General features: G+C 40.7%; 2 protein-coding genes, 5 long non-coding RNA genes, 1 other non-coding gene and 1 pseudogene across 58 annotated transcripts, besides 26 other annotated features; 5 read left to right on the forward strand and 4 right to left on the reverse strand.

Annotated features, from left to right (window-relative positions):
• Positions 1,900-2,401: an enhancer, noted in NCBI's record as "NANOG-H3K4me1 hESC enhancer chr4:186401399-186401900 (GRCh37/hg19 assembly coordinates)". NCBI's record gives its function as "activates a minimal SCP1, AML or CMV promoter by ChIP-STARR-seq in naive H9 embryonic stem cells {active_cell/tissue: H9 hESC(naive)}" and the evidence as "EXISTENCE:reporter gene assay evidence [ECO:0000049][PMID:30033119]".
• Positions 22,315-57,162, reverse strand: PDLIM3 (PDZ and LIM domain 3). 7 transcript variants are annotated; one of them, NM_014476.6, is made up of 8 exons: positions 56,997-57,162; positions 46,675-46,826; positions 45,017-45,101; positions 35,925-35,992; positions 29,954-30,217; positions 28,177-28,307; positions 26,130-26,241; positions 22,315-24,138 (listed from the first exon to the last, which is right to left on the reverse strand). In NM_014476.6, exons 1-8 carry the CDS (start codon positions 57,087-57,089, stop codon positions 23,949-23,951), a joined length of 1,095 nt encoding a protein of 364 aa, NP_055291.2. In that variant the 5' UTR covers positions 57,090-57,162; the 3' UTR covers positions 22,315-23,948. The 7 variants fall into 7 exon arrangements, 6 of the variants coding, with proteins under 6 accessions (NP_055291.2, NP_001244891.1, NP_001107579.1 ...); NM_001257962.2 differs by lacking the exon at positions 29,954-30,217; NM_001114107.5 differs by lacking the exons at positions 29,954-30,217; positions 35,925-35,992 and adding an exon at positions 36,358-36,545.
• Positions 23,956-24,455: an enhancer, noted in NCBI's record as "H3K4me1 hESC enhancer chr4:186423455-186423954 (GRCh37/hg19 assembly coordinates)". NCBI's record gives its function as "activates a minimal SCP1, AML or CMV promoter by ChIP-STARR-seq in naive H9 embryonic stem cells {active_cell/tissue: H9 hESC(naive)}" and the evidence as "EXISTENCE:reporter gene assay evidence [ECO:0000049][PMID:30033119]".
• Positions 35,343-36,542: an enhancer, noted in NCBI's record as "BRD4-independent group 4 enhancer chr4:186434842-186436041 (GRCh37/hg19 assembly coordinates)". NCBI's record gives its function as "activates an origin of replication core promoter dependent on BRD2, P300/CBP, MED14 and CDK7 cofactors, and independent of BRD4, by STARR-seq in HCT116 cells {active_cell/tissue: HCT116}" and the evidence as "EXISTENCE:reporter gene assay evidence [ECO:0000049][PMID:35650434]".
• Positions 80,779-81,625: an enhancer, noted in NCBI's record as "H3K27ac hESC enhancer chr4:186480278-186481124 (GRCh37/hg19 assembly coordinates)". NCBI's record gives its function as "activates a minimal SCP1, AML or CMV promoter by ChIP-STARR-seq in naive H9 embryonic stem cells {active_cell/tissue: H9 hESC(naive)}" and the evidence as "EXISTENCE:reporter gene assay evidence [ECO:0000049][PMID:30033119]".
• Positions 80,779-81,633: a biological region, named in NCBI's record as "H3K27ac hESC enhancer GRCh37_chr4:186480278-186481124".
• Positions 81,514-81,633: an enhancer, noted in NCBI's record as "active region_22262". NCBI's record gives its function as "activates an Ori minimal core promoter by ATAC-STARR-seq in GM12878 lymphoblastoid cells {active_cell/tissue: GM12878}" and the evidence as "EXISTENCE:reporter gene assay evidence [ECO:0000049][PMID:35858748]".
• Positions 81,626-82,470: an enhancer, noted in NCBI's record as "H3K27ac hESC enhancer chr4:186481125-186481969 (GRCh37/hg19 assembly coordinates)". NCBI's record gives its function as "activates a minimal SCP1, AML or CMV promoter by ChIP-STARR-seq in naive H9 embryonic stem cells {active_cell/tissue: H9 hESC(naive)}" and the evidence as "EXISTENCE:reporter gene assay evidence [ECO:0000049][PMID:30033119]".
• Positions 81,674-81,723: an enhancer, noted in NCBI's record as "active region_22263". NCBI's record gives its function as "activates an Ori minimal core promoter by ATAC-STARR-seq in GM12878 lymphoblastoid cells {active_cell/tissue: GM12878}" and the evidence as "EXISTENCE:reporter gene assay evidence [ECO:0000049][PMID:35858748]".
• Positions 81,874-81,923: an enhancer, noted in NCBI's record as "active region_22264". NCBI's record gives its function as "activates an Ori minimal core promoter by ATAC-STARR-seq in GM12878 lymphoblastoid cells {active_cell/tissue: GM12878}" and the evidence as "EXISTENCE:reporter gene assay evidence [ECO:0000049][PMID:35858748]".
• Positions 86,283-93,133: an enhancer, noted in NCBI's record as "VISTA enhancer hs2502". NCBI's record gives its function as "enhancer in: heart[9/9]" and the evidence as "EXISTENCE:transgenic organism evidence [ECO:0001131][PMID:17130149]".
• Positions 92,016-92,193: a silencer, noted in NCBI's record as "fragment chr4:186491515-186491692 (GRCh37/hg19 assembly coordinates)". NCBI's record gives its function as "represses an EF-1alpha promoter that drives an FKBP-Casp9 reporter gene in an ReSE screen in HepG2 liver carcinoma cells {active_cell/tissue: HepG2}" and the evidence as "EXISTENCE:reporter gene assay evidence [ECO:0000049][PMID:32094911]".
• Positions 107,178-478,027, reverse strand: SORBS2 (sorbin and SH3 domain containing 2). Of its 42 annotated transcripts, NM_001395207.1 has the most exons (27): positions 333,319-333,849; positions 296,882-297,021; positions 255,754-255,809; positions 212,217-212,266; positions 206,409-206,501; positions 200,451-200,477; positions 200,078-200,202; positions 183,759-183,897; positions 179,079-179,251; positions 174,317-174,383; positions 173,439-173,483; positions 171,122-171,311; positions 168,323-168,437; positions 160,532-160,690; positions 159,734-159,817; positions 157,010-157,066; positions 152,204-152,253; positions 148,487-148,674; positions 144,569-146,149; positions 141,718-141,806; positions 140,240-140,286; positions 136,700-136,814; positions 136,486-136,614; positions 133,435-133,635; positions 115,541-115,590; positions 111,334-111,440; positions 107,178-109,343 (listed from the first exon to the last, which is right to left on the reverse strand). In NM_001395207.1, exons 4-27 carry the CDS (start codon positions 212,224-212,226, stop codon positions 109,282-109,284), a joined length of 3,903 nt encoding a protein of 1,300 aa, NP_001382136.1. In that variant the 5' UTR covers positions 212,227-212,266; positions 255,754-255,809; positions 296,882-297,021; positions 333,319-333,849; the 3' UTR covers positions 107,178-109,281. The 42 variants fall into 42 exon arrangements, with proteins under 42 accessions (NP_001382136.1, NP_001381174.1, NP_001381205.1 ...); NM_001394245.1 differs by lacking the exons at positions 212,217-212,266; positions 255,754-255,809; NM_001394276.1 differs by lacking the exons at positions 144,569-146,149; positions 159,734-159,817; positions 206,409-206,501; positions 255,754-255,809 and adding exons at positions 187,388-187,861; positions 198,652-199,293 and having other exon boundaries at positions 200,078-200,133.
• Positions 108,677-109,876: an enhancer, noted in NCBI's record as "BRD4-independent group 4 enhancer chr4:186508176-186509375 (GRCh37/hg19 assembly coordinates)". NCBI's record gives its function as "activates an origin of replication core promoter dependent on BRD2, P300/CBP, MED14 and CDK7 cofactors, and independent of BRD4, by STARR-seq in HCT116 cells {active_cell/tissue: HCT116}" and the evidence as "EXISTENCE:reporter gene assay evidence [ECO:0000049][PMID:35650434]".
• Positions 109,155-109,234: an enhancer, noted in NCBI's record as "active region_22265". NCBI's record gives its function as "activates an Ori minimal core promoter by ATAC-STARR-seq in GM12878 lymphoblastoid cells {active_cell/tissue: GM12878}" and the evidence as "EXISTENCE:reporter gene assay evidence [ECO:0000049][PMID:35858748]".
• On the forward strand, positions 109,580-115,658 carry SORBS2-AS1 (SORBS2 antisense RNA 1). The gene is made up of 4 exons (NR_186082.1): positions 109,580-109,845; positions 110,809-110,884; positions 113,560-113,731; positions 114,400-115,658. It is a non-coding gene; the product is annotated as an SORBS2 antisense RNA 1 (long non-coding RNA).
• Positions 160,025-160,664: an enhancer, noted in NCBI's record as "H3K27ac-H3K4me1 hESC enhancer chr4:186559524-186560163 (GRCh37/hg19 assembly coordinates)". NCBI's record gives its function as "activates a minimal SCP1, AML or CMV promoter by ChIP-STARR-seq in primed H9 embryonic stem cells {active_cell/tissue: H9 hESC(primed)}" and the evidence as "EXISTENCE:reporter gene assay evidence [ECO:0000049][PMID:30033119]".
• Positions 172,990-173,284: a silencer, noted in NCBI's record as "tiled region #2405; HepG2 Repressive DNase matched - State 5:Enh". NCBI's record gives its function as "represses a minimal TATA promoter and a strong SV40 promoter by Sharpr-MPRA in HepG2 cells {active_cell/tissue: HepG2}" and the evidence as "EXISTENCE:reporter gene assay evidence [ECO:0000049][PMID:27701403]".
• Positions 233,772-234,307: an enhancer, noted in NCBI's record as "H3K4me1 hESC enhancer chr4:186633271-186633806 (GRCh37/hg19 assembly coordinates)". NCBI's record gives its function as "activates a minimal SCP1, AML or CMV promoter by ChIP-STARR-seq in naive H9 embryonic stem cells {active_cell/tissue: H9 hESC(naive)}" and the evidence as "EXISTENCE:reporter gene assay evidence [ECO:0000049][PMID:30033119]".
• Positions 251,036-251,233: a silencer, noted in NCBI's record as "fragment chr4:186650535-186650732 (GRCh37/hg19 assembly coordinates)". NCBI's record gives its function as "represses an EF-1alpha promoter that drives an FKBP-Casp9 reporter gene in an ReSE screen in HepG2 liver carcinoma cells {active_cell/tissue: HepG2}" and the evidence as "EXISTENCE:reporter gene assay evidence [ECO:0000049][PMID:32094911]".
• Positions 258,754-259,323: an enhancer, noted in NCBI's record as "H3K27ac-H3K4me1 hESC enhancer chr4:186658253-186658822 (GRCh37/hg19 assembly coordinates)". NCBI's record gives its function as "activates a minimal SCP1, AML or CMV promoter by ChIP-STARR-seq in primed H9 embryonic stem cells {active_cell/tissue: H9 hESC(primed)}" and the evidence as "EXISTENCE:reporter gene assay evidence [ECO:0000049][PMID:30033119]".
• Positions 296,970-297,264: a silencer, noted in NCBI's record as "tiled region #123; K562 Repressive non-DNase unmatched - State 21:Repr". NCBI's record gives its function as "represses a minimal TATA promoter and a strong SV40 promoter by Sharpr-MPRA in K562 cells {active_cell/tissue: K562}" and the evidence as "EXISTENCE:reporter gene assay evidence [ECO:0000049][PMID:27701403]".
• Positions 317,835-318,351: an enhancer, noted in NCBI's record as "OCT4-H3K27ac-H3K4me1 hESC enhancer chr4:186717334-186717850 (GRCh37/hg19 assembly coordinates)". NCBI's record gives its function as "activates a minimal SCP1, AML or CMV promoter by ChIP-STARR-seq in primed H9 embryonic stem cells {active_cell/tissue: H9 hESC(primed)}" and the evidence as "EXISTENCE:reporter gene assay evidence [ECO:0000049][PMID:30033119]".
• Positions 318,352-318,867: an enhancer, noted in NCBI's record as "OCT4-H3K27ac-H3K4me1 hESC enhancer chr4:186717851-186718366 (GRCh37/hg19 assembly coordinates)". NCBI's record gives its function as "activates a minimal SCP1, AML or CMV promoter by ChIP-STARR-seq in primed H9 embryonic stem cells {active_cell/tissue: H9 hESC(primed)}" and the evidence as "EXISTENCE:reporter gene assay evidence [ECO:0000049][PMID:30033119]".
• Positions 342,540-343,367: an enhancer, noted in NCBI's record as "H3K4me1 hESC enhancer chr4:186742039-186742866 (GRCh37/hg19 assembly coordinates)". NCBI's record gives its function as "activates a minimal SCP1, AML or CMV promoter by ChIP-STARR-seq in naive H9 embryonic stem cells {active_cell/tissue: H9 hESC(naive)}" and the evidence as "EXISTENCE:reporter gene assay evidence [ECO:0000049][PMID:30033119]".
• Positions 360,571-361,770: an enhancer, noted in NCBI's record as "CDK7 strongly-dependent group 2 enhancer chr4:186760070-186761269 (GRCh37/hg19 assembly coordinates)". NCBI's record gives its function as "activates an origin of replication core promoter dependent on BRD2, BRD4, P300/CBP, MED14 and CDK7 cofactors, with strong dependence on CDK7, by STARR-seq in HCT116 cells {active_cell/tissue: HCT116}" and the evidence as "EXISTENCE:reporter gene assay evidence [ECO:0000049][PMID:35650434]".
• Positions 360,827-361,498: an enhancer, noted in NCBI's record as "OCT4-NANOG-H3K27ac hESC enhancer chr4:186760326-186760997 (GRCh37/hg19 assembly coordinates)". NCBI's record gives its function as "activates a minimal SCP1, AML or CMV promoter by ChIP-STARR-seq in primed H9 embryonic stem cells {active_cell/tissue: H9 hESC(primed)}" and the evidence as "EXISTENCE:reporter gene assay evidence [ECO:0000049][PMID:30033119]".
• Positions 385,351-385,453: a silencer, noted in NCBI's record as "fragment chr4:186784850-186784952 (GRCh37/hg19 assembly coordinates)". NCBI's record gives its function as "represses an EF-1alpha promoter that drives an FKBP-Casp9 reporter gene in an ReSE screen in phorbol 12-myristate 13-acetate-treated (for megakaryocytic differentiation) K562 erythroleukemia cells {active_cell/tissue: K562(+PMA)}" and the evidence as "EXISTENCE:reporter gene assay evidence [ECO:0000049][PMID:32094911]".
• LOC101928929 (uncharacterized) lies at positions 424,606-441,116 on the forward strand. 3 transcript variants are annotated; one of them, XR_939583.3, is made up of 4 exons: positions 424,606-424,692; positions 425,098-425,155; positions 440,088-440,191; positions 440,964-441,116. It is a non-coding gene; the product is annotated as an uncharacterized LOC101928929 (long non-coding RNA). The 3 variants fall into 3 exon arrangements; XR_244774.5 differs by lacking the exons at positions 440,088-440,191; positions 440,964-441,116 and adding an exon at positions 436,630-436,714; XR_939584.3 differs by lacking the exons at positions 440,088-440,191; positions 440,964-441,116 and adding an exon at positions 425,311-425,364.
• Positions 467,738-467,841, forward strand: LOC124900909 (small nucleolar RNA U13). Its single transcript, XR_007058551.1, has one exon. It is a non-coding gene; the product is annotated as a small nucleolar RNA U13 (small nucleolar RNA).
• LOC124900828 (uncharacterized) lies at positions 486,904-493,929 on the forward strand. The gene is made up of 2 exons (XR_007058417.1): positions 486,904-487,479; positions 493,550-493,929. It is a non-coding gene; the product is annotated as an uncharacterized LOC124900828 (long non-coding RNA).
• Positions 493,930-511,779: 17,850 nt separating this feature from the next.
• Positions 511,780-544,620, reverse strand: LOC124900830 (uncharacterized). Of its 2 annotated transcripts, none has more exons than XR_007058420.1 (3): positions 544,583-544,620; positions 533,983-534,190; positions 511,780-511,916 (listed from the first exon to the last, which is right to left on the reverse strand). It is a non-coding gene; the product is annotated as an uncharacterized LOC124900830 (long non-coding RNA). The 2 variants fall into 2 exon arrangements; XR_007058419.1 differs by lacking the exon at positions 511,780-511,916 and adding an exon at positions 517,662-517,917.
• LOC124900829 (uncharacterized) lies at positions 538,967-540,536 on the forward strand. Its single transcript, XR_007058418.1, has 2 exons — positions 538,967-539,042; positions 540,108-540,536. It is a non-coding gene; the product is annotated as an uncharacterized LOC124900829 (long non-coding RNA).
• On the reverse strand, positions 548,111-548,241 carry RNU4-64P (RNA, U4 small nuclear 64, pseudogene; annotated as a pseudogene).
• Positions 548,765-549,964: an enhancer, noted in NCBI's record as "BRD4-independent group 4 enhancer chr4:186948264-186949463 (GRCh37/hg19 assembly coordinates)". NCBI's record gives its function as "activates an origin of replication core promoter dependent on BRD2, P300/CBP, MED14 and CDK7 cofactors, and independent of BRD4, by STARR-seq in HCT116 cells {active_cell/tissue: HCT116}" and the evidence as "EXISTENCE:reporter gene assay evidence [ECO:0000049][PMID:35650434]".

Raw genomic sequence — 557,102 nt, forward strand, 5'->3', positions numbered from 1 at the left:
TCCGTCGCCCTGGGCTGGGCCTCCTCCATGTGTAGAGGACCTCTTCCCACTCCTCGGGCTCTGGCATTGTGCACCAGCCAGTCCCAGGCTCTGGCCAATGATACCGGTGCTCCCTCATGCGTGGATGGTCTCCTTTTCCTCCTGGGGATTAGACACGCAAAGTGTGCTTTTTGCAAGCTCATGAAATGATCCTTCCATATTTTTTTTCTAAAAGCTTTATCTTTCATATGTATATCTGCTATTCATCTGGAATTGATTTTTATACAGAGTGTGAGGTAGGGGCCAACATCCATTAAAAAATAAGGCTATCCAATTGATGTACCATTTACTGTAAATAATATAATTTCTTACACCAGCTGTATTTTAAAATATATTTTTAAAATGCGTTTTTCCTATGTGTGCTCTCAATCTACCATGTTGACCCTAAAGTTTCTTATTGCAAAGTTGCTAAAGTCAAGTAAGGTGATTATTTGCTTATCTAGAACACAAATTAGAATTAACTGAAGTCAAAGGGAGTAGTACAATGAAATTTCCTTTCGACTTCCAAAGTGGAGAAAACACCATTCTCCCCAGTGAGGCTGGAAGGATCCGGTCCTCTGAGCTTTTCCCAGCCTCTTTGGCTGCTGCTGAGGACTCAGTATCTTCTACAGCATGCACATTTTCAATATGTAGGAAATAAAGGGTCAGTGATAGCCACAAAAACCTGGCAAAAGTATGCAGAGTCCCCTTGCCCAGGCCCTCCTGACACCTCCTTCTCCTGCGACAGTGATGTATGTTCGTTACCCTGTTTGAAATAGGGAAACAAAGTCTAGAACCTTAATACTCTGGAAGATGCTAAATCTCCTCCTTCCTTATTGTAATTATTACCCCAATAATTAAGTTGTGGGTGATATATTCTTGCTTATGTGTCATTTTATTGAGAGTTGCAGAATTTTAGGAAAAATGTTGTTTCCAGATTTATGTGGGAATATGAAAATATGAGGTTAGGGAACTTTAAAAAACTCTTTGTAATTGGTCAGTACCAGACTTCCTAATTCCGAAACTTTGGTTCTGCCCCAACCCATAACACATTACAATTCTAGGGGTTAGCTCAGTGTTTAATCTAAATTTTACAAGAGTATAGAGACCGTATAAACATCTTCAGAGCTGAAAGTTCACAATACCTGATGAGGCATCCCACTCCACCTGCAAAACCTCCTTCTTGTGGTGAGACTTTCTATTTTACTCGGCCCCATGTCAGATAGAGGGTAGAGCATATTCTGTAGGGGGTTGGGTATGGTTTCCCTGGCCACATATGTTAGTCAGTCCACCAACTGCCCTGAAAAAAATCTTTGACTTTTTTTGATTGTGAAGGTCATTTGCTGAAGGATGGAATTAAAATCTGAAGTACCAATTTAAACAAAAGCTGTGAGTCACAGTATTTCAAAAATCTTCAAACAGTAGCTCCTCCTAGGGAATCCTCTTCACCTGTTGACTAACAGCTGCAGATTTAACAATCTGGAGTAAAGTCAAGAGCATTGCACAAAAACAAGCTAGGGAACCTATTCTTAGCAACTTATTACCAGACTAAAATACTTCTGGGCTTTTCAGTTTCATAAGACCTTTTTTTAAACCTGATATCACAAGGCTATTATTAATCATAGATGAAATCTATAGTAGCATGAAAAAACGACCAGATTGCCCTTAGGGTACAAGAAATTTGGGGCCGGGCGTGGTGGCTTGCGCCTGTAATCCCAGCACTTTGGGAGGCCGAGGTGGGCGGATCACTGGATCAGGAGATCAAGACCATCCTGGCTGACACGGTGAAACCCCGTGTCTGCTAAAAATACAGAGAATTAGCCAGGCGTGATGGTGGGCACCTGTAGTCCCAGCTACTCGGGGGGCTGAGACAGGAGAATCGCTTGAACACAGGAGGTGGAGCTTGCAGTGAGCCGAGATTGCACCACTGCATTCCAGCCTGGGTGACAGACTCTGTCTCAAAAAAAAAAAAAGAAAGAAAGAAAGAAAGAAATTTGGGCAATTGTGTTTTGATCACAGAGAGGACCCATGTGCTAGGGACTTAGGATGTCTTGGGTGGGTAGTGGCCCTTCCTTCCGCAACTCAAAGGCTTTATCCAAATACAAACACCTCTTCCCCCAGCCTTCTTTAAGTTGCCGTTAGTGTTAGTGTTAACACCTGATTTCATCTATATGCGAATGAGCTCCATAAGCCAACAAGGTAAACTCCAGCTGTGGCTCTTAGGAAGTTAATTGCTGCTTTAAGAGGGTTTATTTAATGCTATGGTGGGTTACTGAGAGAGTGATGCTGGTTTAACTCTAACAAGTTTGGTGTGCTAAAGGGTCAGACATAGAGAAATATCAAAGTAGCTCGAGAAGGAGCAGGTGTTAGGGAAAGGGATATTTTTAGGATGGGTTGGAGTACTTGAGCATGTTTGTAGGCTGGGAATGAGAATCAGTGGCAAAGACAGTCTGGGTGCAATAAAATAAGTTGGAAAGAGAACTTGAAGAATAGAGTAATAGAATAGGAATTGAGTGATAGACATGACTCGGACCAAGAGGAGGACAGAGGACTAACAGTCTCTTTGAATGTGTGAAGGTCTGGCCGTTTTGTAGAGATGACAGAGACAGAAGCAACGGGGAACACACTTTCTTTGTAACAAGGTCCTTAGGTCCAATGAGTGCTGTCTGTGAAGTTTACTACGGGTGAGTAGGTGTCATCATTTTGAGTCTGTCAAAGGCAGTAGTCTCTGTAGCCTCTTCCAGACTGAGGAGTCTTTAATTCAACTTGTAGTACATGAGCCCCTTTTTCTCTTTTTCCTTTTTTATCTGACTTTAAAAGTTAGGAGAGCCCCTTTCTTTTTGATGCCAAACTGCCTTCTAGTTTTTAGACACTTAAAGAGCTGCACTGCCTCAGGCCACTTGTTTTACATTAATAATAATGGCATGTTTCCCCTTGCTATATAAAGTTACCATTAATGTGTACTTTCAATGGAGCTAATTAATTTGCAATGATAAATGCATGCTCCTTGCTTGATTTCTGTTGTGAGCCACGCATGAGTTAGAGGTGGCATTTATGACCATGGAACAGAAAGAAACTTCTAAATTGCACCAAGAACCTGGCCACATTGACAGCGTGCCCTCACTAAATGGAATGGCCAGCCTAGTTGACACAGGTGAAGACAATGTCAAAAACAGAACATTGAGTATTTGAGTATTAGAGGTCTCAGAGATCATCCTGTCCTCCCTCCTCATTCTGCAGATGGCCAAGCTGTGCCCGCATTCCAAGTCCTTATCCAGAGCTCTCTCCATGACAACCTTCTTAGTGACAGTATTACTTAATGTTTTTATTATTCCACACTGCTTTTGCTAGCACTCATGGAAGAAATGATTTTTATTCTAAAGAGAACAAACATGGACTATAACTTATCAGTGATAAAAAATAAAACCATACAATAGAGAGGAGGAATTTTAATAATGTTTAAATTTCATAGGTGTAAAGATTTCCAAACCATCTTACTTATTACTAGTGAATATTGGTGAGTTTACATGCTTTTTTCCTTCTACCTGTTTGGCCCTGTACAAAAATCCAACTCTCTGAAACTTTCCCTCATCTGTAAAATATTTATTTGGCAAAGTTGTTATAAGGATTAGAAATAATGTGTCAGTAGCTGGAAATCTTACTCAGAATTGACTTTAATTCTGTTAGTCTTCTAAATCCTTAAAGAATTAAGAATTGCCTTGAAATTACCATTGGATATAACAGAGTATTGTCAGTGAGTCTTTGGTGGAGTTGGGTTTCATGTGAGATCAGGCTTTTAAAACTGCCCTCCTCAGATGAAGAAAAGCTCCAGTGAGCTCCATGAACCTGATCAGTTTCAGTGTGAAATATCAGCTCTCTTGGGATCCGCAGGAATAGGAATCCAGCTCTGTGAACGTTGCAGCTTGATATAGTTGTGCTCATTTAATTGACCCTTGATTTTAGTACCAAAGAATAATTGGAAGAAAGAGGAACGTCATTTTGGATCTGGGATTGAATAGTGAAAATTATATATAATAATAGTTTCTTAAGGGATTACTTACAGTTTACTTAATAGGTGATGTGTTTGATATTTTTGTATGAATTATCTTAATTCTTACAACAACCCTGTAAAGTAGGATTATCCTAATCTTATGGGTTGATGAAACTGAGGTCTGGAGAGATTTCGTGATTTCCCTGTTTCTTAAGCTGACAGGTAGAGAGCTGGGATTCATGTCACCTCTGCCTGAGTCCAAAGATCATTTTCGTAACCATTAGGCTCTAATACCTGAAGTAAGTTATATTGAAACGGAATCCAGGAGACAATTTTGACAAAGCTTACTGAGAGCTTTGTGATTCCATGAAAACTTTATGATTATCCTAAGTGAAAAGCAAAGAGCCTGGATTCTAAAACCAGACTACCTGGATTCAAATTCTGCCTCCATTTACTACAGGAGAAAAGGAATAACCTCTATGTCTCAGTTTCCTCATCTGTAAAATAGGAAGACAAAGAGTGGCTACCTCACAGGGCTGCTGTGAAGAGTGAATGAGTTCATGCATGTAAAGCATTTAGAACAGTGCTTCGTATATAGTAAGAGCTGTGTGTTTGCTATTGATATTATATCAGCAATGATCATGCATTTCCAGAAAAGGGATTTATAAAACATCTAAATAAGGAAGAATATTTCTAACCATGTTGTTTCATTTGACCCTAAACATTTCTGTTCTTAGGAATGTATATACTTAACAGATTAATGACACATACATATTTATATTAGTGTTCTTTTTAAAAAGAAGAGCTTTAATGAGATATACTTCACCCATTTAAAGTGTAATTCAATGGTTCATAGTATATTCACAGATTTTGGAACAATCTTACAACAAAACAACTTCAGAATGTTTTCGTCACCCCAAAAAAAGCCCTGCACCCATTACTTACCATTCCCCATTTCACCGCAACCCCCCAGCTCTAGGCAATCATTAATTTATTTTCTGTCTCTGCAGATTTGCCTATTCTGGATGTTTCCTATTAATGGAACCATAAAATACGTGGACCGACTGATTTTATTGAGATATGATTTGCATACCATAAAATTCATCTTTTAATGGTATGTAATGTAGTGGTTTTTAGTATATTCATAATGTTGCACGAGCATCACAACTGTCTAATTCCAGAATGTTTTCATCACTACCCCCCAAACCCGTACCCTTTAGCAGCCACTCCCCACTCTACCTTCCCCGCCAGCCCCAGGCAACCACTAACCTAGTTTCAGTGTCTATGGATTTGCCTATTCTAGATGTTTCCTATGAATGAAGCTATACAACATATGGCCTTTGTGTCTGGATTCTTTAATTTAACATATTATTTTCAAGGTTCATCCATGTGGTAGCATCTATCAGTACTTCATTCCTTTTTATGGCTGAATCATATTCCACTGTATGGATTGGCCACATTTTGTTTATCCATTCATCAGTTAGTGGACCTTGATGCTATTTCCACTGTTTGGATGTTATGAATCGTGCTGTTGTGAACATTTGTGTGCAAGTGTGGACATATGTGTTCATTTTTCTTTATTATATACTAGACATGAAAAATTGGATCATATAAGTGACTCCATGTTTAACATTTTAAGGAACTGCAAAACTATTTTCCAAAGCAGGTTACCGTTTTACATTTCTACCAGTAATATGTGAGGGTTCCTTGTTCTCTACGTTCTTGAAAACTTTTGTTATTATCTTTTTAATTATAGCCATCCTAACGAGTGAGAAGTGGTATCTCATTGTGATTTTGATTTGTATTTTCCTAATCACTAATAGTGTTGAGCATCTTTTCATATGGTTATTGGCCAATTGCATATCTTCTTTGGACAAATGTATTTTCAAATCTTTGCCTGCTTTTAAATTGGGTTACTTATTGTTGAATTGTAAGAGTTTTAAAATTCTGGATACCAGACCCTTATCAGATACAGGATTGCAATATTTTCTCCCATGCTGTGGGTTATCTTTTTACTTTCTTGATAGTGTTCACTGAAGCACATTTAAGTTTTACATTTTCATAAAGTCAGATTTATCTATTTTTTTCTTTGCTTGTGCTTTTAGTTTCATATCTAAGAAACCATCGCCTAATCTAAGGAAATGAAGATTTACGTCTGTATTTTCTTCTAGGAATTTTATTGTTGTAGCTCTTGTATTTAGGTCTCTAATCCCTCTGGGTCAATTTTTGTTTATTGTATGAGATAGGAGTCCAAATTTATTCCTTTGTATACGGATATTCAGTTGTCACATAACCATTTGTTGGAAAGACTATTCTTTCCCACATTGGATTGTCTTGGCATCCTTGCCTAAAACAAACTGACCATTGATATATGGGTTTATTCTGAGTGTATTCTATTCCATTGATTTATATGTTTATCCTTATGCCAATTCCAGGTGGTCTTGATTACCATAGTAAGTTTTAAAATCTAGAAGTATGAATCCCCAATTTTGTTCTTTTCTTTCTAGATTGTTGTGGCTCTTACTAGATCCCTTGCATTTCCATATGAATTTTAGGGTCATCTTGTCAATTTCTGCAAAAATGGCAGCTGGAATTTTGAGAGAGACAACATTGAATCTGTGCCTCAAATTAGGAGTACGGCCACCCTAACAATAGTAAGTCTTGTAATACATGAATACAGTGTGTCTTTTCATTTATTTAAATCTTCATTAATTTCTTTCAATGATGATTTGTAGTTTTAGTGTACAAGTGTTGCATTTCTTTTTTAAATTTAGTCCTAAGTATTTTATTCTTGTTACTTTGTAAATAAAGCCAATTTCTTAATTTCAATATCAGATTATTCATTATGAAGTGTTGACTTTTTGTATGTTGATAGTGTATTCTACAGCCTTGTTGAATTCATTTATTAGCTCTAATAAGTTGGGTGTGTGTGTGTTTTTTTTTCTTTTTTTAAGATGGAGTTTCGCTCCGGTTGCCCAGGCTGTAGTACAGTGGCACAATATTGGCTCACTGCAACCTCTACCTCCTGGGTTCAAGTGATTCTCCTGCCTCAGCCTCCTAAGTAGCTGGGATTACAGGCGTGTGCCACCACGCCCAGCTAATTTTCTATTTTTAGTAGAGACAGGGTTTCACCATGTTGGTCAGGCTGGTCTCAAACTCCTGACCTCAAGTGATCCACCTGCCTCAGCCTCCCACAGTGCTGTGATTACAGGCATGAGCTACTGCGCCTGGCCAGTTGTGTTCTTTTAATATGAATTCTTCAGGATATTCTATATACACGATTCTGTCATTTGTAAGTAGAGATCTTTTTACTTTCTCCATTCCCATATGGATGCTTTTTATTTATTTATTTATTTTTTATTGAGACGGAGTTTCACTCTTGTCACCCAGGCTGGAGTGCAATAGCACAATCTTGGCTCACTGCAACCTCCACCTCCCGCATTCAAGCGATTCTCCTGCCTCAGTCTCGCTAGTAGCTGGGATTACAGGCGTGCACCACCATGCCTGGCTAATTTTTGTATTTTTAGTAGAGACAGGGTTTCACCATGTTGGCCTGCCTGGTCTCGAACTCCTGACCTAGTGTGATTCGCCCACCTCAGCCTCCCAAAGTTCTGGGATTACAGGTGTGAGCTACTGCGTCTGGACTTATTTCTTTTTTACTTAATTGCCCTGGGTAGAACTTCAAGTACAATTTTGAATAGGATTGGTGAGAGCAGATATCTCTGTCTTGTTCCTGATCTTAGAGGGAAAGCGTTCAGTCTTTCATCATTAAGTTTTATGTTAGTTGTGGGATTTTCGTAGATGCCTTTCATCAGCTTGAGGAAGTACACTGGTATTCCTATTTTGTTGAGTGTTTTTTTTTTTTTTTTTTGGTTTTAATAGGAGAGTGGTAGATTTTATCAAATTCTCTGTGTCTACTGAGATGTTATGTGGTTTTTGTATTTCATTCTATTAATATGATGTATTACATTGATTAATTCTCATGTATTGAAACAACCTTGTAACCCTGGGATAAACTCCACTTGGTTATCATGTATAATCCATAATATATTGCTGGATTTGGTAGTTTTCATGTGATACTCTTTTCTTGATTTTAGTATCAGGGTTATACTGTTCTTGGAGAATGAGTGAGGAAGTGATCCTTCTTACATTGTACAGAAAAGTTTATGAAGCTCTTTGTTATTCTTTAAACAATTGGTAGAAATAATCAGTCTTGGGCTTTTCTTCGAGGGAAATTTTTGATTATGACTTCAATCTGCTTACTTATAGGTCTATTCCGATTTTGTATTGCCTTTTGAGTCAGCTTTGGTAGTTCGTGTTTTTTCTGGTTATTTGTCCAACTTAGTTAGCTAATTTTTTGATGTACACACATTTTGTTTCATAAGTTTTTCCTTACATTTTTTTTCTATTTCTATAAGATTGGTAACAATGTCCCCTCTTTCATATTTGATTTTGGAAATTTGAGTTTTCTTTTTATCGTCTTCATTAGTCTGGCTAAAGGTTTACCTATTTTATTGATTTTTAAAATTATTTTAATTAATTAATTAATTTTCTGAGACAAAGTCTTGCTCTGTTGCCCAGGCTGGAGTGCAGTGGCATGACATCGGCTCACTGCAACCTTCCTCTCCCGGGTTCAAGTGATTCTCCTAACTCAGCCTCCCAAGCAGTTAGGATTGCAGGCATGCGCCACCAAGCTTGGCTATTTTTTTGTATTTTTAGTAGAGACAGGGTTTCACCATGTTGCCCAGACTGGTTTCAAAGTCCTGACCTCAAGTGATCTGCCCGCATCGGGCTCCCAAAGTGCTGGGATTACTTTGAGCCACTGCTCACACCTGTAATGGCCTGATCTTTTTTTTTTTTTTTTTTTTTTTGAGACGGAGTCTCGCTCTGTCGCCCAGGCTGGAGTGCAGTGGTGTGATCTCGGCTCACTGCAAGCTCCGCCTCCCAGGTTCAGGCCATTCTCCTGCCTCAGTCTCCCGAGTAGCTGGGACTACAGGCGCCTGCCACCACGCCCGGCTAATTTTTTGTATTTTTAGTAGGGACCGGGTTTCACCGTGTTAGCCAGGATGGTCTTGATCTCCTGACCTTGTGATCCGCCTGCATCGGCCTCCCAAAGTGCTGGGATTACAGGCGTGAGCCACCGCGCCCGGCCCCTGGCCTGATCTTTTAAAAGAACCAGGTTTTTTTTTTCCCCCACAGTTTTTCTATTATCTATTTTTATTTATTTTCTCTCTTATCTTTATTATTTCCCTCCACCTGCTTGTTTGGGTTTAGTTTGCTCTTCTTTTACTAGTTTCTTAAGACAGAATTAGGCTATTGACTTGAGATCTTTCTTCTTTTTAATGTAGGCGTTTATAGCTAAAAGTTATTTTTCTAAACTTTGCTTTTGCTGCATCCCTTAAGTTTCAGAACGTTGTGTTTTATTTTCATGCACCTTAAAGAATTTTCTATTTTCCCTTGTGATTTCTTCTTTGACTTGTGGATAACCATTTTAGAAGAGTGTTGCTTGATTTCCACATATTTGTGACTTTCCCATATTTCCTTTGGTTCTTATAATTTTATTCCATTGTGGTTGGTTGTAGAACATACCTCATATGATGTCAATTTTTAAAAAAAGTATTGATATTGTTTTATGGTTTAATATGTGGTCTATTCTGAAGAATGTTCCATATGCCCTTGAGAAGAATGTGTTTTCTGTCATTGTTGGGTGGTATTTTCTTTTTTTGTGTGTGTTTTTTTTGATGTGGAGTCTTGCTCTGTTGCCAGGCTGGAGTGCAGTGGCCCGATCTCGGCTCACTGCAACCTCCAGCTCCTGGTTCAAGCAATTCTCCTGCCTCAGCCTCCCAAGTAGCTGGGACTGCAGGCGCATGCCACCATGCCTAGCTAATTTTTTTTTTGTATTTTTAGTAGAGATGGGGTTTCACTGTGTTGGCCAGGATGGTCTCGATCTCTTGACCTTGTGATCTGCCCGCCTTGGCCTCCCAAAGTGCTGGGATTACAGACATGAGCCACCACGCCTGGCCTGTTGGGTGGTATTTTCTGTAGTTGTCTTTTGGGTCTAGCTGATATGTAGAGTAGGTCAAGTTCTCTATTTCCACGTTGATCTCTTTAGTTGTTCACTGCATTATTGAAAGTGGAGTACTGAAGTCTTAAAGTATAATCTTTGAATTGTCTTCCTTCAAGTCTGTCAGTTCTTGCTTCACTTATTTTGGGGCTCTGTTGTTAGGTGCAATATGTTTATAATTGTTATATCTTTTTGATGTATTTACTCTTTTATCATTAAAATGTCTTTTTTTGTGTTTAGTAACATTTTTTTTCTAAACACTTGTTTTGTCTGGTATTATTATAACCCTCCAGCTCTCTTTTGGTTACCATTGCATGGTATATCTTTTTCTTTCAATTTATTAGTGTCTTTAAATCTAAAATGTGTCTCCTACAGGCAGCAAATAGCTGAATCATGTTATATAAATCCATTGTGCTAATCTCTGCCTTTTAATTGAAATGTTTAAAACATTTACATTTAATATAATATTTGATAACGTAGGATTTAGTTCTGTCATTTGCTGTTTTTCTATATCTTATGCCTTTTTAATTTTTCGTTCCTTTTATTACTGCCTTATTTTGTGTTAAATAGTGTTGTTTATACATATGTTCTGGTGTACCATTTTAATTCCCTTGAGAGATACATTTGGGAAATTTGGGGAAGTCATGTATGTATGTATGTATGTATGTATGTATGTATCTTTTCCCTTAGTAGTTGCCCTGAGGATTATAATTAACATCTTAATTTATAATAATGTAGTTCATATTAATAACAAGTTAATTTCAATAATCTACAAAATTTTGCTTCAATATAGTTTTGTTCTCTTCAACCTCCTTTATGCTATTATTGTTATACAAATTACATCTATTTGTTATTGTTATATAAATTGCTTCTATGTAATTATATCTACATCTATGTTTGTGTGACCATCAATGTAGATTTATTTTATATATAGTAGATTTATTTCATCTACAATGTAGATTATTTTATATATAATAATATATATTTTATTTTTTATTTTTAAAATTTAATTTAATTATTATTTTTTTTTTGAGACAGAGTCTTGCTCTGTCACTCAGGCTGGAGTGTAGTGGCACAATCTTGGCTCACTGCAACCTCTGCCTCCTGGGCTCAAGTGATGCTTGTGCCTCAGCCTTTTGAGTAGCTGGAATTACAGGCATGCACCACCGCACCCAGATCATTTTTTGTATTTTTAGTAGAAACAGGGTTTCACCATTTTACCTAGGCTGGTCTCGAACTCCTGAGCTCAGCTTATCTGCCCACCTTGGCCTCCCAAAGTGCTAGAATTACAGATGTAAGCCGCCACACCTGGCCTTAAATATGTATAATATAAATCTACATCTATATTTATATATGTGTGTGCATATATATGTAATAAATCTACATTTATATATGTGTGTGTATATATACACACACATATGAAAATATATATACACACACGTATAAATGTAGATTTATTTATATTATATATATGTTGTATGTATTTTTTTTCTTTTTTTAAGAGGATAAATTAAGAGGACAAGGCCTTGTTCTGTTGCCCAGGCTGGAGTGCAGTGGCACAATCATAGCTCACTGCAACCTTGAACTCCTGAGCTCAAGCAATACTCCCACCTCAGCCTCCCAAGTAGCTGGAACTACAAGAAGATGCCATCATGTCTGGATAATTAATTTTTTTTTTTTTTTTTTTTTTTTTTTTTTTTTTTTTTGTGGACAGGAGTCTCACTATGTCATCAAGTCTGGTTACAAACTCCTGGCATCAAGTGATCCTCCCACCTCAGCCTCCCAAAATGCTGGGACTAGAAGCTTGAGCCACCACACCCAGTGTATAATTATCTATTTATGTGGTTGTCTTTTAAGTCACAGAGGAGAAGAAAGGGGTTACTATACATATATATGTATATATGTGCATATATATGTGTTTATATAGATGTATATTTACAGTCTTTTTTATATTTACTTATGTGTACCTTTACCAGTGCTGTTTTATTTAATAATGTGGATTTGAGTCACTGTCCAGTGTCTTTTTATTTCAACTGGATACACACTCTTTAGTATTTCTTGCAAGACAGATCTATTAGCAACAAATTCTCTTGGTTTTTGTTTATCTGGGAATGTTTTAATTTCACTTTCACTTCTAAAGGATAGCTTTGTTGGTTATAGACTCCTGAGTTGGCAATCCTTTTCTTTCAGCATTTTGAATACATCATCCCACTTCCTCTGCCGCCATGGTTTTTGATGGGAAATCAGCTCTTACTCTCATTGAGGATCCTTTGTACATTATGACTTGCTTCTCTCTTGATCTTTCAAGATTCTCTCTTTTGTCTTTGGCTTTTAACCGTTTGATTATGATGGGTCTAAGTGTGGATCTCTTTGAGTTTGTCTCTTGTGGAGTTTGTCAATGTAGGCTGCTGATTTTAATAATGAACGAGGGCTTTTGGTTTTCAAAGCTGTCACGGAGCTGGGGCTCAGGAAATAGGACTGGGGAAGTTAATAGGTTGGTGCAAAAGTAATCACGGTTTTGGACTGTGAATTTTAAGTCATTATAACTAGGTTCGAAACATCTTTATTAATCAAAATAGGAACCATTACAATCAATACATTTTGGAACCACCACTGCACTGCTCCTGGCCAAATGCATTGTTGGTGTTGTGAGTTGTCTCTGCTCCTTTATGACGCATTTTGAACTTGAATTAAAAAAATTGCTTGAATTTGCTTTTTGTCTAACATCATTTCCATAGTCTAAAATAAATAGCAAGTAATGTCATTAGCAAAAAAGCATAACGTGAGAAATGCCCATTAAAATGATGTATCACATAACCACATTTATTTAAGAATGTATTCCAACATCAAATGGCAAATTCCAATGAGAAAACTGCAATTACATTTGCACCAACCTAACAAAACACCCAGAGCTCACTGTTCTTACCAAGATTCTGCCATTTTTATTAAATGAATGCTGCCTGGATTATTGCAAGACTTGGGTTAATTTCCAGATGTGTGAAAAAGTTGCTTCTGACAATTGTGCTGTTGTTCTAGTCACTTTTACGGAGAAGAGAATTTTTAGAGGTCCTTACTCTGCCATTTGTGTTGATGTCACCTAATAATGTTAACTTCTGGACCCAAATAATTCACCCATCCACAAATGCATTTTCCACCTAAAATGATTAGAAGTTCTGCTAAATCTGTTGTCCAGCTTTCCAGCCTGCCTGTCTGTTTTCTGTTCCTTGTAAAGGAACACAAGACTAGGAATTCTCAAAATAACACTTTTGAGACAGACCACCATGCTTTATCAAACACAGTGACATGCTGTAGTTTTAGGCTTTTCTTCACTTTTCTTAGCTTGGCAAGAGATCCATACTCAGTTCCCAATCCAGGTGCAAAATGACAAGTAAGGGGAAACTTTTAGGTTCATGTCTAAACAAAACTCAGGCTTACACAATCCAGGTGACTGGGTAAAGGGCTCTGCGCTGATCTTCAGGCATTGTGTCTGCTGCTTTCAGTGTTTCTTGCCCAGGATCAAGGACAATTTAAAGTCAAGTGGTTCCACAATTAATATTTTTAGTTATTTCCAGGAATTCCATTTCCAAGTTTGGCTCACTCTATGGCAAACCTGGAAATGGAATTCTTAAATAACTACAAAGACATCCTTATTCTGGGTCTTGCCATCTTTGGGTTTCAGGTATATGGTAGGCCTAGGTCCCTACCACTTGTGGAAGCATAAAATTACATTTTCATACATGTGTGTCCTGGTCTTCTTCCCTTAACCCCTTACTATTGCCCTGAGGAGCCATCGTCAGATCACTTCCTTATCTAGAACAATTCCATCTAATCACCTTCAAGGACAAGCAGTTCTCAGTGATGGTGATACACTTCAGAGGATTATCTGCCTCTATGTTATGGCTGTCACAGGGGTGGGAAGTCTATTGGGATTTAGTGCAATTGGACCAGGGATGTGAAATGATCTGTAATGTGCCAAACAGTCCTACATATTGAGGAATTCTCCTGTATTGACCGGATACGGTGGCTCATGACTGTAATCCCAGCACTTTGGAAGGCTGAAGTGGCAGGACTGCTTGGGACCAGCCCTGGCAACATAGCAAGGCTTTATCTCTATAACAAAATAAAAACATTAGCCAGGCGTGGTGGCACATGCCTGTAGTCCCAGCTACACAGGAGGCTGAGGTGAGAGGATCAGTTGAGCCTATGAGGTTGAGGCTGCACAGTGAGCTGTGATTGTACCCCTGCACTCCAGCCTGAGTGACAGAGTGAGACCCTGTCTCAAAAAAAAAAAAAAAAAAAAAGAATTCTTCTGCATTGCTTGCACATTCAATAGTCTTGCCAGATATTCATGTAGGTGAAAAACCTGTTTATAATTACATAATTATAAAAACTAGTCTATTTTGCTTGCAAAATGCAAAATGATTTTGTAATGTTTAATATAAATAGAAGGTGTTATGACTTTAACTGCCATGAAAATTAATAGATTGTTTGAACAAACTTTGTTTGTTCACAACTTTTCTAAATGTAATCAAGTCACCAAAAGCAGCACTTCTTAGGTGTCTGAGGGGCCAATATAATGCACTCACATTAGTCTGCATTTATAGCTACTGCATTAACAATGATTAATTCCTATTATCTTCTATTATAGCTATGCCGACATCCATAAATATTAAAATATACATTATTTTATAATAAATTCATTTCTTTTTATTTCTCCAATTATTTTGTTTACATTATATTGATAAAAAATGAATAAGTAACCCACTGTGGCAGTTATGGAGTGTAATTCCTGATTTTTCAGTTTTCTTTGCCTGACAAACACTAATTCATTTTAGTTTTAGTAGTTAATAAGCATAAATGTAGACCCCAAGGCGTTTTTTCTTGCTCTTCTAGTAGACTGAAATAATTACACTTGTCTTTCTACCCTGCCCCTGATCTGTTGGCTAACTAGGGGTCTCAAGTGGAGACACGGTCGCATTTTCTATTTTATCCAGAGATTTGTAATTGGCAACCCACATTCCACCAAGTGTTCTTTCCTCATTGAGCACCTCTCGTTGATCTCGACACATTGGTGGCGTGAACACATTCTCTCCCTCACAGAAAACTTAGGAATTAGGGGAAATGTGACATCAGAAGATCATCTACTTGTCTGGTTCTTCTTTGGAAACGTAATTTTCCATACGTGGTGATTCATAGGTAGATCTTTGGCTGTAGAACTCCTCTCCTAACAACGGGTTTCCTTAAAACTAAGTTCAGTTGGTGCAATTTTTGTCCTTATACTCCCCAAACAGCAGCTCCATAGATTGTGAAGCTGAAATTGTGACGTGTGTGCAAAATGCAAAGGATCATTATATTTGCATTTTTTTTACAATCTTTGGTGACAATGTAGTCATCATCAGTATTATAATCTTTGAAAGTGAAGACGCTAAAATAACTAGTGTGCACATCAGTGTTCAAAATGGTTAGAACGTGGGAAAAAAGCTAAAATTCCATCAATAAATGAATGTATTAAAACGTGTGACATATATATATATATATGAAATGAAATACTATTCCACCTTAAAAAGGAGTGAAATTCCGACACATGCTGTAACATAGATAAAACTTGAAAACACTCTGCTAAGTGAAAGAAAGCAGACACAAAAGGACAAATACTGTTCGATTCCACTTATACGAGGTACTCAAGGAGGCATGGTCACAGTCGTAGAACATAATAGAGGTTACCAGGGACTGAAAGTAGAGGGGACTGGGGAGTTATTGTTTAATGGGCACAGAGTTTCTGTTTGGGGATGATGAAAAAGTTCTGGAAATGGATATTGATGATGGTTGCACAACATCATGAATGTCATTAATGCCATTGAATCATATACTTAAAAATGGTAAATTTCATGTTATGTATATTTTAGCACAATAAGAGAACACAAAGAAAAATAAATTGTAAACCTAGTATGTTTTCCTGATTTAAATATTCTTCACAAATGAAACTGAAATGAACATTTTTCAGAAATAGAATAGAGAAAATTTGTGACCTGCAGGTCTGCACTAAAGAACAACTAAAGTTGCCGGGCACAGTGGCTCACGCCTGTCATCCCAGCACTTTGGGAGGCCGAGGCGGGAGGATCATGAGGTCAGGAGATGGAGACCATCCTGGCTAACACGGTGAAACCCCGTCTCTACTAAAAATACAAAAAACTAGCCGGGCGTGGTGGTGGGCACCTGCAGTCCCAGCTACTCGGGAGGCTGAGGCGGGAGAATGGCGTGAACCCGGGAGGCGGAGCTTGCAGTGAGCCGAGATCGCGCCACTGCACTCCAGCCTGGGGGTCCGTCTCAAAGAAAAACAAAACAAAAAAAAGAACTACTAAAGGTTTAAAAGAGGATGGAAATGTAGACATGCAGAAGGGAATGAAGAGCAATGGAAAGCGCAAGTGTGTGTGTAAGGAACTGTCACAGAATAAATATAAATATTTAAATATAAAAATATAAAAAATATTTATAAAAATATAAATATTTATTAAAAATATAAAGTTCAAAACCGGGCAATACTAGTTTATGGTGTTAGAAGTTAGGATAGTGGAAAACTTTGGAGATGATGGGATGTTAATAAAAGGGAGAGGAAGGAAGGGGGTTAGAGAGCTAGCTGTCTTCTATTTCTTCAACACTTGACAGTTACAGGGGTTTATTCACTTCGTGAGTAAATTCGCTGTGCTGCAGGCATACTCCGTGTGTGTGCGCTTTTCTGCATGTATGTCACGTTTTAATAAAAAGTTTTAAAAAATGGAATTGAATTGTTATTTGATCAGATAACTCTCAAAACCTGTCCTAACTACATTATAGTGGATGAGCCATCTTGAATCTTCAGGTGTGATCCACAGCAATTGACTGTTGTTAACCAGAGTGAGGTGCCAGTTGCTGCGCTGAGTTCCAAAGCTGCGCTTCTTGATAGCTGTGAACATCATGAGTATACACTGGAGTGCACATACTATAACATGCTATTGTTACCAAGCCATCATGAGGACGTACATTTGGAATGTTTCTACCTGGGATGACACATTTATACACATCTATTACCACATGCTTTCTAGTCTTCCATGTGTTGAAATAACTTGCATTATTCAGAAAAGGATATCAATTTCTGGTGTCATCTGGAAGGTTAAACAGAGTAAAGTCAAATAGCTGAATTGCGTATTGAACCTGTGATTAATTTTGTTCCTGTTCATAATAATGAGGTCATCTGAGAGCCACCTAATGGCCTGCCACCGCCCAACTAATTATCTAGAATTCCTACAATTGAAGACATTCTTCTCCATGAAAGGACTGTCTCTGGAACAAAATACAAATATCTGACATAAATGAGAGCAATAGGAAATTATTAGGCCGGGTACGATGCTTCATGCCTGTAATCACAACACTTTGAGAGGCTGAGGCAGGTGGATCAGCTGAGGTCAGGAGTTCGAGACCAGTCTGACCAACATGGTGAAACCCCATCTCTACTAAAAATACAAAAATTAGCCAGGTGTAATGGTGCGCCCCTGTCATCCCAGCTACTCAGGAGGCTGAGGCAGGAGAATCACTTGAACCAGGGAGGCAGAGGTTGCGGTGAGCAGAGATTGAGCCACTGCACTCCAGCCTGGGTGACAGAGCGAGACTCCATCTCAAAAAAGAAAAGAAAAGAAAAGAAAATTATTAGTACTTATTAGCATGCTTTAGTCTATTGGATTAGCTGGCAGAGCAAGCATTAATCGGAGGAATTGCCATCAGGATCAAGTATATTCATGAAGGGAGTAAAAGGTCTGCAGGATGAAGCAGTGCTCTAGAAGGGTGATGGCTGGGAGCTTTGGGAACTCAGAGAGCAGTCACTGGGGCCATAGATGTAAGAAGAGGTGGGCTGAGCAACACGGAACGAAGTGGTGCCTGGGGCATAATTGCACAGAGCGCAGGCTCCTGCATGTGACACTGTTGCATATCCTCAGTGCTTGAATGGACCACAGATATGTGCCCACCTTGCTGTCTGTACCCAATGGTCACACACACACTTGTGCTTTTCAACTCATATACCTTAGAAAATGAGGTGGAATAGGAATTTGGCTTCCTGAGAAGTAGTTCTCGAACTTACAAGATAATTTTGCTCTTGGTGCAGAAATGGATAACCTGTATATACTATTTCACTATTTCACAAGATGAATAATCAAAGAAATACATGAATGAAGTAATTTTCATCCTAAAGTAAACATTTGGTATTTACTATAATCTTAATTTAAAATCTATTTATGCAATTGCGATACTTAACGATGTAGTAGCAAGCAGATTTTTGATATTGTATTATTTTTTGAATAATTTGGATAATGGAATTGTGCTTTGGGTTTTCATAAATTATGACATGGTGACATTTCTTGGACATTCTCTGCATACTTAGACAAAGTTTTCAGGGATTTTAAAAAGCTAATGTTAATATCTAATTTTATGTTTTTTTTTATTTTTTGAGACGGAGTCTTGCTCTGTCGCCCAGGCTGGGGTGCAGTGGCGCGATCTTGGCTCACTGCAAGCTCCGCCTCCCGGGTTCACGCCATTCTCCTGCCTCAGCCTCCCGAGTAGTTGGGACTACAGGCGCCCACCACCATGCCCGGCTCATTTTTTTGTATTTTTAGTAGAGACGGGGTTTCCCCGTGTTAGCCAGGATGGTCTCGATCTCCTGACCTCGTGATCTGCCCACCTCGGCCTCCCAAAGTGCTGGGATTACAGGCGGAAGCCACCGTGCCTGGCCTAATTTTATTTATTTTATTTTTTTTTGTTTGTTTGTTGTTGTTTTTAATGAATGAATGATTGATAATATTACTAAGAAATCTGAAAGAAAGTAATTTCAATGAGATAACCACTTCTTATAGGTACTTTGTTTTCAAATCAATCACACATAACATTCGAATTAGCTTTAAAAGGTCAATTGGTAGGCCAGGCGCGGTGGCTCACGCCTGTAATCCCAGCACTTTGGAAGGCTGAAGGAGGTGGATCACCTGAGGTCAGGGGTTTGAGACCAGCCTGGCCAGCATGGTGAAACGACCATCTCTGCTAAAAATACAAAAATTAGCCAGGCGTGGTGGCACATGCCTGTAGTCCCAGCTGCTCGGGAGGCTGAGACAGGAGAATTGCTTGAGCCCAACAGGCAGAGGTTGCAGGGAGCTGAGATCTCACCAAGAGGCAGAGTTTGCTGTGAGATGAGATCATACCACTGCACTCCAGCCTGGATGACAGAGTGAGACTCTGTCTCAAACAAACAAAAAGGTGCCGGGTGTGGTGGTTCATGCCTGTAATCCCAGCACTTTGGGAGGCCGAGGCGGGAGGATCACCTGAGGTCAGGAGTTCGAAACCAGGCTGGCCAACATGGTGAAACCCCGTCTCTACTAAAAATACAAAAATTAGCCAGGTGTGGTGGCACACGCCTATAATCCCAGCTACTCGGGAGGCTGACGCAGGAGAATGGCTTGAGCCCGGGAGGCTGAGGTTGCAGTGAGGTGAGATCATACCATTGCACTCCAGCCAGGGCAACAAGAACGAAACCCCATCTCAAAAAAAAAAAAAAAAAAAAAAAAAAAAGTCAATTTGTGAATATAGATAAAATAAATATTTAAAAATCTATTTTGTATGTAGCCTTCAACATCTTTTACTTCATAGGTGCTCAATAAATATTTATTGAGTGCTCTCCAGAATGAATAGACACCTGAGAGAATTATCTTGAAATAATCATATAGATCAGGCAAATGGTTTATTTACTTGAATTATCTGAATGCCTTCATTCTTTCTTCAGTTTTCTTTTTTTATGCTTAAGATACAACTGGAACAGCATAAATTTTAAAAAGAACATTAAGTCACCACGACACGATAATAGAGAGTAATGGTTACAAGTAGCAGTTTTTCTTAGGACTGAAATCAAATCTGTTGAAAGGACAACTTGGCAGACTTTTGCAACTAAAGATGTTGGTAGAAGAAATGTAAAGCTCCATTCTACTTAGCTTGGAGTGTTCCCATGCTGGGCAATTGGCAAGCTTTATCATCTGTAGAGACTGGTAAACTGTGGCTCACATTAACTGTTAAGCTTCACTGTATGCTGCTTACACAGGTGCAAAAATATGTGATAACTAGAATTGTTTTCATTCAATCAGTCTCCCCATTGGCAGATAGTGGAGTAGCTCTATATTATGTTTACTCTGAAAAATATAGCAATTTAGTTAATAATGAATCCAAAGTTCATAGGCACCCAGTTCTTAATCATAGATCATTTCATTGATCATTCTTAGCTTTCATAAGCTTATAAATGTAAACACCGTGGCTAGTCTGTTTTCTAGGAAAATGTTTTTCTGTGAGCTAAATCAAAACTGGTTGGCATTATTTTTCATGGCATGAATTTCTATATGGGATTCCTGGTGTGAATTCATTATTGAGAAACAAAATGCTAGCAGAGGGGGAAATATTGCTTTTGCATTTGTTTGCATTTTTAGTTTTTTTTTCCATTTTGACATCACTGTTTTCATTATGGACCTTATATATTAAAAAAACAATTTTCACTTAGTATTCATTTCTGTTTAATTCTGTATGTAATTCCTCTACATGTTTAAATTTTGAGATTTAATTGTCAAAAGAATAACTTTTCTTCAAAGTAATGAGCATGCAATTTTAGGACCTGCCTTAGTTACACAGTCTAAATTATCAAATTTAAGCCATATCTCTCCCAAATTTCAGATTAGAACATACTACGTTTTGTTACTATAAAAAGCTTCTTATTAAACATCTGAACTTAAGCAGTTTATTATGTACTCTACAACATAAAATATATAAAATATAAATTTAAGGAAAAACATAAGCAGTTTATTATGTACTCTACAACATAAAATATATACAATATAAATTTAAGGAATATTTGTTAGATATTAATGTCTAATATCTAACAATGTAGACACATGTACAATATAATGTCTAATGTACACTTTTCTCATGTATCTTTCATTCTTTTTTTTTGAGACGGTTTCTCCCTCTGTCGCCCAGGCTAGAGAGCAGTGGTGTGCTCTCGGCTCACTGCAACCTCCACCTCCTGGGTTCAAGCAATTCTCTGCCTCAGCCTCCCGAGTAGCTGGGATTACAGGCACCCGCCACCAGGCCCGGCTAATTTTTTTGTATTTTTAGTAGAGATGGGGGCCTCACCATCTTGGCCAGGCTGGTCTTGAACTCCTGACCTCATGATCCACCCACCTTGGCCTCCCAAAGTGCTGGGATTACAGGCATGAACCACTGTGCCCGGCCAAATCTTTCATTGTTAATTTACCCTCTTTGCAGTACGGTACACGTACCATCAACTGTGCTTCCACCTTCCAATTGGGAGATGCTCTGTTTTACCTTTTCCAGATAGTACCTAGCAGGGGGAGCCTGTTGGGCAGAGGTCCCCAACCTTTTTGGTACCAGGGACCAGTGTCGTGGAAGAGAATTTTCCACAGATGGGGGCAGTGGGGGATGGTTAGGGGATGATTCAAGTGCATTACGTTTATTGTGCATTTTATTTCTATTATGATTACATTGTAATATATAATGAAATAATTATATAAGTCACCATAATGTAGAATCAGCAGGAGCCTTGTGCTTGTTTTCCTGCAACTAGATGGTCCCATCTAGGGGTGATGGAGACAGTGACAGATCATCAGGCATTCGATTCTCATAAGGAGCACACAGTTTAGATCCCTTGCATGTGCAGCTCACCATAGGGTTCATGCTCCTCTGAGAATCTAGTGCTGCCTCTGATCCGACAGGAGGTGGAGCTCAGGTGGTAATGCGAGCAATGGGGAGCGGCTGTAAATACAGATGAAGCTTTGCTCGGCAGCCCGCCGCTCACCTCCTGCTGCGTGGCCTGGTTGCTAAAAGGCCACAGACTGGTATCAGGCCACAGTGGGGGCTGGGGACCCCTGCTCTAGGGATTAAGTGCTTCTGAAACAGCTTCTACTCAGCTTTCCTTATGGTAGTCGTACCTTTATCCTGGGGTCCGGAAATGCCAGGTGCTGCCCATTGCCATGCCTTTTTAAGATTCTAGAGAGTAAATTGGGTTGGTTTATGGTTTTCTCCATTGCTACTTTGAGTTTTAACTTTCTCAGGTTTTCAAAGTCAGTTACCATTCCTTTGCTTTCTAAACTTTAACTTTATATCCTTCCCAGAACAAAATGTTTGAAAATGACTGTTGAACAAACATGTATTTTGGATACATTCATTTCTTTGATCTCAAAAGTCTGTTTTATTTTTTTAATAGCTTTGTTAGTGAATGCATGTGTTGGCACAGGAGTTGCAATGTCAAATGCCTACAGGGGCCAGGCACGTGTTTTGGCTCCTCTCAAAATCCTGAACAGGTCAGGGTCAGAGTCAGTTAAGTTTGGAAGAATCCCAGAGCAATAAAACTTGTGTCCCATTTGGGACCTTATGGGAGGAGAACACTTGTTTCAGGCCAGAAGTTAGCAGCTGTGGGGGTTGAGGGGTGGTAGAGATGACCATGTGACACAAGGTGGTGAGACAGAGGGTCTGAGGGTCCCCACCCTGCTGGTTCCCCATGGTTTGAACCTGAGGGGACAGTTTCAGAAGTTCCTGTACGTCCCCAGTGGGGGACATGGAAAGTAGGTGAGAGATGCAAGTCAGGAGCATTGCCATGGGCACCCTGGGTGAGAGGCAAGGTAACGCCATGCAGAGCCTGCAAGGTAGGCTGCCTGCGCCAGGGCCAGGCAGAGTGCATGTCTCAGACAGAGGATCCATGACTCCAGGAAAGCTGAGCTGAGAGTTTTGGAGGTGGTAGTGGAGGTGTTATTATTGCCTGGCCTCAACTATGTCAAGAAAACAGACCACAGATCACAAGTGAAACCAAGGATTTCAACAGTGGATACAAGCAGGACCCCAGGAGACCAGCAGCCCCTGCCTTCCTTAGGAAGTCGTCTAAATTGTTTCTTCCTGGAGATGCCATCTTGGGAAGAGGAGGAGGTGGTGAACCATTGAGCCTAAGAAACAGCAGTGATGGACTTTGAACCTTCAATTTGACTGAATATTGATCTGAAAGAGATATTTAAATTGAAAGAGTCTCTGTTGAAGCAAGTGAAACTTTTAATTTGAAAGAGACTGAACTACCTTTAACTAGCAAATTTCAACGCTTCTATCATCAGAAATTTTGTGCTCATAAGAAAGAGTAATGAGTTATAAAACCTGAAGAAGCCACATTTATCTTAAAATATTTGTTAGTGTACATGTTAAAATATGATTGGGTTCTCTCATTGAAATGTTGATTTTATTTGAATTCAATGAATGCCACTTCATTAGGTATTTTTTAAATCTTTTATGTATTTATTATGTTTGTTGCATCGAGTGGCATAATTGTTTGAATACAAAACTAAAGAAATTCAGGGAATTTCTCCCTAACATGCACTGTAATAGTTAAAACACATACAGACAACTGCAGATTATGTTAGAATACAAGATTGTTATTTGCTATTTACCACAATTGCAAAATCAACTTGTCAAGGAAAGACAATTAGAGTCCTTCAAATATCTTGATGTTTATGTGTTTGATGGCTGTAATATACATGTAAATTGTGGAGTATGACATACAAAAAATTATTGCTTTAAATATCATTATTGCTAGCCCCAAAAAGAGTTGCAAAACATAGCTAAGTGTATGTTTTTTTCACATAGCAGGCATTTGCCTCCCATTCCTTTTCCTCAATAAACAATAGGATAAAGGTCTAAAGCCTTGACTTTAGATTTGGAGTTGACAATCTGCACAATCCTTCTGCCCAAAGCCATGAATGTCTTCTCGTGTAAGTGCGCGTGGGTGGGTGCGTGCGTGCGTGCCACGCCTGCAGAGACTTAAGCTTTGGGATACAGAGTGACCGTGTCATAGCCCTCTGGGGGCTTTGTGCGGGCTCTTGCGTGGGTTTCGCAGTACAGCTCCCCTTCTATGAAGAAGTAGCCCTTTTGCTTGAGGTTGAGGTTGCAGTCGGCACACACGAAGCACTCAGGGTGCCGGTACTTATCCCGCGCCTTCACCACAGCACCGCTGTTGGGGAAGAAAACGAGCTCAAGTTAAAAAACCACAGAGCAAAAATATGAGACAAAGGAGAGAACCCAACAGAGAAGGCAGATGTTCTCTATTTCACAGTCAGGAAACAATGGCCTCCAGCTGTGAAAGCAGGCACAGCCGTGAAACTGTATGTAATTGTCATGGAGATCTAGGATATCCACAATAAACCATCCCGTGTTTCTCTCTGATGTTGACGTGTGACTATTTTTCAGATTTTCAAACAAGTACTTTATAGAAAATTTGTAGGATCCTACTTCATGATCTTTCCCCATCGTTTCTTTGAAGAGGGAGACATGATGGAGACAAGACCAACCCCTCTGCAAAAGATTCTGCTTTTGACGGGGGTGGTTGTCTACCCAATGAAGAGTCTCTCTGATTGCTTTCCGTCTGCGTGGTCCAGCCTCTATTCAATGGAGCAAGAGAAAACAGATCAAAGACGACCGGGCGTGGTGGCTCACGCCTGAAATCCCAGCACTTTGAGAGGCCAAGGCGGGCAGATCACAAGGTCAGGAGATCGAGACCATCCTGGCTAACACGGTGAAACCCCATCTCTACTAAAAAAATACAAAAAAATTAGCCGGGCGTGGGCACCTGTAGTCCCAGCTACTCGGGAGGCTGAGGCAGGAGAATGGTGTGAACCCGGGAGGCGGAGGTTGCAGTGAGCCGAGATCGCGCCACTGCACTCCAGCCTGGGCGACAGAGCGAGACTGTCTCAAAAACAACAACAACAATAACAACAAAAACAAAACAAAACAAAAAACCAGATCAAACAGCAGAGATGGAATTCCTTTGGGGTGGGTGGATTGGCTTCTACTGTGAACAGTTTATTCCAACTTAGGCACAATGATTGCTTCTGGTAACGTCAGGCACTGTTGTATTTTACTGAGGGCCTCTCTGCTCCGAGCTCCCTGCCCTGCTTTGACCTTTTGGTCTCACGTTCCTCCTTTTGCCCTAACCAGGCTTATCCCCCACTGCCTTCTTGGGATGTATCCTGGCTAACCGGACAGAGGACACATCAGTGTGTGAGTTCATGGCAGGAGGAATGGAATAAGGGAATGGGGACGTGGCCACATGGCACGAATGCCATGGAGATGTTAGAATTATCTTGGTTGACTTGATCCTGCACTAGCAAGTGTGGCTATTTAAACATAAGGTCCCTGCCGGGCACGGTGGCTCACACTTGTAATCCCAGCACTTTGGGAGGCCGAGGCGGGTGGATCACCTGAGGTCAGGAGTTTGAGACCTGCCTGGCCAACACGGTGAAACCCCCTCTCTACCAAAAATACAAAAATTAGCCAGGTGTGGTGGTGGGTCCCTGTAATCTCAGCTACTGGGGAGGCTGAGGCAGGAGAATCGCTTGAACCTGGGAGGTGGAGCTTGCAGTGAGCCAAGATTGCGCCACTGCACTCCAGTCTGGGTGACAGAGCAGGGCTCTATCTCTGAATAAATAAAAGTTCCCTTGTAATGGAAGCTGACAGTTTTTCAATATTTTGTTTCAACATTTGTGTAACTTACACTGGGTAAGGATAATGTATTTTAAGTAACATCCTGTTGCCTGTATTTGTTTCCCTGTGTTTATACAGAGGAGGATACTATGTATACTAAATGTATACACAGTTCATGTATGCATTTACTAAACACTATACGTTAACAGGGGTGGGGGAGTTTAAAGTGAAGTCTTGATTCTTAGACGTGACTTTTCAACATACATTTGGGCATCTTTTTTTTTTCATGAGAATCTATCTGAAATTGTAAGTCAAAATTGCTGACTCATGTGATGTGACAATTTGGAGGTATATCTAAGGAGTGACAGTCACAATGTGCTAAATGTTGGGGACCTTACGTTTCAAGTTGATGAATAGAAATTTGGTTTTCACAGTTGCCTTTAGTCTATAAAGTCTTAAAGGAGAAGAAATGAACTGTCGCCAAGCTGTATCGTAAATTCCAGGGTTAAAAGTGAAACTTACACTATGCCACTCCCACATTTGTCACAGAGCGGCATCCTCTGTGCCCCGCCTGAACCGCCATGGACTTTCGTCACCGGAGCTCTCACACTCCGCGTTCCAGCCGGACGGTCATCTGAAAAACAAAGCGTTTCCATTTATGGCTAGGGAACAGCTGGCCGCAGCCTGTGCTTGGCTTCTATTTTAAAGTGTGCACTTTAACCTGAAGTTGCATCTGCACCGTCATTCCGAGAGGGGCAGGACTGATGCAATCATAAGGGACGCTGTTCTGAAATAGGGCATTATAGAATGGAATTAGTGAAAACATTTATTTTGTTGTGGTTGGAGGAAACTGTTACAAAAACGCTCAAAGGAGCAGAGGGCATTATTATTTTTTATTGTAGCAAAATATACATAAAATTTACCATTTTCACCATGGTTAGGGGTGCAATTCAATGACATTAGGTACATCCAAAATGTTGTGCAAGCACTGCCAATATCCACCTCCAGAACTATTTCTTCACCTCACAGAACCTCTGTACCCATGAAACAGTAACTCCCCACCCATGAAACAGTAACTCCCCGTGCTCCTGCTCATAGCCCCTGGTAACTTTCATTCTACTTTCTGTCTCTTGGATTTGCCTATTCTGGATCTCTCAAATAAATGGAATCATACAATATTTGCCTCTTTGTGTCTGGCTTCTTTCACTTCACATAATGTTTGCAAAGTTCATTCATGGTGCGCCGTGTGTCAGAATTTAATTTCTTTGAAGACTGAATACTATTTCATTGTATGTGTATACTACATTTTGCTTATCCATTCATCAGTCAATGGACATTGGGTGTTTTCCCTCTTTGGGCTATTGTGAATAAGATAAATGCTGGCATACAGGCTGGGCGTGGTGGCTCACGCCTGTAATCCCAGCACTCTGGGAGGCCGAGGCGGGTGGACCACGAGGTCAGGAGTTCGAGACCAGCCTGGCCAAGAGGTAAAACCCCGTCTCTACCAAAAATACAAAAATTAGCCGGGCGCGGTGGTGGGTGCCTGTAATCCCATCTACTTGGGAGGCTGAGGCAGAAGAATCACTTGAACCCGGGAGGCAGAGGTTGCAGTGAGCCAAGATTGTGCCACTCACTCTAGCCTGGGCAACAGAGCAAGACTCCATCTCAAAAAAGAAAAAAAAAAAAATAAAGAATCTGTTTGAGTCCCTGCTTTCAAGTGTTTTGGGGTATATTCCTAGGAGTGGAGTTGCTGGATCACATGGTAATTCTGTGTTTAACTTTTCCAGGAGCTGCCATCCTCTCCCAGGGTTGCTCTATGTTACCTTCCCATCAGTAATGCACAGGGTTCCCATTTCTCCATATCCTCACCAATACTTGTTATTCTCCATGTCTGCCACAATAGCCACCCTAATGGGACATTTTGCATTTTTGTGTGGCTTTTAAAGGACAGTCTATATCTTTTGGGCATGGAGAAGCCTAGGTCAGGGCAGGAGCCCTGAAGATGACGGGAGTGGGCTGGAGACCCAGGTCTGTGGCTCACTGGCTATGTGGCCTTTCACAAGGCCACCCGCCCATCTCTCAGCGTCTCATTTGCTAAGTAGGGCAAATAATAGGCTCACCTCCCCAAGTTCCTGTGAGGATTACATGATACTGTATGCAAAATACTTTGCACAGAACATGGAACACAGTAAGGGTTTTTAGAGCATTGTTTAGTTTTTGATGATGGTGATACTCCAGAGTGTGGGGGGGAGGCTGAGAAGTTTGACAACATTCATTTAAAATGATATCTCATGATTTGTAAGCTGAGCTAGCCCTTGACTACCATTAATGCAATTTGTCTTTGGTGTCCTTTTGTGACTTCACTTGGTGGCTACTTGGACATGTCCTGGAATCTCCTTTTTTAAACGAGGCACCATCCATATCCTATCCTTCTGAGCAAAAATTCATTTGGCTCCCAATGAAAACCAAGTTTTAGACTTTCATTCCCAGTATGTTTGCTGTCGTCCCCGTCCCGCCCCCTGCAGTGGCCTCTATCAATACGTTTCAGCAGGTGTCAGCGGCTGCTCACCAGAGCCATCGTCCACCATTCCCTGGAGCACTCTGAAGGAGCCCGACTGGCGAGGCTGTGTGGGCTCATTCCGATTGTCGTGGAGCATCCGGTACACGTCCGACTCGGGGGGCACCGAGGCTGTGGGCTCGCTGAAACACAGGCACGGCGGGGAGCATCGTCAGGTGCTGGGAGGCACCAGACGTGCAAGAGGCCAGAGACATCAATACTCAGCCATTACTCTATGCACAGCCACTCCTGAACAGAGGTCTAGTATTTTCAAGTGAATCTCTAGTATAGTTAAAAGCATAATGTGAATTCAAATGGCTGCCTTGGAAATGTCATTGAACAACAAATCGGGGAGTCACACCCACACTCCTCCACTTGGCAAAATACTTTGGAAGGAAACTAAAAGATAATTGTCAGGAAATAGTAATTAAGAAGAACAAGACTTGAGTCTGATGGATACATAATGATAGATGTGAACAAAATTAACTTTTCCCAGAGAAAAGGCAATATACACATGACAGAAAGTGCAGCAGTGAGCACTCAGATTATTCTCAGTCATCAAATTGTCGGTAAAATTCACATTCACTTTTGATATTAAACAAAAAGTATATGGTTTAATATGTTTTTAGTTTTAAGGCTAATTTGTTAACCCCTGGAAATAACAAGGGTATCATTTTACTTGTAAATTCTAGAAATTTAACCTCTCAGGGTTTGAAAGCCTGTAATGTAGAAACTTACATTTTTATATCTGCTATAACTGACTGCACTGTCTTTTAAAAATAGCCATGTTAAAATTCATTTACAATAATGACAGCAGCTTTAACATGCTTTCTACAAATATATTCATAATAGACAATAAAGAATTTCATAATACTATATGTTAAGCACTACTTTATTATTTTATATCATTTTATTGCATTATCTAGAAAACATACTATCTGTAATATTTTTATTCCCTATGTCATATTTGCAAATGGCTTTGAGATATCTTACACTACTATTAGTTCAATGTGTTCATCCCAAGAGATAGCTTTGGGATATCACTATTTAACACTCTGAAGCATTATAATAATTTAATTTATAAATAGTGATTCTGTAATAGTGAAAGAAGCAGTAAGATTTTATCCTATAATAAATCTTTTTAATCAAAATCTTTATGGCAAAAGTACTGTGAACAAATAGTTATAACAAAGAAAAAATTAGTCAAAAAGAGACCAGCAAAAATTAAATATCTACATTAACAGCCTGAGGGTATTCACCTAAAAACCTTTATGCACAATAAACATTGTAAATGAGTAAATAATGACCTCTCCACAAGCTGCTATCAGAAGAGAGAAGAATCATCTCATAAAATTCCTCTAAACCTCCCACCTCCTTCCTAATTTTTGATCCCCAAAGGACAGACATAGGGTATACTAGATTATAAATAACTTTGAGAAGTATTACACCAGATATTTGTAAAGTACATTGTAGCTTTCGAGAGACATATACATTTGGTCCTTACCTGATTTCATTTTATTGCTATCTGACACATAAAGCTCTACAGATAATTCCTCAAATCACCTTTATCACCAAGCCTAGATATTTGCAATAAATCCTTAGTATTTTAAAAAAGCTTTTCACATAGCTTTCTTTCCAAGCCTAGATATTTGCAGTAAATCCTTAGTATTTTAAAAAAGCTTTTCACATAGCTTTCTTTCCATTAAGACAATGTTAAAAGACACCAGTAAAGCTGACATTGCCCACGTGTTTAGTTAATATGCCCATGGTTCAAAGAGACTCATATTACCTCATCAAAGGTGTTTCCCCTAGGGCTGTTGAAACCTGACCCTGGAGTGTTTCCATAATATTGTCATCTGAGTACAACTGCATAGGTGTATTAAACTGAGCATGTACAATCTTCACACCAGGAAGTTCCATTTCCAAAGGAATGTTAGGGGCCAGCTTAGCCGCAACTTTCAAGTCACCTGGGCAAATGGTACTAACAGTACTGACAGAAGAAGGGGTGCTGCGTCCACTGCCACAGTCAATCCCGGAGGGAGTGCTGCATCCACTGTGTTAATGGATACACGTTACACAGAGATGGCACCGGGAGCCAGACAGTCCAGACAGAAGAACACAGAGAACACGTACAGAGAGGTTAAAAGGAATTGAAGACAAAAGTGAGAGGTGAATTACATCAAAATAAAACCAAATCTTGATTTGTCACTAGAATTTATTTATAAAGGGAAGACGGTGAAAAATTCATGATTGAAAAAAGTTTAATAAAATTAAAAGGTACAGGTGATACTGCATTTTTTGGCTCTGTTTCACTAGGCAATGTGTAATTTGAGGGTTACATGTAGAAAAGTTGTATATGAAGTAGAAAAGATGCAGCTATCCTCACTTTTTAAAAATAGGCCAAAGACTTTAAAACTGGTCAATATCACAAGTGATGAAGGAAAATTACATTGGCTGGACATCCTTTTACATTTCTGAAGTGCAACATTTAAAATTAAAGTTTTAGTGAACACTGAATATGCAGCATGAAGATGCAATCACATATTTGGGCTCAACATTTCAAAATCAGAAGTATATTTCAGTAATACGGTTGAACTTTAATTGAATAGTAATTGGTAACTTGTAGGTTTTATGGTACAGATTATGTTTTAAGGCTATCTTGTAAATATTTTGTTACTATTTTAACATTTTCTATTTTTACTCTTTAGTTCTGTGAGGAGTATACTTTAAGACAATTGTTCAGTGGTTTAATACAAGCCCTAGAAAAAACCAATAAATGCTTATCACCTTGAAATTAATGATTAGAGGAGAAATAAGGTGGTGTTTCACTCTTTCGATGCTTATATTTCTTACATAGCTATTTTATGCACAATTTCAGAAGCACGCATCTATTCCCAGGCATATTTCCCTTTTCCTTTTAAAGATACATTTCAGGGACTTATTAAAACATCAAAGGCCAGTCATGCACATCGAAGAACTAGGGAGATTGTACATTCTATTTGGAAACTGGATAGGGGTCAGTTAACAACTGACATGCTAGTGACTAAAAAGTCCATTTTTCCACATGCATGAGAGATACCAAGAGATTTTTGTAAAAAAAGCATAGTCATTTAAGACAAAGCAAAAAGAAATATTAGTATTAATGTAAATATTTATCATACTTTCCAGTTAGTGTTGCTGTAAGCTCAAGACAGAGAATGGATGTATATGGTGTGTTTACCGCTAAGTCAAGATTGTCTCTGGTCTCAAGTATGGCCCCATATCTGCATTTACTCTCTAGAGGTATTAATGCTAACTTCAGCCCATATAAAGATAAGAAACCAAAAGGTATTGAGCAGTAACTTTCTCTACTCCAGCAATGTTGCAGCCGGATTAGTCTGGAGAACTCATGTCACTAAATGGGTTTAAATTTTTTTTTTTTTGTCTTGTGCTATCCAGTTTAACTACCTACATAACCTAAACCAGACAGGTGAATACCAGCTTGCTCCTTCACTTCCTGCCTTTTGAGAACCTATTGAAAACCCAATCTGTACATTGTTTAGATCACATACCAAAATATCAAGTGGCCTATTCACCATTTTTGTACGATCTATAGTGACTCTTGAAATGGACTTCAGCTGGTAAAAGAATATGAGTACATTTTCAGTTGTAGTGCAGTTTAGTCAGGATCATGTGGATTTAACCTGAGTGTAATGAAGCTTATGAAATCAGTTTAGGGATTTGAAACACAGAGTTAAATCCTGGGAGACTTCGGCCTCCCAGTAATGAACCTACTCAACAAGCATTTATAACTACTCTCACCCTACTGTGTGCCAGACATAGTGCCCGTACTGGGTAGATAAACAATGATCAATTTAGAACTTTTACTTATGCCATGTTTTATAGCGGTTATTAGTAATATTTTTCTGCTATAAAAGCCATGTATAACTTTTGACTCCTCCAAAACTTAACTACCAATAGCCTACTGTTGAACCGAAGTTTTACAGATAAACAGTCTATTAGCACACAAATAGACTACTACCTATGTGTATTGTATACATTCATGGCAAATCTTTTTCTTAATTTTTTTGATATTTCAAGGCTACCATTAGTGACTTTTTTCAAATTGTCGCAAATCTCCAAAAATTTTTCCAACATATTTATTGGAAAAAAAATCCACATATAAGTGAACTTGCACAGTTCAAACCCGTGTTCTCAGGGTCAACAGTATATGCATATGTGTGTACTATGTAATTTTAGTTAAACATGCATTCCCAGTTCCTTTATCAATCAGGCCCATGTCTATTAAATAAATGAGTAATGAACCCTAAGCAAACAAGAATGAACTTTTATAAATTTCTGGGCCAATTTAAAAAGATCTTTTAAACTGATCCTTTAAGTAAACGAGTTTTCATGGATTCCAGTCACTGTGGATATCACTGGGGATAGCACCGTGGGTCACCACGACCTGTTCCTGATGACCTGGAAAGGCAGGTGCTAATGAGATTTTCTGGGGTTGACTTAGTGACTTGGCAAGGCCACTTGTAAGGTTGATAACACACTCAATTACTTCATGCCCAGATACGTCATTTGACAGATTGCTAATTTCTCTGGGGTGTGTACAGACATTTTGGGGCATACTTCCGGAAGCAACTTGTCCAAAAACCACTCATAGGATTGCATTTTATCATTTGGATCTAAAATACCTTACATATGTATTTAATTGTAGCTTTACCCTTAAAAATTTTACATATTTGTATATGAAAACACCAGTCTTTTAAAAGGCTTCAGTTATGATGAAATAATCAAAAGAACTATAGCTAATGGTAAAACCCCAGGGAAATTGAGCTGTTAACAATTTAGCATGTCCAACTTACTACTTTTTTTTTTTTTTGAGACAGTCTCACTCTGTTACCCATCTGGAGTGCAGTGGTGCAATCTTGGCTCACCGCAACCTCTGCCTCCAGCTTCAAGTGATTCTCATGCCTCAGCCTCCTGAATAGCTGCAATTACAGGCATGTGCCACCATGCCCAGCTAATTTTTCTATTTTTAGTAGAGATGGGGTTTCATCACGTTGGCCAGGCTGGTCTCAAACTCCTGATCTCAGGTGATCTGCTCACCTGGGCCTCCCAAAGTTCTGGGACTACAAGTGTGAGCCGCCATGTCCAGCACTAGCATGTCCAACTTACTTTTGATTAAAGAAGTTCATTAACAGTGTAGTTACAGGGTGACTATAGTTAACAACAATTATTTGTATATTTCAAAATAACTAGAGGAGTGGATGTGGAATGTTCCAAAGCACAAAGAAAGTTACTGCTCGAGGTGATGGATACCCCCAATTACCCTGATTTGATCATTACATATTGTATGCATATATCAAAACAGCACACGTACCCCATAAACATGTACAAGTAGAATGCACCCGAAAAAAACTACATTTGTTTTAAAAGTTAAAAACAAATCTAGTTGTAGGCTGGTATGCAGCCACTCACAATTCCACCTTGATGAAGAATAGTTTGGTGGGAACAAAAAATTCAGAAGTTATAGCAAATAGTGAGGAGGGACAGGAAGAGAAGGAGGATGTTGGGGGCACTCTTATAATTCTTTTTTTTTTTTTTTTTTTGAGATGGAGTCTCACGCTTGTTGCAGTGGCATGATCTCAGCTCACTACAACCTCCGCCTCCCAGGCTCAGGCGATTCTCCTGCCTCAGCCTCCCCAGTAGCTGGGATTACAGGTGCCCGCCACCATGCCCAGCTAATTTTTTGTATTTTTGGTAGACATGGGGTTACACCATGTTGGCCAGGATGGTCTCGAACTCCTGACCTTGTGATTCGCCCACCTCTGTCTCCCAAAGTGCTGGGATTACAGGTGTGAGCCATCGCACCAGGCCTTATAATTCTTTAAGATTTGTGCACTGGCATCTGTTTTTTAAGCAAACCTTCTCATTTCTGTTTCTCTCCTTCTCTCTTCCAAATTCAGCTACATTAAAAGGTGTGATCTTCAAATGACAACATTATGAGTGGCTTGCCATTATCCCTATGTTTAAGTTAAAATGAAAAATTTTTTTAAAAGGTGATTATATACCTAGGATTCTCTGACTTTCCTGACTTTTTATAAAATTAAATGTTATAGGTTTTTAGTAAAGGCAGGATATGTGTTACTCTAACGTATCACTTTATTCAAGCCTTCTGAAGCCCCAGAGCTTGTGTGGGTGGACTCAGTCACACTAACCTGAAAAGAATGCAAGTGATTAATTTTACTATGCTTCTTTGGGAAGTTGTATATATTCAACAGTAAAATATCATATCCTTTTAACTTTAAATCCAGTGTTTTGTTATTGGGGTTGGGTTGGGGTGGGGAAGCTGTTGAAAGTGGAGAAACGGAAAAGATGCAGATGAGAACAGAGTATGAACGAGGGAACACATAGAGAGAAGCAGGAGAGGACACAGAGCTGCCAGCATCGGGAGCGAGACGGCTCTGGACTCTTCTTGCCACTTGCTTGGGAAATGTTGTGCACCCTCAGGATTTGATTCCTTTATCCAGTGAGCATTTATTGGGCATTTATTTTGTCTGTTTGTAGATGGTCGCTTATTGAGCATTTATTCTGTCTCATTTCTAGGTGCTGGGGGTATAATGTTGAGCCAGTCAGACCAGGCCCCTGCAGACACTGAGCTCACGTTCTAGGGGGGGGAAGATGTGTTTGCTCATGGTTGCCTTCTTAACGCCTTTCTCCTGCTCCTCTGGTCCAGGGCTCCTTTCTGGATCTGATATCACAAGAATTGTCTGGCATATTTTGAGACAATCACCTGGCTCTGCCTGTAGCTTCCTGAAAGGTCTGGACATGGAAATCATACATAAGGGATGACCTGCTATCCGCAGCTTATGACAGGAGTCATAAGCTCGGGTGTCTAGAGGGGCCAGGAGGTCACACATGTATGAAAATGGGCCGTGTCTCACACACTTAAGAGTGATGTGCATTTTGACAAGATGGTGAGTTTAAATGTTCTGTCTAAAGGCACTTAAATTCTTTTTTTTTTTTTAAACAAAAGAATTAAATAAAACATGCCTGTGAAATAAATCCACCTATGGGCCATCAGTTTGCAACAGCTGCGGTAAATCATATTCAATGTTCCTGTCGGAATCAATCCGGTCTAACCACCAGCTTCCTTCCTGTGGGCTGACTGGCTTAGCTGAGGTCAGAAGGATGGAACAGAGGTTTCCTGAAGTCACTGTTTCCTGATTTGGCAATACAGGGCATTATTTTCTTTCCCCTTAGGTTGGAGTTCAATTTCTAGAGAAGATATTTGAAAAGGATGATCTGAAGATGATCAGTTTCTCTACTGAGAGACGAGAAGGAAGAGCTTGCTCCTTATCATTCTGGCTTGTTCACCTGATTCCTTCCTCCTAACCGGGGCTGGTTTCCATGCTCGCTCCTGCTGGCAGGGCTTTCCTGACCTGGGATAGACATACTGACTGCCCGACTCAAAGGTCACAGTGTTCTGGATGGGATCCCCAGAGCCTCAGGGGTGTTCGCTATAAATACACGTGGTGATTGCATACAATTTCACAGCTCTGTCATCTTGTCAATATTTACTCTTGGAAATGCAAGTTATTTGGCTTCTGTTCTCTGCCAAGTGAGTTTGTTTCTTTTTGCTTTTGAAATAAGCTTCGCAATGAGAAAAGCCACTCCAAACATCTACCAGTTACTTTTCTTGATGATTAGTAAGAACTGATTTAAGAAGCATGCACTGCAAACTCCACAGTCTCAGCGCTTATGACCTGCTTCGGCCCGGGATCACGAAAGGTTTGGGCCGAATATTATGCTTGTGTTCAAAGTAGTTCCCGTCCTGTGAAAACAAAGCGTTAAAAAGGCCCTCAGTGGAAGGCGGACACTGTTGCAGATAAGATTAAACGAACGATAGTTGTACAGGGAGGATCATTTACCACCAACTACTGTCATAACTAAGAAAGGCGATGACGGGACCAGGACGATGTCTTCTTTCCAACCATCTATCCGCTAAACGGTCAGGCACTGGCGGATTGGACCCCACAACAATTAGAACATGTTTTAGATGCTTGTCTTTAAAAGAGAAATCTGATAGTGCCTTCAGGAAAGTAAAAATAAAACAGCAAGAGCTGGACTTTTGAAAAGAAAAGAAACCATGCTATCACTGTTAGGTACACTGTGGCCAGAACAGAGCCGGATACTTACTTTTGAGGTGAGCTAGGAATGAGACCCCGCAGCTGTCCGTGAAGCGCATCTTGTATATTGCTAGTTGAATAGAGCCCAATTGGCGAGTTATAGGAAGCGCTCACTACCTGTCTTTTGTCATCAATGTTTGCAGCTGCAACAAAAGGCTGGGCCCTTCTGTTGTGCGCGGTACCAATGGGTTTGAATTCCTGTACAATGGCAGACAAAATACACAGCCACACAGCGCACAAGAAAGCCATTAGTGAGCGAAACCAACAGCATCACTACTGTTAATAAAGGCATCTTTACCCACGACGAGATTGACGGAAAGATTAGAGGAGGAGTTAGCCATAAACTTTTCCATGGTTTTCTCTGAGCTTTACATGTGCTATATTCACCGATCAAATGTTAAGGTGAAAAGGAACTGACCTTATTTAACATATTATAAAATAATTTAAACATTGCACCTCTTATCTGCCCCTGACTTCTTCATCTATAGCTTTAAGAAATTCTAATGACTCATTTGAATACAGACATTTTGTGTCAGAAATGGGATTTTTGGCTTGAAAAATATACTTAACGTTTTCTCAAGTAGAATTTACATATGGTTTCTCTTCTATTGATACATTGATAAACTTTCCCCCATTTTGAGACATGAGGGAACAAAACAAGGAGAATGAGCATTTACGAATAATTAGCTACACTGAATCATTTAAACTAAGCCAGGTGAAAACTCGTTTTTGAAAACACCTTTTAACAAAAAGTTCTTAACTTGGATTAAGCTATAATCTTAATTTTAGAAAACACAAGTGAGAGACTCTTTTTATGAAAGCGGGAATAACATATACAACCCCTCCCTTTATTGTAATGATTTCATGTTGTGTGTTTGAAGACCTCTTCATGTTTACTCTAGTCCCCAAAAGATTAAAGTCAGTAATTCAGAGAGAGAAAATGTGTATGGTTCACAGGAGGATTTTCACTTTATTCCTTGGGAAAAGGACCAAACAGCAGAGTCCTCAACCCTGAGTTTGAAACATGTCTGAATGATCTAAAATCCTATAATTTTTTTTTTTAACGTGGGAATCATGTTTTCCAGTTTTTGTACAGATTTATAATTTTGTAAAGCCTTTAAAACTTTTTTCTTCTAAGCAACAGAAGAAAACCAAAAGGGAATGCTCAATTACAGGTCAGCTGATTCTCTTTCCAAATCTTTTTTTTTAATATTTATTTATTTATGAGACAGAGTTTCACTCTTGTTGCCCAGGCTAGAATGCAATGGCGCAATCTCGGCTCACTCAAACCTCCGCCTCCCCGGTTCAGGTGATTCTCCTGCCTCAGTCTCCCAAGTAGCTGGGATTACAGGTGTGTGCCACCACACCCAGATAATTTTTGTATTTTTAGTAGAGACAGGGTTTCACCACGTTGGCCAGGCTGGTCTCGAACTCCTGACCTCAGGTGATCCACTTGCCTCGGCCTCCCAGAGTGCTGGGATTATAGGCATGAGCCACCGCGCCCAGTCCCAAATCTTTCTATTTGGCAGAATTAGTAAGATAAATCTTTCTAACAGTATTTTCCCTTACACATTCACATCAACTTCATTTACTTTCGTGAATGTGGCACCAGTGTTCCAGATTTGAAATCGTACAAACATATATAATTATTTGAAATAATACTGGAAAGAGATTATCGTCTTTAAAACATTAAAAGATCCTGTAATATTTAGTTTTCTCCTTTTCATTTCAGATAAGTTGTGGGTTATGCTTTTCTGTTAGAAAACAGACTGTCAAAAACAAAAAGAAGAAAAAGGAGGAGGAAAGAAAAGAGAGTGTCTCTCTTCCCTAGGTGTAAGACCAGAGTTTTTCATAGAAGATTCTTGTGCCTGAGAATATGAACAACTTCCTGTAGGGACCCCAGCTACAAAACGCTTTCTTTCAGTTCTTCTGAGTATACTCCTTCTTCTACTATCTAGGCCTATTGGCAAAGCTCACTTAAAAAAACAAAAATTATGCCAGGGCAATGGGGTACAGCTTCAAATCCTAGCCTAGGAGCCTTTGACTCCACCCACCCCAAATCTCAGGGGATCTGAGAATCTGTGATGGGGTAAAGAACAGCATTTCTCTCACCAACCTTGGACAGCATATGTTAACAGCCTCCTGAACCCAAAAAGAAGGTCTGAGTTGAATTCCATTTAGTCTATGATTTTGTAGTGTGATTGAGTTCGCTGATACCTTGTTCACTTAACTTTTTTCCTTCATAATAATGGCTCACAGCCAAGGAGTTGATTAACATTATTGTAGCTGCTCTTAGGTAGAATGACCCAAACCATCAAATGTAGCTTTAGAAAAATGCCTAATCCTAGATCCTGTGAAAATGTGTGTAGCTAAACATTTATAAATGGTGCAATCTAATTGTTTTAGCTGATTTATTAGTGAATTTGGATTGGCTGAGTTTTGTGATTAACCAGTATAATTAGCCATTATTATGGCATGAAAAACTAGAAATAATTGTAAGTAATGACAATGGCCATGATTCAAGCCTTTTTGATATGAGAGAAGACAGCACACTAATTGCCTAACTGCCTAGTTAAGTTTTGGTGGATTACAAGTCTCTCAGGCTAATTAAAGAATCAGGCAGTACTGAATCACTTAAGTTTTGTGGAGCTTAGCTTTTTTTTTTTTTTTTTTTTTTTTTTTTTAAAGAAAGTAAGGCCTGCCTTAAAGTCTTTGTAAATAGAATTGAATTAATAAAAACTAACATAATATAATGGCTTTATGGAAAATACCTCTGCCCTTATTTCTTCTTAGCCTTAAGATGATAATTAAATATAGGTAGTGTTGTCCTGTAAATAAGGCAACTTCTCTGAAAATATTTGTGCATTAATAATCTCTAGTAGAATTTCTAAATAGCAGCATGTAAGTTAATCAGCTCCAAGCAATTTCTTTGCAATTTTCGGTTTTGGTTACACATATATTGCAAAGATCACAAATGTGTAATTTGTTAAAAAAAAAAACCAACAACCTCTATTTTACATTCAGATCATAAAAGGAAGTGTTTCTAATACAGGCTGCAAACATTTTTATTTAGGCTTTGCAAAGCATTAGTTTATGGGCTTTTAGAGTCATTCCAAAAAGCACAATGAAGTGTATACACCAAAGGTTTACCAAGAAATTTAAGTGGGGCACTGAGGGGCAACATTCTATCCAAGGCTTACATCATTGTTGATGGTCAAATGTAATCAAAAGACAAAACCAATTAGAAGTCCGCTGTTCCACTTTAATTCATTTTTATTTTTCCTGGAAAAATCACAAGTAACTGAAAATGCCAGTTAAAAAAGTGTATACAACAGTTAATATAGTCCAGCTCTTGTGTTTATTCTATCTAGAAAAAACCACCCAAATAATTCTTATTTCTTAGGAATTCAATATGTAATTATTCCCTTAATGGATACATTTAAAATTTTTATTTTAAATGTTAGAGGCTTATATTAAGGAACAACATTTTGAATTAATGGAATGCTAGAGCTGCCCCAGTGAAAGCTAAGTAACTTGACAGAACTCTGCTGATGTTAAGAGGATCCAACCATGGACAGCAGTCTCCCATGTCCTTGGAATGACCTCAGACATGACAGCAGTCAAAGGCTTCACCTTTCAACTTCTTACTTGGAGACTGCTCACAGATAAAGATTCAGATAATCTTTATAATTCTGAACCATCTCCAACAGAAACAGTATGTTTGATTCATAGATATACACACATATATGTATACACATATATATTTATATATAATATGTATACATATGTGTATATAAAATCAAATCATATATATATGAAAAAATGGTGGGCATATAAGAGAAACAAACTCTATGAAGTGATCTTATATTTGATCAAGGCATGATGAAGAAATTATATTTCATCACGTTTGAAGTTTAGAATCACTTCCTCCTCATACTCACCCCTCAAATAAACAGTAAAGTCACCCTCATCATCCTTTTTTCTCCAGTGAGCAGTTTCAAGTGTTTCCCATCTCTCACTGGGAAGAGCTTGAGGAAATGGTGACTATGAAAGCTTGTTTTATATGGGCTGCCTTCCAGTTACCAAAACACTTTTTATTTGTGAAAATAAAAATGACTTTATCCCACACTCTTCTTGACTGTGTATGTAAACTCTATTATCTTCTCTGGCAAGGATGCAATCCTTTTTATGGAAATGGAGACAGCTTTCTTCTTATTTAGATAAGAACCATTTTTGTTTCTGAAAGCATCTTTCTTGTATTGTGACAGGCACAGTATACCTTTGAGTTGTTCCACTAACATTAAGCAAATATGAGGGTTATGGTTTGAGAATGTAAGCTTTGAAAAAGGACAAAGAGCTTCATTAACATACTCTTAGTCAAGAGCAACACTTCGTACTAAAAAATGGACCATTTTGTCTATTTTTGTACAGAAAAATAGAGAAAAATAGATTGTGTTCAGGATTGCATGGAAGGCATTTATTCAGGTGCTGGGAGTTGATCTAAACAACAACTAACGTGCCCTTTAAGCCTAAGATTCAAGTCTAAACTCAGAGAAACAAAACTTAGCTATTTGATGATAGCATGGAAAAATTATTATTATTATTATTTGTGAGACGGAGTCTTACTCTGTTGCCCAGGCTGGAGTGCAGTGGTGCGATCTTGGCTCACTGCAACCTCCACCTCTTGGGTTCAAGTGATTCTCCTGCCTCAGCCTCCCCAGTAGCTGGGACCACAGGCGTGTGCCACCACATCTGGCTAATTTTTTGTATTTCTAGTAGAGACAGGGTTTCACCATGTTGACCAGGCTGGTCTCAAACTCCTGACCTCAGGTGATCCACCTGCCTCGGCCTCCCAAAGTGCTGGGACTACAGGCGTGAGCCACCATGCCCGGCCACATTTTAAAAATCTAGATATTAAAATTTTATATCAACTATTCCTATAACCATATAAGAAAATGTCTCCTTAGCTTAAACCTATTCACAGGGGAAAAAAACCCCCAGAAATAAACATACTAATATTTAATATCTGTGGCTGGGCTTGGATGGTATAGTTTTTTCCCCAATAAGTAAGTGAGAAAGTGTATTTTATTCCAATGTCAAAGGTCACATAACTTACAATAAAAGTTTGACTTGGGTTGAGAAACAAAAACTCAAATTTCATATTGTTCCATGGCCTTTTGCTATTCATCTGCAATGACATCCTGAAGCATGATAATATTAATGGCATTTGTTTCTCTAACTGACACGTATTTGCTGTCCAGAAGATTGCTGTATTTGCAGAGTTGTCATTTTGATAAAAAAGAAAAAGACATCTTTTTTGCACAGCTTTGTATTACTTAGAAAAACAAAAAACCCTATAACCATAGCTTAGCTTTTCTCTCGTCTCAGTCCACAAGTGAAACTCACTGTTTGACTTTTATCAGCACGTTTTGTTCTGGTTTACGCTAAAGGATTTTTGGATAGCAGGAGATACACTGCAATTTAGTTATTTTTGTGTAGGGAATGTCTGTCCTGAAGTACCAAGTTACATAAACTGGCCGTGCAGAAATCTGGCCTAAGAGTCTCATAAGGAGTAGAAATCCTTTGGTTCATTAGTAGAACTGAATTGTTCTTATCTTGGAGCATTTCAAACACCGGCCTCTTGGAGAGGATGTCAGTAAGAATTAGTCATGACGCAAAGTCATGGAATGTTTCAAGGCTCCATCTGACTGGCTGCTATAGCCCTTAACCTAATCTCAACCTTTAAAAAAAAAACAATTTAATCTCCTTTTTCTCATTTGTAGTATTGTAAATATTCATATTTTCTAACCCCCAAATGTAGGACACAAGGGCTAATACATGCTTGACAAGAGGTCAGAGTATTTAAAATTAGGATTATGCCTTAAAATCCCATCCTTAGAATAACCATAGTCATAAATTAATACTCATAGACTTGCAATAGAAGCCTCTGCTAGAGCTACAACTTGGAAAATTACCCTTAAACTCCAATTCTGGAGAGATGTTAGCAAAACGTGGGCTCCCATCCTGGTCTAAACTCACTTTGTGCTTAGTAAATACTTGCTGAATTACTTACATGCTGGGGTGACGGATGCAACCATGATGAAGGATCACTGGGGATTTGGTACTTCGGTCAGATCTATCTAGTTGGCCTCATTTCTTGCATCTCATATTAACGAAATTGGGTTTAAAAATTAGGAGAAATTCTTGCATGGAAAAATAAGTTGCAAAGGATGCAGTGCAATATTGGATGTGTGCTGTGTAGGGAAAAGGAAATGCAGAGTCCCTTCTGGTTGGTCCAGGTAATGATAAGAGGCTGAGTGGTCAATAAGTGCATGTCTATTGACTTTAATTCTTAAAAGCACCATATAGTCTCTTTTTCTCATGTGTCACCTCCAGGTGATAAATTGATGACGGTGGGAGGAAGCAGGTCAGCCTGGGCATCTCTGCAAAAGGCTAGATACAAGTGAGAACTCTACCTCAAGAACTTTCCTTTTTTCTTCCACTATTTTCTTCTAGCAAAGAAAATGTTGACTAGAGGTGTCATTATTCACCAGCCCACCTAGTATGTCAGGGGGAGTCGCCATCAGCATTCAGATCCCTTCTCATTATATTTATTATCTGTGCCATCCATTTTCTTTTGCTCACTTACCCCAAAGAGCAAAAGTCTTACCTAGCCTAAGTATCCCACTCAACTTTCTTTTCTTTTCTTTTTTTTTTTTTTTGAGACAGGGTCTTGCTCTGTCACCCAAGCTGGAGTGCAGTGGTGCAATCACAGCTCACTGCAGCCTCGACATCCTGGGCTCAAGCACTCCTCCCACCTCAGCCTTCTGTGTAGCTGGGACTTACAGGTGTGTACCAACATGCCCTGGTTAATTTTTAAAATTTATAGAAATGGGGTCTCACCATGTTGCCCAGGCTGGTCTCAAACTCCAGGGCTCAAGCAATCTTTTTGCCTCTGCCTCCCAAAGGATTATAGGTGTGAGTCAATGCGCCTGGCCCCACTCAACTTTCAAGATTACTTTCCATGCAACAGCTGAGAGTGATGGCAGAACACCATTTTGAGAACTGGCTCCCAGGACAGGTCCTGGCAATGTTAGAAAATGCACAGCTCATTTTTAGGCCCTCCAGTTCCTTTCATCCATTTGTCAGCTATTTATTGAGCTGTGGGCTATTTATTGAGCTGGAGGGACTCAGAGGGAAGACAACAGCCTCAAGGTTCCTGCCTTCATGAACATATTCTCTGTCCTGCTCACTCCTTTTGGGGCTTATTTTCTCCTACTTTTGCTTTTAGTGGATTTTAGATTCAGACTCTACCTTCCCTTTAGTCAAAACTCTACGACAACAATCTAATAAACTCATTTCCTCTAAAGATTACATTACTCAGGATCCTTCTTCTCCAGGAGAGATTATATTTTAACTGAAAATAAAGCTTTGTTCCATTTGTCACGACCCTCGTAATAGCAATGAAGAAGGCATTCCTAGCCTCTAGGATGTCCTATCATGTAGGCAGCTAACTATCTCACCAGCAAGAAACGCCAGGAGACTTTCGGATCCCAGCCTGGGGTGGGGGTAACGTACTGATAATAAGGACAGCTACCACTTACTTGAGTATTTCTATGAATAACTCAATGTGCCAACTTCTCTGCTTGTATTATTTTATTCTAATTTTTGAGAAGCCCTAGGAGACACATGTACTGATGTTATTCAACATCTTTTCACAAAAGAAATCAGAGGCTTATGGAGACAAGTAGAAAACTTGAAGGACAAATTCAGGAGTTGATTTTCTTGAAAGGGGAAATACTGCTAAACATAAATTACAAATACGTTTTCAGTTCCCTTTCATCAGTTATATAGAACAACTACATGCTGGGAATATCTAATCAGTTTAGCAGGAACATGTGTTTCAAAAGGGATGGTAAATTCATGTATCTGTATCTCTAAACCTTTAGAGCTTCTATGTAGAGGTCATAAAATGCTTTTCTTAATTAGATTTATGAGTACATCACAATCAAGATTTGATTTAATTTCAGGTTTTTTGGGCCTTTTGAAAGTAGACATAGATAAGCATCAGATGATTAGTTTAGTTTATTACAGTTGCCTCCAGAGAAAATCCTTTATCTTTTATAATTCAGCTGTAACGGCAGAATATCACCATCATCACACTAGGCAACACTCTTTTCTTAGAGTAAATTTAATTACAGAATCCCAGAAATGAGAATTAAAGAAGAATGTAGAATGAGATCTGGGTGAAGACCTCGAAGGACTGAAATTCACAGTAACCGTAGATTGGAGACACCTGTTTCAAATGGTAGACCTTATTTTTGCTTTGCTTTGTTTTAACAACTTAAACTCCTTAGATTACCTCACGGTCATTTCACAGAAGTCCATTATAAGAAATGAAAAAATAATAAGTGGACTCTGTAGATTTAGCCAAATTCTTTCTGATGGGAGCATATTTTGTCTTTCAACAAGATGTTCACATAGGAACACTTCTTTTTCTTGATGTAAGAAAACACGGATAATATAAATTAATCTCGGAGAGGAATGACAGACAACAGCTTCATAGGTGGCTTGTTCCAATTTTTCTATTTGTCTCTTCCTCCCCTTGGAAGGCATCCCCATGATTTAAAAGGAAATACAATGTGTATCATTTGCTCTAAAACGCATACCTGTGGTTCTGATTCTAAGTTGATTTTGAAAGGATGGGCTTTCCCATCTTCAGATACTTGTGGAGACCATAAGTGAGTTTCTCCCCTGGAAATAAAATAAAATTTGTAAACTTCAAATTCTAATGGTACTTTCAGTTTTAGCATACTTTAGTTTCCCATTATGTTTGTGAAAATACTAGCAAACCTCACTAACTTATGCAAAAACAATTTTTTTTTTTGCTGATTATTCTGTATTTTCCCACATAATTAGTCTTCCCCCCCCCTTTTTTTTTCTTTTAATGTTGTCTCCCTCTGTCAACCAGGCTGGAGTGCAGTGGCAAAATCTTGACTCACTGCAACCTCCTCCTTCTGGGTCCAAGCGATTCTCCTCCCTCAGCTTCCCGAGTAGCTGGGATTACAGGTGCCCACCACCATGCCTGGCTAATTTTTGTATTTTTAGTAGAGACGGGGTTTCACCAGTTGGCCAGGCTGGTCATGAACTCTGGACCTCAAGTGATCCGCCCAGTTCGGCCTCCCAAAGCGCTAGGATTACAGGCGGGAGCCACCACACCCGGCCGAAGTCGTACATTTTTAATGTCCTTTTGGGTATGGCAGACTAGATAAAAATTGCCTGGAGTACACTGCACAGTTTCTGGAGGAAGGAGGCCTGCAAGGCATGTGGGAAACAGGAGAGGGAGACTCTGCAGGCACACTCTGCAGATGACCACCAGGCAAGCTCCCTAGACCTCCCTACTTCCCTCCAGTCCTACTGAGGCCACTGCAGAAGACAGTGAGTGATCTGCCAGGTGGATGTGTTACTGGCATCAAGGAAATGTGCTTTGTCCAACCCTTCTCATGCATCTGCCTGGGACCTAGTGGCTCCTAAGGGACTGTGTGCTCGGCATGAACACAGGTTATGCATAGAGAGTGAAAGAATCTATTTCACCCCAAGGAAACGGCAGATTGGTGGATTGATTGATCCTTCTGTACCACAGCACGGAAAACTGTGAGTACAATCATAACAGGATAAACACACACTAACAACCACTATAACAAATTATTATTATCATGGTTCAGTTTTGGATCAGGGATCTGATGGCAAGAGATCAGGCTCAATTTCTTAGTGTTTTTGGGGGGTGGGGTCAGAAACATCTCAGTATTTCACATGCCCACGTGCATATGCACTCTCACACCTGTAACATTCTTCTGGGCTGAATTCTGTACAAAACAGCCAATGGCAGACAGGATATTAGCAACCAGTTTTAATATAATTACAGTCAGGCAAGTCAAGAGATTATTTCAGGGGAATCTCTCCATTCCATTCCATTCCATTCCATTCTCTACCACACTGAGAACAGTGATATAACTAGTTGTGTTGTTCAGTGTTTATGTGGCTAATAGTTCTATTTTCATAGTTAATTAACCGGGTTATTACTGGAACAAATTCTTTTAGCCTCTTTTATTATTCTAACATTCCAGAGAATCCTTTTTAGAAATGATTTGTCAACAACTGCTAGATTGACTGACTTTAGTAAAGAATTAAGTAGCTAATATATAAAAAGTCAGCCAAAATACTAGGTCTGTGGCCCTCCTTGCTGGGAGGATGAAGTTATTTATAGTTCTGGTTCAGGTTCTCCTGCAAAACAGATCAGATTTAAGCACCATTAGTTAAGAAGCACCTGTCAATTTTGAGACACAGCTGGTGAGCTGCTGCTTTAATCCTGTCCTGCGCATCAGCATGAGTCATGGACTCTGTCCCAAAGCCGTCAATAGCCAGGATGACATCTCCAGGACACAGGTTGGCAGCTGCCGCCTTGCTTCCTGGTGTAATCTGGAAGAAATCATGGCACTATTTAAAAACCAACATCCCGCAGTATCTTGAGTTTTGTGCCTGACATTTGTGTTTCAGCCTGGTAACATTTTAAATGTTTAATTGGGCAGAAAGACTGTAAATCTAACTAAAGATAACTCTTAGTTGGTCAGTTGAGTTAGGTCTATTTTCTCATCCTGCTGAATGATTTTGTTTCTTACTAACCACATTTCATATCCTTGTATCTGTTACTCTCTTTTAAAACATCTTACATAATTCCCAGTGTGAATCATACATTTTTTTGTTTTAAAAAATTATTTTTTATTTTTCATCACCCAGAAGTCTCTATTTGGGAATAGAGTTTTACTATATTTAGGCATCTTTTACATTCAGGTTGAAACTGCTTTCAATCCAAATATAGCAATCCTTACTATTTATCATCTTTAAAATTCACGTAAGAGGCATGCAATGGACTTTTTATCTCCCCCCAAAACTCAAATGTTGAAATCCTAACCACAATGTGATGGTATTTGGAGGAGGGACTTTTGGGGGGTAATTAGGTCAGAAGTGAGGAGCCCTCATGAATGGGATTAGTGCCCTTATGAAAAAGGCCTCAGAGAGAGCTCTCAGCTCTCTTGCCTCCAATAAGGAGGAAACAATAACAAGTGAGGTGTCTGCAACCCAGAAGAGTTTCCTCACCAGAACCCAACCATGCTGGTATCCTAACCTTGGATTTCCGGTCTCCAGAACAGTGAGAAATAAATTTATGTTACTTATAAGCCACCCAGTCTATTGCACTTTGTTTAGAAATCTGTAGAGACTAACAAGAAGAGGCCAGATAATACACAAAATTATAACTTCTCTTGAACCCTTCAGAGAGCTAAAGTCACAGGGCAATAAACTTGAAATCTAAGGAAAGACAGGTGCCTTCAAGCAAAGGCAAGACATGAGCACAGGCTCACCTGCATGGAGCAGGGCATGGAGGAAGATGGGGCTCCCATACTAGCTGTTATGAAGAATTCAGCTAAAATTATTAACAAATTGCTAAAGATCCAGTGTGAGTTAACATGAGCGTACAGAACTCCCGGAAACCAGAGACAAAGGAAGTTTGTATTCACTCATGGTCTCTTCTCCACGAATGAAGGACAGATGAAACCAAACTAGCAAGACAGTAGATTTTAATTAAACCATAGCAGCAATTACATTAAATGTAAATCATCTAAACACATCACTTAAAAAACAGAGACTATCAAACTAGGTGAAGAAGTGAGATCCAATTTTATGCTGTCCACATGTTTTTCAGGGGCAGGAATAAAAGAAATACTTAAGAATACAGAATATGGGAAAAATATGGTTTCCCATAATTTAAAATATTTAAAAATAGGAAGTTTGTAATTATTACTGTTGAATATTCAGTTAAAGTCAATGATTCTTTTGACCAGTATACCTACTCCCAATTTTTCTGGGCAAATCCCAACTATACACCTCTGTCTAGACCTCACATGGGTCTTACCTTGCCTACTTCTCTCATATCATCTTACATTATTCCTGCTCTCCCTCATCCATGGTGCTGTGGCCATTCTGATTTCCTTTTAGTTCCTCATGTAGGCCAAGCTTGTGCCCTTTCTGGGGGTTCTCATGCACTCTTATTTCTGCCTGAAATGCTTCCCTTACTCTTCACTCCTTCTCAACCTTTAGGTCTAGGTTCAAATGCTGCACTCTCAGAAAGACTTCGCCAAACATCTGAAGTAGCTTCTCTAGTCCTCCCCTCATCATTTTTCACCATTACATCCTATTTCCTTAATGAAAGTTATTTGTACTTTTATGTTTGTTTATTTACTCGTGTATTGTCTGTCTTCCCAACTAGACTGGATGCTCTTGAGGATATGTACAATATGATGTATATTTTTAATACTTCACAGTGTATACCCCAGTATTTAGAATAATTGAAGAATCAATTAAAAAGCATTTGTCAGAGCTTATATAAAAAAGAACTAGTCCCTATATACCCAAAGATTATGGCTTTTAATGTCAACTTGTCATTGCTATGTTTGTGAGTTTCTATTAGAGCAGAACAATACATACTACTATCAAATCTCAAACTGCTCCAGGAAGAAACTAGATTATTTCTAATGCTTTATTTAGGGATCAGTAATTCATTTGCTTTTTCTTTATTTGCTTATTCTAGCTATCTAATTGCGGTTCTAAGGAAGATACAAGTTCATCTGAATAAATAAAAATTGCTAAAATAATAAGTTGTCTTGTGTCCTGGATCTTCTGTCTCATTACTAAAATGTTTATTGTACTCACTTTATTTCTATGATCACCTCACTGTAGCTATCACAATGATTTCCCAGTAGGAACAGTTAATAGAAGCTGGGTGAAGACAACTGGGGATTATTATATCTTAGCCTTTGGGAGGCATTTCATAGCCGTTTTCCATTTAGAAACATTCTCAGACCCAGAACTGTTAGTAGAACAAAAGTTTCCATCCCCAAAGTGACTTGTAAGGATAAAAATAATCTTAAACTTTTAATTTTCTCTCATTTGTCAAAATCAGTATTTTCTATTTTTAAATGTCTAAGACTAGAATAATTTTCTTTGAGTTAAAACACAGGGCCAGGCATGATGCCTCATGCCTGTAATCCCAGTGCTTTGGGAGGCTGAGGTGGAAGGATTGCTTGAGGCTAGGAGTTTGAGACCAGCCTGGGCAAAATAGCAGGACCCTGTCTCTACAAAAAAATATATTTTTAAAAAGCTAGGCATAATGGTGCACACCTGTAGTCCCAGCTGCTCAGGAGGCTGAGGGAGGAGGACTGCTTGAGCCCAGGAGTTTGAGGCCACAGAGAGCTATGATTGCACCACTGCACGCCAGCCTGGGCAACAGAGGTAGACCTCCTCCTCTCACCAAAAACAAAACAAAACAAACAAACAAACAAACAAAACACACAAGCAGGTGTATCTCAACATATTTGCTTTTAGAGCCTAACTTAGCTTTTCTAATATACCTTAATAGAGTTAAGTTATGTAATACTCAATTCTGATTTGGAAAAGTCTAACTTTTCTTTTAGCTCTGGTTAGGATGAGTGTAAGGTGGGATGAGTGGGGGTTTGTTTCTGCATGTGTCCACACTAATTTTAAACACACATCTGAACAATAGCTTTTCATTATCTAAGTCCAATATCTATTGATATCTAGAGCCATACCCCTGATATTGGACTTAGATAATGAATAACTATTGGATATCTAAGTTGAATATCTTAGATACTGAATATTACTAAAATTTACTAACAATATTAATACTAAATAATACCATCTTATACTTATGCAAAATGTTACATTTGCAAAGCTCCTTCTCACACGTTTGACCATTACAACTCTCTAAGACAGGCTGGACAAGGAAAACTGGCTCTGGCTTTCAGAGGAGAAGAGGTGTCTAAGTAACCTGCGGCTTTGCTGCTGAGCAGCTGTACAGCTATGTCACCAGCTCCTTCAGAAGTCAGCTAGGACAGGTGGTTGATAGTGATGGCCAGATCCCACTTCTCATTTTGTATTCAACCTGGTTATTGCTGTCCTGAGACCTCTAAGGAGACAGTTGATGAGAAAAAGGAAATAGAGAGAGGAATGAGAGAGAAGGAGAAAACATGATGTCTTTACTTTTTCCTCGTTTTCAAGTTCAGCGAGCCCAGTGATCAGAAAATGACTGCGAAATTGGCCTGATTTTACTAAGTTAAACGATCTGTTTTCCCTGCATTACTTTATATTATTACTTTATTGCATTATTATATTCTTTCCTTATTATATTACTTTGTATTAGCATGCACAGTTTATTACTGTTTTCCCAAATTAGAAGAGAGAGCTGAAATGAGGCATAGTGTTTGTCAGCGGATTATTTTTTATTTAGGTTCATTAGGGTCTCAAATATCAAAAGTACCAGAGAGATCATTGAACACGGTACTGCAGTGAATCACTTAGCACCATGTTTTCAAACTTGTGTGATTATAAGAATCACCTGGGGCCCTTGCTGAACGTTAAAGGCTCCAGTCCTATTCCAGATGCTCGGAATCAGGAACAGAATCTCTAGGAGAGGAGCCAGGGAATTTATGCTTTCAACAAGCGCCTCAGATGATTTCTGTTATTCACATCAACTTATATTACTTGGATCTGTTGGGGAAAAAAAAGCTAACTGAAAACACAGATAAAGCATCTATAATGTCCTATTTATGTGGAGACGTAAGGCAAGCCCAAGACATGGTCCTGAGATGATGTTTCTGTTAATAAAAACGACTGAAATAGTTATGGAGCAAGACAAGCACACACTGAAGCACTGCACGGTAGGCACGGACCAAAATCATGAGAAACCCCATTGTTCATTCTCCATCCCTAGCAAATAGACTCCGCGTGCCTCCTTGGCATCCACAGCCCTGCAGCACCTGCCTGCCAAAGACATTTCTAGAGCCACACCCCACACCGGTTATATTAGAATCTCTGCATGCACCTGGGCATGGCTGTGTTCAGAAGTCACATGGGCGGCTTTAACATGCTGCCAGGGCTGGGAACCATCACCGTATTACTATTGAGAACTATTATCTCACATAATTCTTAAGACAATCTTACAACATAGTTATCTCTTTTTTAAAATGAGAAAATGGATGCTTGGAAAGTATAAGAAGCTTGGTTAGGGTCCCACATCCCGAGAAAACCTGAAATTCCCATCTGGGTCCGCCTCGCTCTATAGCTCAGAATCTTCTATCATCTCGCATTGCCTCTCCTGCAGGTAATCTTTCCTTCAACACCTCCTAGCTCTTTGACCATACTTTTCTTGTGGAATTCTGGATAGGTTGTGTGATGGCAGTTCATATACATGTTCCTTTTTTTCTGCTGATATATTATCTTCTCAGGGGTTAGAAGCCCATCTAAGCCACAGTTATATGCCCACAGTGTCTTTCACATACGAGACATTCTGCACACAGTAGATGCTTGTGGGATGTATGAGTTACACATGAACCAGTACTTCCACGTAGACACGGTCTGTGTTAGAACAAAATTGAACAGGTTTTTATTTACATCAACCTTTCCACTACATTTGTGTTTTACCCTGGAAAAGAATTGCATTCCATTGCAAACAGTCCTTTCTAAAAGTTTAAACTTCAAATGTAGTTTATATTACATGAAATTTCAAAAGTAGTTTATGTTAAAGTCATACACTGTTCTATCTTAAAGCCTGTACAAATTAGGAACACACTAACTTTTTCTATATTGGTACTCAAGCTCATATAGCATTCTCAGTTATAATAATCTTGATCTTGGATGTGCTCTGCATAGGAAGGAGGGAGGAGTGAAGAGGGGGAAGACATTTTAGTGAGAAAAGACACACTGGCATCAGATATAGACAATCATTTTATATCATGTACACAAAAGAAGCTTGCCCTGTACACTAGCCTCCCCTTATTCACGGTTTTATTTTCTGCAGTTTCAGTTATCCGAGACCAACTGCAGCCTACAAATAGTAATTGGAATATTTGAGAAGTAAACAACTCATAAGTGTTAAATTGCAGCTGTGCTGAGTAGCGCGATGAAGTCTTACTCTGTCCCACCTGGGTCATGGATCATCCCTTTGTCCAGCGTATCCACCTTGTCTATGCTGCACTCTTCACCTGTAAATCACTTCGAAGTCTTAGTTATCAGATCGGCTGTCACAGTATTGCAGTGCTTGGGTTCAAGCAACCCTTATTTCACTTAATAATGGCCCCAAAGTGCAAGAGCGCTGTGCCCAAGTTATAAATTAAACTTTATCATAGGTATGCATGCATAGAAACACACACACACACACACACATACACACACACACACACACACACACACGTATATATATATAGGGTTTGGTACTAATGTAGGTTTTAGGCAACCATTGGGGGTCTTGGAATGTGTCCCCTGTGGATGAGAGGGGATTACTATATTCCATATTGAAATCTTGTCAAAGCAAACGATTTGCAACTTGTCTGTGAGAGTAGATCTAGCTTCTGGATGGTCCAAAAACTTAGACTCTTTAGAAGCTTCTTATAAAAAGAAAAGATGCTCACTTGAAGAAGTGAACCTTCAAATTCTTCTGTGAAATGCTTAGGCCAGTTATACACGGTGTTTAACAACTCCCTCCCCTAAACTGAACATCCAAAACTGAAATTTTATATTGCACAAGGTCTATCACACTTATTGCCTAGAAACTGCTTTCCTAAAAATTGTGTTTATCACAACCAGTTGCTAAAAATTTGTTTTGAGAATGTCTGGTGTTTGATTTACCTTACTTTTGATTTTTTTATAATACAAAGATTCATCTGGCTATTTGGATTGTAAACAATTACGGGCATGAGGGCCCTGTGTCCTAATTTTGTGAACTGTAATTTCAATTGATGGAGGCAGTCATATTTGTCACTCTCCTACAAACTCTGGTTGGAGCCCCATTGTCTAGCAGTATTGCTGTCGTCTGTATTTGTATAGTGTGAGGCGGGGAGTGAAGGGTATAGCTTGTAGGAGGACAAAAGCTGATTTAATGGGGACTCGATTAAACACATCTCGTTTATGGGACTTTTTGTGGCTTTAAGTGTAGATATTGGTATTTCAATTCTTTGTATATTAAGAACTTATTTAAAACTGACACATCAGCCAGGCGTGGTGGCTCACGACTGTAATCACTTTGGGAAGCTGAGGTGGGCGGATCGCCTGAGGTCAGGAGTTTGAGAGTAGCCTGGCCAACATGGTGAAACCCTATCTCTACTAAAAAAAAAAAAAAAAAAAAAATTAGCTGGGTATGGTGGCGGGTGCTTGTAGTCCCAGCTACTTGGAAGGCTGAGGCAGGAGAATCGCTTGAACCCAGGAGGCAGAGGTTGCAGTGAGGCGAGATCGCGCCACTGCACTCCAGCCTGGGAGACAGAGCGAGACTCTGTCTCAACAAAACAAAACAAAAACATGACAAATCAACTCACAATAAAACAATTCTCACTTATCTTTTTGTGAAATATTTTTGAGAACACATTCTATACCTATTTATAATAAAGTCATGTAAAAAGGGAACAATCTAGTCAATCATTCATACCGTGTCTATATTTATTCTACAACACATATGCTCTACTAGGCACTGTGCTAGGCCCTGAATGGCCCCCAGATTAGAAGGTTTCTGCCTTCGGGGAATGTGCAATCTGGTGGGATACAGATGCAGTGGAACATCTGGTACAGGCATGACATAAGGAGGGGTTATACAGGCCGAAAGCTACAGTAATCAACCGGATGAGATGGTTGTTACTGAAAGAAGGCTTGGGGAGAGGCATTTGAGTGGTTTCCACAGGCACAGAGGACAGTGGTGTGGTGTGGGGAAAAATGGTATCAGGAGCAAAGACACGTCAGGGAAATCGTAAGTAGTCCAGAGGGCGGTACCACTGCCTACGTGTGGAACAAGGGGAGGAAAGGGAGAGACAACAAAGGGAGAGGAAAGAAATGAAGTTAGCAACTCAAATTGGGATAGGAGATGGTGAAAAGTCATGAATGTTGTGCAAAGACACGCATTTCACTCTCTACAAACAAGTGATGCCGCTGAAGGATTTTTAAGAATGAGAAAGGAGCAATTTGGCATTTTCCAGAGACGGTAAGAATATGCTGTGTGAATTGGACGGGGGAGCCAAATGTCTAGGCGTGGAGCTAGGAAATCTTGAAGAGGGACAGTAGTAGAAAAAATGGAAAGTGGCAGATGTTGAAGACAGCATCAATAAGGCCAGTGATGAACAGGATGGCACAAAACAACTCTTTAGAAATATTGGAACAGGTGTCCATTTTCACATGTGGCCTTCAGAATGCAGGCTTTGGAGGCACACAGACCTAGCGTCAGAGCCTGTCCCACTGCTTGTGATCATCGGCGGGTTAATAAATCTTTTGAAGCCTCATTCTCCTCATTTGCAAAAGGGGATGTCACTACTGCTACTCTCCTAAAGATTATTGTGAGATTTCAGTGAGTTCGTGCACATAAAAGGTTCCCATCAATGCCTGGCAAGCAAGAGAGTACAATAACACACTTACAACCTCACACACTGCCTTTCAAAATGGTGTTAAAATGTTAAAAGCAGTACAACAATTCACCATTTAACAATACTGATAGTTATTTTTCTGTAATACTTTTCTGTAATACTTTTTATTCTTTTCCTTAACAAATTTCAATATTCTTATCATTTCAGTGAAAATATTCTGAATTAGGTGTTCACTAAAGCATAAAAGTTCTTATTGAATAAATAAATGTTCTTATTTATTCAATAAGAATCTACTATATACCTGGCTTTGGGGACACTTGGGATACAAAAATGATTTGGTTTTACCTGCTGTCCTAGAATTAATTAAAGAGAAAAGCCATAATCAAGTGAAATCATATTTGGTCATAAACTGTTATTGAACCAAATGTCAAAAATGAGTGATACAAATTAGTTATGAGTTAGGAATTCCAGATAGAATTGGTTTCCCTAATAATAACTGCCATTATATCAAATATATTTACCAATAGCTATTGTAGTCCAACTCTGGAATGTAAGTACTGCTTTAAAATAAACATTTATAATGTCAACAACTCAAAATTTCAAGCATATGATTAATTATATTGACATACGATTATACTATAATAGCAAAATATTTCTTTTATAAACACCTTAAAAGTTTTCGTGACAAAATTATTTTGGTTAGAATTTAATATAAATATGATTTATTCTGTGTTAGGATTCAAAAGCTTATTCAATTTAAATAAAAACCATACTCCAGAAACTAAAACATTTCTTAGTAGATATAACGGAAACTGTTTTTGTTGGTAAATCTATAATAGGAATTGCTTGGCCCAGGTCACTGAAGCATTTTCTGCTTACTTTACTTAGGAACGTTTTTGGGGGTATGTTGAACAGTTTTCATGTTTCATATAAAAACACGTCAGATGTGTTTATATGTTTTTGAAAAATGTAAAACAAGGCTTGAAACGTTCCATTGTATGCGTCTGTAGGATACACATTTTGACATATTTTTAAAAGGATGTTGGTTCCCAAATCTCATAGGCATATATAAATAAAACAGAATTTAAAAGGTATTACCTTGTTCAAAATCTGTATGAGCAGATCAATCAGATTATAACACATACAATTATAAAATATGGCATGAGAAGAATACAAGAAAATAAAGTATAATACTCTGCAACTAAAAGTATAATATTCTGGAAGTTTACGCCTTTAGGTATTAAATGTTTTATATGTGATAACTGAAATAATACATTAATTTTCTATGAAGAAAAACATTGTGTTAGAAAAAAACCAGCTAGACCAAATAATGCTTTAGAATTAATTCTACAAATTTACTGACAGGAGAGAAACCCTGAGGTTTTATTTTTACCTTGTTTTCTCATTAGACAGTAGAGAACACCAAGTAAAGCTTGACTTTGACATTAAAGCATTATTTTCCGTTTTAGGCTGAGTGGTTTACTTTGCATCAGGTAAACTAAACTGTCTGCCACGTTTTCTTTGTAGCTAGAGTTAGAAGTTGGTAATTCCTAAGCCAAGTTCTCAGCTTTGGAAAACGTGCTCAAAATGCCTGGAAACTGAGGAGTGAGCATTAGGAAGACTTCCCCTGTCTGGGCTGATAGGAGCGGCTCCAGTTTGGCCAACGCAGGTCGTGCCCCGCGAACAGCGCGCTGCTGAACTTTTCATCCGGACGAGAAAAACGCTCAGATGCGCGCCAGCTCCAGGGAATGCCGGGGGGTGCCAGTCCCTCGCCTCTCCCACCCGGGACCCATCATTTGTTACGGAAGGGCGATGGGGTGTGTTTTATTTCTGTTATCACATATAAAACATTTAAAACCTAAAGGGGAGGAGGCACTCGAGCCTGGCAGCCTCGCCTTCCCTGAGCCCAGTGGCTCTCCTCGGAAAGTCGCTGCGGACCCAGAGGATGGGACACCTTTAGAGCGGACTTTGTCAAATCTCTGAGCCGCTCCGCAGCCACTTGACGGAGTTGCCGCCGCCCCCGGAGCTGGGCGCCGAAGCCCGGGAGCCAGCAGCGCCCCGTCCGCCCGCCCTCGCGCGCTTTCTGGCCGCCCTCGGCCCCGGGGCATCCACTGCGTCCCCCCGGACGCCGCCGGAGTCCCCACCTCGCAGCAAAAGCAAGAATGCCGACACCTACCCTGGTGATGACCAAAGGCTGGTTGAAGTCTATGCCCCCTGAGAGCCTGAAGCCCCAGGGCGCAGGGCCCGGGAGGATCACCGTCTGGGGCATGCCGCCTTCCTCCCGCCCACCGGGCTCTAAGTGTCCCCGCGCAGGGCAGCCACTCCGCGCCGGGCGGCGTCCTGGCCCCGACCCGGGCGGGGGCGCTTTATCCCCGCTGGGGGTGACGTCACCGCCCCGCCGTCCTCCCCGCCCCCTCCCACCCCGGAGAGCTCCAACTTTGGAAGCGAGAGCCGCGCCAGCCCCGCGGGAGTGCGCAGCCCGGCCGGCTGGGGCAGCCTCCCGGGCCGCGGCGGGCGCGGGGGCTTCGGGTTACAGCGTCCGTCGCTCTCTTGAAGTCACACCTGTCTCCCTGTTTATCTTCTGCTTGGAGCGCAGCAGTGCACTTTGTTGGAAGCGAAAGCAGCCAGACCACAGCCTCCATGCTTTCAATTAAAACGAGCATCATCGATACAATAAGTTATTTAGCAGTTTCGAGTGCGTTAATATTTACTTACGACCTCTGCGGCTTTGGCCAAATTACTTAATGTCCTTTTAAATTTTTATTTTATTTATTTATTTTTCTTAGAGACCGGGTCTCCACTTTGTTGCCCAGGCTAGTCTTGAACTCCTGGGCTCAAACAATCTTCCCACCTCAGCCTCCCAAAGTGCAGGAGAGTCTGGCCGGGGTCCTGTGGTAGTCTCAGTGTGGACTCAAGTATTTCTGGTGTTACGCGTTGGGATGTTGTGATTCCCAAAGGGAGAGGGGAGAATGAGGGAAGAGAAATAAGAAATGCTTTAAACACTCAAGAATAAGGGTCTTGGACTTAATGCCCCATATGATAGGGTCGTATTGGTCCAGGAGGACAGAGCTGCAGCAGACTTTTAAGAGGGCAGTCTGTTTGGAAGCAGTTTTAAGACTGATGGAGGAAAGAGAAAGGAGATGCAGAAAGCAGTAAGCAGTAAGCAGTAAGCAAAGCGAACCAGCCTGGGCAAATGTAAATCACAAAGGTAGGATGGGCATTACTTTGTCCGCTGTGGTGGATTACATAAAAGTCCCAGGGGATAAGCACTTTCTAGCTCCACACATTTCCCAGTGCCCCATCTATGCTGGACCATCGAGGAGCTGAACATTGTGTGTCCTGCTGACTGCCTGTTTGGGCTGTGGCTGTATCACTGCAGAGCACATTTCTTCAGTCAGCTGCTGGCTCTGTCTGCGTGGTGCAGACATACACGTGCACACACACAGAGGTCCATTCAGAAAAAAAAAATCAGACAAGTCATTTGGTGTTGTGTAATTATAGTAATTGTTTTTACCTTACTTCACGAGCTGGCTTATATAAACAGCTGATTTTTTCTTTGCCTTTTTGCTGGTCATTTTGGCATCATTTAGATGTAGCCAATATCTATACAATATCCACATAATATCTGATGAGTTCTTTCTTTTTGTTTTTTTTTTTTTTTTTTGGAGACAGAGTCTTAATCTGTCACCCAGGCTTGATGAGTTCCTAAGGCTTTGCAGAGAGTGTGGAAAGCAGGGACATGAGATGGGCAGTTTTCCTACATCCTGCTCTTCACGGAGACCAGCAGGAAAGTGCTCAGAAGTGACTGTTAAGGTAGAGGTGAGACTAGCTGGGAGGGAGAATTCTAAGGAAGAAGCACTGGCTGCATCCTAAATGGTCCTAGAAAATCCTGCTTTGGGTTTGGGTACTGTTCTAAGAAGAGGTTCTTTTTGCATGACTTTGATTTTTTTTTAAGTTTACTTATTTATTTATTGAGATGGAGTCTCACTCTGTCGCCCAGGCTGGAGTGCAGTGGCACAATCTCGGCTCACTGCAAGCTCCGCCTCCCGGGTTCAGGCCATTCTCCTGCCTCAGCCTCCAGAGTAGCTGGGACTACAGGCGCCCGCCACCACGCCCGGCTAATTTTTTGTATTTTTAGTAGAGACGGGGTTTCACCGTGTTAGCCAGGATGGTCTCGATCTCCTGACCTCGTGATCCACCCGCCTCGGCCTCCCAAAGTGCTGGGATTACAGGCGTGAGCCACCGCGCCCGGCCTCATTTGTTTTTTTCTTTGGAAACGGGGACAGTGTTAATAAGAATGAAGTAATCAACTCTCCTTGGGGTGTGTGTCCAGGTTCTAGAGGAAGGGGTGTCAGAGGTGGACCTTGAAGGGTAAGAGAATGTTGCAAGTGGCTGGAGTTGGGAGGGGCACAGGAGGGAGGACATTCAAGGCAGAAGAACTGTATAGGATGTGCCGTCACAGGGAGGGAAGAAACTGATGACCCATTAGGAAATAGCAAGTAATGTGGTATGGATAGAGCCTAGCCCATTGGGTAGAGACAGGAGACAAGGATCACAGTAGTCAGTGGCCATATTAGTAGAGAGGATTTCATACGTTACAATAAGGTTTTGACTATTGAGAGCCTTTGAAGAATTGTAAGCAACATGAATAATAATCAAATTTGCATTTACAAGCATCATTCTGGGAGGTGGGAGGCTGAAGCACAATTGAAGGAGATAACCCAGGGCGTCCCATGAACAATTACTGCAACAATCCAGTGGAGGATATCGATTGGGGCAATGAGGATGGAGCAGAGTGGGCAGATATGGGAATCACATAGGGGTTAATTGGCACAATCTGGGGACAAATCTCACATGGGGGATTAGGAGTGGTTAGGAGATTTGGATGGCTCCCAGACTTCCCCGTTGGATTTTACATGAATGGTGGAATTATGAACAAGGAGAAAATGTGTAAGAAATACAACAAGCTATTTTTGTTTTAATTAGGGAATGGTGGGTTAGAGCACCATTTTGGCCGTGCTGATTTTGACACCTGTAGAATATCTGTGCCATATAGTGTACTGGTTAAAAGACTAAAAGATTTGGAGCCAGACTGCCAGTCTGGATATTCTAGATCCATTGTATTTGCTGTGTGATCTTAAGGCAAGTTATTTACCATCTTTGTTAAAATGGTGATAGTGATAGTATTTGCCTCCTAGAGTTACTGTGCAGTTTACCTGAGTTAATAACAAAATACCTGAAGTGTGCTTGGCACACGCTTTATACATGTAATCATTGGCTATTATTATTATAAGCAATTGGAGATATAAATCTAGAGATCTGGGCTTGAGATGAAGATTTTGGAATTATAGTAGAATCTATGGCTATAAGTTAGACATTTTTTAAAAAGTGGTTGCAAATCCTTTGACACTCTTCAAGAAATGGAGGCTATGTCTTCTCTCCTTGAACTTGCATAGAGGTGTGACTCTTATATTACTAATGAAATGAGGTGAGACTTCTGAGGCTAGGTCAGGAAAAGCAATGCAGCTGCTGCCTTGCTGATTGTAACACTTGTGTCTAATGCCTGGTTGCCGTGTAAGAGCTCTGAGGTGCCACGCTGTGGGGAAGCCCGGGCTGCATGAGGAGGTCACATATTGGTACTATTATTGGTAACCCCAGACTAGGCACCAGACCTGTGAGAAAAGATTCTTCTTTCCAGTGTGTCTTAGCCAGTTCAGGCTGCTATGGCAAAATACCATAGATTGCATGGCTTAAACAAAAGGCTTTCATTTCTCACAGTTCTGGAGCCTTAGAGGTCCAAGATCAAGGTGCAGGTAGATTGAGAACCTGGTGAGGCCCCTCTCCCTCATTTGCAGATGGCTGCCTTCTTGCTGTGTCCTTGAGAGAAAGCTCTATTTAATCCCTTCTTCTTCTTAAAAGGACACAGATCTCATCATGGGGGTTTCACCTTCATGACCTTATCTAAACCTAATTACATCCCAAAGGCCCCACTGCCTAATACCATCACACTGGGGATTAGGGTTTCAACATACGAATTTTTTGGGGGGACACAAACATTCAGTTCACGACACAGTCTCCATCCAGTCCTTACATCCCTCTCAGCCTCTGAGTCCTCTCAGCTCAGGCTGCAGACATTGTGGGGCAGAGAGGAGTCACCCTCACTGTGCTCTTTCTGATTTGCTGACCCGTAGCATCTGTGAGCATAATAAAATGGTTGTTTTCAGCTTCTAAATTTGAGGATCATTTGTTACACGGTAATAGTAATAGATACCAGATGAAATCACCCAAGGAGATTAGCTATGCAAGGGGAGAAGACAGACATTGAATGATTGAACCTTGAGGAACAGCAGCATTTAAGGGGCAGGAAAATAAGGGGACCAGAGAAGATGATTTTTCTCTTACAAAACATTTAAAGAAAACCATGAAAGTGACAGCGTGGAAGACAGGTGAGGAGAAAAATTCAAAGAGTGAAGGCAAATATCACAGAGAGGTGCAGGTAAAGTTGTAATGATAGGTGCTTGTTAGATTTGCTCATTCTCGAGTTACTGGAGTCTTAGGGCAGAGTCAACAGAATGATGAGGACAGAGGCAGCCTGCTGTGGTCTGAAGATAATGGGTGGAGACAAGAATACGGAAAATCTTTCCAAAGAATTTGTTTATAAAAGGGAAGGAGAGACCCAGGACGGTCAGCTGAGGCAGTGCACATCAAGAGAAATGGCTTTTAAAAAATTAGGATGCAAGGGTTTGCTGAAGTCAGAGAAGATGCTGAGAAAACAGAGAGGGGATAGGGATGGAGCAAGGGCCGGGCATTGATGAGCGGTGGAAATGCACGTCTCCAGGATGACACACCCCTTTTCTTCTGAGAATGGTTGGAGTTCTGTAAATTGAGGTGTGTTAGCTGTACAATAACAGATGATCTAGTCCTGTAGTTCATTGAAAACCTCCCTGCCTGCTTTAGGCCTTCGGGGACTTCACCTCTTGTTGGCGGCAAGTGTTCTGAGATTGCTTCCCTGCCAACAATCTTTCCTGTGCTTTCTACCTCACAGACTTATGCCAGATGGAGACGCTGTCACTCTTCGGGTCGGGGACCTATGCTAGCACTTCATTGCCCTGGGATAGAGCAAAAATCTGCTAATGAAGGGCTTGGAGGGCCTTTCATCATCTGTAAACATGTGCCGTGGACGCTCTTCAGGTTTGTCTCTATGTCACACAACAGTCATTGCAAAGGCTGGCCGGGGGTTCTGGCTTCTCTTCCCAGGTTTTTTATACTTTAACATTTTAAAACTTTCTTTTTCTTTCTTCCTTCCTTCCTCGTTTTCCTTCCCTACCTCCTTTTCTTTCTTCCTGTCTTTAAGGGAAGAGTAGATATCTGTTTATATCTTGGGTTCCCTTAGCCAGCTAAATTTTTTTGTGCATTAAAAGAGCATTGGTGGTTATTAGAAATGCAAATTCTTGGGCTCCATGCTCAGGAGATTTGAATTCAGTTGCCGAGGACAAAATCCACTGTGGGTGGTCTGTGGACCACACATTAAGAAACAGTAATTCCAGTCAACACATAGGATTAGACTTTCTTATACTGTATCTTTTTATGTGCTGCTCCTCCTTTCTGGAATGTTCTCTTTTGTCTATCACATCTCACCCTCTTTCCCCATTTCCTGGGAAGATTGACCATCTGTAGCTCTATCAGACTTTCTCCTTGCTTAGTTCTTACATCTAGGCAACATAACACGAAAGTCTGAACTTGGCCATCCTCCAATTTCTCCAATTTAGCCAGTCACTTAGCAATGTGAGGTGCTGGGCTAACAAAGGAACGAGGCATGGATGTGGGTTTGGGAGGTGCACACTCTTACAACACATCTTTTCCATAAGGGCTATTTTTCTGAATTCCCAACCAGACAGTAGGCTCCTCCAGGGCAGGGGCTGCCTTTCTTTGGAATCAACCACAACTGTCATCCCAGTGCTGGGCGCTGAAGAGGTGGTCAGTGATTCCTGATAGGGAGAAACAGGTTTCGTCCTGAGATTTGTTGGATGAGGGAAGCTGACTCTTCCTTCTATATTTTCCTTCAAGAATAGTCCTACCAAGAAGCACCTTCTGGCCAATTGCCATTATGTGCAGTGTTTACAGTTTCATCTCCCTCAGCTTCACCTTGCTATTGGTGTATTTGCATATACTTGCCGGTCTGGCTGTGCAGATCAACTTATCCCAGGGCCAGGCAGCCGGCCAGCCAGCGCTCCCAAACCTTCCACGCATTGTGTATGACTTCCTTTTTGGGAAGAGCCCATGTGATTTTCATGTTTTGGAGGACCTGGCCCTTGTGAAATCTCTTATGGGGAATTAGCCACACTGAATTCCACGCTTTGTGTCTGCCCTCGGTGCTGGCAGGAGCCTATATTGTTTCATTCCCACGTCGTCACACTCCTTGGGCTGATGTGATGGTTCAGCTCGAGTTCATTTGGTATTCCCCTCTGAAATGTCACTGAGTTTTCCCACTGTTTGTTCTGAATGAACTAATAACAATTGAGGGAATCATTAGTATGCTGGGAACACGAACTGAGACATTGTGGGTGAGCAGCAAACTGGGGCCTCCTTTGGGCATCAGCTCCTGTTGCTGTGTGGCTGCCATTTCAGTACTAGTGCTTTTGCTGGGTTGTGAAGAAAGAGGGTGTGCATGAGGGTGTGTGTGTGTGTGTGTGTGTGAGAGAGAGAGAGAGACAGAGAGAGTCAGGGTGGGGGAATTACTAGTGTTTTGCTGGGTTGTGAAGAAAGAGGGTGTGCATGAGTGTGTGTGTGTGTGAGAGAGAGGGAGAGAGAGACAGAGAGAGTCAGGGTGGGGGAATTACTAGTGTTTTGCTGGGTTGTGAAGAAAGAGGGTGTGCATGAGGGTGTGTGTGTGTCTGTGTGTGTGTGTGTGAGAGAGAGAGAGAGAGAGAGAGAGAGACAGAGAGAGAGACTCAGGGTGGGGGAATTTTCACGTCTTCCCATTTAAGCAGCTTGCCTCTGCCATTTCCATCCTTACTGGATTGCCTTCCAGTTGGATTTCAAGCTGAATGAGGGCGTGTTGCTTCTTGCCCCGTCTTCCCTTGTGGACGCATGATCTGGTTCTGGTTCTGTGAAAGTGATTTTGATGAGAAGAGCTGCTGTGAAGTGTCAGGCATTGTGCTAGGCATTTGAGATGTTAGTTACTTCTCATTCTTCAGACAATCTTGCAAAAGCACGTATGATCATCCCAGGATGGAGAGAGGGAGAAGATAAAGGGTTCCTGGAGAGTGGTAGAGCAGGACTCAAACCTGACTCTGCATCTTTTCGCTGCTTCTCAATTCTTTTACTGCTTCACGTTGCCTCTTAAGAAGGCACATTTGCTAAGGTTTGCTGACCCTAGAGCCTCTCTCACAACCTCTATTCAATATTTGTGCAATGGTTTAAGCTCCTGAAAAGCCAGCAGCTCTATTCAGACTGGTTTCATTCTCCCTGGGGACTAAGGTGAAGTCACAAAATGCTGTGGAAGACAGCTGAAATTTGGAGTCCATTTCCCTCTTCGCAGCCTGATAGTGTTGTTGTCTGGATCCTAGAAATCCCTGCCTAGATGTGCATCAGGAGACCGGAAAGACCTGGTCTTCGGTCAATGGTATTTTGCTTGCTAGGGTTAGCTGGCCTCAGATTCTCTCTGGATGCACCTGCACATGTTTTTCATGGCACCGGAGAGCAATCTGAAGAGCCAGGATGCATATTTGTAATAGAAACACATCTGAACCCATTCGTCAGTAACAGAGACCATACATTTCAGGGCTTTTTTTTAATTTGGAGTCAGTTTATCATCGCTATAAAAGCATTTCAAAGGAGAATGGAGTGCACAGAGACCCTGGGGAGCAGTACAGGGAGTTCTTGGTTTGGACGGCTGAATGGTTTGGACGGCTGACTGCCTGGCCTCGGTTGAGTCACTCCCAAGGTCTGGAGTGGAGCACTAATGCTAGTGTTTAATCTGTCACAGACGCCTTGGCCTTCTCCGTGAGCTTTCCCACCTGTTCCGCCGCTGGGACCCGTGGCTGTCTCCTAACAAATAAAATGTGTGTGTTCTGTACTAGACATGTCAGTTAAGTCAAGAGAGGACTGGGTTCCATATATAGTCATGTTTGTGGTGTTGAGTTTCTTTTTTAAAAAGTCCTTTAACTAGAGATGAAAAATTAGGATAATAACTAATGATTAACTACTTTATAGGGTCCATATTTAAATGATATGGAAAATATTGTTCATATTCTAGGATAATAGGCTCAGATTTCTCTTCAAGAAGAGACAGAGACACATTTTAGAGTGGAGGAAAATTAGGACTTCTGCCCTGTTTCTTTCCAGTTTTCTGATGACATTGGGAAGAAATGAACATTTTAGGTTTTAAGTCCTGGCCAGCTGGTTGTGGTTAAAGGGAAGGTTAGGCTGGGCGTGGTGGCTCACGCCTGTAATCCCAGTACTTTGAGAGGCCAAGGCAGGTGGGTCATGAGGTCAGGAGTTCTAGACCAGCTTGGCCAACATGGTGAAACCCCATCTCTACTAAAAAAAAAAAAAAATGCAAAAATTAGCTGGGTGTGGTGGCAGGCACCTGTAATCCCAACTACTTGGGAGGTTGAGGCAGAAGAATCACTTGAACCCAGGAGGCAGAGGTTGCAGTGAGCCAAGATCACGCCACTGCACTCCATCCTGGGCGACAGCAATACTCCATCTCAAAAAATAAGAATAAATAAATAAATAAAGGGAACGTCTCTCTACAGGAAAGCCATCTGCAAGGAAAACACACTTGCTGAAACTTTCCTGGAATAGAGAAATCACTAAATTTTAGATATAAATTGAATGTTTATGATCCAAATTAAAACCAAACTCAGTGAAGGCCTTGGGCCTAGCTATGGCATTAAGATTGTTCATCCCTTGGATCCTGTCTTACCAGAATCTTCTGGATTTTCTCTGACATGCATCACTGGTGCTCCTTATAGTTCCTTGAAAAGGTCCCCCTTCTCATTGCTCTAACATGGCAGTGAGTCCCAGATTCATCTCACTTTTGGAATATCACTGGGTGGTCTCATTAAAACCCATGCCCTTTTCTACTTAAAAATGAAAGCCGGCCCCTCCCAATTAAATCTATAGCTCCTTTTTTACTGTTTGCTGGACCTGAGAGTCATCTTGAAGTGTCTATTCAACTTTTTCTCTCAGAGGAACTCAAACTCAACTTGTCCAAAATTCAAATCTTTTGCTTCTTTCCCTTCCTCTCCCCTCTGTTTTGGTGAAGAGCATCCCCACAATCGTCCCTCAGGGCTCAAACCTGAGTGTCACCTTCCACGCCTCCCCTCAACCACCACAAGTACATATCAGGTCAGCAAGTCTCGTGGATCACATCCTCCTTACTAGCCTCACATCCAAGTCCTGTGGACCACATTGGTATGTTACTCTCTCCTGTTTCTTCCTGCATTATCACATGGCAGAAGGAGAGAAGGCAGAAGCAAGCACATGAGACAGAGAGAAAAAGAAGTCCAAACGCCCAAGATAACTAACCCACTCTCACAATAGTGGCATTAATCCATTCATGAGGGTAGATCCCTCATGGGTACATGACCAGCTCTTGCATCGAAACCCTTGTCTCAATGCCGACTCTTTTAGTTGCTCTCACGGACTCTTCGTGGGGTGACCAGAAGCTTCTTCTCACCTCTTTCCTTGCCTTGGGCTTTACCCCTTCCCGTCCACCCTGCATGCTGCTGCCACTGTGATCTGAAGGATAAGTATCACGGAGTACCTTCCCTGTTTAAAGTTCCTTGGGGGCTCCCCAGAAGCATTCAGGATAAATATCAGATGCCTTGACTTAGTCCATAGTCCCTGAAGCTCTGCCTCAGATTGGGTCTGTAGCTTCAACTTCCACTACTCCCTGGACAGGTGCCCTTTCTCTAGCCATCTAAAGCTCTTGTCCACAGAACTCCCCAAATGGCCTAGTGTTTTAAGACCTTGACCATGATTCCTCTTTGGCTTGGATTCATTCATTCATTCAGTCAGTCAGTCATTTATTCAACAATTGTTTGTGGAGCTTGTACTGTGTACCAGACACCCTTCCATTGATTCCTGCTCTCACGAAACTCACATTCTAGTAGACGAATACAGTAAACAAGCACACAGTGAATCTCAGATAGTTCTGTAAGTTAGGAAGGCAATGCGCCAGGGTCATGAGATCGCCAGTACTAAAAGGTATATGTGATGAAATTACGTGGGATGTGCGTGTGCTCATGCAGAAAAGCAACTAAGACCTCCTGAGCTCAAGAGAGCTGCCCAAAGTTGGGGGGCACCAAGTGGCAGAGACAGTGGTTAAACATGGCAGTGTGGGTCCAGCGTCCACACGCACGGCTCTTGATGTGCACTTTATCCTGGGATGCAGCTGAATACTTGGCACATAGCAGCCAAGTACATGGAAGGAGGGGAAGATAAAATTTCCACATGTGTCCAGGACCATTTAAAGCTATTTCCCACACTTTTAATTCACTCGTTTGGAATAATGTGTGTTACAAATTCACGCTACACGATCTATGGCGTTCATCATCTGGAAAGAAGGGTCTACTCCCAAAGGCAGGCTATTGAGTTCAAATGCACCAGTGGATCCAATTTCTTCTTGTGAAAATACAGGTGGAGTAGATGAATATTTTTTAAAATAAACATGAACCAATCTGTTAAAAAAAATGGTGTATGTGAATCTGCAGGGGCTGTCTTAGACAGCGTTCTGTGGGAAGGTCCTCCTGAGAAGGGCTATTTTTCCAGAGATCTCAGCTGGGAGGGAAGAGCCAGGAGCTGTGAGGAACAGCTGCATAAAGGCCCTGAGTTGAGAATACCCTGAGTGTTTCAGGGGTGTTTACAAGGCCAGTGTGGTTGCAGTTTAGAGATTGAGGGAGAGTGTGGTAGAAGATGAAGAGGAAGAGACCGAATCATGTTGGACCACGGAGGCCATGACCAAGAGTCTAATTTTTTATTTAAACGGGGGAGTGATGCGATCAGATTTATATTTCAAAAAGATTGTTCTAAAATAACAAGTGTTGGCAGAATGTGGAGAAATTGAGGGACTCATATATTACTGGTGGGGATGTAAAATGGCACAGCCACTACGGAAAACGGTTTGGCAGCTCCTCAGTAAGTTACCTCACAGACTCACCATAAGATCCAGCAATTCACTCCTAGGAATATAACCAAAGTAATCAAAAACCGGTGTTCAAACAAAAATGCATACATGAACGTTCATAGCAGCACTATTCACAATAGCCAAAAGGTGGAAGCAGCATAAAAGTCCATCAGTTAATGAATGAGTAAACAAAATGTAGTGTATCCAAACATTGGGATGTCACTCCGCCATAGAGGAGAATGAAACATTTATACATGCCACGGCATGCATGAGCCTTGAAAACATTATGCTAAGTGAGAAAAGACAGACACGAAAGGCCACATATTGTATGATTCCACTTATATGAGTATCCAGAATAGGCAAGTCCATAGAAATAGGAAACAGATTAGTAGTTTCCAGGGGCTGGAAGGTGTGGGGAACGGGGAGTGACTATTTAATGGGTACAGGTGTCCTTTTGGGGTGATAAAAAGGTTCTGGAACTAGGTGTTGGGGGTGGTTGTAGAAATTGTAAGTTTACTTAATGCCAGGAATTGTATTCTTTAAAATGGTTCAAAAGGTCAATTTTATGTTATGTGTATTAGTCAGCTTGGGCTACCATAACAAAATCTGGCAAACTGAAAGGTTTAAATCACAGCAATTTGTTTTCTCATGGTTCTGGAGACCGAGGAGTCCAAAGTCAAGGTGCCAGCAGGGTTGATGGCCGGAGGGGCCTCTCCCCTTGGGTGGCAGATGGCTGCCTTCTCGCTGAGAGCTCATGTGGCTGTGGTCTAAGGATGTAAAATGGGTTCAGCCAGCTTGCTAGTATGCTAGTTCAATCCTTTGCTTTGCATTTTTTTAATTTCCATTCTCCAACTAGCAAACTGACTTGCCACAGATTACAAATTTCCTGAAAATTAAACCATAAAGGGATTTAAAATCTATTTTAAGATGTGTCAAACATCTTGAAAAAAGTTAATGAACTATGTATTTTTTAAGATAGTGTGCTGCCTAAAAAGATAAGCCAAATACTTTGAACGTTATGCTAGTCAGCAGGTGAAATACAAAAATGAATTGCACATTTTCTTGAAAGCATGATTTTTAAAAGAAAAAAAAAAGAAATGAAGTGAAGATTAAAAAGAGAAATTTGCATCTGTGGGTGTCCTAGAGAAGCAACTGTAATGACTGCCTGCCATTCATGTGCCACGGGGTAATCTATTCAGAGGAGGTGTGCTCTTTATTCTGGGGTAATGCTGTATGGTTTCTCTCTCATAGGTTAAATTTAGCCCTCTAACTTATAATGTACTTACTTATACAGGGCTTCATTGGCATCAAGATGTCTTTTAGCTAAATATTTTTTGAAGGTATAATAGACGAGATAGTGATTGACTTGAGAGATTGGTGGGAGGCTTCACAGGCATTCCTAGAATTGCAGACAGTTTCATTTTAAAAAGCAGTTTAAAACAGAAGACACAGAATTCATCTGTCCAGGAGCTTTTAGTATTGCCTGGTTGTGGTGAAGAGGCCAAGCAGTGGCAACCAGGATAGAGTCCTTAGTATAATGTTTTTTTACTGGTCTTTTACTGGGGCCCTCAAATTAGAAAAGATATCTCTACTGAAAAATTCTCTACGAGAGTCCTAAGATCCTTACATTGTTATACCCAGTTTTGAAATTAAAATTTAATTGATTATTGCAGTTTTAAATGAATTGTCAGGAACTTGGGATTTCTTTTATTGATATCATTATGTGTCTTCACCATCTTCTATTAAGATTTTGATGGGTTATCTCAAGATTAGCACCCAGATTTTAATTTATTTAAAGAAAATTGTGGTGTCACTTCTGGGGACACAGACAAACAAAACAAAGGAAAATAAAATAACCAGGTAAGTCAACATAGATTGCTCATACATACTGCAACTCAAGTTTTGAGTTTCTAAGTTTCTCCACCATTTGGCATGAATAAAGATAAGGCCATTTCTCATTGTCTTCTGTATGAGGTCCCTCTTTGAAGCAAATACTCTCAATGAAAGAAAATACATATTTGCAACACCCTGGAATTCAAGATTGTCTGGGCATATGTGAAGTACTTGTGAATCCACTGGGTACTAAATTGGTATTTAAATAAAGAGGATTTACATGAGTAACCCCTTCTGAAGAAACTGATCCTAAAGGAAGATACAATAAGAAGTTGGATAAATACTCAAAACTGGTGCAAGTCCATGGACTGGTTTAAGAGGGAAAGGGTTATTCTAGGTGTAGCTGGTAGTTATCATTTCAGATAAGCCATGTCAAAGCATTTCTGAGTCCCAAAAAAGAAGTTACAATAAAATAATGAGAAAGAGTGATGTTATAAAAATATCTATGGGATTTGAGCACACATGCTGCCAGAAAACTGGTAGTTTCGGAGGGTACATTTCTTAGTGAGCACACTCTCAACATGCCATGAATAGTTGTTGGGCATTGGTGGCCTTGGAACAGAAGTAGGTAGTAGACATTAGCAGCTGTATCACTGCCTCTGGGAGTGAGCACAGCATGGACTTGGCTTAGGCTTGTTGCCTGCTCTCCTGGGAACTGTTATCAGGATCAGTGACTTTAGTGGGTAGTATGGTTTGAATGTCCCCACCAAAACTGACATTTAATTGCCATTGTGACAGTGTTAGGAAGTGGAGCCTTTGGGAGCTGATTAGGCCATGAGGGATCTACCCTCATGAATGGATTAATGCCACTGTTGTGAGAGTGGGTTAGTTATCTTGGGCGTTTGGACTTCTTTTTCTCTCTGTCTCATGTGCTTGCTTCTATCTTCTCTCCTTCGCCATGTGATAATGCAGGAAGAAGGCCCTCACCAGGCCCAGTGCCATGCCCTTGGACTTCCCATTCTCCAGACTGTGAGCCAATAAACTTCTACTTTTTACAAATTACCCAATCTGTGTTATTTTGTATAGCAGCAGGAAATGAACTAACACATAGGCATAAGCAGGAGTGATGACAGCTTCTCTAAGCAATGGTGGTTTTGACTTTATGATGTTTAATTTTATGTGTTAACTTCTCTGAGCCATTGGATGCCTAGATAGCTGGTTAAACATTACCTCTGGGTGTGTCTGAGAACGTTTTCAGATGGGATTAGCATTTGAATTGATGGACTGAGTAAAACAGATGGCCCTCCCCACTGTGGGTTGTCATCATCCCATCCATGGAGGGCATGAATGGAGGAAGATTGAATGAACTTTGCATGACTGAGCTGGAACATTAATTTTCTCCTGCCCTTGCACTTGTATTCTCAGGCCTTCAGACCTGGCCCGGAATCTATGTCTTTGGCTCTCCAGCTCTAAGGCCTTAACTATACCACTGGCTTTCCTGAGTCTCCAGCTTGCAGATGTAGATCATGAGACTTCTCAGCCTTCATAATTACATCAGCCAATATCTTATGATAAGTCTATCTATCTGTCTATCTACCTATCATCTATCTGTATCAACCCATTCTTGCATTGCTGTAAAGAAATACCTGAGACTGTGTAATTTACAAAGAAAAGAGGTTTAACTGACTCCTGGTTCCACAGGCTGTATGGGAAGCATGGTGGCATCTGCTCAGCTTCTAGGGAGGCCTCAGGAAATTTACAATCATGGCAGAAGGTGAAGGGGGAGCCAGTACTTCACATGACTGGAAGCAGGAGGAGGAGTGTGGGGGAGGTGCCACACACTTTTAATCAAGGAGATCTTGTGAGAACTCACTCACTATCACAACAACAGCACCAAAGGGAAAAATCCATCCCCATGTTCCAATCATAGCCCACCAGGTCCCACCTCCAACATTGGGGATTAAAATTGGACATGAGATTTGGGTAGGGACACAGATCCAAACTTTTATCTATCTATCTATCTATCTATCTATCTATCTATCTATCTATCTATCTATCTATCATCAATCTATCTTCTATCATTTATCAACAATAGATATATTCACAGATATATACTTGTGGATTGGCTTTGGAGCCACCCTGAGTAACCCTGAGTAACACAGATTTCATCTAGATTCATTGGTATAAGCTGGCACTGTTGGTGTAAACAGTTGTAGGCACTGGCCCATGAAAGGCGGCCATTGTGGAACACATGTGAGATACTCCTGGGGAAATAAAGGAAAATTGGGGAGGAATCCAAGGAGAGTTGGAGTTCCTATAGAATTATGGGGGCAGAAGCAGTGTTTTAGTTTTCTATCTTTAATTGCGACCCTCTTTTTATCCCAGGTTGGAGCAACCAGAGAATAATATTTGGTTAGTTTGGACCAGTTCTCAGCTTAAATTTTTGATGTTTGGAGGTTTTAGGTGCTTGGAGGGAATCGATGAATAACTGAGAAAGTCTTGCAAAGCATTCTTTTCCTTTCTGTTCTTTCAGTCTTTCTTCTGTTCACCTTAAAAATGTCAAAAATTCCTTAATTCCAAGATTTTCAATGTAATTTTGTATTAAAAGAGCCTCTTATAAGAGTAAATGTTTCATTGATATTTTTTTCTACTAATGTGAAAAGAACATAAGTGAGGATGAGTTTTATTGAGCCCTACAGGCCAGAGCCAACTAGATAGATCCCTTAAGAAAAGTTCATGGTTGTTACTTTGGAAGTTGGGCATCATTACTTTCCATCCTGTCATCTGCTCCTCAGTGGCTCAGCTCTATGTTGATCATTAGACTCAGACATCACCTTGGAGTCTGGCAAACAGCTGCTGCCCAATTTGGTTTAAGGCTAGAGTCTTTTCTGGCAAAGAAGATGGATCTGCTCTTTCCAGAAGAGTTGGTTTGAATTTAAACAATGTGCATGTCTGCCAGGTCTGCAGAGAACAGAATGAAAGCCAGCAGGATACCTAGCCTGTGAGCTGGCCTGGAGGGTACAGGCAAGGCCTGTAAACTCAGGAGCCTGGATGCTAAAGGATTAAATATTGAGCTCTCAAGCCAGCAAAACCCAGTCATGGAACAATTGCGTAGTCTTGGATCTTGGTACACCACATTGTATCTCCTGAAAATACTTACATACTGCAAAGATTAGGTATAGCCTGGTCCTAAACCCCCCTGGCCATATATCATACTTAACGAAAATGGTAATAGTAATAGTAATTTATTATTACTACTAGAAATATTTTGAATAATATTGTATTAAACTAGCTATGATGGTTAATATTAAGTGTCAACTTGATTGGATTTAAGAATGCCTAGAGAGCTGGTAAAGTATTATTTCTGGGTGTGTCTGTGAGGGTGTTGCCAGAGGAGTTGGACATTGGAGTCAGTGGACTGGGAGAGGAAGACCCACCCTCGATGTTGAGCTCTCAAGACTTTTGGACGTGGACAGATAGATGCATTACTGGCTTCCTTCCTCCTCAGCTTACAGACGAGCTATGGTGGGACTATACCTTGTGATTATGTGAGTCAATTCTCCTTAATAAACTCCCTTTCATGTATACATAGATCCTACTAGTTTGTCCCTCTGGAGAACCCTGCTATATACTAGCCATTACATAGCCATTGTGAATCTACCAGCTTCTCACTTATTTGATTGTCTCATAAACTCCCACATGTCTAGCATTGTGAAATGGCACAGAAAAATGAAACAAGAAATGACATTTTCTGACTTTGAGAAGACAAGATATGCTTTATAAAGTAACTGGAGTGTAATACAAGGGTAAACTGACTGTTAGAGGTTCCAAAAGTTAAAGACAATTCTGACAAAAAAAAATTGTATGGGTGGGAAATAGTCAGTGAGGCAAAGGTCCCTGAATGCTTTGCACATCATGAGGAAAGGGTTTAATCTTAGCTGGCAGAGAAGAGAGGATTTAGCTTTGTAGGCTGGTAGCAAAGATTAATTAACTTAAGCAGAAGAATTCGTTGCCTGGAATGGAGGCAGGGCTGAACAATCTTGGAGAAAATATATGTTCTTAATCAGATGGAACTGATGACACAGGCTCATAGAAGCGATTGTGGAACAATCCAGACATGGAGAAAGAGTAAATGCTGGCACATCAACTGCAGTGGTGCCGATGAACACGAGGACAGCAGAAATACCTTTAAGATGCAGCAAAGCTTATGTGTGCAGGGGACCTAGCTTTGATCTTCTGGACAAAAGCAGTGACCACAGAATAGCTTTGCACATACAATTAGAAACTGCTGATGTTACCAGTAGAGATGAGTCCCTGGCATCATTGCAAGTAGGGACATGCTCAGTGGGAAAGGACTGTTGGAATCTCAGCCACATTCCCATTCTCAGAGACAATATTCTTGGTCATTTTCTTTTTCAGTCCTCCATTACCTCCAGAACTTTTTGTGCCTCTGAATCTGTGTGTTTACTCTACTTCCCCTCCATCCCTTTAGGGCCCTTGTTCTCCTGGAGTAATCTTCCTCATCCTTCAAAAATCACTTCTCTAACACCCCAAAGAAGCTCTCAGTCTTCTAGGTTAGTATTTCTACTTTGTAAATAGCTCTACTTTAGCACTTATATTTGATTATATTTAGTCATTTAAATGTGGATCTTTCACCCCAGATTGTTCATTCTTCAAGGACAAGGGGCTATGTCTTATTTATAGTAAATGCAGGGATTGGGCTTAGTCTTGGCTTTGAATCCCTGCTTTACTACTAACTTGTTCTGTGGCTTTTAGAAACATGATTAATTTCTCTTTACCGCATGCCCTTCATTTATAAAATATGGCAAATAGTATCCACTTAATAAGGTTACAAATTAAAAACTAATCAAGATAATGTATGTAAAACACCTGTCATAGTGACTGGTTCATAGAAACTCAACATTAATTTTTTTCTTCCTTTCTCGCTTTTGATATAGCAAGGCTCAGCACAGTGCCTTATGTATAGCAGAAACTCAATAAATTTCAGTGGAACTTACAAATGTTAAAATTTACTGAGTGCTTACCACATTCCAGGCACTGTTCAAAGCTCTATAGATGTATAGTAACTCATTTAATACTGTGCCTAACAGCATGGAGAAAGCACTATTAATATGCCCATTTTATTTATGAGGAAACCAAGACATAAAAAAGCTAAATACTTCCTCAGGGAACATCCAGCAAATAAATGGCAGAGGCAAGATTTGAATCTAGGTAGATAGGACTCTGAAGTCCATGATTCTATAGGTTGATTCTACGTAGTTACATAGGATGTTGAATCCTCTGAAAATTTCCTGTTGGTGAAGACCTAGCCCATTCAGAGAGTACCAAGAGCAGGGTTGGCAAATGGCTTGAGCAAATCCATTCCTAGTATACTACTCCAAGGAATTCTGAATTGCACTTAAATTTTTTATGAGAAATTATTTCCTGTGAAAGAAGAGATCCAGTTCTGTCATGGCACTCCTTCACTAGGGTGAACATCCCTTCAAATCAGCTGATGAGTTGACTAAGGAACATACTCATTGGAGTCCTATCCAGAATTTGCTTCATCCTTGTCATGCAGTGGAGGGTGGCCCTTGAAGCATAACCACCACCACCACCACCACCACTGCTGCCACCAAACACCACTGGTGGTTTTTTCCCCCTCCAGGGGATGCTTCTATTGGCAATGCTGTGGAGTGAGTCCTGCTGGAGCTCCACTTTGCAGCTGAGAAAATTGGAGCTCATGGAGGTAACTAATGTGCACAAGGTCACACAGCCAGCGAACACCTCTACCCAGAGCTATCTGACTCAGGGCCTTCTCGGGGACCCAAGAGCAATGAATTAGAGAAGCTGATAAGGGTTCCAGAGTGGCTAGTCGTTGGCTTGCCTCAAGAGGAGAGATGAGAAGATATGCCATCAGTACTCTTAGGGCAGAGCTTTCACAAGCTATCTTGGAGAAGAAACAGAAGAAAAACTTTCCCCTGATCTGAGGAATGAGCATTTCTAGTGAAAAAAGAAAAAGTGCACTACAGAAATGTTCTTTTAATTATTCCTGATTTAGATTAGTACTGAATTTTGGTTTGAGCAAAAAAATGATTTAATAACCTAAAATTGTATTTACCCTAAAGTCAGATTTGTTTTCTTTGAGAAAAGTTAGGGAGAGCTTCCAAATCACTTCATCTTCTATTTAAAGGGGAAAAATATTTTTCTATAATAAATTTCACTTTAAAATTAAGCAATGGGACTACAATACTTTCCTGTTTCCCTAACTCACTATGTAATTTTTCCATTTGCAGGGAAGCCAAAAGATGAATTTCTTTGTAGGAAGTGGAACGTTGTATAAATATTTTCTAAGAACGGTCATGCACAGACAATATTAATTAAAAGTGATGAAATAGTATAACCTTATGACATCTAATTTTGGTTGTGTGTTAGTGTGTTGATTGATGGAATCCAATTTCCTTTTTACTTCATTTGAGCCCATCTTATGGTTCCTCAGCAAAAAGCTTGGAACTGAGCAGGCATGATAAGTAAGACTAATGTGCACAGAGCACACATTCCTTCCAAGCTGGAAAGGACATGCACCCCTTCTTTCCCCCTACTTGGCCAGCTAAGCACACACTGTACTTGAGAATAAGTCAAGAATAAAATCACAAACTTTGAATATGCAATGTTGAAAAATAATTGGTATATTTGAATTTTCCCTTAGAAAAGATTGCATGAGGACTCGGTATTGATGCTCAGCACGGAAATGACTGTCTCTCTTCCCCAGTGAAGCTCTCCTTGCTGCCCTCCCTTTCCTATGGGCATTACTGTGCTGCTGGGTTCAGCTGGATGGAGACTCCTTCAGGGCCATGTAATTGGGAGATAGGAGGCAGGACATGCTCCAAGCTTTCTAATGTCATTGTTTTCACAAACTGTCTGGGTCTTTGTTCCATGGGCACTAATTCTCAATACAATAAGACTGACCTGTCCAATTTTCTGTTTCTGTGTCTGTTTCCTTCAATTTGCAGGTAGCCGGGACACAAGTGCTTCTGTTTGACTCCCGGTTATGCTGATTGATATAGTTTGGATATTTGTACCTATACAAATCTCATGTTGAAATGTAATCCCTATGTTGGAGGTGGGTCCTGGTGGGAGGTGTTTTTCCCCGCCAGGGGATCATTCGTTTCATACAGACTTTATTTTTATTTTTATTTTTCCACAAGTGATTGAGACACAGGTGGTATTTGGTTACATGAGTAAGTTCTTTAGCGGTGATTTGTGAGATTTTGGTGCACCCATCACCCGAGCAGTGTACACTGCACCCCATTTGTAGTTTTTTTTATCCCTTGCCTCCTTCCCACTCTTCCCCGCCAGGTCCCTAAAGTCCATTGCATCATTCTTATGCCTTTGGGTCCTTATAGCTTAGCTCCCACGTATCAGCGAGAACCATACGATGGTTTGGTTTTCCATTCCTGAGTTACCTCACTTAGAATAAATGGTCTCCAGTCTCATCCAGGTCACTGCAAATGCTGTTAATTCATTCCTTTTTATGACTAAGTAGTATTTCATCATATATATATATATATATATATATATATATATACACCACAGTTTCTTTATTCAGTCATTGACATTGATCGATGGGCATTTTGGTTGGTTCCATGATTTTGCAATTGTGAATTGTGCTGCTATAAACATGCGTGTGCAAGTATCTTTTGCATATAATGACTTCTTTTTGTTTGGGTAGTAATCCCACTACCCAGCAGTGGGATTGCTGGATCAAATGGTAGTTCTACTTTTAGTTCTTTAAGGAATCTCCACACTGTTTTCCATAGTGGTTGTACTAGATTACATTCCCACCAGCAGTGTAGAAGTGTTCCCTGTTCACTGCATCCACGCCAACATCAACTATTTTTTGATTATGGCCATTCTTGCATGAGGAAGGTGGTATCGCATTGTGGTTTTGATTTGTATTTCCCTTATCATTAGTAATGTTGAGCATTTTTTCATATGTTTGTTGGTCATTTGTATGTCTTCTTTTGAGAATTGTCTGTTCATGTCCTTAGCCCATTTTTTGATGGGATTTTTTTTTTCTTGCTGATTTGTTTGAGGTCATTGTAGATTCTGAATATTAGTCCTTTGTCAGATGTATAGACTGTGAAGATTTTCTTCCACTCTGTGGATTGTCTGTTTACTCTGCTGACTGTTCTTTTTGCCATGCAAAAACTCTTTAGTTTAATTAGGTCTCCACTATTTATCTTTGTTTTTATTGCACTTGCTTTTGGGTTCTTGGTCATGAAATCCTTGCCTAAGTCAACATCTAGAAGGGGTTTTCCAATGTTATCTTATAGAATTTTTATAGTTTCAGGTCTTAGGTTTAAGTTCTTAATCCATCTTTAGTTGATTTTTGTACAAGGTGAGAGATGAGGATCCAGTTTCATTCTCCTACATGTGGCTAGCTAATTATTCCAGCACCATTTGTTGAAAAGGGCGTCCTTTCCCCACTTTATATGTTTTTGTTTTCTTTGTCAAAGATTGGTTGGCTGTAAGTATTTGGGTTTATTTCTGGGTTCTCTATTCTGTTCCATTGGTCTATGTGCCTGTTTTTATACTAGTACCATGCTATTTTGGTGACTATGGCTTTATAGTATAGTTTGAAATCAGGTAGTGTGATGCCTCCAGATTTGTTCTTTTTGCTTAGTCTTGCTTTGGAAATGTGGGCTCTTTTTTGGTTCCATATAAATTTTAGGATTATTTTTTCTAATTCTGTGAAGAATGATGGTGATATTTTGATGGGGATTGCGTTGAATTTGTAGATTGCTTTTGGCAGTATGGTCATTTTCATAATATTAATTATATCCATCCATTAGCATGGGATGTGTTTCCATTTGTTTGTGTCATCTATGTTTCTTTCAGCAGCATTTGGTAGTTTTCCTTGTAGAGGTCTTTTGACTCCTTGGTTAGGTATATTCCTAAGAGGTTTTGGTAGGTTGTGTCATTATTGTCGTTCAGTTTGAAGATTTTTTTTTTTTTGGAAAAGGAGTCTCACTCTGCTGCCCAGGTTGGAGTCAGTGGCACGATCTCAGCTCACTGCATTCTCCGCCTCCCAGGTTCAAGTGATTCTTCTGCTTCAGTCTCCCAAGTAGCTGGGACTACAGGCATGCACCACCACGCCTGGCTAATTTTTGTGTGTGTGTTTTTTTTTCAGTAGAGATGGAGTTTCACCATATTGGCCAGGCTGGTCTTGAACTCCTGACCTTGTGATCTGCCCACCTCGGCCTCCCAAAGTGCTGGGGATTACAGGCATGAGCCACTGTGCCTGGCCTGAATAATTTTTTAATTTTTATCTTGATTTTGTTTTTTGATCCAGTGCTCATTCGGGAGCAGGTTATTTAATTTCCATGTATTTGCATGGTTTTGAAGGTTCTTTTTGGAGTTGATTTCCAGTTTTATTCCACTGTGGTCTGAGAGAGTGCTTGATATAATTTCAATTTTCTTAAATGTATTGAGGCTCATTTTATGGCCTATCATATGGTCTATCTTGGTCTATTCTGTGCGCTGTTGAATAGAATGTGTATTCTGCAGTTGTTGGATGAAATGTTCTGTATATATCTGTTAAGTCCATTTGTTCCAAGGTGTAGTTTAAATCCATTGTTTCTTTGTTGACTTTCTGTCTTGATGACCTGTCTAGTGCTATCAGTGGAGTATTGAAGTTCCTCACTATTATTGTGTTGCTGTCTATCTCATTTCTTAGGTCTATTCGTAATTGTTTTATAAATTGGGGAGCTCCAGTGTTAGGTGCATATATGTTTAGGATTGTGATATTTTTCTGTTGGATAAGGCCTTTTACCATTATATAATGTCCCTCTTTGTCTCTTTTAACTGCTGTTGCTTTAAAGTTTGTTTTGTCTGGTATAAGAATAGCTACTCCCACTTGCTTTTGATGTCCATTTGCATGAAATGACTTTTTCTACCCCTTTATTTTATGTGAGTCCTTATGTGTTAGGTGAGTCTTCTGAAGGCAGCAGATAGTTGATTGGTGAGTTCTTATGTATTCTGCAGTTCTGTATCTTTTAAGTGGAACATTTAGGCCATTTACATTCAATGTTAGTATTGAAATGTGAGGTACCATTGCATTAATCATGCTATTTGCTGCCTGTGTACTTTTGGTTTTTTGTTTTTTGCTTTTTAACTTTTATTTTTGTTTTATAGGTCCTGTGTGATGTATGCTTTAAAGAGGTTCTGCTTTGATGTGTTTCCAGGATTTGTTTCAAGATTTAGAGCTCCTTTTAGCAGTTCTTGTAGTGGTGGCTTGGTAGTGGCGAAATCTCTCAACATTTGCTTGTCTGAAAAAGACTGTATCTTTACTTGATATATGATGCTTAGTTTCGCTGGATACAAAATTCTTGGCTGATAATTGTCTTGTTTGAGGAGGCTGAAGATAGGGCCCCAATCCTGTCTAGCTTGTGGGTTTCTGCTGAGAAATCTGCTGTTAATCTGATAGGTTTTCCTTTAGAGGTTACCTGGTGCTTCTGTCTCACAGCTCTTAAGATTCTTTCCTTCATCTTAACTTTGGATAACCTGATGACAATGTGCCTAGGCAAAGATCTTTTTGTGATGAATTTCCCAGGTGTTCTTTGTGCTTCTTGTATTTGGATGTCTAGGTCTCTAGCAAGGCTAGGGAAGTTTTCTTCGATTATTCCCCCCAATATGTTTTCCAAGGTTTTAGATTTCTCTTCGTCCTCAGGAACACCAATTATTCTTAGGTTTCGTCGTTTAACATAATCCCAGACTTCTAGGAGGCTTTGTTCATATTTTCTTATTCTTTTTCCTTTGTCTTTGTTGGATTGGGTTAATTTGAAGACCTTGTCTTCGAGCTCTGAATTTCTTCTACTGGTTCAATTTATGGCTGAGACTTTCCAGAACATTTTGCATTTCTATAAGTGTGTCCAGTGTTTCCTGAATTTTTGATTGTTTTTTTCTTTAAGATATCTATTTCCTTGAATATTTCTCCCTTCACTTCTTGTATTGTTTTTTGGACTTCCTTGCACTGGGTTTTACTTTTCTCTGGTTCCTCCTTGATTAGCTTAATAACTAACCTCCTGAATCCTTTTTCAGATAATTCAAGGATTTCTTCTTGGTTTGGATCCATTGCTGGTGAACTAATGTGATTTTTGGGAGGTGTTGAAGGGCCTTGTTTTATCATATTACTAGGATTGGTTTTCTGATTCCTTCTCATTTGGGTAGGCTCTGTCACAGGAAGGTCTAGGGCTGAAGGCTGTCCAGATTCTTTTGTCCCACGGAGTATTCCCCTGATGTAATACTCTCCCCCTTTTCCTATGGATGTGGCTTCCTGTGAGCCGAACTGCAGTGATTGTTGTCTCTCTTCTGGGTCTAGCCACCCAGCGAGTCTACCCGGCTCCTGGCTGGTACTGGGTGTTGTCTGCACAGAGTCCTGTGATGTGAACCGTCTATGGGTCTCTCAGCCACGGGGAGAGAAGAATAGGCCAGCCCCTATTCTGGTGGAGGTGGCAATTGGGGCTGGGGGAAGGGTGCAATGGACTCCGTGAGGGTTCTTAGCTTTGGTGGTTTAATGCTCTATTTTTGTGCTGTTTGACCTCCTGCTGGGAGGTGGTGCTTTCCAGAAAGCATCAGCTGTGGTAGTGTGTAGAGGAACTGGCAGTGGGCGGGGCCCTAGAATTCCCAAGATTATATGCCCTTTGTCTTCTGCTACCAGGGTGGGTAGGGAGGGACCCTCAGGTGAGGGCAGGGCTAGGCATGTCTGAGCTCAGGCTCTCCTTGGGCAGTCCTTGCTGTGGCTGCTGTGGGGGATGGGGGTGAGATTCCCAGGTCGCTGGAGTTGTGTACCTAGGAGGATTATGTCTGCCTCTGCTGAGTCATGCAGGCTGTCAGGGAAGTGGGGGAAAGCTGGCAGTCACAGGCCTCACCCAGCTCTGGTGGGAGGTGTTTGGATCATGGGGGTGGGTACTCATGAATGGCTTGGGCTGTCCCCTTGGTGATGAGTGAGCTCACACTCTGAGTTTACATGAGATCTGGTCATTTAAAAGTGTGCAGCACTTCCTCCTGCCCAGCTCTCTCTCTCGCTTCTACTTGCACCGTGTGAAATGCCTGCTCCTGCTTTGCCTTCTGCCGTGAGTAAAAGCTTCCGGAGGCCTCCCCAGAAGCCAAGTGATGTCAGCACCATGCTTGTACAGCTTGCGGAACAATGAGCCAATTAAACCTCTTTTCTTTATAAATTACCCAGTGTCAGTTATTTCTTTATAGCAATGCAAGAACAGCCTAACACACTGGTACTCAGGTGATGGCTTTTATGTCACAGTTAGGCCCTCAGAGTTCTCTCGGAAGATGGAGACTGTGAGCCCACGGCAGTACTTCTCGTCCTGAGGCTGGACCCTGCACCTTCAGGTCTCCCAGTGACCAGCCTCTCTGCCTCCCTGGGGTGGCCAAGGGGACTGAATGGACTCCGTACTCCTGATGCTCCCTCATGCTCATGTTCAGCCAAGAACATCCCATAATAAAACTCCCTGAGGCCAAAGCCTTGGTGATACAGCTCTAGGTGTCACAGCTCTTGGTGACACAGCTCTTGGTGACACAGCTCTAGGTATCACAGCTCTTGGTGTCACATCTCTAGGTGTCACAGCTCTTGGTGACACAGCTCTTGGTGTCACAGCTCTAGGTGTCACAGCTCTTGGTGACACAGCTCTAGGTATCACAGCTCTTGGTGTCACAGCTCTTGGTGACACAGCTCTTGGTCTCACAGCTCTAGGTGTCACAGCTCTTGGTGACACAGCTCTAGGTATCACAGCTCTTGGTGTCACAGCTCTTGGTGACACAGCTCTAGGTATCACAGCTCTTGGTGTCACAGCTCTTGGTATCACAGCTCTTGGTGTCACAGCTCTTGGTGACACAGCTCTTGGTGACACAGCTCTAGGTATCATAGCTCTAGGTATCACAGATTTTGGTGACACAGTTCTTGGTGTCACAGATCTTGGTGACACAGCTCTAGGTATCACAGCTCTTGGTGACACAGTTCTTGGTGTCACAGCTCTTGGTGACACAGCTCTTGGTGACATAGCTCTAGGTATCACAGCTCTAGGTGTCACATCTCTTGGTGTCACAGCTCTTGGTGACTCAGCTCTAGGTGTCACATCTCTTGGTGACACAGCTCTAGGTATCACAGCTCTTGGTGACACAGCTGTTGGTGTCACAGCTCTTGGTGTCACAGCTCTTGGTGACACAGCTCTAGGTATCACAGCTCTTGGTGACACAGCTCTAGGTATCACAGCTCTTGGTGACACAGCTGTTGGTGTCACAGCTCTTGGTGACACAGCTCTAGGTATCACAGCTCTTGGTGACACAGCTGTTGGTGTCACAGCTCTTGGTGACACAGCTCTTGGTGACACAGCTCTTGGTGTCACAGCTCTCGGTGACACTGCTCTAGGTGTCACAGCTCTTGGTGACACAGCTCTAGGTATCACAGCTCTAGGTGTCACAGCTCTTGGTGTCACAGCTCTTGGTGACACAGCTCTTGGTGTCACGGATCTAGGTATCACAGCTCTTGGTGACACATCCCGTCCACTCCTATGTGTAGTAGCCATTTTCCTTTTAGCACATACACTGTGACAGAGGTTGGGGCAATGAGGTGTCAGTGTCACCTGCACCCTGCCCCAGGACTGGCAATTCCTTCACTGCCAAGGCCCTGCTGCTGTGTCCAAATCCATCCTTCAGACCTCTCTGCCCCATCATTGTGATGAGTGTCCCTATTGTCCTTTTCCATCCTTGGGTCTCACATAGGGTTATGCTAGTTCATGAGTCATATTTTGATATCTTCGGCCTTTCAACAGAAATGGTAAGGTGCTTAGTCTTTCTTCTAGGTCTTCTGCCTCTTTGTAAATTCATGGTTGCAAAATGATGCCTGGAGTCAGGGCAACACCCAGTAGCCTCCGTGGCTGGAAGGCAGACAGACAGGCTGATGGAAGGGAACATCTATCTCCTCCACCAGTGGTGTCCAGGGCTCAGACTCTTGCCTTACTCTCCATTATGAGAGGATAACGAAGGGAATGACTGAATGCCGTATATAGTACCCCTTACTTGAAGGTCTCTGTGTCTGCCCTCAAGAATCCTCTCTGACTAGATTCCATGTATTTCTCTTTATGCGTGGGAAACTTCTGCAATTGCCATGAGGATTTGTGTATCGATGACCGTGATTCTAGAGGGATTCGCTCCAAAAGCACCACCTCTAGAGTGGGTTCTGTCTCTCTCCTGACCCCAGGGTGATGCCTTCATGATGAAGTGACAATTCTTCCTGGAACATTCACTCATTGTCTCCTTACTCATGAACCTGCTGCTCTGAGGGTAAAATTTCGGTTCTCAGTTCTTAAAAGCATTTTCTTCAATGTTTCTGTCCTGTGCTTTTGAGCAGAACCACCTCTGGTTCTGAGCCTTCATAGGGAGTGCCCCCTGCATATGGAGGGAGTGTTTGTCAGTGCCTGCTCCTCAGGATCGGAGGTGAGCTGCTGGAAAAATGACATCATTCCAGAGCCAGAGAGAAGTTTACTCAGAACGTTGCCAAACAGCTTTGGAAAAAAAAAATAGGCCAGGTATGGTGGCTCACACCTGTAATTCCAACACTCTGGGAGGCCAAGGTGGGAGGATCACTTAAGTCCAGGAGTTTGAGACCAGCCTAGGCAACGTAGTGAAATCCTGTCTCTACAAGAAATAGAAAAAAATTAGCTGGGTGTGGTGGTGCATGCTTTTAGTCTTAGCTACTCTGGAGGCTGAGGTGGGAGGATTGCCTGGGCTCAGGAGGTCAAGGATGCAGTGAGCTGAATTGCACTCTAGCCTGGGCAACAGAGTGAGACCCCGTATCAAAAAAAAAAATGAAGAAAAATATTTAGCAAGGATAAAATATTATTAGCTCATTGGCACCAGTGATAGTGAAACATGTTTATGAGAAAAACAAACTCTGTACAACATGTGAAGAGGTTTATTCTGAGCCAGTATGAGTGACCAGAAATTACGGGCAAAGACATAAATTCATATATGGAAGGTGCACATTTGTTCAGCCTAAAGAGGCAGGATATCTTGAAGAGGCGGAGACTTATAGGTCATAGGTGGATTCAATGATTTGGCAATTGGCAATTGATTGAGTTGGCAATTGGTTGAATTAAACTTTGTCTAAAGGTTCGAAGACAGCAGAAAGAAATGCTTAGTTATGATGAGGAGGTTGTGGAAGCCAAGGTTCTTGTCAGTTAGATGAAGCCTCCAAGTAGCAGCCTTCAGAGAGAATAGAGGGCAAATGTCCCTTTTAGGGCCTTAACGTTTCAGACTCTTAGTTAATCTCTTCTAGATCTGGGAACGGCCTGGCTGCATAAATGGAGATTCTTTCCAGATGCAAATTTCCCCCATGAAAGATGGCTTTGCAGGACCATTTCAAAATGTGTCAAGTAAATACATGTTGGGAGAAAATATTTTTATTTTCTTCAGAGCCTCTCTGCTATGTGGTGCTATACCAGAGTCAGGTTGGAATTTGGCATCTTAATGCCACAAAGAGTCTTCTTTCAGTCTTCTTTAAGTCTTATGATCTGTATTTTAATGTTAATGCTGGTCAGTTTTCCCTAAACTCCAAAAGGCCGGGGAGCGGGTGAGACGGAGTATGCTGGATGAAGTATGCCTAGCCTTCTTTCCTTTCGTGGCCAGGAAATCAGTTTTTCAGGTTCCTCCAGAGTTCTCTTGGCCCTGGAGGAGGTCTGTTCAGTCTGTTGAGGAGTTAGGATTTTATTTTTGGTTTATAAACATAAGCTTTCTAAAGATTCAAGTGCTCCTTGGTGTGTTTTGTGTTAGCTGCTTAAAGAAGAGCATGTGAGTCCAGAATGGAGCCTAGTTAGTGATGGATACAGAAACCAGGGGCATTGGTGATAGAAATATGTCACCCAGTGCTGTGCGGCATCACTGAACACTGACCTCGGCCTCCTGTGATGAGCAAGGAATGGCTGCATGAAAGGCTGCTGAAATCCTTTCCTTTGCTTTTGCTAATAAAAATCATATTTAAAGTGTCCTAGATATGTAAAAAGATTCTATGGGGAATTGTTTCATAATAAAAAGAATGGTGATCACATGTAAACATTCCTAATTTATTAACTACGATTTTATAATCAACATTATTGAGGTATAATTTACATACAGTAAAAGGCATCCATTTACATTGCACCATTCGATTTATTTAAAGTGTTCAATTAGCTGAGTTTTGTACACACCCATGAAGTCACTGCCAAAATTTAAGAAACACAATATTTCCATTTACCCTTGAAAGTTTCCTTCTGAAGTTTTTCTCTTTCTGTCCCTGGCCTCATGCAACCACTGATCTGACTGATCTGCTTTTTGTCACTGTGGACTTAGTTGCATTTTCTAGACTTTTACAAGTAGTATCATGCAGTATAGACTCTTTGAGTCTGGCTTTTAAAATCTATCATAATGACTTTAAGAGTCACCCGTGAGGTTGCATGTATCAGCTGTCCACACCCCCGACTCTTTCACCATGCTTTTTTCTTTGGTTGAGTACTATTCTTTCATATGACTATATCACAGTTTGTTTATCCATACCTATTGATGAGCATCTGGATTGTTTTAGTTTTTAGTTATTTTGAGTAATGCTGCTGTGAACATTCATGTACAAGTCTCTGTGTAGGCTTACATTTTCATTTATTTGGGGTAAATACCTAGGAGTAGACTGACTGGATCCTATGGAAGGTATTTGCTTACCTTTTTTTCTTTTTGAGACAGTCTTACTGTTGTCCAGGCTGGAGTGCAATGATGTGATTTCTGCTCACTGCAACCTCCCCCTCCTGGTTCAAGCGATTCTCCTGCATCAGCCTCCCAAGTAGTTGGGACTACAGGCACACACCACCATGCCCAGCTAATTTTTGTATCTTTAGTAGAGATGGGGTTTCACCATGTTGGCCAGGCTGGTCTTGAACTCCTGACCTCAAGTGATCCACCCTCCTCAGCCTCACAAAGTGTTGAAATTACAGGTGTGAGCCACTGCACCCAGCCATGTGGTTTCCTTTTTAAGAGACTGCCGTAGAGTTTTTCTAAATGGTTGTACCATTTTGCATCCTCACTGGCAGTGTATGAGAGTTCTAGTTGCTCCACATCCTTGCCAACATTTTGCATTGTCGATTTTAAGAAAAGTGTAAATTCATGCAAATTGATGGTTCAAATGTATATAATTATGTATATTACAAATAATACTGGAGAATTTTTGTTTTTTAGTGACAAGTTTTTGAATTTCCCCTTCCTTTTCTTTTCTTGTGTTATGTTAAATTGAACACTTAGGAAAGTAAATTTGAATTCTTAAAGTCATAAGGACCTTTTAACCTATTATAGCTGTGGTTAACTTTTAGTATCCTGGCAGGGAAAACTTTATTTCTTAAATATCTAAATTACAACTAGAGAGAAAAAAGAAAAGGAAAAAAAATGATTAAAAGTTGTATAGAGGAGGCGGCTTAGGTTGGAATGTGGTAATTTCCACCATAGTCCTAATTATGTATGGTTGTGTTGCTGCTCTCAAACCATAGCACTGCTTATAGGTTTCACAGGCTGGCACCAAGTTGAGCCACACCACTCTTGCTAACCTCTATGATGCTTTCTCCAATTTTTCATTCTCCACTGTTACTTACTCTGGGCATTTTAAGAGAGGCTTCTAGAAGACTGAGGGTCCTGAGAAGTTGGCAGTGGCTGTGACCAATTCTCCAGCTTGCCTGGAGGCCTCGTTGTTGCCTATGACTGCCTGTCCTGTGACGTTATCAGCAAACAAAGCAGCTGGCATGGGGTGCAGGGGGAAGGCCTGGGGGAGAAGGAAGGCAAGGTTGGGGTGGTCACTGAAGCACCATCTGGCTCTAGCAAGGACACGGGGAAGTTTGGAGTTCAGCTCCAGCTGGACTTTAAGAATGTATGGGGCTCCATTGTAAGGTGAATGAATGTGAAGAGTGCAGAGAGAAGGAGACGCAAGGAAGAGAGTGAGAAAAAAAAAGAAGGAAAAACTTTATGATCAAAGAAAAGAGTTTTTTTCTAATACGAAAATGATATACAGCAGTTTCCTTTTCTTTTTTTTTTTTTTTTGGTTTTAAGGAGAGAAAATTTATTAGGCAAGAAAGAAGGAAGAAAGGAAGAAGAAAACGGCTCCTTCATACAGAGACAGAGGGAGGGGGGGATTTGAACAGAGAAAACCCCCAGTTTCCCCTTTTTATAGTAAGAATAAAACACATTCACTGATAACCTCTGCATACTACTGCAATAGCATTTTTGGAGGTGGAGTCCCAGCACCGTCGGAATGATCCCTGGCATCTGGATGTGTCAGCCCATCAGTGCATCCTCACCTAAAGCACAGCATGTGTGGGGTGACAACTGGGTGAAGGGGAGAATGAGCCCCGGGGTTAGACCGGGAGCCTGCCTCTGAGGCTTCCTGACCTCGACTTCCCTGGGCCTGTTTCCTTATCTGTCATGCTGCGGTGATAACGCCCTCATCACAGGGCTTCTGTGAAGATCAGAATGAGACAATGTGAGAGTCTTTTTGTTCATAACACATATTTTCACATTTGTCAGTTTGTTCATGAGAGTTCAGTTCTGAACAATGTCTCTTTATCATCTATCTTCAAGAGCGTAGTGGGAATATAGGATTAGAAAAAAATTTTTGGTTTGGGTATCTTTTCCTTCTGTTGTTTTGACTATCAGCAGCCCTGATACTTGTAGACAGGCAGTGCTTGAAGGAGAAAGATCTTGGCTCACAGAAGTTTAATCCTTTCCATTTAATGACTGTAGCTTAGCATATTTTAGTTATCGTCATTTTGGATTTCATACTATCTGGCCTCACAGAATTGCACCAAACCTGTCCTGACCCCTGATACTCTCCACAATTTTTTTGCCAGTAAACCCTGTAATGAGTTTTGTTACCAGGATGCATGATGTTTCCATGCCTACAAGTCCTGTTTTCCAAACTGGCTGTTCTCAGGCTGGCAAGAGTGAGCTGATTTCACTCCAGAAACATTTTAAACTTCCTGAAAGATTAAGTGGCTATGAGCACTCCCACAGGGCCTCTGCAGTGTTCTTTGTTAGGGTCAAGGTTCATGCTTTCTTTACCAGTTTGATGATTTTTCTGTAATTCTCTATCTGAGAGGTGATGTCTATGTGAAGGTATTCTGTAGCTGCCAATCTAAAGGCCCATTTTCCTACTGTCTCTCCTTCCTTCTAACGCTTCGATCTCCAGACACTTTGTCAGTGATTCTGGCTTCCAGAACGCCTACCTGTTCTAGGGGAACATGTAATCTGTGAACAGCCTTGGACGAGCTTCCCATGGCGTTTGACACTCAAGGCTAAAAATAGCAAGATGAGGCCTGAAGCATTCTCCAAGGAAATGAAATCGAATCACGTAACTGGATTATTCTTGGTTATCTTGCAGATATCCGCGTGACCAGACGTCTACAAATGGTGGTGAGATCATTTCTCGTCGCCTCTTAATCTGTTGGCAGCTGACTTCTGAAAACGTCTTCAGAGTTTTTTCTTTTTTCCCCAAACCAAGGGCAGCCAGCAATTTTGAAACTTTGCATATTGGATTGTCATTGTGACTTCCACAAGTAATTTTGCAAAGTTCATTTTTCTTTCTTTCCTCATTTCAGACTTTTTTTTTTTTGGAGGGGGTGGGGGTGGTTTTACTTTTTCACAGTGGTTGCTAAGAAAGAATCTTCTGTTTATAGGCTCCTAACAAATAGTGACAGCTGAAAGACAAATATGGTGCTGTGTTTGCAGGACGATGGAAGGGGGCCAGCAACCCGCAGCCTCCAGGCACACACACTCACAAGGAGGCCTTTGAGAGTGCTGCCTGGCATTGTGGGTCCACAGATTGCTTGAAATCATTAAAAAAGGCGTTTGCCTCATACTTTCAATGACAACTTATTTCCAGGGGTCCACCAGCATTGTACAAATCGATAGGATTGTCAAGTTTTTTGTTTTTTGTTTTTGGATCTCAAAGCTTTTGCTTAACAGGGGCCGAAACACAGAAAGATTTGAATCTACTTTCACAACAGCGTTCTTTGACCTTTGGGTCATACGCTGGAGTGTCATAAACCAAGAAGCCAGGGGTAGGTTCATTCATGTTCACCTTTCTTTGTTTGGGAGAATTTCCTCCATTCTAGTGTGGTCCTAGAGCAGGATGGTGGCGAATGGGCTGCAGTTTAGAAAAACATTATGCAAAGAAAAGAGAAAGTGATTGTGTCTTTCTATCTAAGGCCAGCATATAAATGGGTATTTGGGTTCTTCGTTTCATAGTTTCGGTCTGAAGGAAATGGTTACCTGGGGTAACATAGAAGACCCTGAAATTATAACTACTGAAAAGGAGGCCTAGTGGAGGTGGGCTGAGCATGTCACCCTTGGCCAAGGATCACAACACAAGGTCAGAATAGCAGTGGGTGATGCCGTGCTGATGACTAGGATGACACACAGACAGCCCAGTGGGCTCCAGGCACTCTTATAAGCACCCTTTATGCACATATCAGTACTCAACACAGCACTGGCGGGTAGGCATTGCTACGAATCCGATTTACAAGGAAACGGATGGCAGAAATACCTTGTCCAAAATACACAGTACATGGCAAAGCTGTGGTTTGAATCCAGGCGGTTTGGGTCAGACCTGGTGCTTAAAGCTCAGCACTACGCTTCCTGTCTTGGGATCCCAGTGCTTCTCAAAGCCTGAGATTTTGTTCTCTATTTCTTTCTTTTTCTTTTTCTTTTTCTTTTTTTTTTTTTGAGATGGAGTCTGGCTCTTTCACCCGAGCTTGAGTACAGTGGTGCGGTCTCGGCTCACTGCAACCTCCGCCTCCCAGGTTCAAGCAATTCTCCGGCCTCAGCCTCCCAAGGAGCTGGGATTACAGGCATGCATCACCACACCCGGCTAATTTTTGTACTTTTAGTAGAGATAGGGTTTTGCCATGTTGGCCAGTCTCATCTTGAACTCCTGACTTCAGGTGATCCACTTGCCTTGGCCTCCCCGAAGTGCTAGGATTACAGGCATGAGCCACTGGGCCTGGCCTTGTTCTCTGTTTATCAACAGCACCTCTACTTCTGGGGAGACTGCCTGAAGAGGGTTTTTCACTAACTTAGTAGGAGAGAATGCCTTTCCTGCCTCTTCTTTTCTCCTAACCCTTCTCTGAAAAATGTCTTTGTGTGTAGAATCCCGGAATGACTGGAGGAAACACATGGAACTTTGATGTGAAAAGGACATTAAAAGATTTAGTGTCAATTTTTTCAACACAACACACAGCACAGAATCTGAACTTCCCAATTCATTGTCACCATTCTGAATTTTCTTTTTCATCCCAGAAGTGTTGGATTGGTCATTTGGTTTGGGTTCTATGTCAGAAACCATTTGCAGACAAATGGCAAGGCAGGGCTCAGACAGTCCTCAGAGGGGACATTTGTGAGATTTTGATTCTGCTGGAAAGCTGAGATATGCATTTGTCTGTAGGAAACTGATGAAGCAGGGTTGTCATTGCCTTCAAAATGAAATTTATACATGGGGTTGGCCGGGCTCCTCTTTCCTTCTTATACTCCAACAGGTGATTTTGCAAATGTGACTCTGTCTGTAATTCCTTCCTGCTCTTCTTCCCCTAGAAAATTCTCGTATAAATTTTCTCTTTTCCCAACTCAGAGATACTTTATATTCTCATTCAAAAACGAACTGGAAGAGTAAAATACTAGGAAAAACATAAAAGTTCCTACAAACAAGAGACTACCCTGCACTGTTTGAGGCTGAGTGGAGATGTACTGTTCATCTTATACTCATCTCTGTCATATGATTATTTTATGAAATGCCCATGGTGTTACTTTAAAATAGAAATCTAGTTAATTAGACAGAACACAACTTCAACTAATTTTAATATTTATTGAGCGTAACATGTACATGGCAAGGATCTGAGGGTGGCCTTGGGAAGCCCCCACCTGGGCAGTGGGGGAGAGGTGGGATTGATAACGTAGGAGAGATGAGATGCATGCAGGGGCTGGAATAGAAGCCAAAAAATGCTCCGTGTAGCAGCAAGATGATCTTCTTACCAGAGCACAGAGGAAGCAGTAGGAGGAAACGGTGGACACATTGGCGAAGAGTTCAATATTTCAGCTGAATTTTGAAGGATTCATTCACTTCTATGCTGGTGGCCATGACAGGTGCAGAGCATACGGTGGGGGAAAAAGGCCCAGGCCCACCCCCAGAGCAGACACAGAGCTGCTGAGAGGACCATGAGCTGGCTGAGGACTGAGCTGGCAAGAGGAGACTGCCATGGGCAGTGATCTTCATGGCTGGAGGCACAGATGAGCTTGGATGTTGGCAGCAGGAGGAGCTGTCATTCGCCAAGAGTCCAGTCGAGACCAGTCGTCCTTGAGGGGCACTGACCCAGAGACCGGGGTCGTCAGGCCACACCCTGCAGGGGCCAGCATAGAAGGCAGCCCACACTCCCACCACTGCCAGGAGGACTCCACGGGTTTTCTCTATCCCCAGACCATCTTGGGAAGGAAGAAGGGAGGGGAGAAATCGCCTGCTAGCGAGTGTACTTGGAGCTTGATGAGTGTTTACCAAAATTAAATTGTCTTAAACTGGAAAAATCTGAGATAATATTGATCACTGAATTTGAGGGAAAGTAAAATTTTACTGCCACCATGCAGCGGGGAGTTCACAGGGACAATTGAGTGGGTTACATAGTGTATGATTCTATCTGTATGAAATATCTAAAGCAGGCAAATCTGCAGAGACAGAAAGTTGATTAGTGGTTGCCAGGGGATGGGTGAAGGAGGAGGGGAGTAACTGCTAATGGGTACAGGGCTTTTTTTTTTTTGTGATAAAAATGTTTTAGAATTAGATAATGGTGATGGCTGCACAACTTTGCAAATATACTAAAAACCACTCAGTTGTACACGTCATAGGGCTGTGGCCTGTGAATTATATCTCAGTTAAAAAATGCAAAAAGATTAGATTGGTTAAACAAAATAAGGAAGCTACCATTTTTTTTTCACACATTTGAGTAGCAGTGTGAGTAAAGTCTCATACTGCTAGCTGATAATCATTAATCATTAATGATAATCATTAATAAAACATTGATTTTCCAAATATCTGAATCTGATACCATGTTGGGTAATAGCTATATCTAACTTTACATTATTTCTACTAAAATAATAAACTTCAGACAGAACTCAATTGGTAATCAGAATTCAACTCGACTAGCACTGGAAGCAAAAAAGTACTTAGACAACTATGGAAATACAAAGCCATGCACAAAGTGTACGAACCCAACGTGAGACGACACACGTCAATCAGGTGCTTTCAGTTAAGTCAGTACTTTGCCTTTTTATTTCTTTCATGCTTTGAAGATAAGAAATGAAAAACTGTATTTTCTAACTCAGAGTGCTTGTTACAAACACACACATTGTACTTCTTACTGCCATTAAAGTTTGTACTCAGTACAAATTTTTGAATTTTGAAAATTTTCTTTCTTTCCTTTCAGGTCTATTAATATTTTTATAACAGTAAACTTGTAAGTGGAAAATATATTACTGTTATTCTGTTTTAAGAGCAAGACTAAATGCGAGCCATTTCTTTTACTGTTTCTATCATTCCTGCAGTTGGCCTGGCTGGAAGCCTTGTAGTCACCACCGACTCTACCACTTCCTTCAATCCCTAAAGCCAACCAGTGGCCAAGTCTTGCTTATTTTATTTTTGTAACGTCTGTCACGTGTATTCCCGCTCCTGCTGCCCTGATCTGGTCGATCACTTCTCCCCACCGGGACTAGGATCACCGCTGGCTCTCGGCTTCCATCTTGCTCCTCTGAAATCCCCCAGAATCACCTTCTGAAAGCTTCCTGCTGCCCAGGTCACCTCCCGCATGCTCTCCCGCTGCATTTCACTCGATTAAACCATTGTTTCCTTCTGCACCAAAGTTTATTTTCTTTACAGAGCTATGTCATTTCCCACATTTCTTTCTTTTCATAACTCTGTCTTGTTTTTGTCAACTAGAGAATTTATGATTTTAAAATCCTTTTTAGAAGAATCACCCTTTTATTTATTTATTTATTTTTTTTTTTTGAGACGGAGTTTCGCTCTGTCGCCCAGGCTGGAGTGCAGTGGCGCGATCTCGACTCACTGCAAGCTCCACCTCCCGGGTTCACGCCATTCTCCTGCCTCAGCCTCCAGAGTAGCTGGGACTACAGGCACCCACCACCACACCCGGCTAATTTTGTGTGTTTTTAGTAGAGACGAGGTTTCACCGTGTTAGCCAGGATGGTCTCGATCTCCTGACCTCGTGATCCGCCCGTCTCGGCCTCCCAAAGTGCTGGGATTACAGGCGTGAGCCACCGCGCCTGGCCGAATCACCCTTTTTTTGAAGCTTCTTGAACATTTACTGCTCACTTTCTCTGTAGAGCGGGTTATCTCTGTTAGCCGCCTGAAATCCTTTCCGGAACAAGATGGCATTTGGTGTCTTGATTATTGATCTTGGTGTCCTGTAAGTTTCATGCCCAGGGCAGGAAGCTGGGGTGCATCAGAACTGCTGCTCTCTGAAGCAACTTGAGTACTTAGAGAAATGTCATATATTACAAATAAAAATCAGACATTTTAATTCTTATCTCTATATTTTTTTTTCTATATTTTGCACTGGTTTCTTTTAATTCTCTTCTTTGTTTCAGCATCCTCCAAGTCTTCGTTCAAAGCCTTCTCCCTTTCCTGATGTCTCTCTGTTTTAGTTAGGTATATATTTAGGCTGCCTCTTTTTCTTAAATAATTTTATAATGAAGACAAGCTCTTAAGATAATTTTATTTTTCTTTTTCTTTCTTTTTTTTTTTTTTTTAGAGACAGTGTCTTGCTCTGTCGTTCAGGCTGGAGGACAGTGGTGCAATCATAGCTCACTGTAACCTCAACTCCTGGGCTCAAGCACCTCAGCCTCCTGTCAGCTGGGACTACAGACACGTGCCACCTGCCTAATTTTTTATTTTTATTTTTTTGTAGGAGATGGGGCCTCGACATGTTGCCCAGACTGGTCTCAAACTCCTAGGCTCAAAGGATCCTACTGCCTCTGCCTCCCAAAGACGTGGGATTACAGGCATGAGCCACCCGCCTCTTTATTTTGCTTTTATGAGTCAAAAACATTTGTCTCTTCTCCCTTAGCATTCATCTAAGTATATATTTTATAGGAGAAAGGCCAAGGGGAAGATCAGGGTGATGTTCAGTATTAATATACTGTGCTTCAGAAAAGGAATGACATAAGCTATTGTCCTGAGAAATAATCTCTAGAACCCTCTGTCAAATTAATCACTGAGCATAAGGGGCTCTATTCAGAGAGGTGTTTTTATAAAGCCAAGGAGACCCTGCATACCTGGCTGGAGAGGGAGGAAGGGATTGAGGACAGAGTGGAAGTAAGGAAAGGCCTGGCCAGCTTCTGGTCCTGGGGATGGCAGGAAGATGGAAAAGGAGAGGAAGGGCACACAGTAAGGTTCCCTTTGACTTCCTGTCTGGAGGCTGTGCTTCAAGGTGAGTTACTCCAAGAGCAGTCTGCACCTCAGGCACATCACAGCGAGCTGGGCAGCCGGGGTGGTCAGGCAGAAAGAGGGCTCTGGGGCTCAGCATTCTGGGGTGCCCTCGACCTTTACAGGATAGGGATGCAGCGTTGAGAAGCCAAGGATCCACAGCGTGCACAGAGTGGTGAGGGGAGCTGACCGCACAGCAGAGCCTGGATGCGAGGCTGGGCCAGAGGCTGGAGGAAGGGCATGGCAGATATTCCGGAGTCTGTAGCCTGCGGGAGCTGACTGGCTGAGTCAGCAGGAAGTGATAATCCTGCCCAGACCCAAAGAGATCAGATTACCAGTGACACCAGCCTCAGGTTTCAGCTTTGAAGGCCAGGAAACACCCAGGGAACAGGGACACAGCCCTGGAGACCAGAAGAGGTAGAGGACATCATGCCCAACAGCCCAGGTTTTCCCACCACCATAAGATGTTAACTGCTCCCACTCACCGGGGAACTATCCTGGGAAGGAAGCGGAGGAGGGGAGACTATTCGGAGAGACCAGGCATTTTTATCCTGATGAGTGATTTTTTCCTAATAGACTGCTGCCATCTTTGGAACGGATTACACTAAAAAGGATTAGACATTTGGTTAATTTTATCTCTCTCTATAAATTTCAGTTATATATAATATATATACACACATATGCTATATATTTATATTTATCATATATAGAAGAAATTGCATATTTTAGACTGATATGTGTGTAAATTATTTAACTTCACTACAAGATTTTTGTTATATTAAAAGAAATACATCTTAGTTGTAAAATGTTTGAAAAATAAAAGTATCCATAAATCACTGAAGATATGACCATAGTCAACATTTTTGTGAATAATTTTTACATCTTATTCCAGTGTATATGGATTTATTAAATAGAACCTTAAGAAATTTCTGAGATTGTACTGTTTCTGACTTATAAAATTAGAGATTTCATGGAGTCAACCTAATACATCTGGTCTAGGGGCACACACACATGCACACGTACACATACATGTACATCTATGTTCTAGGTGCATATGTATAGCTGTAAAAATAGATATTCTTCCCTTCAAAAATGAGATTATACTGTTTTATAACTTTTTTTAAAAATTTAGCAATGTGTTGTGAACATCTTTATACATCATTAAATATTTTTCCAGGAGGTCCTTTTTAAGTGATTACATGGTATTTCACAGCAAAAAGTGCCACAATGTGTTTATTAGATAAATATATCTAAATACCTGTTGTTAGATATTTAGATTTCTAATAATTATTTGATGTCATGAATAACATGGTAATACATAAACTTACAGCTAAATATTTGAACACATTGAGAATTTTTTTTAGAATAAATATATAGAAATGACATTGCTAGAACAATGGATACACAGTATTTTGAAGTTTTTTTTTTAACTTTTATTTTCGGTTAATGGGTACATGTTCAGGTTTGTTATATAGGTAAACTGAGTGTCTTGGGGGTTTGGTGTACAGATTATTTTGTCACACAGGTAATAAGCATACACCGTAGGTAGTTTCTTGTATTTTAAAGTTGATTTATCAATTTACATTCTCTTAACACTATACTGAGACAAATCTTCAATTGGCTGCCAACTTGCTAGGTGAAAAACTGTAACTGATTTTACTTTTGGTTCCTGGGATTGAATAATTATTCCTGTACTTAATAGTTCTATGTTTTCTTTATCTTTATCTTTGTCTTTTTTTTTTTTTTTAATGATCGTTTCATGGCGTTTGTTTTGTGCTGAGCTCCATATTGAACCTGCCTATATGTGCTGAGCTCCATATTGAACCTGCCTATATGGGAAGCTGAGCTCACAGTCTGGCCCCTCATCACGATCTCTCAGGCAGATTTCTAGCCTCAAAACCTTCTGCTTCTTTGAAATCCATATTCAATTTGTCATTCAGTCTGCTGCTACTTTTACTGAACTATTATTTCATGGACAGTTGAGAAATGGAAAGATCTTGATGATTAGTTGATTTTCTTCATTTCACCAACAAGGATATTGACATCGGGCCATGCTAGTAACTTTCTCAGTGTCACGGGTCATATGAGGGTCTAGTGCTGGAATCTGGGCTCCTGGTCTGGTTGTGTATCTGTCACCTCTCGTCCTGGGATGGTTCCTCAGGCCTGGTCTCTGTCAGGGAGCCATCCAAATAAATGCTGGCTGGTCGTGCTTTACCCAAGTTTTCTGCTCTGTTGCTTTTCTATTTGTGGCTTCTGTGTGTGAGATTTTTTTTTTTTTTTTTTTTTTTTTTTTAGATGGAGTCTTGCTCTCTCGCCAGGCTGGAGTGCAGTGGCACCATCTCGGCTCACTGCAACCTCCGACTCGCTGGTTCAAGTAATTTTCCTGCCTCAGCCTCCCAAGTAGCTGGGATTACAAGCAGGTGCCACCATGCCCAGCTAATTTTTGTATTTTTAGTAGAGATGGGGTTTCACCATGTTGGCCAGGATGGTCTTGATCTCCTGACCTCGTGATCTGCCTGCCTTGGCCTCCCAAAGTGCTGGGATTACAGGAGTGAGCCACCGCGCCTGGCCCTAACTGTGTTTTTATGTCACTTCCTTCTTAAAAACTGATGAGCTTACTTCCTTCTTAAAAACTGATGAACGATTCTAATATTTGTTTTATATAATATCTGCTTTAGAAATCTCTCATTGATTTTAAACATATTTATAAATGCCACATTCTGACTGTCTTCATCAAACATCTAGCTGAGAAAACTTGGGAATGCAGCCAAGAGGACCTAACACAGGTATTCACATGCTTGGTGCCAGTGAGAATCAGCTTAAAGGGGACTTCCGAAGGCCAAAAGGCCAGGGAACTAGCCTTTTAGAGCCAACTACATGCTGGACTGTTGGTATATTTTATCTTATTTACTCCTCAGATAAATATTATGTGATATTCTTTTATTACATCATTTCACAAGCTGACCAAAGTCACGAGTACAGGCCCACTTCCTTAGGAACCTAACTGAGTCTGAGTTTGGAAAATACGCTTTTCATACCATTTACAGGAGCCGCGTTGGCAAAGCAAGGCGTTCACTCTCTGATCCTTTTTCTTTTTGTAAACTCTGACTGCCAGAACAATCTTCAAATAACATGTCATTATCAGCAGCCAAAAAGGAAGCTTGGACCCTTTTGAATTTGAAGTTTGCACAGCAGTCCTTGTTATTGCTTTCCATCTTTTCTCACTGGGAAAAAATGGCTCCCGAAATAAGAATGTTCTTCGTGACTCCATTTAGAAAATTGGTCATCTCGTCTGTGCATCACCAGTGTCGAGAACTGTGCTGTGGTTTTTAGTACAGCTGTCTAGCAATTTATCTTTGATAGTGAAAGAAATACCATGGCCATTAATCCATGAACAGATGTCTGCTAAGCTTTTTGTCATATCATCTGACAGCTGACCAAAGCCATAAGTGTGTGTGTGGAAGGATGTCGGGTGGGTGGGAGGCCTGGACAGCACTCAGCTCTCAGAGTTCATAAACATTTTGAGATTTCTCCATTAGCAGGGAGAAGGAGACAAAGAGTGAGGGAGAGAGAGGGAAAAAAATATTTTAGAGACCTCATTATAAATACTTGGAACAAATAATATCAGTGTTTTTCCTAGGGAACAGGCCAAAGATAGACTTACTAGTTTCAACTCATTTCTGTCTGCCAGCCACCAAATTTCTTTGCTGAAGGGTTAGGGTGGAAAATGCCGGTAATTCTAAGGGGAAGCCTGTGCTATCAGCAACTCTGACAAGCTAACAACTGGTTAGTTTGTATAGGAGCAGCCTCTGAGGGGGACATTCTTATTGAAAAAGTGAGCAAGTCTCATGCTCCCGGTCTGGTCTATGGTACCTATCAGGTTCAGAATATCTTGATGCTTGTGTGTGACTTCTTTTGTTTTAAATGAAACACACTGTATTAAGATAGAGTCACCAAGATGAGCCCAGAGGAATTATCAAAGTCATATCTTGCTGTGTGAACAGCTTTGTGTCCCAGCCCCCAGAGGGCTTTAGTTGAGATGTTGGTGGCATTCGGTCAGGAATTGTCAAGTCTGAGCGCTTTGAATGCCAAGCTTGAGCGGAATTTTGATCTTGATATCCTGTTCCTTGTATCAAAGCTCTTCTGTTAAGAAAAAAAGTGGCCCTGGTTCAAATATGGGCTAATGTCACTGAGGAGGGGCAGAAAAAAGTGTTACTGGTTGGCATTGCATTATAGACCTAATATGATTAATATTTGTAATCCGACAATCTAATTTTCAGACCCATTTCACTTGGTTTGATTAAAGAATTGTCAGGGAATCATTAGAAAATGTATACCAGTTCCTTGTATTTTGTCCAAGGAGATTTTTCTGGGATGAGTATTATCTATAAATTCTTGTGCTTATATTTCATCATGGCCTTAACTATACTTGCACTCTGGTAAAGAACACTGATATCTCGTAATTATCTAATTAATAACTTCTGATATTATTAACTTTTTTTCTTTTTAAAGACAGGATCTTACTACGTTGCTCAGGCTGGTCTCAAACTCATCAGTCCAAGAGATCCTTCTACCTCAGCCTTTGGAGTAGCTGGGACTGCAGGCACCACCACCACACTTGGCTTCATTTTCCTTTAACATTTTAACATACAACATATATGAGTATTTACTTACTGAGTGGCAAACACTGTTGACTGAATGTTTCAATGTCTCCTCTGTCCCTTGTGGAAGGAAAACTCGCAGGCTGCTGACAGTTCCTTTGAAGCCTCAGTGTGCATTTGAGATGGCTTCTTAAAGCCAATGATTGAGAACGTATGATGAAACAAGGTAGATCAAATAGTCTGGTCTTATGGAACCAGGAGCCAGCTAGAGAGCTCGAGAGAGTCTGATTGCCTGAGGCATCCTCTGAGAGCTCTAGATATCCATTTCTTGTTTCTTTTTTGCCTCTTCAGCTCACTTTCCAAGTTGTGCAATTATAACTTGGAAACGTGCTGTGCCTTTTATTGAGGGTGTTGCCCCCATGGAAGCAGCCCTTGCAAGGCTATGGACCAAGTATTTGTGTCCCCTCCAATTCATTTGTTAAATCCTGGTCCCCACAGTGCTGCTATTGGGATGTGGGGTCTTTGGGAGGTGATTGTGTTATGAGAGCAAGGCCCTCATGAATGGGGTTAGTGCCCTTATGAAAGAGGTTCCAGAGAGTTCCCTTCTCTTTCTACCATGTGAGAACACAGAAAAAGAAGGCTCTTTTCTTTCTATTCTTTTTTTAAATTATTTTTTATTTTATGAGACAGGGTCTTGCTCAGTGTCACCTGGGCTGGAGTGCAGTGGCATGATCATAGCTCACTGCACCCTAGACCTCCTGGGCTCAAGCAATTCTCCTGCCTCAGGCTCCTGAGTAGCTGGGACTACAGGTATGTGTCATTATGCCTGGCTGATTTATTTTTATTTTTATTTTTTAGTGGAGATGGTCTCACTGTTTTGCCTAGGCTGCTTTTGAACTCCTGAGCTCAAGTGATCCTCCTGCCTTGGCCTCCCAAAGTGCTTGGATTACAGATGTGAGCTACCACATGCAGCCAAGAAGAAGGCTTTCTCTGAGGAAGTGGGTTCTCACCAGGCATCAAATCTGCTCGTGCCTTGATCTTGGACTTCACAGCCTCCAGAATTGTGAGAGATAAATGTCTGCTGTTTATAAGCCACCTGCAGACATGAGAGGCAGTAGGGAAAGTTAAGATCAGAGTTAGGGATTCCTTACCTTGTAGAGGGCCATTGCTATCCCTCTGACTCAGATAGAGCTTCTGCAGCAGGGTAGATTAATGGTAGATTCCTAGTCTATCCAAGTGTGTGCATAATGAACAATGAGTGAAAAGAGATTGCTAAATATTTACGCCCTGGGAACATATAATTTTTTCCTGCATTACTGAATATACCACTGACTGTTTTGGCTAGGGTGCTCTCTGTGTGTCTGTGTGTGTGTAGGGAAGGGGTGTCTTTGTGAAGCTATAAGCTGAACTACTCAACAGTTATCACCTATTATATCTTGTTTTTATGCAAATCCCAAATTGAGTATGGAGCTGGGGGAAGGGGGCATTTCAGTTGTCACCCTCTGGAACAAGATAGATCCTCTGCATTGATCATCCACTAGGAACCAGGGAGCAGAGAAGTGGGTGGAAGCGAGTGTCCCTGAGAGAAGGCCTGTACTAGTCTGCGTGGGCTGCCATAACCAGGTACCAGAGACTGGGGGGCTCAAACGATGGACATTTATTTTCTTCCTGTTCTGGAGGCTAGGAATTGGAGTTCAAGGTATCGCAGGGTTGGTGTATGGGAAGCCTCTCTCCTTAGGTATAGATGGCTGCTTTCTTTGTGTCTTCACATGGTTCCCTCTGTACACTTCTGTGTCCTAATCACTTCTTCTTCTTCTTCTTCTGTTTTTTTTTTTGAGACGGAGTCTTGCTCTGTCGCCCAGGCTGGAGTGCAGTGGCACAATCTTGGTTCATTGCAAGCTCCATCTCCTGGGTTCAAGAGATTCCCCTGCCTCAGCCTCCTGAATAGCTAGGACTACAGGCACCCGCCACCACGCCCAGCTAATTTTTGTATTTTTAGTAGAGACGGGGTTTCACCGCCTTAGCCGGGATGGTCTTGATCTCCTGACCTCGTGATCCGCCCGCCTCAGCCTCCCAAAGTGCTGGAATTACAGGCATGAGCCACTGCGCCTGGCCCAATCACTTCTTTTTATAAGGATTCCAGTTATATTAGATTAGAGCCCACTCAGATGACCTCATTTTACCTTAATTACCTTTTTAAATGCCCTATTCCAAATACATTCTGAGGTTCTGGGGTTTAGAACTCAATGTATGAACTTAAGGGGATGGGGACACAATTCAGCCCCTAACAAGGACTGACCCCTGGTTTTGTGTTTAAACACATGGTTACTATTAGTATGGACTAGAGATGAGAATACGCCCATCTTTTCTTCACTAGGGACATGGGCATCACTCACATTGCAGACGATGTGGGTGATTAGAGGGCACAATGGGATTCCCCGAGCAAAGCCTGATGGCGCAGCCTCACCGAGGCTCCCACTCTGAGCCCAGGCTGGCCTCGTCATCGGTGCCCTGAAGTCTGCGTACCTTCTGGAAAGCAAAGGAATCTTTCTACCCTACCCACGTGGCCTGCGACAGCTCACTAATAACTGAGCTTGCTTTGCTTCACACACCTGGCTTTTGCTGATGACATCATCGCCTCTGAGATCATCCGGGAGGGAATGGCCTCCCTGCTCTGGGCTGATCTGAGCCTCAGTAGAGATATTTTTACAATGACTGCTTTGCCCAGAGACATTCTACAGAGATCCTTGTTTATCTCTAGGCACTCGTCTACCTTGTGCTTCAGTCCACCTCAGGGATTGTTTGACTCCTTCCTAGGTGCATTCTGGCTTTATCTCCAGAGTTTGGGAGGAGAAACTGCTTTCTACAAAGGGCCTAGATCTGACAGTCATAGGGCAGAAGATGAGACCATTAGGACTGTGACTCTCAGCCTTTTAATTCCGGATTAAAAAAAAAATCCTTTACAATGATTTACAAGATGATTCTCCTAAGTAGTATGAGTTACCCTAGGGCAGGGCTTCTGACCTCAACACTATAGGCAATTTGGGCTGGATAATTCTTAGTTGTGAGGGCTGGCCTGTGTATTGTGGGTCCAGCAGTGTCTCTGGTCTCTATGCACTAGATACCAGTAGCACCCCTGAGAAGTGCTTGTATATTGCCAAATGTCCCCTGGAGGAGTGACAAAGTCACCCACAGGGAAGAAGCCCTGCGCTAGTACATTATAAAAATATGTTCAATCTAACTTTTTTGAACTATGTCTAATTTCAAAGTAAATGATCTGTTCCATCAATTTTGATTCAAAAAATTGAAACAAACCTCCAGGATGGTTTGGATGTTACATCCAACTGCAATCCACACATTCATTTCTCAGTTTAATCTCTCTCTTCCTTTAGCCATCCCTTCACTGTACAGGTGCTTTTAAAACCTGTGATGGCCTATAGTAGGAAGATTATAAGTATTATTTTCTTTTCTCTCTTCATTTCGCCTTTCCTTCCTCTACCAATTCCTCAGATTACAATAGATTTTCTAACCTGGTGGTAATTTTGTAATTCTTGCTTTGAGGTTTTGAGTTCATTGTATTTTCATGAATCCTGAGGATTGACTTAGACTTTTTCTCCTTTTTTTCATAGACCTCGCTAATGTCAAATTGACTTGAAAACATGATTTATTCACTTTATTTCAGAGTCCTGCTCAAAGGTAAGTGCAGATTATAAAACAGTATGTTCAGGCCAGGCGCAGTGGCTCATGCCTGCAATCCCAGCACTTTGGGAGGCCAAGGCGGTTGGATCACCTGACGTCAGGAGTTCAAGAGCAGCCTGGCCAACATGGAGAAACCCTGTCTCTACTAGCAATACAGAAATTAGCTGGGCGCAGTGGCTTTTACCTGTAATCCCAGCTACTTGGGAGGTTGAGGCAGGAGAATCGCTTGAACCTTGGAGTCGGAGGTTGCAGTGAGCCGAAATCGCACCCCTGCACTCCAGCCTGGGTGACAGAGTGAGACGCTGAAAAAAAAAAACAAAAAACTACCCAGTATGTTCAGTGTGATCCCATTTTTCCCTACACTGCCCACTGCCCCCAACAAATCCACATGTATAGAGAAACACTCAGGAGAATATGTTCCACACTCAAATCCATACCCTACATGGAACTCTTAGTGAACCTGTTTCTTCTTTTTGTTCCTTTATAGCTTTTTAATTTTTCCTACAATAAGCATCTATTGCTTGTGGAATTGAAAAAGAAAAAAAATGCTTGAAAAAATTATTCTCAAGCTCCCTGTGAAATCAGTGCAAGATTCAGCACGTACCCCCTGGTGTTGTTAATGGTAACAAGAGTTGTATTGGAAATGACACTTATTTTTGGAAGACACAGGGACAACTGAGTCACCCATAGTATTTTAGGGGAAAGAATGAAACAAGAAACCCCAAATGAACAGGTGAAGATTTACTAGGCAGATTTCTGTCTTGTACTGAACGTTTTTTGGGTCAAGATTATATGCATGTGCATGAGCTCAGATGGAACTGTCCTGACCTGTGGAGGGGCTGAATTTAGCAGTGAGCTCAGGCTCAGGTCACTTAGAGTCATCCAGCAGAAAATGGCTGGTGTATCTTGGGGCTTTGTATGCTTAAGAGCTGTCCGGCAAGCACGCAGCATTCCTAGAGCACGCTGGGCTCGCCTGTCTCCCATTGATTCAACTCACAGACAGGCTTGTGCTCAGTCAAAACATGTCAGTCATTGAAAGTATATTCTCACTGGTTAGTGTCCTTTTAGAAACCAAACTCAGCTTTCTTCAGGGAAACAATTTGTGCTGATGGGTACACCTCTTTCTCTTCATCCTGTGCACAGTAAGATGCTGCTATGAGGGGGTGTCTGTTCATGTCAGCCCTGCTTGTGAGAATGGTGGAGAGGGAAGGAGGTGGATGGGTGCAGCTGCTCAACCCTGAGTGCACAGCTTCATCCACAATGTGTTTAGCACCAAGCTTACATGGTTTGGAAGAAAGATGACAGGCTTGGGAGATAGACACGTGAGATTCTCAATCCGATTTCAATCAAATATTATGTATAATACCTTACATGTCTGGATAAGTTATTTAACTTCCCAGAGCCTCAGCTCCCTCATCTCTAAAATGGGCACAAAGCAGACTTCCTGTCAGATTTCTTGTGAGCATAAAGATAAGGAACGCATGTGAGGAACAGCCTGGTGTACAGCAGGTGTTCGCTATTTCTTTCCCTCGGGTCAGTTTCCAGTTTCCAGGTGTGTTGCTACCAATCGGCACAGGCAAGCGTTCACAAACGTTTCCTCTAAAGAAACAGAGAGTAAATGCTCTAGGTTTTGTGAGCTAGGAGGCAAAATTAAGGATATTATGTACGTTCTTTCTTACATAATAAAGAGAAAACACATTTCCACCAATTGTTACTGATTTAGGAATATAATAATACAAATAGAGCACAGTTTTTTTTCTAACATAGATCTACTAATGAAAAGAAAAGAACCCTTTTCTGGGGAGATAGCGTTTTACTTAACTGAGGTTCAAAGTTAGAGTTCCCTCTTATCAAGGGGATTGCCAGTGTTCATCTGTACAAACCATTCTTAATTTGCAGGCCATGCAGGAGCAGGCCGTGAGCTGAATTTTGTCCACAGGCCACAGTTTGGAAATCTCTGCTATGGACAGCTTATTAATAGCACCAATCTCTGCTTGTATTCTAACTGTAATCATTAATGGTGAGTAAATAATCTGAAATCATAAGTGATGAATGAACTGTTAGAGAGCTACCATCTGCAGAGGGGGATGAAATAATTAATTAAATAAACAGGCACTGGAAGCTGACAGGATACTTAGTCTTATTTGATCAAATAATTGTGTGTGGCTTTTTTTTTTTTTTTTTTTTTTTTGAGACAGGGTCTCTCTCTGTTGCCCAGGCTGGAGTGCAATGACGTGATCTCAGCTCACTGCAACCTCTGCTTCCTGGGTTCAAGCGATTCTCCTGCCTCGGCCTCCTGAGTATCTGGCATTACAGGCGCGCGCCACCATGCCCAGCTAATTTTCGTATTTTTAGTAGAGACCAGGTTTCACCATATTAGTTAGGCTGGCCTCGAACTCCCCACCTCAGGTGATCTGCCCGCCTCGGCCTCCCAAAGTGCTGGGATTACAGGCATAAGCCACTGCACCCGGCCGTGATCAGATAATTCTTTAAATAATATCTTTCTTTGTGGCTAAAATCTGGAAAACAGCAGGAAGAAATGATCAGGCCACACAAACCAACCACCTACTATGAGAGATCAGGCAGTGGATGATTGTGAAAAGTTACTCAAATAGGTTATTTCTGCATCGAATCAAGTAAGAAAAGGACTTGCTTGTCTTTAGTGATGATGCAGCTAAAGGAGGGATGAAGATCTGGCATGTAAGTATCAGAGGGTCCCTTCCTTCCGCCCTTCCACCCACCTGGATGGACAGGTCAGATGGATCTAGTTATATGACCCTTACACACTCAGATGAAAACAAGACCAAAAGACTATTATGGGGTATATTCTTCACCCAAAGGGATTACATTTTAGCAGAATGCTAATATAGAGTGGGAATTATCCTATGGCATAGAAGGCACCAGAGTGGGTGTTAAGGGGAAGCAACGTGACAAGACATCTTTGATAACCGAGTTGGCAAAAGAGGAATGTCCGTATTTCTGAATATTTAAGAGATAGATATGGAAAAGGGTCAAAACACATAGAGCAAGAAGGGACTAAGGTATATGAGAAAAGATCCAAGCAGGCAAGCTGGCTCTTTCCCATTTGTGTGGCAGAAAGCGGGGACCCCACCGCCACCCATCATTTGAAATTCACTGAAAGCCTGTGGACATTTGCAGAAGCTGCCGAGCCAATGGTGCTGAAGCTGCTTAGGGCAAAGATTTTAAAATTTCAGAGTGTTGAACTGGGAAAGTGCTTACAACTCCTTGTAACTAACCCCTCCTTGGAAAACTAGCTGTTTTGAGGCAGAAATATTTTACAATGTATTGTTTTAACTGAAGGGCAATTTTTAGCCAAAGAACGTTTAGCAAATGAGCTTTGGTGGTGGGTTTAAAAATATTTCTTCTCTGAGCTGATGCTGACACAGCTTTTCTCCATGTTTGTGTTAAAAGAACACACAACAAAATGCATTTTCTCTTAGTTTAACAAGTTGGAATAAAATACACAATTTTTATAAAGATAAATGTCAAGAAGAAAAACTGAAGTATACTTCCAAGCAAAATTTATTAGATGTCTATTCAAGAAAAACACAATGACCTTTGCTTGTAAGAATTCAAAGTCAATTACCTGGAAGCCAGGTATGAATAGTTTTTTCTTTTAAAATCAGATACAGAGAGTAGAAACAGTAATTTTTCTTAAATATGACAGGCAACAGATATTGAAGTCTTTTCTCATAAATGGCATCAAAGAGAATTATTCATTTATCAGCAAAGCTGCATGCAGTTGACTTAATTTCAAACCTGAAGCCTTTAAAATATGAAGCTGGTTATGAACTTGACAGAAATCAAGGTAGGCTACTCAACGATGTTTCTTTACCTTCTTCCTAATGAAATTCCCTTGTCATCAGTCAGTAGATATGTACATTTCATTTGGCTTCTACGATCTTTTAACTTCATAGATTTTTGCATAAATGCTATCTGACAGAATCACACTATCTAGGGGTGCTTGTGATCTGTGAGATAAGGAGAGGCTAGTCTGCTGAAAGTGTTGTCGCAGGATAAAGACCAAATTAGGAAACGCCCCTGTTTTCTCAACAACTAGTCTGTACAAAAAAAGAGCAAACATATGTACAAAATTCTAGAGGCTACGTACATTGTGAAAAGATCAATATCACTGTCCATGAAAGAGATGCCATAAAAAGTTTTATCTGTAAGGTGCTCAAGATCCAAAGATGAACAGTTCTTATGCAAAGTCATAAGAAATACAAAGCTAGTTTTCGGAGCAGGTGTAATTCAGGCACTGTGAACCATATTAAACCTTCCAGGTCCCAATATCATTTTTTAAATTTCTGCTTCAGGGCAGAAAATAAAACCTGAATGATTTAACATTGCTTCTAAAAAGTGCCTAATTTATTCCTAGGAAATATTTTACACACACCAGGAAAATCAGGCTCAACATATTCCTGTCCTCAAATGTAGCCAGGATTCTGAGTTCCATAGAAGAAAAATAATTATTATAGTAAAAATAATTGTAGTAATCCTAATCCTTGCTAAAACCAACTTTAATACTTGTGATGCTTCTGTACTCTATTTCTATAAAATAATGTGTGAGATTCTATTACATTTCCATAAAATGTACAACATATCATATGGATTATATGTTCTCATACAATCTCAAATGTGTATGTGTACACACAGTGAAATCTTACCTACTAGTATTGCTTACAGATACTTTCAGGTGTCTGTTAGAATAATTCTTTGCACCTCTCACTAACACTGCTTTTACTTACATTTTTTCAGATAAATAAAACACTAAGAGCTCATTGTTCATGATGCTGATCATTACATTTTAATATAAAATAGCGATGCAACTTTACAACACAATAGTTTTCCCCTGTAGCCTAGCTCAGCCTCTTGTATTGTCATGATTATTACCGAAGGCTTTTATTTACTTACTGTTTGCACTTCTAAAAAATGCAAACAAATTGCAGAAAAAGACTCCTATTTGAAAACTCACATTCAATCAGCAAAATCACACTCATCCAAATTAACTCGCCTCCTCTTGCTTTAAAGGTTGTAATCACTGTGCATATTACAACATGTATGTGCAGGCAAACAATAGCTAAAGTACAGTTACAGTTGTCATATTGTGTAAACCAAGACACTAGGCAAACTTGTGAAAAGAATACACACTGCCAAGCGAAGAATATGAAAATGCAAACCACAGCATTCCCCAATAAACAATTTTCTGGTCGTCTTGGGGGAGAACATCGCCTGGGGGGAGATGTTGAAATGGAGCCACGAGGCTGGACAGCCTCCTGGAGACACTTTTTTTTTTTTTTTTTGCCTCAAATATTTGACCATTTTTAAATATCATGATTTTTTTCTTTCTGATCCCACATTTTGACGTGTCAAAGCTTAGAGCAGGAAGTAGGAATCCACACTTTCACGGAGGGGGACCAGCCTGCCATGTCGTCCCCAGGCTCACAGCAGCGGCGGCTACTCTGCTGGTGGTTTGGTGGCAGGTGGAGATGGTGACGGCGCATTGGAAACCGTAAGGCATGACAACGGGAGGCCCGCGGGGTGTTTCAGGCGCGTTGACGCAGGTGCATGGCTGGCAGGCGGCCTCTACAGAAGGAGGGAGCGCAATTCACAGCCTCTTGACGTAGTTTCCGGGGAAAGTACCAAAGAATTTGGTTCTTCTTGAGGTCCCTGAAAATAGAAGCGAGTCATGAAAGGGGGGTGACAACGATATCAGTTCATACACATGGGCTTGAATACTTCCCATTTACAAGGCCTCGGAAGACAGCAAGCCCCGAGGGGTTTGGAAAAGAAGGCAGGCAACTCACATGAAGCCCATAGGCAGACAAAATAAGCAGTGTTAGCTGGTTGCCTGACGCTCTCACTGCCCCTCCGGCATAAATGCTGCGCTGCCATCGCGGCAGGCTAAACAGAAATGCTGAGCCTCCCAAGCTAAAGGGAAAGTCAGCCCTGCTGAGGAGGGGGGCGGAGGAGCTCAGTCACTGAGGCTGCCACACCAGAGTCGGGGGTGAGGGATCAAGGCGAGGCTGACAGGTGACAGGGTGAGTGGAAAATCCTAAGAGCAAAGCTTCTCAGGGACCAGCAACCCGCGCAACACAGGTGCGACATGAAGACATCATCTGTGGCAGGCTGTCGCTGTTCCAACAGTTTTATCATCTTACAGAAGATCATGGTCAGTGCCACATCATTTATTTAAAAACAGCACTGCCAGAGTCCTTCATCGAGTATACAATTTTTCAACAATTTACAAATCATTAATGAAAAAAAGGATTAAGCACTATTTGTGTGTGGGAGTTCTATCAGTGGCATGATTTTTAACATGGTGTGTGTTTAACCACACGCACAAATGGCTATCATAATTATGTTCGCCTCTGGTTTCAAATAATGTAATTCCTTGGACACTTCTTGTAAAAGTTGGTGCACTAAATTGCTAAATTCTTCTTTAGGCAGCGCAGATGGACCGGATAAGGGTCTCTCAAGCTTCATCTGTCTCCTATATCCTGGCACTTACTGCCTTGGTTTGATGGCTGTTTTTCTTTTTCCTTGGCTAGGCAAGCCATTTTACGTTTCTCCTCCCTCCTCCTCCTCCCTCCTCCTCCTCCTCCTTGTTTTTGAGATGGAGTTTCGCTCTTGTCGCCCAGGCTGGAGTGCAGTGGCATGATCTCGGCTCACTGCAACCTCTGCCTCTTGGGTTCAAGCAATTCTCCTGCCTTAGCCTCCTGAGTGGCTGGGATTACAGGCACCTGCCACCAAGCCCAGCTGATTATTGTACTTTTGGTAGATACGGGGTTTCACCATGTTGACCAGGCTGGCCTCGAACTCCTGGCCTCAGGTAATCCACCCGCCTCGGCCTCCCAAAGTGCTAGAATTACAGGCATGAGCCACCGCACCCGGCCTTTTTTTCTTCTTTTAATGGAAATAAAATCAGAGGCTTGTGGCCGCACCAGGGCCTCAATTCTTTCATGATTTTGCCACCGATGGATGTCTAGAGTGAGCCCTCCTCTCCTCTCACCTTTCCTCTCTTCCATTCTCTGCCCTGCAGCCTGTGTTTCCTTTTCACCTCTTTCTGTGGCCCAGTGTAAAATACTTTTGTCTACAAATGTTTTCCCAGAAGACCTCTCGTCTTTTTTTTTAGGATGGTAAAGATGAAGTTGCCTTTTAAGTGGGAAGAATGGAACGTCTCTCTGCTTCCACCACAAACTAAAGTTAAGGTGAGTCACTGAATGTTCGGGCATCTACGTCAGACCTAGGAAACGGGAGAGCTGTTCACTTAATCTCACTCCCTCTGAAATTAGATTCTCACTGTGGACAACTAACATTTTCCACAGCACAGAGCGTTGATATTTCTCTTCTGGGGACCATTTGTTGTTGTTGTTCTTAGATCTCAATCTTTCCTGGTTTTTGCTATTTAAAGAAATTGTCTTCTCTCAGTTGAGTTGGAAATAAAGCTCGCAGAAAATCACACATAGCTGAAGCAGTGAATACTAAACTATATTAAAAATGCAATAGCCTTGGGATTACATTGTGCATATGAATGTCTGAAAGATCAAAGGCATTACGAATTCAAAGGAAGCTCGGCCATCACAGCAAACCACGGGAGTGAGCAAACTCAAGCAAATTACAAAATAGCCGAAGGTGCCTGAGGAAGAAGCGCACATACCCACAAACCAGCCGTCATCACACTTTTCCATGACATCAATGACATCACTTTCTCTGAGCTCCAGCTCATCTTCATTCCTGGGAGTATAGTTATACAGAGCCTGAAACCTTAAACAGGACAAGGGAATGTGTTTAAAAACATCTTGACACCTTCATGAAATATAGAAGATAGAACAATATTCATTCTTCCTTTAACATTCCTATTCTTAACAACATTCTGTTGGGTGGTACAAGCCTGGTAAGCATGTAAATAGCATTCTATTGGATGGTACAAGCCTGGTAAGCAGGTACATAGCAATATGTAGATCTTCACAGGCATTAGAACACTCTAACAACATTTTGAAACTCACGAGGAATATCCATGAAAATTGTAACATTCATAAATTGGATTAAAATATGTCAACATGTATAAGTCAGACCCGCATTTCAGTTGTCCAGCCATCTAACGTCTATCATTTAGACATTAAATAATAGTACAAAATATAAAATAAGTGATATTTGTATTATTTAACTGTTTAAAAACAAGAAGGAATCACAATTTTAGCTAGCCATAATCAGAAGCAAATAATGGGGGCTTGAGAATTGAATTTTCAAAGGTTCTAAATGGAGATAGACAAAATGTGTCAGACATGTCTTTTTAATCACTCTGTGTGAATTACTATACAAAGGAAAATTATTTTTTTTACTAAGAGGAATTCTTTAGATCAGTTTAATGTTATGGTTTGGATCAGTGTTTTCTGAGGATGTAGAATTGGAAGATTTGATGTAATTAGCCTATGAAGTTGAGTAGATGTATTCTATGTGCAGTTATTACTGATTCCATTTCAAGCAGACTATGGACATAAGTCTCTTTTTAAAATGAGTCCCAGAAAAATTGTATTTGATTTTAAAACTCTCTCTTGAAATAATTTTATATAAAAAAGAATTATTGATAGAATGCTATCACTTTCCTTTCCCGGCCTGAATTCTTTGACAGCATATACTGTGGTGGAAATTGATCAATAATGAATTCAGACACTGAATTTGTGGTAAGAAAACACCATACATTATAATAAATAGTAACATGGGCTGGTGTTTTTGGAAAATGAAGGCGAAATTACTGTAGCTGAGAAGGTCAAGAAGAATTTGATAGGCAGTTAACATGAAAACTTCTTCATAATAGTACTAAAATATTACCAGTACTGTGAGGGGGTTTTTAAAAATTGGGAATTTGTTTCTGCTGCTTTCTGTAACAGTCATGTCATTCTGCTAATGTGAGAAAATAATTACCACTTTCTAGGGTATTTTAGATTTTTTCATGCCAACTTAAAAAAGTTGATAATCTTGACTACCGCTCCGGAACAAGAATGATTTATTTTTAATTACTTTATGAGTCAGAAAATAATATTTTGGTAGAACAAAACTATTCTATCATTTAAACTCAAATCTTATGTCATTAATAAGCAACAGTGACCTACTGGCTTCCCCCCGTTCATCCAGCATTTGGACTGGGGGAGCTGGATAGAGTTGGCTTCAGAGAATGCCTAACAACATCCCCTAGAAAATATTGTTTTCCCTGGCCTGGCACCAAAGCCTGAAATTTCAACATTAGAGGCTTCTTCTCCTGTTAAAACTTCATCCTTCCAGTAGACCTTACAGCCACTTATATCCTTTTGAGCATGGGCTTCTGAGGCCTTTTCTTGAGAGAGGGGTTTGTGATTATGGGGAAGGGCAGAGAAAGGCAGCTAGCATCCCAGAGTAGTGGCCAAAAAGACAGGCAGGTGTGGAATACAGAAACGTCACCTGATTTGGATGTTTGCATGTGGCCAGCTTTGCTAGGGGTAGTCCATTTATTTTGTTGCTTGTGTAAAGAATTTGATTTGGAGGCTGCTCAGGTGAAGGGGTGGTATCTTTTGTGTATCTGTGGGGAAAGTTCACGGTCCCTTTTCCAGTTTCACATTTGAGAGAGATGGTGGTTCCTGGGCTGCTGTTTTGATGGATACACACGGCATTTCTCACTTTGGGAAAACTGATTCTTTTATTGAGCTTCTCAGGCTTGAACCCTGCCCAGGCTCATCTCCACCCACTCATGGAGACCGGTTACCTAAGGCTGCAAACCTCAGCTGCTGGAAAGAATCTCAAGGTCTCAGAGCTAACGCAACAAAATTGGCACAGACTCCTGCTTCATTTTTGTCTGATGAAAGCCAGCATGTTTGTCCAAATTTATTTACCATTCTGGTTTAATTAGACCACAGAAACAAAAACAAAACAAAAGAAAACCCACGGAGTTTTATGGAAACGTAAACACACCTTCAGGAAATCCTCCTGCCTCTCCTGGCTTTCAAAGCCAGTGTTGCACAATGGGAAATGAAGACAAATCCAATGTTAAAAAATGCTGTTGTGAAAGATGTGTTGGTGAGGTGAGTGATGGTGGTGGGGTAAGGATGCCTCAAAAAGAAAGGTGTCTTTTAAACAGGAAATGCTGAGCCAGACTGGAAGCCCTCTCGATAACTTGCAACTTTTTCTAGAACATATTTCACTAAAACTCTGAATTGTAGTGACATAACATTATGTTCCTACTTTGGCTCAAAACTTATTTTTAAATGAAAGCAACTAAGCAACACCCTAAAATCCCACTAATTCAGGCTATAATCAAATATAAATTTAATAAACAATGTTTTCTAATATACAAATCAGGACTTTGAAAATGTAACATATCTTTCATTCATAAACACTTTGAAAGCTGTTTAATATAACATGTTGGTAATGCAATAAACCTAAACAGCCCTGGAATTTATTTTTTATCATGTGATCTTATCATCGTTTGGGTAAATAAGAGAACAAACAAAAGCTTTAGAATGACAAGTCGTATTTAGTGTTTTCCAGTTAAGCGATCTTTTTGTTTGTTTGTTTGTTTGAGACAGGGTCTTGCTCTGTTGCCCAGGCTGGAGTGCAGGGCCATCATCATGGCTTATTGTAGCCTTGATCTCCCTGGCCCAAGTGATCTTCCCACCTCAGCCTACTAAGCAGCTGGGACTACAGGCGCATGCCATCACACCTGACTAATTTTTTATTTTTATTTTTGTAGAGATGGTGTTTTGCTATGTTGTCCAGGCTGGTCTTGAACTCCTGGGTTTTGGCCTTCCAAAGTGCTGGGATTTCAGGCATAGTGACTGCACCTAACCTTCAGTGAGATTTCAAATGATTATCACTGCTAACCTGTTCTTTCCAAAATACAGACTTTCCCGCAACAAGAACACTTTTCTGCCTGTGCTCTGTGAGAGCCAGTCTCATCCGGAGCTGCTTTTTGCTAAGTTTCAGGTCTGTGAGGAGCAAGGAAGGACTTGATGGTGATAAAGGCACCAGGTCATATGCCAGGACCTGCCGCAAGGAGGAGGCTATTGTTAGCCTGTTCTGCTCCAGGTGAGCAGAGTGTGGGCAGTGGGTCAGGATCCCCAGTGTGTGCTCAGATATGGGGGACAAGGGGTTAGGTCCATGAATAAGCCTTCCCAGGGGTCTCACTCTCGACTCACAGTGTGGGCAGAGGCCAACAGGAAGCTGATAACTCCTGAACGTCTCTCAGGGACAAAATGGGCCCGAAAAAGAAACACACAGAGAGAATCTTCAAGACAACGTGTGACACCTTCAGGCTGATTTAACTCATGTATCAGAAAGGAGAAGGAATTTGAAAGGAAAGTTTGAAAAGGCATTTTCCTGGTGCTGTGGAAGTAATCGCATGTAACTGAATAACAGTGAGTGTTTTAATACTGCCCTTTTCAAATGACCCTTCTAAGCATGTAACTTTGGAATGATGGAATGATCGCTTTAGGTCTTTTTTACACTGAGGTCCACTTTTACCGTCTCCCAGTGGGTGTAAAAGTAAGGTTAGAACATGTTCTGTATGTCTTTGAAGCTCGCAGTTACTCGTTACACAGCCAGCAGAGCAGAGAGGGAGACAGAGTTATCCATCTTAGGAATCACTGAAGCATTGGGAAGTTTTCCTAGTGTGTCAATTAAAATCTTCTCAGAGAACTATGGGTTCTTTTAAAAATTAGTTTCTGGTCACTGTCATAAAAGATGGAGAGACTATTACAATTTCTCGTAATTTAAGAGGCCTCATGTTAGTTTGATCTTTCACGTGCAAAGCCATACATCTTACATTTTGGTACAGTTGTCCATTTTGTGGGTCAAGGTTAGTCTCAAATTTAGAAGATAAGAAGAATACTTACGGTTCCCCCCCACCTTGAATATTTTCATGAGTAAACACAGGACGCTGTGGCTGAAATGAAATGATTTTCAATGTAATCAATGTTTAAACTGGTACTAATTAAAAGATAATTTGGATAATGGCATGGTACTTTTCTTGACATTTAATATTTCCTGTTGTAAAAAACCAAGAGGAAGAAAAAAACCAAATAAAAGCTTTCTGCAGGATTAATAATTAAAATATTTAAAGGGAGCTTTAAATTAAAGCAAAATAAGCAAGGTCAAATGTTTTGAACATGTCTACAATCTAGTCTGCTCAAGCTTTAAGGAAAAGTCAGGGTTTGGTCCCATTGATTTTTCAAAGGCCAGGAATAAGGCAAGAACATAGACGGCAAACCACTAGAATAGGAAATATAGACACCTTCATACAACCTTATTCTCCAGCGTTTTCTCAAACAAGCAGAAAATAAACCACATTTAGTTTAACAGCAAAGTATCCACACTCATTCTTTCAATCTTTCCTTCACAGACAACATTTTCACATACAGCACAGAGGAAAATATCAATAGGCAGACATCCCATGCTACATTTGAATTAACATTTTCTGTTCTCAATGTGGAGAGAAAACATGCATTTTTAAAAAGAGAAAACAGAACTTTGGAATGCAACGAACAATATCCGGGTAACATGTAACATTTTACCTTAGAAGAGAAACATTGGTAGAAATTTCCAGTGCACTGAACTCTCAAAAGAGTTTCTTTTCTTTTTAAACTAAGCATCAAGACCAGTATCTGTAATAGATACTTATAATATTGGAAATGACAAGCCTTAGCATCCCATATACCCACATTAATATTTTCAGTGAATGAAAGTTAACATGTTTGTTGAATATATAAACTCAGTGTAATTTATATTGACTACCTAAACTTTACCTTTTAGGGGAGAAATGCAAACAAATCATTCATAATCCATTTCAAAAGCATTTGCTTCTAAATGATAGCTACAGGGTAAAATCAGAATTTGCATGGCAATTATATAAGTGACTGTTTGATGACTACTGAAATAGCTATTAGATCCATGTCCTTAGACTTTGGGACCAGTTCTTAGATTTCCATAGTTATGAGTGGATTACTGATAGGCTGAAATCTCTTGCTGCCAATTGTCCATAGAAACCCCACTGATCCAAGCTTGGATGGATAATTCTGAGGTTCCTTTCAGTCTACGAGTCAATGATTCACCCACTTCCTAAATTCTTTATCCACCCCCTTTCTATCCTACTTGTCTATCTAGCATAAGACTAGGTACTCACAGTACTAAAACTGTAAGCTCTGACTCGGTTAACTGGAAACCTTTATTAACAGTGTTCTTAGAAATTTCACTCAACAGTCTGTGGATAGAATATTTAAAACTAGAGTGCGTAAGAATTACTGCACACAATTATGACTTAAGAGTGAAATAGTTTACTCCTGTAAATCAATATGACTACTAATGATGTATCTATTATTAAAATTGGAAGATATTCATATTTTAAGAAAAATTATGACTAACCAGTTTTCCAACCATCTTAAAGGTCATTTAATTCAAGATATTATTAAATCAATTTAAATATATAAGATGGTAATTGTAAGTCATTGATAAGCCTGTATCATATTACCTATTTCAAGTTCTCTTCCAGTCCAATAAAACTTTATATATGTATAAAACTTTCATGCAGAAGTAAGATTTGTATACATCAATTGCCATTAATATTATTTTGTAATAACTTTCCAGTCTTTTTTTCTCAGTCTTCTTTCTTATTTCAAATGTCTGCAGAATAATGTTCTCCCACGTGTGTCTACATATCATAGTTTTCTTAACCATTCCTCTCTTTTTTTTTTAGTTTTGAAGTTAGAATTGGTCTAGTCTTTTTTTTTTTGCTATCATAAACAGCAATGCTATACACATTTTTTATGCAAAGAGCTATTTTCTTCTTTTGAACTATTCTTTAGAATATATTCCCAGGAGTAAAACTTCTGGCCAAAGAGTATGCATTAAAGCCATATGATTTTGAGAATGTACATGTTAGTCACTGAAAAATACTGTACTCAAAAGTAACTTGAAAATGTCTAATATGCCAGACTGCATATCATATACCAAGATAGCTACTACTCTTTCCCCAAAACAATCATAGCACCATTTGCAGTGCATAATAAAGTTATGAATAAGAAAATATTATTTATTCTTGTCTTAAGAGAAAATGTTGTGTAAAATATATTTCATTATGCTCTAAAATTGGCATCCCTGTTTTCACACATTTAAACCATTTTAATATTTTAAAATTGAGTAAAAGTTTCAACTTCTACATCATGGCATCCAATGCTTTGTAAAACTGGTTAGTTTCATTTCATTGCTCTTTTGTTAAAATGTGAATACCACTTTAAAAATCAAATTGTTCATTAATGTAAAACAATCAACTTTTAAAGTCCGTATATCCCTTTTTAGTTATCATCATTATAATTCTACTAGTTTAATTCCTTTAACTCAACCCACCTCATCAATCATTTAACTGAACTGTCCCATTGACCATTATGAAAATTTGGTGATTGCTGCAAACCTGCAGCTTCCTGGATCCCACGTCCATGGCTGGAGAACGTATGTTCCTGTGTGGGGCAGCCAGCACCGTCCTTGCTTTTTTTTTTTTTTTTTTTTTTTGAGATGGAGTCTCACTCTGCCACCAGGCTAGAGGTCAGTGGTGTGATCTTGGCTCACTGCAACCTCTGCCTCCCGGGTTCAAGCGATTCTCCTGCCTCAGCCTCCCGAGTAGCTGGGACTACAGGCACGCACCACCGTGCCCAGCTAATTTTTGTATTTTTAGTAGAGACAGGGTTTCACCATGTTAGCCAGGATGGTCTCGATCTCCTGACCTTGTGATCTTCCCGCCTTGGCCTCCTAAAGTGCTGGGATTACAGGCGTGAGTCACTGCGCCCGGCCCCCGTCCTTGCTTTTACCTGTTTCCCAATTTCTCTTTTCCCTTCCTTCATATCTTTCAAACCCTGCCCCTCTTTTTACACACAAATCATCAGTTTTCTATACTGTTCACATCCTGAGGCCAGAATCAATCAAGACTTTTCGTAGCAGAGAAGTTGTGTGTGTCTTATAATGGCGAGTTTTAGAACTTTTCAAAGCTTACCTTTAACAAGAATCACCTCCATGTTAATGTGGATAACTAGGAGACAGTTTTGAGGAAAGCTGACTAATTACAGTACTTGAAATAGTTTATTTTAAAGGCATTTGACTAGTAGGGAATGAGTAGCAAGAACAGTTATCTAAGACGGCTCATCTGCGTCTTTCTGTTTTGGGCGTTAAGCACCATATAACCTTGGGGATGCCTCAGCTTCCCTATCTCTGAAATCAATGAGTTGGACAAGATGAGGGTTAATCGGGTCCCCTCAGGGATTCCATGAAGGATACACATTTCCACAGATGTATTTCCTCTGCTGTGTAAAGGTGTCCGTCATCAGTTTTACACAGAGAGCTGGGACACTGACATTGATTGGTTAATTCTCATGTGTCTCGGTCACGTAAAAAAAAATAATGGTTACAATTCAACTCCATTTTGCAGAATGGTAAACCAAAACCCAAAGATACTGGATAATTTCTTAATACGACAAATAGGTAAAAAACAAACAGAAAAAGAAACAAAATGGTAATTTCGATGTGCACGCTATTGCATGAAAGATTACTATGATGGACTACTTGGCCTACCTTGGCTAAAATCAGCATCTTAATTTTGACGCTGAGGTAGGTGCAAATGTCCTATAAGGTGATGTAAATAGATTATCTGGGGAGACTGTCTTTCGCCCTTTCCCCTTGGTGATGTAACTCAAATGGCAAGTCGCTTAAGCAGAGATTTGTAATGCAGCTGCACTCTGTCGCCACCTAGTGGTGAGCAATGGCAGCAACAAGCTGAGAGTTGTTTCTGCTTTATCTGCCCCTTTTTATCCAAGTTCCCAAGGCTGGAAAAATTTTAAAAGCCTATTTTAAAGGCCGCAGAGTGATGTGGAATAGACAGTCATCTGTTTTCCTAACCATGTTCTTCCCTCCCCACGTTTTAAATTTTTGAGAAAGCATCCCTTGTAAAGCCACCAGCATTTTTGGTCCGTGTCCATTTCTATTTTGACTATCTGTGCAGGCATTTCCATTTCCCCTAACTTCTTAGCAGTTTTAAGATAAATATAGAACAATATACACTTGTGACATTCAGAGAGGCTTACATGAGCTGAACCTAGAAAGATGGCTTTCAACTGACACATTACAATCACTGTGCTGGGCATTTTGAACAAGAATTATATTATGCTTATATTTCCTTGATGAATCTTAAGAGTAGAACAAGAGAAAAATCCAGTGAAGCATGCTGCGGTTTTCATCGTATCCTAAATATGTATTTTTTTCTGTAGCCCTGACTATGTAAGTATTTTTCTGTAGCTATTTTTTAATGTTGTCAAAAACGGATACAAAAGAGACAAGTTTTAAACACATGCTAATTTCCAAAGCCAGAACCAATCACAAGTTGCTGTTCATAAGGAAGCTGGTTTGAAACATCATGGAGTCTGTAACATCAGTAAAATATATACTTTCCGATCTTAGTGAGCTACAGTCTGTTGAAAAGCCGTCTAATTTATCAAAGCTTCTGCAGTTATCTCTGGAGGATTAGCTATATTTAGTATCAAATAATTCTTAAAGAAGGATTGACTGTTACTTTAAACACTAATGCAAAAAAATCTCTGAAAGCAATATAAGCAGTGCTAAAGTGTTTTTATCTTTTTTTATAAAATATTAGTTGTCATATTTGCCCACCAGAATTCGATGAAATTCTCCTAATAATACCACGTTTATGTTTCTAGAGGCTTATTTTTCCTTCTTAAATTATGAAGGTAAAACACAACTTTGCATAAATCTAAAAAAATAGAATATTTATGGTTCACACAAACACACGTGTAATCTGACATACAAATACATAATGTAAAAATCAGGCAAAAAATAAAAAAAAAACCTTAAGGGGAACACAAGCATACCATCTCGTGGACCCACAGGAGGGTTATAGATGGGTCCTTTTCACTGCAAAAGAAGCTTATGTTTTGCTTTGGCTCTGGAAGGCCATTCGGGGGAGTCTAAGAGTCTCTACAAATTGGCATTTCTGTCTCTATGGCAACACAAAGCTCTGCCTCAGCAACAAAATGAGGTCTTCCTATGCAATGCAAAAAGCACAAAGTGGCATGAATGCAGAATAATATCGACTTTTCTTTAGAAATAAAAAATGAAGACTTCTGTGAAATCAAGCCCTTGAGAACTTCTTGAAATGCAGAAGCACGGCCATGCGATAGGCCAGTCAAGGTTGAATCCGGGTCCATTAAAACAGAAATGAGGAAAGGAATCCTGACTTATGTCCAGATGAAAATTTCCAAACTCCTTGGCTGCATTCCTTAGAATTGATAGTAAGTACCATTTAGAGTCCATGTATTTTAAAGTACTGTAGATACTATGGAACGAAGTAGCTAAGGGAAAGTAATTTGACCTTTAAGTTCAATCAGAGCTGGCAAGAAATAGGAAGTGGATAGAATCCAGACAGCAGTATGGGGACAAAAGGCAGACTGAGAGGATGTAGTGCACATCACCAGAGAAACAGAAGATGTTAGACAAGAATCATGGATTTAAAAAAAATCCAAATTGAATGACACAGAAGCAAACATGACCGGAAGTGTGTGAGTTCGGCACTGTAGATGCTTGGCAACAGTTTTTTCTTTGCAGGAGAAACGGTGACTAGAAAGCAGTGATTTAGTGTAGAACCATGAGACAGATGTAGACCACAAAACACACGACACTCTTATTTGTAGAGTAGAGAATCTGACCATGTCTTTGTGGAGTTTGGAAACCTCACACACACCTAAAAGGGAAGCACATCACCAGGTGGTCGCTTCATCTTCAGGGTGTCTCCAGCCTCACTTTAAGGCCAGTTCACAGCAAAGACAACTAAGGAAGAGCCAGCCCTGGGGGCGGGGGAGGTGGCCAGGATGCCTGCCACAAAGTGGGGGCATGCTGACCCTACCCTGTGGGAACCGCTGAGCCCTCTGACAGGTGAGCCGCAGAATCTCCTAGACATCACTGGGCTACGAGGAGGCTTACCCAGGACACATATCTCGCTTTTTACGTCAGCCTGGAAAATGTACAAGAAGTTAGTTAGCTCTCATCTTCGTCACACAGACTTCAGGAGGAGCTTTCCTGGCTGGCTTTTTCCATGCACACACAGCATGCCAAACTCCTGCACAACAGCAGGGCAGGGAGGGTCCACAGCTTCTCCAGCTGCTTATACAGTTTCCACACCACAGGCACCAGCTGCCATCTTAACATGGCACCCACAGGCACAGCAGAAAAAGGTTCACAGAGGAAAGCTGGCATAGGGAAGAGGCCAAGAACATATAAGAAATGTTATATCTTTTTTTGTCTTTTATTTTTTTGAGACGGAGTCTGGCTCTGTCGCCCAGGCTGGAGTGCAATGGCACAGTCTCGGCTCACTGCAACCTCCATCTCCCGGGTTCGAGCGATTCTCTTGTCTCAGCCTCCCGAGTAGCTGGGATCACAGGCACCCGCCACCAGGCCCAGCTAATTTTTGTATTTTTAGTAGAGACAGGATTTCACCATGTTGGTCAGGCTGGTCTTGAACTCCTGACCTCAAGTGATCTGCCTGCCTCGGGCTCCCAAAGTGCTGGGATTACAGGTGTCAGCCACTGCGCCCGGCCAAGAAATGTTATGTCTTTCATAGAATGCTTAGCAATTGGGTTCAAGATGCTCTCAAACCTGCCCTGCTTTTTCATCTTATTGAAGGGATGCAAGGTGAGATAGAGGAGAATTTGGCTTAATGCCTGTCAAATTTCATGGACTGTATCAGACATTTGTTGGAGGCAAAATTTTCTAACACATAAGAAGAAAATAAGGCCTTTTTGGGGGGAAACATGGTGAAATTTGATGAACTACTGAAGTGCCAACCTGTGGGCTGGACTGTTTTGGTGTTTTTTTTTTATTTTCAGAGTAAGATCTTTCATATGACAGTGAGTAAGCTGACCTTCTTTTGTGTAGGTTTTATTTTCCTTCCAATAGCGGACAGGATCTGGCAGTGTACTGCCTGGTATTTGATCTGGCTTAAGAGAACTTCCGGAGGAATAAAACACGCTTAAATAAAAGCATGTGGTTTTCTCAACTCTCATTTAGAAAAGTTTTCCTAATTCTCAGTAATGATTGACCTCAAATCCCCAGCCTCTCGGGATGAAATGTGTTTGGCACCGTTGCTTAAGTGTCGTGGCAGACGATGCTTGATGCTCTCCACATCCATTCTCTTCTTGGTCCTCAGTAATGGGGCCAGGCTGTTGGGTAGGCACATGGCCATTCTGGATAAAGACCACATTTCCTGACTTGTAGCTGGATGTACTCATGTCATAAGCTGAGACCGAGGGGATATATGCAATTCTGGGACTTGGCCTTCAAGGGAGAAGGTGTAATCTCCCATCTTTTCTCCTTCCTGCTGGTTCGTGTGAGAAGGGAACTACTCGAGCTGCCACCTGGGACCCATAGCGGAAGCTTCTCTCTGAGGATGGCGATGAGCCCACATCAGATGGAAACTCCTGGGTTCTCTGATGACTGCGGGGCCACCATACCAGTCCCGGACACCCTTCATTTATGTGTAAGAGCAATATATTTCTACGTTGTTTAAGCTATAATTATTTTGAGTTTTCTGGGACTGTGCTTATCCCAGTCTTGACTAATACAGGGGTTCAATGCATATCAGAGCTCTTAGAGAAAAAAAATAACCCCATTTAGCTTTTAGAATGATGTGGATCATAACAGCTGGAAAGAGCACGTGAACATATTAGGAAAAATCAGGGCCTGATTTCATGTTGAAAACCGTGCGCCGGGGATCCCCTTCTGATGGGACTGCTTTAGGGTGACGAGACTTCCTGGTGGGACCACAACCACTGAGTTACTTGGAAGAAACCTAAAAAAGAGCCTCTCACTCTCCTCACAGAGCTTCCGCTGCAACTTGAGACCACATGCGGCAAGTCTCTTGCAAAATAGTCTCTCGGATGGAAATGGAGGCTCAGCTTATAGAGGAGCTGAGATTTATACTATTTTTTTTGAGATGGAGTCTCGCTCTGTTGCCAGGCTGGAGTGCAGTGGCACGGTCTCGGCTCACTGCAACCTCTGCCTCCCGGGTTCAAGCAATTCTCTGCCTCACCCTTCCGAGTAGCTGGGATTACAGGCACCTGTCACCACGTCCGGCTAATTTTTGTATTTTTGGTAGAGACGGGGTTTCACCATCTTGGCCAGGCTGGTCTTGAACTCCTGACCTTGTGATCCACCCACCTTGGCCTCTCAAAGTGCTGGGATTACAGGCATGAGCCACCGTGCCCAGCCAATTTATACTATTTTTTGTTATGAAAAAATCATTATTTTAAAAGCAGATGCTCAGAAGACTGGGGGAAATATTGGATTCAGATTTATACATTAAACATAATTTATGTATCTTTCAGTCATCTGTAATCTATAAAGTGGTAGGAACTTTTACGTTTATGGAAGATTCTGGATTGCATTTACTTTTATGGAGATTGTCATTGTCTTAGAAAACACTTTAAAGAATGAAATTGCACTGACTTAACATGAGTTAACTAAACAATGGTTGATGGGGTTGATAAAAATGTTATTACAATGATTTCATGCGTGCTATACTATGTCATTAAAACATTACTAAGAGTTTATTTTCTCTTTGCTTTCAGTGCTGGGTTATTTCTTTTCTTTACAATGAGCATCAGCATTCTTGAAATGGAAGAAATAAAAAGGCTTCGGACTCAGATTGGCAGAGTTTGTAACTGGGTCAGATGCAGAATTAAACTATAATGGCCTAAAATTACGAGTTGATTCAATTTGTACTTAAATTTACAAGCACAAATAACTTCAGTGAATATATTCTTTCAATGACTACAAAATAGATTTATAAGGTTTAAAAAAACTCAGTGGGAGATTCAAAAATTGAGATTTCCTCCTAAATAGGAGATAAAACAGAGAAAATCACTTTGATTTGCTGGAGTTAGTCAGAAGTATCTCATGTGGTCATTAAAATATTCTTTTAAAACATAGTTATTGTGAATACCTCCATTCTCTCATGTCATTCTGCAAACAACGGAAACTTAAAGAATATACGAGAAGAATTTTGTTCTTGCAGAAGAGTAAACCTTTTTAAATCCTGGCTTTGTCCTGATGCTACGATGGTGCGTCCTCCGTCTTTCCAAATTAGAGAACTCAGATTCTAAGGCTACTTTCCCTCTTATTGACTAAGCTTAAAAACCGAAGAACAAGTTAAAAAAAAAGACAAGAAATAAATACCTTGGCCTTAAAAATAAAACCACAGACAGAAGAGAAAAAAAGAGAAATTCTTAGCCTTAGGCATCATATAAAGTGGCATTATTTAAAACATTTCCTAATTATTTTCTGCCAGCTAAGAAAAAAAACCTCAAAGAGCAAAAGCAATTAAAGTGTTTCATTTTTTACAAAGTTCCTTTCACGCCTAACAGGAGCACATAGATAGACTATGTCAGCGAATGGGTTTGGTGGTAGTGGTTTTGAGATTGTATAAATGGCACTTCCTAATACAGAACCTTAGCTGTATTAGAGCCCTAAATTTTTACTTATGTGCAGAGGCTCTCATTTCACATTCAAAAGACTGAATGTGAGGGTGAGCTATTGTTTGAAGTCTGTCACCTTTTTTCCAAAGGAAAATGTTTTAGGATCATTCTGAACATAGAAGGAAAACATTTCAGTGATGGACTAATTTCATGCTGTGGTTGTCATTAAATCTCTTTCCAAGGCCAGTCATTAATTTTGTTAAAATAATTTTTTAAAAATAGTATCTTTAGGTTAAATACCAGCGGAACTGTCAGCCTGCAAGTCTCAGAGATGGATGCTTTGTGAAGTGCTACAAAAGGATGATCCTTCCCACATCCTCATGAATTTACGTCACTTTTGTGGAAGAACAAGGCTCAAGACAGTCAATGCCAAAGATCATCCTGTCTCCAGGCTCTGCTGAACCTGCCGATCGGTGGGAAATGACGGGAGACAATGAGTCCACTGAGAGGTGATGGAGAATGGCAGGCACTGAGCTAAGATACCTTAAATGTGATGCTTCTCATGCTGACGGCCAACTGAAAACAATCTCATCATTACTTCTTATTATGATATACATTTTAATTTGTTTTTCTCCTCAATCTGGGTATAGCTGCTATGCAAATATGTCTTTTAAATGTTTGGATAGAGGCCACGCCCATGATGTTAAAAGTTAGCAATCAGTATTTATGTAACTTCGTAGGTCTTGTGAGAGGGCGCAAATCTGAATGCATACATCTTACTAATTAAGCTCATTGAAGACATGCAATAAACCACACTCAAGATGCAGTTACCTTTAATTTTGGTGGATTGATCTCCTGTTGATAAGAATATTTAGGGAGGAGAGGAGGTGAGCAGGGCTGAGAAAGTGTAGAGTCCAGGTCAGAAACAGAGGCGAAGAGAGAATGAAATGGAGGGGAGGAAAGCAGGTGGCTGGGAAAGGGTGTGGGTGCTTGCTCTCCCGAAGAAAATGACGGAGGCTTAAATATCGAGGAAAGACGAGAGGTGATTATGCTTGTCTCAGAATGAGGTTACATGCTCTTTACGGAATTTCCTCTCAACTTCCAACATTTTAAAGTTACTAATAACCTTGGGAAGTTATATTTATGACAAATTTTTTGCTTTGAAACCACTAACTTCCTCTTTTGAATTTGATTCAAAATCCCCAATGGTATGATCAGTTTAATTTTTCGCATGGGGGTGGCTGGAGATAGGAACACCTATATTCTATCATTTTCTCATATATTTATATGATGGCTCCTTCTAAAAGTGAAGGAAAAAAGTATTTAAAACCCTGCAATGACTGTAACTTGCGTGTAAAGTAGGTTGCCAACTATAGTCAGCGTGTCACAAAGCTGGGGAAGCCGTGGCCCCGCGTGCAGGGTGTGAGCTGGTGCTGGGATGAGCCGGCCTAGGGTACTGTCTGTGTCAGCAAAGCCACACATCTAATCACACCTTCAGATTGATTGAATTGAAAGGAATATTAGTTACTGAAATAATTGATGTAGAGACACGTTTGGCTCCTTGCAATGAATTATCTATCTGTTATTAAATAAGGTGTTTGTTTTACACAAATGCAGGCCTGGCCGGGTTATTTTGAAATACAGGAACTATGAAAGAATTTGACTTGGATAGTAGCGTAATAGGAACCATCCTTTCTGTTATTTCATAATTTCTATAATTGCCAGTAATTATACTTGCTTCTTAATTCACAGGGTACATTTGTGGGATCAAGTTTCTTTTTATTTTTGAAATGGAGTTTTGCTCTTTTTGCCCAGAACGGAGTGCAGTGGCACAACTTCAGTTCACTGCAACCTCCGCCTCCCGGTTTGAAGCAGTTCTCCTGCCTCAGCCTCCCGAGTAGCTGGGATTACAGGCACCCAACACCATGTCTGACTAATTTTTGTATTTTTAGTGGAGATGGGGGTTTTACCATGTTGGACAGGTTGGTTTCGAACTCCTGACCTCAGATGATCCACCAGCCTTGGGCTCCCAAAGTGCTGGATTACAGGCGTAAGCCACCGCAGCTGGCCTTAAGTTTCTCTTTTTTTTTGAGATGGAGTCTCGCTCTGTCACCCAGGCTGGAGTGCACTGGCACGATCTCAGCTCATTACAACCTCCTCCTCCCGGGTTCAAGTGATTCTCCTGCCTCAGCCTCCCGAGTAGCTGGGATTGTAGGCACCCACCACCACGCCTGGCTAGTTTTTGTATTTTTGGTAGTGACGGGGTTTCACCATGTTGGCCAGGCTGATCTCAAATTCCTGACCTCAGGTGATCTGCCTGCCTCGGCCTCTGGAAGTGCTGGCGTTGCAGGCTCGTTTTTTGTTTTAAGAGAGAGGTTTGCAAGCTAAAGTTTCTGGATATTTTCTGCCTTTGTTGATTAAAACCACTGTTCAAGATTCTTCATAACATGAAGATACAGTACCCAGTTCTTAAGTAGTCAATGTGAAGTCAACACAAAGAGAACGACCTCTTTAGAAAATCGAAAGGGGACAGAAGTGCTGTTTTTCTTTTCTGTTGTCTTTGTTTATTATTAGCATTATTATTTTTGCAAAGTGCCGTTATGTCAAAGGTATGGTGTACAGTTTCTCATCCTGGAATAGGACAAATTTCTGGGCATCAACTTCCTCTTCTCTAAAGTGGGGATGATAATGTCACACACCTCACTGGGTTTTGACGATTAAAGATGTGGAGTTTTTAGAATAGTGTCTGATACTCAGTAAGAGCTCCACTATTAGCTATCATTGTTAATATTGGAAGATTACAAAGACTATATCAATTACAAAGACTTTTACAATATAAGTTTATGGTCCTGAAGAAAAATGGGATAATGGAATTATATCACATATTTACATCATTTAATTAAATATGGTGTGTTTTCATATACCCACTCCACCCCCATCTTATATAGTATTTGTGTTTTTTGTTTAAAAAAATCTGTTAGTCAAAATAGGTATTTATTAATATGATTAACTCTAATAGCTAATCATGGTAAGGCCGGTTAGTTCTTCCATAATCAGACAAAATTAAAATACCTCATTACTGGGTTTTGCTGCATTGCTGTCCTCCTTGGGGGTCCTAGGATCTGTGGGGGTGGCTATGGGGTGTTTTAGGCAGTTGGGTTTCTCCTCCTCCTCCTCCTCTTCAATGTGCAGGTGTGGGGTGCCCTCTGACCCATCGTGGCCACACCACCAGGCGTCTCCTTCCTGAGGTTCTGGCGGCCCTCTCTGGATGCCTGACACAATCCCCTCATAGATGCCCTCATCTTCCTCTCCAATGACCGGAAGGGGTACAGGCAAGGAACCCACGCTGGTGCACGCAGAGGCCACAAAATTATCCCCTAGGACTTCTGGTGCCTTTTTAGGGTCTGAGAAGCCCCTTCTCATTTTTCTCAACTCTGCAAAGTTGCTTTGAGTTGTCGTTCTGGGATCCTGAAGAGGCTCTGCATGGTAAGGCTGGGCTGCAGCCGAGGCCACACCCGCGTGAGTGGAAGGTGATTCGGCAGGTGCAGTCGCTGGGGACAATGGGAGGAGGACAGCAGGTTCCTCCTTAATTTCCAGGATGGCGTCCTCTAGGATGGTTGGTTTGGCTTGGTCAGCTGACAAGGTTAAAGCACCAAGCTTCTCCAATTCACCCAAGAAGTTGTCCAGGAAACGAGGTGGTGTTGGGGCCAAAGGGTTTGCTGGTAGACATGAGGCTGTCAGGGACAACCAGCCCTGGCCAGTTCCCTGGAGAGCTCCTTTATCTGAGCCAGGTGAGACTTTGTGGGTGGGAGGAGGGGCTGGTTCACTGGAAGCCAACTTGGAAATGAGCACGGATTATGAAGTTAAGAAAAAATAAACTAAGAAAATAATAATAATGCATCAAAACATAGCGATGGAGAAATGCAGAAAAGATGCGGTGGTGAATATGAAAATAATTTTATGTTTAACATAGATTTGAAGACATTTAGAAGATATCTAGATTTGAAGGTATTTTGCTGAAATTTAAATACATAAAATCATTTATGTTAATTAGAAAAGTTACTTCACAAATGAAACTCTACTAGTTTTGGAAGGGGTCTTAAATGTCAAACAAGATAAAGATGATATAGAGATTACCAGGACAGTAAAACCTTGAGAGATTTATTTTTATTTATTTTTAATTTTTTAAAAAATTTTTTAGAGATGGAGTCTCGCTGTGGCACCCAGGCTGGAGTGCAGTGGTGTGATCTCGGCTCACTGCAACCTCTGCCTCCCAGGTTCAAACGATTTTCCTGCTTCATCCTCCCGAGTAGCTGGGACTACAGGCGCATGTCACCAGTACAGCTAATTTTTATATTTTTAGTAGAGACGGGTTTCACCATGTTGGCCAGGCTGGTCTTGAACTCCTGACCTCGTGACCCACCCACCTCAGCCTCCCAAAGTGCTGGGGTTACAGGTGTGAGCCACCGCGCCTGGCCCTTAAGAGATTTAATGCTTACTTACTTTAAACTATGTTGAAAAGATATTACAGGTTTCCAGATACTGACTTAGTAGAGTATAAATGACTCCAGAGAAATGTTAATGTAGAATGAAAACTAATAGTGAAGTCATTTTATTTCCTGAATGTGTGTAGTGTTCTCTTGTCCTGCAGGATAGCCCAATCTTTTAAACGCTGACAATTTTCTCACTTATGTTTGCAAGGTGATTACAACATATGAATAAAGTATTTTAGATCATTATATGTTAACAAATTTCTAAGTGAATAAGTTCTGAAAACTATGTCTCAAAGACAGGAACCCATGATCAGAATGAAGCTGAGCTTACATAACTACGGCTTCAAAGTTTTAAAAAATCCAAAGTAAATATTTACATAGAAAGCTCATTTGATGCTAACGGGAGGGAGGACTTCTGCTTCAGCTCCCGTTCTCTTTCAAAGCTTGACATTTATGTAAATCAGAGGAGGTATGAGTTATGAAGCTTAATCTTCTGAAGTAAAATATACTTACTTCTACATACGTAGTATTACTGATGTATTTTGGATATAGTAAATGAAACAATACATTTGAAATTTTATGCAAAGGTATTAAAAGTAGTTCTGATAAATATATACACCCCATATGTACCCATAAAAATTAGAAATTAAAAAATGTAGTTCCAGAAGTGCCACTTACTAACATTGGAATACGTTTATCTACCCTTACCGGACTAGAGAAAATGCTACCTGCTATGTGCCTAAAAGCCTTGAGAAGGGACCTTTCACTTTAGGTCTCTCCAGGTAGATGTCTTTGATTTGGAAAGAAAAACATCTCCAAAAAGATTCTGGAGATACACTTTCCAGCTGATTGTTTAGGATAACACTTTACACAGGGAAGCAGCCCTCTTGCTCCTGGGGACTTAGTGTGTGTGAGTGGGTGATGCATTTCCTACTTAACTTTTGACTCCTGTGTCCTATAGTAGGAGTGGGGTATTAATTAGATTTATTTAGCTTTTTTTTTTTAAGTCATCTTATCGTGGGATGACATAAATATCACAAAACTCATGTGAGCATCTTAATACAGGATTCAGGACCTGGGCTGCTTAGCTGCTGACACACAGTGAGACTGCACGTGTGGTTTGCGCCTAGGTAGACAGCCACTCCTGTTAAGTCCTGTAGATGCTGAGTTTTCAATGATATAAACCACTCAAGTCTCATTCAGCAGTCTACAGAAGTTCCCTTACTAGCTAGAGTTCTAGTTTATACCCCTTGTTACATAACACAGAAGTTTTCATAGTTAGATTTGGAAAGTCTGTGAAATATATAATAATTTCAGACCATCAGGTTTCCACTTTCACTTTCTGTTATGCCAGGAATATTATGTAGATGAGAAAGAAAGATCTTGAATTCCCTTGTCATTACTGCCACCATCACCATTGCTATCTGATGCTGCGACTACGCTGTGCCGTCACCACCACAGTCACCGAAATACATGTCAGCAGGTTAAACTGCTTAGCTTTATGATGGACTTGCTTATACCGAAAGCCAAATGAAGCATCCTGGTATAACTAGATCACAAACCTATACCTATAATACAAAACCCATACAATTATTTTGTTTTCCAAAAGCATCAGAATTGGATTCTAATGCACTAAAAGCAGAAATATCAGAAATAAAATCAACATACATTTTAGTCTCCCCTAAGACAAAGACAGTATGTCAAGAAATGTGATTTAAATGTGTCACCAGAGTGATTTATAAATTATTAATGAGTTCTCTGTTTGTAAATATCAGTTAGAAAATAGGTTCTGTAGCGTTTAGTATATTTTGGATGTTATCATTTAGAAATACATTATATTTATCTTTCTAAAAATGGTTGTCACTTCCGGGAAGTTTTCTTCATTAAGCCTGTGACATCACAGCATGGATTACCAGTTGGGATAAAACCATTAAGTATTTCTTCCTAATTATGGACATAAGCTTCTCAACATATTTTTTCCCCAGCAGTGAGCAATAAAAAACTGGTTATTAGTGAAATTTGTACATGCCTCTGTTTAAAATCTGGTATTACTTTAAAAACTTGAAAATATATTCAATTACAGTTAAATTGTATTCACATCAAAGATGAAAACATTGGGATCAAAAATATTATATTGCCATTAAATATTATATTAGGACATATGGAAGAATTTGTTAGATGTTTAATGAGCTTTTGTACATACATGCTTTTCTTCCTTACAACATTTTATTTGAAGGTACAGTTGCTTTGAAATTTCTGTGATAGTTATTTAAAGATGACTGAATGGTGGATAAGACAAATATATGCATGAAGATTCTTATCTTTTCTCTTTATCAATAGAAAATACTGAAGGAAGGATGCTGATCTGTAAATGCTAAGGTCTGGTAATGAAGTAAATATACTTAAGAAGATTCTGGAAAACTATAACCAATCAAGCAAACAAAATTGGATAGTACCAAACTCTTCCATATATTATCCATGAATACAGGGTTGAGGGTAATTATTTGCAACTGAAACTCAGTCTTCAAAGAGGATCACAATAAATAAAATGCCAAGACTTCAGCCTTCTAAAAAAAAATGCCTCTCTTAAGATGGCAGATTCTTAGATCATTTCCTCATATAAAATCCTTCTCAGGCTCATTTTCAAGAAGTAGTTTAGGTCACTGGGATGCTATCTTGAAACAGTTTTTTCATCGGAACATGAAGTGACTTCACACTTTAGTAACATCTGATATGTTGATTTTATTTTACCAGCTCTCGATGGTTTAGCTTTTCATGTCCTAGCCTTGATCTCAATTAAAATAATTAATAAATTAGGCAACTTAATACATTTTTTGAATGTTGAGAAGTACTTAAAACATTTTGGAAGTCATTGGCAATTTAAAGTTTTATTCCTAGAAGTTAATGAGAAAAAAGACCCTTACATGCCTTTCATAAAAAGAATATAATTCATCAGAAAAATAAGAAAAAATTTCACATTGTGAGTACAGACAAATAGCCTTTTTACATTCACCAATTAAAGAAGCAAAGCCTCTTTTAAATTACGTATTGAGAAAGATAATCATCTTTAGCCCGCTCAAGTGAAACAGTAGAACTGGCATATAACTGTCCTAAAACTGATAAAACAAACTTGAGGACTTATAATAACCGACAACATTTTCATTTAAACTAATAAACATCTTGACTTATAGACTCTAATTAAAAATTTTTGCTCTAGCTCATTTTCCATATAAAAAACTTGTATAGATTTGTCAACCTAATAACCCGGTGTTCTTGTGATATACTATTTTGAGATATACATAGTATTTTGTGTTGTGTATATTTATATTTCAAATTATAAATCACAATTGTATATACATGTATGAATATATGATTATATTTATTTATATGTAAAGATTATATTATATACATAAAATTTACATATATAAAAATGAAGCTTTAGGAAAAAATTATTTCAGAAAACATTTATGTACACAGGAGTACAGATATATATCATACGAGACTTCATGATACTCTCGTTTTCTCTTTCTCTTTCGATATTTTAACTTGAAAATGAAATGAGCAAAATTAATCATTAAATCTTTATGCCAGCACCTATTTGAGAAACACTGACTTATATTTACTGATGTGGCACTCACACATGTAGAAACATAATATGTAAATCTCTTTCTCTGCAATAGATATGATATTCTAATCTAATATCCTAAAGTCACACACCGATTATCTTACTTGGAGCTTCCAATATTACATTAACATGATAGAGTATGTTCTTACCTTATTTGAGCTCAAGCTGTGAATCCTATCACTAGAATAGCTGTGGGGTATTGGAGGGTCAGGGTAGTCCTCAGCACCTTTTGTGTTCTTCTTGACGACCTCCACATAGGAAACAGGGAAGATGCCTTGTCTGTTGGTTCCTGGGATTTTACCTTCATACCAGTTTTGATCAACTCTTTTAAGAAGAATAACTCTATCTCCCTGTTATGAATATGAGAAAAATGCATTAGAAACAGAGATAGAATAACATGAAAATATAATTGTCAATGTTTTCTATGAAAAAATAGGTTTCCATTTGGGCAGGTTTTATACCTTCAGTTTTTGTTTAATCAGGGGAGGGCAAGTAAGGTACTAGTGCTTACTAGAAAAATACACATGATCAACATATATGTAATTGAAATGTCCATTCAGGCCATCAGAATCTTCCCTAAGGATGCCTGATTAATGTGAACGGGTTTATACTTGTTTATGCTGGTATTGTGTGAAATTATTTGTCTAAGTTATTTCAAAAAGCAGAATAGTGTAAAAGGTAATGTCTCAATGACAATAGGATTATTTTATCTCTGGCAGGTTCAGTGCATTGGCCTTCTGTAGGAAGAGCTTCAGAAAGTGCACCATAGCTTGCTGTGAGGGTCTGTCTGAAATGGGTTACAGAAAACACCTCTAGAAGGGAGAACATCGAATGGTACACCGTTTTCTTTTTTTATTTCTATTTTTTTTTTTTTTTTGAGAGGGAATCTCACTCTGTCACCCGGGCTGGAGTGCAGTGGTGTGATCATGGCTCACTGCAACCCGCACCTCCTGGGTTTAAGAATTCTCTTGCCTCAGCCTACCAAGTAGCTGGGATTACAGGCGCCCGCCACCAGGCCCGGCTAATTTTTTGTATTTTAGCAGAGATAGGGGTTTCACCATGTTGGTCAGGCTGATCTCCAACTCCTGACCTCAAGTGATCTGACCGCCTCGGCCTCCCAAAGTGCTGGGATTGCAGGCATGAGCCACTGTGCCCGGCCCCTTTTCTTCTTTAATCTACATGCGCTAAGTAGTGACAGAGTGAACTAAAGGGATGGGGGAAAGAGAGCGCCCTAGAATATCAATAGCTGTGACAAGACTGGCATTCCCCTGGTCTTCACCCTGACAATGGAAACCCAGCATCCATCTGAGTAGTTGGTGACCATTCCATACTTGTCATTAAAGATTTGAATAGAACCCTTGGCTTTCACAATGATAGAACTTTCTAGAATCACTTCCACCTGCCATGACCGAGCCAGTGCTGCAGAACTCAGTTTAAACTTTAACTCAAAACTACACGTAGCCTAGAAGTAGGCAGGCAAGTTGATGCTACCGGGCAAAAACTGCAGCTGCATTCAGCAGGTGATACAGAAGCTCGGGCAGCGGCACCTGATGGTGTGATGGAGCTGAAACAGTCATTAATCTCAGCCCAACAGGGCACCCTTCTTCAGGTGCTACCCAAGAAGAACTTCGACCTTGAGTAGCACTTGGAAGTTCTCTTTGTGTTGAAACGCTGGATGGTTGATTTTGTGTGCTTCACCACCGCTGAGCAGAACATACTCAAGAAAAGTCAGTCTCAGGCTGGATGCAATCGCTCACGCCTGTAATCCCAGCACTTTGGGAGGCCAAGGCGGGCGGATCATGAGGTCAGGAGTTCGAGACCAGCCTGGCCAACATAGTGAAACCCCATCTCTACTAAAAATACAAAAATTAGCCGGGTGTGGTGGCGGGCACCTGTAGTCCCAGCTAATCGGGAGGCTGAGGTGGGAGAATCGCTTGAACCTGGGAGGCAGAGGTTGCAGTGAGCTGAGAGCACACATTGCACTCCAGCCTGGGTGACAGAGTGACACTCCATCTCAAAAAAAAAAAAAAAAAAAAAAAGTCAGTCTCCCCAAATCTGAAAATTGCACCGATTTTCTAGTATACCAAGAACAGGTAGTTGCTAGGCTGTTGTGTGAGCTGTAAGAGGCATTGGTGAAGCCTTTCTGTAGAACATGGAACAGGAGACAGAGTTCATGTAATGCTCTGTGGTTCTCATGCTAGGTGGGGCAGCCCAGAGGATAGGAAAGAAGGAATCGGCTGATGATGCAGAATTAAGACTGATGGGAGAGAATGAGACAAGGTTCTGCCAGGACCAGAACAAACCAGGACTGTGGTATTGCTCTTCATCGCACCTGGCTAAGGATTTCACTAGTAGGTGTGGGAGGTCCTAGAGCCACTCTAAATATTACTACCTCGCCTGTGTTGTGTGCAGAGGCAGTTACCTCAAACAAATATATGTCATATTTAGAAAGCAATAAGAATAATTCATTTATCATTCTCAATTATGTAAACTAGCAGGTTAAAAGAGGTTTTTGATTGTTTTTTTGTGTTTTTTTTTTTTTTTTTTTTTTTGAGATGGAATCTCGCTCACCTGCCTTGGCCTCCCAAAGTGCTGGGATTACAGGCGTGAGCCACCATGCCCGGCCTCGAGGCTTTTGATATTATTAAGAAGAGATACTAGGATTGGATGGGCTGCTAGAGAAATTTGGGTCAATTATGAGGCCCAAAGAAGGATGATCCAGGGAAGAGCACTGCAGAGATGGCTCTTAAAGCGGCTCCCCCAAGAGGAAGGATCTTCTTTACCTAGGACCATTCCTAGATTCCAAGATAGAGGAAGATAAGGATTGGAATATCTTGTTTTTAAAAGACTGAAAAATAAGGCAGCAAAACAACATATTTTGAAGTGTATCAAACTGCTTTTTCCTTTTGTGCTCCCGAATGTATAAGTCCTTGATTTTCAGCCCCATGCCCGGCTTCCCAGACTAAGCCACAGAGGGAGAAGCCTGGTATCCCACGGGGAACTCCTCTAAAAGGACACAGGGACCAGCAGGGAACCGTGACTCTGGGCTGCCTTAAAGAGTCCTTTGTAGAAAATAGGGTAAACATAAAAATGTCTAAAGAAAAAGATAACCTATTTTAGTTTTGAAAATATACAGCCTTTTCAAACCCACTGAAGAACAAACAAACAAAAACAAACAAACAAAAAACCAGCTGGGCTACCTTTCTCAGTGACAGCTCCACATTTGTGTCTGCGTTGAAGTTGTATTTGGCTATAGCTTCTCCGATTTCTCCGGGCTGGGCTGGCGGAGGTGGTCTTGCAGGCTGTGCTTTCTCAGGAGGTGTGAGTTTCTATGAAGGAAATAGTCATTTATTCTCAAATCTGCGGTGACCTTTGAAACCACCGCCATCCAAGAGAGAAAGGGAGAGGACCTACCTCTACGTATGAGATCGGGAAGATGCCCACTCTCCCGTGGTGTTCTCCCTCATACCAATTTTGATCAATTTTCCTGAGGATGTAGACAGTATCTCCTTTCTTAAATGACAACTCCCTGGAAGAGACACGTTGACATGGTCTTTTTGTGATGTACAGCAATAATTCTCAAGATCAACACCCTCGCTAGATCTGCATTTGTTTGGCAAATATACTTACAATATTAAAAAATCCAATTGATATTGAGTCCGATTAGATAAGAATGATCCTTGCAAATTCTTAGAATGCACTTAAAACATTATAACTTTAGAAATGATTTCAAACAGAGTAAGTATAAACATTCCATTGGATATAAATCACAGACAGATTAATAAGAAGTTTAAAGGAGGGGACAGACTCTTGCTACTTTACCATTAGTTCAGAGAAGAGGCATTTTGAAGCTTGGAAAAATGATGGAATAGTTCTGCACTGATTTTTTTTTTTTTTGTCCTGAAGCTAGTTGGCTAGTTAGTTACTAGCCCCCCAGCCCCTTTTGATGTACTGAAGCTTACATGAAGGAAAACAAATATCATGTAGCCTCAGAATAGAAGTGCCAACACCAGAACAAATTTTATTTGTGGATCTTTGAAGTTGGTTGACAGGTATTTTAATAGAATATCTTGATAAGGAATTTATTTTGTGTAACAGAAAAGATCTTACACTTTTAATTTTCAGTGGGGCAAGAAGAATGTGTTTTAAGTGCAAAGACATATGCCAATGCTTGCCTTTCTATCTTTTATTTACAAAAAATAAAAATATTTTTAAGACACTATATTTTTCAATTTTGGCTGTTTCTAAGAAAATTGTAGGTATATTTGATTTGGGTATTTATAATTTTAAGTTATAATGACATTATGCATTTTGAATAATTCACACCTAAACTTATCACCTTCACTACATCAATTTTTCCTGGCTTAATCACCCAGGTGATTAGGTTGGTTCATTATTTTGCCTCCGCAATTATTCTTGGATGGAGGGCGATTAATTTGTATCTTCTCCCAAGAGCCTCATTTTGCAATACATCTGCCCTCCCACTCTGGAATCTTCTGCATTGTTTTGTTCAGAATTTTCATTTTTTAATCTTTTTTTAAAAAATTTTGGTTCAGAATTTTCAGTTGGATCATTTATTAGTATAGGCCGTTTGATGGAGAGAGATTTATACCTGATGGAGAACACTTCTCATTGATTAAAAGAATTAATCGAAAAAATGGTGGTATATTAAAAGAATGATCACACATTTAGAAGTGCTAAAATCTTCACAATTGAAAATGTGTTAAATTTTCAGTAACCCTAAAAACAAAGAAGATTCATGGAGCTTTACATTCAAATACAGTGCTTCCTTCTTTTGTGCAAATGCCTAATGTAAAAAACAGAAAACAAAGCAAAGCAAGATATTTAATGTTCACAACACAACAGTTTCATTTGTACTAGGTATGTTTTGTTTCTGGAAATGAGACTAGCTTTTTAAAATATAATATGAACATATGAATCAGAGGCAACCAATTTTTCAAAGCTATGAAAAAGACTCTTTTGTATTTGTATAGGTTGCATTTAAAATTTTGAAGTCCTTAAGACACAGGAAAGTCTTACTCTTAAGTTTTCAAAACTGTGTCCCTCTCATCTCAGACCTAGAATTTTAAAGTCCCATTTGCTTTTTTCCCCTCACTTTTATTTTTATTTGTTTTTGAGATGGAGTCTTGCTCTGTCACCCAGGCTGGAGTGCAGTGGTGTGATCTTGGCTCACTGCAACCTTCACCTCCCAGGTTCAAGTGATTCTCCCACCTCAGCCTCCTGAGTAGCTGGGATTACAGGCACCCACCACCACCCCTGGCTAATTTTTGTATTTTCAGTAGAGACGGGGTTTCACCATGTTGGCCAGGCTGGTCTCGAACTTCTGACCTCGAGTGATCCATCTGCCTTGGCCTCCCAAAGTGCTGGGATTACAGGCATGAGCCACCGTGCCCAGCTGCTTTTTAAAATTAAGACTTCTCAGAAGACCTCGTGAGCCTTGGGTGGACACCCTTCCTACTTCACATCCCCTGCCATTCCTCAGGTTTTTATATATTTAAGAAAGCTATGGATTGATTTTTACAAAGAAGAAATGAAACGTGTGCTCCGTAACATTATTTTATAAAACTGATATGCATTGTACAAATTGTCACACCATATCCACAGAACAGTAGTTAGGACCGGAGTACAGTAGAAACAAAGCATCTTATTTCTCTAATTTGAAAAAAAAAGATGTAAGCTTTTCTTCAGGCCAGATTTAAGCCATGTTCAACATCTTAATTTCTAAACAGGATTTTTCTTATCTAGTTCATTTCCTATCTCAGCAGCATTACCAAATTCTGAGTGATTTATTTATATATGTCTTCTGCCAGAGACAGTTTCTAGAGCTATTAACTCATATTATATGCATTTTTATGAGTAAATTATTTTGGTTATTATATATATATATATTCAGTGTAAACAACATATAATAATTTAATGACAATTTACAATGAATTCAATATCTGTCTTGAATTCTACTGGAGAACAAAGTTTCTTAAAGGTCTGTGCACATAGGCCACAAAAAATCTGGGCAACACCCTCTTATATATAAGTCTGCTTATGTGCTTCCGCAACCACATGCCTATCTGCTGAGCAAAGAATAAAGGCAAAAGAAATATTGCAATTCAGGATGGTGAAAACACCGACACCAAAAGACCAAAGGAGAAAACTTTGCTCAGAATCTCTGAGCTTTGCAGGCTGAGGATGGAGACTTCAATACAGGAATCTTTGTACTAAGTTCTAGTCATCAACCCCACAAACTATGCTTGGAATATTTGGATAAATAAATGTTATCAAATTCCCCCAGCTAGTGTTAATTACTCCCCAATACTTTATTTATTTACTTATTCATTCTTTTTTTTGAGACAGGGTCCTGCTCTGTTGCCCAGGCTAGAGTGCAGTGGCGCAACCTCAGCTTATGGCAGCGTCTACCTCCCGGTGAAGCGATCCTTTTGCCTCAGCCTCCTGAGTAGCTGGGACTATACAGGTGTATGCCCCCATGCCTAGCTAATTTTTGTATTTTTTGTAGAGACATGGTTTTGCCATGTTGCCCAGGCTGGTTTTGAACTCCTGGGCTCAAGCCATCTGCCTGCCTTGGCCTCCCAAAGTGCTGGGATTACAGGCATGAGCCACTGTGCCTGGCCCCCAATACTTCATTAATTCATTATTGACACAAAATTCTAAAAACAAATATTCCTAAATTCTTTTTGTTTTTCCTATCCTTTAGAATTCATTGTGTTCTACCTAACATGTTTAATGTAATTTAAAACTCAGTAATTCTCAACTAAACTTAAAATAAAAGGTAATTCTGAAGGAACCATTTAATTAGAGTAGATTGCTGCATTGGGAATTAGACCTCATTTGTAACAGATCCTACTGCAATGCTTATCTCTTAAAGCATTACTAACATTTAAAACCACCTTAAATCATATGATGAGTATTTATCTTACTTACTTAGATGTCTGAGCCTTAAAATCATAAACAGCTTTTGCAGGCAATTTCTGAAAAGGAAGATAAACAATTAGCACTAATTTAAAATTTGAATTTTCTACAAGAAAGTAGTTTAATGTGCCTTAAAGAAAAAGGAAACCTCAGGGAATCATCAAACATATGTAATGTTAATCCTGTAAGCAATTTATAAATAAGTCCATTCATTCTTCATTTAGATATTTAAGCTATAATAGGAATATAATAGAAGGCTTATTCACCATCATATTTAATCTTAGGAACTAAGGTAGATTAATGTTATAATGAGAGAATAAAATGCCTGCAGAGGTTTGCATCCTAGGCATCATTTTGGCTGTTACAAAGGCTCTTCCTAGGATAAATGTGGAGGGTCAATGGCTCTATGTTCTATGGAGATTGACACAGCTCCCTCTGAATCATAATAAAAGGACCAGATGTCATAAAAGAAGTAATCATTCCCTTCATTAGACACTTATTAACATATTAGCAAAAAATATTAGCTCAATTATCACTGGGAGGCTGGTTAGTGGGCAAAAGTATAGGTGTGATCATCTTGCATTCCCTAGAGGGCTCAGGAATCCTTCAACACTCTGTCCACCAGCCACTCGTCTTTTAGTTGTGATGTGATGTGACACGTGCCCATCCTCAAACTCTGGGGGCCACAGATCTCCCTGAGGTACCCTGTACCCTATAGCTAGCTAGGCCAGCTCTTCCTTCCTCACCAACCAACAATCCCTTCACTCCATTCTTTTCCCCCATGACTCTGGTGAACTTTAGGAATCCTGGACCATTTCTAACTTCTTTGGGGATCCCACAGGCTCTGGACTACATCAGACGCCTATAAGATCCTCTGGAGCGGCTACCAGTCCAAGTCCAGCTTTTAGTTTCCATCCAGCCGTCATGGCTCCAAGGCAGTTTGAGCAAGAACTCTAGCCCCGGCTCAGGGCCCTGGACAGAGTTCAGTTGGTGGGTGGTTCCCAGGGGCAGTATCCCGAGAACTGGGCTGGTTAAAAGCTCTTTTTAGGGATCCTCTCCAATAAAAGGAAGCCAGCAAAAATGATTTCTGTAGGCTCTGTATTGATTTACAACACAGTTGACATCAGGCTTTCTCCTGGACCAGCGGGCCAAGAAATTGTAGAGGAAACCTATTGCCTCCACGAGGTGCCCTAACTCAGGACACTTTTAGGTCATAATGGTTAAGTTCATGGGCATCAGGTCAAGACTCGGAGAAGCCTCATGGCCAAAACTGGGCCACCACTAGGGAAGACCCACAGCTAGGGTCAGGGTGTGGACTGCTTCTAGGGTCAGAGTTGCTATGCTCAGGCCCCAAGGAAAATTGTTTCTAGTTTCTCAGTATTTTCACATTTCCTGTCCGAGTTCGTTACTGGTTTGGGATAATTTTTGGCTGGTAAGTGCTGTATCAAGTGTGTTGCTGTGAAAGACTCCAATGCTATTAAATTAACTACCTCTTTTTCTGGAGTTCCTCTTCTTTCCCTTGGTGCACTTCTCCCCATGTCAGTCAAAGTGGATGAGTAACTTCTAGGGGACTCACGGTCTATTGGAAAGAACAGGGCCAGTCATGGTGAGTATCCACTTAATTACAAGCCAACCTGTTCCGCCATTTTCCCTGGTGGCCACTACTTTTTTCCCCAAATTTGGAGAGACACCGTTATCGAACACATGGGCATAAAACTCATAGTTCATTACAAAGTTGTGAAATAAGACACAAAACAAGAGCATTTCAAAAGGAAAAATATCTGAGGTTGCAGAATTATAATTGTCTATATAAATATGATTACTACATTGCTGATTAATTATATTGCCACACCCAGTAAGACAATTTATAGTTAGAGGGATTTTTCATATAAATTTTTTCCAAAGCTTTCTGTTTCTATGCCTTTGCTTCTTATTTATAATTACTATTATAAGATTTACAGAGGATGGAGAATTTGAAAATAGCAACAATTTGTAGAAAAAGAAACATTTTGTGGAGTAATTTAAGACTGTAGTAATGAAAAAGAAAGAGATAAAACCAAAGAAAGTATGAGGATGACAGGAGGGTGGTGATGAACATTCTCCTTCTGCCTTACTCTCCCCTCTTCGCTCTTCCTCTGTTTTTAAATACTTATTGAATCTCAAGATGCCATGCTGTTTATCTACGACCTTCCTTTGTGCCCAGATGATAAACACCTTATCAGAAAGCAAAGAAACAAAGAGATATTGTTTCTTCTTACTCCAAGCAAAAAAGGGATAAACAGAAAGCATCATGTCAGTTGCCAAATTGCTTATGAAATATTGAATTATTTTTGTTCATCTTAAAGCAAAGCATAAATAATCACATTACAAAATTTTGATTGCATGTAGTTCTTAATAGTATCTTATACCTTTTGCACTTACGTGACTTACATATGGAGATGTAACTAGACATTAAATGTATTCCAGTAGTCTATGTTATAGAATTTTATCAGTACAACTGGGTCAATATTTGTCAATTCTTTCTTTTATCCCTTAAATATATCTAGTTATCCAGACTAACAAGAAGCATTAAAAATAAAATTTATTTTATCCATCTATGAAAGAATTTAAAGTGCTGATTCATAATAAGAAAACATTGTTTTAGGATTTTGACTACTTTGATGATGTAAATTCTAAGTTAATATACTTTTATGATCATAGGGCCTCATAATGATCATAAATTTTAAATTACTTTTTCTAACCCAGGGAATATAAGCTATTTTTCACTTGGGTGAAACACAATTGGAAAGTAAATATTTTACTAAAAAACAAAATACTTTTAAATGCATTTCAAAGCCCTTCCAAGTTACGTTTCAAAAATGTACTCCTATCTGCACATAAAATTGAGAGATGGTTATATTAGGATATTAAAAGCCTGGAGAAGGTAGCTAATTTATTAAAAAATGAGATTCTGACACATTTCAATTAGTGAAAATTTTGAATTGTAGAAATTGATTTTTTAAATTCTAATTTATTATTTTGAAGCATGTTGCTTCAGCCTAAGGGTAGGCAAAGATAAACGTAAGTGTATAGTGTAGCAAAAGTGAAAGCAAACATAAAGACTAAGTAGATTTGTGCAAGTTAATTAACAATCGAGCCATATTTGACACTAGTATGAACTGTGAATTATGTCTTTTTTTTTGTCTGAGATTATATTTTATACTATAAATTCTGAATTATTAGGGGTTTGAATCTCTTTTCTGTTATCTACTCTCTGTGTGACCTTGGACGAATTTCCTTTCCTCTCTGGGCCCAACTTCCAAAATTGAAAATGGCTTTTGAAATAACACCCATTTCATAGGCCTATGCCAGTTTTATTAGATAATGTATGTAAAGCACTCTGTAGTGTCTGGTGCATAGAAGTTTCTCTGTTGACCAACTTTCAGCCCGGAATGTTCATTCCAGCCTCTTAAAATTTACGTAGTGAACAGATGTGCTGTAAGAATTAATGAAAATAATTGGTCACAAATATTAAAACACCCTGGGCTGTAAGTTATATAAATCTCAAAAATAGTCCTCTGCCTTTCAATTGCTATTTATTCTTGTGTTGCCACTTCAAAGTTATCTATGAAAATAGAGTTTAGAGTCACTGTTAGCCTGAATAGTGTAATTCAAATTTCAATACAGGACTGTTTTAGCAGAAAGAGAAAGTGAATGAATTAAGTAATGGAAAAGAGAAAATGAATACACTAAATGGTGGAAATGGGACTTTTATATATATAGCTTAAAGATACATTCACAAAAATTTTATCACCATTGTGTCCTTGAAATGGAGAAAGCTATTAAACAAACCCTAATTTCTTTGTGTCCATCAATTACTAATCACATATTTCAGTTTTGCTTCTTGAATGTTTTGATATAGTATCTTCTATATAGAATGTGACAAATTATTTATTAACTGAATGAATATAAAGTTTTAACGTTAATATAAACATTTTTAAAAGGCTATTTGTGGAACTATAGGTTTTGATTCATGTCACAACGTAATTTATTGTCTCAATGTGAGTAGTGGTTGTTTCAACCCTAATGCTGAGCTACAAAATGGCCTTCCCTCTCGTTTTCGAAAGAGTAAATTTTTGTGAATTGATGATCACTTTAAGCCACACATCAAGTCCAAATATCACATGGGCAAATGAGAAATATTCAGTAAGACATATTTGCACAACAAGTTTTTGCTTCACAACACATAACGACGCCAAATGGTCTCCCAGCTCGGGAGTGATGAGATGTTGGAATGGAAAATGAAAGAGCTGGAGGGTGGGTCTCTGAACCACAAGGAAAAAGAAAGAAAAGCTCATCCACCTTGGAGTGCACCGCCACGGTCTTGGTGGTGGCAGCTGCTGTTGGCTGTGTCCACGTCTTGGAAAGAGGCACTGCGGGGCATTCTCCCGCAGTCATTCTGGTAGGGTGGACAATGAATAGCACCATCGGGAGGCAGTGGGTGGAGAGGCTGGTGCAGGGGGCTCCTCCTCAGCGCTCTCAGGGATGAGTTCCTCTCGGGAACATCTGGCAGCAGCTCACTGATGAGGCGGTGCAGGATGCTGTTGTCCGGCAAGCTCCCCCTTTTCTTTTCAGCTTTAATTTGGTCACAGATGTCTTTAAGGGCAGAGTCCAGAGCCTCAAACACAGATGCTTTACATTTTGCCTTTTCAGTCTGTTTCTTAGGAGCCGAATTTTTTTTCCTCCGGAAAGGCACAGGACTGACTAGAAAAGCAAGTTTAGAAAGGCCAGGGTCCATTTCTTGCCTTCTGGGCTCCTCGGTGTTTTCGTGTCTGGCTCTTTCGTGTTTTAACATTGTGGTAAATCGAGTGTAGGAGGCCGGGCACCTGCCTTTGCAGGAGCTGATGAGGTGGCGGTGGTGGTGGTGGTGGTGATGGTGGTGGTGGTGGCTGGATCCGTAAAAGCTTTCGGAGGATGTGAAGGAAAAGTGATCAAAGTCACTTTCACTGCAGAAGGATGACCCCTCTAGGTGAATGTAGTCACTGTGGTCGGACACAACCCCGTCCTGGTCGCTGTCGGAAAACTCCACGTGTGCTCGGGGCTGCTCATCGCTGGTGACTTCAATGTGAATGGGCACCAGGGCGTTAGACTGGCAGCCTCGCCGGCCCCGAGCGGGGGGGCCGCTTTGATTTTCTTCCTCCAGCAAATACTCAATGGAAAACCGCCTCTTGGGACATAGGCCATTTTGCGGTGGTTCTAGGGTTACGGGAGACAGCATGTCATCCCCTAAATTTGGCATGGATTTGGACTTCTGGATCAGCTTTTCGAATTCGGAGATGCGTGTGGGCACCATGTCCCGGGGCACCTCCTCCGTGGAGCACTGGCTCCAGGCGCGCAGCAGGTCCTTGTGCTGCTGCTCGCTCTCGTACTGCAGAATCCTGGACTTCACGGAGCAGATCACCTCGGAGTTCATCAGGTCCTTGCGGTTGATGCGGTGCATTTTCTTGTACATCTTCAGGAACCCCGGGGCGTTGCGGGCTGACCTGTGTCTGATCCTTGATCTGCCGTTACTGCGAACCTCCGGGACGTAGGGGGACCCCCACGCCATGGGGCAGCTCTCCTTGGAGTCCTCCTCACATAACAGGGAGCCCATGCTTTCCGACTTGACTTTCGGGTCCGGGAAGCTATCGCAGTCGTCGTTTAGGAGATCGTCACAGCTCCGGGATTTGATTTTGGGAGAGACGGTTTCTTCCGTGCTGCTCCAGATTTCTGCGTTTTGCCGGGCCATTTGCCAGCCGTTCTTGAAACTAATGGCTCTTGGTGAGTCCCGAGGGACATCCAAGTGCTGTCTGTAAGTGCTACAGTAATCTAACTCACTGGAGGGGTTGCCGTTGAGCCCTGAGTAACTGCAAAGGGATGGACATATTTTGCTATCATCCCCACCTTTTAATCCAGAGCAGCGTGGTAGAAGAGAGACATTTGGAGAAGTTAAAAGGTTCACAAAGAGAGGAGAGCATGTCAGTAAAGCATCAGACAGCATAGCAAGGAGAAAGCAGTTAGTGTGTTTTAATCTAGGTGCTGATTGTTCACACATGGAGCTTCAACTCTAGAGAAGAAGGTCTAATTCTAAAGCGAGCTAATACTTTTTCAGTGAATGTAGCTTTGCAGAGAGAGTTGACAAAACTGTGTATAAGAAGCAACCGACGTAAGCAAATACACCTACTCCTACTGCATAATTCATACACCTTTCTGACAATATTGTTTGCCAAAACACAATAGTGCTGCTTCAGCTGATAGCATGATCTGGTAGTGAAGGTTTAACAATTAGTGTCAAAAGTGTTATACCCTTACGCAATTTAATAGGGCCGGAATTTGAGCCTCATTTGATTCGTAATGATACATAGGTGAAGAAGGGTTTATACATTTACATCGAATTAATACTCTCATGACTATATCAAATAATTTTTTGTGGGTTTTAGATTTTAAAAGCTATAAGGCAAAGTATTCTCCAAAATTGCAAAATCAAAATGCTGTGAACTATTGCTGCTAACATTTTTCTAGAAAAAAATAGCTAAAGCTCTTTAAACAAACGAATTTACCTCTTAAATTGCTCTACCTTTAACCTTTTATTAGGTACAAAATTCTCATAGGAAAACTGAATATAATGCAAAACTTTCATCAGAGGTGCATATACCATGCTTTTTTTCTCGGAAGAGTTCTTTGAAAAATCATTTGCAATTTGATAATAGAGATCTACATTTGGCCTCAATTTTGAATAGCTATGGAAATGTTCTTTTGCTTTGCTGAGTCAACTAATAAATGAGGAGCCAAATTATATCTAATAGGACATTTTCTTCCTAGAAATAAAATCTAATGGAGGAAAATATCTCTATTCAATACTTATACCTTACAATGTTCTCTAAATTCTTTAAAAGTAGATAAGCACATTAGGTAGATCTGTACTGTCTGGGAAAGGAAGTTGATTTAACATTCCCTGTGATGAAACAAATATCTACATTTATCAGAACCCTTTTAACTTTTGGCTAGTATCCAAGAATAATAGGTCAATGGCATTTCATGACCTACTTGTTACCTTAAGATATTCATTTGAATAAGTGAGTTGAATCTGATAAGGCATCTCTGCTCCTCAGAGGAAAGATGTGATGGATGGGGCTCACACGCCCTGAACCATCAGCTGATATCACAGCTTTACAAGGCCTTAAAAGGGCTAGGCATCCACCTACTCAGAGTCCAATCATCACGACCAGAATACCTTTTGCACACAAATCAGCTACCACTTTTAACTACCATGTGGCAATGGTTTTAGTGACTATAGTTGATAGGTGTAGCTGAATTGGTCTGGTTTTATAGAAACTTACATTAGAGCTCAATTTCTTTACACATTTCAAAATCTCTTTCTCTTCTCTTTCAATCCCAAGATATTAGAGGAGATTGTGGGGTCCCACATTTGGTAGAGCCCTAGCTCCCTGTAGGGGCTGGTTCAATCCTCACTCTCCATCTCAGAAATATTCCTGTCCTCAAGGAATACCACTAAATGGTCTTCCAGAAACCAGAAGGAGTGACTTCTTTCAACAGTGAGCTCCCTACACTTGCAGAGAGGAGACGGGCCATCCAGAAAAAAAGGCTTGGTGATTCCTCAGTGATATCATTATGGTTTGGGACCAATTAGTCCTGACTGTGAGCTGCTGTGAATTGACCACTGTGTTACATGGCAGGAGGTGGATGCTCCACTGTTCATGTGAAGGTGGCCCAAAATATACAGCAAATGGCTAAAGAAATTAATAGGTCGGATTTTTTTAAAATCTAGAATTGAATAATTTTTTAAAACCCTCCAAACCAATGTATATTTTAGCCAACAATTTGCTCTGTTGCTGCTTGTAATTTTTATCCTATAAATTTGACTAATTTGCTAGTTGTAGAAACATTAGAAAATTTTGACTATATGTCAATGTTTACAAAATACATCTTTTAGTAGCCTGATGATACATTATTTGATACTTTCAATTTGTTTAGAAAGGGATCTATTTGGGGGAAAAAAGCATTAGCAGATGCTAGTCAGAGTTCTTTAAGCAACCTAAGTGGCTCGCCAGCTTGAGTCAGTCTGGGTGGGAAGAAGGCTATTGTTCTAAAACTATATTTTATTCCAGACACTGTAGGTGAGAGCTGGCACATGCCACTATCACTGGGCCAGCTTTCACACAGTGCTCTAGGCTAAAACGTAAACTAGTAAATTGTTGTGTTTTCATTTACTATGCTCACCTTTTGCTCTTGATGGGGAAGAAGGAGAAGAGCTAGTGAAAGACTTTGTAAGAGTGGTGCTTGATCCTGGGAGGTCCACTCGGCCTGGGCTAGTCCTGCTCGCACTTTGATCTCCCAAGCCCCGTGGTGGACCCACTGCAGGCTCGCTCTTCCTCCGCTTCCTGAAGTCACTGGCCATGCTTGCAGAACTGAAAGAAGGAATCAGATCTGTTTGATTGGCACTGGAGGAGGTTCGGGTGTGCACCAGAAAAACCGGTGGAACGTGCTAGTGACAATGGCGTAACTCCTAAACCTCTATCCCCAAAACTGCATTGCTAGGAACTCATCCCTTGATGTTCAACATGATTTCTCTAGAAGGATCTTTTAAAAAATGAATAGACCTTATTATTTATTTTGAGATGGCTTCTGGCTCTGTCACCCAGGCTGGAAGCGCAGTGGTGCAATCACAGCTCACTGCAGCCCCAAACTCCTGGGCTCAAGGGATACTCCCGCCTCAACCTCCTGAGTAGCTGGGACCACAGGTGGGTGCCACCTCACCTGGCTAATTTTTTTAAATTTGTTATTTATGTAGAGACAGAGTCTCACTATGTTGCCCAGGCTGGTCTCAAACCCCTGAGCTCAAGTAATCCTCAAGCCTCAGTCTCCTGAAGTGTTGGGATTACAGGCGTGAACCACTGTGCCCGGACAACTAAATTTTTTTAGGGCAGTTTTAGGCTTACAGAAATAATGACTGGAAAGTGTAGAGAGTTTCCTTATAGTCCCTTTCCTCTTGCACAGTTTCCCTTATCATTTACATATTCTTTTGGTGGGTACATTGTCACAATTGATGAATCTTTCCTGATGCGTCGTCACCCCAAGTCCATAGTTTACATTTGAGTTCATGTTTTGTCTTAAACATTTTAGGGGTTTTGAGAAATGTATAATGATGTGTGTCCATCATTAATGTGTCAATCATATAAAATAGTCTTCCCGCCATAAAAAGCTTCTGTCCTCCAGCTTTTCATCCCTCCCTTCCTCCCGCTCATCCTGGCACCCACTGATCTTTCCACACGGCCTCCACAGTTTCGCCTTTTCACCATGCCCAGTTGATATCATGCAGAATGTGGCCTCTCAGGTTGGCTTCCTGCACTCGGTGATACACTTTTAAGGCTCCTCCATGTGTTTTTTGTCACTTGATAGCTCATTTCTTTGTATTGCTGAGTCACATTCTATTATTACATGGATGCGCCACAGTTTATGTATCCATTCACCTATTGAAGGACATCTTGGTTGCTTCCAACTTCTAGCAATTATAAATAATGCTCCTAAGAAAACCACCTGCTGGTTTTTGTGTGAACCTAAGTTTTTAAACATCTTTGAACGTCAAAATTCTCCTATAGTGTAATATGTTGATTGAGAATTCAGTGCTATAATTTGTATCTTGTATCTTTTCTCTATAAAGCGGAGTTCTAACAACATGAATATATCCAGAGGGGCATACCAAATACAGGAAATAACTGAAAAAAAAAAAAGACATCAAGAGAGGAAAATCTCTCTCACCTCAAGGGTTGCCTGCAGCTTGTCCTATCATCTCTATCATCTTAGCTTTAGAAGATGTTATATTGGAATTCCAACATTTTTTATTTAAATAATGAATGAAGGCTGAGTATGATGGCTCACGTCTGTAATCAAGTACTTTGGGAGGCCAAGGCTGGAGGATGGCTCAAGGTCAGGAGTTTGAGACCAGCCTGGACAACCTAGTGAGACTCTGTCTCTACAGAAAATAAAAAAGTTAGCCAGTTGTGTCATGTGCCTGTAGTCCCAGCTATTCAGGAGGCTGAGGTGGGAGGATAGCTTGAGCACAGGAGTTTGAGGCTGCAGTGAGCCATGATTGCACCACTGCACTCCAGCTTGGGCAACAGAGCAAGACCCTGTCTCATCAGTCAGTCAATCAATCAGTACCAGTAATCTGGTCAGCAAATTAACTATTAAAGATTCCTTCCCCTCAGTTGCATAAAATACTGTCAATAGTCTAGAACAGCAGGGAGTTTCTGTCATGGTTTTGAGTTTGAGTACAGTATCATTTAAGACCAATGTTAATGAATGAAGCCACATATGGCACAGCACACTGTGCATGAAATCACTGGATTCTTAGACAAGACTTGTGTAGACAACAGTGATAATAGCAACAGCAGCAACCCCAGCTCCTATGGAGCCCAGCAGAATGCTATGTGCTTTCTTTATGTTTTTGTCTTATTTAGCCCACACAGCAAACCGATGAGGTATATGCTGTTATCTCAGTTTTACAAATGGTAAAGTGAATACATGTGTCTGGGATGTACGGAAGCAAGCGGAGAGGCAGACCTCAGAACTGGTTTGTCCTCTTCTGAAGAGGATGCATCTCCTAGACCTGTTTTTGCTGGGACTGTCCTGTCATGTGAGGGTCTGTGTGTCTTTACGGCAATCTGTAGATTAGATTAAAACTCTAAAATTCAAATATTTTAGGTGCATAGATAGAGGCAGAAGATAAAAAGGAGGGGTTCCAGAGTTCCTTTCTCAGGGATGTTATTGCAGTTGGATGGCACTCAGAAACCCAATTTATGATTGACCCAATTCACAAAGAAATCTACATAGAAGGGTAAATTAATGCTACTAGATAAATATTTGTTATTGATGTTACAATATGGCTGGGAGTTTGTATTATTCAATATTACTATTGAACTATGTCTGAATATGTCTGAATTTTGTGATTTGTTTTTTTTTTTTTTTTTAGACTGAGTCTTGCTGTGTTGCCAGGCTGGAGTGCAGTGGTGCAATCTCGACTCACTGCAACCTCCACCCTCCCAGGCTCAAGCGATTCTTCTGCCTCAGCCTCCTGAATAGCTGTGACTAGAGGGGCATGCCACCATGTCTAGCTAATTTTTGTAGTTTTAGTAGTGATGGGGTTTCACCATGATGGCCAGGATGGTCTCAATCTCTTGACCTCATGATCTTCCCCCCTCAGCCTCCCAACTGCTGGGATTACAGGCATGAGCCACCGTGCCTGGCCATGAATTTTGTAATATTTTTTAAAAAGTGTGATATTTAAAGCTAATGGAACTTACTTCAGGCGAACTCTGAGGGAAGTTAGGCCTAGCGGTGACAAGCTATCTTGCCTCAATTTCTTTTTTTTCTCTCTCCTTGCCAACTGTGTAAACTTGGTAAGTTACTAAGCCTAGGTGTCACTTTCCTCAGAGATAAAGTGGGGACAATAGTATTTAACCATAGTGTTTTCTTAGGATTGAATATGTTTTGTACTTATGCCTCATTTATTGGTAGTATTAATAACAGTATTTCTGATTTGTGTGGTCAAAGTATGATTAACAAATACGTGTATAACACTTTTTAATCTATAATTTTTTTCAAATATATTATTATAAGGGCCATTTAACAACATTGAAAATTAGTTACTTATAATTCCCATCTAAAGAAAAGAAAACTGGGTATAGGGGACTAAGGGAAGAGAAGGATTTCTCAGTCTGTGAAGGAATTTATAATTAGTTCACTAATTTTTTAGAAATTCTTGAAATGATCATATAAAATGATGCTGAAACAAAATAAAACAACTTCATGAGGCATGGTACTTCAAATAAAAATGAGTGATACATGATACTCATTACTACTTCACTGAATAATTTTATTGTTGAAAAAGAAACCACTGGTATAGAATATTCTGCTACAACATAATAAGATTCTTACCTCATGGGTCTTTCCAGGCTTCTGTCTATAGAGGACTGATACAAGGAGGCCTGTTAAGATAGGATAATAGTACCATGAAAAATTTTACCGTGGCAAAATTTTGTTCACTTGTCAACATTAAATTAGGTATCCTAAAAAGAATATTATAAAAATTGAGGTTGAAAGTACCATTCATTATGACTATAAAAATGTCTTCCCAAAGAGAGATCATGCGACCTGATTTCTACTTGGGACCTATCTGCTTTCCCTTCTGATATAATGCATTGCAGTTCTCTGTGTAGCTCAAATTATCCACAACCCAAGCATTGCATGGGGGGAAATTAATAATATTTTCTCAGGGACACTGAAATAAGAGCTAAAGTTATCCTACAGCCTGAACTGCAGAATCTTACCTGTTGACTGTAAATAGAAATTTCCTACAGAAAGGAATGGTTTGATGTTTTAAAAAATTTGTAGTCATCATTCAATCCTTATAAAACATCACATTTTAAAGTTTTTGTTATTGTTGTTACCAAGTATTGTCTTCAGAATGTAACACATAAGCAGAACTTAAGACACCATTCATCTGTCAACATAGACATGACGTTTAAATAAAACCCACAGAGTTTGACTTGAAGAAACTAAATAAAGTACCTGGTACTTCAATCAGGTAAATAGTTATACTTTTACAATTAGGTGAGTTCAGGGCTAGTTTAAAATAAATGAGCTAATGAAGCAAAATATAACTTTTTTAAAGTGCGCTTTTAAATTTTTCCTTCATTCTGAATAATACACTGAAATAGATAGTAAGCAAAAATGATAATATGAATTTTTTATTTTCCATGGCATCTGCTGGGATAATTGCTAAAATATCTAAAAGGCAAGAGAGGACACTGAGCTATCAAGTGTTTGAGGTGACACTGTGGTATGATGTCCAGAAAGCACAGGGAGATGGCTGGGTGCAGTGGCTCATGCCTGTAATCCCAGCACTTTGGGAGGCCAACGCGGGTGGATCACCTGTGGTCAGGAGTTCAAGATCAGCCTGACCAACGTGGTGAAACCCTGTCTCTACTAAATATGAAAAACGAGCCAGGCATGGTGACACATTCCTGTTATCCCAGCCACGCAGGAGGCTGAGGCAGGAGAATTGCTTGAATCTGGGAGGCAGAGGTTGCAGCGAGTCGAGATGGCGCCACTGCACTCCAGCCTGGGCCATGAGAGTGAAACCCCATCTCAAAAAAACAAAAACAAAAAACAACAAAAAAACAAAACAAAACAAAACAAAACAAAAGTATAAAGAAAGTATAGGGAGATGTATACCAAGTATAGATAGTTTTGCCTTTGGTCATATTTGATGATCAATTCATCACAGATAAAATTTGGTTTGATGAAGAACTGGAATTCTAGTTTAAAAACATTTGTCTGTATGAAAGCTTAAAAATGTCAGCCAGAAAGGCAAGGTTTGACAAATGTTGTCTTAAGTTGCCATCATCTAGAAACATTTTATCAGAGTATTAAACATCTACTTAGTGGAAATCAAATCTCACTTTACAAACTATTTCTATAACTCAGTTTTCTATTAATTGGTAAATTAGCACCAATTAATCAATTAAAACAATACAATTTTGCAATTCTGTATGTATATCAGTCTTACAAGGTCCCTTTTGCATAACTTACGCTTCTATTAACTAATATTTTAATTTAATTCTATCTTACTAAATGAAAATGGAATCTTGTCTAGAAACAAAAGCATCTCTGCATGAGAATATTCCCATCCTCCTTTTAGACAGAAAAAGTGGATTGTAATATTTTTAGTTCCTAGAAAATATTTAGATTTCTAGGTTCTCAACAAATATAAAATCAGGAGAAAAGTTTGGTTTGCTAGTCTGATATGTGTACATGGTTATTTTAATTTGCTGAGCTCTGAATCAGACACTGGGAAGGTAGAAAAATAGATACTAAATATGAAAGAAAGCAAACAAGTAAAATAAAATCAGATCGTTATATTACAATTAAGAAATATTAATTCTACTCGTTTGCAGAAGAGCGACACTGAAGAGCCTGAGAGCATCGGCGTCTGTGCAGATCACGGCTTTCGTGGGACACCCTCACACACAGCTGATCACCAAAAAGTGTGAAGTTCACAACACTCTTAGAACAACCCTACAGTGATCAGAAAATTTGAATTGTCAACTTATAATGAGCCTAAACAATATTGTAATGTGAAATAAAACATAGTGTAAGAACTGATTGTGTTTTAGGGTTAGGCTAAGAAACTACTATTTCTCCTTGTACTGGTTTCTACATTCAAAATAAATGAAAACCAGTTTTGCGGTTTCATGTACACTCAGAGAAAGTTCAGTATTAAATTGTAAGATAAGAGTAAAAAATCTAGATTGATGACTGAGAGAAAAACTTGTACAATAATTGTAAGAAGTGTACTCATCCCAAAATGAAAATTATCTCCAGAAAAGAGGTTACAAATTTTACCAGTTATGATCTACTATTTACATATTACCATTATTTTAACACACTTAGAAGGTCAATTTAGTGAAGTACAGATACTGAATCACTCTTTCTGTTAAGTAGCTATGAGATTAAATTTTGCTTAAATATCCGTAACTGTTCTTCATTAATGCCAGTTTTCCAGTTATGGATTAAAATCTATGTTATTCATGGTATATACCAGGCAGTTGATAAACGGTAGCTAAGGTAATGTCTAATCAATTACATTTGTTTTTACCAGAAATGTTTAATAACAAAAGGTTATTAAAGACAAAATCCAGAACCTTAAGAGAATATATTTTCTTACATTCTGAAAAACTATAATGTGAAATTAATAACATAGTTAACATATGCTATTAGAATCATACAGCACCCCCTCTCAATCCCAGAGATAACTGGCAAATAGATCAACTACTGGCAAAGTGCTTTTTATGTGTTGTTTTTTTTTTTTTGCCACTACCATCACATAATAGAATGCATAGAGTTAAGTTTCTACTATTTTTATGCCCAAGAATTATTGTGTAATATTAATTAACAGAACTCTTTTCACAGGAATTCAATAGTTAACAAGAAATAATATTAAGTAAGTAATTTGTTTTTAAAAGATTTATCCTCTAAATATATATCTTGGAAGTGCTGAAAAGTGTGATATAAAGGAAATAGCACAGAAATGAAGGTTAAGAGAGATATATTTTTTTTTCTGCCACTATCTTACCATGTGATTTTGGACTTATTTCTTAAAATTATTGCACTCTACTTTTTTTTTTAACTGAAAAATGAGTGAATTGGACATGATGCACTCTAAATTCCATTTCAGTTATCTATGAACCAACTACCTTAAAAACACCCTAGAAATATCTGAGAAAAATATCTGACCACATTGAATTTCAAAATAAATTCTTGGGTTGTTCATATGTTGAAATAAGACTCTTTCTGCAGATATTAAGGTAACATAACATACAGAATATAACCCCTTGTTTTATTTGATTTTCTTCAGATTACATGCCTGCCTGCCTGGCTATAAAATGTAAGCCTTTAGAAATAACTGAATTCAATAACCCAGAATGTTCCTGATTACTCTATTTTACCTTTTATTTAATATATAAATATTTTGATCACTTCTCAGTTTTAACACACACTCTGATGTTTACCACAGGGTAAATAATTTGAAATTGCAAGTTGAGACGCTAGAAATTTGCATATTTTCTTGAGACTCTATACCTGCAATTCCAGTGGTCACCACTATGTGTCAGTAGTACCTCCTACAACACAACGGTTCTACTGGTTGTGTTTCCCAGTTGCACATATTTAAGACTTTTAATGAAAATAAGATATTTATTGTGTTATAGTATTCACTTAAGACCACAGAGCAACTAATGTGCAAAAAACAGTTTATTTACTTCGTTCCCATGCTAGTTGCTTCTAAGAGTTCCTTGCAAGGAGGCTTTTATATAGCTGATGGCTAGCAAAACAGTGCCATTTCTGCTTGTGTCTTCTAATGAGTCATTTATCCACTTTCTAAAGTAATTTTCTGCTTTTCTTTGCAGAGAGCAGGTTAACAAGCTTTTGACTCTGAATCATTTCTGCCTGTATCATTCTCTCTTTCAAATAAAACTCTGATTCAAATAAAAATATACATTGGCTGCCATAAATTTTTCACCTAGTTGATTATTATAGGCTCTTAAGTAGAGATTGCAAACGCATTTCATTTTATATGCCAATGATAATTTGTTATAGTGGCTGCCTGGATTACAGTGTTGAAAAGGAGTAGTCATGTCTGTCATGGGTATGAAACTGGGAAGTTGTGATACACAATTTCCAGGTATTTGCCAGCCCTATTCTTGACTGATAATACAATCCGTAAGTTGTATTTAGGAAAATGAAAGAACAAAAATAAATTTTAGAAATATATGGGACATAGGCATCTGATTATCCACACTCCAAGCATTATAATAGAATGGTTCTAAGAAGCCTTCTTGTAGTATTTTACTCTGTCTCATAAAAAGAGGTGGTTAATATATGCACTAAGACTAATACTTTTGATTTTTAATTTTCACGCTGCTGAATACCAGAACTACATAGAATAGTATAACTAGCAGTTGTGGTTGGAATGATTCTTCACCCAGAGTCCAGAGATAGCCAACAACTCTGGTATAATTAATGTCCAGGCAATGATACTGGATGCAACATAATGATGCAAAGATAGATATTTTTTCAAAAATAGCTTAGACATTACAGAGAATTGTAAAACACAGATGTGCAGAATCACAGTCACAGCCTCTAAGGGAGATATCTGAAAAAGAGAGAATAACGTGTTTTTACCTCATTGAAAACACCAGAAGAATGATCTTGAACATAGTCCAGAGGCTTTTTAGGAGGCTGGGTGTAGACGCACCACAGAAGCAGAAGTGTAGGGATGGAATGGAGGAGAGTCAATGGCAGCAAGGAATGAACATGTGGAAAAGGTGACAACAGTTAGAAATTGAGTGTTGACAGCACCAGCTACACAAACAGAATGACATGAATGGAGCAAAATGGGGGCAGCTGGGAGGAAGTGTGCAACGTCTGCAAATATTCTCAAGCACTGGGAAAATTGGCTAGTGTTCAATTAGTATATTTATAAATTCATTTTGTCAAATTTCATTAGCACTCCTAGTCTCTGGCCACAGAGGAATGCAAGGTAAATTAAAGAAACATTAAAGGAGCAAGTGGATAGCATGCTGGTGAGTTTCCATGTGTGACTGAAAATGATTATGGAAAATGCTGATAACTTAGGCTCAGTACAGAATAGTCCCTATAAGCTTTCTTTTTGAATTATTTTATTTTATTTTATTTTATTTTTTTGAGACAGGGTTTCACTCTGTCACCCAGGCTGGAGTGTAGTGACACCGTCTCAGCTCACTGCAATCTCTGCCACCAGGGTTCAAGTGATTCTCCCACCTCAGCCCCCTGAGTAGCTGGGATTACAGGCGTACGCCACCATGCCCAGCTAATTTTTGTATTTTTAGTAGAGAAGGGGTTTCACCATGTTGGCCAGGCTGGTCTCGAACCCCTGACCTCAAGTGTTCCGTCTGCCTCAGCCTCCCAAAATGCTGGGATTACAGGTGTGAGTCACCACGCCTGGCCGTCCCTATAAACTTTCTAACCAACAGCAACAATACATATAAAATAAAGCTAGAGAATGTTTTTCCTTGAAATAAAATACATTTACATTCACACTAAGATACAAATGAGAAAAAATGAGAGAAAACATTCCTCCTATGAGATAATAACCCTAAGAAAAATCCTTTGGTTTATATTCGTTTACAGTCACTTTTGATTCAGTTCAATAAGCTACCTTGAGTCTAACCAAGTCTCCTTTGCAGTTTAATGGACAAAAGAGACTACCATCACCAATCAGTAAACCATATATGGTCCATATGCAAGTATATAAATCAGCATATGGTATAGAAATGGTTATATCCTGATTTCTAAAAAAACTATCAGTGTAATTGGTAGGTTATTTAAGAGTCTAAAACGCATAAAAACGTGTGTAACTGACACACATCAAATGCACTGCTGTTGGTGGATACAGTTCCTAATCAGGGAAGTTGTTAACTGAACCTCCAGTTGACTATTTTTTTTTTTTTTTTTTGAGATGGAGTCTCACTCTGTCGCCCAGGCTGGAGTGCAGTGGCGTGATCCCAGCTCACTGCAATCTCCGCCTCCCAGGTTCAAGCGATTCTCCTGCCTCGGTCTCCCAAGTAGCTGGGACTACAGGCACCCGCCACCATGCCCAACTAATGTTTGTATTTTTAGCAGAGACGGGGTTTCACCATGTTGGCCAGAATGGTCTCAATCTGTTGATTTCGTGATCCGCCTGCCTCGGCCTCCCAAAGTGCTGGGATTACAGGTGTGAGCCACCGTGCTCGGCCTCAAGTTGACTCTTTATCCCAAACAGGCTAAGCAATAAGGCCCAACCTCTGGGCTTCCTCTGGCGGGAGTCTGGGGATTAGAGAAGCTGTGATGGCTTTCACTAGCAAGTCTGGAAATTAAGATCCACAGGACTTCCTGATTTTTTTCTTTCCTTATATCCCTAATGGTAAACTAGGTACAGTCATGTGTTGCATAATGACGTTTCCGTCAACGATGCACCTATATATGATGGTGGTCCTATGGGATTATAAGACTGTATTTTTACCATGCCTTTTCTATGTTTAGATATGTTTAGGTACACAAATACCTACCATTGCATTACAGTTGCCTACAGTATGGAGTGCAGGAACCTGCTGTACAGGTTTGTAGCCCAGGAGCAACGGGCCATAGCACACAGCCTAGGCGTGTAGCAGGCTCTAGCATCTGGGTTTGTGTAAGTACTCTGCGATGTTTGCACAATGGCAAGTCCACCTGATGACACATTTCTCAGAACCCGTCCACATCCTTAAGCAACACGTGACTGTATTTTGTAGTGGGATTACTCTGGCAGTATATTATAGTGAGAACTGCCCAGAGATTTTCATTTTTCTTTAACAGGCTCTGCGTTTAACTTCTTACTCTGCCATTTACTATTTTGTGCACATTACTTAACCCCTCCAGTCCCCATTTTCTTCTTCTTGGCGGGACATCAGGAGGCCTCGAGGAGATAATGAAGACAGAAGCCCGCACTCTCCAGGTGCCTGATGTTTGCTCAGCAAACAGGACTCAATGTCAAGGTGCTCTTCTGCTTGAACTAGACCAAATAGACTGTAAACAAATACAAATCTTCTATACAGCTGTAATAATTGTCTGAATATTCCATCACAGAAACTACCTCAAGATTTTGAACTTGTAATGAATTAGATGTAAAGAAATCTTAATGAATGACCTACAAACCACATAGGAAATGTCTGAGCACATTTGACCATTTGGTACAGAAATGAATCTGGACTACGCTGTACCAAGTGTGTGTATACATTATGCATTCGGCCTTTGTTCTCTGAATGACACCCACGTCTACTGATAATTGTATTTTAGAAATCAAACAGTATACTCCTAGTTTTCTTATATTAATAGTCTAGCCTCACTTACCGGGCGTCCAAACTCCAGTTCTGAAAAGAATTTATACCAGGGCTCATTTTCTAAATCTATGTCATCTGGATTTATGCGATCAGTCTAGAGCAGATGTGAAGGAAAAGGGAAGGAAAAGGCACACTGAGCAAAGTGAGGGAAACGCTGTGTGGCATGAAAAACTCACGCGCGCATTGACACGCAAACATGCATCAACTCTCACCCCACGAACCTCAGCAGGAGAGAACGGAGGAAGTAAAGTAAAACGAGTAGCATGAGGATGTGAAGGCGAGCTCCATGGCAGGGGGTCCCTAGCTGTTTCCTGCGTCCATCGTTTCTGATTGGCATAAGTTGTGGGCAACTCTTGCTTGAGTTGATCCACTTACGCTTGAGGCATGAACTATGGACCACTCTCTGCGGCAGCGAGACTGGGTCTGGCTGGCACGCCTGATGTTTGGAATAGGCTCAACCCAGTCACCAAATAGCTCTTTTGGGCGAGTCACTTCATCGTCCCTGCCCTCATTGGTGGCTAGCAGTCCCAGCATGGGAGCCCGCAGTCTGCAGACAATTCACTCGGGTGCAGGCAGGTGGTAAGCCTGGGATGGGGAAGGGTGCGGGAGGGGTGGGAAGACAGGCGAGCTGGGGGGAGGGGGACAGGGCATTGGGGGGCTCTCAGGGGCCTGTGGATGAGAAGATTCTGGGGCCTGGATGGGTGCGAGCGGGACCCGGGGGAGTGGGAGTCGCCAGGCTCTGAGCAAGCAAGGGCTGCACCTGCACCTCTGCCGGGCATGAAGAAAGGTAAGGAAGGAAGGAGCTCACCCGGGTGGGAGACAGAGCCGGGGCGCGCGAGCTTGGTGTGGGGGCGCCACTCCGGGGCGGAGGGGAGGGGCTACCAGTGACTTCTCCGAGTCGGGAGCTAGAAAGAGGCTTCCGGCCAGGTTCCCTTGGAACAGGTGTCGGAGTTGTTGGGAGAGGGGGCTGCAAGAAAGAGGGGTGCAGAAACTGGTTCATTAGATGGAGGCTCTGGGCGGAACCGCGAGGACACCCTGGCAGCGCGCTGTGCCTGCGTTAGGCCGGGAGGGGAGAGGCCTCCGGACGGCGAAGTGTCCCTAGGGACCCAGACGCCTCGGGAGCGATCCGGGCCGCTGCGAAGCCCTGCCCACCAGGAGTGGATCCCCAGGATTCACCTCCCGGCTGCCTGCTCTGAGCTGAGAAGGGGATCTGGTTCTTCACAATACCGTGGATGGCGGGGAAGGGGAGGGAGCCTGGGGTAAAATCCCATCTTGGTTTCCTCGATGTTCTAATTTAGAGAAAAAGCCAGTTTTATAATTGACCTGCTTCCCTGCAGAGGTTTCTGAATGTTGTTTTTAAGATGAAAAAACTAGCAGTGTTAATATAAACAGTTGGAGAAAATACATACAATTATTCTAGTAATAGAAAACAGATGTAGAGTGTTTACCTTACCCAGCAGTGTCCTTAATATTTTCAAATAATACATGGCTGACTAGATTGATTTAGGCTGCTGATTTTGTAGTAAATCTAAGAGCTTAAAGTACTATATACAAGTTATTACTTCTTTGATAATTACTATATGACACTAATTAAATGTGGTACAATTGAAGAGTACAGTATCTTAAGTCAGAAAAAAAATTCTAAGAAAAATTATATGGTTCCCTAAAAGCCATTCACTCTGGCTAGGAGAGGAGCTGTGACTCCCAAGACATATTCTAGGAGGACTATTAAGTGCTCACTGCTTCAGAACAATTCAATATCATTTGCTTACAATTCTTAAAGAAACTCAGGGACTTAAACTGAATAGCGACATCTTGGTTGTGAAAAAAATGCTATGTAACCTTCGCAGTGCTGGGAGCTTGAAATGTTCCATATTCCAACAAAAGCCATGATTTTGACATTGTTCTACTGTTTTATTGACTCGTTGCATTTACAAGTTTTGCTAATGATACACAGTCTACACTTACTAATAAATTATACTCACAGTGTTTTTAGTGATGTGACTTTGTTTCAATATTTTATAATAAAAGATTATAGGAGTAATTACAGACAATGATAGAAAAGTTTGAGGCATCGTGACAAAATAGTGCAAAAGCCTAAGTTATCCAAAAGATGTAGTGATCATAATTATAAAGACTGTGTAGTGTCCCTGGGAAATGCTTACAATGAGATACCAAGCAGTCAAAACGGAATCTAACCACGCACCTGTACAGTAGTTACAAAGGTATTACAAAGCTTGTCTCTGCATGAACACAGTAAAGAAGTCACACATACACAAACGACTACAATGGTGTTCTGGTATTGCGACTGTTTGTTTTTTCTTTCTTTTAAATATTATTTTGCTTTATTGTTGTAATGTTATTTTTGTAATAAATAAATTCAGAGAGAACATCCTACTATTAGACATAGGAAAATGCCTAGAAATCTTGAGATATTTTTCCTTCTTTATGCCAGTATTATATTTGGTTTACACCTCAGAAGTAATAGTGAAATTGGTAGAGACAAAATATTCTAGTAACCAATTTGCTATTTTCTGTTGAATTTAAAAATTTAATTCAATTTATATTTGATTCAATAGTTGCAATAGTATTAATTGAGATTTTAATGTCCATAAAATACTATTTTTCTCCAATTATTATTTAGATCATTATAGATGCATAATTGTTCGTGAAATGGCTTTGCTGGAGCTGGTTTTTAGGGTAACTGACAGGAGAGAGAATTTCCAGTAATTTCTCTTCTGTTTAGAGAGACATACTATTTCTTCTACAGGAAAACTAACCTCTGACTCTTTTAAACTTCATAGTTTCTAATGTTACACACTGAATGATATCATTAATTATTATAACTTCTGTTTTCAAGAATAGTATTTTGTTTTGCCAAGGGGAGATAGAAACTTCTCTTAGAGGAAACGAATCTGTTTAAGAAACATTATGAACAGCAGAGGGCAGCCAACTTACTAAATGAATAAGACTTGTTAGCTATGTAGCTTCACTTTGACTCCCACATTAAGAAAATATGTAACAAATGGATATACCAAGTCCTGATTTATAGTAATGCATCTCTATGATAGAATATGGAAAAGGAAGCAGAATATCTACCATCTTGCATCATACCTTAGAATGGCAGTTTTCCATGAATTATGCTTTTGTTTATTTAAATAGTCAATTTATAGTTACAATGGGCAACTATCTAGAATGCATGCCAATAGAAATTAGCAGAGAAAACACCCAAAACAATGATAGCTGGTAATTATCGATAACTTTGGAATGCAATGAAAGGCACATGTTTGAGCAGAGTTGTGTTAAAGGAAGTGTTAGTGGCAGAACTAGAATTTTCTCTTTGCTGTGGTTGCCGTATTGAATCTTTTAAGTCATGCAATAATTAAATGTCCTATGGTGACCTGGAGGCACTGCTAAGGAACACAGAAGCCTCGCAACAGTCAGTGACACACATACAGATGGTCAGTCAACAGATGGATATACACACAAATCACTAATCTCAGTAATTTAACACTTTCCATGTGGAACATGGACATTCCTTTGAGTACAGCACTAATATTAACACTCAGAAACTCATTTAGGAGGTATGATTATGGTTTACTCTAATTGCTCATAAAAGGCAAAAGAGCAAAGATACTGATATGCATCTTTCTAGCCTTGGTGTGATTTTTTTGTTGTTGTTTCTTTTCATTAAAAAAAAAAAAAAACCCACCAGCAAACCTCCGTTTAAAACTAACTTTGTTAGTCATCAGTGCAAGAGGACGTGTTCAAGAAAAGCTACAACTATAAATCACAAGTGATCCTTACTTAAAAGCTACCAAGGGTGAACAACTTTAAAAATTTTAGTGTTTTCTATAATTTAAAAGCATTTAATTGCTTTTGTGGTTATCGAGATTCCACTAAGTATTCTCAGTGAGGCATGTGCTTTCTATACGTTGTTCTAAACAAAAAGAAGTGCCAGGGCTATTTTGTTTTTCAAATTACGCTCATTCCATTTTAAGTTTTAATGACATTGACTACCGTGTTTTATATTTATTGTGGTTTCACAATAAATGCTATATACATTATTAGTTGGGATAATTCTTAATGGTCATCAGATGAAACTCCTTAAATTTTTATAGTTAAGTATTGACTGACAATCTTTATTGATAAAGAAGCTTAAGTTCATTAAGGGTTTAAGTTGCATTTCAACTCTGCTACAGTGTTTTCAATGACTATTTTCTTCTGCTTTTATCATTATGTTCAAGTTTAGTTATTGTAGGTTAGGGTAACATTTTCATATATTTTTTTTTTACTTTATCAAGCATACAGAGGTCCTAAACAAATGCTTTATTAATTTTTTTTTTTAAATTTAACATTACTCACCTACAAACATATCCAATGCAATGGGATATAAAGGTTTTAGTAATATAATCCCAGCAGAGTTTTTATGATTGTCTCATGGAAAAATTAAATTGTGGAAATACGGTTCTGATTTGTGGTTCGAGTCAGTTCAAGGCAAATTCCTGGTGACTGCTAAGTACTTTTCCAGATCAAACATTAGGCCCAATTAATTAACATTTCTAAATTTACAGTCACATGAGTATTTATGAGCTTCAAAAAAGTGCGCTCACTTTTACTTTCCCTGTTAAAGAACATAAACGCATATGCCACTGATTCCTAAGGAAGATCTCTTTGCCAGGGTCTTGGGAAGATTTTTGTTCAAACAGTACTACCCCCCTGCCTTCTCTGTATCCCAGGGAATCGTGGAATTATGAGTCACTACTAATAGCAGTGTGTCAAACCCCTCCAAGAATGTTTTGAGACCCACTGGGCCTTTTGCACTAGAAATATATAGGCTTCATGGATAAACAACAGAACAAGGATTCAGTCCCTCACCAACTTTTTCCACTGACTGCAAGGGTGAAACCTGTGTTCCTTCATTCACTTAGAAATTCCACGAATGCATATTCACTGAACACCTGCTACAGGCCAGGCATCGTCCCAGGTGTTGGGATACAACTGGTGGACCAGTCACAGCCCTCGCCTTCAAGAAGCTCAAGATCTCATGAGGAACACAGTGTGCCATGGGCACACAGCAGGGAGAGCCTCCAACCTAATGCAGAGGAGTCAGGCACATTCCCTGGGGGAGGTGGGACTGTGCTGGGACCTGGAGGATGGGATAGAATTCTCCATGTGAAGGAAGAGGTGGTGGGGAGAGCTTTTCCTGGTGGGGAGGTGCAGCCTTTACAGAGGCCCAGCAATGCGGGAATTGAAAGTTCTCTGTGCAGCTGGAACCTAGCGAGGCAGGGAGGGTGGGAGGAGAGATGAGGCTGGAGAGGTCAGCTGGAGCCCAGTCACAGGTCTTCTATAAATTATGCTCAGGGTTTCAGATTTTGCTCGAAGGACAGTGAAGAGCCAGAGAAAATTTTGAGCTGGAGGTTTTATAAAGATTTTCTAAAGATTGCCTTCGCTGTGGTGTGGAGACTAGACTGGAGAGGTAGGGAAATGAATCAGGTGGCTGTCACTGTAGCCCAGGCACGGACAATTGTGGGCCAGAAGAGAGGAGCAGCAGTGGCACTTCTCCTGGCAGGCGACACTGAGTCCACTGCAGGAGAGGGGAAAACCCAAGATGACCCTTTGGAAAAGTGGGCAGATGGAGAGGCCATGTAGAGATTCAAAAGAGCAACACAGAATTGCCCAGGTGTTGTGTATATTTTTCAAAAATTGAAAATGAAAAGAGCAAAGGAATGCTTCCAAGGCATCTTGGAGTCAAAAGACATGAGAATGCATGAATAAGACCTTGATACCCCTCAGCGCTGGCCATCGCTGCGACGCCACTCTCATTCAGCACGCCTGCTCTTCAACCTCTAGCCTGTATTTTCAACACTTCAGAATCTTATGTAAACTATATCAGTACGCGGCCAGTCTCTACATCACCACGGCCCACTTGGCTCTTTTTGTTTTCTAATTTATAGAGGCAATTGAAACGAAGTCAGGACTAATTTTTTTAAAAAGATGATGAGCTGGTCCTACACTGGAAAGGCTGGCCAACATGTCCCATATGGCCAGCTCAAACCATTCTGCTTAAGGCTGGTCCTCTCCAAAATTGTTTAGGAGGGTTAACATTTTTGGTTCTTTCTATTTCTCCATAAGATAGCCATTCTCACTTCCTTCCAAGTTTCTAAGTTCCTTCTACTTATCTTCTCCTGTGGCTGCAGAGACCTATCCACACTCGAATCTCTGTCACACTCATGGCTCCAGAGTTTCCTGTCTTACAACCAGTCACATCTACTGGTCCTGTGTGGTAACTACTTAGGGCCTAAGTTTCTGATAAAGTAAATCAAGTATACTTTATTGTAAATTAGCCAATAAATAAATTAATTTATACTGCAAAATCATCAAATAAGGGAATCAAATAACTGCTACTTCAATGTGTTTCCTGCTCAGCCACACCTGGAGTGGCTGTACAGCAGCGACCAAGTGCACCAGGCATCAGTATGCCTGGGCTCAACTCCTAGTTCTGGCTCCCACCATGTGTCCCTGGGGCAAGGCGAGCTAATGTGTGTTTCAGTCTCTTCATCTGTAACATGGAAATGCCATGTGTCTGCTTAATAGGGCTGCTGGAAACTTTACATGAGATAAGGCATAAATTACTAATTACAGCGCCTGGCATATAGTGAGTGCTCAATAAAGATTTACAATGATTGCTATTGCTATTATTATTGCTATTGTAAAACGAGGAGTCTTTAAAGTCTTTTTTAACCCAAAGACAAGAGTAATGTGACAATTTCAATAACAATGATAGGGTCAATGTATAAACCCTAAAGGGAGCAAAGGGAGGGTTTTTTAGGTGTGCGTCTGTTTTAACCATATAAGAGGCTGTTTACTTTGCACAAACTCAGATCTAGTCTTGCATAGATATTAAATGATAGACTTGAAGTTCCTCAAGGTAGAGAGTGTGTCCTGTTCCCCGCTGTGCACCTCACATAAAGCCTGGCATGTAGCTGGTGCTCAGTCAGTTTTACTGAATGACTAAATAATAGAAACATCGTGGTGGGAGAGCGTCTAAAACCAATCCTGTTTCCTGACACCACGGCTACCAAAGCATTCCAATACCATTACCATGTTCGTTATCCTAAGAGTCTCATAAATTACTAGAAAGATCATTAAAATTTTGTTATTTAATTTAAATCTGAGATATATTATTTCACTGTTTTCAATTTTCTGCAATGATGACATTGTGTTTCACTCAATTCTCATTCTGGAAATTTCAGAGTAGCATGATACTCAATCACAGAAACTAGTAAATGGGTTACAAGTTTGCAATGGTGCCTGCAAATCAGTGATTTTTTTTTTCTTTCAGTTTTTCTTTTGTAGTCCTGTTACTCTAAAAGATATGAGTTATTTAAAGAAAGGGTAAGAAGGCTTAGACAAATATCATGTATGAATTATCTGATGATAAGGTTTTGAACATGCTTCTCCAGAACACAACCGCAAACACAGGGTTTCAAAGACTCAATCAAGGACACTCATGTTGGGTGTGGCAAGGCTAGAGTTTCCAATTAAACCACAGGGCTGGCCTTGGATTATATATGAGTGTGATTTCTTGGAGACTCTTGAAGGAGCTCCACAAAGAAAACTCTCTTTTTCCTGTTCACTGACACCTAAAATTCTTTTAAAGCAAAAATGAGAGTAAATTGCAATTGATTGCAAATGTTTTCCTAGAAGTAGGCTTGGAAGGAGATGCAGAGGAACTGTGGAGTTTCAAAGAAAATCCTGAGGACACTGATTTCTGAGGGGAAGCAAAGGACATGCAAGGGAGTATTGGGGAATCAAAACCAAAGAAGGCCAAGGGAAGACCTATGTGTGAACCTGCGCTTCGAGGAGGCAAGTGGTTCTTCTTAAGTGTATAGATATTTTTGTTTGCATATAATTAAATAATTGGAAAAAATCCTGCAAAGTGAAATATAATCTTGATCCATTAGAATGACAATCAATCAGGAAGCTTGAGGCTTGGTAACCTGAGGAGGGATTTAATAAGAAGCAATTAAAACAACTTGTTATGAAAAGGGCATTTGGAAAATTCTCCCTTCATCCAAAGAAATATTAAAAAGCCAATATGGAAAACAAGGGATGGAACTGCCTGGGTCCATGTATATTGGGGAGATTAATTAATGATTTTTCTCATTAGCAAGCTATGATAGCAATTAAGTATTGCACTTATGAACTTTTTTAAAAGTTAAACTCTGATTAATGATTAGGCACAGTTAGAGTTACATGCAAATGAATCTTGCATATAAATATATATATGTGTGTGCATACACATGTGTATATATGTGTATGTATATACACCTGCATGTGTGTGTGTATATATATATATATAAATACACACACATACACACACACATACACTTGTATTTGGTCAGTAAAGACAATATATTAGAACATGTATCTTTCAATTCTGAGATGAGATGTACAAATCATTATACAAAATAAACATGATTTCTAAGTGATTACCTTTGTGACAAAAATTGCTAATGGGTCTGAAATTCAGGTTTATTGGGGAGCCCTGGGAGCCCAGCGAGCTGGCATATTCTGTTTAATGACAAGTGCTTACTGGTCTTTCATGCTGAAGAATTGATGACTTGCCAGGTTCATATTCAAAAATACTCCTTGGCTCAGACCGAAATTTTCTTGTGTCCACTTTTCTGTCTGGAGGATCCCAGTCATGCCTAGAAATAAACAATAAATCACACATTAAAATAATCCTTTTTGCTTAAAGCAATTGTGTAAAACCAGTTATCTGTTTTCAACATTACTTTTAGCATAGTTTTAAAAAAAATCTCTCAGGATAAAAAGTTAACCTGTGAAAAATACCACATTCCCCCGCCACTGGCTCCAAAAGTCACATGAGGGGTTTGTAGACGCGCAGAGAGTGAGTCCCTGGGTTCCTAATGGCAGCTGTGTATATTTGTGCTTAAAATAGGTGGCAGTATGCTCTGCTGAACTATGAGCATTTAACCCACCACTTTGTGACCTTTGGGATCCTTGATCCAAAGTGACAAGGAGTAATGCACACACCATGTTTGATCTTATTTCTTGAAGTGGGATCATCGCTTGGGAAGAGCACAGAAGTGTCATGTGGGTTGGCGTGCACCAGAGCAGGCAGTGTGGAACAGGAGGTCGTCTTTTGGTGTGAGCCTTGAAAAACCAGAGTCAAACATCTCATTCATGGGAACCAGCACTTTTCCCCCAAGGAATATCTTCCAAGAGGCTGTCAGAAGACTTACGAAGGAAAGCTTCAAAAAAGGGTTTCACAAAATTAAGCTTTTCTAGGCTACTGAGCTAAAGAAGAAGGCTTCTTTTTTTTTTTTTTTTTCGAGACAGAGTCTTCCTCTGTTGCCCAGGCTGGAGTGCAGTGGTGTGATCACAGCTCGCTGCCATCTCACTCAAACTCCTGGGCTCAAGCCATCCTCTCTCCTCAGCCTCCCAGGGGCCATGATTTTTAGGAGGAAGGATTTTCTGACTGTAGATAGGGGTAATTCTGCTTCCATGGAATGGAATGAAATTCTTGCTCCATGGCCCGTTGGAAATAGAAATACTCTAAGAGACAGAATTAGGGACAAGCCCTAGCTTTCTACTAAATTCATGACTGATATGGAGCAAGACCCCTTAAACTTTCTCAGTCTTCATTTTTTTCCATTTGTGTAAAACACAGACAGCAATAATGTGTTGTTCTTCCTTGCAGAGGAGTTTTGAGCATTACATGAGATAATACATATGAAAGCCATATGGAATTTTTTAGGAGGTTATCATATGTTTTAATGAGATATTTAATTTTAACAAAACATATCAGATGGGTAATACCTTTAAATCAAAACGTTAATTTTGGTTATTTTTTGATGACAAAGATAACAATTTGTGTCTAGAAAACTGTTTCTCAATTTTAAGGCCTCACATAATTCATCCTGAGGAGATTGGTATTAAAATGAGACCCCTTTCACACACGATGTGTGTGTTTTGGTGGGATGCTGTGCCCTATATGATCATCAATTACTCTATTATAAAATTTTTATTTGTTTTTTTTTTTTAGTGAAGATGGGATTTCGCCATGTTGGCCAGGCCAGTCTTGAACCTCTGGCCTCAGGCAATCCACACACCATGGCTTCCCAAAATGCTGGGACTGGCTGGGTGCAGTGACTCACGCCTGTAATCCTAGCACTTTGGGAAGCCAAGGTGGGTGGATCACGAGGTCAGGAGTTAAGACCATCCTGGCCAAGGTGGTGAAACACCATACAAAAATTAGCCGGGCGTGGTGGCTGGTGCCTGTAATCCCAGCTACTTGGTAATTGCTTGAACCCGGGAGTCGGAGGTTGCAGTGAGACAAGATCACACCATTGCACTCCAGCCTGGGTAACAGAGTGAGACTCCATTTAAAAAAAAAAAAAGTGCTGGGACTACAGGCATGAGCCACCACGCCTGGCCTGATCATCAATTACTCTTAATGGTACAATAGGGTGTTGAATACAATTTTTCTGGAATGGGTATGATAACACTTAATAACCAGTATTAATAAGAAATAATTTTTATATTCTTATTTATTAATTGCTAGGATAGCATAGGCCTTGGGTTTAATCAGAGCTGAGCTTGGACCCTGGCTTGGACATAACGAGCTGCATGAGCTGAGTAAGTTCCTACCATTTTCTAAACTGCAGTTTCTTCCTCTTTAAAATAGAAAGTATCTCACTGGGTTGTTCTCGGAATCAAATGATATGACACAGAAAAAGCACTTAGCCTAGTGCTTGGCTTGTAATGAGCGCTCAATGAAGGTTACCTATAAGTAGAAGTATTAGTCATAATCCCAGTAAAAATAACACAATAAAAAAGTGTTTATAAATTTTTATTTTCATGTAGATAGTTTGTATAAAAATATTTCAGTGGAGAAAGGAAAACTCGTATTAGCTTGAAAAACTGGTAGAAACAAGTCACAGACACTTATTAACTAATGCCTCATTATGATTTTTGAATAACTTTCCCTGCTTTCAAAAATGTCTCTTATTAATAGACCTGGGGAAACAGAAAATGAACTGCATAGCCTGTAACCTGGTATGCCAAAGGAAGTACATGTCCATTATTTCTATTTACTTGTCTCTTATATGTATGTATTGATCAAAAAGCAGAAAATGTGTCCATATTACTTCAAGTCTAATTTAGGGCACTCCAGTATCATGAAAGAAGACAGGGAAAACATTTGCTACAATCCCAGCAGAGGAGGTCAATATGGTATATGTATAGACTAGCAAGATTACACATCCGCTCTCTCTGTGGCAGGTGCACTGATTCTTCTACTGAATGCCATGTAGACTTATTTTTATCCTAAGCGAAACATAGGCCACCCTGGGGGGAAATGCCTTACTTTTCTGTTGAAGACCGATCTCTTGGTCGAAGCGGCGGGACTGGAGGTGGAACATGTGGGGGAGGCACTGGGGAGGACGCATCCTTAAAGGCATTGGGGCTGTTGTCGGAGTGGCTTTTGGAAAGAGGTCTGTAGGTTTGGGTCTTTGCAGCAGGGTGTGACTGAGCACTGTAGGGTGGGTTGTACAGACCTATCATGACAAAAAACAAAAGCAGACAAAAAACAGAAGCAAATCACCTCTTAAAAATGAATTAAATTATTTGTCCCCCTCAAAATAGCCAATGATTGCATAGAAATTATTATCAATAAGCATATTCATAATGCATACATTAGAAGGTAGTTTCTTAATTTATTAATATTAATGTACTAATTTCCATTAATTTATTAATTACAAATTTATTCTGTACCTAAGCCCTGATTACAGTAAATCTTTGTCAATTATTTCAGAACTAGTAATAATTCAGACTGGTACTAGGAATAGACTTATAAGCACTCAGCAAATTTTCTCTTCAATTGTATACACTAAGAAAATAGTTCAGTTTTCAGAGCAAGATTAAAAACGGAACTGTTTCCAAATATCTTCTAATACTTTAAAAACCCTGATTTACATATGAAAATTGACATGCTAATTGTAGTCAAACAAAATATTGCACACAGTTGTGTTTATAAAGTGCTGTGCAAGGTACAAGGAAACATGAGTCCTCAATATGCTTAGAGTGCACCTGGGAAAATCAGACACAAATAGAATTATGATGGAAAATAATTGGTAAAAGATAATAAAGACCAAATGAAGAAAACACATAGTAAGAATTAAAGGATGCTAGTAGGTGGTAGATTGCTCAGAGAAGGTATTATGGAACCCACGAGTCCAGAGTCAGCCCTGAATGAGTTTCGGTGAGCAGGGCAAGAGGGGAGCAGGGATGGTATAGAAAAAAAGGCAGAAAAGTGCAAGGTGTGAAGCCATGGCTTGCACGGTTAGTAGAGAGCAAAGAGACTAGCTGCAGTTGACTCGTCCACTGATCAAATGATCAGCTTGTAGGGCTGTACAAAGTAATATATCACTGCTGTTCCATTCACTAATCACTAATGTGACACAAACCTCAATATTAAAACAGTTATAAAAATTCTAAATTTTCCTGCACCCAATCATTGGAGCTAATTCTATTTGTACCCGTTCGCTTCTCCTGAAAGTCCATGCACATTTCCACAGCAAATGAAAAGAGACAACATCTACACTTACAGTTTTGCTTGGATTCAACAGTCGGACTTCAACTTTTGAGCTAAATAAAGGAGGTGAGTTTGGTGGGCGTGGGAGCAGGGATGAAATTAAGGGAAACATCTTTGTGGGCCTGAAGCTATCAGTGGGGCGAGCCAAGACTTAAACCCAGAGGGCTTGCTGAGTTTGTTCTACTGATTTTCCCTCTATCAATTTGTCTTTGGAGATAGGAGCACAATCCCAAATAGTTAAAGGGCCTGAATGTGGTCTCCAGGGGTGCAGAACAGGAGGATCATGCGACCCCAGGCTGCCCAGAGGACCCCAAGTGAGGTTGCAGCTGCTGAAGGGGAGGGGAGCAGTGCCAGCCTCCGAGCCTGGTCTAAAGAAAGAAGAAAAAAAATAGTTGTGCACCTGTCCTGAGCCTGTGACTGGGCAGGGAGAGGAGCCCTGGGCAGAATCCCGAGGCAACACTCAGGAGAAAGTGATGAAGGGAAAAACATTTGTCAGGGGTCCCTCCTTCCAGCCTGCAGACCCCTGCACGAGATACCAAGGCTCGCCAATCCAAGTGGCAGTGCCTGGAACTGAAGCCATTCTATTGTGACCACTGGCAATTCTGAGTCAGAAAAGTGGCCCCGCCAAGGGGGATTTTTAAACTCTTTCAATGAATGGTTGCATTTTGGAGCAAAAGGCAGGGACAAGGTCACAGAATACTTTGTTTGACTTGTTTTTGGTGAAGTGTATCTGAAAGATCTTACACAATTGTAATCATTCTCTCTGCTGATAAAAGATCTTTATCTTATTTTGTACCCTGGGTTACAGTGTGTCCTTTCAGCCTATCCTTCACACTTTGGTTAAACATTCCTGAAGCTGAGAATAAACCAACAGTGGGAATGAATGAGATAAACCAGTATTAGTTCTCATTTCCATGAGAAAAGTCAATCCTTTTGTTATGCACGCTCTGAGAAAAGAAAAGAAATCCTCCTCCTAATATATGAACTGAAAACATGTGCTCAAACAGAAGGGGAAAAAAGGTGACCGTGTCGTTCTTCCAAACATTGCTGAGCATAAAATAGTCATTGCGAGCAAGGAAACCCATCCTACCTGCATTGTATGTATAAGGAGTATTATACATGTCTGTGTCATCATCTAGAAAATGAAACATAAATATTATGGTAATATAGATTGTCACCAAAGGACAACGAGACAGCAGAACTTCAGACAAACAACAGAAATTTGTTAGAAAAGCAACGTATTTTTCCTAGTTCATAATGCCATTTTCTTTCTTTTTTTCTTTTTTTTTAAGAGACAGGGTTTTACCCTGTCGTCCAGTCTGGAGTGCAGTGGTGATCATTGCTTACTGCAGCCTCCAAACCTCCAACCCCTGGGCTCAAATCATTCTCCCACATTAGCCTTCTGAGTAGCTGGGATTACAGGTGTGTGCCACCACAGGCCTCTGCAAACTGCCCTTTTTTATCTGTAACATATTCGTCTTGCTGCCCTCTTCGTAGCATGCAAAGTCAGGCCCTTGTCCTCGCTTCCCCAGAAACCTCTCTGCTCTGGATCGCAAATTTCCTTTACTAAGTGCTTTAGTGGTCTCCTGTCTACAGAGCAGGCTCAGGCAGACCCGCGCAGGCTCACTCTCCTGATGAGAGCAGACAGGGGTGGACAGAGGAACAATGTGTTTTTCACCCAGGCAACACACCAATTTAGACTGTGGACAGGGGAGGATGGAGGGCTGAGGCCAGAGTGCCTGGTTGTCCTCCATGGGGAGGCTTCTTGGCAGCTCAGGTGGGAGGCAGAGGCACAGGGATCTGTCACCGGAGGGGTGACAGAAGGAGAACAGGAGGCATGCTGAAAAGAAAGGGGACACGGAGTTTGCTGGGGTCTTGACATTGTGTGTGAATCAAACCGATGCAAAAGACGAATGTAGTCCCTTCAACCCACAAGGACCTCATCAGAAAGCAGAGCAGCAGACATACCCGGCTTGTGCACCATGTGAATTTGCTTAAACATCGTCTTGTACCAGTCCTTGGGCCGGTCGACTGTCTGTAATGAAGAGAGCGTCCAATGGTTACAAACTGGCTTCCAATCAACATCGCTTCTCAGTGTTTTCATTTCTCTATTTTATGTTCTTAATAACAGAGTCCCATTCTGTGATAAAATGTTCTGACTCTTTGCTATGGCTTCATGACAGTTTCAGCAATTTACTTAGTTATGTGTGCAGTTTGTAAACATATGGCCTTGTGTTTGAATTTAGGCTGAGTTGGAACATTAGATGCTATGGTTTTATTTTTTCAAGTTATAGCTGTACCCTGCACTAGAGAGTTGATATTTGCACAAATATATAAAGTTCACTTAATGTAAGTTATTGTTGTACTAATTTGTTTAACTCCTTTTGGTAGATAATGATCATTATCCTTAGATGCTTTTTATTGAATGTTCTGTAAGACAGTGTTTTCAGAATTAACTGGGGAATATTTTTGACTCAAATTGTATTCTGATCAGTGTGGCTCTAGAGAAATAAATTTGCTATTTACTAGTCTAAGCTACTAAAATACTGAATGTAGTAGGCATCCCAGAGTCCTACGGAAAATTTAAGAATGTAGATATTGCTTCAAAAATGCTAATATGATAACAGAGTGTATACAACATTTGCTCGGCTAAAATTGTAGGTTCCTTGAGAGTAGAAGTCCTTACGGATCCAGGCGTCGGACATGAGGGGAGCAGTAGGCTGTAGTGGAAAGATGAAATTAATGTAGAGTCTTGAACTAAGATTCAAATCTTGGTTCCTTAAATTGCTGCTTAATACACCCTAGCAATACGAATCTGGGCAAGTCATGTCACCTTCTTGAGCCTCAGTTTTCTCCTCTCTAAAGTGACATAATTATATCTAAATCATAGGATTGTTATGGAAATCGAATGAGACAATGTATACACAAGACCTAGAACAATGCCTAGAATATAACAACTACTCAATAAATAATAACACTAGGGAACTGCAAATATTTGTAGAATGAAATAATGAATGAACGTAGCCTATTGGATAGAGCTCTGCCTTTCTGGATACCTGTAAAAGTAGACACATGCTTTTATAATCGTACTCACAGATTTTGCTTGGCAAGATCTTACCCCAACTCTCTGAGAGCTACCTGGGCAACAGGCTTGATGATTCTGCTTATAGTAACTAAACACACCAGACGTTCCAAGACAGATCTCGATTTAAAAACTTCTGTTAGGACTGATACGAAAGCATTCTTATACTTACTAGACTGAGCTTTGGGTTAGATTTTATTGCCTGATCTTTTTTTCCCCAGAAATGTGGTCACTGCATTTTTCCTCTGGACATTAAGGGTTTTGTGCTATATCTAAATTTATTTTGACCTCTGAGAATATATTATTCTGAAAAATCACCCCAAATACAGGTTAACATGAAGGGCCACTTGACTTCGTTATGAGTCAGCTCTTCATTCTCGGCTCTTTCTCCATGGAAGAGTTGAGGTTATTGATTGACTATTCAGTCAAAGGACGGGACATGGTGGAAGGGATTGCAGTGGTGAAGCAAAGGTCTATTATTTGCTGGTTCAAAGTTGCTAAACATGTATCTTTCAAGAAAGTTTATTTTTATAAAGGACTGATTTCTCTTTCATTAAACCTCATTTCTTTTACTGTACCAAAGCAACAGAAAATACAACATAGTGTTGTGCAAAAATGTTTTCCTGGACGTGCTGATGGCAACAAGGAAGCCTACTAAGTAAGTCCTATCACTGTATATGGCAATACATGTTGACAGACAGGTTTTTTTTTCTTCACTTGCTGGAGGGCCTATATCAGGTAGGATCTCACAGTGATGCCATCTGCTAGCTTTATATGGTGAGCACAAAGATGCCAGAAAATGCCCTGCTGGCAAAGGGAAATATGAAGCTGGAAAAATAAAATACGAAAACTCTATGTCCCTTTCTAAAAGAAGTACTCTAAGCATTTAAAGTTCCTTTTGTAAATGCCATCATGGAGATCGCTATGCCTAAGGCTGAGAATAAGAAAATAGTCTACTCAAATTTCAGGAAGTTTACTTTTGTACGTAAAATCATTTTGCATGAAAAATAGCTACTAGCAATTCACTATGCCGTTTTTTCTACAACCTTGACTAAATAGACCTGAATTTTTACATTCCTACAGTTTTCAAAACATCAGAACTCTACACTGATTTAACACGCAGAGATTTCAAAAAAGATAAAAAAGGACATATTTTCTACATAGCAGTATACAGTGACTCTGTTCTATTTTTTTCTCCTTTTCAGTTTTGAAAATACTCAAACAAGTGTTATATTGGAAGTAGAAGAAAAGAATCTTGTATTTCACTTAACTAGCTGGCCTTAATGACACAATCTCATGGGAGCTGAGCCCTGGCGATTTTTGTTGTTTTGAAGAACAGCACTGAAAGGTTCACATAGATGTCCCAGGTCACATGAGAGAGGGCAATCTGGAGAGCTGATTCCCTGCATTAAAATAGCTCAAAAGTACTGTTTGTTGACTCTTGGCTTTCTAGAGTTTCTGGATGACTTTACAAAATTCTGTTTCCTCGGCATAGGCTGGCTGTCTAAAACGATACTGCAGCATGGTACATTGTGACAGTACCGCCTTTGGCAAATACACTGAATCTGATCATCATTACTTTCTACACATGAGAAAGAAAAACAACCTTGGAGAGTCTTGGCCTGCTGTGGCTCAGAGACAGCCTGACTTGACATTTATAACCACAGCTATACATGGGGATGTACTCTGGAGGGCTGTATAGTCAGTGTAAGAGGAGAGTCCTCATAGACCTGGACCTTCTTTGTCAAGTTTTAAAGGTCCAAGTAAGACAACAATTGTGCATAAAAATTACAGTTCCTTATAAGGAACTTCTGCATTGGTTATATTGTGTTTTCTATTTTATAGAAGGGAAACTGGCATTAAATGTTTAGTGTGTTTGCTTATGCATACCCAAACGTGCTTTTGATTTGGCAGTTGATAAACATTTTAAAAATTTTAAGATGATTTAATTTTCATCAACCATCTCTAGCATCTCAGTTTTTCCTTTTGAAACTAACCAGGCAAAGTCTGGTTAGTTAAGGAAATTATGTCTTATAAAGGAAGAAAACATGGACCAGGCTTGCATGTCCATTATATATCATTTATTGACCTAAAAACATACCCAGATATCTTTGATAAAATCCTCTCAGACAGAATCTATAACTACATAGAATCAGGGCTTTCTTAATTTTGTCTATACTATGCCTCAAGTGCCAGTTACACAAAACCAATGACACCATTTCTGTCTGACTGTCTATCCCTATATAATTAGAAGAAAGTTTCAAATTTAACCATTTTGAGTCAGAAATCTTAGAAGGGAAATGAACAAGAAAACATCATCACCAGAAACATGTAATCATCATAAAATGAAGAATATTGGTCATAATCCCTGAACTTTTCTTTGGCACATAAATATGGCAATCGTCAGTTTCAAGACAGATTGTTAGAATGTCATATCACATTCAACGTTTCCTCAATCTAAAGAGTCTAAAACCCCAGTAACTGCTGTACAGATTTACTTTTTGGCTTTCAATTGTAATATAGATGCTGAGAATAATCCATTTTAAACTCTTCTGTCTGTATATAAAACACATAATCCCCATATAAGAATGTAAAGTCAAGGAGAGAAGAAAATCCCCACACTTTATCGTTAGTTCTTTTTGACTGTTTCCAATCTTACCACGGCTTTTTTTTTTTTTTTCCTGCTCTCTTTCCCATTCTTTGCCTCTATCCCTTATTGTCTTGGCTGCCCAGGTCTGCATTCCAGGGGAGCAGCTCTTGGCCACACCCCAGCTTTACATGGGTCTTGCTGCAAAGTATATGCAGCTGCAGTCCCTCCCCGCATGGCCCCCAACTTCACCTGCAAAGGTGTTGTTGCTTTCATCCTGTCCCCGGCTTCCTTCTCCCGGCTGGCACAAGCCTTCTCTTCCAGTGGACTTGGTCAGCCAGCTGCTGCCTGCCCAGGCTCTCAGAAGCTGCCTCTGCTACTGCTGCGTTTTGCCGGAAGGGGCTGCCCAGATACACTGAGCAATGCTTTGGCAGAGTTTTAAAACTTAAAAAAAAATCCAAACACTTTCACTTATCATCCCAGGAGAGCTCTCAGCAGGCACGGCTGAAGAGGGACATTAAAATGTGTATTTTTCTTCAGACAGCTTTTCCTTTCCATGACATTAACTCTCTTCACTCCAATCATCTCACCTCCCAACTCCCAAATCACAGCTTCCAATCTCCCGGTGTTAACACACATCTATTTCAAAAAACGAACACATCACTGCTTTATTCGCAATGCATGTGGGAATTCAATGCAGCCAAAGAATTTCCATTGTCTTGTTCCTTCTCTTTTCTCTCTATTGCCCTAAGCCTCCTTGGTAAAAGGTAAAAGAAAAACAAACAAACAAACAAACTAAACCACACAACACAGTTTTACCATTTAACAAAATCGCAATGTTCATGATGTTTCATTCAAATGGAAAAACAGATTGTGTAATTCTCTCCCATCAACAGCTTTCTTTCTCTGCCACACACAGCATAACATTCATGAGAAGTCGGATGGCACGGAGGGCAATCCTCCTTATATAAGACCCTAGGAATGCACAAAGCCGTGGACAATCCGTCCTTTGTGGAGTCTGTGCACAGCCCCAGACAGACGCACACGCTGGCATTTCCTACCGTTCTAATTGCTGTGGGGATTCCGGATTCATCCACGGGCCCGATCCCTGGGTAATGCGGGGCTTTGATGACTGTCACTCTCTTCTCTTCCTCTGAGGATCGGTACAGGGGGATAGAGCTGCTGGTGGTGCCATCCAGAGACTGCGCATGCTGGGGATATGTGTCTGTGGAATCTGCACAGAAAATTTGGTAACATGGAACGTATTCGTTGCACAGGGAATCATAAATTCATGTGTCTTGTTGTATATTTATGCCAACTGTAACACAGAGACCATATTGCCATCACTGTCCCTTTTAACTCATTTACTTTCCATCTGAGCTGGTGGAAACTGTGTAGGTGTGCGGGGAACAGACCTATACCAACAAGGGCCTCACCATTTTATGAAGAAGGCTGAGGGAAGAATGGCATTTGTTAAATGACTGTGTGGAGGCCTCTGAGTTAGGAAGTGCTCTAAATGCATTATCTCTTCTTATCCTTCCAGTAATCTTTGAGGGAGGGCAGGATAGGGGGAGCAAGAACCAGTGTTATAGATAAGGGGCAGGAGCTGAGACAAGTTCAGTAATTTCCCTCAGGTCATCATTTACATCAATATTATTCTTGTGATACTGCTACTACTATTATTTATAGGTTTTGAAATGTATTTCCAGACAAAGACATGACTGTTGAGTCAGTAACAGTGATTTCATAAAAATGAAGCAAAACCAAAAATCACTTAAAAAAATCTTCACATCCAAGCCTTTGGACATGAAAGCTTCTGAATAAATAAATGCTGTAAAATTATTAGTACGATTTCCTATGTGCATTTTTACCTTAAAATATCAAAAACTATGACTTTTTACTCTTTGATGACAAAAACTGCCCTAAGGATATAATTTAGATGAGGCTTATCGAGTTCTTCATGTTTTTTAGTAACTTCTAGAATACTTTCAGAAGCAACAGAGTACAGACATGCAGTATATAGTCCATTTACTTCTAATACACAGGAATTTTAAAAAAATCATCATTATTACCGTTCCTCTGGTATGATTAATAATATGCCTTTATATTTTTCTGCAATTAATTTGAAAATGTTGGTGACAAAGAATGACACTTTGTATATACTCTTTATATCATGGTTTGTCAGGACTGCCACTCAGAAAGTCCTTTAAGGTGGAAATGAAAAAAATTCTCATGTTTCAGGGTGGGACTCATTGATATCATTATGTGTATATGATATATATCATGTATAAATGTATTTTTCATGAAAAATTTGTATAAAATAAGTAAGCTTTTTTTTTTTTTTTTTGAGATGGAGTCTCGCTCTGTCACCCAGCTGGAGTGCAGTGGTGTGGTCTCAACCTCAGCCTCCTGGGTTCAAGCGATTCTCCTGCCTCAGCCTCCAGAGTAGCTGGGACTACAGGTGCGTGCCACCATGCCTGTACAAAAAATTTTTGTACAAAATACAAACAATTTTTTGTATTTTTAGTAGAGACGGGGTTTCACCATGCTAGCTAGGATGGTCCTGATCTCCTGACCTCATGATCCGCCCGCCTCGGCCTCCCAAAGTGCTGGGATTACAGGCGTGAGCCACCGTGGCCGGCCATAAGGAAGCTTTTTAAGAAATTTTAACTCATCAATATAAGGGTAATTAAAATTCAGATCTCTCTGAGGTAAAATCCATTGTAACATTTGTAACTGCTATTACTATGATTATGACTATTTTCAATTTAGTTTGCATCAGAAAGTCATTTTTAATACATTTTTTGATGAAGAATGGATAAGGCTAGTTATAAAACTGCTTTATGTGCAGTTTATGTGCTGGATGGTGACATAAAATGTCCCTGAATAAACGAACAGCATCATAGCCTTTCAACACTGAATCAGTGCTGGGGAAGGAGGTGTGCTGGCTGCTGTCAAAGAAGACATGGTGGTTGAAGTCCCGGGTTGTAGTTTCTTTCCCCCTGCTACTGGCCCCTTGAATGTGAAAATAACATTCAAGCTAGTCCTTATTTTTACTTCTTTATTTTTTTTGAGACGGAGTCTTGCTCAGTCACCCAGGCTGGAGTGCAGTGGCGCGATCTCGGCTCACTGCAAGCTCCACCTCCTGGGTTCACGCCGTTCTCCTGCCTCAGCCTCCCGAGTAGCTGGGACTACAGGTGCCCGCCATCACGCCCAGCTAATTTTTTTTTTTGTATTTTTAGTAGAGACGGGGTTTCACCATGTTGGCCAGACTGGCCTCGATCTCCTGACCTCGTGATCCACCCGCCTCGGCCTTCCAAAGTGCTGGGATTACAGGCGTGAGCCACCGCGCCCGGCTAAGCTAGTCCTTATTAAGACACGGTGAGATATTTGACACTAATTGACTTTCTATTTAATTCCAAAAAGGACTTGAGTGGGCCTCCATGATACTAGTATTTTTATTAGCGACGAATGTTTTTTGAACACCAGCATGTGCAAAGTCCTACTCTAAGCAAGGAGAATCAACTCTGCCTTCACATCTGATCCATTACATTCTATGAACCCATACCTTATGCAATATAAGTTAACCCTTTATTTTATTATTCTCATATATGGTCCACTAGCTGTCATCTTAGCAATCTTTTGTCCTAAACTAAGTGTAAAATTCATCTAGGGCAAGGTAGATGTACATATTCCTCCGAAACCTTATCACAGCACTGGCCAGCTGGAATTTGTTCAGTGTTTACATTGGGAATTTCTTCCCATGCAGAATATTTTATATGTAAAATCTACTTATCAATATATTCTAAAATCAAAGCCTATCTACATTCAAGTATTTTTGTTGTTGTTGTTGGGTGGGGATAGGGACAAAACTGCATTCACTAAGACAGGCAATGAGACAGAGTCAGGCTTTGTTAATAATTATTTGGGAAAAAGCTGTGGCTAGAATAATTTGTCGAGTTTTACTTTATATGTGTGTAAATGCATAGTTCCATTTTAAACAATCTAGATATAATGGACTTCCATTATAACACCACACTATGGGCTGATTGTTAAAGGGCAAAATTTCGGCATAAACCAGTTTTACTTTCTTAACTCTAAAAGGACATCATTGTAGGATTCACAGATGATCCTCAGGCATAGCATCAGCGAAGGCACAGATATATTTAGACTTTAATAAGTCCCGCGGCTACCTTTAAAGTTTTATAGTTATAGAGCTTTGGTTGACCTCAGAAGCTGAGTTCCACCATGCACATGCTGGATGGTGACATAAAACATCCCTGAATAAACGAACAGCATCATAGCCTCTCAATACTGAATCAGTGCTGGGGAAGGAGGTGCACTGTCTGTGTCAAAGAAGACATGGTGGTTCAAGTCCTGGGTTTTAGTTTCTTTCCCCCTGTTGCTGGCCCCTGTGGCCAGAGGACCAGGCCTCTCCTTTTCTGGGAGGTGCAGGATGGTGCTGCTGTCCTGAGAATTCCCCTCTGCTCCCTGCTGTCCTAGAAGCTTCCTAGTGAGTCGACATCATGGAAACTTGTACAGCCTGAATTCCTATGATAGTTCAATTTCGTATTTTTTTTGATATTTTAGGTTTTTAAGTTACATTTTTACAAACTAAGAAATATTTATGGGCCGGGCACGGTGGCTCATGCCTGTAATCCCAGCACTTAGGGAGGTCGAGGCAGGTGGATCACCTGAGGTCAGGAGTTCGAGACCAACCTGGCCAACATGGTGAAACCCCCTGTCTGTACTAAAAATACAAAATTAGCTGGGTGCGGTGGCGGGCACCTGTAATCCCAGCTACTCAGGAGGCTGAGGCAGGAGCATCACTGGAACCCAGGAGGCAGAGGTTGCAGTGAGCCGAGATCGCCCCATTGCACTCCAGCCTGGGCGACAGAGTGAGACTCCATCTTGAAAAAAAAAAAAAAAGTATTTATCACATTATTTTCTGAACTATCTGAACATACTTGACCATGTAAGAGCATTTCTATCACTGTACAGCAAAGCTTCTTTCACAGGAGGCCACAAAAAGTCCATGAGCCCCAGGAAATTATCTGCTTACAATTTTTTATGAACGTCCGTATGTCCATTTGTTTTCTGGAGGAGAGCTCTATCTTTCACTGAATTCCTAGTCCTCAGAGGGTTGAGAACGATTGCTCTATACAATGACAGAACCTTCATTTAAGGGAACACTTAAGTTTCTCTTGTGTGGCTTCCTGCTACCATATCCCTGACTGCAGGTCTTCCAGCCTTGGTTTGAATGGTGGTTTTCTCCTTGTGTGAGCCAGTAGATGACTGCGTCCCTGCTATGTGGGACAGCCTGTCCTCCTGTTACACTGTTTTAACTGTCAAACGATTCTCCCTTATATAGACCCCAGGAAATAGTCCATGGTGGAAGCTCTTCCAAGTCCGAACAAGCTGCCCTAGTGGAAAACCTGCATTCATGTCCTCCAGTGGCACAAACCCCCTTGCCCTAAGTAGCCATTTTCTTTTTCTTTCTACTCCACCACCTCAGACATCTAAGTGCCCACACCAGGCTCAGACACAGGTGGAGACATGGTCTTGGAATAGCATGGTGCCCATTTCCTCCCATGTTGGGTCCTCTGCCCCAGTTTCTCCCTGGGGATAGGGTCATGAGTGCTGAGCGCTCCCGCCTCACCTTGATGCCGCATATCTTTCTCCTGTGGTTGTACTTGCCGCATTGAGGTTGCCATGGAAATCACGGTGAGTAAATTACTTACCGAGGGATGTGCCGTGCTGCATGACAATGCTGGAGTTGAGTGAGGCTGGGAGAGAATATGCCGAGGGGGAAAACGGCCTCTGATAGTAACTCATGGGACTCACGGCACCTCCTGAGTTTCCATTCACTGTTATCTGGCTCTGAGAAAAGCGCAAAGGCATCGAGTTAAATTAGCACATAGTTCCCTGTAAACATCATTCCATTAGGTGATAATAAAAGACTTCCAATCACATGAGAGTAATCAGCTGCCAAGCTCTTATTTATTTTGAAAACTGATGTCAGAGGGCATGCTACATTCTTTGCCTTCTCTCTATTCCCTTATTTCTGAAAATCACTCTCTTGTGTATCTGAGGGTCCAGGGAGTGGTTAGGAAGAATGAAAGTGGCTGACTAGTGGGCATGCCACTCTGCCAACAGAGGTGCCAAATGGTATCAGTAGGAGTCAGTACCAAGTAAATGTGGAGGACGACTTTGCTCTGACAGTCGTAACATCAGCAATCAGAACACGGTGGTGCTGTTCCGCATGCAGCATTGACGTGGATGTCCTTTGACATGAGGCAAGGGATTGGTTCTCAGACTTAGTCAGGGATATCTTCTAGTGAATGAATGTTTCCAGAGCTGGTGAATAACATAAGGAACCTAGTTGTTTGGATGTATATATCATGAAGCAACCTATTCTAGAAGGATCAAATACCTGGTAAAGGATCAGAGAGACATGTTCAACCACTGGCTTCTCCCTACTTCAGCCTCATTGAGCACTTCATGAATCTCTGTTTGATTTCTTAATTATTCATTGTTTCGATTGTTCCGTATCTGACTATTTTATATCCCCAATGGTATCTCAAGCTTCTTGTTGAAGATGGTCATATATATGCTTCTTTAATATTTTGTATAACATGCAGCCTAGTGCTGATGACAGAGTAGATGTTCAATAGGTATCTATTCTGATGGAACTGAATCGGCTTAGTTCACAGATATCGAGCTCAGGACTATTAAGCATGCCTGTCTACCCACAGCACAGTACTGATCATTACAGGGCGCACACAATGCATGCAAATAAGATCAAACATTAGTAAGAACGTTTAGTTAAAATTATAGCTAAATACACACAACACACATAGGCACACAGATAAAGAAGCATAATTTGTGAAACTTTTCTACTTATTTTAAAACAAAACAAACTTCTATTCCACAGGCTTGAAACATAGATATAGTAACTGTGTATTTCTATGATTTCACTTTAAAGCAAATGGGTTTTCAAATGACCTAGAATAAGTCTAATTTCATTACTGTATAACCATACCACTTATGTCCCCAAATCAATAAACATTTCATTACAAGCCTTGTGCTTATTGATTAAATAATTCTCTAAGCTGTTAGAAAAATTACACTCATATCATAACCAGCCACATCTTGAGGACCTGCTCCCTGGAGAGAGCTGGACGTTCAAATAACTGTGAGGCACAGGCCTGCCCAAATCTTCAGAGCTTTTATGTACCTCTGATGGATGATTTGAGAACACTTTCACCTCCTTGCCCAAGTTAAGTTTGGTGGATCTTTGTCAATATCATTGTAATACTATTATAACATGTTATAATTAATGTTAAAAGCTGAAGAATCCTTCTTATTAAAAACCATCAGGTTAACTATATTGCTAAACCTACAAACTTGCTCTGAATCCTATTTTGATGGTTTCAATAATATTGACTAGGGGTTAAAAAAGTAAACACTGAGAGTAGATTTATTCTTTTTTTTTTTTTTTTTTTTTTTTGAGATGGAGTCTCGCTCTGTCGCCCAGGCTGGAGTGCAGTGGCGCAGTCTCGGCTCACTGCAAGCTCCGCCTCCCGGGTTCATGTCATTCTCCTGCCTCAGCCTCCCGAGTAGTTGGGACTACAGGCGCCCACCACCACGCCCGGCTAATTTTTTGTATTTTTAGTAGAGACGGGGTTTCACCATGTTAGCCAGGATGGTCTCGATCTCCTGACCTCGTGATCCACCCACCTCGGCCTCCCAAAGTGCTGGGATTACAGGCGTGAGCCACCGCGCCCGGCCTAGATTTATTCTTTTATTGTGTTCAACCAATCAGGATTTTATGACTAAAATACTATCATTAGCATTTTAGAAAATACTGTATTGTTATAGTGAATTCATTATTAGGAAAAACATGTCATGAATAATCTATTTGCAATTTTAAACTGATAATTGCAATTAATTTCCCTTACAAGTAGCTCTGCTCGTGCCCACAAGACTGTATATAAGACAGTTAGTCTCCTGTAAAGTCTTAAAAACAGAAAATTGAACAGGTTAGTTGGTAGATTGATACCCTCTCACTGCCTTCTTTTTTTGGTTAAAGGTCCTGGTAAAGTTTTAAAAGCTAAGAACCATTGAAGCACAGTAGGGCATGGGAGGAACCCACACCTGCTGTGCTCCTGGTGCCCGTAGTTGGGCTGGTCCTCTGTGGCAGGGAGGGACTCGCTATGGGGTTAGGCCTGGAAAATGAGGCTCCTTCTGTAGCCAGTCTCTGAATGGAGCATTTGAATGCAAAGTGTTAGACACAGCCATTGGGGGAATACCAAATCCCATTACCAAAAAAAGCATCTTTTACTTTATGTAAATTGTAGTGTCTTAAAAAACATATGGCTTATTATAACATTTCTCTGCGCATAAAATTTGCAGACTTATCAGCTTGATAGAACATAAAACAATGTAGCACAAATAAAATTTTGTCTATGACAGTGCTTATTCGGAACTTCATTATAATATCAATTTAAAAAAAAAATCTGATTTTTTTGCCTGAAGCTATGTGTCTCTTAAATGGAAGCCATTACTTAGACATTATATGCAATATAGAATCTGTGCCATAAAATTTTGAAACATTTTAGCCATTCACAGATCATTTATTAGGGATTGCTTATCACATAGATATATTTAAATAATATATGTATGGAAAAGATGTATATATTGCTATAAATGAAAGACAAATTATTGATAAACAAAATAAAAAATGTATTCATAAATTTCTGTCCTGAAATGGCTCAGGAAGAATAATTTTTAAAAATCGTACAGCTAAATTTCTGAAAGGTAGATAGGATTATCGACATCATTCACTCCTGGACAATAGATGAGTTCAAAAGTTGTAGCTGTTAGAGAAGGAGGAACAAGAAAAATTAGCCTCATGCAGTCAGTAATCATTTATGTGAGAAAAAGGATATAGAAAAGAGTCACACAGGACACATTAATGTGAGTCTGTGAGAAAAACTGCTAACATGTATTAATACTGGGTTAAAATTTTTTGAAAAATTTTAGACTTTATGATCACAACATATTGTGATGTATACTTAGCTAATAAGGCAAATCACTGTAGAACTTACCAGCTACAGTAACACGGGAAACCGTAAGTAACTATTTTAGAGTAACTATAAGTAATTCTAAAATGAATGAAGAGAATGAAGTGACTTTTTCAGCCTTAAGCAAGCTTATAGGATGACTAATGATTTCCCTGACAGATGGCATAGAATTGGTTTGGGAATCAACACCTATGTAAATAAAAATGTCAGCCGAAAAATGAGATGGCACAACAAATCAGTCCTTTCAAGGAAACGGTGGAGGCAAAGAAAGGCAGAATAATTACATGAGTGGCCGCAGGGGTGGTTAAGGTGGTGCCATCTGTCACAGCAGACCTCTGACCCCAGGTGGGGGAGGGTGTCTCAGAACGGCCAGTGGTGTCAGAGTCACCAATCTGCAGCTCCTCCAGCATGGCTGTGGAGGACTCACTCTCCGAGCGGGAGGAGTGCTCGGCCAGGGAGGAGTCTGTTGTCAGAGAGCCTGTGTCGTGGCTGTGGATGAGGCTTTCTGGAGCTGGGAGCAGGTGTTTGTATAAGCAATGGGAAAGGCTCTGGGGATTATGCAGGCGTGAAGACCCCACACCATCGGGGGGCGGAAGGCTGAGTGATGCTGAGCTGGTGCCACTGCCTGGTGAGAAAGTGGCTCGGTTCAAAGGTACCACGGAAGGAGGGCACGGAGGAGAAGCTTCTGGTGTGGTTTGTCTGTGTGTCTGTGAAGCATTTACCTCCAACACACTGGCAGGTAAGTTCTGATTTCCAAGCTGAGTATGAGGAAAAAATAATAAGAGATAAATTATCCAATTAACAAAAGTACCTCTTTTTGCGATGTGGCAGAGAAGGCAAAGCATCGGTTTTATTTGCAAGCACTTTAAGGAGTTACATTCAGATGGGTTAGGTGCCAACCACACAGTGCAGAAAAAGTGTGAAAACAGGAAGAAAGTGAATCCAGTCGGTGTGTTTTGAAACAAGGCCGGTTTTCACACAGCACTGCAATGTAATTCTGGTTAGGGGCTTGAGAGTGTTGGCATAACGAAACTGTTTCCTCAGGAGTTTTAGTTTTTGTATTTGTGACAATGATAAGATATCAGACTATCGGTCAGCAGAATTGGTTTGTCCTTCACTAGAAAAATCTAATAGCATAATTGCCTCCCCCTTGCCAAAATGTCCCCAAAACATAAATCTGTTTGTCTTATTTTTTCCTGGTTTATGAATCTAAACACTGATAATACTAAACACAACTAAGCAGAAAAGATAAATGGAAAAGATGTTTTATTTCCTTTCCACTAATTAAATCTGTTCTTTGATTTCACTACAAAATACGAAAAGAATTGGACTTTAAAATATCCTAGCAATGCAAATAGAGGTACCATGTGTGAAAATGAAAACCAGCCACTGATAATAGTTAGAATGTACCCTAGTTAGTTAGAACTATGGTTGGCACTAAATCTTAGGTAAAGGAGAAAGAAACTGAAGGAAAAATAAAAGATTTAACAGCTCCAAGGCTATATATAGCCCAAGAGGCTAAACATAGCGAAGGGATGCTCTGTAGGAGGAAGAGAGAAGATGACCATTTGAAATTTTACAACCACCTGTGGTAGCCTGGATGACGTTTGACCACACGTGACAAATAGGATGATAAGTACTCAATTCAACGTAAGTGAATAAAACTCCGAAGCAACTTTTCTTACTTATTTTTTCTACCTTTCAGAACAGACACTTTTTGGAGGGGATGTTTGGGAGAGGAAATGGTTTTAAGATAGATGGCCAGAGGTATTGTGAGATATTAGTACAAAGATGGGAATGAATGAAGGAGAACTGTTTACACTTAGAAATACTGCCTAGTAAATGTTTAAGTTAAACAATTTGGTGTTCTTTGGCAGCCATAATTTTCATAATGACTGATGTCATGCACGTTGTTAGCATAATAAAAAGGTTGCAATAATTTTTTTCTCAGACTTTTACTTGAATACTTTTAAAAAATCCATCATATAAAAAGGTCTCTCTGAATCATAGATCCCTTAGAAATCTGATAAATGTGACTGATCCTTCTTTTGGGGAAATGCACAAATTCATACATACAGAAAGTTCTGCATAAACTTCAGGGGGACAGAGACACTCTAAAGCATAACCTTAATCTAATGGGTTAAGAAACCCCAACCTTGGATAAAAAGACAGATTTTCTTGTCCTAATCTTACTTAATATGATTTTTTTTCTTGTTTAAACATAGTCATTTTAAATGTGATATATATATATATATATACGTATATATATAATATATATTTTACTGTTCATGGTTGTTTAAATCTCTAGAAATAACTGACAGAAATCTTAGTTACCCAGAACTTAAAATGTTTTGGTGGGGATGCATCCTTATTATTACTGAGTGTTTACAATAATTGCAATCTTATTGGAGGTGAAACTTTAATATTATGAAATTATCATAATTCTAACTTAATGTATTAAAATGTTGCTATAAGTCTGAATGTAATTCAGTATAAAGCAGTCTTTGGATAGCGTCAATGAAATTTCCCCTAATAATTCAGCTTTACTAAGGATGTTTCCATGTAATACGAATCTCTTTTTAGTTTTATTTATGCTAAATGAAAACTATGAAATAATACAAATCATACAAAAGGATTTGAGTTATCTGCTCATGAGACTTTTCCCTTTCAAATTAAAAGAAAAAAATCTAATGACTTTAACCCCCATTGGACTGACTTGTCCATATCCTATGACTTGAAACATGTCAAAAGCTAAAGCGTATTCTAAAATCACCATTGTCACGGGTAATATGATCATTAGTTTGCATAGCACTGTGTCTGGGGATGGTCCTTACCCATTCAATTGTTCTTCCAAATAGAATGTCCACAGAAAACAAAATTATTCCACCTTTCGAATTTCTTTCACCACCTCCTGACATGCTCCTGGTTTTGAGTCTTTTAATGCACGTGTGTGTATGGGTGTGTATGTGCGTGTGTGTGTTTGTGAGTGTAAGGCATGAAATGCCTCGTGGTGAGTCACATCACACTTAAATTTCTACAGATAAAACTCAATAATTCAACAGTTATACTGGTCACCCACAAAAAAGCTTTGACAAGACCCCAATCTTCACATGAATGGAATATACCCTGTAGACCCAAGGGGAAAGAAAGACCATGTTACACGTGTTTCTCCTGAGGAAAATCAGAAGAGCAGCAGGAAAGGTATGAAAGGGGAAGAAGGCAGTATTTTCCCAATCTGGACTACCTCAAAAATAGGGAAAACTGGCTTTAAACAAGTGTATTTTTTTCTTACTTCATGAGTGGCAAGTAGATGACTGCAGGTAATCATCCTAATTGTTTTAGGTCTCCTTCTTTTCAAGACCATGGAAGGCTAAGGTGTTTGAATAGGGATCAAGGGTCACCAACTTTTTGTGAGTATAAATTGTTTTTTCTTTCCCCAACCCTTGAGCTAGCAGGAAGAGGGTAATGAGAAACACCAGCTAGCAGCCAGGGGCTGCCTGGTCTTCTGCAAAGGACAGGGACGGTGCTTAAACCTTAATATGCTTCATATACCAAGAGAGAGCACCTGCTTACTCAAACTAGCACTGAGCTTCTTCGTCCAAATGACTCCAACCCAGAATGCTAAAGAGAGCCTGTGGATGAGAGTGCTCACCAATCAACACTGGAGCTCCTGAGGAATGAAGGGGCACAGAGATTCAAGGGAGGGTGAGCTTCAGCAGTGGAAAAAGTGTATTGAGTTGGATGAAGGCATTGCAAACTCAAGTGCCCATCATGGGTCAGGAAAGTATCCAGGATGTGCAAATCAAGCCCGTGTTGGATGACAGGGAATGATGGGACCGATGGCAGAATGCGGAAGTCATGTTCCCCCTCAAGGCGGGCGTCATTGACCCATATCCTTTGCCTTGAAACACGATGAAAATTAAAGCTTACTGTCTCTAAGACCACCATAGTCATGGGTAATATGACCTTTAGTTCGCTCATAAGCTCAGTGACAACACATCTATAGTCATAAGCCCCTAAGCTGTCACTTGCTGACACAGCAGATGTGGAAGCTGGAGGTGGAAGAGGGTAGCTGTGGAGCGGGGATGTGAAGAAGGAGTGCATGGCCAGGCCTCAGGAGAGGAGGGGAAAGTGCTCGTTGGGGTGCAAAACTTAAAGAGTGACAAAAAACTCAGTAATTGAGATAAATTCTGTTTCAATGCAATCTTTGAAAGAAAATCAACATCAATGCAAAAAAGCAAAAATACCCCATACTGAACAAAAATGTCGAAAATATAAATGAAGACCAGCGCATGCCAAGCCATAGGAAAAGAGAGTCTGGGTCTGGCGTTTTTAATGCAAGAAAACTCATCAATAATATTTTCAAAATCTACATTTTTGCTTATTTCAGTTTTAGTTGAGAGAATAGACATGTTTGACAATTTCCAATTAACTGATGGCCATCTTAAATAATTTGTAATTAATTTAAGGTGAAGTAAACATGTAATAGGGCAAGCGCAGTGGCTCACACCTGTAATCCCAGCACTTTGGGAGGCTGAGGCGGGCAGATCACCTGAGGTCAGGAGTTCTAGACCAGCCTGGACAACATGGTGAAACCCCGTCTCTACTAAAAATACAAAAATTAGCCAGGCGTGATGGCAGGTGCCTGTAATCCCAGCTACTCTGGAGGCTGAGGCAGGAGAATTGCTTGAACCTGGGAGGTGGAGGTTGCAGTGGGCCGAGATCACACCACTGCACTCCAGCCTGGGTGACAGAGCAAGACTCTGTCTCAAATTTAAAAAAAAAAGGTTTATTTTGCTTTAAATAAAATATTTAAGCTTAAAATAATGTGTGAGTGTTAATAACGTGCGTTTCAACTTTTCAAAAAAATTCTAATGACTTAAACATTCTAGGAAAAAGCTCATTCCCAATATATGAAAACAGGTATAAGGAAGCACAGAATTTCCTTCCACCTCAGGTTCCAGTTGGCTTGACATGGCCCTGAGGTCAAGGATCCTAACATCTCTCTCTTAACACCTTTAGTCATTGAGCTTCTAGGCCTCATTTCTCAAGGAACATAAGGAATATATATTAAATGTCAAGCAAAGAAATCTGACAGGCTTTTGTTCTCTTTTTTCCAATGATAGTAATTTACTTGAAAAGAAAATATCTAGGAAGGGGTTTTTTTTTTTTTGGAGTCTTGCTCTCGACCTCCAAAAGTGCTGGGATTACAGGCATGAGCCACTGTGCCCGGCTGGAAGGGGTTTTAAAAAAACCAATCTTTACCTCCCATCCACACATCCTTTAGGGAAAATGTGCCCCCTCTTTTCATGGCCTGTCCTGGTGGTATGAGGAGACCTGCCTGGCAGCTGTGTCTGTTGCCGGATCATCATTTTGCTGGCCACAGCTGATTAGGAAGGGGGAGTAACTGGACTATGCTGGGCCAGTGGGGCCCTGCCTCCCTCCTGGGAATTTGAATTACGTGACACTGAATGCCCCTCAGGTAGCTGTCGGGTACCCAAATGCAAGGAGTCAGAGAGTATCATGGAAACCCATGGGCAACTTGAAGTAACGACAGAGCAGAAACTAAGAGACAGACAGGGAACTATGCAGTTCCTACGACTGAGAAGGATGGAGGGTAGCTGCCTGGCCATTGCCCCGTTTCCCTAAGGCCTGGCTGTATTGCCTGCATTGTAATGATGTGAGATTGTCTGACAGCCTCATAATAAAAATTATTTTAACCATATACTCCCCACCCAAGAGCTGGGTGACAAGTGATCTAAAATTGTCACACAGATTGGGCACACTGACAGCATGTGGCATCTGAATCAGGGGAGTAAATATTTCTACTGTACTCTGTGGTATTCAGATCGGGAATATGGTTTTGCATCTGGGAAAGTGTCATATTTTAAGAACATTATCAAAATATGGGATTTAAAAATCAGCTTGTGTGAGAGCATAGAGGTAGCAGAGGCTAGTGGCTGAGCTGTGGATCTTGAGTCAGACAGACTTGGGCAACTTGTTTAATTTCCTTGGCCTCAGTTCCTTCATGTGTAAAATATAGGCATGGATAAAACCCATCTCTTAAAGCCTGTAAAAATTAAGTAGGGCAATGTAAAGTGCTTAGCACAGTGCCTGGTGTGCTGTAATAGCTCTCAAAAAAAGGAGAATCATGTTTTACAAAATTAAAATGCTGGGAAGGAACAGGAATGCTCTGCACAAAGCCAGTAGCAGGGTAGGGAAGAGAAGGATCACGTGAACACTGTCAGATAGAGGCGGAAGAACATTCTGTCTCTTTTGCTCTGTGGATAACCATGCAGAAGTTAAGGAAGGCAGATCATGACGTGGTATTAGAAATTCTTTCCAATAATTCGATCTCAGAAATGGCCAAGCACTGGACTGCTGCCTTGGAATGTAACTGAGCTCTTCATTAAGTGTATTCAGAAAAGGCTGGATGCCCATCTATTGGGAGATGTTGAAGAGGACGTTTTATTTGTAAACTCATGTTGGACTCCCAAGTATTCTCTAATGTTCAATTATTTAAATACATGCATATGCATGCGCATGCACAGACATCAAATGGAGAAATTGCCAAAGACCTGATCAACTAATAGCATTACGAGCCCACAGAAAGGAAGCCATACTAATGGAAGACATCAATGATTGGGGCCGGTCTTGATAGCAATGTTCCAGAAAGTGCGTTCTGCAGTTCTGCACCTATTATCCCACACTGCTGACATGTCTGCATTACTCTGTCCTCCTTAGTATCTACATACTGATCCCATGGAGCAAAAGAAATGAGTTTCCTCTCCCTTCTACATGACAGTCGGGCAAGTTCCCCTGTGAGTCCCCAGCATATGTGCAGTGGCAGCTGTGAAGGTGAGGCTTTGGCAAATGATTGATTATGTTATTTCATAACGGACAGGACAAGCTTATCTTCCTGAAGCAAGGAACATAGCACAGATGCCATAGAAACTGTTTGGGGGTGTAGCTTTTTGCTGGCTTTCCAAAGTGTCTGGCTTATACCTTCACTTACTTGACATTGAGAACAATGTGACATTTTTAGCAACAGGATATCTGATCACACAGTGCCATAAGGATAACATGCCTCATTTCTGGTCTGTTTGTAGGAGGTCAATTAAAGCACATGCCGTTTAGAAAACACTATGAAAAATTGTCAAATATGAAGAGAATTTCTAACAGTGACCTGTAGTTTTCTTCTTAAATTAATGAGCAGACATTAATAATAACAAAACTATGTAAATAAAACTTCTGAAACACTGAAATGTACTTTTCACATCTTGGTGTACTTTTATCGCTTGGACCTGCTAATTCCTGGGAGCCTAATTCTTTATAATGGAGCACATATTTGGCTGACTCACAGGGTATAGCTTACAGTGCTTGGCATTGGCTGAGACTTGCCAGAATGCGGAGTGCAAGTGTTTAAAATGGAAAGGTCACCATTGTGAAAGGTCATTACATGGAAAATGAGACTTAAAAATGAAGCATATCACAATCATCAAGATGTAGAAACAAACCAAATGTCCATTGATGGACAAATAGATAAAGACAACGTGGTGTATACGCATACTAGGATACTATTCAGCCTTAAAAAAGATGGATGTCCTGCCACATGCTGTAACATGGAGCAATCTGGAGGACCTTATACCAAGTGAAGGCCTGTCTCAGAAGGACAAATATCTGAGCAGAGAGTAGACTGGTGGTTGCCAGGCGCTTGGGGAAGGGGGATATGAGTTGCTATTCGGTGGGCATAAAGTTTTAGTTATGCAAGATGAATAAATCCTAGAGATCTGCTGCACTGCATGGTGCCTACAGTTAACAATACTGCATTGCACACTTACAAATTTGTTAAGAAGGCAGATCTCATGTTAAATGTTCTTACCAAAATTTTAAACAGAGAATAAAAACTGCAACAGCTTCATGCTACCTTTTTTAAAAAGCCTTAGAAAAGAGGACACGCTATCTTGGAACAAACTGAAAGTCTGTTGAAATAAACTTTTACCTACCAGTAAAAAAAATGAAGTATTGTTGAAAATAATATATTTCTTTTTCCCAATCAGATGCATAATTTGGAAAAATATTATTTAATGATGATGACAGCTACTGTATGTTGAAGAATTACCATGAAGCAGGCACCATGCCAAGATCCTTATATGCCTTACTCAAACCTCCCAGCAGTTCTATGAATGGTTGCTATCATTGTCCCTGTTTTATAGATGAGAAAACTGCTGCTCGGGGAGGGTGAATAACTAGATGAATGGTTTTATGTTAATAAGATCTTGAAACAGCTGACTGCCCAACCACTTTCTTCCCAGTCTCTCTCATACCCACTCCAAGAAAGCCTCCTTCCCCACTATGGAATCAATGGTAAGTTTTCAGATTTCATTTCAAACCTGTCTCATCAACAGCATTTGTGCGGTGAACCATCCCTTTCTTTCCACACATTTTCCTCACATGGCTTTTAGGATGCCACATTTTCCCAGATTTCCTCCTCCCTTAGAGGACACTGCTTTCAGTCTCCTCCACTGCTTCTTCCTCTTAATGTTGAGATTCACTCAGGCTCAACTCTTGGTCCTCCCCTTTTCTCTGTCCTTCCCCTGCTGATCTCACTCTGTCTCATGGCCACAAAACCCATCGACTAGCCAATGGCTGATACCTCCAACCAGGACCTTTCCCCTGAAGTACAGGCTCTTACATCCAAATGCTCACTTGACCACTTAATGTGGGTGTCTAAGAAATGCCTCAAACTTCCTGTTTCCCAAATGGAACCTCTGAAGTTTCCACCAACCTGTTCCACCCACAGCTGTCCAGTCTCAGCTGATGGCGATGCTATCTTCCAGTTGGAGTCAACCTTGACTTTTCTCTTCCTCACATCCCACATGCAATCTGCCAGGAAGTCCTGTTTGCTTGACTTTCAAAATACATTCTCACAGTCTGATTTCTCACCACCTCCTCTGCTGCCCCCTGCTTTGAGCCCCATCATTTCTTACCTAAAGGACTGCAGTAGTTACCTAACTGGTTTGCCTGATCTCCTCCTTGCCCCACTATGGTACGTTTTTCACTGAGCTGCCAGAATGATTTTGTTAAAATATAAGGGAAATAATAATGGTGGTAGCCTCAACATCCTCCAGTGACCTCCATTTTTATTGAGAGTAAATGTCAAAATCCTTGCAATGGCTTATAAGGCCTCCTGTCATCTGGTCTTTGTTACCTCTGACTTCACTTCCTATCACTCTCACCTCACTTACTTCCTCTCCCTCCCTCAGGCTTCCTTCTGGTCCTCCCACAGCCCCAGCATGATCAACCTCAAAGCCTTTACATAAGACATTCCCTCTGCCTAGAATATTCTTCCTCCTTCAAAGCTGTTCTCTTTTCAGTGAGGTCTATTGATATTGAGTTACCATACTTGACATGATATCTGGTCTCCACATCTCTACTTTGCATGGCATAACTCAATTTCCATAATCTTCTAATATATGTAATTTACTCCAGTTCTTATTAATGCTTGCTCCTCCTGCCACACACAGACAAATTTTAAGCAGGAATGGTTTCAAATCCAACTCTGTTACTAGAACAGACTTGACATAGGTTAGGCACCCAATAAATATTTCTTGAATAAATAGCAGTGACAGGATCTCAAATCTTAACTTTTAGATGGTGCCGATACCCTGGGGATAATATAATCAAACTAACCGTCTCTGCGCAGCCTGGATAAAACCATGCAAAACGAAAGGTATCAGCTTGTTTTCAAACATCACAAAACCATTCTGAAGAAGCAAACCAGGTTGGATGAGTCCAATGACTGATATGTGTTCCTATGACTTCTCCTACACCTGCTTCCTGGCGTGCCCATCCTGGGACACTGGCGAGTCTGCTCACTGACACTGGCACGGGCCTGTCTGTACAGTCACAGACGGATTTTGCTCCCTCCGACCTTCCTGGACTCCTGAACCCGATCAAGATGCATCTGCCTCAGCTCCCACCATCATGGCACCGTGTCTCGTCACTGCTGAGTAACGACTTCACAACGAGAAGTAGCACTCTTTCAGAGTGGTGGCCCTGCAGCCAGCCTGCCAGGGTGTGTATTCTGTTTCTGCCTTTTGCCAGCTGCATGACCCTGGGGGAGCAACTTACTTCTGTGCCTCAGTTTCCTTAGCCATAAAATAAGGACAGTAGTAATACCTACTCCATGAGATTGTGGCAATTATTAATAAACATAAACAAGCTGCAACAGTGCCTGCATAGAGTAAGGCCTTAATATTTGTTAGCTCCTATTAATGTTATTATTATTATTATCATCTGATTTCATAGGTGCTTTCAGAAGATATTACCTTAATTAGAAGAAATTGCTCTACTGAACGAATTTTGCACATCTTGATTGGCTGATGGAGAAGATATTTTAGTAGAGGTATGATAATACCAGCTTGTCCTTTAATCATTTCTGTTTAAGGCTCGTCTGCTTTATGAGTGGGTGGGGGGATCTTGGTGTCAATTAGTTATCTTTTGGAGATTTTCTGTACAGTTTAAAAGTATATCTCCTCGAGGATATGTTTTGGATGATCTTTATTAACACAGATACAAAAAGGAGTATTATACAAATTATTTACTTAGGCACCACTGTTTTCAATATTAACACTAGCGCTGTTGCTGCTACTATTATATCTTTTATTAACAGCTGTCATTGAGTGCTTGCTCTAGCCTAGTCTATGGTAATTCCCTAGTCTTACCATAACCTATAAATTAAGGGTTAATTAGTATTCTCATTTCTTTGTTCGGACTCACAGAAAAGTTTAGATGAATGTCTCATCACATAGTAAATGATGCCTGGATTAAAATCTACAGCTTATCCTTAAAGTTTGTGCTTTTAGCACTACATTGTTCTATGGAGAAGTCAAAAAGAGAAGCACATTTCTCCTGTTAACAGACTAATACATGTAAACAGAAGGATGCTATGAGAGAATTCTACACACATGGAAAGTTTTACTTCCTGAAAGTCTGGATAATAAAAGTTGGCTAATACACTTTCTGAAATGATAAATTAAGTTTTAGTGAAAATGAATATTGAGTTGCAAAGAAATAGACATTGCTTAAAATTAAGATAACTATTCCCTGCCAAAGCAAATTATAATTGACAATTATCTGAAGAGGTTTTACACATGTAAATAAAGTAAATCTAAGTGCAAAAAGATCTAATATGAAAAATATTTCTTTGAAACCTAAACATGCTTTAAGTCCTGAAGTAGTCTGCAATGTCTTAAATGATAACTGACCCCTCAATGATTTCCCATAAACATCTAGAAGAAAAAAAAAAATTTAGAACATGATTTCTGGATGAAAGATCTGTATATGCATATTTACATTTAAAAATACCTAGACATTTGCTGATGAATTTAGTAGGGTTTTAAATTGGAAAATGGTTTCTTTCTCCTTTCCCTTCCTGCTTGGAAACTAAGAAAGCATTAGGTCATATAAGAAGCCCAAACCAAAGGAGTTAGGGTCTCTACGATACGCATGTATTAATACGAAGAGACTGAGAAGCTTAAGGTACCACTCTGCAGTCTGAGGACTGAGAGGCCGCTGCAACTGCAGATTTTTGTCTCTCTTGCTGAAGAGGTATCTTTGCAGTCTCTGGAGAAAGCTCAGGTAGCTGTTTGTGGCTTTCAAGATCCTGTCCTGAAAGGGGAGCTATCTGAATGGAAAGAGATGCTGTGTGTGTCTCAGGCACTGGATTAGGGGTCAGTGAGCGGGGCCTTTTGAGAAATGACGGTACTTCGACAGATTTGGAGAACTGTGGAGTACTAATGGGGCTGCTACTTCCTAGATCCTGGTTATGGGTTAGTTTCAAGGTAGAAATCCTCCGAGTTTGAGAATCTTGCCTGTAGTCCTCTTGTAGAACTGGGGTGTTGATGTTAGCGAATGGTGCAGGATCCGTGCTGGAAGCTGCTGGTAGTGGATTAGTGATTTTTTGTGTATATGACATGGTTGTGTTAGATTCTTCAGAATATACAATTGTCTGTCTCGAATCTTCATTGGAATACATAGTTCCCTGAAGAGGTTTTTTGTTAGCAAAGTACTCTGTACTGGAGGGAATTTGTGTGTTAGTTACTAACTGGTCTAAAATGACACCCTTTGTGTGACTGGTTATCAAAGAGCTATGAAAGCTCTCTTTTCTTTCTGGTGGAGGGGGTGCCTGGATTGACAATGGGATCCAGAGAAAGAAATAAAGTTGAAAGAAAAACAGAGAAAGTCCAAGTTAGTCATGAAAGAAACCAGTGTCAACCTTGCCTTTACAGAAGTAAAGCAATGCCACACCTTCTGATTATGCTATCCATTTTGTTAGCTAGATTGAGTGATCATTTTCATTCCATTTAGAATGCACTTATGTTTATTATCAATGTTTGCCCTTGGGGAAAAAAGTGTTGCCAGAGAATACATTATAACATTTGCTCCATCTACATTCAGGGAAATTATGTTAAAAGTGAACATATGTTCTCTTGGCATATTTTATTAGACTTTGACATATATATATATAGTTTATTTAATAGCATTGTTTTATAACAATTTTCATGCTTGTGGCACAATTTTACTAATATCTCCAACACAGAGCCCTTTTAGTTAATATAATAGTTGCATACTCATAGTTATTGAATACATAATGTATTGCTGACCTCATCAGTTTAAATCCAAAGCATCAGCTGTCAGCTTTTAAAGAATTAGAATATATCCTAGAGATTATGTTAAAAACCGACATACTTTGATAAGCTTAATCAGAAACAAAACCAAACCAAACCCTTGTTTGTTAAAATTTGTTCTCCATGTTGTAAATACAAACCTGGCAAGCAAACTAAATACAAAAGCAAAAACATATTAAAAATAAAACGTATTGAAATACGCACATTAGGAAAGAGGCTGTAAGCAGTGGTCTAATAATCATGCCTTAAAATAATGCAGTAGCCAAGAGTGTGCAGGGTTACCTGAGTTGGTGATCTTTTATCTTGTAGGTTTGGTCGAACGCTTCTAAAACCTTTTGCTGCAAGAGAGGAATATGTAGCATCTCCGTTCAGTGTCTCCTGATTGCCATCATTGTAAGATCTCCAAGCTTTCATTAAGGGAAAACAATTGGATACAAAAATATCTACGTTCACTTAAACATTTTTTATAAAATTTATTTTTATTTCCAAAATCATTTTTATTTCCAAAATTGTAGTGTTCTTACTAGAGGTTTAATTTAATATGCATAACAGTACATGAAATTTAAATTTAACATGAAGTCAGCGATGTGGCTATGAATATGTTTTCTAAAAGTCACAAATAATATAATAATTATTCAGAATATTTTTTCTGTACCTGAGTCTGGTGACTGAGAATCACGCCCTGAAAGAAAAAAAAATGTTGAAATTAAGACTAAGGTGAAATAAATGAACAACCCAGTAAAAATAACATGGCAAAGAACTATATGCATTGTTTTTGCAAACATTATTTCAGTTTTAAAATCTGGGTATGTCAAACATGCCAAAGGGAGGCTTGTACATTTATTTTTACTTCAATTAGAATGTCATTCATTAAATATCTATAATATATAAATATCTATATAGTAAACACTCATTTTTCCCCTCAATAATGTTGCAACATGCAATTTTAATCTTATTATGGCAAAGATGAATATATGAATTTCTAAATATCAAATTAAAGGATCAAAAGAGATCTGGTTTATAAACAGCACTAACTCAAACTGCCAGATCCTTAGCTTCCAATGCCCTGCTGTTGATAAGCATATTTAACTCCTGTGTTACAGAACTGTATTCTGTAGTTCGCATTTTTTTTTACCTTAAGAAACTGTAGACCTGTCTACCATATCATGTGACATTTTCAAATTATTCTCGAGACTGAGTTTTTTTCCTATTGCAATATAAAAGTCATTTTATACTCAAATATGAAAAAACTGTTACAACATGTTCCACTGTCTTTCAGCTAGTAAGCTGTGGAAAATAAATTTCAGGACTAATAAATTGCTTTTGGTAAGGCAGTTGGCAAGTTATCAGTGATATATTTGTTATCAATTTTATTGAAGTTATATATTCCAAAATCTTCTATATGCACATTTGAGGTAATCAGTTTGCACGTTTAACTCATGTGTATTTTAAGTCATCAGCTTGTGTTGCCTGGTTTATTAAAGCACATGGTCAACTTTACTTAGATTCATTAAGCTTTAACTTTGGAGGTGATCCTAGGGGTTGGATCATTAGCCCAACCTGCTGTCCAGTCCTGGATTCCTTCTACGTGTTCCCCAGGACCATTATTAGATTCCCATTTCAATTCATAAAACAGGAATTTTACATGCTGGAAAAGTCTTTGTTTTTCTTTTAGTGCTTCAGCACAGTTATTTTCAAGTTTAAACACATGAACTTAGAATGATAAAAATGGGCTGAGAAATGCGAGCATCTGATTTTTAGATAAAATATTTGATATGGGTTCTTTCCAAATCAAAGGAAGGAACACAAATGTGAGTCAGCACAGAGTACATTAGAATGATTCCAGCTCAGGTGAGCTAGAGAAGACTAATGAATTCCCATTCTTTATGATCATTGATAACTTGGTATGGATTTTATCTCCAATGAATTTAAAATTGGAGTAATAAAATGGGTACCATAGAGAAAAATTACTTTGAAGAATTATGCATGAAATGTTTATTGGACCCTACTTCTAGAATTTGTACAATTTTTTGATTTTTATTTTATTTTTTAAAGATGGGGTCTTGCTATTTTGTCCAGGCTGTCCTTGAAATAGTGGGCTCAAGAGATCCTACAGCCTCAGTCTGTTGGTTAGCTGGGACTACAGGTATGTGCCACTGGGCCTGGCCCTTCTTCTAGGATTTGATGGAAGCAGAAATGATTGAAATTCTTAATCAGCTATATGATGAAGATAAAGAAAAATACAGTTTGACAAAAAATACAGAGCAATCATCAGAATGCTGCTTTAGGGCACTCAGGAGAGAGATTTAATAACCATGAGGCTGCCATCCACTGTGGACAATGAACAAATTTTGGGATTTGGGAAAGGACAACGAAAAGCAAATTTTGGAATTTGGGAAAAAGCAATAAAATAGCCCAATGCTACTTTATGAAAAGAGAAGCAGCATTAATAACAATGATTATATTCTGATTTTTTTCTTGAGGATAGGGAGTTTCTTTTATGCTTGGTTTGGTAAAACTGAGATAAAAAAGAAGGCTGTGTGTTAGCGCTGGGGACGAGGTAATGGGACCCAGAGGCTTGGAGGTGCAAGGGTGCAGGTGCGGTGAGAAAGAAGAAGGTGTACTGGGCGGGTCTGAAGGACACTAGAAATAAACTCCCTCTAAATGATAGTCTGTAGGGGGCAGGCTCTGTTTCTTCACGCTGGTCACCGTGTTGAAGATGAGGAGCCCCAGGAGACGGTAAGTGTGAGAATCAGAGGACAGTCACTCCAGGCTCAACTGTGGGTTTCTTCCTGGGACACTGGGCCCAGGGATTTCCAAATGAATCTGTCCCTGTGCCACTGGAAACATTAGACAGTAAGAGGGGTGGGCTGTTCTGAAGGGTCTTGCATCGCACAGTGGACACGAGTGTGCAGAATTAAGAGAAAGGAGAAAATGGCCATTGAGTCGAACTTCAGGATGAACCAGTATTTTAATAAAGCTTATGTTGATGATTAAAGTCTGCCTTGAAGTGGCTGGTCTCTCAAGGAGACTAAAGTACATTCATTTCTCTTTCTTTAAAATAAATCCAATTACAGATACTTGGAACACCCAGTCCTGATTTGCTCTTTTATTATAGTCTTCTATGTGGACACTTTTTAGCATAGCCCTGCTTTTATTTTATCCCTGCAGGAAAGACTAGGAGAGGGAGGACACCTGTTCTTTGGAGCAGGTAATAGAAAGTATCATGGATCCACATCAAGTAAAGAGAATATAGGTTAGAAAAAAAAAAAAAAGTCGCCCAGGTAAATGGCTTGGCAGATGTGTGGGGAAAATGGATTTCCCCAGATCTGCAGCATTATTGGTGCACATTCACTTGTGAAAAAAACACAAAGCTAGGACTAGGGGCCAGAGTCCTTAATTTCTAGTGTTCTTTAGTAGACAGTCACTGCTTCACTGAAAATCCACGAATGACTAAATGGTGTAAGTTTTCCCCTTTCCTGGCTGTTTTGCATGTGAATATTTTAACAAATAGGGTCTTGAAGAATGAAGAGCTCCACGTGCTCTTACCAGCCCTTTTCCTTGTGTCGAGGCACAAACTGGTGAGTCTCTGTCTGAGATTTTGTGCAAGACATTCCCGGTTCCATGTCAGGGGTGGAACTGGATGCCCTCCATGGCCCTTTCCACTGTTATCATTCTAACATGACAGCTTTCGTGTAGCTGTGTTTGTGATACGTGTCACATCGTAATCTCTACTCTCAGGTTTTATTTAAATCCCTTTTAACTGATATGCTCTATTGACACTATCACTATATTTTTCTTGAAAATTATTATTTTGATGCCTATAACTCATTTCTTTAGAAGACTCAAGTGCTTTTTAAGAATTATTTTAAAATGTTGATTAAATTCAGGTCAACTAATTGAGTGCCTACTGTGTTTCTATGTACAATTATAACCCTTTTCATTTATTTTCTTCATTTATTCTCATTTATTCTGACAAATCCTTGTGAGTCTGGGAAACGATTAAGCTTTCAGAGAGGTAAGAAATGACAAACAATTTTTCATTGGAAAGAAAGGAAATGAGATCTAGACAGACTAATTTTCTTAAGGGCATGAAACATGCAGGTGGTATCGACAAGACCCTGTCTCTTGGCGGAGTGGTCCCCATACTGCGGCATTCCTTTAGGCTGACAAGGGGTTTTGGTGAAATAAAATGTTTTCAATTGTTTCTCAATAGTCATTGTCTTGGTTTTGGCATAGGTTTAAAATATCCGTGTGTGCTCTGATGGATTGTCCAGTGGGAATTTACTTCTTATAAAAGGAAAAGAGAAAGACAGACTGACTCAGGGGACAAATAGGTGGTGACTCAGATTGACTGTCTGATCAGAGAAGGGAGTGAAAATGGCTTGGGACCTTTTCTGGAGGTTTTACATAAAGGCTGTTGTATTTTAACAATATCGAAGGCAATAAATATTTATCAATTCCCTTTTGATTCACATATAGACACTGTATCATATAAGTTCTTATGAAAGCTACATAGAATGCAGTTGTGCATATTAATGCTAACTTCTTTATTCAAAAATATAATGGAAGCTTCTTTGAAAAAGGGGGCCAGGTGTAGTGGCTCAGGCCTGTAATCCCAGCACTTTCGGAGGCTGAGGCGGGCGGATCACTTGAGGTCAGGAGTTTGAGACCAGCCTGGCCAACATGGTGAAACCAGGTCTCTACTAAAAAAAATACAAAAATTAGCCAGGCATGGTGGCAGGCACCTGTAATCGCAGCTACTCAGGAGCCTAAGGCAGGAGAATGCTTGAACCTGGGAGGCAGAGGTTGCAGTGAGCCAAGATCGTGCCACAGCACTGCAGCCTGGGCACAGAGCAAGACCCACCCGTCTCAAAAAAAAAAAAAAAGAAAAGAAAAGAAAAAGAAAAAGGGATCTTACTTTACGTCTAATTGACACAAAAGAGGGCTGTTTTTAAACAATTATGTCCAAAATTCAGTGGACTTCATTCTCTAGAAATCATATGCCTAGTGATAGAAAACTTAAAATAGCCCAAAGCTACATTGTTATTACTGAAGATTATTTCATATTCCTAAAGTGTGAAATGTTTTTTTTTTCTTTTTTGCTGTTGTAATTCCGAAGCATTAAATCTTTTCTATGAAGTCGAGTTATATGAAATTGCATGTAGTTCAGTTTCGACTCTCCACATGGGCACTGTGGAAGCAGTGTGGCGTTCCCTGGTACGTGCGTCAAGGTTCACGTCTGAGTAGGTTGGACTGAGATCCTATTTGGTTGAAATGTCAATGACATTCAGGGTATTGGCATTCCAATTACACGATGGCCCTGAACTCTTACGGTTATTGTCTTACTTGCCTTCATTCCTGTTTCTCATGGTATCCAAGGTAAATACATCTGTAGTTTTTCTAACACCTTTTTATGTTCATACGTGCATGAGCCACTACATACAAATAGAGATTTGTATAGAGATTTTTTTTTAACCAAAATGAGGTCATACTATAAACCTTGCAATGCATCTTGCATTTTCTTTTAACTTAATATATAACTGAACTCACTAGCCTGGCATTTAAACTTGGACGTTGAAATCCATTTGTGGATTAGAGGTGGTGAACGGAAGTGGGATTCTGCATATGGAAGTTCATTTTTTTTTCTCAAGAAAAACTCAGTAGTTTAGAATTAAGTGGCTGTAAAGCGAAGAACACCCTGAGTATTTAATCAACTTCTAGATGTATGTGTGTAGAAGACTGTGATATGCATAATGAGAATTAAAATTATTTAAAGATGCCCCATCCCTTTCTCACTTCTGCTGTAAGACCCATTAATCTTATAAATAAAAAACAAGCAGTCCCCAAACTGCAGCTAACCAACCAGCCAACCAACCAACCAACCCACCAACCAACCCATCACCAACAGGTGTGGGTCTATTTCAGGGTCTGGAGGCACTGGGCTTGCTGGCCTCCCTTTGACCTTCTAACAGCTGCACCCCCTCCCAGTGCAGACTGTGCCTTAGGTACTGTGCCTAACTTCGGTACTGTGGCTTAGGTAGTCACAACAGAGATTTATTAAAAAGAGACCACCTGAGTGGATGCTGAAATCTCGCACCCCCAGTGACTTCCTATCTGTGGGTACATGTGAATCTTAATTGGTCAAGATTTTGGTATGTTTAAATATATATAGTAGAAGGGTATTTGCTGATTGGATTAAAGGAAAGCAAAGGTCTCTTTCAAAACTAATGTTCTATCATTCTGTTCACAACCTTTGACAAAGAATCCAGTTAATGAAGATTCAGTTTCCTACAAATCCCTTTTTTCATCCTGTACCCCTGTACCCCTACCCCAAAAGTTTTTAGGTTAAAAAAAAAAACCCCAAAACCTCTGAGTTATCTTAATGAAATATTATGCTACTTAAGTTCATGAGATAACAAAAACGTGAATAGTTATTAACACTCGCAGTTACTCAACCTATTTTTGGCAAGTGACTGCTGTTTTTAATTACACATTTAAAATGTTTCCTACAAGATCTCATTTTCCTTTGCTTTTTACGTTTAGAACAAAAACAGTCAGAAGAGCTAGAAGCCATTCAAGTGCGACATTGTGTGAGTTAGTGATATTATACCTGCAGCCAATAGGTTTGGAGAACTTTGCACTCTCTTCACAGATGTTAGCGTAACAGACATGGCGGCACGTTTGCGAGCACACCCACCGCTATCTGGAAGCAAAAAAATGATATAGCAGAGGCCAAGGCAACGGGAAAAGCACGTGCAATATCATGCGTTTTAAGAGAAATGTGCCAGACATCCATGAGAAAGATGAACAGTTAGAATTAGTAATCATGGAATGCACCTGCCAATTTCACACCACCCTCAAACTAAAACAAACAAAACGAAACAAAACAAAAGAAGACCAGGGATCTGTCTTAGAAATAGGTATCACTGTTTTAGTGAAAGCATGGAAGACTTAATACTTAACATTTTATGGTTTTCTTTGTGAAAACTCAGGCACAGAACTCAACTTTGTTTATACCATTTAAATTCAATTTATACTAAATCTATAAGCACTGGATCTGGCTTTTAGAGTCAAGGATTAGCTCCATGTCAGGATTAAAGGCTATGGTACAACATACTTTTAAGTTAATATCATTTAAGTTTTACCATCTTCTAGCTGTTATAATTCCCAAAGAGAGCTTGAATAATTCTTGCAGTAAAAATTATTAGTGACACAGGTATGATACATTTTTTTAGGATTCATAGAGGAACACATGGCATCATGGAAAGTCCACTCTTCCTGTAGTTAGTGTTAGTTATGCAAATAACTAGCCTTATTAAAATAAAAGTATTGATATATATGGTATCGAAATGACCATGTTTAAAGAAAGGAGTATATTGCTTTTACTTTTTAAATTTTTATTTTTAGGGCCGGAGTCTTGCTCCATCACCCAGGCTGGAGTGCAGTGGTACCATCACAGCTCATTGCCATCTCAACCTCCTGCGCTCAAGCAATCCTCCTGCCTCAGTCTCCTGAGTAGCTAGGACCACAGGCACACACCGGCTAACGTTTTAACTTTTTGTAGAGATGTGGTCTTGCTGTGTTCCCCAGGCTGGTCTCAAACTCCCTGGCTCAAGGGCTCTTTCCGCCTCGGCCTCCCATTACAAGCATGAGCCACCGCACCTGGCCTCATTTATTGCTTTTATACTTTTAACAATATGTGTACTATGATTCATATCTTTAAACTTATGCAAGTCATAATGTGAAATAAAATCAGTGTAAGTTCATCAGCCATTTTAATGTGCTATGAGAAGTTTAGACTTCTAAATTTGGAAGAGAAGTCTTTTAAAATTGGAAGGCCAATGTTCTATTTATGACCAGATTCAAATTCCATTCTTACATTCCTCTGTAATATGGCATGGCAATAAATAGTTTTGCTCATTCTCCTCATTCTGCTTATTGAGTAAAACCAAATTAAATTAAATCTTTTTGAAAGTTATAAAAAAAGACAATATAACCACCGATATAATAATATAATCATTATATATTGTCACATTTCCATTTTTCCTTTTTCTTTATTTTCATAAGGAAAGTATCAAGTTTGTTTATTGGACATGACAGAATTTAGATTGGTAAAGATGCTCGGAAGTATAATTTGAAGGAATTTTTCATAAAATTTATAAATAGTAAGATTAATAGAACTTAAAAGCAGTGGAGTGATTCTTACTTCACTTTTTTAAAGTATATGTTTAAAGTAACAATTTCTTAATGTAGAAAATCATTAAACCAGAAAACCAACTTGAAAGAATATTAAAAGAAAATGAACCAAATAAATCAAAGGTTATAATTAAGAACCCAAAGAAAGTGACACAAATGGGAGAAACAACTGAAGATTCCTTCAGGAAAGGCTCCAAAAGGATTTTAGCGAACTCAGCAAACTGAAAGTGCTTAGAGACAAGTGCGTCTGATAAGATGGAGGTGATGTTATTGCTTCCAGGAGCTGGAAACTGGTTGAAATGGTTGTGTAGTCAAAGGTGTTGAAAGTAAAAACTGACATCACTCTAAGAGTGATTTTATTTCCTAGTTCTGTTAATTCTGAACATCTCACAAGCACATAGGTGAAAAGAGAAAATTCCAGAATGAGAAGATCCAGGGTCACAGGTTAAATCTCTGGTGTTCAAACTGTGGGCTGCGATGCCCTGGGCTGCACTGGTGCATTCATGAGGGTGTTGGGGGGTAGTTCCTGTTTTTAAGGAAAACACAGTGCTAACTGTTGGACACTCAATGAACTACTTGCTTGGGGCAGTGCCTGGTTTCAACATAATAGACGCGCTATATTCCTTTTGATGACATCATATTTTGGAAAAACTGGGATTTTGATACTTGCTATGATAAAAAGCAAGTACCATCTGAAGAACATTTTATTTATTTATGTTTAGAGACAGGGTCTTGCTCTGTTGCCCAGGCTGGAGTGTAGTGATGCATTTGGACCTTACTGGGCTCAAACTGATCCTCCTACCTCAGCTTCCCTCATAGCTGGGATTACAGGCACATGCCACCACGCCCAGCTAATTTTTAAAATTTTTACAGGGATAGGGTCTCACTATGTTGCCCAGGCTTGTCTCCAACACCTGGGGTCAAGCGATCCTCCTGGCTCAGCCTCCCAAAATGCTGGAATTACAGGCGTGAGCCACCGTGACTGTCTGGCCTGTAAATCATTTTAGATCAGTAAATGAGAGTGGTCATGTACAATCGAATTCTAAGGTCTGAGAAATTTTTCAGTGTGCAACAGGCACACACATAATATTAGTAAGTAATTCTTGTTATAAAGAAAGAAATAAAACTATTTTCTTTCAATTTATGTGTACTGTTCTGTCAAATGGCTTCTAAGTTGTTAGAACAAAGTATTTATAAAGTAATTATTAAGTTATTAAGTTGTTAGCACCTAACTACTTAATAAATAGAAGTGTTACATATTTTTGACCTAGGAGCACAGTGAAGAAATTACTGAGACATTAAAGGTCACTGTAAAACAAGAAAGTTTGGGAATCCTTGGGTTAGACAATTTATGTATTTTAGGAAGCTCTAAGTCTTAGATGAAATAAATGGAGGCTCTGTCTTTAATAAAGTTTAATAAAGGGCTGAATTCTAAAACTTGAGGCATTTGTAAAATTGCTGGAACAGAATGATCTATTATATTGTGTTTCTACTTCCTTTTGTATTGATACTTTCTGATACTCCTTGAAGATATTTTTAAGATCTTAAAACAAGGATGCTACCTTTCATGTGTCAGTTTATCCTAAAGAATCCTAACGCTGGTCTTGCCTTTTGTCCTCATTAATGACCTGCAGCCTTGCTAGGCTACTCTTCCCCTGAGCTGCAAGATTCCTGGAAGCTGTTCCTACTGCTGGAAACCCCTCATATGGGTAAATTATAGATGGATAATTATTTGATGTCTTTCCTTCTCTCCTTTCTTCAATAGCTAAGATATGCCTAAGAAAGTAATGTGTTAAACATTCTAAAAGTGGACATATAACATGTTTTGTATATATTTTCTACATTGTTTAGACACTTTAGTATGAAAAATTAACCACATTCCCCATGGCTAGTTTATTATGCACTGATTAAAAGCAAATACTTAACTTAAAAGAATGCTTTTTAGCCGTGGTGACCAACACATGAAGATTTAAATAGGAATATATATTTTTAATGATTGATATATTGGATAGATATATCTATCAATAAAGAGATATATTCCTGTTTAAATGAATATTGATATATATATCAATAAAACTGGCCTGTATTATTTATCTATATAGATTATCTGCATTGTCTATCCATATATTATCTGCATTATCTATCTGTCTATTGATAGATAGATAAATAGATAGATAGATAGATAGATAGATAGACAAAAAAGTCAGAAGAGCTAGAAGCTATTTTGGGGATGAGAAAAATAACTTGTGGGGCCACTTTATTCATCTATCTATCTATCTATCATCATCTGTCTATCTGTAGATAGATAATGCAGGCCAGTTTTATTGACTAGCTCTTTAGGAACAAATTCCTACTTCATTTTGTAAACACAGTAACAATGCTTTCAAATTCCTAAGGCAATATATGTGTGTATATATATACATATATATTTAAAAGTGGTATGTTTTTATAAAAACATTATAATTATTATTTTGGAATTTTGAGCAAAAGTTTTCAGTCACTTTTGATCAATTTTATGCATATGTTTGAATACCATATTTTCCAATCATTATACATTAAGTGGAAGTTCATCCAAATAAGCAAAATAATCCTATACAAATTGCATCCCATCCAGAGTCAAGCTTACTCCTTAGAAATGAGAAGATGCTTTAGAAGGTTACATTTATGCTGCTAAGCAGTAACTTGGGTCAAGTACCTTAGTGACTTAAACAAATTTACAAATTTGTATGTGCTTATTTTGCTATGAGGGATTGAATTATATGAATAGGAAGGTTAATTATTGAGTGTACTGCCCATCAACACAGCATATTCAGTATATCATGTATGCATATCCCTGTCATAATAGTGTTATAATAAATAGGAAAATCAGCACTCAGTAAAATGAGGAATACTGGGAGTTATGATCCACTTAAGTCTACAGGGAAATGTCTTGGAAGGATCAGGAAATATCACTTCCTCATGTGGAACTTCTGCTGGAGTGACTTTGTAGCTCCAAAACATGGCTGATGCTAGTCCAGCTGTGGGCTCTACATTCTATTTGCTTTCTTCTGTCTCCTTTACCTGCTAATATTTTCTACTTCATTCCCCATGTCTACTTCTGACATCTCCAATCATCAAGTTGCCTTTGTGTGGTGCATATGCAGGGTTATAACTTCTCTTGATTGCTGAGCCTTCCTTGTGTGTTTTGACTGTCTCCAGTATCCTCATCTTGCCTGTTGTCCACATGTCTGCAAGGTGACTGCATCCCCAGGAGCCCGCCCGCACAGCCTTCTCTGAGGCCACTACGGCACATGGCACATGACGCAAGGCTCTGCACTCGACCTGGGGATTAGGTATTGGTCCTCGCCAGTGGCTGGGTAATCCTCCTTGTAGCACTTGATGCAACAAGAGACCTCAAAAAGGCAACCAGCTGGACATGAGAGAATATCTTGGGCCATCCTTTCTACTCTGCCATGGCGCGACGGCTCAAACAACTTTCCAGTGATCACTTGTGGATAGGAAATGGTATCGTTTAAACACAAGTTACAAAATTTCAACGAGAAAGTTGTTTCTTGAATTACTTTGTATTGTATATTTCAAGGTGGGGGGAAGGCAAAATTATAAGCCAAATTATTTCTACTGTGGAAAAAAGTTCATATGTACAAAGCATGTATCATGAACACTTTTACAGTTAAAATGTAGACAATACAGTTTAGAGACACAGTTGTTAAGTTATTTGGAGATACTACTCTCACATCTACACATATAATGCTTATAACACTATGGGAATTGTGACTATAGGTTAATTAAGCTGATTTTGTATAAAACTTTGGCACTCTATCTGCTGACTTCTTCAACATAAAGAGTTTATAGAACAGGTAAGTTTGAATATTTTCTTCTAGAGCAACTTGCCTTTGAATTTAGCCTATTTTTAAGTGAGAGATTTCAAAAGTACACAAACAAACGACATACTACCTCTTCCTATTGTTTATAGGAGTTAGTTTTAACATGTGATTAGAGAAAAAGGGAGTAGGAGCAAGTAATAGAAGAGAAAATTCTATGTTTGGTGGCTATAAGAGTGGGGCACAAATACAAAGAAAGAAAGTAATGAATCTATGCTATGTATCTAATCAGAAACTCAGAATCACATTTAGGATCAGAAGAGTGCTAAACTAATGATTTAGGGCCAACATGATTTTTAGAGAGCAAGGCTAAAAGAGTTTAAAACTAACAGACAGCATACCTGTGTTCATTTTCACCTTGGAGAGTTTGTTATTAAAGTCTTCAGTTTTCCTGTAGGAAAAAAATGGTGCATAATTGTTCACTAGCATGTGGAAGAAAATATCATGAAAGTGTGTCGCATTTTTGTTTTTGATGTACCTGTAAGTTAATATCACATTATCATTAGTCTTATTTAAATCAGTGTTTAATAAGGTAGGAAGAATTTATAATTCTGTTCATGTTAAACTTTAATTATTGGTCCCATGCTCATAAAACAGACATATTCTGTTTTTATGCTTTTGTTTAATGGTGAGCATTAATGGATGAAAATGGAGACGTTTTGTGCTTGTTTTTCTTTTTTTCTTTCTTTTTTTTTTTGAGACAGAGTCCGCCACTGTCGCCCAGGCCACAGTGTAGTGGTGCGATCTTGGCTCACTGCAATCTCTGCCTCCTGGGTTCAAGCGATTCCCCTGCCTCAGCCTCCCAAGTAGCTGGGATTACAGGCACATGCCACCACACCCAGCTAATTTTTTTCTATTTTTAATAGAGACGGGGTTTCACTATGTTGGTCAGGCTACTCTTGAACTCCTGACGTCGTGATCCACCTGATTCGGCCTCCCAGAGTGCTGGGATTACAGGCGTGAGCCACCGTGCCCGGCCTGTTTGTTTCTTTTTTAGAGAGAGGGTTGTGCTCTGTTACCCAGGCTGGAGTGCAGTTGGTGTGATTGTAGTTCACTGTGGCCTTAATTTCCCGGGCTCAAGCCATCCTCCCACCTCAGCCTCTCAAGGTGCTGGGATTACAGGTGTGAACTACCGTGCCTGGTTGAGTTTTCCTTTTAAAAAATTAAATTTCTTTTACAAATATTTATACAAATGGTTTTTGTTCTCTAAGCCTGAAATGATTGCCTGTTAAGTGTCCTCTTCCAGAGTTTTAAAAGTGACCCTGGCACTTTAAAATCATTGCCTTACATGTGCAGGTCAGTTGACTACCGGGGAATATGTAATGAATGTAACGCATATTTTCAGGACACTGTCAAGAAAGATGAGATTCATCTTTCTCTTTTTTAAAGACACAGGAAATAGATGGTCACTACAAAATCCATCTCTGCATTAGTATTGAATGCTGATTTTTCCCAGTGAAATGTTGGATGCAAAGCAATTGAGATTAATTCGCTAGAAACGGTTGGCAGAAAGGGGTTGTCTCAGAAAAAAGTTTTTTTTTTTGAGATGAGTCTCGCTCTGTCGCCCAGGCTGGAGTGCAGTGGTGCGATCTCGGCTCACTGCAAGCTCTGCCTCCCGGGCTCACGCCATTCTTCTGCCTCAGCCTCCCAAGTAGCTGGGACTACAGGCACCCGCCACCACGCTCGGATAATTTCTTTTTGCATTTTTAGTAGAGACAGGGTTTCACCATGTTAGCCAGGATGGCTACGATCTCCTGACCTTGTGATCCGCCCGCCTCGGCCTCCCAAAGAAAAAGGTTTTAAATATTGTGTATCGTTTTATGACATGTGAGATGACTTAGTTCTTTCTCTGGCATATTCTCTTAGCCCATTTATGGAGTTTCTTATTTACCCATACCCTGAAACCAAAGAGGAAAGACACGCTGATAAGGTAGCAAATCTCCTAAGTCCAAGAGCTCCCTGCAAGAGCTGTCTGACCCCGGCCACTTGGCCTTTGCTCCTGAGTGGGCCTGTTGTTGAGTATCCACAAGAACCCCCCCGCACAGCACAACACACTCACAGCTTCCAGGCGCATCAGTACTGCAACATCCGAACATTTTCAAGAATTTTATTTATTCCTTTTGGATGAATGAGGATAAATTTGAAATGAAATCATTGGCATGATCACCTGTCAAGAAAGACTTTTGATAAATAAAGATTTTTTAGTCTCTAAAAAGAGCAGCAAATGAGCTTCCTGGCTTTCTTGCCTTTGTCTGCCAAGGTTCTCACCCTCTTCTCCCTTCTGACCATTTCCTCTGCTCAACTCACAACTATTATTTTCTTTCAATGTGGCTATTGGAGTTCACCTCTTTTGGAAAGCCTGGCTTTGTTCATTACTGATGAAAAATTATAATAATAAAATCAAAATGTGAATATTAGCTAAATATAATGGTACTTCTCTCCCAGTGGGGGGAAAATGATGAAAGAAAATAACATTAAAAATACACTTAAGTCCTATGAAATATAATTATAAAGCAAGATTTTATATATAGATATATATGTATAGTGTAATCCTCGTTTTGCTATATACACATGTATATGTGCACACATACACACACACACGTATATTTGCCTAGATTGAATTACTAATACCTTAGGACTCAATAAATGCTAAATTAATGAACATTTAAAATAGGTAAAATCACAGTACTGATAATCACCTCAGTATATGTTTTTAGAGCTCTACGCTGAAAACAATATAGACGATATCCTTACTATATGGTGTTTAATTTTTGTGTGGTCTGTGTTCAGTGTCATATCGTTGTCCGTCTGCCCTGGGCATCATTGCAGTGTAGGGAGCAGGGCAGGAGCCATGCTTAGCGTGGCCAGGCTAGAACTGAGTTTCCACAGGGTTATGGGGAACTTCACTGGGGCATTTCATAGGCCAACAGACTCTGAAAAATGATTGAGGGAAATTTTATGATGGTGAATTTTATCTCCTATTTTTCAGTGTATGCAACTAAACAGGCACATTTCTGTTTTACTTTTTTGTTTTGTTCTTCTCCAGAATTACACAGAAAAAATGTGGCGTATTTCTAAAAACTCAGCTTGGTAGCCTTAAGACCGCCTGTATTGAGGGATACCGATGAAGTCAGGGAAGAGGGCAGCGGCCAGCACAGGAGCTTTGGGAAAGCTCCTTCAAACGTATTTAGTTTAATCTCTCGGTAGCTCTTGGTAGCAAAACTCCTAATATGTTAACCTTAAATGGACAAAATAAATGGAAAAGAAAAGCCTCAGGGGATGTCTGTGACTGAGACTGAGGCAACTTCTAAAACAAGAAGGGATAAACAACCTCCAGAAAATGAGGATTATGAGGACCTTTCCCAAATTCGACTTCTTCATTCCTTTTGAAACCAGGCAACGCTGTGCTTACAACTGCTTAAGGTTTTAAAACGGAATGAGGAAGACAGTATTCGGGCTAGAATAATAGTGATTGACAAAGAAAACATCAAATACAGAAGGTTAACTCTCAGAATACAAAATCTGCTGACAGACAATAATAATGTTTTTGTACCAAGTTAGAGAACTAGTTATCAACACCTATTGTTTGAATTCAAATGCCGATATTTACAGAATATCTAACACTCAAAAAGTAAAATAGGATTAACGAGAACAAAGAAAGGCGCCACAAATCCTTGAGGTTTTCATCTTTAAAGTGATGTATCCTGTTACTTATAAATGTAATTTGTGAGGCTTTTTAACTTCCCATTGTTTTAGATGTCAAAATGTGAAATGACTAACTTCCTAATCAAGCAAGACATTTTCCAAGTCGTTAAAAGAAGAATCCCAGTGATTGAGCTCTCAAGAAGAACCTGAAACCGAAAGGCTTCTTGGGTGACTAATAAAAATGCACGATTCTATTTCCCTTATTTGTGCTAAGTCCATTAACAAATCCACGACTGAGAACTCTCTTTAGACAGTTCAAACTAAAGCGAATCTAATCTCTTTTGTTCTGCTCTGAAAAAGTGTCCTTGATTGTACTTACATAACAAGCACAGATTATTCTGGAAAGCATCAAATTCCTAGAGTCTTTGCATGCTGCTAGACAACAGCATCTCAAGTATTCTCTTAACTTGGAATTGAACCAGGGACGAGACTATGAGAACTGACCATAACATGGAGACTACCTTGAGCCTTAGCAGACAATCCACGGAGCAAAGAAGTCTCCGAACATGAAGGTGTCAGCATGATTTTCAATAGGTGCTAGGGGATTGTGTTTACTTTTGTCAAAGTTTCATATAAAAAGCAACTTCATATGTGTCCTAATTTGTGACAACAATGGATTGGTTTTACTTATGGATTAGAGTAGCCTCCACTGTCAAAATACATATGGCAATAGATTGTGTTGATTGTTCATGGAAGGGCTGTAAACAGCATGACTTCGGGTCTATAGTCTTTTAATTTTGCTTGAATTTCTTTTTTTTCTTTTTCTTTTTCCTTTTCTTTCTTTTCTTTTCTTTTTTTTGAGACGGAGTCTCACTCTGCCGCCCAGGCTAGAGGGCAGTGGCATGATCTCGGCTCACTACAACCTCCACCTCCTGGGTTCAAAGGATTCTCCTGCCTCAGCCTTCTGAGTAGCTGGAATTACAGGCGTGCACCATCACGCCTGGCTAATTTTTGTATTTTTAGTAGAGACGGGGTTTTACCATGTTGGTCAGGCTGGTCTCAAACTCCTGACCTTGTGATCCTCCCGCCTCAGCCTCCCAAAGTGCTGGGATTACAGATGTGAGCCACCACGCCTGGCCAATTCTGCTTGAATTTCTTTGGATTATCAGACATCTCATTTTTCTCGGAATCAGAGCAGGCTGTGTTCTCAATACGTATAAGAGAATAGAATGGGTAATTTAACTTTTGAAAGAGGATCCTAAGGAGTTTGATCCTGCATGGGCATGAACATGCCTTTGTGCCTGTTGTCTCATAATTCTGCTTGAATTGTTTTGATTATCAGGCATCCCATTCTGAAGAGCAGCAGAGACAAAATCCTTTCCCCAGTTTTGGCTAAGAATTCTATGTAGGTCATTTTATTTTTGTAGACCTGAATTTAAGCACCAAGACCATGTATGAAACTACAGGACTGAATTTTAGCTCAGTTAATGGGAGGAGTTGCCCAAAAGATTTTCCACAGACGAACCTTAAGCCAATACATTGCTACTGTTATTTTGAAATTAACATATTCACAGTTCATATATTATTCAAAAAAGGACATATTGATGTTTAAGTAGTAGGAAAACATTGCAGGATGTTAGTTTTTTTTTTTAAAGAGATGTATTTTAAACATGAACATAAAAATACAATCATATTAAGGTTATGCACCAGATTTTAACTTGAATTTACTTATTTATTTTGAAATGGGATCATTTGTAGCACTCTCTTTGGATAAACTGCCCTAAGTGATCAATGTATTAATGCATCTCTCTCTATCTCTGACTGTGGTAAAATAAGAAGTATTCATAAATGCCAAGTGATTTCACTTTTCTATTATAGTCAAATGACTTAATTCAGGTTGACATTTATCTTCACCTATCTTTCCTATATGTCAACATGCTGCTTTGAAATAGTCACATGAAAACTCCAAGTAGTTTGTTTTGTGAGTTTAGAAACTCTCTTCTGACTAGTTTCTCTAAATTGGCTCAGAGACTCCTCTGCCTGAGTGGGTGGCACACAAGTCAACAGTAGCGGCATGACTGTCCATGCTCATAAGAACACCAAGTACCTCCCAGAACTCCTGTGCTAACAGTGCCTGAAAATGTTCCTTATTATTCAGGAGCCGAATTACCCGCGGCATCTATTTATCTATGCTGAGGCCAGAACACATTCAACATCATTTCTAGGAATAAGGAGACATTATTACCACAAATAATAAAGAAATAAATGAACATGAGGCCGTTGATAATTTTTTATGAGAATACGCGGAGTGTTAGTTTTAATTAGACCAAATGTCCTGATATTTGGAAAAATTTCCTGAAAAAAGAGCACTATATGTCTTCCAAGGAAACTAGCAATTTTCCTTTTGAGACTTTACAATGTAAGCTGTTCAAAATACTTATCAATTTTCCCTAAAGACTTTACTGATTAGAAGTTGATCACCTGGTAAATGATTCCTTCTGATGTTATTCCAAGGTCTCAAAGTTGGTGAATCACTCATTTCACTATTTGCTTTAAATGGTCATGTGACTTAACATTGGTCCAGCACCTTACTTTCTTTTTTTTCTTTAGGTGGAATCTCACTCTGTTGCCCAGGCTGGAGTGCAATGATGCGATCTTGCCCACTGCAACCTCTGCCTCCCGGGGTCAAGTGATTCTCCTGCCTCAGCCTCCCGAGTAGCTGGGATTACAGGCATGCACCACCATGCCGTATTTTTAGTAGAGACAGGGTTTCACCATGTTGGCCAGGCTGGTCTCGAACTCCTGACCTCAAGTGATCCACCCGCCTCGGCCTCCCAAAGTGCTAGGATTACAGGTGTGAGTCACTGTGCCTAGCCACCCTACTTTCATGGAGTTCCTTAGTTTTATATTGTAATCTTAGGGATCATTACGGAACAACATCTAAGTATTTTCAAGTGCATCTTTTTTCTAAGACTAAGTCATTTGTTCAACTTGATAGTACAGTATTAGGAGAATTCCATTGGCTTATAATGTGCAAATCAAAAGCCAAAAAAATTTCTAATGAAAATAATTCAGATTCTGACTGAGGATCTCATAAGTCAGGCACCTTATCAAAGAGACATGTGAGGAATTAATTAGAATATCCCTATAACACATGTATAGGCAAACTGAATAGCGTTGGAAGAATGGGTCAAGAAATAGGCAAAGCTTGACTCAAATCCCAGTTCTGCCCATTTCTATGCATCCGAACAATTTATACCAATGTCATTATCATCGACTCCCCCGCTAGACAGCAAAGCATCCCCAATCTGGCAAACTGGCATTATTCCCATTCACTAATATTTCAAATATTTTGAAGCAGATCTTTACCTTTGATTGAGTCTTAAGAAGATAATCTAGACTTTCCTGAAAATACATGGGGCATTATTGTATTGCTTTAGATTGAAGCAAGCCATATGGTTTATTAGACTGATTTCTATGGATTTTCCCGTCTCCCAATTGTCCCACACCCAGCTTAGCAACATGTTGGAATTGAAAAGGAATTCTACTTTCCAGGCAGCTTTCTTTCTTCCTTAAAAAGATCCTTTATTTAGCTAAGATTTTCCCCCCCACACATTGCCATGAACAAGAGAAAACCTAAGAAAATAGTTGAATCAAACCCTTGCCTTCTAGCCCAGCTATAGACAATGCTACTGGATCTAAGGGAAAGTGACACTATAAAGGTTTTGACGATTAGCTTTTTTAAAAAAATCATTCTCTTTCCCTTTGACAGCTGATAGCCGAAAGCGATGGCTGAATGGAAAGAGATGTCTATAAAATGTCACATAACAAATTGTGTGACAAATTGCAGAGTGATAACATCCTGATGGCAGCCTACTCCTGCTTAATTCAATAAGGGAAAGTGCCTCTGATTTCCCACCTTGTACTGAGAAGCACACATTTCTATTTTGAGGAGAAAAGCCTTGATCTTTTTAAAGAACCATTTTTTAAAATTTTATGCTTTGCTAAGTTTCTCACTGCTTTTAATTTTAAAATCTTCCGTTTTAATTTTTATATATTGAAATATAAAAATCATCTGATATCAAAAGAATTATGTAATCTAGTCTAGTTTTGCATGTCTCATACTTAGACTTTAAGTAGAAGCAAGCATCAAAGGCTCTGGTAGGGATTGAGATCAACCAACTCATTTTTAGGGTTAGACATTTGAGGATAAGATAAATGGATGCCCCAAGCAGATACTCAAAAGTAGTTCATCTCTCCTGACTCCTAGCAAATAATAGGCATCCTCCTTTAAGGAATCTTAAAACGTCATTTGAAATCAAGATCTTGGCCAGGCGCAGTGGCTCACGCCTGTAATCCCAGCACTTTGGGAGGCCGAGGCAGGAGGGTCACTTGAGGTCAGGAGTTCGAGACCAGCCTGGCCAACATGACGAAACCCCTGCCTCTACTAAAATTCAAAAATTAGCCGGGCATGGTGGCACATGCCTGTAGTCCCAGCTACGTGGGAGGCTGAGGCAGGAGAATGGCTTGAAGCTGGGAGGTGGAGGTTGCAGTGAGTCGAAGGTTGCAGTGAGCCGAGATCGCACCATTGCACTCCAGCCTGGGTGACAGAGCAAGACTCCATCTCAAAAAAATGAAACAAAACAAAACAAAACACAAAACAGAAAAACAACATAGGAAATCAAGCTCTTTCCCTTTAAAATATTACAGTACCCTGCTTAATTAAGTACTGAATCATATGAGGCAGGGGTTAGGGAAAAGAACAAAATATGAGAAGACGGTGTGGTAGAAGGCAAAACTGTTTGATAAATAAAATAAGAACTGTTAACATAGAACCATATGTTTCTTCCTCTAAGACTAATAGGAAAACAGTGGTTGATTATGACAAGGATTCCTTTTGCCCAATCACAGCACAAGTCCAAATGGAAAGTGTTAATCAGGTCTACTAAACCCAAAGCATATTAGACCTCCTTGGTCTAAGCCTAGACCAATAGCCATTGATTTTTTTTTTCTGAAATCCTTAGAATTTTCAGTTAGTAAGTATATCTATTTTAAATTATTTTCATGGTAATGTTACGTGGTGAAAGTATTACAGTGAAATAAGCCTGCTTATTGTTAATTCACTGTTCTTAAAAAGCCACACTTTTCTTCTGATTGAATACACCTGTTTCCTGAGCACCTGAAATAACATTTATATACTTTAGCAATGTCAAGGTTTGTCAGAATTTTTGACAGAATATACTGTCAGAATTATTACAAATTCATGTTTATATGTGTCTCAGATATGCAATGGTGAAATCCCACTTGCTATGTGGAATTTAAATTTTGGGGCAGGGGAAAATTTGCTCTAATTTGATCTTATAGTCTTAAAATTTAAGTAATACATTACTTACAAAGTTTATCCAGAATGAAATGTACCTTTTTTTTTTTTTTTTTTTTGAGACAGAGTCTCGCTCTGTTGGCCAGGGTGGAGTGCAGTGGTGCAATCTCGGCTCACCGCAGCCTCCACCTCCCAGGTTCGAGCAATTCTCCTGCCTCATCCTGCAGAGTAGCTGGGGTTACCGGTGTGTGCCATCATGCCAGGCTAATTGTAGTATTTTTAGTAGAAATGGGGTTTCACCATGTTGGCCACACTGGTCTCGAACTCTTGACCTCAGGTAATCTGCCCGCCTTGGTCTCCCAAAGTGCTGGGATTATGGGTGTGAGCCTCCATGCCTGGCCAGAATGTATCTTAAATTGTACATCTTAAGGCAGTTTGATTCATTTTAGAAAATTTGAACGAGAAAATAATAAGCCAATGGAGGAAAAATATCATCTGAAGAAATTTTGAATGCATTAAAAGTTGGAAACTTTTGATATTTGTGTTGAACAGTGGATAGTTTATTACATTATTCTTTGGGATCTAATAAAAGTAGACAATAAAGACAGATATCTTCCATTTTAATGGAAATGTATTATTCAGAAATGTATTATTAATATTTATATACTGCTGCTCCATTGTTATTCAGACATTTGAAAAAATTCTTTACATTTCTCTATGTACTAAATGTACAAGTGTTAAGCAGAATCATAGGTGAATAAAAGGTACTCAATTTGAGGAGTACCCTGTTCCGACTGTGTCTGCAACATTTTTATTTTAGGGAAAAACAAAGTGGTGTGTTTATTGATTCTGCAGAAGGCATACACACGAGAGGGGAATAGGTAATAAGTAGAAAGATGATCTTGACAGGCTGAATTAAATTTGGCTAAACTAAATTTCATGATTAGGTTGAAGAGACTGGCTTTTCAAAAATTTATATGGAATAAGTCTAAGGGCTTTAATGCAATTGTTGAAAAATATAATTAAATCAATGTCTAAATGAACAGTGGTTTCATGAATCAAGGAAGATTGGGCTCCAGCTGCCTCACTTTTAAAGTGTCCACATGAGTCTGTGCGTGAGTCAGGCTGGCATGAACTTGAGTCTCTAGGCAGGCTTTGGAGGCTGTGCTGGGTGGGGGGAGGGTCACAGAACGATATGGTAGAGACACTATGGTGAGTTTCCAGGTGACTACCAGCAGCAACAGGAAAAGTTACTGACATGTACTTGAGGTTTATTTTTTTCTTTCATCTCGTGGAACTCATCCCAGTGGCCCTTAGGGTTAATGCTCTTAAATATACCAAATTTATGCTTTAAATTGACAAGAAGATGTATAAATAACAGTTGCAGCTAGAAGCTTCAATATTCCCTCAAGATGTACCTGAATTTAAGAAACATAATATCTAAATAAGACTGTTTCTCAGTGCTGGGTTTTTAACCATCTGGTTCACAATTGTCATCAGAAAGAATGAAAACAAGTCCATCCTAGAAATAAGGGGTTTAAGACTTCAGAACTGTACAACAAAATGGGATGTGGTGTCTATTGCCCTTTTGTTCAGCAAAATGCCAACTCAGATGACCTCACTTCTAGTTCTTACCCCCCACATATGTTCCCAGCATTCTTCATTTTTCATACCTAATATAGTCCTTCATGCTCTGCCACTATTTAAAGCTAAAACTTTCACTCAATCCACCAAAAATAGGCAAGAAAAACAACATACAAATACAAATTTATATTCCACAGTTACACAGTGGAGAACAGTGAAGCTTATTTGAACAAAGTTTTTGTTGTTTCATAATACTCTAACTTATTTGACGTACTGGCTAAAGGTAGAAATGATCAGAACACTTTTTGAGATTGTTAGTTGGCATATTTTAACATATGTAGTGAAATCCTACTCAGTCTGATCTTTATTAGCCATTTCTCCCCCTTTTATCTACAGAAATAAACTCTCAACACTCTTTCTTTTATCTTGGACTTTTGCCACTCTTGGAAAAGCAGAAAAATTTCCTTTTGACTTCCCAACTACACGAACTCTTTCAGGGCAGCCTGGTTTTAGCTCCAGGGTAGTCTGCCATGATGCTCAGGGCCATGGATCACCTTACAGATCCAACCTGGGCCTCTTGTTCGCATCGACTCTACCCTGGGACTCAGCCTGTTCTCCTTCAGGTCCACAGGTAGAGAATGTCTGTGTGGACATCTTCATGGACAGAGATACCCACTGACTTCTGATCTGATACCTACTGACTTCATTTCCATTTCTTCTTTTATAATGGAGCGTAAAAGCACTTTGTCATCTGTGCTGCAGCATTTGGTAAAGGAAATCCAGAACCCACGCTGGGACCACATGCATTTACATTGATTCTAGTTAATTATGTTTGAGTGGAGTGATCGCTTTTCTATAGTACATAGAAAATGTTAACATGAACTATTATTATTGGGATGTTGGCTGTCTGCCATTCCTAACACAGAGCAGAGGGTAAGAAAATGTCACTCATATTGGGAGAGGGCAAACAATAATGGATGGGCCAAAAAGTTAGCAAATTTCTTTCTTTTTTTTTTTTTTAGACGGAGTCTTGCTCTGTTGCCAGGCTGGAGTGCAAGTGGCGTGATCTCAGCTCACTGCAACCTCTGTCTCCCAGGTTCAAGTGATTCCCCTGCCTCAGCCTCCTGAGTAGCTGGGACTACAGGCACGTGCCAGCACGCCCAGCTAATTTTTTGTATTTTAGTAGAGACGGGGTTTCACCATGTTGGCCAGGATGGTCTAGATCTCCTGACCTCCTGATCCACCCACCTCGGCCTCCCAAAGTGCTAGGATTACAGGTGTGAGCCACTGTGCTGGGCCGCAAATTTCTTTTTTGTGGGAGAAGCCACTTTAGAAGTATATATCTACATACCTTGTCTAAGTCAATGTGTTGCTATAAAGGAATACCTGAGGCTGGGTAATCTATACAGAAAAGAGGGTTATTTGGCTCTCGGTTCTGCAGCCTGCACGGGACGCATGGCACTGACATTTGCTTGGGTTTTAGAGAGGCCTCATGATGCTTCCACTCCTGGTGGAGGGGAGAAGGTTAAAGGGAGCCGGCGTGCAGAGATCCCATGGCGAGAGCAGAAGCAAGAGAGAGCAGGAAGGTGCCAGGCTCTTTTCAACAATCAGCTCTCAAGGGAGCTCCCCCAGGAATGAATAGAGCAAGAACTCACTCACTCTCCCTCTGCCAGGGAGGACACTAATCTATTCATGAAGTATCTGGTCCCAAGACTCAAACACCTCCCATTAAGCCCCATCTCCAATTGGGGATCGAATTTCAACATGAGATTTGGAGGAATCAAATATCCAGACCATAGCACACATCAATAGCGAGGAAGTGGCAGAGTCAGAGTTCAACAACCTATGTTTTAGGGGACTTCCAGGTATGTGCTCTTAATGTTACATGACTTTTTTTTTTTTTATTGTACTAAAGTGGGAGTCGGTGTTAAGCCTTGTGTGGGAAGGTATGCTTGGGCAAATCACTTCACTTCGATGAGCCTGAGTTTTAAAGTTTATAACATGAAAGACTTGATTTAAAATATAAAAGCACATAAGGGACTTTTATGGTTTGAAATTTTGCTAAATCTAGGAAAGGTATATTCAACCAACAAACATTTGTTGACCTTTAATGTGCAAACCACTATGCTACTGTCATGATTGTACATATCAAGCAGAAACTAACTGGAAGCCAATATTTAATGACTCATTCACATATTAAAATTCAGAAAAAGGAGATGGTTAAAGACCCGTGCTTCTGATAGCATCATGATGAGATGGGGTACATATTAACACATGTCCAAGCCACCATCCTGACAACCAAGCTGTCTCCCTCTTTGTTGTCTGCTTTACTTAACTCCAGATATAAGATCTAGAGAATTGTTTATATATTACATGTCTTTCTATATTATCTCCAGTGCCCTACCCTTGAGCTTCTCAATTTTAGAATTTGATCGTTCCTAAAATAGAATCCATTTTATAAATCTGCACCAGAAGAAACAGACAGAACTTCAGTCCATCAATTTTCATTAATTTTTAAAGCTTTTTTCATGAGTAGTGTGGTAGGTACATTGGAGGTAACAAGAATCATTGATTCTTTTTTTATTCTGTTAGAATTTACAGTAGAGGAGAACTTCAAAACAGGTATCTCAATCATGGAGGCAGCTTGGCATTCCAAATATTACGTTTTTGCATAGCTCCTATTTTAAAGAGTAAAAGTCTATTGGCTTTTGAAGGAAAAAAAACTAAAAGATCTAAGCAGACTGTACTCCTAGCCAATATTCTCATCACATTTTTCTTACTGGCTGAATCAGTCATGCCATAACTTGCTAAATGACAATAGCATGGGAAGTACAATGACAATTTGAGTTATTTTTCATGTGGATGGTTGTTGTTCTGTGCTTTGATTACTGTTGAGAAATGTCGGCATCAGGCTCACAAACAATTGCCAAGGTCCTATGACCCACAAAAACTTCAATCAGCCTGTTCCCATGTTCAGATGTTTTGGAATTTGGATGTTTACTTTACATAAATTATGATTTAATATTATGGCTATTTGTAAGGCTACTATGTGATAATTGTATCATTAACTTCAAATGATTAAGAAAAGCAATCTGAATTAGGGAGAAGTGAGTTATAAAGTGCTTGTGAAAAAAGGCAACGTATTTTCCTTCAAAAATACAGATTAACTCTAGGTCAAGGCAATAACACCTAAAATAAATCCTCCAGGGTCCTAGTTTAATGAATACATAAGAATGATTTGTACTTCTAACATCAATTCATATGGAATGAATGCTTCTAAAAAGGTTTATTTTGTGTAGTATAAGTATGCTAGCACTTTGCTTAAGAATCTAGCTTTTAATATTATCAAAAGTAAAGACAGCCTAGACTCTCACTGAATTACCTCAATTTCTAAATTGGTATGTCTAAGTTACGATTCAGACATAATTCATATTTATTTCCCATTTCATGTTGGAGTCAGGATATTCGCTTCTCCCCAAACCTCACCCCATTTTTCCAGTATTCCTCACCTCAGAGAATGCTATCATTCATTCATTATTTTTTACAATTTTATTTATTTATTTTTTTGAAACAGAGTCTCACTCTGTCGCCCAGGCTGGAGTGCAGTGGCGTGATCTCGGCTCACTGCAACCTCTGCCTCCCAGGTTCAAGCTCTTCTCCTGCCTCAGCCTCCTGAGCAGCTGGGATCGCAGGCATGCACCATCACACCTGGCTAATTTTTGCACTTTTAGTAGAGATGGGGTTTCACCATGTTGGCTAGGCTAGTCTCGAGTTCCTGACCTCAGGTGATCCACCCCCCTCGGCCTCCCAAAGTGCTGGGATTACAGGCGTGAGCCACCGCACCTGGCCCATTCATTCATTATTCAATTCATTAATCAAAAAGTTTGAGAGCCCATTCTACTCCACAAATTACCCTGGATGTTCCCTCTCCCTCAACTCTCCATGTTTTGAGAAATAAGACAAGAAACATTCAGCTCTGGGAAGGGCAGCATGCTTCTATCTCAGTCCCACAGTTCATTTGCCCAAGAGACTTGGGCATGAAAGATAAGCATTTCTAGTCCTTTTGATTTTGCACAGGTCAGATATAGGTTAGGCACAGGTTAACACAGAGTGGGCAGATGGGAGTCTCTGACCAGCTCATGCGGTGCAGGAGTTATACTGTTGCTTCACTTTCCCATAACAGCAATGGATCCGAAATGGATGATGATGTTCCAGTGTCACACAGGTAGGGGCAGCATGGCAGATAAACGTGAGAGAAAAAGCAGTGTGTGCATGCACATGTGCACATACACAAACACATGTGCCCATGCACAGGCACACGTACACATGCTGTTGTGTTCCCCACCCAGTTGTCTCAAAGGCCACGAGTTTGTGGATTTTATCTTCCTAGTTCAGTACAGGACTACCCAGAAGTTGGTCGATATTAAAGCCTCAAAGGAATCATAATATCACTTTTGTCCAGATTTTATTTTCCAATCCTCTCTTTGTTTTATCAAAAACATTTTAGGAGTACATTTTTTCAGATGGATTATGTAAACACTGGACCTGTTCGTTAAAAAAATTTCTTAGAGATCAAGACCATCCTGGCCAACATGGTGAAACCCCGTCTCTACTAAAAATACAAAAATTAGCTGGGTGTGGTGGTGCGCACCTGTAGTCCCAGCTACTTGGGAGGCTGAGGCAGGAGAATCGCTTGAACCGAGAAAGTGGAAGTTGCAGTGAGCCAAGGTCGCGCCACTGTACTCCAGCCTGGCGACAGAGCAAGACTCCATCTCAAAAAATATATATAAAATCAAAAATAAAAAAAAATTCCTTAAAGTTTAATATTGATATGTTCTATATGCAAACATGAATGGGGGTTTTCCGTTTTTTCACTGCTATACACTCAGCCTCTAACAATATCTGGTACATATTATTTACCCAGTGAATATTTATAGAAAGAAGATGTCCTCATTTACAGACATGATGGAATGACTCCCATCGTGAAGTGGTTTGTCAGGGAGAGTTAGACAAAGGGGCTTGAGGATTCCCCTCATTTGCCATTACAGTCCACCCCTTGGCTCTTCTAGTCTATTGAGGGCCTTTCTTCTGAGTTGCTATTGGACATCTTGAATGTAATGGTGTCCCTAGACACCAGTTTACATTGTCTTCCAGCATATGTCACTTGAGGAATCTCTAGATGATTTAGAGGTGTCAGGCTAACAAATCCACACTCATTCCTGAAAATCCCTGGAAAATGGCAAAGATAATTGAGCTGATATTTTGGCAATTGGCAGGATGATTTTGTTTGAGTCTGAAGTGTATTTTAAGAAGTTATTTAGGTTTCCTGAATACCAACAGTATCATGAAAATATTATGCTTGCCACGTTGATTTAATCAATCAATTCTAAATCACCAAATTATATCATACATTTTAAACAAAAGCATTTTTACTATTGAACCCTAAACATGAATGTGACTTGTGATTTTTGTTTTTCCAAGAGAAGACTAATACAAATATTCATTTTAGAAAAATTCTCAGTACATGGGCTGTTTGTATATATCTTACCACTTCATATCCCAACCAAAATCAGATCCACAAACAGCAAGCAAACAAACCCTTGACTCTTTTCTCTTTTAGTTAGTTGTAATATAACATAAGTGATATTGATTGTAGCAATGGAGAATGATTATTGTTACTTTGGGGGTTGTGTCTCAAGTATACACAAATGGATAAACCACAATCCTTGGTGCATGACAAGGTCATGTACATCCCCCTCCCTCCTTTCCTTCCTTCTGTCACTAAACATCTACACACCAACCATCTAAAGCCAAAGATAGACCTTCGTAAGGACCTGTGTCTATCCAGATGACTTCTGCTGTTATAACATCCCTCAGCTCCATGCATTTGAGTAGCCATCATTCTGAATTCCATGCTTATCATTCTCTTCCTTTCCTGTTCATATAATTTCATTGTATTTATATGTCTTCTAAAAGCACATTTATTTTAGTTGTTTTAATCTTTATAATGATATAATGCTGCATATAATTACATTGCTAAGATTCATCTATATTGTTGGTTATCCCTGTAGTGTGTTCACTTGGTCTCCTATATAATATTTAATTTTGTCAAAATACCACATTTTGTACATCCACTTCCTGTTCAGGGGCATTTGGGTTGCTTCTAGATTTTTGCTATATTGGAGAGTTCTGTCATAAACACGTATGTACATGTTTCTTAATGCTTTTCTTGTGAATTAACTGCTTGGCAGATAATTTAAATGATATAGCTCCTACTTAAAAAGTATTTTCTATGTGCCAAAAACTGATCTAAGAATATTTACAGATATTACATGTATATTAATTACATATGTGTTACATATATATTACATATTACACATATATTAATTGACCTGAGGCCTCACAACAACCAAACAAGCTAAATACTATTGTTATCTTATTTTACTGCAAAGAAACGCCAAACCACAGGGAAGGTACAAGGTCACACAGCTATTAAGTAGTGAGTGAAGCTTGGGAATGCAGGCAGTTTGGCTTCAGAGTTTTTGTACTATAATGTCTTTCTTGGATCTAAGGACATAAAGGATTGCAACAGTTTATAACACATAACTTAGTTATTGACCAGAATTTGAGTGTGAGTCTGTCATAATCAGGATTAATCAGGTACAGTACACCCTGTAATGAGCAATATTGGAAATGCTCATGTATACTATAATTACTCTAAGACAAATGTCATAAACATCTTTGTTTTTTTTTTTTATCATGGGTACAAGGCACATAAATTTATTTCAATAGGACAGCTGCTGCTTTTGATGCTTGTTCTCACAATTCCGTGGTGGTAGTTGTATTTGTTTGTTCTCATGTTCCTAATAAAGACATACCCAAGACTGGGTAATTTATAAAGGAAAGAGATTTAATTGACTCACAGTTCCACATGGCTGGGGAGGCCTCACAATCATGGCAGAAGGCAAAGGGCATCTTACATGACAGCAGGCAAGAGAGCTTGTGCAGGGGAATTCCCATTTATAAAACCATCAGATCTCATGAGACTTATTCACTACCACAAGAACAGCACGAGAAAGACGCACCCCATGAGTCACTTACCTCCCACCGGATCCCTCCCATGACACGTGGGATTATGGGAGCTACAATTCAAGATGAGATTTGGGTGGGGACACAGCCAAACCTTATCAGTATTTCTCTGTGTTTCTCACAAACATCCCTGAGCACTTTATTGTTATCACCCACCATAGGATGGTCAGGCCCATCTTTCTTCCCCTTGAAGGAGCCCAGGCTTCTCCTAGGCTTCAGTGTTAAGGGCACAGTGGGTTCTGGGTGACCCTCATAAAATCAGATCATGAATTTAAGGCAGAGCCGACTTGGGCTCTCACTCTCCAGGGGAGATGTTCTTAGATGAACAAAAATTCTCCTTAGTCAGAAAAGCAGCATCCTCATCAATGTATGGAATTGTGGCAAACATATTAAGCATGTCATTCCTTAAGTTAATATCTGTCACTACATAATAACTCACGATAAATAAATGTGGTCAAGAAACTATATTGTCACAGGTACATGTAATAGATAAAGACAGGGAGCACAACCAGCGTTTGTTTAACTTTGCAAGGATCAAACCATCATCAGAACCACCCTTTGTGTCTTCATTAATTTTTTGTTCATGCTGATTCTGAATGTTTAGTCTCAAGAGGAATTATGAGCCATCAGATTGGATGAGTCACCTTTTAGTTATAATCACAGGAGCATTCAAAAATGAAATCACTTTATTCAGCTGGATGAACCTTATAAAAAGTAAATGACTTCATATACATTTGGCATAAGGCTAATGAGCTATTTTTAGTTTTTCCTGGAATTATCTTAGCCCTTCTTTCCGCCCTCCGTGATGCCTGCCTCCATTTTACCCCTTCCCAGTGCTTTCTTGGTCATGCTAATCAAAAAGGAAAGGGGGAAGAAACATGTGGTTTTGATAACCTTCAAATCATTAAGGCAAGGGGGAAAAGGCCCACAAAAGGTGGCTCTGAAACGTGGAGCGCCTTTCCAAGATCCAAATAAAGTGTTTTCTAGAGAGTTTCATGTTATTTTTATCATGACTTTTATAATCTACTACTATCTTTTAAAATCTGCATTAGAATATTATTTCTGGATCTCCAATCTTTATATCTATTTCTACGTGGGTATGACTGTATGTGTCCCTCAAAAAATTTCAATTCAGTTCTTGTGAACCAGAGAACTCTTCAACCTTTTCTCTTTTTTTGAGACGGAGTCTCGCTCTGTTGCCCAGGCTGGAGTGCAGTGGCGGGATCTCTGCTCACTGCAACCTCCGCCTCTCGGGTTCAAGCGATTCTCCCTGCCTCAACCTCCCAGGTAGCTGGGATTACAGGCATGCACCACCACACCCAGCTAACTTTTGTATTTTTTAGTAGAGATGGGGTTTTGCCATATTGGCCAGGCTGGTCTTGAACTCCCGCCTTGGCCTCCCAAAGTGCTGGGATTATAGGCATGAGCCGCTGTGCTGGCCAAATCTTTTTTTTTTTTTTTTTTTTAGTAAAAGGAAACTAAAGTTACAATAAAGAAATAAAGAAACTTACATTTTGTTGACACTAAATGGCAGGTTTCATACAAAGACTAATCTTTTTTATTAGGGTAGGAATAATTATTGGTGACTTTCTCTGCCAATTTTCCAAGTGTTGGTAATACATGTTGTTACTTTTTAAATGTGTTTTTGTTACTTTTAAAATGAAATGAAAAAGACATATAAATTATAGCATACATGTCTACCCCTACATTTAAAACAATATATTCCTATGATAAGGCAGAAAAATTAACCTACCCTTCCCTAACACAAACTTCCCTTTAATGCCTGTGGCCATCTGTAGATCCTGTCCTCTGTTAGCAAACTCCACTCATTTGCTTTTTGAAGTTGAGTTCAAGATCCTCCCATCTCCTCACCTGCCCCGTCACCCACATCTCTGCATTACTGTAGGCTCACTGCATGTGCCCTTCATCTGACATTGAATCTAGGCTGTCTTGCAACATTTCTGATATTACTGCCATTTAATTTAACTTTTTATATGCATTGCCTTTTTTTTTTTTAAGACTAGTCAAGTGCAGTAGTGAGAAGGAAGAAAGAGTGGAACAAGGAGTTCAGCTGTAATTGACTAAGGTGACTCACTCTGTGGACCAGCCTGCATTGCCTTTCTGGCTACATTGGTAAGTATGTTAAGGAGAGGGACAAAGTCACTTGAAGTTTTTGGCCTCGGTTTCCTCATCTGTAAAATGAAGGGAACCAGGCCTCCGAATGTTGTTAATCCAACACCTATAACTCTTTTTCCCAAGGTTGAAGATCCCCAGTAATATTTCAGCTTGCTTTCACTCGATGTTAATCCAACACCTATAACTCTTTTCCCCAAGACTGAAGATCCCCAGTAATATTTCAGCTTTGCTTTCACTCAGTGTTCCCTGACTCAGAGATCTCAAACCCTAAGGGAGAGGCAGAGTGTCCTTCAGTCTTGACGCCTGGGAGCTGTGGATGCCTCATTGTTGCTCGTCTTGCGACATAAAATAACAGCATGCTAGTGGCCAAAAGGCATGAAGTGTTCAAACTTATTCAAAGTTCAAAGTGTTCAAACCTTTTATGTACATGATTCTTTAAAACGAGGGAAAAGGGAATTGCTCTGTTCTCAATCGACTGTGTCTGAGTTCTTAGGATTTATATTAGATCCACACTCCCCCCCAAATTTTGAAGATGGAATGAATGTGTTTTCTCCTATATTTACCACTCAAGTTTTTTCTTTCCTACATGCTGACTGTTTGTGTTATGGTCATTAGATTCTAGTACTGAAGGGGTTTTGGTTTTTGCCTTTGTTCTCTGTGTGAGCTATGCAGTGGCTTTTGTGCTGAAGGAGGGAGCTCCCGTCTCATCAGTTTCAGAACTTGAGTGATGGATTCGTCGTGGCTGCTGATGGTAACGGTGGGCACTGGCCAGCCTGTTGCTCATGCAGCGTGGGAGGTGAGCGGGCACAGTGCCCGTGGAGAGGTGGTGCTGCCTGATGAGCTTAGGGAAACCCGGTAAACACCGATGTGCTCTCCCAGATGCAAACTGAGTCACATCCCTGTCAGGAAACTGCAAATAAATCGTGTGCAAAACGGAACAAGGATCCTATTAATTAATTTGGGATAACTTTATTTTATTTTTTATTTTTTTTAGAGACAGGGTCTCTCTCCATTGCCCAGGCTGGAGTGCCGTGGTGTGATTATGGCTCACTGCAGCCTTGACTGCCTGGATTCAAGGGACCCTCCCACCTCAGCCTCTTGAGTAGCTGGGAGTACAGATATACACCATCACACTCAGCAAATCTTTTCATTTTTTTTTTGTAGAGCTGGGGTCTTGCCTTGTTGCCTGGGCTGGTCTTGAACTCCTGGCCTCCCATCTCAGCCTCTCCCATCTCATCCTCCCATCTCAGCCTCTCAAAGTGCTGGGATGACAGGCATGAGCCACTATGCCTGGCCCTGACATGAGACTCTTAACCAGGCCATTTTACAACCAATTTCATGCATTCTACAATTAAACAAGATAGTAATTGTGTAACAGATCTAGACAACTTTTTCATACAGATATTTATTTTCCCAAGTTCAACTAGGGCTAGAGCGGTTTGTAGAAATGTATAGGTCTAACCAATGCTTCAGTTCACATGGTCTCTTGCTGTACAGCAACAGCCAGGTGAGTTCTAAGTGTCAAAGTGCCCACAAAAACTGCAGTGTAAGTGAAGCTAATCTTTGGTGTCTAACATATTTTTACTGTGTATTCACTTCCCTTCATCTTTTTGCATTATTTTCTGTCTCAAAGCAATCTGTTCTACATCCTTCCCCATCCAAATTCCCAACATATGTTGGGGTTTAGGCAATAATATTTGAGGCAATCGTAGAGGAATGTCCAAATGTGTTTGAATGAGGGGCTGTTTAACCTCATGTAGAGCTATTTGAAGATTCAGAAATGTACTTCTGAAGCCCGGGTCTGTCTTTAAAAGGCCAGACTTGGTATATCAGCACCTATTCAGCACACGCACAAGCTGCCCAACACCACACTCAGCTGACCGTGCTCCCCGCCACCTATCCTCTCCACTGATGGAGTTTCATTTTTCTATCAAGAGCATCACCATTTTGCTTGTCCAGCCCCAAAACACTGACATCATATTTGACTCATAACTCCTCCTACTATCCTCATGTTGGAGCAGATCCTACTGATATGAACAGAAGCCAGAGAAATTCTAGGCAGAAAAGGGTGATTCCCCAGCAAAACCCCACCCTCAAGCTGAAAAGCCTGAAACCATGGCCCAAAGTGAGAACTTGTATCCCTCTTTACCCGCTAAAATGTTGCCTTTCCTAAACTACCTATAACCATGCCCCACCCCATCCTGTGCCCATAAAAACCCCAGACTTAGCTGGTAGGTGGGACTACAGATGAATGTCAGAGAGAAGCAGCTTGACTTTGGAGGGACAGCTTGACGGCGTAACTTCGGAGAAGAATCCAGCCAGAGACAGCTGGATTCAAGGGGAAGACTACCTACCTGCCCATCCCCTGTTCAGCTCCCCTTCCCACTGAGAGCCACTTTATCGGCAATAAAATCCCCCACATTTATCATCCTTCAATTTGTTTGTGCAACCTCATTTTTCCTGGATGCCAGGCAAGAGCTCAGAAGCCACCAGTGCAAATATAAAAGGCTGTCACACTGGCCTTTGCCCTCGCTGGCGGGGGTAGCTGCCTCATGCGAAAAGGCAGAGGGCCCACTAAGCTGTTAACACTTAAGCCGCCCGTGGACAGCAGAGCTAGAACAGCACTGCAACACGCCCTCTGGGGCTTTGGGAGTCACAGGCACCCCCACCTGGATGCTCGAACGGGGACTGCATGGAGTTCGCTCCTGCCAGTGCCAAAGCGGCCAGCGGGTTCCAGCGCTCATGCACGCCAGCTTCCACTCTGCTTGCTGGTGCACTCCCTCCTGTGAGGAGTTGAGAGGGGCAGGCTGAGTAAATGAGGCACCCCCCTCGCAAGTGCCGTGAAGGGGTCAGGGGAATATCCTGCATCGCTACTGTCTCTTTAAAATCTCTCCAGAACCTGCACACCTCTCATCACCACCTTCTGTTTACCACCTAACACCTTAGTCTAGCTTTCCAGTAACCTTATGGTTTTTCTCCCTTCCTCCATTGACATCACCTGCGTTCCACTGTTCCCAAAGTATCCAGAGTGATGCTCAAACATCTGAGAGACATCAGGCATTCTCCTATTCAAAGCCCTCCAGTCACCTCCCATCTCCCCTCCTTTGCTGGCCGGCAGCATCCTCTGTGTCCTGGGCCCTCACTGCACCTCTAGCTCATGGCTACCACTCTTCCTCTTTGTCCTCCAGCCTCTAATGAGGCTGGCTACCTCGTTAAGCCTTGGACACTCCAAGCCCACACTGTCCTCTCCCTGGAGCCCCAGGTCTCTCCTTGAGTTCTTCAGATTTATGCTCCAGCACCTCTGTATCAGAGACCTTTCCTAACTGCCCCATATAAAATGCAGTCCTCCATGTTTCCTTTGTCTTTTAAAAGTTTTTCTGCAGAACACTTCTTATCACCTCTCATCTTACGTGTTTGCTTTTTATCTCTTTCCCACCACAAGGATTAGCTCAGAAGAGCAGAGACTTTCATCAGGAGAACGTGATTCAGAGGCAGGAAATTTAATCATGGGGTGGAACCTATAAGGACGTTCAGTCCACGTACTGGCATCGTGTGGCTCTACACAGGGTAGTTAGGGGAAGGGATGAGTATTACAAGTTGCTGAAAACAATATATACTTTTTTCCTTTAGCAAATGCAAAGAGGTAGTCAGCTTCACCACTTAGGCAAATGCAGAAATATTGCTGCTGTGGAAAAGGGTGCAAGAGAAAGTCAGAGTGAAACAAATCGGTGCTTTATAATTTAGTGAGTAGAATCTGTAATCATTACTATAATTTAATCATTACTATCATTTAGTTTCCCACTGTCATGATATTGCAGCCTGGTACACATTAATATTGCCATATGTTCATACTGCACACCATTATTTGCCTTTGTCGTTTTGTGTGAAACTAGACAAACATCACAATCTGACTTTGGACTCTGACCATTAGCATTGATTTCAAACAGTGCTGAGGCAATTCTGTGAAATATGGAATCACCACCACTACACAGGATCTTAAACTTCAATTCTAGAAATGGGATGGAACAGCTACCCACCTATCCTTAAGTATAATGAAAAAATTACTTTCCTGGTGATAACATAACCTTCATTATTTAAGTGGATATATGGTTGATTTTCTATCTTACATTTAATTTCCTTGGGTTTTGTTAAAATTATGAATGATGAGGCATTGCTTTATCAAAATAATACATTTGCATTTTAACAGATTTTCTTCCATTCTTTCTAAAGGAGTATCTCAAATAATGGGAGGAGTCAGCAGGCTAGAGTGTAGGATATTTTGCAGCAGTGTCTTGCTTTCAGCTTCACGTCATCCCATTGCTCCCTCAGCCAGCCTCTGACCCTACACTTGGTCTATACCAGGTTTATATACTGAGTTTCATGGATACACTTAGGTGGCATTAAGTAGAATAATGGCAGATGTAATGTTTATATAACTTCACTTAAATTTAGTTTAGGCTTTTTTTTTTCACCTCATCAACACAGAAAACCTATAACCTAAAATTTGTGCAGAAATGTGTTTCACAACAGCAATTAGGTATACAGGTGTATTAATCTGTTCTCGCACTGCTAATAAAGACATACCTGAGACTGGGTAATTTATAAAGGAAAGAGGTTTAATGGACTCACAGCTCCACATGGCTGGGGAGGCCTCACCGTCATGGCAGAAGGCAAAGGAGGAGCAAAGTCATGTCTTCCATGGTGGCAGACAAGAGAGCATGTGCAGGGGAACTCTCCTTTATAAAACCGTCAGATCTCGTAGATGTATTCACTACCACGAGAACAGCTTGAGGGAAACCACCCCCATGATCCAATTATCTCCACCTGGCCCCACCCTTGACACATGGGGATTATTACAATTCAAGGTGAGATTTGGGTGGGGCCACAGAGCCAAACCATATCAACAGGCATGCTACCTAAACCTCTCAAATCATTTAAAAGTTTCACTTATCTTCAGAACACATGAGTCTATAAAGAAATAAGCAACTGTGTTTTGGGTTATAAGTTAAAGGCTTGTAAATCATTAAAAAGAAGACCACTTTACCATGGCATTTTTCACGACAGATTTTTTAAAAATATCAACATTTTCTCATTAATCTCCATGAATTTGTTTGCAAAGAATAAATTTACTTAATCATTAGCTTTATTCTGCTTTTGGATAGCATGACTAAATAAGTTGCCTAAACTGAAAGAGTGATGTTAAGACTAAAAGTAGAAGTTATCAGTATTTATGCTGATGTAACAGGCATAAAATGGGATTATGCCAGGCAATAAGGCGAAAAAGAGATGATGTAACAAAATTCCTTCTATTTTGATATTAATTTAGTCTCCAGCAATTTATAGCTTTTCTCTCCAAGAAACACCACTCCTGTACCCCAAGGAGATAGTAAAGTTGAGAAAAGCCCTATGAAAAGGCCAAAGGAACAGACACGAAATAAAAAATAAAATAAATATTTAGTTTAAAAAATAAAAAGAAATAATTTAACCTAGAATAATTAAGACTAAAGAAACATGAGACTGAAAATTTAAAATCAGAAAAAAACTGGTAAAGTTAACTCTATTTTTCCCTAAGCCCTAACTTACCAGGATTAAAAGACACTCCATTATATTTCAAAATTGTTTTTGATAGAAATAGATTAAAAAGTACTTTATGTAGCGAGTAGAACATTTCTGGAACTCAACAACTTGAAATACAACAGACCAAAAATGTAGACAGAATCTAAATCCTTTAGAAATATGCAGGAGTGACAGCTCCATCCATGTTTTCCTCCCTCGACTACAAGTGGCTTAAAGACAGAGGTCATAAAAAAAGAGTGAAAACTACTAAATGCTCAATAGATAAATAATAAATCTTAAGTGCTTAATAAATGTTGCTGGAATGTGTAACAGAATATTCTGAAAGGAAGGCTATTCTTAACAGTCATGCCCACTGTGCCATGTCCTACAATGTGACTGCTGGAGAGAGATTAGAAGTAACATCTTTTTCTATGGCAAGCCACACAGTCAGAGACCTAAGAGAAAGTAGTCCTCTTCCTCTTCTAATAAATAGAAATAGACAGTTCCTATATCATCAGAGGATTTCATAGAAAAAGTATTTCATAACGAAGGCTTATGATCCTGATTATGGGCTACTTTTAAGAACTGTGGCATCACCTGCTGCTCAACTCCCAGACAGAGATGGGCGTGGTCTCCCGTAACACCTGCTGCTGGGGCAGGCTGGCGAGGTAGTCAAGAGTGTAGATGCTGGAGCCAAGCCAGCTTTGTGAAAAGCCCATTCTACCATATCCAGATGGATCACTTCAGAAAGTGACTTATCCTCTCTCTGAACCTGCCCACATTTCCTCCTCTAGAAACAGGGATAACAACGGTGCCAACCTCCTGGGGTGGCTGAAGGACCCAGTGGATGCGTATACACGAAGCACTTAGAAGTGAGTCTGGCAGGTACTGCCAAAAATGTGACTCCTGCTGCTATTAAACAGGGGATGTTGCCTTGGCACCGACAGGTGTGACTAGCGGTTGAAATATTTCAGATACGGGGCCCCTTCTTGCCTTGGTCCCTCATTCAAATGAATTCACGAATCAGGTTTTCTCTTGTATAAATGAGTTTTTTTTAAGGGCGTCTACTAAATCTTGGTTTGAAGGATGAATTCTTCTGGGCTCACATTTGCTTCTTTACTCCACAGATGGTGGAGTAAAATCTGTGTTCATTGCACCTTCCGCTGGTGCTTTAGGCTCCAGGAGCAGCAGCTCCCTGGATTGAGTGGGAGCCAGTTCTGCCTGACTGGTCTCACCAGCACACCAGACTGCGCAGGCGGGTCAGAGGCCCACGGGGAGGAAACATCAGTGGAGGGAGGATGCTGTGAGCGGTCCACCCCTGCATGACAGATGTCCCTTTACAGAAAAGAAGTGGGAAACAGACTTTGGCAAAGGGAAACGGCAGAGTAGCAAGATGATTTTGATTACTAGTGACATTTAATTGCAATTAGATTTTTAACCACAACCAAGAAGATGATAAAGCTTTTCCATGTATTTTCCATAAAACTGTCCGAGCTTAGGACACTTTAGTGCTCATTCTTCCTGCAACACTACCCACCACAGGTTCACTGTATTGGAAGTATACTGAGAAGAGCTCGTGGCTGGCGTGGGAGCGCCGCTGTCTTCAAACCTGGAAGTGAAGTGCACCCACACCCAGCCACAGCAGTGATTCCCCGGGAGCGACCTTCAGGGAGTTGCTAGGAGATGGCCGCTCTGTGTTTCCTTTGATTATAGGGCATAACCCTGCCACTGTCAAAATGCCAGAAGAAAAGGGCAGTGATTGCTGGACATAATTTTTTTCTGTTACTTCCTGTGAGATATTGTTTTGCACAAAGGGAGGAGACTAAGGGAGCCATGGATATCTCTGTAGCAGAAACATGGCAACTATTATCTGAGGAAGGCCGACATCCTCCAATAGCGATCCTGTGTGCAACGCGTATTATTTGCTTCTTCAAATTGAGTCGTATCTTTCAGTAATTTCTTAAGACGCTAGACGGTATTACACATAGGCATGGGGGGTGGCTTGTGGTTTAAAAGCAGGGCTTACACATATAGGTAGAAGCCGCATGTGGTCAAAGGAGATAAAGTACCACAAACTGAGGAGTGTAGTTAGCTGGGCGCCCTGGATTGAGGTAAAGTAGAAAAAGACTGTGATACTTCTGAGCCCAAGACATTTCACTCTGCCACACTATCTCCTGTATATGCAGTTATTAGATAGACAATTCTTTTTCCGTGACAGCCAATATCAGGTAGGGCTTAAAAGTCACAATCTGGGTTTACAACACAACTCTTCTGCTTATTAGCCGCATGACCTGGGGTGAGTTACTTTCTCTCTCTGTGCCTTGGTTTCTACAACTATAAAACCGAAATACGTTACAGTAAGCACTTGATAGGATCACCGTGAGAATGGAATGAAATCATATATGTATGGCCGGGCGCAGTGGCTCACGCCTGCAACCCCGACACTTTGGGAGGTGGACCACTTGAGGTCAGGAGTTCCAGAACAGCCTGGCCAACATGGTGCAACCCCATCTCTACTACAAATACAAAAATTAGCTGGGTGTGGTGGCGGGCGCCTATAATCCCAGCTACTCGGGAGGCTGAGGCAGGAGAATCGCTTGAGCCTGGGAGACAGGCGCTGTAGGAAGCCAAGATCGCGCCATTGCACTTCAGCCTGGGTGTCAGAGTGTCTGTCTCAAAGAAAAAAAAAAAGAAAATATGTAATATACTTAGAAAAATAGCTGGCGCAGAACAAATGATTACAGAAATATGAGCTATCATTTTCATTATTATTATTAGCATCATAAACATTATTTCGTTGTGCTCTGAATGCAGCTGAACAGTACTCAAGAGTTTCAGGATCAGTTGTATAAAATTACAAAAAATTAGAAGGTCACCCATCTTGAGAAAAGACAAGTTTGTATAAACAGGACAAACTACTGAAAGCAGGAGAGTTCAAGGAAGCCAAGAGAAGCTGAGAAAGTTTTCTTAAATCTGCTGTCTTGTTGGTTGCTGATCACCACCTCATTCTCCATGATAGGTGCACAGTTGGCGTACAGGTTACCTAGGGCTGGATACTGATTGAGCATATCCTGTGCACAAGGACACCTATGTTTATTCCACTTAGAAGTCTGAGGTTGTTCTGAATGTCAAGCAACAAAACAATGCACTTCTTTGGGAGAGCTGGGGCATTCCAGATTCTGGTCATTAACTGGGTGAGTGTCTTTAGGCATCATTCCACCTTTGTGGACTTCTGCTCCCTCGTTTGCAAAGTGAGAGAGTCAGACACTCAGGTTATGTTCCCTTAATCTCCACCTTTAAAAAAAATAATGTTCTGATCTACCTTCATAAGAGCAGTTGTGTGCCTTAATTTTCTTTGCAGGTTTGCTCTATGCAGACCTGTCATGTGGAAACTCAGAGTTATAAATTAGAAACAGGTAAATGATTTATTTTTGCCCTGCAAATGAGTCACACTCTCTACAAGTGGATTATTAAATTCCATTAAATAACAAGCTTGCCCAATAATTCTAAAATAGAATCTGGTTTTAAAAAAAAATCGGTGTACCTGTTCTCTGTTGTATAAAGAAAGGTATGTGATAGCATCGTTAAAGTATATGTTTTAGAAACTACTCTGGCAAATAATTTTCTTAGAGAGAGGTTACCGAGAAAAGAGAAAAGAAAAATTTAGTTTTTCTGGCTTGGAGAAGCAGCAAGTAAAAGTCACAGCTCTGGAACCAAAGCAAGAAAGCTCCTTGAAGAATGAGGTAATCAGACTTGCCGGTAGGTACTCTCAAACCAGCGTGAACTGTACACTGCAATTAATTATTAAATGTGCTCAGGCTAGGTCAGGCTATACTAACAGAATTCAGACACGTTTTTCTCTCCAGCATTTGGTTATCAGTTTTGTGACATATAGAGTAACAGTTATAAGGATCAGTTTCTGCAACTCCATCCCTCAACCTACTTTTTTATTGTAAATAGACTGAATGTGGGGAAAAGGCAAAGAGAAAAAGTGCTATGCTTCAAGAACATTTGTCTTGATATTTTGGTGGCAAGCATCATCAAACTAACTATATTTGGCTCTGACTAGCTTAGCATGAGATGTTAGTTTTTAGCCGCAAATGAGTAGCACTTGACAAGGTGAGAAATCTTCCTTCAATTGTTGAAATCATCCAAGACGTGTTTCTAATCTACATTTTGAAAACAAAAGCCCTAGCATAATGCAATAGGAATTCTTCTTGCCTGTATAACTGGATTCTGCTCTAGGGTCTTGTGGGATGGTTATTACACATGGCAGAGAAAGCTACGTGTCCTCTTGCACCCAGTCCCTCTTCTTAATTTATAACGGAAGTTTCAGCTGAACACATGGCTTTAGCCAGGCTAAGATTACATTTTTCAGTTTCCCTTGTTTTATCACCAAATTTTGACCAGTGGGTGTGAGAGGAAATGCTGTGTGCATCTTCCAAGAGGCTGTGGCCTTAAAGGCAAGAGGTGCCCTCTTTGCTTTTCCCTTTCCTGCTGGCTGGAACGCAGAACTGATGTCAGGAGCTGGGGCAGCCCTCTTGACCACCAAGGGAAGCCATGTTTAGCGCTGAGAAAGACAGAGCAATAAATGGAAGGAGCCCAGGTTCCCAGAATTGTGAAGCCTCCGTACTAGCCTTGCACCACCAATCTGTACTTTTACATGAGTGAGCAATACACATCTTTTATGTTTAACCTCTGTTAATTTGAATCTCTGTAACGGCAGCTGAGGTTTTATCGCAATAAATGTATTCCCACAGTCAGAATCCAGACAATTTCAATAGTTCCATTTTATATTTATGTATAATCATAAGAAGAAAGTCCCCAATTTTACATTAAACTCTGTATTCCTTCTAACTGTCTTGGGTTGAGTGACACGGCGGCTATTGAACGTATTTCTGTGGCACTGTAACCCAGTAGATCACACCCATGCAATTGCTTTCTCTTCCTTAGGCCCAGGTCACTTCACCTGCACCTCTTTAAAGACTGTATTTCCTTTCTGTGTCCCTCCCTCCCTCTCTCCCTTTCTTCCTTCCTTCCATGTATCTAAGAGATTGGCCTGGGCCTCCGGTACCCAGGTGCTCTGCCTTGTGACTCCATCTTATGTGAAAACTGTGCCAGGTGCTAGAAAACAGTTTGCAAATTATATTTTGGTTTGGAGACCTTGAGGATGCATTTACTGAATTTTTTGACTGGTATTTACATGATCATCTCAAAGAATGAATTGCAGTTTTTTCACAGTGGAGGTACTGATAATTCACCCCTTGAAATGAGGCCGTGTGGGATGAGCAACCTTGAACCAGGACCTTAAAAGCTTAGATTCCAGCCACGGCTCCGACACAAAGTGACAGCCGCGTGACCGTAGGCCCATCGCTCTGTCTCCCTGGGCCTCAATCTTCTCACCCTTGCATTGGGAATGATACTAAAGTTCCTCATCCACCTGCCTCATGGGATTGCTCAGAGGATAGTGTGAGACAATCTACCACAAAGTACAACTGTGAGCCACTTCCTAACTCCTGCTTTCCCACCTATTCTTTTTTTTTTTTTTTTTTTTTTGAGACAGAATCTCACTCTGTCGCCCTGGCTGTGATCTGGCTCACTGCAACCTCTGCCTCTCGGGTTCAAGTGATTCTCCTGCCTCAGCCTCCTGAGTAGTTGGGATTATAGGTGCCTGCCACCACGCCCAGATAATTTTTGTATTTTTAGTAGAAACGGGGTTTTGCCATGTTGGCCAGGCTGGTCTCAAACTCCTGACCTTGGGTGATCCGCCTGCCTTGGCCTCCCAAAGTGCTAGGATTACAGGCGTGAGCCAGCATACCCGGTCCCCACCTACTCTTTAACTATGACAGATGTGAACGTTTGATCTCTTTGCAGACAAGATCAGCACGGTGACTGGGTCTTTGCCCTACCTTCCTAAGCAAATGACAGAACTGGTAGCAGAACTGGAGCCCCTGAAGCTTCTGCAGGCAAACTTCCTGGAGCAGCCCAAGAAAGTCAGAGCCCCTCCTTTTCGTCACATTCAGTTGGAATTTTGGAAACCAAGCATAATGGAGAAATAACTTTTTTGGTATAGCCGGAAGATGAACCCTTGGGCACAGTTTCAAAGTCAAATATTTTACTGTAAAGTGGAAGAAGAAAATACCCAGATCTTTCTGCATAGTCAAGTGGCTTATGTTTTGCACGCATTGGAAAGAAGGGAAAACAAAAGCTGTCTTAGAAGACGAAATCAATCACATGAGGAGTGGCACTGCTCCAGAGAGCTGAGGTCTTCCTCTTAGGAATTACAGACTTTGGTTCCGTATAATTAGGCCCTGTGTTGCTCAACTTCCAAATAATTTAGAGAGAATTATCATGTGAGAGTGCACATATATACATTTTTTTCCAAAACAACCTTCTCAATATGTAGCAAAATGTAGTCAAGGAAGAAAAAAAATGAGAAGTTCTTTAGATTTCAGCCAAAACAATCACTTAAGCTCCAAGTCACTATATAAACACCATTAATACCTGTTAAAAGGTCGTGAATTCTGTAAGAGATGTTTGGAACAAACAGTGCTTCAGAACTACCCACAAAAATAAACAAAAAAGAGATCATATTATGTCACTGGGTCCAGACAGGATGATGAAACGGCTATGATCACGTATAAGCTTTATCTATCTTTCCAGAGAACAGTGTCAGGGACATATGGGTTACTTTCCAAATTTTGTTTAAAAAATATGAAAAACATCTGTGAAATTCTGGTAAGACAAAAAGAGTTTCTAATTCTTTGGATCGCAAAATGATTCTTCAGTTCTAATTAGCTATGATAAATTATGTTAATTCTAAATTATTATCATTCATGTGGGCATTTAATTTAAAAAGTGGCATTATTTGGAAAACAGTCTCTGCAATTTATTCTAATGTAGTTTAACACGAAGCAGCTACATTGCCTTTTTGGATATTTTCAGAAGTGTGAAAACTGTGAATATCACTTCAGGCTTTGCAGAATGGTACTCTACAATGAATCTGTGTCTGGCATCTGATTGGTGATAAAAAAAATTATTGGGAATAGATTATTAGTTATTCTGAGACAGAATTTTGAGAAACTTGTTGAAAGAGTCTTGTTTGAAGAGCCCATAAGGAACCTCCTCCTTCACACCCATACTCTGGCTAAGAATGTTGACTCTTTTTTCTTAATTAAAGGCTGAATCACTGATAATATTGTTGATATTAAGTGCCTACTAACCAGCAGCATGAGCTTTTAACACTTTTAATGTCACCCAAAAGCCTACCCAAAGTGCCCAGGAAAATAAACAGTTTTCTAAGATTCAGTATAATTTTATTTTGTTTTGTAGCTAAAATGCGCCAGAGCTGTATTCATGTCATCACAGTGGGAAGAAGGCAAACATCTGAGAAATTAATAAATCCCACAGCCGATCTGAGCTGTCACCCAACCCCAAAGGGCCTCAGTATCTGCATCTGTATATGGGGATAACTCAGTTCTCCAGAGTTTGTAACAGGCCTAGCACAGTGCCTGCACATGTAAGAGCTCAGAAAGTTATTTGTAAATTAGTAAATTAATTTATAAAATTGTAATAAATCAATAACCATTAAAAAAAAATAAAATAAAATAAATCCCACAGCCACTAAAAGCATATCGTATTTGGGGCACAACTCTGGCCATAGAGGCAAGCACCTGACATAACACAGATGGCTTCTTGCTGGTAGCATGGTGGCAACTTCGCTGAAAACACAGAGACAAGGACTGTTTCACTCTGTCTCCCTTAAGAACTTTGAAAACAGTTTTATGTCTTTGGAGAAGGAGCACCAATTTAGCTTGCATCATGGATCATATAGAACAGGGTATGTTTTAATGTGCTAAAACCTAAGCAATGTATTTAACAGAGCAATCTATTTCCATGAGGTTCGTGAGAAAATAATTCAGAGGCTCTAAGGGAAGTTGGGAGAAGAAAGGACAGCCCGTACCAGTGCACTCAAATAGCCAGAAAGAGCAGAGATGCTGATTGCTCCAAGCAGTAGTCTGAGTCTTATTCTATTCATTTCCTTAGAGTAATTTCCAGTATTTGTTAAGGCATACAGAATTTGGGGGCTTGAGGTAGGGAGTGTGTCTTATCCATGCTTGGAAATGTAACAGCTTTTGAAGTTTTGTAATGTTTCTTTTTTAAAGCAGGCATCTTTCTAGTTCCACTATCTCTGTGGAGTTGAGGAAAGAAAGTAATTCATAGACACAGGGCAGCACGCTGACCTTTCTTCAGTGAACGTCAAGGTCCTGGGCTCATAAGGGAATAAGGAAGAGGAACCTCAGTATATTAATCCATGGGCTCCAGCCACGTGGCAGCTACATATTTTCAATCACTTTGCTTACTTCAAACTTTTCTTGGTGTGCCATGTACATTAAGAACAGATAACTAAGAAGCAACCCTTCTCAGTGTTTTTGGCATCTACTGATCAGCACCTGACATTCCAAGTTATTTCCTCCTCTACTCGGCATGCCGATTTCTGTACTGTTGAACAGCAGGAAGTGCTTTCAAGGGTCTAATAAATTAGCCTTTCGTTGTTTCAACTTCCAAGTGAAGTTAACAATAAAAGAAGCTTAGTATGAAAAAGATCCAGGGTTTCTTAACCTACCTCTTGTTTCTTATTTTCTTTCAGTATTGGCTTTTTTTTGATGATGTTTGGGTGTTTGGGGAGTGGAAACACCATAAATTTGATCTTAAGCTGTGCTGGGACAACTTTTGCATGTTTTTATTGAATACTTGGGATATTCCACTGCCCAGAGAGTTAAAAAAAAAAAAAGACAAAAGGATGAGCAGCTAGTTAATAGTCTTCATAGCCACCAGTTATCCTTTAATCTAGTATTTTCTAGAGTGCTGTGATATTTGCAGAATTAACCCACAAAACAGTATCCTATGGGCCAACCGGTGATGAGACTGAGTTTGCCTTTGAGAACTCCGGTGGGTGTTCTAACCTAACTTTCCTACCTCTCTTCACTGTCATTTATATTGTTGCCTGAGGACTCTTCCTAATACCTAGCCAAAGTATGGGGGGCCTCTGCTGTCTGAGAGGTCAACTTCTAACAATTTAGTGTGACCTCAAGGCCACCCCATGACCTGACTCCATTCTCCTTTTTCACTCTCGTCTTCGGCCACCTCTCTCAATTTGCCAGACTATCTGCTCTCCCTGGAATCCACCATGGACGCTCATGCTGTTTCCCGAATCTGGATGTAGAATTTCCCTGACCTTTTTATTTACAAAATTCTACCCATCTTTCAAGATTTTCCTTTTCCTGAGTTGATTATTCTTTGTTTCTGTGTTCTCAAAACACTTTCCTTGAGCAATGCTAAATACTAGTTTCCTTCACGTCTGTTTCTCTCACCGCAGCATCTGTGAGATTAAGGATAGTGTCTTTTTCACCATTTATCTCTCACTGCTCCTAGTTCAGCACCTTGCATATCTTTCATGCTCAGTGTACTTAAAAACAAAAGAATCATACATAAGACGGTGTTGCCAGTTTATCATTTAATGAAGAGGCTTTTTTCTTTTATCAATTATGGTAAATCTTTGACTAGTTCAAAAAGGGATTTAGGCAGATCTATTTTTGAGCATTTCTCCTGTTAATATTTATATTGAACTTCAGCCTTTTGGGGTCAACAGCTAGAAACCATCACAGCCTGCTATAATCCATTAGTTACAAAAGGATGGAAATTATCCTGCAAAAAGCGCCAGGCTGCAGAGGTTCTTGTTTGGAATTATTACACTGCTGTTGGATATTCTAACTACCCACTTGTGTTCAAAGGAGAAGCGGCATTTGAGAAAGCTTCTAAATGTGGGTTCTGCCACCTACCATGTAGAACTCTATGCCAGTGGGTCAAACATACTTGCCGTCTAATTTAGCATCCCAATATAGATTCTAGCAGAGCTTCTTTGACATAGCTAATCTCTCTGAGTTTCAATTTCCTCACCTATAAACTTGGGAGTAACGACTTTGTGTGGCAAGAACCCCAAGTAATTAATCAAAATTCTAACTTTGTGCTTGGACATAGGGATTGATCATAAATGTGGGCTATTATTGTCTTGATCTTTGTTTTTGCTGTTGTTCATATAGTACTTATTAATATGGCTTCTAATTTCAGGTTTGTCATTTCTGTCGTTTTAATTTTATTTTATCAAATAAATTATCATAATAATCTTTTCATTGGCTCTCCTGTCCCTAGTTCTCCCCCTAATATTGATCTCTCTCCTTTTAATTCCAAGCTGCAATTGCAAGGCTAATATTTTGAAAGGAACACTGACTTCACATTATCTATTAATAAATTCTAAACCAAGCCCAACACAACATGATCCTAACCTAATTTTCAAGAATTTATTTTCCTTCTCAGTTTTTTTTTGTTTTTTAGTCAAACTGAACTTTTTGTTGCTCCTTTTTTTGTACATTTCATGTTTTAGCCTTCATTTGAGTTTAATTAGCACATTTTAACCAGATGCCTACATTGTGTCAGATATTTTCTGGGTAGTAGGAGTGTCAGGATAATCCAAAAGAATCCCTGCCTTCCAGGAGCCCATGACTGGTGTGGCGAGGCAGGTGTGATTTTGATTCATCTTTTGTGAGATGTTTTATTCGTTGAGATTACCTCTAATTACTCTTAAAATTACACACAGTTTTAGAAGTCCATCTCAAAATAGTCCCCTATGAAAACCACATAAATCCCTCTCACTCATTTAAACTAATATAGTTCCTTTTCTGTGCCACTTCATCTTGTCTTACTTTATGTTATTTATGTTGGTGTTTTCTTGAGGGCAGGGATCATGCTTTATTCACATCTGTGTCTTTCATCGTACCTTATGTATAACAGGCTTGCAATAAATATGGGTTAAATATCAAAGGAATGTAATAGTACAATTTGACTTTAAATAGAATAATAACCAAAGTTTTCAGGGACCATTTTTCAAAAGACCCATTCCCCCAAGATACTTAACCTACAATGCTTACTTTGTATAAGCTCTGTTACTTAAGCTAACAAACAATAGTTCTGGAAACCTCATATACAGAAACATAAGGATATTTAGATGTATAATATATTATATATATAATATATTTTGTTACACCACTAGACTTGGCTTGAATGAACCAGAATATTGCTTGCTTATTTCCTTGATGTTCTTTTCTTACACGGTTTGTTCTACAAATGTATAAATATTAATATATTAGAAAGTTATAGAAACAGATGAAGGAAAAATAGACACAAATATAGTATGGAAGCCTGGACATAAACCAGGGATTTCAGAAATAGAAGCTATGGAGATGCATCCGGGAGGAGGGTCTGTTTTAGCACATTTGGGCATGCATCTTTAAATAGGAGACACATTTCTGGAAGGAACATAGGGTCCTGTGGGTAAAGTATTGGGTTGCCTTGTTTTATATTTACTTGAGGCTATTACAGAGAATCAACTACAGTGTAAAGGGAGAGCAAAACCAAGCGAGTTTGGATTTAGGGACATTAAGTACGCTTTGAACAGATCAGAAGCCCTGGACAGACGCCACCACAAAAGCAGCAGCATCTGGAAGTACACGTGCTCATCTCTTTGTATTGCTTGGTGTGATTTCCATGGCTACTAAACGAGTCATTCACTTCAACCTACATTGATGTGATCAAAATAGTTTCATCAGAGCAAATTCTCATCCCCTCTGAAGAGTGGACAGATTCTTAAGGATTGTCCACGTTTGTATTAACGACCCTATTGCTTATGCCGTCACAATTACAGCTAACCAGATAGGTGCAGTCAATGGATTTTGTCAATGATTTACCTTCAAAGTAACAATACTCACATACAAGTAGAAGTTAAAAGGATTTCAATAAATTTGGTAATTGACTTTTTAACTATACGTTTGTGTCAGGCATTTATACTTAGCAAATCTTATTTATTTCAATGTATTTGATTGTTCTGAAATCAGTGACAGGTTAATAACTTTGTTATCAGATTACTAAATTAAGCTTTTATCAGATCATGTTTACATTAAAAAAGAAAAGCCTGAAGACATTATTAACTTCATTTCAACAAGCTTCTGTAAATAAATAGGCTTTCATTAGGAAACCAGCCCTATTTATCAAGGTTATTAAACCATTTTGTAACAAAAAGCATGATTTACAAAAATGTCCCATGATTAGGCTTATTTTATTTTGATACGACCAGGTTTGCTACACATTTTAACATAAATCAAGATAAACAGCTTGTTCAGAAAAAATAAAGCTTCAGAAAAATGCACCTTAATCACTGTTTTGAGTTACTGATTAATGTTTGTCCCTGAATCTGCTCCAGACAGATTTTATGTTTTCTTTGATGACTTTCACTGGAATATGGTTGGCTTTTATGATTAAACCCATCCTTATGGTATAATCCTTGACTAGGAGTTAGACATTGAAAAACACTTAAAACTATACATGGTCAATTTCTTATAATTGATTTTTTTCAGTAAACTCATGGAGAATAACTTTTGTGGTGATTATTAGAATGTTCAAAAACATATTTCTATTGTGAAAACCCAGTGCTTGCTTTCTGAGTCTGCGGGTCTATCCAGCCTGCCCAAGAACTCGATTCAGCTAAGGTTCTCCCTTCCATTATGGAGCCTGGAAGGTTTTATGCAAAACCAGTGACTGTGCTCCCCGAGAAAGTCCACTGAGTAGCGTGCTGGACAGAACCTGACCAGGACTCCATGCTTTCAAGCTCTGGTTCTACCGTCTGTTACTTAGGCAAATGTTTTCACCTGACTGTAGGGTTGATTAAGGCTTTTGGCTTGCCCCAAAAACCCCTGTATTTCTGGATGGGAATCAGTTGGAAGTATTTTGCTAGGGTCCTGTCTTTGCCATTCCATCTAGCTCTAGTAATCTTGATGGCTCTTATCTCTTATGCTCTGGATGAAAACTGGTAATACTTCTTTCTCCATTTGTTTTGTGTAAGCATGGTGGTCGGTAAGATGATTTCTGGTGAAGCAGCAAAACCACAGGCTCTTGTTTCTAAATCTGGTTAACTGAATGCCTTCTGTGTTCACCTGTCATCACAAAAGGATGCGCAGGAGCACTCATTATTTTAATCGGAGTCGTTCCTAATTCTAAAGTTAATCATGGCGATTCTCAGATCAGGGAGAAAATTAATTAAGATGCAATGCTATTTTCTTCTCTCCCAGGGTGACATCTCCCAGGTTTCTCATTAAATCGCCCATTTAGTGTTTGGTTTCAGTGCTTTGGAGCCAGGCAGACCAGATGCAAACCCCAGCTGCATGTGCCATTTGCTCCCTGAGGGGCAGAGATGATGGCCTTGCTGCCAGTGGCATCTCCAGCCCTGGAACTGTGCTGGGTGCACACGAGGAGCCAAATGCATGTTTTCTGAGGGGAGTAAGTGGAAGAATGAATGAAGTCAGCCCTTCCATCTCTTCTTCCTTAGCTGTCAAATAGGATGACAAAATACCTATTTGCCAGTGGTTGTTGTGAGGATTAAATCATAGATGTAATGCATTTAGCACAGTGAATGGGCACATGAGAAGAATTCTATAAATGGCGGTTGTTCATCTTCCTACAGGAAGGGCAGATCTCTGAGTCATAGAAATTGCTTCTTATTTCCCACTTTCCTTTATTTCCTTATGTGGTGAAGTATAAGTTCCACTGGTATTCAACAAGTAAAACTCTTGTTCAGGGTAATGTGCTACTAACTTTTAAGTCTGCATATTTTAAAATGAGAGAAAATCTAGTTTTTTCATTAACTTTCTACTCATCTCTTTCTGGGCCCGCTCAGCAAATCCCCGGTTTCAGAGGACTGCCCTGTAAGGAACTATAGACAGGGTTTCCATCCGTATTTCCATTTTCTGAATAAGTAACAAGGGGAACTAGACTCTCAGGGCCTCCTCTGCCTGCTTCGTCCTTATGGAGCTGATGTGGGGAGAACACTCCTCACTGTCCAGTCTAGTGATGACCACAGTTCTGTAGCCACGTGGATCTGTGTACTCGAGGTCAGTTAGTTCCAGAAAATCATCCAGTCTAACATTTGCTCAGATTCCCTAATTTCTACTCTGTGAAAGACAAGGAATAGTACAGCTCTTCAGTTTCCTGGGGGAGTGCTTCATTACTTTTCCTCTTTTTCTTTCTACTTAGTCTAATGACTCAGATTCCAGATGGTTCTGCCTAAGTTTAGAATTATCATGATCTACTTTGTAGAGAGAAAAGAAAACATTTCTTGTACAGTACAACTTATGTAATTTTTTTTCAGGGAAGTGAGAAAAATATAACACGCAGTGTAGAAGAACTTTTGGCTCTAACATTAGATATCAATGTTTCGTATTCTGTCATTGGGGTGTATTGTAATTTACTTATTTACTGTCTAATTCCTTCTGTAGCTAGTGAAGTTTACATTTTCTTTTTTCTTTTTTTTTGAGATGGAGTCTTGCTCTATCGCCCAGACTGGAGTGCAGTAGAGCCATCTCGGCTCACTGCAAGCTCCGCCTCCCGGGTTCACGCCATTCTCCTGCCTCAGCCTCCCGAGTAGCTGGGACTACAGGTGCCTGCCACGGCACCTGGCTAATTTTTTGTATTTTTAGTAGAGACGGGGTTTCACTGTGTTAGCCAGGATGGTCTCGATCTGTGAAGTTTACATTTTCAAAGAATGTTTTAATGATATGGAAAAATATTCTCCAAACAATGATGTGCAAGTACAAGGTACAAACCAGGAAAGTGTAATTCTAATTTTTTTTTTTTAAAGGTCAATATACTTTCTTTTTTTTTTTTTTTTTTGGAAAAGAAATATTCCTAATAATTCATTTAATCATCTGGAGAGTGGGTTGAAGTTTTGTAAAATTTAATTTCTTCATTATAGACTGTATTATTTTAATAAAAGCTTTTCTTTGGTGTCACCCATTGTGTGCAGCACTGAGCTGGGGCCCTGGAGCTCTCACTATTGTCCATCTGGCCGCACCACTGTCAGCACTGCTTTCAATGAACTGTAACAGAATACTGATGACTCAGCATTTCTGCTGCTGACAGGAAGTCCTTGAGCGAGTCTCTTTGTAGTTCCTCCAAGAAAGGATGCTCAGGCACTCCTTGGGTGAACAGCTGCAGGCCATGGAGAGGACAACCGGGTTGCAGTAGTAAGTTTGCACTGGGCTATCCCAGAGCTAGAACAAGGGAACAGGTCAGCCCCTAGAGTCCCAGAGGTCACAGACTTGGGCAGGTCCAGGCGTTAAATGCAGCTGTGCCTTTGGAGCTGGACATCCAGGTACCTGGCTGCCTGCTGGGAACAGGTGAGTATGTATCAGCCATTGTGAAGCCTCAAAAGGCTGCAGCCTGACGTAGCTGCAGATCAGGCTGTACCCAAATTGCATTGTTACTGATGAAATAATTTTTTAAAAAACCAATGGTATCTATTTGAGCATTTTCCTCATGGACACCATTCAACAGAATGCTGTTCTCGGGGAACAAATGACTCATGCAAATGACTATTTTCTAGGTTTTTCTCATGGTCAAGCAGCCATGATCTTTTTATAGCTTTATTTTATTTTAACTCAGTCCCAATGGTTAATTTAAATCCTTTCTTTCTTTCATCAATGATACAAAGAGCTCACTTTACTACAGTCTCATCTTGACAGAGTCAAATGCAGAGGCTGTAAGGCTGCCCACCTGAGGAGGAGGAACTGGAACTTAGGAAAACAGCTCAGATGCTTCATGCAAATGAGGAAGCTCAATTGGCTTCTATTGAAAATACCTCACGCATCATTTTCTCTTGTCTCTACTTGCCAAAATATTTATAAAATATCTTTGCCCTGCCATACCTAACTAAGCCTCTTGGAATTTATTTTTTCAGTGAGATTCTCTGATGCAATAACCAAGCACTGGCTTTTAGAAAGTGTTCTCTCCCCCTCCCTCCCTCCCTGCCTGTCTCTCTCCCTCCCTCCCTGCCTGTCTCTCTCCCTCCCTCCCTGCCTATCTCTCTCCCCCTCCCTCTCTCCCTGCCTCTCTCCCTCCCTCCCTGCCTATCTCTCTCCTTCCCTCTCTCCCTCCCTCCCTGCCTATCTCTCTCTCTCCCTCCCTGCCTATCTCTCTCCCTCCCTGCCTATCTCTCTCCCTCCCTATCTCTCTCCCTCCCTCCCTGCCTCTCTCCCTCCCTCCCTGCCTGTCTCTCTCCCTCCCTCCCTGCCTGTCTCTCTCCCTCCCTCCCTATCTCTCTCCCTCCCTCCCCGCCTGTCTCTCTCTCTTCCTCCCTGCCTATCTCTTTCCCTCCCTCCCTGCCTGTCTCTCTCTTTCTCTCTCTCTCTCTCTCTCTCTCTCTCTCTCTCTATATATATATATATATATATATATATATATATATATATATATGTCTGTTTCTCTGTCTCACTCTAGATATACAATCAAATCAGTGTGCAGATGGAGGACAAAGAGTATCACAAAATTATTATTGTAACTTGTGGATAATAAATTTCAAAATCTGATGTCTGTGCTCCAATATCTGACCTCCTTTTTTGCAAAATATGCACATGTGAAACCTGATTTACTACTGAGGAAGTTAACCCTTTCCTTTTGAAAGTAATGCATCAGTAGAAGATGGAAAGTTCAGTGGAGATGGGTGATCTTCTCAATTATGTGCATGAGAATAAGTAAACTCCCAGGCATTCCGTCACTCTCCAAAGTCAGAACAATCAAGAGGACACATCAGGCTTTAGAAAAACTCATTCCCTTGGAAGATAATCTCAATAGCATGTGTGAATAGGAAGAGCATCAAAGTGTGACCGAGAGAGTGTCAGAGAAGAGTCACCTATTACAAGCATGATCATAGTACTTAGGAAAAAGTAAGTTCCAGGCTTATGTGGATATTCATATAGATATTTTCCAGGGTTTTAGAGGTTCATGATTTCTCAGGGAGACCAAAGTGCCTATGTGACTGTGAGGGGTTATTAGTCCTCTGGGTTCTGGCTTTACTCAGAAATAGCCTGGACCACATGGGTCAGTCCTGCCCCACAGACATTAGGCCCCCTCCTGGGGCCCCTGCAGAGTGGGTCAGTTCTGCAGATGTGGGAAGGGATGAGTGTTGGGTTTGGGAACCAAAGGCTGTGTGTTGAGCTTACAGTAGACAATTTGGAGCTGCTTCTTGCTTAGAGATGACCCAATATCCAAAAGTAGCTATTGCGGGCAAGTGGTGTTCCCCAAAAAGGTATGTTGAAGTCCTTCCTCACCCCCAGTACCTGTGAGAGCGATCTTATTTGGAAACAGGATCTTTACAGATGTAATCCAGTTAATTGAGGTCATACTGGAGAAAAGTGAGCCCTAAATCCAATGACTGGTATTCTTACATGGAGAGAGAGATTTGGAGACAGATCCATAGAAAGAACATTGCGAGACAATGCAGGCAGAGATGGGTGATGCTGCCATAAGCCAAGGACTGCCAGCAACCACCAGAAGTGGGAAGAAGTGAGGAAGGATTCGCTGCTGGAGCCTTCACAGGCAACCCGGCCCTGCTGACACCTTGATCTCAGACTTCTACACCCCCACGTAGAGTGTGAGACAATAGATTTCTGTTGTTTCAAGCCACCCAATTGGTTGCACTTTGTTGCAGCGCTCTAGAAACTGATACAGTGGCTCAAACAGAGCCTCTAGGTGTCTCTTCTTTTGCAATCCAAAGACTGCACCAGTGCTACTTGAAGGGGTAAGAGAGCTAAATAAATTTGCTTTTGGGGAGATAGATTTGGGTAAGTTTCTCCATGCTGAGTTAGATGAGTGATATGTGGTGGTGGTAAAATCCAGATAACCCTTGAGTGTGATGATTTCAGAAAGAGAGAGCCAGGAGGCCTGGGAGCCAGCAGGCCAGCGGGGGTCCGCCCACTGGCCCCGAAACAGCGAACAGTGACATTGGAGCAAGGGCCCATCCCGTGCTTCTCTGGAGCCCCACTGGGCAGAGCCAGGTGGAGAAGCAGGAAACTGCACATTGGTGGGCTGGAGGGGCTTGGAGGGGCTGAGACAAGGTGTGTGCTTGGGGATAAGGGCGTTCCTGGTCCCCGGTGAAGCATCAGTGACCAAGAGGCATCCTCTAGAAGAGGTAGACACTACATGGGAAGGGAGAAGCAGCATGAAGGAAGGCGCTTTAGGACAAGGGGATCAGTTACAGTTTCTTCGCCATGTGCCTTAGACCTACAGCTTGCTATTCCACTCTGAAATAAGGCAGAGTGAAGAATTCAAAAACAATCACTCTGGGAGAAAAAAGCGAGTTCTCTTGATATCCTTGCTTTCTCCTGGCCTCATTTCCTCTGATGTTCCCCTGCCCTCTTGCAAATCAATCAGCCTAAATCAAGGGTGTCTGTGCAGGTTCTCAAGACAGACATGCTGCTGGGAGTGGCACGTACGTGAACGTCAAGGAGATGTCAGGGCATGCGCATATTCTTTGGTGCCCACCGTCTTATTTTCTTAACTTACTGGGAAATCTTTTTGTTAGAGTGCACGCATTAAGTTTCTTCCTGGCCTCATCAGCCCCAAACCCAGGCAGTGGCGGGCGGTTTCCCGTGAGGACAGCGTACCTTCTGAAGAAATGCACCCAGATCAGAATGGTATACGAGTCTGTCCTATTCTCGCTCTAGAAAAGAAATGTCACAATAAATAGGTGGGTGGGGTCTGCCCCACACTCCCCAAAACAACCAAAACAGCGGCGAGATCAAACTGAGGACAACGTTATCATCATATATTCTTTTCTTTACACAGTTTGATACCTACCTACTTCTCAGAACAAACACCGCGGAAAGGAAACTGGGTGGATACTTACTGTTTTTAGTTTGTTACATACTACAATTAGTCACCATTAGCTAATTATATAGAAAAGGGGAAATTGGGGCTGTTTTACCCAGAGTTGGTTTTAGGTGGGGGTGAAGCAGGCAGGGTGATATTGGCAGCCTCATGGTTGGTTTTGCTGATTCAGTTCCTCTTTCCTTGCCCCCTATTTCATACAAAATTCCTCTGACAAAGCTTCCTGTGTGGCCACTGGTCAGCATTTTAATAGAATGGAAGGGTGCAGCACAGCAAAGGCCATAGTGTTAATATCCCTCGCATCTGCCGTTCCCACCTCCTCCTTGCTTTTCCAGTCCTTTCCAACTCTGCATAGGATGATGGGGAGAGGAGGGAGCTAGGAAGGGTGAGAGGCAAGCAAAGTCATTTCCAGCATTTTAAAGTCAGCTCTCCCAAAATGCTCTCTCTCTCCATAGCCTTCTCCCTACTGGGGCTTCAAAGCCTTCCCTCTACCTGAAACCACTCAGGGTGCAAGGAAGCCTCTTCAGGTCCCCCTCATCCTTGATCATTACACCAGCTCTTGAGGATCCTTTCTTTCTCTAAATTTGGCAACAATCTTCTGTTGCAGACTCTTTTCACTATTGGAATTCCCTTTCAGGGACTGCTCTCTACAACTTATATGGCTGCAGCAGCAGCTTATCTGACCATTTAAGGCTCTACACTGTGCAGACAGAAAAGGATCACACTCCTCTCTCAGACACATTATAAGAAATTTTATACAAGGCCTGTGCATTTTCAAAACACAGGATTGACCTAATGAGCAGGAATTTGAGACCAGGTAGGAAAAGAGGGTCATGGGATGTGGGGAGCTGCCTGGGGGCTGGTGGGAACTTGCCAGGGGTCCTCATATCCCTTCATGAGACAGTTGCCTAATCAGCCTATTTCAAGGGATGGCCCTGATTTCACGGTGAAAAGCAAGGCATGTTTCTGCAGATACGTCAGTGCTCTAACAGCAACATGTCCTCTGCTAGGAGGACATCCTAGGAGATTCGCTTCCATTGAATCAGAGTAAACTATTTTTTTTTTTTTTTGCTTCTTGGCAGAATATTATTTGCAGATATCTGCAAATTTGGTAGGAAAGCTTTTTTTTCTAAATGGAACTATCCTGAAAACAAAGGGAAAAAAGGGCAAACACACACACACTCACACACACAAACAAACACACACACTCACATGCGAGCCTTCCCCCAAATCCTTCCAAGTCTTCATTCTATTTAAGCTGTTCATAAATAATATCTGATGATAATCTCATTGAAAATGCATCTGTTTTTATGTTAATTTTTGTTAATTTGACATCCCTAGACGATATCATGAAAATATTTACTGTGTGTACGTTTGTGTGTGTGTATGTGTGTGTGTGGGTGCAATTTTGTCCCCTTAGTCCATGATGAATTAAAATAAGTAGTTTACCTATAGATAACTAAAATTCTATACATGTCTTCATGAAGTTTACCTTATTTAACCGTTGCAATTAACACATATCCCAGAAAAATCTTTAAATTTTATTTTTAATATTATCCTAATGTTGCTGAGTTCCCAGCAACACAATTATTTATTGCAGCCAACATCTACCATGCTTACTATTACAGCAAGCTCTTTTCCAAGTTCTTATATCAATAACACACAAGGCAGGGCCTGTGATATTTCCCATTTGTGGATGGAGAAGCAGAGCCGTGGACAGGTGCCAAGTCACCCAGGTCTCAGGGGTGGGGTGGGGTCTCCCCACAGACAGCCTGGCTCAGACACACTCTCCACTGCCGCAGCGCGAGGGACCCTTGTCATCATCCCACAGAGTTTGCCTTGTCATTGCTTCTGAAGTGCTTAGAGACTGTCAATGAAGGAGCAATCTCAATAAACTTTGTGGTTTTGTCATCCTCAGAAATGACCAATCTTCATGAAGGTGGTGTTGTGCAAGCCTGGGCTTCTATTAAAATAAAAAAGTGTGCTTTGCACCTAAGGCAATGGTGGGATTAAAGCAAGTAGCAAATTGATGTTCTCATTTAAAAGTCTTGCCTGGTCTGTGAGTGCCCTGGGCCTGCAAAGGTAAAAGAAGCCTGACCACAAAGCAACTGGGCATTCTGGAGGTTACTGGGCAGACCTGAGACTCCAGAGAAAGTAGGAAGAGAAGGCAGATTGTCAGTTAATGATGGCGGTGTTCGTTTCTGTTTGTATACTTTTAACAGTCTAAAAATGGGGCTTCGGACACAATACCTTTCCTAAATGAAACCAGTGCCTGCTTCGTTACAGGCACAAGGTATGTACTGTGGGTGACATCCAGCCCCCTTCAGTTTTCCAGAGTCTTTCCTGGGGTCTTGCTTGGCTCAGGGCCACTGGAACACAACCCACCCGATGACACCAGGGTGTGTCGAGCCTGTGGTCAAGGTTCACACGTCTGTGTGTGCCACAACCACTGCAGAGGGGAAAGACATCATCCACACAACATCCCACCCTCAGCAGGGACTTGGAAAATCAGGAACCCGATAGTCCATAGTTGGGGAGACTGAAAGGTTCCCCAAACAAGCAAGGCTGCTCCATTTTACCTAACAATACCATACCTACTGGCACGGTTTCTCCCTGTGCCCCATTGCTAACATTTCTCCTTCGAGTTGGCATGCCAAGGAAAGCACAGTGAAAAATGTCTGAGTTCCGGGTTGCTCTTAGCAACATCCATGAATCTGAGTTTCTAACCTCCTTCCCTATAGAACAGTGCCTGAAGGAAGAACTGGCAATGCTCACTGGTGTCAGAATTGCCCACGATTTTTCCCTTTTCAGCAATTATTTAAGTGCTCCAAAAGCATTGCTTCCTTACTGTTTTCAAGGCAAGATAGAAGGAGAGGTTAATCTTGCTTAGAATTTCCTCTGCTTTCAAGTTCCAGGTTGGGGGTATAAAGAGGTTTGATAGAAAAGAACCGCAGCAGCCCAGGCCTGGCTGCAGGAGAAAGCAAAGTGGCTGGGGACAGGGGGTGTGGAGAGCAGGTGGTCTCCCGTCTCCTCCATCAGGGTCAGGAATGTGTCTGCTCCTTTACTGGAACCATCGCCCTCCCTGGATGGCTGTACCGTTTAGGGAGGCCTGTGCTGACAATACAGGTGCAATTCAAAAGAAATTCCATTAAAATAAAGTGGGCAGTGGGGAGAAACGGGGAATTCTGTCATGAAACATAAAACCTAAAATACTGTCTGGTCAAAACCTAGACAGCCTGTGAGACCCATGAGAGCTCGGAGACCCTGCTTTCGGAGCATAGGTGGGGACCCGAGGGGTGGGGCCGTGAGCAGGGTCTCAGGCCAGCCGTGGAGAAGGCGGCTGCCTCTGCGGGGATGGGCACCGCAGCGTGGTGGGCAGATATGAGGAAGGCAAGGACTTTCCCATTGACCATGCAAAACCTTCACGAAGTCAGGGTCTGTCCACCGTCTAAAGATCGAGACCTCATGTTGAGTTCTGAGGTAAAATGGGAAAACAGTTTTAACAGTGCAGTGAAGCTTCCTGCCAATAAGCAAACCTTTCCACCCTCCGCTCAGCTACAGAAACACATTTGGGAGCTCCAGGGAGGAGGCGGAGGGGCACAGGCGCTCCCCAGTGTGGGCCACGCTCAGGTGTCCCTTCACAATGGCAGCCACACTGCTTCGTGAAACGGACACACTACGGGATGGAAAACAGTGAGAGGGAAGCCACGGCATCAAGAAGCAATAATCACAGAATGTTTTTGTGCTGTCCACGCCTTCCTCAACATCTGCCTCCACTTCCAAGTCAATCGAGACAGCCTGTTTATGTGGAGCTTTGAGATGACACATACACTTTACTGACCCTAGAACAATACCCTTTCCACATCTAAAGCAATTTTCGTGTAAATGACTGTGCCATTAACCTTCCAGGGTCATTCAAATATTTTCTGAGAAATTGGCTGCTTTCGGGATTTTCTTAGAATGCCATGTGTTTCATTTTTGTGCAGAACAGATGACAGGCGAGGCATTCCAACAGGACTTCAGTTGATTTAACTAATTCCTGTCAGGGGAAGTGAAGTGTTGGGATTCATAAAGCCGATCCCAGCCCGGAGATTTTCCTTTTCCCAAAACAGAAAAAACAAGACATGCTGTGTGGTTTTGCAACCGGGCAAGTTTCGAAATATTTTTAAGCTTTCTACTTTGCCAAGTATTTCATAAAAAAACTATTTTCTTTTTGTTTCGTGCCAAAAAATGTCACCCCTAAATATTTTTTCCCATATCTGGTCACATGTCCAGGATTTTTTCTTTTCTAAGAATAAATAATTTTTCTGGGTTATAAAAATTCCACTTGCTCTATCAGATTAAACATATCTTTATATAGAAAAAGCATCCGAAACATTCCCCAAGTGGGTCTAAGGGAGGAGTCTTAATACAATTTTGTTAAATTAATTTTGATTAAATATTAGGCCTTGAATTCTTTTTGTGACTCTCACAAAGTTCAGGCTTATTTTGTTACACTTTCAAGTCTCCCTTTTTTTCACTCTCCACATACTGTTTCCTTTTATTAGAAAGCATTCAAGAAGAATTGATTGGTGTGTTTGACCAAAATAATATGTTGGAAGTGATACCAGTGCAAGGGGACCCTCTGGGTTCCATTCTCTATTTGCATAGTTAGCTGGAGTTAGAAGGTTCAGCTGTCAGGGATTCAAGAACTCTAGCATCAAAAAAGTGTGAACTTGCAAATGAGCTGTCAAGGTTCATAGCAAGTGAATAATGCAGCTGAGAGCTGACTTGTCTCCACCCTGGTGTTCTATTGATCTTGCTGCTGGATAAAGCATAGGCACATAGGAACACTGAAAAATAGCAATTTGTATGGGTTGGACTGGTATTTTCTTTTTTACCAGTTAAAATGTTAATTACATTCACAAAGTCAAAAAGCTGAATAAATAGTCTTACAGTTGGAAATATAGGGCAAAACAAAACACAGGCTTGAAAAAGCAATAATAGCTATACACCTAAAATGTGAAAAATATTCATAGAGAAATGAATTGTAGGGCATTAACTCTTGCAAAACCACCAAAGGCCTGGTGGAATTAATATGCTACAGATTTGAAACTTAACATTGGGCAACTTAAAATGCATGTATTTGTTATTGATATTTAACTAATCCTTGTAAGTAAATCTACTATAAGCGAAAAGCATTCTAAATTGATGTTATTGCTAGTTTGCAGGGAAATTCTGAAAGTCTATGTGTTTGTTGGTGCATGAGGGGATGTGCGTATTGAGGTGTGTGTTCAGGATGAGGGCTTCTGGTCCTTTAGAAATGGTTCCCTCTAAGCTTCTTGGTTTCCAAATCTTCATCACTCTTTTTAAAATCTAAAAATGCAGGTTTACTTTATATGGAGAGCACATTGCTATGAGGAGATGTGACATTTCAGAAAGAGCACATGGCACTGATTCTGAAATGCTACCAAGTTGCTTCAGAATATACCCAAATTCTCTCAAAGATTAATGATACACTAAGAAACTGAAGGACACAGCAAATTATTTTGCTTGTCTTCAACCCACTGTCACCCTGCCACAAATTGAACCTAATAAAATTTCCATCCCTCTCCCATCTTATGATATGACCCTTCCCCCTCATGCATGGGGAAATTGTTATTTACATTGTGAAAATATCAAGCATCTCCAAACACTTACGTTTTGTGGAGCCGGGTCTCCCATGGTAAAATGAGAGCCCAACACGGTGAGTTTGCTTCCTAGGAATGGCAAATCAGCATCGCGATGCCCTCAAACCAGAAATAATACCCTTCATTTGCTGCAACTGGTTGAGTATCAGTGCTATAAAAAATAGATGATGGAAAACCGGAGCCCTTGACAGAAATACAAGTCTGCTGTGTGTGGCTTGTGCAGGAATGGAGCAGAGAGAAGCGGTGGTCTTGTCTACACATCATACTTGGGCTTCGCCCATGCTGACAAGTGGAAGCACATGCACAGTGGACACACGCTGTCAGGACATTCATCCCTGCTGGCACGTAAACGGCAGGGAGCTAAACTGCTAGAATTCAAGTGGCACAGAAACTTGAGCCTATGGAATATCACTGTGGAGTGGGCAGGCCAAGTTCTTTACAGTGCTCTTTGCTTTTGCAAAGAGGTAATTTCCAACTCAAGAATGCTCTGTGGCTTTGGCGTCAAGAAAGCTGAAAGTCAGTGAAATAGAGCCTTGAAGGTCATCCAATCTGCGCTGCAGCAGGAAGTGAATTTTGGGAGCCCCAAATGCAAAATAGGCAGCTCAGCCCAACATTAACTCAGCCCAACACTAACTCAGCCCAACATTAACTCAGCCCAATATTAACTCAGCCCAACACTAACTCAGCCCAACACTAACTCAGCCCAACATTAACTCAGCCCAACATTAACTCAGCCCAACACTAACTCAGCCCAGCACCAGCTCAGCCCAACGCTAACTCAGCCCAGCACCAACTCAGCCCAGCACCAACTCAGCCCAGCACTAACTCAACCCAGCACTAACTCAGCCCAGCACCAACTCAGATCAGCACCAACTCGAACCAGCACTAACTCGGACCAGCACTAACTCGGACCAGCACTAACTCAAACCAGCACCAACTCAAACCAGCACAAACTCAGCCCAGCACCAACTCAGATCAGCACGAACTCAAACCAGCACTAACTCGGACCAGCACCAACTCAAACCAGCACCAACTCAAACCAGCACCAACTCAGCCTAGCATGCACTGATTCTCTGGCATAGACTCAGACTCCAAAAATATGTCGAGAAAGTCTAACCAAAATTTGCAAAATTAGGACCTGTGGTCAGTACCTTGACTAAATATGACTCTGTCTATGAACACAAGTAGGCATAATGTAACATAAGACAGTAAAGAGGGGCATCGTTAGAAACCTTTAGCATTATGTCAGAAAGGGCAAGAGGACTCAAGTAGAAGAAAGGCAGAGAGAATAACAGAGGGACATGCATGAAAAGTACTTTTTTCTTCTTCAGTCCTGCAATTGCATTAGGAACAGAGGTCAGGCCCAAGAGCTGCCCTCTCCTCACTTTTCTTTCTTTCTTTTCTTTTTTTTTTGTTTTTTTTTTTTTTTTTGAGGGGGAGTCTCGCTCTGTCGCCCAGGCTGAAGTGCAGTGGCATGATCTCGGCTCACTGCAACCTCCACCTCCCAGGTTCAAGAGATTCTCCTGCCTCAGTCACCGGAGCTAATTTTTGTATTTTTAGTACAGATGGAGTTTCACCATGTTGACCAGGCTGGTCTCAAACTCTTGACCTCAAATGCCCGCCTTGGCCTCCCAAAGTGCTGGGATTACAGGCGTGAGCCACCGCACCCGGCCTGTCCTCACTTTTTATCACATACTCCTGCTCTTGTGGCCCTGCTTGAACACAGCAACAGGGTCTACATAAAATAAATTAAAATACATTTAAAAAAAAATTACCTGCTTTACTTCTGGTCCATAGCATTGGACATACCCAGCCAGAAATCATACACTGGGCTGGTTTTTGGGAGCCAACTCAAATGCTTGTCCTTTGAGGTAAGTATTAGGGTGCTCGTGGCCTCCCGCCCCACGGGTCCTTCACTCACTGACCCTGACCTGTGCTCACTTTGTCTCACCACCTACATTTCCCAACAGTTCATGTTTGATACAGCTGCTGGTCCTGCCAAGGCTGGAGGCCCTCCCCATCCGCTGATTTGCCTTTCTCTGAAATCGGCATCTTGGCTCCTCTGCATTATTTCTGATTGGACTTGTCTCTCTGGCTTGTTTTCTCTGCTAATTCTGATGAAGACGATAATCTCTAGCTCTCAGGGGCCAGCCCTGGCTACACAGTTTGGGGGTAGTGTTCAAACAACCCTTGAGAATCTTATTTTTCAAGGCTGTTGGCTGGCACTTTAGGGCTAAAGCAAGTGGTGAATTAAAACACAAAACAAAACAAAGCAAAAACCACAGGCCTAAATAAACATATGCACCCAGGAGCATGACTGTGCAGACAGACTGCCTGGCTTTGAATCTCATTGCCACCATTGATTGGCCACTTAACCTTGCATATCACAAGATGGGAATAATAAGGCACCTGCTTCATAGATTGTTCTTTTAGTCTTCTATCCGTTTGTTCATTCCTTCAGTAAATATCCATCGAGCACCTACTACTGCCCAGACATACGGATCCAGAAATGTCCAGCACAGATTAAGAGGCCACAGCCTCGTGGATTTTCCATTCCAGGGCATTTTTCTTCAAGGATCCAATAAGATATCCCCCTAAACTATACATCATAGAGCCTTTGACACAGTAAACACTCACATGCCATTAGCTGTTATCACGGTAACAATAAAAATAAACTTTTAGCAAAGGTTTTAACTAAATGAGGTGAGAATCATAAATAAAGATATATTTGCTATAGTGAAAAGGAGAGAAAATGTAGGAAAGTCAGGCAAGAGGAATATTTGCCAAAATCATTCATGAATCTGACACATTAGATTCTGGGCGTGTCCTAAGCCTTGACCTGTGCTACTTGATGTGGGATTTGCACACCTGGGACACACGAGCTTCTGAAGTTCAGACTGTCTGCACTCTATCTGACACACTCCACAGCTGCACAACTTGCAGCATGAGTCAGCACCATCCTAACCTCTAAAGAGCCCCGCGGGCACAGCGAATGCACCTCCCAGCCCTTTGGACGTGGTGGCGACCAGCTGGTTTCCTGGAGAGGCATCTCCTTTACACCCATCTGTGAAAGAAATCTAGATCTAAGCCTTAGATCTCAAGGTTAGAAAGGGGGTAAGGTTGAGGTTCCGGAGTGCTACTCTATTAGACACATTGTCCTTTTTAAATTATATTTTTACAATAATTTCCATTTATTATTTTTTCGTGGCATCCTAGTGAGGCAGGCTAGTTTGACAACATGCTGCTTAGGGGAAATTTGCTGTTAATAAGTCTTTTGAGCTCACTAAATTTTGGTGCAGCATGAAAACCCAGACTGTTTTCAACTCTCTCTCTGGCATACCCGCTTGATTCCTGATAGGGCTATTAATTTTGCGCAGATTTCCCAATTTGCTCCCCATTTGCTACCTGGGATGGTGAAGAACAGACAAATAGCCCTTCGGAAGCAAAAGCAGTCCCAAACCAGGCTGAGTTTCGTGATGGCTTCTTCCACATTGTCCTTCATTGCTGAGGATGAAAACATAGAGCTAAAAACTGTGATACACAATGATTTATCACCTCCTTTCCATGTACACACCTAGTAGTTTAGAACTCTGTTAGCTTCAAAATCTATTCAGTCACATTGCATTCCCCTCCCCAACTCCCACAAATTCTACATGAAAGAGGGTTCAGGTAGCAAATGAGTGGAAGGACAGGGCAAACTAAGACTCTGATGGTGAGCCCCTCCTCCTCCTGATTCAGATGATTTCTTCCTCCTCTTCCTCCTCCTCCTCCTCTTCTGGTTCTTTCTTCTCCTTCTTCTTCTTATTCCTCTTCCTCCTCCTTCTTCCTCTTCTTCTATCTTCTTTCCTCCTCCTCCTCCTTCTATTTTCTTTCCTCCTCCTCCTCCTCTTTCTCCTCCTCCTTCTTCTTCTCCTTCTCCTTCTTCTATTTTCTTTCCTCCTCCTCCTCTTTCTCCTCCTCCTTCTTCTCCTTCTCCTTCTTCTTCCTCCCCTCCTCCTCCTCCTGTCCCCCTCACCTTTCCCCTTTCCCTCCTCTCCCATTTCCACTTTCTTCCCCTTCTTCCTCCTTCTCCCCCTTCCTTTCCTCCTCCTCTTCCACTTCCCCCTTTCTCTTCTCCCCCTCCTCCTCCTTTTCCTCTTCTTCCTCCTCCTTCCCTTCTCTCTTTTTTTGTTATTTGATCTCCAATTTTCACTTCCTAAAATTTCATATGGTTGGATGCTATTATAATTATTCAATTACACAATGATTACATGTGGGCTGGTGGTTTTGAAACAATGTACCCCATTGTATGCATTATTGCATTCATGTGGAACTTGAACTGTAGGAGGTCCATGCAGGCTTTTCCAGGGTCCCCAAGAGTACTTTGTGGGTTTTGGATCCAGGTTTCTGTTTCACTAAATCAGCATATTACTCTAGTCTACAGTGTACTGTTGGGCTAGAAATAGTCCATTGACTATTTTAGACTCTGCATCACGAAACGAGATCTATGGTTTTGGTTGAATTTCATAGAAGAATATTGATAAATTATCATTGTTCAGATCATTAATCTTCTTTAGCTCAAATCAAACAATGAAGTGATGTTATCTTGCAAACCATGCAGGCAGGTGGTGGCACTAATGAGCCTGCCACATCGGATTAATCTTTGAATGTTCAGAATCTCAGAATGAGAACTTTCCACAAATTCAAAACTGTTTGATGAACTGACAATGTCCAAGTCCACCAAATGGTCCAACATTCAGAGATGAAATTATGTCATGACATAAGAAGCCTAATGGAATGAATGGCCACTATGCATTAAAGACCAGAATGTGAAAACCTGGCTCCTACCATTCAGACTTCCCTGAAATTGTGAAACATGATTTTCCCCTTCACCCTAGGGAAGACCCTCTGGCAAAGGCACATTCACTAAGGGTGAGCCTTCTTTTGGATTGGGGGCTCAGAAGAGAGAGTCATATTGAAGTCGCCCAAACTGTTCTTTGCCCTGGCTGCCCGCTGACTTTGTTAGGCAGCTGGTGCTAAGGAGAGGGTAAAGAAAACAGAAGACACTTGTGGGCCGGCTCAGGGATGGACAGTACCTGGCCGCTCTCCCTGTGTGATGCAGGTGGCTTGTTCTGAGGTAGGTGGGCATACAGGCAGTGAGTACATCTCCATTGCAGCGGGGGAAGGTGGATGTGGGACTAATCAGGGATGGAGAGGGAGGGATGCTGCAAAGATGCCCGAGCAGGTGCTGTCAGTGGGGACTAGGGAAGCAGTGTCTCTATCCGAGAGTGCATGCCGGTGGTAGGGGAGCACCAACCTGAACATGGCCAGTAAGAACACAAACTAGACCTCCCAGATTCTCCCGCAAGTAAGGAGAGATCAGGGACTGTTCCAATTTTTGGCGTTCATATTTTTTAGACAGTTGTCTTAAAAAAAATGCCTGCTTCACTTGCGTTAAGAATTAACTAATCATGGTCCAGACTTATGCTCAGGTAGACAAGGAGGACTGAAGCCACAGTGGGCTCCTTCCAACCTCACATCACATCTTCCTCATAGCACCTGTGCACCCGAGGTGCAGATCCTGATTTGATGGCGACCTATTACAAATTTCCTTAGACTGCAAGCAATCACACTATACTTAATAGCTATATTTAGTAGAATACTTAGATTAATACTTGGAGAGAATTTAAATTTAAATATTATTTCCACAGCCAAAAGACAAAACAGCAATAGACAAATGCATTCTCTTTTTAGTTTTCTTCAACGGATATATTTCATTTTTAAGCCTATCTACCCCCTCCCCCGATTTGAAGACATCCCTCGGGCTACGTGGGGAGGAAAGCCTGTGTGACTGATCGCTGCAGTGACTGCTCTTGGCCATGACTGTTACTGCCATTTTGGCCTCTCTGAAAAGTGAGGCAGCCTAAGCCTCACAGATATGTTTCCTGGTCACATTTTTGTTGTCTCTACAGAAAGAGAAGCAAACGATATCACCAAAGTCCTAACTCTATCCTCCCACTCTGTGAACTACAGAAAAGGAAGCAGCAGAAGAAATAATAGAGGGAATAACAAAGTGACAGAAGCATAGAGGGAAAAGCAGCAGGTGGCTTTTCATCAAGGGGCCTTTGGGTAAGATTTACAGGAGACAATGTTTTCTCTGCGCCTCTGGGACTTGAAAGGTCATGGAAAGAGGACTCACTCGCGACAGAATTCAAACACTCGTAGTTGTGTCTCAAAGTCCTCCGCGGACATCACCAGAAGGCATGGTTTCAGGGGTGTTTTTCAGAAGGGCGATGGATTTCTTTGGATCCACGTAGTCTCTCTTATCTGGTTAGAGTTTCTTCTTTTTCTTTTTGTTCTTTTTTGACACAGAGTCTCACTCTGTCGCCCAGGCTGCAGGGCAGTGGCACCATCTTGGCTCGCTGCAACCTCCGCGTCCTGGGTTCAAGCAATTCTCCTGCCTCAGCCTCCCGAGTAGCTGGGACTAGAGGTGTGCACCACCATGCCTGGCTAATTTTTGTATTTTTAGTAGAGACAGAGTTTCACCATGTTGGCCAGGCTGGTTCTCGAACTTCTGACCTCAAGTGGTCCTCCTGCCTCGGCTTCCCAGAGTGCTGGGATTACAGGTGTGGGCCACCGCGCCCGGCCTTATCTGGTTAGAGTTTCTTAGGTGGGAATGGAGTTAGCAGTCCCAGACCAGGCCAAGTTAGGACAAGCTGAGAAATGCATCCTGTGGTTGACACATGGTGAGGAATACCCAAGCAAAATACTCTTGTGTGAGGCTTAGACTCTGTAAGAATCTACCACTTTATGAAGAGACTTTCTTCTCCCATCTACCAGATTTTCCACCAAATTTGTTGCAGCCTTGTTATGGGCTGAATTGTGCCCTCTTAAATTCATGTATCGAAGGACTGGCCCCCTAGGACCTCAGAATGTGCCTGTGCCCTGTATTTGAAGACAGGGACTTTAAAGAGGGGAAAAGTTAAACTGAAGTCATTAGGGTGGGCCTTAATCCAATCTAGCTGGTGTCCTTAAGAAGAGTGCCGGGCGCAGTGGCTCACGCCTATGATGCCACTGCACTCCAGCCTGGGCAACAGTGTGAGACTTGTCTCGAAACAAAAAAGGAGGAAATTTGGACACACAAAAAAGACACCAGACACCAGGGATGCATTCATAGAGGAAAGGCCATATGAGATCACAGCAAGAAGGTGGCCGTCGGCAAGACAAGGAGGAAGGCTTCAGAAGAAACCAGACCTGCTCTCACCTTGATCTTGGACCTCGAGCCTGGAGAACTTTGAGAAATAAATTTCTGCCATCAAAGCCACCAGTCTGTGGTACTTTGTTATGGAAGCCCAAGCAGACTAATACAACCTGCAGGCTTTAAACGATGAACAAGGGATGTGACTTTATTGTAGGACCAGTAATTTGAATTTCTTGCAAACGCTTGAGTGTAAGCATTAGTCAATAGTCAGTGATCTGACTGGAAAGAAGCAGAGGGCACAAGTTCATGGCAGTGTGCTCAGGGGTACCTGGCCCCTCTGTGAAGAGCCCCATAGAAGACAAGGCACTTGGGCCCTGTCTCAGGGGCAGCACAAGCTTCCAGGACACCACCGTCACTGGTCACTTGCTGCTCCCCACTGTGGCCCTGGACAGATGAGTCAGGCCCATGGTGGTCAGGGCAGTGGTTTCTCCTCGTCCTCCCCCAGCCTGCACTACTCCGTGCCTGGAGCTGTGAAAAATTGGCCTTTGCTCGGGCGCGGTGGCTCACACCTGTAATCCCAGCACTTTGGGAGGTCGAAGTGGGCACATCAGGAGCTCGAGACCAGCCTGGCCAACATGGTGAAACCCCGTCTCTACCGAAAATACAAAAAATTAGCCGGGCACGGTGGAGGGCGCCGGTAATCCCAGCTACTTGGGAGGCTGAGGCAGGAGAATCACTTGAACCCAGGAGGCGGAGGTTGCAGTGAGCTGAGACCGTAACACTGCACTCTAGCCTGGGTAACAGAGTGAGACTCAGTTTCAAAAAAAAAACAAGGTCTTTGCTGCTTCCACAGATGCTCACATTTCTCCCTGGCTCATTTTAAGCTGTGCTAAAATCTGGTAACAAAGCTTGCTTTTATTTAAGGTACATTTTGTAAGTTTTCGGGTGGCCCACTGTAAGGTAGAGAGCCCTGCTCTTGGTGACTTGCTTTGGAACTAGAAAATTAGCATCTAGCTGTACCATATCTGGGCACATGACTGGGGCTTCATCAGGTAGGGCTGGGCTTTCATGAAGTAAGTTGCAGCTCAGGGCCTCGGCGTGCGAGGAGTGCAGTTGCTGTGTGTGACTGGCTCTGTCACCAGGAGCCCCGCGTATTCTTCAGGGAGAATTTTCAATCATGCTGGTTTTGATTTAGGCAATATGGTCTTGAAAATATTTTCATAGTCTAGTCTCCATCAATCTTATTCTTCCACACTGACATCTGCTTCCAGAATTTGGAGTAAGGCGAGCTGGGAAGTAGGGCTCTGAAATCTTGAAGGACTGCCTAAGCCCCCCCACCACACAGAAGCAAAAGCAGCCTCCACAGGATGCCAGCTTAGCAAGGGAGGCCTCACGAGCAATTTTAAGGACCTCAGCACTGATGACGAGAGATGGTGTGTTACGGATTTTGCATCTGCAGTTTTGCCATTAGTGGCATTTTAGGAATAAATAAGGTTGATATGTTAACTACCTCAAAATAATTTTCCCATTCAATTAGATTTTGTTAGTGAACTCACTCATCAGTTTGGATAGTTCAAGTAGTATACTGAAAAATGATAGCTAAACCTGGCTTATGATTAGAGCTGGTTTACATTTTGCCTTCGGCAAGTGGAGGATTTCCCTAGGCTGTTTCTGGAGCCTCATTTATTGATGAGCTTCTGTGCCCTACTCCAAGAAGCACCTTTCCACCTGAGAATGAGGGGCCCCATTTACAATATTCTTGGATGAGGACCTGGGGAAGAATGCAGGAGAGCCCCAAGCTAAGATGGTATTCAAACTCAGAGCACGGCAGAAAGTTCCCAAAAAGATGTTAGAAGTATGGCTCGGCTTGCTGCTGTTTTGGCTTTTAAAAAAAGATTATAGCAAGAACCTTTTAGGGAACTCCACAGCCACCAGTAGGGATCGGCAGGCACATTGCCCCAGCTAACCACTGGAGTGGTGTTCAGGGAGGGTTTGGGATGTGGATGCTGCTCCAAGCCATCTGGGAGGGAGACAGGTGCAGGGACAGTCAGCATGAAAGCAACTGGGGACTGGGATTGCCATAGCTCAACAGCCTGATGATGGCCTGAGGTTGTTGCCAAGAGCAGCTCCTAGGAACTGCTCCTTCTCTGAGCCACCCTCTGGGAACAGCAGAGCTGTCAGAGAAGATTTAATTGTTTTGATCTTCCTGCCTTCTTGATATCCCATTGAGAGTCACCCTTCAGGGAGAAGGAGATAGAGTCGTCATTTTGTATTAAGCAATGACAAGAAAGAAAAAAAACTTTTAAGATGAAATCCTGATGGGATTGAAAATCAATTAATCAATCACACAGACCTCTGATTCCTGGTCATTCTGGCTCAGAATTACAGACATAAGTGTGTGACACTGTGTTACCTTAGGGTATATGGACTTTTAGACCAGTAGAATTTTATGGAGAGAAGAAACAGTAAAGATACATTAGTTCAATGTATGCATTAGTGTTTAAGGTAATAATTTTGGTGCAAAAGCAGAATGGGCCAGATAGACTAGTTTGCCAGGAGTTTATGGATCTAATGAAATAGTTTCAGTTGCTCATTTAGAGAAAACAAATGCAGAAATAGAGACCACAGCTCTTAATGCAACCAAAGAGAGAAAATGCATGCTGACTAAACGTCCACCCATTAGGCTCCTTATTAACAGAAATGAGAAGTTATTCTTTGGGGACTGTTGCTCTCCTGCTGCTCTGTCATGGGGCTATGGCTTCATTTTCCATCTATAAACACCAAACACTGGAAGGTTGGTTGCTAAGAGAACTCACTGGGGAAACAGTTAACTGTTCAAATGTCCCCACTTACGTGGATATGTGCAAATACCACCCTCTGTTCAGATCTGCATGTTGCAGAAAGACACTACGTGCAGTGGACTAAAGCTGGACGCCGGAGTGTCCCACAGACCCAGGTTAGCACCCCTGCCCTGCCACTCACTAGACATGTAACTCACAGCAAGTTCTTAAGAACTCTTTCGAAACTATTCCTCATGGGCAAAAAGAAAAGGATGGCAAAGCATGATTTTTTAAGTGTTCACTGTGTATACCAATTATGAACAAATTGTAAAATCCTGCTTCATTTCATCACCATCAAACCATAGGCTTAAATTTGCTCATAATCCCGACAACACTGTGTGTTTGGAAACAGTGGAAACAGGAAGAACTGAGAGCGGGTCTGCATTCAGGATCCACGTGGCTCCAATCATAGGTGTGAAAAGACTCACATATTCCGTAGCATCATAGGACCCATCAGAGTATAACAGCTAAGATTATTACACATGCTGTTCCAGTGTCCCACTCACACTGCACCACAGAAAGCTCTGCAGTGGATCAATTGCTGCTGTGCAGTCCCCAACATCCGATCCTTGCTGAAGTTTATTGATTAAGCTGGCTAATACACTCCTTACACAGTTATTTGGTACCATATTGAAAATACATTAATTCTAAAATAACAAACAAACAATAACTTTCAACCTCTATTGCTAGTTTGAGAATAAAATGCTCCCTTTGGTGCAGTGAGTAGTGCTCATGAGTGACAGACAATTTGAATAAGAAAACTGGGCTCTTGATTTAGATTTTTGGCTGTCAATTACATTTGGAAAGTTGGGGGTAAGGTACAAGCTGCTTAGGAACCCTTATTTCTTCCCCCTGCCCTTTTGATATCATTTCTCTCTCTTCTCCTTGACCTTAGGTGGGTCAAGGAGTTGGAATTCAAATCACATGAGCAAATAGCATTCAAATGTACATGATATATAAGGCACTTTAGCGATCCAAAAAAAATTTACAATATAGTTTCTGTCTCAAAAAGTTTATTGCCTTGTTTGGGGAGACAAAACATACCACACGAAAAGTTCATGATACAGGATTTAAACAAGGGCTCAACAAATCATAGAGGAATTGTTATATAACATGGGTTCTTCCATTAAATGGTAAAGGAATGCTCTTAGCTCTAAATACTAAAAAAAAAAAAAAAAAAAGAGAAAGAGAGAGAAATTCAGGAACTGTCCAGGTAGGATTGAGGTAAAGGACAGGGACGAAATGAACTTTTTGAGAAGCATGTAGGTGGCTAAGTCAGTTTGGATGTTAGGAACTACACTGAGAATCAAGAGATGAGGAAGACCAAGGGCAAACCGAAACGAGACAGGCTGAGACAAAGCGAGATGAGACAAAGTGAGAAGAGATGAGACAAAGCAAGATGACAGAAGTTTGGTGATCATCTTGGACATTTTGCTAAATTAGGTGAAAAAGGAGCAAGAAACAGGTATCCTTAGGCAAAGGCAACCTCTGACCAAGCTTGATGAGGGCAGATGAGGACTGATTCTAGCATGAGAGGGAGGTGCAGGAGAGGCAGCTGCCCAGTAGGTCCTCAGAAGATGGTGAAGGCACCACTCCAAAGAGTGTAGATACATACTGACCACAACAGAGACAGAATGTGTGTGTGTGCACACGTACACATGAACGAAAGAGGCTAGGGCATCAGAGGGGAGAGGAAATACAGGGAGAAGGGAAGTCAAGGAAAGATGCCTGACATTCCACAGGAGAAGCTTCTGCACAGGAGCAGTGGGGATAACAACTCCAAGATGCACTGGAGAGGGGTTTTTGCTAGAGAGTCAGCATCGCAAACAAGCAGAGTACCTTTGCATTAAGGTGCGATTTAAAAATATGTTATTATCTAGGATAGTGGTGCTCAACCATGGCGATTTTGCTCCCCAGGGAACATTTGACAACTGGGAGACAGTTTTGGTTGCCACAGCTGGCAGTGGGGATGGGGGTGCTAACTGCCATCGTGTGGGTAGAGGACAGAGACGCTGCTGAACACCCAGCAGCACGCAAGAAGATCCCACAACCTGGCTCCAGATGTCAATGGCACCAAGGCTGAGAAACCAAATTTAGAGGATCCCAGGGAAAACAGAAAAGTATCTTAAAAATAAACATTACCCAGTATTGTACAGTTGACAAATGTTAACATTATGCATTTATTAAAAACAAATGTAAGCAACATTTATTACTGTAGTTAGAATTTTAAAATATGTACATATACTGCAGCAGACTTTTATTTATTTATTTATTTACTTATATGAGACAGAGTCTCGCTCTGTCGCCCAGGCTGGAGTGCAGTGGCACGATCTTGGCTCACTGCAAGCTCCGCCTCCCGGGTTCGCGCCATTCTCCTGCCTCAGCCTCCCGAGTAGCTTGGACTACAGGCGCCCGCCACCACACCCAGCTAATTTTTTGTATTTTTTAGTAGATATGGGGTTTCACCGTGTTGGCCAGGATGGTCTCGATCTCCTGACCTTGTGATCTGCCCGCCTCGGCCTCCCAAAGTGCTGGGATTACAGGCGTGAGCCACCGTGCCCAGCCCTGCAGCAGACTTTTAAAAAGATATATTCAGCTTCATCACCCTTTTCTTAAAAAACTGAAATTACTTCTGTCAAAATCATGCCGATGGAAAGCAATGACATGCTAAGCACAGTCCTTTACAGAAATAATTCAGATAGAATAAGTGGAAAATAACCTTAAAGAAGATTGAAAGAAGCGACAACTTAATGAAACCCAGCTACTGGTTCCATTTTCTATTTATCCTTCCAAATTGCTAATGAATTCTGACCCATTTAGTCATGCAAAATATATATCCTGAAGAATCTGTATCCCTTTTGAGGTACTTAATGGATGTTTAGCCGGCAAGGAAATATGGCATGCCTATTATTCACAATAGTTGATCTTTAAATTGACATTAATATGCCACACTTAGAGTACTGGGGAAATTCTAGCCAAATATACAAAGCCGCTGCTACTAAGATGAAAGACATTCCACAAGGAGGAAACTGATCTCAGAACCAGTGACCACGGCCATGAGGGCTTCGTGGCTGCTACAGCACGTTAGCCATAAACAATTTCCATCTGAGGAAGTGCATTCAGTGCAGCTGCTGATGCATAGTAAATATTTGATCCTAATTGGACCTAATGATGAATTTCAATTCTGTATTCACCATTCTTTTATAGGACACCAACCCATAAACACAAAAAATAAAAAAGGTTTTGGGGAACATTTTTCATTTCCTTAAGTCATTTAATAATGATGAATTGCCTGGGAGGCTCTTTGAAAAGATAGATGCGGCTAGAAAGTTACTGGGAGAATTAGAAATTGCATAAGGATTCAATGCAAAATACTTTGTAAAAAGAAATTTTAACTTCCTTGTTTAACTTATTTTAATTCATTGAGAAATTAAAGGTAAAATATACTTTATAAAAATATAATCTGGCAAACTTTAATTTGGGTACCAATTTGGAATTCGATTAAACAGGTTCAAGTCTATTTTTATAGATTATAAAAATGCTCCTTTCAGATAAAGTAAAAAAGATAATTTTGTTTTGGGAGTTAAAAGAATCAATGTCTGTGCATCCTTTAGTCTCAATAGAATAACTCTTATTCTATCAGTAGGCAGAAATGTTTAAGCAGCACTGTCCAAAAGACATACATGTAATTTAAATGCTTTTAAATGGAATAGAAAAGTGAAATTCTCTGGTGTTTTTTCTTGTATTCTTTCAAAATCATAGCACCAATGGATGTGAGTTTCTAACATTATTCACCTATCTTTTTAAAAATTTACCCCTGAATGCTTATACACTGCTGGTGGAGATGTAAATTAGGTCAACCATTGTGGAAAGCATTTGGTGATTTCTGATAGAACTTAAAACAGAACTATCATTGACCCAGTAATCCCATTATTGGGTCTATACCTAAAGGAATATAAATCATTTTATCATAAAGACACATGCACGCATATATTCATTGCAGCATCATTCACAATAGCAAAGACATGGAATCAACATAAATGCTCATCAATGGTAGACTTGATAAAGAAGATATGGTATATACACACCATGGAATACCATGCAGCCATAAAAAAGGACAAGATGATGTCCTTTGCAGCAACATGGATGGAGCTAGAGGTCATTTTCTAAGCAAACTAACACAGGAGAAGAAAACCAAATTCTACATGTTCTCAAGTATAAGTGGGAGCTAAACATTGAGTACATATGGACACAAAGAAGGGAATAACAAACACCACAGCCTACTTGAGGGTGGAAGGTGGGAGGAGGTGAGGGTTGAAAAACTACCTATCAAGTACTATGCTTATTACCTGGGTCATGAAATAATCTGCACACAAACCCCCCATAACACACAGTAACCCCCGTAACATGCTATCAATCTATCTATATAACAAACCTGCACATGTACCCCTGAACTTAAAATAAAAGTTAAAAGAATAATAAAAACAGAAAGTTTACCCTTGATAACACGTTTTATGTATAATCACTAAATCTACTAAGGCACATTTGCATATTATATTATAGAGTCTGCTAGCTCTACAGTTTTTCCAACTGTGTACAGTCGGCCAACTACCATAACCCACATCTTCCAAATCCTAGTGGCTTAACAATGGAAAATGGAATATCCAGTGCAGCTCAGTGGAGTGTGGGGTGGGGGGCTGTGTTCCAAACAGCCATTTAGAAATGATGCTCCTTGCAGCTATTACTCCACCATACCATGGGGTCTCACAGTCCTTCACATCCCCTGAGTCCAGCTGTTAGCTGAGAGGAGCGAGAATGTACAGGATCAGGTATGGGTTTCATGAGGCAGACCTGGAAGGGCAATACATCACTTCTACGAGCCAGAAATTGTCACACGATTCCTTCCAACTGCAGAGGAGGCTGGGGAATGTAATCTACCTGTGTGCCCAGGAGGAAGGGAAATGGGCTTTGTGAAAATGTGCAGCATTATCTCTGACAAACTGGCAGGAAAAAACCCACTAATGTCATATCTTTATATACCTGAGAGATGTATCATCAATGACCAATTCTCTGCCCTTGGCAGAATGCCGATTGGAAATATAGCTTTGGACAGGGCCAATATTAGGCTACGTCAAGATGACCAGCATGTGTCCTGGCAAGCTGACAACAGACTCTGTCAAACAGTCAGCATGGCCAGATTACCCTCCTGGTCTTCCAGGCAATCATGCTCCTCTTCCCACTTTGGGACTGACACCTTTGCTTCCCATCGCAAGCACAGCCAATTCACTGAAAAGAGTTGACTAGTGTCACTTGCATTTTCATCTGAATAAGGGAAGAGTCACTGTCACTTGGAATGTGACCATAGACTCCACTATCCTTAGACTACATCAAAATTATGCTCCTTTAAACTATTTGGAGGTAAAAGACACAAGAAAATAATAGGCACCAGAAGCATACACAAATGTGAGATGTTTGGCATGGAAGACAGTTTTCTACTCATAAAATACACAACTTGAAAGTTGGTATAAATATCAGATCCTGAATCCTGCCAGCCACATTTTTACTGGCAGGCATAGCAGGAGACAGCACAATGAAAATTCTCATAGAGGTTGGAAGTAGCAACAAGTCTTGAAAACTCATTTGACTATCAAGGAGGGCTAGACCACACATTAACTCAGACCACAAAGGCTAAAGGTCTCACTTAGACTCTCTTATCACTCAGCATTTAGAACCAGAAGAATAATCACATTCATTCTTTCAAGACTTTCCCTTTAACTATACATAAGAAAGGAAATGTCTTTACATTCCTCATATCTCACTTGGCATAAAATCTAATGTTTGTTCATCTCACTTATCTTAATCCCATACCTCCTCATGTTTATTAGAAGAAAAAAATGTAACTCTGCATGTCAGAAAACAGATCTGAAGTAAATATCAGTTAAAATGCAAAACAAAAAGCAAAAGAGGTCTCAGATTTTTACAAATGTTGTTTTATAGAAACCATAAAATTGAGGTAACTTGATTTAAAACAAGTGAAGACATCCAAGAATTTTCATAGTATGCAAGTGATCTGGACTGGTGGTTGGCAGCATTGACATTAAATCAGCTGAATTTTCATTGACAGCTCATTAGAAAGATGTTCCAAGAAAATCGAATACAAGATGCTCAACAGAAGCTCTTCTCTATGCAGTTCATAACTGTTATTTTATGTCCTTACAAGTCATGACTCATATTAGAACACGTAACTCTGTAAAATTTAAAGATTTTTATAAATCGCATGAAAAATTTCCCCTTAGTATAGCTATAATTTTGCTGTTTATGTCACATGGATTTTTAATTACATTTTCCAAACACGAAGGCAGTCAATTTGATAAGGAGAATATTTCACAAAATTCACTCTTCTGTTCTAGGATCTTGGTTCTAGGTAACTCATTCTCCAGAAAGAAATCATATCAGTCAGTTCACAAAAGAAAAAAATATTTAAGCCACCTAAAAACTCAAGTACTATTCATTGTTAATTTTGTCTGGATCTTTACATTACCTTAACTATATGGTCAGTCTATAAAAATGTATCTGTACATATGCTTACAGGTAATATGTAATATAAGTAACATCCAGGGATGGATCCTGAAGCGGGCTTCCATTTTTTTTTGGCATTTGTATTTTAATGAAGGTTAATAAAAGCCAAATTACAGCCAACTGTTAAAGCTTTTTTTTTTTTTTTTTTTAATTCTATGGTATAACAAAATCAGTTCCAGGTTTTTTTCTGAACAAATGATCCTTTGGTCTTTCCCGTGGCATGCTCCTAAAACAACTAAAACAACCCTCTACGTCTAATCAGTCACCTAAGATATCGAGTGGCAAGTCTTTCACATTTGCTGCTTATAATTCCTGAATGGTCCATATTGAGTATTTTCATTTCTGGGTAAGGGAAAAAGCATTTTGGTCCATTAATTCACCCGCTCGCTCCTGGAGGACGTTAACCAATTCTGCTATCACAAAGACGTGAGTGGCATCAATGTCTTGCATGATGAACTTCGCAGGCTTCCATTTTTGTTCACTTTGGGATGGTTTTCCTGTCGAACTGCGTGGAAAAGCAGGAAGCACACTGTCCACTGTAGGGGTTCCTGGTCCAGCAGAAGACTTTCAGATATTGTCAAGTTTAGTCCACTTCTTTGGATCTCAGTGGCTTTTATTCTGACATAAGATATTTAGATGTTGCAAGCCCCTCCAAGGAACACTATTTTATAAACAGAAACATCCAGTTGTGTGGCCATTTCATAATTAGCTTCTGAAATGGACAGGAAATGCACCTATGTGAAGGAGGCAGAGCAGGGCAAATGCCTTTACTGCTTTTCAAATTTTGATTTCCGGGTAGGAAACACAACTAAACCTCCTATCAATTTTTAGTCTTTACCTGTACATTTCTAACTTTTAGAGATTTCTGTTAATGTTCCTTTTTCTTGTTAACTTTGTATTTGATATTCAAGAAACGTTAGAAATGAATGCCTGTATAACATAATTTCAAGATATTAAAATAGCATTTATCATTAAGGCCACTTGCTTTATACCAACATCACAATTCCATTTTAAGAGTTATTCCATGTCCTGGGAAATTAAATCACTGTCTCAACTCCTTCCAGGTGACATAAGAAGACATGGAGGCATGATGGTCTAGCAGAGAGAAGCCTAGGTGGTATGGATTGTTCCATGTTGTGGAACATATTACAGAGACAAGGGTATACATTAGTTCAGCAATTTCGAGTTCTTAAAACATCTGCTTTCTCTCCAGCTAGATCTATACAACTGGATGGAGAAGATCAGGCTTAGGTGTTCTGTAAAATTTAAAAATGAGACCCCTAATGGCAGCTTTCCTATTTTACTCATATTTTTGGAATATTTTCAAGCAATTGCTGATACAATCTGGTGAGCCACTGATGGAATTGAGTGTAAGAAATGGAAACTGCTATGGATTGTTAACATAGAGACTGATGACCAGATTACAGGTGCATATATTTTGTTTATCTAGAGTTGTGTGGAGGCTGCTGTTCAGAGCATTGCTGACACCAGGGCATGAAACTAGTGACACAGTTAATGAGGCTGGTGATGAAGAAACTCTCGGGTCCTAACCGATAATTTCACATACCTAGTAAATCAGCATTATTTCATTTGAGTTACACTTGACTTTTTAAAATTAAATATCATGCGAAAGACTTTCCAGAATTACAGCATTCCACCAAATTGCTCTAGCCAGGACCCCATTGAGGTCCATATTGTAAAATTATCAGGTTATATCTAAGCCATCATCTTTCTTGATTGCACCTCCCCCTCTGACATAGTTTCTTCTCTTGGCTGTCAGCACACTGTGCCCGCTTGCCTTCCTCCTATCTCCCTGGGCATGCCTTCTCAGTTTCATTGATAGGGTTCTCCTCCTCCTCCTGGCCTCTCAATCTTGGAGGTTTTTAGCCTTGAAGTTTCTTAGCCTTTTTGTCCTCTTTCTGCACTCACTGCCTCATTCAGTCTCAAGGCTTTAAACACCATGGAGACCCAGCCATCTCTTGCCGTCTCCTCCATTTCCACCCATTCCAGGCACCTTCCTTCCTCACCTGGCCGTTGCAATAGCTTCCTAATTAGTCTCCAGCTTCCACCTTCCCCTTCTTACCACCTACTCCCTTCAGTGCAAAAGCCTCAACCTCTGGCACTCACCCTTTCTTTCTCTTGGTTGCAGCTATCCTGGCCTCCTTGCTGTGCCTCATACTGGAAGGCCACTCACACTTTAGGGCATTTGCAGAGGCAGTGCCTTCTGCCCCCAGATGGGTAACCCTATGGGCAACCCCCTTCAACTTCCTTGCTCAACATTTGAAACTCCAAGCTGCACTGTCCTCAACACATTCTCCAGATCCTCTTTACCCTGCTATGTTTTGAGCCCCTTTTACTCTCTTACCTACTGTATAATCTCCTAACATGTTTACCTTTTACTGTGTGTTCTGCCCATGGGAATTTAAGCTCTGTGGGGGCAGGGATTTTTACCAAGGTTGTTCACTGATGTGTCTCAAGCGCTCAGAACAGTCCTTTGCCTTTGGACAGTGCTCGGATTTGCATGAGTGAATGACTGTGCTCTCTCCAGAGTGATGAGGATGTCAGGATTGCTAGGTTTAGAAATGAAGCACATCCTATAGTATGACAGAGCCTGCAGAGGAGATAACAGCTTCTCGCTTAAAGATATGGAGTAGGCGTTAAAAATGATTTCTGCCCAATGTAAGAGGAGGATTTTCCAATTACCAACCAGAAGGAGTTGCTTGCTCTTGCCTCAGTGATTCTCACAATACCATATGCTATCAAGTTCCATTGCCCTCTTTGTACATGTGAGGGTAAGGTGCTCCATTGGATGTATCTTGAAACAGAACAGAGTTTGTGTATGTGAGGGGGGTGTGTACCTTTTTCTAAGGATTGAGCTGGATGACAAAGGATATTGCATATTTAACGGGTAGGGAGAACGCAGGTGCAACAATTCACAAAAATCTCATAATAGTGAATGATGGTGAATGAATAGAGAAGACCTAAGAAATCTCTCAAACGGGTGAGTTCTCTAGGAATTGAAAGGGTTTTTTTTTTTTCTGTTACAGTTTTAAAAGAATGTGGAAATGGAATAATTTGATGATATTAAGCTGTGGTTTTGATGAATGCTCTAAGAATCATCCCCAGTGATAAATATTCAAAGATAAATGGTGATGTTTTAGATAGAAGTCAATCGTTATTCTATTGCCTGTAACAGGGTTCCTTAGTTATAATTCTGTTAGTTGCTCTCATGGTCTTATGTTACTAATATAGTCATTATTTCAAAGCTTATCACATTCTGTAAAATCCTGTAGTCATTAGCAATAATCTAAGCCAACGTTAGCAATCCATTAAGGTTAGACATTTAACTTCTATAAAATACTCTATGCCACAGCACTTTCATATTCCTATGGGGCAAATTTCCATCGTAGACTCCACGTTGGCTCCTTGAAATGGTGTGTACTCAAGGATAGCCCAGCTTAGGGGACTCCAAATGCCATTTCAATTTTAACTTTATACAACAGATTCTCGTTCTCCATCCATGCTTAGACTTCCCAGCTCTCAGGTTCAACTCTCAGATCAGGAACAACCATATGTACTATGTTTTGTTTCCATCGAATTGGCAGTGACTCATTATTTAATTACTCTCCATGTGTTGGCCAAATATGAGGAAAGAATACTCTGAAAAATTAACAAAATGTGGCTGGCATTACAGCCATGCAGTGCCTCATGCCTGTAATCCCTGCACTTTGGGAGGCTGAGGCAGGTGGATCACCTGAGGTCAGAAGTTCAAGACCAGCCTGGTCAACATGGTGAAACCCCATCTCTACTAAATATACAAAAAATTAGCTGAGTGTGGTGGTGGGCACCTGTAATACCAGCTTCTCAGGAGACTGAGGCAGGAGAACCACTTGAACCTGGGAGGCGGAGATTGCAGTGAGCTGAGATCGCGCCATTGCGCTCCAGCCTGGGCAACAAGAGTGAAACTTTGTCTCAAAAAAAAAAATTAACAAAATGCATCTGTATAGGCATCCTATGTCTGCATAATGCGTCTACACAGGCTTTGGGATGCAGCAGCATTGGATAGAACAATACTGATCCCTGGCAAAGATACACCACAAAAAAGCTCGGCTGCCTTTCACAAATACGAGTTCATGAACACGTCCAGGAAGATAAAAGTGTGCAGTGCATTAAAAACACATTTCCTTCTCATTAGTTGCATGAGGATATAAAAATTAAATCAAATCTGCTTTGTTGCCAATTTCAAGAATGTGACTGAGGACAAGGAGCAGAAGAAAGCAGTGTCACCAATCCTACTCGGAATAATCTGTCACCATGTTAGCAGAGCAGAAAACATTTCATTTTAAATGATTGCTATTTCAGTTACATAATAAAAGTTAATAGATACAACCCCAAACATAAGATTTAATTCATTCAGACACACATATACTTGTGTTAGTCTATGAAGGAAATATATCTTTTATGTCAAAATTATGTACTTCTTTGAAATGTAGTTCAAAGTGAAGAAGAAAACTTTAAACATTTTCCTTCACTTTTAACTCCTTCCATGCCCCAAAGCAAACACCTGAACATATGTTAAAATACTTGAATTCATAGCTGCCATCAGTAATGTCTTTATTCATTCAGAGATTTTACTTCAATATCCCTCTGTTAGACTTTTTCCTGAATGTTGATCTTGAAAATCTGTACCGAAAGCTTAAGTTTTTCTCCAAAGTCACATTCAACTTCCATAGATCATATCAGAATAATACTCCTTTGATATTTACATAGAAGCAAATACAACAATATCTCTATAATCCATGGATAATGTATATATGCTACTATAGATAGCTCTCATTCTGAAGATATTTTTCCCAAGGCACAAAGGCCATCACATAAATTCACCTGCATTTTTAGAGTGGATGTTCAGGGCGATGTCATTGGAGAAAGGCTATGCTCCCAGTGACTGTCACGGACAAGTACAGAGTCTTGAGTAGGCTCTCAACAAATGATTGTTGTGCTTATTAATTGAAGAAGAATGATCTTATATGTGAATCAGAAAGGAAGGAAATTAGGAGTAAGTGACAACGAAGCAAGTGATTTGTGAACATTGTGTCCGAAAGAGAATCTGAGGAAAAGGGTGTTTTGAGGTTAGTAGCAGGGCTGACATTGAATCTGAGTTCCATGCCCAGCAGTGAGCCACACCCTTTCCTTACTAAGGAATCTGGAAATGTTGCCAGCCCTGCCTTTTATCTTTGAAAACACAGGGCTATTTATGTCTAAACACAATGCACTGAATTTACCTTCATTGGTTGACACAGTTATCTTTCCTGATCCTCAAAACCTCAACAGACAGCAAAGTGCACAACTTGCTATGTAATAGAAGTTTGGTAGATGGGAAGTCTACATGCAAAGCTGATTTATTTTGGCAAGATAACTCAGCCGCAAGGGGTTACACGGAAGGCAGAGAGAATGGATGTAAAGTGTAGTCAGGATACTACTGAGAAATCCTAGTCAAGGATGTTGCAATAGCCTGTGAACTAGGAAAGGAGTGATATTGAAGACGTGTATGTAAGTAGAATCAATGAGTAGGGACTAAGTTGGTATGAAGAAAAATTCGAATGCTTGTCTAAGATTCTAATTCTCAGTAACTGGGTGGCACCATCGTCAAGATCCAGCCCTGGGAAGGAAGAGCAGGGTGGGAGTTGGAAAGTGAGTTTTAGACGCATTGAATTTGAGGTACTCAGAAGACATTCAAAGGGAATGTTCACCAGCTTCTTGGAAATGTGAGTCTGGAACTTTCACAAGAGATCAGGGATAGAGATTAGGGATTATCGTGAAGGAAGAAACAGGTGAACTCAGGGAAGATTACAGAGATTTAGACGAGAGGGACAGAACCCAAGGGAGTAACTTTAAGGTTGGGCAAAAAAAAAAAAGGGCACCTGTAAGTGGAATTCAGAAGATGTAATCAGAGAGACTGAAGGTAAATCAGAAGCTTCCAGTGTCACAGAAGGCAAAGGGGAACAGATTTCATGAAGATGCGAGAGTCAGCAGCATGTAATGCCAGTAATCTAAAAGACTTGTCTCCACATTTGTTTCCAATACCGCTTTATGTTAATTATGTAATATCTGGTTTCTCAGCTTTAGTAACAATGACATGAGAAAATTCAAAATTATTTTTTGTGTCATTTCTCTCAGTGTGTTTATTATTATTTAAATATATTTATATGCTTTCATGAACTTTACTTATGAACGAGTTAAGAACATGGCATCCCAAAATACACCACTCTGGCATATTCAGTATTTTTAGTTAAAGGCACTTAAGAAAAACCAGGTGAGGTCGGGCGTGGTGGCTTATGCCTGTAATCCCAGCACTTTGGGAGGCTGAAGCGGGTGGATCACCTGAGGTCAGGAGTTCGAGACCAGCCTGGCCAACATGGTGAAATCCCATCTCTACTAAAAATACAAAAATTAGCTGGGTGTGGTGGCAGGTGCCTGTAATCCCAGCTATTCAGGAGGCTGAGGCAGGAGAATCACTTGAACCCGGGAGGCGGAGGTTGCAGTGAGCCGAGATTGCGCCACTGCACTCCAGCCTGGGTGACAGAGAGAGACTCTCTCAAAAACAAAAACAAAAACAAAAACAAAAAGCAGGTACAAGAAGATCACTCTGACCTTCCTTCTGTTTCTGAAAAGCAGGAGATGACATTCCCATGTGAAAGGTGTCCTCCCTTGGCCAGGTGGGAGGCATGATTCCTATGGGCAAGGACCAGAAGCTGAGGCTGAGGGAAACCTGTACCACCTGCTATACTGGCCCTTCCTTCCCAGCCATTCTCCTCCAATCACCTGCCCTGGCCCAAGCCCCCGACCCCCCACCTCATCACATTTCTGCAATTTACTGCTCTTTGTCTAATTCCTTATATAAGTGGTCAATACAAACTGCATCTTTGGGTCTTCACAAATTCTGAAGGTTTTCATGCCACATAAACTTATATTAAATAAATGTATATGTTTTTCTCCTGTGGATCTGTCTTATGTCAATTTAATTCTCAGGCACAACACCCACGTGCCCCATCCCCTAACAAATCCTAACAGAGGAGAGGTATAATTTTGCCTTCCTTACACCTAGAAACATAGAAACCATCTTTTCTTTGAATTTAATGATTTAAAATTATAAAGACTTTTGGCTTGCACTGAATTTTCAGATTACATGTGAAATTACTTGTAAAGAAAAATTATTCAATATTATCCATTTTGTCAAAACTCTTAAAAAGATAGTGATGTCTACCAGCTTTCGCATTTTAGCATAATTGGAATGAGTCTATGGATAAAACAAATAGAAAAAATTGGAATAAAAATCCTCAAAATTAAGCACTGGTTCCTGCCAAATGGTAATGAAAAGTCACTAGCTTTTTCCAATAACATTAAGGAAGTATAAATATTATTAAGGAAAAGCTGTGTGTATATAAGCTTTTCTGAATAAATTAAATTACACGAAATATATAAGCTACAGAATGAAGTCTTTATATTAAAAACAGGTAGTCCTATTTTGCCTGGTATCGTGTCAACAGGAAACTCAAGCATATCCAGCCATATCACTGCTCTCCATAGTCCTGTAGCAACTGAGAGGACTGCTTGTCTGTTTTACTCACTTTTCATACATTTATTACATAAATTCTCTTAAAACAGAAATCCTTTCTTCTCAACCTGTTGACCCAAAACCAGTGTTAAAGAGGTTAAGATAATGTATACACTGCTAGATTCAAAGCCCATTATAAATTTTCATAAAACATAATGACAAACTATTTGATAACTTAAAGAGTAAATATCAGATTTATAACAATGCCATACAAAAAGATACACACTACAAAAACCATCTTGAATGTAAGTTTACAAAAGATGTTTGTCTGCTAAGGAACTAAATTCATTTTCTCTTTGAATTCACCATTTATAGAAGTTTTGAGCCCTAGACCAAAAATATGGAAGTATAGGCCAAACATTATACTATCTGTGATAAATTTTCAGAAAATTTGGGCTGCTTTAAGTAATGTATTTATGTTTTACATAGTTCCTCAATGTTAGCAGCTGTGAAAGATATTTACAATTTACTTCCTATGTAGAATTTATCTTAAATTTAAGAAATAGCAAATAGAGGGAAAGATGTTTTAATGCAGGTCTTTATTGAGTCGTTCAAATGATGAAGAGAATAATATAACAAATGTCCATGTACCCATCATTTATCTTAAAATAGAAGATACTAATTCAATTAAAGCCTGCTGCACATGTCTCTAATTGGAAGTGCCTTCCTACCTCCAGAGGTAACCATTATCTGAATGTAATATTTATCAGTCCATATATTTCTTTACATTATGATGATGTAGGTTTTTAATGAATACTCTTTTTAAGGTTAAAGTAATTCCTTCCTTTGTCTGGTTGTGAGTTTTTATCTTGAAAGCCTGTGTTGGGTTTCATCAGTTTTTTTTTCTGCACTGATTCAGACTGATCTACAGTCAGAATGTAAAGTTTTAAACCACAAAACTCATATGATTCATATATGGTGGTGAAATGCCTTCAATAAATAAATGAAGCAATATGAAAAGACCCTCATGAAAATATTTTATTCAATGAAAATGAAATTGCTTTAGGCATTAAAAGTAGTTATCTATGGTCACCTAAAACACTATTTGGTTTTACTAGTGAATTCCTCATTTCCTTCCTTTCTGATTTATATGTTAGATAATTCTTAAATTAATAAGCACAGCTGAGGGTTAAACATACCAAATAGTCTTCTGCCAAATGTTTTTACACCTGTGGTTTTAAGTATTTTAGAATATTGATTAGAAAAATTATACATGTGAACATAAAAAATTATGATGTGGACACAAATGATTTTTAACATCAAACGTTTTTTAATTTTGATATCCAAAATACATAAAAAATTGTAAGGGGATAAAAATCTCACTGCAATCAAGCTTTCTCACCTTTGCATAAAAATTATCACTTTGATTTCAGACAAGTTTTTACAAGCTGTGGTTATTAAGAGGTGGATCTCACCATGTGAGACAAAAAAACACGTGTGTGCCAATTCTAAATTAATTTCCAAATATGAAATACATCCGTTAATTCTTAAAGATGCTCAAACACAAAATAAAATATATTTTGAATGTAGACAAGTAGGCATCATCAATTTTTTTACCACAGAAAAAGGTAGTATTTTATTACTTTTTCCACATAAAAGTCTACCTCTGAATTTACCTTTTCACTCGGCTTTTCATTTTTACTTGTTTTTTTAGTTTTCCATCATAAGCCAGTCTTCTATTATATCAATACAAACTTTATAAACTTGTTTACACTTAATTTTTGTCTTATTCTGCCTTGAATAAAAATAGTCATAGTGGATATAAAAAGAAAATTCTAATGATTTAATTTGATGTCAGAAATACAATTTTTAAAGAAAACATCGAATTTCTGCTGCTAAGAGATGTCACTCTGTAAGTTTTCTCCAAAAGGGAGTGTTTTACTGCCCTTTACAAACAGAGGGAAAAACCATTTTCTACTTCAGAATGAGGCGTGGATCCCTTAGTCTGACATCTGACATCCTTCTTGAATTTGCACTGAACCTCCATCTTTATCTCCAACAATTCCTGGCTGAGTCCCTTCACTATGGGCCTACTCATAGATGTGCACAGAAATGAACCATCTGGTGTGCCAGGCCACACCTTCCAACACTTGGCTCTGCTGGGACCACAAGGATGGGCTTTCTCATCTCACCGTACATTTAGATGGCCATATTGGGTTTCGGATAGTCTCCCATTCTTAACCATGGTCTTCAACAGTTTTTGTTTTAAAAGTGAATACTCTTATGGTAAAAAAGATAAATGTGAAATAGAAAATACTGTAGATCTACAGATCAAAGTTATATTTGAAAACCACATTTAATTGTATATTCACATATTTTTGTAATTCACAAAAAATATACCCATCTGTAACTTTTCAACATTCTTGAGTGTTTTGAAAATTAACAATTTGTTCTAAAACTTGAGAGTTACATAGTTTTGAAATATTTCAAAGTTCAGTTCAAACACACACAAAACTCCTGGATACCACCTGGAGCTAAATTCAATACCAATCGAATTTTTTAGGTTTGCAAAATTGAACTAAAGAAGTACCACTGAGTTGAGGGCATGTCAAGATCTAGCATTAAACCAATTCAGATTTGTACTTGGACCAGCATATTCCAGGGGTCACAGTAGCCAACATGCAATGCCTTAAAAATACATGCTGTACGTGTGTTTTTCTATTAAGCTAAATTCAATCTCTTTTTTTTTCAGGCATAAATTTATTTGAGAACAAGAGAATAATGTTTCTATTCTATCCTTTCTAATATCAAGCTGGTCTTTAAAATTTTTTTTAAACTGTGTCAATTTCCTAACTCGATTCTTTTCGGTATGCCGACAGGTTATTTCAACCAGCCTCGTCCTAACATTTGGCTCATTATACTATTGGCACATTCATGTCTTTCTCTGTAATCTTCACCTCCCGTGCTTGTTTTTCTCTCAGTGAAGTACAGAAAGCCAAAACTTAGGATTTGAAATGTCGTCTTCACTGCCTGGACCAATGGTTTTCTTGTTTTATTGAAAATGAAAGAGCTGGCCGGGCGCGGTGGCTCAGGCCTGTAATCCCAGCACTTTGGGAGGCCGAGGCGGGCGGATCACGAGGTCAGGAGATCGAGACCAGCCTGGCTAACACACGGTGAAACCCCGTCTCTACTAAAAATACAAAAAATTAGCCGGGCGTGGTGGCGGGCGCCTGTAGTTCCAGTTACTCGGGAGGCTGAGGCAGGGGAATGGCGTGAACCCGGGAGGCGGAGCTTGCAGTGAGCCGAGATCGCGCCCCTGCACTCCAGCCTGGGCGACAGAGTGAGACTCTGTCTCAAAAAAAAAAAAAAAAAAAAGAGAAAGAAAATGAAAGAGCTATGCATTTGGTGAAATAATAAAAACACAACCTTTCATCTCTGATAATACTGAGCATTAAATAAAATTATAGGTGCAATTATTTTACAGGTAAGTTTTACTTTCTAGGACAAAGTCTAGATACACAGGGCAGTACTGACTGCCCCGAGGCCTCGGTCTCTGCACCAATTGGTCTCATCTTATTTCAAGTGCTCTCGTCTTTGTCCTCCTCTTCTCAGTTACATCTGTGTAACAGGGTCTGTCCAGCGTTTCATTTCTCTAATCACCTTGAACATTGCTCAGCAGTATTACTAACACATGAGCCTGATGGTGAGACTTTTGTTCTCAATAAATAAACACAAACTCAATGCACCTTCCCAGGGGCTTTGCATGGGACCTAAATATTCTTTGAGTCCTGAGTTTTCTCTCCTCTGAATCTTTGCTGTCCATCACCTTCTGCCATTTGAATACCCTCTTATCCAAACCAAAATCCTAATTCCAGTACAGCTTTTCCTTTGTGATAATACCACTGATTTTCTAGTACAATATACGCCCAGCTCCCAATTCCAGCTCTGAGCTCCTAGAGTTCTGGGGGACTTCACATTGCCCATCTTCTTTTGCAGAGTGTTATATCCAGGTGTATGTGCCCAGCTCTCCTACCAGACTGTTCATCTGCCTGTGGCACGGCTCCTTGCACACAGTACGTACAAGGCTTGGTAACAGAATCCCATGTTCATTGAAGGGCCTAGACTGATCACATTTTAAATAATGCACAATGTTCTCACGTCTATTTAAGGAAGAAACAACTGATTTCTATCTTTTAAGATTGCATTTCAAGACCATATCAAAGGCTTTGAATCTCTCACCAAGACTAACAATGAAAAACAAATTTGGCCAAGTGCAGTGGCTCACACCTGTAATCCCAGCATCTTGGAAGGCCGAGGTGGGTGGATCACTTGAGGTCTGGACTATGAGACCAGCCTGGCAGCCTGGGCAACATGGCAAAACCCCATCTCTTCTAAAAGCACAAAAATTAGCTTGCGTGGTGACACGTGCCTGTAATCCCAGCTACTCAGGAGGGTGAGGCACGAGAATCACTTGAACCTGGGAGGCGGAGGTTGCAGTGAGCCAAGATTGCACCACAGCACTCCAGCTTGGGCAACAGAGTGAGACTCTGTCTCAAAAAAAAAAAAACAAAAAAACAAAAAAAAATGCAAATTTGATCATATTTAATTGAATTTGTTTCAAAGTAAGGGAAAGGGGAGTATGCAAGGGCGACATGTGGCCTGTTCTTCTGAAAAAGCAAGAAAGGTTATCTTTATACACCAGATCAAGGTATTGACAGCTACAGAGTGAAATTCCATACACAAAAAGAAAATTTTCTTCAAGTGAAAAAAGTAAGTGGCCAATAAGGTCACATTCAAAAATTAAAAATGGATGCCCTGGTCTTGATTACTGATACCATTTTTCAATAAAAGTAACCAGAGCTCCTTGAAGAAATAATTGATTTTAGGACTAGGACATGAAATGTACAAAATGATGCGGGAGCATCTTGTAGTACCAGGGAAAAAAAAAAGTCAACCCTTAGCATGAAGGTGTAAGTCAAAGGCACATGGGAGACTGGAGATGCATTTTGGATTTCAGATTTTTTCAGATTTTGGAATATTTGCATATCCATCCTGCGTCATCTTGGGGACAGGACCCAGATCCAAATGTGAAATTCGCTTATGTTATATGTAGTGTATCCAAATAGCCTGAAGGTAATTTTATACAGCGTTTTTAATAATTTTGTGCATAAAATGAAGTTTGTGTACACTGAACCGTCAGAAAGCAAAGGCATCAATATCTCAGCCACCCACATGGAAAATCTGGTGTTGTTTGGCATCACCATCATTCCTGACTGAATTTATTTGCTACCAATAAGCAATCATTTTCCTGCTCTTACTCAGACGTGAGTACTTAACAGTAGAAAATACTACTATTTTTGTTTTTGAAAGAGTCTTGCTCTTGTTGCCCAGGCTGGAGTGCAATGACACCATCTCGGCTCACGGCAACCTGTGCCTCCCGGGTTCAAGCAATTCTCCTGCCTCAGCCTCCTGAGTAGCTGGGATTACAGGCATGCACCACCATGCCCGGCTAATTTTGTATTTTTAATAGAGATGGGGTTTCTCCATGTTGGTCAGGCTAGTCTCGAACTCCCGACCTCAGGTGATCCACCCGCCTTGGCCTCCGAAAGTGCTGGGATTGTAGGCGTGAGCCACTGTGCCCAGCCTAATACTACTATTTTTTAAACAGTAAAGATACATCCTATTAATACAGTGAAAAATAATGTGTTTAGGTAACTGGGCAGCACAGGAAAAAGACCGTTTTCCTTTCTCAGCTGTTAGACAACAGCAGCAACAAACAATGCAGGCTTTCAGTTGCCACCTATGATGCTGTGTTTGGAGTAAAGGGCACTGTACACTGTATTTTTTTTCTTTTTTAGGTGATAAGAAACATCTGAAGCAGTTGACAGATCATGAAGCGGGTCCTCTGAGAAATGAGAGGCATTCTGCCGGATGGCATTTTTTTTTTTTTTTGAGACGAAGTCTCACCCTGTCACCCAGGCTAGAGTGCAGTGGCACGATCTCGGCTCACTGCAACCTCCGCCTCCCAGTTTCAAGTGATTCTCCTGCCTCAGCCTCCCGAGTAGGATGGCTTTTAAAATGTTTTCTCCAGCGTCATCTGCCTCATTAACAGCGATTTTTGTCTTAGAAGTCTCTCTTTGAGTTTCTAAATGGACATGACTGCTTATTCTGTTAGGAATGCACTCCACTCTAGTCCTTCAATTAGCCCATCACATTGTCACTGTGGCATCTGTATGCACATTTTCTGCCGTGTTAATGTCATCTTCATTGTCCAATTGTGGCATCATGTTGGTGCTCAAAACGTTGCAGATTTTGGAACATTTTGGATTTCGGACTTTTAGAGTAGAGATGCTCAGGCTCTACTACTTCTTATTTCAGAGAAAAACATAATATCCAAATAACTAATAAAAACTTGGTTGGAGAATGCAGACTTCTAGAAATGACTGTTTAATCTGCTTATGATAAATAATCCTCTTTGCTCTACTGCAAAGGGGAGACTACTGCTGTTACTGTTTTGTGTCATCATGTCCTGATCAGACAAACACTGATTTAAAAAAAAAATAAAACAAGTACATTGTATATGTAAATTTAGACTGTAATAATATATCCTTGAGAAATAAATATTATATGGACTCCATTTTTCTCTGACAGTCAATTAAGCACAAAAAGATTTTTAAAGCACTGATTTTTGCATTCTTAAATGACAAATGAAGTCTTCTTGAAATAAGATTTTTAATGATTTAGAGAAATATTTGCACATACACTAGCTTGGTGTTGATTCTCAATTTTTAATTTTTTTTTAATCCTTTCCCTGGCATTTTCATCGTTTCCTTTTTTTTTTTTTTTTTTTTTTGAGACAGAGTTTCACTCTTGTTGCCCAGGCTGGAGTGCAATGGTGGGATCTTGGCTCACTGCACCCTCCGCCTCCCAGGTTCAAGCTATTCTCCCACTTCAGCCTCCCAAGTAGCTGGGATTATAGGTGTGCACCACCATGCCTGGCTAATTTTGCATTTTTTTTTTTTTTTTAGTAGAGATGGGGTTTCACCATTTTGGTCAGGCTGGTCTTGAACTCCTGATCTCAAGTGATCCACCTGCCTCGGCCTCCCAACGTGCTGGGGTTATAGGCGTGAGCCACCACGCCAAGCCTATCCTTCCCCTTTTTCTGTTTTGTTATGGATGATGAATGTCTTAAAACTACTGAACTCCTTATACCTTGATATGGTTAGTGAGAGCTTCCTTGTGGGATGGTTCTGAATGATTTTCTCTAGAACCTCCATTTGAACATCTTCCTTTCCTCTGCTCACTGTACCAGTCTGGGGCTATCAAATCACATATGCTGATAAATGCTACACTATGACTGGTGAAGCCAGTGCTAAAAAGCAGCTTCTACATATGGCACTTCCAAATTGTGTTATTGCTAGCTTTTCCAGTGCTTTCTCTACTAGGGCATCCACTGCATGTCACCTGCTAAAATGCAAACCACATCTTTAATGAAAGTCTGTTTTATTGAATATATAAGTGACTATGAAATTTCAAAATGAAATTTGATGGCAATTTAATTTTATAATAAATCTATATCTATGTATCTCACCAAAGATAGCCTAAATCTTTAGTGAGGCCACACATTCATTTTTATGAAAATTCTTCACATGAGTTTAGAAATCTCCCAACTAAGAAAAGGACAAGTCAGATCTTAGTGTCCTGGGTGGCTTAGCATTTCATAACTGCCAGAGAACCATGAGGACCTTCCTGGGACTGACTCATGGGAGTTATCTGCAATGATTTTATGTTTCCCAATGGGTCATATTTTCATTGGAGATTATTTACTATGCCTGGAATCCTAATGCTTGGTGTCTCTAATGAGAAAAATAATACAAAAAAATTCAATATTCAGCCAACACAAATTTATATGATCTACAAAAGAAAGGAATGTTTTCAGATCCTGGGCTTGATTATTTTTGTTTTCGATGTGACAGATTTGCTGAACAAAGCTTACAAATCTCCCTTTTCCTCTCTGCTCGCTACTACCCCGACCCAGAAAACACACACACACCCCTTCCCAACCGGGGACCATCTGACCGTTCACACCCACATCAACTCTGGGTCGCCATGCTTTTCTGAGGGACATTGCCTTCACTGAGAGCTCCTTTATTCTCAGTATACCTTACATTCCCAGCCACAGTACTGAACTTCTCAATGCTTGCAATGTTCCCTTGGAGTATATCAGTTGAGCAGGCGGAAAAAAAATATCTGGAAGTTTATTATTTTTCCACCAATATATTTGACACCACCTTTGGAGAGGGAACAAAAGGCATACTGTCAAGCGGATAGACCTGGACAAAATGTTACTGTTTGTTCCTCACGAGCACAGAGGTATATTTAAGCAAAGAAAGGCATTCCACGGCTCTCCCGGGACTTCCTTCCTTCAGCTGAATTATACCAACATGTTCACACCACTGAGGGCCAGGCTGCTGGAATTTAAAACGCAGACCTCTATCTGCCAGTGCTTCGATCCCACGGCTACAAACATTCACATTAGGATTGAACCTGGCTTTCAAACATCATGAGATAAATGGGAGTTTACTGGGGGAAAACGTGTGCCCTCATGAAACTATAGTAGAAGATGCGGAAATAGGACTGTCCCTGTTCAGCAGATTCTATACTAATACAATAAAGCCTCAAAGTCACCAGAAGTCACCTGGCCTTGGGTTATGTTTCAAATCCAGGCTCACTGACATTCATGAAACCTTTGGCAACACAGGCCAAGTTTCGTGCAAGGCTGGGTAGAATACTTCTTTCATGTGGAAGCTGGGTGAAACTCGGTGGCTTTGGCTAGCTTTCACCTGAAGTTTCACATTCAAACAATCCAAAGTTTCAACGTAAAATTCAGGGGTGAAGAGAAACAGAAAGAAAAAAAAAACAAAACAAAACAGGGGGAAAATGGCTTGCCTGGGAATGGAATGATCACCTACCATTCTCCAAAAAGATTTCATCCTGGTGCCATTTAATTTTGCCGCTGGACTATCACCTCTAGCAATATATTTGCACTCAGCCCTGCAGACCAAGGCTTCCCAGTACTAAGGGAGAGTGAGTATTCTAGCTAGACGCACCCCATCCCCCCAACAAAGCCCAGGCTCAAAATAACGGGAGGATTTAAAATGGTAACCATACACATAAATGCGATGATTGACATGCTTCTTATAATGTAGATTTGAAGGGGAAAAGTGGCAATGAAATGCCCAGGTTTGGGAAACTTAAAGATTAGACTGAACATCTCTAGGTTTTTCTACTATAAATCCAAGTTCTGGAGATTCGATTGCATCTGCTCCTAATCCAGGGAGATCTCTGCCGTAGCTTTCTCCACAGCTCCGCCCCTTTGGAGATTTGTCCTGTGGCCACTTGCGTTTGTCCTTCTTAGCAAGGTGCAGAGGACGGGGCAGACTGCGTCAGCGCTGAGGAGCTAGCGTCCTTGACTGGGACTTAAACAGTCTCCTGACAGGATTAGGCTCATTCTACTCCTAACCTTCAACAGAACACGCAGGGACCGTTTGCCAGGGAACGTCAAACTCTGTATTTGGCTGAGGACTGTGAAAATACCTTGTGCTTGGGGTGGGAAAGAAGAAGGGAACAAATGTCACACACACCTGTGCTTTCTTCACAATGAAGAGAATATTCCAAAGCTGATTGAATGGCTAGTAAGTGCTACATTTTGCCCATTTTAGGAAATACATTTTTAAGAAATCCCTTATCCCTTACACAGCAGAAGTTTCACTCGTAAAACAGACTTCTGGCTACTAAGGTTTTTTTTTTTTTTCCAGTTTTCTTTTGATTCTAATTTTCTTTTTCTTTGTTATTTCTTCCCGTTTTTGTTACTCAGACGATCCTTATGTGGTTAAAATGCATGCTTTCCTTTGATATGTGCTCTGTGATACCAATAAACTTTTCTGAAAAAAAAGTATTTCTGAACTCCAAAGATTTCAGCATCCATGTTTTTAAAAAGCACCAGTTGGGCCCCAAGGCACACGGAGATTCTGAGGCAGCAGGGCAGCCAGCGCGGGGCTCTGTGCACTCTCATTTGCTGCTTGCTCTTACACATCTGCCAGACAGGGGCCATGAACTGTCCTGAAGTCTGTGTTGGGGAGAACTTTACCAGAGAACACTTTTCTTACAATTGGGGGTCCCTCTAGAAGTGAAATCTAAGACAGATCAGTGAGGAAAACTAAAGCTCCAATAAATTGTTTAAAGGAAATGCTATGAAAGCATTAAACCAAAAGGAAAAAAAAGGAGACTTTTTACTGAGCATAGTAAATAGCCACAATCAAAGTAAATGCTGTGTTTGAAGTTAAAGTCCACAGATCAAAGTACTTCGCAAAATGTCAAGTGCAAGCGTAACGAGGGGGAGAGGGGAGCCACAGAAACTGACCCGAAGTATCACATTGTCACGTTAGAGAAACCTGCCAGCAGATGTACCCAGCAAAAGACAGTCAGCTTAGTAAGGAATCCTCAACACTGTCCCCTAAAATGTGCTAGGAACATACAAAACAACAATAACAAAAACAAAACCCCCAGATTCCCCCAAATCAACCACTCTAATTCCACACGAGCAATGAACGAAACAGTGATGAAAGGAGAACATTATACAATACGGCTCGCTCATTGCCCTTAAAGAACAATTACTTATATATATTATCTTTACTCAGGTGGATGGTTGCATCTTTTTCCTCTTTTTTTTTTTTTAATGCCCCTGGAAAGTTAAAAATAAAGCAGTCTAAACAACAAAAATATGATGTCTGAAACATCCTCTCATTGCTCTGGCAATCAGGCTTAATTAGACCTCTGATCCATGGCTTAGTCATAGTCAAGCGTGTACTGCAGGTCACTATTATGAGAGCTTTAAGCAAAGTTTAAAACTTACAGCCACAAAAATGCCCAGATGCTCCTGCTGTATTCTGGAACACCGTGTTTACCTGAAAATTGTTCACAACTCCCCTTATTATTTTCACTATAAGTAAGTTATTTTAAAGACATTAGTTATGAACATACCAGAAAACAATTAAATAATTCCAGAATAAAAAATCTTACCTACAGGCAGCTGAGTTCAACAGTTGCTCTATACAGAGGAAGTAGGAGTCAGTGGCCTTTTACATGTAGAGATTGTTTATTTAGCCCTTTTTAAAAGGTCTTGAACTCCAGAGGTTTAAGATTAAGTCCAATCCAAGTGTCTGAAGGAAAAAAAGCAAGAGAGAGGCAAATGAGAGAGGGAAAGAATCCCAGCTGCTGGGTGGTGCTACTGTTCTGAGAGCATTTGAGCTATTTTCAGCATTAACAGCAGCCGGGGTTGTCTGCAAAGGGATGAAAATGCCTTGCCCAGATCGCCACCCCCCACTCCAGGGGGGAGAAAACACCAACCAGGAAACCCACAACGACTTGGTTCATTGTGCAAATATTCATTTAAATTTTGAGGAAAACTGCCAGCACCATTGAAAACAAAACAAACCCAAAGTTGACTGGAATCTTAAAGAAACACAGTGCTCCTCAAGTTTTCAAAATGAATTACCTGATTCACTGAAAACGAGATGTCCTACTTATGCTTTATTGAGAAGGAGGCTTTTCTTCTGATATTTCCTAGGGGGTCTTAAGAAATAGTTGAGAGCCCTCTGGTAGCAGTATCTGTTGTCAGTCTATTCTTAAGACTGAAGACAAATGATTTCTTAAAAGAGCCCGCACCTAAATTTCCAGTTTCATCAACTATGCTATTTTTGAAAGCTACTGGGTTAAGCGTTGACATCTCTTATCTATTGGCAGAGACTGGGGACCATTCAGTGACATGAGGCAGACAAACAGTGACCCCTGCTTCTGCCTCCACAGGCCAATGAAGAAATCATTCTGGTTGGGTCACTGGCAATGACTGACAAACTTTGAGCCTTCATTTTGTTTCTAGAAATAAAAATTAAGAAGTCGTATTCATTCATTCATTCAGCAAATATTTATTTGGTGAGCACTTCAGAGCTTACTATAAGCCAAGCACTCTGGGAATACAGTGGTGGGCAGAATGAAGTGTCCTTGCCTTCAGGGGTTTAGAGCACACAGATGCAGTGAGAATAAATAAAAACAGAATTTTTAAATATTTTCCAGACTTTTTCACATGATGAGACTATTCACATCATGGCAGCTGAAGACTGAGATCTCTTTCTATTGTGGATGAAGGAAGATACTGTGTGTCATCAGACCAACTTCAGGCTTCCATTGAGTCATTGTGCCTTTACACCACCACCAGGGAGGAAAATTACTTACTTTCTACCAAGGAAGCAGTTAAGTATGTTTATGAACGCTTTCATTCCAATAGATGAAATCCCTGGTTTTTTTCAACCCCCTACTCCCCATTACAAAAAGAATGCTTAAGTAGTCAGAAAGTACTGCTGAGAGGCTTTCCATCGGGAGATGAAAAGAGAGTCTTCAACCTGAATTCAGTATAAAAAACTGCCGGTGGCTCAGGCCCGTAATCCAGCACTTTGGGAGGCTGAGGCAGGTGGATCATGAGGTCAGGAGATCTAGACCATCCTGGCTAACATGGTGAAACCCCATCTCTAAAAAAAATGCAAAAAATTAGCAGGATGTCGTGGCACGCGCCTGTAGTCCCAGCTACTTGGGAGGCTGAGGCAGGAGAATCGCTTGAAGCCGGGAGGTGGAGGTTGCGGTGAGCTGAGATCGCACCAGTGCACTCCAGCCTGGGCAACAGAGTGAGACTCCATCTCAAAAAAAAAAAAAAAAAATGCCCTGATATATTTTATAATTAATGTGAGGGTTGGTTGCTAGATGCTTATATCAAATTCAAATTCAATTCTTTCTTTGCCATTAAAGAAAGACACTGAAATAGATTATGGAAAATACTGAGGATTATGCCATGTGAAAAAAAAGGGTTACATGACTACTACTTCAAGTACTATTTAAAAACAGTGAAATCCTTTGGCTCAATAGACCTTATATTAAAACTGTATTTCAAATTAAAAAATTATAAATTAACTTTGAAATCTCTAATCTGAATTTTATAAATAAGATCAACTTTGTTTTAAAAATGTATACCAGGCTTTAAAAAATGACTCTAGAATAAAGCATTTTTCTTTTCACTTATTTTAAATGGTTACATTTTACTATGTCTTAAATACCTGCCAATCTAACATGGGATATTTGTTTCTCTTGGCCTCAATGTGGAATGGTAATTCTACTGGTAATAATTGGAAGCCTAGCTGCAGACAGACACATTTTTTAATTGTTTTTTTCTTTTTCCTCCTTATAATAGTTTATACCAAAAAAGGGTATAATGCATTTAAATATTGGCTTTCCTTGAGAAGCTATGGCATTAAGGAAACAAAGATCAACATAACCCACTCTCGTATAAAACAGGGATAATAATGAGTTGTCATAGGGCTCATAGGAATAATGCACAGAAAATGCTTACCTGGGTAATGTCTGACACACAGCAAGCATTTGGTGAAAGTCAGTACCATCATCTCTGCTGTAAGTGTAAAGCTTTGCTCTCCAAATATGGTGGCTACATGTGGCTACTGAGCTCAATGCGGCTAGTCAGAACTGAGATGTCATATAAGTGTAAAATGCATGCTAGATTTTGAGGTCTTTATACAAAAAAAAAAGGTGAATGATGAGAAATTACTCAGTGGGTACGATGTTCATTATTCAGGTGATGGACACATTCATTAAATCCGTGACTTTACCACTATGCAGTCCATCCATGTAACAAAATTCTCCTTGTACCCCACAAATTTGTACAAATAAAAATAGATTAATGTTGTCTCTTCCTAAAACATGTAAACTATCATATCATTTTTATATTGACCACACGTTGAAAAAAGAATGTAAATTATGACATTAATTTTTATATTATGTGTTGAAATGACAGTATTTTGGACATAGTATGTTAAATAGGATATTTTGCTAAAATTAATTTCACTTGTTTCTTTTTTACTTTTTCAAATCTGACTGCTAGCTAATTTAAAATTACCTATGTGACTTGCATTCTATTTCTACTGGGCAGTGCCATGCAGGCCAACGGTTCTCAAAAGGTAGTGAGCATCAATGACCCAGAAGCTTCGTAAAAACAGATTGCTGGGTCCACCCCAGAGCGTCTGATTCAGTAGGTCTGGCGGGGCCTGAAATTCTGCATCCCTAACAAATTCCCGGGTGATTCTTGACCTCACTTTGAAAACCGCTGGTCTTGGGCCTTGCTTCTTAAAAAAGTAGTCCACGGACCAACATTAACGTCATCACTTAGGATCTTGTTAGAAACGCAAAACCTCAGGCCCCACCCAGACCTACTGAGCCAGCATGTGCATTTTCACAACATCCCCAGGCTGCGTGTAAACATGTTGAAACTTGAGAGAAATGATATGAAGTAGTGTCTGTCATCCCTGGGTGAATATAAGGTAAACTTTTACAAACACCAGTACCCCGGCCCCGCCCCTAGAGAGTCAGATTTAATGACTCTGGATGTGACTCGAGCATCTGCATACGTGAACAGCTGATTCCAGATTAAAGCAAGCACTGAGTCCCATCAGACTGGATGTGGAAAGGCCAGGATCTAGATCATTTGTACATCATTAAGGCATAGTTGACACAGATCAAACCATATTAGAGGGTATTTACATCCCAAAAGAGGATCTTGTTAACCCCAATAACTCTACAATTGTTAGAACTGGTGAGAAAGACCCATATTTTGGAGTAGAGAGGCCTTCTGTTATTCGCTCCACCTCTGTTCCGGCCTTAAATAAACGAGCACGCCAACTTTAAGAGTGTGTCTGAATAACCTCATTAGTTTGCCGAATGACTTCTCACATTTTCAGGCGGCACCTGAGCGTTGTGTGTTTCACAGAGCTTGGTAAAAATAAAATCCTCACTGTAAGAGAGAATCTGGGCTCACGCTGGTAACATTTAAAACTTCCAATTCTATATGCAAAGACCATCTGCAGCTTTGCTTCTCACTTTCTTGGTTGAACCTTTCAGAAAACTTTTAAAAGTGCATAATACTTAAGAGTAGAGTCTGGAGTCAGGGTGCCTGGGTTCGAATCCTCATCCTGCCACTTACGCGTGGCTGTGGCTGTAGGTCACTTACTTAGCCTCCCCATACCTCGGTTTCCTCCTCTGTAATGAGACCTTTTTTTATTGGGTTGTTGTGAGGGTGAAAATTGTTATTTGAAACAGCCATGGAAAAATCTGCTGCTTTGTAAATTTTATATGAATGTTGGTTAAATAATCAAAATATATTTGAAAAACTGTGCAGATTTCCATATGTGGCTAAATTTAGTAATTTTTAAAAGATACTGTGGTGATTTCCAAGGACTTTCATGGGCGTGAGTTTTTGAACACATATATTTAGAGGGTTTCTCTGAGTGTTGTTTTACATTTTTTTCCCAAGACAGCACAGAATTCTCAATTGATTCCTCATCGCTTCCTATTATTTGAGAGGATCCCAGTAGGAAGGAAGTAAATGTAGTTTTCCCATGAGTATTGTTTTCTAGAGAACATTCTTTACCCCTGCAGTCCTTTGAAGAGTGAGTTGTGCTATAGATGTTTAGAGACCTCCCTGGTCCCTGTCATTCTAGTGGCATTGTCTAGTATCCCAGGAGAACAATGTGTCATTCTCTTAGTCAAATATTTTAGTGCTTAGGGCGAGGCAGCAAGACCATCTGAAACACTGGCGTGAGTTTCAAAGACATATTGAAACAGCAGTCAGATTCTCCTATAGAAATCAGCTAATGCTGACTAAAAGAAGGGATGGGGATGAACAGGGAAGTGCTGAAGTCACGCACATTGTAAGCAAAATGAAGGCTAGACTAAGTAGAGTAACATTTTTTTTTTTTTTTTTTTTTTTTTGAGACGGAGTTTTGCTCTTGTTGCCCAGGCTGGAGTGCAATAGCACAATCTCGGCTCACCGCAACCTCTACCTCCCAGGTTCAAGTAATTCTCCTGCCTCAGCCTCCCGAATAGCTGGGATTACAGGCATGCATCACCACACCCGGTTAATTTTGTGTTTTTAGTAGAGATGGGGTTTTTCCATGTTGGTCAGGCTGGTCTCAAGCTCCTGACCTCAGGTGATCCACGCACCTCAGCCTCCCAAAGTGCTGGGATTACAGGCGTGAGCCACTGCACCTGGCCTGGAGTAACACCTTTTATGCTTGTCTGCTTCAACCACACTCAATGAAGTGAAGCATATGCAAGAAAAATAAGGATACCTGGTAGCTCTGGGCACGTAGCAAGCATCCGTCGGGTCATCTACAGGAACCTCACCCATGGTATGCCACCTGCTGAACAATGTAATGCATGCATCGGGCTGGAAACTAAAGCCCATACATTGAGTGACTTTAGACCAGTCATGCAAGCTCCCTACACTTGTGTCCTGAAAGGCAGATAGAGGCATGGGACTGCAACTGCCTTACTGACTCTTAAACCTATGCTTTCTCTTGGGCTTATCTGGATTACATTCGGCAGTCTGCCATGATTTACGCCTTTTTGCAGCACTGTTTGAAAGGAGTCAAATCATACGTCCAATGACTTCTACTGCCTGGTTATTGATGTTAAGTAAATACTTTTTAGTAGGCGATTTGTCATCACATGTGTCATTTTGCCATCTGGGTTGAGGTTTATCAAGTGAGGTGAAAATCTTAACAAAAGGTTAAAGGACCAGTATCATTGAAAGAGATTATATAGAAATAACTTCTTAAAACCTCTGTTAGAAGCTCAATTTTCTAGTTGAAACTTTGTTTCATTTATTTATTTTTATTTATTCATTTATTTTTGAGATGGAGTTTCACTCTGTCACCCAGGCTGGAGTGCAATGGGGTGATCTCGGCTCACTGCAACCTCCACCTCCTGGGTTCAAGCGATTCTCCTGCCTCAGCCTCCCAAGTAACTGGGATTACAGACATGCGCCACCACACCTGGCTAATTTTTGTATTTTTAGTAGAGACGGGTTTCACCATGTTGGTCAGGTTGGTCTCGAACTCCTAACCTCAGGTGATCCTCCTGCCTCAGCCTCCCAAAGTGCTGAAATTACAGGCATGAGCCACGGCGCCCAGCCTGAAACTTTGTTTTAAACTGGCTGCCTGAATTCTTTGTGTATTTAAAGAGCACCTCTGCTGTTTATGTAACCATGACTTAGCTTTTCTTGTTATTTCTATTCCATTTGAAATTGAGCATATGCAACAGTCGCTAAATCTGCTATGAAAATTGTGAAGCCTTCTCCATGTGGCCCACTGAAGGCCCTGCACGATCTGGTGTTCTGCAGCATTTCTGCCCAGATCTCCACCACCTTCCTCCCAGTGCCATTGCCTCCAGCCTCTCTAGCCTCCCTTCCATTGCCTCCCGCCTCTCCAGCCTCCCTTCCATTGCCTCCAGCCTCTCCAGCCTCCCTTCCATTGCCTCTGGCCCCTCCAGCCTCCCTTCCCTTGCCTCCGGCCCCTCCAGCCTCCCTTCCATTGCCTCCGGCCTCTCCAGCGTCCCTTCCATTGCCTCCGGCCTCTCCAGCCTCCCTTCCATTGCCTCCGGCCTCTCCAGCCTCCCTTCCATTCCTGGACTGTGCCTCATCCAGGGCCCTGGCTTGCCTGGCTCAATGTGATGGGAATGCCTTCCCTGCCCAGTGGCGAATGCCATGCAGCCTCCAGCTTTCACGTGTCTCTTCCTCAGGAAGGACTTCCCTGCTCCACCAGCGTAGCCCCGCCACCCCCTTTTTTTAACTCGTAAAGAATCACCTTCCTCATTCCTTCTAAATTCAGGTTCAGTTGCTTGAATTTGTTGGAGTAATTGATCGGAGCCCCTCTCCTCCACTAGCCTATCAGCTCCCGCTTGCCCCTCACATGACTTACATTCCTCCCGCAGGTACTGCATTCTGCCTGGCCCTAAGTAGGGGCCAATACGTAGTTGCTGAATAAGTAAATGATTAAATAAGTTCTGCCGAAGGCATTAAGCAACACAAGAGTACATTTTTTGGTTCTATATTTATCAGAACTTGTGAAATAAAAAGTATCTGATCATGTAAAAAGCAAAACATTATGTATTCTAATTAAGCAGCTGTTTCCAACCAAGACGATTCTCTGAAACATTGCTTTGTAGCTACATATTTGGTTTAGAAGCTGTCTTAAGAGGCAGGTGCCACTTGCTTTTCCCTTCAGGATATAATATGTTCTGTTATCTTAATTTGCATTTATTCTAAAATAGATTTCAATAAAACAAGTTACTTGCATTCATATATCATATTCCTAGACCTTTTTCACAACCATGTGATACTCTACTAGGGTAGAGTGAGGTCCCTGATAAACATTTCTTCTGATTAGGGTTATTGAGAGAATTATGTATTTGTCTATATATTGCCTGGCAGTTATACCACCTGAAACCATATGTGATTATTTATAATGTAGTTTTATGAGCAGACAGGCAGATATAAAGTAACACATCAACCATGCCACCTGGTCAGGCCATAGTCATTCCAATGGTATGAAACTCTTTCTTGTGGCCATATTATGCATAAGTTATAAACAGACAATGAATGGTCACTGACTGAGAAGACTGGAGATTTGCAATCTTATTTTCTGGCAAATAGCCAAGTCATGTCAACAGGAGAGATAAGGAGAGTTTTGTGTGTCATACACTGTAGAGCAGGGGTCAAAGCCTGGGATAGGAGAGGGCTTGGTCTTCACTGCATTTATTTGAAAGGAGCTATGGAAACTTTTCTTCTACCACTTGGGCACAGGAAGGCTTGCTATGGCCCAACAATGTTTTAAAATGTATTCTTTACACATGTGTAAAACACTCTGAAATCATCAAGATACAGCATGAAACGTATCTTTTCTGAGACATTAAAAAACTGAATAAATTAATCCAACAAGCCATGGCACAATTCCATAATTACTATGACCACAGAAGTTAATTTAGCAGGGATAGTACATAATACACACCGTGCTAGGAAAGTGTCCTTGAAACTCATGACGGTGAAGGACGAATTAAGCCCAATGAAGGACAGTTGACCAGCATTCAAGAGGTAGAAGGAACTATAGATTCCTTATATCAAGTACATGAGAAAAACTTCCTAAATGAATGAGGCTGGAAACACAAACCCTCAGAGACTGGACATAGGAATATTTTCTGCGTTGTCTGTCTTCTAAGCAGACTCTCTCTCTACTTCTACTTCTGTGTTAGCAACGACTACAGTGCTGCAGTAATATAGATCTCCTCAGTTCTCAGGTGGCCAAGTGAGGCCTTGGGAAGCTAAAGTTCCTGGACTGGCCACCTCTGGCTGTTAGCAACCTCATTGGTTTACCTCTGTGCCTGCAAATATTCTTGATTTTATGTATAGTATATTATAGAGAAGTCTGGAAGGGAATGCTTTAACCAGCAAAGTCAATCCATTAAACAAAAAGGTATGGGAGAGACACGTTAAGAGATCAGTAACCATGTTGTAGTTTAAAAAAAAAATGCGAAGTCTTTGTTCAGACCCTCGGGGTAAGCAGAAGTAGACTGGTCTCCAGTGGCAGGCATGAGAGGGAATATCCTGCCCGCAGTGATGGACATTTTGGTTTCAGGCAGAGAGGCAGGAAGCTGCCCTCTGAATCAGAGTAAATGCTCACATTTTGACCTTCTAGCAAGGGCCCTCTTTTTCTTGGCAAGAATTCCTTCGAGGATCATTTTCAGTTTGAGGTTCTGTCTGATGTTTTATTTTACAATTAAGTCACTATTCCCATATTCATTACTCTGTAAAATAAGTCAAGTAGGTAAGAGGTGTGGTAGACACTTCCTTCTGCCTCCTGAGGATCCATTTTGCAGCCTTCCTCACTACAGAATCCTGACAGTACGGCCAGTTAACAACTGACCTGCCTGGATTCCTTGCAGTTTCTGACCAATAAGCTAAAGGCAAGGCATCCTGTTGAAAATTTCATATGCACAGTAACGACACTAACCTCCCGAGAAGAGGGCTTCCTTGTCCTTTTCTTTCTTTTTTGAGACGGAGTCTGGATCTGTCGCCCAGGCTAGAGTGCAGTGACGGGATCTCAGCTCACTGCAAGCTCTGCCTCCCGGGTTCACACCATTCTCCTGCCTCAGCCTCCCGAGTAGCTGGGACTACAGGCACCTGCCACCACTCCCGGCTAATTTTTTGTATTTTAGTAGAGACGGCATTTCACTATGTTGGCCAGGATGGTCTCGATCTCCTGACCTCGTGATCCGCCCACCTCGGCCTCCCAAAGTGCTGGGATTACAAGCGTGAGCCACCGCGCCAGGCTGTCCTTTTCTTTCTAACCTTGTTCTGCTCCTCTTTTTGTAGACTGAAATGCAGATGTCATTCTGTGGGGGTGCATGCTAACAGAGAGATGATACAGCGATGGAGAGAGGATAGAGAGGAACCTACTCTGGGCTACCTGTCCGTGGGATTTCTTGTTATTTGAGGCAAACCCAACCTGGTGAAATGACTGTATTGAGGTCATCTGTTCCATGAAAGCTAGAAACAGAAACAAAACAATCATCTAAAAACAACCTTCCTTACATTAGACCGGCTGAACGACAGCAATAAACTATTAGGCCTGCCATTAAGATATTAGTTAAAAAATACTTCCAGAAGTTTTGAAAGAACTTCTGGGCATCAACAACGAATGCTTACAACAGTTGTGGCATTAAGTCTCCGGCCCATTATCATTTCCTAATGGAGCAAAATCTGCCATGAAAAATGAGCCGACATGCCTAACGCCCCGGGAGCTGCATCATTTGAATATTTTTGACTCTAAATATAGTGAAGTAGTTGGCTCTTTTTTCTAAAACTACAATTTACTGATCAGTGATATCAAGAGAAATAAGAACACAGCAGTGATCAACAGGAAACACAAAACAGGAACGCATTGTTTATTCTGTTCTCGGTGGACACTGCCAGATCATTGTTCAGAGAGCTTTCAACAGGGTTGCTTCGATGGAGTTTAGGGAGTTTTTAAATCTAAATTGAAGATGAAATGTGTCCTCGGGACAGAAAAAGCAATTTTGAAAAGGTTATTCAAGGCCATAAGGTATTGACTTTGAGCGTTTAAAAAAAAAAACAAAAAACCTGTAAGAATCTTACTGTGGTTTCTTAAAATGGTGAATGCTGTCAGTCATAATGGAGGGGAAGGTAGGTTTGATTAGGCGGCCGGTGAATTTTCAGAGTTAAACAAAGTTAAAAATACACAGGCAACATGAAAATTGTTCTAAGCGTTCCTGTGTCATGGTTTCTGATTAAGTATCATGAATGGAAGAAATGAATATAAATCATAACGATTCCGTTTTATAACAGACAGTCTCGTGTAAATATTTTGTCTTTCTAGTCACATGTGCCAAGAGCTGTGTGAGAGTGTAATGATGGAGAGCGTGGTCTGTACTTACCCGCCACCATCAAACCCAACTCTATTACTGCCAGCTTCTGTGGCTGCTACAATCTTCTTGGGCTTCAGTTCTCTTACCCACCAAATAGGCACTGTGTGGCCCTTGACTCATAATTGTTGTGAGGCTTAAATGAGTTAACACATGCAAAGCTCTTAAACAACAGCAACTCACAGGAGGCCCTCCCCACGTGTTGGCTGAGGCTGTTTCCATCATCATCTTAAGAGCATGGGCTTGGAGAATCAAGAGTTCTGAGTTAAGTTTCTGGTACTTCCTCGAATTAGCTCCCTGGTTTGGGCATAATCGTTGAGCCTCATTTTCCTCATCTGAGCAATGGGAATATCGTTCATTACCTTAAAGCATTAAGAAGAGGGGTGAAGAATATAATGCTGGAAAACCACACCTGGCACACTGGAATCATTAGATACCATTTTGTTTACATTACACGGAAAAAAATTATTTGCAAATTGATCTTCAAAAATATAGAGACTTTTACTTTGCTGTTGGGGAAAATGAAATGGATTGGGCACACCTAGATATTGAATTTAATTTCCTTATCATTTATTTCAGATAGCTCACATTCAAAGTTTTATGTTTTGGGTTTTTTTTTCTATTTTAATTTTAAACAAGAATACATGGGACTGTCAAACAACTGGATTAAGAAAATCCCCATATCTGAGCTAATCACTTTGTCCTATGATTGACATAACAGTCTCCTTCGAGCAACAGCATTACCACTGCTTCATTTAGTAAGTAGAGAAGGCTAAAGAGGAAAGGTAGTGGCGTTAAAAGAAATGACCTGGAAGAAATAGAGAAGAATGGACTTTGTAAGGCCCTGTGAGAGTCTATCATTCCTCTAGCAGGGGGAGGAGCAGAGTTATAATCCTATCTACCTTGTTACAAACAAATACACACTAACTTAACATTGATTGACTATGGTTATAATGAATGGTAATTGAAGAAGTATCCCTCTATCACAGCAGTGATTACATTCCAAGGAAAGAACTGAGGGTTTGGAACCAGGCACAGCTGATCTCAAGGCGTGGCTTCTCCCATGGCAAGCCATGTCACTTTAGGAGAGTTACTTAATCTCCCTGAGCCTGGATTTCCTTATCTATAAATAGCAGACAGGCTGGGCATCGTGGCTCACGCCTGTAATCCCAGCATTTTGGGAGGCCGGGGCGAGCAAATCACTTGAGGTCAGGAGTTCAAGACCAGCCTGGCCAACATGGTGACACCCTGTCTCTACTAAAAATACAAAAACTAGCCGTGTGTGGTGGTGTGTACCTGTAATCCCAGCTACTTGGGAGGCTGAGGCAGGAGAATTTGCTTGAACTCGGGAGGTGGAGTTTGCAGTGAGCTGAGATCATGCCACTGCACTCCAATCTGGATGTTCATCCATTTTTTTTTTTTTTTTTGAGGCTCTGTCTCAAAAAAAAAAAAAAATAGCAGACAACCCCATCTACCTCTCTGGGAGGTTTCTGAGAGGATTAAATGAGACTTTGCATGAATATTGGCTACTCCATCAAGTGGTTGCAGAGGAGGGGTTCAGTAGGCTGTTGTTGCTGTTTACCTCTTTTTCCTACTACACTGCAGGCTCCTTGAGGATAGGATTCCTTTAAAAACAAAATACAACCAGTTCCCAGCACAGTGGCTGGTCGCTAGAATGTACTGAGTGAATATACACCAAATAAAGCAAGACAGGGATACTTTGAATGGAAAGATCAAACAACAGCAATAATGAATAGCAGGCTTGACTTGTTTAAGTGAAAATGGTTAAGAGAGACTGGCGTGGACAAACTGAACTGATGCATTGGGGAACAGATTAAGTAAAAAGTACGTAAAAGACAACATCTTCTTCACACACATATTTAGAAGGGAAAGATAAGCCGTAAGGGACAGAGAAACTGTTATACGACCCGAGGGGATTATAAATAGCATCCTTAAATGGGGCTATTTCTATATAGCCTCTCTATTTTTTACTTTGTAGAAAGATTGAATGACTTTGACCTATGATTTCTGAGAGCTCTGTCTGATTTCTTTTTTAATTTACAAAAGTTTTTATATAAAATTCAGGTCTTCTCATTTCTCTCTGAGCCTCCCTCCTCCCATCTGTCTCCACCCTATCCTAAGTGCCTCCACTTTGGGTACTCTTGGGTTTTATGGCTAAATCCAGCAACGCAGATTGTGGGCGGGCAGGTTTCCCGTATTGTTCCTACCGCCCATTTCTCTACAGCATTTCTTAAATAGGGCCTAGTCTGGAGACTTTCAGGACGAGTGTTATAGTTCTCACTTTTCATTTAACCTTGAATCATAGCTGGAAAGCACATTACGAAACCTAGGTAATCATCCCCTACACATTTTGAAAATTTGGGAGCAGAAGATGATTTTACAGGTAAAGCCATGACCAGCGCCAGGGTCTAAGAAACATTGTTGCGGCGAATGGGCAGGTGACATCACATGGCGCAGGCAGCATGTTCCAGATCCAGATCTGAGATGGGAGAGGGCTTTCCACGGGGCCTGCCGGGCTGTTCCGTGAGCACCAGGGCTGCTCCAGCGCCAGCTGCTGCTTTGTTCTGCCTGGGAGCAGCTTTGTCGGAGACTTGCTACTCAAACCCCTCATGAACTAAATGAGCTGTTAATGCTGTTCGCAATCGTAGACTCATTGAAGTGTCAGGTGGTAGCATCAATGGAGCAACAGAAAGAGGTTTTCATAGAGAAAGAAAAGAGATACCGACAGAGAAAATGGGGTTTGCAATAATTTCAGTAAGAATGGATTCAGCGGGGGAAAGAAATTAATAGGCTATATCCTAAAAAGAAAAACAAATAAAATTTGGTGCTTCAAAGTTTCAAATTAGGCACATTTCAGTTGAGTCATAGCCAGACACTCAAGTACGGCAGTGTGATCTCAGAATCAGTCAACTATCAAAGGAGAATAGCACCATTTAAGATAATTAGAAAAATGACTTCAGAAATGAGATAATCTCAGAGAGGAATTATTCGTACAAGGCTCGCTGGTGAAACTTCTGAAAAAGAGAACCTTGCAGCTGAGTTCACTTTATAGCATTATATTAGGGTATACTTATTTGGTGAATTTTATAATTATACCCTGTAATGAATCTTACCTGCAAAGACAGAGAAAGACTCAATTCAAGCCACCCTTCTATTTGCATATATAACGTTGGGTAAGAGAAGAAGGAATTGGAAAGCTCTTCACCAACGGTGCCCATCACTGTGGCCAAACGTGGGTTCTAAATTGCAGAGCCTCCACCATTCTGCAACTTGAACTCTGTTTTCGTGTTACAGATTAAGATCTATCCACTTGGCCTATTTTAAAAACAGTTGCACACATTTGAACACACCTTCGAGACTCCAAATTGGACTTCTGTACCACCTTCTATTTTCGGTAACCACAAGGGTGCTGGAAATTCAAGTACTAACAAACGCCACGACCTACAAACTTAAGAACATGAGCTGGAGAATACATGATTCCTGGGCCGCAGAACACACCTGCGCTCTGGACTCCAATTATTCTTTGGGGCGTTTGACTTACAGATCAAGGACCAGGTCAGGTCATCTTTGTTTGGGATGTTTATACTCTTTTTTGTGAAGTCTTCAACATTGCATTGCTCTTTTTCTTAACACTCAAAAGTCAGCTTAAGATCCAGTGTTAAAGCTTATTTTTGTGTTTCTTTGAGATTAATATGATATTTCCATTTTCCATGAGAAATGAGACTGCCTTCCTTCTACTCTTAAGCAGTCCTGTAGAGAACTCCTAATACTCATTCATCTCCACTCACCTTATCCAGATTCGAATTAGCTACAAAGGTACTCAGGGATTCTATGCAATAATTATTCAAAATAAAGTCATAACAATTTTATTATTTAGCAAAGTATAATTTATGAAATAAATCATATTTATAAGTATAATTAATATATAATTGTGTATTAGATAATAGAGTAATTGCTTATCAAATATGGAATATATTTATATATAATCAAGAAATTAAATATAATTTCTTATAATGTTTAAATATAAATTATTAAATATAATTTTAGCAAATAAAGTCATAATTTCATTCTATAGTCTCCTCTATTTTTATGTTTAAATGGATACATTGGTGTCCTCAGAATATACCATTTTTTTACAACAGAATCATTCAAGAGAGACATTATAACTTTTTAATTCTCTTGATTTTTAATGCAATATTTCATTAAACTCCTTTTAAGCATTAGAAGTTTTTGAAAATGTGCCAGGTGAGGTATTGTTAGGTAATTTTGCTGCTATTCTTGCTTCTTGACCATTTTCTCACTGTTTTAGTGCATTTGGAAATGAGTTTGACCCTAAGTTTCTTCCTACCTATATAAATACTTAGAAACTCTTGTACTGTTTCCAAATCAACTGGAGCAGTGCCTCCATGGGCTACATTTGCCGTTATCTGTTTCACTGAGAAACAATATATCTACTGTAGTTAAAAAGTTCATGAATGGTCCTTGCTAATTTCTAGGCTGTTGAAACATGTCTCTAATTTCACAGATTTTGAGGAGGCAAGAGATCTGGAGTTTTATTTCTTTTTTTTTTTAATAGCATAGTGTTGGATTTATTCAGGATATGAGAAGACAGTCATCTGCGCACAACACATTTGCTATGAAAAAAAATTGTTAAACTACACTTATCTCCACTCACTGCTTCAGTGGTTATGTTAACTTTGTCCTGAGAGTAGCTAGCATTGGGGTAAGATGTAAAACACAAAAATAATGATGTATTATTCGATCAGTCTATTAACCCATACTGATTAGTGGCCACACTCAAAAAGACATATTGTAGCGAAAACATTCCCAATTCTCACTCACATGATAACCACCCTGGCTCTACAAGTACAATACGTGTATCTTTGCCACTTATCTGTTGAATGTGTACTAATAGCTTCCTCCAATGAATAAGGACTCTAAACTTCAGGGATCATTACAAGGTACCTGAGGAGCTGGGCGACTCTACAGTTGGAATTATTTTCACATTAAAAGAGCCAAGAAATCTATGAACTCATATTTTACTCAATTTATTTGTGCAGCCATATATAAATAGATGGTCTATTCATGTAAAAGAAACTATTATTTCAATTCTAAGAATGTTAACTTCATTATTCATAAACTAGTCCATTGGTCTGATAAGAAAGCATCTCTCATCTCACAGACAAATACTCTAAAATATGTTTATCACTAAACAACTGGCTTTATTTAGGGAACAATTCAAGATTCCCTGATCACATTTTCTGAAATGATCCAATTTTGTCACTCAGCATTGACTCTGTACCACAGAAATTGCATTCCTGTTCCACATTGTGTCAATGGAAAGGAAGGCTGATTTTGGTACTTAGCTATGAATATTCCATACTCTCTGTTCTCTGAAAAATGTGAACATTGAGTAGAAAATCATGAGTATGGGGGAAAAATAATAAAATATATGAATGTGCTTTTAAGAGCATGGCAATGTAGTGAGGCTTATTAAAATGCCACTTTTCATAAACAATTTAAAAAGTTTCTCTAAGTACTAATTTGGGAAAGTATGCTAATTTTCAATACTTAAAACCTACATCTGTTTAAATTAGAATGAGCACATTTTTGCCACATGTCACATTTTATTACCATGCAATGGTAAGTATAAATTTACCACCTACATAAGAACAAAATATGGGCAATACATTTATGAATACATTAAATGTTTAAGAAAAAGCTTTTCTGCACTTCATATGATCTTGTTTTGTTTGTACAGACTCATGTTTGTGAGCTGGGCAAGTTAGCTTCAGATATAAGGTATACATAGACCTTGGGTGTGGAAGGTCCAGGAGGGCCATGACTTCTGTTTTATTCATATAGCACAGTGCCTGCCCCATAGAAAAAACCTAGCTCACAGTGGAGAAAAGTGAATGATGGAATAATGGACGTACAAAGCCAGCCAAGGTGAGGCTGTACAGTGTTTATCATAAACAGTGGATGTTCTGAAGATGACCTCTTGACTTGTTTTTTATTTTTCTTACTCTAAGTGCCTCGGGTGAACTCTTTCACCTAGCATGTTAGGACTAATCTGCAACGTGGAATTTATTATAAAAGTGAGTGCTCATACTTGATATTTGTCACACTAGATACTCTTAAAAATGTGAAAAAAATAAGATTGTTTTTCCCCCACAAGTACATGCCGTCAGAGTAACCATTTTCTTCTTTAGATCAGAGTGCTAATAGTCAACAAAGGGAAATTGTTCAACATGTACAGAGCCCCAAGACTCTGGATTCCTTTTAAACTCCATGTGAACTGTATTTGGTTCCAAAGTAGAGCTAATCATTCTTAATCCAGGGGTAAAACCACCACTGCCAGTAAACAGACAGGCCCCCTGGCATTGAAGATCAAGTTGGTGATGATCAGTTTTCTAATGGGACAGCTTCTAAATAATGTCCCAATTTAAAATTGATGCAAATTTTGATAATGGAAATTGACAAAATGTTTATATTCAGAGGGTTAAAAATTTGTTTTCTATTGCTTAGTCTTGTGGCATCCTAGTTAGATGTCTAAACATGATTGGTGCTACCTAAATTTCCTTTGGCCCCATTCTAGATACATCTCCTTATTTTGAAATTTTCATAACGTTAAGTAGATTTAGAAAATATGGGACGGCGTGGTGGCTTACGCCTATAATCCCAGCACTCGGGAGGCCAAGATGGGAGGATCACCTGAGGTCAAGAGTTTGAAACCAGCCTGGCCAATATGGTGAAACCCCGTCTCTACTAAAAATACAAAAATTAGCTGGGTGTGGTGGCAGGTGCCTGTAATCTCAGCTCCTCAGGAGGTTGAGGCAGGAGAATTGCTTGAACCCAGGAGGCAGAGGCTGCAGTTAGCTGAGATCATGCCACTGCACTCCGACCTGGGCGACAGGGTGCGACTCCATCGAAAAGAAAAGAAAAGAAAAGAAAGAAGAGAGAGAGAGGGAGGGAGGGAAGGAAGGAAGGAAGGAAGGGGAGGAGGGAAGGAAGGAAGGAAAGAAAATATGAACAAGCAAAGAGAAGAAAATAAATCTTCAGAAAAAAAATTGTTGACATCCTAGACTGTTTTTTTTCTTCCTCCCTCTTTTTATTGTCGTGCTATTTCTGATCTTGAGGATACGGAAATTTGGTGTTCACTTATAAATAACGGTTTCCATAGAGCCCATGAGCAAAAAATACAGAGAGAATGATAAAATGAGAAATGTAACATTTTCTTTTGGCTGATCTGTAGTTCCCACAAATGGGCAGTCTAGAAAACTGTTGACAGTGCAGGGTTTGGAATGTGGCCGACTCAAGCTGGAATCCCACTTTCCCCACATGTGTGACCCTGTGCAAGTTGTTTAACTTCTCTGCGCCTGTTTCCTCTTCTGTAAAATGAGAATAATGTACTCATCAGAGCGTTTGTGTGAATAGTCAATGAGAGGTATTTAAAGAATTTGGCACGCTGCCTGACACACTGTGCATTGAATGAATGGTGGCCATTATTATTATTTATAAGAATACTTACTGTTATTTTACTTTCTTAACTAACCCTGCAGATCGCAAAGCTCCAATACCATGTGATGTGAAGACTCATTTTAGATCAGCCCAAGAAAAACACCATTAAGCAGGTAAATCCAAATTCTGTTGGGAAAAGATCATATGATGCATTCTCAAGCAAGTGCTTCAGGATTGTGGCACTGCAGTCTCTACTAGCCTAGGCAGTGGCAGGATGGCTGTTCTTTGGGAATAAGGTCTTTAGAAAACAGTGAGCTCCCACATTCTATCCTGTCATCATTTTTGCCGTGAATACTCCACATAATTTATCTCCAGATGATTAGTTTGCCTTAGTGCAATGTAATTAATTGGGACCAGAAGATACAAGAGTGTGTTTGTTATACTCTAATGAAGTTTCTTTGAGTTTTAAGTTGGACTTCAACAGTTAAAGAACAACATGATCACGGAAAGTCAAATGGATTGTATATTAAGAAGATTTTTATTTATTTATCTATTATGGAAATTTATTTTTATTCTGTGTATTTTTTTATTTTTGACCCAGTTGAGCCTTGTTTGGTCAATACCTCTGGGAGATCTTGACAAAACAAAGCGTGTCTGGGCCAAAGATTTCCTTTCCATCTCTGGGGATTTTTTTTATTGATGATGAAGTTATTATGGACTGAGAGCCAGTTATGTGCCAGGCCCTGTGAGGTATCCTTTGCACAAATTACTTCATATAAGAGAACGACTGGTCCTATGATCTATGCACAGCATCCTTCTTTTACAGAGACCAAGCCTGTGGTTGAAAGATATGGAGTCACATGGCAGCGGCCACACCTCCTCGAAAGCTAAATCCATGACTGGGCCTTGGTCCCCGCAGGCTCCTGCCTGGCCTGCCCCTTCCTGTCCTGCAAAATTGGAAGGACATTGGTGCAGAATTGGAGGAGCCCTGCCTTTGACAAGGCACATACAAAGGGAAAGTCTGTCAAAAAGCATTTGTTTTACTTTCTTTTTTAAAAGAAAAAAAAATACTGTTATTTACTGACTTTTAAAACTAAGTGACCAAACATTGGTGACATAAAATTGTTTCTTAAGTATAACAAATGTCACTTCAAATTGTTTTTTGGATTTTAAAAATAACCAGGTAAAGAAATGACGTTAGGGTGGGGAGAGAGGGCAGCAGAAAGAGAGTGGAGAGATGGAGAAGGAGGAGGAGGGAGGAAATCCAGGCAGTGGGTGGGGCACGGCCCCACTGATGAGTGTCTGAGCCATGGGCGCTTGGTGCTATTCAGGGAGGCAAGGTCCTATGTTCATAAATAATGTACTACAGGGACAGTTTGAAAGTGATCATTAAATTTACATTTTTAAGGCAGGGGAGTTGCAGTCACAGCCACAAATATAAAAATCTAAATAAGGTGTCTTCAAGCATTGTCCTGGGACAAGAACTGCAGATACATGGCCCAGCCTCAACTCTCTAGATATCCTGCTGATCTCAGGGAATTCAGATGGTGTTTCCTGGGTCCAGTTCTCCCCCGCCACCCCTCTGAGGAAGCCCAATCTAAAGCATCCATGTTGGATGCTTTTACCATGACAAGGTGTGGAGAAAGAGGAATTTCTATAAGTAGAATGATAATGAGGAGCTGCCAGATTTCTAGCAGGCTGGGGACTCGGTGGTTCCCCTTGACATGATGCTTCTGGGCATGACTGAGGTCCTGGGTGTGTGACTGAGGGTCAGGGTGATGGTGTCTGAGCATGATTGAAGTCCTGCCTATGTGAGGAATGTGGGAAGGATATAACAGGACTGGTGCACCCAGACCTCTGGCCTGGGGAGAAGCTGCTTTCACCTCCAGCCAGGAAGAGTGGCTCCCAGCAGCAATACCCCACAGTAACTCAAAGTCATTAATCATCTCACTAAGTAAACTGTGTTTGATTCACAGTAGGCAAGAGTGTTCACAGATGATGCCTAAAAACACAAGTAGTGTGTATAGGCGGGCTTCATGAGCTTGCAAACTGAGCATGTGCACCTGACCCTGTGCTTAGAACGGCCAGGTGTTCTGTTTGATACCCTGCTGTCATCATCTATAACTTATTCATCATACTTTTGGAATTGCCTTTTCATCTTGCGCTGGGCCCTGCAAATTTATATAGCAGATTCTTGTTGGGTAAATTTCAACAGAGATAAACAAAGTTTCCAAAGTTTCTGAGACTCCAATCTCACATCCTACACCCTCAAAAATAGAAGAAAGAGGTCGGGGCAGCTTCGGCAATTCCTTCCTCTCTCCTGCCACTGGGACAAGCTCACCTCTGCTGCACCCTCCCTGCCTCAGCAATCTTTGATCTGTACCTTCAGAGAAGGTTTTTATCCTAGTCCATCCCCAGCAGACACCTCCTGCCCAGCCTCTCTCTGAAGGTCTACATGGCAACCACGGGCTACATGTGGCTCCCGGGCACCTGCCTTGCTTGCACTGAGATGTGTTATCCTGCAAAATACACACAAGATGCGAAAAAAAAGAATGTCAAGGAAATCATTACTATTTTTTATACTTGTTGAAATCATATTTTGGCTGTACTAGGTTAAAAATATTATAAAAGTTGGTGTCATCTGTTTCCTTTTACTTTTTAAAATGTGGCTGATAGAACATTAAAAATTACATAGGTGGCTTCTCTTTGCTGCTCAATATATTTCTATTGGTCTAGACATTTTTTTTAAAACCACATATCCACCTAAGTGTTCCACCTATATCTCCATCTCAGAAAGTCTCAAACCAGTTTCACTATCTTCTTCCCCCAAAACACTTTTTCCATGTCTTGTTTTCCCAAGACAGAAACCTGGTGATTAAACCATAGCCTGCTTCTACTCCCAAATGCCAGCTGAGAACTGTTGGTTCTGTCTCCATAATCTCTCCACGCCAGCACTTTTCCCCCAGCCCTACTGTCCTGTCTCAGCTGAGCCATTCATCTTTTCTTCCTGGATTACTGTACTGTCCTCCTACAGGAAATTCCCTTATTTTTTTTAAATTTTCTTGTAGAGATGGGATCTCACTGTGTTGCCCAGGGTGGTCTCAAACTACTGGGCTCAAGTAATCCTCCTGCCTCTGCCTCTGAAAGTGTTGGGATTAACAGGCATGAGCCACCCCACCTGGCCCTATGTGAAATTCTTGAATTCATTCCCACCCTACCTCAGTGGTGCTCTCACAACAGAGAAACTATCTTATAAAGGAAATCCTATTTCACCTTCCTGCTTGAAATGTCTCACAGTTGCCCTGCCATCTGGCTCTGGTCTGCTTGCTCGATTTTACTCACTATCTCTCCATATCGGGCATCCTGCATTCCAGCCATACCAATGGCTCCCAGGGCCCTGCAGATTTATATGAAATCCATCGCTCCATGCCTGGGCGCTGTGGCCACGCTGCTCCCTGGTCACGGTGAGGCTGGGCATGCCTGGGCGCTGTGGCCACGCTGTTCCCTGGTCACGGTGGGGCTGGGCATGCCTGGGCGCTGTGGCCACGCTGTTCCCTGGTCACGGTGGGGCTGGGCATGCCTGGGCGCTGTGGCCACGCTGTTCCCTGGTCACGGTGGGGCTGGGCATGCCTGGGCTCTGTGGCCACGCTGTTCCCTGGTCACGGTGGGGCTGGGCATGCCTGGGCTCTGTGGCCACGCTGTTCCCTGGTCACGGTGGGGCTGGGCATGCCTGGGCTCTGTGGCCACGCTGTTCCCTGGTCACGGTGGGGCTGGGCATGCCTGGGCTCTGTGGCCACGCTGTTCCCTGGTCACGGTGGGGCTGGGCATGCCTGGGCTCTGTGGCCACGCTGTTCCCTGGTCACGGTGAGGCTGGGCATGCCTGGGCGCTGTGGCCACGCTGTTCCCTGGTCACGGTAGGGCTGGGCATGCCTGGGCTCTGTGGCCACGCTATTATTCCCTGGTCACAGTGGGGCTGGGCAGCTTCCAGAGCGAATGTGGACATATTCTTAGGCCCCACCTCACGCACTTCTTCAGAGAAACCTCAGAGGCTCCTCCACAAGCCACGGGTACCCCCAGATTTCCCTCACTCTATGCATCCCATGCGCCTCTAGCAACGCAGGACCACACTCGAGTAGAGCTGTCTGTGCCGAAGACTGTTTGGCAGACACTGTTTCAGATGCGTTCCAGACACTTAGGAGAGCGACTGACACAGAGCAGGGCTTGACTGATTACATCCCTCGCTCATTTCTCCCGGCCCCGTCACCTTAGTTCATGCCCAAGTTTTCCTCTTGTCGAATTCATCGACACTATCATTTCGTAATCTTTTCTTGTGCCCTTCATTTAATTTGATACTGTTACCAGTTATATATTTTTCACCCACAAATATGATCATTACTTTTCCTCTGTAAAGAAGCTCCAATGGTTCTCTCTCTTTCTCTCTTTTTCTTTCCCTAAAGAATTAACCCAAACTACTTAACATGATGATGATCCTGATGCTGATGACAAAAATAGGCATGGGTGGCCATTCATTCTGCCTCTGACGTGCCAGGCGCTATGCCGGTCATTTTGCAGTAATCTCATTTAATCCTAATGATAATACTCAGATGTAAGTGCTATTATCTCTTCCCCCTAAGTAGGGAAATAGGGGTCAGGAAAAGCCCAGGAGCCTGTTCCCCAAGACCAAGTTAGCACTACAGAGCTGGGAATGAATTCCAACTTTATGTGACTGCAAAGCTCTTCCATGCCCCCACACCACCCCACGCCCGGTTCTCCCTACTGTTCCTACATTCCAGACGCACCATCCAGCCTGCAATGTGCTTTCACACCATGTTCACCTGCAGACAATGCTTTCTCCATCTAATGCCCCTGCCTTCACCATGCACACACTGAAGTTGCCTAGAAGGGTCAGTCACACTCTACTCTGTGCCTTCCTTCTGCCTCGGCACTTGTGATGCTGCGGGATTATCAGTTTCCCCTCCCTCATCCCAAAGACTGAACAGTCACCAAGAGTAGCAAGTCGACTAGTCACCACTGAACATACGCAGCCTGGAGAATCAGAGGTGCACGGTGTGTGCCTTTTACATGAACTCATGCATACACCAAGAATGATAGTAATGCCTGCTCACATTTGTTTAGCATCTCCCACATGCCAGACCTCACCCTACACAATTAGAATACATAATCCATTCAATCCTCCCACCACTCTTTAGGATAATGTATCATCTTAATCCTTATTTATTTTTTCCAGAATAAACTTGTGATTCTAACAACTTCAACATAAAATAAATAACTTTTGCTCAATATCAAACTCTATAAAATCACTAAAATTGGCCCAATATCCTGGGTTTTTTAACTTGCATTATTTCTTCCTGATAATGACATTTAGGCCAGTCAAATCCTGTATTACCGTTTTAAACAAAGAAAAAAAGATTATGAGTTGCTTTTAAAATTCACGTGTGACAAGCAGAAAAAACTCGTGGAGGCAGTTTCAACATTTAACCTAAGTGTACTTAGCAACTACACTTAATAGCTTTTTAAAAAGCCTCGTTTTTAAAAAAAGTGGATCTTTCTTTGCAGAGTGACTTAAAATACATCATCATAGTCTTATTAATTAAACATGTTCTTATCAGAAAAAAGCGTCTCGAAAGCTAGTATATATGCTTAATTAAGCTGTATGCAACCATCAGTCCATATCTTGAATTAGGCTACATGTGAGGCCCTGATTTGCCCCATTCTTTCTGCTACCCAGAACAGCACTGCTCACTGCCTACCAGTGTTTCCAGCAAAGATATAAAGTTCTACATGTCTAAACGTTTTTGCCCTGATATCAAAAGCAAAGCAAAACAGGTCTTCTCCATTCCCATTTTGGTTAACAGCATCACCATCTGCCCACTGGCCTGATCCACCCAGAAGCCTGTCTTCTTTTTTGAACTTGAAATACTCATGTGCTTTATTTGTATAAATTCCCATTATTCCCTCACTGCTCCAAAAATAGAGAAGAAAGTAACATAAATGTACTGACATCAATTTGAGAACTAGAACATGTTACCTTCCCGAAGTATCCATCTTGGATATAGGGAAGGAGACTTAGCCTCATAAAAGCACATGAAGGAATGCTCAGAGGAAATACTCTAAACCTAGTTTTCTGGAATTGGTAAGCAGAAGCTCTGGAGTCAGTTACAGGTTGTGAGCCTTCCACCAAGAAGAGCCACCTAACATACCAAAAAAATAAGCATGAGATTCACTTAAAGTTTGACAAATTTAGCAACTCCTTTCCATTGTCTGCATTTTAGAGAACCTATTGATGCTGTTGTAACAGCTACAGAGAATCGTGAGATGCCCAGTGACATTGGCTATAGTGGTAGCAAACCGGGTAGTGGGAAGTTTTCTAACAAATACTATGTAAAAGGAGAAGCCTGAGTCTTTTAACACCACAGATCAAACACTGCAAATGGTAGGACGAGCATTAGAGTCCCGCTGAGGTCGCTGAGACTTACACTTCACACGAATTGTAGTGGTGCCTAGATCTCCCTGAAGAGTGGCAGAAGCAGCCGCCCATCCCTTAAACTACACATGTACCTGGCTTCTCAAGACTCCAGAGTTTACTTAGAGATGAGTAACTAGAGCACAGGAATTTGGAAGAGAGTCTTTCTATAAACTCCCAGGAACAACCAACACCAGTAGTGGCTGACGTCTGTGAGACCTTCTTTGCGTCAGATGCAGTGCTCTCATCAACATCCAACACACGTGCCTTTAATGCCTGGGACTATGGCGACACTCATTTAGATGAGGGAACTGTGGCATAGAGGGTTTCGTACCTCGGCTTACTTCACTGCAATCGGCTTTCTAAACCAGAACTCCCACCCGACAATGTGTGAGTCCAAAGTCCATGTTTCTAGGTGCAGTGGCTCACTCCTATAATCCCATCACTTTGGGAGGCTGAGGCAGACGGATCACTTAAGGCCAGGAGTTCGAGACCAGCCTGGCCAACATGGTGAAACCCGTCTCTGCTAAAAATACTATTAGCTGAGCATGGTGGTGCACGCCTGTAATCCTAGCTGCTCAGGAGGCTGAGGCAGGAGAATTGCTTGAACCTGGGGAGGCAGAGGTTGCAGTGAGCCAAGATCATGCCACTGCACTTCAGCCTGGATGACAGAGCAAGACTCCATCTCAAAACACAAAAAATACAAAAAGTCCATGCTTCTAACCACTAGCAATCACCCTATAACATATTCCCCTCAATGAAAAAGACTGAATCCAAGAAATCTCACCTGCGTCAGACTTTCTAAGTCATAGAGATTTATAGTAATAATTTTAAATGAGTCTTTGACTTTCAGACCCAGCGTATGAAGGAGGAGAGTGTGAGTCAGTGCCGTTCCTGGGCGTCCGCTGGGAACTTCCCTGACTGTCCTTCTGGCTCTCAGGAGTGGAGCTCACTTGCTCAATTCATTCCAGTGTCCCAGAGGTCACAGTCTCCCCTCTGTGAGCTGGGCTGTCCTCGGTCCCTGGGCCTATCTCTTTGCTGTCCTCCCTGGGATCTTGCCCCTGGGGTAGCCCTGCTTCCCTTGCAGCTTTCTTCTCTGCTGCTGGTGCCTTCCCCAGGGCTGTGCATGGGCTTAGCTCTTTCTTCATTTCTCTCCCTCTCTCCTCTTTTCTTCCTGCTGTCTTAGCTGGGCCCCCTCCATCCTTTTATTTCCTAATTGTACCTGTTGCTTCCATACCCTTAAAAGCATACTCCATTTTCTCCCTAGATGTATTGAGGTATAATTGACAAAGCTGCAGACATTTAAGGTGAACCACGGGCTGCTTTGATACAGGCATGCACTGTGCACTGATCACCACAATCAAGTTAGTGATCACTTCTTATCTTTTTTGTGGATGGTAAGAACATTTGGATCTACTCCCCTAGCAAGCTGCAAGTGTGCAATGTGGTTTTATTCACTACAGTCACCACGCTGCATGAGATCCTCAGAACTTATTTGTCCTATAACTGAAAGTCTGTGCCCTTTGACCTCATTTTCCTCCCCCCACCAATTCCTGGCAACCACCATTCGACTCTGTTTCTATGAGTTCAACATTTAGACTCCACATATAAGTGAGATTGTACAGTATTTGTCTTTCTCTGTCTGACTTGTTTCACTTACCATAATGTCCTCATATGTATGCTGTTGCAAATGGCAGGATTTTCTTCTTTTTTAGGGCTGAATAATATCCCATTGTGTGTATATACACCACATTTTCTTTATCCATTCATCCATGGACAGGTCCTTAGGTTGTTTCCATATTTATTCCTTTCCTTTGTATGTATATCCAGAAGTGGAGTTGCTAGATCATATGGTAGTTCTGGTTGTAATTTTTGAGGAAACTCTGCACAATTTTTTACAATGTCTGTACCAATTTACATTCCCATCAACAGCTTACAAGGGTTCCCTTTTCTCCACATCCTCACCAACACTCGTTATCTTTTGACTTTTTGGTGATAGCCATCCTAACAGGTGTGAGGTGGTGTCTCACTGTGGTTTTGACTTGCCTTTCCATGATGCTTAGTGATGTTGAGCACGTTTCCATACGTCTGTTTGCCATTTGTATGTCTTCTTTGGAAAACTATCTATGCTGGCCCTTTGCCCATTTTTTAACTGAATCATCTCTCTCTCTCTCTCTCTCTCTCTGTGTGTGATGCTCTTGAGTTGTAAACACATTTCTTAATCTTTCCATGTGCTTTAATCTCAGCACTTTAGCAACTGTCAAGAACAAAGTTCTTTTCAAAAAGTTCATCTCAAAGTTGGCCACTGACTCGTAACAGGTAAAACCCAATGAGCACTTCCCTGAGCCTCAGTTTCTTCTTTTCTCATGTGAAACAGTGATGATAGTGCATACCTCCCAGGGCTGTTGAGCCAGACTCAACAATTTACATGAAAGCACTGAGGGGGTGCCAAATACATGTGAGTGGTATAAAACAATTCTTGATGCTACAAAGCTTGCTTTTCCACACTATTGTCAAAATCCCACCTTGTTCGAGCCCCAATTAAAATACCATTTTCTCTAATCCATCTTTCCCGATCCTCTAACAAACTTCAATTCTCTGAGCAATTTATTATCATCTTCTGGAACTCCATTGCTTAAGACGATCAAAGAGTTTCTTTATTGTATAAGTTACTTCTGCGCATGTCTTTTGAAGGAATAAATAAATGCATTGATTATATCTGCCTTATAGCACTCCATCACCTTCTATCTTAAATTACAGTAACTAGCGTTCCTGTCTTCCTGCACTAAATTGTAAGCTCTTTCAATGGCTTCCTGGCTTATTCTCTCATCTTTTCCTCCGGTCCTTGATGGATGTATAATAAATGAATGAGTAAATTATATGAAAATGCAAGTATGATTTTTTTAATATACAGTTACAACTTCGACATCCACAGTTGGGTCTGACCACTTGTTAAGTTGTACCCAGAACTTAGGTCTTTCTCGCTCTCCACGTTCCCTATCAAGGCCATCTTTTCAATACCAAACAAATTAGAAAGAATACAATCAGCTAACTTACACTAACATACTAACAAATGGGACAACAGTCTTCAAGGTCTGGAAGAGGAGAGCAGAGAACTCATCATTGCCTGCTCAAGCCCATCTACCAGGAGGGGAAACTCCAGATACTGTGGGCCACTTGGCACTTAGGAACTCATGGTACTGATCTGTATATTGGGCAGATATAGTTTTTTGGTGATAGTCTTAAAAATCATGTGTCACCTGTCATGACACTTGCCAGATGAAATTCTGATTTTATTTCCCAAGAGAATGCACTGACAAATTAATAATCTGACCTTTAAACGGGTGATATTTCTCCATGTCAATCAACAAGAGGCCATTCTGTTTTGTTGACCAGATAAAATACTCTTTCACTCTCTGAGGGGTTAGCGAGAGTGCATGCAGATTTCTCCAATGCTTTGCTTTTGGTTGGAAGCAGAAACATTTAAATTTCAAGGCAACACTTTTCCTAATTCCTACTGAACTCAAAAGCTCTAGTGGTTCAGTGATCCCATTGGTAACAAATACTTAGAGGGCCAGAGTCCTTCTGGGTCCTATCCTTACGCTCCTGTTCTCTCCTCCTCTCAGGCCTTTTCTGCACCATGCAAACCCAGCACCTCTTCTCACAGGCTGGGCTAAAGGCAGAATGCAATACCATGACTGAGGAGCCTGGGAATGAGGCAATTCATTAACAGAACATTCCCCAGGAAACATAATTTTCTGATCATAATCTCTTTGTTCCTGACAGTTGCAAAATTAAATACCAGAGCCAAAAAAAAGTGAGGCACCGTTTTAAGGGTATGTTTTCCTAATTCGATCTTCAAAGGAAGCACAAGCTTAGGGTTCGAAATCATTATGATGTAATATTATGCCACATAATAATACATAGATCCAATCATTTTACCAGATAACCGTCAATATAAAGCACTGACAGGACATTTGGGACTTCGGGTCAACAGGAAGGTGGTTTTTCAAACTAAACTATATTATTTATGGCTTTGATTGTCATTTACTTTTACAACATAAGGGTGATGGTAATTCTGCTCTTCTGCCAATAAATCTAAAAATTAATTGAAAATGTAGTCAAAATCCTTGGCACACTTTAGAAGGAAGATTTTTTTAATTAAAAAAGCCATATTAATCATTATATAAATGAGTTATATTAGTCCTGTAAAATTAAATCTATGGTGGAAAGGAAGTCAGTGAGTGATATAATCGGATTTCAGAACACATATCATATAAAAAGTTATGTTTCTAAATAAAGTGAGTGTGAAAGAATTCAGGATATATTATCAGTCATCTGAGTTACTGCCCTAAGACAGCCCTTCTCCCAAAACAGATATGGTTTCTCTGACAAAGAAGATAAGTGTGCCTTCTCATATTTTTATTATTTTCTTAACTGTCAGACATAACTCATATGTAGTTAAGTTGCTCAGAAGGTTAAATTCGGAGGAAAAATTCTACAAGTGGTTTAAATGAGCCAAATCATTTTTGGTTGCGTCATGTTTCCTCCGTTGAAAAAGTCTCGATGACTTAAAAAGGATTGCTTTGATACTTAGCTTAGTGTTTTACCCAAAAAGCATACTGACCAAAAACAAACAAACAAAAAACCCATAACAAAACAAACATTTAAAGATATGTAGACCAGATCAGTTTTCTCCTGATGAAAGTCACATGGAACCACACGCAGGTTACCTTGCTTTCAGCAGGTCCCTTTCCTTGGGTGTGAATTTTATTTGTTACAATAACCGACTTGGCCTAGTTACTCAGCCATCCTTCGTTCACTCTTGGTAGTGGACATGGCAAGATGGTGGGTAAAAACACGTAAACAAGACTGCTCTCTCGTGGAGGTCACTTTCACATGGAAAGACTGGACACGTCAAAACACTTCATTAACATGATATAAAAATAATACAACATGTAAAGTGGTATCGGCGCATCTAAGACAAAGCGATTCAATGTTAAATCCCTCTTTGGGAAATAATTTAAGATTGCAGAAAATGTTTCTGAGAAATTCCAATGTAAACGTCCTTAAAAGTCCCTACTTTTTAGTATTTGGTATTATACTTATAGATTTTGTGATTTTCCAGATTTTTCATTAAAAGTTAATATGCATAAAACTCTTGGGATGGTAGCAAGTACAGAGTGAAATCTATATAAATTATTATTATTATCAATATCTTTTGGAGTGAACAAATTGAACATTTTTTGAATAATCTTTTGCGTAGTTGACTGAATACTAGTTAATAGGTTTCTATTGTTTTCTTGAGTTAAATCAGAAGCAGATATTTTGATTGACTGTGTAAGGTCTTGCAGCTTCTATGGTTTTTTTTAACTTGAAAAGGTCTTCCCAGACTGATACCTCTTTCTGTCTTGAACTCTCTGTTCAACTATATTCTAAAGCCTTAAAATGAAGATCTTCAATTTTATAACTCTGGATTTAAACTTTTCTTTCTTATTCTTTTTTATTTTACAAAAGAAAATTTTAACTCTTTAGGTTGATTATATTTCTTGATGAATGTGACTGTACCAAGAGGCTTTAAAAAAATTGAGATTAGAAATCAGTTTTTCTTATCTTCTGAATTATTCACCATATGATGTGTTGCATTTGAGCTTTATCTATGCTTCTGGTAATATTTCTGTCTTATATAATTGTTAAAGTATAATGCTTCTCACCAGGAAGACTATATATATATATATGTTTAATAATAGCCTTTTTAAATTTTCATGTGTTTTTTCTTCTCCTTTGTTTTCTGATTTTTAAAAAATCAGAAAAATGTCTGAATTGTCACTTTATCTGTAGATTCAAAGAGCACTTTCTAATCATGTGTTGGCATTAGCACAACACCGGGGAAGATCTGATTGCTGTAAGCCGTTCATTCATTCAGCAAATACTGACTGAATATGCAGTATGTTGACCTGTTTGCTGAGGGCCTCTCTGTTCCGGCTGCCATTCTAAAGCGAGTCAAGTTTTCCCTGTAACTTTTATTCTGCAGAAGTAACCTGTACCTTTTTCCATTCTCTTGCCATTCACCACTCTCCTGACCTCCCTTTGCGTAAACTGGTTTAAGCCTGGCGCTCTAGGTCCATCCAACAACACCGGTCTATTCACACTGTAGCAGAGCAACCAAGCAGTTATACAATTTTCATCTTAACTACTAGTAATACTATGCTATAAAAATTTTGAAACCTAGATTTTGAGATATTGAGCAAACTAAAATATGTAGTATTTACTATAGTGCAAGAATACGTCTGACGGGTTAAATGCACGCGTTTTGGAAAGTGCTCAAACCCTTCACCAGATGACACAGTTATAGCACAACAACAGCTGAGGTTATTGTTATCTAATCTCCTTTCCCTCGTTAACTTTAGCACAGAGAACTGAAATAATTGGGTGTGAAGGCATCTTGATAATCTACCAAAAAGGCTCATTTTTAAGCAGCCAAGCGTTGCTCTCTTAAACTTTTGTTGTTTAGTAGCATAAAGTGTAGGCAACCTGTATGAAGTATAAATATCTGGTATTAAAAAGACCCAGTGAGGCAGAAGTCGCTGACTCCTCTCAATAGGTGGAAGAGGATTCTCCATGCAGCCGAAGGCTTAATGAAGCACATTTCCACCAGCCAGGCTGCTGCCTCTGTGGTGTTACCTCTTCAGAGGACTCAGTGCCTCTGAGAAGCTGGCTGTCCTCAGCGAGAAGTAAGTACAGGGACTTCTGTTTAGAGGAGACTAGAATGAATATTTATACTAATAAATTTTCTCCAACATAGCCAAAATCTCATTTGAATATGTTTTTCTTTCTGTGCATTTAAAACACTTGCCATTCTTCATGGCATCCCATGCTTGTACTCTTAGAGGATCTTCACGAGTGGCACAGCTCTTGGCTAGAATCCTATTTTTTTTTTTTTTTTTTTTTTTTTTTTTTTTTTTTTTTGAGACGGAGTCTCGCTCTGTCGCCCAGGCTGGAGTGCAGTGGCGGGATCTCGGCTCACTGCAAGCTCCTCCTCCCGGGTTCACGCCATTCTCCTGCCTCAGCCTCCCGAGTAGCTGGGACTACAGGCGCCCGCCACTACGCCCGGCTAATTTTTTGTATTTTTTAGTAGAGACGGGGTTTCACCGTTTTAGCCGGGATGGTCTCGATCTCCTGACCTCGTGATCCGCCCGCCTCGGCCTCCCAAAGTGCTGGGATTACAGGCGTGAGCCACCGCGCCCGGCCTAGAATCCTGTTTTTGCTATAGTTTGTTGGACTCCTTGCGGCTAATCCTTGCAGCTATATTAGTCTCTGAGGGATGCTGAATTGAATAGAACATCAGAAGATTTGGAGCCTGACGGGTTTATGTTGCCCCTGTCCTCAAATTCAACTATTCCAGAAAAAATGTACTAGGACAAGGAACCTGAAAAGAAGAACTATTTCTAACAATGGATTGGATGAACTCTCCCATTCAAAGCAGAGGATATAATTCATTATAAGACTTGTAATTTACTTTAACCACTGGGAAAACATCTCAGAGGGAAGAGAGAAAAACTGAATTTCTGATTAAATTTAAAAAATCAAAAATTTAATAAGTAGGCAACCGTATAAATGAACAGAAAAAAACAAAATATCACCGAAACTTTCAGATAATGTTCTTTGTTAAAAATAAGTTTCCCTAAATTATAATATGAATATATAAAGAGAAATTAGAAAATATAATGAGAACATTACCAGGCCTTTTTGTTTTCTTTCTTTTTTATTGTGTTTTTGTTTTTTTGAGGTGGGAAAATCTTTGAAAGTAAGACCCTTGATTGGATTCAGGAAAGTGAAAGCTTTCTGAATTTTTGCTCAAATAATGCTTCTCTAAGGTACAGAATTTAATGCTGAATTTATGTCTACCTCACCTGTATAGGGAAGAGGAAACCACTGCTTTTTTGGCCAAAATTCCTACTTGGTAAACTAGTATATTTCCGTTTTGAAGACCAAGGTGCAGTGAAGTGTGGTGGAGTTCCATATGGATCTGTTATGCTGCAAACACCAAAGTAAAAACCCGTCTTTGCTGGTTCCCCGTCATTTATTCAGCAAATATCATCTTAATTGAACTTAAGCTGAAACGTGAGTTCTTATTTGCCAATACTCAGAACTCAACAGTTGCAGAAGTGTTTCCTTTTAACTGCATGTCCATGTCTTGAGTTTTTCAGAAATAATACAGAAAAACATATTTTGAAAACATATTTATCTGTATTTTTCCACGTGACAGTGGCAGTTTAGGATTTAACAGGCATATCCATAATTAAATTGTTAGTTTGAGGAACTTCCAGAAAATTATCTAATGCAATCATATATCACAAGTCTTCTTTATAAAATACAAGTGCAACTCATTTCATTATGCTATCCATGTAGTTAGACATAACTGAGACCTTTAAAAATATTATAAATGACTTAAAATAGAAAATGTTAGAAACAGTACAGGCATATTACAAAATCATGGTTTCTGAAATCTAATTACTATATGCAATTTAAAATAATTAAACATGATTAGTCTTTAAGATGAATAGAACCAATTCCAACTTTAGCTATTATTTAATTATAGCATGCTGTACATTAAAATCAGCTGGAAGATAGCCAAAATAAGCTTTAAAGGACAGCATGATAATTAAGAATTGCTATTTATCTTACTTTTATTAGAAAACTCAATGCTGGAATGAATGCAATAATGTCAAGAAATATGAATTTAAATAATTTCCTAAATATTTTACTTTCTAATCCCAAATATCAGGATATTTTAAACTTCCTCATCAATTCTACTTTATATACAAAAATTCATACAGTATTAATTAGAACTTTTGCTTTCAACACAGATATCTTAAAGACAAGGAATTATGTATTTATAACTTCTTAATAAAACTATGGGTACATTCTTATTTTTGATTGTGGCAGTTTTTTCATAAAAAGGCTACTGAAATCAGGCTTATTTAAAAAATACTAATAATGTTATCTAATATAGAACAGAGGGTAGGAAGTCTCTGTAAACAAACCTATATCTATATCAAGAGTGATTCTAAGAGAATATTCTCTCCCTTACCCAGGTACTCAAGTTGTAGGGTAACATAACTAGTGTAACGTAACTAGTGATTTCCAGTCACCTTTTAGGTTTACTTAGGAACATTAAAAGAAATGCTGCCATTGTAGACTTCATTTCAATTATTTAATCTCTTTCCAGTTCACGACCTTTACTTTCTTCTGGTTTCAGCAAGAAAAACAACTTCATAAGTGTCTTACATTATAATCGGCTACTAATCATCATCAACTCAACATTAGTTTTAAACAGTCTGATTCCATAACAAATTTGTAATAGGGATATTTTCTATACATTTTATAATAGCCATGGATAGAAAAATAGTATTATTTATATACTAAAACATTCAAGTTGTTTTGTTTAAAACATACATTGTAAAATTTTCCCTCGGGAAATTTGGATTTATTATAGGACAGTTGTAGCTTTTATGAAATTGGGATCCTGAAGCCATATTTTCAAATCAGAAAAATGAAAGCCTCATTGTTGTTTTTCAAATGTTTTAAGTTTCCTTGATAAAAGGCAGTATTAGGACTTCTATTTCTAGGTCAAGTCTATATTTACAGTAACTAATAGGAAAATATTGAAGTCTGAGGTTACCAGTACAATGTCTGAATGCAAAATTCTGGACACTGGACAAAGTACTTTAGAATCAGAGGCCAGCAAAGCTCTGGAAGGCTGTGAACAGGGACAAATGCAATATGGTTCAGCAGACAGAAAGTCAGAAGTAAGATTCAGATGTAGCCAAGCAGGGTGGGGGACAGTGAGGGGGGATGTCTAGCTGGACTTGAAGGGCGTATGAAAGCAGCTGTCCTTGCAGGGGAGATTTAAAGGAAATGACTCTTCAGGGGGCACTGCATTTGCAAAAAAAAAAAAAAAAAAAAAAAAAAATCTGATATAGTATGTTTTGGAAATTCCAAAATATTTGATATTGCCAGCAGAAGAGTTGGAAAGTGGCAGAAAATAAGGGTCTAAAAATAGCCATAAGCGAAAGTGCAAAGTCTTGAAGGATAGAGATTATGTCTCTGAACCTGGTTCTCAAAATTGTTGAATTATTAACTATGGAGATGCGCTGTACAGAATTGAACTTAAAATGGTCATCTGTGTATAGCATGTCATCTTAAAAGGTTACTAAAATAGGAAAGAACTTGCACAGGTATAAAGTGTGTGCCATTCCTCCCGTGGGCTAAGGGTCTTGTCTCACTTGGTGCCACTATCAATGCAACAGGCACAGCAGTCGGGTGTGCCCTGGATATTTCTACACCTCATTCTTCTAAAAGCTCCCCCAAGAAAAATTAATAGGAAATCAGGTGCTTGCTGCAGGTCTTTGCACTGTGTCAATTCTAAGAAATCCTTTGGCAGTGTAAAGCTTTGAAGGAAATTAAATTGGAGAGAGATTTTCTCTACCTTTCATTCAGCTCATATAGAATCCCTTACTTAGCTGATATTTTTGCTCATAGAATTGGACTCAGAACTAAGTCTGTTCATTTAGCTTTCCTTTGAATGTTAAACATAATGAAGTACAAGGCCGTCACCTCACCATTTTATCCCCTACAACCCGCATAGGCGTACACTTATCACCAAACGTTTGCACATGTTTGGCTCCACTGAGATTCTTAGTCTCTATCTTTATATTTTGACTATTTTGACATTTAGAACAAAAGTTTGGAAAACTATTCTCCTACTGCTTTAGCATTCTCTTATCTTAGGGCTTATGAACATTGCTACATCTCTGAAACAGGCGGTTCCTGCCCATATCTATCAGTGAAAATTATACTTAAAATTCTGAAGAGACTCATGTCATCCAGATTTTGGAGGAAAAAGGTAGCAAATAAAAATATACTTCTTAGAAGTAGATCTCAGTTACTACTTATTTTAAATTTCACAGTAGATTCCATCTTTTGTAGATAGGGGTTTTGTTCAAAGTTTTTGACCAAACATTTTTATTAAATATTTTCAATAGTATTATAAGTGATCTGACATTTTTGGTAACAAAACAACCAAAGAACTGACTTGAGTAAAGCTGAAATGTTGCTGAACCAGAATCTAATCCTTACTCCGTCATTTTCTTACCAGGGATTTTGATTTGACTGACCAGTTTCAATCCACAGTAACAGCTTTGTTCCTAAGAGACTATAAATCAAGGAAATACTCACTACCAGGCAATTCCTCCTGCAATTCGGGGTCTGTGCTGTTATTATGAAGCAACTGACAGCAAACATTTGCTGCAAGTATGAGCGCAGATTTGGATGAGGTGTGCGGTGTTTTTGGTTTCACTCTTTATCTCTGAAACCTATCTGCTTGTGAGAAAAATTGTGCAAGAAAAGAAGTTTTACTGCCACATACCTCAGCTGTCCTAGAACTCAATGCAGAGGCTTCGCTTCCTTTCTTTCCTTGGATTCTGAGCCGGGGGAGCACAATGGGGGTCTTGTGCTCTGGGCCAGCAAGGCATGCAGATACTCGGAAAGGAGGTGTGAACGGCTTCCAATACCTACACTGTTTGCTTTACAACTACCCCAACTAAATCAAACAGGACACCAAGACACTCAGTCCAGGGTAAGCAAGTACAAAATCCACTGGCTATTATGACCCACATAGAGAACAGAATTCTTCAATTTAAGTGTGTACATAGCTGTGTTAAGAGTTAAATAAATCATTTACGAGGCTTAAAAAGAAATGCTTCTCATGTAGTTCTTTTTCATGTAGTTCTCTGAATACAAGTCAAAGTGCAGGTCACGAAAGAATCCATTGTTCACAAGCGAGAAATGTTGTTGGCTGTGAGGACGGTTCAGAACAAGCCATCGTAGTCTGCTCAAACAGTAAATATTGGTTTTAAAACCCCAAAGCATATCGGTCATGTTTTTTATCTTCCAATTGCTAGAACCAAAATTCACTGAAACAACTCTATGTCTCTGATACTATTTTCTAGAAATGTGTGTGTATGCGTGTGTGTATGTGTCTGTGTATGTTTGTTTGGTAAATCCAAATCACACAATCAACGTAAATCTTTCAGGCTAAGTTTTGCCCCAGTTATTTTTATGCTGTGCTTTCAAAAAGGTCAAAAAAGCTTACCTCTGTCAGTGTACTGGGACGCTCAGGAAGCCCCTTCTCCGCCTCGGCCTCAGCGTGCAGACATATGCCCTGGGAGCCCACAATCTGTTAACAGGAAGCAGGTAAACCCGAGAGCGTCCGCCTGCGTTCCAGTCCAGTGCCCGTCCCAGCACACACCTGCTTTTTCAGACCTGCCGCTCATATGCCACAGCCACGCACAGGACCAGCGTTAGCAGAGTGCAACACCCTCCGTTTGGATCCCTCGTTTTCAGGGTAAGCAGCTAGGGAGCTGCTGAGATAATATTGCAGGGAAAGCTTGCCTTCCCAAGACAAAAACCTTTGCTGCTGCCTGATAGCAGATATGCAGCATTATCACTCTGCATTCCACATTCTCCAATCAGCTAATTGGAACGGCAGTCAACAGCCTGTCCAAAAGGCAGCTTGCAGGCCTGCGTGGCTGTGATCATTGTATACTAACATGCCCATTGCTTCTCTCTTCCCTGAAGAGATGTATAAAAGAGGCTTCTTCCAGGGCGAAGCTCAGCAGAATATGCCACACTGTTTTCCATAAGTAAAATGGCTGGTCCTCTCAGCTCTGCTGCAGACAGCTCATTGGGTTCCACTGGCTTTTCGTAGCCATAGCAACAACCAACAGACAGACTTAGCAAGCATGGCTGATCATGTGCAGCACACTCACACAGCTTGTTAATTTCTTTTCATCAAACTCATCATTTTTTTGAGGAGGGTAGCTTCTGTTATCTTTCTACACATTTCACCGATAGTGCAAGTGCTCCGATTTTTCTGCTCTCCTGAAGAACTCTTTTTTATATGAGCCGGGGCTATGTATGAAATCGAGGAAGTGAAGCCCTATTAGTGGCTATCCAGGTTAATAACATGCAAATCACTTAAGAGACCCTAACTGGAAGCATTGTCAAAACAAGCCCCACCTTCCAGTCATAGAATGAGTGCAGAGAGCTGCAAACGGGAGAGTTACACTTTTTGTTTTTAAATGATAATCTTAGAGCCACTTAATTGAAACAAAACCCTGTGAATTGCTATATAGGGTCAGAATAATAACTAAATCAGGTAGACTATTTTAATAAGATCTTTAAATATCCATTTACTTATGGCTCAACTTATCTGATTACTTTAAGATGCTTTTTATGCAATTTAAAATAGAATTTTTAAAAAATCCTATTGCTTCTACGGCAGAAAATGATTCTTTAACTCAATCTTATTTGTAAATTAAAAATTCTTTTTAAAAAATCCGCACCTAATTAAAAATTCTTTGACTTTAAACATTACCTTCAAGGCAAGAATAGTTTTACTTCCTCAGTAAAATGGATCACATTCCACCCGTCCATAACATTTCACCTCCTCTGGGAATCTACCATGATTAATGCCATGAACAACGTAAATCTTCTGCAGAACCCCCAGGCTTTTCTTCTTTTTCAGGACTCTATCACCAGTCATATTCTATCTGATATATTTCCAAGGCACTGTCCCATTTATTTTTGTTTCTAGCAATCTGTTTCAAATAGTTATGTTAACACTTTGGACTTGTAAATATAGATGTTCTATTTGCTAAGTAGTCATTGATTTAGGATTCCGTCAGTATTGCGTTTCCCTACCCATGTTAACACTCCTGCCTTCAGTATTAATTCCCAAATTTTGACTGCATAGGAATCCTGTGGATGTAGATTTGGGGATGCCCGCTCCCCTTCCTCCCCAACCGGATTCACATTAGGTAGGTCTGAGCCACCCAGGGTCAGCGTATCCATGGAGGACAAGTGGGTGGCGCTTTCCTGCTTGGGAGAGTCCTCACCGCTTCAGATCGCCTCCAGCCAGCCTACCTTTTCTCACTGAAGTTCCCTTCCCTGAAGTTATTTTGCATTTGCTGTTGCTGAGCGTGCCCCTGCCTTCGCCCTCAGCCTCCCATTCTACTATTCACTGCCCACGTTTCAGAATCCTGCATTACACACCATTTCCTTGCCCTGCAGATGCTGCTACTATTAAAAACCTTCTCAATCTGACTGCTCCTCGCCCCAGCACCTTTAACCTCCATCCCAATCTGCCTCCTCTTTTATCTTCCAACACCTGGCCCAAATGGACCACCTCACTCATGACTCTCCCAGGTGGGGTCTGAGCGACCTCTTCTGCGACTCCCCTGTACCGGGGTCCACCTCTGCTATTACAGGCCTTGTCACGCCCTGGGACTTCTTAGCAGTTCTCCTTTTATGTCTGACTCCCAGACTGTTCTATCAACTCTCTGGAAGCCAATCTGGTCCATGTCTTCTTTGCCCTCCATGCTTGGAATATTCTAATTTCTCAATGCCTCTAAATGAGGACCTACGACACTGTATGAATAGGGACTGATGACTGGCTGGTGTGAAATCTGTGTTTTAATTTACTTTTCAACATCACACATTTGTTGACTCATCACTTCAGAAGAACTTCAGTGATTTTGACAAAATGCTGGCATGTTACAAAAGGATATCAAGAAAACTCTAGGTGCACTTGATGTTTTAGGGTGGCTTTTCTTTTCATTGTATCTCTGAAAATGTCTTTATACCCTCACACTTGATTGATTGGTTGGCAAGGCATAAGAATCTCTGGCCGTGGCTCACACCTTTATTCCCAGCACTTTGGGAGGCTGAGGCAGGTGGATCACTTGAGCCCAGGATTTGAGACCAGTCTAGGCAACAGACTGCATCTCTACAAAAAAAAAAAAAATCAAACAAACAAACAATTAGCCAGGCATGGTGGTGCACGCCTGTGGTCCCAGCTACTCGGGAGGCTGAGGAAGGAGGAATGTTTGAGCCTGGGAGGTCGAGGCTGCAGTGAGCTGTGATCACATGACTGCATTCCAGCTTGGCAACAGAGGGAGACTCTGTCTCTGTTTTTAGTAGCAAAACAAACAAACAAACAAACAAACAAATATCTGAAGTCATTTTCCTTTGGAATTTCAAAGGCCTTCATCCTTCTTCTTGTATCTCCTCCTCCCCTATACCTCCAATTCCTGCTCCTCCAAAGAGAACTGGAAGTCCCCCAGTTTGCACTGAACCGGAACTGGGAAGCTGGCAGGAACTGAGATGAATCCCTTTCCCCTCTTTGCCCCGTGGCACGTCTCCCGGCATCTCTACTGGCCTTCACACATCACTCTGCTGCCAGTCTGTTCTTCCAAGGCTCTTGGCTCCTTCGCCTGCTCGAAGCCCCTCCCTTGTAACTTGGTGCACTGAGGCCCATTGGCATTGCTCTGACCTCAGGCCCTGCCCTAGCCCAGGTCCCTGACGTTTATTCTCCTTCCAAACGTGTTTGTTTTAAAATGTGCTAGATACAGATTTCCAAGAGACAAATCTGATTTTTCCAGCCCATCTTTCTGAGTCAAGTGAGATACCACCTATGTGGCCAGCAGCTTTATACATGGGCTGCCCTGTGCCTTGGTCCAATCAGCTATGACAAGGACACTTGGCATTATCTAGTTTTAAAATTTTGCTAATATAATAGGTGCAGAGTAATGGCCCATTATTGTTTGAATGTGTGTTTCTCTAATTACTGACAAATTGAACATCTTTTCATTGTTGATGGTTTTCAGGGTTCCCTCTTCTGTAAATTTTCTGTTCATAGCTTTTGCCTGTTTTCTCTATTGAGATTGTTGTCTTAGTGTGGAATTTTAAACAACGTGGTCATAAAGGTATTTTTTATATATATTTAAACATTATAATTAAATTTGTTATATTATTAAAGGTTATTAAGATATCCACTAACATATAAAGGGAACCCTATAATTCACACTGCTAGTTGTTTTGGTTTTTATTATGAAATGAAAATACAGAATGTGTGTGAAAATCTCCATTCAGAAATTATGTTCAGTATGAAAGCGTAGAATACCACACCATAATATGATTTTCTAAGACAAATATTTGTTTAGAAGGATTTTCAAACAAATATATTATCATCAAAGAATACATATACACACACATATATATGCTCTAATAGTATACGCACACACATATATATGGAGAGAGAGAGAGAGCTATCTATCTATCTAGCTTCTATTTTAAGTTATACCGTATGCACACCTACACATCAATCAATCTACCTATCTATCATCTGTGTATCATCTATGGAAGGCAAACACAAATGTGCAAAATGCTAACACCTGATGAATCTTAAATGAGAATATTTTCAGTTTATTTTACTATTCTTTGCACTTTTCTATAAGTTTGATTTGTTTTCAAGATACAAAGTTTTAAAAAATGAAATAAAATGAGAATAAAAATAGTGTTTAGAATAGACACAGAGTTAAGGTTAAGATTAGTTGATGAAGACATAACTATTTATCAGAGTTGAAACTAAAGAAGTTAATAAGTTATGGAGTAACTAAAGTGATTACTACCATTACTGTTACTCTGAGGAGGCTACTCTGGTAGAGAGTATTGGAAACATTTTGCACTTTCTTGAAACAAGTTTGCTATTTCCCTACATTTACTGCTTCCCTGTATTCTGATCTTAAACCATTTATCCTCTGGTTCGTATTTTGAAATCCTTATTAGTCTGTTTCCTTAATTCAACAAAATCATCACTGCTTGAAGCAATAGGTTCTTCTCTAGTCACATCTTCTGCTGCAGACTCCACAGCTGGGACCCACCAAAGGATCTGGTCCCTGGCACAACAAAGAAACACGTCATATGACTTAACTTAGAGACTGGAATTGAAGCATGGTTTATGAGGTAGCAAAGACTTTTGTAAAGCTTAGATTGAATTTTCTAATTCCTAAAACAAATAAAATAGAATATCCCAAAGGTTATTCCAAAACCTTGCATATTTAGTTACTCTCACAATGACGTGAACAATGTCAAAATAGGACATTGATGGGAAATGTGACAACTGACTTAGGAGGAGGATTGAAGTATCTCAGTCAAACAAATTGGATTTATTTCTATGATTCCAACCCCAAGAAATATATGCTGGAAAGCAGACTGACCCACAGGCTACTAATCAAATGCGTTCATATCCCCTGAAGAAGTATGACCCTGATCAGTATCCAGAATGACTTTTATAAATCAGAGGTGCCCAAAACCAAAACAAACCCAGCAGAGTTGAGGGTTTTTGGAAATTCACTTATCAAATGAATTTAAAATGAGAAAATGATTATAGAAGAACAAAACCTTGCCAGAGAGCAAATGATAAGAACGTAAACATCAGCAATAAAAAACCGTTCAACAAACTGGAGAGAAAGCCAAACCTATTAACACAAAAACACTGTGTGTAGCCCATTAGTTGTTCCTAGAACCCCCTAGAAATTCTGTATACTCTCTAGGTTAAGAGGAATAAGGAAAATGTGGCAAGAGGTACAGGAAGAAGTTTCAGCTAGTCCTAAGTCTGGAGAGCCCGGTCTTTACTGGCTAATAATAACAACATTGTTTTAAATATTTCAGGTTTATCAAGCTTTGGGTTTGCAAATGACTATGATTGCAGCAGCTTACAGGAACTACTTTATCGTAAAATGTGTGTTAATATGTGTCAGTACCAGGTGGGGAAAAAATAATGGTGTTATCCAATAATAACAAAAGAAAAAAAAAACCACCCACAATTAACCCCCTCCCACAGCCCTGTTAACCAGTCCCAAACATATAAATACATCTTGCTGTAGCTAGAGAAAAGTACTCCTGGCTTTTATTAAACCTGCAGTGGGGAGAGATTCTGCAAGCAATACAGAAAAGGCTGCACTTGCTCCCAAGGAATTTGACTGTTTATACTTCATAATGATAAGCTTAAAAAGCGACCTGGAAAGAGAGGGCTGGCTGCTTTCATGCTCCTGTGAGGGGCCACACTTTGTTCTTGGAGAGGCACTCTGACCACATTAATAGAGTGTAGCTCCCATGACCTTTCCCACTTAGCATTGTGTCCTGTGGCAGCAGTGGCCCCCAGGTACTTCCGGGCAACGTGCCACCCTACCCAGTGCAGAAAAAGCACTGGGCTCTGCCGTCACGGCATTGTTGAATTAGTAACGAAACGCACCAGGCTCAGCAAACAAAACCTGGCAAGAAGGATTTTAAAACAAATGCTTCTGGTTTCACCTGAGCCACTGAAACAAATTAGAAGGTGCTGGGTGAAACTGGGCAGCTTCCGTAAACTCTGAAGAAGATCATGCTAAAGCCCTCAGCTGCCAAATGTGCAAATCTCAAAAGAAGTGAAAATTAGAGGGTCACCTTGTGTCTTCTAGAAGTGCTTCTGAAATACATGTTCAGTAAGATTCATTGGTCAAGATAATAAGATGGGCCCAAGTGATGTATTAATACAATCAGGTACACGTTTTAGGATCCAACGGTCCAACAACAAGTGGAAAATACTGTTGAAAAATAAAAATCCCCAATCCGCACTGGAAATAGTAGATGTTCAGTTAAAGGCCTGACAGTGACAGCACGTGCAGGTAGGAAAAATAAACTATGCGTGCTTGCAGAATATTGGATGGGAGCTATAACCCAGAATGGTAATTATTTTACTAAGCCTACCCAGGTCAGAATTCAGTGCCTATGTGTTTGTTTGTTTGTTTGTTTTTGAGATGGAGTCTCGCTCTGTCGTCCAGGCTGGAGTGCAATGGCACAATCTTGGCTCACTGCAATCTCCGCCTCCTGGGTTCAAGCGATTCTCCTGCCTCAGCCTCCCGAGTAGCTGGGATTACAGGTGTCCGCCACCACACCAGGCTAATTTTTTGTATTTTTAGTAGAAACGGAGTTTCACCATGTTAGCCAGGATGGTCTCCATCTCCTGACCTTGTGATCCACCTGCCTTGCCCTCCCAAAGTGCTGGGATTACAGGCATGAGCCACCGTGCCCAGCAGCCTATATTTTTAAAAGTCAGACTCTGGCATCCTAATTGCCAGATCATTGCCTTGAACTGAGAACATTCTTCTGGACATTTCCTGCATCAAAGGAAGACTATTTGAAACATTCCTTGTGAGAGGTCAGGAGATCGAGACCATCCTGGCTAACACGGTGAAACCCTATCTCTACTAAAAATACAAAAAATTAGCTGGGCCTGGTGGTGGGCGCCTGTAGTCCCAGCTACTTGGGAGGCTGAGGCAGGAGAATGGCATGAACCCAGGAGGCGGAGGTTGCAGTGAGCCGAGATCGTGCCACTGCACTCCAGCCTGGGTGACAGAGCGAGACTCTGTCTCAAAAAAAAAAAAGAAAAGAAACATTCCTTGTGAGGTTTAAAGTAGCATGACAAATCATTCCACAACCAACTTTCCTATAGGCATAAAGGTAGATTTTAAAAAATTTATCTGAGAGCTGATACCTGACCTGCATCTTGAAGGACCCATTATTCTCTTGGCATGTGGACTCTTTCCTATATCTTTCCTTCATTAAAGACATGGTTTGCTTCCAACAATTGGAAGCAAACTCAAGTTGTGTTTCAATTTTTGGTAACACATGAGAAAGTCTTATCACAGGATCAGGATTGGCTGCATAGGAGAGAAAGCTCAAATAACAGGGCTTACAAGAGACAGAGCTATATTTTTCTCTCACTTGAAGGATTGAGAAATAAGGAGTTCTAGGCTAGTAGAAAATTGGCCTCATGATTATTAGGACTCTAGCTCCTACCCTCTGTTCTGTCATCTTTTGAAACTGGTTTCTATCCTCAAGAATCCTCGTGGTCCAGAATGGCTACTTGTGCTCCAGCCATCAGGTCCATGTTCCAGGCAAGAAGAGGAGAGGGAGAGCCAAGGGGCACATTTTCCGCTTGAGTTGGCCTCTTTGAAGGAGCTTTTCCCCACCTCCCACCCAGCACTTCTGCTGATATCTCATTGCATCCTGAGTGATAAGTAAGTCTCAAAAACGTGGTCTTTTCAGCCGGACGCCTTTTGGTCCCAGGTAAACCAGTGTTCTACTACTGAGAAACAAATTGATAATAGGGAGTGGATAGACAACAAGCTGCCTCTGCCAGCTCATGTCAGCCTGGGTACAAAGAAAGTACTATCTCATTTCTGGACATTGTCAGTGAGCCTTTATTCCTGGCTGGTCACCTGTCAGTGCAGGGATCACCCAGGCTGACTCGGTGGGTTGCGGAAGCACCCTTCCTTCATTCCTGCCTGGGGGTGTCCTTGCCTATCCAGCCACTGTGCTTAACTCCTCAGCACAGACTCAAAGCATTGCCATCTCTCCTTATACTGGTTTCATATCAATATCTCAAAGTATACTTGTTCATTCACTGTGGAACAAATAAATAAATGGTGTGGATTCAAATATTCTGCAATTTGTTAGCTGTGTGATATGCAAATTGCCTAACCTCTTTGTGCTTCTGTTTCCTCATAAGAAAGGATGATAATATTATCTAATTCTGAGGGCGGTTGTGGCAATTAAATCCATTAATTAGCATAAAAGGGTATTAGGTATTATCTTGAATTTTGTATCTTTGATTTATGGTGCGGCACTGGGTGGGCACGGACCTCCGGGACCTTCCAATACCGTGGGAAACATCAGCTGGACGTGGACCAGAGCGTCAAAAAGCAACACAAATGCATGTGTTCATCAAAAGAATGGTCCAGACGGTGAGGGCCGTGGGCTTCAGCAAAGGAGAAACAGGCACTAGTGTCATCAGTGGGAACTTATCGCAGGCTCCCTGCAACCTCACCTGGACAGCGCGGCGCTGTGTGAACAGCCAGCAGGAGGCCTTTTCGCTTCTGCCTCCTGCTTTCCTTCCCGGCTGATGTCCTCCCCTCCCCTTTAATTTAAATTGGCACCAGTTTCCTATTCTCTCGGCAGCCCTAGTTCTTTCCCTCATTTAACCTTTTCATAGAATCTAGTGGGGACTTTATCGACCAGATGCCAAGGGGCTGCCAGGGCAGGGCTGGCCTTCAGAGGAGGGGCATGGTGTGCCCAAGTCCTGCAGTTGGGGAAGGAGTAGGGAGCTGAGACCACAGAGGGACAGGGACAGAGGCTAGGGAGCAGCGTGCGCGGACACCTTGCCTGCGGGGAAGGCCTACGGAGGCCTTGCAGACAGCGTCTCAGCCGACACACAGGGCCCTTTAAGAAAAGAGGCACCGTGTTCTTTAAGAGTTCTGTAGCAGAGTCCTGGCAGTCCCGGGACTTCACACGCTGCACATTTACTTGTGCTTTTATTTACTTAATCTCTGTCTGTCCCGCGAGATTATAAACTGCAGGACGGCAGAGATCATTTCTGTTTTGTTTTGACCCTGCTTCCAGGGCTCAGTATCGTACCTGGGCTGTGGAGGATACAGAAATGCCGAATGAACAAATGAACGGATGACTGGGCCACATGGGTCCCAGGTGAATGAATTCTATCTGCCCCTTAAGGCCATCCCTTGATTCAATCCGACAAACATTTCTTCAACCTGAACTAACCCAAGAAGATCCGCATCAAGGGTCAGATTACTAAAGCACTGCCCACCTTCTGGGTGGGTGAACGTGAGGGAACAAATAGTGATGTTCCAGTGTGATTTGCCCACGCCCGGGGGGCAAGGGGAGCAGAGGGAACAAATGAACCGTCCCGCGCCTCACCAAGGGGCCACACGCGAGCTAAGTGGCTGAAGAGGAGTTCGCCTGCCTGGGAAGCCAGGGACAGGACTTCCAGGTGGAGGAAGTGGCAGCTGTGACTGAGAGGTGGAGTGGCACAGAAGCCTGTGTTGTGGCAGGAAGCAGAGGCGAGGTGGACAGGGTGGAAGGGTCACTGTTTGTCAAACACCTTGTTTTTCGTGGTAAGAACTTTGGGCCTTATCTTCCTGGAAATAACAAGCCACCATTGAGTTGTTTTTATGTTTGTTTCTTTTTTTGAGATGGAGTCTCGCTCTGTCTCCTAGGCTGCAGTGCAGTGGCTCCATCTCAGCTCACTGCCACCTCCACCTCCTGGGTTCAAGGGATTCTCCTGCCTCAGCCTCCCGAGTAGCTGGGATTACAGGTGCCCGCCACCACACCCAGCTAATTTTTGTATTTTTAGTAGAGACGGGGTTTCGCCATGTTGACCAGGCTGGTCTCGAACTCCTGACCTCAGGTGATCTGCCCGCCTCAGCCTCCCAAAGTGTTGGGATTACAAGCGTGCACCACCACACTCAGCCCCACCATAGAGTCATAAAAAGAACACAGATGTGATCATTCTTGCATTTTAGAATAGGAGCTCTAGGACCCATTTACCTGGGAAATACATTTTAATGGAGTCATTCACATGGTTTGATGTTTTGGTCGCTTTTATTAGTCGTCATTATTACGAAACATGTCTCGAACACCTTCTTCTGTGCAAGGTATTCATATTAGTTGCCCGAGGAGATATCAACAAAATGAAGGACCCATAAATTATAAGACATACCACTATTTTATGTTCCACCAAAAAGGAAAAAAACTGCTGCCAATGAAATTGTAACACGATGTTATTTTTTGAGTCTTATTATTATTTGTTGGAAGAGATGTTTCAAATGTATTGAGATTAAATTTCATCCTCTATCACTCTGTGTATAGAAAAAAGAAAGAAGTGAAATTAGTTGGCTACAATATTCTTAAAATTCTTCACCTGCAGTATTCAGCTCTTCTGAATGACATTACTATTTAGGGTTTGACAGTCATCCTTTATCTAGTGTTTCCCCAGTTGGGTGTGCATCAGCATTACCAGGAAAAGTGGAGGAAATGGAGGCCCGGGCCACATGCCGTTCCAACAGGCCTGGAGCTCTGTATTCCTTGTTGGTAACCAAAAGATCCTGAGACCCCCAAAGAGGAGGAAACGCTGCCCAGCACATCAGGAGAGATGGCACAGCAGCGCTTCTGAAGTGAGTGCCCGCTTCTGTTTTCAGTATTTTTTGTATTCGGTGAGTTTTCACAGACATGCATATGACAAGGTTGACACAACTGCCATGTGCCTGGCAGAGACATTGTTTCTGGGATATTAGAAAAGACATACGATGGGAACTTTACAAAATATGCAAGAAGTATATGAATGATAATAACTTGACTTCTATGAACAGGAACTAAGTAGATTGTGGCACAGCCACGCCATGGGAGATGCTCAGTGTTGAAAAGTCATTATGTAGAATGATATTTTCCACAGGGTGTTCCAGGACAGGCTATTCTACAGGGGCACCACAGGCAAAACAAGGTTGGGAGATCCTGCAAACCATGCCCCTTGCCTAGAGTTTCAGAGTGCGCTCAGCATTCTGAGAGTTCTGAGAACGCCGGGAGTATAAAGATTTTACATTTTAAGCTAGAATTTTCCAATTATGGCATTAAAGAAAGAAAAGGAAAATAAAAACTCGAGACCCCAATTCACGATGCCAAAGGAAAAAATTAAGCTGAAAGCTGAGTCATGCAGGAAGCTGCCTTTCCTTTTTGTTCCTAAGCAGAAGCTACAGATAGAAGGTTTGATATCTCCACAGGTAGCTACTCTGTGTTTGCCTTATCTTATGTAAAGTGCCGTTTTACGGAGTGTCAGAGGAATACGTACTGACTCTTCCCCTGCCCGCTCCTTTCCTCTTGCAACAAGTGGATTCAGTGATGTGACCATACCTTCCTTCTTTCCCCTCCGGCCTCCTTTTCCCCTTTATGTACCGAAGTCCTCAAAATCATCTTTGGAGAAAGGCATGTCTCTCAGGCATGTCCTTAACCTTGGCAAAATAAGCTTCTAAATTGATTGAGACCTGTCTCAGATGCTTTTTGGTTTACAATGTTCACATTATATTTTAAATAAACAGCAACAACAATAAGCCCATAAAAATGTATGGTGGCACCATTCCATTTTTGTAAGTAAAATTTTGGATATATAGTCATAGGAAAAAGACAGGAGGTACACTCAACAATAACAATGTTTAATAACGAGGGATTGAGTTATGTATAAATTTTCTTTTGTTTATTTGTATATTCTTTAGTAAATTGACACATTTTCTGAAAGAAAATGGTTATTAAAAATAGCAATAGTAAACTGACTTTATGAAAAGTCAGAGAAAGATTTGAGTTTTCCTGATATGTTCTGTGGAGGAAGCTTTGATGAATATTAAAAAAAATTCAGTGAGAAGATGGAGACTTGTTTTATGAAACTTCTCAATTTCCACGAGACAGGAAAAAAAGTGTTATTAGTCACACATCACAGTCAGAGGAAAGAAGAACAGAATAAATTGGGCATCATGTGTAATTTTTCTGTGGTCTTTTTCAAGGCCGTGCATGCATGAAATAGAACATTTTAAATCAACAAGTCAGGCTGGTTTGTCTGCGGTTCGATAAAAAGGCCAAGCAGAGAAGCCCGCTGATTGGATCTCAGAAATTCGTGAAGCTACTAAGGGAAGTCACCTTAAAGATAGCAGCTGATACCGTATCTTAGGGTAGGAATACCTCTTACAAGTTAGGTCATCTTGGGCAGCCTACTTAACTCTCAGGGTCCTCATTTTTTTGTATCAAAATGGCCATGGTTACTGCATTTGCTCCCTGGAGGTGTCGTAGCAAAGTACCCCAAACCGGGTGGCTTCAAACAACAGACATTTTTCTCACAGTACTGGAGGCCAGAAGTCAGCAGATGAGGTGTGGGCAGCCCCATCCTCTCTCTGAAGGCTCCAGGGAGGATCTTTCCTTGCCTCTCGCTACTCCTGGCTGCTGCCAGCAATCTTGGTGTTTCCTGACCTGGCTTGTGGCAGTGTAACCCCAATCTCTGCCTCCATCTGCACACACATCTTCCCTGTGTGTGTCTGTGTACAGATTTCTCTTTTCTTATAAGGACAGGAGTCATTGAATGAGGGCCCACCTTAATCCCTATGACCCCATCTTGCCTTGTTACATCTGCAATGACCCTATTTCCAAATAAAGTCGCATTCACAAGTCCTGGGGTTAGGACTTCAAAGTATCTTTTGAGGGGACACAATTCAACCCATAACAGTTATGGTGTTACAGCTATAATCCTTTCTGGGAAAAAAGCTGTTGTTCCCTATGCAGTTGGGTCTGTGAAAAACCAACTCAGGGACAACTCAACTGAACTCAATTCATACATCGAGGAATTCCCAGGATGCTGGTGGAAAAGATCAATTAAACTGCATCTCTGGATGCTTTTTTTTTTCTTTTTACTGAATTGGCAGAAAGACTCCTCTGCTAGATTTAGAGTGAATCTACCATTATAAAATTGAATCAACAACAAAAAGGGATAGGTGTGATATGTTGAAAAGATTCTACCAAATCTCCTCTAGACTGATTGCTCTTTTTAGAAGAATCTTCCAGGGTAACATCTCCCAACCCACACTCTCATGCCAAAGTGCATCCTGGCCCCACACGGGTGGCAGGCGGGCTGATCCCTACACATGGTTTCTGAGATTGATCAGGGGGCTTCCAGGTTCTCTTCAGCCATCAGTTTCTGAGAGGAACACCTGGGATTTCATTGCATCTCCAAATACAGGCACTGCTTCTTAATTCAGGCTCTCCGAGATTCTGCACCCTCCCCTGGGTATAGGTCAGGTCCTAGTAGCAGCTTCAGACCACCAGTAATCTAAAGCAGTTACTGCAGCTTTCAAAGGCCTAAAATCTCAGAGAATTATTAGGCACATGGGGAATATCTTTATTTGTTCATTTTGTTCTGTTTTTTGTTTTTTTTTTTACTGTACTGAGTATCATTTATAATTTCAAAACAGTGCAATAACAGTCAATGTAATTTATTAGCAGATTACCATGTGCCAGGCACTAGCTACAAGTTTTAGAAATATTAAATCTCTTCCTTATAGAAAACCTGCCAAACAGGAATTATTTTTATTTGACAGGTGAGAAAATAGGCTTAAAAAATGTATGACTTCCAAGGTTAAAGAATCACCTGATTTTAATACTATGCAGAATTTCTTACTTCAGCACTGTTTTAATGAATTGTCTGTAAATGTAGAAACTCCTGTTTGTTTTATTTGGATCAGATTCCTGAAAGTCGATCAGAAGGAAATGGTGATGTTCCCAGCATTTCTGTTATTTTTCTTTTTGCCATTGATCTAGGATAAATCATTTTGATCACTTTTGTTGCAGTTTCTGTATCTCAGAATACTGGTATTATATTTTTTGTTGTTCTCAGGTCCTGTGCACAGGCCTGTGGGAGGGGAGAAAACATTATCATGATCTAGAGGCTAGATTACTTTATTAGCAGCAATACCACTTGAACATCTAACTACAGAGTCACTCCTGAGGTTAATGAAATAATTTTTGTTTCCAGATGTTCTTTACATTGGGCCTAAGTCCACTGTGAAGAAAAGAAGAATGGTTTTGATTTTCTCGGTTGCGATGACCTAGCTGGCTCAAGACTTCCTCACTCGGTGGCTATAGACTATCTTCACCTGAAACTCCTACAAAGTGAAACATCCCAGGTCACTCCAGGAAGTCTTTCTGCGGTTAAACAAGCTGGCCTGAAAGCATTTAAAGTCCATGGCTTACCAAGCCAAACAAGAACTCCATTCAAGCAAAATCTAAGTGGAGAAGCATCGTTTCAGTCAGCCACATTTTAATCAGCGACACCTCATGAAATGTGGACTCAGACAAAATATTTTAAAATTCATTTTGCCACATCAATGCATTTATATCATAAGCAATATCCCTCAGAGGTCATGTGCTCTGCAGAAGTAGGGGGATTTTCTCCACAGTTTTTCTTCATATTGAGGACTTGGTGGAAATGTTTTCACTCAGAGTGGCCCCTCAGGCACCCTCACCTAGCTGAGGTGCCTATGCTCATCGACCACTACTACCTGTTCTTCAAGCTACCCTGGTCTACGATCACCACAAATCCAGGACCTGAGCAGAGCCTATCAGCATGTCATGGAAATCTTTCTGGAGTTTTCTTATAAATCTTTTCTTTTTTCTTTGCCCTGTGCATTATTCATAAACAAGTCATCCTAGTCTCTAAACAGAACAAGTTGGTCCTGTGAGCTACTGAGGATATGCGAATGTACTGCAAGACACACTTCACAATGTGTGAAATTATGATTACCTTGCAAAATCAGGACCATCAATATATACTGTTTTTTCTCTTTTTTCACCTAATTCACTGGGTCAGTAGGAAAAAAATGGAAGGATAAGAGGCCAATGAAATCACACTAATTTATTCAACAAATGTTTTTCCTGACTTCTGTGATGTATAGGGCACTGTAGTCAGGTGAAATAACAGTAAAATGGGAATCAGAAGACAGGATTTACTATAAAATTGATCCCTAATTATGTGACCATGAGCAAATTCCTGACTTTATGTCCCTCGGTTCTTTTATTTGTAGATTGGGAGTGATTTAAGCATCTGCCCACTCACAAACTATTATGAGGATCAAATGAATCTTTTTACTTGTGAGATAAAGGACAATGCAAGTGACATGCAGTGGTTTTCCTTCTCCACTGCTACCACTGTACCCCACCCCTGACTACGTCATCATCATCATCACCATCACCACCATCATCACCACCATCACCATCATCATCATCACCATCATCATCACCATCATCACCATCATCATCACCATCATCGCCATCATCATCACCATCATCATCATCATCACCATTGCCATCATCATCATCACCATCATCACCATCATCAGAATCACCATCATCATCATCATCACCATCATCACCATCATCACCATCATCATCATCACCATCACCACCATCATCATCACCATCATCACCATCATCACCATCATCATCACCATCATCATCATCACCATCATCACCATCATCACCATCATCATCATCATCATCATCATCATCATCATCATCATCATCATCATCATCATCATCATCATCATCATCATCATCATCATCATCATCATCATCATCACCATCATCATCATCACCATCATCATCATCATCATCATCATCATCATCATCATCATCATCATCATCATCATCATCATCATCATCATCATCATCATCATCATCATCATCATCATCATCATCATCATCATCATCATCATCATCATCATCATCATCATCATCATCATCATCATCATCATCATCATCATCACCATCACCATCATCATCATCATCATCATCATCATCATCATTGTCATCATCATCATCATCATCACCACCATCATCATCACCACCATCATCATCATCACCATCATCATCACCATCACCATCATCACCATCATCATCACCATCATCACCATCATCACCATCATCATCACCATCACCATCATCATCGTCACCATCATCGTCATCATCACCATCATCACCGTCACCATCATCATCATCATCGTCACCATCATCAGCGTCACCATCATCATCATCGTCACCATCATCAGCGTCACCATCATCATCATACCATCATCATCATCATCACCATCATCACCATCATCATCATCATCATCGTCACCATCATCATCATCTCATCACCATCATCATCATCATCACCATCATCATCATCGTCACCATCATCATCATCTCATCACCATCATCACCATCATCATCCTCTGCATTAGGTTTGTTCTCTAAAAACACGGTAAGGAGGGGATTTACTGAAGGGGCTTTGGGGATGTGTCCTTAGTTATCATATCTGTAAGGGAGCAGGAGAGGAAAAATTGGACAAAGGGAGAAAGTAAACTTTGATAAATCTTCAGCAGAGGCCACAGGATGCTATGGTGCTGAGATAACACCTTCTAGTTGCCCCAAAGGAAGACAAGGAGCCTGGACCTTGGGAGCCCTGCATCCACCCACTGCCTGCAGGCTGCCCACACTAGGAGACGCAGAACCAGAGGAGGCCATTCTTGGAGACAGACTCACTTGTGAGCCCTCAGCAATGCACACTCTGGGAGCTGGGTGAGTGGACACCTTAGTTCTGAAAGGGAGAGATGAGGGATTGTAGCATCCACTAAAATCATCATTATCATCATCATCATTATCATGGGCTTGAAATGGCCTTCAAGAAATCCTTGAAGGCTCCTGGTCATTTCGTTTCTATAATACAACAAAGAAAGAAAAGACAGAGTTTCCCTGACAGGTAGCACAAAATTAAAAATATTAGAGCTTAACCTCAGGGAAGGCAGGGAACCATGGCTCGCCCACCGATCACAGCAACACGAGATCCTAAATGTCCCAAGTGGCAGACACTGTACATCAATTCCATATCAAACATCCCTCCTCCCCACATCAATTGCCCCTCTACTGCCATTCCTTTTATTGAATGATAGATTCCCAGGGTGGAAAAGGGCTTTGCAGGTCAGGCGATTCAAGTCACTATCCAGCCACACTCCAAGATGGGCCATCCCCTGTGGTGGAGGCAACTACAGTTTCAAGCATCCTGTTCTTTTCCAGAGACTTCTCCAAGTGTGGCTGGAATCTGCCTTCTCACAGCTTTTACCATTATTGGTCCCATTGCTATGTTATGGGACAACACAGATCAGATTTAATCCATCCTCCATATGTGACACATACATATTTTGGAACTGCGCTTTTTTTGAAATGTGCTCAGTTTCCAAAACTTGTTCCTTTTCAAAGCCAAAACCTGGCCTCAATCCTTGGAATATCTTCTTTTCCTCTTCAATTGCGAAGATTGCTCCAAGTTTTTTCTAATCCATGTAAAACAGGATGGGGCAATCATCATACTCTTGCTGTTGGGCCCCTCTATACATGTGGTCTAATATTAAAATACTGGACTCTCAGCTCCATGGGTAAACGGTGTGATGTGGTTGGCAAATCAAGCTCTGTTTTTAAGCCATATCTTCCCTATCCTTGTACTAATGCAGCTGGCTTTTTTGAACAGTAGCATAGTATCTATGAGATCTGTGTGAAATGCAGATTCCAGCTATTGAGATCTTGGTGTATACTAATCTTTTTTCAGGATTTTTTTTCAGTACCATTAATGTGATTACATACACACAAAGTGAACAGAAATATTGGCCAGAACAATAGAAAGTAGAAAAGAGAGAAAGAATGAGACAGAGAGAGAAAAGCTCTGTTATTCCCATCCCCATCCCCGTTCCCACTAGACACACAGACACACAAACCAAGAGATGACATTAAAGGAATAAATGAGGCAGAGTGAGCATCTCTCCAGAAGGTAGAAGAATGAGTTTTCTTTTAAGTTTTGCTCTTAATTTCTGGCACATAGTCATTATTTATTAAATGGGAACACCTACTCGGTACTTACACATCAAGCTAAAACATCCATGAAAAATTATTTCATAATGTCACAATATATTTTTTCATAAATTCTTAATTCCAGCCATCTGCTCTATACAACCCATGGTTGCTAATTTCTCTACCCAACTTCTTTAGTGCTACCAAAAATGCATGGCTCAAAATAAATAATTGGATTTTTCAGATTTAAATCTTCAGCTCAAATGACTTTACTGAATTAGGAGAAAGAAGAGTATGGGAAGGATACCTAACACTCCTGCATTCTCTATATATTAATTAAATTAAAAATTTAAATTTCCACTATAATTTTCCCAAGAGTTCCAGGCCCCAGGTATGATATAGTGTTAAGAGGCACAGTTGTAATCGCATGCCATTTGATTATACATTTGTACTGGTGATTTTTCCAAGTCAAACGGTGACTTCTTCACATTTTTTTCTTTGATTTCCCTGATTACTATTATTAACCTAGATGTAGCACATTGAATGGTGCTTAGGAAAATAGTGAGAAAATGCACATTCTGGTTGGCCCTCTAGATGCTCTCAAATCATAGTTTGGAGAATGAGCCACTAAGCTATTGGAATTTTCCCAATGAATGGATTTGCAAGATGACCATATAGAGGTCTGAAACCCAGCACACATAGGTGCTGTGAGGTGGGTCAGCACATTTTTGCCACCTAGCTCTTTGAATCACCCACTATCTGATTTTGAGTCTGCAAATAGAAAATGGTTATGGAAGGAAGCAGCTGAACAAATATCATCATAAACGCTGAAGAAGTAGGAGCATATCTTTTGTGTGTTGGAAGAGGCCCCCTTTTGATCTCTGAAGTGCAACCAAATTAAGAAAGGGAGTGGCTTCTTCGGGGAAAGTAAAAGCTCATGGCCAAAGGATCAAGAACATTTTCTCAGGATAGAGACTTGCTAGTTCCATTGCTTCTTTTTTCAAGTGTAACCCAAATGTCTTGGGTTGGTGCTGTTTGTTGAAGTAACATGGTTAATTATTTACCTTTCTCACCATTTGGCTAAGATTCTTTTCTTATCAAATTGCCCTGTCTGAACCCAAAACAAACACCCTCCTGAGGGCGGTTAGCCATCACCTTAAGCTGGGTTTGTGTGAGGGTGGCTGGACATTTTTCTACTATTTTTCTCACGGCCTCTGTTGTTTCCAGTAGCCATTCTGCTAGAAAGGCCCAGAGCTAACTTGTGCTACTATATGGGTACTTAGGGTTTGCTGTGACTTGGTTCTTTTTTATTTTTTTAGACCTGCTCTTTATAACTCTTCCTTATTTGGGCGCTATTCTAATTCCTCCATTCAACACGGTGTTTCAGATTTCACTAGAGAAAGTAGCCTTTTATCTTCTCAAGGTTTTTCTGCCATTTGAACTTTTGATCGTACACTTGATCGTACACTCTAAAATGGACCCAACATGGTCATCTAGAACTGGGATGATTTAGTCATTAAAAATAATTAGACAGCAAAAGGGATATTTTGGGCTCTTCTCTTCTTTCCTCCAAGACTCCTACAGGAGCAGATTGCTCTGGCCAAATGTGGCAGAAGAAGAGCGGGTAGGTGGGGTGGCTTCAATCCACAGAGGCTCTGTTGCTGCAGCAACTTTCAGTCTAAATTCCATGCCCAGACGAGGCAGCTATTCTTAGCCTTGACTTTGGAAATAGTTTTCTCCCTTCTTCAAGTACATCACTCTTGACCTTTTATCTTTACTTTAAAGGTCTTGTGCAGCTGAATCCTTTATTTGTTTCCTCAAATCATTTTTAGGAACAAGGAAGATGTTAGAATAGGAAAGGAATAACAAATGGATAGGGCCCTGAGGGGTTAAATCACCTGGCCAGATCACACATTGAGTAAGCAGCACCTGCTCTCCTTCAGTGAGTCCGGCATTCCATGAAGGGTTACTAAGTTTTTATTATGCCGCAGGTATGTGGACGGGTGTTGGCCATGGAGTGGTAACCAAGACAGAGTCCTTTCCCTCAGGGAGCTTACAGTGGAGACTGAAGGACAGTTCTCTTGACTCCTAAAGTTCTATTCTTTCCACTACACTCTGAGATGTTACCAGTGCTTTAAAAAATACATTTCCTATTTTTCCAAATAGGACTGAACTGAGGCAAAACTGTGAAGTCAACAAGACCTCAATGCTGTCATCTCTAAAGTGGAACTAATACTAGCACCTTATTAAAATGGTGAAAGATTAAATGAAGTAACTCCTTCAAAGGGCTTAGCATAGTGTCTGGCACATACTAACTGTTCAATAAATGTTAAATAGTATTACCAGTATTGTGTTCTCTGGTTTTAATATGATCAATCCTTTTATTGAAGAGAAGCAATTTCAATATATTTGAAACTTACGAATATTAGTTCTTTGAATATTAACACTTGGTAAGGCAGCAGCTTTCAGTCTTTGCACTTATGCCATGATAGATGGTTTCCCTAAATTAAGCTGAATCATGTTATAGGTAGACATTCCCTTGTCTGGAATCTTTTCTAGGCACTAGTTAAGATTTAAAATCATCTAACTTTATGTAAAAACCCCATCTGATGCTGTTACATATCTATAAAAAAGATTGTATTATTTTCTTAGATTTTAAGATTCTACCTTTGCTTAAAAGCCTTAGAGTATTAAATAGCCTTAAATCAAAAATTTACCCTGACCAACTATAATAAGATTATGTTTACTTACTTTACTTCTATCTATCTTGGCTGGTTAAAAATAAACTCCACATTTTGACTTAGAAGTCAATGATTTTGATTTGTGTCAAATGAGAGTATGGGAGAATTTGGTCACCATGGACGTGGTTTGGTCACAATTTGTTTTGGTTATTATAGGTTAAAGCAGAATCCAGTGATAGCTGATGAAACAGAATTATTCCTTTTCTTAATTTCAGTTTCTTATATCTTAAAGTTACTCTCATCCCAAGCTTAAAATTGGTCTAGGATGTGCACAGTTGTAACTTTTTTCTGAAGATTTATTTAAAAGCACATTTGGTTACCAGCAGTCTATGAAACCTTCCTTGTAATAATTCAATTTGCTCAAAGTTCTCCTGTGGAAAAAAGTGTATATGTATCTTCCCCATAAAGGACTTTGAGAGAACAGTAACCTACTTTCACAGCATAGGTTGGAGACCGTTTCTGAACAAGATAAAACTATCATTCATGATTAGTCCGAATTCAGGGGTAATGCTGAGGTCTAATATTTTTTGAAACTTATGTTTACATCCTTGATAAAATTCTTTTCTTCTAGTGATGGCAGAAACCTAAAGCAGTTTTGATATTCTAAGGTCTTTCCTATCTAGCTGTTACAGAGTATTAAAAGCACTACTGTACATAGTTGGAACATTTTTGTTATCACATTTTCTTCATATGTGGTCTTAAAATGGCTAATTCCAAAGAACAAAAGATAAGTTATCCATGGAAAATGAAGTCATGATTTTATCTGTACCACCCCATCTGACTATAACTACCATGCACATTGTGTCCAAGTAATGTGAACATGTCTGGTTGGCACAGCTACAATAGCAGGGCTGATAAGTAACTGATCAGCTTATCCACAGCATTCCTTTCATGGGAGGTCACTGTCCCCTTTGTTTCTAAAAGTCCAGCAAAGCTTAAGCATTCCAGAACCTGGTAATTCAAATTAATTACATGGTATCATGTACATGGCTCCTGGGATTATCACCTTGTAATACTGTGGCTTCTATGCTTTTAAGTTTGCCTAATTAAATCCTTTCAAATGAAACCAGTTAAGCAATTAGTGCTACTACACTATGTAATTAATATATGCCTTAAACACACTTTTTAAATGGAATGGTTTGAAAAAGAAATACTTTGGATAATAGATTACTACAATACACAAAATACAAAAGGATTATCAGTTTTTAAAATTACATAACTATGGGATTCATCATATTTCTCCATATGAAAAATGGGAATTATAGTATCAAATTCATAGGGTTTTATAAGGATTTACACAGGACATTTAATTCAATTAAATTTAATGTTTAGTTTTCAATTAATATTTCATATTCATTCTCAACTAATCTTTATTTCAGTTAATACAAAAATGAAAATGTAATAAAATGCAACACTACAATCATAGTGGAAATAATTCGTTTCATATATTGCATTCAAAAGCACTTGATGTTTTTGCGTCATATAAATAGTGTCTATCTTCCTCATTGGACTGACAGCTCCAGGAGTCTGATTCCTGGAACATAACATATGCTCCACAAAGAGTTCTAGAATTAACCAATGGGCAGTATGAACATAAATTATGACATTGGAAATGCCAATTAATAGATATCCAGATGATAAAATAATGTTTAAACAGCCTTCAAATGTATGCTTCATAAGTAAACACAAAGTATAAAATATATACACCTGTATTAGTCAATTCTCGTGCTGCTGTAGAGAGGTTTAATTGGCTTGTGGTTCCACAGGCTGTACAGGAAGCATGATGCTGGCATCTGCTTCTGGGGAGGATTCAGACAACCTACACTCATGGTGGAAGGCAAAGGATCTTGTTAAACCATAGAATCCGCCCCCGTGAGCCAATTACCTCCCACCAGGCTCCACCTCCAACATTGAGGATTACAATTCAAGATGAGATTTGGGCTGGGACAGATCCAAACCATATGAACACTTAGGACACATTAATTAGATAAGACACATACTTTATGGTGTATTGTTAGCATGTACACGTTTCTATCATGTGCTTAAGAGCAAAAAAAAATATACCCTACCTACTCTTGAAAAGTTTACATTCATGTAGAGAAGAAAACAATAGTTAAATTGTTCTCAAATGAGGCAGAATGTAATCAGTGCTCCACGTATACCCTTCTACCAGCCGTATAGAGGAGCAACTAGATCATGAAATGAGAACTACTCTTCTTGTTTCCAAAATAGTGAATGTAAATATTTCTATTTAAAATAATTAATTCCTAGGTTGGGCCTTATACATTTTAAAACTCAAAAGTGATTTTTAATTAATATTATAGAATATCAGTATACATTTGATTTGATTTGTACATAATAAAAAATAATCACGTTTTGCTAGCCCCTACACTATTGTTTTTCAAAGCATATTCCAAAGATGTTTATAAGTCATAAAATGCACCTAACATGCAAAGTTATAAAATAACCAAAAAGCGTTTCTGATATGGCTTGGATCTGTGTGTTGCCACCCAAATCTCATGTTGAATTGTAATCCCCCGTGTTAGAGGTGGGACTGGTGGGAGGTGACTGGATCACCAGAGGTGGACTTCCCCTTGCTGTTCTCGTGAAAGTGAGTGAGTTCCCTGGAGATCTGGTTATTTAAAAGTGTGCGGCAGCTCCCCCCAATCTCTCCCTAAGTCTTGCTCCTGCCTGTAAGATACCTGCTCTCCCTTTGCCTTCCGCCATGAGTAAAAGCTTCCTGAAGCCTCCGCAGAAGCAGATTCTTCCACACTTCCTGTACAGCCTGTGGAACTGTGAGCCAATTAAACCTCTTTTCTTGATAAATTACCCATCCTCAGGTATTTCTTTATAGCAATGCAAGAATGAACTAATACAGTCTCCAAAAACAATTTTTAATCATTTTATGAGAAAGGAAGTAAACCATAGAATTTAAAATTTAAAATGTTGCTTAATCACAGAAACTAAATTAAAGAACATTTCAATTCTAACGGTGTTCAAAATTTTATTGTCTTGTTTAGTGGAAGATGGAATGAAACCATATTATCTCACATTCAGGTGAACTTATGACATTTTTTCCCCTGAGGAATCTAGATTACAATGGAAAAATAATTTGTCAACAGAACATTAGAATGTGCTTACGTAAGTAAAAATTCCAGTGACAATTCATTTGCGCACTGTTCAAAAAAGGTGATCACGATGGAAAGATTTTAAATTTTGTTGTTTGTATTTTTGCCAATTTTGAAAGGATTTTTTTTTTTTTTTTTTTTTGCACCAGCAGTGTTCAGCTATTGGGGACTAAGTATTAGGAAACCTTTAGCCAGTTTATCTCCTCTCAGCAACCAACATGATGGGACTGGAGCCAACACTCATAGTTTTGAAAACCTCCCTTGAAGGTGGGAGACTTACTTTCCCAAGATGAGGAGTGTCTGAGGAGGCTCAACCCGGCCTGTTTCCCTGAAGAAGTCCCATAAACCGTCTATTACAGATGTGAAGGAGAATATCAAGCCTGTTGACATGATAATCCAGCTTATTGCTGCTCTTCTTGTTCCCAAAATAGTGAATGTAAATATTCATTTATTATTAAATATCACTTATTATTAAATAAGTGAATATTCACTTAATAAATATTATTATTTATAATAATATTGCTGGGGAACCCAAATACGAATGTAATAAACGATGACCCAGAGCTCCAGTGTGGTGCTGATTAAAAGGTTTAGGTGAAGAGCTACAGATGTCTACTTGGGACTCAGATCAAGAACCGATTTCTCATTTGCTTAAAAAAGAAGAATCATGGAGCGTTTTACAGAAGCAGTTGGGAAGTGAATGTGTGAGCATCATACTGACCTGCTGAGGCTAACTGAAAGCTTTCCCTGTCACACTGTCTCACTGTACCCTTCCACACGGCTTTACTTTCTGCTCAAAGCAGCAGCTACTCTGCCATTGCTCTCATCAGAGTAGACAGATAAAAGGTCAGTTTATAGGAGAGGTCAGGTGGGACACAGACAAAGACAATAGTGATTAGAAGGACAAACAGCAGAAAAGTCTTTCATAATAGTTTAGTAAAAGCAATTTAAATAACAACAAACAATATTTACTAAGTGATTATAATGTACACACCACCAAGTGCTTTAGGGAAATCGCTCATTTCTTTTTCACAATGAACCTATGAATTGGGCATGAATTTTATCCCCGTGTCACACCGAGCCTCAGAAAGTTTCATAATTTGCCAAGGTCACACAAATAGAAAGTGGCGGGGTCTCTATTCAAACCCAGCTCATGAGGCACCAGAGCTTGACACTACACTGTGTAACTATAATGTCAGTCACACCCAAGGATCAAATACCTCTTGTCCACATTATTTATAGAAAAATGTTCTTTTGAATTTTAACACTTAAAAGTGTAGAGACAAAGAAATTATGCGAGAACTTGGAGTGTAACAAAAGGTGCATTTTTGCTAAAAACTGGCTCTGTGATCTAGGGAGAGTCACCCATGACCTCTTGACTCCAGAGTCCTCAGTTCACAAAGATAGCTAAGCTGCCTCGAATTCTAAAGTTGTATGGTGTTTCTGTTCACACAGCACTTGAACATCTACTTACTGCCCTTCACTTATGGATATTTAATTATGAGTGAAGGGTTTTGAAGAGAGACTTTATATTATTCACATTATACCTCTTGCCTCTGCATAGGACCTCACATTCAGTTCTAATCTTTATACGCACCAGAAACAAAATTACATAAATCTAAGTAAACTTGCTCCTATCAAATGTGCTCCGGAAAATTGCCAAGTTTATATGGATTTTTAAATTTTACATCAAACAGATCCTATCAACTATTTGTCCCTAGAAAAAAAAAAGATGAAAGGCCAGAACTGCCTACAAGTTGCAATGTCATTGACTTTCCAGCAAGCATTGCAGCTGTCCTGGGAAAACTGAACCTGAAATATGTTTTTGAAACTGCTGAATTTCAGCTTCTAGTGTTTTTCACATTTTAGAAACAGGGAAACTATTAGCTTTAAAATGCTTGTATTTAATAGTTTTTTTCTTAAGCATTTCAAAAACCCCAGGTGAAAAGCTAAGTATGAGAAAGGTTCTCATGCAATCGTTAATCAAATGCAACTAGGTTGGAAGAAGATACATGCTTATTGCTTTGCGGAAGTGGCTTTTGTTCTAACTGAATAGGTTGAGGTAGATTATTCCTATTTAAACTTAGAAACGGAACCTCTAATACAATTGTTAACATTCCTGCAGTGAGGTCGTTTCATACAAATGTAACTGTGACAGGCTGAGATATTCCTTTTGCAAAGCCTATAATCTCTATGTAGTTAATCAGCATAAAGTATTAAAATCATAAATATGAAAAGAATCTCAAAAGAAAAATGATTTAAATTACTCTAAGACTATACAGACTATCCCCAAAGGCATAATTTCTTTAATAGAAAAAAAAAAAACCCACATTGCTTTGAGAACAAAAAAGATTCTGGATTCTTTTGTAGGGCTGCTTGGGCCAGTCCCACCTCTTCCACTTGAAGTTTTTTGTTTGTTTGCTTTTCTTTGAATGTGGAGAAAGTCTCTAGCAGCCTTCCATTTCCTCTGGTCTGAAAGTCTGTGTCCCTACTGAAGTTCTACAGCTTCTTTTATAACATTTCCCATTTGACACTAATTCCAACAGATGATGCTTTTCTAAGTTTGTGTTGTTTATAATTTACAGCACCTGGTTGTAGCCAGAGTCCCTTGCATCTCCCCAGCAGGGTGTGCGGGACCCATACTACCTGCACCCAGGCCTGGCTGGCCCCGCCCACAGGCCTTAGCTTCCTGCCCAGCTTCCCGGCTGCAGTGGGCCTAGCTATAACTTGCTCTGTTCCCATGGCTGTGAAGCCATGGCCGCAGCCTCTGCCATCTCATCTCCTCACGCTGTGGGTTGCCTCTAGCTCCCCTGGGGGCTTGGGCAGGCCACCATCATGCCAGGGGCGTCAGAACCCTGGAAATTCTCCACCCTCCTCAACTCACGGATGCGCTGGTTGCCCCAAGGGCTGTCTGGGGGGCTCACGGAGGAGAGCCTGGAGGAGAGGGGGAATTGACACTGGCCCTCAGAGAGGACACAGAGGGCAGAGCCAGCAGATTCGAGATGCAGTAGTTCCATTAGGGCCTCACTCCCATGTGACACAACAGCCGCCCAAAAGCTCTTGAGAAACTAAGGGCAGCTCAGTGATGTGTCACCTTGCATTTGCTTTGCCTTTTTTCCTGCCTTGTCTTCAGTCTCCTTTCACTCTTGCATCCTGGGATGGCATGTCCGCTATCTCCTCGCATACAGTATTAGCATGTAAGCTTTGCCTCTGCCTCGGGCTCTCTGTCCTAGGGAAACCAGTTAAGTCCTAGTTAAGTAACAGTAACAATCCAGATTTCACTCTCACCACTTTGACATGGAACCTCCTGTCTCTGATAGCAGCCAAGAGGGTCAGAATCACCAGAAGGTATCACGTATGCTCACAAAGACGTGTGCTCAGCCACCACAGGGTTCTCACGGTGTTTATTTCTATGTTGTTTCTTTGTCCTTCCAGCAGGCACCGCTGCTTTCCATGGGGCATAAACTGGACATCTCTTTCTCACCCTGCCTTTGAGGCACTGACTCTTCAAGGCCCCAACACTGCACGATGTTATTTTGCAAGGAAGGGGAGAACACTGCTCTTTCTCATAACATGCAGTCTGTCCTCAGAAAGATCCAGTAACGGTGGGACTTATGCTCCCCATTGTGAAAAAGAATTTTAAACTTGCAGAGGGGAGCTAAGTCAGAAGACAAATGCAAATGGCAAACACTCGGGGTAACTTGGATACAAGCCTCTGACTTAACCTCAGCCGCTGGCTTGGAGCAGAGAAAGAGGGCATGGAGAAGATGAGTAAGATTCTAAGAATTTCCAAATGAGTCATTAGACCAGGACTGAAACAGTTTGAGAACACTGCGCTGGGATTCCTCAGGCTATTTTACCCAGGACTCATTTCCTTACTGCAGTTCTGAAGACAATGACCCTGGCCCCAGGGGTCGGTCCAGTAGGAGGGCTGCAAGGGATCTTTTCTGCTGCATTTACAACATCCACGTATTCTGCAGTCAGAGTTCCCAAGAACAAGCCGGAGCACACTGAGCGCTCCCTAGGGAGGAGGCCTGGGGAGAGCTTAAGAGAGGAATGTACTCCAAGCTTTATGTGCTTGTAATTTGTTTATAGTGCTGTAAAGAGTTGTTTTTCGATGGGACTGTCTTCTGAGTCCTGTACAATAAAGGACATACGTATAAAACTCTAAAATGTAAATTAAAAGCTGAACCACCATAAAATAAAGGCAGTTTGTACAAACTGAAATATTCAGTGCTTTGGGTCTGGGTGAGGTGGAACAAGAAACCCTAGGTAAATTGTAGCAGCGTTAGATGTTTGGCCTGTTTAAAGAAGGATCCTTAGAGGGATGGAGTCATAAACACAGGGCACACTGGCCTCAGAACAGAACTGAGAGGGCTCCAGTAAGCAGAGTGGAGACATAAAGCATCCTGCCATGTGCTTACGATGTAGGATATCGTCAGCCTCTCAGCATGAGTCTTACCCTGTGGAAGAAAGAAGTGGAAAGAGAGGAGAGGAGCATCTCTGAGCAGCACAGCTCCACGCAGAGTTTCACCCCAGTGCTTCTCTGTGAGGTGTAAATACAGCTCTACAGCCTGGGAGGACTGGCAGAGGTCACCAGTAGCAAAGAGTGATAGCGAGATTCCACGGTCATTTGTGGATGAACAGGGGTTGTTCATTTTAAGAATATTGTTTGGGTAAACAAACAAAAGTCAATTTTCCCGTGTTATGGAAATGCTCTGAGAAAGGCAACCTCACACAAATGGGTCAAAGAGAATGCCAAGGTATGGAATGCCTGCTTGTTTGCAGACCAAAAATATCTCTCATTCATACAAGATAGAATCTAGCTGGATTTTGGTGTGGTTCTTTCATAAGCATCTCTCTTGTGTGGCCGACTGCTCCTATTCAGATGAATAACTATGCTAGTATCTTGCATAGCTGATCCATGACCCTGCTACTAATTTCCTCTAAACCTGTCTGTAGAATATCTGAGTGGTTCAAAACCCTTTTAGTTCCATTCCAATCTTCTTCTTCTATCAAATCCAACTAGGCAGGAGGAAACAAGATGTGTGACTCTTGGAAAAAAAAATACCAGCGATGATCTCTGAGACCTGTGAAGTACTGGCCCTCTTTCAAATACAATTCGATTTCTTTCTCACACCCAGCCTTTAAAAAATAATTAGGGGGATCTAATGCACATTGTACTTCTGTGTGCATGTATTTATTCATTCATTCAACCATTGCTCTGTGCTTTGTATTGCAGGCACTTGATACCGAGATGAAGGCAACAGAATCCAGCTCTGGAAGATGTTCACTCACTAGGAGGGAGGCAGACCCATAGACTGACTCATATCATCAGAACAGAATCACCAAGGAGAGATGCTCCAAACTCAGTTTGGGTGGGGGTGTTAGCAGAGGGGCAAGAGGGAGGGGAGGGAGAGGGCGTAAAGCAAAGTGTCCTGGGGCAGGTAGCACCTGAGCCATGTCTTAAAAAATAAGCAAGTCAGGTGGAAGAGGGCAGGAAGCTTAGAAGGCAACGTGGGTGAGACGAAGCAAAGCAAAGAGGTCAACAAATGTGTGGCGTGCGGCATTGCGGAAGAACAAAGATGTTAAAGGCCAGGCCTTTCTCCCTCAGCTATGGAACCTGAACTCCCCTTGTGGGTGATGACAAGCATTGATGACTCTAAGCTGGGTAATAACACAGTCAGAGGAGTACTTCTGGTAGATTATTTTAAGAAAACAAGGCTGAAGAAAAGCACAACAGTTAGTTGTTGCCAAAAACAATGAGGGCCTAAGTGGAGGCAAAGGTTGGGGGGAGATTAGTGGAGGTGAGACATTCAGATATTTGAGGGAAATGTTGGGTAAAATCGATTGCACTTGCTCGTGTATTAGAGGTGGGTGAGTTCCTGGGCTGGATTGTCAGCGTTTCAATACCTTTCTTCCCTTCTATACTCTCCTCTGTATTGAAGGTGCCAGAGCCCCAGATTATTCACTTACTAGCCAGCAGGATCTCATGTTAGGTTCCTCCCATGGAGGTCCCCAAGAAAGATGCGGAAGACAGAAGAAAAGGAAACTTATTATTTTGCAGCAACAGTGAGTAGGTGCATGGGTTTTGGCAGATGGCAAATGAGGTTTTGCCAGGAGCTTCTGCACAATCTCCTGAGAATCTCTGGTGCTGTAAACAGGTGAGACCTTTGGTAAAAGTCCCTCAGAATTCCTGCAATTTGTTTCCCGAAAGACTAGCAGTGGCTTCTCTGACTTTTGCTTCTTTAAGGCTTTTAATTGATTCTATAATTTCCCAGTTCTCTGTACTAAATTCTTTCTTGCTTAAAATATCTACAGTGCTTTCTATTTTACTGACCAAACACTGTTGGAATCAACTGATACCCAGGTTTCTGGCTTAGGTGACCAGGTGGACGGTGAATTAGAAAATTAATTCATTCATTCAGCATTCATGATTTACTGAACATCTACTCCGTGCTCAGGGAGTGCTATAGGCACCAGACACAGGGACTCCTATCAAAATGACCAATGCTCCTGCCCTCAAGGAGCTTATCTCCTAGAAGGAGAAATAAGTGATATAAGAAACTAATAATTAAATAATGTCATTTCAGATGATAATGTTAGGAATAAAATGACAGAAGACCATATGAAAGACGATGTGTAGGTGGTAGAGTGGTCCTCTTAGACTGAATAGAGAAAATCTTACTAAGGAGGCCACATGTGAGCCTAAATGACCTAAGTGTCCAAAAAGCTCTAGTCATGTAAAGATCTACTTTTGGTTTAAAGTGAGAACAAACTTGGTTGGCTCAAGAAAGAGACTGGAGGTCCATGTGACTAGAGCAGAGTGGACAAGAAGGAAAGTGTCAGAAGATGAGACCTGAGAGTTAACTAAAAGTCAGAGCATGCAGGCCTTCTTAGCCATGGTAAGGAGTTACCTACCTGATCTCATGACCTTACTGTAAACCTACAGTGTTGAAGACTGGACACCCCATGAAAGTTATATCGTACATTAAAAGGTACACTGGGGCTAAGGGGCAACTTGATCAGATTTGTGTTGAAAAATAGTCACTAGAGAAACCAGCCCATGGAAGCAAACAGAGAAGGTAGGAGTGATGGAGTAAATATTAAAAATATTAAATTTGGCCGGGTGCAGTGGCCCATGCCTGTAATCCCAGCACTCTGGGAGGCCAAGGTAGGCGGATCATGAGTTCAGGAGATCGAGACCATTTTGGCCAACATGGTGAAACCCTGTCTCTACTAAAATACAAAAAATTAGCCAGGCATGGTAGTATATGCCTGTAGTACCAGCTACTCAGGAGGCTGAGGCAAGGGAATCGCTTGGGCCCAGGAGGCGGAGGTTGCAGTGAGCCAAGATCACACCACTGTACTCCAGCCTGGCGACAGAGAAAGACTGTCTAAAAAAAAAAAAAAAAAAATTAAATTTAACATGCTTCTAGGACAGGCAGCTGGCAGGCAATTAGATAAATAAGACTGCTGGAGAAGGTCTGGGACTGAATATGGAATTAGGAGTCCGTACATGGGTGACACTGGGTACACCATGAGTATATGCAATAACACAGGGAGTGTGGGTAGAAAGAACAGAGCACTGAGTTATGGAAGACTTTGTAGAACAACTACCCTGAAAGGCAGCTGCAGGAAAAGGCCCCCACAAAAGGAGGATGATTCAATGGGAATCCGGAGAGTGTGGGGTCACAAAAGTCTAGGTAGTTTCACTAAGAGAAAGCAAAACAGCAGTTAACACAGGACTGAGATTGGGAACAAGGAAAAGGTATCCACTTTCACCATTCCTATTCATTATTGTATTGGAGGTTCTAGCTGTAGCAATTAGATTTAAAAAACCCAGGATATATATAGAATAAAAGAGAAATAAAACGGTTTTTATTCATAGATGACAAAATTGTCTACATAGAAAATCTCAAAGATATGCAAACAAGCTACTAGAATTAATAAAGGAGCTTAACAAGATTGCAGGATATAAGTAAATATAGAAAAATCAATAATTCCATATGGTAGAAATAAACAATAGAAAATGAAGATTAATAAGCAATACCATTTGCAGTAGCACTGAAAAAATACTTAGAAATAAATCTAACAAGATACATGTAAGCTTTGTATGCTGAAAACTATAAATTATTAGTTATAACTATAAATTATTAATGAAACTAAGTAAGACCTGAAAGATGGAGAGATATATCATGTTCATGGATGAGAAAACTCAGTTGTGTTAAGATATCCATTCTCTCCAAATAGATCTTAGATTCAGTGCAATAAATCCCAATTAAAATTCAATTTCCATCAAAATCCCAGCAAGCTATTTTTTGAAATGGGAAATTTTATTCTAAATTTGTATGAAAAATCAAAGAAAGTAGAATAGCCTAAGCAATGTTGAGAAAGAAGACAAAGTTGGAGGCCTTACCTACCTGATTTCATGACCTCACTGTAAACCTACAGTGTTGAAGACTGTACACTCTATGAGTATATGAGATAACACATCCCTTCCTTGGAGGAAGGCAGTTCACATAGATCAGTGGGAGAGAACAGAACCCACACCTTCAACACAAGTGCTAAGGCAATTCAATGGAGAAAGGACAGTCTTGCTAAACAAAGACTGGAACCATATGTGTAAAAATGAACACTGATAAATACACTGGACCCTATACAAAAAGATTAACTTGGAATGGGTCATAGAGCTAAATGTAAAACTCAAAACTATAAAGCTAACAACAGAAAGACAAAGAACCCAATTCAAAAATGGGCAAAGGGCTCAAAGAGACATTTCTCTAAAGAGGATATGCGAATGATCGGCAGACACACGAAAAGATGCCCAACAGCGTTGGTCACCAGTGAAATGCAAAACACACCCACAATAAGAGAGCACTTCACACCCATGAGAATGACAATAACAACAACAACAGCAAAACCAGAAAATAACAGATGTTGCTAAGGATGTGAAGAAACTTGAATACTCATATACGGCTGGAGGGATGTGAAACGGTACAGCTACTGTGGAAAACAGTTTCATGATTCCACAATAAATTAAACACAGAATTGTCATATGACCCAGAAATTCTACTCCTGTGTAAAAAGTGAACACAGATCTTCAAACAAAACTTGTACACCGATGCTCACAGCGGCATTATTTACAAGAGCCAAAAGGTAGAAACAAACCAAATGCCCACCAATTAATGAATGAATAAAGAAAAGATGGCATATTCATACATTGAAATATTATTAAGCCATAAAAGGGAATGAAGTACTGATACATGCTCCAAGATGTAGAAACCTTGAGAACTTATGCTAAATGAAAGAGTGAGACACGAAAGACTATATGTAACACGATTCCATTCCATTTATACGAAACACTCAGAAGAGGCAAATCCATACAGGCAGGAAGTAAATTAGTGCCTGCCTGGGGCTGGCGAAAGAGAAGAATGGGGATTGGCTGCTTAGTGGGTATGGGGTTTTTAGGGATGATGAAAATGCTTTTTTTTTTTTTTGGACAGGGTCTTGCTCTGTCACCCAGGCTGGAGTGCAGCAGGGTGATCATGACTCACTGCAGCCTCATCCTCCTGGGCTCAAATGATTCTCCCACCTCAGCCCCCCTAGTACCTGGGACTACTAGTGGACACCACCACCCCCCAGCTAATTTTTTATTTTTAATTTTTTGTAGAGACAGAGTCCCACGAGGTTGCCCAGGTTGGTCTCCAACTTCCCGGCTCAAGCGATCCTCCCACCTTGGCCTCCCAAAGTGCTGGTGTTACAGGTGTGAGCCACTGTGCCTGGCCATGAAAATGTTTTTGAAGTAGATAGTGATGTTGGTTTTGCAATATTGTGAAGGTAGTGAATATCACTGAATTACATACTTTAAAGTGGTTAAAATGGTAATTTTAATATTATGTGCATTTTGCAACAATAAAAAAATCTGTAAACCTTATAGAAGAAAACAAAGGAGAAAGTCTTTGTAAATTTGGGTTAGAAAAAATGCTTTATATTGCACACAAATTGCACAAGCCATAAAAGGAAAAATTAACACACTGGACTTGATCACAGTTAAAATACTCTGCTAAATAAAAGGGAAACCACAGAAAGGGAGAAAATATTCACAAAATATGTATCTGATAATAGGCTGGTATACAGAATATATAAAGAATGTACACAACTCAACAATAATAAAACAAACAACCCAATTTAAAAAAAGAAGCAAAAAAATAGGCAAAAGTTTTGAACAGGTACTTTAACCAAAGAGGAGATGCAGATCTAAATATGGACATGATAAATGCTCAGTACCATTAATCATTAGGAAAATGCAAATGAAAACTATTACACACCTTTCAACTGGCCAAAATATAAACAAAACAAAATCTGACAATATCAAATGCTGACAAGGATGTGGAGCAACAGGAGCTCTCATTCACTGCTAGTGGTGATGCAAAATAGTACAGACTCCTTGGAAGATCGTTTCTGATACTGTTAAACATAAACTTCATGCCACCTGGCAGTCCCAACTCCTTGGCATTTATCCAAGAGAAATGAAAACATATGTTCATACAAAAACCTGAAAGTGAATATTTATAGAGGCTATATTCATGGTCACTAAAACCTGGAAACAACACAAATGTCCATCACCTGGAGAGTGGATACAGAAACGATGGTACATCCATACAACAGAATGTTACTCAGCAACAAAAAGGAAAAGGCCACTGATAGTTGCAACAAATGGACGCCTCTCAAATGCATCATGCCAGTGAAAGAAGCCAGACCCAAAAGACTAAGTATTGCATGTTTCCACTAATAATACATTCTGGAAAAATAAAACTATAGGGACAGAAAGCAGATCAGGGTTTGCCAGGGGCTGGGGTCAGAAAGAAAATCAACTGAATGGGGCCAAGGACCCTTTTTGAAGAGATGAAAATTTTCTACACATTGATGTGTTGGAAGTTCTGTAATTTGATACATTTTTCAAAATTCATTTATCTGTACTCCTAAAAAAGGTGAATACTGTATATAAATTATACTTTCATAAACCTGACTTTAAAACATGACTGAGACTATCACTTGGTTAAGGCTAACCAAAAGGGCTTTGGCAATCCTATTGGGAACAATTTCACTGGTAAAGCCTGAAGCGAGACTGAGATAATAGCGTACATTTATTCAATGAGGTAGAAAGCAAGGCAGAGAATAGGAAGCGGGTGCTTCTGCTGAGTGCTCCATTAATCAAGTTAAACTGTTATTTCTTTCCCCCTAGGCTTGTAATTCAAACCAGGGAAAGTTTGGGAGAGAGGGGGAAGGGGGAGAATGGAGTTATGATTCAGAATCTCCAAGGGCATTTGTGTTTGAAAATTTTATTTATGATATTTAAATTTAGAGAAAAATCCCTATTTGTCAAATAAAAACTAGGGAAAGGAAAGAATGATAACACCTTTGGTAGATGAGGATATCCAGAATAAAAACATGACTCACTGGGGCCATGCTCCCTGGGGATTCTTTGGTGTGGCGGGAGTGGCGATAGAGACAAGATTTTTTATAATAAAACATGGCAAAGGATAAAACAATTAGATAACTTCTGTCCCCAAAACTTACACTTATCTTGTGTTTAATAACAGATTCAGTGTTGATAGAGTCTGAGAGTATTCCCATCATAATGTAAGTCTGCTCCAGTGGACTTTTTACCACTTTGTGTTTGAGCCTCAATTAGTAGGAAACAATCTGTTCTAAGATAAGAAATCAAAATCTAATTTTGTTATTTCTCCCTAGTGAGTGGACACTTTCTTTGGGATTGGAGAAAAGGGACTGAATTGGTTTCCCTTTAAAATGCCTTCAGTATCTTTTGGATTGGTGCACCAAATTCTCACTCTGCCCAGTGTGGAGGTGACTGCTGAGTGCCGAAATGCCAGGACCAGAAAATCAAGCTGAACACATGCGTCAATGGTGAACAATTATAGCTCAGAATCCATCCTCGCAGGATCTGGGGTCCCTGTGATTGTATCATCCAGACATACATCCTCCTCTCCTCCCAACTGCAGCAAGTCCAAGCCAGATCTCGCAGGATGAGTAAGCGACATATGGCATGTGTGAAATTCCACTCCACCCTGTTGCCCTTCCCAGAGCTGCTGTAGACGGCAGCAACGATTATAGCAACCTTGACTCCATAAGGAATGTGACAATTTAAACCCTGCAGACTGTTTAGCAATGAGTTATTCCAAGCAGTAAGTTGTACCCTAGAGCCCTGGAATGAACTGAAGAAGCACTGGGCTCACATCTTAGGAGATCTGTTCATCAGGTAGAAACTGGCTTCATCGGCAAGGATTGAGATTTTTCTGCTATCGTTTTTGATGGCTAGTCTCATCAAAGAGCAAACAGCATGTCTCAGATTACAGCTATCAGTCCTTTGGCATTCCGCAGGCTTCTCACATTCATGCCGAGTCGCAGGGCTGACCTGGCCTGAATTGTGGGATCTGAACTCTCCCAGAAATTTAAGAACCCCCAAATTTGTCCCCAGGTCATGGTTTGGGATTGGGGCCACCCAGAAAATTCGACAGACTCAGAGACTCCTTGAGAATGATGCTTTAAGCTGCAGTCTCAGATACCCCGAAATTATATGAGTACAGTGGAATGGAGGCAGAGAAGGGGATGCGCGGTGATGACTTTTTCATAAAGGCCCTAGGATCCAGGTCAAGTCTGTAGTGGTCCCCATGATGATTCTGGGCTTCAAGGGTATTCTGGGGAAAGCCAACCTGCAGGGATTCCTGAGTGCCTTTAACCACAGAACCCCTAATATCATGGAATAAAAGAGAAGTAAAAGTTATTGGACAAGGAATGGTAACTTTTAGTTCATGAAATCCTTTGTGACACACCATCTCAACTTTTGCTTTGGCAAATTTTTTTTCCATGTCAACAACTGCTGTGACTGATTTTGAAACCAGGAAATCAACTTGAATGCAAATAAAAATTCAAATGGATGCAAATTTATGAAAGGTAAACTTTTAAAAAAGTCTTAGAAAAACTGTCACACAAATGAAGATTCTAGTATTCTAGTGGTTCAGAATTAAGTCCAGGTTTTAAATGTTCTTTATAAGGATATCTCTTTTTTTTTTTTTTTTTTTTTTTTTTTTTTTTTTTTTTTTTAAGAGGCAGGGTCTCCATACATTGCTCAGGCTAGACTCAAACTCTTGGGCTCAATGGATCCCCCTACCTCAGCCTCCCAAGTAGCTGGGACTACAGGCAGCCACCACCATACCTGTCTAGGACATTTCTTGACATAGTTTGAGCCTTTTATCTGACGGTTAAGTCTGCTGGGTTCAGTACTGTTTCATTTCTATAGATAATATATCCTAAACATTTTCAAGTTACTTGAGATTATTAGATGCAGTGAGATGAACCAAACTAAAATATCTCTTGTAGCCCTTTCACTAGCTGTGGCTTATTTATATTAAAGAAGCACACAGTAGTGACACATCTGTGACACAGGGACTTGACAGCTGCTAGGTGGTACGAAAAGGTTGGTTGTTTTGTTTATTTTGGACAATGCCCATCAATCACGAGAATGATGTTAGAACCACCTCTTATATAGCTGGCCCTTACTGAAACAAGCACTGTTGTTCCAGGACCCTGTCAGATTAGGGCTCCATCAGACTGAAAGAGTAGCTTTTTCCTGCTCAGGGTCTAATAAAGCTCCTGGCATCTTGGCACACCCTTGTTGACCCTGTTGCCATTCTAGAGAGCAGACACTACCCAGTGGAGCCACCAGAGCTTCCCCAAACCCACTGCGAATTCCGACTTGAGACACTGCAAGGCTCAGCCCATTGTATTTTGAAGTAGGATTTTCCTTAATGAAAAAAGTCTTTTTCATTATTTCTGTCCAATCGACAGATAAAGAATTTATGAATTCCAAGTCACAAACTGGGTTAGATTGTCGCCTGCCACTCTTCCTCTCCCTGCCATTTTTTTTTTTTTGAGATTCTGAGAATTTTCCCATTATAAAATAAGTCCACTCCAGTGCAGATAATTCCTCACTCACATGCTCTGAAATTCTTGCTTCTGCCTAAACCCTGTCCTGTCTCTGTGATTACTCTTTTAGACATAATCTTTGTGGCTTCACCCCTTGTTGCAGAATAAGACAGTAGCCCAGCAGGCCACACTCTCACAGGGGCAGGCCTGGGACTTTGCCTATAAAATAGAAAATCAGCTGCCCATTTTTTCAATTCCAATGAATGTGTAACTATCAAAGAGCTTATTCCATCTGGTCCTGTTCACAGAAGACTGAGAGACGACAGACAGGAATGTTGATGGCCAAACCACTTAATTTCTATTGAGTCTAAAAAAGAAATGAAGAACAGTTCTAGGCTGCCAGAAAACAGAAGATAAGCATATGGTTGTTAAAATTACAAGAACAACTGGGGCAGAGGAGACAAGCTGCTTGCAATGGCGTAAGGATTTCTACGTTGCGTTTTGATCCACACCCACCCTGGCAATGACTGCTATTGCATAAGCCTTCAATTCTTCAGGCCTGTGCAGATACTGATTTAGAATTGGTCTCTGGCTTGTTATGAAACGAAGCTCTTTCATGGCACAAATGTGGAGCAGAGGCGAACCTGGTTTGAAGATGCCTATGAGACCTATATTCTCATCCTGCCCCTCGGGCATGAGTCACCACTTCCCCCTAAAATATGGAAAAATGCTAAAGTGACTTTCATGTGGGATGTACAATTGGTAATGACTGAGTTGGGAAAAACACACAACTCCCTGAACTATCCACATGCCATGAGTTCTCAAGGCAGTCTTGCTGAGATATTATAGGAAGTCTAACATTCTGCTGACTTGTCCCATATGTCGAGAGTCTAACAATTTTACAAACAAGTTGTTAGAGGGAAAGAGGACAGTGTCTTCATGGTTGTCAGAGAGACCCAAGCAAATGACAGCATGTAGCTCCTTGGTATCCTGGCATCACTGGCCTTGGAAAATTTTGCTGCAATGATAGCTCTGTTCTCCTACATCAAAATAGGGACTTAATGAATTTGATTTGTGAGTGCTATTAAAAACCCATCTTCTCTTCTTTGAACAAGTAAGCCTGGTCAACTGCCTGTGCTGAAAACCACTGAAGTGTGTATATCATATGTTTTACAAGACTCTAGTTCTATTGAGTCGGGTTGAAATATGCTTAAGAGCATGTGATGGTTAATTTTAATGCATCAACTTGACTGGGCTATGGGATGCCCAGATAGCTGGTGAAACGTGATTTCTGAGTGTGTCTGTGAGGGTGTTTCTGGAAGAGATGAGCATTTGAATTGATAGACTTGAATAAAAAAGATCCACCTTACCCAGGGTGTGTGGGCATCATCTCATCTGTTGAGGGCCTGAATAGAATGAAAAGGCACACGAGGGTAAATTCACTCCCTCTCAGGTTGAATTGGGACACCTATCTATCTCCCGCCCTCAGATGTTGGTGCTTCTGGTTCTTGGGCTCTCAGACTCAGACTGAGACACCAACGGCTTTCCTGGTTCTCCAGCTTGCAGACAGCAGATCGTGGGATTTCCTGGCTGCCATAATCACATGAAGCAATTTCTATAATAAATCTCCATATTTATGTATAAAACATATATTCTCTGGGGACCCTCGGCTGATACCAGGTGCACTTGTTAAAAATCATTTAGAGTGGAGAAGATGAGTAGCTTATCTTTCATATTTTGCCTCTGACATGGCTATTGTTAAACTCGGAAAACCTGTATCTTCCCAGACATGAAGAAATTCACCTTCAACTACCACAAAGACCATGATTTGGTGTTTACAAGTTTATTTAGAAACAGGTATTTTTTAAAGTGGTTCCATATTCTTTTACGTTCCTTTAAGGAAATATAATAATATGATTATAAAGGAAAGGTGGATTGACTCACGGTCATCTCTATGAGACAGGAATAAGCAAGGGGTTGCACTTACAAGCTGTCCTTTTGGGATTTTTTTAAAATCATATTCACATATATATATATTACATCGTGTAAAAGACTTGTGATGGTTAATACTGAGTGCCAACTTGATTGGCTTGAAGAATGCAAAGTGTTAATCCTGGGTGTGTCTGTGAGGGTGTTGCCAAAGGAGATTAACATTTGAGTCAGTGGGCTGGGAAGGCAGACCCACCCTTAATCTGGGTGGGCACCATCTAATCAGCTGCCAGCACGGCCAGAATAAAAAGCAGGCAGAGGAATGTGAAAAGACTAGACTGGCTTAGCCTCCCAGCCTTCATCTTTCTCCCATGCTAGATGCTTCCTGCCCTCGAACATCAGACTCCAAGTCCTTCAGTTTTGAGACTCAGACTGGCTCTCCTTACCCCTCAAGCTTACAGACAGCCTATTGTGGGGCCTTGTGACTGTGTAAATTAATACTTAATAAACTCCCATATATGTATCCTATTAGTTCTGTCCCTCTACAGAACCCTGACTAATATAAGACTGTAGAGAAAAACTTCATGTATGTAACAGGGACCCTTGCATAACATAGAGCTTAGCTTATACCAGAAGATAATTGTTTGATGAATGAACAAATCCTTTCAGGGTACAATAATTCAAAGCTTTTAATACGTTTAGCATAGCAACAAAAATCCATGGAGTCAACACAGCTACAGGCAGCCGATCCCTGTAAACATCCCCAGGGCACTCTCTAAAACTGTAAATTCGGCTCCTATTTTTTACATTCTAACACACCCTCTGTTAAGGCCACTAAGTCACTCATCTCTCAGGCAGGATGAAACAGAAAATAGCTTAAGGACTAGCGCTTTCAGCCCATTGCTGTAGGTTCACCAACCTCAATGCTACCTCTTATTCTAGACTGGTATCTGCAGAGTGAGATACTATTCTCTCTAGTCCCAGATCATATGCTTCTTCCATAGGTATAGGTAAGGTCACCAACCAAAAAATGGAGTCCATACTCTGACAAATACAATCATATTCATGGGAACATTTTAATTTGAGTCTATCCTAGAAAACTCAGGTCATTTGGTTGTTTTGTAGTGTTATGTTCCACGGTTTTGATATGGCTGTAGCTTTCTAGAGATTTCCTTGAATGATAGGAAAAATTTTAAAGAGAAAAACTGATTTCCACATTCGAGTTGCACTTCAGATGGAATTTGTGGGCTGCCAAATTCTAGCCTCTGCGGTAGGTTATTCTGCTCACAGCTCTTTCTAATATTCAGTAGAGCGGGCTTCTCAAGTCCACCCACGACCCCAAGAGTAGAGGCATGTGGACTGAAACCATGGTGTCTGGGAAGAGTTGGCACACAATGTTTTTGTGGTTTCTCTTTTTGTTTACTTGAATTAACATAAAAACAGTGCTTTAAATCATTTACCACCACGCAAATCACCACTTGAGGATGCTGGGTCTCTGTTTGACCCCTTGGTCCTGGTGTTCACTCTCCCTTTGTGCCTGCCACCCTGCAGGGGTCCTGAGGAAATCATGAAGGTCACTACACTTTAAATATAAGTGATGGGAGTGGGTTAGTGGAAATAAACTCCCACAAATATACAGGAGATGAGTATGTGTATGTACAGCATGTAAAATACCTTCTCCCTGCACATGTCTAGTGGTGACCCTGAGCTGGCTTCTCAGTGCCATCCTTAACTTGAAGAAAAAGGGGAAGGAAATGATAATATATGCTTGGAGTTTCAGATAAATAATAGCGACCATCACAACCATCTGGGGAGTGAGGTATGATGAGGCTTATTTTATGGATGAAACATCAAAGCTAAAAGAAATAAAACCACTTCTACAATGTTTTATAGGACAAAGTATGTATCCTTTTCCAAATACATATATATATAAGCAGGAAGTATGCTATCTTTGAGGTATTCTTTAAGGCATGATCTCGGCTTCTTCTAGTTCGTTCATATACAGAATTTCTACGACACCCCAAATGCACCCCAAGAAATGTACTTGGGATAGCTATTCACACGGGGGCCAATTAGGGCAGCTGGATAATGCTTTCTTTCTTGTGAGTATAAAAAGGAGAACATGAGAGGGATACACCAATGAGGTACACCTTCTGCCCAGTTTTGGGGAGAAATATGCAAACTTATTTTTAATGTGAGCTATAAGTGCAAACTTTGTTTCTCTATATTGTATTTGTAAAAGTTCTCAAACATTCTCCCAGATATGTGTATATGGTATTATAAAAGAAATGCATAAAATATTATGCCTCAGACTTGGAGTAGAAACATGGCGAGTGTTCCAAAATAATTTTTTTAAATGGAGCTGATTGTCTAAGAACCTGGAATGAGTTTTGAGGAAGAAACAGAGGGAAAATCATTTTTGTATTTACTAAAATGAAGGCAAAACTATGAAGTCTTTGTGTCTGGGACTTTTGGTAAAGCTTTCAGTGAACACCAAATGGATGAAGGAAATAAAGATGTGTTATTCACATGTTACTCTGGTTACTTATAGGAGTCAGAGTTTAAGAATAGTCTCTGAAATGAAATACTCCATACGTGAATCATCCATTACAGTCTTCAAACAGGTTCTATACTAAAGAGTGTGACAAGCGTTTCTTTAAAGAATGAACAATCAGGTGTCATGGAAGTACAGAGGGGAGTGGTTGAGGAAGTCAGCCCAGAGGAAGCAGCACCTGAGCTGAGCTCTGGAGGTGGTGAGTGATGGGTCAGCAAGGGGGTGGCGGAGTGGACATTCTAGGCAGGGACAAATTCACAGGAAATATGAAAAAGACTAACAGTAATAATTGTTCATTTTTAAGCTTGGCTACGAAATGCAGTGGTCCCATTTGAACTAAAATCTAACTCTAAGAGGTCACTGAAGTAGAAAAATGGAACTTCTTCACCACATCTTCTTCTTGAGGGGAAGTAAGCCTGTCCTCGTATCATTAGACTGGCCCAGTGACATGCTCCTGGCTACAGCTCACTGTCTCAGGGAACGGCAGATGTCTGAAGCCAGGCAAGGAACACAGTTGGTGTAATTCACATATGGGATATTCTTAGCATTGAATACTGTTTTCTTTCAGTCGCTTAGGGTATAGTATGGTTCTTTGTCAAAAGATGACAAAGCGCTGCCTTGGTTATTCAGTTTGTGAAATGAATCACAATGCTTTAATAGAATGAAATCTGTCTACTGTGAATCTGCATTTGAAGTTAAGAGATTCTACTCTCAAAGTGTTTCTCTTAATGGGAAAGATGCCCAACTAGCAATTCTTGTGGAGGCTACAGAAATCCCCACAAGAAAGAGGAATGAAGAAGCTGCACAAAGAGAAATAGAGAAGAGAGAGAGAGAGAGAGAGAGAGAGAGAGAGCCTTAGTTAGTTTACTGAGAGAGAACGTGCTAGTCCCTGATTCCAAATGCATCCTTGCCCTTGAGTGCTGTGAAACTCTCCTGTAACATTAAAATGCTTTCCACTAGAATTAGTGGGTTTCTAAGACTTAAAATAAGAGCATTTTATATACACACATTTATATGAAGACATCATAAAGACAATAATCTCGTTATATATTTATATACACACTTAAATGACATAATAATAAAGACCAGTCTAATGGTTTATTTGCCTCTGTAGAAACCATCAGAGACTATTAGTTTCTCCAAGCATTAATTGCTTTGTCTGGTCCAGGGCATAGTTTTTCCTTGAAATACAGTCTTACATTCTCCTCAGGATTTTAGGAGCTATTGCTGTTTTCAGGTTAGTAAGTGAGGCCTTCCCCTCTGAAGGCGTCAGGTTTATGAAGAGTTCATTTGAAGCTGTGCATAGGGTAAATTTACCTTCAACTACACAACTCAGGTGTGAGACGTAGATAAAGCTTCTGCTCCAGTACATACGTGGACACACACATTCATCTATTTTGGGGCTCCACTTAATGTATCAATGTTTATGAGTGTACCTCAGAACAGCACATAGCAGACATAGCAAACATAAGCACTTTACACCGAGAACACTAGATTTTATTAACCACTTGAAATCCCTGGAGGGAAATGTCATTTCATTAGGAGGCTCCTTGGCTGCTAATCAAGGGCTTTTCATTTCCTTAAGTACATTGATCTGGTAACAAATTTTCTTCTCTGAAAAACCATTCGGGAAAGCATTTTCTAAAAGCAAAGTAAGAAAGGTCTATTTATCTTTGGTAAATACAAACACTGAAGAATCACCAGGAATTAAGACAGAATAGAAACCATGTGTCTGTACCCTCATAAGATACTGGGACTCCCACCAAATCCATCATATAACTTATTACGCACCAAAGTCTTCCTTCACCACCACACATCCTATCTAAGATGTTTGCTGTTGTCATTTACATCTGGGACCCTAGTTAGCATGAAGATGCCATGTTCTTTTAGTTACTTGAAGTAAACTATGGTAAGTTGTCAAAAGATGACAAGGCACTGCCTTGGCTGTTAGGTTTATGGAATGAATCACTGTGTTTAATAAAATTAAATGTGCCTTTGGGATTCTCAGCACATAGCACAATAAATGTTAAGTCAGGTATAAACTGACATTTTGGATTACAACACTGTTGTATTTTCCACTCAAATTTAGCTGTTTCTGAAAATGTATATGATTCAAACAAACACAGGAGTTCAAATCAGTGCATTTCTCACATTCCGTTCTGTTATTCATTTAGTCCAATGTTCAATTTAAAGCATGCATCTTAACTAGGATGTTCCTAGTTTACAGTAAGCAGTGTCATGCAGTAGAAAGATCATGGGTTTCATGATCAGGCCAGATTCTAATTTCATTCTTCCCACACAGCTCTATGTGACCAGGGCGAGTTTCTTAACTCATTGAGTTTTTGCTTCCTTTTAGGTAAAACCCCAAGAATACCATCTGACTGCCATCCAAAATTATAGCAAATAATAAATAAGATTAAGAATTAATATGCCTACACCTCTGCCTGGCATGTAGGAGACACACAATAGAAGTCACTTCTTCCCTGAAACTCCCACATTTATGACCCCACTATCTTGCCTACAGCTAAATCCTTTGTGAGCTTTATAAATCTCTAGATTTTTGATAGCATTAAAGCATCTCCAGTAACTTTTTTTAAAAAAGGATCATAAGTTAAAATATTCTATTTTCCTTTACTATGGCTATGGTTTGAAATATGCCCCAAATTTAATGTGGTGGAAATTTAACCCCCAAATTCATATGTTGATGGCATTTGGAGATGGGGCCTTTGGGAAGTATATTAGTTCATTCTCAGGTTGCTATAAGGAAATACTCAAGACTAGGTAATTTATAAAGGAAAGAGGTTTAAATTGACTTACAGTTCTGCCTGGCTGGGGAGGCCTCAGGAAACTTAGAATCATCATAGAAGATGAAGGAGAAGCAAGGCACATCTCACAAGGTGGCAGGAGAGAGCGTGTAAGAGAAAGCGAGGGAGTACCACACTGAAATCATCAGCTCTCATGAGAACTCCCTCACTATCATGAGAAAAGCTTGGGGGAAACTGCCCCATGATCTAATCACCTCCCACCAAGTCCCTTCCTCAACACATAGGGATTATAATTCAAGATGAGATTTGGGTTTTGGACACAGAGCCAGACCATAACAGGAAGTAACTAGGATTATATAAGGTCGTTAGTATGGGGCTCCCATGATGATGGACTGGTGGCTGTTGCAGGAAGTCAGGGACCCTGAATGGAGAGACCTGCTGAACCCGCAGCAGAAGAACATAAATTGTGAAGATTTAATGGACATTGTTCCCAAAATGAATACTTTTATAATTTCTTATGCCTGTCTTTACTGCAGTATCTGAACATAAATTGTGAAGATTTCATGGACACTTATCACTTCCCCAATCAATACTCTTATAATTTCTTATGCCTGTCTTTACTTTAATCTCTTAATCCCATCATCTTCGTAAGCTGAGGATGTATGTCACCTCAGGACCCTGTGATGATTGTGTTAACTGTACAAATTGTTTGTAAAACATGTGTGTTTGAACAATATGAAATCTGATTGTAAAACATGGGTGTTTGAACAATATGAAATCAGTGCACCCTGAAAAAGAACAGAATAACAGTGATTTTCAGGGAACAAGGAAAGATAACCATAAGGTCTGACTGCCTGTGGGGTTGGACAGAATAGAGCCATATTTTCCTTCTTGCAGAAAGCAAGTAGGAGAAATATCACTGAATTCTTTTCCCAGCAAGGAATAACCATGGGGAAGGAATGCATTCCTGTGGGGAGGTCTATGAATGGCCGCTCTGGGAGTGTCTGTCTTATACGGTTGAGATAAGGGATGAAATACGCCCTGGTCTCCTGCAGTGCCCTCAGGCCTACTAGGATTGGGAAATTCCAGCCCGGTGAATTCTAGTCAGACCAGTTGTCTGCTCTCAAACCCTGTTTCCTGTTAAGATGTTTATCAAGACAGTGCATGCCCAGCAGGACATGGACCCTCATCAGTAATTCTAATTTTGCCCTTGCCTTGTGATCTTGCTCTGCCTTTGCCTTGTGATCTTTTATTGCCCTTTGAAGTATGTGATCTCTGTGACCTACTCCCTGTTCATACATCCCCTCCCTTTTCAAAATCCCTAATAAAAACTCGCTGGTTTTGCAGCTCGAGGTCTCCATCACGGTCCTATCAATATGCGATGGCACCCCTGGAGGCCCAGCTGTAAAATTTCTCTCTTTGTACTCTTTCTCTCTATTTCTCAGACCGGCTGACACTTAGGGAAAATAGAAAAGAACCTACGTTGAAATATTGGGGGCTGGTTCCCCCAGTAGTTGGCTTTATAGGAAGAGGAAGAGAGACTTGAGCTCCAAAGCTCTTGCTTTCTCACCATGTAAAGAAGAAGGCCCTCACCAGTCTTGGACTTCCCAGCCCCCAGAACTGTGAGCTAAATAAACCTCAATTCTTTATAAATCATTCTGTCTTGGTATTCTATTAGAACAACAGAAAACAAACTAAGATAACCACTTAATTTTGTATTTTTAAATCTCACTTTTTCTCCCCTTTCTCCCTTATGCAGCAGAAAAAAATCATGGTAAAATAAGATGCTTAGCACATGTTGGGTATTTCAGATTGCCATTTGCCACATTTCCTTTCCACCAGGTGCCTTTTAGCTGAGGTTGCCATAAGCACTGACATCTCTTAAGCAAGTTCATAGTGGGCCACTAAGGGAGAGACACAGACAAGGCTTAAAGAAACCCACATCACCTACCATGATGATTAAGATCAAAATCTACTTTTAAACATAAAACTGAACACGTTTTAACTAAAGAATTAATTGGCTTCATGAACATTATCTTTGTAATAATTTGAGAAAATCTAAAAGGTATGGAAAAAATGTGACAACTTTTCATTTTCTTTCCTTGTGACAACTTCATTTATTTCTTGCAGTAAAAGCAAAATCAGGCTAAGAACATCAACAGGAGTCTGGAGATTTGCAACAGTCTCTATTGATGCCTTGAAATTACTGATTATTTATTAGTTCCTGTAAAACCTTTGAAATTTTCTCATTTTTGAGATTGTAGTCCACTTACACAATATAATGAGTATATACAAGGTTTTGGTGAACCCAAAAGGCTAGTCGAAAACAAGCATGAGAAAAATGTTGCAGGAAATTGCCAAGAAAACAACAACATACTTGGCTTGTTGGAGGTTAAGGAGTCTATTGTTTGTAAGGAGGTTTCTGCTGGGTCTTTAAAAACATATACTAATGGCCATAACGGGACTTATTTCAGTCGGAAAACTTGAAGACAAAGAATTCATTCTGTGAATGGACTGTGACTTTCTTGGGATTCCTTAGGGTAGAAAATAAACACTTTCAGTGGTTATTTTTCCCATGAGACAAAACTGAAATATTTCAGCAGAGCATACCTTATCCTCCCAGCTGCTCCTCCACGCTGTGCCTGCCTCTCTCTTATCTCTTAATCCACTTCCCTCACACCCTGCGTTTCCCACACTCTGTGCAGTTCCTCAAAGTGCTGGGCGATTTTACAACTCCAGCCTTTGCCAGTCTCGCTTCCTTGCTAGGAACGTCTGTTCTCCTCTGCAAGATCACTCTTCCCTAAAGCATTCCTGACTCCCTCATTCTCATGGAAAATTGACCACTCTCTCTTGTTTGGGCCCCCATGATTCCCCATAAATATGTGTATTCTAGACCCTATGATACATATTGTTTTTGCTGGTTTATGTACCCATCTCCTTTAGTAGTTTGTAAGCCTCCTGAGGTCAGGGATCATTTTTAAGTCACCTTTGTTTCTCACCGCCCAGGGCACAATGGGTGACCTATAAAAGATGGTGAATAAATGGGAGCATATGGCAGAGGCAATAGAAACTTGGAGCTACAGGGAATGCATAATCAACAAAAAACTAAGGTGCTGATGGCAATTAGTTCCAAAAGCAGGTGCTTAGAGACAATGAACAGGTAAAGAAGCAAACACTGTGAGTCATGCAGAGAGATGAATGGTAAGTAAACATGACACTAAGTATTTAAATTTTTAACAATATGCTCAAGATCCTTCCATAATTTATTATTAACATATTTTTCCTTTTTAACATTGGAGGTTGCTTAAAGGTGGTCCATACATAAAAGGTCACTTGTAATTGTATAAGCAGGTGCAGGTTCCAGAAAACTTTCCACTACATACGAAAAAGGATCACACAAAATATAATGAGCAAATGGAGATGGAGAAGAGCAAGAGAAAGAAAACTGGCTCATTTATTCGGGAAGCAACTGTTGAACCCTATAAGTCTCAAAGACTGCACCAGCTACTGGATGAATAAGGTTGATATGGTTTTTCTTCCTAACAAGCTTGCATTCCAGAGCAGAGGATGATGGTAAATAAACAAACAAGTAAACAAATTAATAGTTGACAATTTCGATAATGAGTGCCATGCAGACAATAAAGAGAGCACGTGACAAAGCAGTGCCTGAGGGCTGGCTTTAGCTTGGCTGGTTAGAAAGGGCCTCACATGGAACTGGCACTCACGCTGAAGCCCCATTCAACAGAAGAGTTGTGGGAGCATCTGCGAGAAGAATGTTCTTGGTGTTGGTGAAAAGGGTCAAACTCTGTAAAATATTTGGAGAGGCTTGTTCTGAGCCAAATGTGAGGACCATAATCCATAACACAGCCTCAGGGGGTCCTGAGGACATGTACCCAAGGTGGCTGGGCTACAGCTTGGTTTTATACATTTTAGGGAGACATAAGACATCAATCAAGACATATAAGGTGTACTTTGGTTCAGTCTGGAAAGGTGGGACAACTCGAAGGTGGGAGGCTTCCAGGTGGATTCAAAGACTTTCTGATTGGCAGTTGGTTGAAAAAGTTAGGTTATTATCTAAACACCTGGACTCAATAGAAAGGAGGGTCTGGGTGAAGATAAGAGGTCGTGGAAACCAAGGTGAAGCCTCCAGTAGCAAGCTTCAGAGACAGTAGGTGGTAAATGTTCCTTATCAGACTTAAAAAGATGCCAGACTCTTAGCTTATTCTCTCTTGGATCATGGAAAGGGAAAGGGGTTCTCTGTAGAATGCAGACTTTCCCCATGAGACAGCTTTGCTGGGCCATTTCAAAAGATGTCAAAGAAATACATTTTGGGGTAAAATACTTCAACTTCTTTCAGGGCCTGCTGTCTATCTTGTTGGCATCATTGCTATAAACAGTCTGTTTTGTCGGCAGATTTCTGTTTTAATGTTCATGCTGGTCAGTGCCTGAACTCCAAAGGTAGGAGGGTATAAGGAGGGATGTTCAACTTCCACTTCCCACTGTGGCCTGAACGAATGTTTTCAGGTTTCTTTGGAATGCCCTTGGCTGAAGGTGAAGGTTTCTTTGGAATGTCCTTCGCTGAAAATGGGGGGTGGGGTCCATCAGTCGGGTGGGGGGCTTAGAATTTTATTTTTGGTTTACATGAGCATACGGAATGTGTGAGTCTGTGCAGTCAGAATGTGTTTTGAGTGCTTGAGAGACCAAAAGGAAGCTAGTGTAGGTGGGAGGACAGGAAGGATTCAAATGATGAGGCTGGAGGAGGAGAAAGAAGGCAGGCAGCTAACAGAGTGCTTTAGAGGTCCCAGAGAGGAATCTGGATCTTATTCCAGATGCATTTTAATTAAAGGGGTGGAAAAAGATCTGACTTCTATTTTTTTTTTTTTCTTTCTTTTTTTGAGATGGAATCTCACTCTGTTGCCAGGCTGGAGTGCAGTGGTGCGATCTTGGCTTACTGCAACCTCTGCCACCCAGGTTCAAGCGATCCTCCTGCCTCAGCCTCCCAAGTAGCTGGGATTACAGGCACCTGCCACTGTGCCTGGCTAATTTTTGTAGTTTTAACAGAAATGGGGTTTTTGGCCAGGCTGGTTTTGAACTCCTGACCTCATGATCCACTTGCCTCAGTCTCCCAAAGTGCTGGGATTACAGGCGTGAGCCACTGCGCCCAGCCCTGACTTCTATTTTATAGACAACACTTTGCCTGCTGTGTGGATACTTGATACTAGGGGGCAACTGGAAGCTGGGCAAGGCTGGCAATAGTCCGGATGAGAGATGACGGTGGCATGAACAAGGTGCTGGGAGCAGGGAGGAGAGCATTACAACCACAGCAACTACCGGAGTAGAGAGTATGCAGAGGAAGAAAATTTCCAGAAACACTATACAAATTGAATAAAAAACAGTGTATGTATATGTGTGTGTGTGTGTGCTTGCAAGTGCAAAAGAGAGAGAGAAGCATTACTAAGAGCAACAGCAACAGGGGGACCCAGTAGGTGTTGGGCCGTGACTACAGATCCGGTGTGAAGGTGCCAGGCTTTGCAGCTTCAAACTGCACACAGGCAGATTCTGCAGGGCCTTGAGCCTTGTAGGACATGGTATGGGGTTTCAGTGATGTGAAAAGCAATGAAGAATGGCTACTGACAGGTTGTAGAGGCATGAGAGCGACAGGATATATTTGACTTTGAGCAAATTGCATTTATTTTACAGTAAGGACTGTGAACTGGTGGGTCCCAAGATGGGAGTCCAGGCTCGCCATGATGGCATGGCTGCCAAGGGAATTTCTCCTCCTAAACACAAGGTCCACTTAGATCCCTCTGGTGGCTGAGATCACTGCTTACCTTGCGGTGCACTTAACTAAGCCCTTGACTTCTTTACAAAACTCTTAGCTCACTGAAGGCAGCCACTGCCTGTGATGTATTTTTCAAACAGTTAATAGTATTTCACACACAATATGCAAGAAATACATATTTCCTGGATGAATGTTCCACGTTACATGATCATTTTTGCCCTGGTGTGAGGAAGCTTGCCTCTTCTTCCTCTGCCCTTCAACCTCAGGTCCCCCTCTTGTTTCCCCTCCACTGAGGGTGGTGGTGGGGCTGTCTTCCCTCCTCAAATACACCTGACACCTCTGGATTGGTGGTTAAGCCTGAACATAATTACAGTTGGGCAGCTGGTACAATTTGTTAGTACCCATCCGCCTTCTCTTGTAGAGCCCCTGGGACTCTTGTAGTCAAACCTGCTCACGGGTCTAGTGCCTACCTCTATGCCCCCTCATCCCTGCCTGTGCCAATGCACTGCACGCCAGGCCAGTGGAGAGGTGGGACACGGAAGGAATCTTGAGAAGCTCTCAAGAACCTTAAATTATTATGTTAAGGTATACCATGCTAATTAGACTAAAGGCACGTCCCTCCACCTGGATTTGCATTTTTACATTAGGGGAAACACGGCATTAAACATTTTTAAAGAGCAGTGGCCTAGAATAGGAATGATGGGATCTGCCTTCTTTCAACAATGTGTATAATATAGACCTTTATTGAGTGCCTGTGTGTGCCAGGCAATGTCGGGTACTGAGGTTGAAAAAGAGATAAAAATGATATGCAGTCCTATAAGGATATTTTAATTCAGTTAGGGAGACAGGTACATGGATGGATCATTACAGTACTGTGCAACGTCCTATGCTTATTTCCTTCTGGAATTTATCACTATCTCCAATTCAATATACTCACAGCTTTAATTCATAAACAAAAGACCACATGTTTAATATACTGTCTTCTTATTTGTTTAGAATTGAGTTATTTCACAGATTAGTTTAGAAATACCAGTGCTATTGCATAGGATTATTTTCATTATTCAGTTTTCAAGTTTTTTATCTTGCCAGGGTCTTTAAATTCATTTATCATCCTTCTTCTTGTTTAGAATTAAACCTCCAGTTTTAATGGTATTTTTATGATTTCTAAGCAGACATACTCAGAAACTGTAATTGGAGTGTGGACCTAGGTGGAAGATGTGTGTCACCTCCAAAGTGTGAAAAATCAGCTTGTCCATTTTTACATTTTTATTAATCTATCAAATGCTATGATTGTGAATTAAATATAACCTCTTCATTATAAGCCTTTAATTTTCTCCCCATTTTAGTGTTGTTTGTACAATTTAGAAAGGGCTATATTTAACAATATGGGGTTCTTTAATTTTTTAGCTATGAAATAAAGCATAAAAAGAAGATAAAGGTCTCTACAGGAACACAGATTATTATTTACAAAGATTAACCACAAGCTTTCCATGTTTTCCATCCTATTTATTGTGGTCTGCAAGATAAGGTGAAGTATGCAATGGCTAACTCTTGTGTTATAGTTAATTTTAACTCTCTTATCAATAAGCAGATGCCTTTTCAAGTTATAAAAAGTGTGCCATTATTACTATCAACTGGAGAGAATGAGGTCATTGTTCTCATTATACTATAAAAAGCCGGAGTGTAACAGAAGGGCAAAAACATACCTCAAGAAAAACACTCATGCCACCAACAAAATACCTTTGAAGCAAAGAATATCACATTGAATTTTCCCCACAACTAAACATTAGATTCAAAGAAAGAGATTAAAAGCCCTGAAAAGAAGTGGTCTCTTAGAATTAAAGGACCACGTTTATTTTTGTGATGCTCCGTTTATTACTTGTACAGTAAGACTTTTACATGCTGATTTGTAAACTTTTCTATAAAGCAAAAAACTAGGATAGAAACATCCAGCTGAAACTTACTATTACATTTGAAGATTTGAAATCATCACCACTATCACTATATTTGCTTCATCAAATTTAATTTTAAAGATTTGGGAAGTGGAGGCAGGCAAAGAATTATTTAACAGTTTACTAAGAGAAAACGCCTTGGTAAGAGCAAATAGATCACTGAACGGCCGGGTGCGGTGGCTCACGCCTATAATCCCAGCACTTTGGGAGGCCAAGGCAGTCAGATTGCTTGAGGTCAGGAGTTCGAGACCAGCCTGGCCAACATGGTGAAACCCTGTCTCTACTAAAAACACAAAAAATTACCCGGGCATGGTGTCAGGTGCCCGTAATAACAACTACTTGGGAGGCCGAGGTAAGAGAATTGCTTGAACCCAGGAGGCAGAATTTGCAGTGAGCTGAGACGAAGCCACTGCACTCCAGCCTGGGCGATAGAGTGAGACTCTGTCTCAAAAAAAAAAGAAAAAGAAAAGCATATCCTGGACGGTGGGTTGTGTGTACTGAGAATGGGGGAAGGATGAACGGGAGGGGCGGACAGCAGAAGAGGAGGAGCCGATGCTTTGGGCTCAATCTTTACCTGCCCCGCCTGGTCCATATTCTTGCTACCTTCCCAGCTCCCAAAATGAAAGCTCAGTTTCGACATTACCATGGGCATCTTTCTGTTGCGTTTTCCTGTCTTTGATATGGCTGCCAAGATGGAGTAATTTAGAGTTCCCTTTATTATTCAAAGAGAATAGTTCACATAAGTTTAGTTATCAACCTCCAACTCAAGTGACGGAAACGTTAAGAGGTGCGGTGACAACAGCGCACCGCGGCCCCCTGCACAGGAACAAGGGGCGGGAATTTCAGGGACTCCACTGTGGCTGCTGCATCTACCTGCTGGCTTCCACTCCTTGCCCCACTCCCCCATCCTCATCAACACCCACTAATTTAACTCTATTGGAAATCATCCTCCTGGTTGAAGTGTCATATGCAAACCTCAGACCTAAAATCAGCAGATGTATTATTACCGGTCTCCCTTGAGAACTGGTTAAAAAACAACAACAAAAATAAGAACAAAACCTGAAAGACTTAGGAGATCTATAGGCTTTAACGGGTATTAAGTTCTGGAATGGGAACACGGAAACGTACAGAACACCATTTCAAGAACATCCTTCCTAAAGGAATGAGTTCATCCACTCAGGACATTTTCAAGGCACTCTTAGCCTAACTTTTAGACGTTTCCTTCCACTTTAAGCACGTTATATTTTTCTTTAGTCCTCGATAATGTGACCTCTGGTTCTGGTCTCAGAGAACGCTAGTCAAGCTGTGGCACCATCGGGTTTTAAAGTCTGCTCCCAATTTTTTATCAGATACTGTACTATGAAAATTCTAGCTCTTTCTTGATAAACATGCCTTTTAATTTATCTTACACAAGGTGCTGAGATTTTTCTTTTAATGATAAAACAGGGTTGGCTCTGAAATACCAACTGTCCACAAACTGGTTTCAAATGGCATGATGTAACTAGGCTTTTTGCCATGGGTCTCTGTGAACTCTCGCCCAGGAAATGCAGGTTTTGATATGTACAAATTGCCAAAGGAAATTCCAGAAGGCCTAGAAAGCCTAAAAAATGCAGCCATATTTAAGAGTGTTTTCTGTTTTCTAATTCTTGCATTGGTTTCTGTGGTTAAAAGATTCCTGTCACCAGCCAGTTGTCATTGTAAGATACTGATTACCAAGGAGTGGCCGGGGTTGCTAGCGTTCCCTGAGTACCAGTGCTGAGATTAAATGTGCCAGTGTTCCCAGCCTCTCAGCAAACAAACCAAGCGCAGTGTTTACCAGGAAGCTGAAATGGAGAACCTGTCCCAAATCAGACTTAATTTCATTTAATTCACTTACCCTAATTGTTAGTAAGAAGACTGAATTTAAATTAAACACTTTGCCTTGGAACTGGGTTTTACTTAAATAGAACTGTCCCTCCTATGGAAAACAAGTATACACTCACATGCATATTGCACTTAATGCACATTCAATTTTGTAAGGGACATGAGCCCCATTCAAGAGCGTCATGTTTCTTCCTCCTGTTTCTTGTTCCATCCTATACAGTGGAGGTAATAACGGATTCGCTTGCTTTAGTTCAAATCATTAGAAAGAATTATTTCTAGGCAAAACAGAGACAGTTTCACCTCATTTCTCTTTTTTCTCCATCTCAAAATTGACAGTTCTAATCTACATAACAAATTATACTTTATGACAAGCTACTTGTTTCCTATCTTGAATATTGTCTTGAAACCTCAGTAAAACTCGTAGATTACTGCCACCTTGCAATTTATTTTATCACTATTGCTACCATATCCTGAATTGCCAGCACCAATAAATGTACATTTCTTAATACAAATTGCTTGTTTCAGTGTGCATTCTATGCCCAAGCATTGGCATTACAGAACAAGGGAATAAAGGCAGGACTCTGAGTTATGAGAAAATAACACAGTGCTCTAATGAGGAGAGATCTCCTTCAGGAGTAACGCAATGTATACTAAAATATTAAAGGTTTATTTTATTTTATTTTATTATTTATTTATTTATTTTGAGATGGAGTCTCACTCTTTCACCCAGGCTGGAGTGTGGTGGCGCCAGCTTGGCTCACTGCAACCCCCGCCTCCCAGGTTCAAGCGATTCTCCTGCCTCAGCCTCCTGAGTAGCTGGGATTATAGGCATGCACCACCACACTCGGCTAATTTTTGTATTTTTAGTAGAGATGGGGTTTCACCATGTTGATCAGGCTGGTCTCGAACTCCTGGCCTCGTGATCCGCCCGCCTCAGCCTCCCAAAGTGCTGGGATTAGAGGCATGAGCCACCGCGCCTGGCCAGAAGGTTTATTTTAAAGATGAAAATAGAACTTCCTATTAGCAAAGGGCTAAATAACTTTTAGCTACTTTAGGCTTTGAGTTATGACAAGATGATCCCTCTTCACCTGATATGAAAACAGGCACGAGTAGAGAGAAAATGCACCAGGGTGGACGGACTTCCTGTCATGTCTGCAAGATCTATGTTTGCATATCTTTTATTTCATTTTCATCTATAATACAGTAGGTGGACAATCTTAGTCCAAGAAGTCAGAGGGAGGAATGATCACATTTCTTGTTTAAGTCAGCTCAAATTTGAGTTCAACCATTGGACTGACAGGAAATGAAACCCAAATCATCCCTGCTTGCTTGCTTCCTTGAGCTCTATTCCTGTCATGCAAAGGTCCTGACACCGGTCTAGGCTAGGATTGAAGGGAGGTCCCAGGCATTAGGACAGATGTAGTCCATTATCGACTCTCTCTAAATTACCTTCAGGTCTGGGGACTCTACTGCTTGTTGCCATACTTGGCTCTGGGAGTCCCCAGAGAGGCTGGGGCACCTACACCTCGAGGGGGCACCGTCTCTAGGGGCATTACACAGCTAACCCTCAGGGGTCCCACCAACTATTCATAGCACAAATAGTGTCCCAGCTCTATCTCATCTGTTAGAAAATCTCTCCCTCTTGAGGCCTTTAAAGGCCAAGTCCTTTCTTCCCTTCCTTCGGGACATTCCCTAATCTCAGTTCATTTCAGCCTCCATAAAAGACAATAAGTGCCTCTAACTTCCAACAGGAATTTAGTTAGAGGGGTAGAGTAACAAATAGAAATTAAAAGCTTCTACTTTCCTTTCTCTTTTCTTTTCTTTTTTTCTTTCTTTTTTTTTTTTTTTGAGGCAGAGTCTCACTCTGTCACCCAGGCTGGAGTGCAGTGGCACGATCTTGGCTCACTGCAACTTCCGCCTCCCGGGTTCAAGCGATTCTCCTGCCTCAGCTTCCCGAGTAGCTGGGATTACAGGCGTGTGCCACCATGCCCAGCTAATTTTTTGTATTTTCAGTAGAGACAGGGTTTCACTATGTTAGCCAGGATGGTCTCAATCTCCTGATCTCGTGATCCACCCACCTCGGCCTCCCAAAGTGCTGGGATTACAGGCATGAGCCACCGTGCCCAGCCGAAAGCTTCTACTTTCTAAAAGACACCCCAGCTCCTAAAATTTCAAGAAGGAGGGATTAGTGCTAGGTTGAGGGGCGTGGAGGGAAAAAACGAAGACGACACAGACAAATGAATATTTTAGTAAATTGCCTCACCACTATTTAATATCATGAGTGTTGGCTAAGCACCACGTTTTTTGTGCCACCACCGGTTGTAATTTTTTTCATGTTGTGCCCTCTCTGTAAAGCCTGTTTAGGGGAATAGAGAAAAGCTAAAGGTGTTCGGCAAAACAGTGACAGGGACGCTGTCTCCATCACCAGGGGCAAGTCATGCTGTGTCAATATTCTACCAAAGAGTATTATTTTTGAATCAGTAGAGAAAAATCCCTTGTCTCAGGCAGTGGTTGGACACTTTGTCAGCTATAAATCACATGTTCGTTAAGTTAGCACAGAATATTCCACTTTAAATACAGGGTAATGAAGACAAACAGAATCCCAGGGGTTCAACCTGGAGGAGAAACAATGCTGATTTTATGGAGCATATGAGAAATACACAATCGCAGCAAACTTCTGAACGCTTGGACTGTTGGCCAAGAACTTGCCTTTGGTGGTGAGCAAGTGAAAACTGACCAGAACTCTGCCTAGTGTGGAAGAGGAGAGTACCACATCAACAAACCAGGCACTGGAATGGGCAGGTGGTTTTCTATTCCAAACAGCAAACTCTAAGAATAGCGATCTTATAAATAATTGAGAGAAAATATTTTCTTAATCTTTCTGACTCACTGGAGAACTGCATTGTGACACTTTTTCTTAATCTTTCTGACTCACTGGAGAACTGCATTGTGACACTTTTTCAGGTAGGAAATGTATTCAGTTGGTAGGAGGAACTGGAATAACTGCAGGTTAAACAAATACAAGGTTTATTTTTTTCTACTGAAAACAGTAGATATAGGCAGATCAAGACTTTTCTGAAGGGCCCACTGTATGACCCCTGTCTCAGTCTCCTTCTGTCTTTATGCTGCTACCCTGGGCATATGCCCTCATACTTGGCTCCTACCAGATGGCTGCTGCACCCTCAGCTCCCACACGCACATTCTAGCAAGAAGCAGCAGCCAACAGGTCAAGAGCAATAAGGCAGATGCGAACATTTCTTGAAGCCTCACTCATTCACCAAGCTGGCTGAAACAGATGCTGGAAAATGTAGTTGTCACTTGTGCATGTTGTCATTTCTGATGCAAATGGGGTTCTCTTACTAAGAAAGGAAATTTGAGTTTGGGTAGGCAAGTGGAGTGTCTGCCAGAGTCACCAGGCAGGGAGCAAAGTCTCATAGACAAATCCATGGAATTGGGAATCACTGAGCCTCATTTCTGCTTTGACTCTGCAGATTTAGCAAATTCCCCAGCTGCAAAAGGAAAATTCTTTTTCTAATTCCAGGAGAATGGATTTCTCGAGGAATAATTTAAAGGTGTCAGTTAATTTATTAACATTTTCTTCAAATAAAATATTCCCATAAGATGCAACCGTTCTTTTATGTATATAAGTTTAAAGAGGATAAAAAGTTGAAAAATCTTTCTTAATTGTTTACTGAGGGAGTAAGACTTTCAACCAACTGTACTGTAAATTAGAAATAAAATAATTATAACAACTAACCACTACAGTAATTTACACTGTTAACACTGCATTTTCAAACTTATTGGGCCATTGTATGCTCTAAACTTCTGCTTTTATCTGCCTTTTAAGTGAGGAAAATGTTATTGTCGTTATCTAGAGCTCACAGATTGAGATCTACTGCAAATAAACATGAATGAAAAGTTGGGTTCCCTGCGTAGGGGAATTGCAGAATTCGTGAAATCTTCAGGAGACGAGACACTGCAGTCTGACATAACACAGCCTGACCCAAGGGGTCGCACAGAAGACTGTGAGCTCTGAGCCCTGCATCTCTTCTTTTCATGACCCAATGCGGGCATCCCAACTACCCAGACAAAGGAGGCTTATTTGAAATAATTGGCAGTCACAGCCACGTTTTCAGTGTTATGTTTCAAACTGTTTGTCTCTGATCCTGTTTGAACTTTGATGACAATATCTGTGTCTCTAATGAGACCGAACTGCTGTCAGCATCTGAAAACGCTGCCCAGCTCGTGTCTGAGGTTGGCACGTTGGACGGATGCTGCGCTCGTTCCTCAGGGGGAACCATGCGGCTCCGGCTTTGCTCTCTCAGGCAGCTTCTGCAGTGAGTGCGCAGGTCGTGAGGGCTGCCCGGTGAATCCTGGGACTGGGCCTTGGGAGAGTTTTCAGAATCCACCTTTGGTGAGGTGATGTGATGGGAAGGAGCCCACTGCTGTGCTTTTACAGACCCAGTGTCAATCAAGGATTCCTTTTTTTTCTAAATAATTCCATGAACATTAAGGAAAGAAGCCACATTCATTCATTTCAACTTTCTGAACACCTGCTATGCCTCCATCACTGTGCGAGGATTTGAGGAGACAGGGTTAGATGGCATTGGTCACTCTCTTTAGCTTCTCTCCATATGCACAATAGTGATTACTGGACCCTCGGGCAAGTTTCAGGGAGTCAGATGAAATAACTTCCCAAATACAAAGTTAATGCAACTATCAAAAAGCAATTAGTATGCACCTTTGAATCAATAAAACCACACAGAGTCTATTCCCCTGTAATCAAAACAATGTTTATGTCTCGTCTTTAAATAGTGTACATGTCAGGCACTTGACAAATATATTTTAAAAGTGAATTTTGTTTTTTTTGTACCTTAACAAAAAGTTAGCCAGGTGAAATCCTTTTTCATTCTTAACAGTGTATTTCAAAATATTCACGTTTCCGAGAATACCGAGGACATGAAGCTCAGAAAAACACTAAGCCCATGAAACAAAGAATCCTTAGAGCGAAAATACAAATCAGCAAAAGATGGATTTTACAAATGGAAACACTAAGAGAGCTTAGGTAACTACAAGTGCTATGAGGAATGCCTGGGCCCTCCAGAAAGCCCAGCACAGCTTCCCTTTACTTACATATAATGCCTAGCGAAGGAATAAAATTCAGGGATGCTGTAATTAGTGGATGCTAAAACCCACACTCACAAGAAAAATACAAGAGCGGAAATGCTAAAATTCTCAAGACATGCAGGCAGTGGTTTCCTGCTGAAAGAGGTTTTGCAGTTCTTCCTTTCCTTGCCTTCACTAATGAGGAAATGTCCTCTATGACAGCAAGTCTTTCTCTCTCCACCCAAAGGCTGTTCTGTAGCTGACCGGCATATTGCAGGTCCTGTGAAAGGTGGAGATCGTTTCATCTGAGTCACTCTTGCTTGGAAATACACCTGTTCCCTAATGTGCAGCCCCTCGGTATTGTGCTGGCTTTCTAGATCTGAGTTTACATTTCCCTGTGCAGAATACCTTGACAAATGGCAGCTTTCTGTGACTGATGACAGTGCCTGGTTTGTATGAGATGTGACTTCCTTCTCTCAGGACTGTCATCCATCTCTAATGTCATACTGCTCATCAAAGCAAACCATACAGACTTTCTTTGGAAAACACTGAAATTGGCATGCATTTACTTTTAAACATTTATTTTCTCTTTTTAAAAACTTTACGTGTGTAAATTTAGGAGGTAAAAGTGTTATATTAAAAAATACAATGGATTTGAAAAATACATCAATTTGTCATCATGCTCTAGCCTCATTTTCATGTTCTGAAGGCACCCTTAATAGAAACTCTGATTTTGTTTGTATCTGGGGAGAAATCCAGGGGAAAGAAGAGAAATTCCATGAATCCTCCTACAGGCAACTTTTATCAGAGGCGTGTAACATACAGTGAATGCAGTTAATTTGGGCAACTGGTGCATGATTTATAGCTTTGAGGATCTAATCTAATCTGGGTCATTCCTCTTATTAGAGGTGTGACCCTGGGCAAACCACACGCATAGCCTTAGCTTCCATTTTCCTCCATCTGTACAAGGGGGATACTAACACCTCCTTGGCAGAGCTGTGGGAATTTCACAAGATGCACGTGCCAACATCTGTGCGCGTGGAATGCACTAAATATCAGTAAATGACCAGTGATGATGACAACGAAGAATGATGATATTTATCAATAACAATCACTTTCAAGGAAAATATTTTCATTGTGTTTTGAATTATTTAGACTCTCCATACCAAAAAAGGCCACAAGAAATTGCTTATCTTTTATCTAAGTTTTTCTAAGCCACCAGAGCCTAAAATCAAAATGATTTATAGATTAATTTCAGGAAGAGAAAAAGAGAAATGTGGTTGGGGAGAGGGAGAAAGAGGGAGGGAGGATCTTTTCTTCCTTTCTCCTGAGCTTCCATCTTGTCCCACAGAGGTGGGTACCTCAGGCCTTTCTCCCATGCAATGCTGGGAAGGGAGGAACCCTCTACACCTCCCATTATTTTCAGGAGGACAGCGGCTGCTGTGACTGATCTCACCTTCACATTCATTGGTGACCACTAGAGGTGGGAGTCGCTGGGATATTTTTAGCATAGGCTGGATGACACCTCCATGGCAGGTACGTCAGCCACCTCTGCTTTAGTCACCAGCATAGGGCTGTGCTTAGCAGAGAGCCTAGCATAGAGAGGATGCTTATTAAATATTGGGTAAAAGAATAAAATGATAAATAAGGGCCACTATAAAATGAATGTTACACAAAAACGTGTTTTCCCCAACAACTCACCCAGATGAAGACTTACAGAGCAGCCCAGCTACTCCTCCCCATATAGAATTCCTCATCTGGTATGTTGCAATGACTTTTATTTTTAAACTGTTCTTGAATCTTTTCTGACACACCGTTTGCATCTCAGAAGTGTATATAGGTCTTTTACCTTATGTGGACTTACGGAGATGGAGCAAGAGAAACCTGTTCTTAATGATGCCCGCTTCTATTTTTCCTTCCCCTGAGTGCTAGCTGCCAATAGATCCTGCCTTACTACTTGAATTCCCACTGATTCCAATACAAATCCAGCAGGATAAGAAATGTCTTAATATTATAGCACAAGCTACCTATATTTTTGACAGCTTTAGTTGTGTTTCCAACTTTGAAAATTGATAAGCATGAACCAGGAAAGACAGTTTGAAATTCTAATTCAAAATCTAGGGAAATGCATATCTATTTTTCTTTGCTGCTAAGAGCTGATCAAAAGGGTAGATCAATCATGTAACAGCGATTACAATCTCTGCTTCTACATAAAAAATGAATACTTTAGAGAAAGACTGGGGTTTGATGCAACTCTACGCTCATAATTTACCCTGCATACTGTCCAAAACTATAATTTTTAAATTATATATTTCCTAGAATAATGTGTAAGAAATGGCTTTTTAAGCCAAAATATGTTAACTATTCTATTAAAGAGGACTATTGTATGCAGACATAAAAATATAACATGAACATTTATATTATTGTAAATAATTATGCCAATATAAACTAAATAATGTGATTTCCCCCTTATTTTAATTAAATAAAATATAAACGTCTAACTTTTTGCTTTGCTAGCTTATATCAAACATTAATTTTAATATTAAAATAGTATGTTAACTTTCATCAGTAACTGAAGAGCATCCTGTAACCCTTTTATCCTGCAATTTCACTTACTCTTTATTCTGAAGTAGTCTTAGACATGTGCACAAATTTATCTACAAGGATGTCCATCATATTGTTGTTAATAATAATGAAAAAATAAAATTATCTGAACAAATAAGAGATTGAACTACGGTTTGCTGAGGCGCTGGAACATAGTGTTGTGCCAAAAATAATGCTGTTGAAAAATATTTATTAATATGGAAAATGTGGCTACCTTATTTCAAGTATAAAATACTCGCTGTGATCCCAATATTTCTGTGAAAAACAGGCATGCATAACTCGAGGAGAAAAGATCAAAAAAGATATAACCCAATGGTTTTATGAAGGCGGTGAAATTACAGAGAATCTGTTCATTGGAATGCAAGCTTTCTGAGGGTAAGAGTTCGGGTCAGTCTTGTTCAGCACCTGGAACAGGCCTGGTTCAAAAATAAGGGCCCCAAAGATGCATGCTGAATGACTTAATTTTCTTATTTTTCATACTTATGATTTCCAAATTTCTGTTGTAATTGACAAAATGCATTTTTAAGGTCCTAATCAAGCTAAGAAGCAGCTTTAGGGCCAAGGCGTTTTCTAATGCCATTTCCCACACACATTCCATTCTCTACTGATACTTTTAGATAGTTTCATAAGGAAGCTAACTGTAAATAAACTCTGCTGTATCTTTATGTATTTCATCATTGTGTTCAGTTACTTGCTGACACTAACCTTCCATTAGTTGTCCTTGGCTGGAATTGTGTGAGTGACCTTGCTCCTAACATAGGAACGAGGCCATTTATTTTATCCCAAAGTTAAAGCACTATTATTGGTTTTACCTTACCCTGATTTTTTTTTTTTTTGCATGCTACAGTATATTGTGTTTGGCACAATGCTTCACATATGTGAATATTTATATTTTAAAAATCCGGACTCTTTTTATTTTTATTATGGAATATCTGGCTGAATGGGATCAGATTTCCTCATGAAAGTATAGGGGTGACTCAGAGAAACTGTGAGGCAGTCATTTGGAAATTCCCTGGAAGTTCTAATACCAGGAAGTATGTCCTCAACTACTTGTTTTATAGAACATCCAAATCTGAGGGTAAAACTTTCCTGGTTAAAAATAAGGCAAGAACAAATAAATAAAATAGTAAGGAATAAATGCAAGATATCTATTGGATGACATAGTAAATATAGTTAATAACAATTTGCAAATTGCAAACAGAGTACATTTTAAGTGTTCTCACCACAAAAAAATAAGCACATGAGGTGATACATATGTTCATTAGCTTGAGGTGGCCATCCCACAATGTTTATATATTTCAAAACATCATGTTAGTATACCATAAATATATTTGGTTTTCATTTATCAACTAAAAAAATTAATTAAAAACAACAAAAAATAAAACCAAAAACGTCTCCCGGAGGCAGGGATTTAGTCCCTGTGGCCAATTCCCATCGCTCTGTAACTGAGTGAGTCTGCATAGGAAGTATGTTTGTTGAAGCATATAGTTGTAGAGAGTGACTTTTCATTTTACAGTGCTTAGTTTTAAAAAATTATGCACATAATCTATGACTAAATTTTCTCTGTTAAAGTTTCAGGCAACGCAGATGTGAAGAGAATAAATATGAAAGTCTCCCTCCTGGCCCTGGCTTGCAGCCCTCTGCTCCCTTTAGAGGTAAACCCTGGAAAGTGCTTTGCATATGTCTTTCCAGGACTGATCAGGTCCATGCTTACGTGCATATGTAACTACACATGACACACATATACAGTGTTGCTTGGCTTATCATAAAAGGCGTTCTAGAGTCTGTATTGTCTTTTGACTTGGTGTTTTTTCAGGTAATAACATGACTTCCAAGACTTTTTCCCCCTCATTACACTCAAATATTATTATTTTTAAAAGTACCATAATATGGAATTGTTGTATTTTAATTAATCACCTTCCCCCTGACTCATAGTCATTGTATTCCTTTCAGTTTCTCTCAATAACAAACTCTTCTCTGTGTTTTGTACCCTTCTCCATACAACTTTTGACGCGAGTGTAAAGTACTTCTCTATTGCAGAATACTAGAAGAATTGCAAGCTTTAGGATTTAAATTTTTTTGTTTTTTTTTGAGATGGAGTCCCACTGTCACCCAGGCTGGAGTGCAGTGGCACGATCTCAGCCCTTTGCAACCCCCACTGCCCAAGTTCAAGCGATTTTCCTGCCTCAGCCTCCTGAGTAGCTGGGATTACAGGCATGTGCCACCTCACCTGGCTAATTTTTGTATTTTTAGTAGAGATGGAGTTTAACTATATTGGCCAGGCTGATCTCGAGCTCCTGACCTTAGGTGATCCACCTGCCTCAGTCTCCCAAAGTGCTGGGATTACAGGCGTGAGCCACCATACCTGGCCTAGTTTTAAATATTTTGAACTTTGATCTTTACTGATAAAATGCCTCACCCCCAAAATGGGATTTACTAATGTATACTTCCACCAAGACTGGAAGGAATTAGCTGTCCCTAGCTGAATAAGTCCCTGGTGCACTTTGTTTTATCACTAAGCACTTTTAATCCTATGCTTGAAAGAAAAGCATTGGTTTAAGATGCCCGCCAAGTGTCTTTAAGAGAAAAGTTACCACTGGTGAGCTTTTGGATTTACCTCCATGTCTGAATGAGCCCTCTTTTTCTGCCCATGTGTCTTATGTACCATAATTCAAATTATGGCAGAACTTGGAAGTAGAAAGTAGAGGTCTATCTAACTACTATTGGCTTATTTAAATGCACATAATAATTCAGTTAAAATAAAAATCCCAGGTTAAGTGCTAAGCCACGTAGGATGCTGGAATGAGAGGTATACATTAGCATGATTGTGAAGTATATGATAAAACTATTCATGGCCCCACAAACCAAACTTTAAGAATCAGAAAATGTGTTGATAAGGTTAAAATAACAAGATATTCTCTTAGTTAATTGCTTTTAGTCATGGTTGTAGCTTAAGCCTTTTTCTGATTTTGAAATGCAGTTTCTCTTGGATGATGAGGCCATAAGTCAGAGATCTGCTTCAATAAAAGAATAAAATTATCCATAATAACCTCTGGATCATGAAGGATAGAAACATAATTACATTTCCTTTAAAAATAGCTTGCTGGAGGCACAAATAAACAGCAGCCATAATAATGTCGTATATTAATATAACCATCCAGAAAAGAACCAGAAAGACAAAACCTATTATTATAATTTACCATCTATTAAACATATTAGCTATAAAATTAAAGGCTGATCTTAAAAAACATTAAAGGTTGTTTTTTTTAAAAGAGCCAAAGTAAGCAAAAAAAAGAGATTTGTTTAATAAGGTTGCTTTTCTCAAGAAATTAATGCAGTTATGTAACAATTCAAATGCATTTGCAAACTATACCAAACTTCAATGTTCTCTAACTATTCAGAGTACACAAGCAATCAGCATCACATATATTTGATTTAATCATTGAAAATACAGCTATTTATTTTAAATCATAAAATGAAAAAAGTTGGATAATCATATACTGAAAAGATAGAATTCTGTGATAATTGCTCATTAAAAATAGAAATTAGGCCAGGCATGGTGGCTCACACCTATAATCCCATCACTTGGGGAGGCCAAGACAGGTAGATCACCTGAGGTCAGGAGTTTGAGACCAGCCTGGCCAACATGGTGACACCCCGTCTGTACTAAAAAAAATACAAAAAATTAACCAGCGTGGTGGTGGACATCTGTAATCCCAGCTACTTGGGTGGCTGAGGCAGGATAATTGCTTGAACCCAGGAGGTGGAAATTGCAGAGAGCCGAGATAGCATCACTGCACTCCAGCCTGGGTGACAGAGTGAGACTCTGTCAAAAAACAAAAAAAAAAAAGAAAGAAAGAAGAAAGAAAAGAAAGAAAGAAAGAAAAATAAAGCAACTCTTTACCCAAAAAAACAAAAATAAACAGTATCCTAAAAGGCATAACATTACAATATTTCCAGTTAAAATCAGGAACTAGGCAGAAACATGTTCCACGGCTGTTAAAAGCCTTGAGGATTTTAGTACATATGATTAAGGTAAAATCTAATTTCATAAGCATTGAAAAAGAAAAGAGCCAATTATCTCCTATTGCTGTGATACTATTTTGTACCTGGCAAAACAAGTGATTCTAGCTAAAGAGAAACTGAGAGAATTAAAAAAAGAATTTGCAGGTATACCAGATAAGTGTTTTTGAATAGGTTTTCTCTATTTTGGCAATTAAGTAAGAGTGGAAACGTGAAAAAGTAAGCATTAACATGATCTGAAAAGCAATACATTTTGTACAATATCCATATATGAGGATCACTATAAAATCTTATTTAAAGACCTAAAAGCAAAGCAAGTGTGTGATTCAAGCCCACCTCTCCGCACTTCACCTCGTCCCTCCGCCTTATTTCCCCATCTTGGTAAATGACACCTCCATCTACCAATTTATTGAGTCAGAAGCCCAGGAGCCGTACCTGGCGCCTCGCTTTCCCCATCCCCATATCCAAGCCCTCAGCATGTCCTGTGGACTTTGCCGCTAAGGACCTGCTGAATAGAACGATCGCCCATCACCTCCAATGCCAAGCCTCCACTCAAGCGGATCTGGTCTCTGTCCTGGACCCCGGGATTCCTTCCTGACTGGGACCCGCTGACACTCTTGCTCTTCTGCATTGCGCTTTCCACCCAGCACCCAGGGAACTCCACACCTCACATCTGATTCTATCACTCCCCAGTGGAGAGCCCGATTGCTGCTGCCTGCAGTTACAGCACAATTCCAGTGCCTCGCCTCAGCCTACACGACCTGGGCTCTGCTCCCTCCCAGCAGCGTCCCCGTCCACCCTCCCCACTTTCCGTGTGTGGCAGTAGGCCCATCTTCCTGTCCCTTGGTTAGACCAAGCTCACGTGGCTGCCAGAGCTTCCCATCAACGCAGCAGCTAGTTCAGCACCAACTCTCCAGTCGCTTTCTATCCGTTACTCGGCTTTGTTTTTGTTTGTTTGTTTGTTTGTTTTTAATTATTATACTTTAAGTTCTAGGGTACATGTGCACAACGTGCAGGTTTGTTACATATGTATACATGTGCCATGTTGGTGTGCTGCACCCATTAACTCGCCATTTACATTAGGTATATCTCCTAATGCTATCCCTCCCCCCCCCCCACCCCACGACAGGCCCCGGTGTGTGATGTTCCCCTTCCTGTGTCCATGTGTTCTCATTGTTCAATTCCCACCTATGAGTGAGAACATGCGGTGTTTGGTTTTCTGTCCTTGCAATAGTTTGCTGAGAATGATGGTTTCCAGCTTCATCCATGTCCCTACAAAGGACATGAACTCATCATTTTTTATGGCTGCATAGTATTCCATGGTGTATATGTGCCACATTTTCTTAATCCAGTCTATCATTGATGGACATTCGGGTTGGTTCCAAGTCTTTGCTATTGTGAATAGTGCTGCAATAAACATACGTGTGCATGTGTCTTTATAGCAGCATGATTTATAGTCCTTTGAGTATATACCCAGTAATGGGATAGCTGGGTCAAATGGTATTTCTAGTTCTAGATCCCTGAGGAATCGCCACAATGACTTCCACAATGGTTGAACCAGTTTACAGTCCCACCAACAGTGTAAAAGTGTTCCTATTTCTCCACATCCTCTCCAGCACCTGTTGTTTCCTGACTTTTTAATGATCGCCATTCTAACAGGTGTGAGATGGTATCTCATTGCGGTTTTGATTTGCATTTCTCTGATGGCTTTGTTTTTCTCATGAGGATGCACAACTCTCTGAGCTTCTATCTGTTCACAGGTGAAACACCCTCATGCACACTGGAGCATCAGCACGGTGAGGGCAGGGCGTCCACGTGTCTTTGTGCCCTGCTTGACCCCGTGCTGGGACCTTCTACGAGAGCCACGGTGACACGTACAGCAGATTTCCGGGACACGGCAGTTGTGAAAATAAAAGAACGAAAGAATGAACAAAAGGAAAGTGAACACTTCCCCATTTTATAGATTGGAGAGTTGAGGTTTGGCGAGTGATGTGAATTATCCATGATTACGTAGCTGAGGTTTGGCCAAGTGCAGACTCCAGATGGTTCTGTCTAGTTCTGCCTCCCAGGGCTTTCCCCTGTGCAGGCTGCCTCGACCCTGCCTGACTGCCGCCTGTGTCTGAATCTCTCAGAGCCGTCTGTCTTAAACAGGAAGAGACGGCCTTTATATACTGTTTTCAAGGCAACCCACTCCCATTTAATGTTAGTCTAGATGGTTGCAGGTGTATTTTGTTATGCTGGCTTCTGGTTTACTCTGCATAGTCGGGGAGCATGAGAGGGGTGATATGGTTAGCAAATGCCTTTGAATTGTTACATAACTACATTGATTCCTTGAAAAAAGCCATCTTATTAAAACAAAACAAGGAATATTATGCCTTGTTGAAGCTGACCTATCAAAATGTAAAAGAAATAAAGTAATGAATGGTGTCTTGGAAAAAACAGTGTTTTGTTATTGTGTCAGTTATACCTAAAGACAAAGAATGTCTTGAAAGCATATTTTTAAATCAAGAAATGTTAAACACTGAAAACTATTACAAAATCTTCTACAAAAGTAGCAATATAGTATTCATCAATAACTAGGATACTTTTAAGTTTCTCCTTGATATTTTCTCACCCCTTTCCATCAACAAACATTGTGCTTAGGACCAGTGGCCTTTCCTCTCCTGCCAGGCTTTCAAAGTACGGAAAAGCAAACAGAACAGAACACTCGAATTTCAGCTCATAGGCTGGAAGCAAATAGACTGTGGTCAGACAAGGGCTGACAGGTTCGGAGTGATTTTCCTCATTTGTGATAGCAACTAAGAGATCTGGGAAGTATTGTCTGTGGTAGGCATAAGCAGGATGAAAATGGCATGGTAGCTATGTAGACACAGCACTGAGGTGGAGGAGAAGGATGAAGAACAGAAGAGGGGATGGGGAGAAAAAAGTGAAGAAAAAGAGAAAGGAAGGAAGGATGATACAGGAAGGGAAAGGAAGAAAAGAGGAAGGAAGTTGCTGAGCAAAAGCTTGGATTTAAAAACTAGTAAAATTTTATTAGCATCATGCAAGGACTTAGTAATGTAATATCATTGAAACAAGGTCAAACATGGTTAAATAATAAAACTAGGGGAGATTGTAGAGTTAAGGAAATTGAGAAATTAAATAATAGCCCTTTACAGAACAATACATTAGAGACAGCAATCAACATATGAGAGTGAAAGCATGGGAAAGGAGATTAAAGAAATGGAAGCTAGACAACAATGATCCAAATAAATAATATTTCTCAAAGAAGAAACTATTATAGCACCAAACCTTCTTTTTATAAGAATTTTGTACCAAGGATAATTCTCTGAAATAACAGAAAGTGCTCCAGGAAAAGTGGGTACAGAATAATTGACACCAAAATACTTTCTTTCAAAATTACTTGACATCAAGCATGAAGAAAGAATTTTCAGACATTCAGACAAGAAAAAAGAAAGGCATCTACAAGTGGTGAAAAATTTAGGCTAACCATAAATCTCTAGAGAATTCAGGGACTATAGCACGAATTATTTTTGAGAAAAAATGCCAACAACTTCTGACGATGAAATCCGGTGAAATATGTTATTCATCCAAGCAAAAATGCCAGGAATGGAGAAGCAGTGGTGAGAGAATGGGTGTGAGGATTGATTCTTTCTTTAATTTGAAACTAAAACTAAATTATTGTGGGAATTTCTGTTACAGAATTTAAGGTGTTATAATCCTGGCAAAATAAACATAACAATGTAACCAAAGCATTAGGAGGTAGGGGAAGAAAAAAGAAGAAGTATAAAATTGTTAATGTTGTTTATCTTTCATATGATTGAGTTTATCAATAATATCTAAATTTGAAACAGAGGTACAAAAACTTAATGAGTATAATTCCTTAATTATTTTCAAAATCTTTGTTTCATTATTTTAATATGATCTCTTAGACACTAATATTTCATTTGATAAAGTAACATTTATCTGTTTTTCTTTATTTGGTTTCTTTAATAGCACTTTTCCCTTGCATTAATGCAAAATTATATTTGGTATCTTTTGAAAATTAAACTGATGAAAAAGAAACAACAGTCATATTGATTGGGAAAGAAGGAAAAGGTGTTCTATTCAAAGATAATATGATTGTCTGCATAGAAAATCTCAAAGAATCTACCAAAAACTACTGGAACTAATGAGTGGGTCTAGAAGGTTGCAATATACAAGGTCAATATACAAAAGTCCATTGTATTTCTATACACCAGCAATGAATAATAGGAACTTTATTTGAAAAAGTATTATGTAAAACAACATTGAAAACAAAATTCTTAGTAAAATCTAACAAAATATGTAAAGATTTTTATGCAGAATACTATAAAACACTGATAAAAGAAATTAAATAAGATCTGTATGAGTAGAAAGATGTACTATGTTCATGGATCAGAAGACTCAATATTGTTAAGATGCCAATTCTTCCTAAACTGACCTGTAGACTCAATGTAATTCCAGTGAAAATTCCAGCAGCATTCTTTTTGTAAATATCGGCAAGTTGATTCTAAAATTTATATGAAAAAGTAGAAGACTAGAATTGTCCAAACAAATTCTTAAAAGACTAACAACATGGAGAACCCACACTACATAATTTTGAGACTTACCATAGGACTGTGATAATAAAATACTGTGGTATAGCTGAAAGGATATGAACACAGGCCAAAAGAACAGGATAGAGAGTCCAAAAAAGGCCCACACATCTATGCCAATTGATTATTGACAAAGACAAGAAAGGATAGTTTTTTCAACACATAATTCTGGAGCTTGTGGTTATCTATAAATCAAAACACAAACATCTCAGCTTATACACAAATGAACTCAAGTGGATCATAGAAATACATGTACATCTTAAAAATATAAAACTTAAAGAAGAAAATACAGAAAAAAATTTCACGACCTTAGATTAGAAAAATATTTATTAGAAGCAGTATCTAAAGCACAATCCATAAAAGAAAAAAATTGATAAACTGAACTTTTCCAAAATTAAAAACTTCTCTACTGTGGAAGATACTGCTAAGAGAATAGAAAGGCAAGCCACAGACAGGGAAAAATTTTTGCAAAATACTTATCAGGAGAAGAACTTATATTTAAACCATAAAAAGAACTTTTAAATGCATTAATAAAAACTCAATTCAATTTTTAAAATGGTATAGAGATTTGAATAGATTTTTTCACAAAAGAATATATATTATTGACAAACAAAGCACAGAAAAAAGATGCTTAAGTCATTAGGAAAATATGAATTAAAACCACAATGAGGTACCACTACATTATTTTAAAACCTGACAGTATCAATGCCGGTGGGGATGAGGTGAAACTAGAATTCTCATAACACTGCTTGTGGGAATGCAAAATGGTGCAGCCACTTTGGGAAACAATTTGCCAGTTCCTTATGGTGTTAAACACAATCCCACTGCTCGATTTTTATCCAAGAGAAATGAAAACCTACATCCACACAAAGTCCTGTGTACAAATGTTCAAAGCAGCTTTATTTATAATAGCTGAAACTAGAAACAACTCAAATGTCCTTTGACTGGTGAATACACAAACAAAATGTGGTACATTTGTATAATGAAATAGTATTCATCAACAACAACAAAAAATTAACAAATTAAATTATCCGGGTGTGGTGGCATGTGCCTGTAGTCCCAGCTACTCAGGCTGAAGTGGGAGGTCACTTGAGCCCAGAAGTTCAAGGCTGCAGTGAGCTATGATCATGCCACTGTATGCCAGCCTGGATGACAGAGCAAGACCGTATATCTAAAAATAATTTTTTTAACTAACAAATGATCATTACACACAATATCGTGGAGGACTCTCAAAAGCATTTTGCTAAGCGAAAGATATCAGTCACGTAAGTCCACATACTGTATGATGTTATCCATAAGACTTTCTGGAAAAAGCAAAACCCCAGAGACAGAAGTCCGATCAGTTTTCATCAGGAGGTGGGGGAGGAAGAAGGTTCAAGGTACCTTCCAAAGGGAACTTCACGGGGTGGAGGTAATATTCTGTATCTGGATTGTGGTGAAGTTTACATGACTGTATTTGTCAAAACTCATAGAGCTATATATCTAAAATGGTTGAATTTTATTGTACATAAATTATACCTCAATAAACCTGACTATAAAATTAAATTGGCATGTTTATAGATCCTATATATGGGAATTGTTCCCATTTATCATTTCTATCTGGATATTCTTATAGACATAAATATTAATCTTTAAATCTTTGTTAATACAAATGTTAACATGTATCAGTTAACATTCCTGATGTTTATAGTAGGGTGATTGGGACTTTGAGTGACATTTTGAATTCTTCTTCATGCATTTCTGTATTTCTTGATTTTTAAAATAAGCATGTGCTGTTTTTTAAAATAAAAAAGTTTTATTTTTGCTAAGGGCTCAAAATAAAGGCTCCAAAAAATAAAGGATTAGTAAGATCTGAACAAAAGAAATCCGGAATGGCAATGAGGGCCCAGCAGAGCTGAGTAGAGGTGAGAATATGATTTCCATCAACTTGGCCTTTCTGGGTTTCAGGACTGGATCTGAGCAGGCAGTTGACCACTGACCTATCATCTAGACTATGGTTTCCTCAGTAAAGGACCACTTTCCTACAATGATCTCTCAACTGCCTTTAGTTCTTGACTCCTAAGAGGTTTCCAACACACAGACTTATATGGAGTCGGTGTATTCCCGGAATGCTCAGACAGTAGGGAGTTTCTTTAGATAGTTCTCGTATTGTATTGGCATACTCCTCTTTCAGTTCTTGGGAGAATTTACTACATACTTTATGCAATGATTTTAGTAATCAAGTTACAGTCATACTGCTGATTTCCCTACAGAAAGTCAGGCAGCCGAAGTGGTGGCACGGCATAAATTGATACATGAAATCCACCATCTGTTCTCAATGTACGCAGCGGCTCCTCCACACCTGCCTGGACTTATCTTGAGAAGGAGAGCAACAAGAAGAAAAAAAAATCAAAATGTTTAATTAATGTTGCTGGGAAAGAAGGTGCAATCCAGCAAAACTGAAGTTACAGATACTCATAAGCTCACAGGCCTCTTCTTCAAAGCTGTTAAGGCGTAAGCTAGAAGTAAGTGGTCTTTGTAGCCCTCTGATGGCTCGTTGGGGATGGGAAAGTTAGCAAATCCTCTTATGTGAACTGCAGAGCCCAAGGGCGAGGAAAAGCCCGCTCTTGTGCTTTCACATTTCTGCCCTTGAAATACGACATAGCACCCCCGGGCACCTGCTGTCTTTTCATTTTCTCACACTGCTGAATAAATAAGCATTTTAGGGAAAGCCAAGAACATAATGAAGGCTTAACTCAGAGTGCAGAAGTGTCTAGGGATGCCCACTACAGCTCAGAGGCCAAATGTCACCAAGATCACTTCCATACACATAGACTCCATTCACTTTTTGAGGTCACCTGCATTGCCAATGACAGCTCAAAAGCGTAACATTTCACAGTTTCTTTCTCATGATCTCCTTAGGCCTACTAACTACACATATAAACTCAAATGATAAAAGGATGAACTAGCTATTTTTATAATCTCTCATTTTACTCTTCAAAGTGTTTAGGCAAGAATAAAATATATAACAATGCATAAATGAACCTGAACACTTGGCTCTTTAAGATTCCTCTAGAATATCCTTGGCATCTCTGTAGAGAAAAAAGGTAGCATGAAAAGAAGCCAAATCGTGCTTCACACACGCCCACTCCACTTCCCATGACACTCTGGGCACATCTTTTTAGAAAATACGAATTCGGTCTTATTCATTTAAGCTTCCATAAAGTAAGTAATGCATGATTTTTAAACTTTCTGTTTTGATGCGTAGGTGCCAACAGGCAACTTTCTCAGGTTGTCACCCTATTTAAAAGTTCCGAGAAAATCCACAGCATTAGACATGTCTCTTGTAAGTTACTGCGCCCCTTAGTAAACCACATGACAAGCTGGTAAATACAAGTATTCACAAGCAAATACGATGTGTTACAGGTGAACATAGCAAGCCCCTGGGCGATTGGGGAAAACGATGGACTGACTGAGAAAGCATTTAGGCATAGTGACTTGTTCCCGGACTGTCCAGAGAGGTTTAAATTCCTTGCTAGAAACTCTTATGAAAGGAAATGTGAGGTGGGCGGCAGAAAGGCTAAGGTGTTCTAGGCTGCAATAAGAAAAGTATACAATCCACCCAGTGCGGTGGCTCACGCCTGTAATCCCAGCACTTCAGGAGGCCGAGGTGGGCAGATTACAAGGTCAGGAGATTGAGGCCAGCCTGGCTAACACAGTGAAACCCCATCTCTACTAAAAATACAAAAAATTAGCCGGGCATGGTGGCGGTTGCCTTTAGTCCCAGTTACTCAGGAGGCTGAGGCAGGAAAATTGCTTGAACCTGGGAGGCGGAGGTTGCAGTGAGCCAAGATCATACCACTGCACTCCAGCCTGGGCAACAGAGCAAGACTCTGTCTCAAAAAAAAAAAAAAAAAAAGAAAAGAAAAAAAAAAGAAAAGAAAACAACGTGGCCTGTGGCCTGGTCTGGTTCTGCTCTGCTATCCACGGCTCAGGTCAATCTGGAACATGGGATTCCGTGTGGGAAAGTACATGCTAAAAGGAAATTAGAAGATCTGTACCAAGAAAAGAATAGCAGCACCATGAGAGAACCGGGACTTGGGAGACGTAAAGGATGACAGAAGAGGTCTGATCATTTAGCCTGGAACAGACTCAGTGCAAGAAAGGACAATATCACCCTTTTCAAATATTTGAAAAGCTGGGCTTTGAAGCGATTTGTTTGGTTTGCCCCAAAGGGTATAACTTAGACCAAATGGTCAGAAACTACAGAGAAACAGATTTCAGCTCAGTAAAGGGAAGGACCTTCCAGCGGGCAGCGATAGAATGGCCAAAGAGGAAGGACCTTCCAGCCAGTTTGAAGACAGAATAGGCTGCCTTGAGAGGTGAGGCTGGCTTTGCAGCACACTTGAGTTGCACAAACAGCCTGGGCAGCTGTCTGCGGGGAAGCCGGAAAAGGCATTTAGTAGGTAGAAGTAAAAGAGGGTCCACGAGCCCATATAATAAACTTGGCTGTTGAGTGAGAATCTGGCACCCACCTACATAGGCGCTCACAGTTCAATTGATGATGGAAATAATATCACATTTCTTTCTGTTAGTAGAACCCTACATGGGCCGGGTAGAAGAGAAGGTGCTCTGTGTATGGAGGAAGTCTTTGAGCAAGCGAAATTACAGTGTTTGAAGAAACACACTTCCCTCTTTTATACAGTTCCGAAACTGTTATAAAGATTTGGTTGTTTGAAGGGTTGAAAAACTACTGCTTCGTTAAGAACCACGCTGTGGCTTCAGGAAAAGGAAAAATCAAAACTTGCGGGCATCGCAGACCGTGGCATTTATTATTCAATGGTTTGACACTGGAAATGCATATACCATGCAGCCTGCAGATTTATAGACTGCAGATTTTGTGGTATGTTAAAAATATTTTTTTGCAAGTGATTTGAAGTATGCTATTTATGATATTTCAGCAAAATGAGCTACTGTAACCTAAGTTAAACAAGTTATTCAATAGTTTCAAGCAGCAAACTATAACCTAGCAAGACTTTGGAAGCTGAGGGGTGGTAGCACCCTCCTACTATAGGAAACTATTCTTCAATTATTTGTAATTATTATTATTAGAATCATTTCATATCTTCTGGAGAGTTATTAAGAAGATGGGGTTGCTGATCTTCTTAATAACAAATTATCCAATTTATTATCTGTAATTTTGTTCCTCAAAACTTTCCCCCTTAAGTTGTTGTTGGATAGAAAAGGTTGCTTTTTTGTTTGACTTTTTACTAAATTATCATGGATTCTCACATAGTATATATATATGTGTGTGTGTGTGTGTGTGTGTGTGTGTGTGTACATTGAACTCATATCTTTTCATTATAATTATTGGAAGCATAAACTGTATGAAACCTGACATTCTATATTATTATTATTATTATTATTTTGCTTTCTGGCATTCAATATATTGCCTGTCCCAATTTATTTATTCTGAGTTTTCATTGCATTTATCATACTCTGTAAAATGCTCGTGCTAGTAATGGCTCCCAAAGATACATCTATATACAAATCCCCAGAATCTGTGAATGTTACCTTATTTGAAAACATGGTCTTTGGAGAATGTGATTATCCTGGATTATCTGGATGGGCTCTAAATGCAATCACATGTGTCCCTAGAAACGAGGGGTGGTGGGGGGTTGGAGAGAGACACACAGAGGAGAAGGCAATGTGGAGATGGAGGCAGAGACTTGAGTGATGGGGCCACAAGCCAAGGCATGCTGGTAGCCACCAAAATTTGGAAGAAGCAAAGATTAAATTTCCCCTAGGGCCTCCAGAGGGAGTGTAACCCCACCTCCATCTTGGTTTTGAATTTCTGGACTCCAGAAATGTGTGAGAATAATTTCTTTTACTTTTTCATCCAGTTCATGGTAACTTGTTACAGCAACCATATGAAACAAATAGTGTTCTTTCTTCTAGAGTTTGTTTTCCTACCTTCTCCCAACTCTAAATTGCTCACACAATGTTTGGGAATTTCCTTCCCCATCTCTAGGTTCTAAAATCCTGCCAGTGCTTCCAGGCTTAGCTTCACATGGTGTGGCCCCAGCAGCCTGCTGTGTCCACCCCAACCCGCATGACTGGGAGTCACTCAACTCCTCCTCTGAACACTCAACACAGGGAAAGCCCCGGAGTCCTCATTGTCTCATCTGAAAACCCTCTCATGATTGTTTGCAAACTGCATGAGATAAACTGAAAATATTTAGCATTGTATTCAGGGCAGAGTAGGTGTTCGGCCCACCTGTCGCCTTCCAAATTGCCAGTGCATAGCTGTATCTCTTTCCCAGCACACACTCCAGCAGGCGACTGCTGTCATTATGCCTTGTGAGGCGATCGGGGCTGAGTGAGCTTCCTAAGCTTCCCTCTTTTTCACCTAACACCTTTGCTTTCTATCATCCCTTTTCTGTTTTACTTTTATCTTAGAGGAAGAGGGTTTTTTCTTCCATTCCAAGGTTAAACTTTCCAACTAGGTTTTAATGTTCATCATTGGCGCCTCCTCTGGAGCCTCTAGCCATTTTCTCCTTCTGGAAAACATCTCAATCAATCCCTCTCTGTTTGCACTTTCTTCTAAACTGAAAAACAGAATGAGGTGCAACAATGTTAAAATAGAGAAAGAAAATGCAATTGCTCCCTTTCTCTCCCACCCTACTTGATTTTTTCCACAGTCATTTTTTTTTTTAAGACTGCTTCCGATGCCTCACCATTCACGCATTCTAAATCATTTCTAACCTGGTCTCCGTGTTCACCTCTGCTATTTTTTTTCAAATTCATTAGTGATTTCATAGTTATGAAGTCCAGTTACTGCTTCTGGGACATGATGCTGTTGCACCTAACTCTGCTGTGGCCTGCATATTGGATATCTCTGCTTCGATTCAAAATGTTTAAAATCGGTATCATTCCCCGATCTCCAATTTATCTTTTCATGTTCCTCTCAGTCTCTCACTTGGGTACCAAGTGTTCATCTTTGCTTTTTCCCCTTCTTTCCACCCAATCTGTGCTTCTGTCCTCCTCCTCCGCCTGACAGTTTTACGCCCTGAACATCTATATAATTTATTGTTACTGTTACTCCATTGGATATAATGAGGCTCTCATCACTCACTTGCCACCTGAGCTATTGCAGTTTCCTCCTGACACTCATTCCACCTCCTGCCTTCCTTCATTCCACTCACTCCCCCACAATTCTGCCAGAATAATTTTTTTTCTTTTTTTTCTTTGAGACACAGTTTCACTCTGTCCCCCAGGCTGGAGTGCAATGGTGCGATCTCAACTCACTGCAACCTCTGCCTCCCAAGTTCAAGCAATTTTCCTGCCTCAGCCTCCCAAGTAGCTGGGATTACAGGCATGTGCCACCATGCCCAGCTAATTTTTGTATTTTTAGTAGAGATAGGGTTTTGCCATGTTGGCCAGGCTGGTCTTGAACTCCTGACCTCAAGTGATCCACCCACCTCAGCCTCCCAAAGTTCTGGGATTACAGGTGTGAGCCACCGCACCTGGACCAGATTAATTTTTAAGTGTATTTATTAATATATCACTTTTTTGTATAAAATCCTTTTGTGGCTACCCATTTTCTATTGAATCAAGTATATTCCATTCAATTTACTTCAGTTGTCATTGCAAAGCTCTTTACAGTACAGAAGTCACCGTGGCTAACATCTATGGAATTCTGGTATGTTCTGGGGACTCTGAAGCACTTACAGATGTTATCTCCTCTTATCCTGACAAGAAGACTGTGTGGCAGGCTCAGTACTGTTTGAGTGTCACAGTGAGAATCCAGAGGTTTAGCCAGGATTAGAACTGTGTGTCTCTATCTCTACAGCCTAATGAGAGAGCCCACAAGAGAATCTTTAAGGCCGCCTCCACTCACACCCGCTTCCGGACTCCCCCACAGTCTCACCCTGACGGCTTCATGACGTGATCACGCTCCACTCAGTGGTCTCACCTCTGCCTGCTGAGGCCAGATGCTTTCTGGTGCCCTGCTCAGACCCCTTCTAACAGCACAGTGTGTGTTTCTCTTGCTCCTTCACAGCTGTATGCACTCAGGAGCATGGGGACACCCTCCTTTCATCTTGGTGTCCTCTTCAACATCCTAGCACATGGGCCTGAACGTAGGAGTGGCTCCATATGTGTGGAATTCCAATGCCTAGGTTTTCTGCCTTGCTAGAAAACAGGCTTTTTAAGGGTAGGACAAAACTATAAGAAACATTTGTATGTTTTATAGTATTGAACATGTTGCATTATACAGAGCTGATAGTAAATATTGAATGAATGAATGAACGAATGAATGAAATAAAAGAAAGGGAATCACTTAAGCTGTGTGGGTTTCTTCAGCTATAAAATAAAGGCGTCAGGACAGACTGCCTCTGAGATTCCTTTCAGATCTAAAATGTTATGAGTTTCAGATTCTGCTTATTCTTTGTTTTTTAATTCTGCTTATTCTTTGTTTTTTAATTCTGCTTATTCTAATACTTTTTTATTTTGTGTCAGTAAACAAAAAAGTAAGTGGACTTTAGCATCTGTGAAATTAAACCCAAGAAGCCATCATAATGAAATCACCTTTGCAAAAATAGTAACAGTGAGAAAATTATTGCAGTGAAAGAGAACGTATCTAAACAATCCCCACTTTGCCTTTAACCTCCAAACCGCCTTTAGTCATTCCTGGGCATGACAGCCTTTCCCAAACCTACACGGCCTTTGCAAAACTAATACAAGAACACAGGTTAGGAGAATGAGGGACCTGAATTATGTTAAGGAACAGACGTACACAATTATCAGCCATTATCCTAGAGGAAACAAGATTTCAACGTGCTCAATTATTTCTGCAGATAGCAACACTATTGTGTACTAGAACCTAAGACTGGCCTTTTGAAATGTCTTTTCAGGTTTTTGCACTTCTGACCACCAATGGCTCCACTCGGACCCACCAACCAGCTATGAGGCCTCACTCACAAGGAGACCCCCTGGCCTGTCAAACTATCCTTGAAAAACCCTAGTCTCCAAATTTTGGCAGAGATTGATTTGAGCAATAACTCTATCTCCTACGTGCTGTGGCCAGTCTTGTGCCAATTAAACTATTGCAATGCCATAGTCTCAGTGAATTGGTTTTGTCTGTGTAGTGGGCAAGAAGAGCCCATCAGGTGGTTACAATAACTTTTTTGTTTTTTTGAGACAGAGTCTTGCTCTGTCTCCAGGTTGGGAGTGCAGTGGCGCGATCTTGGCTCACTGCAACATCCACCTCCCGGGTTCAAGGGATTCCCCTGCCTCAGCCTCGTGAACAGCTAGTGTTATAGGCACACACCACCACACCCAGCTAATTTTTTGTATTTTAGTAGAGAAGGGGTTTCACCATCTTGGCCAGGATGGTCTCGATCTCCTGACCTCGTGATCCGCCTGCCTCGGTCTCCCAAAGTATTTTTCCATTTTATATAAAATGTTAGATTGGGTGCTAAGTTAATTTCTTCTCCTCCTGCTTATACTAGAAATCTTTGAGCATCAAAGTAAACTCAAGAATTTCAATTGCTTTAAGAAACTAACCTGAGTGTACAGAAGAATAAAGAGGTTAAAGAAAATATCCAGCTATGAAGGAACTTGGGAGTTGTTAATGTTCTAGAATTGCATCATGTATCTTTAAGGGGCAAAGGAGAGACATAATTTAAAACATCCACTAGAGAGCTCTGCAACATTTCCTTTTTGCAAACATTAATCCATGTTAATTATTCCCCAGAGCAATGTCAGCATTCCCATAGATTCGATTCTACTGATAAGGACTTTGATTATGCACCCATGTTCACAGCAACCTTATTCACAATAGCCAAAAGGTGGAAACAACTCAAGGGTCCATGGACAAGTGAATGGGTAAACAAAACGTGGTGCATACATATCGCAGAATATTATTTAACCTTAAGAAGGAAGGAAATCCTGGCACATGTCGCAACATGGATGAATTTTGTGGACAGTGTGCATGGTGAAGTAAGCCAGACACAGAAGGAAAAATCCTGTATGATTCCAATCATAATGAAGTACCTGGAGAAGTCAAACTCGCAGAGACAGAAAGTAGAATGGTGGTTGCCAGAGGCTAGGGTGAGGTGGCCAGTTATTGTTTAATGGGTACACAGTATTAGTTTTGGAAGATGAAAAAATTTTGCAGATGGATGGCAGAGACGGTAGCCCAAGAATGTGAATACACTTAAGGCCTTATGGCTGTACACTTAAAAATGGCTAAAATGGTCAATTTTATGTTATTTAGAAAATGAGAATGGGGAGAAACCTTGAGCAAGTGAACAAGAAAATTATAGCCTTGAAAAAAACAAGAATAGGGAACTACATAATATATTCTTCTGTGATTTGAACACTCCGATTACTATTGAGAGCTAGTGAAATTACTGGTCTTGAATTTTCTAAGGATGCTAGCTGTGGAGGAGAAGGAAGAAAGAGATAATCAGGCACAGAGTAGGGGAAGGCACTGGGGTTGCTATGCTGTGGAATGAGGAGGAAGAAAGAAGAGACAGAAAGGCCTTATCATACTAGGAAATGGATTGTCTTCTGCTGCCCTGTATTCCAGAGTGATGTGTGGTGAGAGGGCTTGACATGGGATCATAACATCTGCGAGTGTGAGCCTGGGGTAGGCGGGATGCATGGGCTGCAATACACCAGACAGCACCACTGCCGCGCTGGAGCAAAGGCTCTGGGAGCTGCTTCCTGGGCTGGAGCCCACCCACTAGCAGGGCTGGAGCTTGTCAAACTTCATTATTCTCCAAGATACTGGGAGACCCGGGCCCTTCAGCACCTCACTCATGGATGTTAAATCTGGAATAGATAGCGTAGAGGTGAAGGGAATTTTCTTCCCTCCAGCTTCTGAAGGTTTGATAATTTGAGTCCATAAAACAAACTGACAATAGACAGGTTAACAGCCAGAAGGGCATGTGAATTTATTAACATGCCCATGGACATGGGAGTCCCACAAACATGAGACTCAAAAAAGGGTCAGCTGACTGAAGTTTTTAGACTATCTTCCATTCCAGGCGATGGAAGGAACAGGGGCTAGGGGTTCCCCGGGGGAGGAGGCAACAAGGTTATGGGAGAGTGAAGGCAGGTAAGCCTGGTGAGCAAACGGTGTCTTGTTATGTGGATAAAACTCTCCTATAACCCTGGAGCTGCCCTCAGGAAGAGCAGATGGGAATGGGGTAAAAGTCTCTATCAGACCTTCAGCAGCGTCAGACTTTAGCCTTTTTTTCCCATGAGTTAACCTTTCCTAGATCCGGATGAGGAAGACAAGGGTGCCTCGGAGCCTGTCTGCATGGTCTGTCTACCTCCCGAATGCAGATTTTCCCTACAGATGCAAATCTGCCTCACAAAGGACAGCTTTTCAGAGCTATTCCTGTGTTCTCCAGCCCCTCTGAATACCGATCTCGAAATATGCCAAAGAAGCATATTTTAGGGTAAAATATTCCGGTTTCTTTCAATAGAACCACAGAAATATGCATGTTTTAAAAGAGCAAAGACATTATGGGAACATATTGAAGGAAAAATATGAAAAAGACAAGAGCAAAAGGATCAAACACAGAAGAAAATGTTGGCAGGTGTTGGGGAAAAGTGGGCGTGAGACTCACCAGGTGCTTCATGGCCCCCAGGGAACTTGCAGAACATCAAAATTAGATTTTGACTGATTTTCCAACAAATTGGTTGGCTTCAGAAGTAAAAAAAAAAATAAACAGAGATAGTCATTTTTATTAGTAGTAATCATCAAAAATAAAAATCGATTTGAAAATTTCTGTGTAGGTTTTCAGTTTTACAGACATAATCTCCAGTTCCTTTTAAGAATGGTCTGAACCCAGAGCCCCTCTGTCCATACCAATTACATCACATGTTACACTGAAGACTTGACCAGCCGTGTCACAAGCACCCAGATGTCTTACCTCGCAAGGCACCAGTGCCTCCCTGTAATTGCTGCACTGTCAGAATCAATATCTCTCTGGGGTCTGCTTTTGAGGTTCAGCCAATCAGCTCCATTGCGCTGACACAGCTCAGCTTATGCCAAAGAGAGCTGCCACCTCAGTCCCCACAAAAGAACAAAACACACCATCATCCCAGATGATGCAACCCACTCCCTCAGCAAACATCACTGTGACTTGAAAATCACAGACTCTCAGAGAATGAAGGAGGCCTGGAGACCAGCTCCTCGGAGCCTAGCACTTTCCTGAAGCACAGACAGGAGGGGCATGATCACACGGGGAGCCAGTGACTGAGCCGGGGATGCCTCCTGACACCCCGGCTGGGCCCATGTCCATGCTGCCATGTATGGCCAGGCATCAGTGTTTTAATGACCCCTTCATCTGATCACATGGCTTTGCACACTTACTTTAATTTTAGACTTGAAAACATGTGATTTACTAGTTGTGTGCTTCTAAGAATCCATGACACAGACAAGAAAGAAGAATGAATTAGGACGATAGGCCCACCGGGGGCCAAAATTCTCATTCTCAGCCTACCTCTCTTATGAGTGACAGGGCAAGCCCTGATGCCACTGAAGCAACAGCAGTGAACTAAGTCAGGGCCAAGGTACAGAGGACTTGTTTTGGTGTCACAGCACCTCCTGAACTCCTTGTCTGTATGTTTGCGTAATTCCCTACCATCCAAACTTCTACTCTATTGATCCATCCCAACACAGAATCCAAGAAGACCAGGTAAGTCTTCCCTTGTCCTCATAACCGAAGCTCGACTTAGGTTCAGATCTCCAGTGGGAATGAATAAGCCAAGGAGGTGAGGGCAGTGGAGGAAAGTGGCAGCGGCGTGAGCATCCGTTCTGCTGCAGCAGATGCAGCGGTCATGGCGCCCGGGCGACACCTGGTGCTGCATGGCAGTGGCATCACCCCCGCCAGGATCCCGGGTGCACCGGGCCCAGTGCCCGGCTGCCTTCTTGCTCAGAGTCAGGTCTCAGTGTCTGTGGTCCTAGACAGTACTTTCTGCTGATTGGCCCGGACAGGTCAGCTGAGAATGAAGGACTAGGGTTCTTCTCTGAGAACTTTGCCTCAACAATAAGAAACTTGAAGAACAGTGACTTTGTCACACTGTAACATTAACAATTTCTTTTTCAGAGAAGTAAAATGTGGGCAAATTATAGTTTTCCTGAAAGAATTTAATTTTCAAATAATTCTGGCCAATCCCTTCATTGTTTTCTTTTGAAAATATTATTATCGGAAAAGTTTGGTCCCAAATTCTCAGCACAGAATTTCATTTGGATTAAAATTAGCCAGAGAGAATGATCAGTAAGGACCAGGAAAAGGGAGTGTATGAGAGTGATGGAGTTTGAAATCTCATTGAGTAGAAATCCCATTGACCACAATTATCCAGCTCTGAACAAGGATCAAATGCTCATAGGCCAAAAAAAGCTCCGGATTAGGCCAAAGAATCTCACTTAACCAACTTGTATATAACAAATACTCCAGTGGATTCCACAGCAATTTCATTTTGGAATTTGTCATGGGAAATAGGTAGGAAAGACAGACTGAAATGGATTCATGCATAAAGAAATGCACTTAAAGAAAAGGGGTAATTTTTGGCATTGACGGGTTCTGAATTAGATACAAATCCTCAGAGAAAGGATTTAGACATGTTGGCCAGGCGAGATGGCTGACGCCTGTAATGCCAGCACTTTGGGAGGCCGAGGCAGGTGGATCACCTGAGATCAGGAGTTCAAGACCAGCCTGACCAACATGGTGAAACCCCGTCTCTACTAAAAATGCAAAAATTAGCTGGGTTTGTTGGTGCACGCCTGTAATCCCAGCTACACGGGAGGCTGAGGCAGGAGAATCCCCTGAATCCGGGAGGCAGAGGTTGCAGTGAGCCAAGATCGCGCCACTGCACTCCAACCTGGGTGACAAGAGCAAAGCTCTGTCTCAAAATAAATAAATAAACAAACAGCTAGTAACTGGGTTTTGACATATGGAAATTCCTTACTTCTTATTTCAATTCACTGCTCTTTTCTAAACACAGAACTACTGTGTAGTGTAACAGGATGATTGGCAGGGGGTGCTCTGTGGCCCCTGGTGTGTGCCCCTAACAAAGAGCCATGTCCTCTGCAGAGAGTTCTTGGTGGAGGAGGCTCCACTGGGAAAAGCCAAGCCACTGGGTGGTGCGTTGCCCTCAAGTTTCCCAGTGATGCCAGTGATACCTGCCCTAAATTACAAATGCTGCTTACACATGGCCAAAAAAAAAAAAAAAAGCACATGTCAGTGATTGGTTGTATTACAAAGCACGTCAGTGATTGGTTGTATTACTGAGCTACTGGAAAAGCTGCAGCATCTGCAGCAATTGCGGAGGCTCAGGAAACAGTACCCCAGATGACAGCCTCAGAAGCAAGAGCTTCTCTCTGCTCACTTCTGCCTTCCGGTTCCTCAGCCCAATTCTCCCCTGAGGCCAGATATAGAAACCAGAATCCCTCTTCCTCCAGGACCGTCACAGTAACCACAACCCCTTTGCCCCAGAGCCAGCCTTAAAACCTAAAAGTATTACTCTAACTTTCGCTCCGCCTTTCTGGGTAAGAACTGGCGATAAAGACACTCTCTGACCCACCTTGTTTGAGTGTAGGTATGAGATCCGATTCCAGAGAGGGCCCCACCCCACACCAGAAGGAAGGAAAGCTGACCAGAGAGGCCAGCAAGAATCTGGACAGACAGGCCTTGCTGGGTGTCCCCACTCAGTCTATTCGCATTAGACCACACCCTTTCGTCCAATCCTATGCCTACACAGCTGCCCATACTTTGTTAAACCTAAGCATAAAAATGGACAGTTTCCCCTGTATCTTTGGGTCTTCAATCTGAAGGCTCCTATGTACACATTAAGAAAATTTGTACATCTTTTCTCAAATGAATCTGCCTTTTGTGAGTTGATTTTTCAGCGAACCTTCAGAGGGTGAAGGGAAAATTTCTCCTAGGCCCTGACACAACCATAACTACTGCAGTCTGAAACAGGTATGCTCCACAGCCTACAACAGGTATAGAAAGTCACGGAACACAGATGGCTAAGGTTCAAACCAGCACGAGAGGGCGTTCAAAAAGCTAAGGAGTTAGGCTGGGTGCAGTGGCTCACGCCTGTAATCCCAGCACTTTGGGAGGCCGAGGCAGGCAGATTACCTGAGGTCAGGAGTTCAAGACCAGCCTGGCCAACATGGTGAAACCCTGTCTCCACTCAAAAAAAAAAATTTAGCAGGATGTGGTGGCAGGTGCCTGTAATCCCAGCTACTAGGGAGGCTGAGACACAAGAATCATTTGAACCCAGGAAGCAAAGGTTGCAGTGAGCCAAGATCATGCCACTGCACTCTAGCCTGGGCAACAGAGCAAGACCCCGTCTCAAACAAACAAAAAAGCTCAGGAGTTGGATAGCTCCACAGCAGGGGCTAACATTCCATCTAAGCAAAGTGACTATAATCCAACCACTTTTTGACGTCTAAATAAACTTGTGCCTTTAATGACTGTTTTCTGATTGACATCCCATTACTGCCTGAAGGCAAAACAAGCTGAAAGGGCAAGATTGTGTGATAGCCAAAGAAACTCATTCACATATTAAGCCATTGACAATTTTAAGACATATTCTAAATGGATCATTCTAGCAATTAAGTGGAGGGGAAATGAACGGTAGGGGACATAAGCAGGGAAACTAGAAAGAAAGTTTGACAGTTGATGTCAAAAATAAGAAAGGCTCAAACTAGCACCATGTCTGTAAGGAAGAAAAGAAAGGGAAAATTTCCCAAACATATATTTAGAAGTTAAATCAATCACACTCTATTCACTGGACGATGAAAGACTGGGTGAGGAAAATAAAAACATCAAGAATCATTGCTCGTGTTTTTGGAGGCAGTGTTGCTTGGGGTTAGTCAGTAACGGGTGGCAAAATAAGAACAAAATAATGACTACCAAAACGCAAATGAAACTAACTAGCGGCTACGTTGATTTGCATCTCAGCCTTATTGCTTGTCTTTACCTCTGGGAAAAAAATTGAAGAAGTAATAGAAATAAAATGCAGAGTGGTATGGAGAGGGCGTCAGTTTAGCAGGAGGTAATACCCAAATCTTTAGAAAAAGCAGAGAATGTTATTTGGATACCGTGAGCTTCACTGTAGAGGCCAAGGCATGGTGAGATTTAATAAAGGTGCACAGAGCATAAATCTAAAAGGCGATTATGCTAGTATAACCCACACGATATTGTGGATGACGTGTTTAATGGCAACATCCTGATCCACTCTTGCCTAGGGGATGTTAATGGAACTACACAAAACCTATCATGCTTTGGTTCAATGAGAGATTTTTTTTTTTAAGCTCATACTTCAAGCAAGGAACCTAAAATCTCTTCCATGATCACAGTGTGCAGAGGCAATACTAATTTTCAGAGCAGCCTGATCTGGAACAAAGGAGACAGGAATCAGGGCAGCCTCTGACAGAGTGCTCACAGGAGAAAGAGATGGTGCTGCCCGGTACAGCCCCTCCCAGCATTCACAGGCAATGGCTGGAGGTAAGAAGCACCAGGTCCGGTCTAGATAACAGCATTTGGGACACACAGCGGATAATCCAAGCTGGGACAGGCAGAGGCTACTCCTTAGTCAGATGGTTAAGGTCTCGAAGAATTGGTGACTGTCATCAGGACCCGTTCTCTGTGTTTAAGTGTGCACAGGGATTTGGACATATTTTTTATTTTAGAGTGTAGATTCTGTCGTTCTCGAAAATCTTTTTCATTTTGTGAAGTAGCGAGTTTATTTTTATTTTTTTTAAGAGACAGGGTCTCACTCTTTCACCCAGGGTGGAATGCGGTGGCGTGATCATGGATCCCTGCAGCCTCCTGGGTTTAAGCGATCCTCCCCCCTCAGCCTCCCCAGAGGCTGGGACCCTGACAGGCATACTCAGCACTGAGTTTAAACCCACCTAACAACCAACTACGCAACATGCCCAGGCACTCCCAGAGCCAAGATTGTCTAGTTGAGTCAAGGGCTTGATATCCAGAGTTGGAAAAATAAAGAGCTCTCCTTAACAAATTGTATCTGAATAAGTAGACTTGTGTTTGGGGGAGCCAAGTGTTACAGTAGAGCCCAACGAGTATTATACCTTCAGGCTTCGCACGTTCTTTACAGTCATAAGCACTCAGCAAATGGTTACCATACTGGACGCCATGGAAGACTTATTAGAAGGGGGTAAAGTTGGAAATATGAAAATGAGTTAGGCTGTGGCCACAGCCTGGAGGAAAACAGGTAAGGGTTGATCTAAGATAGAGGCAACGGCACTAGAAAGGAGGAGACAGCTGCACATGGTGGCACACATCTGTAGTCTCAACTACTAAGGAGGCTGAGGAAGGAAGATCTCTGAGCCCAGGAGTTTCAGATTGTCGTGTGCTATGATCACACCTGTGAATAGCCACTGCACTCCAGCTCAGGCAATATAGTAAGAACCCATCTCTAAAAATAAAAAGAAGAAGGGGAAGAAAGGAGAAGATAGCTAAAAGAAATTTAGAGGCAGACAATCGTTCATAAGTAAAAAGGCAGTGAAGTACATAGGACAAATAAGTTACTATACTTGAGAGTAAAATATTAAATTGGCTAGATCCTAACTTGTGAGAAATAATAGAGCTACCCGTTCCATACTGACACCCAGCAGTGAACCACACAGCCTTTAGGTTAACAACGGGACTTTCTCCAGTCAAGTACAAGTCCCAGTTCTCTTATCAAAGAGAACTCAACTTGGATTTATATGAAGATCAAAGAAGCCAGCTCTGTAAGTCATACCTAAAAACATTCCATGCATAAAATAATGAAGACTACTAGGTTATAGAGATGGTTATTTGCAAAGTGATAGAATCCCATTTCTCATTAATTGTGAAATAATTTAGGACAAAACCAAGAACAGATGAAAACAGGTTATATAGAGAGAGAAAAAAAATTCAAAAAATATAGCAAAGGCAGTGATACCAAGACAAATGTGAATTACATACCCAATATTTTTCTATTTGCAAAATGTGTGATTAGATGAGTTGGAAGAAACTGCCTACAATTTACTGAAATACTTTGTGTATTTGTACGTATGAGTGGGAGAGAGAGAGGGAGGGAGAGGGAGACAGGGAAACAGAGAGAGAGAGAGACAGAGAGAATTATATTTCAGACCAAGAATCTGATTCAGTCACTAAAACTACAGACTGCTTTTAATCTACAGCCCAAGGATAGTCCAAAAGGCAGTGCAATTATCAAGTTGTCTAAAACATTGTTTATGGACAGCTATCTCTTTCTGTGTAAAGACTGACCTCATTTTGCACATATCTAACATTTGCAATCTCAATTGCATGAAACAAGGTAGATAAACTAGGTTGCATTTATTTCTTTTCCTAAAGAATTAGCACCAGTATTTTGTTAGTCAGTTTTAAATTATGATGCCATTTACAAAATTCAATTTATATCTATCTTTTCGGAATACATATACTGTGTAGACTATGTTTCCAAATTTGATTTTTCTCCTTGCCTTACCCAAAATGTTGAAGAAGAATTTTTTTTTTTTAATTGAGATGGAGTTTCACTCTTGTTGCCCAGGCTGGAGTGCAATGGCACAATCTCGGCTCACCGAAACCTCTACCTCCTGGGTTCAAGCGATCTCCTGCCTCAGCCTCATGAGTGGCTGGGATTACAGGCATGTGCCACCACGGTCGGCTAATTTTTTGTATTTTTAGTAGAAACGGGGTTTCTCCATGGTGGTCAGGCTAATCTCAAACTCCCAACCTCAGGTGATGCGCCCGCCTCGGCCTCCTAAGGTGCTGAGATTACAGGTGTGAGCTACCACGCCTGGCCGAAGAGGAAAATTTATAATAAAATAAACTTATGGCAGAAATATTTTAAAAATATCAAGGGGCTGTTTGGGGGTTATTCTATATTTATACTAATCACCCAAATACTCATGTCTATAGAGCTTTTAACAATTGGAATTTCTTACAATGAATTATAATATCTTTGATTAGCATACAAAGATAAATTTATATTTGCTAAATTATTCTCATTAAGGCAAATGTTGAAATAATTATCAGGGTTTCGAACAATGAATTACAAGCTCCTTAGCAGAGCAAAATATATGTGAATTTACTGGACAAGTCTTATGAAGACAAGTACTGAAACTAACAAGCTATTAAAGCTAAAGTTAAGTTGGTCAGAAAATTCATGTAACCAAATCATTTGAAACCTGAGTTTTGTGGTTAAAAAGCAGGCTTTCTGTTAATTTAATTTAACTTAATTTCTGTTGAGTCTTCTGTTTTATAAAATATGAAATAGCAGCCCCTTAGTAAAAATAAAGTATAGAAATCATAAGAAAGATCTACTATAAAAAAGGCTATTAAGTAGATTATTGATAAATCAGAACTATTACTTGATTAGTTTGTTCTCTTCTTTGTGAATTACAGCAGGAAATAGTATTTTAAAAGCATATTAGTATACTTCTATCCATTCTTCAAAATCTGGGTTAAAAATGTTTCTTGTGATATCACTGCTGAAGAAAATATCACTTTGAAATATTACTTTTTTAAAGTTCAGTTTCTGAGTCCTACTTTTAATACTTGAAGACACAATGACAATTTTAAATTTTTTATTTATATATTTTCTAGTATATTAGGATGAGTAAGAATTAATTAAAATATTAGAGGCTGTAGGGTCTAAAATAGTTATTAAGGACAATATGGAAAGACCATCTTTCAGAAGGCTGAAATTGAAAAGGAAGCAATTCCAGCTGTGCAGTTGGAGAGTAAATGGCCTGTGAAGTAACTGAACCAAGTTCCTCAACATCTTAAGGTGAGGGCATTTTCAAATTGTGAAAAATCCTTATTATGAAATTAGAGTTTTATTACATGAATCTTTTGATCAGTTGTCATCTTGGGAAGACTAACTTCAATAATTGGTCTGGAGAGAGGATGGGGCAAAAACTTACATGGGGAATTCTATAGCCTCTGTGTGAGGAAGAGGTTAGAGATAAAAATGGTGTTTTTACTTAAAAAAAAAAAAAAAAGAAAAAGAAAGGAGCAACATGCATGTTCAGTCCTGATTGCTTTCTGGATCTTGCTAAAGCTGCTAGAACATTTCCTGTGTTATCGATTTTGTATATTACCTCAGTTCACCTCTGCTGACAGCAGTTGGTTTAGCTGCACTGGGATTCATCCAATATTCCCAACCGTGATGTTAATTCTATGGCAAAGTAAATAAAAGCTCTGTTCTGACGTCATAATCGCTGAGTTGGAACCTGGCTTTGCCACAGGCATGCCTTCACAGAAGTCACTTAACTAAGTCTAGGTTCCTCATCTGTGAACTGAGAAAACTAAAAGCACTGATTCCATGGGGTGCTGTGAGTATTAAGTCCATGGAAGGTTCTCAGGGGGTGCCTTCCCGGAGCAAAATATGCATGTAACAAATATCAGCCATCATTATTTCTACTAAAGCACTGAAAGAAACACAACTAAAAGACCTAAAACACAGCTTTATATTTTATAGTGATTTTGGGGGGGCATGCCATAGGAAATGATTTGATATCTGTAGATTTTAAAGTCAAAATGTTTCATGGCTAATTGAGAAAAATCTTGGGCTCTTTAAGATTAGTGTGAGGTTTAGAGATAATAAATGTAAAGCATGTGACATAGTGCCTGACAGATACTCAGTAAGTTGTAGGAGGTTCTATTATTACCAATATCATCATGATTCATACATTTCTTTTCTCTCCACTTTGGCTTGACATGTGGATACATGAGGCCAGTAGGAAGAAGTCACCCATGACTATCTGGAACAACATTGTGGGGAAGGCCAAGTTTCTGGTCAGTACAGAGCCTTCAAAATTCCTTTCCCCTCAAAAAGAGGGGTCCCTCTGATACCTGCTTGTCTAGCTCTCCCCCCTGCCACCGCCAGATATGTTTTTTTGGAATGCATTCGTTAAATAATGAAATAATTGAGTTCCATGTATTCTCTTCAGGCTATGTCTTTGCATTTGGACTGATAATTCATTAAGCCAGGATAACGATGGAATGGCCTATGTGGGTAGCTGTAAGGACCCTGTGATGATCTTTCCGAGTTTCAGATTGCACGATAACCTTGAAACTTACAAACCTGGCTTTGGTTGTAAAGGATTCATGTTCAAGGGAACTACTGAATGGAAGTTATCAAAAGTATTAAAATCAACAGAGCATGCAGAGAACTACAGGATAATTACTGTGGCATTCTGTTAAGATCATACTTGACTTAGAAAACTAGTGGCCTGTAGATTCGGTCTTATTTGCCCTCCAAGAATACTTATACAGCAAAAATACCCATTCCTCTGGAAATTTACTCTCTTGGCAATTGCATAATTATTATTATTTTTTAATCTAGAAACCACCGTACATTCATTTAAAACTACTTTGAGATAGGAATTTTACTTACCTGAGAACTGTGGTCTCTTATCATGACTTCAGTTTTCTAAATTTAACTTATGGATGTATAATCTTATTAATTAACTGTGAACATGGTTTCTGAGAGAAAAAGACCTGCCTAATGTCTACCACCCTTACAGTATAAGAGCAGCAGGATCTTCGTCTGTGTGCGGGAAGGAACGTCACAGGATTGGGACTATGTATTTGTGCACTTTAGAAATGGGGACAGAGGCTGGGAGGAAGATCTAAGTTCATTGAAGGTGTGTCCCACCTTACTCCAGGGGTAGTGGATGGACTTGAAAGCTGGACAGAAGAATCATCTTACTGGGTGGCAGTGGCCTCTTCAGGCTTTGGACTGTGGAGAGACACCTGCCTCTCTGTAAGAACGGTAAAAAGCCTCCCTGCCTGTGGTACTTGGCCTGTATGTAATATCTCAAAGGCGGTTAGGAACAGGAAGAAAGTTCCTCTGACTTGGTGTTTCCCTGAAATGCTGATTAGATAAATAACAGTGCATGCCGCACAATGACAAAAGCAACTTATAAACATCAAGGGTTATGTGAGGCAACCGTACATCTGATTTTGGTATTGTGGTATTTGATATTTCAAGAGACTAAAATAAAAGAGAAAGTATAAAAATAAGCAGTTTCCCAGGGAGTTATGGCAAAGCTCAGGACATCAAACGAGACTGAACCAAGTGAGAAGTGCAACTACCTCCAAGGGTAAAAGAAATAGGCCGGGCGCAGTGGCTCATGCCTGTAATCCCAGCACTTTGGGAGGCTGAGGCAGGTGGATCACCTGAGGTCGGGGGTTCGAGACCAGCCTGACCAACATGGAGAAACCTTGTCTCTACTAAAAATACAAAATTAGCCAGGCGTGGTGGCGCATGCCTATAGTCCCAGCTACTCGGGAAGCTGAGGCAGGACAATCGCTTGAACCTGGGAGGCAGAGGTTGCAGTGAGCCAAGATTGCACCACTGCACTCCAGCCTGGGCAACAAGAGTGAAACTCTGTCAAAAAAAAAAAAGAAAGAAAGAAAGAAAGAAACAGTGCCAGCCTACCAGACCATCTGAAGTAGTCTGTCTTACTCCAGTGGAGCAGGCTTCCCCAAGCTGGGGGCCAAAAAACCCCAGGGAAACACAGGGTTCATCAAATAATGGCTAAAGTGAGCTCATTTTTATATCTATACAAATATAAACATATACAATACATGTAAATGTACAGATTTGTGTATGTAACAATCATTTAAGGGTGTATGGAAAACTACTTAAATATACTATTTATGGTAGTGTTTTATCTTCTCAAGAGATACTAAAAGCTGTATTATTTTTATACAGAGGTCTACTAAAATGTTTTGGCTCTGAAAAATGACTCTCACTTGCAAATGCTGGAATTTAGAGCAAAACAGTATTCCCTTCCTAAAACAAACATAACAGTCATAACGGTATTCCATTTCTGAAGCATAATGATACACCTATCAAAATGGTTAACATTTGAGTTTGAATTAGGTTGTCATTGTTTCTTCTCTCTCTTTAATACATTTTAAAATATGTTTTTCTACAGGTGCGGTCTTACTAAGTTGCCCAGGCTGGTCTTGTACTCTTGGCCTCAAGCAATCCTCCCACCTCAGCCTCCCAAAGCACTGGGATTACACACATGAGCTACTAGGCCCGGCCTCTTCTGTCTTTTTGTAGGTGTGTTTATGAACTAAGTAGTGACCCAATATGAATTTCCAAGTCAAAGGGAACAACTGCAAGACAAATAAGGTAGTCAGGGCCCTTCAAACAAAAATAAGTGCCCTGCTGTCATGAGAATCAACACAATCTCCTCTGGGCCCAGCAAAGAGAGGACCCTCTGCCTCCTTCTCATACTCTGTGTGAGCACCAAGTGACCATCCAAACTATTTTAGGGCAGTGCTCAACTGGGGCAGGTCACACCATGTGGTCCACTCCCATTTTTTTTTTGAGACGGAGTCTCGCTCTGTGGCCCAGGCTGGAGTGCAGTGGCACAATCTCAGCTCACTGCAACCTCCGCCTCCTGGGTTCAAGTGATTCTCCTGCCTCAGCCTCCTGAGTAGCTGGGACTACTGGCATGCACCACCATGCCTGGGTAATTTCGTATTTTTAGTAGAGACAGGGTTTCTCCTTGTTGCTCAGGCTGGTCTCAAACTCCTGACCTCAGGTGATCTGCCTGCCTCATCCTCCCAAAGTGCTGGGATTATAGGCCTGAGCCACCACGCCTGGCCTGTTTATTTTTATAAGTAATGATTTGCTTTATGCATCTCCAGATTTAATATGCCACTCTATCCAAAACTGGGAAAATTTTATTTATTTCTCAAAGTTTTTTAAATAAACCCTCTCTACAGACATTAGGAAGTTAATTAGAGATACTTAAGATATTTGGGTCAAAACCAAAACATTTAAAATCATTTTTAGCAGGACCAACTTTTGGTATGAAATAAACACATACTGAAATCATCTGTAAATTTACTATTCATAAACATAGCTTAAGAAAATACCTAACGCAGCACTCTACAATGCAGTGCCCGTGAATGAATAAATGAATGACACCTGCCCACTGTTTATATGATTCCATACGTATCTCGGACTATATGCATGACTCTAATACATGTGAATATGGTATTCTATCTATACGAAAAGACAAAGATCTTTCTTCTAATAAATGAATCTTTTGCTCATTATACCCCAAGTCCCCATTTGGGAGAAGTGATATTTAGGGAGGAATTATTGGGAAGAGGCCGGGCGCAGTGCCTCACGCCTGTAATCCCAGCACTTTGGGAGGCCAAGGCAGGCGGATCACCTGAGGTCAGGAGTTCAAGACCAGCTTGGCCAACATGGCGAAACCCCGTGTCTACTAAAAATAAAATTAAAAAAAGAAATTAGCAGGGTGTGGTGGTGCGAGCCTGTAATCCCAGCTACTCAGGAGGCTGAGGCAGGAGACCAGCTTGAACCTTGGAGGCAGAGGTTGCAGTGAGCTGAGATGGTGCCACTGCACTCCAGCCTGGGTGACAGAGCAAAACTCCATCATAACAAAAAAAAAAAAAAAAGAGGAATGATTGGGAAGATTTGTTGTCCATCTATTCCATCATATGCTCACTTGTCTTGTTGGTTGAAGTCGAACCATGGAATAGAGGATGTTCGGCCAAATTTCCTTGCTACCCTGCTAGTCTGTCTGTCCACCTTAAATGTTTTCGCTGGGTTACCTTTTGGTATTATAATGTTAGCTTTTATAGTAAGAAACTCGTTTAGAGCACTTTAATGTAAAATTCCATATAAGAAATTTATTTTAGAGCTATGAGGTAGAAAAAGCTCGGTTCTCCTGAGGAGGTGTTATTTACCGTCTTTATAACATAATTGTCATGTTTCCATTTTAACTTTGGCCATGAAGAAACACATTTTGTGGCCTGGATGTTTATGTTTAGCTGTTTTTCTGGAGAGCTTTGCTTCTTGCCTCTTTTTATTTTGTTTCTTGATGATGGATATTTTCTTTAAAATCACATATTATCCTTATGTATAATGTGATTTTAGTTTCCGAGGTTTTATTGGTAAGTTAAGCTACCTCAGTTCTTTAGTGGAAAATACAAGGATATAGATGTTATTATAGGTATAGATACGGAACTCTTAGCTAAGCACATGCACTCTCTCTCCCTCCTTCCCTCTCTCCTTCCTGTGCGTGTATTTAAATTGCACAATTCAGTTTAAGTCATTTCCAATCTTCTCCTTGTACAAATGTGCCTTTGGTTTTTAAAGATTCATTAGACCTATGCTTTGTCTTGGTAAACATAACCATATACACAATTGTCTGCCTTTAAGAGAATTGAAACAATCCCAGAATTGTGTTCCCAACATAGCTTAGTATAAGGTGTAATTAAACATTTAAGGACATTTGAGAGGCAACTGTGGAAAACCGACCTGGAGAGGTCATCGGGCAGAGCCATGCTGAGCTCCTCACCACTACCATGCACATTCTCCCAAAACAAGCGCATTCTCAGGATATTGCTTTTGCTTTCTTCTTCTTGATGAGCTGCTTCACACACATTCTATTCTCAAGAACCAACTTCCTACCTGACCTGGCTCCCATCTAACTTAATAAAAAGAAAACCTGTTTTTTATTTCATCTATAGATAAATTATGGTCTGAAATGAACTACTAGTGAACCCATGCAAAGGCTATATATATATATATATATATATATATATATATATATATATATATTTGTATACACACAAATATATATATATACACATATATATACATGTATATATATGTTAGTAAATGGCCACTCGAGGTATAGAAAGTCACCCAAAGACATCACAAAAACTATTTAAATATTTGAAATATAATTGAAACAGGCCTATTCTCAATGAAAAAAAAAAGTGCCACGTTCCCTCTGACTTCTGATTGCTAAATCAAAACGCTTAGAAAGGGTTTGTTGGAAAATGAATCTGTCTGTCGAGTAAACTCAGAGAAGCGCTCAAAGGGATCGCCGAGTAATGATTCTGAAGCTGTACTGTGTTTCCTCAGGAGACAATCTTCTAGACCTCTGAAATGAATGAGTCCTTAACCAAATGAATTTTTGTAAATATTTCTATAAACTAGTAAAAACTTTTAGAGCAAAGGAGTTCATCTCAGGAGAGTAAGATATAGGAGACCCACAATGATGGAGGCTCTGTTCTATCAAGACACAAAACAGATAGGTTGAGCCATAAAACATGAAACCATAAGGCTCTAAAATATAACCCTTGCATAACATATAAAAATATATGAATATATGCATTATACATGTACTTTATATACATGTATTTTTATATAATACATATATAAAAATAAATTTTGTATATTTATATAAATTCAACAATCCCACTACTGGGTTTCTACCCAAAGGAAAAGAAAAAATAAATTTGGTATATTTGTATGAATCCAACAATCCCACCACTGGGTTTCTACCCATAGGAAAAGAAGTCGTTATATCAAAAAGACATCTGCACTCATGTGTTTACTGTAGCAGTACTCACAATGGCAAAGATATGGAATCAACCTAAGTGTCCATCAACAGATGACTGAATAAAGAAAATGTGGTATATATACAATGGAATCCTATTCAGCCATAAAAAATGAAATTATGTTTTTTGCAGCATAATGAATGGAACTGGAGGTCATTACCTTAAGTGAAACAACTCAAAACGTCAAATACTTTATGTTCTCACTTGTAAGTGGGAGCTAAATAATGTGTAAGCATAGACGTAGAATGACAAGCATTGGAGACTCAGAAGGGCTAGGGGTATGTGGGGAGGGGGTGGATGATGAAAGATGACTTAATGGGGACAATGTACATTATCTGGGTGATGGATCTACCAAAAGCCCAGACTTCACCGCTACACAATATATCCACATGACAAAATTACACTCGTACTTCTTAAATTTATATAAATTAAGATAAATAAATAAAAGGGTAAAAAAAAGAAAAAATAAAGTCATTGCATTAAAAATCTTTCAAGCATTGCTTTATCATCGCATAAATGTAGCCAAAGATTCTGAAGAATTATGAGGGCTTCTGTGAAGACATTGTTTCACTGCCACTCAATATAACTTGTGAAAACTTTGGTCAAGAACTCTAAACTAGGAAAACATGCAAAGAAATGTTCACTCATAGCAATATTTGACACAGTTGATTTTTCTGCTGCATTTCTTTTTCTACAAAGAGAAATATTATTCAAAGAGAAAAAATTTGCCAGGCATGGTGGCAGGTGCCTGTAATCCCAGCTACTCAGGAGGATGAGGCAGGAGAATTGCTTGAACCCGGGAGGCGGAGGTTGAAGTGAGCTGAGATCGCTCCACTGCACTCCAGCTTGGGTGACAGAGCTAGACTCCATCTCAGAAAAAAAAAAAAAAAAAAAGAAAAGAAATATATTCCCTTCAATGTCATGCCTGGCTGTGTGTCTGACACTGTTCAAGATCTAATGAAAGGAAATGTTAAGACACACCTAGTATGTGATTCAGCCCAAATTCCAGCCAGGCCAAGGTGGCTCTGCAACTGTGCTCTTTGCCACAAATGACCCTGTGTCCTGCAGAATAAAGGACACTACAAGTAATAGCACTGGAGTACAATGTGTGCCCTATGCATATATTTATAAAATGCTATGGTTCCCACTGACGAGAAGGGCCTGGCCACACCCTACTCCATTTTCAATGCGTTTCCTGTGTTTCTATCTCTTACTGAAAAGAAATGCTGATTTTGTAACAAAGAAGCCTTGCTATCCTTCAAAACCCCTTTATGAAGTTGACTTCATTTTATCCTCTCCATTTCCATCAATACTCCCAACTCTGGAGACTTTCTCCCCATTCCTCTCCTGTCCTCCCTTCTCTCTTGCCTCATATTCAGAACACAGATAGAGCTTGAAGATCATGGCTTCTGGTATGAAACTTTTATTATTCATTTATGTGTTTGTTTGTTTTTTGAGTCTGGGTCTCACTCTCTTTCCCAGGCTGGCGTTCAGTGGCTCAATCATGGCTCACTGCAGGCTCAGCCTCCTTAGCTCAACCTCCTCCCACCTCAGCCTCCTTAGCTCAACCGCCTCCCACCTCAGCCTCCTGAGTCGCCGAGATGGCAGGCATGAGCCAGCACATCTGACTGCAACTTTTATTCTATAACCTAAATCCTGTGGGTATACAAAGATGCAGATATAAACAGGTATCACAGACTGTATTATATATGAGAAATAAAATATTTATAATTTCTCTACATCAGTAAATCAGAATTTAACATTATCCAAATTCCCTTCCAGACTTTTCTCAGGTGCGTGGTTTCAGAGTAGGACTCGTTTCTTATATACAATGCGGTGTTTGATTTTTTAAAAAAAAAAAACTTCCCTTGGAAAATACTAAAACTATTATGCATTGAGTCATTTAATATTCAGAATAACCTCACAAAGCAGGTGTTAACAACTTCCATTTTACCCTTTATAAAATAAAGACTCTAGAGAGATTAGATAAGTAGCTTGTCCAAGTTTACAAACAAGTTTATGCCCTTTCTACTGAGCTACATTTCCTTTATTGTCTTATAACATAAACTTATCTCATATGTCTGATAAAAACTGTCCAAGAGGCTTCAAAATTATGATGATTTTCTTTTCTTTTCGAGACAGAGTCTCGCTCTGTCACCCAGGCTGGAGTGCAGTGGCATGATCATGGCTCACTGCAGCCTTGACCTCCTGGGTTCAAGTGATCTTCTTGCCTCAGCCTCCTGAGTAGCTGGAGCTACAGGTGTGCACCACCATGCCTGGCTAATTTTTTTTATTTTTTGTATAGGTGGAGTCTCACTATATTGCTCAGGCTGGTCTTGAACTCCTGGGCTCAGTCTTCCCACCCCAGCCTCTCAAAGTCCTGGGATTATAAGCATGAGCCACCACGCCCAGCCTGATTTTCTCCTTGAGTGCGCAAGTTTCCCTCTTGGTGGATACACTTAACCGCACTTTAATGGTTCTAAGATACACATTTTAACATCTAAGTCGGGATGTATCTCAAGATCAAGGACAACTGACATTTGCTGTCACGTTGGCCAGGTGGCAGCGGTGACAGACTGGTCACTGCCTGCAGGGGCTTAATATGGTTATAGTTTCAGTGGCACAACTGGGCAACTGTAACTCATTTATGTCAGGTCCACAGATGACAAGGATCTCTTGCAGAAAAAATAGAAGACCTGGCTGGGTTCTGAAAACCTCTTATTGACACATTATTAGATCAAGAAGCAATTAGCATCAACATTCACAGAACAGTTTGTGAGCAACTTGCAGGAAGATCCCAGAGATGGCTGCAGGGCACAGATAAGAAATGCCACATCACTAGTGCTCTCCATGGCACAGAGAAATACTTATGGAAAAACATGGACTTTGATGATTCACAATTGAAAAGTGACTCAGAAGAGCTGGACTTTGTAGGAGAAAAACATTGAAAATAATCTAACCAATTATTTCACTTATTTTTCATTTTCATGTATGCACAAAATGCATGTTTAAATAACCCTAAAAAACTCTTTCAGTAAGTGTAGTTTTTAATTAGCAGTGCTTCTTTCTTTTCTCAGTGGTGTGTAGCTAGCCTCGTACAGGTGACAAAATATAGGTAATTTATTTGAAGCATCTCTTATTGTTTGGCACTCATTATTTTCAAATGTTTGCTATTAAAGATAGATAATGCTAGGCCGGGCATGGTGGCTCATGCCTGTAATCGCAGCACTTTGGAAGGCCGAGGCGGGTGGATCATCTGAGGTCAGGAGTTCGAGACCAGCCTGGCCAACATGGTGAAACCCCGTCTCTACTAAAAATACAAAAATTAGCTGGCTGTGGTGGTGGGCACCTGTAATCCCAGCTACTCAGGTGGCTGAGGCAGGAGAATCGCTTGCACCCAGGAGGTGGAGGTTGCAGTGAGCCGAGATCATGCCACTGCACTGCAGCCTGGGCAACAAGAACGAAACTCCATCTCAAAAAAAAAAAAAAAAAAAAAAAAAAGAGTTTCTATTTTGTCATAGTAGGAGAAAAGGGAAAGGGTATTCAAAACAAGAAGCTGTCACTAAACAAAAAATCATAATTACCTTGAGATCCTGGCAGCTTCTTTGTTAGCCCTCCATTTCACCATGCTAATTATAAAGAAAAGTAAACTTACATTTTTTGCTCTGGAGAACATCAAGCAAAATATTTGATCTGCTGTCTAAGCACCTGATGGTATGAACAATTGGAACTGTTAGACAACAAACAATAGCATTAAACACTCACCTTCCCGTTTCGAATGTTACATAATAAACAGCCGGATACTGCTGACATTAACACCCATTATTGTGCTGCATTAGTTTTATGGGTGCAATAAACACTCCTGGATGATGAACATTTTGTAATTCAAAGAATGACTCATGGAAAATAGTTTTCATTTGCTAAAGTGCTGCAGGGTTGCATTAAAAAATGTCTTGCTGTGCTGAAATTGATTCCATCTGAACGGCAGTTCAAAAGCTACCAGCAACTTTAAAAATGCACAAGGATGTTTTGCTTCTTTCATCTATTTGGGAAAACAGAAGCAACCAAATATAATAATGTTCCTGGGACCCACTGCATGGTTATGTCCTGTTACATAAACAAGCATTATATAAAACAGAGTCATGATTAGCCTATCTTTTTATGGAACAAATAAACATTAACCAAATAAAACCAGTTTTTACCAGATGGCATCCAATAAAATATTACCATTGAGGCTCATTCTGTCCAAACCTTTAAAAAATGTTACCATACCTTGATTTAGGTTGACCTGACAGACCAACATCTGAACTTTTAAAAAAGATTTTACCAAAGGATTCGCTGAGTGATTCTTTCGAGACGAGTCTAAACCAATACAATCAAATAGAATTCAGTTCAAACTGACTGTTTTCTCTGATCGCAATGATTGTGTTAAACGGTAAGACTGAAGAAGTCACTTCCTATTAAACATTTTCTCATTTCGTTTCTTCTTGGGGATTTAATTAAACCAGATTCTGAAGAGGATGGTGACTAGTTGGTTATTGTTAGCAAGACAGGAGTTAGAGCAAATGACATTGTAACACCAGGAATGTCTCTCTTTGAGATTTTAAAACTAGAAGAGATTCTCATTATTCTGGATTTTAGGATGTATGAATGACTCTTCAAAGACTCATTCATTGCAATGGTTTAGTCTGAATGTAATCCCAGGAAAATAAATTTGTTTTTGAGCTCTGAAGATCCAATATCTAAAATGTTGATGTAGAAAACATAATTTAATCTTTATAACATCCCCATGTGGGACATGGTTAGCTCTAGATCACTCTGAATTTTAATCCAGTAGTGCTTCATAAGACCATACACCTTTCTGAAGGGTTTCAGAGCACAAACCTTCAAATATGTTCAGTTATTGACACACAAAGCTTAAAAATAAGAAATTTTGAGTACCAAAACAAGTATGTTTTAAAGTACTCACTCTTCAGTCTGAAATTCCATGATTCTATACCTGGGTTATTTTCACTGTGGACAATAACTAGCTTGCTCTAGCTTTGCCAATGTTGCCACAACCATCTATAAACAAACTCAAAAACTGAAAAATAGAAAACAACACTATATTTTTCATTTTTTCTCTAGGAAAGTTAGAAATAAGTATATTTTCTCTCCTTTCAAGTTCTGAAACAAAAACCCCACTAATCGTGTATACTTGCACTGACTCTTGCCTCAGTAAATCTCAGTTAAGTAATTTGTTACAGTAGCATTTCCTCATTCTGGTATAATTTTTATGTACAGACTGTTTTCATTATTTCACCCTCATAAAAATATACTTTTATAATCTAGCCTACAGAGTTGCTACTCAATCATGTTTCATAACAAGTTCTATAGGTACATACCGGAATGTTATTCACCATTGGCTTAGAATTTAACAGTTTATAAAGGTGCAAATATCTGGGATTTGGGGCTGAAAGGTACTATTATGTTATTACCGTGAACGCACGTTCATTGTAAATACTGTGGTAACCCAGGCCTGAAAGAATCTATGAAGTTAACATTATGCATTTTTTGGGTTTTGAGGTTTCTGAAATGCATCCATCACTCCTGACCAATTGACGTTTACAAATACCACGAGGCCTGACCATCAGGCAGCTTTGTTTTCATTCCCTGCACGGCCCTTGCCCTCTTCCTGTCTCGGCATCTTTATCTAACCTCTGTAACCAGTCACAACTCATTTATTATCATCTGAAAAATAGTGCTGAAATGTTTATACACAATCAATTTGTAATTAATAGGAAATGACTTTATGGGGTCGTTTGATCCCTGCTGGTGGGAGAAAGCCTGGGTTATGTCTAATGGATTTTTTCCATCTCCTTCAGTGGTGACGTGTGGCAAATGGATTGTAAATGAAGATAGACTGTGTAATGAATGACGACACTAAAGACTAATGTGAAGGACTTTAGGGAAAACAAAAGGCTTTCATCTGAAAGGATGATCTGTGGACCAAGGTCACTCATACCACTCACTGCTCATTTTCTCATGTTATTTTAAAACTTTTTTCGGCCTTTATACTGCTTTCAGCAGCATTTGTGTGTAAGAAGTGGACGATGACTTTAATAAAGAGACCCGAATGGAACTGAATGGAGCATTTGTTTTTGAAGCAACTTTTACTGTCCTCAGTTTTATCTCATAGAAGCCTCCCTCCAAGGGCACTGCCATAGACTCACATGTTTCCTCTAATGCCTTGAAAAGCATTTTCCTAAAATGAAGGTCTTGGGAACATTTTACCTGTTGGCCAGAAACCTAAATAGTAATCAGCTCTGAAGGTCATTCTGATGGCATGGAAAAAGCATTGTGCTCTAGAGGAAAAAGCTAACTACGAGGGTAGCCTGGGGAGGACCAGGAGAGTACATACAAACAGGTTTTGCTGCAGTCACACTGCAGACGTTTGACATCTATTTTTCTGCTTTTCCTTTCTACATTTCTCTCATTTCCTTCCCTCTTTCCTTCTCTTTTGTCCTTTCTTCCTTTCTCCCAAAAATATTTATTGGGAATTCCCTATGTGCTACACTTGTACTGGTAAGAAGAAAATTAACAGGTCCTTCTGCCCCCCACCCCCAGCATTAAGTTTAATGAAGGAGAGATATTAATACTCACTCTACTGAATGTATGATTGCAAAGCAAGATAAGTGCTCTGGATTAAAGGAACGTAGCTCTCTAAGAAGGTTAAGTAACACAAAAAAACCTAACCCTGGTAATTTTGAAGATTTGGGATCTTGCAATAAGAAGGTTTGTAGGTGAAGTAATATTTGACCTGGAAACTGAAGACTGTGGTGTTAACCAGACATAAGGAGGCTGGAGGAAGAAGCAGCATAAGCAAAGGGCCCGTGGTCATCAACGATCTGTATGAACTTGTATAGGAAGAAAGCAGAGAGGGAAATGGCAGGTGGATAAGTAAGGAGAAGCGAGATCACAATAGGGTCAAGTGGGTCAGGAAGATACTGAAGGGTTTCCAACTGGAGGAAATTAGAGGGCCACTCAGGGTGCAGTATGAGTCATGGACCGGAGGGAAACAAGAATGGATGCAAGAAGACTGAATTAGGAGGAATTTCAGAGTCCAGGTAGAAGATGGTGGACTTTGATCCAAAATCATTGAAACTAAGAAAACCAGGGGCCTCAGATGTTCTTTGGTCTGTTTTCATCTAAAAACTATTGTATGGATATGGCTGTCCCACCAGGCAGCAACCAGAAGTTAGAGGTGGGAGCATGGCTTGCAGAGTTATTCTGGACATGTCAGTCTCAGTGCCTGTCACGCCCACAGTTGCTTTTGAGTGCAAACCACCCAGTCACCTGCCTGTGAAGCATAGTGAGCCAATTCATTACTAATGATTATCACAGAATCGATCACATTAGCCAACTGACTCAATAGCTGGATTCTTGAAGTGGCCTGGTATAAAAAGAGGACTGGTTTGTGAATAGAGAATTTGACGCCCAAGATACGACACTCCCAGCACATTCATTTTCAACAGTGCTTCTCAATGGTGGCAATTTTACTTCCCAGGGGACATTTTCTGTGTCTGGAGACATTTTTGATTGTCACAACTAGGGAGGTGAGAACTGGCACCTGGTCTGTAGAGGAGAGCGATGCTATTAAACATGCTACAGTGCACAGGCAGCCCCCACCTCCCCCAACAAAGAATTATGTGGCCCCAAATAGTAACAGTGCACAGGTTGACTATACAACTCGTCAAATCCTTAGAATCTGCAAAGGGCTGTCTTTTCGTATGCTAATGAGCTGACTCATGGCTGGCAGCTCCCAGGTAGCTACAGGATGGGGCTGGGTACCAGAAAGACCAAGCCAGGATTAGAGGGTTGGGACTTTTGGCCCCACCCCAACCTCATGGGAGGGTAGAGGGGCTGAAGGTTAAGTGGATCACCAATGGCCAATGGTTTAATTAATCACGCCTATCTAACAAATACTCTATAAAGTCCCTGAGGACAGGGTTTGGGAAGCTTCTGGAGAGCTGAATACATGGAGTTTCCTGGAGGGCGGTGTGGCAGGGAAGGCACAGAAGCTCCGCACCCCTTCCCTCATACCCTGCCCTGTGCGTCTCTTCATCTGTATCCTTTGTATCCTTTTCATTTCTTTGAAACAGGGTCTAACTCTGTTGCCCAGGCTGGAGTGCAGTGGCACGATCTCAGCTCACTGTAACCTCCGCCTCCCGGGCTCAAGGGATCCTCTCACCTCAGCCTCCTGAGTAGCTGGGACTATAGGTGCAAGCCACCATGCCTAGCTCATCTTTTGTGTTTTTTATAGAGACAAGGTTTCGCCATGTTGTCCAGGCTGGTATTGAACTCCTGTCCTCGAGGGATCCACCTGCCTCGGCCTCCCAACCTGCTGGGATTATAGGCATGAGCCACCACTGCTGGCCCATAATATCCTTTATAATAAAACAGCAAATGTTTCCCTGAGTCATGTGAGCCACTCTAGTAAATTAATCAAACCTAAGAAGGGGGACATGGGAACCCCAGCTATAGCCAGCCGGTCAGAAGCACAGGTTATTCAACCTGGGGTTTGCGACTGGTATCAAAAATTGGGGAGAGGCAGACTTGGGACTGAACCTTCAACCTGCGGGATCTGACACTATTTTCAGGTAGACAGCATCAGAATGGTACTGAACTGGGGGACACCCTACTGGTGTCTGCTGCTTGATGAGTGGGGAAAACCTCCCTGACATTTGGTCACTGAAGTCTTCTGTGTTGATTGTCGTGGTGTGAGAGCAGAGGAAAAACAGTTTGTGTTTTTTCCACTCAGATTGAGAAACCCTGACTGTCAACGATAGAACGGGTCAAGACTTCCATGTATTATGAATATGGCAGACAAAATAAAATTCTTAGTTTCATAACGGAAATAAAGGAGAAATGTGATGTTCCGGGAAAGCAGCTGAGACACATTCTAACAGTATAGCTTATTTGCAATACATTGGGTATTTACTCAACCAGTGTTTACTAGGCATCAAACAAACTCAAAATACTTGTTAGAAAAAAAGACAATACCTAAGATGTTTTCACAGATTCACTAATCACCAACATTTCTTTGAATGTAAAAAATCTTATAAAGGTTGTTTGCAGAAATTAAATTAGTAATTTCCCAAATTTGACATGCTATTTGATTCTGTTAGCAGATAATACAACTAACTTTTTTTTGTTCGTACGTTTTCATGGTTACAGAGCTGGAGAAAGAAACGTTATGTATGAGAAAATACTTTGGTTTAAATTGTTTACGAGTAATTTCTCTCATACTGATGTGCTAAATGGCTTCTCTTTGTCCCTCCAGGTCACTCTCCATCTTTTCCGCCAGTGCCCAACTGACTGATCTTTACAGATGGTGTCAACAGATGCATCTACCCTCTGGCTTCAAGTTGAGTTGGCCAATGAAGGGTGAGAGAAAACTGAAGTAGGGTTCTTTATTCACCCAGCCCTTCCCCAAGAGGTCACCACGGCCTCACGGTGGCCCCCATGGCTCATATTAGAGAGACATTTGCGTAGCTCTGTTTCCACTCACCTCTTCCAGCCTAGGGTGGGAGCAGAGCCCCTACAATAGCTCTTGCATTTGCCTTATATCACGGTCACAGCACCGAAAATAGTCTCATTATTAAACTCTCACTGAAGAAGTGTTCTAATTGAATTGGACTATTCTGTGCTGAGAGCCTAATGAGTAGAACTTCTCTAATGATGATGTAGATGTTCATGAAGATTTACAGTTTCCACGTATGTTCACCCAGTACATCACAATGGATGCACAAATGATCTGTATAATATATACATGTAACTGGAATGAGTCCACAGATGCAGCATTTGATGTACAAAAATCTTCACAAAACCAAAGCATAGGGCAGAAGAAAAGCTTTGTAACTCTTTAAATTATAGATGATTCCAGGCATCAGTGTAGTATTTGCATAGCTCTCTTAGAACAAGGGACACTGGGAACTCAGGAAGAATCAGAACTCTTTTCATGAATTTCTTTAGTGCAGTCAAGTTTCCTCTTTTATGAACCAGCATAGTTAACCCATCTTCTAAAGAATTCGTTCATTACCACTTACATAGTTCAATCCCCAGCTTGCTTGGAGATTGAAAAATATCTCTAAGATACTTGATTACATAAGTGTTCTGCCTAGAAATCCCAAAACTCTTACTCTTTTTGCTGTCATAGGAGGCGCTGCGGAAAGTACATGACATTTGCAGTTGTGGGCGACTGTGCTGTGGGATGAAACCAGGCTCCTCATCAAGATGAACATAGATTCAAGTCTCCATCTTAGCCATTTCCTAGTTCTGTGATTATAAATAAACTCCTTGACTTTTCTGAGCCTTAGTTTCATGATCTCTGTAATGAGAATAATATTATCTCTTCCCAAGCATTTGATAATAATTAAGTGAGGTGATATAAACTGCCTAGACCAGTTTTTGACTGTAGAGGTTTTTCTTTCTTTCTTTCTTTACTCTAATTTCACCTCTGGAAAAGCAGTCAAAATGAGAAAAGTCAAACCCGCATCAGAAAAGAAGCAACTTGACACACACATGCAATTAACCCACTTCACCAGGATATGTCACCAAATTGACATCACCAGAAATAGCTGATACAATGGTTTGCTTCACCGTTTATCAGTAATCTCTTATCTTCTCTTTCCTTTTTACTTCGCTCATATCTTATTGTCCTGCTGTCATCTTTTCATGCCATGCATCTCTGGGACACCCAGCCTGAAGTGGCATATATTTGATGCTCAATAATACATGGCAGATGACATAAGATATTGGCTTTGCAAAATCTACCGCTGTTCTGAACTATCATACAAAACAATTAGTTGTTAGTATGCCATCTTTCTTATTAATCTTCCTCAATAATATGAATAATCTTAATATTTCCATTTAAGAAAAATGCAAGCTATATGTTATTCTCATTTGACAAAAAAATTATTCTAAGAGGAAACATTGGAAAATGAGTTTCAAAATAGTGGTACACAAATTTGATTCTATGTCAAATGGTTTTAAATATAAAAGTAGCATAATCATCAGGAGAGGACTTTAAAATTCACTCTTTCTACAGATCTTGAATGGCCAGATAAAAATCAGAACTCCAACCAGTTCCCACCATCTCTGATGTGAGCTCCTATTTTGTGTGCCGGATGACTCAGTGGACGCCAGCAGCAGATCAATTTACCGTAGCACAAGGTGTCTCTGTCCCAAGGTTTGTGTACTTGCATTTGCGGCAAGTCCAGTCATATATTACACATCTCCTCTGGCTGTAACTGGAGACCGTCAAGGTACAATAGTGCTGAAAGAAGTGTACTTTTCCAGCCAGGGAATTTGTAACAGATCCTGCTTCATCTTGCATCGCCATACAAAGTACCTCCATTCCATCCTTCCTAAAAGTGCTTCAGTGACTGAAAGTGGAAAAAGTGGAGCAGAATAGAGCTTGTATGCCTCAGAGATTCCAGCCATCCAACAGTCCTAACTCAATGTAATTTAAATCTTGCATGTTTTTACTTTTAAAAAAATTTGGCAACTCTAAAAAAGTTTACCAGAAAATAGTGTATCTGCGAATTTTCACTAGTTTCCTTCAAGAAGCTAGGATTTTCGTAGACTGAATACATTAAATATTGAGATTTAATAAAATTAATTTTGCTGATACAAAGGAAAAGTGAAAGAAAAAGTGAGACAGAATACTACAATTCTCTCTTTCAGTGATAAGTAAATGGTAACAAAAGTCATCTGTACAAATTCACAGAATATGATGTCATAAAGATGGGTCATCAAAATGCTTTTCAGTGATCCATTCAATAAGATGTCCCATCATGAGGGTTTGAGTAGCGAATAGGAAAGGAAGTTGTGAGGCTTCCTCCTTCGATGGGAGCCCCTCAGCACCTGAGAGGCAGAGGGCTGGGCGGGGAATGCTGATACTTTCCTTGTCAATTACGAGGCTGGCTTCCCCTTCATGATTAAAGAGCAGAAAGGGGCAAATCAGATAGCTCATGGCTTAAGTCGTTTGCATTATGTGTAGGTTTCAATTTTCCATGGTTCCCATTCTCGTAGACGTTAGACAGCTACGCTTTAATCTTTTCCTTGGCAGCTTTAATCTCTCTCCACTCAGCCATTTCTAAATTGGGGATAACATCAATACCGTAAGGATTAGCTAAGCATATCTGTAAGTACGTGACAATCACTGTAGGCTGTTTTTTATAACGTGACTTCAAAACCGAATCTGTTACGGAGTTGCTCAAGTTAACCATCTCCCGATAATGAGTTGTTTATGGAGGTGAAGATGAACAACCCAGATGCTTTGCAATGGTGGCGTTAGAAAAATATTTTATTAAATTTTTCCCTATTATCCTGGAGGAATATGTCACACAACAAAATATGGAGAGAGAGGAAGAGAAAAAAAAAGAAATGGAAAGTATTTTAATTGATCAGGAGTTCAAGACTAGCCTGGCTGATACAACAAGACCCTGTCTCTGAAAAAACAAAGAAGGACGAAGTAGAAAGTATATTTCTGAGAAGATACAGGTTATAGAGATCCTCAGTTCACAAAGCAATGGATATTTACTTTTCCACTATACAGCCCTATCAGCCGACCACAACGCTGGTTTGCTATTTTTAGCCAGTTCTTTTCTGCAGGATGTCTGCAAGCCTTCCGGGATTTCAAAGCGATCCTTCCAGTCTTCTTCAAAAGGAGTAGTCTTGCATTCCCCAACATTTCCAGTATCAACACTCTTCAGCACCTTCACCTCCAGAGATTCCTTTATTCAGACTGCCCTGCTATTGGAGCTGCCTGTTACAGGAACACTGCCAATCACGTAAGCCACACAATTGTTAAAACACTGGCTCACATTGGGAAAACAGGAGTTGTTCATTTCATGGAAAGCATTCTTCATCTGATGAATGGATTTGGTTATCAACATAGTCCTTTCATTGGTGAGCCCCTGATTTATTTACACTTGCCACAGCTCTAATCAGGCACATGGTAGCTGTGTATGGTGAAGCACTGGCTTTCAGGAGAATTCTTTTAGCTTTAACAGTCGTGGTTAGCATAACTATGTGGTTATCTTCTACTGTAAAAAATAATTCTAGGACATAAATTTGATTAACTTCTGGAAGGTTGTTGATAACAGTGGTCCTCTCCCCTTCCTCTCTCTGTCCCAGCCCCTCATTGGAGTGCATCACTCAGAATGATTTCTAGTGCACTAAGGGAGAACACACTGGGCAGAGCAGCCCTGGGTCTTGGCTCTGGCTTTGGCACTGAGCAAGTCTCTGAACCCTCCCCATCCCTGATCCTTCATGGAAGGTTCCTTCCAGCTCTTATAACTCACATTCATAGGAACGAATCATGGAATTGAGCCTCAGAAATGAATCCTATTTCAGGAACTTTTCTCATTTCTTCTGGAACGCATCAGGTTTGCATAACCTATGTTTTTTATTGAGAGTGATATGACATTCTGCTTTCCTTCTTGTTTTATCATTTGTAATTAATGACAGCTATTGGCCCAATTTCTCCTTCATGAAATTACAGCGATTATCATTTCCTTTCCATTTTCTTAGAAAATCTTTTGTAGACTTTCTGTATTTCTTAACATTCAGCAATTGTTATAGTTCGCAGAGTGCTTTATGGATTACAGAATGGTTTCATTTAGCTTTTCCTTTAAAAATTGACATGCTCATATGGCAGATATTATTATTCTCATTTCTAGGGGAGGAGAGGAAGACCTAGGAAATATAGTAACCCAGTTTAGTTTCCTTGCTAGTAAACTGAGGGAACTGAAACTGAAAATTCATATCGTTTGACTCCTAACTCAAGTAGTTAGGACTGTCAAGTTAGATACAAACCCTGAACGAAGCTTTCTAAGAGGCCTTTGGGAAAGCTATTTAATCTCTCTGAGCTTCAGTTCTCTCCTCTGTAGAATGGGAAGAATACTGGCTAAGTGTCAGTGAGGTTAAGAGCATTAAAGGGGATAATCTGTATGGGGGGAGCCCCACACAGAGTCCAGCAGATAATGAGCAGACACTCCACAAAGGTGAGTGTCTTGTCCCATCTTCTTCTATAGTCTTCCTTGTCTCTGTTGTGGTCAACCTTGGATCTATGCTGCTTATGCTGGAAAAGTACGCCCTGCCTCCTTTCCTGAGTAACTTATTCTTTGGGATCAGTCATATAATACTTAAAAAGAATTATTTTAGAGATGGGGTCTTGCTTTGTCACCCAGGCTGGAGTGCAGTGGTGCCATCATTACTCACTGCTCCTGGGCTCAAGTGATCCTCCTGCCTCAGCCTCCTGAGCAGCTGGGACTGCAGACATGCCACCATGCTTGGCTAAGTTTCTTTTTTTTAATTTTTTTTTTTTGTAGAGACAGGACTTTGGTATGTTGCCCAGGCTGGTCTCCAGCTCCTGGCCTCAAGCAATCTTCCTGCCTCTGCCTCCCAAAGCTCTGGGATTTGTGAACCACCGTGCCTGGCCAATTTTTCTATAGACCTTTGTATACCAAATTTGTGAAACTCCACTTGCAATCTGATTGGCAATGAGCATTCGTTTGCACGTGATGATTACTCTGGAAGTGTAAGCTCTACCCCCTACATTTGTAAATGAAAAAGACACAAAAGGAGAGAAACACTTCTACACGACCTCCTTCCTTAGATACAGTATCAGGGTTCTAACATTAACTTCTTACATTTAAAAAAAAATTCTGAAATTTATTTAAAAGAACTAAAGAAGAAAAATATGTCTCTTATTTCCTTGGATACTTTCCTGAATACTAAAATCAGTTAATTTTCAAGACAAGAATTGTTAAAAGACGCTCAATCAATAAATGACCATTCCTTTGCGATGTGTATTACTCCACTAGAATGGAAGCAGCATGAAAGCAGATATCTGTCTCATCTGTTTTGCTCTTTATCTCCAGGTGGTACAGCAGAGCCAGGAACCCAGGAGGTCACAGTCAATATTTGTGACATGAATGAATGAGTGAAATGAGTACATGAACAGGTTGAGTGGTCTGTGAGTGTGAGGATAGATATACAGAGGTACAGAAGATGCTCTCCTGCCTTCAGGGAGCTTGCAGTCAGCCTCAAGAGACACAATTTACAAGAAAAGACGAGTAGTCCACACTGCCAGGGAGTGAGTGGGTGGTGTCCATTAGAGCACAAGGAGGGAGCCTGCCTTAGAAGTTTGGGGAAGCAAAAGTTCACCGTGGGGCCAGAAACCTCACTTCGTTATAGGAGTTAATAAGAAATTATTTTAGGCAGATACGAAAAAGGGTCCTTGCCAAGTTTTTGTTTCTTTTAAAGTAGCTCAAGAAACATTTCTTGCCTAGCAGAAAAGCCCCCACCGGCAAGCTTTGATATGCAAATGTACGCCATTAGAAACTGGGTCCACCCAAACAAGGCAATACCCGCTGTCTTTTCCTGGTGCCCACAAGTGCCTGGCAACATGGCTGCCCCACATAACCCCACGTGTGTAGAACATCATGGCGCCCTGCATTTGCATATTAAAAGACTAGGGTGGGAGGGCCAGTTATTTCACGGGCTATGTGAATGACATGCCTGGTCAAACCAATCCCCTGTGCCCTATGCAAATCAGACACCGCCTCCTCCAGACTCCTCATATAAGCAGCCACTTTGCTGCCGCACAGCGAGTTTTCTCTTTGTTCCAATCCCCACTCCCTCCGTCTCTATACTGGGGAGCTGTTTTCTTCTTCCTTCCTTCTTTCTTGCCTATTAAACTTTTCGCTCCATGAAACCACTCCATGTGTGTCCGTGTCATTAATCCTATCGGCGTGAGACCAAGAACCCTGGTGTTCCTCCAGTCATCCGAGTCGTATCAACTTGTTCCCACCCCAAAAATCACTCTGACAAGGCTTTTCAGTGAATACACGCAGCATTAAAACAATGGCCATATTCAAGCCAAAAAGTTGCCACTGATTGAGTTTATATGAATGTTGAGACCAAAAACACAAAAACAGCTTGCCATGATATAAGACAATGGTTTTGTTTGCATCTATGACATTCTCATTGTTATATTATTACTTAATATTCTGATAAACTGTGTGATTTGCTGAGGCCACTTTGGACTTTTTCCCTAAAACAGTCATTCTTCTTTTTGAGAATATATCCTCTAATGCCACTGGTCCTTAAATATGTACATGTACAGCTGGGTTTAAAATTGATAAACGCATTGTCTTAGAGTCCTAGCCCTAGAGGCAGAATAGGATGTGGTGGGTGGTCAGAATTATAATTAGTGCAAGAAAGGGACACATTTTACAAAATAGCACATTTTTTTTCTAATTTTAAGGATGAAAGTACTCAATGGATAACTGAAAAACACAGAAATATATTTTTAAAACGCATCTCCCCCCAGAGAGAACCATTATAACTTTTGCTTGCATTCTTAGTGTCATAGTCGCATATTCAAAATATGTATGAGACGCGTATATTTGTTCATGTCTATTTAAAAAGATACATTTTGGAAATATATGATGATGACTGTTAAATGTCAGACATTATTTACTCACTCTACACATTTCGCTGAGTGACAACTGTCAGCATCTGCACTGTATCGGTAGGCATGGGGGAGGTGGCTGGAGAAGAAAGCACACAAGATTACCTCCTCTCAGAGTTACGATCCCATGGGTCAAGCAGGTATTAGGCCCAAATGAAATTTTAATTACAAAACATATATGCAATATAGAGTCCGGGTGCAGGGTGACAGGGCGCTATAAGAAAGAACTAACTAGGGACTCAATCCATATCACAGAGCATAGAAGTCTCCTCTGGCAAGACAGGACTTAAGCTGAGAGGTCAAAGATAAGAAGGCAATTTCTTTGATGGAAGGGAGGAGCGCTGTGTGGGAGCGAAGGATTCCAGACACAGGGAACAGCACACACAGACTCGGAGGAGCCACACTACCCTTCCTGGAGTGCAGACAGCGAGGTGGAGAGTAAGCTGAAACAGAGCTGGAGAGCAAGGACTGCGCTATAACCGCGCTATGTGCCAGGCTTGGGATCTCACGTGAAACAAATGGAGGACCTGATGGCTTTTAAGCACAGGAGTGGGCGTGGTCTAATTTGCATTTTGAAAATGACTGCCCTGGCTGCAATGCCAAGAGGGCCGTGGTAAGAGGCTACAGCATAGTTTCCAGGCAAGAAGGCATGGTCTCTCGAACTAGCGTGGTGGCGGCACGGGTAGAGGAAAGTGGATGAGTTTAGGCTGAGTCCTGGAGGCGGTGCCTTGTCGCCTACAGACTATGGGGCTGTATTAGGGAGACAAAAAAGGAGATAGGGGAATTGGACAATTTTTGGTATCTGGCATGATCATCTCGGAGGTGATGGAAACACTCATATATAAATGATGGGAGGACATCTAGTTGGAAAGCGTTTCGTTTTGGACGTGTTGATTTGAAATGTTCAAGTTGTGGTTTTGTTTTTTTTTTAATGGCAATGTAGAATTCTATTATAAAAGCCAATTTTTAAAACACAAGTATACTACTTCTGGAGCACAGTTTGTTTATATTTTATATTAGTATAATTTAAATATTGTTCTGATAAACATCCTTATAGATTTACCTTTGCCCATATCTCTGTTTACTTAGGAAACATGCGAGGTTAATTGACATATTTAAAAGCTTTTTGATGTGGCACAAGGATCTTTATTTCTAAGAAAGTGACTTTCATCATCACTTTAGAGCACACGGGCTCCCCTTACAGACTCATCCATTGCTGACCCTGACATTAATTCTATCAACTAATCCTAATCACAAATAAGCAATCCTTAACCAGCAGAAGAAACCTAGGATAGCTCTATATAAGCCACAAGCCAAGGAAAAGTTGAACAAAGAGGATTTTACGGTTCTTTACTTTCCTCCTTCTTATTGAACTGCCATGCTATTATAAAATCAAGTCAATTTTATATGTGATATATATGAAATATGATACCACATATTATATAATATATATTACACATTGTCATATATATGTGAATATTATATGTATATAAAATATATTCTTACATACAACAATACATTTACATACATAAGGTATACATATTATATATAATATTATACATATTATATATGTGTATATATAATTTTTGTTTGGTTTTCCTAACTTATAAAAAAATTTTGAGCACTCAGTCCTTTTTTTTATTTTTTATTTTACTTTAAGTTCTGGGATACATGTGCAGAACATGTAGGTTTGGTACATAAGTATACACATGCCATGGCGGTTTGCTGCACCTATCAATCTGTCACCTAGGTTTTAAGCCCCACATGCATTAGGTATTTGTCCTAATGCTCTCCCTCCCCTTGCCCCCCACCCCCTGACAGGCCCCTGTGTGATATTCCACTCCCCGTGTCCATGTATGCTCATTGTTCAACTCCCAGTTATGAGTGAGGACATGTGGTATTTGGTTTTCTGTTCCTGTGTTAGTTTGCTGAGAGAGCACTCAGTTCTTAACCAAAGGCTCCTAATTAAGTATTAGTCAAAATTCCATTACATCTTAATTTGAAAACTACATATATTTAGTTACAAAATAAAAGCCCAATTACTTCAATTACCTATATTGATGAAATAAAGTTAAGTTTATATGTCATTTCTACTATTCTTTCCTTAAGTGGTTTAATTTGTCAAATATGTCATCTTTTCCCAAAAATGAATCTTGATTAATTTTGACAGTTTTTCTTTTCAAAGCCCTTATAGGTACTGTTGTTATATGGTGAACACTCAAGGGATACACAAGTCCTATCATTTTCATCACCAACACGGACTTCTGATTTGTTTTATTTGATATGTCACCTTGTTGATTTAACATAAATTGTTTTATTTTCTTAATTTCTGAAAAATACTCATATTGCTGGTTTGTTTTCACTGAAGGCCTCCTGTCCATTTTTTCCCTTCTGCTTTATCAAAAAGGACTGAGGTCTCAAATGACCCATGAGAATATTTAAGTCACTTATAGAGGGCAAGAAGAAGCATAGAAAAAAAAATATTTCTGGCTGGGGGCAGTGGCTCACACCTGTAATTTCATCACTTTGGGGGACCAAAGTGGAAGGATTCCTTGAGCCAAGGAGTTCAATACCAGCCTGGGCAACATAGAGAGATCCTGTCTCTATAAAAAATAAAAATTATTTGGGAGTGGTGGTATGTGCCTGTGGTCCCAGCTCATTGGGAGGCTGAGGCGGGAGGATCACTTGAGCCCAGGAGTCTGAGGCTGCAGTGAGCTATGACCCTGTTGTTGCACTCCAGCCTGAGTGGCAGAGCAAGACCCCATCTCAAAAAGAAAAAAAGAAAACATATTTCTTCTTTGTCTAACTCCCTGAACAAAGAGAAAAACTACTTTATAGACAGGTCTTGAGCACTGCGGGAGAGTCAGGCACGTGGGGCCCCAGTATCTCATGGATTTCATGTATAAGAAGCTTCTTCTTCTTTTTTTTGAGACGGAGTTTTGCTCTGTTGCCCAGGCTGGAGTGCAGTGGCGCGATCTTGGCTCACTGCAAGCTCTGCCTCCTGGGTTCATGCCATTCTCCTGCCTCATCCTCCCGAGTAGCTGGGACTACAGGCGCCTGCCACCACGCCTGGCTAATTATTTTGTATTTTTAGTAGAGACGGGGTTTCACCGTGTTAGCCAGGATGGTCTTGATCTCCTGACCTCGTGATCCGCCCACCTCGGCCTCCTAAAGTGCTGGGATTCCAGGCGTGAGCCACCGCGCCTGGCCAAGAAGGTTCTTCTTTCCAGCTTTCTTCAGGGATCATGCAGGTATCTTCAAAGTCTAAGATGCTAGGAAGTCATGGGCACTGTGTTGAAATAGAGGGCGTATGCCTTACATAAACACATCCAAACTCTTATGGTAACAAACTGTGCTGGCCAAAGGAAAAACTACTGTCATTCAGGCCACGAGTTTGCAACTCCTGGTTTATCACAATTATAGTGATATTCCTTTAAACTAAACATTTGGATGTAATCTTTTTCCACCTATAGAAAGAGAAATCACCCTTATAACAGTGGTTTTAAAACTTTAGTTTACACAAGAATCCTATGACGAGCTTGTTACCACTGTGGGTTCCTGGGCAGCACCTCACAAGATTTCTGGGTCTGCAAGTCTGGGATAAACATCTCTGAGACAGGTGACCCAGGCTTCCACAAGCGCTGAAGGAATTTGGATTCATTCCAACCAGTTAACACTCAGAGGGTGTCAATCCAGTTCTGAGAAACTTCAAGAAATCAACCTCACATGATGTAGAAAGATTCAATCTGTAAATCATCATAGCTCTTCTTTCCAAAGTCTTTTATAATTGAGTTTAAAGCAGAGTACAAGCAAATATCTCATTTGTATGATCCATCAAAGGTCAATTGTTTTCATTATGATAGCAAAGAGGTTTTATTTGTTGTTTTTTGTTGGGTTTTTTTTTTTTTTTTGAGACAGAGTCTCACTCTGTTGCTAGACTGGAGTGCAGTGGTGCAATCTCGACTCACTGACTCACTGGAACCTCCGCCTCCCGGGTTCAAGAGATTCTCCTGCCTCAGCCTCCCGAATAGCTGGGACTACAGGCATGCACCACCACGCCCAGCTGATTTTTGTATTTTTAGTAGAGTTGGGGTTTCACCATGTTGGCCAGGATGGTCTCGATCTCTTGACCTCGTGATCCACCTGCCTTGGCCCCTCAAAGTGCTGGGATTACAGGCATGAGCCACTGTGCCTGGCCGCAAAGAGATTTTTAAAAGCCTGATTTTGGGCGTGTGTGACACTATGGGTTGAATCTCATATTCTGCTATTGACGGGGATGAACTTGGGCAGTTTATTTCACTCTCAAGCCTCAGCTCAGCCATGGATAAAATGGAGATAAGAAAAGAAATGACTGCACGATGTGGTTGTGAGGAGTCAATGAGGCAATGTACAGAAAGCACTTACCATGCATGGCACACACGAGGGCAGAACAAATGTGTGTTATCTTTGTCACTACTTTTCTACAAGAATCAGAACAGGATGCTAACAACATATGAAACTGATAATTCTGCACTTGTTTTCAGGGATATTTTAAATGGTCACCTCCTCATCCCCCAAACATAACAAGAAAACCCCATAGAATTACAGTTTTTATTACTTTATGTTAGTGAATAAAACTTGTATCTCTATTATAACACTAGGATAGAGGTTTTTTTGTTTTGTTTTGTTTTGTTTTGTTTGAGATGGAGTCTCACTGTCTCCCAGGCTGGAGTGCAGTGGTGCGATCTCGGCTCACTGCAAGCTCCACCACCCGGGTTCACGCTATTCTCCTGCCTCAGCCTCCCGAGTAGCTGGGACTACAGGCGACCGCCACCACCACGCCCGGCTAATTTTTTGTATTTTTTAGTACAGACAGGGTTTCACCGTGTTAGCCAGGATGGTCTCGATCTCCTGACCTCGTGATCCGCCTGCCTCGGCCTCCCAAAGTGCTGGGATTACAGGTGTGAGCCACTGCTCCCGGCCCTGGATAGAGTTTTAAACTGGGGGATTTTGAATCCTTTCAGCTCTCTCTGTTTTGATAAGATATTTCTCCTTATCACTATCTTATGTTATTCTGAAGGTGTAACTCATGAAATATGATCTGTCCCCTCCTCCAATGCTATCCACTTGTTTCCAAGCAATGAAAAATCATAGTTTCTATATTCTTCTTATAAAATAAAAAGAAGCAGAATTCTGTGATGGAAAAAGTAATAATGACTTGTATACGAATTCTGTGGATTTTTACTTCTCCCTTAATTAATGCATCAATGCTACATATTTTTATAAAACACTAAGTCCCTGTGAAATGTATGTGCCTCTAAAAACTCAATGCATTGATATACCTACCCTATTGAAATGGATAATTTCATTAATAGTAAGTTAGAGAATGCTGATTAAATGAAGAAAACACATGAATATATTTAAAGTGATGATATCTTCACTTTTTATGGTATAATTATAAGTATATGAACAATTCTACACAGAATTACATACATTATGATCACATTAGATAATTTATCATTATGATTCATCATTTTTATGCTAAACAGAGAAGGAAAAAGGAAGCAAGACAATAAGGAGGGTATGGGGGAAAATGAGAAGGAAGAGGAGAATCCATCTACTAGCAAATGTTTATTGACCAACTACTATATACTCATGATTTCAGGAGCCAAGGAGAAAAGTTTTACCTTGGAAAAGCTTATGGTCTAATTATAATAACTCTTTTACTGCTAGAGAAAAAAATATTCATGACACTTGTTAAGGACACACAGATTTTATGAGGGGGGACACCACAAGGAGGTTTGTAGTTGGGAAGAGTGACTGAGCTCAACTCCAACTACAAGGACGAGCGGAGACTGATGGCCAAGAAGCAGGCTGCGGGTGAGCAGATGGAAAATTACTAAGTGGGAACATCAAGGCCGGGGGTTATTACTAGGCTGACTCAAAAATAATCTTGTTGAAGGCAGGCCAGGGTGATAAGATACCAAGGCTAGGGGATGAGGCATTTGATCAGGTACCAAGGGGGATCAGACCCCAAGTGCAGGGGACTTTCATTAAACTGACGCAGCAGGATTCTTGCTGAAATTAGACTAAATGGGCCAAGGACAGACCAGAGTGAGGTTAGGGAGAGAGTCACTGTCAATACAAAAAATAAAGAAAAGAAAGAAAGAAAAAGACAGGAGAGGCAGAGACAGACAGACACACACACATGCACACATGCAGAAAGAGAAGAAAGATAACAAGGACATGTAAGTAAATGGTCTAGCCTCTAAGTTTACAGGAGTTAAGAGAAAGTGAGTAAAAGTGTGTGGAAAAGAATTCTTATATGAGATTGCCCTAGAGTACATCTTAAGGGAAGAACCTGTCTCTCTCTCTCTCTCTCTCTCTCTATATATATATATATAGATAGATATAGATATAGATACAGATATATATTTAGTGTGTGTGTTTATTATATATTTATTTATATATGTGTGTGTTTATTATATACACATAATAAACACACACCTTGGTAAACCACTTGGAGGAAGGGGCCCCAAGATCATGAGGAAATGAGCTGACTCAGAAGCAGCTGAACAGCAATGCTTGCGGGATTAGGAGGCATTTGTCAGAGGGGCAGCTACGAAGGGGGCAGTGGAGGGAAAAAAGGATGGATCCCCTGATATACTGAAGAAATCTTGCAAAGGACAGTGGAGGGTAGAGAGTAGGGTGTTAAGTCAACTTTTAATAACCACACACGGTTTTGACATGTCCACTGCTGCTTGTCTGCAAGCAGAAGTGGCGTGATTCGATGATAGTCTTACTTCTGGATGGCAAGGATGATTTTTTGGCCAGACAATACTGTTATCATTAACAACAACAAAATCCCCACACATTAAGTACTGGGTTGGCTGAAAACAGACCTATACCAAATCAACACCTCACCATTAAGGAGCTAAGCCTACCGCACGGCATTTTCTCTTTAGCCAGAGCCAAGATTTTATGAGAAAATATGAAGAGAACAGAGAGTTGCCGGAATGCAATGTCACTGCATTGCAGGGCTGTATTTGTTGGCAAGCATCTGAGACCAGCCTCTGCAAACTGCTGTAGGCAGGGCCTGGCCTAAAGCGGATGAGCCCCCCTGGGGCTCGGTTGCCCTGGCCACACCATGATCCTTCTCTATGACTTACCCTCTGAAGAAAACACAGCTTTTCCTAGCAGCTAAAAAACAGTTTCTCTAGACTTTTATCTTCCATGATAAATGCAGATGTTTAAGGGTCATTTTGTAAATTATCCTTCTACAATGTTTTCAGTTCTCAATAATCAACTACTTGATACTCACGAGAAAAGCAGAATTCTTCTTAAGCCTTCTGATTCAAAATGCTTCTCCTAAAAATGTCTTCCTCTGCTAATAAAGTGTTTCACATCATTACAACACGGAGAAAACATGTAGATCCCAGGCAGTCCAGGCTATGATGAATATCTCCAGCTTTTCAGAAAGACAAAGTTGATTCCACATCACTGTGACTCCTAATGACCAGTTGTCTCAAGGGAGGTCTGAGTCACAGTCCCAGCAGTGTCTCCAAAGGCAGTACGGTGCTCATGGATAATTACAGTTTCATATGTTGGTAAAAACACAATCCACCCAGTGATCTCATGTCTACTCGAACGTTACAGCAGTTCTAGAGTATCGCTGTAGAATCATCGTGAACTGTGGTATTTTGCAGTAACCATTAAAGTACAACAGTGTTTGAATCATCTGTGGGTCTATTCGTCTGCTTGGGCTGTGATAACAAAGTACCACAGACAGGATGGCTTAAACATCCTGTGAGAAATGCATCCTGTGAGAAATGCATTATCTCACAGTTCTGAAGGCTGGAAGCCTGAGATCAAGGTTATAGCAGACTGGTTCCTTCTGAGGCTGTGCGGGAGAGTCTGTTGCTTGCCTTTCCCCTTGCTGGCCGTCTTTGGCTTCCTTGGCTTGTAGACGCATCACCTGGATCTCTGCCTTCATCTTTGCACGGTATTCCCCTTGCGCGTGTGTCCATGTCCAAACTTCCCCTTTTTATAAACAAGGACACCACTTATATTGGATCAAATGCCCACCCCACTCCAAAATGACCTAATCTTACCTAATCTGTTAATTTACCAGCCACTCATTTCCCAAAAAAAGTCACATACGTAGGTACTGGAGGTTAAGACTTCAGAATATGAATTGGAAAGGAAACAGAATTTAGCCAATATCAGTGGCATTTCAGTGAAAGTAGGCCACCTGATATGAAGACCCTTCTTGAAAAGATTACAGAGCTTAGGAACATAAGTTGACCTCCAACTGGCTTTAAAGTCTCTCTATAGATGGCCTGCTAAGCTGCACACTTTCCAGAGACTGTGGTTTTGTTCTCAATCAAAAGTCTTTCCTTCAAAGCATTTTTCCCCATAGGAAAAAATAAAATCTTTAGGGAAGACACATCCGTCAACTTTTCCCAGTAGGTTTCATTTAAAGTCCCTCTCTGGTTGGCACTTTTGCTGACTGATTTCTCTTTTAACCCTCATGTCTTTTCCCGCATGCCATTGTTGGATAATATAGCAATTCGAACACTGTTTGAATAACAATCTAGAGGACAAGAGCCTTTCCTGCTTTCATTCATTTATTCATTCCACAGATGATTTTCAGAACCGCTCTTCATGGCGTGACCTCTGTAAGCCCTTCAGGATAAAACATGAATAAGGCACTGTCCCTGCCACGCAAAGGCTTGCACTCACCAGTGAAACAGAATGAAGACACCCTTCTAGAATAAAGGCATCCAATTTGCTTTTGTTTAGAAAACTCTCACCCTTCCACAAAGCAATATGAGATTTTACATATTAAAGAACAAAAAAATTTTGGTCAATCACGGTGGCTCACACCTGTAATCCCAGCACTTTGGGAGGCCGAGACAGGTGGATCACCTGAGGTCAGGAGTTCGACACCAGCCTGGCCAACATGAGGAAACCCCAGCTCTACTAAAAATACAAAAAACAACAACAACAACAACAACAAATTAGCCAGACATGGTGGCGGGCCCCTGTAATTCCAGCTACGTGGGAGGTTGAGGCAAGAGAATCGCTTGAACCCGGGAGGCGGAGGCTGCAGTGAGCTGAGGTTGCACCACTGGACTCCAGCCTGGGCAACAGTGAGACTCCATCTCAAAAAAAAAAAAAAAATGAGAGAGAAATCAAGGCAGTTGCTGACATTCAACTCTAATCAGATACTCAAGACGGGGTCTGTCTTTCTAAACACTGTTCTGTGGCCCCCTCTGTGCATCCCTAGACTGCTCAAGGAGAAGATGCTTGATCATGGCTCTTCGGGATAGTTTGTTACTGAGTCAGGTCGCTTCTCCATAATTTGCACTTTAGGTGTTTTGGATAGTACCTTCTATGTATGAAATATGTTCTGCCTTTCTGTTCCAAGTCAAATCATTACAGATATCAAAATCAGCCAACAATCAAGGCTAATGTAGCTCTTTCCCCAGTTCTTAAGAAAAATCCAAAGAAACACAGTTTGTACCCACAAACCAATAGGCAATGTATCAGTTAGTAAAACCCGATCCAAATTCAATAACTGAGAAGTTTTTCTGGTCCTTAAGGCACAAGGGGTTCAATCCCAAGTATCTACTATTTCCACAAGCTTCTGTCCCACCATAAAGGGGCTGAGTCTCAGCTATCAATACCACATTTTAAATTTATTATTTTATGCTTAAATATCACTTATCTGTAACAAGAAACTCAAAACTAAGCCATGGGAGATAACACGTTTAAGAGACTCCTTGACTTTTGCATCAGTTTTCTCTGCCCCCATAAGCTTGTTGAGATATAAAGCAAGATAATGGCAAACACAAAAATGTCTCTCACTATGTCCCAGCACTATTCCAAGTGCTATAGCAATATTAAGACATTAGATCATTAGAACAAACTCCACCAAAAGGCCAACATTTTACCATGAGTAGCCATTGTTAGTACCCAAGAACTAGTTCTTTAGACATACCAACTTTAACTAGGGTATTGATAGGGCTAATTATCACCAATTTGAAGCTGTCCAGTTAAAACCTAGAACGGTGGGCTGTTTTTGAGATATGTATATGGGTGGAAAACATGATTTACTCTCCACAGAGACACCAATAATCAATCAGAGCCGTAGTTGGTAACACAGAGCATCATGGGAGAATGTGGAAAAGAGACACAGGCTGCCTTTGAAAATTAAGTGGGAGAGTAGTGAACAGGTATGTTTTCTTTTTCTTTGTGACATGGTCTCACTGTCACCCAGGCTGGAGTGCATTGGTATGATCTCGGCTCACTGCAGCCTCTTTCTCCCAGGCTCAAGTGATTCTCCTGCCTCAGCCTCCTGAGTAGTTGGGATTACAGGTGTGCACCACCATGCCTGGCTAAGTTTTGTGTTTTTTGTAAAGATGAGGTTTCACCATGTTGCATGTTGGACAGGCTGGTCCTGAACTCCTGAGCTCAAGTGATTAGCCCGACTCGGCCTCCCAAACTACTGAGATGACAGGCGTGAGCCATTGCACCTGGCCAACGGTAAGTTTTCAATGAGGAGACACGTGCTATTCAAACTTAGTCCCATATTTAGTTGTGCGAAGAGAAGTAAATATAAAGCCTTCACAAGAAAAGCACCAAGGCACATGGTTTATCCTGGCTCTGGTTGGCTCCAGTTTCACCCACCCTCCATCCCTGCAACAAATATTTATTGATGGCCAACTGAGAGTGGGCAGTATCCTCAGTTCCAAAACTACAAAGGCTGAATGCAGTTGCACATAGGCAATGGGTACTGAAACCATCAATTACACAAAGTTATAAAGTACGTATGGGAACTCACAAACAGGATATTTAGGAGAAGGAGGTGGTGGGAAGCTTTCAAGACAGAGAATTGAATGTTCATAAGTGTGACATATTCAGAAATTAATTTTTAAAGTAAATTTCCTCAAATCTAATCTAAATTTTAATTCTGAATTCTTCAAGCTGACCCTTGCCACCATTGATAATAGTGTGATAACCATAAATCCCATATTTCTGATCATTCCCAGTTTTGAGTATTCTGTCTCTTTGTCAAGTCACATGTCCCAATTTTAGGGCTAGAAAACATGGTCATCACGTTGATTAGAAATGCAATTTACAGAAGATTTCCCTTTCCGTCTGCTTCTAAGACTATGCAAGAGTCTCCTTTCACCTCCCACACTCAGCTTCTGCTCTCACTACCAACAGCACAGCATGCACGGCACGGCACAGCATGGCACGGGCTGTCAGTTTCACTGAAGGTGGAAATTCCTCAAGAATGCCTAATTAGAATGTTTTAAAAAATAAATTCAGCTTCTTAGACAGTAAGAGGACTACCTTCTAAAAGATTACATAGCACAGTTATTTTAATTCCAAATGTAATTGAAATTCCACTCAGAATTGTCTTCTTGAATGACAAGTCATTCTATTTCAACAATGACATTGACTGATTTTAATTATGACATGGTTTCCTGTCAGCCTGGTGCTTGAACCCGATTTTAAGGAAAACTCATTCATCTCGTGCTTCTGCCAGTGAGTGAGTGAGTGAGTGAGTGAGTGAGTGCTTCACGAGAACTGGAGGAGCATGTTTCCTACGCTTTGAGAAATACATGTGACCTTTTGAAAAGTATATCAAGTTCTGCATTGTACTAGCAGTCTCACCGTGGGTGAGGCAATTTCTTGAAACTTCTGTTTATTTACTCTTACAGTGAGATAGGTTCAATTTTTCTTAACAGAGCTATTGTTAGGGTGAAATGAAGTAGCTGCTTAGCCATGTATCTGAATCCAAGATTTTTGCTCTTTATTGACACCATAATGCCTCAATCTTAAGGTTGATGGGCACTAAAGTGCTTAACTTCAGAAGTGGAGAACTCCATATTTCCTGAGCCCAGGAACAAATGCACTAAATCCTTCGTCAAAAAGTACCTCTAGGTCTGTCCTCCTGCCCCAAAGTGATGAAAGATGCATTTAGCAGGGCTCTACATCCTTGGTTCAGTCCTCCTACAGGCTCCTGATTCGAAAGCTCACCAAGTGATGCCTCATTAAAACCACTTTATTTTAGCTGGAAGTGGAGGGGAGGGGGAAATGAGGAATGAGGAAGCAATGAACACAGAATGATGTGAAGAGGGATGCTGCCTCAGCAGGGACCGGCATCCAGCCCCACAGGTGCTGTGCTGTGGAGTCGGCTCCAGCATCTACTCCTTTCTGTGCTATGTAAGTGGAGAATTACACATCTCTTCAGAGTTGGAATATCTTCTCCTCTCTGCCCCTTCAAACTCAGTGTCATCTTTGGAAATAGCAGCTCACACCACTACTGCTGTTCAGAGACTGTCAGTGGCTGCCTGCCTCCTAGGTTTTAGAGAAATCATTCTTTTTTTTTTTTTTTTTTTGAGATGGGGTCTTGCTCTGTCACCCAGGCTGGAGTGCAGTGGCATGATCTCGGCCCACTGCAACCCCCACCTCCCGGTTCAAGTGATTCTCCTGTGAGTAGCTGGGATTACAGGCACCTGCCACCATGTCCAGCTAATTTTTGTATTTTTTGTAGCGATGAGGCTTCACCAGGTTGGCCAGGCTAGTCTCGAACTTCGGACCTCAGGTCATCCACCCGCCTCGGCCTCCCAAAGTGCTGAGATTACAGGCGTGAGCCACCACGCCTGACCAAGAAATTATTCTTAACATTTTGTAGTTCAGATATTCTTTTGATAATCTAGGGGAACCTAGGATCCTCTCACCCAGAAAAATGTAGACACATACACACACACACACACACACACACACACACACACACACACACCCTTTTATTCTAGTTCCATGCTCTAAAACTTGTCCACAAACTCCAGACTGAACAACTTGCTCAGGAAGATCAGAACTCAAACTTCTTATCCTGCGTGTCAAAGCTCTCTGTAATCTCACCATTCATCACCCAAGACTTGACCATTTCTGAGATCCCAGTGGAAAGCATCCACTCTGATAATTATCTCTGATCATTCCAGGCAACTTATCCTAGTATCTACACTCTGGTTACGTTCCACCTCCCCGAGAACCCCAGTGCACCAACCCTATGAGTTTCCCGCCTGTCAGCACCACTCCCCACAACTGCTTTCCCCCCCAGCAGCCTGGAGGCCAGAACCCACCAGTGCAAATGTCCCTTCATATTCTGCCTTCATCCCCTGCTCCTCTATTCTCCCCCTGTACACATGCCTGGCAATACACCAGTCTGTTTACATTCAACCCTCTAACTACATTATGTCCGCTTCAAAGCACGAAAGCAACAAAGAAAAAGGATGCAAATGTGCTGATGGGTCTCACTTTTAAAGACATCACTACGCGGCTCAATCAGTATTTAAAACTGCCTGGTGATTCTAACAGATTTCCCGATAAATACTCCTGTTCTCTCTCCTAAAGGAATACTCAGTGCCTTTTTATCTTTTGTTCAGCCCTTTAACCTCTGCGCCCTGGCCATATGTTGATGGTCTTGCTATATACTTTAAGAAAATAGAAGTATTCTGACAAAAATTACTTTATTTTTCACCCTGAATGCACCATTTTACCTAAATTTCTCTCCTCTCTCATTTTATTGAACTGTCCATCCTTCTCTCATCAGACAAACTGACCCATTGTCAACAGTGTATTTTACCTCTTCCATTCCTCAACAAATTCTTCCGTGCAATTGTTCCTAATATCCCACTGGATCATCAGTTTCCTTCTCTTCACTGGAATAGTTCCATCAGCATTCAAATATGCTGTAATACTTCCACCTTAACCAAAAAACAGTGTGTTCTTTGGCCCACGTCCCTCTCTGACTGCTGCTCTATTTCTCCCTTCTCCTTCCCAGGAACAGTTCTCCAAAGAGGTATCTGCACTTCCTGTCTCAACTTTCTTTTTTTTTTGAGATGGAGTTGCACTCTTGTTGCCCAGGCTGGAGTGCGATGGCGCGACCTCGGCTCACCGCAACCTCTGCCTCCCAGGTTCAAGCGATTCTCCTGCCTCAGCCTCCCTAGTAGCTGGGATTACAGGCACGTGCCACCACGCCTGGCTAATTTTGTATTTTTAGTAGACAGGGTTTCTCCTAAAGTTGGTCAGGCTGGTCTCGAACTCCCAACCTCACGTGATCTGCCCGCCTCGGCCTCCCAAAGTGCTGGGATTACAGGCATGAGCTACCACGCCTGGCCTGTCTCAACTTTCTTAACGCCCATCCACTGTCTCCAGAATCAACTCCAGAAAGCCCTTCATCCCCATGCCCCCAGTGAAACCATTCTCATCATAGTCACCAACACTCTCCACCTTGTCAAATCCAGATGTCTGTCCAGAGTTCTCTTCTTACTTGACCTCTTGGTAGCATTTGACCCAGATGAGCCGCACCCTCTTGAAGCGTTTCTTTGCTTTTCTTCTAAGACGCCACACAGCCTCTGGGCTGACCTCCTACATCAGTGGCCATTTCTGTTTTCTCTGTCTCTTCAGAGAATGTAGGCATGCTTCAGAACTGGTCCATGGCCTTCCCACCTCACCCTCCTCTCTCCTTTGGTGATCTCAGAAGGTTCCATGGCTTAAGTACTGTCTAAACACTGATAGCTCCCAAACATATATCTCCAGGACCAATCTTTCACTTGATCTCCAAACTAGTATGGTCAACAGCCCAGTTACCACTTGCAGGATCCCAAATGGCACACGGCCTAGACAGAATTACTGATTTATTAAACTCCTTCCTCATAAATGTGCTTTTCCCTTTTTACCCTTATTCCCCATACATGAAGAACCATTCTACATATTCTTCAACCATCATACATTGCAATCCTGTTGCAGCTCACCACCTCCCCAGCCATGACCTCTGACTGCTCCTGTCCAAGCCCCCCTCATCTCTCACTGGACTTGCATTCCGCTCCACACCAGCTTTCCTGCTTTGTCATTCTCTGGCTTAATATCCTCTAATAGCTTCTCAGCATATAAAGAATAAAATCCAAACTGATTGCCAGGGTCTTCACTGCCCTTCAGACTCTGACCCCACCTACTTCTTTGACATAATCTTACTCTTCTCCACCCAAGCTGGCTACACCAACTTGTTCCAGCCTAGGTACTTTTATCTTTGCTGTTGCCTCTACAGAGCAGTCTCCCCCAGGTTTTCTCATCGCTGCAAAATGTGTGCAAAACATCATTCAGGAGTCTGTTCCTGTTTTTCTTTGAGGAGTCCTATATTGCCCTATCTAAAAATATTGCACCCTTTATTCTCTAACCCAGTGGTTTTCAGTCAGGAGAGACTTTTGCCTCCCTAGGGGCATTTAGCAATGGATAGAGACATTTTTGGTGGTCGTTACTGGGAGTTGCTACTGGCATCTAGTGAGTAGAGGCTAGGGATGCTACAATGCACTGGACAGCTGCCCACATAAAAGAATTATCAGGGTCCCACAAATGTCAGTAGGATTAAGGTTGAAAAACCATGCCATTCGTCTACTTCGTTATTATCACAGCACTTATCTGCATCATCATAATAATAATTAACATGTATTTCAGACTTACCACGTGCCGGACACCATTCTAAAGTTTTTACATTTATTTCCTCTTTAATCCTCATGTTCCAACCATATAAAATGGGTCCTATTATTACACAGATGGGACATTAAGGCAGGAAAAGGTTAACTGTCTTGCTCCAGATCAAGTTGGAGAGCTAGAATTTGAATGTAGATGGTCTGGCTCTAAAGCCTTTACCTTTAACCATTGCATTAGAGGGCCATGAGGTTACATTTTTTTCCTATATTATCTGTCTTTTCCCACTAATATACTATCTCCATGAGAACATGGAAATAATATACTTGTTTATCTCTGGATCCTCTCTGTCTAGACATATAGGAGGCCCTCAAAAATCTTGAACGAATGAAGAGTTCTGCATACCTTTCCAGCATTGCTTCTTATAATCTCACACAAAGCTGACTTCCCGGGAAATGACCTGCTTTCTATCCTGGAGACATTCCAGTTTCTTGCTTTCCCTCTGATTCAGCCCACACTCTCTCAGGTCCAGTTTTTCCTCCTCACTCCTGTACTCAACACGAGTATGATTGCACCCATTTCTCCAGCCCCGCCTCCAATCTTGCATAACACATTTCAGACCCATAGATCCACAGAGTCATTTTGGTGGAAAGAACGTTAGAGATTACAGCTTTCAAATTATTTATTTTACATGTAAGAAAAGTAAGACTTGGATGGCTGGGCACGGTGGCTCACACCTGTAATCTCAGTACTTTGGGAGGCCAAGGTGGGCAGTTTGTCTGAGGTGAGGAGATCGAGACCAGCCTGGCCAATGTGGTGAAACCCCATCTCTACTAAAAATACAAAAATTTGCCAGGTGTGGTTGTGCACGCCTGTAATTCCAGCTACTCGGGAGTCTGAGGCAGGAGAATCACTTGAACCCAGGAGGCAGAGGTTGCAGTGAGCCAAGATCATGCCACTGCACTCCAGCTGGGGTGACAGAGCCAGATTCCATTTAAAACAAAAAACAAAAAACTAAGACTTGGAGAAACTAAGCAAGATACTGATGAAAATTCCAGTTTTTCTTCCTTCTGTTTGGAATTTTCATGTAACTCTGAAATGCTTCTGGGAAGAAAGAATTTGTAGAAGCTCTTAGGGCAACAGGCCCCCCATAGCCCACTTAGGAAAGCACTTTTTGCAGTCCTCAAATCGAACAGGACCTTCATTTAGATGACTACATTTCCCTAGGTTTATATTTTCTTTTTTTTTTTGAGTTGGAACCTCACTTTGTCACTCAGTCTGGAGTGCAGTGGTGTGATCTTGGCTCACTGCAACCTCTGCCTCCCGGGTTCGAGTGATTCTCCTGCCTCAGCCTCCTGAGTAGCTGGGATTACAGGTGCCCACCACCATGCCCAGCTGACTTTTGTATTTTTAGTAGAGCTGGGGTTTCACCATGTTGGTCAGGCTGGTCTTGAACTCCTGACCTCGTGATCCACCCGCCTCGGCCTCCCAAAGTGCTGGGATTATAGGCATGAGCCACCGCGCATGGCCCCATATTTTCTTTACTCTTGCCCCTCAGTACAATGTGTCTCCATGCTCTTATTAGAACAATTTCCACCTTTGCCCCTTATTTTATCTCCACCCCAAAATCAGAACTATGGTTCTTGCCTTTAAGGAGTTTACAATGTAGATAGGGAAAGAGATCATGTATGTCTTATATTAGATCTTCCATTACTTTGCAGACTGGTTCATAATCTGATAGAATTACTGGAAAAACAAGTGACAGCTTTCTCTCCAACTTGTTCTACTTGTTTCTGAGAGTGTGACTGAAAAAAATGTGGTTTACACCCAGATGATGAACTGACAGTTGTATATTTAATAATTAGGATATGAGAAAATAAATTCCACAGATAATCTGTTTGATATCATCTATATTTTCTTTAATGAAGGTGGTTTAATGCAACAATAATTTTTAGAAGGCTTATGACATTTTTCCTGATGAAACAGATTTGGATTAATGGTGCTTCTAGGAGAAATAATTTCCTCATAGATCACGTTCAAACACATTCAGAAAAGAGATATTCAGGAAAGATCCCTTGGGTGGCTTAAGGCCATTTCAACCTACGAACCTAGTAGTTATGGACAAATAGGATATTCCACATAGTAACAAATTACCACCCCTCAGATTACCTAATGATTGTAAAAGGGAAAACTTTTCTTTTTGGAAAGATCTGGCAGTCACCACCTTAACCAAAAAATCAACTGCAGCATCACTGAATTCTGATGTCATGAAATTGTGTGCCTCCAGATGTGATGGCATAGAAACATCATCTACGACATATTCTTGCCAAAAACATACAAATGGTACCTACTCAAGCTGTAAGAAGTAATTTCTAGTTAATAGGAACCAAAGGGAACATCATTACAATAAAGCAATCACACAAATCCTCACTGTGGGACGTTTTACAAGACAATTGGCCTGTTCTCTTCACAAAGTCAATGTCACAGGGAAAAATAGCAGGGGGAATATATTAGATTAATAGAGATGAAATTCCTGAGCCTCCAGTATAACCTGGTTGAAGAACAAAAGAATAAAATAATTTAAAAAGAACAATTGAAAAAGACTAAAAGTGAAATGGACGTTAGGTTATATTAGAAAACTATTAATTTTCTTAGTTGTATTATAAAATTGAGGCCATGTAATACAATGCCCTTACTCTTGGGGTCTCCTGTTTCTAGGAGTGAAGTACGTCATGATGCCTACAATTTATTTTCAAATGCTTCTTCAAAACACATGCCCGTGAGGACCTAGCAGTACAGCAACATGTTAATAATTAAATCCAGCTAGTGGGTATTTGATGTACTATTCTTTCAATCATTCTGTTTGTTTAAATGTTGAAGGTAAAAATGTTGAAACGAAGCTAATGGTAGTGCTTCAGAAAGTTACTTAGCAAAGCTATGTCCTACTTACATTTGTCATTCTGCACTCCTTATTAGGAAACTATTTTATTAAATCTCCTGTAATATAACTGATCATATATGCTTCACACAGGAAAGCCCTCATACGGAAAGCCAAACGCTTATATAGCCAACTACTTTTTCTTAAATCTTCTGCAAATTCTAAGTAAGTGACTGGCAAGAAATGCTTTCGGGGCCCCAAATAGAGATGAGAAGCACCCACTTAAAGCCACTGTGTGGCCACTAGCCTGGGCCTAGTTTCCAAATTGACACTTTCATTGACATCAATGTGATGTCAGCCACATCACTTAAATACTTACATAGATTGAGTCTCAATGTCAGTTCATTTCCAGAGATCAGAACTGTGTAACATGTCAGTTCTAACAAATGAGACCAGATATGAATTTACACAATATAGTCAATCTAGAGACTATAAAGACACAACACATCTAAAATTTGGATCTGAAATGCATAGTGCAGAAATCACACAGCCCTTTTGATGCATTGACACTTTTCAAACTACAGAGAAGCTGAAATGTGGCACTAAGTCATTATAAATATTTAACAGGAAAATGCTGGCATAACTAAAAGAGTTCAGGAACATACATATATCCATGAAGCTTCATTGCAGATACTCATGAGACAAGCGCCTCAAGTGACTTTACATCCTGGAAAATGAAGACAAGTATAAAGAAATATGATTCTGTGAAAGTCATTTGTAGGACACTCCATATTACGGTGTGTCCCACAATCATAAAACAATGAGCTTTTCTCTGCAATCCCATGGCACAGGTAAGTGCAAGATTAGCATCGCTACCAACAGCCGAAATATTTGGGGTCAAACCCTGTTACAAAACCACTCTGTCACTGAATTTCTCCAATGCAGCAGCCAACAATTTATAGGAAAAAGAACACTAATATCAAGCCTTTAAAGGGTGCTCCAAACATAAAATCATGAGTGCTCTAGGAACTTTTGGAGCTTATGAATCACACTATGCAACGTGCTCATATATGCCAATGCCCGCCACGTTTTACTCAAGTTGGTGTTGATTTGGAGATGGGCCCTGAACATTAAGTAGAATATAGACCATCAGCAGTTACTAAGCTAAATGCATTGTGATAGCTTGGAAGTTTAGTCCACCTATTTGATTCTGTCAACTTGTTGATACAGTAACCATTGCAATGACAAGTTGACCATTTTGAGAAGTTTATGAACCCCATCAGCTCTCTCCTGAGAGAATAATGTTGAATAAATGAAGAAACCAAACCAAATATTTGGACAGCATTATCAACAAATAAAAGGTATAACATATGACTTAGCAAATTTTTTAGCTATGTCTTTAAATTTTTGACTGAGGTTAGGTCAAGGGTAGGCACATTTAATAGGCAACATTTCATAACAAGAATGAAAAATGATGATGATTCAAATCCCAAGTTATTTCCCGATCATTGCACAATTTTGGTAAACCTTTAGGAAGAAAATTTGATTTCATCTACAGATCCTCTTCTAGTGTTCCACTGATTATATTACTATAGGAAATATATGTTCTTTGCCCTTTTCATTTTAGAAATTCTTGTTTTTGTCATTATTCACTCAACAAACATTTCTCGAGAATCAGGCAAACATAAATTAAAAATGGTTGACATGTTAGAAACACAAACAGGTGCTGAATGAGCAGAGAGGACAGATATCTGATCCATGCTGGCTAAGTGTGTGAGCAGGGGCTTGCTGTGAGATGTGCCATGTGCCCGGAAATGGAGGGCTTCGGGCCGGAGTAAGAAGTGACTGATGGGATGGAGGGGTAGGGAATGATGTTCCAGGAAGAAGCAGCAGCAGTCAGAAAGGCAAGGGTGGTGGAAAAGAACCATGTGTTTGGCAGCTTCATGGCAATGGGGCAGAGGCTGTTGGGAGCTCGCATGTTGACAGATGGTCAAGACTTTGTAATCCATGAGCAAAGCTGGACCTTCTTCTGAGAATAAAGGGCTATCTTTAAAAAGTTTAAGAAAGTTACTAACATGAGGAAGTGATCCTTTTGGGGTTGATAGGTGTGATGATTGGGTTTCTATGCATGTGTGTGACATGTGTCTCCCTCAAAGCTTGTTACCACATCCGTACAGCACCCATAGGATGTTGGGGGGGTGGGTGGGGAAGGAAAAACAAGAAGAAAAGGAAAAAGAGAACATGAGTAGATGTGTGTTTTCGAAAGTCAACTCTGGCAAGTATGTAGAAGTTGGAGGAGGCAGGCCTAGAAACCTATCACAAGGTTATTGCCATAATTGGAACAAAAAAATGTGAGTGTGAGCGAAGGCAATGGTGAGAATAGAAGAAACAGGGATGGGTTGGAAAGAGCAACAAGCCTACAAATATGTTTTGTAAGTTTAGCATCTGTAAGAACCTGAAAATGGATGAAGCTTAAAACTTGAGATGAGAGTTAGACATAGATATGAATTCCAGAAAAATCAATATATGACATTTCTTGCCCATTTACATCTCCAAATATCTTTTCTTTGTAGTGTTCTAATCAAAACATCAGCAAAGGAAATACAAAGCAAAGTAAACAAACAAACATCCTTCCATCTCCTCATCCACCCTGCTTCTCCTCTAAATGATGAACTCATTCTTTTCAAAATATATTAATGGAATAAATTCAACACTTAATGTACATCTGAACCTAATTTTGTAAATAAGACATATTTTACAGCACATATCTTTCAATTAAAGTGCCAAATAAGACAATAAAACCTTCGGTTGGCTTTTTATTTCATTGAACAGATAAAAATACTTAATTAAATAAAATGCAAAATGATGACCTGTCAGATTGCTCCCTGACTCCAGAAATCATCTTTCATCCCTGACTATGTGTGCCAGGGTCATACAACCAAACCTCTCCCTGGGGTGTACCCCAACAGATGGGTACCTGGCCCATGACTTAGTGTTCTCACCTCCTCCCATCAATTTCTACTCCATTCCCCAACAATTACATATCCAGGGTAAAATCGGATCAAGGAAAAAGGAGGATTTGTGTCTCCGCAGTTCATGGCCCTGGCATTTATAGCTTTCCCCCTTTCAGTTTTCTTGAATTCCTTCTCCATCCTCTCCCTACCCCTTATCCAGGAAAAGTGCAACCTGTGCATGTGGTTGGTCTTCAGTGTCCACAGCAATCTCGCTGCCACAGTAATGGCACTCTTATGGGATCTGTACTATAGTCAGGGAAATCTCACAATCCTCAATGAGTTTAGCAGGGAACGGAAGCCTGTTTCTTCTCATATTTTAATTTCCTGGGCTTTGCATTTCTTGATTTTCCTCTAGTTTCAAACTTTGGAGGTGATGTGAGGTCTTTTCTTCCTAGGTTAATTCACTTTTTTTTCTAGCCCAAACCATCTCCTACAGTATCTTTAGAGGGACAGAACTGCAGAGTCTTAAAGGGCAAAAGTGAGGCAAACCTGGGTTCCAACCCAACCTTCCAATTGCCAGCTCTGTGGTCTTACACTAGTCTGGCTACAGTTCGGTCATCTCACCTACACAATAGGGATTACAAAATCTCTTTTTTCTTGGGTTTTTTTTTTCTTTTTGAGATGGAGTTTCGCTCTTGTTGCCCAGGCTGGAGTGCAATGGTGTGGTCTAGCTTACTGCAACCTCCGCCTCCTGGGCTCAAGTGATTCTCCTGTCTCAGCCTTCCAAGTAGCTGGAATTACAGGTGCATGTCACCACACCCAGGTAATTTTTGTATTTTTAGCAGAGACGAGGTTTCACCAGGTTGGCCAGGCTGGTCTCGAACTCCTGACCTCAGGTGATCTGCCTGCCTCAGCCTCTCAAAGTGCTGGGATTACAGGCGTGAGCCACTACGCCCCGCCCTCTTGAGATTTTTTAAAGGAAGTTCAAATGAGTCAATTCATGTAATGTGCTTAGCATGGAACCCGGCACTAAGGAAGTGCTAATCAAATATATTATGAATTCTTAAAGAGGCCGGTTCTTTTTTTAATGTATTTTTGTTGTTGTTGTTGTTTTCCATCTAGGCTACTCTGGCTCGTTTCTGTAGGAAGTGAAGCCCATTCTTAGTGCATCCTAGACTCTTCCTTCAGGAATCCTCTGATGCAGCTTCTCTCTGTTCTTAGTTTCCTATCAGGCCATCTAGCTTACCTGAATCTCTCCAATCTGCAGCAGACCATCCTGGTTTAAGCTTGGTTTACCTTGTTTTTATTTATTTGTTTACATAGCATCTTTTCAGGCATTTCTGGGCTTTGTTATAATTCCCTTCCTAAAATATTGGCCATCTCAGGAAACAGTTTCACCTCCCCTAATATACATTAGCCCTCCCAATTTTCTTCTATCCATCTATCTTTCTGTTCATTCATCCATTCAAGCTATGATAATCACTGGTTTCCACACTCCAGTAGTTCATAAATGTAATGGGGAAGACAGTACATTGTGATTAGGAGAGTAATGAATTTCAATTTTTTTTTTTTTTTTTTTTTTTTTGAGATAGAGTCTTGCTCCATTGCCCAGGCTGGAGTGCAGTGGCACAGTCTTGGCTTACTGCAACCTCTGCCTCCTGGGTTCAAGCAATTCTCCTGCCTCAGCCTCCCAAGTAGCTGGGATTACAGGTGTCCGCCACCACTCCTGGCTAATTTTTGTATTTTTAGTAGAGACAGGGTTTCATCATGTTGGCCAGACTGGTCTTGAACTCCTGAACTCAGGTGATCCACCCGCCTCGGCCTCCCAAAGTGCTGGGATTACAAGTGTGAGCCACCACGCCAGGCTATGAATTTCAAAATATTAAATTGTTATTTTTTTCTTTTGTACTTCATTTTAATTAAAAACATTACATTTCTTTTTCTCGTAAGGTGAAAGGTGATCAATATTAAATTAGATAAAATGTTTAAAACACCTAAAAGAGCTCCTGGCACATAGAAAGGATTATCAAATGTTTGAAGAGTTATTAAAAGGTATAAAGAATTATCACCGAGAAGAAACAGGTGCTCTTTATCTATGTGTTCAATGATGCACAAGAAATTTCCAGGAAACAGGAGGGGGGTTGGGGAGAGATGCTGTATTCCATACTGAGGAAACAGCACATATAATGGCAAACATTGAGGAATGCAGACTAAACCACATGTGATGTTTGAGAACTCCAAGTACGGCTAGAGAATAAAATTGCAGGAGGAAGCAGTGGGCTGGGAGGAGCAGGAGGCTGCTATGGTAGGCAGGTGTCAGAGAATGAAAGTCTCTTTGGTGGTACACCCAGTATTGAATCTGGACTGGACCCGAGCAGAAATAATTGTTTCCAACTTTGTCAGTGTCTACTCCGAAACAGATGGCATCTTAGATACCTGACATTCATTATCCTATTTAAACCTCAAGTAAAATGCAACATAGATAGATATCATCCCACTTCATTCACATAAAAATCAAGTCATCAACTACCAAAATGGTGCAGTCGGGGTTTTAACTAAAGTCCACGTGATTGCAACCACACTTTGGAAGAGATTAGACTAAGGGGGCGGGGGGCAGAGTGAGGAGTGGCCCTCTGACATGTTTTAAGGGAAGGAATAATGTTAAAAAATTGAATTTTAACAATCATAACTGTGCAGCAGTGTGGATAATAGATGAAAGAAGGAAGAGTCTTACAAGCAGAAAAGCCCATTAAAACGTAAAGCAGTTGTCTGGTGAGAGATGCAGGAGTCTAAACAAACACAGTGTGAAATTCAAAGAAAATGCTGAATCTGAGACCTATTTGGGAACTATAACTGACAACAATAGCATCCTCACAATGCTCACTGACTTTTCATCATGCGAAACTCAAGTAATCAAGGGTCCAGCAGCTCACCATAATAACTGGATGCCAAGAAGAGGGGAAGAGAAGAACAAAGAGTTTTTGCTACAACTGGTAACTGATCCTATCAAGAATATTTTGAGGCCAGACACAGTGGCTCACGGCCATAATCCCAGCACTTTGGGAGGCCAAGGCGGGCGGATCATGAGGTCAGGAGTTCGAAACCAGCCTGGCCACCATGGTGAAACCCCATCTCTACTAAAAATACAAAAATTAGCTGGGCATGGTGACAGGCACCTGTAATCCCAGTTACTAGAAAGGCTGAGGCAGGAGAATCGTTTGAACCCAGGAGGCGGAGGTTGCAGCGAGCCGAGATTGTGCCATTGCACTCCACCCTGGGCAACGAGCAAGACTGTCTCAAAAAAAAAAAAAGAATACTTTGAGAATGAATTTGTAAAGTAACATTGGGCTACAGCTCAACACTGAATCAATTTTTGATAGTGAATTAGGAAGTAATCCCAGACCTGAAGAACATAATGGAATTAGAGGCAGATGAAGTATAAAATCTCAGAGAGGCTGTAGTCTAGGGAGAAGATCATGGTTTGGCCACAGTTAATGGAAAAAGAGACCAGAGTGGGTTAGAGAACCTCTATATTCTGTGCAGGTTGAGGGTTTGGAGGCAATTTCCAGAAGTTACCTCATAGAGATTCTTTATTCAAATATTTCCCTAGAATTCAGGTGTGCCTGACGGTGTGGCTCAGGAGTGATGAATGCCCCTTCCAGGACTTCAGCAATGATTTTTTAAAATGCATATTTGGAGCCTTAACACAAGACCAGGCTGTGAACAATATTTTAATTTTTAATACACATTTGGACTTGTTGAGAGTCTCTGTTTTAATAATGTTGCCCTTTTTTCCTCTAAGAACAGGCTGAATATTCCTTAGAGAGACACTTTGGAAATCGCACTATGGCCTGCACGGCGGATATCTGCTCTTTTGGGGTTGAGGGAAGGAGCTTGAATGTCTCTAAGAGCAGAATAGGAAGGGAATAGGGTTCCCAGATGGTTCCAGAGGATGCTGAACGTTCACTGAATGAACCCCTATAAGTATTTCCCCTGTGCTGCTGGTAGGAAAAATACCGATAGAGTTTAAAGCAAGGAAGGATGGATGGAATGTAAGATGGATTGATTCACAGGTCAGAAACCAGATGCTACTGCAAGTGATCCCTCAATGACATCATACTCAACAAAACAAGACAAATGTTCTTGGTACCCTTCCAGCGCTTCATTGTTTTTCATTGCCTGCCTTAACAGGATTTAGAATCACACGGTCCCAGCTGTTAACAGGTATGTACCATCACGCTACCACTTCAGGCACATCAGGGAAAACATACACTTGGCTTCCTTTCTCAGTCCATACAAGCATTTTGAACAGACATGAGAAGAGTTTAAGAAATTGTGGAGGGCGACACAGGACCATGCCTCCCATGTCTGACAAATGGCTGTGTTCTCTGATGACTAGCGTGGGATCCATCACCCTGCCTCCTAATCCAGGGCCTTCCTCCAGCCCAGCTCACTGCCCGGGTACTGCTGCCCTGTCATCTCTGCCCTTCATCCCTCTTAGAAGCCAATCCCCACTTCCCAGTAGGTGGCAGATACTTCTGGTGTCCTTTGTACCTTTCTCAACAGCCCTCCCTGACATTGCACATTCAGGATTAGGCTCCTGCACTAATAGATGACAGTAACCTGTTATTTTCTCAGTGTGGATCTGTCAGACTTGCTTGGGCATAAACACAGTTCCCTGGTATCAGCAGTACCATAAGGTGCCAGGATCCACTGACCTAAGTTTGCTGAGAGATGCTGAACAAAGGTAAATTTTCCTAATTTGCAGATTGTATTGTGAAGTCAAATTGAGACTATTAATTTGGCCACCTTTCCCATCGGGTAACTTAGGCAGCTTGGTAGCTCAGTGTGCATGCATCAGTGAGCTTCTTGGGAAATAAATCGGGTTAGTGAGTTGAACAAATACTTATGCAATATTTTCTATGTGACAGGCATTTTGCTAGCCAGGCAATCATAAATTAGAAGCCCAACTCTATTCTTTTTTTGGAAGAATTCCAATCTGGTAAAGGAAACAAACAACCCCAAAATTGTAAAAAGATGGCAGAATATCAAAAGTGGTAGAAGAAAGTTAAAATAGCTTCTTTTTTTTTTTTTTGATAGAGTCTCACTCTGTCGCCAGGCTGGAGTGCAGTGGCAAGATCTCGGCTCACTGCAACCTTCACCTCCCAGGTTGAAGCCATCCTCCTGCCTCAGCCTCCCAAGTAGCTGGGATCACAGGCGTGTGCCACCACTTCTGGCTAATTTTTGTTGTATTTTTAGTAGAGACAGGGTTTCACCATGTTGGCCAGGCTGGTCTCGAACTCCTGACCTCAAGAAATCCACCAGCCTCGGCCTCCCAAAGTGCTAGGATTACAGGTGTGAGCCACCAAGCCTGGCAAAATAGCTTTTTATAGTGGCCCTTCACCTCCAGGTGTTTGCATTTCAGTGGGATTAAAGGTGGTACTGAGGCCTGGGCCAGTAGGTAGAGGTCACCTGAGAACACCGGGCCCTCCCATTGCCCATGCCTGGGCAATACCCTGAGTATTTGGTCCTTGAGTAGCATGGAATCCTCTCTAGATTTAATCACTACTAAGCCCTAAAGGTGGGAGTATATGGGATTCATTTCGTCTTTGAGAAAATCAAGGCATGCAGTGCAGTTCCCTTGAATAGGGAGAGTCTGGAGGGTTGCACAAATCTGAAAATTATTCCTGCTCAGAGGCTGTATCGTTCTTTGTTGAGATCAAAGTCCATCATGTATGCCGACAGCGTTAATTTTGAAGAAAGCCATTCCTCACATTATCTCCTCACATTTTGCCTCTTCCTGGCAAAAAATAAAAAATGTTGTTCTGTCCCTTAGATTTGATTTATTTTTCCTCTAGTTTATTCCCCTTCAAACCAATAAACAAATTCTTCCTACAAACAGCATGAGTCACCACTCGTAGCAAACATCCTCACAGGTGGCCGAGAAAAAGAAAATGTGTGTGTGTCACATTCCCATTAAGGTTACAGCCTGAGCTTCGAACTTCATTTTGGCCCACAGCCCACTTGTAGGTCTCTCTGTGGGCATTTATTAAGTTATGTTGGTCTCTTCAAATGTTTCCCAGGCCGGGCGCGGTGGCTCACGCCTGTAATCCCAGCACTGCAGGAGGCTGAGGCGGGTGGATCACCTGAGGTCAGGAGTTCAAGACCAGCCTGGCCAACATAGTGAAACCCCGTCTCTACTAAAAATACAAAAATCAGCCAGGTGCAGGGGCGCACGCCTGAATCCCAGCTACTAGGGAGGCTGATGCAGGAGAATTGCTTGAACCCGGGAGGTGGAGTTTGCAGTGAGCCGAGATTGCGCCACCGCACTCCAGCCTGGGTGACAGAATGAGACTCTGTCTCAAAAAACACAAACAATAATAATCATAATAATATGTTTCCCAGACTCCATGCTCTCCAGTCAGCCCTTCCTCTCTCACTGGCATCATTTTGGTCTGGTATTTCCACCCTTCCTTTGGAAAAATCTCTCTTCTACTCAGCATTCCCCAACAGCCTCCGTGCTCAGTCCCACCAGGACACCAAGGTGGGACCCTGTGTTAAAGTGTACTTCCCAAGGCTATTTGCATTTGCATAGGCTTCAGAGCATTAAATCCAAGGCAATACTCTCAAAAGGTAGAAGTCTAGATGTCAGCTGAAAGATGAAAGAGACTGGCGAGGGTGAGGACAGAGATGAAGACGCTAATAAGGGCCTTTCTGTTGCTGGCTCCGTAGCCAGGCCCCTCTTCTCAGGAGTAATCATGTCAACTCCATCATCCCCAGTGAGGTGGGAATCGATTTTATCACACCTTTATAATTACACCCTTCTTATATTTACATGAACTGCTTATAATTATGTGGATTTCTTGCAACTCTCATAAGCTGCCCAAGTAGGGCCAATCTCCCCGGTGTGGGCAGGGAGTAGGCGCAGAGCTGGGCTTTCCATCACACCTGTGTGTGTCCAAGGCCAACCTTGGTCCATTATCTCATGCCTGGAGGACATCCCGGAGGGAGACGTCCTTTCTTTTGCTTTAATCCATTCCTTAAGTTAACTCATCTCTTGCTGTCCTGAATGTTTTATTGATGCTAACTTTATTTTTAAAGATTATAATCTGCCTGTTCTTTTTATTCTTTCTTTACTAGAAATAGATTTTATATATCTCAGGTATAAGGACACTTCTTATCATCCAAGATACCCTCCTTCTGTATTCTCTTCTGCAAAATAATACCCCCTCTATAGTCCCGTTGCCATTCATCAAGGTTGCTAATGGACTCCCTGTGACCATCTGATTAATGGGCTAATACACCTTCTCAAAAGCAATGCCTTTTAAACATAGAAATAAGTAAGACAATAATCTCACATACATTTAAAAAATCTTATTTTTATCTTACAGTTGATTTTTAAATCTTAAAACTTTGAATTTTAATTTTGTATTATTTTGATAGTGAATTATATTACACATAAATGCTTTTTAAATATTAGATGTACATTTCCATTTTACTTGCTTATATTTTATAAATAAAATTATGTACATTGTAAATATTTTGAGAAACAAAATCACAAAGTGTATCAAGCTAGCATAATTGATGTTGTCACAGAGGCGAAGTGTATTTTCACTCACCAGACCATAATTAGTAAATAAATGAATACTGAATGAATAAACGAAGCGTCTCTTATTGTTTGGCACTCATTATTTTCAAATGTTGGCTATTAAAGATAGATAATGCTAGGCTGGGTGCAGTGGCTCACACCTGTAATCCCAGCACTTTGGGAGGCTGAGGCAGGCGGATCACGAGGTCAGGAGTTCGAGACAAGACTGGTCAACATGGCAAAACCCCAACTCTACTAAAAGTACAAAAATTAGCAGGATGTGGAGGCAGGTGCCTGTAATCCCAGCTACTCAGGAGGCTGAGGCAGGAGAATTGCTTGAACCAGATAAGTGGCAGTGAGCAGAGACCTTGCCATTGCATTCCAGCCTGGCCAACATGAGTAAAACTCCATCTCAAAAACAAACAAAGAAACAAAAAAACAGTACCACCGGGCTAGCAATTTAGAAACTATAATCAATGCCTTAATATGTCCCTTCTTTTAGAAAAATAACTACACAAAGCATCTGCATGACTTATAAGAGCTTCCACAAATATACCATAAAATGTTAGCCCTGATAATTTGCTGTGACATTTAACATTTCAATGGGCCATGTTTCTTAGAGATCACTAGGAAATGAAGCAGAGCACTCTTTGCATTCATTTCTGCTCCCCGAGAAAACACTTTCTCTCCTTCACTCAAGCCACCATTCATAACCCAGTGATGTGTGATGTCACTTGTCCCACAGAGGATAATGAACAACTTCCCGGGAAATATTTCCATATGACTAACAATTTAATGTCTTAGACAGAAACTGAATCTTGCCTACTGTATAGAAGAAACAACTGTGTTAGTTCAACTGCATGGTACATGATGAAAGTCCCTGTTATAGCTATTCCTTCTAACAGATAATTGATGGGGCCAAGAGACAAAAGAAGGAACTCACTCTCAGAAATAAACGCTCCACAAAGCAATCTCATGCCTCACCTAATGCAATATGTTTCTCATGGGTCTTTTGTTACTCTAACATATTAAATTATCCTTCCAATTACCTTGGCAACTGAAACAAGAGCGCCTAACACGCTGATGACTTTCGGACGAGCACACCAGCTGTCAGTTATAAATGATAATTAAGGCATCTTAATTATTAAGCACAGTGAAAATATGCAGTGTTCATTTTTTATAAAACTTGTGTCCTAAGGTAGAAGAATCCTCATACCAACCAAATGCTCTTTCTCTACCTTTGATCAGCAATTTGGCCTTTTTTCTCTCTGAGGCTGATAAATTGCAGCAACCTTTGAGATACTAGACCCTCCACCCCCACCCCAGGTCTTCCCCCAGGTCTCCTTAGTTATAAAGGTAGCAGAATGTGATGGTTGAAAGCTGCATTTGTAACCAGCTTACCTTCGCAACAATAGCAAGAGTAACAAAGAATCCATCCTAATAAAAGCTCTGTGCACAGTCAGCTTAAGCAACGTAAAGTGTTCCTTTATTCTGCTTAGTAGCTTCTCCCCCAGAGGTTAACCATTTTAAAGCTGGCACTCAGCCTGAGAACAGGAACAAAGCATTACTAGAAAGCAGGGATCTTCCTCCAGGATCAGCATCTCTGCTTTCCGTAATTCTTAAGAAATATAGAAACTCAATGAAAAGGAAGTGATACCTTTGGATGGGCACATTCCAGCACAGGAAAATCGCTGTCTTGTCGGCTGCTGTGCAGAATGAGTTGCTTGGGCAGGTATTCCTCTATTCTCAGCTCCCGGGTCTGCCTTGTAGCCGCAGCCAGCCTAGGGAGCATTTACGGCATGTACGTGGTGTTCATCCACAATAAAAGGAGACTAACCAGCTCAGCTTGGCGCTGCTCGCCTGGAGGCATCAGATCCTTGGACCCTCCCCATCTGATTGGCTGCTACCCGGTCTAGCCGAACTCCTCTGCCTTAACCTTCTGCTGCGTTCAATACATTTTCCCTCGGGATACAGTCAGAGAAGAGCTGGTTAGGGAATCAGTGGCAGGTTAAATTGAGCTGGCTTTAAAAATCAGTGACATGATTTTCTATGAAGATGTCTAATGTTTAATTTTCCAAAGTTCTACGTAATCCACAAGGAGAGACGTAATAAAATGGATATGATTTAACAGGAGCGGCTTCATGATTCCTCCCTGAAAATACCTGGAGTTTAATGCATGCCTAACACCCTACTGAAGTGATCAGGTGGCTTTTTGCAGCACTGCGTGTCTGTATAATCAACCTTAAATCAAAACAGATGGGGATGACAGAATATATTAAGAGGCTTATTAAAAGTGCCAGGAGATGCAGTTGAATAAGGCTGCTGAAGCCATCTCAAGAAAGTGTTATAAATCATTTACACAAAATGCTCTTAAGACAGTTATGGTTGATTTTAGATAGCTCTGATAATAAAAACATAAAGACCAATGACAGACAAAAAGGTAAAGCCTGACTTAGCATCTCTAGAAGACAAGTAACAGAAAGAAAAATCAAATCTTTTACTCTACAAAAGTAGTGAAATGAGAAAAGAACAAAAGTACACCTTCATCATCTCCTGTCCATGTACTGGATTCAATTTGGTCAAGGACCTAGAACAGGGTATTGAAAAGTCCCCAATGGGGTTTTGGTTTGTTTTGTTCTTTCTGTTTTTTTTTGTTTTTTGTTTTTTGTTGTTGTTTCTTTGTTTTGAGACCGAGTTTTGCTCTGTTGCCCAGGCTGGAGTGCAGTGGCGTGATCTCCACGCACTACCCCCTCCACCTCCCAGGTTCAAGCAGTTCTCCTGCCTCAGCCTCCCGAGCAGCTGGGATCACAGGCACCTGCCACCACACCCAGCTAATTTTTGTATTTTTAGTAGAGATGGGGTTTCACTATGTTGGCCAGGCTGGTCTCGAACTCCTGACCTCAGGTGATCCGCCTGCCTCAACCTCCCAAAATGCTGGGATTACAGGCGTGAGCCACCACACCCAGACAGTTTTGTTTTGTTTTGTTTTGTTTTTAAAAATGAGAGGCATCAAATGGAAGATAGTGAATTGACCACATACATTTAACCCTTTCTCCCTCACAAAGCCCCACTAAAATGACAATAAAGCTTTTATTTTAAGAACCATAAACCCACAAGGACAAAGAAATAGGAGAAAACAGCAACCCAATTTAGAAAAAGAAAGCAGATGGGTGAGTGGTAGCTGGACAGAGAGAGCTGGATCCCAAATGAGCAATGAGGAGAGTCAAGAAGCAGCAGCATTTCCAAGCCAGCAGCCCCAATATGCTCTGGAATTGGCAGAGATGAAATTGGGGCTAAAAACAGCAGGTGGCCTGACTGCCCATCATTCACCCTGCAGAACACAGAAGGCTTATTCTCTGGAGAGACTAACAGAGGGCTTCTGGACTGGCATGGCTGGGAATAAAGGTACCAAACTAAAAATATTGCTGTTAATCAGAAACAGATATAAAAACCCTGGGCCTTCTTTCCCCACTCAACTCCTGGGAGCCAGGTAGCAAGGTGAATAGGCTCCAGAAAAAAAGATGTGAAGAGCGCTCTTCAGGGATCCCACCATCCCAAAATATAAGACGTAAAGGCATCACTACAGGGTACTCTCTAAGATATGGCTGGGCTAGATCTCCCAGAAGTTCAGGCCACATTAATAAGCTCTACACATGAATTTTGGTGCCCCTCTCTTACATGTAAGCAGATCAGACAAATCTCTAACATCAAAGCATAGAACAAAACAAACAAAAAAGAAACAGGCAAATAACAGACAGACAAGCAAACATGGCAAAAAGTAAACTGATGGAAACAATGGGTGTGCAGGGAGAAGAACAGTTTAAACACTATCATTAATGGCCTTGTCAAAATAAGAGATGTATGGCAGTTCTCACTCTGCATGGTTCCAGTATTCACAAATATCACCTACACAGTGTAGTTGATAGCACCAGTCTTCCAGCAATACAGTTCAAATTTCAGTTACCATGGCGTGTTAACCATGAGTGATTATGCAGTATGCAAACTCTTTTAGCTCTTCCACCCACAGTCACTAAGTAATAATAGATGCACAACATGATCACTGGCCAATCACAGCACTTCTTCAAAACCTGTCAGTGATTGGTTGCGGCATGCCTGTTAGTCAGCTCATGTATATTGTTGTTGTTGAGTTGTTGCACCAAGTGTGTTATGGAGTTGCCTCCTTGTCTCCCAGTGGTGCACCCATGCAACATTTCACAAGAATGGATAACGAAAAGAGGGAATTCACCAACAAAGATGAAAGTGCTGCAAAGAAATAAACAATTTCATGGGAAGTGAAATTGGATATGATTAGAAGATTTTAAAATGGGAATAGCAAAGTTTAAGATTTGAAGAGACCTAGCTTTGAATAAATCATACTGCAGAAGCCTAATCAATACTTTTTTAAAAGGTAAGTTTCTTTAACATCTTTTTAAATTGCACAAAGGAAAGAAAGCACTCTGGTTGGATTGAAGATTGTAATTTTTGAAAAGTTATTTAGCTAATATTCAGGTCAAAGTGTTGATGTTCCTTCCCACCTGAAAAGAAAATGGTAATTACAAAAGAAAGGAAGAAGACACTTTTTACTGCCAGAAAAATCTGTTTTCAAAAGTTGGCAGAAACTGATTAATGTTAAGCCATCTTGTGAAGCTTCCAGAGCAAACGGTGTCCTGCTATGAAATGTTCACCTAGATTCCAAGGACTGGTTAAACAAGGGGACATGATCGTTGTCAAATATTCTATGTGAATAAAAGTGTTTGTGATGAAAAAGATGAAAATGTCCCAGAGGAAGTGATCCTGGCAAAATAATTTACGCTAAAGAATTCTTGGGGCCAGGCACGGTGGCTCACACCTGTAATCCCATCACTTTGGGATGCCAAGGCAGGTGGATTTCTTGAGGTCAGGAGTTTGAGACCAGCCTGGCCAACATAGTGAAACCCTGTCTCTACTAAAAATACAAAAGAGCTGGACATGGTGGCACACACCTGTAATCCCAGCTACTAAGGAGGCTGACACAGGAGAATCGCTTGAACCGAGGAGGTGGAGGTTGCAGTGAGCTGAGATGGCACCATTGCACTCCAGCCTGGGTGACAGAGTGAGACTGTATCTCAAAATAAAACAAAACAGAACAAAACATCTCTTGGAGACATTTCATGACATTGAAAGCACAAAGGAGAAATGATGGTGGGAAGCTGCTCCAAACTTAGAAGGGAGGATGACAATTCCCCAAGACGTGGGAAAGGTGCTACTTTAGTGTTTTAATTCACATCATGAGAAGGGGACAAGCTCTGTTCCAAGAAAGAAATAACTAATTTTCCCTGTTTTCAATGCTTTAAATTACGGCATACTCAGTAAATATTAGTTTTGTTATTTTTATTGCCCTATGCATTTATAACTGATAGCAAGAGCATTTTTAAAGTCATAGGAAAATTATTAAAGGCCACAGAACAATTGTCATTTTCATCATTGATTATTAAGATTGCTTTTCATGGTTTCAGCTACAATCCTGTACTACCACACAAACTGAAGACTGACTATATTTTTCTATGAAATAAGCAAAAGCAACTGTATGAAAGAAAACTATGGAACACAAAAAGCTCTTGGAAAATTCAGAAGAAGAATTGGAAGACAAAGTTGAGGAAATATCCTTGAAAGTTGAGTAAAAGGGCAAAAAATGGAAAACTGTAAGAAAAACGGTAAGAAAATTGGAGATATAGTCTAGGAATTCAACATCTGGATAACAGGAATTCTAGCAAGAAACAGTTAAGAAAACAAAAGGAAGAAAACCATAAAAAATAATTTTTAAAAAGTTCTCATGAGTTTCCAGAATAGAAGTATGACGTTAAGACACACAATTGGCTCATGGTCGTGGAATTTCAGCAAATTAAAAATAAAGCACTTTCTTGGTTTGGTGAGATAGCTCATTCTTATAATTTCAGCATTTTGGGAGGTTAAGGTGGGAGAATTACTTGAGGCCAGGAGTTTGAGACCAGCCTGGGCAGCATAGCAAGATCCTCATCACTACAAAAAAATGAAAATTAAAAAATTAGCCAGGCATGGTGGGGCATGCTTGTAGTCCCTGCTACTTGGGAGGCTGAGCCTAGAAGTTTGAGGCTGCAGTTGGCCTTAAATGAATCAAGACCCTGCCTCTTGAAAAAAAAAAAAAGTTCTTTAAACTTCTGGAAAGAAAACTATGAATTTCATATAAAGGATCAAGAATTTGGATGGTATGTTTCTCAATAACAATACTAGAAGCTGGAAGGTAGTGGAAAAATGTCTTTGAAGTTCTGAGAGAAAAGGATTTCCAATTTGGAATTCCATACCTAGCCAAAATATCTCTAAGAGTCGAGATAGATAAGACATGTTTTTCTTGGATTTGAAAGGTCCTTAAAATTTCCGTCTCAAGAACCTTTTCTCAGGAGTCTATTGCAAAATGTGTCCACCAAAACAAGGGAATAAAACAAAAAAGACAAGGCTTGGCATCCAGAAAACTGGGATCCTACAAAATGAAAAGTTCAAGGCTCTGCCACCCTGCAGAATGGTCTTGGAGACATTTCAGAATAAAGACAACGAGCAGATCTAGGGAGCTGTCAGTCCAGATTGCATCAGGTCAAAAGGAGGAACAATTTCAGGAAGACAAAATTGATAGCATGTATAATATATTTGAGATTTTTGAGAAAAGGCTTATACAATTGGGAGAGGGCTCTAGGCTGTACTAATTGTAAGTATATAAACAACTGAGTAACAAAAAAGACAATTTTGTTGAATAGGAAAACAAAGTAATTGTAGTAAACATGATTCAGGCTTGAGTAGTTTTTACTTAGCCACAGTTATAAAAGTACTGAGTATTGATACAAGCAAAAGTATAGTATTTCAAGGCTAGCTGACTGCAAGTGTAGGTGCATGGTGGGTATAGGCCGTATGATTGAAAGAGAAATAAATCCTCACCTTCCAAAGGGAGAAGTCAATATTTACTGCCTAAAACTGAAATATCAAGAAGTGGAAATACGAACACTTAGAGGTGAGGAAGTAAATACTAGAAGAGCTAATTTTAATATGATTGCCTCCAGCAAACAGGAAATGGCAGAAATTCCTGTTTTTGTAATTGCTGAATACAACTTTACATGTACATCCGTTAACTGTAATGAGAATAAAAATTATAACAAAATATTAAAACTTGAGGTAGAGTTGTAAGTCTTTATGCGCTAACGATTAAGTAGAGAAAATGCAAGATGTATAACAGTGTGAAAAAAGGGAGCCATTTATGTTAAAAAAAGAAATATTTATACCTTTTAGAAAGATGTACAAGAAAATAATCTACTGATGATGGTTGCCTCTGGGCAGCAAAATTGGAGGGTTTAAGATATGGAGATGAAACTTATTTTTTCCTATATAATTTTCTATACTGTTACAATCTTTACTTATAAACATTTTTCAATAAAATTAACAAATTTTAAATGACAAAATTTCTAATCCAAGAGAAAAAAGTCTACTTTTGTCATTTAAGTGGTGATCTTCTACAGTAAATAATCTTATGAATTTGGTCTTCATATTGAATTTGTTTTCTGGTTAAAAATATTAAGACTTTGGAAGCAATGAAAATTAGAGTAGTATGTCATTGTAAAGAAGCACATATAATGTTACATGCATAATGTCACAAACATAATGTATTTCAATAACATATTTAAATTGTCTATTAGAATTTCTTGCATGGTCATGGCTGAGAATTTCCTTTGTAAAACATTCCTTGAAAAGTCTCCTTAGCACTTAATATGGGAGGAACTTTTTGGGTAAGGGAGGTAATTTTGGGTCTGTGGAGGCAGAGGAAAAGATACGGAATTCAGAGAAAGCTGGTAGTAAGATGGCAAAGGGCCTCTCACCAAATCATCAATAAAGACACAAAATTTATGGAATATTTGCTGGGAACACAATTTTTAGAGAGGGATGAAGAGGTTAGCCTTCTTGTCAATGTTATGGAAAGAATAGCATCAGATCATGTTGGAATAGAATCTTGGAGGCAGAGAAAGGAAGCTCCAGGAACATAGAAAAAATATGTGGAATGCTTTGGTTGGTTGCAAGTAGAACTATAGTTACAACCAAGGGCTGCCCAGGTTACTTCTAAATTGTACATAGAAACTATAGACATCCCGAAGCTTTAATTCTAATGTTGTTCTACCATTTGCCAAATGAATAACCCTGGAGTAAGTAATATAAACATTTAGAATCTCAACCTTCTCAACTCAGCTACCACACTACCAACACTATTTTAATCAAATATTTGTAAACCTTTAACATTTTTAGTGTGAAGCAAATCTATGATATAGCAGTGCTCTTTACAAAATGCTTTATAATTTTCTCATTTCTCAAACTGTAGTTCTTCCACCTATTTCTTTTTTATATCTTAGGTAAGTGTAATAGTTTATTCTGTGTTTGTGGTAGGATACTTTGCAAATTATAGAAGGCAATAAAAATTCCTAGTGTCTGAGCATTTTATTATTTAGTTCCAGCTTAGTTTACAAGATCATCTCTGGCTTCAATGGTAAAAATTTGAATTTCCTCTGGAATCCTCTACTGAGTATAGTTAAGTTCACTGGCATTCTCCTTCTGGCTCACCAATTTCAGTCACTTTCTTGTTAGAGGCACTTCAGAGAAAATAAAGGATCTTAAAATCAATACTAGAACATTCAAGAGGCACTATTTGAAATTCTGAAGTGATAAAAAAAATAAAATAAAATGACATTCAAGAGCAATATACAAATATGGTCAGCATATTTTTCTCCAAAATAATTATAATTATTTAAAAATAAATTTAAAACTCAATCATAAATATAAAAGAACCAGTAAAGTAAAACATCCTTAACACTTTACCACCAAAATCATTTTATAGAATTTAAAAACAATGATAAATTTTACTTCTTAGTGACTTTTCAATAACCAAAGTCAAAGTTAATCAAAAATGTTCAAACACACATTTGGTGCCTGTTGAGGAATTTTGAGAAAATAACAATAGTTGATTCAACTGTACAGATCCACAGGATTTGGCAGTCACAGAAAATACCTTGTAAATTGAACTTTTTGTTTAAGAAATAAAATAAGCATTCTTTAGCATGTAGAGTATCTTGAACTTCAGAACACAATCTACAAGGCTAACTTATTATAAAACAATCATTTTCACAGCTAATATTTGTATTTCTATTTGATCATTTAATTGTTCATTTGTTTATTCATCAAACATTGAATACTTCACATTGGTACCCAAATTTGTGGATTTTGAGGTATAGAAAGGGAAATCAGAAGGAACAACTAGTAGGAAGAAGATACTGACCCATCCTGTGATCCTGTAGTACCATCCATTCTGTCCCTCCCAGATGCTCCACTGTATAGAACACACCCATATTGGAGGGCTGTCTCTTTAAAATTACCTCTTCTTATGTCTATGTGATACATATGAGCAGATACTTCTTATAAATCTAATCCGCTTTAATTGGGTTTGCCAGGAGTGATTACAGACTTTTTCTTACATCTTTGCTTTCAGAAAGTAATTGGATAACTTCTTATGCTATATGGAAATGCAGTAGCTAACAAAATGGCAGACTTCCTATTTAATTAAATTTGTACATCTCCAACACAAACTTGACTATACAGATTTACAGTAATGAAATCTCTAAAGTTTTTAAATATAAGTTTTAACTGCCAATTCCAATTCCAAAAACAGGGATATAAAAGACAGTTTTGAGAATTAACCAATGCGATAAAAAGGGAGCCCCTTTCCTTAGCACAATTTCTCACTGTCTACTGTAGTTTCATTCTTTTGAGTCTGTCATTGCCTTTGTCTTTTCACTTCAAAGCCATATTCAGCTTCAGATCTCAAACACAATGCAGTGGGCTGGTGTCTGCTTACTAGAGCTGAAATGCCTTGTTTTGGAAGTGCCTTAACAGCTAAACTTATTGGTCTAGATTTACCACCTTGACCTACTTCATTCATTTATTTTCATGAAAATGGAGACTTCTGATGCTTATTCACATGAAAGCATCCATTAGACCAGAGTTCAGATAAAAATAAGGACGTTTCTGATAAATTGCTTCATTCACATTAGCTCTTCTGGGCAATAGGTAGGAGGAAATAAAACACTTATATCTCTACAAGTAATTCATGAGGAGCACAGATGTTTTTACACTAAACCATGTTATAAAATGTGATAAAAGTCTCTGATAAAAATAAATTATCCTCAACCCAACTTCTGGAGGGGCCACAGGACAACTTTCTCTTTGCCCTCTGAAGGGTCACTGAAAATGAACAGACAAAAAGAAGATTAAGCCGGACGCAGTGGCTCACCTCTGTAATCCCAGCACTTTGGGAGGCCGAGGCGGGTGGATCACATCAGATCAAGAGTTCAAGACCAGCCTGGACAACATGGTGAAACCCCATCTCTACTAAAAATATAAAAATTAGCTGGGCGTGGTGGCACACGCCTGTAATCCCAGCTACTCAGGAGGCTGAGGCAGGAGAATCGCTTGAACCTGGGAGGCTGAGGTTTCAGTGAGCCGAGATTGTGCCATTGCACTCCAGCCTGGGCGACAGAGCAAGACTCAGTCTCAAAACAAAATAAAAGGCAAATTAATAGGAGAAAAGGCACACACACATTTCTATTTTAACTTGTATAGCACTGGGGAATTGCAGAATGATTACCCAGTGGGGTACAGACGCTTAGACACCCCTCTTCATACAACAAATGTGGCGATTTGTGGAACAGTGAATGATTTTTAGGGGAAAATGAATGGACTTGGAGAACATACGATGGCCTGGGACAAAACGTGTTGTGACTGGAGATCAGGCAATTGTTTGTGACAAAAGTGTACCCAGGGGTGTTGATGGACTTCGGTCTTTCTTCCTGTGATATGAGTGCAGTTAATGAAACTCAGGGAAGGCAGTTGTGTTCTTTTGGCCAGTCTGGTTTCTAGGAAGATAAAGGATCCTCAGAGAACAACTTCATTCTGTTCCTTGGGAGAGACAAAACATTGAGAAATGGGGGTGAGGGGTAGGTCAGAGAGACCTTGGGATCGCTTCTTCAATCCAGCATGTCAAAGGGCCATATGTTGGAGTTCAGGTTTCTGAGACACAACACTTCCTGTTGTAGCAGCAGAAAAGGAGTGATCCGTTTCCTCCCTGTCATAGGGGTCAAAACGGACACCTCTGAAACAAAGACAGATTAACAAGAGAAAAGCCCAACAAATATATTCGACCACAGCTTTACAATACACAGGAGCCTTCGGAATGAAGACCCAAAGGTACCGGGGAAACTCTCTGATTGTGTGCCCAGGTTTCAGGGAGCAGGGACAGTCATGCAGAAATGTGACCGGACAGAAGGAAATGATGTAATGGTAACAGGCTAACTAGGGACACTCGGTGAGGCCTGTCTGTTCAGATCTTGCTCAGCCTCTCTGTGTAGCTTTCCTTCCTCGCAGGTATCCGGCAGGACCCTTTCTGTAATGGGGGGCCTATTACCTACCATTAAATAAGATAGGTCAGAAAATTTTTTCTGGCCAATTCTTACACAGAAAAACAGCCAAAAGTGAAAGTGCCTTTAGGCTACACGTTGGCTTTGGGGAAAAGGAACTCTGGTTTCTGTGACACTCGTTGGGGCAGAGAGATTCTAGTTCCTGCGACTGGCCTCAGGGGAGAATGGGGCTGAGAGACAGGAGGGTGAGAGAAGGTCACAGGGAAACTTCGCTTCTGAGGCTGCTTCTGCCGTCTTCACTTTGAAGCATCATTTTTCTGAGCCTCAACATTCTTCAGTCTGAAACTTCCCCCCAGTAGTTTTTTTGTTTGTTTGTTCATTTGTTTTGAGACAGAGTCTCACTCTGTCGCCAGGCTGGAGTGCAGTGGGGCGATCTCGGCTCACTGCAACCTCTGCCTCCCTGGTTCAAGCGATTCTCCTGCCTCAGCCTCCCGAGTAGCTGGGATGACAGGCACCCACCACCACACTGGGCTTATTTTTGTATTTTTAGTAGAGACGGGGTTTCACCATGTTGGCCAGGCTGGTCTTGAACTCCTAACCTCAGGTGATTCACCCACCTCGGCCTCCCAAAGTGCTGGGATTACAGGTTTGAGCCACCACGCCCGGCCCCCATAGGTAGTTTGACAGTCCACGGATCGGGTTGGTGGATTGTCTCCCAGGCTGTTCCCAGGCTCTCAGTCCTGAGAAGAGGCCTTTCAGCTAATCAGTTGACAGTTGTGTCTCATTTCAGCAGCAGTGTTGCAGACTGGCTTCCACCGAAGTCAGGCCCCAAATAGTGTGAACAGTCATGTACGTAGCAAAGGGCATTTCTAGGGAAAGAAAAGAAAACAAACCTTTGGGTCTAGAGGGCAGCCAGTCAAGATTTTCAGATGTTAGACTTGAAGCATCTTCATATGGAGTGAGAGCAGACAGTGGCAATCTGGGATTTTTCCGGTTCGCAGTTTGCATCCGGTGAGCTTTCTAAGTGGCCCATATAGTAATAGGCAGAAAGTTTATTTCTACATAAAACTGCTGTGGTGATTTCTCCAAAGGCTATATCAGACCATCCAGTTTTAGTCTGCAGGGTTTCAGGAAAGTGCAGTTTTCATTTCAGTGATTCCAAGCTGGAAGGGTGGAGAAAAATTACAAATACTACTTTGGTGAGTCATAGTCAAATATTGCAGGAAACTAAAATAATTCAAGATCTGGTCCAGATTGTAGGTAGATAGTAAACCCTCAAAAACAATGAGGTAGAGTCTAATAACAGGTGCACTAGAGTTGTCTTCTGAAATATAATTTTTATTTCTCTAGTCCACCTATCAAAAAACATAAAAAATATGTTTCAAACAAAAAGTCATTAAAACAAGACTAATTTGTTCATAAGAAAAGTTTAGTCTTTAGTCTTTATGATTTTTTACATAAGTATAGCAAGAATAGTGATCAACCATATAGGCACTTTTTAAATTGGCTTTGTGGGGAACTTTTTCATAAGGAACCTCAGACTGGACTTTCTAAAAGCCTCTCAGGTCTCAGGAGCCAAGCCAAGGACGCACCTCAGGACTGTACTTACACAAACAACTGTTTTGCCTTAAAACTAGAATACTCGCAGTTGCCAAATTTTGGAGGGATCAGGTAGGGACAAAGGTAAATGTTTCAATTTTGCTCATAAAAATATACGTTAGCAAATTGCTGCAAGCTATAGATAGCATAGAAGAGTTTCCTTAACAATGCAGATAAAAACATAAAAAATATGTTTCAAACAAAAAGTCACTAAAAAGTCATAATCCTTTGTGAGTTCAGTCCCATGTAATTAATTCTTGTTCTGCCAATGTAAGTTAGGATTTTCTTGAGTCCAGTTTTTCCATTCGAGTTATGGAAACTCAGTCCAATGGTATGAACTCAGAGTTAGAATTATTTTTGTTCTTTCCATATATTTCCTTGAAGACACAACATTTTAGGACTCTAATCACTTGCAAAGAGCTTTCAGAAAAAAACATCAAAATAAAGCAATTAACTGTGGACAGTAAGATGTAAAATGGCTATGGTTAAAGATATGATAGGAATTCACAATAATAATGATGCAACTGTCAAGAAAATTTGGTCCTCTCTGTGGCACACAACATTTTAACATTAGCGTTATGACTGATAACATATACTAAAACATAATTTCTAGGATTTCTAGGAATCTCTTACAATTTTGGAACACATATGTCAATAACATATTCACACAAATATAACCTCAAAGAAGGTTAAACATCATTTCTTATTTGACAATGTTTGTCATATAATTTAACATATCAAGTAAGTCTAATTTAATGTCTTTCTTGGATTTCCAGGGGCCCTCCTATAATGTCTAAAAGTTACTTTGAGGTCAAAAAGACTTAATTTTGATTTGGGGAAAGTTGCCAAAATAAAGGTTGCCATCACAGATCATTATGAGAAAAATAACCACTTATTTAAACAAAAGATCTAATAAACACAGTGTGATGCACATGGAATATTTTTTCTTTCTCTTCTTTTTTCTTTTGTAGTTTATTCAAAAGGGAAACAAAAATCCTTTATTATCTCTTCTCTTATAATACATTTATTTATTCTTAGTTTAACCACATAAGCTCCTCTGTTATATTTTCAACTATTTTATCTAATTAATATAATATACAACATTAAAAAACTATTCTGAAATGATCTTTAAACGTACTCTAAACTAGATAAAATTACTTTTCTAAACAAAACACATATTTTTCATTTTTTGTAACTTTTTTCATCAGAAATACCTCTTGTTTTGCTTGTATATTTTGCGTATAAAATTGGTCTTCTTATTTTTGGTAGTTTTCATTAAATGTATTAATTGTAATTTTAACTCTTAGTAGCCTTAATTTTTACTGAAAACCTAGAAGTAAGCAATTTTGACTGTTTGCACTAGTAATTTATAAATACACATTTTAAAATTATTAGAAACATTAGTTTTTTAGAATCTTCGTATGTTTATTAACAAATCCAAATACATTTTGCTTTTTAAAATAACCTATAAAAACAAAATGCCAAAGTATATAAACTGGAACTTATGCTTATTAATTAATCTTTCAGTACCTTAACTTATTTAGAAATGACTCAGACGTTTCATGATGATCTATTATTTAACTTAATATAACACAACTTTCAGATTTTAAATTATTTTTAAAAATCTTTGAACCTAGGACAAGTTTATTTAGAAATGTTTATTCCATTTACCTAATTTACTCATTCTTAACAATTATATTTGAATTGCTCACGGAAAACAAAGCTAACCATAGAAGTTATTTTTGAAAAAGCAAGACCAAGCTAGCCCTGCAACAGCCAGCTTTGTTTCCATCGAGGCCTCTGTGACACTGGCCACAGGATGGGCCTATACTCGGCTAGACCCTGCCCTGCAGCTGCCAGCCCAGGTGCTGGGATACACATGCACGCTCAGGCTTTACCATGGCCACCAGTCCAGATCCCAGAATTCAGAAGCTCAAAACTGAAGACATAAGCTTGCAGCAGCATGTGTATAAGGTTTCAGGGGAGCCAGCACCCAGCCCACACAGTTCAGTCCACAGACAAACCAAGCAAATATCAAAAATAGTACGGAAGCGGAGAATAAAAGTTAAAAGTTAAACATGGTTCCCCCCACCCTCCTTTAAATACCTAGGTGATAACAGTCTTGTTTGACTAGTAGCTCTAGGTATTAAAAATATATATATATGTTTGTACTGAAGCAGGATATTTCCCTGACCCCTTCACAGGCCCCACAAAGGGGATGCCCTGTTTACTCAGCCCACAGCTCTCAGCTGCTCACAGGAGGGATTGCACAAGTGAATGTGGTGGGAACTGGAGTACAGAAGCACTGGAGTCACCCAGCTGCTCCAGCACCTGCAGGAGTGAACTCCATTCACTTGGACCCACTGCATTTCCACCCTTGCAGGAGGGGGTGCACAGGTGAATGGGTGCAGGAGCTGGCGTGAGTGCTTTTGGGTGCCAGCAGGAGCCAACTCTGTGCTGGCCCCACGGCAGTGTCTAGGGAGGTGCCCGCAACCCCTGAAGCCCCAGAGGGAGTGTTACAGTGCTCCTTTAGTTCTGCTGTCCGTGGATGGCTTAAGTGTTAACAGCTCAGTGGACCCCATGCCTTTTCGCATGAGGTGGCTGCCTTCCACCAGTGAGGGTGAAGGGCCAGTGTGACAGCCTTTCGCATCTGCACTTGTAGTTCCCGAGTTCTTGTCTGGTGTCCAGGACATGAGGTTGCAGGAACAAATTGAAGGATGGTAAATGTGGGGGATTTTACTGCTGATAGAGGTGGCTCTCAGTGGGAAGGGGAGCTGAAAAGGGGACGGGGTGGGAAGGTAATCTTCCCTCAAAGTTCAACTGTCTCTGGCCAGATTCTTCTCTGAACTTACACCATCAAGCTGTTCCTCTGAAGTCAAGCCACTTCTCTCCAATGTCCAACTGTAGTCTCCAACGTCTAGCTGCTTCTTCTCTCTGCCGGCTGAGTTCTGGGGTTTTTATGGGCACACGACACGGGGTGGGGCGAGCCATGGGTGGTTTTGGAAAAGGAACATTTGAGCAGGAAAACAGGGATGGAAGTTCTCACTTTGGGCTGTGGTTCTAGGCTTTTTGGTTTGAGGGTGGGGCCCTCACCAGGACCTGCCCTCTTCTGCCTAGAATTTCCCTGCCTTCTGTCCCTATCAGTACTATAACCAATGCTGATAATTCTGAAGATATTCCTGTTTTTATTTTACCAACAAGTTTAAAACTAACTTTATTTACCAATAACGATTTTTATTAACTGTATAGAAACTCAGATCACATGAACTATCTAGCACTTGATACTATTATATGAAGTATTTGAGTTAGTTTTAATTTTATCTTTGAAAAAGAGCTTTAGGGGCCAGGTGCAGTGGCTCACACCTGTAATCCTAGCACTTTGGGAGACTGAGATGGGTGAATCATTTGAGGTCAGGAGTTTGAGACCAGCCTGGCCAACATGATGAAAACCCATCTCTCCTAAAAATACAAAAATTAGCTGGGTATGGTGGTGTGGGCCTGTAATCCCAGCTACTCAGGAGGCTGAGGCAGGAGAATCTCTTGAACCCAGGAGATGGAGGTTGCAGTGAGCTGAGATCTCACCACTGCACTCCAGCCCAGGCAACAGAGTGAGACTCTGTTTCAAAAACAAAGCAAAACAAAAAAGCTTTAGGGGCATCATGCCTATTATCATAGATCAATTTTATGGAGGCTACAGACTGGGTTTTAGGTGTGAATGTTTTTAAAGCTCATCTGAGTGGACTAAATATCCATTTTTGCTACAACTGGGTTTGTTGCATTTTTCTCTAATTTGGTCTTGAAGTTTCTCTCTGAAAAGTAGCTGTAATCCCTACCCCTGGCCAGACAGGTTTATCAAGGTAGCCACTCTCTAGGAGATCCCTGATGAGGAGAAGAATTAGGTTCAGGTGCTTCAGTTAGAAGAGCCATGGAGAAGGATTCAAAAACAGATATCCAGGCTGCATAAAATTACAGGAATTCACTACAGTATTTTACAAGGAAATACCCAGATGAGCTTAGGAAGAAGTTCAGAAATCTGTTCAAAATAATCAGTTGAATGCCTGAAACTCGTACTTTGGAAAACAATCTAGTTAAATAGGTAGCTTTTCAACATATCTTCTTTTTTTTAACTGGATGACCCAGCTCTGGGTGGAGAGCCCATTGAGGAATAGGGCCAACAAAGTACTTGCAGCTTCTGGGGTTTAAAATTTATGCATGTAAAAGCAGGTGTAGCTGGAAGGCGGAGTACTCAGATCTTTAGAAATTAAGGATTCCTTTTTTACACTGAATCATGTGTCTTCCAGACCCAAGAAAAAGTCCGAGAGGGCAACGCCATGGGGCTGAGCTGCTCAATGCCCTCCCAGTGCATCCTGCTGCAAGGATGCCCCCCAGGATGCTGCCTCACCTAACCAGCCGCTCCAGGAGTGGCCCCCAGCCCCCACCCCATGGAGCTTCGACTTCCTGGTGACCAGTGCTCCAGTAACCTCTAAGTGCTTGAACCACGCCTGTCAGCCAGTTATGGCTTTGGCTCTGAGAGCCCCCCTGACCAACTTAACCAATGCTTTTTTTCTGTAAGAAATTGCCACTTACTGTTGGTTTCTGTCCGACCCGGTGAGATACTTGAGGCTTCCCCTACCTGTGCACACAACGAAATGAAGACAATAAAAAGCCAGAGTTTGCTCTTTCTAGTAATAACCACTTATTGCAACTGCTATTTCCTTAAAAATGTCATCTCTTGCCAGTGTTCGTTACTTTGCACTCAAAGGCCAAGTATCCTCTCACGGTGACCCTTGGTGTGCCTAAAAGCCAAAGAGAGCTAGGCGCGGTGGCTCACACCTGTAATCCTAGCACTTTGGGAGGCCGAGGCAGACGGATCACTTGAGGTCAGGGGTTCGAGACCAGTCTGGCCAACATGGTGAAACCCCATCTCTACTAAAAATACAAAAATCAGTTGGGTGTGGTGGCACGCACCTGTAATCCCAGCTACTCGGGAGGCTGAGGCAGGAGAATTGCATGAACCCAGGAGGCGGAGGTTGTAATGGGCTGAGATCATGTCACTGCACTCCAGCCTGGGTGACAGAGCAAGACTCCGTCTCAAAAAATAAAAATAAAATAAAAAATGAAAGCCAAAGAGATCAGGGAGCTTAATTGGAAAGAGAGTAGAGCTTCAGCCCTGAGAGAAACCCACCCATGACTCCTGGGGCTCCATCAGGAAGAGGGGGATCCCCATTGTTCCTTCAAGGGTCTCAGGGTTGTTGCACGTCTCCTTTATATCCCTGTATGCAGTACCCAAAACTGTTTCCCTTAGTAATTTTTTATCCATTGACCACCAAATGGAGGAGGTAAGATTACTGGGAACTAGCTGGAAGAGCAAATGTGGCGAAAGGAGCAGACGCAAATGGAAAGATCAGGTCTTAGAGGAGCCGACTTAGGGAGATTTTAAGTCTTCTAAAGAGGAGCTTATCATTAGCAGAGGCTTGAGAAAAATAGGGGCTTTCAGCTACTGAAAAAATTCTCATAAGAGAAACAGAATTCAAAAGAGAAAAAGCAGAAAAGCTTTAAAAAAAATTATAGCCTGAATATAGGCTTTTAATTCAGCCAACTCTTGGCCGGGTGCAGTTGCTCATGCCTGTAATCCCAGCACTTTGGGATGCCAAGGCAGGAGGATTGCTTGAACCCAGGAGTTTGAGACCAATCTGGGCAACAAAGCAAAACCCTGTCTCAAAAAATAATAATAATAAATACATTTAGCCATTTTGATCATAGAGCTGTTTAATTTTTTTTTTTTTTTTTTTTTTTTTTTGAGACGGAGTCTCGCTGTCGCCCAGGCTGGAGTGCAGTGGCGCCATCTCGGCTCACTGCAAGCTCGGCCTCCCGGGTTCGCGCCATTCTCTTGCCTCAGCCTCCCGAGTAGCTGGGACTACAGGCGCCCGCCACCACGCCCGTCTAATTTTTTGTATTTTTAGTAGAGACGGGGTTTCACCGTGTTAGCCAGGATGGTCTCGATCTCCTGACCTTGTGATCCACCTGCCTCGGCCTCCCAAAGTGCTGGGATTACAGGTATGAGCCACTGTGCCCGGCCTTTGATTGCTATTTTTCTGTCAGTTGTCCCAGGACCTCATCTGGAGGCTCCAGAGCAAGTCAGGTGTCTTGGTCACCCTATTTGGGTCACCAGAACTACAGGGGTGGAAAGAGGGTGATCCCTTTTCTCCCCATCATAAGCATCATGACCAACCCTCCTATAACAAACAACAGGCTAACAAGAGACAAGCATAACAAATTTGTCTGATCATTGTTTTACGTGGCATGGGGGCCTTGGGAATGGAGACCCTAAGGTACAGGAGAGACTATCTGATCTCATGCTAAGGTTTGATAAAGCAGGGACGGCCGTGTAGAAATGGGAACGGACAAAAAGGGAATGTTCTAGTAGTACCGGGGCTGAGTGTGGAAACCCAGCAAGGCCTGTTCGGACTCTTCTTGGCCTCTCTGTGCAGCTTCCTTCCTCCTGGGTGTGGGGTAGGGTCCCCCTGGAATGGGGATCTTACGACCCACAATTAAACAACGTGGGTCAGAGAAGTTCTTTACGGCAGCTCTCACACAGAAAGGCAGGGGAGGCTGAAAGTAGTGATTTTAGGCTTTATTGTTGGCTTTGGGGAAGTGGGAGTCTGGTTTCTTTTATTTATTTATTTTATTATTATTATTATTATCATCATTTGAGACAGAGTCTCGCCCTGTCACCCTGGCTGGAGTGCAATGGCGTGATCTCCTCACTGCAACCTCCGCCTCCCAGGTTCAAATGATTCTCCTGCCCCAGCCTCCCAAGCAGCTGAGATTACAGGCGGGCACCACCATATCCAGCTAATTTTTTGTATCTTTTAGTAGAGATGGGGTTTCACCATGCTTGCCAGGCTGGTCACGAACTCCTGACCTCATAATCCTCCCGCTTCGGCCTTCCAGAGTACTGGGATTACAGACATGAGCCACTGTGCCCGGCCAGGAGTCTGGTTTCTATGACCCACCTGGAAGTAGAGAGCTTCTCATTTCTATGGCTTGCCTTGTGGGAGAATGAGGGCCAAGGGACAAGAGGCCAGAAGAAAGAGAGAGACTTGGCTTGAGGCTGCTTCTGCAGCCTTCACTTTGTTTTCTGAGCCCCAGCACTGCTGTCTCCATCACCTTCAGACACACTTAAATCGTAGCTACCTCTTGTGAATACTTGGCCTCAAGTGAAAGAAAGGAAGATGGAGAAACAAAGGAAGAAACTGAACAGAATGCATTTTATTCGAAGCACCTTCCTTCTACCTCCTTTTATTTTGGCTAAGGATAAAAGGGTAGATTAAAGTGAGATTTGCAAGTAGCTTAAGGAAGGCAAAGTCAAGGATTGAGAGCCGAGAAAGAATTAAGGACAATTCAGTAGGATGTACATTCCAGAAGAAAGCTGGTTAAGACCAAAACCCAACCAATCTCTGATGTAAACAATGGAGCTGATGATTAAGTTTAAAACTAAAGGCCAGCAAATTTTGAAATTTGAAAAGCAATACAGTTATTTAATTCAATGATACTCTATTGATTGTAAATTCATTTTAATCTTTAAACCATCCTTCTGATTATATGAACAAATGCAGCAAAATTTAACAACTATTTCTTTCTCTTTTTTTTTTGTTTTTTGTTTTTTGTTTGTTTTTGAGACAGGGTCTCGTTCTGTGGTCTAGGCTGGAATGCAGTGGCATAATCACAGCTCACCACAGCCTCAAACTCCTCGGCTCAAGGGATCCTCCTGCCTTAGCCTCCCAAGTAGCTGGGACTACAGGTGCACACCACATGCCCAGCTAATCTTAAAAGTTTTTTTGTATAGATGGGGTTTCACCATGTTGTCCAGCCTAATTTTGAACTCCTGGGCTCAAGCAATTCTCCTGCCTTGACCTCCCAAAGTGCTGGGATTATAGGGGTGAGCCATCACACCAGGCAAAACTCTTTCTTTCTTTATTGTTGAGTTTTTGGAAAAGAAGAGAGACATGAATGATACAAAAGGGACATAATAGAAAAGGAAAATGATCAATAATTAGAGAAAACTCTTATCCTTTCTTTGGCTGGTTTTCAAACCCTTCATTGGAGCCCTGCAAGTTCTAAGGAATCTAGGCACCGGGGTGGCATGGAGGAGATGAGGACTGAGCCTTGACAAACTCCAGCCTCTGTTCCCAGCTACTCAGGAAGCAGAGGTGGGAGGATGGCTTAAGCCTGGGAGGCAGAGGTTGCAGTGAGCTGAGATCATGCCACTGCACTCCAGCCTGGGTGGCAGAGCCAGACCATGTCTCAAAAAAAAAAAAAAAAGCCATTTCCAGAAAACAAAGATAAAGAGAATTTATCACTAGCAGTTTTACACTACACAAAATATTAAAGAATGCACTTCAGGCTGAGGAAGATGGTCAGAGGTGGATGAGAAAACATGAATCTGCAAAAAAAAAAAAAAAAAAAAAAAAAAAAAAGGAAGAGCACCAGAGTTGGTAAATATGTGGGCAAATACAAAATACTTTTTCTTAATCTTTTTAAGAAACTCAAGTGATTGTTTAAAGTAAAATAATAAAATTGTACTGCAGAGTTTATAAGACAGAAGTGAGCAGTGAGCTGAGATCGTGTCACTGGCACTCCAGCCTGGGTGACCGTGTGAGACTCCATCTCAAAAAAAAAAAAAAAAAAAAAAAAAAAAGAAATGAAATATATGACAATAATAGTAAAAAGTCTTGGCAGTAAAAATTGTTATAGAAAATTGAATTATACTGTTATAAGGTTCTTAACATGAAATAGTAAAATATGCATTTCAGTAAGCTATGATAAGGTTAGGGTCCATATTATGATCCTTAGAGCACCTACTATAAATGGAAAATTAGAATGTCAATTTCAAAGACCGATAGAAATAATAATATGTAATTCTTATAATTCAATTAATCTAAAAGAAGGCAGGAAAAATGAGACCAAGGAGAGATGGGAGTTATGGAATAAGTAGAAAACAATTGTTAGCAAACCCAACTATATCAACAATTACATTGGGTAAAAAGGTACTAAATACTCTTAATTAAATGTTAGAAATTGTCAGATAGAAAAGTAAGATGAATTCAATAGGATAATACTTTAACTATAAAGACACAAATAGGTTGAAAGTAAAAGAATGGAAAAGAGGCCAGGTGCGGTGGCTCACGCCTGTAATCCCAGCACTTTGGGAGGCTGAGGCGGGCGGATCACGAGGTCAGGAGTTTGAGAACAGCCTGGAAAACATGGTGAAACCCTGCCTTTACTAAAAATACAAAAATTAGCTGGGCATAGTGGCGGGCGCCTGTAATCCCAGCTACTTGGACGGTTGAGGCAAGAGAATCGCTTGAACCCGGGAGGCAGAGGTTGCAGTGATCTGAGATCGTGCCACTGCACTCCAACCTGGGCGAAAGAGCGAGGAGACTCCGTCTCAAAAAAAAAAAAATAAATAAAAGAATGGAAAAGAATATACCATACAAACACTAATCACAAGTAACACAATGTGACTATATTATCAAAGTAGGCTTTCTGACAAGAGGTATTTGAAAAAAGATACACTTATAACCACATGTTGACAAGGGTCAATTCATTACATAAACATCCTAGATTTATTTGCAATGAGGAGTAGAACTTCAAAATACAGTAACAAAAATTGGCAGAGCTAAATGGAAAATTAGAAAACTTTACAATCATAGTGGGAAATTTTTACAGCCATATATTAAAAATTCACAGAAGTAAACCAAAAAAGTTAGCAACATAGAGAAGAATTCAGCAACTTTATCAACCCCTCGACCTAATTGATATTTATAGACTATTACAACAAATTGCTGCAAATATATATTAATTTCAAATGTACAAGTAACATTGACTAAGATTGACAAATGCTGAGTCATAAAATAAGTTTCAATACATTTTGAAAGACTAAAATTATATAGAGTATTTTTAAACCACAAGAGAATTAAGTTAAAATCAATAGTAAAATTATAACTAGAAAAATTCTTAAATACTTGAAAATTAAACTACATGCTTCTACATAACCCACGGGTGAAAAGAAAAAAAATCCCAAGGGAAATTAGAAAATATTTTGAACTAAATTGTAATTAAAACAAAGCATATCAAAATGTGTGAGATGCAGCAAAAACAGTGCTAAGAGGGAAATGTGTAGCATTAAAGTTTACATTAAGAAAAAGATCAGGGCCAGGCGTGATGGCGCACACCTGTAATCCCAGCACTTTGGGAGGCTGAGGCAGGTGGATCATGAAGTCAGGAGATTGAGACTATCCTGGCCAACATGGTGAAATCCCATCTCTATGAAAAATACAAAAAAAAAAAATTAGCTGAGTGTGGTGGCGGGCACCTGTAGTCCCAGCAACCCAGGAGGCTCAGGCAGGAGAATCGCTTGAACCAGGGGAGTGGAGGTTGCAGTGAGTCAAGATCGCACCACTGCACACCAGCCTGGGTGACAGAGCAAAATTCTGTCTCAAAAACAGAAAGAAAAAGATCAGTGAACTAAGCTATCAAGATAAAACAAGCTAGACAAGAAAAAAATATTAAGCCCAATAAAAGTAAAAGGAAGGAAATAATATAAAATCATAAGTCAATACTATAAAACAGATTAAAAAAGCAAAAATCAACCAAGTTGAACTTTGTTATTTAAAAAGATTAATAAAAGTGATGCACTTCTAGCAAGACTAGCTGAGAAACAAATTGCCACTATAGGAATGGAAGAGGAGATATAACTATAGATTCTTCAGACATTAAATGATATTAAAGCATATTAGAACAAGTTTACATCAATAAATTCAATGAATTCAATTATTTTTTCCTGAAATTTATACAAGAAAACAGAAATTCTGAATAGCACTGTATTCGTTAAAGAAACCAAAATATCCCAAAAGAAATGTCAAGCCTAAATATCTTCACTAGTCCATTCTATAAAACATTTAAGGAAGAAAAATATCAAAATTCAACAAACTATTTTATAAATAAAATAAGAGGAAGCACAAACTACCTTAATGAGACCAACATAATCCTGAGACCAAAACATCAAGGATGGTATAACAAAAAAATTACAGATAACTATTTCTGAGAACACAGATATAAAAATCCTCAATATCATGTTAGCAAATAAAATCCAGTAATATTTAACAATAATAGTACATCAGGCCAAGTAGGGTTTATACCAGGATTTAATATTTCAAAATTAATTTATATAATTTACCACATTAATAGAATAAATAAATCATATGATCATCTCAATATACAGATAAGGCATTTGACAAAATTTACCCCTTAATCCGGATTAAAAACAACAATAAACTAGGAATAGAAGAGAATTTCTTAAATTTAGAAAAGGACACCTATGAAAAACTTACCTTTTTTTTTTTGTTCTTTTGTGTTTTTTGGAACAGAGTCTCACTCTGTCATCCAGGCTCCAGGCTGGAGTGCAATGGCATGATCTTGGCTCACTGGAACCTCCACCTCCTGGGTTCAAGCGATTCTCCCACCTCAGCCTCCTGAGTAGCTGGGATTACAGGCGTGCACCACCATTTTTGGCTAATTTTTTGTATTTTTAGTAGAGATGGGGTTTCACCATGTTGGCCTGACTGGCCTTGAACTCCTGACCTCAGGTGATCCACCCGCCTCGGCCTCCCAAAGTGCTGGGATTACAGGCATGAGCCACCATGCCTGACCTGAAAAACTTACCTCTAACATAATATTTTATAAGATATTGAATGCTCTATCTTTACCACCCCCTCAACATCAGAAACAAGGCAAGGATACTTTAACAACTTCGATTTAACATGTTCTAGGATCCTAAACAGTGCAGCAAGGAAAAAAAGAAACAAAAAATAAAGAGAAAGAAGAAAGCAAGGAAAAGTCATAAAGACTGAAAAACAAGAAAGGTGCAACATTGTCTATGTGAAGACTCTCCATGGTTTGGATACGTAGAAAGTCTAGTGTGTTCTACAAGCTACTAGAAGCAGTAAGTGAACTTAGCAAGGTCATAGCAGTCTGCAAGTGTCAATCTTGCATTAGCAATAAATAACTAGAAAATAAAATAATAATCCCAGCACTTTGGGAGGCTGAGGTGGGTGGATCACCTGAGGTTGGGAGTTCGAGACCAGCCTGACCAACATGGTGAAACCCCGTCTCTACTAAAAAATACAAAATTAGCCAGGCATGGTGGCGCATGCCTGTAATCCCAGCTATTCGGGAGGCTGAGGCAGGAGAATCCAGGAGGCAGATGTTGTGGTGAGCCGAGATCACACCATTGCACTCCAGCCTGGGCAACAAGAGCGAAACTCCATCAAAAAAAAAAAAGAAAAGAAAGAAAGAAAGGAAGGAAGGAAGGAAGGAAGGAAGGAAGACAGAAAGACCATCTACAACAACACCTTAAAACATCTATTACATAGAAATAAATTCAATGAAAGATGTGCAAAACCTCTATACTAAACACTACGAAACATTGCTAAGAGAAATTAGACATCTAAATAAATGGAGAGATGTACGATGTTTATGATTTGGAGCTCTAAATATTGTGAAAATATTCATTATTCCCAACATTATCTACATCTTTGAGGCAATTACAACAAAAACCCCAACAGATTTTTGTAAAATTTGACAAACTAATTCTAAAATTTATATGGAAATTAGAAGAACTGGTATAGACAAGATGATTTTTAAAAAGAGAAAATTGAAAAAAATAATAGTGTTTTATTTCAAGACTTACTACAATGCTACAAAATTAAGATAGTGCAGTGTTGTGATAAAGATAAACAAATTTTTCAATGGACAAGAATAAAAGGTCCAGAAATGTACACATACATGTACAGTCAATTCCAACACCAGCCCCACTGCAACTCAATGGGGAAGTAAAATTCTTTGAATAACTATTGCTGGAACAACTGGAAAAATGTTGGGAGCAGGCCCCCCAAAACTGGCCATAAACAAAATGTCTGCAGCACTGTAACATGTTCATAATGGCCCCTAATGCCTAAGCTGGAAGGTTGTGGGTTTATGGGAATGAGGGCAAGAAACACCTGGCCCGCCCAGGGCGGAAAACCGCTTAAAAGCATTCGTAAGCCACAAATAATAGCATGAGTGATCTGTCCCTTATGGACATGCTCCTGCTGCAGGTAACTAGCCCAACCTATTCCTTTAATTCGGCCCATCCCTTTGTTTCCCATAAAGGATACTTTTAGTTAATCGAATATCTATAGAAACAATGCTAATGACTGGCTTGCTGTTAATAAATACGTGGGTAAATCTCTGTTCGGGGCTCTCAGCTCTGAAGGCTGTGAGACCCCTGATTTCCCGCTTCACACCTCTATATTTCTGTGTGTGTGTCTTTAATTCCTCTAGCACCGCTGGGTTAGGGTCTCCCCTACCAAGCTGGTCTCGGCAGAAAAATGTGAGAAAATATTAACCACTACTTCCCAGCATTCACAATAAGTCAGTTGAAATTTATCATATTCCTAATTATAGAAACTAAAACTATAAATTTTCTAGAAGAAAATTTTATCCCTTGGGGTAAGTAGAGAAATAAAATCACTAATTACAAAAGGACAAAGTTAATACATTAAATTTAATAAAAATGTAAGACTCCTTTTTTTTTTTTCTTTAGAGACAGGATCTCACTCTGTCACTCAGGCTGGAGTGCAGTGGTGCAATCACAGCTCACTGCAGCCTCAAACTTCTGGAATTAACCCAAAGGTATATCAACAGGAAAATGGATAATCAGTTTGTGGTATTTCTTACAATGGAATGCTACTTAGCAATAAAGAAGATACGTATTATTGATATATGTAACAGTATGGATGAGTCTCAAAACTATTACGTTGAATTAGAGAAGCCATACACAAGAGGGCAACCTATGTAATTCTATTTATATGAAGTTTAAGAACTTAAACTTAATTTTAAGTTCATAAACTTAAAATTAATTCTTAGTGATACAAATTAGAACAATGTTTGCCTTGTGGAGAGGAGAATTTACTAGAAAGAGGCATGAAAGTCCTTTCATGGATAATGGAAATGTTCAATGTCTTGGTTTTGGTGGTTGGTTACACGGGTTTATAAAATTGTCAAAACTCATCAGACTGTACACTTGAAATTTGAGCATTTTATTGCATATAAAAATAACTCAAAAAGTGCTTCAAAGTAAAATAATATGTGTTAAATCAAGTTTAGCCTAAAGCTGCCTCCTTATGTATTTTAAATTCAGCCTAAAGGTTTTTCTGTACATCATGAACTAAAACAGGTGGAGGTGTAAACAGACCACAGCCTACACTTGTGCCAATCACCGAGTTTTGGCCAATCAAATACAGCCAAATGTTCCAACTATGTTCCAATAAGGCAAATGCCAACCGGTAATTCATCTAGCTGTTTCTTCACCTCACTTGCGTTTTCTGTACATCACTTGCCATTTTTTGTCCATAAATCTTCTTCTACCACATATGTGGCTGCGCTGGGGTCACAGAGCCTACTCTGGCTCTGAAGGCTGCCCGATTCACAAATCATTCATTGCTCAATTAAACTCCTTTACATTTAATTCGGCTGATGTTTTTATTTCATTATAAAGTATATATTGGGAAATACAAAGGGACAAGGAGCACAAAAGCCTCTTAAAGATTCTCCCTGTCTACTGTTCCCTGGAGAACCGAGGAGTGAATATCTACCTAATTCAAATTCTTAAGGTTTTCAAAAATAATATTTTCAAACTCATACAGTGATGCACCACGGATAATAAAGCAAAAATCTCCATAATCCTACCCGCAAGACATAAGCAATGTTAACTGTTTTTTATATCTGGTATTTCCTATGTACGTATTAACATATTATTATTATTATCATAATCATCAACATCATTATCTGAGACGGAGTGTCACTCTGTTGCCATGCTGGAGTGCAGTGGCGCGATTTCTGCTGACTGCAATTTCCGCCTCCCAGGTTCAAGTGATTCCCCTGCCTCAGCCTCCCGAGTAGCTGGGATTACAGGCGCCTGCCACCATGCCCAGCTAATTTTTTGTATTTTAATACAGACGAGGTTTCACCATGTTGGCCAGTATGGTCTCGATCTCCTGACTTCGTGATCTGCCCGCCTAGGCCTCCCAAAGCGCTAGGATTACATGCATGAGTCACCGCGCCCGGCCCAATATTGTTTTTAATAAAAATAATGTTATATGATCAAAATGTGTATAGTGACCTGAAATCAAAGCATTCAAGTCTAAAATCTGAGTTTATGAATCTGAAATTCTTCACTGGGTTTCCAGAGGTTGCATTTCATTGTCTTATTCAGCATGGAAGATACCTGTCATTCATGTGTTTCTAATTTAGTAGAGCAGATTAATTCAGATAACTGAAATTGCAAGTAGAAATAAATGAGCTGCTTCAAAATATTTTTAGAATGAAACAGTGTGTGCATAAATTGATTTTCATGATTTTCATCGATAAATACAGTCATTACACGAGTGAATTTAAAGGGAAGAAAAGGTATTTTTCCACTCAGAGGTGTGGTTTCAAGCCTTTTCTTAGCAAAAGACTGCTTTCTTCAAATGAAATCTTCCAGAAACTCTGGCTTATAAAACAGATACAACCAAATCTACTCTAAGTGAATAGGTTTGGAAAAAAGCTAAAGTTAAAGTTCTCTAGGGATCATAATATGGACCCTAACCTTATCATAGTTTACTGAAATTAATATTTTACGATTTCATGTTAAGAACTTTGTAACAGTATAATTCAATTTTCTGTAACAATTTTCTACCTCCAACACTTTTTACTATTATTGTCATATATTTCACTTCTGTCTTATAAATTCTGCAGTACAATTTTATTATTTTACTTTAAACAATCACTTGACTTTCTTAAAAAGATTAAGGAAAAGTATTTTGTATTTGCCCACATATTTACCAAATCTGGTGCTCTTCCTTTTTTTTTTTTTTTTTGCAGATTCATGTTTTCACATCCACCTCTGACCATCTTCCTCAGCCTGAAGTGCATTCTTTAGTATTTTGTGTAGTGTAAAACTGCTGGTGATAAATTCTCTTCACCTTTGTTTTCTGGAAATGGTAGGGGTTTTCTTGTTTGTTTGTTTCGTGTATGTGTGTGTGTGTGTTTTTTTTTTTGTTTTTTTTTTTTTGAGATAGGGTCTGGCTCTGCTACCCAGGCTGAAGTGCAGTGGCATGATCTCAGCTCACTACAACCTGTGCCTCCCAGGCTTAAGCCATCCTCCCACTTTAGCTTCCTAAGCAGCTGGGACCACAGATGCACACCACCACATCCAGCTAGTTTTTGTATTTTTAGTAGAGACAAAGTTTCACCATGTTGGCCAGGCTGGTCTTGAACTCCTGGGCTCAAAGCGATCTGCCAGCCTCGGGCTCCCAAAGTTCTGGGATTACATACATGAGCCATGGAACCTGGCCTGAAAATGGCTCTTTTTTACATTCATTTTTAAAGGACAATCTCACAGGACTTAGAATTCTAGGTTGACATATTTTTTTTCAATACTTTGAAGTTATTTAATTGTTTTCTACTGTCCATTTCTTTATTAATGAGAAGTCAGCCACAATTCTTATTGTTTCTCTGAGTGTAACATCTCTTTTCTTCTCTGGGTACTTTTAGGATTTCTCACCTTGGCCGGGTGTGGTGGTGGATTCCTGTAATCCCAGCTACTCAGGAGGCTGAGGCAGTAGAATTGTTTGTGCCTGTGAAGTGGAGGCTGCAGTTAGCCAAGATTGCACCACTGCACTCCAGCCTGGGTGACAGAGTGAAACGCTGGCTCAAACATACAAACAAGATTTCTCACCTTTATCTTTGAATTTTGGCTATTTGACTGTGGTATGCCTTGATGAAGTCTTCATTGTTTTTGTCCTGTCTGGGATTTGCTGAGTTTTTTTTTTGTTTTGTTTTGTTTTGTTTTTGATCTATGGGTTTATGCCTTTGAGAAATTTGACTCACTCCTGTGTTCGACAACATGTTTTTGTCAACAGGTCTTAGGTACTCTGTTCTCTCTCTATATTTCTCCATGATTCAGTTTGAGTGAATTCTATTGAACTATCTTCAATTTCATCCATCCTTTCATCTATGTGTTCATTCTGCTCTTAAATCCTCTAAAGAACTTTTCATTTAAGATATTCTGTTTTCTAGTTCTAGAGATTTTAGTTCTTCTTTTTCAGCTTTATTGAGATATAGTTGACAAATTAAAATTCTATATATTTATGGTATATAATGTGATGTTTTCATATCTGTATACAGTGTAAAATGATTATAATTAACCTAATTTAACATATTCATCACCTCACATAGTTATCTTTTTATGTGTGTGGGCATAAAAATGTTTAATATCTACTTTTTAAGCAATTTTAAAATATACAATACATTCTTATTAACTACCATCACAATATTACATGAGATAGTTATTTATTTATTTATTATTTATTGAGATGGGGTCTCACTTTGTCACCCAGGCTGGAATGCAGTGGTGTGATCACAGCTGACTGCAGCCTCAGTCTCCCAGGCTCAAGCAATCCTACCCCCTCAGCCTCCTAAGTAGCTGGGACTATATGCACACACCACAATACCTGGCTAATTTTTGGTTTTTTCTTTCTTTCTTTCTTTTTCTTTCTTTCTTTCTTTCTTTCTTTCTTTCTTTCTTTCTTTCTTTCTTTCTTTCTTTCTTTTCTTTCTTTCTTTCTTTTTTTCTTTCCTTCCTTCCTTCCTTCCTTCCTTCCTTCCTTCTTTCTTTCTTTCTTTCTTTCTTTTTCTTTCTTTCTTTCTTTCTTTTCTTTCTTCCCTTCTTTCTTTCCTTTTTCTGTTTTTGTAGAGACAGGGTTTCGCAATGTTGCCCAGGCTGGTCTCGAACTCCTGGGCTCAAGTAATCTGCCCACTTGAGCCTCCCAAAGTGTTCTGTTTACAGGAGTGAGCCACTGAGCCCAGCCTCCATTATATTTTACAATTTTAATTTTCTGCTGGAATTCCTTATCTGTTCACACATTCTATTTTTTCCTGAAAACCTTAAAAAATATTTTTTTAAACTGCAACTTTTATTTTAGGTTCAGAGAGTATAGGATTATTACAAGGGCCTATTGCATGGTGCTGAGGTTTGGGTACAATTGAGCCCATCACCCAGGTAATGAGCATAGTACCCAACAGGTAATTTTCCAGTGCTTGCTTCCCTTCCTCCCTCCCGCTTCTTGTAGTCTCCAATGTCTATTGTTCCCATCTTAATGTCGATGTGTACCCAATGTTTAATCTTTTAACATAAATATACTAGCTGTTTTTAAATTCTTTCTTTGCTAATTCCAGAATCTGAGTAATGGAAACTCTATTTCTATTGCCTGTTTTTCTCTTGGTTCTAGGTCACATTTTCCTGCATCTTTGCATAACTAGTAAGTGTGTATTGAATTCTGAACATTATGTACGACATATTGTACAAACTCTAGATTCTATTATCTTCCCATAAAGAGTACTCCATTTCACTCTGGCAAATATTTAAATATTTGGTGGATGTTCTTGATTCTATTGAGGCTTGATTTTGGAATTTGTTATGGAGGCTTATTTGAGTTTACCCTTAGATTTGGGGCATGGCTTGGAGTCTTGGATCATGAGTTTATTCTGGTAACATGGCTCTTAGGGTTTCATTGGAAAATCCAAAATGTTTTCTAATCTCCTCCTTCTTGACTAGATTTGAACTCTGAACTATCTTCCTAGAACCAGGTAGCTACTGAAATCTCTGCTTATATATATTTTTTTCTTTTAGTTTGTGTATTTTCTTTTTTGTATTTTTTATTTGTTATTTTATTTTATTTTAAGTTCTGGGATACACGTGTAGGATGTGCAGGTTTGTTACACAGGTAAACATGTGCCATGGTGGTTGGCTGCACCTGTCAACCCAACACCTAGGTATTAAGCCCTGCATGTATTAGCGATTTTTCCTGATGCTCTCCCCACTCCCTGCCCTCCCCTGACAGGCCCCAGTGTGTGTTGTTCCCCTCCCTGTGTCCCTGTGTTCTCATTGTTCAGCTCCCACTTGTAAGTGAGAACGTGTGGTGTGTGGTATTTGGTTTTTTGTTCCTGATAGTTTGCTAGGGATAATGGCTTCCAGCTTCATCCATGTCCCTGCAAAGGACGTAATCTCGTTCCTTTTTATGGCTGCATAATATTTTATCTTTTTAGCCCCTCAATTGCTGATGTCTGCTGGGTTCCTTGAGTGTCATTTAGGAACCAGCCAGAGACTTGCAGGGACTTTCTATGCTGATTTTAGAGCTCTCTCTTTGTGTCTAAGATTTCTTCTAAGATTTGTCCCCTTGGTTTTCAACCACTGTGGCATCTCTGAACTTCAGTTTCTGTTTCCTGAGCAAAAAATGTCTTCTTTCAGTTTGAACTTGATTTCCTCATGCATCATGTGAACTGAAAAGTTCCCATATGGGAAAAGTTGGGTACATGTAGAAGTCACTCAGTGTCCTTTGCTCCGTTCAAGCACCTTCTGCTGAACAGTTTCTGCCTTCTTTGGGTTGTATTGTGTTTTGTATCATTGTTATTAGCATGAGGGTTTGTCTTATACAAGCAACTCCATTATTACTTTACTCCCATTAGTGTTAAATTCCACTATTTTCCTAACATTTGACCTCTGTAGCCCCTAAAAGCATTTGAGTTCATAGCCTCTATTTTAAATTTATAAAGGTCTGATTTTTTTTTTACAAAATATATTTTATAATGAATATGATCTATTTTTAATCAGAAAAAAAACACAATCACCCAGTTTGGGAAGGGTCTATTTCCTTAGATTTAGACAGGTATGGAAAATGGTATATCCCATAAGAGCGGGAGAACACTGCTCAGTGAAAGCCCTCTGTGGAGGGAGGGCAGAGATCAGACATCTAAGCAGATGGCTGTGAGGGGTAAAACTCAAAGCTTCCCGATTCCCAGCTTCAGGCTGGGCGTGGTGGCTCACACCTGTACTCCTAGCACTTGGGGAGGCCAAGGCGGGAGAATTACTTGAGTCCAGGAGTTCCAGACCATCCTGGGCAACATAGTGAGACCCTGTCTATACATGAATTTAAAAAAAAATTAGGCATGGTGGTGCACACATGTAGTCCTAGCTACTCAGAAGGCCAAGGTGGGAAGATTGTTTGAGCCCAGAAGTTTGCGGCTATAGTAAGAATCATGACTGCAGTACTGCACTCCAGCCCGAGTGACAGAACAAGACCCCTCACAACAAGAACAACAACAACAAAATTCCCAGTTTCAGGAAGATTCCCTGCTCTATTGGCGATTTGGAAGCAGAAATCTAAGGGGGTTTTTAAAAGGTCAGTGGTGACCACGGTAACATCGATCCTCATTTCATTTCCTAGGGGTCATGAAAACAGCACATGTTGGAGCATTCTTGGAAAGGATCCCAATAGCATTGGAAAAATCATTCCTCACCAATACAGTGGAATGGGAGCTGAAATCCAGGATTAAGTTCATATAAAGGAAATCGAGAAATATTTTTCATACAGCTGAGTTTTTGGCCTGAGAATCATGCTTTTGCAATCCCATAGGAGACAGGGTGAGACATACTATAGACCCACGTCACAAGGTTCCAGTCACAGCACACCAAACAGCACTTTTGAAAAAAACATGTTTTATGGGTGGGTCAACACTTGTCAGATTAGGGGACCCTGTCCTCACTGATGTCACTTGATCCTGTTAATTACCGAGTCCCGAGAAAGAGACCCAGGTAAAAGTAAGCTCCGTATCCTTGGGCCATGTGATGTTTCCGGATAATTTCCAGATTATCTGTAGTTGAACAGGGAGTTCACAAGCTTTCCCCATGACTCAGAAAATTGTAACTGCCTGAAGAATTTTTAGAAGGCTGTAAGTGAGGAGATGGTCCTGTGGGACTGAGCAAAACATACCATGCTGGATTTTCCAAATGTGGGATGTGATTTAGATAAGCTTCCACCCTTGATATGCTTTTCAAAAATAACCTTTATCAGATTGTTATTTATTATTTCACTCAACACATAGTAAGTATTGACTAAGGACCACTCACTATTTTAGGCAGTGACACTACCACAGGCCTGGGCAGAGGAACCTGATTGGAAACAGTCCTGCAACCGGAGGAGGTGTCTAAAAATGTAGGGAGATTTCCTTGTTTGTCAGAATGACTGGGAGTTTCTACTGACATTAGCTGCCAGGTGTTAAGTGATGGTAAAATGTAATGCAATGCACAGAACATACCAAGAGCACTTGCATAGGTCAGTATTTGTGAAAGAACAGGAACTATTTAAAATGGAAAATGGCCGGCGCGGTGGCTCACGCCTGTAATCCCAGCACTTTGGGCGGCCGAGCCGGGTGGATCACTTGAGGTCAGGAGCTCGAGTCCAGCCTGGCCTACATGGTGAAACCCCGTCTTTACTAAAAATACAAAAATTAGCTGGGCGTGGTGGTGGGCACCTGTAATCCCAGCTACTGGGGAGGCTGAGGCAGGAGAATCACTTGAACCCGGGAGGTAGAGGTTGCAGTGAGCCGAGATCATGCCATTGCACTCCAGCCTGGGTGACAAGAGCGAAAGTCCATCTCTAAATAAATAAATAAATAAAACAAATAAATAAATAAAATGGAAAATGACTTGTTACAGCAAAATGGGCATGTTCAAAACCATTTTCTGTGCTGGAACACTTGTAGGTTTGCTGTTCATTAGAGATTTATGAAATCGCCTCTGACATCCTTGCTAGGAGCTACAGGAACCCACCACCAATAGTCACAGCCGCTTTCACAAGAAAATGCCCTGAGGCCACCGGAAACACCTCAATTCATCTTAGCAGCCAGGAAAATGTAATGCCTTTTGATCTCCTTCTGCCTTCCAGATCAAAACCAGAACCTTGCTTATGGTCATTCTGGGGAATGTAGTTCCCAGGTTCCTGGTCCAGCAATACAGAGGAATAGCATAGATTAGACATTCTCAGACTCCATCACCTCTAGTCAAAAAGGTTTGTCGACACATTGTTGGGGTTCAGTACACCTTGATGAGCCCTTGGAATTTGCATCTCTATCAAGTCTACAGGTGATGCTCATGCTGGTGGTCTACGCTTTGAGGCCATATGCTTAGAAGGGAAAATAAGGATGTATGCAAATGTCCAATCTGTCACAGCCAGATAAAGACATGGCGTTCATCCTGAGTGAAATGAGGGGCCATTGGAGAATTTTTAAGCAGAGGAATGACATGATCTGACTTCCATTTTAAAAGGATCACCTGGGCTTCCAGGGAAATAATAAAAACAGCCATGCCAGGCAAGAGGTCATTGTGACAAAAAAAAAAAGTTCATGGTGGAAACTTAGGAAAATACAAAATAAAAAGACAAATATAATAAAAATCACTTACAATCCCACCAGTCGGAACCAACTATTATTAATATTTAGATATATTTCCTTTCTGTGTGTTCACTGAGATTATAGTTTACACGATGTGTAACATCATTGTTTAAACTTTAATATATCATGCCATTGAGAATTCTAGGTCATGGAATAGTCTTCTGCAACATTAAGAGGAAGCTGATTGGTGGAAGGCATGCAGAAGATGTCACTGAGATGTCACTGGGCCTGTTAGTGAATGTGCTTCCTGAGGTGCCGGTCTCTTCTGTTCCTCTTCCTAACACACCTAGCCTATCAAACAGAAAATATTTTAATCAGAATTTCAAGTTCTTGACTTAGCACGTGCTTAACAAAGGCTTACTTTTTAAGTCACTGAGGCAGTGAGGGAGGAGCTTGGGCAAGGTTCCTCAAGATCGCCAGTCCAGTGTTCTTAAGATCACAAGTGTGGACAATTAGCCGTCAAAGAATGGTCTCACAGGATTTTTCCGTGTATATCTGATATATTGCTTATCACCTTGTCAAAACTCAATAAACAGTTATGGGAGAAATACATTAATGAACTACATCTCTAAGCCTTGACCTCTACAGTATTTCTTCCTTCCAATCAATATGCTTCTTGAAGTTTAGAAAAAACAGTCTCTAATCCTTCATCTCCTACTCTTTTGCAAGCGGTATGGAATTTGTTTCTTCCTGAAAGGAAAGGTGAAATATTTTTCTCTGGAAAGAAGGGTAAGAAAATAAGAAACTGTAGAGTTGGAACTAAGAACCCCAGAGTACATTTAAATAAGACATAAATGTATTACTCACCCTCCCAATGAAAGCAGAGGCCCCAAAGTCAACTTCCTTAAAGGGCTAGACAGATAATGTTGTGAATATTTGGAAAGGATAGATATAAGTCAATAGACAGTACTGTGACCCATGATAAATACAATAAAAACATATTGAAATTATACTTCCCAAAATATTATGGATTAGGTATTCCGGAAAACACCTCTGAGAAGAAACTTTAAAATACCAGAAAAAAATGCAATAAATATTTAAATACTTAGTTGAACATTTAATTGAAGGACCTCATTTTAGGTGATAAAGCAAGGGCTAATGCAGGGAAGCCCCGGAATTGCTAGCTGACACCAGCAAGTTTGTGTTTTGGGTTTAATGTGTGAGGGATAAGAGGCAGGGCCTCAGGTCAACTTATGATAGGGATTTGGGACTGAGATTTCCTCATAAATCTAAGGGTCTTGAAATGCTATAACCTTAATAAAAGAATAGGTTAGAAAAAGAGTCTATATATTGTCAACAGGAAGGACACTTTTCTTTCTCAGCATCAAATCTGAGTGGAAATTAAAAAAAAAACTTATGTAATTCTAAGCATGCCCCTATAAGAGTCTGCGATTCTCCGACAATCCATGGAATCCCAAGGAGAGAATTAACACAATGGTCCAGGATTAATACCACTCTTGGATGTGTGTTAGAAGCCAGTATTTTCTGGAATAATGGTCCCTCTCCTAAGGCCTCCTTAGTGGATTTACTAGATTTGGGTCAGTCAAATAGGTTGGAAATGACATTCTTCGTCTTAAAGCTTTCTAGATATTCCTGATCTATAAAACTAAGTTATTGGGCTAAAATGTTTTTAATGTCATTTCAATTTTGTGTTTGTCTGATTTGGCTTGTGCCACAAATCTAAAATTTTTGCCAGTTAATATCACGGCCATCTCCAAGTCACTGGAAAACACTAAGTGAACTTTGTAGATGTCTCTTGTTTTCCTGTAATGTTATGAACTATATTAGTGCTTAATACATTGAAATTAACATGATGGAAATAAAAAAAGATTTATTCAGCTAATTTCAAACAAAATAAACAGCTCCCATTCTCATCAGTCAAAATCTTACCCTACTCAGAAGATGATCAAAAGCAAAACTAAAGAAGTAGCCACTGAGTCATCATTAAATTTTACTTGAAACGTGTTATGTAAGCAGTCTTGTTCTCAATCATGCAGAAAATAAAAACAGACATGCTGTGGACGCTGGTTTGAATGGAACAGAACGAAACTCATGTCTGTCAGTCACTGATCCTTGCCAAGCTGTGGGAATCATACTTGTTAAAGTGATTGAAGTCCTCAGTGGTAGAATTTATTTTGCTTCATTTTCACCAAAGCTTTACAAGCAGAAAATGTTTCCATTTGCATAAAAGTTTCAATTAGTACTGACTAATTTTAATTTTAGTTTCTTTGAAAATTCACATCTAATTGTCTAAGGCATTTCCAGCACTAATAGTAGACAAACTGTGAACATTAGTAGGCAAAAGTGAAAATTTTTCTCTGGAAAGAAGGGTAAGACAATAAACTGTAGAGTTGGAATTAAGAACCCCAGAATACATTTAAGTAAGACATAAATGTATTAATAAATATTTGAAGAATGAATTAAGAAAAATAAGCTCATGATAATTATATAATTACCATTGCACTTAAAGGAAAGTCATTTGGGCCCCCAAACTAACTGTAAGGTGAAGCTGGGCTGAAAGCAAACAAAAGGAACCGTAGACATTTTTTTAAAAATAAGAAACACACAAAATTCAAGTCATTTACTCAAATTTAAGTGAAATAATCAGCACAGAGATTGCAATTGTTGCTGTCTATTGTAGAAAAAACTAGAACATAATTCTTCATGGATTGCTTTCAACTGGACAGGTCAATTGCTTCCTTGATTCATTTTTTTAAAAAAACAAAAACCTTAGCAATTTATTCCTGCTGGTGTACTAAAGCACAGCACTTGTGTCATTCTCTAAGCTCTCGTCGGGTAGAATGAAGTCAGGGCTAAAGCTTATCAGGGCTTTGGAGAGGAAAGTGAGGGTTTAGGGCACCACAGTGAGAACTGCTTTTCCCCACACTAATACAATATTCCAAGAAGGTTTGCTAAGTTTAATTGAGTCTAACTGAGCTAAGTTGAACTGAATTGAATTCAATCTAAATGAATCAGTTGCAGGTCATACTGTTGAGTTTTAAACTCTTATTTTTTTTTTTCCTGAAAGAGTCCTTGAGACCCATCCTTCAGCACAGGCTGAGAATTTCTATCTGTAATTTCTTTTCAGGGGCAGTTAATATTTTAAAAGATTTTGTTTAGAAGTGGTTTCCTCAATATCTTTATGATGCAATATTAGTTCTCTTTCATAGCCATTATTTTCAGTTGGAACCACAAATGAGAATATTTCTTGCTGCACTTCTGGTTAACATCTGATTCCCCAACTAGACTGCACATCTCTGTGCTTTGTTCACCCCTCTGTCCCAGGACTGGTTTAGTGTCTGGCACAGAATAGTTGCTTTAATAATTATTTGATGAGTGGATTAATTAATATAAATAACAAGAACAGTAAGAGAATCACAATTCTGTAATTACCATTTCACTTGAAGGAAAAACTTGGCCTAAGGGAAATGTTAATTCTTGCATTTATGTTTAGTGAGTATGCTGTGGAAGTTGTTTCTCTCTATACCAGCCCGTGCCTCTAAGCTTTTGGTCTGTAAAAGTAGTTGATTTCTTTGAAGTGCTCGATTCATTGTTGACATTGGTATGTACAGCAGGAAACAGCTGATTTGAGAATATGCCAAGGTGTTAGGGCATCAAATATGGGTCTTGGAACAAATGGAACAGAACTGAGTTTGTTTAGCCTTGACAACGGACAAAGTTTTTACCTGCTAAAGTAGATTTTATGTATCAATTTTGCCATGAAGAAATTGAAGACCAGAGAGGCCAAGGAGCTTGTCCAAAGTTCAAAGGCAGGGCTGGTGTGCAGGCAGCCGCATGTGCTCCACAGTGACTGTCTTGCTTTGTCAGCCACGCCATTACTGGTTGTTAAGATTCAGGTACTGCCATGGACAGCAATAGAGCACACACAGAAATAGACTAAAAGCTCCTGTTTTTTCTAATATTCTCTATTGGCCATCACTATATTTTGAGTTCAGAAACCTGAATATGACCCAGGATTCCCTTTGTATTCGCTCTGTGGTGCTCCATAAGGCACTCGTGTCCTCTGAATGTCATTTTCTTTATATGTGAAAACGAGGATCACCGTCCCCACTTTATTATTGTGAGAGTTAAACAAGAAACCTGTGGGAAAGGTAATGGAAGACCTGGCACTCACTAAACGTCATTCAAATCTGAATCTGTTGTGAACCTCAAACATTCTCTTCATATTCCAGTTTTGATCCATATTCTCCTGGCATTACTCTGAAATGCATTGTCTCACCCTTTCTTCAACATCAAAGCAGTTCAGACCTATGCACTAAACTACCTCGTTTACTGTCTCCCAAAGCTCCCTAGTTGGACTGAGCCTCTGCTGCCCACAGTGGTGAGCACTTAACACCACACATTTGATTGGCTTCCTGCTCTTCCCCATCTTCCTAGGCTGCTTCCTGGATTCAACATGTAAATAATTTGCATTTAAACTACTTGTCTCAGGAACTCAAACCACTCAACCAAAAAACAATAATCCCATCAAAAAGTGAGCAAAGGTCATGAACAGACATTTTTCAAAGGAAAACACAAAAATGACCAAGTATATGAAAAAAAAAATGCTCAACATCACTAATCATCAGAAAACTGAAAATTAAAACCGCAATGATATACCATCTTACACCAGTCAGAATGGCGATTATTAAAGTGTCAAAAGATAACAGATGTTGGAACGGCTATGGAGGAAAGGGAAAGCTTATATACACTGCTGGTGGAGATGTAAATTAGCACAACCTCTGTGGAGACCAGCATGGAGATTTCTCAAAGAAATAAAAATAGAAATACCACTGGATCCAGGAATCCCCCTATTGGGTATCTACCCAAAAGAAAAGAAATCATTATACCAAAAAGATACCTGCACTCATATGTTTATCACAACACTATTCACAATAGCAAAGATATGGAACTAACCTCAGTGTCCATCAAAAGATGATTGGATAAAGAAAGTGTAATATGTGTATACATACATAATGGAATACTATTCAGCCATGAAAAATGAAATAATACCTTTGACAGCAACATGGATGGAACTGGAGGCCATTATCCTGAGTGAAACGACTCAGTAACAGAAAGAAAAATATCACATATTCTCACTTATAAGTGGGAGCTAGATAATGAGCAAATGAGACAAAGTATGGAATGATAGATATTGGAGACCTGGAAGACAGTCAGGGTGGATGATAACAAATTACTTAATGGGTACAATGTATATTATTTGAGTGATGGATACACTAAAAGCTCAGACTACACCACTATGCAATATATCCATGTAACAAAATTGCACTTATACCCCTAACATTTATACAGTAAATAAACCACTTGCCTCAGGGTCTGGTTCAGGGGACTCCAATTAAAATAGGGCATATCTTCATATATGTATTAGTGAGAGTTCTCCAGAACCAATAGGGTGTGTGTGTGTGTAGATATATATTATGGAAGTTGGCTTGCGCAATTATGGAGACCTAGAAGTCCCATGATCTGCCCTCTGCAAGCTGGAGAACCAGGGAAGCCAGTGATGTACTTGAGTTTGAGCTTGAAGGCCTGAGAACCAGGAGAGCGGATGGTCTTGCTCCCAGGTCGAGGCCAAAGGCCTAAGCACCAGCGTGGCTGGTGGTGTAAGTCCTGGAGTCCGAAGGCTCAAGAACCAGGAGCTCCAATGTAAGGGAGGTGGAGAAGATGGCTGTCCCAGCTCCGGAAGAGACCGAATTGTCCTCTCCTCTGCTTTTTTATTCCATTCCAGCCCTCAATGGAATGACTGATGTCCGCCCCCATTGGAGAAGGTGATCTTCTTTACTCAGCCACTAATTCAAATGCTAATCTCTTCCAGAAGCACCCTCCCCCACACAGAAAAATGTTTCACCAGCTATCTGGGCCTCCCTTAGTGCAGTCAAGTTGACACATAAAGTTCGGCACACAATGTGTTGCATCCCCACTTGCTCCCAGCAGGTGCAAGCTTCTTTCTTTCATAGCAGCCCCACAGCTTTCTGTATCCTAGGTTGGCACAACTGCTTTGGCAGGGCGTATGTTAGAAACCTCTGGTTGGGCCATCATAGTGTCTCAGTTTGTGCTTGTGTCACCGTTTCTGAACATTAATCCAATTGCCGTCCATCCTCACATAAATGGATGCCTGCTCTATGATTTATGTGTTCCTCATCCTTTTGTGGAATTCCACTGTCTGCTTCCATCTTTCTCTCTTTCATTCTTATGGCCTTAGCTGCTGCCTGGAGATGCATGACCACCTGGGAAGCAGATCCTGAAGGTGTCAGGAACCAGGCTGGAGACAACGCTGCAGTAAGATTTAGACAAAATAGAAATCTGGGGTGGTGAGAGGGTCCCAACTTCATTGCGATTATGAGAATTTCAAAGAAGTGACGTCTGATTTCTTGAGTAGGTTACTTAACATTATTTACAAGACATATGTGACCCTAAAAAGTAAAATAAGGCTGGGCGCAATGGTTCTCACCTGTAATCCCAGCACTTTGTGAGGCCAAGGCAGGTAGATCACCTGAGGTCAGGAGTTTGAGACCAGCCTGGCCAAAATGGTGAAACCCTGTCTCTACCAAAAATACAAAAATTAGCCAGGTGTGGTGGTAGGCACCTGTAATCCCAGCTACTAGGGAGGCTGAGGCAGAAGAATTGCCTGAACCCAGGAAGCAGAGGTTGCAGTGAGCCAAGATCACGCCATTGCACTCCAGCCTGAGTGACAGAGCGAGACTTCATCTCAAAAAAGAAAAAAAAAAAGTGAATGAAGCCTCCAGAACATACCTTCATACCTTAATATGAGGAAATTGTTCTTTTCCCGCATTTTTCCTGTTTCATATTAGTACAGGTAGGAACCATCTGGACATCATGTATTATTTTACCTGATGGGGAACACTCTCCTTCAGTGTTTCCTCCACAAACAAGTAAACATTCCATAATACGATTTTAGATAACTAGGGAGAATTTACCAAGATAAACCAAAGAACATTCCTTCCAAAGTATATTTTTCTTTAAAAGTTTTAATGGCAATTTCTTTACAAAGTTCAATATATTATAAGACATGGAAAAATATATTGTACCCAGTATTTACTACAGTCATGAACTCTTAGAGTTTAAAATGTTGCTTTATTCAAAATCCAAAATTATAACTTGAAGTATATGGAAAATTCCCAGAGCCTAAGCAAATGAAGTTAAATTGGCATGGGGCATATGCTTTTATTTATTTGTATTAAAAAATCAAGTTATCAAAATATTGGCAACATAATTTTAACGTCTAATAGAAAAGGCAAAATAAACATGGCTGATATGTTAAAAACACACACACGCAAAACCTACATTCCTGAAAAATTTTAGTGCGTTTGCAAATCTGTTACCAAATTGAACATCTATAAATGGAAAGATAAACAGTTCGAGAGTCAGCGAGTTCTGGGTTCCAGTCCCACTGTGTACACTCTGGGATTCTGCAGGCGGTGGCATGGCCAGAAGCCTGCAGGCTTGCCAAGAGGCCGTGGGCACAGCACCATGCCTGAGCGCAGAGTGGCAGTGACTGGCTGGTAGCCCAGCACATGGGCCTAGGAATCTATTGTGGTGTCTGACACCATGCAGGTGTCACCACACATTGCTTTACCCGACAGATGGATGAACTGAATTTACAAATAGCTATAATTGGTTACCATCAGGGTGAAGACTTAGTATGGTGACAAAGAAATCCCCCAAATAGTGGCATAAAAACCTTTATGTGTATTTCTCTTTCTCAGAAAGCCATCCCTAGGTGGTGGGAAGTGCAGGCTGGCAAAGAACACGTTCCTCCCATCTGGTTAGGACATCGTCTTCTGCATGATGGGAACCGGGTCAGAGGCACCTGCGTCTACCAGCTCGGGTGAAGGGAGAGGGTCGAGAAGTGCATGCTCAGTGTTTTAAGGCCCTGGTTCAGAGTGGCAGATGTCACTTCCACTCAAACTCCAGTGGCTGGAACTCAGTCACAAGGCCACCACTCTCTCCATGGAAAGTTCAGAAACATCATCCTGGAAGCCCAGCCGCAAGTCAAGGATCAGCACAGTGTTTGCGTAGTGTGAAGCCAATCTGGTAACTAGCCGTGTCCAGCTCAGACCCCTCCAGTGTCACCCGATATCTGTGTGTGCTCTTATCCCACGCACAGACACACGAGGCACATGTGCCGCCCTCCACGGGGAGCCCCCAGAGTCCCCTCTGCATTTCCCCCAGCCCAAGGTCTAGGTTGCTGCAGTATCGGTATTGGAGGATTTTTTTTTCTTTTTGAGACAGAGTCTCGCTCTGTCTCCCAGGCTGCAGTGCAATGGTATGATCTCGGCTCACTGCAACTTCTGCCTCCCGGGTTCAAGTGATTCTCCTGCTTCAGCCTCCCAAGTAGCTGGGATTATAGGTGTCCACACCTGGCTAATTTTTTGTATTTTTAGTAGAGACAGGGTTTTGCCATGTTGGCCAGACTGGTCTTGAACTCCTGACCTCAGGTGATCCACCCACCTCGGCTTCCCAGAGTGCTGGGATTACAGGAGTGAGCCACCACGCCTGGCCTGGAGGGTCTTTTTGGTCTGGTCCAGAGGTAGCGGCTCACTGCCCAGTGGCCTCCAGCTAAAGGGCCAGTTGTCTATGTCCCTCCCACTCACAACCACAGTGGTGGAGCTGGAACAGCACATCTGCAGGGAAGACCTGGTTGGGACAAGGGAAGAGCAAAGGGAGGAGCAAAGGGCGGATCTCTGATGGTCCCCAGCTGGGCAGGAGTTGCTCACGCCCCACCCTGCCCCTGAGCGTGTCCTTGGACACTTCCCCCCACTGCGGCTGGCTCTGCGCCTCCCGGAGTCACCCTTGATCACCATCTCCCATGAATCTAGCTATGACAGCTGGCTTCACCTTTTGGAAAGGGTCTTCTCTATGCATTGTGTCCACACCCATATCCAAAGTGGAGTGGGGCTAATTGCTTGCTTAGGTTTCAAGTAGTCACAAGCATTTGTAAACCAGGTTTGTGGTTTTTAAAAATTTTGTGGGCTTCTTCGTGTGTTTATTTTCTTTCACTGAGTCCCAGGTTCCAGAAACCGCGCACAGAACTCCAGCCTGCACATAGTTCTCAGGCCTGCCTGATGGCCTGGCTTTTGGGATCCATCCCTCTCTTTATTGTAAAGGCACCAGTTCTGAGGCCATGGGAAACAGTGAGCTTATAGGTAGAGGTAACACCCCTAATCGGATCTTTTTGGCTTTGGCTTAACAGTAGGCCTTTAAGAAAGGCTCTGAAAACCAAGTTATGTATCTACTGCCATTGAGAGCACAGAAGCAGGAGGGATTTCTAGCCCCAGCCCCATCTGCTTTCTTCCATCTCTGCTTTAGAAGGAGCTAGTTCTTGCCTGTGTTTATTTATCTTGTAAAACCTCCCTAACGCAGCGAGGTCGAGCAACACAGATCCACACTCTGGCACCACGGCTCCGGGTTTGGTCGGTACACGTTGTCTGCCTCTCAGGTTATCACAGGGCACAGTCTTCCAAACATTTCACTCACAGGGCACAGTCTTCCAAACATTTCACTCACAGGGCACAGTCTTCCAAACATTTCACTCACAGGGGACAGTCTTCCAAACGTTTCACTCACAGGGCACAGTCTTGCAAACATTTCACTCACAGGGCACAGTCTTCCAAACGTTTCACTCACAGGGCACAGTCTTCCAAACGTTTCACTCACAGGGGACAGTATTCCAAACGTTTCACTCACAGGGCACAGTCTTCCAAACGTTTCACTCACAGGGCACAGTCTTGCAAACGTTTCACTCACAGGGCACAGTCTTGCAAACGTTTCACTCACAGGGCACAGTCTTCCAAACGTTTCACTCACAGGGCACAGTCTTCCAAACGTTTCACTCACAGGGCACAGTCTTGCAAACGTTTCACTCACAGGGCACAGTCTTGCAAACGTTTCACTCACAGGGCACAGTCTTGCAAACGTTTCACTCACAGGGGACAGTATTCCAAACGTTTCACTCACAGGGGACAGTATTCCAAACGTTTCACTCACAGGGGACAGTATTCCAAACGTTTCACTCACAGGGGACAGTATTCCAAACGTTTCACTCACAGGGCACAGTCTTCCAAACGTTTCACTCACAGGGCACAGTCTTCCAAACGTTTCACTCACAGGGGACAGTCTTGCAAACATTTCCCCGCGCATAACAAGGCTCACTGGTTCCCTACCCTGAAATAAACATGCCTTCCTCTGCTGCCTCCTGGCCGCTTACTCAGTGGACAGGTTCTAGGTCCTGTTGTGTCAGCATCCGAGTTGCAGGTGGTGGTTCTGGCTCTATCAGTTGCAGGGAAACTAAGCTGCCGATATAAAGAGGTACCATGATACCCCGAGTTAAAATAGGGTGACGTGTAATTCACTTGGACAGCGAAAGGGAATGCCATTTAAAATGATGCCAAGACAACAGACGTAAAACAAATTGAAACCATGTTCATGCTATTTAAAAACCAACGTTTCTTTCACTGTCACGTAAGCGCACTGCGGTGAGGGGTCTGAATTGACGGTGTGGCCCTCTCCATGGGGGCATTCCAGGGAACCAGCTCCTTCCATCTTCTTTTCCTCCATTCCCTGGGGTGTTTTCCCCAGGGTCCAATAGGACCTCAGCATTTTAGAGAGAGACAGACAGAAAGTATGGAAGGGTGCTTGCCCGATACTTGAAGGCCAGGACCGGGAGTGGCAAACATCACTTTATTCTCATGTCATTGGTGAGAACCGTTGCATCGGTTCTGCAAGGATGACTTGGAAATGTGGTATCTGACTGGGCAGCCATGGGCCCAGCAACAAGGGTGGTTGCTCTGGAGTAAAGGGAGGGAGGTTTAGCTGGATATCCAGAGTCCTCCATCAGGAACTCTTTCCTCATTTGTAATTTAAGGATAAAATACCCAGAGTCTGTAGGCTTTCATAACTTCCTTCAGATGGTATCTACATGTTTATTAACTTCATTCACTCATTAAAGAACCCGGCTTGGAAGTCTCCAGGGCCTGAAGCTTTAACCTAACTTTTGACATATGTGGGCTTCCATCATTACTTTTCCTATTCATGCTTAGTTTTGTAGTATTTCGGTAGTGTACTATTTTTTATACAAATTGACCTCCCTCTTTCTGTAAGCACTGACATTATTCTCAATTATTAAATGGTACAGCCTTTATCATTATATTAGTCAGAGATTCCCAACTTTGCTTATCAAAGAAAAATTATTTTTTATCCTTCTCTTTTCGTTAATTCCTTAACTATATGTTCATATTTTCCCTGATTGTGCCTAAGACTTGAGCTACTGTCTTAAGAGCAGTCAGCATCCAAGTGTTCTCTGTAGTATTTTATTGCTTGGAAAAATGTTACTGAATCTTACCTAACAAGAATAATGATTAAATAGTTTTGCTTCCTTTTTTGGTGGCAATGCAAACACCTCTTTTGGTGGTGGACTCCAGCCCTTCTTTGTGCCCGGCGGCGATGACGGCTGATCGGACTCTTCCCTTCCCTGGGAATGAGTTTCCCACCGCTTTTCACTGCTCACATCATTAACTTTGGTGCTTAGGGATTTACTAATTGAAGCCTTGACAATCTCCTACTGTTAGAGAGGCTTGGTTTGGCAAAACAACTTGGAGGCTGTTTTCACCAAAGAAGGATGACTTATGTGCTCATCATACACAGAAGGTGCTGGGTCTCAGCCCTTAGTACTTCTCAATCCTTCAACATTCCACATTTCAAATCCAGTATTAAGAATATAAGTCCCCACTGTCCCCCGAAATCTTGGGGTAAGTAAGTGCGGAGCAATCGCCTGCTTCGAGATGCTTTTTCCCAGTTGTTTATCTTCTCTAGGGCACGTTACCTAGCCTTGAAGTCAATTAACTCTTCCAGAAAGCTAGCATAGCATTTCGACTGGGCCACCACTGCAGTGGCCTGAAAGAGTCACTGTGCTTTATAAAAGTTAGGAGTTTTAGAAGAAGATAGCTGGGGGAATTTGTCTCACTGTGGGATCAATCGCTGAGTGAGATAATTCTCTTTGCATAAAAACTGCCTTGAGGTGAAAATGTCAACGTATGAATGTACTGTGCAAACATGAATTTATGAAAGGACTAAGTGTGAAATGAACAATTAATTAATGACTGAAGGTTGAAGGGCTCGTTTTACGCACAGATGACAGTGGTTGTGAAGATGACACCGGAACATGCACTTCCGACTGGGCTGTTGTATTTCCACGAAACACTATCAGAAGGACGATGGAGCTTTCTTCTTCTTTTCGGATTTTCCTAATACAGTATGTAAAAATAAAGCCTTTCATGGGAATTAAAATGAAAGAGTCCTTTCAGAGTCCCAAAAACACTACCCAAACCCTGCCAAGATTAATACGGTCAAACTTTCCATGAAAAGCATAATTTCATGGGAGTTAGACTTGTTCAGATGTGTACAAAAAATACCTGTTGAGAACTCCTTTCTGATCAAAACACCATATGAAGGTAAATTTGGTTGATCATATCACACCATTCATATTACCTTTGGTGTTGCTATGATAGCTTTTGTCCATGTCAAAGGTTGAAGTTTTGTTTTTTCTAGTTTAACATCAAACATACAATAATGTGCATTTATAAGTCTTTATATGTTTATGTCGTGCTTCCTCATGTCTGAGCTAGGTTTGTTAGATACTGTGTCTTTCTCCAATTTTTAACAAGGAAGAAAGTGAAGCACAGAGAACTTGCGTGACTTAAACCAAAACCATATAGCAAGTAAATGTGAACTCATATTGAGGGCTCCAAATCTATTGTTTTTCTGTCTACTAAAATACTTCTACAGTATACCACGATTTTAATAAAACTGGATGATGTGAAACAATGGGTTGCATTTAGCATAGCTGTAGCCAGAGACGGCACTTTTTCCTAATGCTGTACCTTCGTCTTCAGAGCCTGTGCTGGCCACTCGCGTGGGGAAGAAAACAAAGCTCCTGGAAACGAGGTCACCTCCAGACTTGCATTCTCTGGGCCTGCCCAGGAGAGCTAGAAGCGACCAGGGTGCTTTTGGGAACTGTGCTGCCTTTGAGAGATAGCATCGCTGTAAGCAACACTGCTGTCTCATTAGCACAAATTCGAATCTGGCTTTGTGCGAGATTTTCCACTCAGTCCTTGGTTATTGTCCTTTGGTGGAGAGATCTGGCAAATGAGATTTGAGTGACCTCATTCCTCTAAAACACCAGCTTAAGTCAGAAATTGAATTCTGCAAAATGGAAATGGCTTGAGGGCAAAGCAAAGTATGAAGACTGGACCAGTCAGGGAGGCTGCTAGAGGGAACAAATATAATGTGGCTCTCAGGATTGGATTTGGCTTCCTTTTTAAAGATCAATTAACAGGTGGTGTCGTTCCAGGTAGACCGGTTCGAAAAATAATTTACCAAATACAGAAGTATTAGATTCCAGATTACGTACAAAATACAAAAGACTTGATTCATATTCTAATTGAATTTTCCATAATACCTGAAGGTAAAATAAACTTCAAAAACATCACTAATATACTGACTTAATTAAAAAGCAAGATTATATCCTGAAAATATCCTAGAATAATAGTGCCTCAATTGTAATTGGATGTGCCGTGTCATATCTCCTCTATAATTAGATCAGAATTGTCAAAAATAAAGGGTCAATCTGAACACTTTACTGCTGTTAAAGACAGACACAGACACACACACTCATAAAAAAAGATAGCAAATGAGTTTAAAGCATGTATAGATCTATGGAAGAAGTAACAATGTCTGTGGTAAATTTATATGTAACGTAAATCATCATACAGAAATGAGTTTCCTTCTTGCAAAAAATAAACAAAATTGTGGTGCTTTAATGCTCTTCTGTGATTAAAGGGACGTAGGCTAAGGAGCCACGTAGACTTAGGTTCATATCTCAGGCCTGTAAATATCTACATGGCCTTAGGCAAATTTCTTAATCTTCTTGAGTCTCAATTTACTCATCTGCGTAATAGGCTTGGTGATAACTGAGGTAAGCAGTGCTTGACCTTCAGCAGGTATTCCATAACGGTACATTCCTGACCTTTCTAACCTTGATATGATCGTTGCAGGTGGTGGAGTACATTTTGGCATCTACTACCTGTTTTGCTGGCAGGGTAGAACTTTGTAAGTCAAATGCTATTAATTAGTATCCTGTAATATTTCTAACAATCATATTTTTTGCAATTTAAACTTTATGGAATATACATTTACATTTTAATTTTGTCACTTTCCGCTGCATGTTCACAGATTGAGTCATTATGAACTACTGACTTTTCCGTAGTTTTGCAAATGATTTTAAAAAATACTATTCACAAACATTTTTTGCCCATCTGCTAAATTTTCAACACTTTCGACTTGCTTTATTCAGTGTTCAAGTCATAAACTTCTTAGTTGTTTGGCAAAGATAGATACCTGAAATAAATGAACATTGTATTGTAACCAAGCAGAGTGATACACTCTTTTAAAAATACTTTTTATTTTTTAAATTGACACACAATAATGATATATATGTATGGGTACATAGTGATGTTTCAATACATACAATGTACAATGATCAGATCGGGGTAATTAACATATCTGTCACATCAAACATTAAGTATTTATTTGTGTTGGGAACATTCGATAACCCCTCTCCTAGCTATTTGAAAATATACAATGAATTTTTGCTAACTATAGTCAGCCCACAGTGATACAGAAACTAGAACTAATTCCTCCTATCTAGCTGTAACTTTGTATCCTTTAACCAATCTCTCCCTATCAATAACTACTATTCTACTTTCTACTTCATGAGATCAACTTTTTTAGCTTCCACATATGACAACATGTAGTGTTTATCTTTCTGTTTCTGGCTTGTTTCATTCAGCATAATGACCTCCAGTTCCATCCATGTTTCTGTGAATGACAGAATGTCATTCTTTTTATGCCTGAATAGTATTCCATTGGGTGTGTGTCTGTCCGTGTGTGTGTGTGTGTGTGTGTATACATGCACACCATATTTTCTCTGCCCATTCATCTGTTGATGAACACCCAGGTTGATTCTATATCTGGACTATTGTGAACAGTGCTGCGATAAACATGGGGATGCAGGTATCTCTTAATATACTGATTTCTGCCAAGTGTGGTGGCTCATACCTGGAATCCCAGCACTTTGGGAGGCTGAGGTGGGTGGATCACTTGAGGTCAGGCATTTGAGACTGGCCTGACCAACATGGTGAAACCCTGTCTCTACTAAAATTACAAAACTTAGCTGGGCATGGTGGTGCATGCCTGTAATCCCAGCTACGCAGGAAGCTGTGATAGGAAAATCCCTTGAACTTAGGAGGCAGAGGTTGCAGTGAGTCGAGATCACACTACTGCACTCGCACTCCAGCCTGGGCAACAAAAGTGAAACTCCGTCTCAAAAAAAAAATTATATATATATATATATACACACTGATTTCCTTTCCTGTGGATATATGCCCAGCAATGGGATTGCTAGATCATATGGTAGGTCAACCTGTAGCTGTTTGAGGAAACTTTAAATTATTCTTCGTAGTGGCTGAACTAGTTTACATTCCCACCAACAGTATATAAGAGTCCCCTTTAACCCTCAGCAGCATTTGTTGTTTTTTGTCTTTTTGAAAATTGCCATTGTAACTAGAGTGAGGTGATATCTCATTGTGGTTTTGATTTGCATTTCCCTGATGATTAATGATGTTGTGGATTTTTTCATATACTTATTGGCCATTGTGTGTCTTCTTTAAATAAATGTCACGAGCCCAGGAAGTGAAGGTTGCAGTGAGCCAAAATCATGCCACTGCACTGCAGCCTGGGCAACAGAGACAAACCCTGTGTCAAAAAAAAGAAAAGAGAGAGAAATGTCTATTCATACATATCCTTGTCCACTTTTTTATGACATTATTTGTGTTGTTTTAAACTGTTGAGTTGTTTGAGCTCCTTGTATAGTTTGAATATTAGTCCCTTATCAAATGAATAGTTCACAAATATTTTCTCCCATTCAGCAGGTTGTCTCTTCACTCTGTTGATTGCTTTCTTTGATGTGCAGAAGCTTTTGAGTTTAATATAGTCCTATTTGTCTATTTTTGTTTTTATTGCCTGTGCTTTGGAGGTCTTAGCCATAAAATTTTTGCCTAAACCAATGTCATGCAATGTTTCCTCTATGCTTTCTTCTAGCAGTTTTACAGTTTCAGGTCAGCCATTCTAGCATTTAATCCATTTTGAGTTGATATTTTGTATATAATGAGATATATGGGTCTAGCTTCATTCTTCTGTGTGTGGATATCCAGTTTTTCCAACATTATTTATTAAAGAGACTGTCCTTTCCCCAATATATGTTCTTGACACTTTTGTCAAACATCAGTTGGCTGTAAATACCTGAACCTATTGCTGGATCCTCTATTTTATTCCGGTGATCTATGTGTCTGTTTTTATACCAGCACCGTGCTGTTGTAGTTACTACAGCTTTGTAGTATATTTTGAAATCTGGTAGTGTGATGTCTCCAGCTGTGTTCTTTTTGCTCAGAATTGCATTGGCTCTTAGGTATTCTTTGTGGTTCCATATGAATATTAGGATTGTTTTTTCTCTTCTTGTGAAGAATATTATTGGTAGGGATTTCATTCAATCTGTAGATTGCTTTGGGTATAGTCATTTTAACAATATTCATACTTTCAGTTGACGAACATGGGCTGTCTTTCCATTTTTTGTGTCCTCTTCAATTTCTTTCATTAGTATTTTATAGTTTTCCTTGTAGATATCTTTCACCTCGTTGGTTAAATTTATTCCTAAGTATTTTATTATGTGGGTAGCTATTGTAAATGGGATTACTTTCTTGATTTCCTTTTCAGCTAATTCATCACTGGTGTACAGAAACACTGCCAATTTTTGGTATGTTGATTTTGTATCCTGCAACTTTACTGAATTTGTTTATGAGTTCTAAGAGTTTTACGGTGGAGTTTAGGTTTTTCCAAATGTAAAATCATGTTGTCTGCAGAAATGGACAATTTGACTTCCTCCATTCTAATTTAGATGACTTTATTTCTTTTACTTGCCTAATAGCTCTGGCTGGGACTTCCAGTATTATGTTGAATAAGTATGGCGAGAGTGGGCATTCTTGTCTTATTCCAGTTTAGTATGTTGTTAACTGAGGTTTTGTCATATACAGCCTTTATTGTGTTGAGATATGTTTCTTCTATACCTAATTTTTTAAGAATTTTCATCCTGAAAGGTTGTTGAATTTTACCAAATCCTTATTCTGTGTCTATTGAGATGATCATGTGGTTTTGTCCTTCATTGTGTTGATGTCATGTATCATAATACACTCTTATTTAGTAAGAATGAGATCATGACTCTATCTGATTTTAGGAGCCACATTCTCTGAGCTGACAGCATAACTGTTTAGAACATGAAAAATAAGAATTCAGACAAACTGATCACTCATAAACATGAGACTTTAAGTTCTAAATTTTTTTCTGATATGTTAATATTGGAGGAGTTTTCAGGTTTCAGAATCTTGGCCATTCACATTTCATGTTATCAGAATAAACAAATTCCATAGAAACTTTAGGGCTGAATCATATTTCACATAATGTCACCAACCCAATCAACATCTGAATGCATGTTTTAATGTCTAAGTTTTCTTGCAATGGCTTCTATTTAAAATTTACAAAGCTGTTTTATTTCTGCTGACGTGTAAAACTCTAGGCTTTGCTTCTCAACCACTTCCTTCACACCCACAAAAATCTTAGATTTTTTTTTTCTTTATTCTCTAGGTTCTAGGTCTGTTAATGCTTTCAGACATCCAATTAAATATACTGACTTTTTTACATAATCATTCATATCATGGCAATATTGGCTTTGCCCTGTAAAATCTGCCTTATGTATAACTCTGTATAAAACAAAATCATATACAATGATTTATGAAACATTTTAGATTTTTCATTAAGTTTTAAGTAGCAAACTAGTATGATTAACTGTGGGTAAAGCAGGACTAAATCCAATCACCCTAAACAGACTAACATCTCAATGATTGAAAAAAAGATTCAATTTGTATTGAGAAGATCTGTTCTTTTGTTTCCCCTATCCCATCACTTCCTTTGATGACAGCATCTTGATTTTCTTCAGCAAGCCACATCGTTCCTCTTCACTTCCAGACCATGTGGTTTTGGGGGTGCTGATGCCAACTCCAGGCTCTAGTTAATCCTGGTCTGGACCATTGGCATATCCCAGACCTCTGGCTTCGGTGATTGGTTTAAGGATGGTCACATGACCCAAGGTGTTCAGGGGAGAGTTGACCACAGGATGTTAGTTGAACCATTGAGAAAACAATGAGCTTCCTTTCCTACCAGGCTGCTAAACTGCCATAAGGTGAGCTTGGGGAAGTGAAAAACTTCTCGCCACCATGTCGGGAACCTGTCCTAGAGGGAAGTCCACATCTTGAAAACCAGAGCTGAGACATAAAGACGAGGTCCGTACAACAGCATTTGATTTGGGTATCTGGGACTTTTCAAATAATGTGAGGCAACATATTCCTTTTTTAGTTGGCTGGTTTGTTATAGCAATTTTTAATGGGATTTCTGTCCCTTGTAACCAGAATAATCGTGATCAACATCACAGTCTTTTAAGAGATCTGAAGGAAACTACATTCCTCAGAATCCTTAAGCATAGATCAAATAACAACATAAAGAAAATTCGAGTAATTTAAATTGCTGCTTTGTGCTTTGATCTATCTGAAATGTCCTCGACCCAGCCTACTAAGATAATGTTGTCAATTATCCTGACATTCCTCTTTGTTGAAATAAAGATGCTTTTCTTCAGAACCTCACTTTAGCCCAGAAGCAAGCTGACAAGCTTCAAGGAAACTTAAATTGGCATTAAATTTAAGGTGCTTGCAATTCACGTGACTGTATCCCAGGGCTTGGAGTCTGCCATGCGTGAGTTTCCTCCTCCAGCCATGCTGGGCTGCACCCCATTGCCTGCATGTGGCGTCCCCTTCCCACTTATTGACCTTCACACACATGGTTCCGTCCACCAAGAATGCTCTTTGCTCTTCTTTGGATCTAATTAACTTCTATTTATTCTTCACATTTCAGTTCCAAAAACCATTGCTGGCCTCTGGATTTAATGAAGTCCTCTGTTGGCAATCGAATGCCTAGTATGTCTTCTTAGTCCTGTGCCTATTCATAATTAATTTGTGGTTATTCGTTTAATGTTTGTCTTCTCTGAAGGAAACTGCATTCCTCAGAGTCCATGAGGAGTTTGCTTACCACTGCCTTCCAGCACCCAGCCCAATTCCTGGACACAGAACATACTCAGTAATAATTTCCCTGTAACATACACAGCCTAGAGTCACCGTATTTATTGCAAAGACTTATTCTACTCTGAAGCCCTGACTTAGCTCAGCCTATTGCTACTCCAGTACATGTATTGGACAGGGAGCTGGACCCCTTCTTTTGCTCCTTTCTAATTGATCTTTCCTTGCTTCTGGGATCTCTCCAAACTCTCTTTTCCCAAGACATTCACTGCTCATTTAATGCACTGTAAATGATAGCTGTATTTTGAGGCGTATACCTATATGACACATTTCTGAGTAGATATAGTAAATTTTTGTCATGAATTCCATATTTTCTTTTTATTTATTTATTTATTTTTTTTTTTTTGAGACAGAGTTGTGCTCTTGTCACCCAGGCTGGAGTGCAGTGGTGCAACCTCAGCTTACTGCAACCTCCGCCTCCAAGGTTCAAGTGATTCTCCTGCCTCAGCCTCCTGAGTAGCTGGGAATATAGGTGCCCGCCACCACACCCATCTAATTTTTGTATTTTTAGTAGAGACAGGGCTTCACCATGTTGGCCAGGCTGGTCTCGAACTCCTGACCTCAGGTGATCCACCCACCTCAGCCTCCCAAAATGCTGGGATTACAGGTATGAGCCACTGTACCTGGTGGAATTTCATATTTTCTTATGCATAACAATGATCTCTATTAGAATCCTGGTTTGGGGACATCCAATGATATTTAGGTGCCCTTAGTACTTAGTACTTTAGTAGACTGACCTAGGAACTTTAGCAGCTGACCTAGGAACAGCACTTTCTTCCTTCCAAGAGTAGTGCAGTCATGGTATCAGGGTGAGAGAGGCTAGACTGTAGCCTGGCCCCCAGAGGACCAGATCAGCTGCTCACAGAATCCAGGGTGGACAGTGTGGCCTGATCCATCTGGGCTCCATGAAGATCATCAAGGGAGAAGGTTCCCCACTGCACCTTCCATCACAAACCTGAGAATGGCCTCTTCACTGATATTTCATAACTTCAAATACATATAAAATGAATATATTTAATATATACTCTACAATCTATGAATAAGATAAATTTTCTCCTGATTCTTCCCCAAATATTTAGCCATTTTTTAAAATGCTAAAATGATGCCATAATAAAGAAATGTAAGAATAGGCCAGGTGCAATGGCTCGCGCCTATAATCCCAGCACTTTGGGAGGCTGGTGGGGGCAGACTGCCTGAGGTCAGGAGTTCGAGACCAGCCTGCCCAACATGGTGAAACCCCGTCTCTACTAAAAATGCAAAAATTAGCTGGGCGTGGTGGCGGGCACCTGTAATCCCAGCTACTTGGGAGACTTGAGGTAGGAGCACTGCTTGAACCCAGGAGACAGAGGTTGTAGTGAGCCGAGATCTCACCACTGCACTCCAGCCTGGGGGACAAAGCAAGGCTCCATCATAAAAAAAAAAAAAGAATAAAAGTTGGAAAACTTCAAACCATCTAGATTGCAGTCTCATTTTACCCATATAACTTATGTAATCCCAGCCATCTCTTCAATTTTCCAATCTTTAAATTGTGGGAAACCATACTGAACTTTTATGTATAATAGCTAATTGCAAGCCTAAGTGTCTATACTAAATAATAAAGATAAACGGTGGTTTTCCTACCTTCTCCATAGGCGAGCCCACAAACTATCCCGACAATATATTTTATGTCGAAATCATGCCAGTGCTTCTCTATATCCCTTCCCCGATCCATTGCAATGCAGTCTGTCGCTTGCAGCATACTGATGATGTAAGAACCTATTTCTGAGCATCTCTTGCAGAGTCCTCATAAAAAATGGCCGCCACTTTGGGGATGACTTTCCCATTTAACTCTTCTTAAAATACTCTGAGTTTCTTCTAATGATTTTAAGCATTGATATTTAGAAATAAAAATTTTCAAGATGACTTCTGGAATTTCCTTCCTTTTGTAAGAGCAATTTTAAAAGATACCATTTCGATTCCATATCAGACATTTTGCCGCTTCCAATGCAACATCTGGGTTTGTGTGTGTGATCAAGAATGACAGCTGACGTGTCACTGCACTGATTTTGACGTTCGTGAATACAGAAATCATCACAGACTTGGACAATGTATGTTGGGTGGTAGTGGTATGATCTGTAACATTCACCTATGCATGTTTTTACCACTTTTTTAAAAATGTAAATAAAGTGAATAACAAGGGAGGTAGATTATGATTTTTAAAAATGTAATGGGAGCATCATAAAACACTCTGAACTTTATTTTTTTCTTTACCATTTTCACCACCACCTACTAGGCTTAAAAGTATTCTCCACTCTATGTGGAAGGTCATGTCTATACCCACAACATTGAAAGAACTTCTCCCCAATCAGCTGACTAATTACGATTTACCTGATGCATTAATGTGGCACGTGTATCCTGTGACATGTAAGTAGAATTAAGGCAGTAGAACTTTAAGAAGTTAATAGATCTGCAAACTTTGCCTCAGGCTTTTGCAATCAGAAACTCAGGGTTTGCTGGAGCTCTACAAAGGATTTTGACATAGCCTGAGGTGAGAACCATGAAAATGTGTTCTGTTATGGAGGAATGTGGTAAATGTCCTACACGGGTTAGCTTCATCATGTGCCCCAGAGCTGACCTGAGCTGTCCGGTGGGTACCTAGTTCAACAGCAGCCCAGGCCTGCGGTTGCAGCCCTGCATGCACCCTGCATTACCTGCGCGCTTTCAAACACTGCTGGGCACAGCCCTACCCTAGACCATGTGTACACACCACGGTTATTGGTCTTCACCGTGCATCAGAATGGTCTGCAGAGAGTTTAAAAACAACAGGTGTGTGAGACCCACTGCTTGGAGACTGTGTTTCACATGGTCACGGGTGGGGTCCAGGTGTTCATATATTTTGGAAACCGGGTTGGTGATTTCAATGAGCAGCCATCATTGAGTAACACTGGTGTGTGTCCGTGTGTGCACACACACGCATAGGCAGTATAAACACGTATGTTAACATGGGCTCCACTGCAGCCTCGGCTGAGCGTTAAACATGGACCTACCTGTGTGACTGGCTTACTGTTGAGGCCACCGGAGATCTCTTCACGTAAAGGAGCCCAGTGCGAGCGAAGAAGGACTCAGGCAGCTGAAGCCGCTGGGAACAAAGCCTTCATCATGGGGGTGGGAGGCGTCGTGCACCTGAGTGCAGCAAGGCACCTGCCTTTCAGCTCCGTCCCCACATCCACAGACTTGGTCCTGGGAGACGGACATCTTTAAAGAAAAAAGAAAAAAAACTCAGTGACTTGAGGTTGCACTAGCCAACAGAAAGGAACATGGAGTTACGAAAGCGACATGCTCCTCACTTCTCCACAGATGACCTTTCATTTGCTTTTGCAGGATGAGGCCGTCAGTGCCTTGCCACGAGTCTGAGGTGGGAAGAAAGGGTCGCAGCTCCTGGCACATGGCAGAATTAGCGAAGCGTGCCATGTGGAGGTCTGAGGTCTGCAGGTTCTGAGTAGACAGTGAAACCCACTGCTCCCGCCATCCCTTTCTCTGTCACACACACACACCTAGTGACCTTCAAAAGTGTCTCGGGAGAATTTGGCAGGATGCTCGTGTCCTGTGCCAGTGACAGCACTGTCATCACTGTTAGTGTGACCCTATCTGTTTTTCAGGCTTGTAAGGTGACCAGGAGGAACATACGTACACACACACACACACACACACACACACACACACACAAGCGTGGCCACCGTCCCATGGGAAAGTGAGGACAGGTTCACACTCTGGGGACATGGGAAGCAAAATATCACAGTGGAAGCTGCCCCCAAGCCGAAGACGTGGGACACCAAGTTCACCCGTCTCTTCCGCAACCACGAGAAGTCTAATGATGGGAAAATGGAACCAGCCCACACAGCGACACTGGAGTCACCTCTTGCACTTGTGTAAACACACACAACCAAGCTACAAGTTACATGAATTTGTTTCTGGCATTGACCAAAATCCCCCGTCTCTGGGAACTGGTGAACACAGTATCTGGGATGATATTTCTGACCCTATATTTCTGACCTATATATTTTTTTCTTCATGTTTCTCTTTTTAAAAATTCTTTGTCTCTTCCAATGAGTTTATAATGGGCTAGCCACTTTCTTGATAAAGGGCATTTATTACAGCTATAGAAAAATCTGGTTTCTCTGTCTACAGATAGTAAGTCACATCTCAAGCAGTGAATGTCTCCTTACAAATTTGCCTCTAGCCGGTTATGTGTGATGCTGAAACTGAAGATCTGTCACCCTCCAGAACATCTACAGGATGAATGCCTCCCACAGTGGCTAGTCAGCCAGAATTGTCTCCTCCCCACGTGAACTGTGGCCAGGCACAAACATCTGGCAATGGCCCTAAGTTGTGATGAGAAGAAAGTCACTGTTTAATGCTTTCTGAAAATTTCCCTCTCACTTTGCAGAAGATGATGACTTGTTACTTCCTAAATTTCGCAGTTGGGAACCCTGGTTTTCCCATCCAGGTTTTGCTGTTTAACTCTCCAGGCTGTAAATGCAAAGAAAGGAGTCAGAGTTAAATGAGTGCCTCCTGTGGGATGTTTTAGAAAGAATTCAATGAATTCAATTCCGTAAGAAGGTCTGCAGTTTTATCATTTAAATCATCAAGTCTATACATTAACAAATTTGGGATTAAACACTCCAGGTGTATGATATAGAGGGGACTTGTTTTCCAAGCCCTCTGTGAAAGACATGCCAAATGCTTACATTTTTTAGCATGAGATTTTCTTTATTAAAGGAAACCAGCTTAAACACTTTCAGAAAATAATCTCGAACAACAAAGAAAACTGATTTACCTTGTGTTTCCCTACTGTTTTCTGCAATCGCTTGCCGTACTAAAAGGGACAGACGGTGCTTTTAACAGAGTTTGTGAAAAGGATGCACTATCTCTTCAAGGTTTAAGGCCCTCTGTTATTTCCACTATTATTTTAATGATCTACAAAATTCATATGGATTCCACATAGATTAACCAACACCTTCCTCACTAGTTCATTCCAATGCCACATGTAAATATTCATGTGAATTCAACCAACTGATCAAATGTAAGAACTTGATGTTCTTTAATTTTGTTTTGCTTTCCTCAGATTTATTTCTGAGAATCTAGGGACATAGAATATGCTAGTTTGGATGGCTGTGGATTTGATTAAAGATTTAAAATAAAAGAAGACCTAATAAATATTTTATTTTCTTCTTACACACACACAACCCTTTTACTCGATTTTTTATTGTACCCAAAGACATAAGGAACAGATGAAATGATATATGGGACCCTCCCAACACTGGGTGCCACCGATTTTATGAAATGTATCATTGATCACTGATCATAATCAGATGCACAATTCTACCCTAATTGGAAATACAGAACAGAGCACTCAGTCAATAAAAATTTGAGAGCACATTATTTAAACTCATAAAATACCTAGAATTTTTGCTCTTCAATTATTAATAAGGAAATGTCATGATATTCAAATGATAAGAGATTTCTTTGAAAAGTTTTTTTTGTTTCGTTTTGTTTTGTTTTTTTTAAGAGATGGAGTTTCCTGTTGCCCAGGCTGGAGTGCAGTGATGCGATCTCGGCTCACTGCAACCTCCGCCTCCTGGGTTCAAGCGATTCTCCTGCCTCAGCCTCCCGAGTAGCTGGGATTACAGGTGCCCACCACCACGCCTGGCTAATTTTTTGTATTTTTTAGTAGAGACAGCATTTCACCATGTTGGCCAGGTTGGTTTCGAACTCCTGACCTCAGGTGATCCACCCGCCTTGGCCTCCCAAAGTGCTGGGATTGCAGACATAAGCCACTGCACCCGGCCTGAGAAAGTTCTAAACCCACTATTTCCCAGATATATAATTTGGTCAGCGCATGTGTCCTATTATTTGAAGTTTGATCCATCACAGTAGGGATGACAGTTATTAATGTTGCATTGAATTCATGGAAGTGTCAGAAAAAGCAATGCTTGGAAGCCAGTTGTTCTGTGAGTTTGTGTCTTTCCTCTCTGCCTCTGCATGCGATCTCACCGCCCATGTTAAATGGATGTCACCCTTTCTCCTCCTTGGATTCAACCTGCTTACCCTGGGCTAAGGGAGCCACAGAATGGCCAGTGCGGGAACTGTGTGACTCAGTCTCGGTCCCATCTCCTCGTCTCTGTCCTCTCAGATCACACATAGTCCTGTTTCAATCACTAATCGGGAACAGCTCTGTTAATTCCACTATAGAATTCTTCTTTCTCACAGTTACTCAGTCAGTAGCGTTTACTGAGTATCTCCTGCATCCTGGGCACTTCTCCACTCCAATGTGACAGCAGTGAATCAAACGACAGCTAGCCCTGCCCGCAGGCACTTGCATTCCAGAGAGAGGAGACAAAGAATACAAAACTAAAAATATAAAAGACGATGTGCCACACGTTGGAAAGCGATACATACTCTGGAGGTGAGTAAAACATGAAGACAGAAATATGACTACAGTGAGATAATTTTACCCTCAAAATCTAGGGAAATTTGTAAAAGAGAAGGGATAAGAAATAAAAAAATGGCAAAATGTCACATTCACAGCAAGAACTTTCCTGGTTCAATTCATTTATATTTTTACTTAAGTTTTAATTTTTTTTTTTTTTTTGAGATGGAGCCTCGCTCTGTCCCCCAGGCTGGAGTGCAGTGGCACGATCTCGGCTGCCTGAAGCCTCCACTTCCCAGGTTCAAGCGATTCTCCTACCTCAGCCTCTTGAGTAGCTGGGATTACAGGCATGCACCACCACATCCCGCTAATTTTGTATTTTTAGTAGAAACGGGGTTTCACCATGTTGGCCAGGCTGGTCTTGAACTCCTGACCTCATGATCTGCCTGCCTCAGTCTCCCAAAGTGCTGGGATTACAGGTATGAGCCACCGCACCAGGCCTAAGTTTTAATTTTTTTTAATTTTTATTTAATTTAATTTTTTTTTTGAGATGGGAGTCTTGCTCTGTTGCCCAGGCTGGAGTGCAGTGGTGCAATCTCAGCTCACTGCAACATCCTCCTTCTAGGTTCTAGTGATTCTCGTGCCTCAGCCTCCCAAGTACCTGGGATTACAGACGTGTGCCACCATGCTAAGGGGCCACTGCCGATTCTCCTGTAACAAAAGACAGGTTAACAAGAGAAAAGCACACAGATTTGTTTAATCAAAGTTTTACATAACATGGGAGCCTTAGGAAATGAAGACCCAAAGAACCAAGGGAAAACTGCCCATTTCTATGCTTAGATTTGATGAAGAGTGGTAGCCCTGCGGAGCTGTGACTGGACACAGAGGGAGCGATGGGACAGTGACAGACAGAGGGGGACCCAGCTGGGCCTGTCTGGGTTCCTCTTGGCCTCCCTGTGTGGCGTTCCTTCTTCCTGCGTGTAGGGCAGGGCCCCTTCTGGAATGAGGGTCTTATAACCTACTTTCAGGAAAGTAAGTCAGAGAACTTCTTTATGGCCAGCTCTTACTCAGAAAGGCAGGGAAAGTTCCAGTAGTGATTCTAGTTTCTAATGGCTGGCTTTGGGGAAAGAGATTCTAGTTTCCGTGACCTGCTTTAGGGAAGAGGATTTCTGGTTTCTATGACTCACTTCTTGGGGGAATGAGGGGCGAGAGACAGGAGGGCAGGAGAAGGTCAGAGACTTGGTTCTGAGGCTGCTTCTGAGGCTTTCCAATGCCCTTTAGTTCAAAGTCCTCAGCAGGTCAAGGCCATACTTGGGGTGTCCTTTTCGGAGCCGTGACTTATGACTTAAAGCAAGATGAACTGTTTTGCTATTATGTAGCAGAATCAAGATGAACTGTTTTGCTATTATGTAGCAGAATCAAGATGAACTCTTTTGCTATTATGTAGCAGAAACAGAATTAAACCTAGCCTGCAGAATTCAGAGTCCCATGTGTTCTATTGTTATGCTATCCCAGTGTATGCCATTGAGTGGATAAAATGAAATGGCATCATTGTGCTTATCCCATAGGAAGCAACCCATACATGACAGATACTGCTATTATAACTCAGCACCATCCATTCAGTCATCGTGTGGTCTTCATCTTTTGAAGCCTCATTTTCTCATCTGTAGAACTTGCGTGAGTATTAAGAAGATGTCTGAGGATGCCAGGTGCTAGAGCTGCAGAGAGAACCTGCAGAGAGAAGGGGTGTTGGTTGTGTTGGTTATTAGGGTGTCTCAGGCCATCGTTCAGCACCCTGACCTCTTCCTTCAAGCTGAGCCCTGGGGAAGGGAGCAGAGGGGCATGAATAGGTCAGTTTTGGGGCCCGCCCTATGACCTCCACATCTCTCTTCTTCTTTCCTCTTCTCCAAATTTTAGAATGTGCATCCTTTCCAATCTTTTTTGTTGTTAATGTAGTTGTTTGTTCATATGCCAGTACCGCAGCTACAGAGGCCCTGAAATGCCAAGAATTAACTTCTTTTCTTCCCTATACTGTTTTAAAGCACAGGTTTTGTTATAATTTTGATAGGGCAAGACCAGTAGATAGGAGATGACTACCATTGAAAAAAAAGTCTGATGCTCACAGATGCCAAGAGGAGTGAGCGCCTACAGTGTGTGGCCACACGGGTAGCACCCGGGTCAGGCAGGAGGCAGAGTGAGCAGGGGGAGAATGCTGGGGAGAGGATTCCATGGGAAGGAGCAGGCAAGGCAGGGTGAGCAGGCTCAGGGTGGAGAGCTTGAATAATTTCAGCAGACTCTGGGCATAGGGCCTGTCCCTAACTGTCTGGTACCTGGTTTGGGGTGATCAGGGCAGGGGGAATCATGTTGAATTTGAGATCCCCAGTAGAGGACGTGGTTAGGGGCATGGGCTTTGGATTGGTTCATGTGCATTTGAAAGGCTCTCTCTGGAGGCGGGGGTCCTTCACTGTCTCTAGGAATCGGCTAACTAGAGACAGTAGTAAGCTAACTGACTGCCAGTCCCCCCAGGCTCAGCCAGACTCCAATGTCAAACCATAAATATACATAAAATAAAAAGACATGGTTAGACACATGCATTCTGCAGTGTCAAATAACACTTGGGCAATGGAAAATTCATATCTAGTCTCCCAGGTGGGAAAAAAAAAAAAAAAGGAAATATCAAGAACGGTTACTATTGCAAAGTGTTATCCCACTAAACACCCTCTATCTCTCTGTGTTTTGTAGCATGAAGCTTTGTTACCATGACGTCACATGCTATCCATGGGGTTTTGTTGCTGTTACAGAGGTCCCCGTGATATGCTGTCCTGCATTTCTAGACATGTCTTTGGTTTGGAAGCCTGACACCACCAAAAGAGAACTGCAGTGCAAATGGTTTTGAAATCCTCCACTAATCATCCTAGAAGCTCAGCTAGTTCCAGGGCCTTCCATAATTCCAATTCCAAAGGACTTCATATCAAAACATTCTTTGCTTGTTTTGCTACCCCCCAAGATTGCATTTATCCCTTCTCTGGAGATTTTAACAGTTGGTGAGCTACCCTAGGCTCTGGTGGCACCTTCTATAAGTGACCCTTGACCTTCCACTTTCCTGAACTGATGAAAACATAGCTGTGTTAGCTCAAATAAATATTTCCTAACTGCCTGCTTTGGGGAAAATGCTGTGTGAAATGCTTGATGGATTTATTTATTCAACACCTGTTTATGAAGTGTTGATTATGTGCTAGACACTTTTGCAGACATTGAGGATACAGTAGTGGACTAAATAGACAAAGCTCCCTCATGGAGCTTATTTTGTAGTGGGGTAGGCGGGTGCTGGCAATAAACAAGGTGAAAATATATGGCATGTCAGGTGGTGATAAAAGCCAGGGGGTAAAATGATGCCACGATGGGGGAGAGGAGGCCTGCCACTTTAAATAAGACAGTAAGAAAAGGTCTTTGTGAAGGTGACATTTTAGCAAAGATTTGAAGGATGTCTCTGAGAGAGGATTGTTGGAGATGGACACAAGAGGGATTGAGCAAGAAACACAAGCAGTGGCAGCTGAAACCTGGGTTTCTCAAAATGGAGTTTATGGAGAGTGTGTGTAACAACAATAAGATAAAAAAAGGAGAGATATAAGATCAGTGCCTTCACCTCAAGAACTTCATGGTCTCATTAGAGAGGTTTCCTAACAACAAACCATTAGAAATGAGACAGAGCAGGGATCCCTCTTAGGGGCCTGCAAGTCCCTCAAGCATGAAAGAAAAATCTTGAATTTCTTCAAGGGGAATTCCAGGCACCCAGCTATCCCTGAAGAGTAAATGAGCAACTTGACCAGCAAGAAGGTAATAGTAGCTTAAAACAATAACCAAGGGAGTTGAAGTCATGGGGTGTTTGGTAAAGTCATGGGGTATTTAGATAAAGCTTCACCTCCTTACCCAATTGCAAACCCCAACATCTTTGAATCCACCTGTGACCTGTGGAACCCTGCTTCATGACACCCTACTTTTTTAGGCCAAACCAATATAGAGCCTCAATATATTAATTGACTTCTTTGCCTGCAATCTCTGCTTCTCCAGATTTAAAATCTCCTACCTGTAAGCCACCGAGAGGTCAGGTCTCAATTGTAAGCTGCCCAATTCTCTTTCCTTGGCATCCTGCAAATAAACACCTTGCTTTCCCCTGCTGCAAACCACGGTGTGGATGTTTGGCCTCACCCCACAGGAGAGCAGACACCAGTTCAGTTCAGTAACAGAAATAGGTCATTAAAGATGGATTCTGTCTACAGTTCACCCAAGCAAGTGAAGTCTGTGTTAAAATACTCAATAGTATCTCTCTTAGCTCTTGCCAGAATGAACATGAAGTCAATGACAGGTTGGTAACTCATAAAATTAAGGCAGATTTCCACACTCATCGTCACCACTCTCACCTAACACTTGGTCAGCATCTACTGTAAACAGTTTACTCTACTGAGTGTAGGAAGAGGCACAGTCGTGAGTGTGAGCTTCCTGAGTGGGGACGTCCTGCGCTGTCACTTTTAAGGAAGGCTTCACGTAGGCCATGCTGGAACCCAGAGTGCCTGAGACAACCGCTAGGGAGGAGACTTCCTGAGGCCTGTGGCTGAAGGAGAATGAGCCAGGGCTTCTCACAGGCAGACATGGGTGTAAAGGGAAACGAGGGAAGGAGTTTGGCCTTCATGTGCTGGTCCTTACCCTGGGTCGATGGCGGTGGATGCAGGGCTAGGTGTGAAAGAGACAATCCTACTTTACTGAAGGTCTTGGGAGCTCAGCAGCGTGGACTTGCCGGGATTCAGCTCCCTGGGCCCTGCCCTCTTCTGCAATATGGACAGCAACCGGGTAAGGAGGCGTTGAGAGAAGAGACTCGTAGAAGGGCAGGTGTGCAGAACCGAACATGGAGGGCATCGGTGAGACGTCCCAAGGCTTCCAGGAATAGCTGCAAAGAGCACAGGGCTGCCTGGAGAGCCTGTGTCTGCAGCAGAAACCAGCACCTGCAGGACAGGCCATGGCTGTGAGGGGGATGTTGGAGGTGCTCAGCTTACTGAGCTCTGGAGCCAGCATCATATGTGAATATGTGTTAGCACGTCGTCCAGCACTGTGTGATTCGTAGTAAATCTTTACAGAATTGAAATCTATCTGGTGTCTCTAGAAATTGACTTGAAGCACAAGGTAGCAGAAAGTACTTGTCAGAAGAAGACAGATGCTCAGTTCGGAGGAGGGAGAAACAGGGAACCCAGAGGAGGGCGAAGGCGTCACCTGTGAGGCCAGGCGTGTGGCCGTGAGCAGCCCCGTTGTGTTGCAGAGGTTTCACAGATCAGTAGTTACTGTCTTCATCTGGACTATAGAGAGCACATATCACATAGGCCACAAAGCCTGTCATTCTCCACAGTAGAAAACTTTTACAGGCTGTTTTTATCTCTAGAAACACTGGATTGTTTGGCAGTAACAAGAAACATCTTTCCACCCACACACGCCCACGGAAGCATGTTGAACATCAGTGAAGTACGTTACACTGGGGATCGCACCGCGTATCTTCTTATATAGCAGTTTTTATATAGTAGTTCATTAGGGGAGCAGAGATTTTTTTTCTCTCTCTCCCCTCCCTTTGTAATTTTCAGAATAGCAAATAGCATGATCAAAGCCATCATCTCCTGTTTTCCTTTCTCTAGAGTTTAAATAAATCAGGCTGAAAAATCTCTGAGCCTATGATAACAATCACTCATTGATAGCTTATCACTTAGGAAGAGGTTTCAAGGGCTAAAAGACGTAATGAAACCCCAACGCAGAACATGTAAATGAACAGACTGTCTCTTTCCCCTCATACATCCCACGCTACTCAGTACAGAGGCCAAAGCTCTGTGAATGCACAGGGCTGGGGAACGAGATGCCATCTGGAACTGGAGATGCAAAGCCACATCCCATCCCTGATCCGTATGGCCCAGGCCCAGCCTGGGAAGGTGTGGGGTATACTGACTGCGGGGGTCCCATCACTTCTCCTAGAACGGGTTCTCCGCGCGCTGTGCAGAGAACAATACTGTCCTCTAGCGCTCAGAGATCAGAACTGGAAATCAAGAAGCTTGTTTTTATTTCTCCTCCCATATTGTCAGTGATTCCCAGAGCAATATACCACTCCCAAAGCAAAGGGAATGGATTGACACAGTTCACAAAATCCAGGGCAGAATCATCCTGGCTTTGCCTCCCTTGTCTGGGTAATGACAGCTGCAGGGTTTTATCTGGTCTTTGGGGCAGTGCAGCATGTATTTAATCTATCCTTAGTTCAGCTTTGCCAAGGGAGAATCAAGATTTTTCTATCTTGATTAAATATGCATGTAATTTGTCATCAGCTAAATGAGCAAACAATATCTCCTTGTCCACCTCATAGACTTATGATGAGAATCAAATAAAAGCATAAAACAATGTAAAAGTATAAAACTGAATAAATGAGTTATTATTGAGGAAAATGCACATTTATCTGTTATTTAAAACACTTCTTTAATTCACTTCTATGTTTCAGGATTTTTACCTAGATATATAACATCACCATTTATATACATGCAATGAAAACATAATTTATATTCTATGTAATTACGTCCTTTCTAGCCCTACCGATAAGTCTTACCACGAAGAAAATGCTTTATTTTTTTGTGACTTTAAACTCTGGACAATATGTGTCTTCAACCTCTTATAATTCACCCACAGGGATTCTCTTCAAGGATGGTATAACCCACATTTCCAGAGCAGCCACACAGGACAGCCGCCTCTGCACAACCATTACCATAAGCATGCGTGTGTTTGGTACAGACAGAAATGGATGATGGGGAGTGTGGGCCCTACGTTGGAGAAGGTTATATTTGCTACCAGATACCACCACCAATTTGCTTAAAATTGCTTTCAAGCTATTAAAATACTGAGAAGGGGATGATCATAAATACTTAGATGGCTGAATTTTTTGCTCTGTTAGGATAAAAATTGGATGGTAATACTTGGCTTCAAATTATACAACAGAGTAGTGACTTTTCTCACCCTTGCAAGAAAAATATTCTCAATGAAATATCAGATTCAGAAACAAAACAAGAGAAAATGCCTTTTCATATGCTTCAGTAGGGAAATGGGATGCAAAGGAACACTTCTAATAAGGAAACATTTGCTTAAAGTGATTTTTAAGGAAAGTTCTTTTATAATGACCTTTAAAATAGTTAAGATCATACCTGGTGGCCAGGCGCGATGGCTCATGTCTGTAATCCCAGCACTTTGGGAGGCCGAGGCACCAGATCAGTTGAGGTCAAGAGTTTGAGACCAACCTGGCTAACATGATGAAACCCCGTCTCTACTAAAAATACAGCAAAAAAAAAAGTTAGTGGAGCATGATGGTGGGAGCCTGTAATCCCAGCTACTCAGGAGGCTGAGGCATGAGAATCACTTGAACCCACAAGGCGGAGGGAGCAGTGAGCCAAGATCAGGCCACTGCACTCCAGCCTGGGCAACAGAGCGAGACTCAGTCTCAAAACAAATAAAATAAATAAAATAATATAAACAGATCATATCCGGCAAATGTTGACAACTATTTTACCTTCATACTTATTCAAAATTTCAAAATATTAACAGCAAAAGACTTAAGTAGGAGTGCCAAGGCAACCACAAACGGGCCAGCAGTTTAGTTTGCAAACAGAATTGAATTGTACAGGGCAGGGCTCACACACTGACCCCGGCCCAGGGGGACCCTTAAATATCAAGGCAGGAGAACATTGGTGTGTCAGCCTACGTGGGACCAAACTGCAGAATTTCCTACAAGATCCGTCTTTCCTCCTTTTTTATAGTCCGATACTCTCTTTGTCAACCTGTTTCATTAGTTAGTAGGTCACAAAAAGGGAAACTTCTCAATTGCTGAAAAATCTTTCTCTAGTTCTTAAAATCACAAGGTTTGTGCCTGTAACATACATGTTTTATATCTATTCCGACAGTTGCCATCCAGTGTGTATTGTTACCACGTTTAATACATTAAAGTAAATCCCACTGCACCATGCGTGTGGACTGCCGTGCACACTGACTGTGCTCTTTTTGTTCAGTATGGCTCCGCTTTTAAAGCTGTGGTCTGTGTGTGTTTGTGTGGATGACGTGCACGGCTTTCTGAAACGATGCTCCAGTGGTGGTGAAGGGGACAGCGGGGCTGGACTCTGCCCACCCTGGCCCAGCTGGGCACCCAGCTCCCGTCCTGGCTCCTGCTCCTGTTCTGCCCCTCTCACCAGATTCTGAGCCTGGGTTTGTTCACAGACTGATCCCCAGACTCCAACGCCTGGGACTTGACACCTTCTGCTAAAACTCTTCTCTACATTCAACGTGCCGCAGGCTCACCTTTCACAAAACGACTAGATTTTGGCTGATGAGCCCTGTTCCCGTGGGCGTCTGACTGTAGTGAGTCCTTGTTTGGGCTGCACCGTTCCTGTCTCGGCACCGATGTAGTCGACCGTCCAGGTGAGGCCGAACCAGGAGAGCTTTGGCAGCGGTGAAGCCTCTCCATTCTTTCCAGACCAGTGCTGAAATACACCCCAGTGGTTCCAACAAATAAACTAATATCCAGACATCCACCCCTCCAGGGACAACAAATATAGAGGTTAATACAAATATTGAGAGGACAGGTGGGGCGTGGTGGCTCATGCCTGTAATCCCAGCACTTTGGGAGGCCGACGCAGGTAGATCACTTGAGGTCAGGAGTTTGAGAGCAGCCTGGCCAACATGGTGAAACCCTATCTCTAGTAAAAATACAAAAATTAATCATGGTGGCAGGCACCTGTAATCTCAGCGACTCGGGAGGCTGAGGCAGGAGAATTGCTTGAACCCAGGAGGCAGAGGTCGCAGTGAGCCGAGATCACGCCACTGCACTCCAGCTGCAGCCTAGGGCCGAGTGAGACCCTGTCTCCAAAAAACAAAACAAACAAAAAATAAAAAAAAAAAATAAAATAAAAATAAATATTGAGAGGACAAATATGAAAGAAAGCAGATTAGATATTGGCATCAAGCTTTTTAAAGAAAAAAATACTGATTTTATTCAAATGCAGCGAAGTTTCTATTATTAATACTGCCACCGCAGAACCCGCTGACCTTGCGAAATGCTGGGTTCACCTGCAGGACGCAGACACAGAGTTCACTGTGGCTAAGACCAGGTCAGCCTATGGGATCTAGAGAGTTCTGATCCAGGCAAACTCTTCCAGGAAATGGAACTGTGTATCAGAGAATGAGAAATAGAAGGAACACTTTTCTGTGAATGCCTCTTTACTGTCTCAGTATAGAAAACTTACACAAAATTCAAGAAGCAACTCAAATAACTCTGCCTCCTCATGCCCCTGCCTGCTACTTATTCAGATGCACGTTCCCACCGTGTTTCTCCCACTCTCGGGGCGGCACTCATGACTCTATGACGCTCGTTTCTGTGCCTTGCCTCCCCCAGGATTGTGAGCGAGGGTAAGACAAGGATTGTGCCTCATTCATCTCAGTATCTCAGCTCTTCGTAGAGTGATGTGCAAATAGTAGGCCCTTCAAAGATGCGCGGAGTTAACACAGAGTTCATTTCTGAAGCTTTTGGCAGCATGGATGCTGTTGATCCCTTGCTGGGAGGGAACTAAACTTCAGACCACCCATGTGGGATCTTGAAACAGAAACAGGGAATCCTGTTTTCACTTCATATGTAGATGGCTTTACAAAGATGTCACTCCCACCTTAGCAAGGAGGAAAAGCCATGTGATCTTCACAGTGCCAACTTTTCTTGAGCACTTCAGAAAGCTGAGGTTGCAAGGCAAGCAAGTGAAGTCAGTTCTGAGGAGTGACAGGTCCCTCGGGGAGAATCGGGCCGCACAGATGGTTTCACCCTTGGCAGAGTGTGAGAGGAGGGTGGATGGAGCAGCCGTAAAAGCAGGTTGGAAGAAAACAGCCAGGATGGGCCGGGTGCGGTGGCTAACGCCTGTAATCCCAGCACTTTGGGAGGCCGAGGCAGGCGAATCACAAGGTCAGGAGTTCGAGACCAGCCTGGCCAACATGGTGAAACCCCATCTCTACTAAAAATACAAAAATTAGCTAGGCATAGTGACAGGCGCCTGTAATCCCAGCTACTCGGGAGGCTGAGGCAGGAGAATCGCTTGAACCCGGGAGGCGGAGGTTGCATGAGCCGAGATCACGCCGCTGCACTTCAGTCCGGGGGGCGACAGAGTGAGAGTCCGTCTCAAAAACAAAAAAAGCAAAACGAAACAAAACAAACAAAAACAAAACAAAAAACCCAGCCAGAATGTAGCAAATTCTTAAAGTCTGAGTGTGAGCTTGTGTGCTAGATGGTTGAGAAAGCCCCGGTGGGCCTGAGACACAAGGAGAACCTGCATTCACCTAGTGTTAGCTCTTTCCACCATCTCCACTGTGTGCTCCTGAGGAAGATCTGGACAGGGAAGGACAATCCAGCTACTGTCCCTGACACAGATACTGCTTCAGGGGAGGGGAAGAAGCAAAAGCGCTGTTTGTCCTTGGGGGAAGACCTGGAAAATACTCAGGTGCAAGATCCTGTGATGGATGCAAAGCGAAGGCGGTTACCATGGGGAAGGGAGCTGGGAAGCTTTGCAAGCAGGAGGAATAGCTGCTGGGCAAAGTGACACCACTTTGTGGAAAGCTCACTATCACCACCTTCCTCTCAGCCCCTACAAGCCCAGAGAACAGGCAAAGTGCTTTGGCGGAGGTGTCTAGAAGAATCTAGTGCTTCTGTCACCAGGTGTGTGAAAATATCTCAACTCCTCACAAGGTCCACTGCCTTGCGCTGCTCATTTTCAATTAGCAATAATCATGCCTTGGATAAACCTCATTGGCTATGATACAGCCACTGCAGAGAGCTATGCTGTTCATTTTCTTCACCTAAGACTCACAAAGCAGGGGATGGGGGGCAGTCAGACCTTAGCTACAAGAGGCTGGGAAGTGTAATTTTCATCCATCTTTCTTTCCTTCCCTCCCTCCCTCCCTTCCTTCCTTCCCTTTCATCTCTCTTGTCCTTTCTTTCTTCTCTTTCTTCTCTGCCTCTGCAGTTCAAACAGGCATTCTAGCTGTAGTTCAGAAAGTGATTCCATAAATGGGTTGGAACAGGAGCTGAAAAGCCAGTCCATAATTTCTACTGCACCTCTCATCCCACTAAATACCATTACGTCAGAGGCCCTGTTCATTTCCTTTACAGTGCCACAGCAGTTACAACAAAACAAAATACACATAATGGTGGTTTATTTTTACTTATTTAATGTCCTCCTCTGCCCCATTCATTTATAAGTTCCGCTCATGCCTCGTGTAAACAAAAACTAAAACTCTAAGCCCTCAACCGACTGAATGGATCCCTTCTGAGCCAAGGAGACCTCAAATGATATGGTTTGGATGTGTGTCCCCTCCAAATCTCATGCTGATGTAATCCCCAATGTTGCAGGTGGGGCCTGGTGAGAGGTGTTTGGGTCATGGGATGTATCCCTCATGAATGGCTTGGTGCCATCCTCATGGTAATGAGTGAGTTCTTGCTGTATCAGTTCATGGGAGAGCTGGTTGTCTAAAATAACCCGGCACCTCTGTGATTGCCAGACAGTTTCTTCTTGCTGGCTGCACAGACAAAATCAATCCACTGAGACCACAGCATTGCAGTACAGAAAGAGTTTAACTGACACGAAGCCGGACCACATGGGAGAACTGGAGCTATCATTCAAATTGGTCTCTCTGAAGGCTCAGAGGTTAGAGTCTTTATGACAATTTGGTGGGCGGGGAGTTAGGGAATGGGCGCTGCCGATTGGTTGGGGATGAAATCACAGGGTGCAGAAACAATCCCCGTGCTCTGAGTCAGCTGCTGGGTGGAGCCACAGGATCAGGTGAGTCAGGAGTCAGGAGTCCAGGTGGGGTGTGTCTGAAACACATCTCAGAAAACCCATCTTAGGTTCTACAGTAGTGATGTCATCCATAGGAGCAATTGAGAAGGTCTCAAATCTTGTGACCCCTGGCCACGTGACCCCTGAGTAGTTAGGGATTGTAGGAACAACACCTGTCTCTTAGCAGGTTCAGGCCCCTCCCATAATCCTAACCATGAGGTCTTTCATTGGTTCTAGAAAGGTGGTTCAGTTCTGGGAAGGGCTGTTATCATCCTTGTCTTAAGGTTAAACTATAAACTAAATTTTTCCCAAGGTTAGCTTGGCTTACATCCAGGAATGACCAAGGACAGCTTGGAGGTCGGAAGCAAGATGGAGTCACCTATGTCAGATTTCTCTCACTGTCATCATCTTTCCAAAAGCAGTTTCACCTCACTGCTCTTTCTCTTGCTCCCTCTCTTGCCTTGTGATACGCTGGCTCCCCCTGAGTCTTCCACCATGATTGGAAGCTTCCTAAGGCCTCACAAGAAGCAGATGCTGGCAAGACACTTCCTATACAGCCTACAGAACTGTAAGCCAAAGTAAACTTGTCTTTATAAATTATCTGGTCTCAGGTATCCCTTTATAGCAATGCAAAACAAACTAATACACCAGAGAGGCCTGAAAAACTGAATTCCCCACCACAATGGGAAGGGATGTCAGACACACCTCGCTATGCCCCCTCCCTTTGGAGTTTAGGTACAACTGACCAGCATTAACATGAAAACAGAGATCATAACACTGACAAAACAGACTCCATGGCAATAAGATAACAAATTCCAACCTGACTCTGGTATAGCATCATATGACAGATAGCACTCTCTGAAGGAAATCAAGTGTATTTTACCTTAAAATATATTTCATTGACATATTTTGAAATGGCCCTGCAAAGCCATCTTTCATGGAGGAAGTTTGTAGAGAATCTTCATTCATGCAGCCTGGCCTTTCCCGATCTAGGAGAGATTAACTAAGAGTCTGACACCTGGCTGGGCGTGGTGGCTTACGCCTGTAATCCCAGCACTTTGGGAGGCTGAGGCAGGCGGATTACAAGGTCAGGATATCAAGACCATCCTGGCTAACACAGTGAAACCCCGTCTCTACTAAAAATACAAAAAACTAGCCGGACATGGTGGCGGTGCCTGTAGTCCCAGCTACTCAGGAGGCTGAGGCAGGAGAATGGCGTGAACCTGGGAGGTGGAGCTTGCGGTGAGCCAAGATTGCGCCACTGCGCTCCAGCCTGGGTGACAGAATGAGACTCTGTCTCAAAAAAAAAAAAAAAAAAAACAGAGTCCGACACCTGTTAAGTTCTGAAAAGAGACATTCAGTATCTATTCTCTCTGAAGGCTGCTACCTGGAGGCTTCATCTACATAACAAGGACCTTGCCTTCCACAACTCCCCTTATGTGAACCCAAGCATTTCTTTCTACCAACTTCAAGCCTTTAGACAAAGCTTAACTGTTTCAAACAATTGCCAATCAGAAAATCTTTGAATCTACTTATGACTTATAAGCCCCCCACTTCTCACCTTTGAGATATCCCACCTTTCCAGGCAGAACCAATGTACACTGTACATGTACTGATTTATGTCTTTGTCTGTAACTTCTTTCTCCCTAAAATCTATAAAACCAAGCCATAACCCGACCACCTCAGACAGCCTCTGTCAGGACCCCTTGAGACTGTTCTCTGAGTCATGGCCACTCATATTGGTGCAGAATAAACCTCTTCAGCTGTTTTACAGAGTTTGGTTTTGCCAGTAACACTCACGCTTTGCACTTTGTCCACCTCGTCCTTGGGGTATCCTCACTCTAAACCACAGTGTTTAGTATATGGTTGGCACTTGATACATATTGCTGAATAAATGATCAGGCCCTTTAAGAACTGGTTAAGAACAAAACAAAAGCAAGACTGCCCTTTCTATGGAAAAATAAATACTTAGATGTCCAGACATGTTTATACTCAACTTCCTGAATTTCCCAAAAGGAAATGCGGGGAGGGGATGAGATGAGGTCTGCTCTAGTTAACTTGCTTGGAAGCAGCAATTTTGATCATGGAACTATTAAAATGTATGTGACCTTCCAAAAAAAATAAAGAGGGGAAATAGTTTCAATGTTCCAAACTCCCTCTTTGGGTCTGAAACATGTGTCACTGGCAGGTCACCCTCCCGGGAGTGCATGTCTGAAACGTGTCACTGGCAGGTCACCCTCCTGGGAGTGCACGCCTGCACGAAGCCCATGTTTGGCTGTGCCTGGAGTGTCTCCATTAGCGCTGGCACATAATGCTGCAGCCTGCGCCAGCTGCTTTTCAAACAGATTCACTGGCAACAGAAAAGGAAGAAAAAAAAAATCCAAGGTCTTAGGGTACATTTTTTTCATTCTCTTTCTACAGCTAAAAGGAAGCTGGAAGCTTGAGAAGGATTCACAGTAGCTGAATAATAGCCAGAAAGGGAGATTAGCAAGGAGCATTGTGAGAGCTGGGAGATTTTTCTTGGGTTTAGCACGAGAAGAATGTAATGCTGTGTGTGTTTGACTTGCTCGTTCTGTTGGTGTCCCCCCTCCCTTGGCTCCAGAGCCCCTGTACGCCTTCCCTCTTCCTTTGCCAGTAAGGGATTGACATGGGGTCAGTCATGAAGACGCTGTCTCCCAGCCCCACCCCAAAGGTCACAGCAGGAGGCTGCTGCAGGCTGCCTCTCAGGCTGCCAGTGGGAACAAAGATGAGGGCTGCTCAGCTCTTTTCTGGCTACCCAGGGAGAACAGTAAATCCCCTGGTGCTGCAGAGAGACCTGGACTTGGCGTGGAGACATGCTCCTTCCAAGTGACTAATTGTCAGATTTTCATATTTCATAAGGCACGCCAGCAATGAACAAGCAAGCAAAGGGACCGCAAATTAAGAAAATTACTCTAATTTATTGGTAACAATCAACCTTCATTTTCCTCTTTTCCATGGAACTTCTTCCTAATGACCTCCCCTCCTACAGCTGTGTCATTTGGATAAACACATCTCTCAGACATTTTTTAATGAAATTTGAGGCTATTCACGAAGGAGGAAGGGGAGGAAAAAGAAAACTCCTTATGCTCATCTCCCTTCATATTGTAGATGGTTCATAATGAGCACAGTGTCTTTTGAGATGTACTTGAAGGCATATTTTTCCATTTCCCGTAAATCTTCATGCTCTGGGTGTCCCAGTCATTGAAGCTGTGGGTTGCAGTGCTCCAAGAGTAAAAGGGTTCAGGAAATGCGACCGCAAAATATACTGATTGCTTCAAATGGAGGGCACTGGAGGAGCAGCAATGCAGGGAGGGGCTTTCTCTGAACCTGCCTATCTGCCTAAAAACCCAACTCTCCAACAGGAGCTCAATTGTCATGCATCTCCTCCCTGGGAATCTCATCAACCTGGGAGGATTATCCAGGAGAGACTTGGGGTCCACAGGACATCCAGGCAGACTCAGTCACAGGCATCACCCATTCACCTTCCCCCAGGTCATTCTCTCACCCCAGGCTTCCCGCACCTCCCCTCTTTCCCTGGGAAGAGGTTTGTGGGCTTCCAGACCACACTGGGTTTGGGCACTCACTTTTCTTCCCTGGGCTGCCCCTGTGCATATAATACATGTGTTTGCCTTTTCTCCCACTCATCTGCCTACTGTCTGCGTATTTCATAGACTCAGTTATCAAACCTTCAGAGAGCAGGGGGGTTGTCTTCCCTCCCCTGCAAGGGAAAAGTGGCTTCCTGCTCTTCCAGTTTACAGGTATATGCTGGGACAGTCAAACCTGATTTTTGTTGCTGTCTGCAGCAAGACAGTAAGACCACAGGCTAGACTTTGGAGAGAGGATGAGAGCAAGGATAAGTGAAAGAATAAGAGTGAGCAAAAGTGAGGAAGAGAGAGAGAGAGAAGAGAGAATTTTATGAATCTCTTAAGCATATGCGGAACTCAGCCTGGAGGTCTGTGATCACACGATTGGTCCAGGATGGGAGGTGGGCTGTCTTTGTGCCTGGAGGGCATGGCCAGGAGACCCCCGCTGCTGTAGAGCAGGAGGAGGATGCAATGGATGGGAGGGGAGCAAACTGTTGTTCTGTTCCCTTTGTGCTGAGAAATGGTGGAAAGAGGAGAGAGAGGCAATGTGGGCAACCAAGCATTGAGGAAACGGAGCACTTACTGAAGAAGAGATTTTAAATTAATAAATTCGGTTGAACAAAATCTTGATTCGCAGTCCTGCCCCATTCCTAGCGCTGGCAGGTTCAGGCTCAGGAGTGAGATGCGATCACTTGTCGAGAAACTGAGAAGTCACGTGTGTTTCATCCATGAGACTGTGATGCGAGTGAGTTTGCTACCCAGCCACAGTGAAACTTAGCCAGCGTCTGCATGTTCTATTTTACTGATGGGATAGCACTGTAGGAGGCAAAAGGAGATTGTGAAATGACACCGAGATCATAGTGATAATCTTATCATCAACAAAAAGAGTCAAACGCTATAGAATGTTTGAAGAGAGTTATTCTGAGCCAAATATGAGTGACCATGGCCCCAGGAACAGTCTCCCGAGGTCCTAAGGACATGTGCCTAAGGTGGTCAGGCTGCAGCTCGGTTCTGTACATTTTAGGGACACATGAGACATCGATCAATACACGTAAGGTTCACGTTGGTTCAGTCCAGAAAGGCAGAACAACTCACATTGGCAGGGGCAGAAGAAGTGGATTTGAAGATTTTCTGATTGGCAGTTGGTTGAAAGAGTCCAGTTATTATCTAAAGAGCTGGAATCAGTAGAAAGGAGTGTCTGGGTTAAGACAAGGGGTTGTGGAGACCAAGCTTCTTCTTATCCAGACGAGGCCTCCAGGTGGCAGGCTTCAGAGAGAACAGATTGTAAATGTTTGTTACCAGACTTAAAAAGGTGCCAGACTTTAGTTAATTCTCTCCTGGATCAGGGAAAAGATGTGGTAAGGGAAAGGGGATTCTCTACAGAATATAGATTTTCCCCACAAGAGACAGCTTTACAGGACCATTCCAAAATATGTCAAAGAAATATATTTTGGGGAGAAATACTTCCGTTTCTTTAAGGCCTGCTCTGTCATGTTGGTATCTTATTGCTAGAAAGCGTGTGTTTTGTCAGTCGTAAGGTCTCTGTTTTAATGTTAATGCTGGTCAGCTGGGCTGGATGCCACAGGGAGGAGGGTACAACAAAGCATATCCAAACACCCCTTCCCATCATGGCCCGAACTCGTTGATCAGGTTAACTTTGGAATGCCCTTGGCCAAGAGGAAGGGTCCGTTCAGTTGGTTGAAGGGCTTAGAATTTTATTTTTGTTTACAATGTGCTTTCTCAAAAGGAGGCTTTTTGTTTGTTCTTCCTGCCATTGCTGCACGGCTCTGAGGCAGTAAAAAAAAAAAATGATATTGGGTACATCAGTGTTTCCCCGGCCTCCCATGGAGGGGCGGAGCATGTTGTCAATCTTGAGAAAGATTATAATCAATCCAGTCAAGTTCAGGTCAGTTCAGTATCTTGACTGCTTTTCAGCAGTGACCAGAAATGGCCTCACCTTGGAAGAAGCACAGGCAACTTCCGGTTTCTCTCCTCAGAAACCCTGGGCTTCTATAACTGTTAGGAGAATCTGCATGTTCTCATAACTGACTTCTGTGCTGTGACTTGCCAACTACTATAAAGACTAGGTGGTACTTAAGGAAATGAGAACAAGAAATTGAAAAATGTGATTAACACACTCTGAGAGAAACTGGGCCAACTATCCAAAAACAAAGGCTCTTCCACTCTTTTTTTTTTGAGATGGAGTCTCACTCCATCACCCAGGCTGGAGTGCAGTGGCGTGATCTTGGCTCACCTCAACCTCCGCTCCCCAGGTTCAAGTGATTCTCCTGCCTCAGCCTCGCAAGTCGCTGGGATTATAGGTATCTGCAACCATGCGTGACTCATTTTTGTATTTTTAGTAGAGATGGGTTTTCGCCACGTTGGCCATGCTGGTCTCGAACTCCCAACCTCAGGTGATCCACCAGCCTCGCCCTCCCAAAGTGCTGGGATTACAGGAGTGAGCCACTGCGCCCGGCCCGACTCTTGAACTCTCTAAAGAACATGAACAAGTGGTGAAAAAAAACAGAGGATATTGTTTTCGCTTGAACAAAGATCACTTGTCATTTTTAAAAAACAAATGTTATTTCATTTATGAAAAGAAGAGCATCTATATATGTAAAGATTGCTACGTACATACAAAGGTTATCATTTACTCAAGGTACAGATCATGCCTGATGCATGCACGGATTCCCAGTCCCTCAGGGTACAGATCACACCTGATACACGCACGGATTCCCAGTCCCTCAGGGTACAGATCACACCTGATACACGCACGGATTCCCAGTCCCTCAGGGTACAGATCACACCTGATACACGCACGGATTCCCAGTCCCTCAGGGTACAGATCACACCTGATACACGCACGGATTCCCAGTCCCTCAGGGTACAGATCACACCTGATACACGCATGGATTCCCAATCCCTCAGGGTACAGATCACACCTGATACACGCATGGATTCCCAATCCCTCAGGGTACAGATCACACCTGATACATGCATTCATTCCCAGTCCCTCAGGGTACAGATCACACCTGATACATGCATTGATTCCAAGTCTCTCAGGGTACAGATCATGCCTCATACATGCATTGATTCCCAATCCCTCAGGGTACAGATCACACCTGATACACACACAGATTCCCAATCCCTCAGGGTACAGATCATGCCTGATGCACACACAGATTCCCAATCCCTCAGGGTACAGATCATACTTGATACACACTAGGATTCCCGATCCCTCAGGGTACAGATCACACCTGATACACGCACGGATTCCCAATCCCTCAGGGTACAGATCATGCCTGATGCACACACGGATTCCCAATCCCTCAGGGTACAGATCATACTTGATACACACTAGGATTCCCGATCCCTCAGGGTACAGATCACACCTGATACACGCACGGATTCCCAATCCCTCAGGGTACAGATCATGCCTGATGCACACACGGATTCCCAATCCCTCAGGGTACAGATCATGCCTGATACACACACGGATTCCCAATCCCTCAGGGTACAGATCACACCTGATACACGCATGGATTCCCAATCCCTCAGGGTACAGATCATGACTGATGCACACACGGATTCCCAATCCCTCAGGGTACAGATCACGCCAGATACACCCGTGGATTCCTAATCCCTCAGGGTACAGATCATACCTGATACACACTCAGATTCCCAATCCCTCAGGGTACAGATTATGCCTAATGCACACACGGAATCCCAATCCCTCAGGGTACAGATCATGCCTGAAACACACATGGATTCCCAATCCCTCAGGGTACAGATCACACCTGATACACACACAGATTCCCAATCCCTCAGGGTATAGATCACACCTGATACACACATTGATTCCCAATCCCTCAGGGTACAGATCATGACTGATACATACATGGATTCCCAATCCCTCAGGGTACAGATCACACCTGATCACACATGGATTCCCAATCCCTCAGGGTACAGATCACACCTGCTACATGCACAGATTCCCAGTCCCTCAGGGTATAGATCATGACTGATACACACATTGATTCCCAATCCCTCAGGGTATAGATTATGACTGATATATACATGGATTTCCAATCCCTCAGGGTACAGATCACACCTGATGCACACATGGATTCCTAATCCCTCAGTGTACAGATCACACCTGATGCACACATGGATTCCTAATCCCTCAGGGTACAGATCTCACCTGATACACACACTGATTACCAATCCCTCAGGATACAGATCGAGCCTGAGGCACA

The sequence above is a fragment of the Homo sapiens genome, chromosome 4, assembly GCF_000001405.40.
Source record: "Homo sapiens chromosome 4, GRCh38.p14 Primary Assembly".
Lineage (NCBI taxonomy): Eukaryota > Metazoa > Chordata > Mammalia > Primates > Hominidae > Homo > Homo sapiens.

Excerpts from the sequence above, each read along its gene's own strand:
- SORBS2 (NM_001395207.1), bottom strand. Across the intron at positions 148,675-152,203 it reads AGCCTGGAAAGACCCATGAG|TTCTGCAAGCATGGCCAGTG; the intron begins GTAAGAATCTTA and ends TCCTTCTTTCAG. Across the intron at positions 133,636-136,485 it reads TGGAGCTGTCACTGAGAAAG|GGAGATAGAGTTATTCTTCT; the intron begins GTAGCCCAGCTG and ends TATTCATAACAG.
- PDLIM3 (NM_014476.6), bottom strand. The coding sequence starts at position 57,089 with ATGCCCCAGACGGTGATCCTCCCGGGCCCTGCGCCCTGGGGCTTCAGG. Across the intron at positions 46,827-56,996 it reads AGCCTTTGGTCATCACCAGG|ATTACACCAGGAAGCAAGGC; the intron begins GTAGGTGTCGGC and ends GATTTCTTCCAG. Across the intron at positions 28,308-29,953 it reads GGGGAAACACCTTTGATGAG|CGAGCCCACAGCCTCGGTGC; the intron begins GTAATATGAGTC and ends CCTGTGTTTCAG.